Raw genomic sequence first — 565,287 nt, 5'->3', positions numbered from 1 at the left:
CCAATAATTTACGCACACTTTAGGCGATGGTTTGGGGCAACCATACAAATAACTTTCCGCCAAAGATCCGAATGGATTCGACTTGTGTGTGTGTGTGTGTGTGTGTGTGTGTGTGTGTGTGTGTGTGTGTGTGTGTGTGTGTGTGTGTGTGTGTGTGTGTGTGTGTGTGTGTGTGTGTGTGTGTGTGTTTATGTGTTTGTACTACTGATTTGTGTTGGGTGTGTTTTCTATCGCCAAATTGCCAACTTTCTCGCTAGTCCTCTTTCGTAGGAGAGAGAAAGGAAAGCTCCAATCAGTGGCCCAAAATCCAATTGCCGCACCAATAGTAAGAGGGGAATACAGAAGTAATAAATAAAAAAAATGGAATTAAATGAACGAAAAAAAAAACAGCAAAACAATACACAGTTGTTGCCCGATCAACTAAATCCGTCTAACTTACGCTAGAGTTTTTCACGCATCCACCGCACTCGCACAATTTGCGAGACTTTGTTTGTTTGCGTTTGTAAATATTTGCTCTTAGCTTGTTTTTGTCTCTCCTTCTCTGAACGCAGCTTCTTGCGGCTGTGTTCGCGCGCCCGTTCGCTTTGGTAGATAATTTTCCACAGCAAAAAACAATCGATCGACTTTCAAGTACAAGTTGTTCTGTTCGTTTCTTCTTCGTGCTTTGGCGCAATGGATTGTAGTAAACGTGTGCGCGCTGCTGTCGGTTTCGTTTGTCGACGGTTTTTTTTGCTTCATCTTCTTGTGTTTACTTAAACAAAAACAAAAACAAAGAAAAACGGTTCAATCAACAATAGAGAGGCTCATTCGTTAATGTTGTCTTGCTCTACTACGTTGCTCTTAGCGTACGCTTGGTTTCAAGCAAATCGCATAACAACACAGAGCAAGAACGTTCGAAACACAGTGGTTTCAAATTTCATCCAGCAAGCAGGTGGGCGAAAGAGAATGAGAAGCACATTGGGGGTAATTGCACATTCAAATCACATCAACTTAGTGATCTGGTGTGTGTGTGTGTGTTGTATAACAATCTACAAAAACAACCGATGAATTGCTTGATGTGTAAAATGTGATGCAGCAGAGCATATCCCAATGGTAAATGGCGTTTAGAGCATGCGCACACACACACGTGCGCTTTCCGACAGGAACAATCTGGGTGTGTGTGTGTGCGGTGCACAAGAGAGTTTGATTTTGCTTTTGAGGAACTGCATCATTGTGCTACTTCCCTGCTGCACCACACTACCAACACCGCACATGCGCTTCTTCCGCTGTGCTAGCTAAGAGCTAAGGCTCTTTCTCTTCCTGCTCCACTCCACTCTAACACACGGGTTGACACGACCACTAGGCAAAACAAACACCGGACACAACACACACAGCGACAAAAAAAGCACGGTACGCTAGCTGTACGCTGCCATGCAAACACTACTCTTCTAGTAAAGCACCATCTAAAGACAATTTTCCCTTCTTTTTTTATCCTAAACCGGGATATATGAACCAACATTCACTTGCTGCTACTGGTGGGTGCCCTACTATTGCACCTTAATTAACTGGTGTGGTGTGTTTGTGTGTGTAGCTGTAGGATGATGCCACGTTAGAAGCATCACACCATTGGGATTAACTTTTGCACGCTTTGTCCTAATAATTCGTTTTGCTCGGGGGGAGGCGATTGTTGTGGGTCTGTGTGTGTTTTCCGAAAAGGGATAAAGTAGGGGATAAAGTCTAGATATTCAACTACTATGGTCTTGGTGATAGAGTTTAATAGTTATGCGTTTCTGTGCTTCTGCATCCATTCCGGCTTCCTCTTCTTGCTTGTTTCTCCGTTACGCTTCCGACATTACATCATCACTGCGCGCACAAATTGATCCTTTCTTGGTTACAATTTTCTTTTCTCCTCTGTGTGTATGTGTTTGTGTTTTTTGTTTGTTTGCTTATCTTCTTTAAATATATATCTATATACCTTCCGCGCACCATCTTTCTTCTTCCCTCTTGCTAAAGTCTCATTTCTATCGCTTTTGCTAATTATGCTCCAGGCTCAGGATACACTATAACAACATTTATTCTTTTTTTTTGTTTGCAATATGCATGGGAGAGAAATGGTGGGGGGGGGGGGGGGAGGGCTGGGAGAGAATGATTGGGGATTACTTTCCGTCTGTCTCTGTCTCGCTTTAGTCTTACAGTCTACAGTAAACGTGTTTCTGCTGCTCTTGCTACATTATCACTATGTTGTTGTTTTTTGTTTGTTTTGTAATTTGAATGTTTGCACTCCGTGCCGCCACCCTACGCCTACGGGCTTGTCGTCCGCTTGATCACCGTACGGGCGCAAAAGCAACACACAAGCGCCGATCTGCACCGATCGGTAAACGTCACACGCCGACCCACACACACACATACACACGACCTAGCATCGCTCTCCACGAGGTTTGCGAGATGGGGGGCAAAAACCCGGTAGTGAATACAATCCGACTATGCGACGATTCAAAACGAGCTTTTCATTCCATTCATGCCAACGAACGACCAACTCCCTACTTGAGGATCTAACCACCCTGGTATAGGGGGTAGCAGTAGTAGACGATCGTACAGTACCTACGGTGTGTGCATGTGTGTGTGTGAATGCATATATGCGGGAAGGGGGGGCTTGAAGCTTGGTTTTAGAGGGTTTCTTATACCACCAGAACAATGTATGTTTTGTCCCCCGGTACATCTTCCTTGAAGAGCTGAAGTTGCTTTAAACAAAGGCCCAGCATTCGAGCGTTTTGATGACGAAATCTTCCTGCGGTGCGAGCGGCTCGTTCGAGTACGTGCTGCAGTGCTGCGATCGGCCCTGATTCAGATCGCCATCCAGCCAAAGGCCAAATTTGCCGCTAAAAGTAAAAGATAAACAGTAGCGTTAGTTTGTTAATGAAAAGGAATCATAAAAAGGGGGGACAGAAGCATGGCGGGGTCGGCGGTTGCGGTGCCAGCTCATGAGTAAAATATTTTCGCACACAGACCAGAGTTCGGACGCTGTTATCTCCATCACTAAATCACCCACACAAATCCCATACGCCATTATCAAGCAATCTCGTGATCTGGCCATACCAGTGGCTGGATCGCAGAACACTCGGTCCCCCCCCCCCCCCCCACAAGGTAATGTAAACAATAACAACCCATTTCCTGCTCTATTCTCGATGTCTGTCCACCCACTTGGGCTCGACTGGCTCGACCGGGCTGACTGACTAATGTCATGTCTGCTCGCAATGACGCCGTGTTCTATTCTAGGTGACATTCCCTTATCGCGGCACACTTACTCTCCGGCACCGATCGCCAAGCTTTCCGGGTTGCCCTTGATGAAGTACAGATTCTCGCCGCTCCAATGGAACACCTTGAAGTGTGGATTAAATTTGTACAGCAGCGATTCGCCGGTGCCGTAGAAATGGTCCGACACGTGCAGCGAGCAGGACGTGAGCGCACCAAACACCTGTGGAGGATCGTTCGAAAACAGTAGATGATAGTAAAAGATGAACAATTAATCGTTTGAAAAATGGCTGATATAAAACGCCCGCTTCCTCTTACATTGTGATCCGTATCCTCTATCACGATCAGTATGGGGCTCTCTAGCTTGTGCATCTTGCGGTAGAGCGAGTTCAGCGAAAAGCCGTGCTGTGAGGTGCTGAACACGAGAGACCACGAGTATCCCTCAGCACGTGCCGGTAGATGAGCACACAGCTTTTCCCTAAAAAAAAAAAACACAGCAAGAAGAGACGAAGGCGAAGAATGAGTTGAAACGTTCCAACTGACAAAAAGGAAAGCTCTGCACCACCGCTTACCTGTGCTCCTCGCTGAGGATCTCGGTCTGACCGACGAGGTCCGGAATCTGGAAGTCCTGATCGAACGAACCAGACGCAAACAGGGTCGCTTTTCTGTAGTCATCTGTGCTCATAGACAGAACCTGGGGAGGATGGATTGGAAGAGAAGGGAAGAAAGCGCACGGTTAGTATCTTCGCTGCGGTACGATCGTGGCTGTGGTTTGCGCGATCGGATGTGTTCAGGATTCTCGAGCACTACACAACTCCTGTCAAATGGGGAGTTACGGTTTCTACACAACAAGAGGCTTGCACACGGTGGTGATGATAGTGATGATGATGATGGCGTTAGCTCTGTGTTTGGATGACTGTCTACTGTCATTCGCAGATGAGAGGCGCGAGGGGTTATGGGTTTTGGGGTGAGGTGGTTTGAATCAATTACTACACTAACGTTCTAACACTAGTGATAGAGAGAAAGAGAAAGAGAGAGAGAGAGAGAGAATTTTGGAGAGAGGCAGACAGACAGAAATTGGCCTCCGCTCCCGTATGTGTCCAATGTCATATGCTCGGCGGCGGTGGTAGTAGGGGGAGGGATTGACCTTACATTTCACTACAAACGATAGCAGATCGCCAACGAACAGAAATGGACTAGAAACTGAAAACGTTTACTCTAACAACGAAAACGGTAGAGGTAGAGTGGAGGCAATAGGCGCGTGTTTGAAATTTACGACAACGAGAAAACAGGTACGAATATGTTTGGCTACACGTGTACAGGTTGACACAATATACATCATACTACAAACAAGATATTCAAAACCAAAACAAAACAAACTAAATTATGTGATCCACAGCAATGCACGCATGGTTATTATCTTTCCGTGCTATTTTTAGTACAGCTCTGACGGTATACGGTTGGAATGTTCCTACTTGGGATATACTAAATAAATCTTAACCAGTCCTGCAACTGAGTCTGAGTGACGAGTTCCCAACGTTACTGCCACCACGAAGATTAAAATTTGTGCCATAAACAATGAAATAATTCCAAGTTACTGCATAGCACAGCTTAGTTTTACAGGACACTGCTACCAAGATTTGGGACTGCTGGACCAAGCTGGACCAGACGTTGGCTATCATGCTTGCGATGTTGTCTCATACGCCTTCTTTACGACGCGTTTGTTTTTGGCGGCTCTGCACGACTAGCTGTGAACTCGTCTCGGCTACAGACTTCGTGCTGTAAACCCCAAAAACATACGGTCTAGTGACTCGTGTCGCGTGATATTAAAACATACAAAATGATTGAATGTACGCTACTTCCTTCCTCTATTACGTCTCCTGCGTACTTGGCACACATGAAACACGCTTGCGCTGCCGCACGCATTTCACCATTAGTATCAACGGAGTATGAGAACAATAACATCGCAACAAACAACCCTTCATCGCTTATCGCACACAGGGCGTTTTGCCTACAGGTGAGGTTTGCAATGCGTAATAGCAGAGTTAAACCCATCCACCATGCATTGCATTGTACACGATCGCGTTTGATCTCCATCTCCAGCACACATCTTTCCCCATTCAGTAGCGATAATGGTTGGAGGACGGTGAAATGCATGGAAAACAAAACGTGATGCTGGGACGTTTCGAAGATGCTTGCAACGATGCGATTTGTTTACGCAAAGTGACTTTGTACGATAGTAAGGCAGTGGTCTGATGCGGAGTGCGTTAATTTGCGTAAGATTATAATTTGTTTACTGCTTACTAATGATCTCAACACACACTATTGTGCAGCGCCGCGCCTACTCCTACAAACTTTAATAGGCACAGAATGTGTCTGCATGGGTACGTCATGACACTAGATTTCCTAGAATCGTAGATATTACAACGCATATACATATTCAAACATTCAGTTGATTATTAGTAGAGTGATCTTAAGTTATCCTATTAGTACTATCAATTTCAAAGAGTGTATTAAATTTAACTTTTAACATTACAAAAGTACTATGCGATCATCCTTGGCCTTATATCTGGAGTCGATCCGGATAAGATTCAAAATAGGTCCATCCGTACGACAACCTTCGAAGTTCACTAATTATTTAAAAAGATATTCTTCTAAAATCTATTGATTGTTGCAAGTAATATCCGATTACTCTCAGTGGATTAGCACCTTAGCAATTCAGGCCCCTTGATGCTAATGATAGTGCAATCAACGAAAAAAAAGGGACCCACAACACCACATCCAGCCTACAAAGAACAATGAACATCGTAGCAGAATTCAATTGTAATTTCAATGGAATCTATCATTACGAGGGCAAACAATGCATGCTGCTGGGGCCGTTGATCATCGTATGTTCTGGATGGGCCTGGATACACACACGACAGTTGCGATCCGCGATGCTCGTCGTTCCAGTTGGTAGCTTTCTAAACAAGCACATAAGCGCTTTAAGTGACCTCGGATGGAATCGCCCTGCATCAACAGAAATAAACGCAAATCATTGGGCCACAGCTAAATTGGCGCAAGCGCCATTCAAAGCTCATCCTGTTTCCATCGAATAATTGTTCAATTAAGTGAAGTGTGTGCTAGCTGCACACGGTTTGCGATCACAAAATACGTCGGGGGAGAGTTGAACGAGAGTAGAAGAGATAGGTAGGTAAGAAACCCACCGCACGATTATGCAATAAATGAAGATATGAGAAGATTTGGCATTAAATCTATCGGGGATGGACTAAGCGCACCTTATCGCCGTACGGCGCCAGATTGAGCAGTTCGCACATGGTTGTACCGTGTTGGTGGTAGGGCGAACTTGATCCAAGTGGGTGGGGAGTGTTTTGATGTAGCTTTCCTTCACTTGCGTTTTTCACACTCTTTCCCCAGAGGCACAACCACAATTCCGGCTTTGGTGTGATGTGTGCACACTAGAAACACGACCGATAAAAATGGCCCACGTTGCCACTGGCACACTGTTTATGATACGATCTTGCATCAACCCTGCGGGGCCACCCCACGCAGCAGCCGCCGTACGTTTAATTACTGTTTACGCACAAACGAGATCACACGGCGTGGCCACACGGCACAGGGAAGATCAAGGGGGGGGTGTTTTTTTTTAATAGCAAACTATGACGAAGGCGGTAGAGCTGATTGTTGTTGTTGCTAGCCTGGGTAGGGCGTTGTTCCACGGTTTAAGATCCTTTTCACAAGCAATTCATTCAACCCTGCTAGCCAAACACACACACACACTGAGACACCTTAACACTCAGACGGTCGATCTGCGTCGCGGATCTGTCACCAAAACTGTGCGATCTTCTTGGTCGCGAAAAACGCACGATCACGAAAGCGCTTACTTGAAAAGCACACAACGCAACGGCGTACCGCGGAAGGAGGGGTGGATATGCGTACGAATTCACACCTTTTGTGCCGCCGAGATAAAACCCCGGGAACAGAGGACAGGAAAGGAGACACGGATATGTATCACGTTTTATTTTCTGCACTTGAGATATCCCGCAATGAATGCTCGGCTTGGTCGAGAGTGTGTGTCGGAACCGCCACTTCCAGTTCGGTGGAAGTCTCGCGCTAAACTAACAGCAAGGGTTGTGCGCGCGCGCCCGCGTAAACTGTAACTGCCTGTGTGTCCCGCGGGTTGTTGTTCGCTTCACTGAGCCAAGGGGTAGATAGAGAGCGAGCAAGCGAAACATAGAGAGAGAGAGAGAACCCCCCGCATTGCCAGCCCGAGCAGCGTTTTATGGTCAGATCTAGATTCAGCGCCCTTTTCCCGCGTCTATCGCTCGTTGTGTGAGGTCGTGGATGCGCCACGGTAGCAAATTGCATGCGCGCGTACACACACACACACACACACATGACCGAAGGCAGGGCACACAAAGTGGCTTTTTAAAGAGAGTGGAATAATTGTAGCGCTTTTGATACAAACTGACCGGAAAAGTGGCGTGTGTAGCTGATGCGTCGTCTACGCTACATTAGGCACAGGGCGGTGGTGGCGGTTGTGGTGCATATAACAGGCCCAGCCCTTACAAAACGGCACATGCGAAGGACGTCCTTGGACGCTGAAAAGCCCAACAAAGGACACACATGATCGTGTTTAGGAGGGCGATTTCTTCGTGCGATCACCGATGCAAAGGTGCGCATAAACAGTGTTCCTCAATAGCTCAATTTTCTGCACCAACACACCATTTTTTCCCTGTGTACAACTGGATCGGCTAATTAGCTTAAAGTGGCCCATCTGTCCCTGTTCGGTGGGATGGCTTGTGAAATTGAGCTAAATTGATATGGGTAGGTAGACCGACCAGAGTGAGAATGGCTAGAGTTAATGATGGAAGGTGGAGGATGAGGAGAATGAAGCCATCACCGTTCAATCAAACCGATGTGAACACTAATGGCAAACACAACAGACTATGGTTGACTGCAGCTTCAACGTCTCTAACAAATGATGTGCTCTGGACAGCGCTCCGGACAGTGTAGTGGACAGACAGGCCCGCCCATCGCACACAGGTGATACGTTTGGCATTTGACAGCGTGCGGAATGTACAATGGTGCGCATCACTCCTCCCAGGCGCAGGGCCTATAAGATGCTGGAGCGTGAGGCTCTATTTGGGAAGTCACGAACTGGACAGCCGAATGATAGCCGAATGTGTTTAGTCGGCAGATCATTTGGCACATGTTACTTCTTTTCAAGCGCTTTAACGGGGATTAGGCTTAATTTGAATGTTCTGGGCTTTTCTCTTGGGTTTAACCGACTGTAAAACAATAACCTTGTTAACACCTTTATTTAGCCCAATCCTGTTTGGGATCAACTCACGACTGCCGTAGTGTTGTTTCGACCAGGTAGGTAGGAAGGATGAAAATCCCAATCAGAAACGATACAATACGCTTCTGATTGGAACAGTGAAGCCGCCGCCGCCGAATGGTAATTGATCGTGAAAGAATTTAATTAAATGCTGGCTAAAAATAGTGAACATCCCGTTCAGTATTCCCTCCCCTAGAGAACGTCGCATCGCAATATGATACACCAGATATTGTTCAGCCTCCGCAGCTTTTGCGGAACGGAAGTGAGTTAATTGACAAGACAGAGAGAGAGAGAGAGAGAGAAAGAGAGGAGGTCTGTGTCAGTCATTCGATGCGCAACTATTGCACCATCGGGAAACTAAACTATTAAAATGCGTCATGCCAGAGTGCGTCACATGTGTCTGTATGGCACGGTTTGCCCCCGATGTGTGACTAAACTGTTGCGCACTTTGTGGTATGCACAATTCAAGCACAGCTTAACCCAGAGTGTAATCTGATCTCGAGTATCGCGAGATCGCGAAGATACCTACTCCCGATGCACATGATGATGATGTTGATGATGCGCCAGTGGGATGGTTTCAAGCTTTGCGTAGTCGCTGACCACACCTGCAGTGACTGCGGCACAATGCGGATTTCAGGGGTGTGGGCATTGAAATGATCGCACGAAACGTGCGCTACTGACGCGTTTCATGTGCTGTAGGATGCAGCACCCCACCGTGAGAACACTCTCACGCGATTCCGATGAGATGAGTTTAGCTTCAGCTCGAAAGGAAATGAATAAGCCCGCGCTTATTTCTAAGTAATCCGATTGATCCTGATCCGTGGATCCGGGCATCCGTGGATGTAGATGATTGACGATTCTCAATGTGTACGTCGTCACACTACAGAGTCATATTTACAGGTGCTACTCAATAGACACTCTATTGGAGTTCGTGCAACTAGAAACGGTACTACTACACTGCATATCCTGCACGCCATAAAGCCAGTGTGTGCATGTGCGTGTGTGTTTGAGTACAGTTACCGAGTAGACCTTGGAGCACGGCACAGCCGATACCGAGATCGGAGGGATTTCCCGTGCACACTTTAAATGGTTTCCCACCTTTATCAAGGTGTCGCCGCAACCGGCCCTGTTTGCACTGCCTGTTAGCTAGTTAGGCTTTGCTAGAGCACTGTTGCTGCTACTGGGTGTCTGCTCCAATGCACCGTTTTTGTTTTGGTTCGCGCGGGTAGGACTCGCAACGCACAAGAGGTGCCAACCGACGTACCGCTGGTTACAGTTAGGTTTTGTCGTGCGCGATGATTTACGACCGGTGCGCATACACCGATTACCATAACGAAACGGGTGCGCGAGAGCTTAGACTCTAGTCTGCAGGGTTGCCTGACTTTCTGCTGCTCATTGCGTCATGGCGTAAAAATGGCTGTCGTCGCTGTGTACTTTATTACACTTATTAAGGAATGTCTTCTCCAATCTAAACAAATCTTCACACAGAGCAGAATGATGCGACGTTACATTATTAACATTATCTGTTACATTATTAATTGGATCGCAACGGTTGTGCAGTAAACGAACTAGTCACTCCATAAATCAAAAGCGGCACAAAAAGAGGGCTCCTAAAAATCGATCCACGATCGGCAGTCATTAGGAGTTAATTGAGCATCTGCCAGAGGTGTGAGCGTTGCCAGAGCGCGCGCTGCTGCTACCGTAACGCACTGCGCACTCACAGTCGCTAACTTCACAGCCAACATCATCTCACCTTGATGATGGACAAGTAGTTGACACTTGGGCACTTGGGTCTAGCCAAACGGTAAAAGAGCGCTGTAGCAGAACGGAAAGGGTGAACGGGTTGTTGAGAACCTACCTTTACCCACCACATGCTTTCTGTTCTCTGTGCAGGGATGCAGTAGCACACAGAACGACCTCCAGAAAGTGCATTCACTCTCTCGAACCCCCTCCTCACCATTACGTAATGGGAGAGAACGAGACACAAAAGCGAGGCAAACGAATGCAAATAAATAGTGTGCCAACGTTCTAGTGGAAAATTTTCCACGACATTCTGCAGGGTAATGGCCCTGCCGGGAACGGCCAGATGGCAGCATCGTTGGTGCCCGCTCCATCTGCTTGTCGTTATCAGTCTCGACGTGGTGCACCGCGTGGGGCAAGCAGCAACTGGGGTTCTACTGGAGGATGCCTGATTATCAGCGAAAACTTATTATGATAATGAGAATGCGCGCGAATGGAAAGCGATGTCAGTACATTCTTGGAGGTGGAGGTTGGGCGAGGTCATGATCTGCTGCACTTGAGGCAGGCGGGATGGCATTAATCAATCAATTCGCTACAGCAGCTGCAAGAGCTGCCTTGTTAGAATGTATGTTCTCTGGTGGAATATGCCGGACAGATGTTTGTTGCCTGTGATGTGCATTTCTAAGTGAAGCCAGTTGCCTGTTATCATCAATTGGAGCACGCATTTCCGATAGGGACATACGGTTGCTAAGCACGATCGCACGATGCGATAAAGTCCTGAGTTGAGTTGAGTCTCGGTGAACGAACGTCCAAGACATATTCCTTTCATCAAGGACATGCAAACGACAAGGATCAAGCTATCCGCCTAGTTCCAGGAGATGTCGCAGGACCTAAGTACTAACTATTTTGAATGTACTAACTCTAACTTTGTTGAAGTTTCGAAAATATTGCAGAATATAGGGTTCTCACGAGCTATTGGTTGATTTCCGTACTTTTTTAGCTTGCCTCACGATTTATTAATCCTTTCCCATTGATGTTTGGTTCGTTCCCACGAATTATGTGGTATCGTCCCATTGGACATCAATACAATTGAACCAAACAAAACATACTTTTGGAAACTCTAAAATCGATTGGAACCAAACAAACATTTTTGCGAAACAACCAAAAAAAAAAAAAAACATTGAAAAACCCTGTAAATGGTCATCACAAGAAAAGAAATCCATGTTGTATCATTTAAAACTTATAAAATATTCACATTAAATTCCAAAACACTTCCAAACCATACCGTGTGTAATCGACCGTCATCGAACTCCTCTTTGCCGCCCAGCAAAGGGTAACCTTCCTCGCCGCTGCCGGACACACCACCCGCCGGCAGGTGGGCAGGAACGGACGTATCGATCAGCGGTGGCGTCGGCGGACGCGATTTGTTCCCGATCGCTCGCCGGAACGGGATGAGGCGCCCCCATCGGTAGTACAGCTGCCGGCCCCAGCGTTTCGAGGCGAAGTACAGGGTGGCCGACAGGGCCACAAGCACCAAATACCACATTGTCACGTGTGTTCACAGCACAGCTCTTATTCGATGCTTTACCCAGCACCAGGTGTAACACTTTCACTTGTTGCCGAACGTTGCCGATAATGTTTGCGGATTGTCTACCAGGCTGCGAGCCGGCACACACGGCTACACCCTGTGGCTATGTTTTGATGTTTATGTTTATGCTACGCACATGACAGCACACCCTCCCCCCCCACCGAGAGAGCGGGGTGGATTGTTTCGTCGTATGTGTACACCGTACGTTGCACAACAGCGTGCGTTAGTAGTGGTGGTCTTAGTGTACATAAGGCACAACATATAGCTCTACACGTGCACCCACACGCAATGTTTACAGCGCTGCGTTGCTGTGTGTGTGTGTGTAAAGGAAGGAAAGTCACACGCACACACCTTCAACCACTTCTATCCAATGTCGGTGAGTGTGTATGCGTACGGCCGCTGTTAGTGGTCATGTGGTGGCTTTTCTACACACCAGCAGCTCTCGCTGTGTTTGTTGATTTTCGAAAAGGGGTGCACACACCGATTCTATATGCACACCAGGTCTGGGCGGCGGCACCGGGTAAGGGTGGCAGCACAAAAATATCGCTGACCTATGTTGTGTGTGCCGCCTGTTTGGTTTTCTTTGCACTAGAAGATTATTCCTTTCATCGCGCACCGCAGGAATTGGAAAGGGTAGCAAATACGCTGACACGATTTCGATGATTCGGCTCGGAACGAACGGAACAGGTCTCGTGACATATTCGATGCGGTGGGCTCCCTGCTCTGGGAGATATGTACGATGCAGTGCTTAAACCCCTTTTCGAACACGGGTGAATGTACACGGTGGCCTCGGTTTACGGACGGAGGAGGAAAAAGTTGTCCCAGTGAACCGGTTGTCGTGTTGCAGCAGCAGCAGCACACCCAGGTGAAGAGATGAAATGTCAAAACGCTGCTATTGCTAATGGCAGCGGCAACACGCAAACAAACACTTGCACTTTTTCACCGCAAAGGAGGACCCACACACACACACACATTTCTTCCCAGGATGTTCATTATCACACGGCACAGATGTCAAACAGACCGGTGCAACACGCTTTGATTGCATCCATTTTTTCTGTGATGAATATCGAAAAAAGGGAACTGTCGACCGCCGCTGACAAGAGACCGTTCTCGCACCTACCCAACGACACCAGGCAGACTGAAAATGGGAGGCAGCGCCAGTTTTGACAGTCACTCGTCGCTTCCAGAGCGTACGTGAGAGTGAGAGAGAAGACGCACACACATAGTAGGCGCCTGCTTGCTTTCTCTGTTTCCAGCCACATCATTGCGCATGTATTCGTGACAGGTTTCGTGCCAACACTGAGTTGTAGGGGAAACAGGGGCATACATATGCCACTGCACCAGTAGTACATGTAACACGATGTATGTACACAGTGGGGAGAGTTGTATGTACATAAGGGTGGGTGTGTAAGGCCAATAAAAGCTTACGGAGCACAACGAAAGCTCCGCTGCTTCCGGGCAAGGTCGTTGACATAAGGGCGCGCACTTGCAAAACGTCCAATGCTTTGGGAGCTTTCGAGAGAGCTTTTCAAACCACGGGAACCGTTGGGTGTGCATTTGATTTTATATTATCAAAACTGATAGGCGGGTGGGTAGCATGCGTGATGTAACAGCTAACACGTGCTGGCGATAAAGCGAACAGAAAAATCATTCTTATTTTGCCAAATAAGACGCCAATCAATTGAAGCACGATTTAATACCGAACAAGGCGAACAATCCAATCTTGCTCGAAAGGTCAAATGTGTTTTGTCTGCGTGTGTGAGTGAAAACAAATGTTCTGTTTTGCTTGCTTTGCACCGCACATTCGCGTCGATACCATTCGGTGCCGATGATCCAGTTTTGGGCAGTTTTGCATTACTGTGTTCCGCAATCAAGGTCGATATATGTGTGTGGTGATCCGTAGCCACCGATTGTGAACAATCAGTTTCGCAGTTACGCTCCAAAAGATACACTCCTGCTTACTATACAAGTAAGAATATTTAAGACTAATTCGAGAAAGATACAGAGAAATCCAAAGTAATTTAGGGTAGGATATAAACGACTCGTTAATATCGTCGATTATGCAACTGTGTGCTCATTGGTGCAACGATTGATTGTAACAAAGTGTTGCTATGCTATCCAACAGGCACCTGGTGAGCAGCGAGGACATATTTATAGGTAATCCCAATATAGCCTCACCAGTACCCGGTACAACACACTTGCCAGCAGGTATCGATCGTCAATAAAACTTTTCGATTCACCCCGTACCATATTTACGATCGCGTTAGACGAAGGAGTGGTAGCCTAACACGATCATCACACCAAGGCGGCCGAAAGCTGGCACATGGCAAACGGTGCAACTCTCGATGCCTGCCGTGTCTCGCCGAGAAATGTGACGAGCAAACCAATGAATCGAAATGCACAGGCAGGCCCCGAGTACAGTGCACACATATGAATATGCAGATGAGCACTTGGCGCGGTGATCTGGCCTGTTGAGTGCTTCTTGAATTTTATTAGCGATCGTCGGAGTACGAGGTCCGGTAGGTAGCACGGAGGTGTGCTATAGGTAAATAAGGATGTGGTGCTTTTAGAAAAGAAATTAATTTGCATTACGCATTAATTGAGCCGCGGCAGACGCAACGGGACACGTGCGGCGTAGAAAATAGATTCGCGGCAGTTAGAGGTAAGCCCAAGATCGTTTAAAAACTGCTGATCGTGTACAACCCTAAAGGGTACAGCATACTGAAGAACATACTACAACATGTATATTGAAATTGAATGCTGAGTTTGCAAGAGTTTTAGTACGGTGAGTCGTCATATTACCAAATAAGACACAAACGTAATCCTCGAAAGATGTTATTCTGAACAACATCATTCCTAATTTCGTAGCCTTTGAAGCAAGGCTCTACCATAGGATCCACACACGTGCTACACACCGGAATCGGTAACTGAGAGAACGAGTGCCGAACACCCAACGCTGAGCAGCCATACTTTGTAAGCGGACGACGACGACGACGACGGTCGATGATCGTTCATGCGGTTCCTTCCTCACCGTGGAACCGGTCAGGACAGGGCAGCCGGTCAGGGTCGCCAAAGGTTAGACGGCGGCGGTGGTGTTCCTTCATTCCACGCCTCGTCCACTTCTCCCTTCCCGCGAATCAAACGATCGATCGCGCTCTCAGAACGGATCACCCCTTATGCAGGCGTGTAATGAGACAACATCCACCGCAACATTTCGCGCGCGCGTGAGCGCGTGTTTGTGCTGGAGAGTGTGTCTTAAAGTATGCAAAAAAAAACAAGAACGCAACGGACAAAAACAAGCTGGGGTCGACTTTTTTTTTTGTAACTATCCACTGCCTTCCTATAGGTTAATAACAATTTGCTCCTGACTGGTAAGGGGTGCACGCGCACACATGAGTGCATGATGAAAAAAAGGTTTTTGCTTCTTGCAATGGGCCAGGAGGGGCGGACTCGCTGGCAGCATCTAACACTGCTGTGAACCTGCTGTGTAGAAGGTCTAGGATGATTAGCATTTCTTGCCCTCCCCATGTACCCACAACACCGGGCGTGTACGTGCGGGTCAGTTGGGAAAAGGGAGAAATCACTTTATTAAGTGAGCGCAGCGTTTGAGTTTTTGTCGTAGCTCTCCAACGTGCACAATCACAATAAAGTTAGATAGGTTGAACTGTTGATACAATATTGTCCTTTTTTCTCTATTTAAGCCGATAGATTTAGCACCTAATGATGTATAATGAGTCGGGCGATATACTGTACATGCGATAACATAAGAAAAAAGATGATTTACCTTCGTCTTGAGATACTTGGTCAGTTTGTTGATTTTCGATTTCGACATCATTTACGCGCTTACGTTTCAATATCGATCAGGATACGGAAGATAAACGAGCGTTTTCGCTAACGGCACTCTGTGCGTGTGTGATCGATGATGTTTGAGATATAAAAAACGTACGACACTCCTATTCCAAAAAAACAACCCCGAACCAGCTTACAACTGACGGAACTGGCACGAAATCTTGATTACTTGATTAAATAAACTAATACGGCGAGAACAGTTTATGCGCACAGATATCACAGCACTGAAGAGCACTTCTAAAGAGAGCGAGAGCTACACAAAGTGTTGCTGAATTGTACACCGGGATTGGCTTCTATGCCGTCGACAGTACCCGCCTGTCGGACACAGGAAGCTTGCTCAAATCGCAAATAAAGCAGCGTGCATAAAGAGAGCATTTGTGGGGAGCACAGTACGGCGGCACCGGCACTGAATCATTGCACAGATGATATATGGGCTAAATTGACACACACCGGGAAGAGAAGATTAGGATGAATTGGCATTAATTCGGCACACAAACACAGACACACACACAAAAATAAACACGCTCAGGAAGTACACAGTAGTAGTGATCCGTGTTCGGGTTCCTTCTAGGCTTGCAAGGGATTGGATGAGAAGCCACTCAGACTTTACTTATTTACCACCCGAGAGGCACAAATAAACCTGTGGGAATGGAATGTGCCGACGGTGACACACACCTGTTCACACACTGTACCCCACCTGCACACCACGTTGCACCAGAGCAGCAACAAATAAATTCTTCACCCGTGATCGTACACTACACAGCACAGCGAAAAAGTGATCGTCATTTCATCCCGAGCAAGCTGTAACTACTGATCGGGGCCCTACTTTCAAGTTCACGGAGAGGCACGACACAATAATCCGCAAGATCTCGATGATCGCGTCTCGGGTGAGAGTAGTTACGCTCCTTGTCTAGAGAGCCTTTCTTCTCCTCCCGCGACAGAGAGCGCAGAATTGAAACGGTTTTGGGTTAGGAAAGCAGCGTACATTACACCGTTTTGGACGTGCGCGATCACCGCGATGTGAAACGGGAGTTGACGATGGGAAATTACGTACCGCCGTTTGCGGCACAAAACAGATCGTCGGACAGAGAGCAGAGCACAGCAAAATAGGAGGATGTTTCCACGACCACACTTTCATCAGACAGGCCAGCTACTGCTGCTGCTGCTGCTGCTGCTACCAATCTTCATGCAGCTGTTTGGCCACACACGGTTTGGGAAAGTACGCAATGTACCATCGTACACGGTCACTGTTTGTTGTTGTGTTGTAAAGGTGTAGCTCTTCTTGTGATGTTTGTGGAAAAACGAGAGCCGTACTTTTTCAAAGCACAACAAAGGAAAGGGAAAAACACTAGCTCAAGAAAAACCACTGTCTGGCGATGTTAACGATTCGCAAAACTGCCCGAATGCAACGATTCTTCATACGACTTTCCATCACCGAGACGTGCGCAGTTGATCCTTAACAAAGACGCTTGTGTTTGATAACCATTTTTGACGATTGTGCACAATTTAATATCACGTCCACCTCTTCGGCTAGCAAAACACTCCATGAAGAGAGAGACACACACTGTTATTGGGTGGCCTATTATGACTTATTACAAGACTAAAGCGAATTTGCACTTGTAAAGCACTACTGTACCGTAGGTAAGCTTATCACTTGGAAGGCGTGTTGTATCGTACACCACACACCACGTTCCCCAAACACCAGGGTGCAACCGCCACAAAAATGCCACAATTGGTACCGCGATAGAGAAAATCCGTTCACTCCTGCACGCGATCGGCAACGGAGATGAAGGCAGAATGAAATGGCCAACTAGCCAGCCAGTGAAGAGGGTGCGCGCGCGCGCGCACACACCTCGTACGATCACCGATCGTCGGTGGCCATCGAAGTTAGGTTCACGCATTCACGCTCACCCTCTCTTTCTTTCTCGTGCGCGCTCACTCTCTTCCGGCTGCTGCATTGGGCAAATGACGCCCTCTCTCGCTCTCGCTCTCTCTTGCTCACTCCCGCTCTCTATTATGGTTGGGGCAAGGTAAACTGCCGAACTGCCAAACCGCGCACCATCTCTTCCGAAAGGCCAAAAGTACAGGGGAGTGTGCGTGTGTGTGTGTTTTCTGCTGGCCCCAAGTACGGTTTGTTTACAGGCTTAGTGTTTAGCAGGCGAAGAGAACAGTTTGAATCACATGCAAAATCGCAAAACGATAGCGTGTGTTGCAAAACAGTGGTCCTAACTCTCTCTCTCTCTCTCTTGTTTCTGTTACCACTGACCGAATGGATCCTCCGAGCAGTAACAGGTGGCCATTTTGCGTTGGATGGAATTCGTCCCACCGTACAACCAACTACCAACAGTCAGTGCCGTACCATGTATACTACCTTTTTTCAGTGAAAGACAGCGAAAACGGTACGCGCTCTCAAATTCCAACACGACCGCCCCAGTTCAAGGGTACACTCCGCGAACAACAAATTCCCTCGCGATCAGTAGTAGTAGCTTGATGAGAAGAGCGCCCGCGAAAACAAAAACAAACCGTCCTACACCCTCAACCTTACCTCCCTCCCTTTTGACGAACTTCTCCCACCGCAGTAATATTCACCCTGCGAAGAGAGCAGAATTAGATCACATTGAACAAGAGGATCATCAACCAACCGATATAAGGTATATTGTGACGTCTTCTGACGACTGTTGGCACCGCGAAGCAACAAACCGTTCTGCACGAGAGATGCTTTAAATAGATTCACCCAAGCGCACCGGTTTTGGTGAAATAGGGCGAAGCAGTACTACCAACACTACCACCGCCGCCGCGCATTAGCCCTTATGGAAGATATAGGTTTCCACCGCGCTAATATACCTGTTCCCGGTGTGATTTCGGGTGGACAAAACGGTCCAAATCCGGTGGGACGGATTTCCGATGGAAAAATACAACCACCGCAGGGCAAAAAGGGAGACAAGTCTGGCGGCAACCAAGCCGTCTTCGGTAACTAGTTGTTGTGGACCCGGTTTTTTTTGTGTTCCGTTTCCTAATGCTTTTTGGGAATTTTCCTACAACATGAGGCTTGTGTGCTGTAAGATGTATAGCCATGTCATGGACAGTCAGTCTTGCAGAACGTCTGCTCTGGTCAGCTAGCTGGCAGCTGTGGTTAGGAAGATGTGCGAGATTTTAACAGGAAACTCATGACTGCTCTATGTTATGATGATCGATAACGCGCGTTTGTGCTGACGATCGCTGATTTTTTTTTGCACCACCATTAATTGTACTTTTATTTGCAGTGTATTTACAGTTTACAGTAAAAGATGCTTGTTTTGAGCAGCTGGGTGATAAGACGAAATTCTAGGAATGTTTGTACTTGTAATAGCCTGGTAGAAAAAAAAGCATCAACAACATCCCGGTTATTGCGACTCAGACAAGTAGCCGTGTGATAGGCCGAGTCGTCACGCTGCAATTGTAAAGCAAAAATTGCAATTAACTGAGAGTTTGCGCTCCAATTCACCGAACGTCTGTTAATTTTTGCAGAGATTAGTCAGCCAGACTCCCTCAGAAAGCCTGATTCGCGCTACTTCAAAGCAGTCCCAACGGCAGTCCGATTCCATTACAGCGTCTGTGTCTGTGATGATCAGGATAGTAGCCCCGAAGGACAGAAGAAGCCTTTGGTAGGAAGCGATTGTAACATCGAGGAACTTTAGCTTCGCACACCAATCAAGGATGATAACTTTCGAACCGTGTGTGTCTGTGCACATATCTGTACGCCGCTACACACGCTATAGCTGCTTTTCGATTTATTGTACCGCAGAAACATTCACCATTCTTGTGATAGCCATATTTAGCGGTCCGGTATAGCGGAAGCTGGTAAATCGCGAAAACCCAGGAACCAAAAGAAGGGCGAAAAGTAAGAATTCTAGGAAACAAAAGCACTTGAAGCAAAACTGTTTAGTGGCGAGGGCAAATGTGACATTTCAGAACATGCGTCGTCTGGGCAGAAGGGAAATATGTACTGGCGAAGAATGCACTTTCAGAAGAATTTTGCGCTTCCTGAGCGGGTTCTGACATTCTGCACAGGAGATACCATTAAACATCAGTCCCAAGGTACGGGCGCAATGGTACAGGACTGACGATCGCAAACCGGAAATATGCTTTATTGCTCACGTGGCATCTTGCAGTGCATGTGTGTCTGTGCGTGCGAGCGAGTCACGCGATCTGCACAAATCGATGCCTGACTTCCTGGCGAACAGAGCACAGCTCCTCCACGCGTCCTTCTGAAGGTGATCTTTTCTGGTCTGATCCATGGGAAACATTTAACGCTCTGGAGAATGGCACACGATCTATCAGGCAAGTGTGTGTGCCACCACAAACGCACGATCAATTGTTGCCACATAAGCATGGCTAGTACCATAACATGAGTCAGCTTGATTTGTGTGTGCATAATGTATGTCTTGTTTTTACAGCACATTGCTTTTTGTTTCGAAAAACATATGCCATCCTCCATCTTTACAGGTATCGTATCTTCAATACATATCGAGGTCGTTTCTCCGCTCAGAAGTGACAATTATAGTGTATCTCCTGAAAGGAAACACATATCGTCAATTATAGCTCACAAAAAACATCAAGCAATGATTCCCGTCTGTACCAGACCAGCATTCGACTTTTTTCCCTCCGAAAACAGGCATCCATCCCAAAGGATGTTCGTGTCTCGTTGGTTTAAAACAACGAAGAAGAGCGACCACAATGATTGGTTCTGTGGTAAAAACCTGTTCCATCGGTGCTATTTTTAGAAACGGTAAATTGTTTGCGAATGCTTTTTTTTAAGGCACCGCAACGAGCGCACCGTTGTTTTCTGTTCGATAATATTTTGCCTTTTACAGAGCCACTGCCGCGCGAAACAGGTTTTTGGCTGACTTTTTCGGCAAAACGTAAGGTGCGTGCGTTCGTCGCGCGACAGCTGTGTTGACGTTGCGGCGGGACAACGCAGTCAGAAGACAGCACCTAATGACGGTTTTTGCAGAACATTGGCATTGCAAATATTTCAGAACTCGTTGGAGGAAAAATAAAGTTTGGGCTTAACTATTCCTCTCCTTAGCGAAATCGGACCTTTACATTGGCAATACTGTATCGAGCTATTAGTTGTAACATTTGCTTTAAAAACTTTAATTCGTTACATTACATCATGGACCGAACGTAATCCCAAAGCACCACAGGACCGATTAAAACGCAATTCATCCGAAAAATTTAATACGCCATGCATGGGTGTAAAACAGCGTCGATAACCTTTGGCACTAACTGGCCGGTGCGTGGCATCAATCATCAACAAACAAGCGCTCTTACTCACTGATTATGTCATCGGATGAATTTCATATACACCCCGATTCGAGATATGCCCCGTATGCCAAAATAAAAGTTTATGTTGTTGTTTACGAACGTTGAAATTGGTAATCGCAAACAAAAAAGAAAACCTTAAAATTATCTCAAAATGACTTGATAATTCATCTATACTGAAATGAAATATTACTGTAGTATTAAGTAACGCGGTTTTCGGGCAAGTACCAACGAACGATAATTAATCTTAATGTATACATAGAAGTGTGAGTTATTCATGTCTCTGATTACAACATTTGATAGGATATCACAGTTAGGTTGGAACCATTCTAGATAGCACACAGTCATAGACATAGAATCATAGACAGATATATATGCAGGGGAGTACATTTGCTAACATCACATCAAATTGACATCAAACAGAAACCTACACTTGCGGCCTGCCGTTTAACACCAAAATTCCGGATCAATGAATTACTAATATGTGACTGTTTTTTGAGGGGAGGATACAATTTTCATAATAATTTCTCAAAGAAAACAAGCACAACAAAACCAAGCGATAGCAACAGAAGCAAACAAAATGGATAAGCTGTCTGCTTAATGGATTAAAAGTTTCGAGAGTAAAGTTGTCTAAACATTAAACGAATACTATTCAACTAAGGATGCAATTTTGTTTCTAAATGTACACTAAAAGGATAGTCTGCAGCATACACTTAATGTGCTCGCGTTCTCTAAAAGCTGGTGTGGTTGGAAGCTAACTTAATCTAAGTATTCCGTTGGTACTGTTTCCTTATGAAGCAATGTTTTCAAAACACCTCATTTGAAATTATAAATTGTTTGAAACAAAAACAAACTATAACAAACATGGATTGTTTGAAGACGATTTTTATCATTCTATGCTCAAAAATCGTTGTATCAAGTTTACAGTTTCGTATATTTCGCCACAATTGCCATCTGATAAAAATAGTTTTACAAAAAAGTTCAACATACGAGTGTTATGTGATCGCCCAAAATACAAACGATACACGATCTTATGATCAGACCAATCTATCATTCGATATGGTAGATTAAAAATATCTGATTAACAAAAATATTGAACAAACACTATGTAACTGTTAAAAAAAAAGAACATAAACACAGATGATGGTTATACACATCAAAATGCCACTAGAATTCGAGCAAAACACAATAACAGTACTATCACACGATCATCTATAACTTTCAACTCTACGGTCTAGCAATGTAATGAAAGTTATAATATGTTGGTTTTTGAGAAAAGATAAAGAAATAAATGCTTAGATATATAGAGGACAGTAAATGGGGCAGATAATACGGTACGAAACATCAATCGCTGAAAAGGGTGTGGTACGAAAACATTACTACTACAAGTACGAAACATTTGTTGCAACGTGTTGTACATATACGAAATGATTATTGTTTAGGAGAGTATCTCTTTGTATACAGGCAGTATAGTATAGTATAGTAGCTAAAATGCAATTGTGTGACATTGTACAGCAGATCTAATAGTCTGTGGTGATGTTTCGAAATTCAAATTTGGCAATAGTAGTTGGTTTAAACAATTCTAACCTCACAACCGTCCAAATCGTTCGATCCAGTTTGACTTTTGATTATGTTGTAGGTTTTAACGAACGGTGCCTTTAGCAGCTGTTGGGTTAGCGGGTTAGTAGGAACCACATCGACGACGATGGGCATTAAAAGGATGACGATTAAGTAAGTTATGAGAAACAAGAGGAAAAGACAAACGAAGAGAGACAAAGACGAGAAATTAATCATTAGTCAGCTTTCCAAATTCCAAAGAAAATGAAATCATGGCAGCACATCCTGTAAAGTTTGAAGTCCTGGTTGCATGCCTTCTTTCGCTCGCCAAACTGAACCATTCTTTTCATTCGGTTACGTATAGTTATATCATTACTTGAGTCGTGAAACACTTACCTCCCACGATTCACGTGTATACTCGGAGATTTCGCCTTCACTGGCAGAACGACCGTCCTGAAGAACAAAAAGAAGAAGCATGATATTAGATCGGTTCAAAGAAGTATCCCAACTGTGGCGGAGGTGATGGTGATAATAGCATACCTTCGACGGACTGCCAGTTTTCGCCGTCCATTCGGTATCCATCTGGATGAGCTCAAAACCTCGTTCCTTGATGGCAGCTTCATCCAGCTCACCATACAGGTGTTGCACCCAGGCATTCAAGAAGCGATACAATTCATCAACCCTAAAGGAATAAAGCGTAACGGTTTAGCACTTTTTAACGGGTTGTCACTTAACAACACTACTTACTTATTTTTTGGAATGCTAAACCAATACTCGGGACGCAGCTTGTTTTTGCCGTAGGACATTACCGTCGTCGGCAGCGGTGTGTTCTTGCCGATCTTGCGTCCCATGCGCAACCGAAGGTACATCGGTGGGTCCGGACAAGCTCGGGCCGGTCGTGGGATAAGCTCTATTGCGAGAAAGCGACGAGAGAGCGTGAAATGATAGCGAGGAGTGAAATACGCACATATGTTGACTTGAGCATTATATTCCCTTGCACACATGAATCGATTACAAGCGGGTAGAAATTGCACTGTTAGTAAGCAGTAAAAGCCATGCAATATGCAGCCGTGTGAACACCGGTGAAGAACAGTAGTAAATCATTCAAGAACGTTTTTGTTTTTTCTTTTCTTTTTGTATTGAAATAGATGTCAAATTGATATAAAAGCATTTTGTGGTGTAAAAATAAAGCAGTTTTTTTAATATATCGTACACTTTTGGTCAAATGAGCATATTTTTTGTTGAAAAAAAAAACAACTACAAACATAATTGCAAAAATTCATGCATTGAAAGAAATAATTTTATAAAAATTCTTTAATAGTGAAATAATGCACATGCAGACACGGTTTAGAAAATCAAAAATTTTTACATAATCAGGATGTACAAATTAGAAATCGAAGGACACGATATGTTTGCCCTTAGACGTCGAAAAGTTTAGATACATACACACACACACTCCTTATGTAGTACAAAAAACACACACAACAGTACAGTGCACAATAGAGATACCAGACAGAAGATAGGACTGAATAGACGACAGATTTATTACGAGTATGACAACGGTACGGCGCTCGATTGTTGAGAACAAGTGTGACAAGAAATTGAAAGATCACGACAGCAAGGTGGTGAAGGAGGAAGATCGATGGAAAATAAAATGAAATCACATTCAGCTGATAAATAATGTACTTTTGTTATAATAATGATACAAACAATGCTCTAGCACGGGATGTGGGACAACAGTAGTGTAAATAAAAACAGGACCCGCACAGGATGAGTTGCAAATGAGCGCCGTCACTGTGTGACGTGTGTGTTTAACCTACCAAGTTTCTCAAGTTGAGGAAACAATGGGGCCTTCACTGAAAGATTGTGAGCAACGGTTGTTGTTGTTGTAGTAGTAGTAGTGATAATTGATTCATATTGTTGATGTTTTTTGTTGTTGTTGTAGTGATGATGATGATTGATTGGTAGGGTTGGATATTGTAGCAGTAGCAGTAGTAGAAGTAATAGTAGTAGTTGTAGTTGGTTTTGTAGTTTGTGTACAATGGCGTGGGGAATGAGTTTGTTGGAAAGCACGCAGAGTATCGAGGGGATAAAGTATGAGCGCAGAAGAGAGATGTAAAGAAGAGAGATAAAGAGGTGAAAAAGATTCCAAAATACATATCCACAACGCGACATCAACGATTGAAAAACAACAACGAAAAGAAGACAAATCCTAGCCAACAGGCTTTGCTCGAAAGTTTCCTGCAGCAACGACTCTTATGTGAACATTTTTTCACGAATTTTAATCAGAAAATACGACCCTGATATATGATCAGAATATACAGATAAAATTCAACAAATTGATAACGATAATAAATAAAAGATCGCAGCGGGCACATAATTTTGAAACTACGAAAGTGTGAGACGATGCGCTAAGGTGTCTGCTACGTAACTATCGACGATCTCTGGTGAAATTTTACTACATTGTAAGTGCAATTATTAGATTTGGTAGCGCATTGATTTGCAGTATCAACTGATGTATGCTGGTGTGAATAGTTCTAGATGTTAGTTAACTAAGTGTGCAATAAAGTTTTCAACATTAAACAAAACCAAACGCAACTTCAAGGATTTGCTAAAAAACCAACCTGTAGAATAAATTCATATATGATTGGTATTTTGTAACTGAACTCTAACAAGTTAGCGGCAATCAAGAACAAGACTAAACTGTTAAACAAGCGGTAAAAAATGCAGGCCGCATGTCAATGCGTAAGTAACTTTGAAACGTAACGCAAACAAACTTTTCCATCAAAGAACTAACAGTCAAGTGAAACAGTTGAACATATTTAAACAAAGGGTGAATTTAATGTTACAGTTGTAACGATGATATAAACTCGATAGGCAGAAGCGAACAATACTTACTATCAAAGCTGACGAACAGTGTTGGCATATCGTCGATGGACACCATTGAACGGTAGTCCAGTTTCGGTGGCGCCGGCTTCTGCTTGTTCGCGCTACCCTCAGAGGGATGCTGGCGAATGAATGTACCGATCGATGATCGTCTGGAATTGGCGAAGGAAACAGATTAGTAAACAGTGCGGATTACTGTACGCATTTTACTGGCTAGTTCCGCTAGTAGCATACACTCTACAGGCATAACACATTCAAAAGGTGTGTTGAAATAGTTTGGCACTATATGGACACTACGACAAATACAACTACACAATGAACAGAGAACGTCGTCCTTTGTTCGCGCTTTTTACACACGAGAACGTAAGGGAATAGTGTTTGTTGAACGCAAAAATGTTCCACGATCTGGATAGTCGCCAGCTGATTACATTAATTCCTACATAAATGGCAACAAAACACGGTTTTGAAATACGGTTCGGTTTGTCAAGGACAACTTGGGATTAAAAATCGATCGTAAGCAAACAAAAATGAGCACGATCCTATCGATCGAGGACAGTGGAAGCAAAACAGAGGATAGGACGACGCAGTAGTCTGTCGTTATCATGTCATCCTTTTCATCTTTTCGATGATCACAAGCAGGATGGTGATAAGATATGAAATTATAACAACTATATTGAGCTATTAAAATACCACAACTGAAAAAAACGACACACATTGTGAAGATGGCAAACACATCAATAAACAGTAAAATCATAATCTCAACCGAAATTGCCTAGTGGCAGTCATCCAGTCGAGGAAGTGTGAGAAGTGTTTCAACATCGAACAAAGGTGAGAAAGAAATATGTACAGAAGACAGCATAGTGTGAAAGAGAGTGAAACAAAAGGGCACAGAGAACATACGACAGCGAAAGAGAGTGACGTAATAGGGTTAGGCTATTATGCTTTCGGGGGTTTGGCGTTCGTAAGTCGTATGGATGGAAGTACAAAGTCTTACCCGGCCGTAACCGACCCCCCTGTTTGCGCCTCGTGCGGTGTCAGTGGCGGAACCGGCGAGCCCCCGGAGTCTTCCGATGGCGTCTTGGACAAAAACAAATTTCCGCCCAGCTCCGAAACCAATGTGATGGGTGAGCTTTTTCGTTTCGAAGTATAGGTTAGGTTTTTTTTTTGTGTGACGTGATTTTCCAGAAAGATAGAAAATGGTACGAACGTGAAGGGAATTTGGCATCAATTTACAAGTAGAGGAATTAGTAATAAGTTTAGCCATAATTGCTCGGAAACCAAAAACAACAATAATTGGCAAAAAAAAACAAGAAAAAACCTCAAACTGAAAAAGAACCTGCCGTACGTGCTTACGAATCGCACCGGCCTGGTAAATGTGCACTTTAAACATAACGTAAAGTTAATAAAACGTGTTCAGTTAGTGTGGTAAAAATATTGAAACCGAAATATGTGTGCTGGTTGTGGTGATCGGAATTGTAAGAAAAGTTAAGTTAAGAAAAGTTTGGACAAAGTGCTGTGATACTGCACGCATACTGCAGCACACCCTTTGCTTCAGTAGCAAGTCGGTATTATGAAGAAGTGTTCGTTGCTTGTATAAACTGTGCATCAAAACCAAATCTTAAGAAAATAAAAGTATTCGTTCGCCGTGCGCAAACATTACGCTGGACCTACCTGGAAAATACTTTTGAAAATACGCTCTGATTAGAGTCACCGGTGTTGGGTGCTGATTCAATCGAATCTGACTTGTGGCTGCTGCTGCCACCTTCGCCCGTCAATCCTTCAACCCAGGCCAGTGGGTAGGAGAGCCGCTTTAGCATCTAAAACAAGCCAAAAATACATCCGTTAGTTCTCCAACACAGAAATTGCACGGCTTGAATGATACACCTACCTTGTTCTTTTTCGTTTCGCCACCCTTATCGAGCGATCCGGATCCGGCCGGACCGGTAGCACCGTGCGCATCGTGCTCGTCCACGCTGAAGCTCACGCTGGACGTCTTCTTCCGGCCACCGGCATCGGACGTCAGCGTGGACAGGGTGCTCTGGTGTGCGGACGACACCAGCGAGCTGCTGCTGCGTGGCGAGCTGTCGTGCAGGTGGGTCGGTGCAATCGTGAGCGGTGGGACCCAGTCCGCGCTCAGCACGATGTCCGCATCGCTGTACACTTTTTTCGCTGCGATCGGCGCCACAATGGGGATGCTGGCGACCGAGCTGGCCGCACTGCTGCCACTGCCCCCGGTGGCACCCGTCGTCAGTGAGGAGCCGTGGGCCGGGTCACGGATATCGATGCCGGAATCGTGGCACGACTGCTTCACCAGCTGCCCGTCACCGGCTGCCTCGGCGATCGGCGCTATCGGGGCGTGGTGGGCACCGTGGGCGCCTCCCGTTGCACCACCGCCGATCGAGCCGGCGCCAGCCGTGGAGGAGGATGTGGCCGTAGCTCCGCTGCCGGTGCTTGCCGCCTCCTCGTCGTCCAGAGATCTTCGAGATGATGATTGATCGCAATAACACTTTAATCTATACGCTCTCCGGTAAGGAGCAAATGTAACAGCGCAGAATGGAAGCATGATGCGGGAGAGGTATGTTGTATGATGGGAATGAGGGGGCGCACGGTGAAATTGGGATGCGGGAGAAACGGAAACAAAAGCAGAAACGATGAAAATAAAATCGAGAAAAAACATGGAAAAATTGTAACAATTTCCTTAGGTAGAACAAACTTTTTAAACCAATTTAAATTACTCATCCCAGTGTTAGATTGTGCTTGTCGGTGATTGTGGTTACGCGAGAGTCACCAACAAATCCTTTACTGTGTGTTACCAATCGCTTTATCACCTTAGGAATGTTGTTAGTAAATTTTACCAATGAAATCATAACATGCAATACTGTGTTTTGTGCTGTGATGACGTGTATGATGGAGGCAATGGATCAGCAACCAAAATGAACCCGTTTGCTAACCTGTCCTTGCTGGGGATTGCCCAGTGCTGGTCGAGTAGGCTTCTCCGCCGCTCCTCCAGGGAGCGCATGGTGGGATCCTCTAAGATACTGTTGGTCTTGGTTTGGTCAGTCTTATCGCCTGCCTGCTTCTGCTGCTGCTGCTGCTGCTCGTTCGAAGCACCGGCACTGTGGTCGAGGGAGTTGGGCGTGTGAGACTGGGAGGAGTCACGATCGTATGACAGGAAGAGGGGCGGCTCGGTGGAGGACGCTTTCGGCTCCACCGAGCTGCCACCGCTCTCCGTCGAGTCGCCGTGCAGGCGCTGCAGGTTGTTGGGCGTCACCAGGTCCCGCTCGAACGCTTTCGGAAATGCGTCCCCGTCCCGCTCGTTGCTCGAGCAGATCGACTCCTGATCGTCGCACCCTTCCACCGAGCCGACGCCCAGCTCCGGGAACGTTTCGTCCTTCACCAGCAGCGAATCCTTGCCGGGCGAGTGGGTGTCGCAGCGCGAGCACGGTTTCTCCACCGGCACCGGATGGTAGATTTCGGCCTTCTCCGCCGTCTCGTTGCCACCGGTCGCACCCTGCACGCGCATATGGGCAATGTCGTTAAATATGGCCGCGTTCACGATGAACTCCATCGGCGCAATCACGCCGTAGCTTTCCGGCCCGTGCTCGATGACTAGCGGGTCCGACACGTTCGGATCGAACATGACGGCGTTCGGGGTGACGAGCAGTACGCCACCCACCACACCCTGCCCGTCGGTGATGTGCCGCACGTTAATCTTCAGGAAGCGCTGGATGGTGACGGGATCATCGTCATCGGCACCGCCGGCTGCCGTGCCGGCCGTACCACCGCCTCCGCCACCACCGCCGGCGCCACCGCTCTGTGTGTTCGGTGAGGCGACGCGCTCGATGTGGCCCGGCTTCGGCGAGCCCGGGCGAAGTCCTTCCAGCAAATCTAAAAAGAAAAACGGAGCAGATATGAGATATTAGTATCACGTTGGATAGTGTTCGCGGGTAGTGTTAAGCGTGATAAGCGTGTCGGTACTGTACAGAGTGATTCACTATTTTGTTCCACTTTTAGCGGAACCTTAAGCTTGGAGAAGCAAAGAAACCTCGTTCATCTCAGACACAGCGCTTTGTGGATGTGTCAACATAGCCCACCAACCTGGAGGCGAACAGTTAATGTCGTCAGCAGCAAAGCAAACACACCGATGCAAAGATCAACAATCGCATCTCCTGTAACAAACCTGATAGCTTGTCGCGCAAAAAGTTAACTCCAAAATCCATTGTCCATGAATCCATATTGCACCTTTCCTCCAACAATCATTCAATCGGTATTGGTTGAATTATAATGCACTACACAAACAGACACTACACAATTGTCTTCACTCGTCTGATCCGAGCGGCAGTAATCATTTGATTATGATTTGCGCACCACGCCGCACTACATTACTGGGCGGGCGAACTAGCGCATCTGTCGCATCTGTCACCGCCGGTCTCTATTGGGCAATCCGCAGCAGGGTAACAGTGTACGTACGACGATCACAGCACGGAAGCTTTACAAACACAACCGGCACCCAACCAACCAACCAACCAACAACGATGATCCGGCGGCTGCCGGCGGACTGTGCGACGTGGTATATGAGTTGCATTTGTGTGGGAAGGCACAATTAACACAATCCCGCAAAGATTCTTATTGCGCTATCGGCTTTGCATGCGTGTGTTGGTGAGCAAATGGTTCCAGTTTTTTCTTATCATTGTTGTCACACTCGGTTCGTCATGTGGGGCAGGGGCTACAATGCCGCCAAATCTTTTTTGAATGCCATTGCGGCAGTACTGGCAATACGTTTCAGCAGAATGGGAAACAACATTACGAACAATTAGCAAAGCCTTAATAATTAATGCGACTTTTGTTTTAAAGACTTATAATTCGCCCTCTCCCTGTCGCTTGCGGTTTGGATGTGAGCTGTAATGGAGTTTTAATGGCAATATCGAAATTCTCATGTGATTCAATACTGTGCTGCTTGTATCGGAGAGTGTTGTTTATCAGTTTAAATGGCAACTAATAAATATTTAGTATTCTTTTAGTAACAGGGAATGGTGCACTGCCATAATTTTCCTACATTCAATGCTAGGATAATCTTCAAACGTGTTTTGAATACATAAAACATGAAATTAAAATCATTTCCAAATGAAATACAATCTCAGAAACATCATCTGTGTACTGCACATGGGCAAATTAGCACAACGAAATTACAACGGATGCATTTCCGTTCTGCGATAAAAACACACATACACACCATTTGCTCTAAAACGAAAAAGCATTTACTAACCACCGTGCTTGTGGCATCGATAGTGTATAGCACACGTAATATCTTCCATCCCACACTTACCTCCATTCTTGCAAAACACCACCGTTTTCAACATTTGATCAAATATTTACACCGATTCCCGCACTTTGCCCATGGACAAACCGAGACCGACCCGCTGACGTCGGTCTGACTCTTCTCTAATGGCGTGAAGGCAACAGTGCCAGACCGTCATCCAGCTCGGTGGGACGCAATTTTAGGAAAGTGCAATTCCAAACACAATTCACAAACAAATTCGCACCGCATCGAATGCACCCTCGGGTTGCAAAATTATATCGACAACAGCTGCGTGGACAACAACACACCCTAGAGAGAATACAATACACACACCAATACACACACGTGGTTTTGACAGCCGCGAAGCAGCGTTTTTCGCCCGTCATTTCGCTCGTGCAACGCGAGCGAAAACAGCAAACCCACAGTATATTCCCGCACTATGGGCCAATGAGCACCACAGTGGGAGCTGGTTCGTTCAAACCGGTTGGTGAATAGAAAACTCGTAGGAATGATTTTTTCACAGCTTTGCACGATATATTGCGCTGTAGATGGCGTACCTTTTTCGTCCTGGGACAAATCTTCCTGTGAGCCCTTGCGGCGACCATCGGTGGGACTGTTGGAGGAACGTTCCGTGCTAGCATCGGACTCGCCATCCGCGCTCGCTTTGGCATTTTTGTCCGGCACGAGCAGCTGCTGCCCGGAGTAGATGAACGAACTGGCCAAACGGTTCAGCTGCGTCAGCTCTGACGGGGTCGTATCGAAGCGGGCCGCCACCGATGTCAGCGTGTCCCGGTCCTTCACTGTGTACGTAATGGTGGGTATCGTGGGCATCGAGCGCTTCTTTTCGCCATCTGCGGGAAGAGGAAAAAGCGGGAAATTAGAGCTATTTGTAGTGTAAATCGAAAACAGTTCACCGAAACATTTAACCACATATGGCAAGTAGGGAAAGTGATGTCCATTAAACCTTGCTGGCTTGGGCTGGAACGCTGCTGATTTGGCTGCTGAAAGCTCCACAAGCTGTACGATGGGTCAATGCGCAGCAACGGCGTGCAGCAGTTCAGCCGTTTCGTAAAGACAACGATAAATGCGTACTGCAGCAACGGCTTTTCCCGGCGACACAGTATAAACGTTTTTCGTTGCATCTCTGCACCCACGAATGGTTGGGAACGCCCGGGAGCTTAGCGACCCGTCTTCACTCGTCAAACAATACGGATCGTATGGACCCTTCGGGATGGCCAGCAGCAAAGCAAGAATTGTTTGTACGTTTTCACTTTCCGCTCGAAGCCCACACACTGACGCCACACACAACTGAGTGAGATTTTTGATAAATCTGCTGACAAAAGCATACTCTGTCTTTAAAGAAGCTCATATTTGTTTGAAACAATGTAAGAAGATCGAGCGCAGCGCAGAGCATAAGAGCAACGCGGCAAATGTAAATAAAGCCCGCTGGAGGAGAGTAAGGAGCACCGCTCTCGCCACTTAAGGGATGATAGTTTCGGCGCTCAGCCTTGATTCCGAAGTGGGTGCGCAGCAGTGTGAAAGCCATGTAGCAGGAGCTGGCTGGCTGGCAAGCGCAACAAAGTTGCACTAGTTGCGAGGAATCTGTTTTATGTTTATTTATTGATTGCTGGTGGTGCTTATGCCACCGCAGCATTGGGTGGCTAAACATTGTGTGCAGGACACATAGAACGGAGGCGCAATGGGCGGGTCTTTTCTTTCTTGTTTGCCATCGTGAACCATTTATGGTTTTTGGTTCAAACGGTTCTAAAGCTACAGCGGACACCACACATGATGCAAACAGAAATTACCTTTTGATAGTCGATCGATGCTTTCGAATCTACCCTCAACCTTTGAGCGCAGCGAGTCTAGATCGAACGGTGCGGCCAGTCCATGATCGACACTCCTGGATTTGCTCCTGTTTTGGTGAGTAACGAGAAAAAAGAAAAAAGAAGAAAAGATATTATTCACTGGGCACACACTGGTATGTATCTCGAATGCCAACCAAAACGGCACGAACGGCACGTTACTTGGGCCATTCGCGACAATGCTGTACTGCCGGGTCGTAAAACGGTCGTACCATAATTCACTTAAATGGACAGTAAAGATTTTGTCTGTTTTTTTTGTTCTTCTCCCACTCTATCAGGCTTGTGATTCAAATCGTTCGATAAGATCACACACACCCCCCGCAGGAGGGTAAATCACAGGACAGGTAACACAGAACAACAGGCATACATAGTCTACCACACACGTGCAGGATCTATGGGGCGAGGCGCGCGGGCTTTATTGTACGTGCTTGGAGTAATATTAGCAATTAAAAGCGAACTAAACACTTTTACTACCATCTACTACTTACTTGCGCTGTCTACTTGGCGGGAATAAATTTATGATAGATTAAGATAGTCACATACACGTATGGCTACGGTCAATAAAGTAAAAACAATTTCTTTTTCCCCATGGTAGGTTTGGCCAAAGCATAATCAAACAGACTTGTTAGTAATGCATGAAGTGCGAAAATTGCCGTTCTAGAACATCTAAATATAGCTAATTACAGTTTGAGATAATTAAATTATCGCCATTTGAATTAACAGCCGCGAAATGTGTCGTCCCCGCTTTTTACTGTTGGTGCGCTAAATTTCTATTTTTATCATGTTCACTTCGATGGATAGCAAACAAAACCGATCACATGTTAATCGACACAGGAATCGGGTTCGATTATGCGCAGAATTAAAAGCTCACGAAATGCCCGTCTCTGGTCGAACAGATGCGAAAAGCGAACCATGGCTAATAGAGTGACCGGACAGGAGCAAGTTGTCACACTTGCTAATTGGATAATTACAACGAACACTGCTGCTTTGTTTCCTATCCTGTACCTTTATGCGGTTGGAGTCTTTTTGGTCGTTATTTGTACCATGACCGGATAGCTGCAGGCTTTACAGTATGCGGTTATACATAGTAAATACGCAATGGACTGATAATAGTGGACGATGAAATGATAATAGATTTATCACGTTTATAGTGTAGATAGTATGCACAAACACAATCATTACAATTACTAACAACGGAAGGTTCTGAAAAATACTGGTATATGTATATTATTCCATTAATACTATTCAGACGACTTTTAAATCATACCTAAACTTTACATTTCATAGGAACTGAGTGTCAGTTTCGAGGGCATTTACGATTTAACTTATAATCGATCACTGTGCCCCGATGTACATCACATACTAAGGAGTAAACTTTAATGCAATAACTGCCATCATGTCACATTTGACATTAATAGTGACACCTGCTACTTAGGCTCCACTTTAAGAGAGTAAATGTTCGACAGAAGCAGCTGTTTGCCTTTTCGCGACAATCCTGCTCGCGACTACCCGAAAGGGGGAGTTATGGGTATTCAAATAGGGTAAACATTACTGTATCGTTTCTCACCGCTTCTTGCAAGTTACCTTTCAACCCTGTCAAACCTCATGCTGCTTTCATAGTTAAGCAAAAAAACCATGTCTATGAACTTGATTTATAGTGTCGCAGCAGGCACACACCAAACATCCACCCGTGCTCTGCTCCACAAGCTGTAAAATCTTCTTGACGAATCACCAGCAATATGCCGCGACACGACCTCCATTGTCGCGCGAATGGCAAGATCTCCCTTTCGCATCTCTCTCCTTGAACGGCCACATCGAGGTTCATAAATCATGGCATCCGCCTGGCAAGTGTGACTTTAGTCGGGTAAAATTCCTCCACTAATGCTTTGTCGCCGCCGAGAAGCAGCACAGCCACTATAGGTGTAGGTTTCAAATCAACTTCCAGTGAAGCTGAGCTCCAACAACTACGCATCCGATACCTATTCATCTATCGAGCAGTGCCGATAGTTCATCGTTCGTTGGCTGTGATCACGGCCCGCATCATCTCTTCCGTTTTTGCCTAGACAAACATACATCTCATGAGCCAGTGACCTGGTGGCGGTGACTGTTCGTGGTCACTATTTCAATGGATATGAGGGCTGGTGGAGGGGTAGGGCTGGAGAGAAAATACCATACGCGGCCATCAAGGAAAACTTTTGCACCACATTAAACCAGAATGAATGCTTCCGGTAGGGCACGATTAACTTGTCGTACGCATTCACTTGCTCTGCTTCCATTTACCTACCCTTCCTCTACACAGGATGGAAGGGGGGGGGGGGGGGATCTAGCTGGTTGGTGTCTCTGGGTGCATTTGTGCGCTTCCCCTCGCCGACAGAAAACCTGCGCAGAAAGCTCCATTGACTTACTGGGCTGATTTACACTAGAGGAGGCACGACGGGGGTCTTTGACAGCGAGTACTGAGTTGAGAGATGAAATCAGCACTATTATAGCTGCAGGCTTCGAACCAGTGTGCTTTTTAAAATGGAATGAATGACAGTCAGTGAACGTTGTCGCACCGCACTTGCCAATCTCTGCTGTGTGCCACTGCGCCAGTGTCCCGACGTCAGCTATCGAGAGTGTGAGAGAGAGAGAGAGAGAGAGAGAAGGGCAACAACACCTGATGGCTAGCGGGTGGCGTGAATCAAGATAATTATAACACAAATTTGACACGATCAGTAGCTTCGAACTCTACTACACAGTGGATGCCGCTGATGTATGGCGTTGTCGTAGGACATGCCTGCGACTGTACCTCCACCATGGACTTCCCTCCCCGGAGGACGAAGGTTACTCGGTGGTGGGCTCTAGAATCTCTACAATCGGTATCGGTAGTAGATTTAACGCAATCGATACCGCACATTAGTGAGGCCCAGCTACTAAGGAAAGGGAAGGCGAACATATGTACCCCTTTACGCGCGTGTGTGTGTGTGTGCTTAGTACTGTGACCTGTAAAGGAAGCGTAACATCTGGCACCGAATGGTGGAAAAATGCAGTTTACGCTGTAGTTACGACAAGCGGCGGCATCATGAGGGCGAGACAAATAGATGGACTTTGGTTGTAGATTGACATGATATATGTGCGGAGTCGCTAAGTTTGATCGAGTATGTATATATGTGTGTGTGTGTGTTTATGGCTGACAAAGTCACACACACACAGTGTCTGCGACCGAGGGAGGTCTATTGATTAAAGTGAAAGATCTTATCATCTGACGTTAAAAGCGATCAAGTCGTCAGCATTGTTCGAGGTCATGTCGCAGCGTACGGATCGATTGGATACGGTTGACCACAGCCTTATAATTAAATTATGCACGATAAATCTGTCAATCCGTGACGTTACAGACTCAACCACATCGATTAGTGTTCTCATAGCAAAGGAAGGAATTAATACCTTAAAAAGTGAAATGAACCGAAAGCAACCAAGCAACGACACTCGGAGTAGGAGACGCTTCGGTCCGCACCAAACCCTCCGGAGCCCTTTCCAACTACTTATGGTTTCGAGAGCGGTGTTACGACTGTTCCGCATGATTGCGATTTTGGCATGCTGCTCTCCGAAGGTGTACAAATGTGTAGGAAACCCGATTGGAGTACGGTTTAAGGGTGGTTGCCGGTGCAGCAGTTGGCAGCAGCGAAGCAAGCCCTTTTTCAGGTGCGAGCTGCGTAATATGCGCACATCCAACCACCAACGGGCATTGCGTATGGGTGAAGAATTTCAAGTTCAAAGCACCCGGCACCACACACCACACCGATTCGAACACCGATTCCAAGCAATTGCGTCCATCATACTGGGTTGTCCCCGGCCACCTGGAACGAAAGTGCTGCACGCTTTCGACCACCAAACACCGAGGGAGCGCTACTGCAGACGATTGGCCGGAAATTGATCCCAATTCCGGTGCCAATCGAGCGGAGCGAAAACCGCAAATTCGAGTGACATTGAACCTATCCGGAAAAAGGTTGACCCGAGTGGGTTCCACCGTTCCAGAGAGAGAAGATGGAGCAATCTATTTTCATTTCGTTGTAGTTGTGTTTTTCACAAGTTTTCGTAACAACCCGTGAGTTAAGGAAAAGATTTGAAGTAGTGTGCGCTACTTAAAAAACATCATAATACATAAAAGATTACAGTTCGGATAATATGATCTTAAGATAGAAAGGTTTATTATACTGAATTTCATCCACAGCAAAAATAATGATCTTGTATAGTCGAACATCTTTGCGTTTATGACTAGACATAACGAATGCAGATCTGTTCAACAAAATGAGATCAGCTTGAATAGGGGTTACCTTTCCTCTTACTTTCAAGGTTTGCAATAGCGAGCGGCAAGCAGACGAGCAGACGTTTCTAATGAAGCGGGCAAGTTCTGGAGCAGCTGTGTTCACTTCAAACTTAAAAGTGAACTGAATTTAAATGTTGGTGACTGTACGGGGTCGATTGTCGGCTTGAAGAGCACCAATAATACTTAAGATTGTTCTGACAATGTTCTGAGCCGGTCTCGTAGTACAGTCGTCAACTCGTACGACTTAACAACATGCCCGTCATGGGTTCGATCCCCAAATAGACCGTGCCGCCATACGTAGGATTGACTATCCTGCTATGGGGGGAAATCAATTAGTCACTGAAAGCCAAAGCCCACTAGTGGTACAGGCAGGCCTTGACCGACAACGGTTGTTGAGCCAAAGAAGAAGAAGAAGAAGTTCTGACAATGTATTCAAACAAATTGTTTATGATTTATATAATTTTCAATGTTGAATTATTGTCGCTAGGATATCAAGATCAGATGGTCTGTACTTTATCATCTTGTTGGCGTAATGACTTCCTCGCTGTCAACCTGCCCTTACACTGTATTGCTAGGCTTGGTCAGTCAGTTAAAAGATTAAAGTTCTTTTTAACCGATTTAACAACAGCTTGCTAACATACCATAACCAACACCCATTGCACATTGTCAGCCCTCAGTTTACGCTCAGCATCTCAGAAGTAGTCAGTAGTCTGAATTGTAGTGTATCTAGGACATTGTACGCTTTATTGCCCGATGGCTTCATTTGCCCGGACAGGGTTCGACACAATCCCACACTCGCCATGGTTCTGCCGCCTTACGCCATGCTGCCATATATGTAGAAGAACACACACACACAGGATATGCAAATAGGCAACGTTTCCCAAAGTGTGGAAAGGAAGTACATTCGAACGGTATACGTCCGCTCCAGGCGTCCGTGCCTTGCGGGGCCGAAGCTAATTATGCACGGAGCTGAGCGCGGTATTAGTAGACCCCCATCCGAGACATTATTACACACCCCGTTGCAAAGGGTGGTAAACAAATCCCGAAGGTTATTGACAGTGTGTGTCATTCGACAAATCGATCGACCCAACCTCACACTTTTACCCCGCGGCGGTGTGTATTGCAATTGTTTTCGATTAGACACACTGTTACGCACCCCGAGCGCATTTCGGAGGATGGTGTTTAATGTCAAGGTGAAAGATACGGCTTACTATAAAACAACAAAAAAATGTGCTGCTCTCTCTCTGTTAACCGTGTCACACGGCAAGGGAAAAAGCACATAGTCATTCGTAGTTTTGTTTAGTGTTACACTGCACGACATACAATACCGCACACGCAATGTAACGCACGTTACGAAACGTGCCCTTGGGTTGTAGTGGTGCCCCATCCGTCCTCTCCCCTCGAATGTACTCGATTTTGGACAACGAATTTGGCTAATTAGTACACACATGGGGACGTGGGACCATGAAACTCGCACGAAATTAAACGCACTGACTGAATCAATAACAAACGAAAGTAATGTTATGCAATTAAGCGATACGGTTTATCACGTCTTTCAATCTGCTGAATTTGTTAATGAGTATCTGTGCGTTGTGCTATTTCTTACTACTAATATTGATGATCTTCAAAGTCCAATGTTCCAATTCATTTACACACTTTCAATCATTCAATGTGTTCAACCAACAAAAGAAACAAATCTGGCAAACCACCACAAACACACATAAATCAAGAGATTGCGCCAACTGGTCCAACAGAGCTTTACGCTGTGGTGTTAACGGTTGACCATCAACCGGCATCCCCCACGAATGGTCATTCAATCGATTTTGATTCATCGGATTGGGCAACCAATAAATCGAATGCTAGGAAACGTTCGAAATGAACGTTTGAAAACGATTTTATACACACGAACCTCTCTATCGTGTCGCCGCTGCTCGCAGGAAGTGTCGTGTGCCGAAGCTTTGTTACGAGGTTGCAGTAAACAAAGCAAAAACATGATGATAAATCGCCGAACATCTGTAGCTACCTAGCGTGCGATCGGTTAGCGGCTTACGTTTGATCGAATCATATATTTTTCTTCACCAACGGGAAGCGGCAGTGTGCGAGAGACCCACTTCCAGGTGAAGGTTAACACAGCGATACTGTCTGTTGATCGCTGGGTGTTGTTGTTATTGTTGTTGTTGTTGTTATTGTTGTTCTGTTGTGGCACTCCGTTACAATCCATCCATCATCACACTCAAAGGGTCAACTGAAAAGGGCCCCTTCTTAACTCCAGTCCCTTCATGAATCACGCATCGTTGCGTTGCGGCAAGCGGAGTGACAGATAAAAATAGACTTAAGATAGAGCATCGCACCGCATTCGATGCTGGCCGAAAATAGTGACACCGGGGAAGCCGGCCACCATCATCACGTGAACCACGCGTTGTGGGCAACAACATCAAGAAGGCAAATTGCGTGTCAGGCGCTTGTGCGGAAGCTAAGAATGTTTCGGCCAGTAGTAAACAACAACCGTAGTTGCCGGCGTTGTGTAGTAGTTGTCGAAGAAACGTGGCGTTAAACAAATTTATGATCATACATTATTGTTAGACCTCCACCCTGCTCGTGCAGAGCTGCCCATTTTTCGGCAGTTCAATGCTTTAACAATACCCAATCAATCAATCAAATTAGTGGTTTGTGTGTTAAGGTGTTAAAACGGTAACGAAAACCGATCGTTAGCGATCGTAAGGTGCTTAAAAAAATAACTGAAATAAATGAAAAATTGAACATAAAATCGAAAAAAAAAACATAAATCAAATAAAACTAACCTTCGGTATGGCGGGCTACTGAGTGTATCGGAGCTTTTCGACAGTATCACATCCTGACTAGCTCTACGAGTCCTGTGCGCCAGTGAAACAAAAATCGACGACGAATGCAACACGAACACACACAGACGACAGGATAGATTACATTCGTGCCATTAGAGACAGTCGGGCGCCAAACGTGGAAAGGGAGCAAGGAGTGCAGGCAATGGGATGCAGGACACGTACAGTAGAGAACGGATGAAATAAACAGATAAAGAAAAACAAACAAAAAATGATAATTAATACACTGGAAAATTGCGCTAGCTGTAAATTGGAAAGGAGTGAACATAAGGAGCGAAAATAAATGTTAATTATTAAACACAACGCAATAAAACAACGAAGGTCCTAATTCTACAACTAAGAGCAAAACTCATCAAGTAAAGGGTGATCCAATCTTTTGGCAAATTATAAACAAACATTGATGATTATCTCATGAGGAAAAGAAATTTGAAAATCCTCACAATGACCTGATTTTGACAAGCTAGGCAGCAAACAAATTTCATTTTGTATGCCCTTGGTTCCAGTTCCTGACATTTTTCGGCCGTCCATCTAATCTGCAAAAGGTAACACACCCTCTATCTCAGAATAAGGTTTCTTTTCCAGCCTTTGCGCACTGCGAGTTTTGGTTGCATCGTTCCGAGAGGCTTACAAGCCAAAGCCTTTCTGGTAGGTAGTTCGGGGTTGATAACGGAGCCCCACCAAAAAAACAATATTATCATTTTTAAAGCGCAACAAAATTCAATCAAATTAGGTCGCCAGCTCCGATAGCTGATTTATAATTAGGTTTGGCTCGGATGAGCGCTGATGATGGTCTGGCGCTTGATTTTAAGCAAATTCAACAATTTATACTTGCGAACAAGTTATATAACACACATCGCGATGTTGTTGCTTTAGCCTAAGATGTAGAAAAGTAATATAATTGTTTTTTCTTCTTCCAGATGACACATCACATTAAACGACCTAAGGGCGCTAGTGGGAGTGGGCACGTATGAATCATTCTATCGAAAATCGACCATCAATAGAACAGGGATAAACACAGTCTGCGCGATTTGAGATAACACGGCGTAACGGATTTTCTTACCAGTAGTGCTCCTTAAATTTAGATAAGTGACTTTTAATCTTCTTTGGCTTTTCCATCGTTCGGTGTTGTGCCCGTTCGTTTCGCAGAAACTCCGTAAGCACACATTCAAGGTCACACACACAATTTATTTGTTGTTGTTTTACACAAACACATTAACTAAACTGCAATCAGTGCCGAAATTCTAGGCCCCAAGTTATACGGTAGGATACTAGAGACCACTTTACTGGGTTAATCTACGCTTCACCCAGAATACGAGCTTCACGAATTTGTGTACTTTTGCTTTCTTCAATCATGCACACTCCTTTGTCACTGTATCCACTCCACTCTATTCAGCGATTTCACAAGCAATTTTAGTAAGACGGGAAAAAAACAACAAGCAAACATCAACAAAACAACAAATGCCCCCTCAGTAGCGATGATATGTAGGGACTCAAAACACTGGCGCGCGCGCTCGCGCTCTCACTTGTATATAGTGACCTCCGTCGTGACCGGTATAACAAACCCGAATGTTGTGCAGAACCGAGTTCGTCCAGCAAACGAAGGGCGACAAAGTGCGTTCCCTTTGCGCGATAACAAATACTGTCCACCCCGTAGGTGGGCCCCTCCAGACACACGGTGATGATTATGATGATGGGCCGCGCCTGATAAGCATTCGCCCTCTTTCGGAAGAGACGACAGGGTTTGTTCAAGATTTCGTAGCAGAACCACAACAGAGTGCACAGGGAGCTTGTAGGACTTGACTACCTGTGTTGGGTGGATTGGGGCGGCAAGGTGATCCCAAATATTGATTCCTGCTGCAGTGTGCAGGCTCTGTGTATCACCACTTCAGTCGGGCGGAACCTACTGCCGCTTATCTGGTCCGGTCCGGACAAAACGGTCCGAGACCACACCACACGCGTGACGGTATGAGGTGAGAATGGATGAATGTGTGTGTGTTCGCTTTTTTTTATTCTGTCGCCCCTTCCATTCTTGTTGGAATGTTATCGTGCGGACTCATTTCTTTGCGGGTTCTATTGGCGGAAAAGGGCATGGGGAAGCATTACCCCCCTTCTGGGCGCACGTGACATCGTGCTTCAGATGATAGTGGAACGAACTCTGGCTGCATGTGCATTGGTAGCCATTCACACGCAAAGCAAAAGTGTTTGCCGAAACACTGCACAAACTGCACTGGAGCGATCGTTAATCTTTTGGCTGTGTTCTTGCAGGATCTCGAGTACTGTTCGCAATGTATTAAAGGGGTGCAGGATGAGCTTTGTTTGCTTCAGCGGACTTTGTGCTGCCGGTGAACCGGGTCCATCTGATCCGGTCATAAAGATACGACCATAGAAATGTTTCATATGATTACCGAATAGAACATTGCGGCATTTTTGCAGGTAGCATGATAACCTGCCATGTTTTGATCGAAGTGTCAACACATGTTATGTAAACATTTTGAAATGATTCATATTTCTTCCACGTGGTGTGGTACGCTTTGAATGGCGCACGATGTGAGCGCACTGATTGAACCATCCCGTTGTGACTGTTCAATCGAAGGGAGATAAGTTATGATTTATCACCATGCTTTTTTTTGCTTCGTGTAGGAGGTGGAGCCCGAGATAAACATGATGTGGCGATGAAGGAGTTATCTAATACCACATTCGCATTCGGTTGCATGATAAGCAAAAATGTTCGTGAGTGTTTGTGGTAAAATTAATCTCAAGGCCCTATCGATCTCTCTGTTAAACGGATCATATTTGTTGCTTGTTGCTAAGATACTACATCATCTCACCATTATTAAAACACATTTTAAGAGTTCGCACAGTACAGTGGAAGCACCCAGACGGTCGTCTTTCGGGTTACAATAACTGGGCAATCAGAAGAACATCATCCTTCAATTCGCTCTTATTTTCGCTCTGCTGAAATAAAATGTCAGCATATGAAAGCGCATCAATAGGCAGCATCGGTAACGCCAAGAGAATCGATAGAAACGATCGATTCAAAATTTATTCTCCATCATTCTTCGTGCACTTCTAACGCACGAATGGAAGAAGTGTTCGGTGACGGTATAAGTGCAACCCATAATCTGAAGTACGCGCCGTCAAGCACTTGGGTGACATTATCATCGTGTCCCGCATCTCCGCCGCAAGCCAACGACAAACGTGCCCCGTGCAGAGGCACTGTTTACTCGAAGCCCGACCGTCAGCTGCTTCCGCTTGATTCTCGTGCGCGTAATGGGTTGAAGATGAATTGTATTCTAAAAGCCAATCGATTTATCCCTGCGCTTTATGTCAAAATCAAAATGTCGTGCCTGCGAAAGCGGGATATCGACCACCAGCAGAAGGGAGGGTGGAAGGGAGTTTATGGCATTTGTTGCCTCATCGGTACACGGCCGATAAATACGACGCTTTACGATGGACAGCAATCGGGCGGTGTGAGTTGCTGGCCACTAGCCACAAGAGCATTAGTTTTCAAGTGCTCATCTTTTTCTTTGCTGGACAGCAGCAGCTCCATTCTGTTCTATTTGTTCAGAAATAGAGTGAAACGAATAAATAAACGATGGAAGCTAGAAGAAACGGTGCAAACGATTCCCGTACGATTCTGGCATTGGACATGCAAACACAAACTATTTCTGTACCAAACCAGCAGCAGCAGCAGCAGCAGTCGCGCGGTTACTGTCAGACTTCGACAATGGAGTGATGTCACGCACGGGACGAGCTGCCTGTCATCAGTCACGTAGCCATGTCCAGATGCGTTGGGAATGAGGGTTAGCCTTCAACCTGAGACTGACTGTGCGGAAAACGGAAGCAAACAAATGGAACCGTCTCGGTCTCGGTTTTCTAAAGCGAGCATCGCTCGCAGCCACAAGAACAGCAGCAGCCTTCCCACGGAGATAGGTCCCAATTGAGATCAATCAATCGGTGCTGCTTTGGTGGGGGCTTTGCCGTCTCTACCAACAATAATAACGTGGGTCTGGGGTACGTGACGATTACTGCCTACTGTTTGTATAACTGGGCAAATAAAACTGGAAAGCAGAAAGTTAAGTTAGGTACACGGGATAATCGGTAAATCAACAAAAGATCGATAAGGCGGGAAATTGAAACTGATTTCTGGTTGTTTCCTTTGCCGAATGGTCATAGTTTTCATGCTAGTTTTCAATCCAACGACTTTTCATTCAACTGGAAAGTATAGTCGTCAAAGTCACCGACCGGATAGAGCAAGACAGCAACGTACTGCAACGCATGCAGTTTATGCAATAGGGAAGTAGGTCACGGTCAGATTTACAAGTGCAAGCTAAAGCGACAACATGTGCCGCTAGCTTGCTGGTTTCAGTAAAAGTTTCGTCGCGTTGGGAGGGTGTAAAATGCCCGAAGCCATCGGTTCAAACGCACACTGACAAGATACTATCACACTGATAACACCCAGCTATGCTATCTCCAGGTCTGGATGTATTGATAAACAGCAGTGTTGTGTTTCCGAGACTAGACTAAGAGAGCGCCGTCGTCGGAGCAGAGCATCGAGTTTGAAGAGCTCTATTGTAAGGCGAAACTTTGACAAATGATTTCCAGCTAGTGTTTGTCAGGTTAAAGGTTAAACGTTAATACAGGAAGGTATCCGTCTCAATGTAAAACTCATGATGATAAATTGCAAAAAGATCGTGAATAAACCATTTACGCGGAGTTTCAACATCATCACCTAAGGTGCATTGACCATGGAGTGGGGTTTTGCCGAGTTGCACTTGCGACTACTATTGTCACGAGTGTAAAGGTACTCTCACGGCCAGCCACCGTACCCAATCCATCGGACATGGATCGTGATATTATTGATGGAGTCAGTCCACCAGCACGGTACGTTGAACCCGCGACGCGAGAACACAACCTTCCTGGTAGAGCGAACCCGCACGTAGTAGTCACCTTTGCTTGAGATTATCCGGCACGAAGATGTTCCACCAGGAGTGACGCTTTTCGCGCCCATATTTGCCACCCTGCCCGTACGGTGACGAATCGAGACCGTGCGCCGAACCGAAGCTGCTAAAGCTGGCCGAATCTTGCTGCAGCGTGTCACCACCGTCGATGGACGCCATCATGCCCTTGCGACGTCGGCGCTCCAGCTTGGTCTGCCAGGACGAGGACCGCCGGCGCTTCTTGTCGTATCCTGGCGGGCCGCTCGTCGCGCTGCCAAACGAGTCTTGCTGCTCGAGTGCTCCACCGTTCGTTCCCTCCGTTTCGCCCAACATCACGAACGTGTCCGTGTTGGGTGAGTCGTTCTCAATGTCCGATTCGCCCGTCTTGCTGTACTTCTCCGGGATCGTGCTGATCGAATGCCCGTTGTGATGATGATGGTGATGTCCGTTGCCTGCCGACGGTGAGCTGCTGGAGGACGCTTTCGAGTCCTTGCGCCCACCACCGAGAAAGACGACAGCGATCGAGCTGCGCCGTTTGTTGCTCTTCTCTGTGGCGTTACTAGAGGAGTTGCGCGAACTTCCGCCTCCGAGCAGGGCCAGCCCGAGCGAGCTGCGCCTCGGCGGCTTTGTGGCGAGTCCGTTCTTGATGTTCATATTACTACTACTGCTGCTGCTGCTGCTGCTACTTCGGCTACTGTTGCCATTGGCGGTGCTACTGACTGCCGTATTGATGCTGCTACTGCCGGCTGTACGCAGGCTCTGCAGCAGCACGGTATCGCTGCAGACCGAGGTCGTCGTCGTTGTCGAGAGACTAGATTCTTCGTCCAGTGATACTAGCGTTGGGATCGAACCGGTGCTGTAGTCCTTCCGCGAGCGGTACTTGCCCGGCGCGGTTAATATGCTGGTCATGGCTGTGGTGGTGGTGGTGGTGGTCTTATGCTGCCAGCAGTCGAGCGGAGTACGGAACCAGGAAAGGGAAGAAAAAAAGAAGAAAAAACAAACCGAACGAACCGGAACGATGAGCTGAAGTTACTTCCAAAGTCCATCAAAGAACCATCGATAAGATGCCGTTTGCAAACGATTGTACTGTTTGTGCGTTTCCTGAAAGCCTATTCTCTCTGCTATCCGAACCTTGGCCCTTGGCTGCCAAGGCAGTATCTCGTGAGCGACGGGACATTGCTGGCGTGAGCAGCGTAGTGTGAGATTATGGTTTGTAACGGCTATTAAAGCCACACGAACGGACACTCTTGAGTAGTCACGTTTCGCTTGTATTACTGATAAGTGCTGACCGGCGGCCCGGCCGAGTGCCGGACGTTGTGAATGGTAGTGAAGCTACTTCACGACCAAGGTCGCAGGAGGCTGGTGTATGAGTGGATTCGTATTTTAAAGTTGGCCCCCAAAATCAACCCTGAGGGCGCACATCACTTTATGAAAAGAGTTGCTCTAGTACCACGAGAACATGATTGTTTTTTTTCAGATTCCCTACACGTGGATGTGATAGAGGCATGGCATACTAGTTTCGCAAATATCACACAGTTTTCTCGCTCATCAATGCACAGAGCCCACAATGTGCCGTGATAGTGAATATCGAACATTACCGGTAGAGCGATACTGTGTTTGCGGTTTTCCACGTGAGTCTTCCTCCAGCAGCCTCTCGCCTGCTTGTAGTGTGGCTGCTGCTCGACAGTTTTAATCATTCCTTAATGGATATTGCGGTGTACTATAGCGCTCCGAGGAAATGAACCTTTTGGTTTCACACGTGACGGGTTTGGCTGCAGCCTTTATGTAACCGAGCATCGATAGTGAAGCTGGGGAATAAATCATTCCTTGTTAGATTTTCCCGTGCTGACTACTTTTCATTAGCCTCATTTACCCGGTAAGGTTCGTTCAACGTTACGCTGAGGCAACAATGTTGCATTTGCGTTACGGTTTCCCATTGCTGCGTCATGGAGTTACATTTTCGATCACTACTTTTTCATCGATTTGTAAACACAACCTCCAATCCACCGGTTCACTGTCATGCGGAGGGGTTATCGCCGTATTACTTGTCGCAGGTCCCGCGCAACACCAAAAACCAGTCGGTAAATATTTAGTTCAATTCCATCGAACCGGCCCGAAATGTGGACACCACCACCGTCGGTCGAAGGCAACAAGTGTCTGGCACATCGGCTGATAGAAAAAGCAAAAAAGAAGAAGAAAAAAAAACAACCAGCACACACACGCGACTCTCAGGCCAATTTTGGGGCATCTGGGTTGTGGTACTACTGGCACGTGTAATTGGAAACCACGAATTTTTCCCCTCTTTGTGCGCAGTTTGTTTGCCGCATGCCAACATCGCATACCCCCTCGCTCTCCTTCTCTCTCTCACACTCTCTCTCATGCCCAGCTCAATGCATCGCATGCGGCCAGCCACTTTGTCCGGGGGATTAACCCGGCCGCGCTTGATTCTTGTAGCAAACATTGTTATGAAGCTCTGGGCTGTGGCGCTGTTTTTTGACGCTCGAGTGCCTCTGAGGCCGGTCGTTTCGAAAAGCTAGGACCAAGGGGGGCCGGTGAAGGAAATGGACAGTAACAATAAAATGTTGGAAATCGATCGAAATCAAATCAAAACACGCCGAATGGAATACCATCATTGGTTTCATTGGCGTTGAGGAGGGCACCAAGGGCGAACAAGGAATGGAGGAGGCGTAACGTTTCAATTCTATTTGATTGTGCGTTTGTGTGTGAATCGTCCAAACTAGCGCATCCAACTCAGCTGGTGGTTTAACTAAAAAAAAAATACAACCAATCAATTTAAAACAATACATACACGAAAAGCCTAATTTAATTGTGCACAAATTAAATTAATCATCCAAAGCCGCACAACAACTCAAAATCAATAGGTTTGTTTCGTATAAAATTGATAAAATCCCAATAACAATATCGTGCGTCTGATCGTGCCTTTAGTGCACACTAAAATGAACCATTTCCGGTGGTAATTGTTAGGCATTGCATACCGCCGTAAGCTACGACGTCAGCGGAGCAAAAGTTCTACCGAACGACTATTTCCTCATCAGCAATAATTAAGCGCGACGATTGAGCAAAATTATTATTAGAACTACGCAGGACGAGCGCTTATAGACTGGGAGGCGGCGTGATGGTGCTGGTTCTGATGGAGAAACAATTGCCACTCTCTTTAGTGTTGTCGACGCTAATTGTGCCACGTGGTGGTGCACCACACTTCCTTGATCGGTCGATGAAGCGATCAGTTATGGAAATGAACGTAGTTTAGAAATAAATTGTGAAAAAAGAAGGCCGATCGACCTATACGGCTACGGTTTGGTTTGAATGGGGAAGTTAACGATTTAAATTCAATTCGCTTCGCGATGGCGCGTCACCCTCATCGATTGGGAGCCTCGTCAGTGATGTGTAATATGGAAAATGCAACACTGCATTAGTGCTGAATCGAAAGCATGAGAAACCCCCTAATCATCATCATCCCGCAACAAATAATGCGTGAAATAGCGGTTCATGTTGAGAGTATAATGATTAGTTTCCCTTTTAGTAACATATCGAGCTATGAAAGAGGTGCCCGGTTGATAAAACTGTCATTAAAGATTATTTGAACTTTCATTTGTTTTTCAGAAGAATGAGGATAATGTTGACACTGCAAACATTGATTATTCTTCATCAAACAACACAGTAATTAAGGATTTCAGAAAGATTTCATCATTTGTGCTTGATGTTTACTATGCTTCTGTCATGTTTCTCTAATCCACTCTGGTGAGGTGTTTCGGTGCAAATTTAACGATCGACAAATACAAACGATTTCATCGAATATCCACATAAATGCATATCGTATCAATAATCTTATTAGCATAATTTTATAGCTTGGCTTCGAAAGAGGTTTTTTTCGAAGGAGGTGCTTTTGAATGCAGAAATCGCGTCAAGACATAAGACAAACGATTTACGACGCCTGTAAGCGTAATCGATTTAGCCAGTTTATTACCTTGTTTATGTGCAGCAGCACCTTCCGAGCTGCTAGGTGCGAAATTTGTCACGGCCACGGTTCTTGGCAACATTAATCCTTCGTTCATTCATAAAAAAAAACCATTCATGCTTTTCCTGGGGGTAAGAGAGTACAGTGTAAACTTGGTAGCTTTGAATCATCCATCGTTTTGTGGTGCAGCTGATTTTGTTCTATTGCTTCTAATTGATTTGCCAAACGAGTAATGTTGTTGCAATATTGTTGAACCATGATAGAAATAAAAGTTAAGCAAATAGATTTCGCCTTGCTTGCAGCGCACCATCAAAGCACCGTCTCCCGCCACCGCTGTTGCTCAATGCGCTGCATTTTATGCGTTCCATATGTGCATCGAATCGTTGCACCCGTTGCTGGAATGCAATGCCGAACGAAACGGACGCGCACATCCGTTTCGATGTGTGTACGACAGTCGAGAGTTCTGTGCACCCAGTGCCCTCGTCAGTGTGTTGTGAAAAGATGGCGAAAGAAGAATGAAATCTATTAAAAGTAGACATAACGCTAGCACTGTAACATGATTATAACAAATCGATTTAGTCTGTTAAACCGACAACACACTCTGACGGACGAGCTCTGCCGGTGGAACGGGCCCACACACAAGCCCAACCGTTTTCCAACGCGTGTTTGTTTTTTCCAATCGAATCGCAAAGAGGAAGAAAACTTAACGCACGCCAAACTCCCGAAACGCAATGTGCCAGCTCGTTCGCTCGCACCATTATGCAGCGTGCAGAAAGAAAATATGAAAATTACGAAATGCAGCTGAAAATTGTGTAAGTACTGATTAATCTTAGCCCGTGTACCTGCGACCTCCACCAGCGGCGTCCCAGAGCCCGCGAAACGGTGTCGATGAGTGGGGTTACCCCACCACCGTTTCGTCGCCGCCGTTGCATCATTGCACATTGTGCCGCTCATTGTGCGCCAGCCAGTGCCGCTCGGACGGTGGTGCATCGATTGGTCAGCAAAACGGGGTGGGCTTGGGTTACCGTGTTAAGTGTTAAGGAGAGGAGCGTAACATAGCTGGGACCACTACAAAACGGAAGAAACACACAAGACCTCTGCCCGTACAACGCCTCATCACTCAGACGCACTGGGACGGACGCTCGATCGTGTTTGTGTGTCCGGCATTAGGACATAGCACACACACACACACACACGCTATTTTGTCAGTGTCGCGGTTTGCCAGTCGGCCGAAGGCTAATGGATCGATGCTTCGGGGAATGAAATATGGCCCAACATTAAGTCACCCGAACAACAAAAGGGACAAAAGCTGCGAACGCGATCCATTTGATCGATGACGCTTAACGGGTGGCATGCGGGAAAGCAATCGCGCAAAGCTATTACAGCGTAATGTTGTCCTATTCAGATAATTTTATTACAAATGGACTGGATGGGCTTTGAGCAATTGAGGCCAAACTGGTTAGTCAGGCAGGACCCCATTGAATGAGGTTTCAGACTACCGTACAAATAACAAAGTTGAAATAATGCAATGTTTGAATGCAATATACGGACTTTGGAGGGGAGATTTTCATGGCTTCCTTAAAAGCTGGAACCAGACCAGAATTTTACAGGTTCTAATTGAACAATGTGCGAGGCATTGCATCATAACTGGAATTTACAGATTTAAATAAAACAACATTGTTTCACAGTGGAAATGATTGAAACTGCTTCCAATATCCTTCTCATTCCTCCTCCTCAGTTGATGAAGGAAACATTGCCCCGTTTTAGAGTACACACAAACATATAAGGTGGGGCGTAATGGGACACGACACTTCCCGCCCGTAATACCGTTCGGTAATTGGAAAAGAAAATAAAACAAACATACTAAAATTACACTGCCCGCGAGCCATCAAAACGACAGACCCGTTGGGTGTGCGTGCGTCTCGTGACATCGAGACACATTGCAGACACACGGTAATATCAGTAGGAGCAGCAGCAGCAGCATGTGAACCAATAAACCCGATCGGTGAGATTCCGTTGGAGGTGTTTTGTGGTGTCCCGGTGAGCGCGGCACCAGCGCGGCCCTTCATTTCCGTTCCACTTTCGTTGTAACCTTCGGTCATAACCCTTCCAAGGATTTTGCAACCGGTCCGAGCCGACCGAGGACCGACGGAACGGTCGGACGAAAAGCGCTCACGGTGCTTTGGCGGGTTGCTGCTGGCGTGGCCCGGGCTGGTACAGTTTGATATCTTAATCAAAAGCACCTGAACGTGTGTGTTGCTGCTTAGGTGCAGCACCTGAGAGTCCGAAGGCACAGGCGGGAAATAAAATGACAAAAAACAAATAGTTGAGCGATTTATCCGAACCTGCCCTGAAGGATTGTGGTTGTTGTTTTTATTTTGTCGTCTCCTTTTACTGCAGCAGCCGCGCTTCGAAGCAGTAATTTTCGGAGCAGTAAAGATAGGGCTAAGTACTGGGGAAAAGAACGAGGACAAATTGGTGCGGTCCGGGGGGGGGGCAAGGGTAGTAAGCCGGTTTAATTTGACAGGTCAAGTGGATAGGGCTCTGCAGTGCCGTAATGTGCAGGGGGCAATCTGGATTTCAGATTGTTTATCAATATGACCTCATTGTTATGCGTAGCTTGAAATCGGTCAACATATATCTCCATAAAAATTGGAGGAATATTGTTAGTTACAGGGATTCTTAGGGGTTCTCGTAATAGTGATTCCACTTCCTTGATTCTTTCATAGGGGAAGTGAACTTTATATAATGGGAATTGGACTAGTTGGCACCTTTTTGGACAGGCTATTTGGAAATTCCTATTCGATTTGTCCAACAAGGAGGCTATAGAGTGAAATTCCCATTAAATGAGGTTCATTCCCCGTTCGAAAGAATCAATGAAGTGTCGCACAACTATGAGAACCCCTGCAAAACCCTCTAAAACACAAACATAAAATGATAGTGTGCAAATTAACCATTTTTTCCTTACTTAAAAATCACCGAGGATCCGTTTTGTTGAGCCTCAAATGCCCGTTGGCATTAGCAAAGCCACACATTTATCGAAGATACTTTCGCTTTCCATCGTCAATCCATCGATCACCCCTACAACCGCAGGCACCACGAGTTAAGAGGAAATTTAGAGGAAAAGTTGTCACTTTCCTTACTGCCCCCTTCGCATTTTGTTTTCGCTTTTCTGCATTTTTCATCGCGTCTCCCTCACGAAAACTCGTCTCGTCACAGTTTTGTTTTCGGGCACACGATTTCATCACACCACGTCCACTATTCCCGTGCGCAACGTGTATGTGTGTGTGTGTGTGTGTGTGTGTGTGCATATGCAATCGACAACCGGGTGCATTTAACCGGGCAGCGTGTTTGGCCACCGGCCAGAAATGGCTACAGACCTGCACCACCCCGCAAGGGGTGCCGCCGGCGGTTGCACGTTGCATCAAAAGGTGCATTCACACCATCGCATCGCAGGTGCGCATGTAGAGGGGCCAGCGTATTTTTAGGCGGGTGAAACGCGAAGGGAACGTGAAAGTAAGTGTCGTGATGTGCATCGGAGAAGAGTGCATGTTGTTTCGGGTTGTTGTTGTTGTGGTGCTTTCACGCTACCGAAACGCTCGCCTTTTTGGTGGGAGTATTTTTGCGTCGTCCCTTTGCGCAGGGACGGCGGCTCACACTGTGCTGCTTTTGTGCCGGATGATGAATGGGGAACAGGCGGCAGTGTTTTGGCCTCAAGTGTCGTACCGGCACAGCCCACACATTTTATGAGCAATAAAACTTTGTTTAACTGTTTGCCGGGGGCACATGCAAGCGCGTTCTCCTTTCTCCTAATGCTGTTTTGCAAATCGTTCCGGCCAAAGTTCTGATCTTTCACGGACTGCGCCAAACGTGCTGTGCAGTTTAAAATCGGTTGAGATATCGGTTTTAATTACAGGCAGTTTTATACCTTTTCCAATAAATCCGTCCCCACAGCACGTGGACGGGATATGGTTCGGAAAGTGTGGTTTGCCACTTCGAACGGATTGCGCTCTTTTGAGATTGTTGGGATTTAAATTTTAATGTGCTATAAAATCCTTCCACAAAACGATACTACGGGCGCATACTTCATCTTCCGATTTGATACAAATATCTTCCGCTTGATAATGGACACCGAGCGGCAAAAAGGTCAACATTTTGGGAGAGGAAAAAAAAACATAACGAAGCAACAGAAACAACACACAGCGGGTGGTAGAAGAGCGAGCAAAAATGGTTGCAAAAATATTCCCTTTCCGTCCATTTCGATTAGACAGCCGACGAAGCTGACAGCCTTCAATTTGCTTCATACAGCAGCAGCAGCAGCACAAGCAGCAACACCACCAACAACAGTGTACTGGTCCACCAAATCTGCACCATGGTAACCATAACCATTAGCCAAGAAACTGACATTTGTTCTCGATTCCTGCCACTCTTCATCTAACACACTTTGGGTAAGGGTCGCGCTGCCGTTTTTTGTTGGGTCCCATTTCATTTTGCGAGAGCAAATAAAACAAATAGCTTCCACATGTGGCCTTTTGGGGAGGAGGGGGGCAAGCTCAAGGTGAGATCACGCGCGAACTTTGGAGGTCGCTCGATTCGTAGCAGAGCAACGGCAATGTGAATAAAGCATTACCTTTAAGCATTTGACCAGCACAGATTAATAAAATAATGTCTTTAAAAACGCCACAATCAGAACAGTTTACAAACAGTCTCAGTTAGGGCGAAAAGAAACTAATGCTCTCCAATAATTAATTCTACAACGGTAGAGGTTAGGAGTCTATATTTGCCACGCGGCACGTTTAAAAACTTTAATTGCCGCCTTCTCCACAAACACACAACAGGCGGACATCGCCTTAATCGAGGACAGCGCCACGTGGGAGCGAACGCGTGCGGGGGCCACCCCATGAACGGCCTTGCACTTGCAATGTGTGTGTTTGTGTGTTTGTGTGATGAAAAATTCTTTCCCCTTAAACATCAGTGCAGTGATGAACGTGCGCCATGTGGACAAAGTTAAAAGGCGTCCAAAGGAATTATTGTTACGTTCCGAGAGTTTTCCGTTTGGGATCGTTTGCCAAATTCCTCACGATTCTGCGGAACCAGAAAAAGCCAGAATGAGCTCATCGCACGCGGAGAGGTGCTAATATGAAACGAAACGGGGCCCCGAATCGTTGAACCGAAAACGCGGAACAGGTATAAACCGTTTTCAAAATGCTGTCATCATAGTTCGCTCAAACGTTTCTGTCGAGGCGAAATATAACGCTAACGCGAAAAGGGTTTGCGCGGTTGGCAGGCAAGTGTGTGCGCGCCAGGGTGTGTGTGTCTTGAAGGTGTTGAATCAACAAAAGTTGTTTGCTATTTCCCTGCACACGTACGGTGGAGGTGTGTGCGCTTTTGCGTCTTGCCGACACTTGTTTGTGTCGAACGGGAAGTTCAAGCGAAGGAATAGTAATCATCTCTTCTGATTTATTCTGCAAAGGAGGGTCTCGTCGATGGGCTAAAAGTGTTATTTAAAGTATTTTACAAATCTAAAAGACATTACATTTTCATATACATCCCACCATAATGCATCGGCAAATATCCCACCATTCTACGCTTCGAGCAAAGTTTATGATCACACACCACACAAAGCCACACATAAACCGACCGTTGTGCCTTCCCATCGTATCCCTCTCACCCATTTGTGGTTGTTTTTGTTCAACCTGTCCTATGTCACCGCAGCATACAGTCGCGCAGTCTTACACCGGTTTTGCTGCACGTAAGTGTAACACGCCTTGCCGCGAGTAGTAACAAACGCGGTGCGCGGCGTTGTGTCTCCGGTCTGATTTTGTTCTTATATGTGCGAATGCGTGCGTGGTTGTCCGTGTTCTGACTGGTAACCACACCAAAGGTATATGGTGCTACCGAGAACCGACCAAGGTCAACCTCTTGTCAGTGTGCAAATAATGCTGCAGCGCGAGTCACGGTACTTCGGCGTTGCGCTCGGTACAGCTTGGTATTGGTAGCACCCATTAGATGGTGTTAGTTTGTGCAACCCAGTGCTATCAGCATCGGATTGCATCGGTTCCGTCGTCTGCACCACCAGCTGTGTGTGGTCAATAGCAGCAGCAGCAGCAGCAGCAGCAGCATTCCGCTCTCAACGGGGTGTGACGCCTTTGCTGCCGCGCACAGATGCACACGATTGCAGCGAGCAACACATGCAGCAACAGGAATGAACATCACAAAGTTGCATTGGATGTAGTTCAGTATTAAAAGATTTGTTCTTGATGTCAAAGTATTTTAGTACTCGCGCACCATTAATAGAAGCATCCATCTCATAATAAATCAAAATGTTTTTGCGATCGGTGCACATTTTTTCCACCATGAACCAGTTTTTTTTTCTGTGTGTTTACACATTGCAAGCAAGAATCATTTGTTCGCCTTTTAATAAATGCTGCTAATAGCCTGAGGTGTAAAGGAGATTGCATTATCAACCAGTTGTAGCTAGTTTTATCTGGTAAGGTGGATGAAAACAAATGAGTTTACGATCGTCCCGTCCATATATTGTGAAACACTAAAGTTCAACTGTTCCCCCGAAGGGTGCGACTACATCCATCGATTCTGCGAGTCTTGCTATGAAAAGCCCTCGAGCATTAACGCACAAGAAGCTAATATACATTTACAGTGCTTTATTTTGTGTGATCTTAATTCAAATTTAACCAATTTAGGAGTTGATATATTCGATCACATCTCAGCAGCAGACTCATGAACCTTGTTCATTTCCAGCCACTCCCTTGGCGCATCCTGAAGTCACCCCGTCTCCCACATTCCCTTCCGTAGAACCGCTAATCGTTGGTGGTCTTGCAGCGTGCGGATTAATGACGAGAAGTGCAAAATAATAACCGCAACCTGATGCCCCCCCCCCCCGTTCGCTTGAACGAAATTCGAACCCCTACTGCTGCGCCACTCTGAGGTCGTGGTTTATTGGTTTCCCAGTGGTGTCAGAATCTGTGGCGGTCGCTGTGATTATTTTCGCTCCTGACATTGACTGTAATGCCTCAGTGCAAGTATAGAGATAAGGGATACAAACGGAAGGGGAACGGTCATGTAAACGGCAGTTCGGCGGCGGTGTTGGAGCGCGTACGGAATGTGCTACGGGGGCCGTTTTGCTCAAGAATCTGGTTGTGTTTTATTTTTATGTTTATAATATCCATGAGAATGCGAACTTTAAGACCATGCTTTACGAGATACGTACACCTGTTGATTGTCGTGGACCAACCACCCTCCCCCGTGGTCGTCGACGGTACAACACGCACGCACCACCATTGAGGCAAAAGCGATCGTTTTGAGCGATCGCTCCCGAAAGGATTGTGAAGGTTAGAGGGTTTAAAGTGAATTTTTACTGCTTTACAGGCTAGTAAAAATCACCATCGTTTATCACACTACTTGCTTTTGCGTGGGAACTTTTGCAGTGTTCGAGAAATTGTAAGTTGCTACAAATGGAAAGGTATGAATCATTTCGAATGTTTTACCTTTTCAAACTGAGCCTCTAGTGCACTGAAAACAGCTCATCCAATGCAAGCTTTTTAGTGACTTTATGGACATTTTCCATTAAACAAGATAATCATTTACCTTCACAACACGGCAAAAGAACAAAAAAAGAACAAAATGACGGATGAAACACAACAACAAAAAAGCAGCGATTGAAAATCTTCAATCGATCTTAAATAAGCTACTTAACCTCGTATGAAGATGTTGTTGTCCTTTCGCTTTCGATTGCGCACGCAAGCGTGTGATGGGCTGGCTCATCACAGCACGTTCAGCGCACCTTCAGCTGAATGCAAACACCGACAGACCCGGCGACGTGGTGCTTTGTCCATGGTAAGCGGGTGCGCGCGCGCGCAAGTGCAAACTGAGTGTGATATTTTCATTCCAGCAAAGCGCGATGTGGCAAGCAATCTCGCGCTGGACTCTAAGGAAGCGATAATTAACGCTAACCGGTGTGCTAATTAGTGGCCGGTGGTAAAATTTCAGTTTCATCCACCGCTGAAACCGCGGCAGCACCCGCAGCAGTGTCAGTGAGTATACAAAGCTCCGGCGCTAACGCCATCTTGATGTCACTAACCGGAGCCGCATTGCCTCACGCAATACGCAAACGATTGGATATGGGGTGGTTTAATTTACTTTTTTTTTTCTGTTCGCCCTGTCCCCACCACTAGAACGCGAGGAGGAAATCCGGTCAGGGTGCAATGGAATCGCGAGCTATTTGAAGGCTGTCGCAAACGTCTAGTGGTTCAGAGAGAGAAAAAAAAGGTCAGAAAGGAGCATTTTTCACACGTGCAAATCTAGCACGCAACGCGTCAGCAGTCTGTGTGGACTGTGTGTGTGTATCGAATAGAAAAGGAGACAGCGAGACAGCTATGGACATTAGAAGAAGGGCCAATTTGTATCGGTTTAAGTGAGGCTACGTGGCTACGATCAGCCTATGTGGATGTGGGGGGTGCTAAGGTGAACCGGTGCAAGGAGAAAAAAAAAGGTGAGCAAGCTAGGCCAGGAACAGGTAAGGGGCTTGTGCTTAATTTACACTTCTCCAATGAAAGGTAGAGCATCTCCACAAACACACACACACACATTGGAGTTTCATCTCCGTAGGTGGCAGTGGGGGAGAAAAAAAGTCTGATCTAATTCAACCTCCAAAATGGAATCGTTTGAAGGTTTTGACGTTTTGGGAATCACCTATCCCGAATTGTAAGTTTTCACATAATAGTGGGATTCAGCCTCCAGAATTGAATCTTTTGAAGGTTTTGAAGTTTTGGGAATCACCTATCCAGGAATGGTAAGTTTTCACTTAATGTTAGTGGGATTTACATTGACGCAGAAATATCAATTTGCGTCAAGAGGCATCCAAGGGGAATTTTAGCAACAATAGGCTAAGGTTAGTCACGGAAGAACATGTATTCGTCGTCTGGTGATTTTCCAACCAAATACCAAAGCAATCGATGATACTTGTCAAATGAAATTCAACCACAAAAAAAGGACAATGATTCCAGACGGATCTATTGAAAGCTTGCCGGGCACTGGCCTGGGTGCGTGTTGGAAGGCCTGGAATGCTACAAACCAGTTCCTAACAACCTTTCTTGTGGGTGATGTGTGTGCACCGCACCGGAGCGATGATCTCGGCTAAACCAGTCCATACCGGTGTAGCGCACCTCAAATCCCATTCAAACCAACCCAAAACGCCTTTGGAGTTTGGAAAGTGAAACCCCAGACACATACTACATATTTCTACCACCTGTTATTACTATTACTACTGGTTGTAGCGGAGCAATGCCATTTACAACAGCTCCATGGTGTGTGTATGCAAAGTAAGAATCTAACAAGAAAACCCTAAACAACAAATCAGGCAGGCGGGGACCCCCGGCACCGTCCAATTCACTCGCAGCATTCTCTAACGATCGAGTTCTCTTGCAATTGTACTGCTGCTCGAGGATGTTGGCCTTCAGCCGAGCGCAGGCCGGTTGTTGGCAGGCCGGCAGGCCCGATTGCATCCTGGTAGCACGAAGTAGCGTGCCTACCACTACTAGTGGCTGTAGCATGTGCTTTTGGAAGGAAAGGAAAAGATCAATAATTACCAGCACCAGCATGCACAACAACATCCAACGTGCACCGGAATGCTGGTCGCACACTGCTGATGGTGATCAGTTGTGACATTTGCTGGATTTATCAACATCTGACGAGACTTGTTGCGGCAGCGCTTCAAAATAATTAAGCACCATTTCCGTGTGCGCTGCCCCGCCGGCACAATGTGAAGCTAGCTAGTTCACTTCACCTTGAGAACCGTTTTTTCAACATCCACCAAATCAACAACCGCTTCATTGCCCGCATTAGCATAAAATCTCGTCCAGCTCTTCTGTGGATTGTGGATCGTTCAAAACCGATCGTCAAACCGATCAAGAATTCCTTTGCGCTGACTGCGCTTGCCCTCGTGCGTAGCTCCACGTGCTCGGGGAGGCCATTAAGCACAAGTGTGGCCGCTCCAGGAGGCTTCATGGTTGTGCGAGAGCGAGCACTCTGCGTCTGGTTCAGCTTGCTTGATTCACAACGCACGTATGCAGGCGTGCAGCGAAGCAAACAGGAAAGATGGGGGAAACAAATCAACAAACCAAACCATCGGATACAAAACTCACCAACTGATCACAGACACACACACACGGGCGAACGAGCGCGGGCCAATCTCGCGCGATCAGTCGCGAGGAAGGCAAATATGACAAACGCTGTCGAGCGACGCGACGAGGGCTCGCGCAGGCAAGAGGCTGCAAAACCAGATTTCAACTGTGTCCAAGCGCTACACACAGCCAACGTGCGATGGTGCTTATGGAGTGTGCCGTTCGTTGGCTAACGGACGCTCCTGGGTGCGTCGTGTGCGACTGGGTGGCGAGGGGGTGTGCACTATTGGGCAAGCGAGTTGCCGGCCGCGGAGTGGTTAAACTTTTGGAGCGAACAGCGTTGCTCTGTGTTGTGTGAAGCGCCCGAACAAACACCGTTTTGGAGAGACCGTAAGACCATTAAACTGATATTATGATCGCGGAACTAGCCGCCGCTTTGCTCGTTTCTGGTTTCTGGTTGGTAGAATTGATCAGCAGCAGCACACAAAGGCGCTCTTTGCTTGTGTTTGGGCTCAAGCCGAAGAATTTCGAAGATACCGGGTTATGCACCAACATCCAACATCGTGCAGGAGGAGCATAACGTGCATCTATTTTGCCCCCAAATTGAGGCCAATATTAGCGTCAATTAGATCTCTTTTCAAAAGCCCACATCTCAACGACGGCAAAAGCAGTGTATGAGAGAGTGTGTGCTTCAAACTCGACTTTCTTTGCCGGATCATCCCGCTTTGGAGCCCAGGAATACGAAAAGAAACAAGGGAATAAAGGGGCAAGAAGCGACTCAAACCGGTCACGATTATCGGAAAACGAAGGCATCGGCCAGCACACTTCCTAACCCTTCGGAACCCTCACGGGACGTCAAAAGTCTCGTGCGCAGCTCAAAAAGAAAGGAACCACACTACACGGACCCTCCTCCTCTTCTCCTCCAGAGGTTGGTGTCCTGGGGGTGGCGGACGCTTTAAGCCATCACCAAAGCGAATGTATGTGTGTTAGTGGCAGCCGGGCTTGTCGCCGGGAGCCGTGCTTTCTATCCCTACCGTTTGCTGAGCTGATGATCATTGGCAGACGAGGGCAAATCAGATGTTTTCTGTGCATGTGTTAGTGCGGGTGCGTGTGAACAGCTGGAATGCTGCCCCACTGCGGGACTTGGCAATGATGCGACACGCCACAGCTTTGCACAAGTGTCCCGCAAAGTTGGTGTCTCTTTCCGCATTGAAGATACTCCACACAAAATGGATATTCGATTATTTGGACTAAATTATTTTGAAGAGATTCTAATACCTTTAGAGAATCTTGAAGAGTGAATTTAATGCCATACGTTGTTAGTATACGACAAAACATTAACGGACGTTGAAAGTACAGTACAATCGTTTGCAGCTTCTGTATCGATGGTTCCTAAAGAACAATCACACAATTGAGCATATCGGTATTACAAACTTACTTCCGGTACACCGCAACGGTATCTCGATCACACCTTGACTCGGTCGCTAAGCACGTGCCCGCACAGCTCTTGTTCTTGCGATGACTGCACTGCTGCTGTTATGGCACATAAACACACAGGATAGCGGGGGGATGTAACGAACGTTGGTCAAGTGCAGGTTGTTGACGAACTACTACTACTGTTACCACTCTGCTCCGCTCCTCACTTTCTACCACCGGGCTTTTGCTCGTTCGAACGGAGCAATGGAGATGATGTGTTTTGTGAGATTCAGGATACGGTGGATCTTCTTGCCCAGACCTTCGTCGCTGTGTGGGTGTGCTGCACTCTCCCGATCGTCAGTTTGCGGAGAATGGGCAAGTGTGTCCGAAATGGCGTTCTGGGAAGCTTATTTTTAACAACTTCTCGTGACACATCCACCAACCAACGGAACAGCGGCCACGGTGGTTCGATTTTGAGCTTCAGTGGCCACGATTCGGGGTTCTACAGGCCCAGTGCAGGTACTGGTGCGACCTTTTTTGATGCTCAGGATTTTTAGCAGACACTTTAAATTACACAGCAACTACACGCGTTCGCACATCAACCGGGAGATGATCACACACACATTTGCGAATCTCCACCGCACAAAATATATCGAATAAGGGACACGCATCTACACACGCACACACACACACACACTAACGGCTTAGATGCCGCACTATACGCACTCAAACGCACTTATGGACACACACGCAGACGATTTTAGGTACAAACGTTAAGAAGAAGCAAGCAATTTTGTTTCCTGCCACGATCAGATCTTTAGCTTTGACAATTGTTACAGTCACATCGCACTGGTACACACTCTTACTGATTTTACAGGGATGTTGTTGAGCTGCACTATACAGAATCAAAGAAGACGAGAACTAAAACATTTGTTTGCTTTTTATAGCCACGTCACTAGCGCAAAAGATATCCCTCTCTCGATCTTGTGCTTTTACTATTGCGGTTCTTGATCGGTGTGCGTCCTTACGGACCTGCCACAGCACACTAACTCACTAGACAGGAAAAGGTGTGTCGCACCACCCAGAAACAGTCAGAATTGCGGAGCTGTATTTATAGGAAGCTTGGCGAGAGAAAACGGTCGCGAGAGAACGGAAAAGGACATTGCACGCTCTCGCAGTGCTACTAAGCGCGCCAGTGTAAGCGAAAGATGCGCACATGGTGTGTAAGAAAATGGTCTAATGGCCTTCCGCAACACACATACACTCGGGCGCCGCACGATAGTAACAACCGGTCACAAGCGACACGTGTGTAAGTGTTGTTATCTTAGCGACAGGGCGGAGGCGAAAGAGAGTAACAAAAAACGAATCCAATGCCGCGATCAACAGCCCTACAGCGCGAGCGGCGCATTACCCTGCCCTGCTAACACACGCGAAAGCACATGTGGCCCCCATCAGGCACAGCGGCGCACAGCCGGCAGATAGCGAAAGAGGAGCAGGGCGTCTAACTTTCACTTGCAAAATGAACGTCACCCTGTGGATGTATGTGTGTGTGTGCGCGTGTTTATATGCTCTCGGATTCGCTCTCGTTGTTCCGCCGGCGATAACGAAGCCGCGCACACTCTGCAGTCTCGGCAGATCTGCAGAAATAGCAACTGTCGTCATCGTTTGTCGTTGGACGCGCGCTCGATCGCATGCACAGCGCGCAAAACACACAGGCAAACAAACCCCGTTAGCCTAGGCCAAGAAATGCGATCCACCAGTGGAATAGGGTGGAAGTAGCCGGGTTTGAGAGAGGGTGTGTGGAAAGAGAAACCACCCTCAACGGACGGGCGGTGGACGAGCGCTGGGAAAATAAAGTATGATGGAGTGTGGTGTGGCGTCAACGAAGAAGCGAAGCAACCAACAAACAACAACAACAACAAAAAAGCTGATGGTAACGACCCTCGCGCCACGATGCAACGCACACCGAACCGAAATGGAAAAGGCCAACAGTATCGAGAGAGCGGGAAAGCCTAGCTTGATAGCGATTGAAAAGTGCAGTATTTATGCAAGATTTTTGTTGTTGTCACTTTAGATCCTTGCCCTGCTTCAGTCCGCTTGGAGGATACGACAGCTCCAGATTGCGACACACTATGATACCCATTCTACAAAGCACAAATCACGCAAATTCACGCACACACTTCCGCCCGAAGAGGGTCACACGCCAGGCACGCATATGCGGTAGTTTCTGTATAGACAAGTTTTTTTTAGCATTGTAGCACATAACACCTAACAACCCGCAAAACGTTCCAAAAACTGATTTTTAAACGGGTTTGCCCTTTTCTTCGTACACTTGTGCACATCGCGATACCTGTTAGGCTCGCCGTTTAAGGGATCGTTAAAGGGATTCTTGAAAACAGGTGGGTAAGAAAACATACAACACACAGACACAAAACAGACGAAAATCGCGGAAGAAATCGCTAGCCTTTGCTGCCTTTGGCGGCGCTTGCGTTCGTTGGAGCAACTGGTTGGAGACTAAAATGCGTGTTTGCCGTTCGAAAATGTTTAATAGCTCGACCGCTCACGAGCCGCACAGCCCGGGCACGATGGCCAAAACCGGCACGATCGTACCTCGACCGTTCGGTTCGGTTACGGTCGGTCCTCGGGTGCGCTAAAAGCTCGCGCGCGAGTTCCACCACTTTGTGCTGCGTGTGCTTCGCTGGAACAGTGCGCGCGCGTGAGCTTTCGTGCGATCGTCGCGTACCTGTACCTGAGTGCCTTTTGCCGTTTGCCGTTTGCTTCTTCTTCCTGCAGCACTGAGTGACTTAAGACGATCAGGCCGAGCTTTCGTACCATGTGATTCTCGACAGTCACTCAGCGCAAGACCGAGGCGCGATCGTGATGTTTCACTGGAAGCGGTGGTAATTGCAGAACTTCTGGGCACAGAGAAGTTCTGCAATTGTTGCATCGTTATTGTTGAAGAAGGTTGGGCGGAAATAGGTAATTAAAATTGTGATTTTTGTGTACATGACAGCAAAGTCACATTCAATGACCACGACCTAATCAAGCATTCAAGCATAAGGTCATACTCCAACACTTTGGGCATGCATCACGCAGTATTAATCCAAATTAACACTAAAAGTGACGTGTGCTTGAACTTGATATTGTATTATCTGATTTCGCGACAATCCAACTATATCACGATCCTCTCCATAGCAGTCGGCAAAAGGTGCGAACAAAATCTTGGAGCTCGCCTTAAGAGTAGATTCGGTCACATTAAGGGCTACCTTACTAGGCGAAGCAAAATCACTCATGGCGCACTGTCACAAAAGTTAATCAAAAGTCAACCTACATTAAAAGTCAACGTGAGCGGATAGATTGTTAAAAACAGTGTGAAGTTAACAGCAGGCGCGACGCTCCAACGCGTTGACAGCGGTGTAGCAGGCAGCCAGTTCTAAGAGAGCCCGCGTCTTAGAAGCCTAAGTTGGCCTGGCAACTGGTTCCATGCGGCCAAACGGAAAGTGAAAGGTAATTCACGTGAGGCAGGTCACAACCGAACGGTCACTCAAAGCCGTGGTCTAGCGCCACCGTTCCCCTGCCGGAGTGTGCTGTGCAGCATAAAACGGTAGGTACACAAATCTATTCAGCAGACTCATGTACAAACCCACACACACACACACTAACATAGTTCCCTTCGTTGCACCTTTCCTCGCACAGGTAGCGAACGGTGTCAGTTATGGCCCCATCTCATCGTGCCGCCGCCTAGGTAGAGTGTTGTTCTCACGCAAATTTGTGCAATTTGTTCACCCGCGATCGTGAGCTTCGATCGCTAAGAAGCGTGTTTCAAGCGCCAGCGGTCAATTGTGGGCTATGATTTTACTGCAATAATGTATGTATGTGTTTGTGTGTGTGAGTCCCATCGCGAAAATCATCTAACAAAGCGGTCAGATTAGCACCGCACTGGGTCAGCCGCCGAACGCGTTGGAAGGTTTGAAACGCGTTGGCTCGCCCAGAAAGCCAGTGCAAGCTGCTGCTTGCTAACGGGGCAACTGTCACGTTCTGACACGTGCTTAGCTCGGACAAATCGGCTATTATGCAGTTGATATAAGAGTTGGCTTCGATAAGCAGGCACGAAGCCCACATCCAACCCTCAGCATAGCATTTTTATAAAAGGAATAGCATTTTTGAGAGCGTTTGAAGTATATCAGTAGATTTTCAAGTCAATCAATTGACATTGACAAAGTTAATTGACCAAACTTGCCGTAGACGATTGTTGCTCATTTTTGAAAGGCAATAGCATAATCAATACATGCGATCAACGACAATGCGATCGTTCCGTTGAGCGACTCTTGAAGCTTAATGCTGCAAGATATCTAAAAACCATTAAAACCTCAAGGAACCCTTGTAGTCATTGTTATAATTTTGCTGGTTGATAAGATTGGTAGATATCGAAATGTAGTTATTAAAGCTAGGTTCAGTGCCAGAGCGGTATGAGAGTAAATAAACATGGGTGAACCACTATTAAAAGGACGTCCGATACTGGTTGAGCAACAAAATAAAACCACAATAATGTAACTTACACCATATACTTTTATTGCCAATTTTGCTTCAGCATTATCATCTTGCCACTTGAGAGGAGTAGTGTGTAATACCGCCACCTAATTAATTGTTTGTTTTCTACCGGCTATAAACAACGACATTAACTGATGATACTGTAGGCTCCAGGCTTTTATGAGAGAGTATTGCTGGTGGTAAAACATGCAAAACGTGGCATCATCCGTGGTGATTAACTCGCGCGCTCTCTATATACCACACCGGCAGAGCTTACTGTTAAACCGTTTATATGCTGCTCGGACGCCCTGACGCAGGCTGACGGTAATCGCGAGCCCTTGATCCTTGAACGATAAATAACTCTCTGTTATACTGCTTTCCGCCAAGGGCTCCTCCACGAGCTCCAGCCAGCTATCGCGTTCGCTCTAAATGTTAATCATTTCAACATTGTACACCACACACACACTAACACACCATTGCACTTTTGTCTTCACCAACCACAGCCTCTTGCCAGAGTTCGCGCATCATGGCGATTATTATTTCGCACGACTCGTTTCATCGCATCGTTGTCCATACCTCTCTCTTTTTTGTTTTGTTTGCTGCAAGTTTAATGCACAAAAGGTCAATTTCGACTCCGGCTAGAACATCTCAGGAAGCGCACGACGGCGTGACTTTGGCGCGAGTGCGATTGCATCCCTTTTTTTGCGCATCGACATCATCAAATACGCGAAGGTAACGCATGATTCGTGGCACGCGCGCTTGCGCACACGCCGGCAACTTCAACGCGTCGTGTGATTAATCATTTTCAGTGCGTGCAGGTACAGGGAGGACGCTTTTGATCGGATGCAGTGCCCGCGCCCTGACCGGTTGCCGAGTGTAATTAATCAATTGATTGGGATTCTATTTAATCATAGGATAGAGCTATAGCTAACATTTCAAACCATTCTATTGACACAATGGTCCGGATCGTCGTTTGAAAAGGGTGTAATAACGCTGCAGTCATTGCTATACAGTAGATCAGGTTTACACGTATCAGGACAACTTTATAGATCCCAGAAAATCTTTCACATTAAAAATGGATGTCTTATATTGGAAATGAAACAGTCAACTATACCATCATACCTTTGCGATCAATTGATTTAAGCATTTCGGCTGATATGGAATGAAGACATCACTGTAATGAGACCCTGATTTCACCCACGTCTAAACGCTCGGAAAGCAAAATCAAATGTTCCATAATTCCTCGTTGCATACGAACGCATTACGGTGCAATTTTGTGTAAACGTTCCACAGGACTCGCACACACTCTTTGTCCTTTGCCAACTGTAACCAATAAATCTTACTCCCTGCTCACTGCCAGATACCAAACAGTGCACTGAAGTATCCTTTCCAATGGCACGCTTCACTCGCGAGGGATTCCAGCATCGGTAACCCCTTTTCGTTGTAGTTTATTTACACGGCCCTTCGGGGAGTGGTGATAAATGCCACCGAGAGGGCACAAAAAAACTGAAACAAACGATCCCCAAAACAATGGACTCCCGGGAGTAAGCTCTTTGGAAGCTGAGCAAGAAGTGCCTGACGTTATTGGTGCTCTGCTGCTTCTGCTACTGCTGCTACTATTTCTGTTGTTTCCATCATAATCACTCGTCTGCAGTGGATCTACCCTCCGGCGGATGAGAGGGAAGCGCGCAGAGAGGGAGCCTTTATTTCCACACGATCAGCTTCGGCCCATTCATACCGGGGCGAACCGCATTAAGCGTGGCTTTTATGGGAATTTTCACACCATAAACAAACGTGCCAATGGGTCGGAACGGTGCATCAGCAAGCTCCCGTCCGCACACGGTGTTTTGCCCGCCGAAATGCAACCCGTGTGGGGACGACAATGAACAGCAACCCCAGCACCACTGGTTGTTTTTTTTTGCATGTGATGTGAAGTTATTTCCGACGTGGAATATATCGTAAAATCCTTTCCCCTCACCACGATCTCTCCCCTAGAGGAGGAGGGAACCCCGTTGACCCTGGAATGCCTGGACGTGTGCTGCTGCTGCTACCCTTCGGGAGAGCACATCCTCTCGACATGCGCAAAACCCATACCCACCATGCTACCACGACGGTCAAGCGGGAAGAATTTTCGGTATGTTACGTATCGCCCATTTACGAGTTGCTGCTGCTCGCCATCGCTCGCTTCTTTTCTCTGCCCGTTTCGCATCGATTTGGGCCACTGGCCACTCTGGGCATAATGGGGCTTCTTCTGCTTTGCCTGTAGCAAGAGCTTCTGCCATTTTTCTGCTTTCGATTTTTGTTTAACCCCCACGGTGACCAACACCACCGCCCAGTCAGTCATTCCCTTGTCAGATGCAACCACATTCGACACGTGTATAGCCGCACCGCACCGAACGGGGTGTATTGTTTTACACACGGTTACATCGTTTCTTCGTTTATGATGGGTATTTTTTGTGTACTTTTTTTCTTCTTCTTCTTGATTTCGGTGTTGCTTCCATTGGGGTTGGCTTCTTTTTTCTACGCGGGACGACTTCTACCCACCTCAAATGCCGTCCCCCGTGCAGCTACTACTGTTGGGCCCGCGCCAGACAGACGATCGATCGGGGTCAGTCTAGCTGTAGGTTTTCGCAAACAGAACAACAACAAAACAACGACACGCTGGTGCATGGTTGCTTGCTGCAACTGCAGTACGGAGAATGCGGAATATCATTTCGTGTAAGGGTTGGGTGTGTGTGATGCTTGTTCGATATGCTGTTAAGCAAACCGAAATAAAGTTCAAAGGTTCAAACACGAACCACCAGTAGCTGCAACTTTGACACATCTTTGACGGTTAAATATTTGTGAGTTTTCACTGCACAACAATTGATCAATAGTTGTATTTGCTACCTGAGTTTATAGTTCAAAAAGACATCATATCCAAGAAGTTCAAATTTGGTAGGTTATTTTAAAACCTCAACCTCTGCACTAGGGAAAGCCCATCATACTTCCAGTGGTTTTAATGCACCTGACTGACCCAGGCAAGGGGCAATGTATTATTTATATCCTTCACGAAACAACAGTGCAAATAACTAATGCTTCATGCCTCCCAACCGCTCGCAAAGCTCTGCTAGAGCAAGCCTGTATAGTTTGGTGTAGTGGGCGCTGCATTACACCACCAGCGTCTGTCTGTAGGGCGGATTTAAACCCCATAGGTACGGTAGAATAGTTGTACAGCTGCCTGAGGGTGGGCGGCTGGGTTCCACTTGAGACTGTGTTACACGTACAGCGCTCAGGCTTTACATGTCTTGCTTTCATTCGAGCCCTCCAGACGGCTTTGCGTCCACTTTCTTGGTGGGTTTTCCAAATGTCGAAAGTTGAAACAGAATGAACCGCCGACACCGAGTGTGGGGCAGACTGTGGGTTTATGATGCAAAACAGCAATGGCGAAGAGAAAGAGCGCATTAAATAAAAATGCTTTTGCTTTGAAAGGATTTGCGTAGGGTTGCATTTGAATGTTGAATGCATTTTAGGGAACATTAAAACCTTGTGTGTGTGTTAAATATGTTACAAGTTCTCGTTTAAAATTCTAACATGTTAAAAAACGATCTTTCTGACTGTAGATTCTGCTCGATATCTACACTTTTTCTTTATTTTTCTCGCGCTTATTGCGACTGGAGATACGCATCGTGTACTCCGAGAAGGCGCTGTGTGTACCGAACTGGTGCAGCCAGGGGGGAGGGGGGGGGGCTGGAGGGGAGAATAATGCAGCGAATGATTATTGCATCGCTTAGCGACGACCGGAGGATATGGCCTTCACCTCCACCGTTGGTACCGCGCTCGGATGGCTGTGAGCGCGCGCGCGCGCTCTAGCACACACTCCAACAGGCAAAGGGCATGCGCAAGCTAGAGCGCGTACCCCATGTGATGTGACCAAAGCACACAGACGGAAAAGGATAGCCAACACACGACAGCAGTCTAGGAGAGACAGGTCGGTCATAAGGTCACCGGGCGGAACACATGGCGACGTGCTTCCTCCAACTGCCATCCCACCACCTGCTGCTTGCGTGGCGGTCTATTTCGTACGATACCACCACTTTGCCCAGTTGGACGACACACTTGCTAGTTGGCGAGGACTTTAGGGCGTTTATTCCCCATCCCGTTTGCAGCCTAGAGAACCCAATGGAACGGGGATGGGAGGAAAGGGTAGATAGTGTACCATCGACAGCAACCATAAGCACACAGCCAGCCGGGAGACACACCGAGTAACTGCTGGGCGAGCGCTTCGATGCGACACTGGAACGGAGACTGAAGTGCAAATGCCTCACACGAGGACAGGTAGTGGAGTGCAACGCACCAATACTGTACTACTCCCCAAAAGCGAGTGAAACACACAGCTCCAGGGGTACCGGAAACCTTGATACACTGTGACTGTGTGCGCGGCTTCTCTCAGCACCGGAAGGACCGAGCACCGGACGGGCACTAGAGCTCGGAAATGCACGCCGAACGGGGTGTAATCTATTTTTACTTCATCTTTTTTTTTACTTCCCCAGCTAGGCGGGGGTCTTACACAGGGTTAGATGAAACCGCCCCGAAACAAAGTACAAATCCAGACGGAAGTCACCGCTGCTGCCGGTGGACAAACGTGTGGTAGGTATCGGAGTGGCATGAGCATTGAAGTCACACAACGCTCCGTCCGAAAGCGAGTCATATCTGCTGGAAGATTAATGCTCGCAGGCTACAATTCCCCCTTTCCTCCTCCACGTACCAGACTCTCGATAGCTCGTAGCGGACGAGGACATTAATAACATAAATTAAGTTACCATTTACATCGCCGCCTGTACCGAAACAGCGACCGGGAGCAGGGTGCGTGCTTAGCGAAGGCGCCATCACAACGGGGGGAAGGGAAGGGGGGGATGGATTTATAGAACATACGATCAAATTATCAATTATGGTAATGTGCGAGCAATCAGTCAAACTGACGATTACAGACGGACGGTAATGACACGATTGAGCGCCGACGAAGACGGGATGCTGGAAGGCGCTCCCAACTTTTTCTCGGCAGGAGCTCCAGTTCCTTCAATGCTGTCGTACCCGTTCTTGGAGCCCTTTGCGTCCACACGCGCACGTACGCACGCACGCACAGCATGATCCACGCAGCTCCACGCGCACGCACGATGCTCACCGATGATTATGTTGTTAGCATTGGCGTGTGCTGTTGCAGTGCAGCCCCGCATGGCACGAATATTGTGCGTGGCAATTCCTTTACAAGAGGGAAGGGTGCAGAAATTCCTCCCCGTTCAATTCTTTTACACACTGCCCACACTGCCGGTGCGTCCTTGTGCGCACGTTGTGCTAGAACTTTTAATGGTGGAGGACTCGCGATGGCAGCACGAACGCGAATAGTTTGCAAAAATGTCAGCCCGTGGTTTGGATCAAGGATCGGATTGGCGTGTCAAAGTGCTGAAGGGTGAGAACGTGTGCGTCTGTTGTAATGGCGAGATATCTTTTTCTAATGGCTCGGCAAGTACGACAGATGACAGCGATTGGGAGGGCAGAGGAGAGCATCAGGAGAGCACGCGGCGCACGATGGGGTTAAATGGTCCTAAATTGCAATTTCTCGTGCTAATGCTGTCACAGTAATGAGTTCCTGTAAGCGATTAATGAGTTTTATTCCATCGTATCTGTCGTACGTACTTGCAAATTACCCACGCTGTCGTTAAGTACAAATATCGTACATCAAATATCATTAAATACAAATATCGTATGATCCAATTGAAAGTGTAAGCTCGAAGGCGGTTTGGAGAATAATAATGAATACCTCAAAGGAAGCTTGTTCCAATAAGAGATCATTAAAATCGTCGTACCAATCGGAACATGTTGAGGTACTAGTGCCATTGATGTATTTTTTGAAAATATTATTATAATTCAGTAGTCCGTAGAAAGAGTATACGTCTTTAAAATCCTCAATATCCTCTCGTTGTTGATTGAAGTTGCAGCACTTCTTTGCGCGATTCCATCTGAGCACGTGTTACATCCGCAACGCGTCCGTGTACGTCAATATTTTGCAAACAGAAGAGAAATGTAACGATCAGATCTTCCACGCGTTGTCATTTCACGTTTCCTTCGCGGCAGAAGCGTAGCCTGCTCGAAATATGTGCCCCACACATCGCCCATTCCTACCCAACACAGTCTCTCCCGTTCTGAAGTTGGCAGCAATTGCAATTTCCCGACAAGTGCGTCTTATTTGATCGAGCAAGCATGTGAGGCCACATGTGTATGTGAGTGTGTGTGTCGATGGAAAGGGAAACGGTGACAAATACGTATCTCATTCCCGATGGGGCTCTCATCAGTCAACATCGCTGTGGCCAATCAATCATTCCAATCAACCGGTTGAACGGAAGAGACTCAGCATCAGGAAGCTGGGCAACAGAAAAAAAGAAGCGCCCCGCACTGCATTACCATTCTTTTCGCCGTCTCTTCTCGTCGCTCGCCGTTGCCGAGTTGACGATATTCATAAATGAAGCAATGTTACACGAGTGCGCAAATGGAATCGATTGCACACAGAGTGGGGCAGCTGTTCAAACACGGTCTGGGATGATAATTCCTTCCTTTTCCTCGTCGCTTTTACCTCTTTTCTGTGGGAGTGGGAATTGTTGGGAACAGTGCGGGATGGCTCTCGCCATCTCACAAGTGCGACACTCTTCAATGGCGGTTACAAAGTAATGCTGACATACATTGGCAAAATATAACATTTGCACATCATCGGTATATTAGTGGTAAAGAGTGGTTTTTGTACCAAAAACAATAGCGTCGCCATGTGTGGATATTACATGGATGTTGGTGTAATCTTTTTGCTCTTCTTGTGTTCTTTAGTTGAGCTGGTATGGACAGTGGAATCGTTCAAACGATATCACATCATTGATCATGTTTATACAGATTTATACATGTCCTACATAGGACTATAGCAATGTCATTTGATTGCTCCATTGTTAAACGTTTTTTGTAAAAAAATAAGTATATAGCGTTTGTTAATAATATACCTTAACATACCATGTCTATAAGACTTATTTTCCAAAGAAAACATCAATCCCTGAAAGTAAACTAAATCAAAGCCAATGAAGGCGAAACGCCGATCAGTTTGTGCGTTGTTCACCTTGCTGCGCGAGCGTTCCAACGCAACGGACGCTGACTGTATGAGGGTGTAAAATTTGTCATAAAATAGAATGAAAATTACACCACCGACAGGCGCACGAGGTACCGCTACTAACTGGGCCAGCCATAATTATGTCAGCGGGGTTTTAATGGAGCAACGGGCACACATCGTTCACGTTCACCATAAATAATCGAACTCAAATCAATGAGCCCATGATTGCAAACGCAAACTGGGTGCCGTTTTGCAACGGTTTGCAGGACAATGTGGCTAAGGGCGGTGGGGTGGTCTGCGAGCAGCGACAACAAAATTGTTTCAAATTTGGTGCGCTGGTCAATCGATTTCTTGCCGCGTAACGGTTCGCTTTGGTGAACTGTGGACACGGACTTGACATAGCAACTGGATACCTGTACGGAGGGTTGCCGTTGTTTGTGAATGGTAGCAGTAAAACGGATTTCACGCAGCATTTAGTAGTGTCGCGGTGTTCTGCATACTACGGTTTGTTGAACTGTGTCTGAACTGTCCAGAAGTAGTGAATGTTTGGAGAAGAATCCTGTCCCACGGTAAGATTGGTTAGGGTGCATTAAGGTAGAAAAAGACGACAAAACAAAAACAAGAAATGAACTGGAACCATACTATTAAGGAACAACAGCCTGAAACAAATAGCATTGAATTGACAATCTCAACTGGACAGAGAGCAACGACACTGCACACTAATCTGACTTTAATTCAAATATGATCCGCCAAACACTTGATTAGTTGCTAAACCGGACCGGCAGTAGCACTTTTTAAGCTGTTGAAACACATCCTTGAGCAAACAAAAATATGACAGCAACGCTTACAGGCACACCACGCACCGCAACGTGACACACGGCCTAGAAATACGGTCAACATTTGAGACTGACTAGAACTGTCAGCGCTAGAAGTTGAAGAATGGAGCTGCGCGCGGTTGTGATTGTGTTGCCTGCGTGTGTTTTTTCTCTCTCTCCTTACGACTCGCCTACGCAAGGTCACCAATGTCGTTTGCTGCCCGGAAAACCTTGCTAGAGCACTTTGTGCACCGCAAACAGTCTGAGATCTGTACCGCACGAGGACTAAGTGCAGGCATGACTTCATCATTCGTACCAGCGCAGCTCCGGAACTGCCGCAACACATAATCGATCGAGCACTTGCTGCGATGAGGAATCACTCGTCGACTGATCGAGCAGATCGATAGTGGATCGTAATATCATCCGGCCAGATCGGTGGTCAAGTACCCTGCCGGAACCACGCGGTCCGGATGGAAACTCTGAGGAACCTCCTGCGCGGATAATGTGGAAGACACGGAGAGACCTGCCTGCCGCGTTCGTTGCGCTTGTTAATGATTAATTGCTGTGACATTAAGTGTCTGCTGATCCGTATCTTGGAGGTGTTCAACATTGTGAGGCCGTAGTCGTACCTTTTTGGAGGATTATTCCTGCGTAATCTGGGATATGTTTTTTTATTACTATTATTTATACACCCCACGCAATACAACGCCGCACGGCAACGGGCAAACCTGTGTGCATCCTTGAGGATCGTGGCACTCAATTGCACGGGAGTGAAAGGTCGTTTCGATCGCTTTAAATGGACAGGGGCAGCACACGGCCGACATGCGTAGCTGAAGAAAGGGACCACCTACAACCACCACCACGGTCAGGTGCCTGTGTGTGTGTCTATGTGTACCTTATCAAATTCGAACAAGCTAGTCAATTAAAACCGACATCAAAAGTACATTTGAGCGTATCGGAAGCGTCGACCATTTATTTACGATGCCGATGCCAACGATGCCAGGCAACCGGACATTTACAAGCGAGATAAAAGGAGGAAAATTCCTTTATGGAAAGGGAAAGATTTCTGCAGCGCCCAGGAAATTCCTACTCAAACAAAGTTGCTCCGGAAGAAGAAGCTTCCCAATTCTTCCGTTTAATGGTATGAATCGTGCTGGGCCAACGAGCTGGACAAGGGTTCGTGATTTCAGACCGGACTTTCTTGGGCCCTTGTTAAATACGACAAAGAATAAACTTCTTCTTCCTGCACTCCGCTAACACTCCCCACCACCTGAAGCCACATTTTGTTACCGGAATGAAACGTTGCCAGGGTCACGCGCACGCAGCAGGTTAAATTTCTCGCGGCCCACACAGCGGCAAAACTTTAACTCGTTTCGCCGTCTGGGACGACTTTTTTCATTCGTCTGCTGGTAGCAATTGCTCGCATCTCTTCGCAACAGTTTCTCACAGAGACAAGACACGCTCATACGCATCAGCACCCCACCTTCCCCCGAGCAAATGTGCCGACATCCCGCGGAACAAATCGATTTATTAACGTATGCCAAAGAGTGCGTCTGTGCGCGCGTGTGTGTTTGAGTGTGTCTGTGTCACTCGCGCCGGAACGGGGATGTATACGATTTGCATATGATTATACCAGCCACCTAGCCAAACAATAGTACTAAACCTGCGCCTCGCTGTTACCCTCGTCGTTGTCCCCCTACCGAGGGACCTCTTTTTATCACTTGCGATTCAATTCAGTGCCCTTTCCTTGCCCGGGCGCCGCAATCAGCCCAGACTCAGGCCAGATCCGGAGCAGAGCGGCTTTGTTCGGAATGTCGGAACCGGTGGAGCCGGTGGATTGCGGTTAGCATCTTTCCCTTCCTGCCTCCCGAGCTTCTCGAGCTTGCCTTTGCGTGCGCGCGCGCCACTTCGGAACTGACAGCCAGTGTGTCTGTGACCCGGAAGCGCAACACTTGCGGCTTTTGATCATTGAACGTTTGAATTGGACAACGGAGGGAATGGGGACGGTACAAGAGGAGGAGGAGAGTTATTTTATCTTACTGCTGCTTTCATTATTCAGAACGACGAAGACGTGTGAATTTTGTACCGATAAGCTTTCCGGCACGGGTTAAGCCAAAGTGTGTAAGCTTTGGACACGCCAACTAATCCCTCCGTAAAGCGCCATTTTGGCGGATCAGTCTTTCACCACCATGCTGGTTGCGCTGCTTGTGCCGTTTGTGATAGACGACAGCAGGTTCAAGGATGCCTTCAAGACGGTTTGCTCAGCAAAAGCGCCGCAAACAAGGCGCACACGTTTCTGGTGAGCGAAAACCGTAAGGTCAATGATTTTGATCATGCTTCCTCGATATGATTAATTTCCATGACTCGTTTAAAGCTTCACAACGCGGGAGTTGAAAGGGTCCCCCCTGACACTGAACACCGATATAGGTTTTCATTTTATTCCACCAATAAATCATTCTAATCAAACATCTGACTAAACATAGGAGCAATATCTTCGAGCAACAGCATCGGCCTTTAAGATCGGTTCGCAAGCCCTGGTCCATAAACATCAACTTTAAGCACCGCATCGGCAGCATCATAAACTGCAACACTGTGGCTCATAAATTCCGTATTCCAAGCGGTCGACGTGCTCTTGGGGGCAGCAAAAATGTATTCTTACGCTCACCCACTTAGTCACGCATACATCTTTGTCAAACAACACATCTGGAGTAGAGCAGACGTGCTCCCTTCTATTGGGTCTTTATCACCCTCATTCGGTCAAGTTTGCCCCACTCTGAACGCCGATGGGTATGCACGATTGTCAAAACAATTTCGCTTCAATTAATCGTATCAACCAGCGGACAGGAAAGCCGTCCCTGACCGCGGTCGTCCGATAGCCTTCCGGTTGGCCATCGCTCATACGCTTCTGACGATGAACAAGATGGACGATGCTGGGGGACCACTGGTGGTGGGGGTGGTGGCGAAGAAAAACAATCCAAGTTCAAGGCATCATCAACCTGCGGTGTGCGGACCACCACCACCGGCTGCAGAGCTGGAACCACAGTGCTTCCCTTCCGCGAGTGACACCACCGCAGACAACGAACCCCCTCCTCTTAGACAACCGACATTGAAGTACCCGACAGCTGTCTGGGACGAGTTCTAGCGCGATACTGGACGCGTGGACGCTACGCCGTGGATCCTCCACGTGACCACGAAGCGAATTTGATCCGCTGGGCGCTGAAAATGGGTGAGATAGAAAGCGATACAAAAGACGTACAAGAGAGAAGGAGAGAGATGTGACTGAAAAAATAAATCAAGTCTACAGCTTCTTCCCCAGTCTTTTACTCCGCGCGGGTTTGAAGTTCAACATTTGACATTGACTTTTGCTCTATTTTTTAATGGGTTCGTGTCCCATCCCTTCCTGCTGCCGGAGAGGGCCAATTTTCCTTCATCCCACCTCGAGCCGGATTCGTCTCGAGAATTAATTGAACGGAAATCATAAACTTGTCTTACAGACGCCACACGGCCACGACCGCTCGCAGCATAATTCTTGCAGAACAAACGATCGTTTCCAGCCATTTTTGTTGCTGTGCTCTTCCCACCATTCCATCGATTCTTCCAATTGCAAACAGCGTCCCAAAACGATGGATTTCAGCTGCACGGGGTGTACTGAACTGACCTGCACGAGAGATCTCTTCGCGGTGCAGTGGACGATTTACGATCGCGTGAACCTTGCGTACGATCATCGAGCCACAGCATGAAACGCAACAAGCCCAATGTGCGCGCGCTAACAGCACTCATGCTTGTTCGCTGTCAGCGGCACGTTTGCCAACAAACTGCTGCACATCGACGACATGGGGTGGCAAAACTGTTCCTCCCGCCACAGTGACTGGAGGAGTTCGTAGTACTCGATCCTCCTCGCTTCGTACTGGTGGCGAGTGCGCGGTGGGGTCGTACTCGTCGGTAACGATCAATTTCAATTTATTTCGATCTAGATTGGATCGGATCTGGGCAGGCGGGCTCTGTACCCGCCACTGGTTGTGGGTACGGGTGTGCGCGGGTATGATGTCTTGTAACATCGACTGTGTTGTTGCAGGGCGAAATCAAACTAAACGCGTACGAAACAATGTAATAGCCAATCGGTTATGTACTAGTGGGCGCGGAATGGAGCAAGAATTGAATAAAATAAACATAAAATGTATCACCCAAAATTCGTTCAACACGCAATTCGACAGACTCGATGGCCCCGATACGGTCGGCGTGGTTCGGGACGCCGTACACGTAATGAAAGTGAGTTCTTAATAGTAAACAGTACACCTTATTACATTCATTTATGTTGTTTGATATGATAAAAATCATTCCAACAATCCTGTGTATACAAGTGATACATTTTATCGACATAAACTTTTTGTCTGTTCCCTTTAAATATTTTAAATTGTTCGAACACATCAACAAGGTTGAAGGTGCTTAAGCTGCACCAAAGGGACCTGACATCAACACACGCGTCTTACATGTTCCAAATAATTGGGGACATTAAATTTTATCATCCTCCTTGTGACGGGGCTTGAGTTTTTGCTTGTCGCTGTTGAAGTACAGATTAATCACGTCTTGTGCTCTGGAGAGAGAGAGAGATAGCGATGTAGCAAACATACCAATCGCACATTCATGCGTTAATTTCAGGCAGTAAGCACCATAAAACACAAAACAACAAGTTGTTGTTGACAAAGCACGACACAGAGCGTTAAGGAAAGAACAAATCCCCCTCTTTCAGTCGCATACTTGCTCATTCTTGGTTTAACACACGACATTCACCTGCACCAATCGGTTCGATCACGGCACAGAAGCACCCAAAAGACCGGAAAAGGCGCAAGACACAAACAAGAGCACTGGGTCGAGAGATTCTGGTACGGTTGTATACAAGCCGGTGTGTGGACACTATTTTTCTTTTGATTTAATTTATTATTTTCCGGATGTGGCATTCCGGTAGCCGATAATGGGACCATTGGACTGTATTTCTTTTCAGCACGCACATCAACCCCATCATCGCATGGAATCGTTACCGCGATGGATAATTTACATTCAATAAAGAATTATTCGTCGTCCTTCCTTGGAAACGCACGCATCTGGGCGATGAATCGTCTTAAAAGTACTGATTTGTCATCAGTGCGCAGTGCGAAAATGAAAGCAGCAGACACACGCGAAGCAAGAAACAAACAAACCTGTCCCCGGGGACGGTTCTTCGGAGATGGATGTGCTTACGGGTCTTGGGGTGCGTATATGCGATGTGATAGTTTTCAGAGTTCATCGCCATGTAAAACGACCCTATGCTGCTGCTGCTGCTGCTGCTGCTATGTATAACAGGGTTGAACGGCCGCACGGAGGGCATACACGTTGGAAGGGTTTGTAAACTTGCTTTTGGTGTAATTGTGTCTCCCGCAACCGAGAGTGGATAAGGACGTTCGGGTGTTGTTTTCATTCCATTAGGCATTAAAAAGGCTACGGAGAAAAATCGAACTTCCCCCGCCCAAGGCCGCACAACGCCACAAAGTGTTAGGCAAGAGGGTATAGAATTTCTTCGCTGCCCTTCAGCTGCGGTACCAATCTAAGAGAAGCCCGCGTCGGTTGTACCCTTGAAGATCACAGAACCGCATTCAGCTGGATTGGGTTTGATACGGTGCAAGAAGGCGCTTTAAGATGATTGGAAGATGATAGGAGCTGAATTACTTTGTTTATTATAGTTCAAGCAAATGCAAAATTTAACAGAATGATCTGTTCAAGCTGTCCAAAAGCAGCTGCTGTTATACCAAATTAAGCTTATCTGGCGAACGATAAGTATCTCTGATAAGAAAGTAATTTTGAATGGCACGTGGACAAAAAACATTCCTACTAAAATCTTAAAAATGCATAGTCGATCTCTCACTCTCCCTTTCATTTCTAGATGTTTGTTTGCTAGATTCGATAAACATCACGTGTCCCTATTCACACACACATACACACACACTAACGAAGAGCATAATTACGTTTCGCACCGCTCGTTCGCCTACGAGCAGCATCAAACTTACGTATGCAAACTGTGCTGCGTCCGCAACGCCAAAAAAAAAAAAACCGTCCGCAACAGCACGTTGGCCGGAGATTGCGCGGAGATGCAATTAGAATTCCGCACGACCCGCCGGCACACGACGAACGCGCACATCCCACCCAAATGATCGTTCTATTCATCATTAGACGGTGGGTGTGTCCACCAACATCATTACCACCTTCCCCTGCTGTTACCCACTCTCCATCACAGTTGCTTCACTGGAGGCTCCGCGCAGCTCCAGCGTAAAAACGATGCGCTGATAGCTTTACGCGCGGTGCCGCATCACCGTGCTTGGTGGAATTACAATTCGGTTACGTGCCTGATGAGATGCAAATATATTCGCGGCACAAGCGCTCGCGTTATCACAGACCGTGGCGTCAGGACGAATGGACGAACCCGCAAGTGAAACAAAAGGGGACAGAGCATGATTTGCTTCCTGGCGCAAAAAGTACACCAACACACACACATTAAACACCAGCCGGGCAGAGCTGGTTCGTTTAGGTGGACTGGATGGCGCGGGCATTGCTTGATTTGATTTTAAAATTTTCATTATCCTGCCTACGGATCTCGGGCAGCACGTCAGAACTGATTCCCGCTCGCTCGCTCGATTAGGGTTTGTGGCTGTGTTTTGATGGCCTTGAGAATATGTGTATCTAGCGCGAGTGAAAAGTACCGAGAACGGTATAGGAAACACCATGGATAGACCGTGTGTTAAGAGTTGTTTGCAAAGATACATCCACTTCGTACGGAACATACAATCCAATAAATGCAATTGCATGCTTTTTTGTGCAAAATAATTGATATTCATTCGATTGTAATATGAATAATATGTAACATGGAAACGTTTTCGAGCCTGTAACACATTTCACACGGCTCTTCGTTACCACCCCAAAAAAAAGTATACCACTACCAAAAGGAAAGTCCATTATACAATTGAGCACAAATGGAGTGGGACATAGCTACCCCGCCCGAAACCAAGCGCACAAATTTGACATGAAAAATGGTAGACATAATTGAATCGGACACCCAACATCAGTCAGAGTGCGTGCGTGCTGGTCGGCTCTCATCGGCATTTTCCCCCGTCTTCCAGAGCCCGAGCACAGCCTACGTAAGTTGTGTTCGTGATAACGCAATTGCAACATGCCGCTTGCGGAATTGTGACGCGTTCAGTGGAATACTGTTGACGTTTCGTGCGTTTCGGTCCAGCAGTGCAGCGCATTATATTGCATGATGGCAAACGCCACGTCCTCGCTGGCACTGGAAACCAATCGCCGAGGGAACCCATCTTCCTTCGTGTCATCTAATTTGATTACGTCCATCAATCCAATCGAGCGAGCCTGCGGGAAGTACTATCCGTGCGCCGCTGCGCTGTAGGAGGATGAGGTCTTCCGGGCTCGATCCTGCTGCTTCTCCATGGTCGTCCGGTGGTGACAGTTTCGACACGGCGTTTGCATTTAATTGCCAACCTGCAACCTGCTCGTTTAATGTCTAGGAGTAGCACGGGAGGATAGCAGGAACCTTCGACCGTACCGTGGAGGCGATGGAACGAAAAGTTCCTGAATGTTAAATAATGCCATTGTACGATGCAACAGGTTGGTGCTTGCGTCACAATCAAAATAATCGCTTGTATTCGAAATTACGTTAAATACACCTACTACCTACTATTATATGAGAAGATACCTACTGTAAATAATAAATTTTGTTTTCCTTTAATTCACATTGTCTAAAAGTTCAATTTTACCCTCGTTAAACTTAACCACTACAAATAATGCAAAATCGGTGCAACGCTAAAGCCACTACCAGGCTAATGTTAATCTGATTATTCTATTCTACCTCCATCGCTGCGCAAAGACACCGCTGCGGTGGTGGTACTACCAAGTAAGGCGCACCACGCCTTTGGAGCGAAAGGACGATGCAATTTTAACGAGATTTTCATCCATCCGTTGTAACCGCCTGCAACACACCTGTTCCCGAACTCAAGCCCAGCTCTCGAGCCAGCTCGCTGCCAGCCAGAACTTTGGCGCACAGCGAAAGGTGGCTGCAGCGTGCCCAACAGCCACCACTACCAGCATCTCCTGCAGCGGCGGAGAGCACAACGGCAATCTGATGAATAATTCAACGACCATAATGGTTAAGTTAATATTGAAATTGATTAAGTTATGAACCGGTGCAGGCCCGGTTCGATGCTGACCTTCCACCTTGCTGTTTATCGCGATCTAACCCCGCACAAACACACACACACACGCACACGTAAACAGGCTCTAGAAGCAGCGGACACTTTCTGGAGTGTTCAAAACGCTTTAGCAAAAACGATCGCCTTTGCATGGGTGGCTTTTTTTGTGTGTTGCTCTACGCCGTACGAACGGGGACTCCGCCATACGAGCTGAGGGTGTTTGATTATTAAACGTTTTGATTTGACTCTCACGCCCAGAAATGATCGATCGAACGATGGATCGATTGAGACGGTCGGCGGGACATGCAAGGACGCGTGGCCGGATCTTTTGCATTACGACAAAAGATTTTCCTTGCCTGTAATACGGCGTGTTGCCACACAATGCCCCCAAGGGAAGACCCGTATCAGATCCTTGCAATGTCGGCGAACGTAAATTAAAGGGATCGTATACATCCGATAATCTTGTTAAACGAAGGTAAATAAAGGACTCTCTGAACTATGATCGGAGCAGGTGGAAGATAAGGAACAATGCATGGAATGTTCTAGAAGGATTTCTACATATTTTGGGCTTCCTTGCTTTCTCCCCTCCTGTAATGGACGACGATCAGCTGCTCGGAATGAAGCATCGCAAATTAATCTATTCTTTTTTCTTCCTCATCAAAATACAATGACGCCACCGGCATGCGCACAAGGAATGAAGTTTCCTCACCCCACTAATCGGCGGGTAAGTGTGGCTTCCCCCCCCCCCCCCTCCTCGATAAATTTGCACCCCGGGCCGTTTTATCTCAATTACCCGCACACAACAAGGTTTTGTGAACGGAAGCACGTTATTTAATGGGCTGCCCGCAAAAGAAGAAATCAAACAATCACGGTAATAATCCTTAATTGTTATCGCGTAATCTGACCGTATTTTTCTCGCGAATTCTACTACCCGCTCCGTTTCCGCTGTTTTTCTTTGCTCTTTGTCGTGCTCGCTCTTCTACTTGAAGAATTTTACTTGAAACAAAACAAAAAACTGAGTGTGCGTGCAGGCGAAATTCGTCTCCCAGGAGGCGGAAAAAAAAGAAATACGAGATCGCATTGGACACGGCAATCGGCGGCAGTGGCTTTTACATTTACCCACCGGCAAGGTCGATGAATTGCATTGAACTTTAAATCATTCTCGCGTCCCGCGTGATGGAATATGTGGGATCGGGATTACCGGTTTGCAGGTCCGCCGGACCGTGCAGGGCGAAGGAAAGAAAGCGCACAACGACTGCAAGCAGCCAAAGGTCACGCGCCCGTGTATGCTCCAGTTTCACGCACGCACTTCTGGACGCAGAGTGTGTTCCTTTTTCTGCTTTCTAGTCAGTTTGGGCGATGCAATTGTGCGAGCTTGATGCCACCGGTGTAAGGTAAAACATATCGTACAATTCCATCAGCGGAAGCGGTCAGCCGTGTAAATCGCTTGTAAGATGGAGCTTAACGTTCATGTTCGGCAGGCAGGCAGGCAGTCCGTCCCTTCGCACGCTATAAATTCGCTGGCCCGGATCAGCTTCGCGAAAGCCGATCGGCGATTTGCCACCGAAGTAATGGTTAAAATATAGGCTTAACTACACCTTTATCGCTGGAAGTATAGTATCAAAAGAACACGCATAAACTTGTTAATCCATTACAACAACAAAAATGAAACTGCGAAAATAGGAGAGAGCGAGAAGTCGTTTAGATGTAGCGTGGCCAGTCTTCGCATGCAATCAAGTTATAAATGCCCCTTGTTAACTAGGAAACAATCTTTTTACACGCGATAATTTGCTGCTCTCTGTAACTTCTTACTATATTATGCTCCCCTATATGATTATATAAAACTCGTATTTTTTACAACCAAGTCCTCAAATTCAAAAGTTTTTTGCTACGTGTCGGTTTAAGATCCAAATCAGATTCGAACTCACTATCTGCCGTGTGGCAGTCCAACCATTTTGCACGACACCACAGAACCCACACAGACAATTGGGCTTGAAGATAGCAATAAATATTAAACTGTTGCTGCTGAAGATCGCGTTTCAATTATGTCCACACGCCAAACCGATTTGTTGAATAGAGAAATCAAAGAATGATATTTTGGATTCTACTTTACTTGTGAAGTTTCTTTAAAGGTATAGAGCGTTTACTACCTTGTTTCAATTTAATAGAATCCACGTGTGCGTCCTTGTCCAAATAAACTTTAGATTGACTCGGTTGGACAGGTCCTTCACCCGCAGAAACCGTTGCGGAAAACGGAAATAACGGAAACAGAGCTGTCAAGCCAGATATACCCACCATAACAATAGCGTAACAACAAAACACTGAACCGCATCCAAGCAAAGCCCTTCGACCTTCCATCTACTTCGTGTTCGTGAGAGTGTGACATTGGAAAAGGGCATTCGGATTTGATGATCAAGAGACTCCAAGAGAAGCCAAGAACTTGACTTAGCCCTGTGCTTCACGTGGTATCAAATCGAAAAAGCGTTGTATTTTTGCCTCCCAAAAAAATCACTTCCGTCAACACCAGTGAACAATTTAGCTTTAGCCGCTTTGACCCGCAACCGAGTTATAAAAGGGCTATGTGTAACGCAAGGTCAAGCCTTTACCAGCGCGACCACGAATGGAGATGACAGACAGGTCTGATGGACCCCGGCCCTCCAAGTGACGGTCAACCTTTCGTTCACCCAGTGGCGCGAGAACATTGTTCTTCAAGCGGGCTTGCGTTTTCGATGTTGGTTTTTGATGCGTCACCCGTCAACCGACGGGTCGACTGTTTTGGACCGGACAAAACAGGCCCCAATGTTTGTGCAATCGCTAGAGTTTGCTGCACCACTGACCGCCCCCTAATCAATCGGGCTGGGGAGTTGTTGGTAAATATCGTTTCAAAAATTGAATGCTTACTCGCGTTGGCCACTCTCGGCCACACAGGGCTCGTTTGTTTGCTTACACGCTGCGTCAAAACACCCTTGCGTCACCCAACGGTAGAAGGAAATCCATTTTGCAGGTTAACATGCAGATGGCATGGGTAGTTTAAATGCAGCGTCATTCACCCATCAAAAGGCGACCCGTGTGCTGTGCGAGTCAAAATTTGGGAGCCGAAATTCGTGAGCCCCGCGGCTAATTTAATATGCATAATCTTTGGCCGGATCGTGTGTACGGACGTTTGGCACGCAACCTGGCCATACACACGCACGTTCGCGCTCATTTGCAACGGAGAACGAAACAGAGAAGAATCGAGAGCCTCCCCCCCCACGCCGGATGCGGCCGTTCGATTCCGGGTTTTTGTTTTTGTCCGCAAACGGAGCGAATACCGCGTGAAGGCACACATGTCAGACAGCACCGAAATGTGACAAGTCACGTTCACCGCACATGCCGATGCGGGATGGTAAAGGGTGTGCGTTCGCAATCGTGCTTCCGCAAGAATGCGAAAATGTTTTGCCCCGATTCGCTTGCGCTCAATTGCTGGGATTGGGATTGAGCTGGTTCGCACAGCACAGGCCATCCATCCAGCGCAACCGTTCGCTCTCGGTGTGGAGGGACAGTCTTGGTTGATTGAGTGAAATTGGTTAAAAACACATCCCCACAGCACGGTGAGGAGAGTACGCAATTTCGCCCTCTCGGTTGCAGGATAAATTGAAAATGATATTTCAATCACGCCGATCAATAAACCGTTGCGCGATCCCGAAGGAACCACTTTGTGGAAACGATCCGACGGTGGGACCCATTCGTTGCTAAAGGTCAACCATCGTTGTTTGCAGGTTTCTTCGTACCGCCCGGTTGCCTTTTGATTCCCCCTGGGGAAATGGTGCATCAATGTTACCAGGAGTGCTCCGGGAGTACGAACTACTGGTTGACATACAGGGTTTCCCACGATTTAGTGGTTTGTTCCCATCAATTTTGGTTCGTTCCCACGATTTTTTGGCCGTTTCCCAGAATTTTTTGGTCCACTCTATGGGATACGATCAAAAAATCGTGGGAACGTACCAAAAAATCACGGGAACTGACCAATAAATCGTGGGAAACCCTGGAAAATGGACGGCTGTAGTTGTTTATATATTTGGAAATATTTTTTTTTTTTTTTTTCAAGTAAACAATTAATTTCAGTTATACTTACTTTGAAGTTTCACTATTTTTTATAAATATTTGAATATTAAAAGTAAACGCATCACAACATGCATGCACATCTTACAGAATATCAAAGTAAAGCAGGGTTAGCTGAACAACATGAAACGATTGCGTAAAGCAATTCTACACAACAGCAGCAATGCGCTACAGACAGCAAATTTACGAGCAAGTTATACGCCAAAATGTCACAAAACATCTAAAAACTAGTAAACGAAACACAGCGAGCAATGACATTTTACATTCTGATAAGGTTATGTTATAAAAGCAGCAAAACGAACAACAGTACCACTCTTAATTATTTCAGTATGAAGTAGAAACAAACACTTCAATCGATCAACGACACATGTACACCAAAGCTGCAAATGCAAACTCGCTCCATAGCATCGATCGCATGACGCTGCGCCCTGCGCGCCTATACCGTGGCGTGCGTTTGCGACTCGCAGTCCAGCACAAAAACGCACGTGCTTTAGCCGACGCAGCCGACGATCGACGATCAATGCACGCGTTAATTCCGAGCGTACCGCCGCGTGTGTACCCCCTCCGTCATGCCTCTCCCCTCTCATCACGGGCACAGGTTTCCGGTTGCGGAAATGGCCTCCTTTCGGTTTTGCGGCCTGCCACCGTGCGCCGCAACAGCACGAGCGCGTGTTGACCATTAAAAGAGCGTACTTAAGCTGCGAGAACGGGGCCGCAGCAAACCGGCCGAACGGTGCTAATGAGTGTGTCAAGACTGCCGCGCAGTGATCCAGTATTTTATATCCTCACCCGCTCCGTCTATCCGTGGCGGGATGCGTATCGCAGTCTGCCTATAAATAGTGTGTGCCCTATGTAGTTTGCCCACCGTACCGGAGAATTAGCGCATAAACCGGTCGCGGGACGCGGGAAATCACGTTCCTCAAGCCACCGGCCGACGCCCGTACTGGAAGCGTAGTAGTTACGGTTTTTGCGTAAGCTGTACAGGAATTTCAAGTTCCTTTTCCGTCTTTTCACTTTCGTACCACAGCGTTCGCAAGGGTTAGCTGGAGAGGTTGGCAGGGACTTTTTCGAGTTTTTCAGGGACCTTTGGCTACGCATTTGATAAACAGTTACAAATACAATTTGGTATAGAGAAAACACGTATCACGCAACACAGGACAGAATGAGAGGATAAAACACAACTACTACGAAAACAACTACTTAACTTCTACTCTAGCTGCGAATGGCAGTGAAACGTCTTTAAAAGGTACCTCAACGTCACCGTTCAAAACAACAAAATGATGCGTTCTAACTGTTTCGATGGGCATGAGATGAACTGACCCACCACCGCCTGCTGGCATGTTTTCACTAGGAACGCGCGCAGAGCGCGGTGTGTAAACCGCAAGCAAATTGTGGCTAGTGAGTGATGTCTAACCTACGCGCTTTGTGCAAAAGGTGTGGAAGAACGTGACTACAGCTGGCAACGCGTACCATTTGCTACCGATTTGCTAACGCTACACAACACACTACCGGTGGAACCGGTGTACGGCGCCTACTCTGTCGCACACCAGTCGCGCACCGTCTCTCCGCAATAAAGTAAACACTAAACCCAAGTGAGTAAAACATAACAGTGAGTTTAAAGAGCAGAACAACGGAAACAACGACTTACTGCCAGGTGAGACTTCCGGTAATGCCCTCGCGGAGCCGATCGCGCAGGGACCGCTGCCGGCTCGGGCCCGGGCCGGTCGGTAGAGTTGGTGGGCTGCCCGTGGTCGACATTTTATTGCTACCGAAGAGCGACAGCTTCGTCGGACTGCCGCTGACTGATGGTGGATGGATGGATGGTATGGTGGTGGGGGATGGTGTGATGGACCCAGCAAGCGGCACACCGCACACGCGTTTACACGACAGAAGGAGCGACAGGAAGAGAAGCATCGCGCACGGTTTGGAACGGTGTAGCGGCGTCGGTATGGTAGGGATGTTTGGCAGTTGGTGTAAGGAGTTGGTTTCATTTGTTTGTTTGCGTATGTTTTGTATGGTGTTTCGGGTTCAGAACGGAACGAACAGGCAGCGATGAACCACAGATTTATTGGTTTTGGGTTTGAGCAAAATGGAACAACAAGAACGAAACATTATCATAAGTGGATGCTGATGCTTGACGAGGGGGGTAAAACACATTAGCGGGACGATTTTGATTGAACGAGGATGATGAAATAATTGAATTGTAATGTAATGACTCAAAATTAGTAAACTAGCGTACTGTGTAAAATGGCATAATTTAAATAATAATTCAACATGAATTTAAAACATCATCAGAAAGAAATGTGGAGCTAAACAAAAACTGTCTTCAAATATCCTTCTCCCTAAAACTGACGAAACATAAAAGGTACTAATATCAATGAATATGACAACGAAAATTTGCAAGCGTGTAAAACCGAAGGCAATAAACCAAAAACTAAGCAACTCATCAAACCCCAACAAACGCTACCCAATGAGATGAGAAGTAAGCAGCAAAACGTACCACTAGCGAACGAGAGTGACGATTCGATGGAGTTCGCATTGCCGGCCGTCGACGAGGCAAGCGACGAAGAGGACGAAGTGTGTGCGCTGAAGCCACCCGACCCGGCACCACTAAAGGTGCGCTGCTTCGGCGAGCAGTCACGAGATGGCGTTGTCATCGCGACCGAGGCGGAAGGTTCGGTGGCGAAAGTGAACGCTGCAGCAAACGGCCGTCTCGCGCGCGTGCCCTTCGCCTAGCGCAACAGTGTCCTCGACGGCGACAAACGACGACGACGACGACGACGAAAAAGCTAATCGGAGATGGCGATGATGAGCCACAGAAAGAGGATGCGCAGGAAGAGGCCGAGGATATGTTAACGAGGCGATGGGATGCGGGATGCTTAGCGGGCAACGACCAAGCATCGGCAAGCGTGAGCAAATTCCATGCAAATCAAGCACGTGGTAGCGCGGCGTCCTGTTCCAAAGTGGGAGTGGTAGAGAAACGTACATACAAAGAGAGCAGTGGTTTGAGCGATCGCTGCTTTTCTGCACTAGCGTTGCTTACCTCGTTGAATGTTTCTTATTACCGAACCACCGAATTGTTTTAGGAATTGACGAAAAGCGTTTTTTGTTGTTGTTGAATGATCACTGTCGACCAATTATTGTACTTTTATCCATAATTCATAAGCACACTGCTAGATGCGGAAAATTGGAAAGTGTGGACATTGGAGTAAGAGGAAATTGAACTTCGAATGGCAAACAAAGGCAATTTCATTACCTAAGTTTGCCACTAAAAGGAACATTTATTCTCTAGTATTTCCGCAATAAAAGAGCCAAACGGCTTACGTTGGCAGAAAAATAATGCGAACGAAATAACAATAAGGGAAAAAGTTTTACAATACTCATCACTCCATTCCACCGTTCCACTAAGTCTAGAGAGAACTAGGCCAAACCTTGAAGAAAACTTGGCGCGAAAGTCGATTAAATGATGACGATTATGGCAAAAATGATTGTTGTGAATTGTTTACGACCATCCAGCGCATTGAATAAGTAGTAACGATGCAATTTCCGAACGACCACACTACATCTATATCGAGTATGGATCGCTCCGTACGGCACATCAACGTAACGCACGTTGCATACCTTCAGGCGGTTTTATGTAATGTCGACTTCAGCGTGAACAGGGCAGCTAGAAACAGTCGCCTTGCAAAAAGACAAGTTTGTATGTAAAATGTAGCGAATTACATTTCAGTCGAAACAATATTTTATGTCTCAGCTACACGGATAGAAATTTTAAATAAAATTTTGATAGCGACGTTTTATCAAGAAACCAAATTATCGGTTCCAAGAAGTTATGAAATTTTGAAACAAACCACCATTCGACGAGTAAGTTTTAGTAGCATGGACATAAAGGAAAAAAAGAGCAAAGCTATGATACGCGCTCTACCAAACATTGAATGTCCTCTGATACCCGCAACACAAGTTGGAAGAGCAAATGAAAAAAGCAATTCACGGTACCCTGATTGGGCATCGTTTCGGAAAAACAAAAGCAACACGGTTGGCGAAAGTACAGCATCACAACACGGTACAAAAATAATGCAACCCTGCGGATTTACATGAACGTGAATCTTTAAAGAGTGAACGAGATTATGGCAGAAAGAAAGAGTTATAGACGAACGTGTTGACGAGACGTAAAGCGACTGATAGCGAAAGAAACAATAAACTTTATGCTGACATCGATAGACACACACACACACTCGCGCACACGCACACGCACAATGAAACGCATAATGACGCAATAGACAATGAAGGAAGAAGGAAAGCAGCGTATAATAGAGAAAGAAACTTAACGAAACCAACGAGAACGAAGTAACGAGCGGAAAAGGAACATAAACATGAAGAAGAAAATAGAAAATGTGTAAATGCGGAAATGGTAGAACGAGGCTTAGAATAGCAGAATGGATGAAACACGTACATTTGTGTGTGAGAGCCGCAGACGCAGAATCGCCCGGGCGCGGATGGAGGCGCCTGGTGCTGACTGGAAAATTCAGTCGCGGACTGAACGCTTTGCCTGATGCAACGGGCCACAAAACTTGTTCCCCTTATCAAAGTTTGCCACACAACTTTTGCTAGTGCACAACTGGAGGTATTGCTTTAGGTCTGTGTCTGTGTTCAGTTCACTTGAGGGTAGTGTTTGTGAATGCGGAAGGTGAATAAGAGGGGAGAAGAAAGAAAGGTGATTTTTTTTTGTTGCTCAACAAAACAAAATTACAGGTGATGTTTCGTATGATGGCATGAATATGTGACGTCGAGGTGGAATGCTCGTATCACGCCGAGTATGCCGACCGAACACTTATTGCGAATGTGTCTCGGTGAATTTCAAATAAAAATACAACACACTGAAAACAAGTTACAAAGTCAGACGAAACCGCGAGTGAGAAACAGAAAAGGCGCTTTTGCCGAAAGAGAACGTAAACGGTTCGCAATTTGCGGGGCGCGGGAGGGATTTTCGGTTTCTGTTCGAAAGCACAAACTTAATCGGTAGCCAATTGTGTGAACCTGAAAGAAAGGAGAATTCCAAAAAATAATCAGAAGAGAAGAAAAATAAACCAAAACACACACAAAAAAGGCCATTAGATCAAAATTTATCTTTACCAACGCAGCTGGTAAATGCAGATGTACAATAGTGATCTACGGAGGTTTAGTAAGAAAAATCATACAGCTTCAAATCTGCATTACAGTAAACAAATGGTAGGTATTACAATAAATTTTGCACGAGAAAATTCAAACAAACATTCGCACTCGCAAAACGGGAACAAAACCAACAGATATGTATATATATAAAGGTGAAAACGGTAACACAATCACTCGATCGAAAAATTGCTTGCTTGTGTAAGGTTCGTGCCAGTAAACAGCGAGGAAAAGAAGAAAACAAACCACACAGAGCTGTAAAACAAAAGTACAAACATACATATTTACACCGATCGCGCACCGATGGAGGGGGAAAAGAGAGTTTTGCAATCGTTACGTGCAAACGAAAATTGATTCAAAAGCACCAGTTGGTGGTAGCGTGGTTGGAATTAAATGAGCGTGAGTTTAGCCAATCCAGACCAGCGTAGGTCATAGGCTATCGGTATCCTAGCGAAGTTGATTGTGCAATATTCTATGCTAATAATGTGTCGTTTCTGTCCGCCTCATTACACGATCGCGGTGAAATGGTGCAAAACAAAGGAACAGATTACAGGATCAATCGTTTACACTTGTACGGAGGATAAGATATACAGTAGAACCCCTCATAACGAGTACCTCTTATAACGAGTTTTTCGCATAACGAGTGAGTCATTGGAGCGGACTCGTTATGAGGGGTTCCACTGTATTCAACATATAATTTGTAATGATTGAATTAGATTAAGAAAATGCTCTTTAAAGTTAAATGTAATAGAATCCTTAAAAACCATTGTGTTGGCGTTGCAAACTTTAATCTTATCAATTGAGCTATTTCACAGATGAAAATCACATGTTTTATGTTGAATTGAAACAAGTAAAACAGGCTCAAAACGTGAAATGCTAATATTATAAACGTAAATCATGCCATTTATTCTAGTTTAAGTATGATCGTATAGGTGTTTCACTTTAAACTGATTTATGGAACAAATAAGATCACGTTCAAACTACGTCGATAAAATTAAAATAGAAAGGAGAAAAATAGAAAAAAAGAATAAAAATGCAACATCGGTCCATAGCACACAACATACAGAAAAAGCACACCTACATTAAACATAACATCAAAAGTACATTACAACTTAGCTGAGACTACAATCTGGCTGATTCGTCTGAAGTACACTCACCTGAAAGTAAAGAAGAAAGAGCAATGTATGAATATTTCGATATTTTGAGCATTGGTAGGCATGATAAATGTATGTGTTGCATCACAAAGCATCAGAACAAAAATAAACTTAAATATCCTGAAACATTCTAAACGATTTTTAAAATAGACTTTTACCCCTTTTACATAGCGAGTCCGAAAAATTCACAAAACCCTTCAGCCAAACTCGTTCCGCAAGCCTGATTTGTATAGTGGGATTTAAGTAATCATGTTTCACACTTGACTGCTCCTATTTCAATACCACATTACTCTACCGCATACGACCATCTCCAGAACCTTTTCTTCTTTCCTTCCGAGAATAATGATTCTACGTGTTTGCATAGAAATGTACGAGCGTCTGTTCAAGCGGACATTTTTCGCTGGAAAATAGGTTTCATCACTCGAACCGTACGTTTTCGATGAGTCGTTTACATTCTCTATAAAAAAATCCCAACAACGATTCGTTCTTTCCTCCTCGAAAGATCATAAAGAGTTATTTTACTTTATAAAGATTCTCTGTACGACTAAATGCCCGATGGGTAAGAAATCGCCAACAACAACCAGAGAAGATACTGTTAATAAATGAATACCATTTGAAAAACTATTCCTGAACATTTCACATCATTTTATTTCACAACTGGGACACAACACCAATTTGCAAATGAAATAACTCCAAACGGATAATAGATCTAGGCACTGTTAATATTTTTTTTATCCTCCCATACGCTACGCAAGCCATCGTTGCCAAAAATAAGCTTGCTCACCATCGTGGTTGCCACGTTTGGATGCAAGAGTCTGGTGGTTACCAATCGCGCGCCAAGAATTGGACACCAAAAACAGGCTCAAACAGTACGCTGGCGATCAGCCAACTATTGTGCCCAAACTGTTGAGCGTGGCCGAAAGTGTACTTGTTAGATTTTATGGGTCAAGGGCGATCAAATTAGCAGCGAGCTATGTAAGACAGAGCAAACACACACACAAGCAATCAAACATACTGCGAATTTTTGCTCAGAGCTAACCTTGGGAGACATTGACCTTGGAGAGATTAGATGACTCCCGGAGCAAGATGGTGGCAAAGTAAGGCAGAATTTGGATTGCATCACGATATTTATGATCCAGTACAGCTCCTATCTATATATCTTTAAAACTGCTTGTTGTACAGAGCTGATTTGACAATTCCAGCTTTGGGAATCAGAAAAAAACAACATGAGGTATCTTTTTTCACACAATTTCAAGAAAATGTCACGTACAAAAACGCCCGCGCATTGAGTAAATCATTTCCTTTTTTGTTCATTGCCGCAAACGACCATCTAAATTTTCATCTTTCCTTTTTTTCTCTCTCCCGCAGTTCTGGTTGAATGGAGTGTTTCGACGAAAGTCAAATTATTTTTACAGCGGTGAGAATGAGCCCCTCCTGCCAGTGCGCTACTGTCCCTCTCCCCGGATGGCAACTGCCGGAAAAACCTTGCAACATAAATTCCATCGCAAAATCGGCCACTTTTCCCGATGCCGTCAGCCAGATGGTAGCTTATCTGCCAAACAATCAGCAAACGACCAGAAAGGCCGGTATAAGGCAGTAAGTAAAAGGGGGCTGTTATACTTCCCTAAGCACCCACGCGTATACGTGTAGTGGAGAATATGAAGCGACGCGACCAGCAACGGTTTCGAGTCCTAAACAAAGTAATTTTCGCCCCTTTTTGTTGAAAGCAGGAACAACAACAAAATCTCCAACATAATCCTTTTCTCGCTTTATGAGATTTTTACACCCACGTGCAGCAAAACCACTCGAGCTGGGGTTGGGTAGTCGCACAGAAGCACCAGTGGTTGGTGATCTTTTGTAGCGAAAGGGAGAAAAATCAAACCACCAGTAGGCACTGGCACTGCTGCAGCTGTCAGTAAGCTTGCGCTTCTTACAGCAAGGACTTGCACAGCAAAATAAAACAAAAAAAGAAAGTTAAAACTAACGCACCGGCAATGGTACCGGGCAGTAGTAGCCGGACGTGAAAGCCTTTTAGTTGACTGAGGTCACGTTTCATGCCATCAGTCTCAATTAAATTAGGATTAGCCAGATTCAAACACTCGTTCAACATTAAGCTCCGTACACGGGCTTCTCTCCTCTCCAATGGTATCGCCCTCCACCCCCCCCCCCCTCCCACCTCCTTTCCTTTGTGGGCTGGGCACACTCTTCCGCACGATGACAATATAGAGGCAATTATGTTCGGTGGTGATAAAATTCAATTACACTGGGAACAACAGCAAACGAACTGCCACAACACCATGGCCATGGCAAGCAAACGAAGTCCACACAGACACACACACGCACGCAGTGACGCAATACAAAACTTGAGTTGTTGACGGAAAGCAGCAGTGCCTGTGCCAGGAACAGGGCAACAGAACAGAGTGTATTTCGTGATAATAAGTTCGCTTTATCAGATTCAATTAGATGAGCTTGAATCGATTGCAATTCGTTTTCCCTGCCGTTGAGGACCGTTTTAAAAGATAAAATACTGATAGGACATGCTTTTTAAAACATGCTGCTGCTGCTGACGACACATCTTGTTTTGTTTTCATTTTTAAGATTTGTCCAACCGTGTAATTTGCTTGCTTGGCACGTCACTCAGTATAGCGTTGCTTGGAACAACAACAGTGCGGGAATAGATTGTGAATATCATTGCAAAAGAAGTCGTATGTTCTTCACAATGAAGAAGTTGCTTCAAATTGGTTATTAATGATTTTTAGTTTTTTAGTTCAAGTTGCTATCAAATATGTTTTTGCTCTAAATAAATGATATGCTTCATGATATGCATACGTCATACAATCTTAAAATTAAATCAATGTCAGAAACAATAAGGATTTTGGTAAAGATAACCTTACAAATTTGTCCAAATATGTCAAGGACTGCCCACAGAACCCTTCAGCAAAGTGAATTAATTGATAAGCTTGCAATGTCTTTCTTGAAGGGACTAAATCCAAAAAACTTAGTTTGTACAAAGTTTCACTACGTTTAAAGACTGATAATTGCAACACTCATAATGCACCTTTTAGCTCAGTTTAATGTTTCGGTAAAAGTAAAAAAATGAAAAATTTCTGTTGCGTATATCACAAATAATAGACTAAATTTAGCTCATTTCTGCAGCAGTTTCCAAAATACAGCCTACTCTTACTACACCACCACTGACACACTATTGGCAATCCCACAGCTAACAAATACGACCGGGAACATCTAAATCCCATCTCCCATCATATTATGGAAAAGCGAATCCTTTCACCTTTTTGAAGGCGTCAGTCCCACCGAGGCAACTTGAGCAAAACCTATCCCGCGGGGAAAACAAGTCTTCGGTCGCTGCTGACAGTTTCGCATAATGTTTGGTAAAAACCCACCACTGCGACAATCATCCACCGCGAAATCCCAACTGGGGACGTAACCCGGGTCCTTCGCAGCGTACTACAACGTAACATGCCGATTCGTTACAAGAAACACGAACAACGAGCACACACTCGTGTGGTAGCACACTGCTGCATTGTCCCGTGTTCTAACCAAACCCCCCCCCCCCCCCCCCCACACACACACACACACACACACACACACACACACACACACACACACACACATTCGCAGGCAAATTATGTAACGATGTTTTTTACTTTGATGAGCCACCGGGTGGTTCGCACAAACAGCCGCACACGTGCAAATCACTTTCCTCTTACGGGCTTGAGAGGTGCGCCGTTTAACATCCACAACTACCCCAACCCAACCACCGTCCAGCTGCGATAGTCGAAAATATGTTGAAGAAGTTAGGCACTTCCTCCTGACGTCTCCCCACACACCCGGGAAAGCGAGCGAGCCGCAGCCGAAAGAACAAGTGAAAATTAATGACACAGGAATCTTGACATGATTAATTGCACTTGCGAAAGACACCATGACAGCAATTCAAGTGGAATGGTGGAAACAAGCAATCAATAGCACACACGCAGTACAGCAGTACAAAGAACGTTCGCTGGGTGTGCCGCTATGTAGATGGGTGGGCAAGAGGATCCTTAAGAGGTTGTGTGCCGGAGCTGCTGCCCAGCTTCTGGGTTCCGGTTTGACATGACGTTCGAGCTTTGACGTGACAAACGAGACGCTCGGTTCGACACGCTTTCCATCGCACATCGCAACCGGAATCGCTCAACGCCACTTATCGTTATCGGTGGGAAGTCAAGCTCTTCGCAAGTATCTCGATTGACAGTCGAAAAGACGTAAAATGGACGGCAATAGGGATTTTAAAAATAGACAAAACAGACAAAAAGAAACAATACCACTTTTGTTATCGAGAGAACAATCTGAAACTTGTTCTTTTTTGTTGTTGGATAGCGTTCTAAATTTAAATCACTTATTCTGTTTAGCATCACGCTTCGATCAAATCAAATGTCAAAGAAGGACTCACTTGCTCGACTTGGGCCATTGAGAACAAGTGCTGCACGCGTGCGATTGCTCTTTTTCCCCTGAACGATAAAGAAAATTTGTGGTTTCATAAGCAGCCACTTACAACAAATCCTGCCAACTTGAGCGTTTCGATCATGCTGTGTCGGTGTGTGCGCGTTCGCAAAGGAGGAAGAGGAAAAAGGATACCACACCATCGTCTACCACCACCGAGAACTGAAAACTCATCGTCGCGATAATCAGTACACGGGACAGAATATCACGCACGTTCGGGAGAGGCAAAGGCCACACGAGATATCATTACGACCGGCAGTTCAGAATTCGGGAGGAGTGACGGTCTCATCCTAGCCACCCGTGATGACACAATCAACGCGTTCCGTGGCGATATATAGCAAAAGTGGAAGCAAAAATCCAATGACTCGCCTGCGTACACAATTCTGCTTTCTTTCCCTTTACCATAGACACACACTCCAAAACCTCTAGGTTGGGCCATAGCACACACGCACGTATCACTAATGCCACGCATAAATGACGGCGCAGCCCGTCATTCTGGCCTGTATTTGCTTTGGCTGTTCATTTTAGCCACAAACCGTTTAAACCTCTCGAGCAAGGCAGCTTCGATGCTCTCGAGGGCATCCTTGCGAAAGCCTGCGTCGGACGACGGACGATACCACAACCCAGGGAGAGGTGGTGTCTTTGGGTGATATGTTTTGAAAGAAATCAGAAATAAGAAAATGGAACACTCAAGGATGAGAAAATGTAGCACGCCGAAGAGTAACTATAAGAAGAAAATCCTTGCCTTTTTATCATACAGAAGAAGAAAAAACGGCTCACGTAATTCTCTTCCCATTGGGCGGTTCAAGCATCGTTGGCTTCCGCTTTACTTATGGCTACTATACACACACACACATACATAAATGGACGGATATCTATACAAATACATTGCGCTAAAGTAAGGCACAAGCGCCATTATTCCACACTGCACACAGAGACGTATCAAGGGCTGCACACACCAAAAGTCATTAAGTGACGCAATTAACGATAAACGAGAATCGACCACTCGGGGGAATGTACTTCGGCGGAAGTGTCCAATCGTTGGGCAAGGAATCGTTCCCTCCCAAGGGGATGGCCGCACGTGTCGAAAAGATTGGCGAGTTGCCGGTTGGTGGAGAGGTTTGGTGGTGTTTTGCGGAGGAAAAAAGCTTTTCCGAAACATAAAATAAAAAAAAACAGAATGGATAAAATAATTGATTTTTCGTGGTATTTGTAGCAGAGGTTTTGATAGTGTAACGATGTCCAATGTTTTCTTGGGAAAATCCACAGACACATCGGCAATGGCCATCATGTGTGCCTCCGTATTGCGCATTGTCATTGTGTGATGGATGCGACAAGTACTAAACGATACATTAAACGCCCACTAGACAGAGGACGGGTACCGACGTAGTGAGGAACAAAAACATGACCGAGCTAAAAATCCGTTCCATGCGAAATTTGTACCATTTTTGTATTGCGATTCAAAATCGATAAAACAATCACTTTCTGTAGTGACGCAACGCACTCCTCGCTCCACCGATACAAGGATAGTCAGTCGGAAGATATGTGTGTAGCAGGACGAGGGGCACACACTTGAGGAATTTTGAGACAAAAACAAAGAAACAAAGGAAACATTCATGTGACCCCATTTATTTGCCACCACTTAAGGCGCGCCACCGCCGAGCGCTTGGCAGCATTGTCCTACATAACGTGCGAGTGGTGCGAGGGCCGAGGACCAAAAACAATGTTGTCCCCCCCCCCCCCCTTGTCATGGAGATATTTTATTTGTCGCTTAAGACGTAGCTAGGCTAAACACAACACACTTACGCTTGAGATTGCCACATTTAGCAGGAAGGAAAAAGGAAACATTTGCCTTTCCATGGAACGTTTTGATTTTGTTCGTCGTTGCTCGCCGGAATGTCGTATCAGTCGTGTGCAACCCATATATATATACGATCCATATAGGGGCCAGCATACCCAGTTTCTAATTTTATTTATGACATTGCTTCTCTACAACATTCTAGAACGGTGTGTTTTGGTTTTATTTATTTATTTTCAGGAAATTTAGACTTGTTCCACCCAAACCAGCATACGAAACGAGGAAAAAAAGTAATATGCAAGGACATTCTGGATCCATCTTCTCCGGGGTTGCGTACGGCACAGGATTAAAGACACAGGTTGTGCTGTATGGCCCATCAAGAGAAGATGTCTTCCGTTATGTGAAGCAACGAAAAACTTTCTTTTATGATCACCATGAGTGGCTCACGTTCGACCCCCCCGAGCGGCTGAAAGCGGACGACAACTTTTAACAACTACAACGACAACATGCAAACAAAAAGACCATCCTTTGGTAAGCCTTTTTCTCCAGCTGCCACGACAACAACGATGACAGAACGACACATGACCGGTAGAAAATAACTTTTTCCCCCCAGTAGCGAAGATGAACTTGAGAATGCGGAAAACATCAATGAACCAGCGGTAGAAAATTATCTCACGTACCGAAGAGCGGAATAAACGGGTCCCGAATGGGGCAGGAAAGGGAGAAGAGCAGAAGATTGAAAGAAAAATAAGAACCACACCGGGGCAGCACAACCTCGCGCAGGACCTAGAACCATCAGGAAACCGGAAGATAGTGCACAAAAGGAAGCAAGAAAAACGGCCAACCAACGAGATGAACAGCACTCGGAAGACTCGACTAAACCGGGCACAGGGCAGGATTCGTTTCGTACGCGCGCGCCTCACTGGAGAGGAAAATTTGTGAAGGTATTCATTTCAGCACTTTTTTGCAGTGCCAAAAAAAAGCGAAACAACCAACACAACACGACCGAGCAGGAGAATGACAAGCACACTTTGGCCTTCCGTCCCGTATGGTGGTACCAACGGGTGGAGTAGTAGTAGCAAGATCGAAACTAGGTCGTCGCGATAGTCCGTGATACCAATTTGATACTTGGAGTGCGGAGCTTGGGCCCGGTTTCGCCCTCGAACCGTGTCTGTTCCTAATAGCCATCGCTAATCCCAACTCCATTTAGCAGCTCTTGCGGTTGTGATACGTTTAGATTTATATACGAGGAGGAAGGTTTTTGGGAAACATGGGTTGACCTTCTTCATGCGAATGTCGAACGTTGGTTTTGTTCGGCGCCTAAAAGTAGGCACTTTTGTCGACACAGGAATAGGAAATGTCGTACAACTTACAAACAAACAATTATCTATAAACTATAACAAATGACGTCTGAAAAGTTTGCTGCTTATACAGTCTGTAAGCATTTCCATCCGCAACAGTGCATAACGGGGTGGTTCCCTTTTTACGAGCACTTTTCGTCATTATCGACATTAACGCACCGCAACCGCATCAGAACTAGTGATGGGTTTAGTTTGCAAAAATCTGGAGTCGACTTCGGATGGTAGATCCCACAGCACAGCATTATCTGGATTCTTTCGGAATCGTCTGGAGTCGTCCGGAATGGCCCGGAGTTGCCCGAAGTCGGTGTCGTCTAGAGTCGTCCGAAGTCGGTTGGGGTTTTCTCGAGTCGTCCGTAGTCTTCCACAGTCGTCCGGAATTCTCCGGAGCCAGAGTCGTCCGAAGTCGTCCGGAGTCGCTCGGACGCGGCCTTCGAAAATAAGACATGTACACGAAGTGCATGCTCAAAACCAAAACTGAAATCCCTTATCACTAGCACATTGCAGCGTACAGCCCCAGTCGACTACGAACTACTCCAGACGACTTTGAAAGTCTCCAACTCCAGACGACTCTCGACGACTTTGAACGACTCCAACTCCAGACGATTCCGGACGACCCCGACTCAACTCGCAACTCGAAACCGGATGACTCCGATTCCGGGCGGAACTAGTGGTTCCCATTTTGCCGGGGTCGGAATCGGACTAACGATAGTCGAGAAGTCGGATCGAAGTCGTGGGTATGCTCCAGAGGGCACATCACTAATCTGAGCATCACAACAGAAGAAGAAGATGAAAAACAACATAAAGCTTCCCAGAATGCCATTATCGTTACCATAACCATACCCATTATGGGATCAGTTGAACCACTAAGCGCGCGCGTCCTCAGCAACTGTTATCCACCGTGATGAGATAAACCTACATCCCGCTGTGGTGCATTGCAATGCTGGCTAGTGGCAGCTCGCAGCATGTGGTCTCGGTTCGGTGCGGGGCAAAAGCACACCGAACTCGCCCCCCGTACCCGAATCAAAACACTCCCCGCCAAGGAGAGGCAGGAAAGCAATCAAAGCACTTTACATCACCGACAGTAGCTGCGGGCGACGCGTAATACGTTATGCGATAAACTCTTATCGATCGATTCTCAGATTCGATCCGAACAACCACGTTTACAACTGGCGTATCGAGCAATCGATATTATCATAAATAATTCCGATGAACTTGTGGTTGTAGGGTGAGGTTCGTGGTCCTCATATTGCAATATCGTGTAGGTTTATGGGGCTTTGAAGTAAGAATGTATTATTGCTGTAGTAACGATAACATTCACGCAGACGACTGTTATCAAACAAACTCTTACAAACTGGAGACGAAATCTTTGAAATCTTAGCCACCCACCCCCGTTGCTTCTCTTTGTTTATTTCACACCTATTGTTTGGATGAGTAAATATACACTTCAACAAACAAGAGCCGAACGTTGCTCGACCTTCTACCAATTTTGTACAGATGCTAATAGCTTGAGCAAATGTTTAATACCACGGCAACAACTGACTCGATGCCGACTGTGTTTAGCTTCCATGATGACATCTCTTTTGATGTACAGCATTGTGTACTCGCAATAAATCGTGCCTTATGCTTACTGTAATTCAATGTGACAGAGGTTCTTACACGTTTGATACCGTATTTGGAATCTCTTGTTTAGTAATACCAATTTTACCTTGTTTTGGAAACTTAGTACGTTGAAAGTAATAAAGAAGGATGCAAAAAAGTAGGTCCTTCATTTACGCATAAGCTTCCAAGCAGATTATTATTCTCGAATGGTTGAGTTGCAGCATTCTTCGCAACACAGTAACAGATTGCGACAGCACAAATCCTATTTATTTGGGCTTATGCAAACACGCCCTTGCCCTTGCAAAAGCTCATGGGATCGAAAGCTTTGTTTTATTTCCTTTTTACTATAAATTGTTTTTTTTTGCGAACCAAACCATCACGCGACACCTGTTTAACGTCTTTTTGCATTCCCGGCCAGTAACCTGTTTATAACACACCCACACACACACATACCCGCAAAGATATCCCGCACTTCACAGCAATGGGGTTTTTCTTCTAATATTCTCACCTCTGTGTGCCTTTCTGCTTCTACACCACCTATACAGCTGCTCCGCTCACAATTCGGCTTTTTATCCTCGCGCTGCAGATAAGGCAGATCCCGCATCAAGGGTTAGTTGGTTTACAGGGTTTATGGGTTTTGTGTTTCCCCGTTTTGAATTTAAAATCCCACCCCCAACAACAACAAAAAAAAGGTCAACGAAGGCGGCATCCCTGCCGCACGTCGTATCTAAGTAAAAACTCATTAAAATTTGATGAAAACCGTCCACACAGAGATAGCACCGCACTTGCGATCCGTCCTCTTCCCACTCGTTCGCTTTTTACGATCGAAAAAGGTATCCCACCAACCCAACATATACACTTACACACGCGCGCACAGGCAGGCAGGGCAGTTCTTGTGCCAGTCAAAGGGCCACGCGTCCACGTCCCACTGACTTTGTGTTTCAGTCTTATGGGCGCGATGGCTTTTGAAAGCTTGCCCGACCCGGAGTTTATTGCACAATTTTAAAACATCCAATACTCTCCCCGAGTAGCGAACCTCAAATCTGCCGAAATTGCTAAATCCAAGATGGCATTCGCATAAAATATAATATCAATAAAGCATGTATCGAAAATGTAATTAATAAAGCTTTTTTGTTGTGGCGGTGGTGGTGGTGATGGAGACGCCAGGTCGCTCGTTTGTGAAAGGGTCCTGCTGCATGCTTTGATGCTTTGGAGGTGATATAGCTCCAGCGCTTTAACTTATTTTCTGTCTCGTGTTCCTGATCTATATTAAAAGCAAATATTATTAAAAGCTTTCAGATTAGTCAAGATCAATATTGTTGTTTCATTGAGGTACTATCGTCTTGCTTTGAATTTGAATTGAAAACATTTCTGTTATTCTGTTTCATTGACTGAATTCAACTGAGGCTGTCAAGTATTGAGTAATTAATTTAGTCTTAGCATCATAGCCACGAGCATCAATTATTACATGCTTATAATGGGTACAAAAAGGATTAATTATGTTTTATGCAATGAAACGCAATATCTCAGCCCTGGCTTGCTGCTACATTCTAAAAGCTCATTGGTTCATTGATTGATTTTTCCGCGTAAAACGTAAACCCCCTTCACAAAATAAAGCCGCGCATCGTTTTACACCGTGTGTTGTCACGTTGTTGCTACAATTATCCTAGCCGATCAATTTTATATAATATACCTTTTTCTTTTGAGTTAGAAAATAATTTTCTACCAGGCAGCAGAACAAAAAAAAAACAACAACGCAAAACACCCGCAAGCCGCAGCAGGACTTCTGCTAACCATCGCCATCGGGGAGCGGTTACGTAATCTCTCCAGCGCAACAGAGCAGCACGGACGTGCTTTGGGACGATGGATGGATGGATGGATGGGCACAAGTAAGTAAGAGCGAATCGAACACCCGCTGCCGCTTCCGGGATGGTCGGTCGGCACACAACAGCAAAGGAAAAGCTCCAATACATGTCGAATACGGGTCGAACCTTCGGGCTCCGTAATCGAAACGTACACGCACACACACACACACATCGAAATGGAGCAGCAACATAGCAAAGAGAGAGATAGAGCGGGAGAGTGAGAAAAAGTAGGAAGAAAACCCCGGAAAGATTCCGTCAAACTGCCACCACCTAGGGAAGGAACAGTAAGGAAAAGCTGCGGACAGACGCACGAGTGTGCGTGCGCGTTGTTTATGCTTCCGCTTGTGTGTTGTTTTGTTGCGCGATCTGTTTGCTCAAGCTCGCTTTCGTTCGCATCTGTTTCGTAACAGATAAGCGCTTACCGGGACCAAGTCGGACGCTCCAGAAGGAGAGGAAAAACAAAACGTTCACATGGAGTTGTGCCGTGTTAGCATAACTTTGGCCTGGGGCATTAGCCAGAAGCCTTGCTGGATGATTTTGTTGCGCGAGTAGCACAAGCTGATTGAAGAGCATGTTTGCAAACCGGTAAATGCTAAGTTAGTGGGAACTTTTGTAGTAGCTGCTAACCGTCTATCCCCATCCTCATATATCGCTATTACGTAGCAGCGGGGTAGAGCACCCGATTCCAGCATTTTCCGATCGATGCTATCCTGGCATACGTCCTTATCGCGGGTGTCCTTGGAATCGGTTCGATGGCGAGCGTGGAGCAATGTTTGCAGAGCAACATCGAAACAAGAAGAGCGGTGAGAGTGTGCATGAGCAACGAACACCTTTCTACCATTTCCTCCGCTATCGTGTAGCTGTTGTGTGTGTGTGTGTGTCCTTCCATGCGAGATTTAGTGAGCAAAAAAGTGCACTGGAGATGAAAACACATGCAACAAAGCAGGCGAGAGAGAGAGAGAGCGAGCGTTACAGAACGAGAGCGCTCTTAGAAGACGTTTGTCTGCGATGCCACCAACACATCGACAGGACACACCACTAGCTGCGATACGAACCATTTTGCTTGTTTGTGTGTGTATGCCAGAGCTTTACTGCTAGATCCTTTTTGGCCACCTCGCAGAGGCTCCACGGGCGATAACGCACACCAGAAGAGCGACGAAAACGTAGCCTCCTCAGGTCCACACTGTCAGCTGTCAGCATTCCCAAAGGACACCTCACGCACACAAAGCTGTACCGAAAAGGCGAATAAATCATTGCGGACTAGCGGGCACGGTTGTTTTTGAATGTTTTATGAGCGCCCAAGAACGATAAGGACACGCAGAGTCGTAAGCGACACAGACACAGTGTGTATTAGAAAATTATGTCAAGCTTTCTAAGTGTTATGCAATGCTGACCTCACACGAGAATAAGGGACTGGTAGGTGTTGCAAAGGTTTGTTTTTTCCCATTAATACTAATGCACTAAAAAGTGACACATCATTTCAAATAATGTTATTGGTATTTTTCAAGCATTCAAAAACAAAAACATTATTAGCCACCATTAGCCATGCTTTATTGCTAGAAAATCAACATCATTAAAGTAAAAAGATCCAAATTAATTTAGCAATATACGAATTATGCAGGTAAAATAATAACACAAACCCGGTTCGTACACACACACACAACATGTGGTAGTTTTACCAACCAATTCTGATTCAACCAAATGCAACAGCTTAAAAGTAGTTCCGTAGCAGTAGACTTTGCTTATTACATCGATCGGTAAAGCATCGAACGGATGGGTTTAGTGTAGACGGATGAAAACAATTGAGTAAACAACAGCCCCAGCTGCTGCTCCCATCGCAGAAAAGCGAAAGGGCGAAGAGCTTTTTACAAAGGGGAAAGCTTCTACCTTCCATCCTGGCTCCATATGGACACAATTAGCACGTTTGTGGGGTTAAAACAGCGAGGGGACAACAAACGTGCGGGCAAATGGCACAAGCGAAGAAAGGAAGGGGTCGGTTAGTCCGGCCCTTATATCGAGCAGGAAATGCATCGGGGTATGTGTGCTGCAGAGAGTGCTGCTGCTATTGAATTAGAAAAGCGGCGAGCGGGGAACGTGTGACGCGCGCGTTTGTGTGTGGAGGGTAAATAATAGAACTTGTTTTTATCCGACTTTTGTCTGCGGGCGATAAAGAGCTTCACAGAAAGAGAGACCAAGAAAAGGGGAAAGAAAGAGATAGAAAGCGGGGCGAGAGCTAGTGCACACGGAACTATCTCTTTTTAGAGAAAGCTCTATTGCAACCGTATCTCTGTCTCGCTCGCACGCTTATGCTAATTTGTATTCTTCTTCTCTGCTTTCCACTTTGACGGACCTGTTTTTATCTAGTTGGACTTTTTTTTCTCTTTCTCCGTCTCTCACTCTCTTGCTCGCTCTTCCCGGATTTACTCTCCTGGTTAATGTTAATATAGCTGTATATAGCAATGCCCTTGTGCTGCGTGGAAGTCGCTTGCCTAGCGATAGACAACACAAGAAATGCTGTCATTTTTACGAACGCGTGTGGAACGAAAGAATGGACAAGAATTGTGCTGTGTGTTACAGCATTCCAGCACAGCTGGCTACACAATCGGAGCCAGAGCACTCATAGCCACCATACAGACGAAACGATAAACGAAAAAAAAACACAGTCGATTGCAACCAGAATAATTTGATGTTTTAACACATTTTGACTTACATTTTGTCTGCCGGGGGTTTTGTACCACTATCAGCGCGCTTTCCACTGCGAAGAAAAGGAGAAAACACAATCCAGAATTACACAAACGCACACACTAATTCGCTCCCGGGCAGTATTGTACAGAATGCGCCGTCTTTCGTTGGTTTCTTCGATCGCACGTTAGAATTCCACCACACTGCCCATCTAACTGCAGCCGCCACACACACGTGTGTATTGCCTTTACGCAGCTGCTACTGCTCTGCCTACTATGTTTGCTGCCTTTTTTTTTGCCTTTACACGTTCGAATTTCTGAGTGCTGGAGCTTAGTTCCCCAAACGTGCCCTTTGTCAGCAGAAATTTAACACTGAATTTCAACGTACCCGCACCAGCGGTGAAGAAGAAATCGTAAATGCCGGCTTAGCACATTTGCTGGCACAAGTAGTAGCAGTATGGGTGCGTTCGTGTGTGCGAGTGCGAGCACAGATGAATGATTTTTCTGCTTGCACCGGCAGGCAATCCAAGGTTGGCCTCGAGCCTTTGGATTAGAGAGAATTCAATTGTACACAACTAAACACACACACACAGACAAACACCCGCTAGCAAAACATTCCTTGAACGGTCCGCGCGCGTGTTGCTGATTTGGCCCGAAAAAGGCTGAAGCAATATGGCAGTAGAGAGCTACGTGGGCACCCTAAACGTGCATCATCTCATCTCACCAAAACGATTATTGGGCTGATTTTGCTTCCACCTCATGCTTCATAACATCGCGTTCCAGCAGGCGCACACACACACACACACTTCACAACACCATCATCAACGGGCACATCACCGCGCCCGAGAAGGTTGGGAAAAATCAATATATCTTCTCCTGCTGCTGCTGCTGCTGCTCTCTATTTCGCTCGCACACACATGCACGCACGCACGCACAGCCAGCGGAGAAATGGGGTTCTCGCACACAGAGAGCTACACACCCTTTGGCCGTCACACCAACGACAACGCACATACACACACGCGCGCGCGAAAGTCGGACACACCTTTCCCTAGCACAACGTCGACGGCGACGACGACAACAGAGGGCCACGGATGGATAACAACAATCGCTTCAGCACACACACACAAACACACACTGAGAGACAGAGAGACCCAAAACCCCCCAATAGAAACGGTGCTTGGGAAAGGATTTCTAGGGGTTAGATAATTAACACTCCCCACGAAAGCACCCGAAGGAATCGATAGGAGCTGGATAGCTAAATCGATATTGATAAAGGCCCCACAACACCACTGGAATGCTTCTTACCGGAACGAATGTTACTTTTTTTTTGGTTTCACTTTGCGTTCATCTACGGACACAACCACACGGTTACAGGCACACCAGCAAGGATCTGTGCTGTGTAGCGCCCGCTTGTTGCAGCAGCACCGCCGACACCCGACAAAAGGTTACTTGGATCAACGCGCTCTGGAACTAACCGATTTGGATAGTTGTGTGTGTTTTTTTTCTTCTGCTGCTTTCTTTCTTTTAGTTATCTTTTGTTGTCGTATCTCCTTCTCCCCTTTCAGTAGTCTTTCTCGCTCTGTCTTTCTGCAACAGCGCTGCGGAGTTTAGACGAAGCACCTGCGAATACTTTCGCGTCCGAACTGCAATTGGGAGCGGAAAAGCTTTCGCCAACTGGTCGATGCTCCCCCTAAGGAAGTGTACGCCTGTATGTGTGATGTGCCTTTGTACACAACGCTGTGTGTACGTGTTTGCGGGAGAGCACCAATTGAGTTAACCTTGATGTTTGCGACCACAACGCGCTGTGTGCACGAGACCGAGCAAGTGAGATAGAGCTTTTGAAAACCAATTGTAGGTTAGTTTTCAAGTATGTAACTTGATCCAATGAATTTTAGTCAATTTTTTAAATACTTTATACGATACAAATTTGGCTTTTCGCATTTTATTTTGCCACAACATATTTCTCACAAAAGATCTGTAAAAGTTCATCTTGCCATGTCCATACACGAAACATAACGGATAATCTAGAGAGGGAAATCGATTGCTGAGATCGAGAAAAAGAGAGAAAGAGAGCAAAAAGGGGAGAGAGAGAGTTTGTGAATCAAAACAATCTGAAAGCTTCAGCTGATAAGAAAAAAAAAACAACTAACCAACAATTTTATCCTTTTGGAAGAGCTTTCGGATTGTTGACAACAATGTTGCTTTTCGTAATCAATAAAATCGACGAATATTTGTGTCATGCAAACACATAACCACAAAACAATGGTATTTCGAACCACAATTTTATCTTTCCGCACAAACTGTAGCTATTGTTCGCTAGTTATTTACCCCTTTTTTCGAATAGTCAACCGTACAAATTCCTTTCCGTCCATCCTAGCTTCCCATGCGCCTTCCTACAGTGCCGGCCATTATCGGCAATAAATAAAAGAAGTCATGCAATGTGTGCACACCCGGTTTTGCATCCGCGGTCGCCTTTACAGCTCGGTGTGAACGTGCGCACCACTGTCCTTTTCCGTCGGATGGATAAACAAACCCTCGGCGGCGATCCATTCCGTGCCGGAGTATGGGTTCGGCAGGCCAATCACCTCCATCTGGCCGTTGATCGGCCGGCCGAAGGTGCGTCCGGACACGCCGAGATACATGTCGGTGTCGATGTGCTGCAACCGGACCGGATTCGTCCGTACCCAGCTATCGCCGGAGCATACCACCAGCCAGTGATCACCGGTATCGCCTTCCCCTAGAAGCAAATTTAGATTTAAATCGTTTGATAAAGGAGGACTGTGTCGTGTCGCTTACCGTGCTCATCGCCATAGGCTGAGATTTCCTGATTGCCGGACAGCGGGCTCTGGAAGTGATGGGAATGCAAATTTTTGTTCGTGGCCAGATGATGCAGCCGTATCGTGTCGCCACACTTTACTGGTTCCCTGTAATACAAACACACACACATGAGTAAGGACCCTTATGACTTTCCCGAACAATTTTCCTACCCTCGTTCGCAATGTTTGCCCGTCGCGGCCTTCACTGCCCAGTGGCTGTTAACGTCTTCCTGCAGCTCGGTAGCCGTCACCGACTGCTGGCCCGATCCCGTACCGTACTTGACATCGTGCGAGTGTAATCGCACCTTGTAGTCCGTGTTGACCAGCTTGAGTACTGTTCCGCAGGTAACATGCCTGTTGTTTCGGGCAGCTACGAGAAAAAAGGGAAATAAATTAGAGTTCGTTTTGTTTCTTGAAATGAACGCCGACACGCCGTGCTGTTGATAACACTGACGTGGTTTTCAGAGTTGTTGGCAAACCGGCGAGCATAGCACACACACACGCACACAACCACAAGGGGCGCTGTGGGCCAATCGTCGCTTCCCAACACATGCGTCAGCAAAACAAAGGCATTCCAAAATATACACCCACCTTCTATGAAATTGATCGTGCCGGCTATGCTGAAGAGAGCGACTAGGAAGGAAACGGTGGTCCTGTGCGAGCTGTACATCCTTAAGAATAATTTTAATAGAAACGCCTATCGGAGAACAACTTTAGCGCACAATACACACTTTGCACACTGAGCAATTTCTCGACAAATGCCAGTGGGAGGGGAATATGAGGGCAAGATTTTTGAAGATGTCAAACAGACTCTGACAGCGCACTGTGGGACAATATTTGCACCAATTGGACAAAAGAATCTAATTTGAAATTAATCGATTTTACTGTTGCAAAACCGTACATTTGTTATTGAAATTAATAATTTGCGTTATTTTCATAGCACAAAAGATTTTACAAAATATACTCTTTCTTTTCTTACGAGCTATAGTCATAATGGGACGCCATACCCGCTGTTCATGTCCATTTGGCTGTCAAGCACATGGACAGGGTTCGAACTGGTATAAAACGACTAACTGTTATACGAGTTCAAATTAAAACATATGATGTTATATTCCGTTGCAATCGTTCAATTTTGAACAAATGCCGTCTTTTACATTTAATTAGAATACTGTTCATGCATAATAGGGACATCTCACGAATTTGAATGTGCAGGACAGATGATCAAAGGCTTTTTTCATTTGATCAGGTGAATTCATTCATTTTGTTAGGTTTTGATTGCACTACTAGGTTCCCGACGGAGACTGAAGTGAAAAGCATAAAATATACTTATGAGTCAGTTGCTCATGCTAGAGTCCTTACTTTATAGTTGATCACGAATAGCTCATCAAAAGTGCACGCGAAATCGTATCACTGGCACATCACCAAACCAATGAATATTAAAAGTGTCCTTCGGGTTTTAGTTGTTCAATGACTCACGCGTCAGTTTTAAAGTTCCGTGTTGGTGATCCAATGCAACGGAATCCCAGATCAGCTGTTCAGCAACATCCTACAGACAAATCATCACCGCTTCCCGGCCGATCTTCAAGGATCATCATACGCGTGAATCATACATACCTAAGCAGTGAAGGAGGTTGACAAAAATGCATCGATTCTGCACTTTCACATACATACACAAGCAAAGGGGTTGAGTATGCTCCACCGGAGACAGTGTACAACAGTGAGTTAGATTGGTGTTTGGTTTGAGCTGCAGCAGAAACTCTGCAACCACGACGACTATGACCAGCACCACCACCACCACTAACAAACGCTTCTTGCATGCTCACCAACTTCCCTGCAAATGCCACATGCACTTGATAGGGGGAGGGGGAGGGGTGTGAGGCTACACAACTGGTTTTCTTCTGCCACACTGGGCGCCTACTGCGCTCACCAACACGCACACATACGCAGACAGACTTGGCCGTGTCTGCGCGCGCTATGTGTGTCTTGCGGGCTGCGTTTCACTCAGGTCGGAGAGAGATTTCAACGGCCAGATCACAACGAACCCTGGTCGCATGCTGTCGCGTCGTCTGGCGGTTGGTGTCTCCCGTGTGCTTGAGCTGTGCTGTGTGTAAAGACGTGGTGGGTGAACGAAACGAGAAGAAAAAAAGAACGAAGTGAGTTGGGTTTCTTCGAGTGCAACCAATTCCCGTACACGCAGTGTGGCGGTTTTCCTTTTCGCTTTTAGTATCTTGATCGCTGCACTGTGGGGGGGAATTTTCACTCGTTTCGCTTTCCATCTCGTGCTGGCTTTGCTGCAAAGTTAGTCAAACGGTTTTGGTCGTTACGTTCTGCGTTTGTGAGTTAGGTTAAAGTGGAAAAACATACATAAATCAGTGGTGATGGTGATGGGATGAAATAGGTGACAGTAAAAAAAAAAAACTAAATGACGAGAGCATCGAGATCTAAAGCTCGCAATTCCAGCCCCATCCGTTTTGCCAGTTCTGAAATGATGCCACAACGACAACGTTGCTGCTCTCTCGAAATGTCAAAGCCTTCACCTTTACGATGTTGAGAGCACAAGACGGATCTTAGCGGGTTCGCGATGCTTTCGGACGGTTGCCAGTGCGCTGTGGTGGCTGTGTTGCCATGGAACGTAAAAGCAAAAGTCGTCCACGAAAAAGGGGGCATCCGATAGGCGACTGCGTGAACGAATTTTAGTGACGCTGCTGAGCAAGAATGAGCTAAAATCGAAAACCGATCCATTCGGATGCGACCGAAATCAGTGGACATCATAGGTGAAGAAGTATGACGATCGTAAAGTTAAAACATGAAATTCTTGCCACAACATCAGTTGTTGAACGGTGAAAGTTGTGCATGAACGGTGAAATGTTGAGCAAGTTGTGCGCAAGCTGAGATCCATTGTAGCAGACGACAAATCATTCTCCTATAACACAGTGTGGTGCATTATAAGAAAGTAGAGTTGTGATGTGAAAAAAAGGAATAATCATTCTGATGCACCACACACAACACAAAAAAGCGGTGCAATACAGCAATACAAAATAACAATTCGTGGCTCTCTGTGTAAGCCAGCCAAGCGAACGGTGTTGGTGTTTCTTCATTAGTCATTCTAGCGCCCGTCAACCCCCACCAGGGGAGGCTGGGAGGGGGTGCGGGAAAAGGGGTGGCCAATCGAAAGAAGCATGGCGGTGGGCCGCCACATGCAGAGCGCGCCCGATCGCGTGTGTGGGTGCTGATCGTCGTGTGCATGTGTTGGTTTCGAAGCTACTTTGCGTACCTTGACGCGGTGCCAGGCGCGGTATGCCACCGTTACGTCTTATGTAGGGGATGATGGTGGTGATGGTGGGGGTGTTTGATCGTTCGCCCGTCTCCGTTTGTCTTGCGGATCGTTACTCGCCACCGCGTTTGTGACACTGCGATGGACCTGATTTGTGCCTTTATGTGTGTGTGTGTTTGTGTGAGACAGTATGTGTCAGCGTGTGTGTGTGTGTGTGCTTGTACATGAGTGGGCAATCGAAATAGTGGCCAATGTTGCGAAGGTCTTTGAAGGTAGCTGCTACATAATGCCCATGTGTCCCGTGCGCTGGTGGTTGGTTGACGGCGGTCTACCAGGTGGCTGATGCAGCTAAACTGCATACATATTTCTATTCGATATCGGGGCTGAAGATACGATGCCTTGATGCAGACAGTCGTAGCTCAGTTTAAAATGCGGCCAAACCCCAAATATTTCTCTCGCGAAGTACAGAGAAAATGAAGGGAAAAAACTTTCTTTTTTGCATCTTTATATTCCATTGCCCAAAATCCAAAATCAATCAATCGGACAATCGATAGACCCTTAAAAGTTTCACACACTTTTTTCAGCAATACTGATCGGTTAAGACTTTCGATTTATTTTTATTTTATGTCCATATATATAATTTTTTGTGTGTGTAAAATGTTTAACTTATTTTTTGTGTCAATATTTTCGTTGCGCTTCTGGTGAAAGGCAGTGTGCGTCGACTGAACCGTTGTCGTCGTCGTCAATGATTGGGCCGCCGTTCAGTGGTTGCGTAAGATAACGGCTGCGCCGAGCGTGTAAGGAGATCGAGACTGGAAGAAAACAGCACAAGAGAGCCACAGAGCACTGGGACGGAGGGTTGATTTTCGGCATTGAGCGGCTTTTGGATAAGGCAGGCGGCATAATCCCCCTCCCCCAGTACCGTGCAGCAGTAAAAGGGCAGGCTGAAGCAGACAGCTGGGCTGGAGTGATCAACTGTTGACTGGAGCCGTTTGTAGGTAAGTTTGAGAGGGATTTTTTGTTATTGTGTGTATCAAATTTAATTTATTATTGTCAAGTAAAAATAACCCAAACAATCGAGGTTGATTGCGTTGGATGTGGGAGAAGCCCTTTAGCACAAAAGCTTTTGGCTTGATATTCAGCAAACTGTTTTTTGAGCTCAAGGCCATAAGAAATGAATGAAAAAACGTATTTTTCTGACGATATCTGCAATAATTTAGGCCAAAGCCCCGTTTTTTTTCTTATATGCTTATTAAACACACTGACGTCATGAGCGAGAAAGAATTGGGTGCAATCATTCAAACATTGATAAAAGCTCACTCATAGAACGACAATTTTCGTTGAATGCTTTCCCCTCATAACATGTATTAGTTAATGTTATGAAATTACTGTGTTCGTCCCGGCATTTCGTAAGACCCACTCACCACTATCAAAACAAACCTTCCTTCACGCTGGCTGGTCACGCTTTGGTCGCTAGAGCTTGACAGATTTTGCACAAAAAACCGAAACAAAACTGTCTCACCCAGTCTCTGGTTTGTATGACGATGATTTAAAATACACTCCACTATGCCTTAACGAAAGATAACGAAAAAAAGCTCATGCGTAGCATATTACGCGTTCATTGCGTTACTATACGCGATTTTTCATTAACGTGTGAAGCTCAATGATGTTATGAAGTTAATTTTAATAATTAGTATTTTCATTTTAATAATTATTAATTTTGTTTTCGAAAAATAACGTCCAAAATAATTGAAATTTCTTTAATTTTACTATTTGTTTCCTTTTAATTAGAAGTTTTCGTTCAAGTAGTGCTTACTTACGCACTGCGAAGGCTTGCGCAAACGCCATGCGTTCTGCAACGCTGTTGCAGTGCGCCGATTTCCCAATATCCTTCCGGAATATGGACAGACAACCAACGTTTGGAGTTGCAACAAACCAATTTCCTCGCTGTTCGAGCTGTCAAAACAATATCATGCATTGTTCTTAGCCACCTACCCTTACCCTCAGCCACAGTGTGTTGTTCAGCCCACCCTTCAGTGAAGCAATCACAACACTCACAACGAAACGGATGTACATTTTCCGGTGGAAATCCATAATGGTTTCGTTCCGTTTTTTCTTCTTCTTTTTCTTCTAGTGCACGGTTTGCACAACGATCTTTAGGCACATAAACGCTGCTTGCAACCGGCATGCAACATGCAAAATAATGCGTATGCACTTTACACACTAGCCACACCATCTTGCCCTCGAATTGCCCATAAGCGCGTTGTTGTTTTTTAATTATTTTGCTCTGTTTCTATTTGCTTGTCGAAACGAAGGGGAAAACAACCCAAACGCTAGACGCCCAACCGCAACCCGTGGTTCAACAATCAACGCCACCACGGGCGTGCGGTGGTTGTCTCGCATGTCTTGCACCAATCAGAACGCGATCAACCACAACCCCGTGCGTTTTCGGCTTTGTTCGCTCCGGTTGCTCCGGTTCGAGCTTAAATGGTTATTGTTTCTGGTGCACATACGCACACTCACACACGCTTGCACACACGTGGCGGAGAGCAAGCAAAACACATAAGAAACAAAATCACCCAGAATGTCAAATGCATACGAGGTTTTCGCGTGTAACGGTGGTGGCTTAAGATTTCTACGCCAGCGCCTCGGGCCATTCGAAGGCCTTCGAAATTCGACACGTTTGGGTGGAGCTTTGGGTGGAGGGTGTTACCGTTGCGAGCATGCATGCATGCAAAAAAAAAAAACAAGCGTGCCTGAAACATTGGTTTTATTTCACACTAGCAAGGCCCCACTCGACGCTGCCGTTACTCCCCAGAGGCCTTAGTCGTACGGGCATTGCTTCAATCGGTCTGTTCTTTAAGGCCCAACGCGTACTCGGCTGTGCTGTTTTGGGCCCATTGAACGTCGTTTTTTTACAAGACTGGACCATTTTTTGCATGTAAATTCAACCCGATCGTTAACGATCACAAGTGGTGATCACGGTGCGAGTTGGAACAGACCCGGGTCGTAAGAATTTTATTAACTCCATAACCTTCTTGTGCGCCGATTGGCGCTCTCAAGGCTTTATGGCATGTAAGCTGTAAGCCAAAGGGTGGATCGACATGGATAACGATCACCGTCTACTTTGTTTCCTCTACTAAGGTCTGCTTGTATTTCGTCACAATCTAAAGGATGCACGGACAAAGACAGTTTGGAATTCTGTTGAGAACGGGTGCTTCTTCTTTTTTTCTCTCCTCTTCTTAGACCAACGATCATGCACACCGCTTCAATGCTTCAAACACGTCAAACTCTTTTAAAAAGGGATTTTTGGCGTGTGCAGTGCAAAGTAACCTCAAAAGCCTCCACAAAGCCTCCAATTACGGCACCGTGCAGCAGAGAAAGGACGCGACTTTCTTCTCACCGGCACGCGGCAGACGGCAATTACAAATAATGGGCCGCCGGGGCGGCGTCAGTAAACTCCACACAGCAGCACTCCCCTCATCCACCGAGAAGCAGTGGATTGAGCATTGAATCCGCCCATTAAATCGAAAAACACATGAAACAAGCGAAAATGTGCCGAAAATGAAACGCTGCTAGAAAAGTGAAATTGTTTCTAAAACTGGCCAAGAGGGGCGTTTTTTTTGGGGGGGAAAGGGAAGGCCTTTTTGCATGTACGGAGAAATATCGCACCTAGCTTTTGTGGAGCAAGCTGCCATTGAACCCGATGTATGAGGGAGTCTTTCTCTCTCTTTCTGAAAGTACTAATGGCAATGTAACGGTCCTGCAATCTGCAATAATTTAAGCCAAAGCTCCTTTTTACTTTTATACTTATGACTGTGCACTGAGGTCATGTGGGAGAAGGAATTGGGTGCAATCATTCGAACATTGATAAATGGATCATTGCAAAGTAATAATCCCTTCAACTCTAAGAAAAGACAACGAATCAACGACCTCCAAAGTTAGGACAGGTCAGGTTGGGGGCATTTTCTTGCTATTCACCGTCAGACGAGTAGCGTAATTCCAGCCACCAAGTAGGCCAAAACTTCAATGATCGTAAGAGACATGCTCGCCGCACTGGGCCGACACGGTCCGCTCGGCAGTCCGCTGCTCCTCCTGATGGAGATTTGAAAAGTGAAAATCATTTCACACAGCCTCACGCACACACACAGATACACGCAGCAAAACTGGGGAGCTAAAATATGCGAAAAGCAATAAAGAAAGAAGAGAGCTGGTGAATCGCGCAGGGAATCGTAGGAAAGTGGATAAAGATGGTTCAACGCGAACGCGCGCAACAGATCGTCGACCTAAGCGCACGATACGGGACGGAACGGTGGAAACTTCTTCCCCGTGCCGGTTTTCAAAACGGTTCCGAAAATGCGAAAGTGAAACCCGATGAAAAAGGTTACGGTAAACCGCAACGGGTGTGAATGAGAAGAGAGAAGTTTGTTAAAATACAGGTGACAGCATCACCAGTGAGAGATGTTGGATAATCGGTTGTGGTGGAAAGCGGGTTAAAACAAAGTCACACACAAATGCAAACAAACAAACGAAACTGGCGTGATCGCAAGACGATGAAAGAAAATGGTTCACGATCAGTGTTTAGTATGTTTAGTAAATTCGTGGAATTTAGGAAAATTAGTAAGAATCGTTTCAAGGTATCGCGATCGGTATACAGCAGCTTTCATTGATTGGTTCCGGGTCGTATTGGTAGCGTGATACATCCTAATCCAGGTTTCTTCAAGTGTTGTGTAAATAGAGCATTTGTTTGAGATCAATGAAGTGCTTGTTTTGGGTGAAACAAGGTAAGAAATTGGGAAGAAGCACCCATTACTACGGCATACTTGGCACAATGCCGAGCAATGTGGCTTTGATCAGTCAAAGCAAAAGTGTACACAGTGTTGGAGGCGTTTTTCCAGTGTTCTCGGTTGTTAATGCGACTGAAAATAAATCTGCATTCAAGTGATAGTTCAATTTGTGCTCAACGCTTTAGTAAAGAAACATTCCATCGAGATAGTTAGGCGAGTGAGTTAAAACAAAATAACAACAATAAGTGATAGATCTCAAACTCTCATTCAAACAATACTCTTAGATCCACAATTTTCCACAAAACTATGTCTATTGAAGCCTCACCAACCTTTATGGTAACGCAAAGGAAGCTTCATAGAAAAATAGAAAACAAATTAAACGTCTGCAACATAATACGCCAGCTGATGCGCCCGAGAGCATGTGAGTGCGCGTGCGCAGCTCGCGCTTTCACGCACCGCTTTCCCTTGGAGCACGCGTAGCCTCCCGCGATAGATTGATTGCTGGAAGCGAAACAGAGAAGCGACGAAAACCAAAAGCCCGGGGAGTGCATCAATCCCGCACAATTACGCTCTCGATTAGAAATAACAATAACAGGCGATGATTAGTGCGCTCGGTGGCCTGGATGCGTTTCGACGAAATACCCGCTCCATCCCCATTCAGACTGTATTGACTGCCGACTGAGGGATGCAATTTTCGTAGGAAAAGAAATTTTCACCTATTATAAGGTACGCTAAGAGGTACGCCCTCCTCCTTTTGTGTGCCTTTTTCATTCACGCATGTAATTATGCTGCCAGAGAGGGCGGACAATGGTCGGAAGGGTAAGGATTTAGGTGGCGATCATCGTCTGTTGGAGAGATTTCTTCTAAATATGATCATCAGAGATCATAGACACAATGAGTAAGATAATGCAGAAGTAGTGTCTTAAGTTCTCCACAGAAACAGACCCGTTGTGTTAGCCATCTTGTTACGCTAATCGGGCACATATTGGGACCCAGGGCAGTACACAAATCACTTCACAGCAGTCGCTGCCAGAGCTAGAGTTCACACTTTTGTCTTCACCAGTGATGGTGGCACTCGGAACAGTGCTTTGCGATTCTCACGAGTGATATAATGTATTGTGCCTCATGTTTTGTTACAATAAGTGTGGGCTGCTGATCAACAGCACACTGCTGAATGCTGTAATCTGAATGTTGAGTAAGATGGGTGCAATTTTCGACACATGCATACCACGCATACATAAGGAAAGTTCTACAATCTTGAGGTGAATGCTGACGATCGCTTCCAAGCAGCGTGCGTGTGTGAGTAATGAAGGTTGGTTTGGAGAATTGATTTGTGCCAAACCCGTCTTGACCCCACCCGAAACGAGATCCAGTGACCTCCGATCAGATTGAATTGCCTCTGCAAGCCCCCCCACAGAGCTCTTCAAGATCGGTTCAGCATCGACCGCAAATCTTGGAGAGCTCGTTCCCCTCTAGCCTTCTTCGTCTTCTTCACACTGCATAGATTTGACCGTAACACATCAGCGTCAATGCTGGACACTCTACCGCGCTGTACAATCATGGGGGGATATTTTTTATTAAAATGAAACGCTCATACACAGTCTCCCACAGACCCTTGCCCGCAAGTTTGCAAGAGGCTGCTAACATTCGAAAACAAAATTCCACTGTTTTGGGCCGTTTGGAAAGTTGAGCCAACAGAGAGAGAGAGTGAGACGAAAAAAACATGACAGTGTCCAAAAGTCGAGGTCTAAGTGCTGATGAATGGGCGACAGACAGACCGACACACACGCACACACGGGCTGGTCTAGCAGCCGCCTCGTAGACAATCGCTCAAAGAATCCTCGCGCTTGCGTGGCGTGGCGGATTGTGCAATTTGTGCGCTGAATCGGTACGCAAATAAAATGCTGTCCAGCATGTTAGACGGCTGCTGCCCTGCCCAACGTCTGGCCTGGCCCCGGGTGAGAGCTATGCCGGTAATGTGTAACACCATTTTGCCACGCCATTTGTTTTGCGTGTCATTTGCGTGCGTTACCACGGCGATGGCGTTTGCCAGTCTATTGATGAAAGCTGAATGCTGAGGTGCCCAAAACGGCTAATAACCATAACGGTAGCGCGGTTGAGGGTTTTCGTCGTTGGGAGTAGAAGCCTTTAAAACAATGCAGCGTTCGGCGCGACCTTGCTACTGGGGTAGGATAATGATGATGGTGGGTGTATGGTAAGCTGTATTCAAATGCTTGCTGGTCAGCTTTAATGAGACGCAGCACAGTAATGATGGTGAGAGCGCTCAAGGCGAAGGATGTATCGCTAGGGAGACAGAAGCAGAAATGATGGTCCATTTTTGGAGCAAAAAATGCTGCTTCATGACTGGTATCGCGCTTGTTGAAATTAGGAGCCATATCTTTGAATTGTTAAGATGTCAACGTTTTATTTTACATCCACAGATCAGGTTACCGCCTAGTTAGCCCCATTCACGACTTATAAATGCGTTTAGATCTTCAGAGAATAAAACTGTCTTTTCCCCTTTTGTATGATCCTTTGTCCTTTCCAATCAATCGGCATTGAACGGTGCATCATTAACCAGGAAAACAACATTAAGAGTCTCTCACGCTCAATCTGCAATCTCAAACCTCACCACCAGCTCGCTCCAGCTGTTCGCTCCATTACGGTGATTCCACCCATCACTTGCGATACATTTAATCACCCTCACGTTGTTTGCCAATGTAAATATGAAGGCGTTTGCAAAAGGTCAACAAACGGCCATTGATGCAAAGATGTGTCTGAGCCACCCTATGGAACATCCGGTTGATCGCGACGGCAAACACTCAAACACACTCCCGCAATGTGCAAAATGAACAGCTGTGAACTGTGATCCAATGGGTGGAAAATGCGAAGAAAATGCGGAGAAAAAGCCGCAAACGCCCACAAAAGGCAGTGGTGGCTTTCTCCGTTCCGTTTTCCGTTTTCACTTGAAGATCCCAATCTCGCTCATCCCGTTTTCGATCGATCTTCCGGTTTCGTCGGCTTCCTCTAGAGATGAGTTTATCACATCAGTTTTTTTAAATGTGTTATTTCGTTTTGTTTTGCTGGTCAGGTTCACTTTCGTTTTCCACGGAAGCTGCTGCTGCTGCTACGAAACGACAGCAAGATAGCCAAACACAGTGCGTTACGACATTCGATCGGACCGTCGTGCCGCCAAGGTTGCGATGATATTTGCGATGGTGGTCCAGCGTGTTTACGATCAAACACACACACACAGACAGATAAACTTTCGGCTGGGAAACAGGTTCATCACCATTCGATGGTAATGCTGCGGCCCTGAAACTGGTCATCTTCAGTGGACTTAATCGCGATAAAACAAAGTTTTGGTTTCGATCCGTTTGCTTCATGCCTGACCAAACACGCTTGGTTCGTGCCATGTTGGGACAGACGAAAAGATGGTTGATTCCAACAACAAAAAAGAAGCATCTTTTGGCGAAGAAACTTCAAGATCATCAGTGATAGTGAAATGGCAACTGTTTTGGAGCAAACATTGAACATTGAACAAATCGTTGACATGATTCACCGCCAGAGATGCTGCTGACGTGTCTTAACGATCTACTACTACCCAAGCACAGCATGCAATACTAATGATCTAACGTCCGGTACAGGTGCTAGATAACAGAACCATTAAGAATGATCGCAAATGCCGTTACGACGATCATCCTTGACCCAAATGGAGTCGCGAGGATCCGGCATCCGTTCCTTGGCCATGCAATGGGGCAGTGCGCACACAAGTCTAATGTTACTGCCCGTAACAATGTGTTACAGTAACATACAGTCACTTCTAACGGTATTGCGCGCGAACAATGCGCTCCATCATCGTGACGATCATCACAGCTCGTCATGTTAGAATTAGGCACGCGAAATCTGAATACCCAAGGAAGGTGGTTTTGTACAGTCATTAGGAGAGGATCGTTAGGAAAACTGAAATACAATGGTCAAAGCATGTTGATGAATGGCAACTAAGCGAAACTAAGCCCTTTCTAATGACAGTCTGGGCAAACATTCTGCTAGCCTTAAAGATCATTTGCCAGGAAATTTGCAATATTTATCATCTACTAGGAACTATATTGGACAGCAAATACTTGTAGTTATACAACGTGTACACTACTCCTTTCCATTTCCTGTAGGCGTTGATCATGTACCCGAAAACTACTTTCAAAACTACGGTCCAGCAAGTTCTGCCGTTGCTGCCGTTAAGCAAATGGAGCAACTCTCCGTAAACATGCGATCCAAGCGTTCCGCCAACGTTCGGTCCAATGTACGTTGAAACCTTTTTATTCGTGATATAGCAGCAACAGTGGCGAACATCCAAGACAAGACTCACTTCCCCCTCACCTAAACGGACACGTTGGCCGGTTTGGGGTTGCTTTGGTTTGCCCGTTGTGCACGGTGGTGATTGTGTACCACGGGCTCTCTCGTTCGCCTGCGAAACGAAAGAAAAAGTTGTTTCCTTTATCGCTTTCGTGAGCGATCGGTTTCGAAGCGTAGCAAAAATGGCTCAAGCCAGCAGAGGGCAGCCGGACCGAGCCAAGTCCGGACGAAACTAGAAAACTGGTTTGACCACTCCACTTGGGTTCGAGGCGTGAGTGAGGAAATTAATCCAGTACACGCCCGAGACGCTTGTCCCCTAGTAGCTTGGCTTGACGTTGGTTTTCTTTCTTTTTTTACGATCCTTTTTTTTAGTTGTTGAGTGCCTTGTCGACCAACTTGAACAGCTGGCTGGGCTCTACTTAGGCTTTAGCAGTACTAGTTTTTTGGTCAAAACTAAGATCGCAACACTAAAGGCTATAGTGACGCTATCGCGCTCAGGTTGTATGATCAGAAGCCGTTATTGCAAAGGTTACAAAAAGTAGTGAATAAGCTTTATTCAATTATGAATTATTATATTTCTAAAAGAAAGCACACTTCTTGCCCAGAGTGAAACGTGTCTGCGGCATGGTTACTCATCAAACGAAATACACTTCGTTTCCGAAATAGAGCCGCCCAACACGCAACACTCACGCAATGTGTTGCCTAGCGAGCAGAGATCCTAATCATCTTGCGTACGTGCAGCAGAAGAGGGCATTTGTTGCTGCGTGTGTTGCTAGGCCGAACCAGCGGAGGTCATCGCCGCAATTCCCATGCCTACGGAGTGCACTAGAACGACCCCTCGCCTACCTCCGAGAAGACATAAAACCTGCCAGCAAAAACACAACCAAAGAAGCCCGAAATGGAAATCGTGCTCATCAAATTGCTCTTTTATGACGTATCCACGATCCGCTGCTGCTCTTCCTAATGCATGCTGAGGCTCTAGGGCTCGCGAAGGGTAACCTTCCGGAAGACATAATTTCGTATGCAACCGGTGTGTCTGTGTGTGCTCTTACACTCACCTTAACAAACGGTGTGCTGTCGGTGCGTCTAAAACCTTAGAAGACGCAGATAAATGCTGACATTTTGGGCACTCTATTTGCACCTCATCGTCTGACACCGTCTTTGATGGTGCTGCGCCTTTCGTTGAACGAGATTATGACGACTTAATGATGATGTCGTTCTATAGTTTTGATGTGTTTGTATTTTCGATGGAGCAAATAATTCAAAACTAGCTGAACCAACCACCAGTACTACTGTTTGTGATCTCGAAATTCGTAAAGAAGTTGAGCTGAACGAACTTAAACGTTGCAAAGAGGCGAACATTTTGCCAACAAAGAAACCAGTTCGGTTGCTTCGAGGGCTTGGTCATGGCAAAGGTTGGGTTGGGTAGCGCTTTTCGACTACTTTCTGACTGCAACTTCCAACGGGCGTACGGCTACAAGCGTTAAGGTTGAGAACCTCCCTACATTGGGAGTTCACACAGTGCAGGCGAAAGCCCAGGGGGCAACAGAGCGTGCAGAATATGAAGACAAGGTCGTCCGCAACGCTTGGGCCGATCTTGATCACACACTGCACACCAGAGCATGACGTGGTGCGGGTCGGATCTTACGAATACTATTGAATAGTAAGAAAGAGGGAGTAGCAACGGACAGTAACTTAAGTAAATTCCACACTCTCCCTTTGCGATCGGACAGTACTGGAAGGAGCTGTTTGATTAATGTGTCTTCGCCCTTAGTGGAGATGCAGAATACATTAATTATACATCAACCAGTGTCCTACTATGCATCTCACTCAACGGCATCACATATATAACAAGCAGAGTGCTAATGTGCTAACCATTATTCATCTATAACAGCCTTCCCTGGTAGTTATCATGACTAGTAAAGCATTTAACACTCTTCCTATTAGTAACATGATTCCTTTTCCTGTTCCTTAAAACTAGCCCCATTTATCACGGCTCTTTAAGGATCAGACACAACCACATTCCAATTAAACTGAACACTTCCTTCACCTCCACATTCCACAACCTCGAAGCCTCCGCGAGCTACAATGCAAATGTTGTGTACAGGAGAGCTAAAGAAATCGAAAGTCAGCATCCTATCCAGAGCGTAAGAGCAAGCACACGTACCTACCACACGCTCCTTTTGCTCCGACTGCACGGAGCAGCCGAAGCGCAGGCGGGGGGAGGTGCCGTTGCGACGTGGCACCATTTTAATTGACCCAACCCCGCTTCGGTTGCATATTGATCTGGCCGGCATGACAACGGCGCGATCGCAACGCCCCGGCTCCGGTACGGATTGCGCAGCACAGCGGAGCAACCCCAAGGAAGTTGGCAAAGTGACGCAGATCGAGGGGTGCAACAAAAAAAAAATGAAACCGCGGCAAACTAAATTATATCTGCCATTCTCTTGCTGCGGTTAGCGCAAATGTGTGAGGGCAACAAAAAAAAACTGTGCGCACTTCTGGTACATTTATAAAAAAGGAGTATAAATCGATTGACAGCGATCGAGTTGGTTGCGTTTTGCCTCGGTTTTTTTTTGTTCGTTGTAGAAGTACAAGCGCAGAACGACCTCGTTTGTACATTTAAAAGTAAGAAAAGGGGGAAAGATCGGACGGCAGAATGGGCAGCAAGAAATAAGCAATGGGCAGGGAGATCTCGTCGAATGATCACCGGTAAATCTTTTAGTCCAACCAACTCCAACCAGCAGACAACTACGACTGCAGGACATAGCAGGAAAGGGTATTATACGGTTGAAAGTCAACTCTCAACGTTTTAGCCCGCGTAGAATTATGTTTCGCTGTACTATTCTTCGGTTTCGTATTTTGCCTGTCTGCAATTTATGTTGCCTATTCGCTGATCACCGATAAGCAGCAGGACCGTGTGTACTGGTCGTCGAACTTCGCATTTGCTGCCTGCTGCAACAGTGATCGCCGGTTTCCTGTACCGATCGATTGACTAATGGCTTTAGCCTACCGGAGAGGAATGCGGGGCAGCAAAAAAAAAAACTCACCTCTGAAAGGACTTGGTGTTTCTTGTTTTACAGACTTCCAGACATCGGTTGGACATGGGTTGGGCTTGAAATTAAGCACCACCCTAAACCGAACACAGTGTCGCAACTCTGCACGCACAGACCAGCAAGCCAGGCGAGTGAAGGTCAAAGCTTGGGCGTTTGGGTTGGGATGAGTTTACTGACATTTAAAGATCAGAATGTGCTGATCGTCCACTGCACACGTCCACTTCCTGAAGGTGGAACACGCAAGAATAGTGCAGAACGGTGAGTTCAACGGCTTGCAAGGCGTACGCCGCACGCGTCTACTGCTGGGGAGCAAATAAATCTCACTTCGAGAGCATGATCCTCAGGCAAAGGGAATCGACTTTTTTTGTAGCAGCCGTTCACATTTTTGTACAATGAGCGCACGAGAAAGGAGGAAGTGTTCTGTACCGGGCGTTGTTCTCGGTTCTCCTGCGTTGCCGGTGGAACCGGTTCTGGTGGCGTTGGAGTGTTGTTGGCCAGCTGGCGGCCGGCTGAACGATACAAATCACAAAAAAGGTTGAGGGCGTGAAGGAATTGACTGGGAGTTTGTCCAGCTGGAGGAGTTGCTTGCTAAATCTGAAGGAATGATATAGACATAATTTAATATCCAAGATACAGTCAACAACTAAATTACTGTTTATAGCACTCTCTCTTTGATCGGAAACTCCTACATGATACAATATAGACAAAACAGCACATCATAAAACAGTTTACCATTTTTAGCTTCTCTCCACCCCGAACTGTTCATGAGACCCACACATGCTTTAACTTTCTTTACATCACCTTTTCAAGCTTTTCCCCCCGGCAGTCAGAGGCAGCTCTACCGCATTCCACCCATAACCTCCATTCTATTCTGTGCAACTCTCATCGTTGTTTTATGCCACCCAAAATCTACTACCCACATCCCCCCCGCATTTTGCTCAATGCGGTTCAAACCCGAGGTTCAAGTTCAACCCACCACAGCATCTTCACGACGGCCAGCCACACCAAATGCTAAACGGGACGGAACACACAAAACCCCATTCTCAGTGGCGTAATTGGGCGATTCTGTTCACCTCAGTTTCGGAAGTAGGAAGTTAGCACACTTCTTGTTCCGTTCATTGTGTGACAGAGGTTTTTCCTGATCGGTTTTCGGGGAGGTACAACACGGTGACGACGACACCGCCAACGTTCACCTCCCTTCCGATGCGAATGAATTATTAGCACGGTAGGACGGATGATGACCGGTCAGGTCCGGTGCGTTTGGTTTGGTTTGGTCCGAAAAGAACATTTTTCACAAAACAACGCTCCAATGCTTAAGAAGAGCAATGAACGACCCGAAACGGTTGACCAGCTGCGTGTGATGTCGATCAATTATTCGTTGATCGTTGGCAAAAAGGGAACGGATCTGTTAGGCCCGTTCACAGCTCGTTAGGTTTAACAACGGCGCGTTGCGTGGGATTTTGGCGTCGCCATAGCCGCAGCACTATTCGTCAATCTATTCGTCCGCCCTGTCCGCCAAGAGCAATAGGTACATGAGTCACTAGCCAGCCAGCAACGCAGAAAGGGGTTAAATCCTATCCAATCCATTCTCTCGCGTACCTTTGCCAAAAGGATAGCAGGTCTTTTAGCGATAGCAAAAGATTTACTGTGCCCCAAATGGCGTTTGAGGCTTTGGGCAAACCTTACAATACTGACCGCAACCAGCCGCGCAAAAGGGATCCCGGTGGCAATGGGTTTGGTTTATGTTATTTCTAGCACGGAACTTGTTTTCTTGAAAGTCATGCAGGCTTCTACCTTTTTTTCTGTGTGTGTGATAGCAACGAACGACACTGTTATTAATAAGGAAAAGGTGTGGCTGATTGAAGTGGTGGTGCTTGAGGTGGATTAGGCTATTGAGACTATTGGAATGTAACGCTTCAGTTTTTTGTTGCTGGAACCATAGCTCTTAAAATTCGGCTACCGTAACTCTGCCCTTATTCACTGCGGCAAAAGTGATTTTCTTTCGCAACAATGTTGTGCGCTGAGCTTGATTGAAATGATCTATTGGCTCGTTTTGGAACACAATTAACTACTAGCCGTTCACAAGCCTCACAAGACGCTATAAACAGTTTAATGTCGTCATTCATTTTCAAGTTGCAGAGAATATTGGATTTGCGGTTTGGCAGCAAATGCTGACCCTTTTTTTCTCATAATAAAACACTACTGCTGGTATGATATATGATACATAAACCATCATCAGCCCATCATGACCTTGAGCAAAGCGATACCTTTACGCTAGACTGGACGTTCTCAAATATCTTTTAGTCGTTTCTTTCATTTCGTTTCTTTCTCTCTTCGGAAACCACACACCATTGAGATATTAGTTACCCTCTTCAGCAGGTTCTTTCGGGGTGTAAATGTCACTAGTTTGACCAGTTGCTTGCTGCTACAATCCTGTTTTCCGCAGACGCATGTATACTTTGAACGTCGAAAAACGTTAGCCACAACAGAATTTAAGATCGTTCAGGTTTGCCTAAGTTCACAAAGCAAACAAACAAACATCATCCTCGTTTGGAAGCGAACTAATAATCCTTTTTCTTTTCTTTCTGTTTCATTTTGCAGAGGCTTAAGCCGAGAAGATGTCTGCTATCAGACATCGACCTCTGGCAAATGGTCCCAACGAGAGCGATGACAACTTTTCCGACGACGAAAGCACGCCCTTGACGCATGACATCTATGGAGGAAGGTAAGTGATGATTTAGCACGGTTTAGCTGAACAACGATAAGAATTAAGAATTAATTTAAAAACAACCAAACCTAAACCAAAACTCTCAAGCGCGTTTGTTGTCTATCCCTACGTTGAAGTCTTTCATTCGGACTACCTTCAAACTCCCAAGTACACAATCGAAAGCAAATGAATTGGCAAGAGAAGGCGACCGTGTGGTGTCGCGGTTCCAAGAGACGATTTGGCAGCATGTCAGCTTTCTCCTCACGTAACCACCAAGTTGAGTTGCTGGCTATCACGCACCTGAAGAAAGAAGCTACCCCTCATTGAATTTACCATCGCTTAACTGTGCATAATGAATTCGACCTTGTTCGGTTTCATCGTTGCGGAGTTTGTTTTTTGTTTTTTGTTTCTGCTTCTCTCTGTCTTCGATACACCACACCACTAGCACGAAACAAACGATTGTTGACGATTTGATAGCTTCCAGTTGGTTTGTGTGCCATCCATATGCGCAGCCGGGCCGTTTTGCTGCTGCGTGGGGAGCATGGGGCCAAGCATAAACCACTACTGTCAGCGATGGTTTGGGAATGCCGCAGAAAGAAGCCACCCAGAAAGTGTGTCACAACCCGGATCTTGAGTGAGCTTTCTCAGGGCTTCTGCCACTACCATGTTGGCTAGAACAGAGCCACACAATCATCTTCATTGCAGTGCACACCGCAGCACTGATCCGCACACAGATAGTTGCTAGCGCGTGGTCTTATCTTTCTGCATTCTGCACAGCCCGCGCTATTGCAGGCGCCACACAACGACGGGCTAATCTGTTACCATCAGCAGCATCTGTGCAACAAGCGCCCGCACAAACAGCGAGCCGGTGAGATGCACTTTGGCTGTTGTTCGGCAAAGCCCTCCCTCTTTCGCATCGCTGTTTATGCCAACCAACTGCTCGGGCAGTTGCTTTGGCGCTGCATTCAACAACAATTATGCAGCAGTACTATACCACCGCGTTGTTCGTCTTTAGACCTCCGAATCCGAATCCGTGGGATAGCATAAACATCATCATTTGGAGCGACTGCGGTGGACAACGGCGGCGGCTGTGAAGAGCGATCGTTATGCAACTTGTGCGGTGCGGTGTGTGGGGTTTAGCAGTGCTGTTACTTCATTCAAACGTCACCCAACACTTTTACGATCGACCGTCGGCGGTTCGTGTTGTTGATCAACAAGCCACAGCCACCAAACCAAGACCCGTTGGCCGCTGGTCCAAGAATGTAGGCGTTACCGCGCCGAAGTGCAGAGTTCAGTACACGCTCTTTCTCTCGGTTTAGGGGTGGATTGCACTCTTACAGGCAAAGATGATGATACGGTGCATGAGAAGGTCTGAGAAGGTAGACCCGCTGCCATTTTATGAGCATAGTTATTTGGTGCTAACGCACGGAAGGCTACTACTACTACTGTACGTAACGTTCAGTAATGGCAATTGAGCTGTGATAAATAGTTGTTAACAGTAATTACCACCCGGGTACTGGATTCAAAGAGTTTAGGAGAAGTAATAACAGAAGTGATGAAAATCTAGAAAATAAAGAACATAATATATCTGGGTGTACAATTTTCATACCTCCATTTCTCTGGTGGCACGGTTTGACGTAAGAAATGATCTCCGACTCTCATGACTGCCCATTCGCTTCTGCTTGAGCTGCAGCTTGATATGGGCATGCGAATTATTATTGTCCTCTTTGGGGCAAGCGGAAGCGGTAGCACCACATCACACAAAACCACCACCCCCTTCACACGTGCAATCTTTTTTGGCTTTTAATTTTTACAATCGATTGCATTATGTCAAACGAATTGCGTTACATCGTTGCGTTACCGAGAGACCACGGAGAGACCGGCACTAACTAGTTCGGTTCGATTGCGTTACTTAAAAACTTAATCGAATGATCTCACTCTCACCCTTCAAACGTCACTCGTACGGCTTAGAAAGAAAGAGGGAAGAATAAGCAACACTGCCGGCAAACTGAAATCGTTCAAAATTTAATCGAAACTTGCTCCACCGATCACCACCGATTTTATGTAACCGCGCTCGTACGATCGAGATGGTGGAGAAAATAGCGCATAGCGGCAGCAGCGTTAATTTGAATTCAGTTAAAAATATTGCAATTTTAACGCGAAGAGGTGAAGCAGAAGTGAAGAATTTCGTGCTGATCAACACGTGTGCGGTCATTCGCAGCCGATTTCGGTCGGAAGGTACGTGTGTTGTGTGGCTTGAAAAATTCGATTGTATCCGGGAAGGGTAAGCGAGCCGGAACGAATGACGAACGGGTAGCCACTAATAAGAAGAAAAAAACATGCAAACGCCTTAAGCGATACTTCAGCAACGTCACACTTCCTAATGGGCATTTTAGAATGCTACAAAATGCTAAAACCATCATCGAAAATGTTTCAAATGTATCCCCCTTTGCCACATACCGATCAAATGTTACGCTAGCTGTTAAAACGCTCAGTGCACACTAGATGGGAAAGCATGTACAGCAACAGCATTTCACCTGGTCGAACAATGTGTGGAGAAAATGCCAGACGCATGTGCAGATCGGAGCCTACTGGTATTCACCACCGCCTAACTTCCCCCGGCCAAATGGTTGTTGTTGCGTACAAACCGCATAGATCGATCAATCAGCATAGCGCACATAACGCTGCTGCACTCTGGTTAGCGTTTAAACACACACTCTCACTGTCGAATGCAGCACGTGGTTGTGGATTTGAAAAATCGCACAAAAAGGATGGCTAAAGACGACAGTAAACTGCGAAGCAGACATACCAAAAAAAAATAGTGGGAAGGATTGTTAGCGATGGGCAGCGCGGTTTTTTGTTGCGTTTTGTTTTGTTTTCCACCGTATGGTCAAGTGCGTTTACTTTTTGGTCACCCACCGAAACGGCATGCTTCTTCGATCGGTTCCCTGTGATCGGATGGACGCGGCGGCGTGATCGGTGTTGGTGGTGGTGGTGGTGCTGCTGCTGTTGTGGCGTGCTTGACCAATCAACACTCCGGTGCCAATTGAAAGCCGACCAAGCCAAACGCCACCAGGCGAAAGACGCGCTCAGTCCGGCTCATCCATTGCGATCGGAAGCAACGAGAGACGAGTTTGTGCCCTTTGCGGTTTGTGCAAAGTCGGTGTGTGATCGATGGTGCCTGCTCGTCTTCACTAGTGCCCAGTGTGCCTTCAGAAAACTACGAAATTTGTGCTTTGGAAGCTATAAGTCTAACGAAACTGTGTTGAATTAAGCGTGATATCAGTATCTTTGAGAGAGTGTTATAGTGTTGAAGTTGTGCTATCTAAGGATACAACTGAGATTATTCGGGAGATAGGTGCTATCAATCGAAAGCCACCCTCCGCATGGCACCAGAATGTATCGGAAAGTGAACAGTGCTGCAGTGCCAGCAGCATCGGTCCCATCAACGCCCAGCAGCAATGGCAGCGGGACGGCCATGAACGGGATGGCGCTGCCGGGGCTTCCCAAGCCGCAGCGCAACGGGACAGAGGCTAACAACTACATCGGCTATCAGAGCCATCACTATTGCCGGGTGGCCAACGATATCGACGACGAGGACGAATATCTCATGTATGCTAAATCCTTACAGTTAGACAATCCACAGGCCCAAACCCTTTGGTCTTTGGAGTTGATGGGAAGTCATTGTTTTTTTGGGGGGAGAGGATAGATACACACGCATTCCTTTTGTAGAGAAACTTTCACTTCTAGCAGTGTAGTATCGTTGGCAGGTGGTAGGCGCGCATATTTGTAACGCTGTAGTAAACGAAAGTGATTTACTGTATCGTGCTCACGGGTGCGTGTTGATTCGATAGTACGATATCGAATGTTTGGTACGTCGATGGTGGTGAGGCTTTTGCCTAGTGACTTGTGAACAGCAAAATGGGTTAATTGCACGTAACTTCAGTAGTAGCAATAGCAAAACGAGAAATTAGAGAAATGATGTGATGCGATTCGGACATGCTGAAGATGAGACTTCAATATTTTGGAGCAGAGCTCCATGACGCTCTTCATGACAAACCACCCAAAGCTAACGTCGAATAACTTTGGGTCGTAACAATAACAAAACAAACCGTTTCCGCACAAAAAAAAGTCGTGACCTCGCTGTCTCGATACACGAGCGTGGAAACGAACCGTGACCACCGTCACTTTACTGCTGCAGAGACAACTTTGCAATCATAACAGTGTCCGACTAATGTGTGAACTCAGCGTAGTAATTCCGCCATTAATCTAATATCTCACCCCTCCTCAATTCCAGTCAGCGCACCGTGCAGGAAACGAAAGGATGGGACGTCTTCCGGGATCCTCCGATCAAGGAGGATACGGGCTCGATGGCGGACCAGGCCTGCCTCGATCTGACGATCAAGATCCTGAAGATCTTCGCCTACCTCATCACCTTCGTGATCGTGCTGCTCGGTGGCGTCGTGGCCAAGGGCTGCGTACTGTTCATGTCGTCGCAGTTGCGCCGCGACCGGAAGATTACCTACTGCAACCGTGATCTGGCGCGGGACAAATCGTTCATCGTGTCGCTGCCGGAGGAGGAGCGGATAGCGTGGATGTGGGCGCTGATGATAGCGTTCGCCGTGCCCGAGATCGGCACCTTCATCCGTTCGACGCGTATCTGCTTCTTCAAGTCGATGAAGAAACCGCTCAAATCGCACTTTCTGCTCGTCTTCCTGATGGAATCGTTCCACACGATCGGGCTGGTGCTGCTGTTCTTCGTTGTGCTGCCCGAGGTGGACTCCGTCAAGGGTGCAATGCTGACCAACTGTCTGTGTGTTATACCGGGTATGTAGGAACGACCAAACCATTTCCAGCAAGCCAGTTAATCATTCCATCCCTCGACAGGTATGCTGGGTCTGTTTTCGCGCACCAACAAGGAAGGCAAACGGGCGGTAAAATCGATCGTCGATTTGGCTGCGATTGCGGCCCAAATTACCGGCTTCATCGTCTGGCCGCTGCTCGAGAATCGTCCCGTGCTTTGGTTGATTCCAGTGTCAGCTCTTCTAACATCTTGCGGCTGGTGGGAAAACTACGTCTCACCACAGAGCCCCTTCTCGTTCGTACGATCGCTTGGTCGCGTGAAGGAGGACCTGAAGCAAACGCGCTACTTTACCTACATGTTCCTTTCGGTTTGGAAGATTCTGCTGCTGTTCTGCTTCGTAAGCGTAATACTGTTTGTGCGCGGTGATGAGGTGGCCAATCTTTTCTCACTCTTCGGGGCTGGGTACGGCCCACACAAGATCGTCGTGGAGGAGGTAGCTCTACCGTTCAGTTCCGCCCTGCCCGATCTGGTCGAAGCTGCGCAAGCGGTAGACACGATCGACATCGATGCTGCCTACAACACGGTCACGTACGTGCTCATCATCCAGATATTGGCCGCCTATCTGTGCTACATTTTCGGCAAATTCGCGTGCAAAATCCTTATTCAAGGTTTCAGCTACGCTTTCCCGGTGAATCTAACCGTGCCGGTTGCGATTTCGCTGCTCATTGCTGCGTGCGGCATTCGCAACGATGATCCGTGCTTCTTCCACGGCTCCATACCCGACTATCTGTTCTTCGAGAGTCCGCCCGTCTTCCGGCTGAACGATTTCGCCTCACGCCAGATGGCGTGGGCTTGGTTGCTGTGGTTGCTCTCGCAAACCTGGATCACGCTGCACATCTGGACGCCCAAGTGCGAACGTTTGGCCAACACGGAGAAGCTGTTCGTGACGCCGATGTACAGCGCGCTGCTGATCGACCAGTCGATGGCGATGAATCGCCGGCGCGACGATCAGGCCGACGTGAAGACGGAGGATCTGGCGGAGATCGAGAAGGAGAAGGGCGACGAGTACTACGAAACGATCTCGGTGCACACGGACGGTTCGGCCCTGCCGCGCCCGAGCGTGAAGTCCTCCGATCACATCACGCGCATCTACGCCTGCGCCACGCTTTGGCACGAAACGAAGGAGGAGATGATGGTGTTCCTCAAGTCGATCATGCGTATGGATGAGGATCAGTGCGCACGACGCGTGGCACAGAAGTATCTGCGTATCGTCGATCCCGATTACTACGAGTTCGAAAGTAAGTCGCAGTCAGCAAACCAGTGAAATCTTTCTAACTAACTGACTTTTCTATCGTTTCTCTTCCAACTTCAACACAGCGCACATCTTCTTCGATGACGCGTTCGAAATTTCGGACCACAGCGACGAGGACATTCAGTGTAATCGGTTCGTGAAGATTCTTGTCGACACCATCGACGAAGCTGCCTCGGAAGTGCATCAGACCAACATTCGATTGAGACCGCCCAAAAAGTACCCAACACCGTACGGTGGACGACTGGTGTGGACGCTGCCCGGCAAAACGAAGATGATTGCCCACCTGAAGGACAAGGATCGCATCCGGCACCGTAAGCGTTGGTCTCAGGTCATGTACATGTACTATCTGCTCGGCCACCGGCTGATGGAGCTGCCGATTTCCGTCGACCGTAAGGAGGTGATGGCGGAAAACACCTACCTGCTGACGCTGGACGGTGATATCGACTTTAACCCGAGCGCCGTGACGCTGCTGATCGATTTGATGAAGAAGAATAAGAACCTGGGTGCGGCTTGTGGGCGTATTCATCCGATCGGCTCGGGACCGATGGTGTGGTACCAGAAGTTCGAGTACGCTATCGGCCATTGGCTGCAGAAGGCAACGGAGCACATGATCGGTTGTGTACTTTGTAGTCCTGGTTGCTTTTCACTGTTCAGAGGTAAGTGATGAGGCACTGTGAATGTGTGTGTGTCTGTGGATTTGTACTAATTCTTCTTGGAACCACTTCTTCCCCCCCCCCCCCCCCCCCCCACACAGGAAAGGGTCTGATGGACGACAATGTAATGCGCAAGTACACGACACGCTCGGACGAGGCACGGCACTACGTGCAGTACGATCAGGGCGAGGATCGTTGGCTGTGTACGCTGCTGCTGCAGCGTGGCTATCGCGTCGAGTACTCGGCTGCCTCGGACGCCTACACCCACTGCCCGGAAGGGTTCAACGAGTTCTACAACCAGCGTCGCCGCTGGGTACCGTCCACCATCGCCAACATTATGGACCTGCTGATGGACTACAGGCGCACGATCAAGATCAACGACAACATCTCGCTGCTGTACATCTTCTACCAGATGATGCTGATGGGCGGTACGATCCTTGGCCCCGGTACGATTTTCCTCATGTTGGTGGGTGCGTTCGTGGCCGCGTTCAAGATCGACAACTGGACCTCGTTCTACTACAACATCATACCGATCATGCTGTTCATGCTGGTGTGCTTCACCTGCAAGTCCAACATACAGCTGCTGGTCGCGCAGATACTGTCCACCGTGTACGCATTGATCATGATGGCCGTCATTGTCGGTACCGCGTTACAGCTCGGCGAGGACGGCATCGGTTCACCGTCGGCCATTTTCTTGATTGCAATGACGGGGTCCTTCTTTATAGCGGCCTGTCTGCATCCGCAAGAGTTTTGGTGTATCGCGTCCGGCATCATCTATCTGCTGTCGATTCCGTCCATGTACCTGCTGCTCATCCTCTACTCCATCATCAATCTGAACGTGGTCTCGTGGGGTACGCGCGAGGTGGTAGCGAAGAAGACGAAGAAAGAAATGGAGCAGGAAAAGAAGGACGCCGAGGAGGCCGCCAAACGGGCGAAGCAAAAGTCGCTGCTTGGCTTCCTGCAGGGTGGCGTTGGGAATGGGTCGGATGAGGAGGGCTCGATCGACATCTCGATCGCGGGCCTGTTCCGCTGTTTGCTCTGCACACACGGCAAAACGACGGACGAGAAGGCGCAGCTCATTCACATTGCCGATGCGCTGGACGCCATTACGAAGAAGATTGAGAATCTGGAAAAGCACATCGACCCGCACGGACATCATACGCGCAAGCGCACTGCGTCGGCGGGGTCGAAGGATCACCATCTCGGCTCGGTGGCGGAGGATACGGAGGACGATGATGAGGATGAAGATTCGGAGACTTCGACGCTGCAGCGCGACGAGCGCGACTTCCTCACCAACCCGTACTGGATCGAGGATCCGGATCTGAAGAAGGGCGAGGTGGACTTTATTTCCAGCACCGAGATCCAGTTCTGGAAGGACCTGATCGATAAGTACCTATACCCGATCGATCAAAACAAGGAGGAACAGGTTAGGAAATTTAGTCTGGCCTTAGGTAATAACGGCAAAGAGGGACTGAAACTAATCCCAATAAATGCTTCTCCCCCTTTACGCAGGCACGTATTGCGCACGATCTCAAGGAGTTGCGCGACTCCGCCGTGTTCGGTTTCATCATGATCAATGCACTGTTTGTGCTGATCGTATTCTTGCTACAGCTCAACAAGGACAACATCCACGTCAAGTGGCCGTTGGGTGTTAAAACTAACATTACCTATGATGAAGCCACGCAAGAGGTAAACTCCTGGAGACACCGGTGCGACCACCATAGCATTGTAATGGGCTTGATAGACTGATAGACGATGCCCACGCTTCGCTATGGTTTCCACCGGATGTCTCCATTCGGGACATTTTTATTAACTTTCGATCGTTTTTTTTTGTTTTTTTTTCTCTCTCTCCTTTGGCAATTATTTACATTTTACAACATTTCTTCGGACTGCGTATTCTGGATATTTCAAAAACAAAAATACCTGACACGCGCAAACAAAAAAAACACCAACTTCTCCTCTCAAAACTCCGCTCCAACACATTGTACGAAACTGCCACCACACTACGGTTATCACCACCCCTGAACCCCTTTCGGCCAACCCCGTCAACATAAAAAAAATAAACCTCAACGACCTCAACACCTGCGAACCGTACGCCTGTGCACAACACACTGTCCACCATCACTGCAATTTATCCGGCATCCCCGGGACCGGCAACCCAAAACTGCGACCAACAACATGCTACCAACACACCACACCACAAACAAACAAAAAAAAAACAGGCGAGAATCGCCGTCGACCTGAAAGAACTGCGTAACAAGTCCGTGTTTGCGTTCTTCATGTTCAACGCACTGTTCGTGCTGATCGTGTTCTTGCTGCAGTTGAACAAAGACAAGCTGCACATCATTTGGCCGCTGGGCGTCAAAACGAACATTACCTATGACGAAGTTACAGCCGAGGTTTGCTCTCACGTTTCTTTGCATATGTTTCTTTGTTTTTGTATTTGTTCCTTCCTTCTTTGTGGTTGTTGTTTTCTTCCATTACCATGTTCTATGTGCGTTGCTCCCACATCGTAATCCCACAATGACATTGGGACATTGGTTCCCAGCTGTTTAACAGCATTAAACTGTCTGATTTTTGTGCCCCCCCAAATCCCACCCCCCGGGACTTCCTTGACCAACGGTTATGGTGAATGTTGTGTTTCGTTTTCTACTCTGCCTTTTCTAAATCCACCACCACGGGATTCTAACACGGGTGCAATTGATCCTTCCCACAGTTGGAACCCCTTCCCTCACATGAATGAATGATGTTTTTTTTCGCGGGGCGGGTGTTTGGTTTTGGATAACCTGCCGCATCTAATATGCCGATTTTGTTGTGGTCGAACCGTGTGGGACGAGATTGCAATAGTAACTCAATGGGTTTTAATCTGATGATCGGGACCAATGGATAACATGGAGTTCTTAACGTCATTCCGGGTGCATGTGTTACACATTTCCAATACTTGTTTCATTGTTTCATACAATTACTGTTAAGTGATAACGAACAAAACAAACTGTAATTAACCAACTTCTTTAATGTTCCTCATTTGCACATTACCCTCAGTCATCCCTTTTTGCAAGTATCCTCCATTTGTACTCTGTGCTCATAGAGTAAAATCCTGTTGCGATAAAATGATAAGACGATAGGTTGCTACAAGAAAGATCAAATCGTTTCAAAAGATTTTAAAAAAAAGTATCAAACAAGTACAAAGAAGTCAAAAGATCTGCCAAAAAGACCGTAAAAATATCAACTCATTGTCCATTTTTTCCCACAAAAACACGCTTAACATGGATACCTAAAATTAAGCGAAAACCAAATGTGCATGCATGTTCTATCCCTTCCCCTTCTCGGTGCCATCTAAACAGCATGGCTTGCGGAAAGTGCAAAAACTTTCATTCCCCAAAACCCAATTCCAATGCTCCAATTCCACAAATCTGACACCGGTTACCCGGACTCCCTCAGGGGCGGATCGCCGAACTGAAATGGCTTTAATGTGACAGTCTGACGCTTAATTTTCTGTACTACTACTTCTACTACTACTACTACTACTATTACCGCTACTACTGCATGGCTATGTCTTGCATGGACGCAAACGATTACCCAACCGATTGTTGTTATTCTACCAAACCAAACCAGTCCCCACCAATCCCCCAAGTCCCCTTCTTCCTTGTTTTTTGTTTCACTTTTGAAGTCAAAATTGTGCTCCTAACCCTCTATTCTTTCGGATTTCTGTGCTAACAAGATGTTCAAAATTGTTCAAACCCTTCCCAACTAACCTCCGTTGTGCGCTGGGCTCTCTGCCATATCTGCCGGCCATGTCCAACCGGTCTGCCTGCCTGCCAGGAGAAGGGCATTCCCAGGGCACAACGTGCGTGTTAACCATCTCATGTGCAACCTCAACCTAACCTATTAACAGCAACCGTAAAATGGTGCGAATGAACCGTCGTCCACTACTAATAACCATTGTGAACTCATCGCAGGTGCACATCTCCAAGGAGTATCTGCAGCTGGAACCGATCGGTCTGGTGTTTGTGTTCTTCTTCGCCCTGATTCTGATCATTCAGTTTGTGGCAATGATGTTCCATCGGTTCGGCACACTGTCGCACATTCTGGCCTCGACCGAGCTCAACTGGGCCTGCAACAAGAAGCCGGAGGAGCTGTCGCAGGATGCTCTCATAGACAAGGTAAGGCGCAAACCGTTTTGTAATCGAGTGTGCTTATGCTCACTACTAAACACACGTTTTGTCTATACAGCACGCTGTTGAGATAGTCAAGAATTTGCAACGACTGCAAGGCATCGATGGAGATTACGATAATGATTCGGGCAGCGGTCCGGACCGTATCGCACGCCGACGCACGATCCAGAACCTCGAAAAGGCACGGCAACCGCGCCGACAGATTGGTACGCTCGATGTGGCGTTCAAGAAGCGGTTCCTAAAGCTGACGGCCGACGAGAACAATACCGCCACCCCGATCCTTACCCGCCGGATGACGATGCGCCGCGAAACGATCCGTGCGCTGGAGGTGCGCAAGAACTCGGTGATGGCGGAGCGGCGCAAGTCGCAAATGCAGACGCTCGGGGCCAACAACGAGTATGGCATTACGGGTGTGCCGAATGTAAGAATTCAACCATGATCGCTTTCGTTGTGGTGCATTATAATCATTCTTGTTTGTTGTTGTTGTTGTTATCAGGGAAATAATAACGCCCCACCGAGGCCGACGCGCACTTCGAACGCTGGCGTTAGCGTGAAGGACATCTTCAACGTGAACGGTGGTCCCGGCGGTGAAATCTACGGTGTCACTGGCCAGGTGAACCAAGCGTACGAACCGGTAATTGAGGATGACGATCGCAACTCGCTGCGCCTGCAGCCCCGCAACCAGGTCACCTGGGGTAACAATGGTAACGCACGGTTGTGAGCCACGTGAGGATATTTCCCAATAAACCTCCTTTCGACTGCTGACGCGCCGTTACGATACGCAGGCACCGGATCTGATCAGGGTTTATCACAGATGCGATCGGATTGTAGAGTGGCGTAGTGTACTAACGGTCGATCAATACCTACGAACGAATGAATGAACATGCGCGAGAGCGAGGAGTGTGTGTCTGCATTAAGCGTGAAGTGTGATTGTTGTGAGCAATAATTTATAGACTCGATATTATGTTAAGAGAGATGATGCAAGCGAGGGAAGGAATATGAATGACAAATGTTCAAAAAGCAAACAAAAAAAAGCTATACAATAATAGATAGATTGTGTGTTAAGCCCTTTTTTAAAAGTCAATATTCAAACAATGCTCGTAAAACGGTTCTCACCTTTCGTGGAGCCATTCATACCAGGGTGTAGTATGCGAGTGTTAGTTCTTTTCCTATCCCGGACTGTGTTCCACCTAACAGAAGAAACTGCCTGCGTTTTATACATTCCGAGCGCAAAATGATCCAACATTTGTGTAAAAAGCACACCGTTTATAAACACTACCACTTAATACTCAGCAACGTAGAACAATTTAGTACAACCTAAATGAGCTAAATGAGGAGATCGTCCCCACATCCACTGCCGCTACAACAGAGAGCGTGGATGGCCAATCCAGCGCCGCTGCCCAACACTGCCCCGTCTAGCGTAATGGCAAGAGCCGGGTGGTGCCTGCACACCCGCAATGAAGCCTTTGCTCGCAGAGGAGGTGTAGGATATTTATTTAATTACTAGCGTTGTACAACTTACGCACCAGCCAGTGTAAACCAATACGCGGCAACGAAACAGACACGAGTATACACACTGCCACATGTTTCGCCAATAACGAATCAAAAGCAATGTGCGGTTGCGTTCAAAATTAAGCGATTTCTTTGTAAATACGTACACAAACAATACGGTGTGTTCGCTCTTTACTTCACCTCTACTCTTAATTACGGTTCGACACTTTACGGCGTTTGGGTGTGGCTCCCTGGCCCCACCCCGTGGCGGGATCTGCGCGAAACACGGAAAGCGAATGTAATGGAACTCGATTGTGATGTTTACAGCAAATTGTACTCTACAATAAAATTGATAGACTTATTTTTATATGTTTTACAACGGGGGGAGGCTTGCTTTTTTTCTCTCTATCTCGCCATTGGCAAATCGCTCAACGAATGATGACACTTTCCTAAGGTTAGTTATGGGGGGAAATTGCAACGTCTTTCGGATGCTAACAGTAATTACAGTAACAGTAACCAGAAGATGCTAACTAAAGACGCTTCGAATGTTTCAAATTAAATATGTTCTGTTATCTCCAAATATATTATTTTTGTTTAGCTCATTCATGTATGTATATGTATAGCCTATCGTTAAAAGTAATAACTATCAGTTCGCTTAAATTAAATCTGTTGTTAATATCAATATTTATCATCCACTGCTACATAATGCGCACACGCACACGTGGGGCGTTTGCACTTGCGCTTAGTAGTTTGTGTTCTGTGTTGCACTTAGTTTCCAATAGTGTTGCAAAAATGTTTGCACCGTGCCGACACCGTGCGAACAGCAGAGCACATCACCATCACTCCCGCCATACAGTTGCAAATGTAAGCCGCGATGGTACATCCACGTGCTCTTGAATGTACAGACATTTGTAGACATCTTTCCCGCTATAAAACTACTACACAGTTGTATTCACAAATTTTTTTGTCTGATTCTTCCTGTCTGAGGGGAGGGGGAGGGGGGCTGTAGAGTGTCTGCCATGGTACTGCTATGGTTGCAGAGCAGAATCTTGTCTAGCAAAGGGGAAAAGGATATATCAAGCATTTTGCACACGCACAGTGTGTTTCGCGTAAAATCATCCTAGCAGCGAATGCATTGCGTTGTAACTTGGTTGTTGGTTTTGTATCGTTTCGATTAGTATGGTATCCGTTTGGGTTTGGTTCTATGAGTAAGTTAGGTAGATATATTGCGCGTAAGTATATATGTATCAACGAAATGTGTACAGAGCATCGATCAATTGCGCAGGAGCCTTTCTTACCAGTAGCATTTTCTAGCAAATAACATTTACTCTACTCTACTTTTGTTTTGCTACCCCATCCAGCCCGCTCCCCCTCACAATGGTTTTTCTAAACAAAGGTAAGGGCGGGGGGGGGGGGGGGATAGAGTGTAATCATAGAAGTAAAAGCCGGGTTGTATTCGGTTGAACCACTACTACCGCGCGGTAGCGGCGGGCGTCGATTACAAATCAGCCGCGTAAGTTTTAGACAGTTTTAGTGTACAGCGCACACCGGCCCAAGGGGTTGCAGCGTGCCGCGGAAACTCCCATTTTCCGTAAGCGTGGTTGGTTGATGGTGGCGTACCAGCAACGTTTGACTAACGGCACCGTTGGCTAGCTGATGGCTAATGACGATTGTTTCTCGGTATTTACAATAACCTGCACAATGTAACCGGGCTGTATGTGGGCCTCATCGATGTGCATTTTATCACCTAACAATTTGCCACCGTAGAACCATCGCTGAGTAAATGCATCTATTCCTTCCTGAGCCTGTGCGCATTCGTCGTGATGATGGGGGTGGGGGAGTGGGCAAAGCGTCATCGTCCATACCAGGGCCGGTCGTTTTTTTCCCCAGTCATTACCAATTTCCACACCCGGCGGTAGGAAGTGGCGCGTGATGTAGAATAATAGTTGCAGGATACACCGGACGCCAGAAAGGGGGATGTGTTTTGTTGTGGTCGTGTTGTGGGTTCGAGGATATTAACGACGGCATTTAATGGAGGGTACGCACGCGATCGTACCGCGACCCAGGAGACACCGTTTGCGTTCGTCAGCAGTCGTCGTTAGGAGATGCATCGTGTGCAATTGATTTCGAGTGTAGGAGCCGTAAACGTACCGTGACAGGCCGGCGTGGTGATACATAAGAGGGGGAAAAATGGGAGTAGAAGTAGACAGTTGTAAAGAATTAATTATTGACCGGCTATATATGGCAAGGATAAAAGGTTATCATGAGTAAGTTTTAAGGGAAATCGATAATTCGTTATCCTAGGCAACAGCAAATGCATGAGGAAATATCAGGTGGAGAAGGATTGGAGGCAACAGTTGAGGCAACGATTGAGCATGATTATGATGAGATGGTACAACATTGTCACTCACCTGAAGTTTCTTTTTACACTGCCCAATTGTGTCTTTAGAATACACTGGTAGCTTAACGTCTGTACACGTCGACGATAGGCGAAGCTTTAGAATCACTTCCGTACCTAAATGGGAATGGCAAGCAGACAACGTTTTTAGCAACAGCACCGTAACTCCAGATTGTCGATTGATCTCCCGTCACAACTTACCACCGTCAACCGGTTCCGAGTATTCGGCTGGTGAGTCACAGCCGTAGTCTTCCTTAACTACGTTGACAGGATATGATAGGCAATAGATTGGTAATTTATACTGCGAACCAAGTTCGTCGTAACACTCCGTGAGGTATCCGTTGGGGACCGATATGTTGGCCCCGTCCAGTATTGCTTGAGCGAGCTGAAAATCGAGCGCCTCGGCAGCACTGGTCGCTGCCCGCAACGCGTCCCATATCTCCTTCCGGCCCTCGAAGGCGGGCGCCGTGTCCCAGAACTCGTCCCGTTTGCTTCTTAGCTGCCCCTCCGTTAATGGCACTTCCGATTTCCAGCGTATTGTCTCGTGACAGAGTGGATGATTTTTGCGCTGAACACCGACAAAGCTGGATGTCGTTCCTGTTCGTGGGGAGATATAGAGCGAAATATACGTTATTGTACGATTTGATTAACTCAAACTCTGACAAAGTGTCAGAATTTAACTAGATAGGTAAATATTTAAATTATATTAATACATATCAAATTAACAAGCTTCTCAGATGGGAAACATTCTTCTTAACCGAACAGAAAACAACCCCATTGGTTTTCTATCGGACAACGTTGATCAGAGGATCAATAAAAAAGGTTTCCTTTATTCCAACTGATTGCTGGCTGCTTGCGTCAAGTGTTAATTCGCAACGCTATCAAACATAGGACGATAACAGTTTATTGCGATGCATTGTCGCACCTTGATAGATGATACCCGTATAGCTGGGACGATAAATAGGCAATTGAATCGGAATTATCTGTTTTGCGGATCAGTTTAATCTCCTTTTTTCACATTTTTTAAGACTATTCAAGCTAAAATCTTGTCTTGCTACAAAAAAAAAGTTAAGAAGCCGGATGAGGATCAATATTTTAAGGTTACCTAAACTACTAATTGTAGACGGAATACGAGACGGGGTGAAAAAAAGTGCAAAAAATGCTGGAAAATCGTAATGGAGCTTCATCTTGCACCAATTACAACACTACAAAAATAACTCATTCGAAATCATTGAAAGGAAACAGCATTCACAAACTGATCAATATTTACATAAATCATTCTCGTCGTTCACCTTCCTTCCGGTGGTTGACTATTCCACTATCTATTCAAACATTGCTAGCTTATCAAGCGATTCCCATCATAACGACTCGCATTCGTGTTAAACGATGTGGAAGCGTAATCCTCCAACCAACGCTACAAAAACGCTATGGCACCGTAACAACAGGTATCCCCGCCATCGACTGAAGGACCGTCCTATTGTTAAAGGGTTACGATGACACAAAAAAACGTTTGAAAAAGCATTAGCTCGGGCTCGCAGCTGTATAAAGCGCATACATGTGCCGCCTGCACGTCGAACGTGACGACATTTACGCACTCGCTGCGCGGTGCCCACATTCACGCAACATACGCAAATTTCAATCCAAGGGAGCTCCCCCCACCCCCCCAACCCACCCGCCCCATATATCACGACCTTCTCTATCATTCCCTCTCTCTTCTCTTAGCTCTTGCTTCGATCTTTTTAAAATGTGTCACTCAAAACCATCGGTTAGTGGCCGGTTGCCGTTCGCTGCTGCTGCTGCTGAACTAATAACAAAAATAGCACAGCCGCACACCATCGCCAATATAGCCCTCCTGGCTGCCGAAACCGTTCGCGACTCAGCCCACCGCACCCACCACCCACCAGCCGTTTCTAGCGGCGATATTAATGATTGAAACAAGTGTTTGAAGGACGCCGCGTTGCGCGAACGCACCCGACTGGGTAGGTGGTGTGTGTGTGCGTGTGTTTGGTGAGGGATGGTCGGTAAAAGTCGTTTCCCCTTCCACACAGACACCGAACACTCAGGCCAGACCTCCGCATTCCATTCCGGGGACTCTATCGTGCCGCAGGTGCAGGCGGATTATTAGAGTAGCGTTTAGCATTAATCGCGCTATAGCGCACACACACACACACACACACCGAAGCCAGAAGGAGCTCTAGCAAACTGGAAAGATCTATCAAGGAAATGATTCTTCTAAGGGCAAAGCAGACAAGCAATCCCCACACATCTTTTACTAAGCTCGTCGAGCACATGGGGCAGGAAAATGAATTGCTGCACTATTCCTGACGTTTCGGGGTTTTCCGCATCTTTCCGCAACAATCAGCGTATTGATACAAAAATGGTACAATTAATGCGATTTACAATTCACGTCGCGTGGCGCTGAAGTTTTGCTTTGAGGTTGTTTTGCTGAATGAATCCGTTACGCCCTAATGCCGCTCAAAAACGGAACTCAACGAATCGGGCCGCCACCGTAGCCGTAGTTTTGTACGGTTGATTATTTCTGTACGATCTTGCGCGACTGATATGGGCTGCCCTTCCGTGCACACCTCACGCCTTCTCACCCGGCCCGGCCATCGGTTGAATATTTACGTTTTGGCCTGCCGTCAACCACAAACAAGCGGCCGTGTGTGTGTGTTTGTGTGGCTGTCGTACCATTACTACCCTAAAACGGTACCCCACCACCACCCATCGCCGCCCTTAAATGCCATCCGAAACCATGGGCGTGCGGTGTGAGAACGTGCGATGGGAATAATATGCAAATCCGGAATCCCCACAGTCAACTTCGCAGCAAGAATCGAACGATTCGTGTGACTAACCAATGCAAGGTGGAAGTGTAGGTTGGGGGTGGGGGGGAATGCAGCAGAAGGGGAGCGACACAGACGAGAACGGCTCTGCGTACCGGTCAGATAGGTTGCACGCAGCAGTACCGGGGTACGCAACAGCGCCCGTCTGTGTTATCGATTTCCGAGGAGGACCTACTACACAACATGAAGCGTTAAGTGCGAACCTACGGAAAACAAGAACGATCATCGTGTGGGATTAGCCTTACGCGCTAGAAAGAAAACAAAAAACCTACCCGTCACTGGTCGGGACACGTTGTTCGACCCAGTGTCCAGCGTTTCATCGTTCCGATTGATTCCGATGCAGTTACCCATCACGCTAGTGTCTTGAGCTTTTTTGGTACTTTCGTTGAGGATGATTCTTCTTCTGCTCCTGCTCCTTTCGCCGGGGAAGATTTATCCCCACACACTTTTGCAATTTTGTAGACACTCCGTTGTATATGATCCCTGGGTTCGTTTTTGAGTGAGTGTGTGTATTTGTTCACCTGCTTTCTACGACCGTTTCCCCTCGTTCCGTGGCGGGTCTTTTGGGGTTGTGAGATTTGTAGTTGGCAAACACGATAATTCACAGCATTTAGCTCCCTGCAGTTTGCTTTTTTGTGTTGTATGTTTGTAGGTATCTGTGAGCTGTATGAAATCCTTCAGTTGCAGTTGTTCTAGTGATGGCGGGGAGGGTGGATACGATGCAAAAGCCGCAGACCTACGACTTCCGGTTTTGCAGCGCTGCTCGTTCGCTCGCGGGGTATAATCAAAGGTGAGTTGCTAAGCTAGTTGTGAGTATTCACATTTCCTTCTTTTCGTTTCCTAGTTTCACACGCTCTCGAATAAGGTCCACACACCCTTGCACCACGATCCTAATCCTGTATGTGTGTGTGTGCCCCCTGTCTGCATGCAGTCGGTGTGTGTGCTCCACGTTTATTCGCGGCTCGATGCGCGGCCTGCTTTGTGATAACAACACCGCGAGCAAACAGACGACGAGATACACTGTTTCTGCTGATACCCTCGCACGTAGTAGTAGCAGGCACCGAATGCACTCACAAGGTGAACCATACTTGCTTCACGCATTTTATTGCACCGTTCATAACAACAAATCACTGTGCGGCGCCCGTTGAGGTATTTTGAAAACACTGCTGTGATTTCTTGCTGCACCACCAATGGCCAGTGGCCACGGCAATAGTGGTAGTAGTAGTAGCAGTGATGGTAGTGAAAATATCAGTCAAAACAGATATGATGGCGGCCGTACGTTTTGGTACGTTAACGACGGGGATGTTCGGATTTTCCTTCCTTCGTGCCGGGACCTATTTGACACTCGCGACAGCGGCCACGGGGATGTGGTCAGGCGTGATTCGTTTTTGGCCGGTGATATTTCTTGCCCGCCCGCGATGGGGGAAAGGAAACGGAATGGACCGTGGCCGACAAAGTGGCCTGACGCAAGCAGGGAAGGGAAGGGATGGGAGGATTGGCGGACCGACCAGTCACAAGGAAAGGGCACAATTGAAGATGAACCGAAACGAAACGAACGAAATAAAATATCACACACCGATCGAGCGCGATGAAAAAAATAACACCACACACTCACACTCCCACATACACACACACAACTGCACTATTACGGCAAGGGGGCGAACGAGTGCGCGTTCGTCGGGCGTATTTGTTCCTCCATCATCATCATCGTCGTCTGCGTTTCCTTATTTTGCTCCTGGCACCGCCACCGTCGGCTGACATGCTCAATCGTCAGGCGCACAGGAAATACGGTCCCGCTGCCGCCGCGACCATATTTTCCGACCGACCGGATGACCGGACGAAGCGCCACCACACACACGCACACACCGTCGTCACGAGGTGTTGCTGCTGTCGTTTCTGAGGAGGGGGTTTTTCGCAAGCAGCACTATATTACTCTTCAACACCTTGAGAAATCGAGATGATGATGGCAATGGCAATGATGATGATGATGTTGTTGTTGATGATGGTGGTGGTGATGATGACGATGGTAGGTTCAAGTAGATAGGACGTCGGTGAAGCTGCTGCTGCTGCTGCTGTCGATGAGGATGAGCAGTAGGTGGAGGAGCATGACAGCGAAGAAAAGTGCGATGACGAAGAGTGTGAAGCAGCGTACCGATACTTTGAAGACGGCGCAAATGGATGGTGCTGCTGTTGACTTGGTGGCGGGGCCCAACCACACGCTTTTAATGCATCACTTCACACACTTGGCGTTGCTGCACGCACGCGACAACTCGACCGATGGATGCACACGGGGAAAATAATCTCATCCAGAACGCACAACTAAATTTGCTGCCCTCTTCTGCTGCTGGGTGCTTCTGCTTGGCTGCGAATGTGAATGGAGGGATTGGCGGGTTGGGTCAGGCAGCGCAGTTTTGACAGCCCTAACGCCGTGACGTTTTGCTGGCCAAGGTGCTGCAAGATGCAAGGTGCGATGTATCGCTTCGACAGAATTCTACTGCTTTTTAGGATTTTGACGAAATTAAAGGAATATTTGATGTTAAAAATACGCATTTTCTAATACTAAAAACCAGCTTTTTGATTTGCGATTCAAAAATTATTACGAAATATGAAAATAACCAAAATTGCATGTTGTGTATATAGGAACCTTGTGTAACACCAAACAACAACGGTGAATAGAGCAGATTTATATTTTGGCGTAGCAGCACTGATATTTTTTGTCTCATCAAGAAATTTCGTTTTATGTTCACTATCCCACCAAAACGGTCGTGCATTCCAAATTGTGCGCGAAAGCGGTTGTTGCAAATTCGAGTGCGTTATTTGTGCGAAGCGTTACAACGCGTTGCTGTCATTCCGGTCCTGTCAACCCCGACCGACCAGAACGGACTGGTGCTTGGAAGAAAAAACAGCGAAAAATATTCGTGTCCGCGCAACAAAAAGTAAAACTGAAAACATTATCCAACGCGACGAAAAAGGGTGTACGCTTTCCATTACCCTAACCGTAGTGCGCGCTGGTGCTAAGATCTATGTTTGCAGAATATTGCACCCGCCCCCCGTACCAGTGCAATTATAAATAGTTTTCAGCGAGCGAACTGCTGCTGCTGCCGCTGCATCTGTCCAGGAGGAGGGGCCCATCGGAATCTTTGTCACACGGACGCGCTTACAAAATGGCCCGCTCGATAAGTCCCGGAGGCTACTCGAACTACGACGACGATGCGATGTTTCAGAACGCCGCCTTTACGCACGACATCAGCGAACAGATGCGAGTGCCGAAGCGCATCCGGGCGACCGGGGACTACTACGACGATCAGGACCTGCTCCCGAACGGTAATGGCGAGATAAACTCGTGGAACTACCACAACAAGATCGATATGACCGTACCGGACCGTATCGTAGTGCTTGGTCAGGATCAGCATTTGGGTAAGTACGGGTTTCCCGGTTGTGTCTATCCCGGTGTTGCCCGGCCTAATCAGCTAACACAACGAACACACCCACACACACCGGAGGTATATTCTTCGCTGTTGCATTCATGCGTAAAAAGCATTCTCCCCGCTTTTCACCGTGTCCAACTACTAACATACATCCTGCTTCACATACGTTTCTCCTTTTCTCCTCGTGTATACACGCACCACCACCACCACCAAATGGTAATCTAATCGCGCCAGTTCTTACATCAGGCACCAAATCGGCCCCACGGGAAATAATGCTGGAGAACTCCATCCTGCCGAAGGATCCGGGGTTTGTGCGCGTTTCGACGCCGCCCCGCGTCATCACACTTTCGGAGCATCACTTTCCGTCGGCTTCGGACGAACCGGAAGAGAACGCCAAAGACAACCACCAGGAGGATAACTATGGGCCGGCTTCGCTCGAGTCGATCGAAGATCCGAACAGCAGCAATGCTTACTTCTCCCGGCCATCGTTAGCGCACGGCCGGGAACCGTCTAAACGGTCCGCATTTTCCAAGTACAACAATGAGCTCACTTTGACCAGAAGGTAAGGGTGCAGTGGCAGTCTGTAGTACCAATGTAGCATGTTTAACCAAGCTCTGTCCATCCGTTTTCAGCATGCGCGAAGAAACACCAACCTTCGGTGGTAGTGTCGAAAACTTGACACCCTCAGAGGAGCTCACGCATCTAAGGCGCCAGGTGGCTAAAATAAATCGACGCCTACTGGCGGTCGAGATTGATTCCGTACAAAGACAGCAGCGCGAGAAGATTATCTACTGCGTAGGGATGGCTTACTTCCTGTTCAAAACCTTTATGTGGCTCAGCCGGAAGTAAGTCGAACGGTTCAACCCGCGACCCAATTTTCTCTGGTGGCCATGCATAGCTGTGTCCATCGGCCAAGCGTACGATAGAGCGGAGTGAGGTGGAATTTAATGTACTAACTCCAACATAATGGATGGAGCCCGACAAATGGCACACAAGTAAGCACCATACCATAACCATTCATCAAAACCCTTTGTTGGAGGTCATCAACACGGAAGGTGCAAGGACGAGTCAAAGAAGGCCATGAGCCCTTTGTTCTGCAGCAATGGTGCAAGTGCGATAGTGGAAAGCATGTTGTTTATTTGGTTTGTGTACATGAATACATGGGGACGGGCGGGGGGTGTGTTAAAATATTGGCGTTTTCAAAAGGGAATTGGTAAACTGATAGTGAGGAGCGTGATTTAACAAAAACAACAAAAAACATTGTTCTGTACCATTTAGTAGAAGAAGCTAAAGTATTTCCACAAAAATTGAGTGCTAGTTGATTAGATTTCCCGTTTCTTTTACGTTCTGTGAGAGTAGCAGACACAAAAAGGGTAGTATTTTTACACATTTTTTTATATTCCTCTTTTTTTGCACTGACCCTCGAGAACGATAAAGAATGGTTCTGTATCGATGATATTTGCGTTCATTTTAAGTTATTCCACGAAGCTTAAACACACGAACGATAGGATTAATAAAACTCATGATGTAGCATGCAAAGTTGCAGAAAATATATAAATATCGTTACGAATAAAAAAGCATGCAAATCGTTGTCCCTTATCTCGAACGAAACATCTGCTCCGAAAATAGATAGCAGGATAGAGGATCAATGATAAGGGCTCAGGAGAGTCGTGTTCGATGGCTAAAGTTGGTGCTCTGACCCAACCGAAGCGAGTGTGTCTAGTTGTGTCTAAAAAAGGAACATGCTAGTTCAATGAACCCCCCCACTGGACTACGAGTTGATGGCAATGAAACGGGGGGGCCCTGATCCGGATATGGAACTCGCTCTTCCAACTGACAGCTTCCTGTAAATTTAACGAAAAAAAACTGATCAAATATACGCTTTAATGAATATATTCATTTGCTAATTAGATAAATGAAGTGTTTTGAAGCCAATTGCTCCCCCGGGTATGGCAAAAGCAAGACATTCGAATGTAACGGCTGGATGACATTTTCGAACCTCGCGACCATTCGTAACCACGCTGCTTTAAATTTCAAACCGCCTTCGCCAAGCTGTCACTGAAATGACATCCGTCAAGCGTGAAGTTGTTTGGTCATTGTCATTCGCAGCATTTTCCTCCATTGTAAGCAATTTTGTGAAAGTCATCAACAGCGCTCTCTCGGCGTATCATTGCGTGTGTTATTTCCTAAACTAGTGGTAGCGCGCGAGCAGATAATAGTGAATCAAGTAAAAGTCCCGTCCCGAGCAGCCCGCACAGCAAACGGAAAAAACAATGGTGAACATCACCTCGGCCGCCGGCATCATCTGCCTGCTGGATGAACCGGTCACGGAGCTAAAGGTATTTGCGCTGAACAAGCTGAACATGATTGTGGGCGAGTTTTGGCCGGAAATCTCGGAGGCGGCCGAAAAGATCGAAATGCTGCACGAGGACAAAAGCTTCTCCCATCACGAGCTGGCGGCACTGGTGGCCTCCAAGGTGTACTACCATCTCGGTTCGTTCGAGGACTCGCTCACGTACGCCCTGGGCGCGGGCGACCTGTTCGACGTGAATGCACGCAACGAGTACGTGGACACGATCATTGCCAAGTGCATCGACCACTACACCCAGCTGCGGGTGGCCCTGGTGGAGGCGGAGGAGAACAACCTGGTCGCGAAACCGATCGACGCACGGCTGGAGGCGATCGTAAACCGGATGATTCAGCGCTGCCTCGAGGATGGGCAGTACAAGCAGGCGCTCGGCATTGCGCTGGAGACGCGCCGCATGGACATTGTCGAGGCGTCCATCATGAAGGCGGACGACGTGCCCGGTATGTTGGCGTACGCGTTCCAGGTGACGATGGGCTTCATCCAGAACCGCGCCTTCCGCAACACCGTCCTGCGGTGCTTGGTCGAGCTGTACCGCAATGCGGGCGTGCCGGACTACGTCAACATGTGCCAGTGTTTGATCTTCCTCGAGGATCCGCTGGCCGTCGCCGAGGTGCTCGATGGACTCACCAAGGAGAGCGAATCGTCCGTGCTGATGGCGTACCAGATCGCTTTCGATCTGTACGAATCCGCCACCCAGCAGTACCTGGGCCAGGTGCTGCAAGCGCTGAAAGCAACCGCACCGATCCCGTCGGCCCTGATTTCGAACTTCAAACCGCAAGGCACTACAACGACCGACGCCACTGCCACCACTGCCACCGAGGCCACCGAACCGAAGGCGGAACGTACGCTGGAAAGCTTGAACGAGGCGGAAAAAACTCACCAGAAAAATATCGAAAAGCTGGCCAGCATTCTGTCGGGCGAGGTGACGATCGAGCTGCAGCTCCAGTTCCTCATCCGCAGCAACCATGCCGATCTGCAGATCCTGCGCGCGACGAAAGAATCGGTCCGGCTGTCGATCTGCCACACGGCCACGGTCATCGCGAACACGTTCATGCACAGCGGCACCACGAGCGATCAGTTTTTGCGCGACAATCTCGAATGGCTGGCGAGGGCAACGAACTGGGCGAAGCTCACGGCGACCGCCTCGCTCGGTGTCATTCACCGGGGACACGAGACCGATTCGCTCGCGCTGATGCAAAGCTACCTGCCGAAGGAGAGCGGCCCAAGCTCGGGCTACTCGGAGGGCGGCGGTCTGTACGCGCTCGGTTTGATCCACGCGAACCATGGCGCCAACATCATCGACTATCTGCTGCAGCAGCTGAAGGACGCACAGAACGAGAACGTCCGTCACGGCGGCTGCCTGGGGCTTGGGCTGGCCGCGATGGGTACCCACCGGCAGGATGTGTACGAGCAGCTCAAGTTTAACCTGTACCAGGACGATGCGGTGACGGGTGAGGCGGCCGGCATTGCGATGGGCATGCTGATGCTCGGCTCGAAGCATGCGCAAGCGATCGAGGATATGGTTTCGTACGCGCAGGAGACGCAGCACGAAAAGATTCTGCGCGGTTTGGCGGTGGGCATTTCGCTCACGATGTACGCCCGGCTGGAGGAAGCGGACGCACTGGTGGCGTCCCTGTCGAACGACAAGGATCCGGTGCTGCGGCGCAGCGGCATGTACACGATCGCGATGGCGTACTGCGGAACGGGCAATAACCAGGCCATCCGTAAGCTGCTTCACGTGGCGGTCAGCGATGTGAATGACGATGTGCGCCGGGCTGCCGTCACGGCCATCGGGTTCATTCTGTTCCGCTCGCCGGAACAGTGCCCGTCGGTCGTTTCGCTGCTGGCGGAATCGTACAACCCGCACGTGCGTTATGGCGCTGCCATGGCGCTGGGTATTGCCTGCGCCGGCACGGGCTCGCGCGAAGCGATCGCACTGCTCGAACCGATGGCCAAGTTCGATCCGGTAAACTTTGTGCGCCAGGGTGCGCTGATCGCGTCCGCCATGATTCTGATCCAGCACACCGACCAGACCTGCCCGAAGGTGACGTTCTTCCGGCAGCTGTACACCCAGGTCATCACCAACAAGCACGAGGACGTGATGGCCAAGTTCGGCGCTATCTTGGCACAGGGAATCATCGACGCCGGGGGACGTAACGTGACGGTTAGCCTGCAGTCGCGCACCGGCCACACGAATCTGCAGGCCGTCGTGGGCATGCTACTGTTCACCCAGTACTGGTACTGGTTCCCGCTGTCGCACTGTCTGTCCCTAGCCTTCACGCCGACCTGCATCATTGCGCTGAACTCGGACCTGAAGATGCCGAAGATTGACTTCAAATCGGCCGCCCGTCCGTCGCTGTACGCGTACCCAGCGCCGCTGGAAGAGAAAAAACGCGAAGAGCGCGAAAAGGTCACCACGGCAGTGCTGTCGATTGCGGCCCGCGCCAAGCGCCGCGAAGGTGACAAAAAGAAGGAAGCGAAGGATGGTGGTGCGAAGGACGGCGGTGCCAAGGAGGAAACGAAGATGGAGGTGGATGAGGATGCGTCCGGCAGCAAGGACGAGACTGCGAAGGCAAAGGAGGAAGCTAAACCAACCGCTACCACCACCACCACCACCACGCCGGTTAAAGAGGAATCCAAGAAGAAGGACAAATCGGCCAGCTCTGGTGCGGCTTCTCCGGCACCAGCTAGCGGGGAGGATGCTACCGCCACCTCAGCCTCTGCTTCGACCGGAACGGACAAGGCAGCGGACAAGACGGCGAGCAAAACGCCGAAGGAGCCGGAACCGAGTTTCGAAATTCTGTCCAATCCGGCCCGCGTCATGCGCCAGCAGCTGAAGGTGATCAGCATTGCCGAGGGTACGGCCTACACCCCACTGAAGGACGTTGCGATCGGTGGAATCATCATGATGAACCACACGGCCGGTGGGGAGCAGGTGTTGGTCGAACCGGTTGCCGCCTGTGGCCCGAAGAACGACGACCTGAAGGAGCCGGAAGCACCGGAACCATTTGAGTACGTGGAGGATGATGCTTAAAAGCGTGGCGCAGCTCTTTTTTGTGTTTGATTTGTGTCCGATTTCGATTCAGATCGTTTGAAATATTAATAAAACCCGTGTACTCTAGAATGTCTCCATACTGGTGGGTAAATGTTTGTTTATTTCGGTAGCCGCTTGACAAGCTTCAGCTCGTGCGTCAACCAAATGGCCAGCGAGAGCAGCACCAACGAGCCCGACTGATGGCTGGCCGCTAGCGGGACGGGCACGTAGGTAAGTAGGGTCGTAATGCCAAGAGCGACCTGCATCCAGCCCATGACGGCCACCGCCGTGGCCGCTTTGTAAGCGCGCGGTGGCAGCAGTCGACGGCGCGAAAGCAGAAACATGCCGGTGATGAGCGTTAGTGTGGCCGTCCCTAGCACACGGTGGTCAAACTGTACCGTGGTAGGATTTTCCGTAAAGTTGCGCAGCGCGGGCGACAGCGCCAGTATGTCGCTCGGGATCCACCGATCGGCCATCTTTGGGAAGGAGTTGTAAATCAGCCCCGCATCGAGCCCGGCCACAAACGCGCCAGACAGGGCGGTCAGAAATACGGCCGCCTTAGTCGCATGGGCCAAACCTTTGAAGCGGAACGTGGCGGCCGGAATTTGACCGACCAGTTTCTGGGCCGGAAGCAGCTTATCCAGCGCCGACCAGAGAAACAGTGAGTAAAGCACGAAGGCAAATCCGAGATGCGATGCGAGTCGGTACTGGGAAACGCGTGGCACATCGCTCTCCTCGTGGAAACGATCCTCGAGTCCGGATTTGACCATGTACCAGCCCATCAGACCCTGGGCGCCGATGAGGGCACCGAATGCGAGGACACGGATTTTCATCGCCTTGTTAAAGTACCCTTTGGTCCAGAAGTAGAGCGCTGGAATGCTGTAGAATGCGCCTATCGCACGGCCCCACATGCGGTGACCGTACTCCATGTACCAGATCAGCTTAAATTCTTGCATCGTAATGTCCTGGTTTTTGCTGCAATGGGAATGAAAGCGAACCTGGTGAAATGCTGCCAGATGAAACGATTCGGAAATGGGGGGCTTACAGTTTAAATTCAGGAAATTGCTGGTACCGGTCAAACTCCTCCTGCCACTCCGCGTCCGTGCGGGGCATTTGCTCTCCCAGCAGTTTCCACGTAACCATCGATAGGCCCGACTCGGTCAGTCGCGTTACACCTCCTACACCGGCCGAGGACGGTTGGTTTGAAAGTAGAATGCAGGCATTAGCATTAGAATAAGGCAAAGCTCTTCTCAACGCGAGGGACGGATGCAGTCGGTAGGTTCCACATTTATTTCCCCGTCCGTTTTACAATCTCCTCCATCACGATGCACACGCAACGGACGACAAACTCATAGTACACAATCCCACCTAGTATGACGGCGACGAAGACCATGCCGCTGCATCCCAGCAACCAGTATCCGACGGCTTTGCTACCGCGCTCCTGCGGTACGCTCGGTTTGGTGCAGTATCGGCTGACGGGCGTCCGGAACGTTCGGCCGACGGTGAGTAGACTTTTCTACAAGGGACCGGGGAAGCACGGGAAAAGTTTACCAATGAGCATACACACACATCGCACTATTTAACCTCAAGCCTTACCTTTGTTGCATCACGAAAGGTAATTCCCCCGCCGTTTGGTTTGCTGACTAGCAGTGCATTGCTCACGAACGATCTGGCGGGGCTGATGGTTTTAAATGCGGAAAAACTGCTAAAAGTACTGGTGGTACCGGTTCGTGCAATGCAGGAAGCAAGTCGTAGGCAGTTGTACATGGTTTTCGTTCTCACAGGGCGCGTTTAATGATAGGTTTTTTGGTAGAAAATCTTACAAACTTGGGGGGCGAGTGTTGCTGCACTGGTAAAGAAATGCACTTTTTGCGTAAATGTTGCGAAATGTTATTTTTCTTTCGGCCGGCTGTTGACAGCAGGGACGATTGAAAATGTCAACATGCTGTCAATGAGCGACGATCGATGCAAGGGTTAATTTTCGACCGCGGAGCACAACAACACTGTCCAGTTTGATAAACGTTCGTTATTGTGAAAGTTAGACGAAACAAATAATAAGCTTTAAGGCGAAGGTTTGATTGCTTCTTATTATCACTAGTCACAGAAAATGGTAGCTTTTTTGTCGCAATAGAACGATTATTCTCGCCGGCAGGCTCGTCCAGTAAAACTTAAGCCCGGTTGAGACAAACCATCCACATGTGCGATTGACGTTTCATTCCAATTTTCTTTGAACGTGGAGTGGAAGTAGAAAGCACAAATTAATCACAATTTATCGGATTGGGGGTAATAGACGTTTCTAATATCTGTCCACTGATTTTCGACATAATTTATACTTCCACCAAAATGTAACATCTCCTTGTTTCACTTGCTGTTCAACATGTGCAGCGCTGTGCCTCCGAGACGCATGCGAATAATAATAAATATACCAAACTGTCAACGTCCCTTGGCCCTGGGCCTGCCTGTCAAGTGTCCGAGGAAGAAAATTTGATCAAGTGTACGAAGAGCAAAGCAAAGTGCAAAGTGAAGAAAATCCAGCGAATTTGTTTGCCGTTGCATCAATTGCGTGCACAATCCTTTGCTCCAATCCTAGCGTGTTGTGTTTATCATGTGTGTGCCGTACTGATACCATTGCCCTCGTGCGTTTGCTTGTCTGTGTCTGTGTGTGTTGTTACGTGTTGTTCGAAGAACGAAGAGCCCGACGTGGTGTACGGTACGGGTACGGTTTTGGTGAGTGCAAGAAAACTCACACGACACAGCGCGCAGCTGCCACCCTGCCTGGTGTCGTTTTTCGCTTCCGGATTAATTTACGTGACACGGTGAGATAGCAACTGTGGCAAAAGGATATTGGCTGGTTCCAAAAGTTCATTATTTATCGCATCGAAAACATTACGCACAGCCTAGGGAAGAACAGTCGGTGGAGGTGCTCGCTCGATAGGTAAGTAGAAAAATGTGTATGTGCATGACTGTGTGTGTGTGAGAGAGAGCGAGAGAGATGGAGAGTGGGAAGAGGAAAGTTCAATACACAAACGCACACATCAACACAGTGGCCCCCGGGTGCATATTGCAGTGCATTCCTGTACACGCGCGTGTAATGTCAGGGATGAGCAACCTTCTCGCTGGTACCAAATGGATAGTGACATACTGTAGCGATTAGAAGTATTTCTTTTCTTCTACTTCACTGTGTATGTGTGTGTCAGATGGGACAGAACAGAGCTAAACAATCATTCCGTTCCTCATCTAAGTTGAGCATCCCTGGTGTGTGTATCCTTGCGTAGCAGAGCTTGCGTAGTTGACAGGTTCGCCCTCTCGCTCGCTCTCATGCTGCGCGCGCGTTCTGCTCGATGCGCTGCTCTTCCCGCAAGACCAGTGTTGCCATCCACGGAACGCATCCTTGAACGCAAACACACATACATACACGTCACACGACGGTTGGTGTGATGTTTGTTTACTATATTTATCTAATTTCTCACATTCTTTACGTTCTGGGCAAGGACAAACCAGCGATTCGTACTGCCGTGGCCATTGAAAGAACTCTCTCCGAGGGGGTGTTTGTATGTTGCGTAACGCACACGCTAAACAACCGAACCTATTTGAAACGCACGTGTCGCGCACAAAACAGTGTGCTACACATTACTATGTTCTTTATTAAATCATATCAATGTCGATATAATTACCTTTGACCAAGTAAAACCTTCTTGATCGATGTGTTGTTGGTTGTGTGGGAAGATGAAGCACGTGCGTCTAAATAGCGTGTTCGCACAGATACGCAACAGCCCAGCCATTCATTAAGCGGCACAAAACCAAAGGGCACCATATGTTAACAATCTACCTCCACTGCTCCGTCCTCACTACATGCCGTGTGGAATTGGGTGTAAAATTATGCAAGAATAATAGTTTAATCTACCACCACCGCCCAGTTGCTGTTGACCGTGTGTGTGTGTGTGTGTGTGTGTGTGTGGGGGGGGGGGGGGGGGGGGGGGTGTAAAAAAACAAAAGCAAGAGCTTCCTTTCGATGACACAAGTGACAGTGGCTTTTCACAGCCTGCTTTTACGCTCAGCGTGCTGACAATCTAATGTATGTTTTCTTGTGCTGCTGGTATGTTTACGTTTTTTTCCTTTCTTTCTCCATTTCCTACGTTCCGTTCGAAAGGCGGATATCGTGCCGCGGTTGGTGCTCTCCATTGCAGGTTCGTATTTAGTGTCTTTTTTTTTGCTTCCTGCTGGCGCCCGGTGTTCGTGTCCCGTTCGGCACTTTGCCACACCGGGTTCGGGTTTCGAGTTCAAGGATATTTTGTCCGGAATATCCTTGTAGCTCCTGTGGCTGGGGCTTCTGTGGCGAAGGTTTCTTTGTTCGTGCTCTCATCCACCGGAAGCGATGGAGATGCAGGGTTGGAAATACAAGGGGGGATATAAAAAAAATATGGCAAAAGCTTCCTGCAGCGAAACACTGAAAGCGACGTTGGTACGTCGCGATTCGGGAGCTTTTGACTGGACTGTGTTTTTGTTTTGATTGTACGATGTAAAGGAATGCTCGATACACGAGCAGCTTTAAGAATTTCCTGGAGGATTTTGCCTTTTTTTTTTGCTTCCTTTCCCAAAACCGAATTTTCCACAGCGGTTCGTTCTTTAATGCGCAATAGCGCACACAAATACACACACAAACACACACAGTTGGTGGTCTTTCTTTACTTCCTCAGTTGTTGGTCGGTAAAGGAACAAGACGGTGGTTTGCTTTTCGGCTGGCGTGCCTGGCAGTTTTCATTTTGCTGCTGGTGATGTGGTACGGATATGTAATATTGTTATTTGAGCCAAGTTTTAGTTCTAACCCCCCCCCCCCTGCTCAGTGTTTAGCAGCAGCTGCCTGAAATTGTGAGTAAATTCTAGCTTAAAGTACGACTATTTACGCCGCGAATGGCACTTTGCACTTTTTTGGTGTTTAAATGTTCTAAGTTTTGCACATGTTTTAGCTTGTGGTTAAATTTCACGCACCGGCGGCTAGAATTCACAGCTCCATTCAGACGACGTCCTGTCGTGTCTTTGAAGTGTGCAAAATTGTGTTTTTTTCTGGGTCCAATTTGTGGAAAAACGCATCCAGAGGACAGAACAACATCAAGGCGCGTTTGTGTTGTTCGAGCAAATCGACCACTAATTGGACGCAGTGGACTGCTGCATATGGTGTTTGGTCTGTACAGAGTTGCATGGAGACGTTTTGATTGTGTTTTTTTTTTGTTGGCCGGCCTGTTTCGCTCGCAAAAAAACGCAGCTCTCTCTACTGGCTGTAACGCGATCGATCGGTTTTGCACGGTGTGTAGCGTTTGATGGGTGAGACGAATTTCCGGTCCCGAAATTGTGTGCGCCGATGGCAAGAAGACAGAATGGCAGGAGCACCAGCACTGTGTGTGTGTACGTGGTGCATTCAAAAGCATCGAAGCTCGACGATGCGAAACGAAAGCTTTTGATGCACGCACTAATGGTGCTTGCGGGTTGCATTAGAAGGTATATCGCTTTTTTTGGTTGGTGTTTTGAAAAAAAAAAAAACAACCCGGCTACAATTAATAATATAAATTTCCGCCCCCCCCACCCCCCCCCCCACCCCCCTTTTGGATCATGTTTACGCGCGTTTGCTTTAACGATTATGTGTGTGCACGCCGCAATCTCGCATCGCATAACATGCCCCCGAAAGAATAATTGACCGTTTGACTATAAAATAGAGTGCAGCACAATTTGTTTGCCATTTGTTTTGCCAATTCACCACCACCACAACCACCAACCGGCAGGTTAAATATCTCCGCCGGGCACACTTTAGATGTGTGCTATCGATTACGGTGCCCCGGTGCGGTGTGTATGTATAGAAATCGGCATCCAACCGTTGCCATTCCGGTTCCTTGGTCCAGCGTGCCGTTCGATTTCAACCGACGGCAAATTTGAAAGGTCGGCCACTGCGGGGGGGGGGGGGGGGCATGGTGGAAGAATTCCCTTTTACCCCCACTGTCCTCGGCGAGGGCGGACCATGGTGGTTGCGGCTTCGGCTGCTGCCGTGGCTCGCCTGAAACTAATCGTGAACGATAAATCATAATGCCACCGCTGCTGGAAGGAAAGGGGGTTGCCCTTTTTGCGACAACGATGTGTGATGGGGCAGCCCAACACACAGACACACACATGGGCACACGGGCTCGGTATTTGGGTCGGTATCATGGTGCGCCTGATGCACAGCAACACACACTTATCACGGTGCATAAAATAATGAGTCCTCGCCCTAGGATTGAAAGAAGAAGAAGAAGGGAGGGCTTAGAGACGCCGCCGCCGCCGCCGCCGACGGCCTGGGTGTTGTATATTGCGCACGTTCACGTTCACCGAACGGTCCCGGTTCGGCCTGCCGCCTGTGTCGCCTTGTATACTTGGTTGGTGTAGCATGGACGGGTGATTGTTAATGTGCGGCTGGTTTTGTCGATCTTGTTTCATTAATTTTCACACGTCAGTTCATTAAAGTGTATTTTTCCTACGCAATTTATGGATTAAGGTGGTACATGGTGTGTGTGTGCCTGCTAAATTGTTTATAAAAAGTTGGTCGATAAAATGGCTCAATTTAGTAGCCAATTTTAGATTGATTTTGTAGATTTAATTTGATCAGTAGATATGGTATTTGAACCTAGAGCTTTTATTGTGTCAGCGGAGAACTTTAGTCGTACTGCAAGAGTCCAACGGCTGAATTTTTGAACATTAAAACCAGTATGATAAAGAATTGCAAAAGAAAACGTACAAAAATGCCTGTTTGATTGCATAAATTAGTTAAAAGCCTGTACACTCGTGGGTTTGTTAATTTACTTATCGTTAGAACTAAATGTAATCTTCTCGATCAATTTGCTTTCACGGCCACTCATCCTATCCCCCGTCCAAATGATGTGCGGTTGTGGAGTCGTTAATCCGTTTGTGACGAGAGAGAACAGCATCCGCCAAGCAACCGCGTCCTTAAGAATCGATATGCATCAAGCACCATCTTGCACATCGTAAAGCTCTTCACACACAACGTTTTGACCACACATGTACACACACACACACACACCCACCGGCACCTTTTGAGCTGCAAGACTCATCAAGAGCATCATCTCTCCGGCAAAAATGGATTGACGAACCCATCGAAACATGTGGGAGCTTTAGGCGGATCGCGGTGCCGGGTCGCACTGCCCGGCACATTTCGAGTGCTTTTTTTTGTTCACTGAAGAGTTTTTGGGGAGCGATACAATAATAACAAAAGGAGGAGGAGGAAAAAGAAACCCACCACACACTACTACCCCTGCTGCTGCTGCTGCGGTTCGAGCTGCAAGTCGCACGTCAGTAATTTATATTGCATCTAAACCCTGTGTGTGCTGACCAAGAGCGGAAATGCAACAGCAACAAAAAAAGCTGCTATTCTGCGGCACGAGACAACGGATGATCGCGCACCAGGGGCATGAAGGTGGCTGGGTGCGGGGTCCTTTTTGCACACCGAGTGCAAAATTAAAGAAATATCCATCATCATCAAGTCATCGCCGTCGACGAGATTTTTTGGTCCAGTCTCCACCGCGCGCACACTTTGGATTGTTCGTTCCTTTGGATTGGTGGGGGGGGGGGGGGTTTGAGGGAAAGGATGGTAGAACAGTAATAAAACAACTTGACAGGGAACCAAACAAAATTAAGTAACAAAACGAAAAAAAATCCGGAGCCCCTTTAGTGAAGTAATGAAGAATATAACATCCCCTCCAACGCTTTGCCCCACTCATCGTTCTCCTCTTACTCCCCAACCATCCTGAAAACGCACTTACAAGGCGTACCGAATAAGCTCCAGAACATCATCAACAACAGCAATAATACAGCGACAACAACAACAAAAAAGATGAATAAATCACGAACAATCTTCGCCGCTGTGTTTCTCGCTGCAGGGAGAGTATGTAGAGAGCTTTTGCAACAAACTCCCTCCAAAAAAAAAGAAGGAGAACCTACCACCAAATAGCACAAAAAAGTTCGCGACTCCTCCACGGCTGCTTAGTTCAATCACCTGGGCGAAGGTTTTTTCGGGGTGGCTTTTTTTTGTTCTTCCTTTTTGGCTCGGAAAGGAAGTCATACGCGCATTTATTGCATTTATCGAGAAGTGCAACCACTCTCGTGCTTGAACGCGGACCGCGGATCCTATTGTTGTGAGCGAGACTGAGGTGGGGTGTGGGAAGCTTGAAGTACAACCAGCATGTTGGTACTTGATGGTTTCGGTCGGCCATGCGTTACCAAAGCCCCCCAGCCCCCCGTGCCCGTTATGGATGAAGAGAATACCATTACCAACAACAAACAACAAAAAAAGTGCCTGGAACGTAACCGATTTCTAGATGATTTGCATATATCAAATGCTCTGCGCACCTTCGACGTACGACGTGGGCCACATGCAATTCGCTCTACCAGAGCTGCGCACCCTCCGGCTGGTGTTGGCTGGTGGGTAATGGAAACGGATTTAGACAGGCGCTTGACGCGTTCTGACTGTCTGGATTAGAGATGGGTAATGGGTTGGCAAAAATCCGGTGCCGAGTTCGATTTGACTCCGAACATGTCGGAGACTTACCTCGAAATGTAGGTCCGCCCAGTATTATCTAAAGCTGTTTGGAATTGTCTGGAGTTGGCCGAAGTCCGAGTCATTCGGAGTTGTCCGAAGTCGTCCAAAGTTGGTGTCGTGCGGAGCCGTACGAAGTGGAAGTCATTCGGAGCCGTCCGGAGTCAGCCGGAGTTGTAGTCGGCCAGAGGCACGTGCTCCTTCTTAACAGACTCCGGTCGACTCCGGACGACTACGGGCGACTCTGACTACTACGACTCCGGATGACTTCGGTCGACTTCGAACGACTCTGGATGACTCCGACTATGGACAACTAAGGATGAATCCGACTCCGGAAGAAACCGACTCCGCATGAATCCGACTCCGGATGAACCCGATTCCGGCTCAATCCGACTCCGGACGACTCCGGACGACTCTGGACGACTCTGGACGACTCTGGACGACTCCGGGCGACTTCTGATGACTCCAGACGACTCCAGACGACTCGGGATGACTACAGACGACTCCGAATGACTCCGACTTCGGCCGACCTCGGACGACTCCCAAAACTCCGAGCACTCCGGAGGACTCCGAAGACTCCGGCCGACTCTGGTCGACTCTGAAGAATTCGGGTGACTCCGAACACTCTGAAGACTCCGGACGACTCCGAACACTCCGAAGGCTTTGGACGACTCCAGACGACTCCGGATGAATTCGACTCCGGATGAATCCGACTCCGGACGACACCGACTCCGGACGACACCGGACGACTGTGGACGACTCTGGGCGACTCTGGGCGACTTCAGATGACAAAAGATGACTCCGGACGACTCCGGTCGACTCCGGATGACTCCGCGAGACTTCGGGCGACTTCGGACGACTCCTGACGACCCCAGACGACTCGGGATGACTCCAGACGACTTCGGATGACTCCGACTTCGGCCGACCCCGAACGACTCCGAGCACTCTGGAGGAATTTGGAGGACTCCGGACGACTCCTGACGACTCCTGACGACCCCAGACGACTCGGGATGACACCAGACGACTTCGGATGACTCCGACTTCGGCCGACCCCGGACGACTCCGAGCACTCTGGTGGAATTTGGAGGACTCCGGACGACTCCTGACGACTCCAGACGACTATGAAGACTCCTAACGACTCCGAGCACTCCGGATGACTCCGAAGACTCCGTCCAACTCTGGTCGACTCTGAAGAATTCGGGCGACTCCGAACATTCTGAAGACTCCAGACGACTCCGAACACTCCGAAGACTTCGGACGACTCCAGACGACTCCGGATGACCCTGGACGACTCTGGACGACTTCAGACTACTCCAAATGACTTATACTCGGGACGATTACGGCCAACTCCGGACGACTTCGACTCCGGGCGGAACAAACGGTTCCACTTTTGCCAGAGTCGGAATCGGACTAACAATAGCCGGAGTCGGATCGGAGTCGTGGTTGCGCTTCAGCACACTGCACACCCCTAGTTTGGATGCTGCAGCACCAGAAGGCGCTAGAACATGCATGCGGAAACCTTCCTCCCATTGGGGGGACGTATGGGAGGCTCTTCAGACCTGTGAAGAATGGATTGTGATTTTACCATTTTATGACTCCCCAAAACGGCAATGTAAGTGGCTTTTTTTCTGGGTGGTTTTGGTTCTCTCGCCCTCTCGCTTCACGCGAGTGTCCATTGCCAAAAAGCTCCGTTGACAATTAATCGTTCTATGCTGCTCTGTCCGTCCGTCCCCCCCTTTCTCGGAATGGTCGTTAATCGTTGCATTTTAATTAAAAGTCAATTAAAAGACGCAAAGAAGCGTTAAGCGCAACAACAACAGCAAAAAAATGGGATTTGTGCACTCATCATCCTGTTGATCCGCACACGTCCACTTGTCACGTGGGGGAATACGAGGGAGACGATCGTTCGCGAAACGGGGGCGAGGCGCAAAAGAAAGAAGGCTCACACGTAGCACGGTGATCGTAAAAATGGTTATGGCTCCTTTCAAACGCAAAACGCTGGCCTGCCAAAGCGACACGCGAGCCTCAACTAACATACACCACCGTGCCTGATAGATAGGGATCGGGCACTTTTGGCAGGCCGTTTGGCCGGTGCGTTTTTAGTTTTACGAGATCATGCCTGGTGCCTGCGCAGACTGCCGCCGACTGAAGAGGGGAGAGGGCAGGGGAGGAATGTGTGATGTTTTTTGCGTGGGTGGCCAATGGCATTGCTGCGCGTAGGAGGAGGTGTTTCACTCGCCTCCGCGGGCCGTTGATTTGCATTATATTTTACGATCGATCCTTCGACCGCGGTTGCGTGGCTTGAGGCTTTGCTGCCGGGTTTGTGTTTTGCATTGGTTTTGTGTAGTGCGCGCGGTTCTTATGGCTGTCGCTTGCCTGTCAAAATGCACATTATCGGAACGACACATTCGCACGTTCTTAGTGTGTGGTGTGTGCCTTCCCTTTTGCAAAAGGTTCTTTTGTGTGGTTTTTCATTTTTACGATGCCGCCTCGCTGCTGCGTGAGGCGCAAGGGCTGTGTTTGGAAGGCGTGCAACAATTTCAACAGCCAAAACCCCTAACACGGCCACGATCGAAGATGATGGACACTTGCACAGTTTCGTACGCGCAAAAATGGAATGACACTGCCAAAAAAACAAAAAAATAAATAAAATTCGCCAACCCCCAACCAGGGTCCAACATGGTCGTAAATGGTTTGGTGAATACGTGAATGAAATACATCCCTTGCGGCTCGGTTTACGGATATGTAATTCCTACCACTACCGCGTTAATATGCTGTTTAAAACACCAATTTCGGTGATTTTTCGGAACATTAAAAGGCGTTTCTGTCGAAGCGCGCGCGGGGGGACATGCATTATTAATCGTGCGCGCGCTCGCGCGATAATAAAACGGAAAGTGTTTTTAATGTGCGAAATATGATTTATGATATGGAAAGCGCCCAGCCAGCCAGCCAGCCAGCCAACCGAGCCCGCCTGTTGTGAGCCGGTGGGTAGTAGGCATTTGAGTTGCAAATCGGTGGCAACAGACACATTGCGATGGAATTAGTTTTTATTAATTACATTATTTTATTTTTTTGTGCTATGTAGAAGACGTTAGAAGAGTTTAAAGCCCTGCAAGGGCCAACAGCTTTTTAACGAATTACGCCAAAGAGATCATCAAAATTAAGAACAACCTCTAGAACCTTGCTCTTGACAACTCAAGTGCAATCAACAGTCCAACATTTAAAGCCCAGCCCGAAAAGAGGACTCAGCAAAAACGTCTCCAGCCTTTACTTTGGGCGTTCAGAATAGATTGGGATAGTAGACCTTTGCTGTAGCTCCTTTCTTTGTAATTGAACTAAATTTTGATTAAACTCATGTTGTTTTAGAACAATAACCTGCTTGATCTACAAGCCCCCAACGTGCATTTGATAGCTGAAGTGATCAAGTCTCCATATACAAGTGTTTTCAACTCAACTGTTGCCAGTTCGATTAGAGCCTGTTGTTCTTGCCTGCCTTCAACACACGATCGCACACACAACAACCCGCCGTGCTGTGTTCTGTTCCGCCTCCGGTTTATTGCACTTCCTACGCTAAATGCACCGCAAAACAACCGTCGTGTCGCCGACCGTCGCCTGATGAGAGGCTGTCAAATTTGACGACGGTAGGTCGATCACCCCGATCACAAGCTTGCGCCCAAACAATGACGGTCAGGCAGCAACAAATGACGGATGCGGACGGTGGGGGGGGGGGGGGATGAATCATTTGGGGCACGTTGCTGAAGTGGTTGCGTCAACTGCACTTGCTGTTGCCCCGCTTGCTGCAGCTCCAATCTGCATAGTCAATTGTCTGTCTTGCCGTTGTTTAATGAGGGGGTAATACAGGGTAGAGAGAAATTTAGAGCTACTACAAAAAACTTTCGAGATATTTTATTTTCTTTCCGTTTGCCAAAATCATTGTCTTTTCGATTCTGTGTTGCCAAAAACAAAAAGGAGAGAAAAGAATGAAAGAATTCTTCCATATTTTGCATCTCTGTTTGTACTACACCCCCTCCCCCCGAAACACTGATTCTGGAACTTCAAAAACCGTCCCAAAAAGAGAGAACAACAATGGGGGAGTACATCCCCGGCTCGGGGCAAATCGTGTGTTTCTTCCGCTCGTTCGCTGTGATAATTACTTCAATTTTATCCCTCGCTGCACTCCCGGCATTTAGCAGTGTGTGCAAAATGGTTCGATTGTCGTCCCATTCGCGAATGTGTGGTGCATCCGCCGGCTGCTGCAGCTGCCTGCCTGCCTGCCTTCACACTTATCATAACGCTAATGGTCCGAACCGCCCGATGTGCGCTGTGTGTGTTTAGCGTCGTAGTGGTAAACGGACGGATCGTGTCACGGATGCACCCGTTGTGCGAATGCACATCGCGCACATACTCCCCCAAAAACTGCAGTGCCGGCTTGTGCAACACGCGATCGTATAGCATTATCAAGTATGCCTGTGTGTGTGCATACGCAAACATATAAAAATATTACTTTTCTCTTTCATGTTGGCCTTCTCTCTCTCTCTCCCTGTCCTTTCCGCAATACAGGTTTTTGTGCATCCGGTTTGAACCATCTTCGTGCGCTCTCTCTCTCTTTCTCTCTTTTTACACAACACTGTTGCAAGTGTTATTTAATCGTTTGTCGCTGTGGGGGCCGGGAACGGGAAGATCGTATATTATGAGCATGTTTCGTTACCTCATACCTTCGAAGTTTGTAGAAGTATGGTTGTATGGTAGCATTGGCAAACTTAAATTTTGCCAGCAAAACGCCATGAAGAAGCGTGTACACGTTAGCACCAAAATCGAGCTCAGCTCGAACAGCGGGAAAGAGAGAAAGGTACAACCAACCAGCAGAATCGTTGTTACAGAAAAAAAGGGCCGCATAGCCAGCCGTGTACCACCACATTACGGACCGGCTGGGCAGTAAAATGCACATACATCAGCAACTGCGCCAAGCGACGAGCCGGCAAAACGCAGCAGGCCGGCAGGGGAAGACCTGGCGTTGCTTTGGCCCTGAAAACCGATGGCGTTTGCATCGCGCGTTGCAGAGGAGGCCTCTCTGTGTGTGTGTGTGTGTGTTTGTGTGTGCCGGTCTGTACGATGGTCAATGCGGATGGGTTTTTTTTTTTTGGGCGGCCGGGGCTCGGGAACGCGCCAAACACCGAAAAGAGTGTGTGTGTGAACGAGAGAGAGAGAGATGGAGAGAGCGAGCGCACACACCAGAGCAGCAGCGGCAGCCCCCTCACCAAGCAGTCAAGTTCAGGGTCAGAGTATGGAAAGATTTATTTTAGTCAATTCTGCACAAAAGTGTGTACGATGATGATGATGATGGTTCGGCTTCGGCGCGTTCGTACTGGCGGTGGGGTTCCTCGTGTGTAGTTGTGTCTCCACTACCGCTTTTTTTCGTTTTTGTTGGCTTATGCTTTCGTGGTGTTGTTCTCTTTTTCGCTGCTTTGCTTTGCACCATCCATCCATCCGTCCATCGTTTTGGGCCATTCTAATGCGTCCATGTTTCGCTTACTTTCGGGCTGGTGTGCTAGCTTTTTTTTGGCTGAAGTGGCGGGTGCGTGTGTGCGTCTTTTTGTGCGTGGCACAGCCCGTGGCACAGAAGGTGCGTTGCCGCATTGCCTTACGCACTGCCTCACGCTTGTTGCGAGTGTGAGCGTGTGTTTATGGTTGTGGAGGAATATAAAATTGAAGCGCGATCAACATGGGGCCACACAGCTGGGGCAATGGGACGTCCATGGGCATTGCCGGTTCGAGCGATGCTGAGCTTTCCGTTGGGTCGGGTGTTTTTTGCGTATTTTTGTATTTTTTTACGATTTATCTAAAAACTTAAAATAATTGACGCAGAGAGTGGTTCAAACCAGCAGCTATTGATTTAATTTATTTCTTTTTCTTGAATTGTTTTCTATTGTATTCCTATTGCATTCTGATTGTATTCCTACTTTCAATAGTTGGTATGTAAAGGTTTATGTTAGCTGACACACATAAAAACTTTTTTTTTTTAAATATAAAAATCACTATTCAGTAATAAACAAAATGAAACGCAGACACAGACGCACATAAAAGAAGAGAAAACAAAAACGGATGCGATGCTCCATGACGGGTGGAAAAACGACGTGACATTTCCCTCTCACTCCCTCCTCCCATCACTTCGTCAATCGAGCGAGGGTAATTTGCTCAAATATGTCCAATAATGTGTGACACATGCCTGGCAGAATGGGCGGGGGGGGGGGGGGGGACCAATCGGGAGGGGTTTTGTTTTTCTTTTTTGTTGCGCTCTCTTGTCAGTTTGGTGGAAAATGGGCTTTGCGTGTCGGGCGGTCGTCAACGGGCCCGAAAATTGGCAACCCCCGAAAATGTCCACCCCCTTGCCTCAGACAAGGGGTACGTTGGTGACTGGTGGACGCATTGTTGAGATTCATTATTCACCCCAGACCCCCCAGACGATGACGACGTTCTCTCGATATGGGTGGGGAGCGAAAAGCGCATTAGTAGCAGCAACCCCCGAGGGGTTAGGTTAGTTGTTTTGGATTTGTTTCCGTTTTCTTGAGCTTTTTTCCCCATTTTTTTTTCGTCAGTACAATTAGTTTGATGATGTTGTAGACGATGATAATCGCTTTTTTTGTTGCTGCCAATAATGGTGCCCTTCAAGAAAGGAGCGCGTGTGTGTGAAGTTGGATGGAAATTGAGCATAAAACCGATTCAGTGCGTCGATTTGTGGCTTGTCATGTGAAACAAATTTTTAGCTATTTTTTGGGATTTATATTATTTTAAACGGAATGGAATGTTATGCTTAAAACATTAACGCAGCTAAAGAATGCTCCTCGCTTACAAAACACACCGAACTGTGGTTAGTGTACTGGCACAGCGAAGATGGGAAGAACCAGAACTTGGGGAATTGCCCAAGAAATGGTGTCAGTGTGTTAAGGCGATCATATCCGACTATCATAGCGGCCCTCCGCTTGATGCTAACGCGATCGTCGCTTGATAGACACCGGTACACACATACAAACACAGAAAGTCATCGGCGTTAATCGACGCAGAAATGCCACCCCCTGTACAACCGAGTTCAGCTGGAAACGTGTTGATCAAGCGGAGCATAGATATATGTATATATATAGGTACACACGTAGATGATACATCGATTTGTGCCAGCGCATCGTTTGTTGTAGTGTGCGTGATCGCGCTGGACAGAAAACAAAAATAAAAATACATAACTTTCCGATGGTTGTACGATTTTTGTTCTCTGCTTCGACCGGCTTCCACGATTCCAGATGGACTCGAAGCTGATCGTAGTTCGGTGGGGTATAATTTTGGGCATACGTTTGTGTATGGGTTACGGGGGTTGTTCTTTAGTGGAGTGGAGTTTACAGCGCTCAACACCTGAAGAAGGAGGAACGAAACATTATTTTTGCTCGTCTGATTTGCTCCCTATTTTCATGTTTCAGATAAAGCCACTTCCGGGACGTCCAGGGCCTCCGCCACTGGTTGCATACTCGACAGACGAGAAACAATGGACTGATTGGAGCAGCGAGCAATACCCAACGTCAGCTGCTGCACTACCGCTTTGAAGAGCCTTATCTGAAGAATCAAAGGTATGATAGAGTTATTGTTCAATTGATAATGTAGATGATGAGATAAATGTACAAGAACTTCTATTGGTCTGATGATATTATGAGCTGGAGTTGACCTTAATGAATATTAGATCTATTGGATTTGGTTCTTGGAACAATTTGGTAGAGTTGGTGACTTTGCAATCGTTCAGATATTGTGTCGGAGGTCATATTACTTATCACAAATCCTTAAAATATGCACCAAAGCTAATACCACACCAGAACATTCGTTCGCCATGCAGGAATCTGCTAAATATCAGACATTCAAGACGTACCGTAGTTCGTAATGAAGAAGATTCAATTTCCTCGATGTAAAAGAACCGGCTGAAAGGTAGGACGGAAAGCAAATGCAAACCAAACCCGTAGGTTCCAAAAAACAGGCCGATTATATTCGTTCGCGGCGTGCGGAAGTGGCTGGAAGAGGGGGCAAATAAAAAAACAAGCACGCAAGCAAGTAAACGAAGAAGAAAAAATGTAGGTAAATTCGCTAGACATCCGACATGTTTCGTCGGGCGCGCGCATACTTTTGCCGACAAGAATCTCCGGTCTGGCAAGAATTGGGCAATTAAAATTTCAAATCTGCGCCATCATTACTGGTAGGCGGTAGGAAGCGACACGGGTGTACGTTTGGATGGATTGGGAGGTTTTTGGTTGTTGCTGTTGTTGCTGTTGCTGCTCCTGGGAGGGTTAAGACCACGCACAAGCACACACACACATAAACACAGCCGAGCACTGGTAAAGGCAGACAGCTGGCTAGAAATAGAAGAAACCGCGAAGCGCAACCTAGCGATCACTCAATGCTCCGCGAAACCACCAAGGCACTCCCGGTGCAAATGGCGCAAGCGGCGGGAGGCCGGGTGTTCTGCCGCACGTTTGCAGTGTGGTTTGAGTTCTTTTTCTTTTCCTGGATCTATCTTACCTTGGAAACTAACCATTCCTCTAGCAGAGGGGGGAGTTGGTTGTGTAGTGGAGTTGTTGGAGGTCGTAATGTCTGGAAGGCGCAGACAAAATACGCATATCGACAATGTCTCGTGGTCTAGACAATAAAAGACAGCAAAAAGAAAGAGTTGAACGATCAAGAAGAGCGACTACGATCTGTGTTGTGAAGCCTGGATTTAGTTGCGTCCCCTTGCCGCCGCCGACGCCGCCGCCGCCCGAGACCCTATTGCGATCGTTAGGATCGCTCGTCGTTTTCTTTTTCCGCCCGACGCTCGGACGACTTTTGGCGCGACTCGGAGGATTAATGGATGGACTAAAATTAGACGCTGCACAGCGCCTAGGGTTGTTGTGTGCGGTTGTCTCGGAATGGCAGCAAATTTTCACTTTCACGACAGTGTACAGTCGCTTAGAGACGTGTGACCATGAACTTGACTTGAGCGAAACCTCCGCTGGCTTTCTGCCGCGAACGCGTAAGCAATGAGCGGAGTTCTGTTTTTGGCGTTTTGGCTACGTAACGGTTGAAATTCAAGGGATTTCGTTGAAGAATTACTGAGCCATGAAAGGAGACGTTTAATCACTCTGGAGCTAAGATTCCGATGTATAAAGCAGTTGTACTAGTAGTAGTTCGTTCCTTGCAATATGGTGACACGTTTCCGATGGCATTGACCATCCTTCTATGAGAACTTCATGGGTCCCCCTCCCTAGGCGATAAGCGTGTGGTGGGTTTGGCCCTTAAACAGCAACAAACCCAACGTGATGAGGGGGAAAGCTTCGGGATGTTGTTATTTTCGTAGTAAGTTCCTTCGCCCACTCCGCGCACAATCGATCGATCGAGGCCTGTTGACGTGTGCATCGTGCGCCTGGAGAGCGCTACTACGCCGTTTGCTTGCACCATTCACCATCCCAAAACAAAAACCACCCATCCCGGCCGGCTTGTCATAGCGCTTCCCAGATGCTGTCCGCTGCTCGATCAGGATCAGTACCGATCGCGACCCACGGACGGTGATAACCTCATGCGTCAATCGACGCTTTCGGTGCGGTGTCGTTTCGCTGGATGCGATCGTACAGAGAGAAGGAGTAAAAGGAAACGTTTGATGCGTCCACCGTGCGTCTGTGGCGCGATCTCGTGTCACGTTCGGCGAAACGTGACTCTTTCCCGGGGAAAATGGCAGCAGCAGGTTTACCGTTAGCGTTCGGGGCCATTCAGCAGATCGGCCCACCGTCGGTCAAGATCAATCCGAGCGCACTTTCACTGTTGACAGGTATAAATAGCAAGATCATCCGAGTTTTGGTTTCAAGAGATGCTGATTGCATATTCTTCAACCAACCGAGTATTCGCAGCGCTCAATTGCTCTCAAAGTCTTGGGTCCTATTCCCGGCAAAAACCAAATCCATTCGGAGTATCGCGAATGTGTAAGCGACACTTCCTTTCCACCGAAGCTGTGCGCTTCGTTACGCATGCAACCAGAAGGAATTGCTGCTTCTACACGGTTCGCGGTGCTGCCGGTCCGCTCATTCCAGAGTCGGCCGCGGCCACGGTGGGGATACTGTGTGTGGGCTTCACCGCAGGTCATCCATATTCCTTGAGATAAGTGATCGTGGTGCGATGCCTTCGCGTGAAACGTTCACTCAGACATTGGGCTTCTAGCGCTCCTGGGGGAAATGGTTCCGGAATATCAAGCAAATCAAAACCTTCGCTAACGCGTCTTAGTGCGCGAGCCATCGCAGTTCCGTCCCTTGCCGGTGAGCTCTGTCGTCCGTAGGGTCCGGCTCGAACCGGTTAAGGGCACCAACACTCGTCGTCGAAGCTACTGGCGCTATCAGGAGGGGAGGGGATCACACCTCCCTGGGCTAAGGCCACGAGGCGTCTCACATCATCATCAAACACTCGATTACAACCCCTGTTGAGTCGTTGTCTTGTGTCGGCTTCTTGCCTCCAGCGTCCAATCAATCGTGCTCTCCCATCCGTCTTTGATTAGCGCGCGCTCTGAGATACACACGGTGATAAGGAAACTACGGACTTGCAAACATTCGCACACAGCGGGAGGGAGGGGGGGGGGGTGGAGGTGGCCATAAATTGGAGACGAAGAGGGTGGATTGTTGTTGTTGTTGGGGGGGGTTTGTTTGAACTTTGCATAAACAATATCGAGTGTGGTGCTGCCGTTATCAGCCCTCCATCGCTCGGCCAGTTTGCTACGAGCTTGCGAACAAGCGCACGCAAGTTTGCCTTGCACAAGTGCAGCTTGGTGACCAGCGTTTGTGCTGCAGCGCGCCCACTCGCAGCATGGCCCAGGTTTGCCGTGGCCCTCTCATGATGATGATGACATAAAAATGGAGGTTTTTATCATGGCGGACAGCGGATTTTGCGTGCGCGCGGGTGCTGTGAGCCGTTGTTGTTATTTGTTCAACAGGCAGCGATATGAAAGTTCCATCAAAAGAACGCCTCTGATAGGTAATAGTTTGAAGGCTGCTAATCGTGAAGGAAAACGTACACACACACGCACTTACCTTACACCCTCTGTGCCTAGGCCCCGTGGTTGCAATTGGGTCCACAGAGCACGACGGTTACTGTGTGACGGGTGCCAAATTTATGCTGCACGAAGACACCACCAAAGGCAAGATACGAAAATATGTAAATCTGGTTCCCGTTTTTTTTTTCTTCTGTGGATTGTTTTAGCATTTTTTCGGCAGTTTTCTTTTTATCAGCTGGCCGGCAGCAGTAGTCGTCGCCAGCGAGCAGCGCCGGTTCGCTTTCGCCTTCCTTCTCATGGTCAAGATCGAACCCCCTCCAGCTTTCGGGCCTGTGATTCGATCGAGGAAGTGCGGGCAGTGCGAGAAGCATCAGAAGCTGGCAGAATTTAAAGATGGTTCGAATTGAATTTGTGTTTTTTCTTTGTGTGTGAACATATTCCACTTTATGAAAAGCTTGGGGAATGAGAAAATGGCGTATACATATATGCAAAGTAAAGTCCCGAGCAAGTTCTGTTGGACAGTGAGTGTCGTTCGTGCAAAGGCAAACCGCTCGATTGCAGACGGTGGTCGGTCGATGCGGGTTGATGGGGATTGTCAGCTGTGTTTGATTTGAACTTGAAAATGAATGGAAATGGAGGCCTGGTCTGGTTTGATTTCGTTCATCGTGTTGTATTCATTTCCTTTATTTTTTGCCCTTTTTTTTGAAGCATTTTGTGCTACTCATTAGTGGGCTTACACCATTATAATTACCAGCATCTTTATAATTTAATTCTGAAATGGAGGAAACTAGGAAACTGCTAACAGAATAAGGACACACACTGGGCGCCTCCATTAGTAGCTGCTAGGGAGTGAAATCCGTCACAACACGCTCCACTTCCGCTTTGCTTCCTGGAAAGCGAATTTCACTCGTATTTGGATCGTTTTACTTCAAGACTCCTCTCAAAATTGATCGAAAGTAAGAACGCAAATGTAAAAAAAATCATATTCTTCATACATAAGTTTGGTGAAAAGTAACACACAAAAACAAAAAGAAATGAAAGTGTTTCGACTTCCACCTCTAGAACCTCTGGCTGAGACACAACATTTTCCACTCTTCGTTCCGTTCAGTGCGCTGTTCTTCAACACGAAAACGAATCGATTCTACTGTTGCCTTCCCAGTGCCTGCGACGATCGCATGCTTTTTCTGTACGGCGCCAGCTGAGATTGATGATTTGGAGGAAGTGCTTGTGCTTTCCTTCTCGGGCCAACCTTCCACGCCCCTATTTCCCCTTTTCGTGGCATGCTAGATCGACAAGCACACAGCAACACCAAAAAAGCAAAAGCTTTCGTGTCTGGGTACACGGAAAAGCACACCTCACACACACACACACTCAGTCCCGTGCAGGCGCCCCTCTTAAAGCTGCATTGCGTGCGTACAGACAGCCGGCCGGGCCGGGAGAGGGAAAGAGTGTTTGCTTCCTTTCTTGTATTATCCCCCCAGCCCATCCCTCCCTTCCTTCTCCTTGTCTGGCAGTCATGCAAAAGGTAACATAAAAGCCACCCACCACCCCCAGACACCCCCGAAAATGTCGATAAAACAAGAAGCCAAAAGGAAGAACGGAAGAACGCAAAAGAAGCGAAAGAAAAGCGAACAAATAAAAACAACAGCTTCTCTTCAGTCCCCCTCCTCCTCCTATGGCTTCTTGTGTATATGTATCTGTGTGTCTGTGCGAGTGTGTGTTTCTCTTTCCAAAACAGGAGGGGAGGTGATGAAGGGGTAGAACTCTTTCTTTCCTTTTCTCACTCGCGGCACGTTTGCGCCGACCGAGCGCCATTCACTTTCCATCGGCAAACCAGCCAGCCAACCAGCCAGCCGGTTCTCCCGCTGGGGAGGAAATTTTTCCATTTGGCGTTTTCGGTGTGTCGAATTCTTCAACTTTTTTTTTGTTTTCTTTTGGAGCCGGTCGATTAGTTGCGCTTGGTTGCATATTGTCATGGTTTTTTCGGTGCGTATGTGTGTGTGTGTCGGTAAAGGGTGAGCGAGTGAAGGGATGATGTCAGTATGCCAACTCCAATTTCAACTGCGTATGCGTATTCGCAACAGCTGTGAGATTGTTATTTACATGGCGCACACGAACACACACAAACACACGGGGAGGAAGGGGGTGGAGGTATGCGAAACCGCGACGTTCTTTTGGGTACACGACCACCAAACCGCGAACTTGAATGCGTCTCCTCCAGCTGCACCTCGCCGCTCTTATGCCACACACTCGCGCCTGTGTCTCTTTGTGGGGGGACCGGGGGTGGGGGTGGTAGTTTGGCTGGCCACACACAATCATCAGCAGCAGTCATTATCTCACTGTTAACGTCGTATGTCTGTTTGGACGCCGTCATCAGCCGAGTGAAGGAGGCTCGACACGACGACGGCGACAAAAACACATCGATGTTGTGTGGGTCTGTGTGTGTTTGTACGGAGAGGCCGTCGGAAATTTGCGTGTGGTAGCTCCCCCATTCAGTGGGGTGGAAGAAACGCATATCAAAACGCGCGAGCTATTAAATTGCGAGTAGTGCGAGCGAGAGAGAGAAGCGAGGGCCGGCACGCTCGCTACTAGTAATAAGTATTGGTAGCAGAGTGAACAGAGTGTTCTTCGGTCCGAGCGCGAGTCGCGATTGAAATAAAAACAAAAACCCACCCCTTCTCAACACCCACCCCCTCTAACACACACACACACACACCTGCGAAGAGCGCCGCAACGAGAGCCACAAACGCAACGCACCGATAAGTGATCGTGTGTGAGTGTTCTCTATCCGCGCGCGCGTGTGTGTGTGTGTGAGAGGTAATGGTGGCGGCGGTGATGGTGGCGGCTGCGACGCGCAACGTGTTTATTGGCGGAGCCGCAACACAACAGCGGGCAACGGGAATTGGGTAGATGAAAAACAAAATTCGCGAATCGCACCGCGCTCAGTACGAGACTTGCCGTCGCTCGGTACGGAACGGACACGAGCCAAGCAGGCCAAACCGAACGCAAACCAAACGATCGTGTACGGGTGCTAGCGTGTGTGTGTGTGAGAGAGAGAGGCAGAGAGCCCGCACCGAGAGACACAGAAACCCGAAAAACAAGTCGCAAACGGCTTGTGCGATCGTAAAGAACGCTGTAATAAGTACGCCAAACACACAAACACTGGGTGTGTGTAAAGGCGGTAAAGGAAGGGGATGTGCAGTTGATGTGTGTGCCTGTGCTTTTTCCTCTTGTTTCACTGTTTTGGAGGCGGAAAAAGTATACCTTTGTGTGTGCCTACCAGCTCTCTGTGTGTGATTGTAAGCTCCAGTAAAGTGTGTTCCGAACCCGATCGAGCAACACCGATCGCGGTGTGATCGAATATCCGTTTTTACTTTTCAAAAAAAAACCGGTGTATGTTGGTGTCTCTCTCTGTGTGTGTTCTGCTTTAGGGAAAACTCCGGGTGGAGACCGATGAAAATCCGGTCGCTCGGGAACGGCAGAAACATTCACTCTCACTCCGGCGGATAGCGGACGTAAGTGGCCTTCTCCCACCCGCGAATCCAGTTGCGGCACTGCGGGATTGTGTGTGTGTGTAATCGACGTGTTGTGCACCAGTACACCCACAAACAATATCGTTGCACTTTTGGATGCGCACCAGGTGCAGTGTACAGTGTCATTTCCTTCAAGTTTGCCGGTTTGTGTGGTAGTTGTCTGACCAACAACAAAAATAAGGGGGGTGGAAGTCAATTGTGATCAACAACAAAAGCACCCTTTGCACTTTGGCGCTACATGGACCCGGCAAGTGTTGTGTGAACACGCCAGTGGAGGGGAAAAGAAGTTCAGCCAATCCAGTCAATCTACACTTACACGCATACACACTGGATACCGAACCCGGCAGCACGATGGACAGCTGGATGCAAGAAGTGGTGAGTTTGCTTTGAATTTGGTGCATTTCGTTGCAAATCGGATCGATCGCGGAGTTCTGTCTGCTACTGCTGCTGCACCGGAGGGATGATATAACACCGATACACACACACACGTACGCCGCTTGTACAAAGCGTTATTGCACAATTAATGTGTTGTCCCTTCACCCTCGTGCTCTCTTGTCGCTCCCCCGCGGGGCCGGCATGGATGGATAAGTAGTCGCGCACTACTATTATTATTATGTCAGTGGCCCTCGCGCTCGCTTCCTTTCCGTTCGCGCAGCCCTTTACCGCGCGCACAGACACACACGCGCGAGCGTTACCTTCTCGTGTTACATTCTCGTACGTTCTAACGTCCAATTCTGGACGGCGTCCTCCAACGAACCTCCTGCCCCCCCCATCCTTTCATTCATCCACATCGATCGATGCTTCGGTTCGGATGGTTTATGAGCTTCTTAGTGGCGATGGGGGGTGTTGTGTGCGGGAAACGCTAACGCGATTTGTGTTGTTGTTCCCGTCCGGGGAGGTTGCAAGAGAAGGCTCCTTTTTTTTTTGGTTTGCTTGATGTTCTATCGTGTCACGCCTGTTGTAAATTCGCTACACACACACACACACACACACCTCGCCACTGCCCCCCCCCCCTCCAGGGGGAACGCGTTGGTTCGATACGTTGCGCGTGAAAAACTACCGAGAGATGATGATTGATGGTGATGTGCGTGCGGGCGATGGTAAGGGTGTGTGGGTGGAGATGGGAGATGGTGGTGGAAAGAAATTTTTGGAAGTTTGATTTTTTTTACCCTTTCCCTTTTTGGTTTTTGGCAGCCGCCCTCCTGGTGAGGTTCAAGAGTGGCAATGAAACGCCGGTAATGGACGCGCTGGATTTTCATTTCGTTCGCAAATGGACGAGCTAGAGCCTTTCTGTGCATGATTTTCAGTGTGAATTCTGTCAAAAAAAAAAAAAAAGAACTCTTTTTGCGCCCATCCATTTCCAGCTTTTGTGTTTAGCGTCCGTCAGAAATCTGTTTGATGAGAGAGAAATGAAAAAAAAAGGTTGAAAATGTCAATCAATTTGTAATGTTTGTTAGATGCTTGACATAAAAAATTCCAAACCCCCTTTGGGGGCAGGTTGGTGTCGATCGGTGATTGATCGGAATGATTTGTGTTGAGCTTTCAACGCCTTTTAAAATGGTTTTCTGTGAGTTTTTGTTTGTTTGTTTTGCATCACATGTGTAATGATCGTATGATCAATAGTCTTTTATTCTTCTTTGACATGTGTGTACGTGTGTGCGTTTATGAGCGTATGTGGTTGGTTAAATTGCTCAAAAGCAATTATGCTGTTTGAATGATTGTGAGGGGTGTAACTATTTCTCATCATTGAACACCACCATCGTTGGAGTCTTTCATATAAGCTTCGGTAGGACAGGGATAAACCATATTGATCTCAGTTTTAGCTTCGACTGATGACTTGAGATAAAAATTGCTTACACGTTTGGTGGTTTGCGTTTTACTTCAATTTTTAATAAAGCCTCACATCGAGTGCCGCTACATTTTGGCTCTAAGGCAACATGTTTTGACAGTGCGCATCTATTTTTACCTCTAAGGCATCACTGTTTCACAGTCCGCATCAAATTTTGTCTCTAATGCATCAATTTTTATCTTTAAGGCATCAGTTTAAGTCAACTTTAAGTCAATCGCTTAATTCACAAAACTTAACATTGCCATATATTTTGAACCAAAGACCCGGTTTTTTCTGAAAATTTGTTCAATTTTATCAGTTTTTTTACAACAAACAAATATATTACACGGTTTTTGCATTGTCTAATTACAGTTTTCATAAATCAGCTCAACTACTATTGTAAATTTATCATGATTCCTACAAGAGTAAAAAAAAAGTTGACTTACAGACATAATGATGTGCGTTAGAGTCAAAAATTGATGCCTTAATTCCAAAATTTTGCGGTAACGACTGTAATTTTACACCACAAAAACCTTGTAATTTGATTGTTTTTTGTGTTGTTTCACTATTTGTTTCACTCTATTAAAACTTTGAAAATTTGCGTAACAATTTGTATCATTTAAACAATTGCTAATTTAGCTTAAATTGAATACAAGTGGAACAAACTGTTTCAGACATCAGTTGTAACCAAAACAACGGTCTAAAAGCCAAAAATTGATGCTTTAGGTACAAAAAATGATGCCTTAGTGACAAAAATATAGGTGACTTAGAGCCAAAATTTAGCAGCAACGACTGTAATAGGATTTGAATTTATCCTAACATTCTTTTATCAGTACGTCTTCTTCCGTAATAGGGCAGTTTCCGTTCAAATAATTTCATCATTCGAAGGAAATTCCAAAATCAAACGATGGCAAAAACTGTTTCGAGCATTGAAAATGGGAATAAAAACCATCATATAAGGGTTCGTTCGTTAATGGAAAGGGAATCCAGATTCAAAATTATCCGGTCGGCGAAACAAGAATGTTACATACACGCACACACATGAACACACGAAATAAGTAAAGTTGCGCGCACAGCACACGCACAAAACAACCGAAACTGACGAACGGATACGGTAGACCGAACGCTGGAAAAATCTAACGTCGGAATGACTAAAACGACTAAAACTAATCGCATCCTACTAAGCAAATGCCGCACGGAAACACCCCCAGCGCGCACAATGGCCAGGCAGCGGACGAAACACCGGCTCGAGGTTTGCCTCTCGCCGTACGTGAAATGATGTTGCTGTGGTGTACGTTTTTTGCTGTCGTCGTCGTTGTAGTCGCTGTCGTTTTTTCCCTGTTTCTGTACCTTTTAAGCAATTTTGTAAACGAGAATGTGTTTTTTCACGCTATGCAAAACGCGTTACGGGGCCATATGTGTGTTGCGAGCTGCGGCGAATGTGTATGTATAGCGCGCTGGATTGATAAGTGTTTGGGGCGATTGTGCGATTTTTGTTTTTGGCAACAAACAAAGCTGATGTGTTCCTTCCAGAAGGTGAAGCTGTGTTTTGGGGGTGAATTTTGTCCTGCAAACAGTTGCTAGCCAGCATTTTGGCATTTGTTGTTTCATTAAACCGGTGAGCCATTAAACGCAACTTATCGATCGTTCCATCGCGCGCTCTCTCTCTCTAATCCGTCAGTAAGTTGCGACATTCGCATTTTACGAGATCTTCTTCGTCCGTTGCTCATCGCGGAATTTCCGTATCCGTTCCGAGGTTTTCGACCAAATTCGTTTGGTTTTGCTCTGACAAAGCCAGCAGAGCCCCCCTGGTCGGTTGACGGACGCTTACCGACATTTAATTTCGTGTGACTGCCTGAGCGATACCACACCGCACGTCACCACCACCCCATCTATTAAAACAAACGCAGTTTTGTCCATCCTTCCCTCTGGGAGGCGATTTGTTCGAGGGGGGGTGATAAGTTTTTATGCATTTTTAATTTAATTATCACTACACCTTTGCCGTGATTTGTGGCTGCCCGAACGACAACCACTTGCAGTGCAGTTTCCAGCATGCGTGTGTGTGTGTGTGTGTGTACCGCTGTGTTGGCAAGATTTATGGCAACAGATAGGAAACATGAAGGGGAAACGATTAAGTTGGAGTTTTTTTTGTTTGTCTTTTATCTTCCCTTCCCCGATGACGAAAAGTTGACAGCGAATTAGAAGGAACGAACGAGCGCGCGCGCGCGCACGCAAATCGCCCGTCACTGATCCTGCGCCAGTGTGGTTGAGTGTGTGATTTGATCTGACCGTTTCCTGTCACAACTCTGCAAGTTGACTTTAACGAGGCCATTAAAGAGACGTTGAGCGAGCCGCTTGCACAGCAGACACACCTGTGTTTCTCTGTTCGCCGATGCTGATGCACTTTTCGATCGATTCCGAGGAACGATAAATCTTGCCAGCACTTCTGTCAGCCCTGTCAGCCTGCGGCTAGGGGCAGAGTGCAGAGACGTAACGCAGGATGGAGGCTGAGGACAGACCAAGCAGTTGTTTTTGGGGGGGGGGGGGGGGGACACAGGATTTAACAGAGAGTGCCTGTCAGAAGGCGGACGTAAATGAGTTTTGCTACTGGTGTGGGTTGCGAGTTTTACTTGCGTGATTCTAAATGATCAGTTTAAAACGTTTCTCAGAATAATATAATTCTATTACTTTGTTACATCAACCACAAAACATTCGTTAAAAGATGTGTCGAACACAACATTACTAAATTCCAACAAAGAAATTATACATTTAAAGTTAAACAATCATCCAATAGGAATCTTTCTATGGAGAAGTTTCCCATTAAACGCAATATTTGCACAAACAACGGAAGAATGATAGTATGATGGCGTGTTGCATAATGCATTCCGCTGGAACTGGAACTTCAGCCTGCAAGAAGCAAACCGTATTGCACCCGAGGTTGGGGAAGCACACGATGACGACAAGGGCTCTCCTCGATGCGTTCCTCGGGTGGCGACGTGGTGGTTCGCGATCGCTCGTCGCCGCATGCGGTTTGTGCGTGCGTGCAAAGTTTGGTCTGGAAGCGACTGGATTTGTTTACGATCCCGGTCGGTCCTCACTACGCTCCAAGTCCATCGAAGCCGAAACGAAGACATCAGCGTTTGAGAAACGTTCCCTACGTACGCCTCAGCTGCTCAGTGCTGCTTTTGTATTCAAGTGCTGATAGTACGATGGCGTGTGTTATCATCATCATGTGAAGCTGTAGTGACTTTGCCATCTTCCCCGACCGACTATTGGAGGTGTGCACGGTAGGATGCAATGCCCCCTGCATGTCGTACAGATCGTGAGATACTCTTGGCTGAGGCTGTGGGCTCCTGGCATGGCTAAGATTACATCAAACAGTTCGGAGCGGTGGCTGGTAAGCTTAGTAAGCGACGGGAACAATCCGGTTTCGTTGCCGACGGTCGACGGTTTGTGCGCTCTGATCTTTCACCGTGACCGTGAGGTCAAAGGGGATGCAAAACGATCACTGTGCGGGATGCAGTGAAGCATTTTTTCTTGCTTTCTTGTCATGGCAGGTCTTTTTTTATTTGTTCTTTCGCTCTCCTGCTCGATTCAGCCTGCAGGAAGATAGTGCAATCGTTTACATAATGAATTTTGACCCTCAACGCGATGCGATGTGTTCCTATCAGTATGTTGTTGTTGCCGCTTTTCGCCGCCCAATGTTGGGCATGCATTTATTACTTTTTTGCCTCCTCCCTTTATAATGCGATTCATTAATCGGCTTCTGTTGTTGGAACAGTTTAATCAAAATATGCTTTTTCCAACCATTTACTTTCTTGTGCGAGAAAGTCCGAACGCGAAACCCATTGATTTATGAACCCCCCCCCCCCCCCCCCCCCCCCGTCTTTCGCAGATGAAAGGTATTGCTACGGAGGACCGACCGAGCCGGACCGAGTACAAAACGGTGCGCCGTATCTAGCAGCTGAGCGTCCGAGATGCAATCGAGACAAACACGTCTTTGTAGTTGTAGTGGTGCCGGCCCAGCCGCCTCTCTATATTGCCTTGAACTTGACCGAGATGCGAGAGGCTTTTACTATTATGTCACGGCCACCCCATTATACGCCATCCCCTTTTCATCCACATTTGGTGTAGCCGAATGGAGGAGAATAGCTGTCGACCAAAGTGTTACCAAGCTGCCGCTATAAGAGCGACAGAGAGAACGGAGAGCTTTATTAGCGCGTCAACCAAGCGTGTCTAAGCGGCTGCCGGCGTGGCGGGATTTGCTGTTTTAATGACGGTCGAGGCAGAAGGAGTCGAAAAGCGGAACCTGGAATGGCGAAAAAGCCCCGTTGAGCTTTTTCCGCGCTGTTATGGTGGCTAAGTGTAGTCCTTTTCCCCCCCACACTTGTGCGTCCCCATACGCAAGAAGCATGCGCTAAATGTTGTGCTCCATCTCACTTGAAGTTGTAATTTTGTTACGAAACCGAAGCGAATGTGAGAATAATAGAGAGCAGAAAAACAACAGGGGGTTGGGGGGGGGGGGGGGGGGCGAACACAACAACACCTCAACCATCCTCTCCATTACCGCGGGGCTAGACGCTGGTTTGCCTACGCCACTTCGCACTGCTTGCTAATTGCTTTTCTAGCAAACGTTTTTACGATGGGCGGGAGGGAATGGAACGTTTTCTTAGCCCGAGCCCGGCGCACGCTGTTATTGTTGTTGTTTTCCCATTCCAAGACTCGCAGCAGTAGGGCTGCTGCCGCCCCGAGATCTCTGCTGCTTCTATTCCACTACCACCGCGGTTCATCTTCGCGTTCTCTGTTGCCGAAAGCAGCACACCAACACAACACAACAGAGGGCACGCGGGGGAAATTGGATGGAAGAATATGGTTTTCGTTTTCGAAGCAGGGAAGCGATAGATTACGGTGAGATTGAAAGTGATGATGATGATGATGAAGTGAGAAGACACGCTGAAAGTAAAAGTGAGCGTCTAGCAAACATCATGCTGTCTTCTACGCTTCGCTACGAGCATAGCACAAACGGTATACGGAAGAGGCATTTGCTCTGAGGCCGATTTGACGACTGGATGCTGATTTCGGACGAACTTAATACTTCAACAAACCCGGATCAAATCGATCATAAAGCTGTCCTGCCGGATTGGAAGGATTAATAGGTGCGGGAGAACCTTTAGCGTTTAATTTACGGCTCGGTTACCTTTGCTTTGATTAAGAATGGATTTTTGAAAGCTGTGCACAAAACATCAACTCTGGTGGCGTCCTCAACCCCAATCGATTTGAATTTTGGAACCGAAAGAAAGCAGGGGAATTCTTGGCATTTAATCTCGTTTGAAAAGGCAATCTAATGAAGTATCGAATGGTAAAAAATTTAGTAATTGTAATTCATCCGAGTTGCACCAAAACCTCCCCTCCCCCCACTTGCCTCTTCCGTTCAGCATTCAGCAAACGGAGACGACTTCCGCCTGCCGTACATCGTCATCATCATCATGCTGTGATAAATTAATAAAACCCCACCGAGACGAGATCGTTCGTTTTTGTTGTTGTTGTTGTTGTTGTTGTTGTTGTTGTTGTTGTTGTTGTTGTTGTTGTTGTTGTTGTTGTTGTGCAATGCGATTGCTATTTTTCCACTTCTTTTGCTGCAAATGGATTTGCTGTGAAATGTGTATCCGACACGGATCCGGTGGTAAGAATTAAACGCCAATCACCACCACCACCACCACCGAACACACAGAGGAGGCGGAAAAGGGGAAGGGTGCAGAAAGTCTCGACTCATTCGCGACGTGTTCCGACCCACCCCGGACGCGAAATCGAATCGAGCGAACCGTTTTGGGGGTGGGAGGCATGAAGCTATAAGTGAAGCTGCTGGGAGCTGTTCCCCTTTGAACGAAGTATATTTCACCATTCGAATAGTTTGGCTCATTCGATCGAACAAACATCATTCAATCCCTTCTTCTCCCCAACCAACCGCAGAAAACAGGGGTGTGGATTCTTTGGGCCAAATTGGAAGCACGGTTCTGCATCTTCTTCACGCCTCAACGCGCTTTGCAACGACTGCATCATATCGTCATCCCGCTGCAGTGAGCGCTATTGTGGGCAATGATGATGATGCATGATGATTATTTGGCAAAAAAAACGCCACTCACACCTTACTGAGGGGAAGGGAAAGGGTCATTGGTCAGTGTCAAGGTTTCGATCCACCACCACCAGCAGCAGCAGAACGACCGGAAGGATTAGCACAGCAACAACAGCGACTCACGCAAGCACAATAGCACCGCCAGCTTTTGCACAGCAAAACAAACAAAACGGACAGAAAGGAAGAAACGCCAATCTGCATCGAAACTGCAGCTCATTACACGCTTCCCGTTTTTTTTTTATTTTTTTTGCCAGTAGAAGTAGTTGGTGGATCGATTAATGGGCCTTTTTTTGGTGGTGGTTGTGCTGGTTTGCTTGCATTTTATTCTTCCTCCACCCGGCAACAAAAATAGAAAGAGTTGCAGAACTCACTGACCATGCAGTTTCCCTACTGCACACGCACAACGCAGGGGGATGGGGGTGCGAAGAAGCGGGTAGAAATGATTATTGTAATTGTGGATCGCATTTTGGGGGATTACCATGCGAATGCAACCGTATCGAAACATCTACCGTCCTTCCTTCCATGTCCAACATCACCCCATCATCATCATCGTCGTCGTCGTTCCGGCGCGATCTCGCAAGAGACAGGTAACAGGGAACGGGGAATCGCAGTAAATCCATCAATCAATTGTGCATTAAGCGTGTCCAGCACCGTCGTGGTGGCGCTGGTTTGCGGGTTTTTTGGAGGGAAATGAGTGCATCATGCGAAGGGGCCCCAAAAAATGAAGCCAATCCTCTCTGGTTCTTCCAAGCCACACCACTGCCCAAAATCGACTAGCGTGAAGAAGATGCAGGTTTTTTTTTGTTGTTATCACACATCGTAAAACGTACATCGCCGAACCGAGAGGCGAACACACAAAAGGAAGTCAGAGAGGGTGGAGAAAAAAAATAGAATTAATTACGGTCAATTTTTAACCGGTAGCTGCAAGTGGGCACTTTTGTGCCATTGGGCGCACGTTGCACGTTCGGTGTGGTGCAGTTAATTTCTCGTGCCTTTTTTGTCTCTCGGTGGAGAGGGGGAGATGGATGGGAGAAAAAAAGCAAACAGAGCTGTAGTAGGAACCACCACCCCATATAAGCTAACCAAAGCGTCATTATATACCCTGATGCTGGGTGGTGATCAGCGAACGAACGTAGGACCGAAGCGCGCAGCATGCCGAAAAAACGTAGTCCGTCTTGGCTAATTTGTGCTTTGTGCGTCCTATACGCATTGAATGCGATTAATTTTATTCTACTTAAGCGGAGTAGTTTTGCTTCTTCTTCTACTACTGCTCCAGCACCTCTTTCTTTCCCCCTCGTAATTAAGTTGATCTTAGTTCTTAGTGACGTTGCTGCAAAAAGCACCCCTGTGCACTTCAGGCAGTGTCGATCTTGGAACCGTTTTGCAGTTTGATTTAATGTTTGAATATTTATGGACAGTTCAAAAGTGGCAAATTAGTTTGCTTTTTAAGCTTCGTTTACTTTTTTGTTCTCGTTGTTGCACGACCGAACACGCGTTGCACAATAGGGCAGATAATTGTGTCGCACAAATGAGGTGCGACAGACGGAGCGTTATTTTACTTCTTTTTTTTTTAAACAATGCATTTTAAATAGCTGAACAAAATGGTTTTGTGTGTGTTTTGTAATCAACATTAAACGCTTATTTCTTGCTGTTTTTTCCTCTTTTCCCTCCTCTCTGTGTGTAGGTGTCGATGATGGCAGGTGATGGAACGCCTGCAAGGATCAAACAGGAACTGATCGAAACGTCCTGCTGCAGTCCCTCGCCGTCGTCGGTCGGCAGCCTCTCCCAAACCAACATACTGTACGGCAATTCGCCCACGGGAAAGGTAAAGTTGTGTTTGCTCATCATTCATGCCTCCATCATCGTACCGGGCACGTTTTAATCATTTTTCCCCGTTTTGTATCGCTGTTCCGCAGATGGATTTCAAATGCAGCAGCAATAACGGCGACACACATCTGACCGAGCTGCACGGCAGCGGTGGAGCCAGTGGAAGCAGCGGCAGCGCTAAACCCCAGTCACCCGGCTCGCCGGACCGCCAGTTCTGCAGCTCGACAACGTCCGCGATCGGGGACTTTGGCAGCGATGGGACGAGCCACGACACGATCAAGGAGGAGCTGCCGCGCCGCCTGTGTCTCGTGTGTGGGGACGTCGCGAGCGGATTCCACTACGGCGTTGCCAGCTGTGAGGCATGTAAAGCATTTTTCAAACGCACCATTCAAGGTAAGTGACGCAAAGCACTGCTCGCTAGGTTCAGATGGTGATTTAATTTGTCCTTTTTATGTGTGTGTGTGTGTTTTGCAGGAAACATCGAGTACACCTGTCCCGCGAGCAACGACTGCGAGATTAACAAACGGCGACGGAAAGCGTGTCAGGCGTGCCGGTTCCGCAAGTGTCTGCTGATGGGGATGCTGAAGGAGGGCGTCCGGTTGGATCGGGTGCGGGGCGGCCGGCAAAAGTACCGCCGCAATCCGTGCTCGAACCCGTACCAGATGCAGATCATTCAGTCGAACCAGCAGTACACGGCCCAAACGCTCGAGGACATCAAGATCCTGGAAGTATTATCCTCGTTCGAGCCGGATCCGCTCTCGATCGGTGGCACCGGGGGCGACGGCATGATGAGCGTCGGCGAGGAGCGCAACGGTGGCCAAGCGTCCAGCTCGTCGTACTCGTCGTCCTCGTCGTCGTCGTCGTCGGCAAGCAGCAACAGTAGCCACTCGCCCGGTGGTGGTGGTGCCACGGCGGCTGCCGCCGATTCCGGCCTCGATCGGATGGCGATCGGTGGCGATGCGCAGGAAATACTGAGCGTGCTGAGTGATATATACGATAAGGAGCTGGTCGGGGTGATCGGGTGGGCGAAGCAGATACCGGGCTTCACCGATCTGCCGCTCAACGATCAGATGCGGCTGCTGCAGGTGAGCTGGGCCGAGCTGCTGACGCTAATGCTTGCCTACCGGTCGATACCGTTCGACGGTCGGCTGTACTTTGCCACCGATTTCTGGCTGGACGAGCGATCGGCAAAGGAGTGCGGTGCGCTTGATCTCTACAACCATGTAAGTGTGTAAAACGAAGCAAGCTAAGCTTTCCTTCGTGCTGCGGGTGCATTACTCTATCTCTTACTGACTACCCCTTTTCTGCATCTCTTTTACTCAAACAGCTCGCACAAATCACCCAACGATTGGAAAAGATCTCGGCGACCAAGGAGGAGTACTATCTGCTGAAGGCCCTGTCGCTGTCAAATTGTGATATCAGACTGGATAACTACAGTGCGCTCAAGAAAATCCGTGACTCGATACTGTACGCGCTCAACGATTGTGTGCTGTTGCTAAGGTAAGCTTTGGCGTTTGGGCAAGAAACAACGCAACGGCAAATGGTGTAATGTCTCTTTCTCTCTCTCTTTTTGTTTTCCTTTTCGGCAGGCAACATCAGGCAGTATCACATCAGCAACAGTTGCTGCTGCTGCTGCCATCGTTAAGGCAGGCGGACCACATTATACGCAAATTCTGGACGAATGTGCATATCGAGGGCAATGTGACGATGAACAAGCTGTTTGTCGAAATGCTCGAGTCGGTCTCGCGATAAGATGTGTCTTTTGTTTTTTAAAGCAACCGCTTAAGCTCTTGAACAACAACTAGCCCTAACACAAAATGACTACAAACGCATAGAGAGAGAGAGTAGCGATCAAGGGCATCGGACGCGCGCGGGCGCAGTCACGGTTGGAAGATGTGACTATAATTTCGTGGAATGGTTACCCCAGCGTTATTCGAATTGTTTACGTAGTTTTAAGGTACACATACATATATCTGTTTTATTCTACTTCTGCTAGTAGCGCACTCGGTTTCTTAGAGAAACGCGCGTTGTTGCAGCTGTACAAACAGTTGTTGCTCCACCACCTGATTGATTGGGAGGGAGCACCTGATGTTCAGTGTGTGTTTTTTTTCTGTGTAACTGGGTTGCAGGTTTCAAACGGATTGATTTCAAACGTTACGTGGACGTGAATACGATGGGCGAGATTCGCTGTCGTCCTTTTCTTATGCTATACGTTTATTGTGTTTAAGTTACCGCGAGACACGCCGGCTCAGTAGTGTGGTGGAGAGAGAAAGCAATCCTCCATCGTAAGTCAATTGTAGGGCAATGTTCGGACCGGTCCGATGGCAGTTCTTATTAGAAGAGGTGAACTCCTTCCTCACCTGCTTGTTTCATTGAAGCACTGCAGTTAATATTGCCGCATATTACAATGCACTGTTTGTAGCGTGCGTGTGTTAGCGCAGCAGTCATATTCAAATTAAACTCCAGTGAGATTGATGCTTACTTTTAAAAAAATCGATTTTAAACGCTAAATTCCTCAGAACAGTAGAGTATTGTTTGTTTTAGAGAGTCAGTTTTTTTTGTTTTAAAATAAATAACGACCACACGCACACAAATAGAGTTAGACACAGACAAGAGCGGCCAGAGGGACAGTGGAACAAAATGAAGAATTCATATTGCAATATCTATACCCCCGTATAGTGGCCGTAGTAAGTGCCGTAGTAATTTATGTACAGAAAAAAGCAATGTTTTTTGTAATCGCATCAGACAGAAGATTTGTGTAATTGTGTGTGAGAGAGTGTGTGCGTAAGAGTGAGAGCGTGTGGTACGCGTCCACAAGGGGTGTGGCAGGTGTATTTTTTTTAAAATAATGTTTTATCGTTTGCACACTGCTGTGCGCGTTATAGAAGAATGAATGTTCTTCGCCGATTGCAATAGAGAGAGAGAGAGACAGAGAGGGAGAAGGCAACTAACGATGGCTGATGCTGAACTAAAATACTTACTGTAAATGTGGTTTAAACGATGTGGAAGTGTGTTGTCACGATGCAAAGCAGCTGAATCTCACACGCGCAAATGTGTTTTACGAAAGCAGCTGCTTGGATACGGAGACTCGGGGAACATTCGAAGAGAAGGTGTGAATAAAAGTTGCTCCCTCCATTTTACAACAGGTAACATTACAGTACAACTATCCACGAGCAAACGATCGTTCAACGTGGCGAAGAGGCGGCAAAGGGGAAGAACAATCAGATCAGTATGATTTTATTTCGTTCGAAAGCTGCTAAACTCTACCAAAGCTGTCGCTGTAGAGTAGAGTTTTCGTTTAATATTTTCCTACGAGCGTAGCAAAGCTCAGACAAAAAAAGCGTAGAAAGACAAGCAAAAGTAACAGTGTATTGTAGGGAGAGAGAGAGAGAACGACACTACAAAACCAGCAACCGAGCATACAAAACGAAATGGTCTTCAAGCAACTGCAACAAACGATACAAAACCATAGAGAAGAATGGAAACAAACTTTTAGCCGAGTGTAAAGCCGCTTAGAAACAGTTCCATATATATTTGCAAAACCCTTTATTATGTACATATGCAACAGCAGAAAAGAGATGTAACACGAACCGCATTGTAAGTGAAAGCGATAAACTTCGCTGCGTAGGTGGGGAGCGAAACTAAACGACAACAAAAGCCACAATTCGACTGAAACCACAGGTCCTTTCACATACAAAACGTGTGACGCATGGTAACAGAAAGGCATTATTAGGCTTCGACAGCAAAGCAAAGCAAAGGGTTAAGGTTTGGAAGGAAGTGTTTTTGTTCTTTTACCCGCTTCCCGGAAGATTATGCAATTTATCCATTGCCTGCCTGCAGTACAGCAAGTAAATGCAGGAGCGTAGCCGTATCTAGTAGCGAGTAGGAAAAATCTTCCAAGATTTTTAACCGTGTATGTCGTGTTGGCGGGGGGAAAAACAATGGGGAAAGCTGTAACGACGGCACTCTGGCTGGTCGACGAGTCTGGTGGGTACGTTTTAAGGTGATTGTCTCAGGGATTGTATAGCGCGATTGCGTTCTTGCGTTGTGTGCGTGACGATAGTTTAAAAAAAAAATGGACGTTGGACATTGTTCGAGTAGTAGCATATGTTAGTTGAAATTGAAGTGCCGTAATGGTGATGGTTTGTACGGCGAAAGAGAGGGAGAGAGAGAGTGTATACGTTCCAGCAACAACAACAACATTACACCGTCACGCGTAAAGTAGCTGAATTGGGGCGGCGGAATGGTTATCGAATGATGATGATGATGATGGATCGTTAAATAGAAATACAGCAGGCATTATTTTGCTAATGCGGAAAATACGACTTGAAGTGTTGGGGTAAGGGAGAAGCGGTAAAGGAAAGAAAAACGTAGGTCTACCGTTGTCAGCTCTATCCAAGGGGACACTTTTGTGATTATGTTTGTTCGTCCATTCAATTATGGTCAGAGTGTTGACTGACCGTCTTACTTTCTATTTAAATTCCATCTCATTCTCTGCTCATCTACTAATGCTCATGTTGTACGCATATGCCGTGTGTGCGGATGTGATCACGTGATGTGTTGTTTTAATTGAAAAAGTTTGCTAATTAAACTAATCAAATGTACATATGTGTACATTCCCGGCAAACCTAGTGTGCTATCTTTTATTAACAGGCACAATTTTTAATTAAAAAACGTTTCAAATGTGCTATTTTGTTCATAGTTCAATTAAAGGCGATTATTGTTCGTACAATTATGTTTTGTTTTAAATAATAGATATTAAATCTTCAGTCATCCGACACACGCACACACATACTCGCATTTGTTGATGACCATTTGTTTGTAGAAATAGTCCGTAAAAACCGTTCCGTCATCCTAATGCCTTTGGGGCAATTTTTGCTTGTTCATTTCCAGCCTCTCCCGTGGGTTCCCCTTGCCCATTCTGACAGCAGCAGGTAGCAGGCAAATATTGACGAAAGCTACCGAATGTTGGGTCATTTTTACCTCCGACTCGGAAGTAATGTAAAAGTTTGATACCGAAGGTCGGTGACGCCTACGTTTGCCATTGTTGACACAGTAGCAGCATCATCATCATCATCAAGCTGAAGCAATTCCACACCTACGAGCTCATAGCGTAACGTAAGTTAGTGACTTTCTCTTTGATTCGTTACAACTGCCCGCTGCTTTACCGTACCGCACGCACACAGCTACAGACAGTGTAGTCGAATTTTTGTCTCTACTTCTTCGTGGTCGTAGTATGGCGGACAGTTTCATGGCGAAAAACAGTCAAACGAGATGTGACACCTGACGGCAATGGAATTGTCTGCTATACCCGGGAAAAAAGGACGATCTAGTGCAGCGTCGGGGAAAATGACATCTGCTGGCAGTTGAGGGATATGAGCTGGGGGAGCATATGAGATACGCTGTGCTGAAATATTAAAGAGGAACGTTCGGGACATTTGGCTGTGTCACAGTTGCTGTTAAATGCCGCTGATACGATTGTGCAGCCTAAATCCCTCCGGGGTGGGCATCGGGTCATATGGAGTGACACAGGGTTGGCTACCGAAACATGGCGGTCTAAACTGGTGGGTAGGTGGGTGCGTGTTGACTCGATGCGGAATTCCTGGAACTCCACCGCAACAAAAAACCCGAACAATCATCGTGCCCGGAAAGACTATTGGACTATCCGAAAATGGAAATGCGAGATCCGTATGTCGGACACATTTTTGGCTTCCGTGTATGACAGGTGAAGCACGCCGTTTCCGGGAAGTTGACTGGCATATGCCTGCGGGTTCAGGAAGCTGTAGAACGCAAAGGTCCGAATAGAAGTCAGTTTTTATTTCGAACCGAAACTGATATTGTTCGAAGCCCCGTATCATGGACGCGGACGTAATTTTAACGTGAACAGCTCATTGTACGATATTTATAGCAAGCGATACTAACACCAGGTAATGGTTATCGATATTATCGTTCGGATGATTGCAAAAGCAGCGTGATTGCAAAGCCGGAAGTGAAACATCACCTGCCAGGCAAAGGCATTCAATCGCCTAGCAGGGAGAGTAAAAATAGTCGCAGGCAATCTGAGGATCCACTGGTCTTCTTCCTCCCGGATCCGGTGATTACTCTTTCTCTTGGGGGGTTCCGTGAAATGGTAGAGGTGTGTGATGTTTGCTGCAGGAAAAAGATAACAAAGTTTATATTTATTGTGAGATGCTTTGCCTTGCTGTGCCTTTTCCTGTCCCCCTTTTTTTTCTCGATGAGTTTTCCCAACATTGAAAAAGAAGCTATCAGCATGACAGTTATAGGCAATATCTCTTTTTTAAATGATTCTGAGAATGTCCTGGTTTCAGTTACCGGATGGAGATGCTAAGTTCAGCTACGGATACAAGGCCGTACCCCGTAGGTAAATGTTTAGATGAAGACGCACTTGTATACCTTCCGGGTTTAGGACCCGCATGCACTCGCCCCACGTGCTCTATCTTCATTTGGGCGTTGGAAGTAATAATCAGCCAGTAAACAAACTATCAAATCTGCATTTTGCTGCACACGCTTTCAACACTGCACGTTCAACCCCAGACGAGGATAGTATCTCCTGTCCGTATTTGTGTGCGCGCCTGCAGCCTGCATGCCCATGCAGCCTAAAGCCATTTGAATTTAGATTGGTTCATTTAAATTTTAACGTACCCATTTATAAGGTGTCAGCATGGGAAAGGGGAGTGGGGGTCCGGTGCAACAGCAAACTTTCAGCTTTCAACGGAAAAGTGTGCATAAAGTATTGCCAGCGAACGTGCTGGGTTGGGTTGTGGATGCCGAATACCCATCATCTTTTCCACCACCCGGTAAGATGCAGCTGGTTCAATTAAAGTGTTCATTTTGTTTTACCTTTTTTTTCTCTTGCGCTCTTACAAGCCATCACTAACTGGTGGCAATCGATGGTGGTGGTGGTGGTGGTGATGCATCTCACCAGGTGCTCTTTCAAGGTCAGAAAACGAAGTAAGCGTTGAGGTTTGCTTTTTGCTCTCTAAAAGCTATCCCGATGCTGCTCGCCTGCATGTGGAGAGGGAGACAGAGCGAGAGCGAGAGAGAGAGAAAGAGAGCATAAATTAATATTTTTGTGAAAACAGAAAGCTGATCGCATGGAAGCATAAATCAAGAGCGCAGGCAGGGGAGGTTGGGTGATGGTGACCTTTCTTTGTGTGTGTGTGTGTATGTACGAAAGGGATGCATATTTACGGTGGCGATATAAATATTCATTTGCGGGAGGCGGACAAACCAAAACGATCTGGCGGCCCATTGTTGGGTGAATGTTTGAATAGGAGCATTGGGATTTTGGTGGCCCTGTTTTTTATTGTTAAAATTGATTTGGTTAACTGCTTTGTAAAAGCACAAACATTTGCTGAGCAAATGGACGGGAGACTGTTCAAATATTTATTTATGATTCGTGTAGTGAGCACGCAGCACGAAACAATGACAATAACTTGTCCTAATGGAATTGAATGGAAAAAAATAATGGAAAGTCAAAGTGTAACCAGCAATTGTAGATTACATTTTTCTGAAATTTTGTTTCTAAGATCAGCAAATGATTTTTTTCAATTACCTCAATTTTTTCCTTGGAAAGCCTTTCCTCCTCCAAAAGCCTTCAGTTCATCGTACTATCACGCTCGGTGTTGTCTCAGTGTTTATGTTCATTGGAAATGATTGATTATTTCTCTCTGCTGCATTCTGTTTCCATTTCCCAGAACTAAAAGGCCAATTTGAGTGGAATGTTTTAGCTGATGCTTAGGAAAGTGAGAAAAACAGGGAAATAACACCTAGAGGAAAAGAAATAAAACGTTTTGTCCGGTCTCACTATCTCTCTCTCTTTCTCCCCCTCTCTTTCCTCCTGGAAAACCTGTGTGAGTTGAAGCGATCAATTTGCGTTTACAATGCCGATCCTCATGCTTATCTGATGTGAATGTTTTTCGAATGTGTGGAATTTTCTAGCTCTATCCGGGTTTTTATTTTTGTTCTTGTATTCAAGCAACAACGAGCATTCCTTCGATGTAGCAACAGTACATTACTTTGGACATTTCTTTACCACAATCAACTAAAGGTGAACCTTTATGGAATGCATTGAATACCATTCGTCAAGTTTACACAAGACTGTTGAACTGCTAGAAACAGAATTTGCTTGAATTGGCTTTCGCTCGTTTAACATTCGGTTCCGTTGCCGCTTTAGCTCTTTAAACCGTGAACAATAAATTCAGCTAGCAAATTGCTCATTTGCAGTGCCCCATTGCCCCGACGGAACGCTTTGTTTAATAGATCCTCATAATCGGGTAAGCGCTTTCCTATTCATTTCATCACCTCGTCGGTGTGCTGCAACGTGCCAGGATACGTCCCCCAGGGGGGAATCTGTCCGCTTATTGTACTAGTCCAGTGTAAATGAAGCGTTCGATTGAGACATTAACCAGGGGACGGGTTTCACCGCGATCCACTTTCGCCACTTTCTTCCAGTCCATCCAGTTATTGTTGCTTTCCGGTCTCTCTGTACGATGTCTTTGTGTGGAGTTTGGTCGAACGATGGCCGGTTTTTGGTGGTTTGGCGTCTGTTACGGAACCGCCCCGCTGAAATGTAAATCATACAGCGTGAAACGACTCGCGTAGCTCACGCTTTTTGGGTATAGTGTGCTGTAGCCCCATCAATTTTGCATGAAATATTCCGCTTTAAGCTCTACCACTTGAGGAGAGGAGTTTGAGGGTGCCAAAAGGGAGGCTTTCTAGAATTGCTTTCGGGAAAAGGCGGCTCGATGCTGGTGACAGTGAGTAATACTTTCTCTCTCTCAAGAGAGAGAGGGGGATGAAACGATCACCCCCCCCCCCCCCTCCGTCGTCGTTGTTTGAGTTCCCACGTTCAATGCTTAAGCGATTATGTTTTATTTCCACTTTTCAGATACATCATTTGTTTAGTCGAACGAGCCCCGTGCATTATTGAAGTTGCACAGCTGTATTTATTTTTGAAATTATGGTTTATGAGTTTTATGTTTCGTTAGCAAAACTTTCCATGAAGTTCGTTGGAAATGTTTATTGCTGTCCCGTTGAACAGGAAAGAACAGTGCGCTAACAATATAACGCAACGCAGCTGAGCCTTTTCCATTGAAAAGTATCAAGCGCGCGATTGTCATGTGGGTTGCATACCTTTAGGCTCGTTTGTGCTTGAAGCCGTTTTTACCCCAAAAAAAGTACACCCGTTAGCATTAACTGTACAAAATCACCTTAACATTGGATGATTATTTGCATCCGGGAATGAATGCTATTTCGGAAACATATTCAATAAGATTATTTATTGTAACTGCTCTAACTGGTCCATGTTTGGCTGGAGCTTTCGTTTCCACATATACCTAGAAATTGGCCGAACAGAATAGCTGTTGCACGTGTCTGTAAGCTTTCGACTACTTACAGTGTCGTACGAGCACGTGGCCTCGACTTGCAAAGTACATGCAGCGGAAAACTTCTGTTCCTGCTGTACCACGGTAGCGTGGTAGGGCTTAAATATGCTTCAGCAAGGGCGCAACTGTACTGCAATGGGGAATTCGGTACCATCGGTTGGCCGTGAAGCTTGTGTGCCGCACAAATTATCAAGCGACTGCCGAAGTGTCTTACCGGCAGCGTCTTTGAACACATTTTCCATCCCTTTCCCTTTCTGCTTGTTTAGTCGCTCCACTATGTCCTCTATTGTCGTGCCCTGTCTCTGCTCGACAGCAAAATCACTCGACGCGGCGCGTGTTTCAGCTCCGGTGACCCCGTTGCACAATTTGCATTTAAATTTGTTCCCCTCGCTGCGTTGCCTGCTTGGTTGTAACGATTCTTGTAAAATGAAATTTTGCCTCTCCTGCATTGCTAAGGTCTGGCGCGTTGCTCGATAATGCAGAAGCTTTTACTGTAGTGCCTGACATCGTTTCGCTGTCCCTTCCCTACTCCCGCCTGCCTGTATTCGACAAATCGTTTGTCATCGACTGTAGAGGTGCAGATTTATGTGGTATCGTTTCGGCAGAATGCATCGTAATGGTGTGGCGGGTTTGTCTGTGGCGCTGCGATGGTAAGGGGCATAAGTAGGGCAGGCGCGCCATAGAAACCTTTTCGAAAGTGTGGCTTGCTACGATCGCGAAAGAGTACGTTGCTTTGTATATTAGAGAGCGAGGGATGCTGTGGTGCTTAAATTTCGCCACAGTGCCACCAACACCATACACGTGGAGGATAGCTTTATAGGTATGTACCAGAAGGCGGTGTACAAGCAGAAAATTGGAACATTCTTTTTAATACCTATTACCTTTCCCAAACCAATAAAGTGTGTTTTTGGTACCATTATATCTAAGCTTGAATGTAAGAGCATTGCCGAAAGTTTCGTCCTGTCGCTATGACGCACATTGGGACGCATTTGCAGGCAAGTTCGGTTGCCCAAATATGTTTGTAATTGAAAATATCTTCCTGAGAGCTGCCTGGAAGACAATTTTCAGCATAACTGCACCAGATTGTCACAGTTACAAACGAGAAAGCATCCTTTCTTCTTTTTTTTTGTACAAATATTGGTTCTACATAAAAGGTTCACCTAAATGGGACAGGCTAGCAAAATGCAATCTAAATAGCACATTCTCCCTTTAGCACTGGAGGGCGTAAGCGATTCGAAGGCGTATCGGTTGCGAAAATTAACAGCAACAATGTTTTAATTAAAATCGATCGTCTGCAGTGTAAACGGCTTCCTCCGCTCGTGGTGCACGGACGCGCACCCGCCTCAAACTAAGCTGCTCAGCAGTGGAGAGGGGAGGGGGACTGCCTTCGATTTGCAGCAATCATGTTCGATAACGATTGCCAGTTCGCCCGTTGTCCTTTTTTTCTCTGCTCTCTCGGTGTGCTCTGTGTGCAAGAAGCTTAAGCACGCTTTCGCTAGCCACCGGAGACTATCGTGGTAAAAGGAGAAATTTATTAGAAACCTGACGCTCGCCACATTCGGATGGCGCTTTTGTTCGGACGCTGCTGCAAAACCCCCCGTACGGCGACAAATGCTAACACGCTCGTTTGAAGAAGTTTTTGCGATTCAAAGCGTTCGGCGATAAATTCGCACCCATTTCACGCGACATATGTGTGTGTGTGTGTGTGGGGGTTATCCTTTTAGAAGCGAAGCGAGCGAAGAATGTCGTTTAACACCGCGGTGTGCAAAGGAACGGCGCCAACTGGTCGTCCAAGGCCGTCCGAGGTGCTAATCTGACGCTTCGGCAAACCGCAAATGTGATTTCCCACTCCGATTTCGGGTCCGAGGGTCGAGAGTGTGCTTGCGGGCTGCAATCGATACTGCAAAAAGGCAATGACTTGGGATGGCTGGGGTGGGGGGATGCGCATCTGGTGCCATGTAAACGGCGTGCCAAGTAATGCTTGTGTAGGACGAAAACCCCTGCAAATGGGGGTGAGTGTTGACTTTTCCCGTCAGTAGCAGTAGGAGTCTTATTGTTTCGAAAAAGGTTAGATCGTTTTCTGAATAGCTGTAGTGTAGCCAGTTTATCTAACTTTAATTGAATCAGCTTTGAATTTGGATTTTCATGCTCGTACAAACGACCAGGCGTCTCCATTGCTTTCCGTCTCAAGCGTGGTTTTATTTAATTACAACCCACCAACAGCAAAAAAAATATAAAACCAACCTTCTACACCTCTATCAACCACAGCAATAAAAACCTTCTCTCCTTTGACCCTGTAATGAGCATAATAATCTTTATTTTTTATATATTTCCAACGTGTGCAACGAGCTGTGGCAATGTGGTTAGCCAAAAAGGACCCAAAAGTTCGGTTTTAAAAATTCACCCCGCGTTCGGAACTCGGGGTCCATCCGGTTTAATTACCGGTTTTGACCACGCAGCGCCGGAAGTTATCCGTGCTGATAATTGTTTCTCGGGAAGCGCTTTTCGGTGTTTTGTGACTTTGGTCGTTGTCGCTCTTCGCTCGCTCTCGGGACACCTGGGCTGGACTTTGCTTGGACCGAAAAGCGTCCTTTTAGTACAAAGTAAAGATAATGGTTACAGTTTGCCCTTGGAGTGAGACTGCTAGTGGTTTTGATGGTGTGTTGTTAGTTGTCGTTAGTTATTGACAGTGTTAGGACACACTCCCATAAAAAAAAACTGCCCTAAAGCCTGGCTGCTGCCCCACGAACGAGCGTTCGCTGTGGATCATAAAAAGTGACAAAATCCCACAAAGCATGTGTTACGTTACCCCCGCGAAAGCGATCATTAATTCCACTTAGCAAGCCGGCCACTGCTGTTTACCGAAGCGAAAGCCTAAGATCAATACACAAAAACGGAGCACACACACACACCATCTCACAGACAGCAGCAGCTTTAATTCATCCCAACAGCGAGGCGGCCTCGGCTGGCTAATAAAGCGACCAATCGTTTGCAGCATTATCAGGACGTAACCTTTTATCTTACCCACCGCGTGTGTACATTTGTCGACAGGGTGACATGGCGAGGCAGAGTGATTAATAGCCGCAAACCGACTGGCGGGCCGGATTGACACGACCGTTGCGATGTAATGCGCAATCATTTATCATTCCACCTACATACTGATCAGGGCGGATGAGCGGGGAAGCACCACCACATTGATTAGCCCGGTTCGGCCGGAGTTGCGACAAGTTTGTTGTTATCTTATTTACAGTTCATCTATTGCTCCATTTTGTGGGCGTGTTTTTTTGTGTGGGATAGATTTTGTTTTTGGATTAATTTTAAAAGGGCAGTGACTTTCGGTTTGAAGCTTTGATTTTTGGACAGCACGTGCAGTTTTTGAGCTTTGGATTAATTTTAAAAAAAGGTTGCACGTCATCCGTGAGATCTTTTTGGTCTTAATGTTTGTAGCGGCTGCACCTATTTTCCTGACGGAATGGAATGGCTTTTTAATGAAAATAAATGAAAAAACTTCCTTTTTTATAGCTCAAAACAAGCAACCAAAGCAAGGCTTTATTTAAAAAAAAAAATTTTTTGATATGTATTGAATGAAAATTCATCATAAAATGATAAAAAGAGACACTCATTCGTATTCGTTTGAAATGTAAACAAATTTCCTCATACAATAGACTTCATGCTGTATCGATTTAAAATCAGAGCGATCAGATGGTATTTTTATTATTATTATTATTATTATTATTATTATTATTATTATTATTATTATTATTATTATTATTATTATTATTATTATTATTATTATTATTATTGTTATTATTATTACAGTGGAGCGCCGTTTTTCCGGGTTTCTCGGGACTTTATCTCGCCCGGATATACAAATAACACGGATAATGAGTTAAATGATATAATTTATCATCAATTCCTGATTAATTTTCGGATAATTATCTTATTTTTTGATAAAAATAACCCTGTTTTTATTAACTTGATGTTTTTCGCTAAGAATATTTGAAATTTGGCATGAATTAACGTGTCTTTTATTATGACAATGTGCTCTTTTAAACCGCTTTTACAAATATTCTCCTCATAATGCAATGTCACCTTTGTATGGACTTGTCATTTCTCAACATCACGGATAAACGGACAGCCGGATAACAGGTACCCGGATAAACGGCGCTCCACTGTATTATAATAATTATTATTATAATAATAATAATAATAATAATAATAATTATTATTATTATTATTATTATAATAATAATAATTATTATTATTATTAATATTATTATTATTATTATTATTATTATTACCGCAAAAATACACTTTTTTAATGCACTAACACTCAAGGGAAATTGCATTACAAACGAGTTAACATTTTTCAGCAAATGCAATTTTTCATCCATTAAACGACCCTTACCTGTTGATGCGTTGCGTACCAAAAAGCGGGAAAAAAGAAACCAACAATTAAGTAAATAAATGTAGCGTCATTTATTGTACCCGTTTTTACCTTTAACCCTCCAAAAGCCATTAAGCTCCCCGTTTTAGCACACCGAACCTTGCTTCCCTCCGCTCCGTTAGCGTGTGCGTGAGTGCGTTACCAACGGCAACCACTGGCGCTAACGAGTAGCGTGGCGCAAACACTGAAACGCATCATCGTTGCATGCGTAAAGCTAAAAAAAGGGATAGTGAAAACCCCACCCTCCCGAAAAACAAAAGTCAAACGCATACATCACCCGCACTGTGTGTCATGGAGCCCTCGTGCCGCGATGGGAATACTGATAAGCTACGGTAATTGAATTTATTGTAGCAAATTTTGAGTACGCGCTGAATTTGTACCCCCGTTTGCGATCTGATAAAAGTAATCGCGCACCGACGCACGCTTTCCGGCGCGGAACTTTCGCGGATTGGCCATTACGGTGTGGTATATTAAAGTTCTGTGGAAAATGCAATAAGTTTTGGTAGCCACACCAGCTATGGATGTGTGTGTGTGTGTGTGTGTGTGTGTGTATGCGTGCAAATGGATCAGTACACAAGTAAGACTGGCGCGAAACAATGGTAGTAGTCAACGCTGTGTGGCTTTCCCGTTGTGGCAACATGGGAAACGAATGCTTTTAATGTTACTTTTACCATTTATTTCTTTTTCGCCTTCCCCATTTGATTGTTTTTTTCTTTTCGGAGTCTTTGGGAATGGCTTTTCCAGCTTAGTGCTCTCGCGCGCTCTCTCTTTTTCTGTCTCTCCCAGCAACATGGTACGGATGCACGGAACACCATAAATCGCCCCACTGGGGTTCTAATTTTCCCTTGCCGCGTGTGCGTGTGTGTGTGCGGTGTACCGAGGTGTACCGAGCAGCACTGTGGGATAAAGTGAATTTTAAAATATAGTTTTTTTGCGGTCTCGTACGGGCTGAAGAGAGAAAAGGTGTACTTTAACAGGTTCCGGCCACAGTTCAGAAACTTTTCAACCCCGCCAGCCATGAGGGGTCACGCTTGATTCGGTCACAAACACCAGCTTCCTTCTGTTGCTTTACGCTTTCTAGCTCTAGCTTCTTCTTCCAATAGACAGTTCGCTCTGAAAGGCCATCGCAGATGTTTGATATCCTGTTTTGCAGGTGAGCCCGTGTCTTGTGGGACCGTAACACTTCGTGCACTTTTATCAATCCTCAGGCGTTGGTGGAAAGAGGCGAGCTATTAAATTGTGCACACTTCCTGTCACTTGGCATCGGGTGAATCCTTCCGGTGGCGCGGCCGCACCAAGGAAATGCATCATTGCGTTGACATAAATTTCATTTCCTTGGCGGCTGCTTTCACAAACTGCAGCAAAAGATTGCTCTGGCGGTGGAAAAGGTTTAGTGTGTGGGGCGAAATGAAAGAAAAGGCTTTACTCAGCTGCAAGATGAAAAAGAAAAGGCAAACAGTTCATGTCGTTCGTGTTGGCGGAAAGTTTTGGTTTTGGGTGTGCTAGCAAGCAAGAAGATTTAACTGATTGTGGTTAGATTTTGGTTTTTGTTCCAAAACCGCCCTGGCCGCGTGGTCGATGAAGATTTAGAAAAAGGTCCCCCAAAATGTGCCATAAGTAGAGAGAGAGTGAGAGAGTGAGAGAGAGAGAGAGAGAGAGAGAGAGAAAGAAAAAGGATAATAGAGGAAAGTATATTAGCAAAATATGAAAGACAAACTTTGTTTGCCATGATCCGTCCAGGAGTCGTTCCAGGGGAAGCAAATGCAAGATGTATGATAACAACTTTTGAGAGGAATATTAATATTTGTTCCCCAGGGGAAAGATCCTTCAAAAGTCTTTTGGAAGTTCACATTTGGAACATCTTCCAATTAAGTGATATTTTTCCTTCAGAAAAAACATTAAAAAAGTCAATTTACATGTTTGCGTTCCTTTCCTATTACACGAAAATTCTGGCAATCTTGTTTGATCGTTGATAAAGAACTATCCGGAGCTATGTGAACGAAAATTCATTTATTAATCCTTTGTTTGCTATACTCGTATTTTTACCATTTTCCAACATTTCAAGCAATAAAATTATAGTAGCCCAGTGAAGCATAAAAATTAATATTAAAAATTCCCAACATGTCCACCTTCCTCTTTTTAAACCAGGTTCACTGAAACACTTCACACACGACCCTGTCAACATGGCGAACAGCGGACGGCGCACGTGGTGAATGTTTTAATATTAATTTTGAATTGATTCCCAGCATTCCCTGGCCCTCTTTTCCACCGGCAAAAAACAGGCAAGAGGACAGGATGGATGTACGGTGCAGCTCGCCAATGATGATGTACGGTGTGTTGAGTACGTCCGGTCGGTGACCTTGATTGATTTGATTGCTTTAGGGACCATTAGCGTATCCTCCTGGAACGGTCACTATTTGTTTCGTTTGCCGTTATACGTGGCCAACACTGGCACGACCCGGAACATTGAAGTGCAACGTGGTGGAAGAGATGAAATTACAAACACGTCCCCGTGTGTCCCTCCTCCCCCCAAGTGCGCGATGATGTGTGGACCTGGTCAGTTTTGACCTTCGTTTGCGTTGCGGTGGGTAGATTTTACGGGGAAGTCAATCGCACGCTGTGCTGTCACGACTTTAATGGACACGACAGCATTTCTTGAGGTAAGGCATCTCACGGTTTGTTTCCCATGTTTTTGGGGCTTCTTTTTCATGCTTTAACATCATTGCATGTCACAGCAACTGAAGGACACACTCACACACTTAATGTGGTTGTTTTTGGTAGGTGGGAAAAATGAGAATCTCACCCACCCAGGGACACGCGCTGTTCGGTGAACCGTTCAGCTAACATTTCCTGCACCAAGCTCTAGGACATTTTCATTTCACGCGAATGCGCCTGTGTTATTATTGCAGGCTGAAGAGTTCCGGACTCCTTCCAGTGTTGCCAGAAAAAACAATAAAAACTCCACTCAATTAGTTTTCGCAAGAAAACAGTTTCTTTTACGAAATACATAAGCAGCAACGATAAGGGTGTAAAAAATGCATTACATTTTGCGGCGAAAAAAAAAAACCGTTAGCTGTGATAAACGATGCTGAACAACCCGGTTCTTAGTACAACTTATTACTAAGCATTGTAGCCGGTTCGTTGAATCAATCCCGCTGGATTTATAAGGTATAAAGGTGTTTCGTTTCTTTTCACGAATTCACTCACATTCCTCCCATTTATTTCTATTGTCAAAACCAACGAACGAACGTCACGCGTGCTTCACTTGAATGGAGCGTTTAATTCATCATTAAAATCGTAAAGCGTTTGGGAAGGTTTACCATCGCCGGGCTTTAAGTGAAACCAGCCGGTCAAAAGAATGGTAAGGGCGCCCTCGTTATCCCTCATTAAACTTCGCTCAGACTTTGCTAATGGAATACATGGCTTTTTTGTTGTTGTCGTTCATGCTTAAACTTGTAGAACAAGTGGCTTTCCAAAACACAATGTCTCTAGCCTATGTTGCTGGCATTATTATTTGCTATTTTAGCTGGCTGAAAGCACCTGCGGCAGGGTGTTTTTGTGTATCGCTCGCTGGTCGCAGACAACAGACATTGTTGGAGAGTATTGAAAGGAACAAGAACAAGAACATACTGTAATATGTTTGATGGCTGTTACGGTCGCCATGTGGTATGTTTTGAGATAGTCACAGTATGTTGGATTTTGGGTCGATCGCAATGTAGTAACTTTGAACTCGCGTTGGTCAGGGTGGCCTTCGTCATCGTTTGCCGAATTTAGTAGAACTGAGGTGGATACTGTTCCGAAGCGGACTTTCGACACTTGATCGTCCAGGCGATCATAGAAACCTTTAGGAGGTTTCCCTTACTGGAAACGTTGGAGTTTAGCGGCCTTACCTTGGGTAGGGGGACATAACTAAACTCTTTAAATGAGAACTCGATAGATGTAGGATGGGCATAGTCCTATCCTGACAGTCCGAACGAATCTGACCTGCCATGATCGGAGTTGGTTTTATTTATACTCAAAAGAAGTTAAGGGTTTCTCACATTTGGTTCCGGGTTGTATGTTGAAAAGTTATTGTTTTCACTCAGCTAGTTACGTTTGTCTTTTGTTGACAAGAACGATGGTTCTTGTCACTAAGTTCCTGTTTTGGGTTATAATGCATAAACTGTTCCTGCTTATGTTGTACGTTTCGGTTGGTTCTGTTAAGTGTGTCACAATTGTTTATGTTGTACGTTTCGGTTGGTTCTGTTAAGTGTGTCACAATTGTTTTTATATGAACGGTGTGGCCTGAGCTCTTCCGGGTGTGTATGGTATGATCTGATTTACTGAGTGTGTTATAATGAATGTGTTACAATGGTGTGATTTGGCTTTCCAATGTGTCTATAGCTGATAGTGTGTATTATAATTAGTTCTGTATAGCAGATATGCTACACCTCCCCCCTTTAATAGAATAACGTAATGAATTACAATGATTGAAGTTATTCTCCTGTGTACTTATTTAGTCTGTTTTTGTGTACTGTAGAGGTTTTCTTTGTTGTATTGTTTTGTATTACGCAATTAGGCCCTTGGTCACTTACTACTGTGAAAGGTCCAATGTAGACTGGATCTAATTTTTTTCTGTTTTCATTTTCCAAATATACCTGATCTCCTATCTTTACAATGAGTGGTACTGTATCTTTATTTAAGATTTGCTGTCTTCTATTCTTTGCTTTTATCAAATTTTCTCTAGCTATTTCGTTTGATTTTTGGAGTTTATATTTCATTTCGAAATAATATTGTTCAATATTATAAACTGGTTCTATTTTTGTTTTGAATATATCTTGTGGTAAATTCGCTTTTCTTCCGAATACCAGTTCGTATGGTGTGTAGTTTGTGTCAGTGTGTTCTGTTGTATTGTAAACAAATTCGTAAAATTTTGTCCAATCATCCCAGTCATCATGATGTTCGTTTGTATAACTTCTTAGGTATTCGTTTAGACATCTATGATTTCTTTCTAATGATCCTATTGTCTGTGGGTGGTAAGCTGTGCTAAAAGTCTGTTTAATTTTTAAGATTTCTGAGATTTTGTGTAATATTTCATTGTTATATTCTAGCCCTTGATCTGATTTTAATTCTATAAATGTTCCAAATGTAAGAATAAAGTTTTCTACCAATGCTCTTGCTATAGTATTTGCTTCTTTGTTATGGATAGGTATTACTACGATGTATTTCGTTAAGTCACATTGTATGGTTATTGCATACCTGTTGTTTTTGTTAGTTTTTGTTAGAGGTCCTACTGTGTCGATTGAAATTATATTAAAAGGTTTTGTCGGTGTTGTAGTTACAACTGTGTCTTCTTTAGTATGTCTAGTCGTCTTATTAACTATGCATGCCTTACAATTTCGTACGTATTTCTTGATATCATCTTTCATATTTTTCCATTTGTATTTTTCCCTTATTTTCTGGTACAGTCTGTACTGGCCTATATGTCCTCCCGAAGGGGTCATATGATAATCTGAAATTATTCTCAGCCTATCTTTCTCTGTTGTTATCCATCTAGTTGGAGTAAACAGGATTATTTCAAACTTGGTAATAGCTCTGTTGGCGATTTCCTTAATAGTTTGTTGGGAATATTCTTTGAATAAGTGGTCTTCTTCTGACCATGCTAGCTTGTTTCTTCCATATTGTTTCGCGATTTTGCACATTTCTAGAAGAGCAAACTCTAATGCTTGACTTCCATTTACATCTTTTCTCAAAAGAAATTTTCCTAGTGCTTTACCATATGAATGGTTGTATATAATGAATTCAACGTTGTTCTTATTTTTCTGCGTACATATTTTCAATACCTTTCTCACTTCTGAAGGTCTTTCTGTTTTCCACATCGCGGGGTGATCAATCCCTGTTGTTGCGATTGGTTTATCTTTGTTTGTATCAGTTTTCACGTTATTTTTCTTAACCATGGCTCTCGTATTAACCATTAAAATCGTTTTGGATTTTGGTATTGATGCCTTTAGGTCATCCGAGTTAAGGATTATTCTTGATAGTGCGTCTGCCGCAACATTAGCTTTACCTGCTAAATATTCTATTTCAAAGTCAAATTCTTCTAAATCTAGTCTCATTCTAGTCAGTTTAGAAGTAGGGTTTTTCATACCAAATAAGTATGCTAATGGTCTATGATCTGTTCTAACTATAAATTTTTGACCATATACATAAGGTTTAAAATAATTAATTGCCCAATGTATAGCTGTAAGCTCTTTCTCGATTATTGGTTTATTTTTCTCTCCTGGTGTAAAACTTTTACTCGCAAACGCGACTGGTAAATCGTTTCCATCTGTTATTTGTGATAACACTGCACCACATGCCATATCCGATGCGTCTGTCGTAATTATGAATTGCTTTTTAAAATCTGGATATTGTAAAATTGTGGGTGAGAGTAAGCTTTGTTTCAATGTATCGAAAGCTGCTTGACATTCTGAAGTCCATGCAAACTTAACGTCTTTCTTAATCAAATTATTAATTGGTTTAGCTATCTTAGCAAAATTCTGTACAAATTTACGATAATAATTACAAAATGCGACAAAACGTCTTGCTTCATCAGCATTAGTAGGAATCGGGAAGTTTTTAATTGTATCAAACTTTGCGTCGTCTGGATAAATTCCTTTATCTGTTATTTTATGACCTAAGTACGTTACTTCTGTTTTAAAGAAACAACATTTCTCTGCATTTAGTTTAAGGTTATACTTTCTTAGTCTATCAAAAACTTTACCTAAATTACTGATATGATGCCGTGCACTGCATCCAGTAACTATAATATCATCTATATATACAAATGCTAGCTCTGGTGTTAAACCAGCCATAGCGATAGCCATCATTCTTTGAAAGCTGTTTGGGCTAATGTTGAGTCCAAATGGCATTCGTGTAAACTGATAGTGGCCTGTAGGTGTGGAAAAAGCTGTATATTTTCTGGAATTTTTATCAAGCTCGATTTGATGAAACCCTGACATCAAATCTAATGTGCTGAAATATTTGGCTCTTCCTAACTGATCAAGTATCGTGTCTATGCGGGGTAAAGGGAATTTGTCTGGTAAAATTTTCTTGTTTAACTGCCGAAAATCCACTACTAAACGCCATTTCTTCTTGCCTTCAACTGATTTCTTTGGTACTAATAGTATCGGTGAATTATATGACGAAACAGAATGTTCAATAATGTTACTTTTCAACATCTTTTCTACCTGCGATTGCATTTCCTCACTTTGTGAATGTATTTGTTTATAATTTGGTATATAAGAAGGAATGTTATCTTTCAATGAAATTTCTTGGGTATAAAAATTGTTAGTAGAGACCGGTTCATCTTCTAAACAAAATATATCCGAGAATTTTGTGATCAGATTTTCTAATTCTTCTCTTGCTATTTGTGGAATATTTTCTATGCGAATTTTGTTATGAATTTTCTGAATTCGTTCCCTAGCTGTGTTTGGTTTTCTCTGTAGCTGCTCATAATCTCTTAAAGGTTCGATTTCTGGTGTATAAGATTTTATTTCAAAAGAAACATCTTTATCTGTGGTATTAATGAATTTGATATACTGATTACGTTTTGAAACTATTGTGTTTCCGCAAAATACTCCTGGTTGGATTTCTTGTGATAAGATGATTGAATCTTCTGTCAAGTTTGGTATGGTTATTTTTCGTACTACTTCACTTCGTTTTGGTAAAATATAATTTCCATTTACATTGTCTTCTATTGGATGTGAAATTAATCCGTTATCAGATGAGAAAAATATCATCCAATTCACATAATCAACAATACATCTGTGCTTTATAAAGTCTTTTCCTAACAGTCCGTCAGAAAAAATGGATTCTACGTCTTCTATTATATGAAATTCGTGTATAATGGAATAATCGCCAAAGTGAATTGTTGTCATAGCAGTACCTAAAGTCTCTGATTCATGGTCACTAGAGCTTATCAATGTTAATTTTTTAGATGTATTGATCTTGCAACCTGGTTTTAATTTACTAGCTTTAAGTACGGATACGGTTGCTCCTGTATCTATGATGAGTGTGCTATAGATTTCCTTTGCAATTTCTATTTTAACTTTAACAAAATTATCTGCATCAGTGTTTATGGTTAGTATAGGGTATTTTCTGATACTTGAGAGTGGCCTAAAAAATTATTCTGTTCTTCGGCTGTTACTGTGTTATGAATAGGCGCTCGATTATTTTGCCAATTGCTATTATTTCTATTTGATTGTACGTACTGATTTCTATTGGAATAATTTTGTCGATTTGCATGCTGATTTCTGTTGTTGTTAGTGTTATTGTTGTTATATCTGAAGTTATTATTATTTCTGTTGTTGTTCTGTCCATATCTTGCGGGTGGGAACCTGGGTGGGATTTGTGTCTGATATCTATTATTATTTGAGAATTTGTTGAAATTGTTCCTTCCCTGGTACTTGTTTCCATACCCTCTATTGTTCCTGGTAGCGTTTGAATATAGGATCTTTGTCTGATCATTCTTTCCCTTTTTCGTTCTATCTTCTAGCTCCAACTTTACCGCTTGCTCTATTGCTTCATGCAAGGTTTCGAATTTACTCGATCTCATTATAATTTTGGTCTCGCCATCTTTAAGTCCATAACTCAATGCACTGATTCCTGATTTAGTTGCCTTTTTTCTAGCTACTTCTGGCGATATCTCTTCTGCAATGTATGCCTCTTCTAGTTGTTGTGTTAATTTTTCAATAACGCTTCCAAAATCTTCTATCGTTCCAGTCTGTTTAGTATTGTCCATTTTTGATACTACGATCTCTGGTGTTACCTTTATGCTGCACCTGTCTTGTAATTTGCTAACTATATCTTCAATTGAAGTTGGGGCTTCCCCTACTACAATTCGTGCTTTTCCTGTTAGACGTCCTAGTACCAGTTCTATTACTGTTTCTTTATTTTCTGGCTTTACTATTTTCTTTAATACATTTAAGTTTGACACCACACCTTTCAAATCCTTCTCATTACCATCATACTTTGATATGAGAGAAGTGGTGATTTTAATCAATTCCATAATGTCAGCCATTTTGTCAGGTTTCGTTTCTATTGTTATGTCAAATTGGTTCTCTGATAATGTCGTATTTAACGAATCTGGATGTCTCTCGAAGTGTATTTTTATGCACTTATTTATTTCGTAGTATACGTATCTACTCTTTTTAACTAGCTTTGTTAATATTTCATCTTTAATAGACGATTCGTGCTTTCGTAGGAGTTCTTGTATTTCGTCGTATATTTCCTTAGTATTATCCCTTAATGTTGTTAACGCGCAAAGCCTATAACATCTGTTCAGCTGTTTCACCTGATCGTAAATTCTATCTAATATTTCTATTTTCTCGAATAGTTTTTGCATATTTATGCAGCCTCATCAATAAAATTGCATATTTACGGTACCTTGTTTAAATACATAGCATGTATTTGTTGTTGTTGCTGCTCATGGTGTAACGCTTGTTACCGGTGCTCGGTGTTTAATTGGTGCTTGATGTGAAGTTCTACGGTGTCATCAGTCGTCGCTCGATGTCTTGTCGGGGTTGGGATACTTGTCCATTCTCGTCTGCCGATCCAGATTGGGCAGTGAGCTCGCAGTATCTTTTCGTCTTCCACGTTGGGAACGGTTGTTCCATTCAATCACACTAGTCACATCTCGTATACCGTAGTCTCGCCATTCATTCTATCACCTTTCAGATGAACATCACTTCTGCTTATGGTTTCACAGCACTGGTGACATCGTTATTTCCGCTTACGTTGGTTTGGGTTCGTTGCGTTATTAATCACTTCAAGATTGTTCTAGTTTGCAAACTGATCACTTAAGGGTTTATTTATAATGTTGTTGCATTTTTGCACGTTGAGGAAGGTTGTCACAACACTTTATTTTTTTGTATAATTGCTGTACATCACTTTTTTTTTCGCCCTTCAAACGGTTCACCACTTATATTTTCGCTGAGTTATCATTTTGTACACCACACTGTACTTGCTTTTGATCGCTCATTCGTAGCTATTGTTTTTTTTTTATATATATGGGTCACTTGTGCCAGCTGCGTTGTTCAATATAAATTTGCACATTTGACACTTTTTTCCGTCGTATACCGGTTATGGTCAAAAACGCACGTTTTTTTTTTTTACACTATTTGATGCGTTAGCACGACACTGCTGTACGTTACCGTTGTACGTATCACAAATAATTTGTTTATACTTCTGCCCGTCGATTGCAGATTAAGGTCACGGTCGCCATGTAATATGTTTGATGGCTGTTACGGTCGCCATGTGGTATGTTTTGAGATAGTCACAGTATGTTGGATTTTGGGTCGATCGCAATGTAGTAACTTTGAACTCGCGTTGGTCAGGGTGGCCTTCGTCATCGTTTGCCGAATTTAGTAGAACTGAGGTGGATACTGTTCCGAAGCGGACTTTCGACACTTGATCGTCCAGGCGATCATAGAAACCTTTAGGAGGTTTCCCTTACTGGAAACGTTGGAGTTTAGCGGCCTTACCTTGGGTAGGGGGACATAACTAAACTCTTTAAATGAGAACTCGATAGATGTAGGATGGGCATAGTCCTATCCTGACAGTCCGAACGAATCTGACCTGCCATGATCGGAGTTGGTTTTATTTATACTCAAAAGAAGTTAAGGGTTTCTCACATTTGGTTCCGGGTTGTATGTTGAAAAGTTATTGTTTTCACTCAGCTAGTTACGTTTGTCTTTTGTTGACAAGAACGATGGTTCTTGTCACTAAGTTCCTGTTTTGGGTTATAATGCATAAACTGTTCCTGCTTATGTTGTACGTTTCGGTTGGTTCTGTTAAGTGTGTCACAATTGTTTATGTTGTACGTTTCGGTTGGTTCTGTTAAGTGTGTCACAATTGTTTTTATATGAACGGTGTGGCCTGAGCTCTTCCGGGTGTGTATGGTATGATCTGATTTACTGAGTGTGTTATAATGAATGTGTTACAATGGTGTGATTTGGCTTTCCAATGTGTCTATAGCTGATAGTGTGTATTATAATTAGTTCTGTATAGCAGATATGCTACAATACATTTCAAATCCCCTTGTAGCAATGCATTCTTTTCCAATGAACAAGGATGTCATAAATAGCGCAAGATTGTGCTAATTAAATGTTTAAAGCAAAGGGAATCAGCATTACTTTGCTTAGGGATTTATCAAACGATAAACCATCATCCTGGCAGTGTTCAATCGAAACACGTAGGGGAACTGGGGGTAGTTTCGACACCTTAAGGTTTTCCTCTGATTGCAATACTTTTGCCAATGTAAACTTACTAGTAGACATCGAAAAAGCTTTTTTGGTGTATTATGTACCATCTTACGAGAAACTATGGTTCCTGGATTGATTTTGATAACATTTTGATAAAAATAAAAAAGTGAGTTTTTTGTTGCGTCACGACTGCAGTGCGGGTAAGTTCAACACCATGATACGGTATAATCGACACCTTGGGGGTGATTTCGACACATTGGTTTTAGCGTTCAAAATAGCAAACTCTGATGGCCTGTAGTTTTCATTGAAGTTCAACAAAGTATTTCGTACCAATTTTACGAAAAATTAACACAAAACAGTATTGAAATATACGAAAAAAATGAAGATACAAGCAAGAACAAAAATTTCATTTCAAATAGCATCGGACCAGACTCCATATAGTAGAAGCTGCGGCGATAGCATCTGGTTTACGGAATAATTGGTTAAGATTCCTTTTAAAAAAATAACCTGGCCATCCTCCAGTAATCTTTTTCTTTTTTTATAAAATCGAAGGGTGTTCAATTTTATTTTTCTCTGCCAACTCGAAAGCCAAAAGGCGAACATCGGTCAATGTGATTCCAAACCAGCGACTATTTTTTTCTTCAGTTAAGCCTACCCGGCCTAAAGTAAGCCTAAAATACGATCAAAGCCATAACAATATTAATTTTCATAATCCTAAACCATATACAAAGTACATGTTTTGAGTCCGAGTTTGGCAAACGTTATGTGAGAGAATAATAGCTAAATTCCATAATTATAACTTCCTAGGTTTGTTGACATCTTGAATTTTAAAGCTTCTACGGTATTTTTAATTGCGTGTTTGTTCAGCTTGATTATTACGTTTGTCGTACATCGTTAAGGGACATCTTTATAAAATACAGGCACTTTCAAATTACGATATAAACAAAGTTAACATGCTACAAATAAGCATTACACTACTACCAAGTGGGGTGTCGAATTTACCCCCATTGGCCGCACAAGTTTTAGTGACATTTTATATTATATAGATTAATGTAAAAATTACGCCTTGTGATACAGAACTAATCAATAGTATTTATAAAACAATACTATTAACATGGAAACTATAATTTTGTTGAAATAACGCCACAATTCCTTAAGTCCCAGAAGTAAAAGCTTACAACGGCTGTCAATCAGAACCACCATGTTTTTATTTTGTTGTTTTTTGACAATTGACAGGTTTCTGATAAGTGAAATGTGACTCAAATATTCGAAACAGTTGACATAAATAATATGTATAAGTTTTTTGTCTTCAAAAAGTTCTATAAATACAAAAACGGCAAGGTGTCGAACTTACCCGCAGTGTCGAACCAACCCCGACTTCCCCTATGATTATTGATATTTTTACAACCACCAAGCATTGGGCCGTTTTCTGTTTCAAGCCAACAAGCTGAAAATGGCAGCATGTCAGTGGAACAATATTCATCATACAGGCTGTATCCGTTTGACAGTTACAGCCCGCTATATTGGATTTCACCATTTGTGTTCAAAGCAAGATGCATTTTAAAACGCTTTGGTTTCTTTTTTGATCAGATCTACTCCGGAATTGGTTCCGGAATCGGCTCCATATTTGATTTGATCTGGAATCGAAATCGGCTCTCGAATCAGAATTGGCTCCTAAATTAGAATCGGTTTACAAACGTCAGTTCCGGCATCGCCGTAAAAATAGGCGTTTTGGTCCAATTGATAACCGCAAAACTACGTATTGATAACCGCAAAACATACTTGTAAAAGATCCATTCTCATGGAGATTCCCAGACTGATTTCGCTTCTAAAACTTCTTTTTTCAATTCATGAACTAGTTCACATTCCGGAGCTAATTCTAATTGTGGAGTCAATTACGATTCCGTTATCGGAGCAAATTGCGATTCCAGAGCCGATTCCGCGATCGACTTCGGAATCGACTCCGGAATCGGAATCGATTCCAGCATCGGAATCGGCTCAGGAATTGATTCCGAACACGGAATCGGGTAGGTCCGATTCCGAGCTTCCACCACTAGTGAGAACTATCAACAAGACCACAGCAAAAATACAACGTCCCCAACAATGGAGTGGTACTATATGATTCGAGTAGTCGAAACCCTTAAAAGAGTGATTAGTCTTTGAATATGGCTTAATATCCATCTTCTTCTGTTAAGCGTAACTTCCTATGCGGACATGCCGGCCCTATATACAGGCTTTCGAGACTTAATTCATTACTACGCAGTCGGATTGTCGATCCTTGCTACGGGGGGACGGTTCATTCTGGGCTTGAACCCATGACGGGCATGTTATTGAGTCGTCCGAGTTGATGACTGTACCACGGGACCGCCCCGGCTTAATAAAGCATAGGGTTTATAAAACATAGAAGACTACATCCTGCTCCACAAAAGAGGAAGAAAAAATACTGTGGCTAGTTTTTGCGTGTGGTTTTGTTTGGATTTTTGACATGATTTCTGCCGCCAACTGTCAAACTCCATGTAAAACAACTGGCTAGGATCGTAAAACTCCCCATTGACAGAGTATACTAGCTAGGTAAGATTAATTGCTTTCCAAAGCGATCGTTTTTAAAGCGCTTTATTTGTGTTTTAAATCGAACGTGCCCTTTTTGTGCATATACTCTATTTTCTACTGCTCACAGAGCTGCTGCACCTGAACCTGGATGTGTCAGAAAGCGGAAAGGAGCGAGTGAAAACTGAATTATATGTCGCTCAATTTCCTCCCTGTGTGTGTGTGTGTGTGTGTGCACGTGTGCTAGCATGTCTATAGTGAAAGCATGACCCACTCTAGCTCCTCTTTCTCCTCCACCACCCCCTTTCATGGCCATCGGAAAGGGTTGCCGCTGCCGGTGCCGGACAGGAAGCAATATTATTCAACTCGTCGACTACTCGATGTCGTCCTGTGCTGTGGTGCTCATGGTGCGCGCTTTATGCTTTATGATGGTGACCGTTTGTTGCTATCGGGACGCTTCGATCCGGGGGGAGTTTTGGGACATGCAGCGAAGCGTGCAAAATTACGGCCCATCCGGCGTCGGCGGGGTTTTGTACAACATTTTTATTGTTGTTTTCATTATTACTTTTTTTGTGTTAAAAATATATTCTCTACCAGCGGCCTCAGCAAAACAGGCAAAGGCCTGTTGTTTTTACTGTCCCTACCTCGGGGAGAAAAGGGCTGTGCTGTGATGGATTTTAGTTTGGTAGACAGCAGCGCGATTAAGGAACGGGCTCCATCGAAGCTGTACGAGCATAAATAAAGGGTTGGCGGCACAAAATAACGACACCTCGTGTGACCAGGTACGTAAAACCCCCCGGGGGAATTGGAACAGTTTCCGCGAGAAAGTGTAGCTCCCAGAACTTAATTACGCGAAACGCACTTTCGTTGTTGGAGAATGTATCGTATCATTTTGCTCCATTTACGTTCAGAAATTGGAAATAATTGTTTTTTTCTCGATATCGTAGCAATATTATGCCTAATTTGTTATTCAATTCAATTCCTACTTACCACACAACAATCAGTCTCTTTTTAGGGAATTCAGTATTCATGATTGCACTCTATACACTTTGCCCCTTTTAAGGACTAAAACATGTTTAAAAAATGTAAATTATTTAGACCCTTCTTTCAATTCATCTTTCAGCCACTCAGCAAAATAGTAGAAAGTAATCTACACACCTGCGATGCGCAACAGCAAATATGTGATCATGACGGACTTTTGATTAAACGTCCGAACCTGGATACGGCCCTAAATTGTGTTTGCCCATAAATTAGACTTTCCCGGCACCACCTGTCATTTGACGTGACGGGTTGAAGCCATCCAATGAAATCCAAAACGACAGCAAGCGGAAACACGCATGTATGTACCAAAACCCGCTCAGCTCAGCTGTGTTGAGTTATAATGCTCCCGTACCTTAATGGCATTGGATTGGCAAATTAGACTTTCCCCTGACTTTCGTACGACACACTCTGTTCTGTTCGTTATGATGCGTTCGCTTCAGGTCTAAACAGAGGACATGTCCTACCGCTCCCCCAAGGGCAACACATTATTTGTCCCGCTGACGCGCATGATGAATTGATCCGCAAGCGCGTGGAAATTAGCATGCTTCCCCGCCCATGCACACAGCACACAGCATTCCACGCGACTGGTTAGGCTGAATGCGACAGCACGCACACACACACACACCACCACCAGCGAGACAAAAGGGAGTCGGCTGACCTCCACTGTTAACCTTCCAGACAGGGAGGATCAACGTACAGGGATGGGATTTAATATTTCGCGAAACTGTGTAATCAACTATCGTTCGGGGCGCCAAGGGAGTAATCAATCTTTGACGCATTTCACCGCAGGACCACCGTACGCCGGACGTTCGTTCGTTCGTTCGGACATATCGTGTTACGGTGAGCTCGTTCGGCCAAGACTCGTTTCGGACATTGCATCGCGAATGCTTCGAGCAATGAAGGACGGAACGGAGAAAGCGAAGAGTTGAGGACATTTGAAAGAAATCAAACAAGAAATCACAACAATATCAGATTATTTCTTCTCCCAAATCTTTCTCATTTTATCGCTTTGAAAGCAAATCTTTTTTCCCCCCGCTTACGGAACGTGACCAACCAATCCTTTGTGGGCTGTATTTTGATACGATCACTCTCTCTCTACCCATCGCACCGCTGGTGGGATGAGTTTCCATGGAAATGATAAGCACTGCCCACGGGGCATCCAAGCAATCACTTGCTGAGCGCAGCTAAATGTGAGTACCACTTCAAGCGAAATGTTGTTGTGTGTCCATCGTACCTGTATACTATTGCACCTACAGTCATCAACAGCTAGTGGCTTCCAGAAGAGATTCCTGTTCCACCAGCAAACCAGTCAAAAAAAAAAACCCCACCACTCGAACCCGTTCCGCTACAACAAACTCAATCCGTCGGTAAGGCAACAATCCGACGTACCACGCCAACCCACGCCAATAAACATTGGCTTCAAGGGTTGGGTTTTCATCGCCTGCCCCGCAATGCAATAAGTTCACGGGCATCGGCTAGAAACCGATTGCTTTTCCCGGACACGTGCGAGCGGTTGGGTTAGCGTGTAGTGTAGATAGAATTATCGTAAATTGATCCGAAATGTGTTCGCCATTTCCTGGACAATAATCAACGAGCACAATTGATTCGCACCCATGTGTTGTTGCGATCGTCCTGGGGTTTGTTTCAGTGAACCAGGTAGTGGATTGACCGACGGGTGCCGGGCACAAGGGTCAGCAGCACAACAACCGCGTCGGAAATGTACGCGAACGCGCGCGTGGGTTAAGTGGAGCAGGTTCCGATTTTGGTTCCGATTTTGGGCAATTCGCGGTACCGATTCGAACGGTGAGTTGTAGCTTTGATTGAGATTGTGGTGCTTTTTTTGGGTGCTTGATTGGTTTCTGTTTGAGCTGCGATGGGAGCTATTTTGAGTTGCGATAGAAGCTATTTTGAGCTGCAATGTTGGAATAGAATATTTTGAAATTTTACTATTGGCCGGTCTGGGCAGAGGTAATTTTTCCATATTTTGTATTTTTAGCGGTTCCTTTTCAATATTTTTGTTGCTTCCCATGCGTAGATTTACATGCTTTTGAGAAATAATTTAAGAAATTGAAAACATTAAATTTAAGGCAATAGAAATTACCGTGCAATCGTGTTACACACATAAAATATACACTTTGGGTTGAATTAGACAACGCGAAGGGATAGAGTTCTTTATGAAATTTAACACGCTGGTCATTAATGGGTTGATTAAGCAATTTTGAAATGACCCTAAATCTATAACGTTATCAGGCGCATGTAAGCCAAAGAGCTTTTACCATATTGAAATGTAAGAAAAACGTATAAGAGCGCCAAACAATGTCCGTTATCATTGCCCATTTCATCCTGCCGCAACTAAGCGCCTGAAGGTATGCAATGCATTTGTTAGCTTTGCCTGAATACTAGCTTAGCTTATAGCTTTAACAATTTAATGATTTATGTTCCATACTGATTTTGTGAGCTTTTCAAACATATACAAACATACTCGAATAGACAAATAATTAATCTAGATAAAATAGTCTACTTTCAGGCGCTAGTCAATCGCAAACAAGTGGCGCGACCCATGCACCTGCCAAAATTAGGACAATATTTGACGCCTTATGTAAGCAATAATTTCTTTCAAGCTAGCTCTCACTCACACAAACACACACACACCATTCGGTCGTCCATTTAATGACATATATTTATTTCAAATTTGCAAACGAATCTCGTATTCGTATTCAAGAGTGCAACGAACAGAATGCAATTTGTATCACAACATGCCTGTTTCCCTACACGCGCGCACGCTTACAAACTACACAGTTTATGCCCAATTTAAAACACACTCGCTCAAACGATGTACATGTCCCAATGGGGACGTCCACTTTCCTGCCCACTGTTGTGCATTTATAAAACCCCTATACAACGTGTAGCTGTTCAACATGATTTAAATAACCTACGAGTTGTGACAAGAATGTAGTGGATTTTATAGGCTCTCTATATATGTTTATACAACGTTGTACGGTGCACAATGTGTCCGCAAGCCTAGCCAGTAACTGAAACCACCAATTGTTATACCTACGAGCATCACTTACAATCTATATGTGCCAGCGGCCACCATGCTAACCGATGCTAACACGCACCTAAACCATACCCAACTGGAGGCGGTTGGCAACTGGGCCGAAGGATCGCCAGTCAAAAACGGACACGGAAATCATCCACACCACTACCAGCACCAGTGCGGTGAGCTTCCAGCACGCCAACCGCACCGTCCCAGCCGAGCAAACCGCGTGCTCGATCTTATCACAGTTCAGGAAGTGTCTGTCGGTGGACAGCAGCTTCGCGACGGTACGCAGGAAAAGGGCCGAATCATTCCGGCACTTGTAGCGGGCACTGTTGTAGACACACTTTTCATACCCGTACCGGGCGCTAGAGCAGCAAAAGAAAAAAGGGAAGGGGAAAAAAGTAATTGGACAGGGATGAATCGAATTTCCTGACCGTGTGCCGCCTGAGTGGCATTACCAGCAAAAGTGCATGTACTGGAGATTCATCGATTGTTTGGTCGTTTTGGACATTTCCTCTTTGAGAATGCTGATAAACTTGCCAGAACACGCGTCCCAGTCGCGATGGACGTGCTGAAAGCATTCTCGATGCCGCAGAAACTCTGGAAAGGAAAAAAACGGGAATTTAAACAGGTGCTTAATCCGCTGTGCAATCGGTGGGAAATGATTAAGGACCGCACGATCGACAGCTCGATCGAGGTTCATTGTAGCTTGTGAAAATGAGTTTGAATGCTTGTTCAACTCCCCGTCTTCAACATCAAGTGGAACATAATTTAATCTATTTTAAACATCGCTAGGAAACGGTAAGGTGCTGCTTGGCCCATTCTTAAAAGGCTCTCCATTCGTAACCCAAGCTTATCCGGTTAACCGGTGGGTTTGGTGGGGGGTGGTTAGAAGCTCCAAGCATCGAACGGTTTGATTAATGTCTAGATTTCATGCACGTGCCATTCCTTCAGCGAGCAAGCTTTTATCAAGTGCGCCAATCCACTGACAAAGAATCCTTTGCTTTCCCACACTCTGTTAGTTCGTTTCCTTTCCTGCTTGCACACCACACTAAGTGGTTAGGTTCTTGCTTACCCTGCTGAAACGAGCGGTCCCCGCACAGGAACTCGTACAATCGTTTCGCTCCGTACACCTCATTTTCGATGATTTTGCGCTCCTGCTGGTCGACGCACACGTTCAGATAGTGCTGAACGCATTCCATGCCCCGGTTGAACAGTCTGCGCGGAGAGAGAGAGAGAGAGAGAGAGAGAGAGAGAGAGAAAGCGGAAGGAAAACATTCATTACACTTCTTCGTGCGAATCGCAAACATTCCGGGCTTGAGAGTGTACAGGCGACGGCGGACCTCACAACAAGGAGCGCCGACAAGTAATGCAGCACGACTTACAGACACCGGTCGCTAATTTCTTCTACCGTGTCCGGTATCTTGACGGAGTACAGCAGCTCGACGGCAATCGTTGGGGAGGAGTTGCGGAAGCAGCTGTCCAGCATTTGCGAGATCTGGCCACAGACCGGCTCGGGCAGTGGGGCTGACAGCGTTTGAGCAGTCGCTGGAATGGAATGGAATCGATTGTTAGGGTATAGAATTGTTAGGAACTTTATTTTTTATTGAGATCAGTAATAGGTTCGATCATTATTTTACGCAACGAGAGAGCAATGAGAACTAAGAGCTTCAGTTCGGGAAATAATAAATACTATACTACTTCGTCCATCACATCCCAAGGGCAATGAAACAGCATCGAGTGAGCTCTTTAAGTAGTAATGTGGTTCAATCTTCAGCCATCACCCAAGTTGCTAACCAGCGTAGACAGCTAATGTTGTTCGAGAGCGTTAATGAAGGTTAACACTTTGTCACGTCCATCCATACCCGCTTCGTGGAAGGTTTGGACGAAGTTAAGTTATTTCTTGGACAATTTGGAAGAAGGTAGGGCGATTCAGAACACAACGAGCAATTTAATATTGTTTCGTTTTTAGGTAATTTGGTACGATTTGTGATGGAGTCCTCCGTAGAGTTAATAATTCGAACAGAATTTTCACTCAAACTGTTACAACTTAGTTATTGTTATTCAAACATTCATCACTAGGCAGTAGATGCTTTGTCTTGTATTTACAAAGGTGATGCAACTGCAAAAAAACTTTAAAACAGACATTTTGAATAGACGCATTGAACAAGGGCATGCTTGTGTTATGCATTTGAATCCATTTTTTGTGTCATAGTTGTGTTAATTATCAACAGCATTGCAGCTTACACCGTATTGTCTTTACAGCGCACATTGTTGGTTCGATGTTTTCAGGGCTGTGTGAAAACCCCCCTTATCCCGTAAATACTCATTTAAATAGTGTAATATTGCACCCGAGTGTTTGTGTTTGTGCGTTATAACAAATTAACCCAATTAGCAGTCCAGATCATTTACCTTTTCGATTGAAACATAAAAGAGATTGTGCTGGGCTCTCCAATAGTCAATCCACTGAAGCAGAATCCGATCAAGGTGATTGATTCGATACTGTTTATTAAACATAATTTCTACCTTCCACGTGCTGTATACATAATTTCCACCTCGATCGAAATTAACTGGAAACATCACCACTCACACCCTGGAGAAAGTGCCCAAACCAGGGGCCAAATAGGCGAACCGTAGCACGTGCAGCTGAGCGTCGCTTGTGTGTGTGTGCTTTCACCGACAAACACAGCCACGCATTTTGATTTTTCACAATCCTAACGGGTTTCAGGAATCAGCGAGTGTATAAAAATATGAAACACGAGCGTATTCATCGAAGAACGCCACCGACAAGAAGTTTCAAAAAGGAATTGTTGACCTTTTTTGCTTGATTCGGGTAGGAGATAAACCATTGCCGGCTCAGTGGGGGGCCATAGAAAGGTAGGTGCGTGTGGGCAAAACCATTAAACATGTATTTGATCTGCTTAGCAGACGCAATTTTGGGGCAAAGTTTGGTTGAAGAATGGAAGCATGTTGCTATCAAAAATAAATTAAACCACGATCCCTTCTTCGCATTAATGGTAAACATGGCACACGCTGTACTTTTGACTTTCAAAGGCTCCAGATCAACGATTTTCCCTTGATGGATTTAATGGCTGATGAAACGATGATAGGTTTTATGGGCAATATGCTTTCTATAATCGTATTATGGCTTTATATTTGATGATATGTAATGAAAACGTATAGCGTGCTCTGAAGCTAACTAGTTCTCTGAAGTACATAATAATTCGCTTAACCTTAAAATAAAATGAAACTTAAGCTCAAATTCTTCACCGTTTACGTGGCTTATGGTTTACGACTTATTGTTGATACTTTTTAATTCTTTAATTACTCGTTCTGGTGTTAATTAGATGGTGGGATGATTTGTGTAACGCATACCGTGTAAAATTAAACCATTAATAATAAATTAATGCTAATTGCTCGTGCTGTTGTGGTGTCACACACGTACCGGCCAAGGTGAGTGGGACCATTTGATGAATCAAAACTTGCAGCACATAAAAGCCAATCCTCCTCCAAGGTCCTTTGAAGTAACTCATTAATGCACAACAGAGCGCTCAACGGCACGCGAATAAAAATTCGTACGAAATGGTAATTAGTAAACCGCAGCGGAGTGGCGACCTGCATAACTTTAGGCGTTTGCTACGAAGCGAAGCAGCGCACGCTTTGATGCCGGTCGACTCAAAGGAGTTAAACAAATTAAGTAGCCTGTCAATCAAAACAGCCTAAAGGCATGCAATTTGCAAGACACAAAAGTGGGTTTTATTTATAGGCAACACGGTTTGTTTCCATGTTTGCGCTAATGGATGCAAGCATCAATCTAATATTGAGAAGAAGAAAACAACGACTCTTTAAGTCTTGAAAGGGCTCAATTAAAAAGTTTGAGCTTAGCAATAAAAGGCTGCACTTAGCGGTGTTATGTTAACCTTTCGTGCAAATTTAACTTACTCTTGCCAAGACTTGACGAAATTATAGACAAAAATAACCACCACCAAGCCAAGGCCGCGTGATTCCCCGAAACCTTTCCCAAACTTCTGGAAATAGTTTTTAACAAGCCTAATCGACCGCCAAACCATGCCATCTGGACGGCCCAAACTTTGACTTGACTTACAAAATGGCTTTGTGCCGAACTTTCATTGCCCGTTTGCCGCGCTCCCCATAATCCGCTTAACAAACCTTGGGCACTTTCGCTGCCTGCTACCTTGTTTGGCTCATTAAGTAGGGATACAGAGGCAGATTAATTGCGGGAGTCCCTGAACCACCGGAGTCCAATTCCTGGAAGGTCGGTAGTCCTCCCCATCGTCACATAATTAACGAAGGAATAAATCCAACGAGGCGAGAGTAGCCCTCCCGGCGCCTAGGGAAAACACTTACCACAACGACACATCACCGTCAGCATAAATACACCGAATATCCAAATTTTAAAGCCCATCATCCTTAAACCGTACCACGTGCTCGTGTTCATGGTTGAACGAAAAAAAAACACCCTCACTCACACGCGCTACACTATTTGCACATGAATACTTTTTTGCGTGTGTGTATACACAACGAAACACTCGGTCTTTTATCTTGCACGGCCAGCCGAACAGTCCTTTTACTTTTCCGCAATTCCTTCCGCACTACACCCTCGCAGTCTCACTTTGAAGTGTCCATTTTTTAAGGATGTCTCTTTCTATTTAATGGTGTTCCAAGCGGTTTAAGTCGGCTACTTGCAACGTTTAGCATAAATCACATCACAAAGCACCGACGGACGGCCGGTGTATCTGCGTACCGGCTCAATAAACATCGCCACGCACACGAGTCAATCTGCTCCGCCCGCAGGAAGTAGGCTGTGTTTACTGGAGATGAGTAAGCAAGCACTGCTGAAGGATAACTGACGCGCTCGGTTGATAGGATGCTGTACTAAATAGTCAGTGAACGGAAGCGCTCATGAGTTCTCGCCGAGAGCCCCGCAGAGCTTTCGTGCTCGACACTCACACTCTTCGCTTCGGCGTTGCTAGGAAGCGCACAAGGAATTCCTTAAGCTAATGCAAATATGCCGGTGCGGATGGCTATTGAATTGTTTGAATGTTTTAAAGGGAATTCGATTAGAGTTACTTTCTAGACCGGAAATAAATAATTTATTTAAGATAATCCGGCAACGGTTTGAATCGCATTAAATCACTCTCAAATCGCACACGATGCTGGTTCCGTTTAGGAAGAATGCTTTAACTCCATCTCAAGAACAGGCGGAGTAATCAGAGGATGATGAAAATGCCTTGTTTACATGCTTTTAAATTACGCTTGAATCAATTCACTTGATTACGTTGAACACACAGATAAGCTTACAGAATGCTTTTAATACGTCCAGGCAATTGTACTTCTTAACAATATTTGTTTCCATTCCTGCTGAATTGTTGCTCTTCTTTGTATTTTATCATTTAATTTATTTTCAAACAATAATGCAATCATTTACAAAAATATAAATCAAGCATTGGTAAATTTCAAGGATAATAAATAATGTACAAAGACTCTTAACATTTTAAATACAGCTCAGGGTTGAACATCAAGTGGAGTAGTAATATAGTTATGTCAAAAGCCGTTTAGATTATTTGTCAATACTAAAGTACGAAAGTGCACAGCAATGATGGAATCAACTCGAAAAGCGATGAGTAAGCTACCCATCATTACATACTCGTTATGGGACGCTTACTCACTGCCTCTTTCAGAAGCTTTGTTTTTTAGGTCATCTCTTGCTACTAACTGTCTCATATTGAAGGAAAGACATCTTCAATGGTTCCTGTTGCACCTTCCACCTTCGTGTGAATGATGCAGCATAAAACAATATCGAGTGAAGGAGCTATTGAACAGGGCTCAGACAAATTGAACGTCACAATTACGAGCCAAAGATTAATTGTACAGCAGTCGTGCTAGTAACAAACAATAAATTTGCTGCTTTGTTTTGCTTTAAGGTCGTACCGATAGATGAGTCAATAGGCTGTATCGTACAGAAAGTGTTTACTTTGTTTCTTATTTTGATAAGAAAATCTCCGAAAAATGATGAGCAATTCTTCGAAACGCAAACTTCAAAAGCGATCTTACATTCTAAAAAAGGGGCCTTAAAAAAGACGAGATAGAATTTATTTATTTTGTCAAGAATTAGTAACATGCGAGGGGTAATCTTGAACCATTGCAAAAAGCATCTGACAAACAAGCGCGCAATATTGTCGGCTGGTGCAATACCTTGCTATATTCCATTCTTGCTGCTCTAATAAAATTGATAAGGGTTGTAAAGTCCATTTCCGATATCAATTAAAAAGAGCTTTTCCCCATTTTTCTTCTTACAAGTTGCAAGGAGGAAACACCAAAGAACGCACACCCTGCCGCATGGCCTACTGCAGTGTGCTGACAATGATAAAGAACACTTGTTGACACGTTTGTTCCGGCAGCTTTCTCATCACAGCAGTCGCGGATCAAAGCATGAAGTTAATTAAATTTTACCACGTTTTTCCTTATGCTTTGTGCTGTGCCCGCAAAGTCGTTTCGCCTAGCACAAACGAATTCGTAGAACTAAATTAGTGACGTTTTGACCCGATCACGATATCCGCGATTCGCCTTCGTTTCCGCCATGCCGCGATTGCTTTACTACGTTGGAAAATCGGATTAATTTCACTGTCAACACTGTCGCGTGCGTGACAGCAGACAGAAATCGCGCGCGCCGTTGACGACAGCACCAGTTGGACGGGAGCAAAACGACAGGTCAGTGAGGCCACCACGGTTCACCAGCCGGTCTGAGAGTGCGTCACTCGAAACGGTATAGCTCTTGCGGTTTGTCCTACAACAAGGAGAAAGAAGAAGAAGAAGAAGAAGAAGAAGAAGAAGAAGAAGAAGAAGAAGAATAAGGGAAGGATTGTTGAGGCATTTCCGAACCATGCCCCCTCCCCTCTCCATTAAACGATTCCACTCAAATATCATCGAGACGGGAAATGCGCTCTCAAGTTCGTTCGTGCCCGTTCGTGTGCCTGCGTCCATGGTCCATGCTGGGCAATCAATATCCGAGAATCGGAGGACGAAAAACGACACATAAATACGGGCGATATTTGGAAAGCGATTTTTCACACCCAACTCCACCCGTCGGTATCGGTTTTCCTTCGTTTGTATCGGGTCGGCATCGAACGAGGCAGCATGCTTCACACGAGAACGGGAGAGAGCGGGAGGATGTTTACTGTCTGTTATGTTCACATTTTTTTAGCTTAACGCTTATAACTGGTTGAGTTTTCCATTCTTCGTATTTTGTTTTGCTGGTGGAGCATGAAATACAAGAGTAGCTGTTAAAAAAAGGGATACCTACCAGTCCGACTCCATAGTCAGTTAGAGTCCAGCTGAGAGGACACGGGGTAGCAAAATATCCATTCCGGTAATCAAAAAAACTCAATTCTCGGAAACACATTGTTTTCAAATTAAACTTCTTTTTTCCCATGAAACGACAATGAAACATTTGGTGCTTTGTGCATGCTTTGAGTACTTTTTCTTTCGCATGATTGTTAAGACGTTTTCTGCTTAATGCCAAACGCCCTCGTGTATTGATATCGGAAAATATTGATTGCATTCCAGTATGGAAACGGGTCGGGTCGGTTTCCTACGCAAAACGTACGAAAACTTTCTTTCTTCAGCTCAGCTCAGTGCTTCGTTCATTAGATAATTGAAGTACATTTTTTTCCTTTCCTTTTCGGCGTTGAGATTTGGATGCATTTTTTATAGCCTCGATGTGAAGCGAAATCCAACGATAATTGATTGGCGATGCAGCTTTTTTGTACAGTGTTTTGGTTCAACATTGTAATCAAATTAATTTCCATCGATATCCTCCCAGCACTTTCATTGTAAAGCAAAGGCAAAAAAGCTAATAAGCACTTGAAGAATCGTGCGCAAAAAACTACTTCAAACAAGTGGCGTGTCGTTTATTGTGCTTTTTTTTAGCATTAAGTTTCATGCCCAGCAATATCCTTATATTTATTTAATTCCTTTAACCTTTCACAAATCTCCAAAGATATAATTTTACATTAACGTTCCCCATGCCGTTGGAGCTGCTTGAAGCAATGCCGATTGGTTCTTGGTACGATGCATTTACGGCATCTTGATATGCATTTCTCGATTGTACAACTTCATTTCAATAGCACTGTGCCACACTTGGCAGCGAATAGTGCCATCCATTCGCACTATTTATGGCCGACCGATAGGACGATCATCCCGGCCACACTCGGGCCTGTTGAGAAGTTATGCGAACCGTTTGTCGTCGTTCTCGAGCGAGGAGTGTAATAGACTGCTTGCACCAACCCTTGGTAGGGGGGAGGGTTCTGCTATCGTTTGGCAATGTGTATCTCAAAAGCAATGGTTCACATTCTTCTGAGCCGTTGTGCTTTTGCGAAGCTTTCTGGGTGTGAATGTGAAATATGCCTAAAATGCGATGATTCAAAGTAAGTGGTGTGCTCCTCGGATGCAAGGCGTGAGCATTTGGGGATTAAATAATAGATTTGTAGCAAAAATTCTATTTTTACATCCCCATTTATTTTGATTTCCAATTATTATTAAATTGAAGCAGCTACTTATATAAGCAATTATTAAAAACACAATCAACTTGGGACACGAAAAAGTGTAATCCTTTAAAAAAACCTCATGAATACAATATAATACAGGTTCAAAATGCACGTGGCACAGAATAAATACAATATTTCAAATGTAACGTATTTTTTTAATTTAAATGTACGATTGGGTCCACTGTGCTTCACAGCTGCTAACCACTATGCATCAACGTTCAAAATTCCCAGTTCAACTGTGGCAATCTGTACTTCAGCCCTTCTCTGTCTCTCTTTCTATTCTTTACCGTAACGTAAAGAGCAATTTTAGCTCCTCCTTCTTTTCGTAACGCATCGTGTAACGCTTGCACAATGGAAGCGAAATGTAGAAAAATGCTTTTATTTAAATTCATTGCACAACTTGTTACGATGGGCAGTTTATCTTCTGTTTTATATAATGAGTATTTTTAGTTAAGCATGAGTACACTTGTTTTAATGTAAAAGGTCTTTATTCAGATTACAGGATGACCATGGCTGACCTAACAATTGTAGATTTATCGTATGTTAGTTTACCGAATAACGTGTTGTTTTATCAAGTTAAATGATGTATCACAATGCTTCCTAAGAAGAAAAATGGCTATAAAATTCAAATTTTTAACACATTTTCCTTTCATCACAACAAAATTACAATAAAAACATCGAATAAAAAAAGTATCTTAAAAAAATCTATCAAACAAGTAAAAGTTTCTTCTTTTCGACATCCTTCTCACATCCGGATATAACGGTCCTCAGGACGGGACAATTTTATTACTTCTAAACTGTTACTCGAACGGATAGATTCCAACAAATATCACTCCAATCCTCAACCCGAGACAACCCCATTAAAAATTAATTTTATTGATCACTGAAGATCTTTTTTTTAGTCCGAGGACCACCATTTATTTCAAGCCTTCCTCAAACACACACACACACACACCCGTCCAGTCACCCTCACACACCCGCGCCGCAGCAGCAAAACCTAACCCCTCTAACACGTGTTTAAACGATCCTGTTCCAAGTTCGATCGCGCAGGGGCATGATGCCTGCGCGTGCCAGATGACTTACCAACCGATGAGTTGTGCTGAAATTAGTCGAGCCAATCGGGCCCCTCGTGCCCATGTGTTGTCTCAAGATCCTTGAATGCGCACCAATGTTCGCCCCGAAGACCGTGACGAGGCTCTTGGGGTGCATGGCAATGGCATATCCGCAGGATCCTTCTACTCCACCTCCAGGACCACAAATTCCTGGAACGCATCGTGGGTAATCGTTTTGTGCCTTCGCGCCGACGACCCAAGCCCAAGCCGTCATCTGCATCATTGTAGTTTTGCGCTTTGCAATTCTTGCATTAATTCACCAAATGCTTATTCCAAGTGCGCTTCTCGTTGCCCATTCGCACCGAGCAAAGTGGGCGCACTTGTTTCGGCACTCCTGCCCGAATGGTAACGGCTGCAGATATCGTTCCTACTATCATTATTATTATTGCTTTGCCGGGGGCGAAATTATAATAATATTCTATGCGTCTTTTCTTCCCCTTTACGGTCCAAGCCCGGTACAAGCACACCTGATTGGCCGAACGGCACGTGCTTAGGAGGCTGCGATTCGTTTGGCTTGGCGTAGGCTTGCACACTGCACTGCCTTTCGGTTGCTATAGAAACGAAAGCCCGCTTCCCGGAGTGGGGATGAAGCCGAAGTGCCCGAGCTCGAAACGAACAATGGCAGGATGTTTCGATCTTGGGACCGAGTTCGAGGGAAGGGTGGAAGAAAACACAACGCACAACGGGCCTGAAGCCTGAAGAATCAGGTGAATGAAGCAAAGGCCGTGAGCTCCGAAGCGTTCCGTAAGGGTATAAATACAAGCGGATTAAACCGAACCCGAAGTCATTGCGGAACGAACCCTCGCAAACGAACCGTCTCGAACTCATCTGCTCGAAAGATCCTGAAAAGCGTCCGGCCCGTGAATGTGTGCACAGTACTAGCTGATCGGTGTTTGTTTGTGCCTTGCGTCAGTGTGAAGCATTCAGTGTTTTGAAGAACTCCCGTGACGAAACGATTTAGCGAACAGATCGTGTTGAAAAATGACAAGTGAATTTGGCCGACACGCTCCCTTCTACTACTACGGCCACGAACCCGCATGCGGCAGTGTAAACGTCAAAATGGAACAGCTCGAAGTGCCATCATCCTTAGCCGAGTCGAGCTACCTTAACTCGAACTACTCGTACGCATCCAACACCGTCACCACCACCTCCGCCAACAACACCAACCTTGTGGCCCAATCGGCTGCACCCAATGTGGTGATACTGCCCGGCTTTATGGACAACTATCCGGACAGCTGGATGACCCCGAGCCCCTCAAGCTTTGGGTCGGAAAGCCCCGACTACTACTCGCTTGCCAACTCCCCCCAGCGTAGCTTCGTCGATGTGGAAGAGTACAAAGAAAATCTGATGGCCATGCAGCAGCAGAAACCCTCCCAGCTGCCGTCACTACTTCCCTCCGCCATACTTCCACTCTCGCCACCACCGCCAGCACCACTCGCCACCGTACAATCGGTACACCCTGCCAGCAATGGTTGCAATACATCACCTCCCACCACTAACCTGCCGGTGAAAAAGCGCCAGTACAACCGGAAACCAAAAGCGAAACCGGAACCACCGAGCGGTGCCGAAACGGATGCCACCTCCCGTGCCGACCTGTCCTGTCTCACCTTCCCGAAGAGTCTGTTCCCCAGGGCGGCTGACCCGAACAACGTGCACTCCGAAGGCACCACCGGCGCTGTCGGTGTGATCGGCAAGCGGAAGCGCAAACAGGTCCCACCCCAGATCAAGAAGAAGCGCCGGCTGGCGGCAAACGCACGCGAACGGAAGCGGATGCAGAACCTGAACGATGCGTTCGATCGGCTGCGCCAGTATCTGCCCTCGCTCGGGAACGATCGGCAGCTGTCCAAGCACGAGACGCTCCAGATGGCACAGACCTACATTACGGCGTTGTGTGATCTGTTGCAGTAGTAGTCGCGCTCGTTGCTTTTGGGGCGAAGGTTCTGGGAGGCTGCATGCCCCCTTTGTACAGTCCACGGGGTGTGTTGGAAACCTGCGGTGAAACGTATACAGCGAACAAAACCTAAAACGAGGCTACATTTTCTTCCCCTTGCCTGCCCGAATGCTCGCTTCCGTACGCTTTCGGGGAGCTTTCTTTGGGATATTCTGTGGGGTTACGCACTGGGTGGATGATGCACCCGCGCTAGCAATAAGGTTAAGTTTGAAGTGTAAAAAAAAAACAAAACAAAACTGATACATCAATGTTAAATTATTTGTCTACTGTTACTTTTATGAATATTATTGATTAGTTATTAGCGAATAAAACAAACTATGTACAAGTATGAAAATTATACCTCTATATGTGTGTGTGTTTTTTATTGTTCGATATTTTATACTTATTTCAGCTCAGGTTTCCTCCCATTACAGCGGGTAATTCCCAACCTTGAAATCGATCGCTTGCTTCCTAAGGCTTAAGAATTCTTCACCCAAAACGGTCCTCCAGTGTCCGAAGGTGACTGACTGACTTGTGTTAGCGCGTTAACTTTCTCACGGCACTCACTCTACCAAAGCTGCGGGTTGCGTTGAGATGACCGGGCCGCTGTATACCGCTAATGATAAACATTGACCAAACGCAAAGAAAGGGTGCGAATAAAGCAGAAGAAAAAAACACATACACACAAACACAAAAACACATACCGAAGAGGACCGTTTTTACGTTGCATAAGGGTTCTCGAGCGAAAGAAAAACCCCGTACGGAGATGAATTTTAAACAACGCTGGGTTCGTTCCTCTTGGCTGTACGGCCAAGTTGCTGCAGGCAGAAGAGAGGGAGCTAGCAAAAACGCCGTTAAGCGATTTGGTCGGTGCAAACGTGGGTTGACGGGTTTTACCATTTAAATTATTGCTTATTTTGCTTAGTTTTTACTACGGAGCAGATCTTTCAAGGATGCTTTCAGTTAAGTTTATTGGCTCTAGATATGCAGGAACTCTGGAGCTTCAAGAAAAAGAAACAAGATATCTATAAAAACTCACCTAATACATCTATAAACCTTGCAAATTAAAAGCAAGATGTAACGAATGCGCTTCAAATAATGATCTAGTATCCAACCTGTCAACGACCACCCCGAGCACTGGCTTCCCGTTGTCAAACAACACTGTCACAACAAACGAGCTGCAAATTTCCCCTAAGCGGTAAGTACTTAGTACCTGTTACCGCAATTGCAGGTTTCAATTCACACAAAAGTGCAGGTACGGGAAAGGCCAGGGCCTTTTCAGACCCTTTGGGTGACATTATCCGTTGTTGCCTTCTTGTCCATTTCCCCCCCTGCAGTGCGGCCCAGGACATTGTCGGCAACCGACAAAGCGACATCCCGCCAAGACCGCCCTGTGCCAGTAATCGACTTTACGGCGTCGTTAGGCGAACTTTACTGCCACGCGCTTCCATTGATCCTTTTTCGGGGTTTTTCGGGTGGATTGCGGAATACTTGTGGCATCATAAATTATGCTGCGATCGTTGGGCGGACGTCCGATTCGAAGCCGGTTCATATTTTGCGCAATTAAAACTGCTCCGTCACACCCTCCCTGAGCGGTGCCGAGTTGCAGTTCAGTTCATTGAGCGCTCATCTTGGATGGATGAGAAGTCAATATTTGCTCGCATTTGGGCGCCTGTACTACGATGGTGCTGGCTGGCGCCGCTTACACCCGCCTACTTCGGTAAGGATCGGTTACAGAAACGGCAAACGCTCATCACGCTCGCTCGCTAATGATGGTTGGTCGGTTGGTTGGGGTGAAGCCCGAGGATCGTGACTCGAGAGAAAGCAACACTTTCCCTATGGTGTCCATGGTTTTACCAACGGTCAGGGACTGTGTCCGTTTTGTTGGGTATAATGATCATCGACTTTGAAGGATCCTGCTCTTGACAGGATGTAGGAGGGGTTGGCTACGGTTGCGATCCGTTCAGAAGTTATTTTGCTACATTAGCATGCTCCAGATCTTTGAAAACTTTATCGATATAGGTCGTGGAATAGAACAATATTCGGTTGAAGTGTTTTAAAGCAAGTTTTTCCAGGAAAATCTGTAACCAAACGGAGCTCTATATTTATCTCCACTTAGAAATGGTTAGTAAATCTCATAAACCTCAACACACTCAATCATGTTCTTTTGTAACATTGAAACCATCCATTGTTCTGTTTGACAGTAGCAAACTCTTCAAAAACTCCAACATATCTCCCCTAAATCGTTTTCCGGGTAGCAGTGTTTTTTTTTTTTGCTCGATCATTATTATTTTATTGATCCCATTTGTGATCTTCAGCCTGTTCGATACGCACCAATATGTTACACCAACCGAAAGCTCGTCGTACGCCTGTCGTACGCTTCCGATTCGCTCGTCTATGTTGTGCCCTGAGCGCTAAGAAAGATTCCGATTTCCTACTGCTCCGTGAGTCTAGGTGCTCGCGAACAGATCACAGCTGGGCGCAACAGCAGCTCCGGTGTGCGTCGTGTGCCCAGAAACATCCCGAGTCTATTTCCTCTGTTTTTTTGCTGTTGTTTTGGCTGCTGTTGTTTTGTAACTTTTTCACTATATTTCTCTTCCGTTTGTCCCTAACCAATGGTGCAACATCATGCAGATACGAGCAAGAAGTCACGCACATGTTGCTTTAATATTACCAACTTCTTTGTAGTCTATTTTTGCTTCCATTTCTTTCATTACCTTTTTTTTTTTGGTTGATTCAAAAAGAATCAAATGAATTACAACAACTGCATCATAAAAAACACAAATCCTATTTCATCAAAACTAGTGATCACAATTCTTGGGGGCGATCATAAGGAAGTTGAAATAATTGCATTAATTTTTCTTTTGCTTTTTTGGCTTCCATCAAAACTGACCAATCTTTTAAGAAATTACAAAATTTTGGAAGCTATCTTTTGTTTTGCAAACAAAGCATCTGGCTGCAAAGGACCCGGAACGGGAGGCGCTAAGAATTGCACCGCCTTGTAAACAATATTTTTTTTATTATTCAAAATCGACCACCGAAAGTGACCACCACAGAAGAAAGAACAAAGAGCCTCGGTCACAGTGGCCATATTTTGGGACTCTATTATCGGTTGAATTCATGCACAAGCCCTGGAGGCAGCAAGGATCTATCGGATCTAAACCGCCAAGATGCGTGAAAAATGAGAAGAACAAAATGCGCAAAGCGGGTGGTATACCACCACTGGACAAAAGGAGCACAATAACATGCAAAACCCCGCTGATTGAGGTCCGCATAGATCTGGAGGGAAGTTGCCCTCATGCCCAGCGTGCAATTAGGATGGTCAGTGGCGGCTCTTTTCTTTTGTGCTGTGCTGCGGGTGAGTGTTGTTTGCGCTACTGGGATTTTTGATTGATTTGCCTTTGATACACGATACAACTGCTTGGAAATATCCTTGCGCCAGGGCACGGCGTGCGTGTCGGCGTGTTTTCAAAACATCACCGCCAGGATCCAAGCTAAGAAGAGGAAAGAGGAAAAATTAATATCTCCTACAGGACTTTTGTAGATCCATCATGCAATCGTGCATGTTTCGATAAGTATTGATATCATTTGAACCGATTACTAACCCTTCCCTGGCCATGTCCTTGGAGTGTCCGTCTCAGGTGTGCCTGGTGGCTGGTTGTGCTTCAGATTTGTACCACACCATATGTCCAAGGTAGGTTTCGGGTTTTCAGTCAGGACCTGAAGGGGTTGCACCGATTCAGGATGCACAAATGTTTTCGTCGAGTTTGAGTGAGTTTTTTTTTTTGGTTCTGTCCCCCGGAGTGGTTCATTTTTTTTGTCCTATTCACCTTCAGCTCTTCTACTTTGTTACCTTTGCACCCTTACGCAACACGTGCGTAGAGCGCCAAATGCCGCCACGGAAAAAAGGGTGTTTTGTTTTGCCCCGTCCTTTCGAGCGCGAGGTGTACCACATGCTATCGAAAAACGATGATTGAGGCAGGCGCTGCACTGAGTTGCTACGATGGCAGTAGTTTAATTGTTTAAGGCGTTCGGGAGATTTCCTTCCGATCGCGTCAGTAGCTAATAGTTTGAACCCTTTTCGAGGAAGGAGTATTGATTTAGATTGGATTTGGAGAGAGAGAGTGACATTTTTTCAGTGTTTTTCGTTGTAAATTTCATGCAAATTCGTCTGAGTGTAATGCATACTAACCAACTACAAATCAACTTCATAAAGAGTTATATGAAGTAATTTTACAGGTCATTAGTTGCTTCCTTACGAGCAGGAAATAAATATTCTTCTTGCGCTAATCTATTCCTAAGTTAGTTCTCCTTTTTTTTACTCTAAACCCATTCTTCACCGTGCTGTCAGTGGAAAGGCAACGGTTCTGCGCGAGCAGTAATGCACCGAAACCACTCATTTGTTTGAAATGAATAAAAAAAAAGAAAACCCAAACCCAGAAAGGAAGGAAGTAATCTTTCCCGTTTAGTCTTTCTGTTTTCCGTATCTTTGCACGGTGCATTATTCCTCGCGCGGGATAAACACTTACTCAAACCCGAAATGTAAGCCCCAACGAGCCGTGTGAGCAGCCATATCGTTCGGTATGGCACTGCCGCATTATCCCCGCCAGCCCAACCCTTACCAGTAACCTTAACCAGCGCACCGACAATTATCGTTTAACCCCAGGGCCCCGGGTTCCCGAAAAGTGCCCAAATAATCGGCAACCACTGCAGGCAGTGGTACCCTAATTTGCCTGTCAGACAAGTCACCGAAACGGTGCAGGATGCGTCTTCCGCTGCACCAGAGCCGGCCGCCGCTAATGGTTGCCCGTGGCTGCGCTTTTGGACATGTTCTCCTACGGCCCATCCGCCTTTTGTCACATACTTTTCACTGCGCGTGTGTGTGTTTTTATTCGGCAAGCGCGATTATCGATAATCGCAGTTCCCGGCGCAGTTCCCCGGCAAAGTGAAACCGCTTCCCTTTTGCTGCCGTCTCCTACTGCGGAAGCTGCCACCGGAACGGGAACGGGAAAGACCATGCCAAGCCAAGGATGAATGGCCGTGCGTTTGGACTTTCTTCCACACACTCACACCGAATCGCATCCCCCCTTCGAGTTTCCGATGTGGCACTACCGACCATCGTATCGGAATTACGAAATTACGCTCGACTGTTTCGGTTGGGTTTTGGGGTGTTTTCGCTTAAATTATCGGACGAGCCCAACGCCTGATCTTGAAGATCCCTTAATTCACCTTCCCAGGTCCTGGTAAAGTCAATGCGCGCGGGAATGATGTTGGGTTGTTGGGGTTGTTGTGTGTATACTTTTTTCTGTGTAATGAAAGGAGAAAAATAACAGTCACAGTGGGTTTGATTGGAAGTTCGGGTTGAACGTAGAATGAGCGACAGTACGCTGCGTATTCATTCAATCGGGCGAATCGGCTTTGGTTCACAATTTGGTGCGTTGCTTAATGCTGTGTGGGAATGTAGTGTTAGTTTCTGAAGGGATAATTTGTCGATCGCTGAAACAGAGGAGCGTCTGAAGAACTCTTTCCCTCTTTCCGTGAGAACTTACCCCAACAATCGTTTGTTTCAAAACTGCAATTGATGGACTTTTTTTGTACGTGCAGATCGTCCTTTCACCCCGAAAGGACACTCAACACTGATGAGAACTGACGTCCCAACGGGTAAAAACGGGCTGAGGACATGATGACGACAAAAAGAAGCTTGAAGCGATCATCATCACCTACTTGGCAGAAGAACACTCCGAACACACGCATCTCCGTATCTTGTTAAGCTAATGAGAATCCACTTTTGCGCTCAGCTTTGCATGCGCAAACGGAACGAATCTTCTAATCAATGGTGCGCTCTAATCACTGCCAACCAGCATTGGAACTTCCACTTTAACTTGTTACGACCACTTGCACGACATCTTCTAACCAAACCCCCTAGAAGCCGTTCTCCTCCAAAGGACCCCGAAGTAACGTCTCATTAGAGATTAGGCTAGGCTTCATGAATAATACTTTGTAATTTGAGCGCTTCCCATTACCCGCTGCTTGACCGACCGGCACGAGTCGCGTGTACCGAGCGTGACTTTTGGACGTGCGTGCTCAAATCGATAGAGCAAATTGGCCGCACACAAACGAGCGGGTTAGAACAGAAACAACAGCCAAAACAAGTCGAGCAAGTGGAAAAAAGGGGTAACACCATGGGTCCAGAACTGGGGTGGAGCTTGACATTGGGTGAAAAACAGAGACCGCCTGTTACGACCTGTTTAGAGCCTAATGATGGTCATTGTTAGTGAGTGCGGTTGGCACCGAATGATTAGAATGAGACACATCCAGTTCCTTCGTCGCTTTGCAAGATGCCGACATCCAGGGCTGCCCGTAGGCTGCCCGTACATCTTTCAAGAACCTCCCGGGGAGATGTGTTATATTAATCAGGCGACCGGCGGATCAGTGAAACGAATCCTTTCTAAGCGGCAACATACAGTCAATGATCTTCAAAGCTGCTTGTAGAAAACTGATCTTATAGCAGTAACTACAATATGTTTGAATATCCTTGACCGAGTCTTTAAATAGTACAAGTTCCGGTGGAAGAATACAGTTCATCAATCTTCTTTCCCAATATCCGCTAGTCCCTTTTTGGGGTGCTTTTGTTTACTCTACGAAGGTGGTCTTTTGACGCCGACACCGAAATTAATTAAGGACATCGGCACGGCACGGTAATTAAACACATTTAGCGTGCTTTGCTAATGATGATGAGTGCGGAAAGCCCGCGCTACCCCTGGGCAGGATATCTCCGGAAGAAGTAATTTTCGAAGATGCGGCCCTTGATGATTGTTACTTGGAGGACTTTCTTGCCTTGACCCCGTAGAATGATGATCCGTTCGGTGCCATTATTCGCTCGTTAGGATCGATGGCTAGAATAAGGAGATAGAGCCAAAGACAATCAACAAGACTGTGACTGCGAGTCCGGTGTTCTTGCGATATTGCAGACTACTCTCGAGCTGTTCTCACGTCTCGTCATGCGAGACGGCTTACCGTTGCAGTGAACGTTCTGATCCAGTCGAGTCTGATCGATTTTCCTCCCCACGCAGTGAACCCTCGAGCTTTGAGCCTCGGTTGAACGGTACCGGTCCCAGGACCACCAGTACGGTGCTGGTAAGACTGATAAAGAAGTTCCCAAACGCCTGGGTAACCAATCCTCGGGGTTTTGGCTTTGGGAAGATGCTTGGGAAGGATTAAATTACACGCAATTTGACTTACTGCACCTTGATCATCGTGTCTTCTGTTTCGTCGCGCTTCTGCCTACCTGCACAGACAGGATACAGGCTGAAGATCTTGCGCCGTTTAAATCCTTTGCTTGTTATGCGTAGGTCAACAACACCTGATCCGCAACAGCGCTCCCCGTACCCTTTGCACGCTGATCGTACGATCAAGCCCCGTTGCACTTGTCCCGCGAAACGAAGCCGAGTTACGATCTTCGCCGTAGGAAAGTTTGCCAAAAAGAAACCCAAAGCGTATCCAATAGCAACGGTCATGTTCTCGTGCTTTAAAGTCCTTCCCAGCGCAGCAGAAAGGATGCTGCGAAGAGGAAAGAAATCGTGCGTAAAAGTTCCACGCACCACGACCTTTCAACCACAAAACACCTCCTGCACGGTCACGGCACGGCCAGGACCAGCCAACAAAAGGAACGGCACCACCGGAATCCGCTTTTGTCTGTCCGGGCGGGTGGCACCTTTACGTCAAACAAATTTATTAAGTGAGAAAATTTCTCCCCATGCGTAAATCACAACAAAGACCGGCCCACCCGACCCGACCGGTTCGATCCTGGTGGCCGCGGTTCGGTTGTGCCGAACCAGTTTCCTTTGCTCCTTCGGGTCCTTGTCCTCGGGAATGATGCATCTTTTGTTTCGTTTGGGACACCCGACCGTGTCGCGGATGCTTTTGTGCGGATCGGAGGATCGGTGTGGCTGCGTGTAAGGACAGCGTGATGGAATATTAATTGTCCGTTGCAACCGTGGCCAATTTTATCGCTTTATTAGACTGTGCACCACGCGAGAGTGTGGCCGTTGCTGGGATCTGGAGCATCTGGAACCACCGGGGCGTGTTGGGTTCAAAGCCAACGTTACCGCCAATGCCCGCGTTCGGTCAATACAATCATATCCCGCTGACCAGTTCGATCGATGAACAAAGCGTTCCAACCCACGGTTATGTTCATCTAAATATTAGCAGGGATCCTTATGGGATCCTTATGGGACCCGTGCATAGCACAAGAAATGCATTAGGGAATGATTCTTTTTTTTTCTGTATGCTTAATCCAAATTGAAACAACGCACTGTTCTCAAAACTGCCCAACAACATCAACGTGGGATGGGGTGTGCAAAAACATCATGTAAAACGCGTTCCTTCCCTTGCGCATTGCGCTATACGCCTTCGGGCTATTTAAAGGAATGTACTCTTTTCGGGTAAACGCAGCTCACCCTTGTGCTCAAACGCACATAATTACCAGTATACACTTGTTTTTACAGGCCCCGGGGTAGGCACGGCTTACCGGGCGAGCTGGTAAATCGGTTGTAATGCGATGTACACCGATCGCTTCAATAAAGCAATTCTTTCGACATTATTCTTTGGGCTATTTGTACGTTCTTATTCAATTAGGATGGGGTTTGTTTGAACTGTTGCGTTGAAACAATTACGGCACGCTGTTTGCTACTCGTTTGGTGTTTTTTTAATGCGTTACGCACTGCCAGAAAATGTGAGGAATTGAACATGATGGTAATTGATTTGGTGAGGGCATTTTACTGAGTTTCGTTATTATTCTGCGTTTTAAATTGAACAGCCTTAAAGTATGCAATGCGCTTAACAAAAGCACATTTTTTGTACTTTTTTTTAATAAAAAATAAAATAAAATCAGTTGTTTGTAAAGGTGTCAAATGCTTCAAATAACATTAGAACACAATCTGGTTGTTCCTCCCTCTCACCGTAGATTGGAATCCACTCATACTGCTCTGCATAACCTGCAAGTAATGGAATGGAAGATGTCTGACCCTCTATTCCACTATCTGCGTGCCTTCGTGCAACCCTACGGCAACACGGATTCTTTGCACCTTCGCTTCGCTCAATCAGAAACCACCTGAGCAGCGAAAACAATGACAAGAATGGTAGGAATGTCTGGGCGGCTCAGATCACACTCAGGCCAGCCCGACCCGTGTACTTGTTTAGCATAATGGCTTCTAAATGTGCGCGTTCGCGCCCCCCTCCCGTCGCGTACCGTTACCAGCGCGACCGTACCGCATACCGAACGGCTCGATTGCTGGAGACGAGCACTTGTGGGCAGCCTCCGTTGGCCTGCCAGCGCTCAATAGCGTGCCGTGATATGACCGCTTAAAGTGATCTTAGCCCGCCCCATCATGCCGATTGCTCGATTGCCGGGAGATTCCAACCGCCCCGAAGAGGCTACCTGTTCAAAAGTGCAAAATCGTCATTAGAAAAAAGAGACGCTTACACCGACATATGTGTTTGTGGACAAACGAGACACGCGAGAGAGAGGTGTTGGATATTGGGGAGTTGGAAAACTTTTTTGGGAAGGTGTTAAATTATCTTTTAATTTGTTAAATTCGACAGTCGGCAATCGCAAGATGTTCGTAAATCGCGTAAGAGAGTGTGGCATGTAGCTCGTTTTTCTTTTTTGGGCCGTTTTTCTTGGAGCATTCTCGACCAGTTGGCATCTTAAATATAGAGCCATCAATCATACTTTGTACCGCACGCATCACCGAACGCACAATGTTGTCTAAGGGCATACAAATGGGCCTCAATCGCGGCGATGCAACCTGTTCCGGAAGCGTCGGTCAGTTTTTGTGCATCGAGCATCAGTGCAAATCACGACATGGCAACTGATTGCCGAGGACCTGGCAATTAGACCGTTTGCGGCAGTTAGTGAACAACCGTTTGCGTCGACACCGATACTTCCCAAATGCCGCCTGTCAGGGACAGTTTTCTGAGCTGGTTGCGGGCTCCTCTCTACCAGGGCCGTTAACGCATCGTCAATCTATCGAACGATCGTAATTGGTCGGACAAAATGCCGACGTACCGTGGAGATGATCCGCTTTGGCGATTTAATCTCCGGGCGCGGGCGCCTTTCATCCTCTCGGACGCTGCCCTTGTTAGGACGCTGCCCTCAACAGTAACGGAGTGATGAAAACCGTGCACTTTACTGTCGGAAACCCCTCGGCGCTAATGCGTTCGATCGGTTTCGGGGTTTCTGGGCCCGTTCTGGAGCTCTGGTGCGAGTTGCATTAGTGCGAATTGGATCATTATCGCTACATCTTTTAAACTAATGCAAGTTCCTCGAAAGCTGAATCTCGGTCTCGGACTGTCGACAGCAGCAGGTCCTTCGCTCGTAGGCTGGCGTGGATTGGCGTTCTCTCACCCTTGCACGTTGTACCTGGCTTCCAGCAGGACGAAGGGACGAACTTCAGCGCCACCAGAAGACGCCGTACACACTCACGCCGTACACCTCAAGTAGAGCCACTTCATAATGTCTCAATTTTGTTTGTTTTTCGAACTCCTCTTTCCCCCCTCCCTAACAGAAGCCCTCCTTTCTCCTTACAAACACGCCTTTGCCTTTCGATTCCCATGAAAACTCAATCCATCACCCTTTCATCAAGTTTCTCTAGATTTCCATCATCCTTGCTTCATCGTCATCATCGCACCGCAACCCGGTAAAGCAATCCAGTTTCGAAGGGCCAAACCGCGGGACCCTTCAAGCATCGCAATCGATTAAATCCTACCCCTGGCTGCATCCCGTTGCTATCGTCTGTTGTGCAGAGCGATGAGAAAATTATTGCCGCGGCAACGAAAAAAAACCCTTTTCTCAATAATCTCAACCGTGCCTGGCGTGAAACTTCGCGGCACTTTCGTCAGCTTCGGTGCCGGTGCCGGTAACACATATCGCACCCTCGTTTAATCCTTCTGGTCCTCTGGGTCCTCTGGGTCTGTTTTCGGTTAAACAAACAAAGCCCATTTCCGAATCCTTCCCACTTGCACGCTTGCCCACAATCACCATGATATCAGACCGATCTTTACGCTCTGCTTTCGCTGTGGATGATGATGATTGAAGCTTTCGCAGCAAATTGGCAGGTTGCGCAAGCGTAGAAGCGTCTACGGCAGCGCAGCAGGTTTCCTCGAGGCGTGCGCTATGGTGCCGTGTGGATGGAGGGAAACCCTCCAGAGGGATACAAGTGGTGCTGCCGGATGTAAGGATTATGATTAGCTTAATAAACTGCCCTGCAATCGGGACTGCGATTGGGATTGAATTGAGGTGATTGAGTAAAACGGCAAATTATAGACCGCGTCGTGTTTGGGTTCGCAGTTTCGGTGTTACCTTATGGGTTAGGTTGTTTTTTTGGCGATGACGATTCTAATGGAAAAGAAATAAAAAGAAACACATTTTATACACTATCAATTAGTTTCTATGGTACTTTTAAAACATACCTTCATTTGAGATAGAAACAGATATAAAAGTCATAAAACAAACAAAACAAAACAATTAAAACGAAAGTAAAGTATGAGAAATCGTTATTTAGTTGATTATAGCCCATAATGAGTAATGAAAACATAATTACAACATTTGAAGAGTAATGTCTTTATTCATCTCTACTTAAGATCAAACTCAGGGAAAGTCCTTTATGAACTAACTTTTTAAAAGCACGACTTAGTGCCTCAATAATGTTGTATTGCTAGTATTGCTGAAATTGGATGATTTATTGTGCATCAAAAAATCATAAATATATCGTTCCTCAATGTATGGAGTACAAACCCGTTTTCTTCTGGTTAATCCCAACAGAAACAAGGTTAAATCTCATAGCCTGAGGTTATTGTAGGTCAAACCGGTTATCGCAAATGACAATATTTAATCAAATGCTTACCATTTAGAGGCTATCCTAAAGAGGATATTAACATAATGAAATTTGAGCAGCTTAACTTGTCTTGAAACTAGACCACATTAATAAGCCGTTTGTAGAACATAATGAAATACCTTCCACCAATGTGTACCAATGTTCAACTCCTTTTCTGGGCGGTCACAATAAAATACTAATAACCTTTCAACCTTTAGACTTGAACCTGGAAAACGATCAATACCGATTATTGAATCGATCTTTCGTCCCGGGGAACAAACGCGTAAAATCTTGACCACCGCCTTTAAAAGAGAAATTTCTTCCCAATATCTAAAATTACGCCCCTAAACCGCCAATCTAAAACTCATTTCTACGAACCGGACCACTCATATATCCACCCTCATTCCACTGGCGCATCCTTCTTATTGCCCTTGATTTATAACTCTATTGGCTCCGTCCCGTTCCGAACGACCGCGGGCCACAGCCAACCGTCGTACCGCCTGCGTTAAACGGTGCTAACCGAATCGGGGTCATCGATAAATTTTATCGAATTTTAGCGTAACCACCAAACCCCGGGTCCCAAATCGTGCCCGGTGGTCCTGCTTTGCCTGTATGTCACTCCTGCCCCTCGGCTCTGTGTAACCAGTTTCACGGTCCGAAGCGAAATCCCAATCGAAACGAATGATACGCTTCTTTTCTTTTCTTTAAAAAAAAAAGCTAAGTGGTAAGCAACATTGTTGTTGCGGTCACTTTTCACACCTTCCGATCTGCTGAAAGCTTAACGGTAACTGCTTCTCTTTAGTGCCGAACTGACCATCTCCAAGACGGGTATGCTATATCTGCCTGTGATAGCATCGAGAACATATTTCCAGAGCATTCCAGTCTGCTTGCTCGCCCCCGGAAGCACGCCCGCTTTTCCTTCCATCGCTGTCCGCCCTCTCATTACGGTAGCAGTGGATTATTTTTGCGCAAAGGATGCAATTAGTTAAAGCAACACTCGTGCCGACCGGGATCCACCCTCAACCTAATTCTCCGGTGCTCCTGCTTGAGATACGGAAGTGGTCCGCATCCTTTTGGCTAGTTTGTTTTGCCCTCCGCAAACCGATGATTTGCGGGCATGCGATCGCTTTTTTTCTTCGTTGTTTGTTTCGGCAGCGTTTGATCTAGTTCCGACACACGACGGTTTTGCGAAGGTGGCCCTAGGCGGCCCCGGCTTTGTGGCCCTAATTGGTGACGGGCGGCGGCGGCGTTTCGATGTCATATCTAAGGCAAAGGCGGAAAGGAGATCACAGACTCGCACACCGACTGTTTGTCCAGCGCACCGAGAGTGATGTTATGCCGTAGCTTCCGGATGGTGTGAATGCGTAAAGAGAACAAACGCGATCAGGTAGTTGCCTTTTTTACGTGCATTTTCTTGCAACATGTTTAATGACGGAGAAGCTATCATGATTATCAGAGAAAAATGCAGCATCAAGATCCACAAGATCACTCTCCAATTAGGCAAATGATCAAACCGATCCCCAAAACTGTCACATTCAATGTCACCAACAAAACAACAGCGACTGAGCGAATCAATCATGTGCAATACGCTTTGAACCTGCCGCCAATTATGGCGAGGCGCCCCTGCTGACAGCAACCTGTCAGTGAGTGTCCAAATTAGCCTAATCTACGCACGTCAACCAATCTATTGGTTGGCCGGGAATGCGACATGGGTGTACCAATATTGAACCAAACCGCTGGTCTTCGCGTGCTGAGCTATTTTTTCAAGGTCAATTTCATACCAGAAGCCCTCAAGATCACTCAACCATAGCGCCAAAGGACATGGAATCGTTTCTACCCGTTTGCGATCGCGATCTGTAAGCGATACTTTAACGCTGGATTTGATATTGATCCGAGTGCTCCGACAAGGACGAAATAAAGCGCACTGCGAGCTACGGTCATCTTGCCTACAAACTCCAACAACTGTTACCAGGAGGGGGGAAACATATTCAATCGATCCTTTTTTCTCTCTTCTGGTCGATATCTAGCGAGCTAATTACGCTGCCGACTAGACTGGGCAGGCGAGATGCCTAGATGAAGATGAAGAAGAAGCAGTAACAAGAAAACAAATAAAAACCATCAAACATATGTCAGCACGTGCGCCGTCACCCTAAAAGTGAAGATAGCCGCCATACGATCACTCCGGACCGCTGGACCAAACGAAGCACCCGAAAGCAAAAGGAAAATAACGAGAGAGCAAAGTAATCTAGTTTCTCGGCCAGTCTGCGCTAAATGCATCCCGTGTGCCTGGTCCATCTATTTTTTGGATAGTAATCTAATGACCACGATGCGCGTCTACGTCTAGTCCTCAAACGAGCGGCGCACACGTGTCCACGCGCGGTCCGCAATGCATTGCTACGGGTACAATGTTGTGTTCGGCCCTTTCCTTGCTTCTGGCTGTACTGCATACTGCAAAGAATTCCACCGTCAGTTGGTGCGAGTCCCGAGTACGATCGCCAGGAAACTGATCCTTTCGCGTCAATCGTTCAGCTGCCATGGACAGGATTTTGGTTTCTTGCTTGCCTCACCCATGCACCCGAGGGTTAAGCTTTATTTTGGCAAAAGTATTTGCGAAAGTTCCCCTCTTCTTGAGATCACCTGTACATTGCAAACTTACTCAGAAAAAAAGACCCCTCAAAATCGGAAGTATCACCTGGAGGATTGAATTCTTCTTAAAATTGCTCATCCACTGGCTGCCTGTTTCCGGTTGCACCGCGGGGATGCTTCCCTCGGGTCGCGCTATCCTTGCTGCGCGGTGACCGGATTTACATAACCAATTTCCGGTGCCGGGCACTTTTCACACGCCTGCATCACTTTCTTCTGCGTCGACCTCTCTCCGGGGCGTTCGTTTGCATCTTCTGGCAGGCAGGGCACCGAAACCTCGGAAGCAATAAATAATTGGCCAGCGTGCGCAACCTAAAGGGTGCGCAGGATTCGTGTTCCGTCGGCGGCTTACTTAATCCACCGGAACATATCCTAGTCAAACCGCGGAGCTACAGTGCTACGGCGTGATCATTTTTCCTCCTTGATCGTTCCGGATCATCACGAGCGTGACGGGGCAACATTTGGAGGCGTCCCACAGATCCTTACACCTCTTGGCGGGACGATCGTATCCAGCATGGATGGGCTACACAGTTTATCGCCATCGCCGAAGTCATTTGAAGGGTTTTTTTTCTACTTTCTTTCTCTGTCACGTTATTGCTCTACTTCCACCCGTGCACATCTCCAACATCTGTTATCACACCGAGAAATCGTTTGCGTCCTCGCATTTCACCTACGGCTACAAACGAGATCGAAAAATAACAATCCGAAAGACACGAAAACAGATCCTCGGAGGATCTAGGAAATTCATTTTTCGGAACTAGAAATTAAATTATGTTTCCTATTCTTCTGATGAATCCTTTCTCGCCGGGATGATAGTACGCTCAAACTGAAAGCCCTCAGAACATAGAAAAGGAAGGAACGAATAGAAGGGTTTGGCTATTTCCAAGGAAAACAGCCTTCATTTCTGCCGATGACACAATGGCACTTTAAACGAAGGTGTGTGTATGGTTAGCAATTTAGTACTCCTTTCGGCATCCAAGGTTTGGCCGAAACCGGAAATCGATTTTGACCCAGTTCGATCAGCCCGATCGTGCTGACTTAATGACTATCATCAACTGTTCAAACAGAGATCGTTCGATCGATCGCGGGCTCTCGGTCGCGGTTTTCTAGGAGGGAACGGTTGTATGTTTGCGAAAGAATTCCGTTCCGAACGTAATAATTAACCCAAACAATTAGAATGGTTTGTTGTTTTTTCCGCTGAACCAATGAATTAAAGTCTTTAATTTTGATGAGCTTTGATGAAGATTGAAGTTGTTTTAGTGATGGCAAATATTACGTTTTTTTCTGACAAGGGTCCTCCGGATTTAAATTATTTTAAGGAGTGTCCCTTCGTTGTGCTTAAATGTTATCGTTTATCGAAAGTACAGGAATGAAAGCACATGAAAAACTTCTCAAAAATCATGTTCACAGCATCCTTTTGGCTTATATCCACAGCGCATCCTTAACCAATCCATTCGCATCAATCAATCCAATCATCACCTTCAACACTTTGAGCGCTGCTGCACTGCATTTTCATCCAGTCACGTCCGCAACACATGGTTGTACAACCAACGTACTCCTGCAACCTTTGTACCCAATTAAACTTCCTGACAAGCATGGCAAACCGTAAGGACGAGAACTCAATTCGCTCGATCCTACCCACCACGTCCCAGCACTAATGCAACTCATCGAAAGGCAATGCCTAACCAACGCCTCACGTTGCAGTCGGTCCAAAGCAGTTTCCTACTGTCTGTAGGACATCCCTAGCCCAATCCTGTCAATCCTTTCCCTTTGTGTGATGGATTAACATCTCCACCAAACATCGCCATCGGTAGATTTGTTTGTTTTGCCCGCCAGTTCGGGGGGCGTTATTATTGAAAACAAAAACATCCGACGACGCCGTTCGGAGGCACCCAATTCGTACCCATTTCTCCCCGTCAAACACCGTGGTTATGAGCACACGCTGGGATAATCATACGCACTGGACATCGGCGAGATACGCGCACATTTGAATGTATCTGTATCCTTTTTTTATTTCACCGTTGCGTTGGATTGATTTCTTACGAACCTAATATCTTCATTCGACCTGGTCCGGCATAAGGTTTAACCATTTTAGAATAATAATAAATAGCATTTGCTGAAGCCACTCGTAGCCCGCTCTCAGTTCCAGGAACAGCGAAACCCAACGCATCAAGCGGTCATTGGATTTCTAGTCCTATCCAGAGCTCTACGGTTCCACCAGCTCGGGGTATCCTCGTCGGCCTGTTTGGGATCAGTGTTTGGTGCGTGTTTCGGTGCGGCACGCACTATACGGTACGTTGGATGTGTGTGTTTTTTTGTTGTTGTTTATTCCTCCCGCTTAATGCGCTACAAAGTTGTAGCCGTTAGATAATTATAGGTTTGCCGCCTTCAAAACTCGAGCACGAGCACGTGAAGAAGTCCTGGCACCAAAAATAACTCTAAAAAGTGAACCTGGACGCAACTGGCCGATGCTCGGGCGTCTGGAGCTCAGTTGTCGAGGCAGTATGATCGATGTTTAGCTTATAGTAATGGGGCCTAAGGGAAGAGATTTGCTGCTGCAAAAAACAATGCCATTTTTTGTGCAACTAACCGTACAGTGACCCTCGCAAAACCATCTACCTGCCTTTATTATGACAGTTATTTGACACTGATAACCGTCCGTTGCCAATTCCTCTTCAGAGTGGAGGTAAAGCGAATCACAAAGGCATTAGCATTAAACGAGTTAAACGGTAATATTTTCTTCATCATTGGATGAATGCATACGAGATTGATTGTGTGGAATGCAATGGATGTAATGGCCGTTTGTTTTCCCTTGCACTCGATAGCAATCCCGCCTCTCAACGCGGGTGCAACGTTCGAGAGTGGACATAAGCCCGTACTCACCCTTCGATAGGGGTCGTTGAGTTGTTTGAGGCTTCCACACTTTACCCGTCCATGATACCGTTTGTCGGGAGGCATCCATACTCATCATGAAAATTTATATTCATAATGTTAAATTCTGAACCCGTTCCCATTTGTGTATCCTTCGCCTCTCCGTAGCCGTACATTGCGCACAATAAAAAAGTAAATTTGCAAATAAATAATGTTCATGTTTGCTCAAGAAGCGAACCCACCGGCACAGCATCGGACAGTATTATGCAATGCTCGTAGTTTACCCTCCCGTTCTTTCTTTTTTCATCTCGTTCACTCGATACGTAATCGCCCAGCGCTAATTGTTTCACCGGTTGGGCGCAACATAACCCCATTCTGGCTCTACCCTACACCAAGCCTCGAGTTCAAAAAGTCAAGTGAAACCAAATCTGTCTCACCGGACCCCGAGATCGAGAACCGAAGCAAAGGGTGCAAACTTCAATGTCTGAACCAATTAATGCGTCAATCACGGACGGTCCAGGCACTGGTGGTACTGGCACTGGCCCGGTGCTACCAACTGCGGAAAGTCAATACGCGCTGGCCGAATCGTCCCATTCAGCTCGCGTAACAATCGGACGCTCGGAAAGTCCGCGTTCCCGCAAACAACGGTCGTACGCGTAGTGTCCCTCTAGCAAATGTGTGTGTGTGCGCGAGTATGATTGTTTGCACTTGACAAATAGTGGAAAATTTCGCGGGATTTGTTTAACCAGGACGAGCGCACGGAGTGTAGGTGGTCCGAGTTTTCGCGCACAATGCCGGAATGATTTTCCATTTTCTCTCGCAAAGGAAGCCACAAACTCAGTTGGATGGGATTGGTAGTTGTAGAGAAAGGTAACATAAAGTTGATTCATTAAACAGTCGCTTTTTCAGGGTTTTCTTATGTTAAGTGCTATTATAAGCTATCATTGTTCAGGTCATTATTTCATATGGGTTATGGATAAAGCATTAACAATAATAAATGATAAGTATGTTTTATTAAACTCACTCAACCAGCCTTCATGTGAAAAAATTGAGGTTGACTTCTGATATACATTAAAACTATCCAAACATTTCATCACATTCAGAATATCATTTTATACAACCTGCAAGGACAAGGTCCTCCTTTTATGCTAAACTGTTCCACTATCCTCATGTATTTTTTCCATTGGACAAGCCACGCGACTGGCACACGCGTCGGTAACACAATACAATTAACTTCGTCCGCCTTACGGGGAACGCAGCCATGCGTAAGGCTCTGTGAACACACTAGTGGCGATCGTGCACACACACCAACACAAACCATGCTAGTGAATATGCACTTTTTCCCCTGTTTCTCCCGTTGTTTTCCATTCCATTTTTCCTGCTCCTTTTTTCTAAGCGAGCCAGTGAGAGTCAGTTGGAAAGCCACAGCCACAGCTAACCGCACAAAAAGGTACGGCAGACACGCAGGGTGCAAGGAAGCAAAGGGATCAAACCGATCGTGCCCTGTTGTGCGCAAAGGAAGGCGCACGGCTTACGTTGGCAAAGGAAGTGTGGGGAGGGGGGATTGAGACGCTTTTCTTTTCGCCGGTTTCTTTTGCCCCGAATCTGCCCCTTCTTTTACACACAGACAAAAGCAACAGTCTGCGTAACACACATACAAAGACACACAAAAAAATTGTAGGAAAATTCATCACCCAAAGGATCTGAAGGGCAACATATGTTGCCATTTCGGATGTGGCAGGCAACACTACACGGACACCCCAAAAACCGATGAACAAGTGACGCCTTATGCTGTCGGTGGTTTCTTCCAGTTTGACGGTGGAAGGATCAAAAGGGGAAGATGAGATGAAAAACAGAGGAGCAAACGGTTCCTGTTTCTTCCTTGCCTTCCTTTGACGGTCACTTCCGGACCGGAGTTCTATTGCGCTGCAAGCTTGGAGGGGAACAAAACTCCTCCAATTTCTTCAATTCAACCATCACCGCCCCACTCAAGATCCTTCCTCAAGCAAGAACCGCACGCCGTAGGCACCCACCAAACGATCGCTGCAAGCATTTCCAAGTAATCCTCACCGCCCCAAAACAACCAAACCTGCACACGCTTCAGATGATGCCCATTTTGCGTGCCGGCAAATTATGGAACTAATTTTCGGTGATTTTGTTCGTTCGTTCGCTAAACCGCCGAGCACGCCAGGGCTAAACACGATCACGCTCCAAATTAAGTGTCTGTCTCGTGCCTGCGTCCGATCACTACACGAAACCCACCGCCTGGCCAACACGTGCCCGCCAACAACCATTTGCCACAATACCGACAAAAGCAGAGTTGAGCGTTGGTGTTCGTGTTTTTCCTTCAAATTTGATTGCTCCGTACTATCACTCGGGCGATAGGAATCCGACGAGATAGGCTCCCTGCGTCAAGCATCTGCGAACGGCGCTACGTCACATTAGTTCCAGTGTTTTGCCGTCTGTGTACCAGTTGGCAAATTTGTATGGCATGCTCCGAGTCTACCTGATGCTGCTAACGCTGGCTTGCTTATCTTATCCGAGCTCCGTAGAAAGCTTTGCTAGATTCGCTTCTCAAGAAGAGACGAGCCCGCCATCCTTTGTACCTTTTTTTTCGACGGAGGCATCTGTCGGGATCGGGCAAAGGGCCATACGTTACGTGATGTTTGTTTTGTTAAAATCTGCCCACAGACGCATCACACCCACGTGCTTGAGGCCGGGGATGGGTTGCCGTTTTTCCTTTCCTTTTGTGTGCATGTGACGTACATGTACCGAAAACCCATCATTTTCGGCAGAATGAAGTATCGTTTTGGCACCTTGCGTGCTTCCGAGGACTTTAACGATCTTGAAGGATGCCGTCCACGATCGGTGTTTTGCTATGTTACGGTTGTTACGGACAATAGAGTTGGATGTTGGAATAAGGATATTCTAGGTAGAAGATGTCGGACGGTGACTGATATAAAGTAGCTGTACTGCATTTTGTAGTTTTTTGTTGTAATGTCTACATAAGTTCTTCTCATACGCCTCATGCAAAGGCCTCATGCAGGGCTAAGGTACTGGAGCGCTCAGATACTAACGAATCTCGAAGCCATGACGACAATGTGGTTACTAGACTCTGTAGAAGTTTCAGCATTAATGATGAGAAAAAAATACAATATTGCATCCTTGAGTCAACAATATTGCGCATACTGAGTCATCAGGCATTCGTTTTAAATGAGAATCGAACCCCATTCGATCTTTACAGCAACTTAGTTTTCGATGTGACTACTTGTTTGTCCTCAGATTGAACGCAATTTGTAATCTAAACAATTCCTCCAAATATAAGCGATTTTTACTATGATTTGAATAAACATATTGTTTGGTTCATCACCTTTTTAGATATTATCTATTTTAAACGGTTCTAGAAAATATTTTTAGCACTCCGTAGGATAAATACACATTGAAATGTCGAATTTGCGAATTACTGTACTAAATGCTACAGTAATTTGCTGTGGTATTTAAAAGACCGGTCTCGTGGTACAGTCGTCAACTCGTACGACTTAACAACATGCCCGTCATGGGTTCAAAACCCAAATGGATCGTGCTGCCATACAGTAGGACTGTGACTATCCTGCTATGGGGGGAAATCAATTAGTCACTGAAAGCAAAGCCCACAAGTGGTACAGGCAGACCTTGACCGACAACGATTGTTGGGCCAAAAGAACAAGAAGAATACTTAAAAGGCCAAATATAAGGTGCTTAAAGTCTACTATTATACTAAGTGATCAATTTTGAATAGTTTACATTTCTTTCGTGATAAACCCTATACAATCACAAACAAAAACATTATTCAGTTTCACATTTTCCATTAATGTATTTAACAATTAAACAGCTTCTCTCTATGTACATTCTCATCCTTAACGCGAATCATAAATAAACATAAATAAATTAACTATTGCATCCTTCAGATGGGCAAAAACACACTCTGGAGCAGCTGCGATCGTTCCAACTGCAAACGGCTCTAATCCAATAGTTCCGCCAGCGCACTGATGTAAGATTGCGCCATTTGTAGTGTTTCGTGCTTGGACAGCTGCCGATCATTTCCCAACGACGGCAGATACTGGCGCAATCGATCGAACGCCTCGTTCAGCCCCTTCATGCGTTTCCGTTCGCGTGCATTGGCCGCCAGACGACGCTTCTTCCGCACAACCGTCGGCACACCGCTGCCCCGCTTGGACTTGCTCTTTGCTGGGGCAACCGCAACCGTCACAGGGATGTCACATTCCGAACCGGCACTACTACTGCTACTGCTACAACTACTGCCGCTGCTATCATCGGACGTTAGGCTTTGCAGTAGTTGCAGACTCTGAGGGTCGGCCAGTGCTAGCGGACTTCCCTTGCCACTACTGCTGGTGTCAGTGCAGATGGAAAAGAGTTGTTGTTGCTGCAGGAAGCAGTCACTGCTTGTCACCGGCTCGAAAGACTCGGTACTGTTGCCGCTCGGTGCCGGATAGCCACTGTAGCCATTGTAGTAACTGTTCAGTCTGTTTTGCTCGAACGACGATCCGGCACTTCCCAAACCAAACTGTTGACCGTAGTACGATGGAAAGCTGTGCTGGTAGCTGAACACGTCTGCCGCACTCATGGTGTAACGCTGGTTTCACTATCGCTTTTCGCTTTGCTGCCGTGAAGAAGGACTGACGTTCAAGAACTGATCTGACTCGTCCAACCTATGGTGCCTTTTTATACCGCTCCGAGTGCGAGGCTTCTCTCGTTCGTCGGGCTCTTCTTCGGGTTCGGATCCGGGCCCCGAGGTGCAAACGAAGCGAACCGCGATTGTAAGCTTTTTTTTCTACTGTACGTGCTGCTGAAGCTGCTGGTCCTTCTCGATGTTGCTTTACCGCTGCTTCTTCCATCTTTCCATCCATCCAATCCATCCGTGGGTTTTGTGCTCGCTTCCCACAAAAACAACCCTCAAACACGAACGCGTGCCGTCCCCTTGCTGCACCAATCATCGGCTTCGACTGTTGCCTGCCACTGCGCAGAAGTCATCATCGGATGCCCCGAAGGCACCGCCGTCAGGAATGGAAGCTCGCCCGCACTGATGCGCCCGGAGGGTCAAGGGTTGATCGCATCGGGGCTAGCTTGTGTTGCGTTTGTGTACTTTTTCCAGCATCCAGCCTCTGCGTTTAATAATTCGTTCAGTTCCCACGAGGAAGCTGCTGAGATTTCATCAGCTTCCGTGCTTTATCCGAGCGAGAGCACGTTTCGGTATGAAAATGGGGATTTTTGGAGGATCAGGATCAGCCTCTTCTCGGAGTGGAAGGTAACGTTCTCACGAAACGGGCCACAAGATACTTCCACTTTGACCCTGAGACTTTTTAAAGACTGCAAAAAAGGAAACATAATTTGGATCTTGCCCCTCAAAAAAAAACGCGGGGAGCTACTTGATGAGAAGGCGTTCCAGGATGCCGTTCGGGCTGAGTTGGCGGATATGGCTTCCAATATTTGCTGATCGTAGATAGGGCGTGCTGAAGCCGTGCGGAAATTAAATACCAGTCAACCAATTTCCTGTCCCAATGCCGAACCGTGTAAGATTAATCGGAATGTCCTGCATTTCTGCCCTCTACTTTGAGAACGTGCATTCGGTTCAGTAGAAAGGATTATGATATTGGGTCCTTTTGGGACCGCCGAGTCCTAACCCGACGAGTGGCCTATTTTTGCTAGGACAAGTAATGTTTTCGTACACTCTTTCCCTTTTCCTTTTGATCTGCCCGAACCGGGTCCATTGCCACACACAACCAAACACACGTATACACGCACTCCGTAGATCTCGATCCTCACAAAGCAAAAGCGACAAAAAATGGGCAGGTGGATTAGACCGTGCGCAAAAATGCAAAACCCCGCACGTGCTGGTTGACGGCACCCGGGTTTGTGCTACCTTTTGTCGTTGTATCTGGTGCGGCAAATCAAAATTCCCTTCGCTTTAAGGCCGGCTCGTGCACAGCGAACCGGAACCTGTCCAACGAATCGGAAGGGTCGAGACAAATGGGACAGCAAAACTGGTGGACAGCGCCGTGGTAGCACCCGTTGCCCTCAAACTGGTGATACTTTGATATTGATACGCTCTGAGAGGATTATAATTTTATGATTATCGATTTCCGAGCCCCTGTCAGTGGCACAGCTCGACCGAAAGTGGAGTATGGGGGTGCATAACATTTTCCCCAGCCAATGTTTATGTCTCGAGCGTGCAGTTTTGACAGCGTGCAGGAGGTCTCTCGCGCCCTCGACGACGGCATTGTCCTGTCTGTCATGGTACGCCGTTGGCGATCGCCCAACGATCGTTCCGCAGTCGGTCAGCGAACTTGCGAAAAATTCCACAGACCGAACGGAAAACAAGGACCCTCGTGAGCGGAACAGGTGAACTGTAGCTTCGTACATACTCGTCCTCGGAAAAAGGGACCAAAAGCCTTAAGATGTGTTACGCTGGTGTCTGGTGCTTGCGGAAGGATAGAACGGCGGTGACAGCAATGGTAGCATTTATTTATGGTTGCCTCTAGCAACTGCTAGGTGAGGCAGCATTGGGCCTGGAAGAGTCAGCCGCAGGCATGTTGGGCGTGTGTTGTTTGTTGATATTGCCGTCCTACCGGGCGGAGATCTAGCGACAGAATGATAAACGGACTCGGTGGCAAAATGTGTCCCGAAAGGAGAAGAAAGGAAAAAAAAACACGCTACCAAAAATTAAAATCCAATAAAACGCCTTTCGATGGAAAATCTTTCAAAGCTCCTCCCCACACAGTTCGTTAGTCTGGCGCCACCATTGAAGTATTTTTTTCCCTTCCTCTTAGGTGTGTTGGGTCTGCAAATCTGATCTGCTCTTTCGCTGCCTATTGGGACAGGTCCTTTTAACGGGAGAATTTATTGCACAGAGCACCCAGGGACCTGCCCTAATATTGAAGCACGGCGTTCACACACACACACACACGGGCTCGGGCGTCTGAGCCCGACATGCAATGCCACCCACGAGTACGTCTGGTAGGTCGGTAAAAGGATTAGGAGGTTTTAGTATTAATGTTATTCAATACCCTTGATCGGGAGGCTGCTTAGCCTCAACTTGAAGCAAGCTCTTTGATGGAAGAAGAAGGCAGCTTATGAGGCTTTGGGCTACAGTCCTGGGCGGTATAGTTGTGCATTTGCAAAGGAACGGATAAGCTGGGATAAGCACATTGCAAACAAATTGCACACAGCACAAAGCAGGAATTATACGAGATAAGTGTTGAGTGTGCTGTATGTTTATGTTTATTTGTGTGCTTACGCGTTACAGTGAGTTTCAAAAGAACAATCAAACTGTGATCATAGCACAATGGAAGCTCATTTTACGGGTTAAGATCGCCCTTTCTCATCCATTGCCTCTTTTCTGGCGGTCACTGTACGCGCTACAATTTGTTCTAACGGTCAGTAAAAAAAATGGTGGGTTTACGTCCTTTATTTGCCTGCCAAACTAATTGATTAGCCTTTGTTTTGATACGTTCCAACACTTTCAGCAAAGCGTAAAATTCAACACCACCAAAAACTCCCTCCCTATCCTTGTCGTGTGCACCCGTACGCACCCATACGCAACCTTCCTAGCAACGCGTTTTGCGTATGGTGCGTGCGTGTTCTAACGCAAAGCGCTTTTTTTTTGTAATCATATTTGTTCTGATCGTTTTGTGTATGGGCTGACTTCTAGCGCCGACGCATGGTAATCGAATCGCTTCGACCGTTAACGGTTCTAACTTGGATCACCCGGGAGAACTACTTCTACCTTCTTGGAAAGTGACCTTCGGCCGGCGTTTGCGTTTTCGTTTGCGCACTCGCCTGCTCTACACGGCGTCTTTCGGACGGAGAAGTAAAGCTTTGCAACCCCGCAAGTCTGCAAGCTTATGTGACTTTTTAAGCCTTCGCTTTGCTGTACCCAACCGGCCACCCTGTCTACCGGAGGGAATTACGCTCTATTGAAGCTTCCGTTCTGAAGATGGGGGGAAAAAAGAGCTGCAGGAAGTGCGCTTGCTTCTAGTAGTAAAAAAAAACAACGCAGGAAATTAAAATCACATCTTCCGTTGTTGGGGAGGTCTCGCAATTCGCTCCTGTCCTGGCTACTCGTTCTGTCCGAAACGTTTTGGTCACTTTCCTACTTGTCCTTTTCACTGTCCGTTTTTGTATCTTCTTTCAACGCTTGAAGCTCCCTTTTTCGTGCAATACCCTTTTTGCTCCTTATGCTCCCCTGTTGCTTAAACTCTCTCTCTCCCCTCCTGGGACGGGTGTAAAAGGTGCATTCGGATCATCCAAAAATTGCCCCCGGTCCAATATGGGCTCATGTTTCAGCTGTATGGGACGTTTGTGTGTGTGTGTGTGTGTGCGTGTTTTATTCTTTGACATCACTGTGCATCTTGTCTTTTCTAAGACCTCACACACAAAACGTCGTGTGTACCTGGATCGGACCGTAAGCTTACATGTGGTTTTGAGACATTTTCCGCACTACTGAAAACGTGTGCGGCTTGAACAAACGACTTTAAAGGCTAGTTGATACAACAGAAGAAGAAGAAAAAAACGCTCCCCACAAAAACCGTCAAACCACACACAGGTGAGAGAACGTGCATGCGGTTTTATGGTTTTAACATTTATGGTCATAATTAAATAATGTTCAAACGACCGTGTGGGTTTTTTTGCTGCTCTGGGAGAGATTTTTTTCTCTCCACCTGCACTCTTCTGCGCAATAATCAAGCGTGAACAGCGTGTGTGTGTGTGTTTTTTTTGTGTGTTCTTAGCGCTGCAAACACGAAAAGTGCATGCATCAAACGCATCAAATTTGCTTATTTTTTTGTTATCAATTTCCTATCGTCCCAAAATGGGTGCCTTTTTTGTTGTTGTTGTTGGTCTGCCCTCTGCACCTGAACATCTTGCTTTCGGTAGACACTTTATAGCAAAAGCATACGGTAGCATACGCACCAGCATCGAGTGGCGTGGGCACTGCTCGCCAAACAATGGCCGTGGCAAATAAGAAGTACTCCAATTTTCCACTCCAGTTTTCCCGTTGCCGTTTGACATTCGTTTCCGGGTGGTTTGGAAGGCATGGCATGCTGCAAGCAAAAACTATGATTAGACGAAACAATAGCGCCAATTATGGTTCTGAAAAATCATATCAAAGTGCACTGAGACAGTTTACTGTGACTCGTGTGTGTGGGTGTTTCCGGACGACACGATCGAAAACTATAATTATAAATCAATTTCTGCTCGTCCTTCAAATGCGCCACTCGAGCGCTCTCTTCCGGGATTCTGGGTGAATTGGAAGTTTTTTTTTTTTTTGGTGTATGTGATTTTGTTCGAAAGTTTTGGCCCTTTTATCAGAGCCACACAGCCACACCAAATCTTCCACTTCCTGCACACAGTGCTCAAGTGCTCTCGTTTTCTTCCGCTCCGCAATAATTTTCACACACACCAGCGCGTTTCCATTGAAGAGTCTGGCGGCTATAATCACGCACTGTCCGTGATCCTTTTTGGAGCAGTACAATGGGTGAAACAATTATTATTTTCAAATATAAATGCTTTGGGTCTGGTCGGTGTGTGCGGATTCGGGGCCATCCAAGCATCTCCCTTGGTACGGTTAGGTGTATTTCTTCTCCGAAGACGTCGAGAGCTCGGCGATGCCACTTCAGGTTCGTCTACCTGTTCGCTGCTAGGATACGGTTTCTAGCACTTCTCTTATACACCAAACAAGCCAAAACATCAAAAAGAGAGAGAGAGAAAAAATCAACCTTCCCAACACTTGTCAGCATTCGGTGGCAAAAGGTATTCTCTTAAGGGGAGAGAGAAGACCATCCCTTAGGTTAGGACCATCGATCGGTTTTTTTGTTTTGCTCTCTGCCTGAGTTTTAATTTGTATTTTTGTTCTATTTTCCCCTCCCTCCCTTCGCGCTCCTCGCGCATTCGAGCCGTTGTGTCAATTCGGTACAACTTCAAATGAAAAATCCCAACCCCGCGGTGCAAACCCCGGGGTGATATAACTTTCGACCTCCAAATTCAATGGGAAAAAAAGGAACCCAAGCGAGCGGTGTAAGGTACAAATATTATTTCTATTTCCCACCCCCTCTCCATCGGTTTCCCCTTGATCTACCGTTCGAATGGTTCGGAGCAAATTGCGGATCCTGCCCGTTGATAGAGATTTTATTTCCCACAACAAGCCAACACGCTCGGCTCGGTGCTGCAACAATTGCGGCGGATAGGGCACAAAACAAAACCACTGTTTGCTAAAGCGCAATCCACCCTGCGCAAGGCAGCGCGTTTAAAAGTTGCGGTTTGTGCGGCGGTTCGGTACCTTTAGAAGTGCTGCACGAAGGCGTGTACGCGCCAAACAACCATCCCACAGCAGCAGCGACATTCATTGAGCGTTTTGATGGACAGAACGCACTGGAAGACTGGTACGATGCCGCAAGCGACGAACCTGTGCCGCTCCGAAGCGCTGCTCTTGAGAAATTGTAACAGGTAGCGAAAGGATAACAAAAGGATATACCATGATGATCTCGGCACGATCAGGATGAGGGCTGTGGGACAACCCCTTTCCCAGAGACCTTTAGGCCTGTCAGGTGCCGGTCGATCTTATCGATGCATGGGAAGCATTTTTGGAACGTCTCAAGATCCCTTTCGGACGAACCAAACCGTCATCCAATTTGTAGGCGTGAGGCGTCTGTGAGGAAACGGCGCTAATCTTATCCTTTAACCGGCCAAACAAGTGACAAAACCAGTGTCCTTCTCACGGTAAACATCGAGCAGACGGCTAAAGTGGTTTAACAGCGCAATAAAAGTGTAAATTTATTGACCGTTAACTTTTACTTTTACAACCAAACCACAGCCACAGGGTTTCATTTCGAAACCATTCAAACAAACCCACCGATTGGAGTGGGTCTGCTTCTGCTTCATTCAAATTTCGATTTCATTCATGATTTTCGAACCCCGGGGGCCGCCCTGTTCCTGTGCAACTTCCGTTTTTGCCGAAGCGATCGGTTTCGATCGGTGGCTTCTTTGTTTGGGGTTGGTTACGTTTCGGCGCCGGATTCGTTCGATTCGTGCGGTGCAGCCTAAGCGTGTGAGAACTCGAGCTGAATGAGATTCTCAGAAGAGCCTCAAAAGCTCTGCTTGCCCTCCGCAAACCGGGCAGAAGATCAAACAGATCGGTTATAGTTTGATTAATTCGATAACCGACAGGGGGAGGTTAGTCGGTTAGTCACCTGAACTGTGTCTTCGCCGCGAATCGACCGTTTGCAGAACCGTTTTAGGCAAAAGGTTCGCAAAAGCGTGTTTGGGATGCGCTTTTTTAGCAGAAGCAACGTGCGAAGGGTTATAAATCTTGCCGAAACTACGTTCTCATTTGTCAAACGATCACAAAAGATTATTCGGAACAAGAAAAAAGCAGTTTTTTTGGCAAAAGAACACTTAAAAACGGGTGTCATCTAACGATAAAGACAAATTTGCAGATTCGCCATTGAAAAGGGCACTTTTTTCTTAAAGTAATCCTTAGACATTGGAGGTATTTCACCTGCTTTGGAGCCTGCGTTATAATGCCCTCATCATCGGACGATTTTTCATTGCCCACGCTTCAAACTCGGACTCTTCCTGTGAAACGAGCACACCCAAACGCAGAGAGGATCGTCATTTGAGGCACTATTGTTGCAAAACTGATGCATCGTTACTATTTTATGCAAAAAAACATAATCTCATCTCTTTCCAAAAGTCTTGCACACACACCCATCAGGGGCTGGATATACAAACTTTCATTTTTAAAAAGTTCTCGCTGAATCCAATGCTGGAAAAAGAGGGTCAATCAACTTATGGTTTAATTTCTCTCTCTCGTTTGTTCGGCACGCCGGCACCACCGACCTGTGCGAACCAAATAATGAAGACATCAACGATCACTAATAGGACAGCCAAATCCGCGAACCGCGAGCCGTACGGCACGGCGTGAAACCTCAACTCACTCATAACTCACGCGGCGCTGCGTGCCCATTAATTAGCACGTCAATGGTGTTGGTCCGGCCACTCAACCCTTACAGCCGCTTCGACGCTTCCACAACCAGGCTGGAGTGGAGTTGTTTGTTTAACGCCTTCTAATTTGAGCTCCCAAGGATGGTGAGGGAACGCGTTTCGCTTCCCTGAAGGCAACTCCCAGCAAACGTGTTCGCGTTTTACGATGCAGTTTTACTTTGATGAGTTAGATTTTCCCGTTTATTAGTTTTCAGGTTTTTGCTTTCATATTACACAACGGCAAAAAATCTCACTCCTTGCCCTGGCAAACCCTCACGAAGCGTTCTGGGAAATTTCAGAACACAAGAAGCATGTTACCCTTGAAGGGCTTCGCGACAAGGACTTTTTGGGCCGTCGTTTTTTGCTTGAATTTGATCAGCAGAAGATCGTTTTTTCTGTGATCGTCTGAAAGTTTATGATTTGATGGTGAATAGGGCCGTTTTTTTGTTGTTGATTGCTTAATTAAAACTGAAGCTTACGTTGTGGTTTTGGAGGGCGCAAAACCGCAACAACGCGCGAGCTGCACCGTTCAGCATGCAAATCGAAACATCTGTCGAGCATCGAACGCGTGTGCCTCGTGCTTGCATGTTGAGCAGGAGATAGAACAAGAATCTGGAACAAAAAACCCAAATGCTTTCGAGACGGCTACACTTGCAGGGAGCAAAAAGAGTTTATCTGCAAGCTTTTTATAATATTTTAACGATAGTGGTTTACGCTAAGTTATCCTCTAGAACAATACTGATAAACTGATCTTTGATGTGCTCAGAGATGAGTAATGACGATCCTTTCCAACATGGCCACAATCCAACGGAACCAGCTCATGACTAATGGTGTAATGATGACTCCCTAGATCCTAGGGAGTTCCACTTATGATTAACTGTATCGACCTTTAGCTTCCTTTCCGCTTTCTAGTGTGCCTTTTTGAATATAACCGGTAAACTTCCGGTGCTGTTCGGTACCATACCGACGTCCTAATAAGCCCGCATAAGCCACCGTTGCAACAGAATGAATAAGATCGAGTACGATCTGTATGTTGCCAATTGATTTCACGGTATGCCGGCTTTGCTGCCACTTTTCTAACGGTATTACACACAAATTGATGCTTCCGTTTACAGAGATCTGAGTCTTTTTGTATGGTCGGTCGTTTTAACCTTGCCGCTAGACTAGACCCTTGATTTTGTTTATTAACAAATGGGAGCATCCGTTTTGGAGGGCTTCCTTCGGGTTGGATTTGTTTACAAAACAAGCGTTATGAACGTTATGAACGTTGACTAAGAATAATTAATCCGATCCAAGTCCTTCGTCGATCCAGCAAGCAAGCCTTCCGTTCAATAAGGCCAAACAACAGCGGAAATCAAATTTTCCACTAATTAATCACCATCCTGTTGTTCGGCCGTGTCTGTATTCCGTTTTTAGGTAAGACTGTGTAAAGTTTTTTTTCGGGTTGCAACTCATCTTTCTCGAGGCTTCATATCCGGTACTGCTTCTGTCGCTACTGGCATCTCGTGTGTTGGTGTGTGTGTGTGTTAAAAAAATGTAAACACTTCGTTCGAGAAGAAGCGGATACACTGTCTTTCCACGGACTTCCAAACCTACCCATCAGGGCTTCTACCTGTTGTAAGGCTTACCGACTTTACCGTGTCCGTTGCCCTGTGACAAGAAGATGAGCTCTTTTCTCACACTCTCCTTCTCACTCATCTGTGCGCAATATTTGTCAAGCACGAGTGCCAAAGTGGTCCGAAAACAAAACACCACCAGGGGCGACCTGTCACCGGGTGAAAGTGAGGACATAATTCTAACCCATCGGAAGAACATCCTTCCCGGAGCGGAGCACAAAAACAGAACCCAACAGACAAAAAATGCACTTTCTTTAAAACCCCTTCTTCTTTGACACCCTTACATGAGCGTGTGGTATGTTTTTTGGTCGCCCGACATGACCGGGTTCCTCCAGTCATACCGGCTACAGCAGTATCCCGAATTGTGAATTGTGTGCATTAAAAAACGATCAGCGTGACAAATGGTAGCTCATTTGTTCTGCCACCAACCTAGCGTCAACCTTTTTAAGGACCCCAGGGGCTCCGAGATGACACTATCACCTGGTAACGATCGGTCGATCGACCGTTGAAAATGATCAAGTGTCCGTGATCAACCTTCCCGGAAGCATCGATGATAGAACAAATCGTGTAGCAGATAAGGGACTCGATCGAATACGTTAAAAAAGAAGTAGGTCCCTGCCAAGAGAAAGTGCTGAAAGAAATGAGTTCCTCTTCATCGTCCTTTGCGTATCGATTCGTACCTCCTTTTGGTTCGGCGCCAGCACAACCCAATACAGGACCCAGTAGCAACTCACATCTGCATAAGTAGAAATGTAGAGCACGCGCTCAAGTGCCCTCGACCCGCGGCCGATCGCGTTAATCCATTGCCGTGCACTCCAGTGGCTGCCCACCCGAGTGGCAGCATGATAATAACTCGCCCTCTTGCTCTCAATTCAATTATCACGCCCCACAAAAGGGATCAGTTTATTGGAGCAATTACGAGCTGTTCAGGCTGACATGTGCTCAGCTTCCGAAAGCAAACCCCGTAATCCCATCCGAAGCGAAGGTTGGTTAGCATTTGAGATACGGTGCGTTTCCATTGTTCACGACGCCTCGTCACGGTGGGCTCCACAAAAAAGGAGAATCCAAAAGAGCCACCACACACACACACACAAAATAAACGGGAACTACCGAAAAAGTGTTATCCAAACACACCGGACTCGGCCAGTGGCATGAATTTACATATTCTGAATGGTTCCGAAGCCGCGATCGAGGGCGTCCAATCGAGAGGGACCCGCGCTTGATGAGAACGCGTGATGAGAACGAACGCTGATGATGATCAGGATGATTAATCGCTTTCCCGCCGTGCGCGTCGCGTCCGAAAGAAAGCGTCCATCACGCGCCATCAAACCATCCACAGAGTCGCCCCGCCCTCTCCACATCCACGGGGCTACGAGCGCTCGCTCGCCGCGCACTCATCACCCCGGACGTTTTGTTATGATTATTTTTATTGTTATTCTAACAAAACTAAGAATTTCGAAGCCTCATCGGACAATCGCACCAACAATCTTCCTTCTTCGATCCACTTCTGGACAGTTTCTTCTTCTGGACACAGCCCTGGACATACGGGGAACCAGTACGGTACGGTACGGTGGAGCTTGAAATCAAAAACAAAATCCTGCTCTAGTGGGTGCTCGTTTACATACTTACGCTGTGCTCGCGCAGTGCTCTTTAGGCTCCGTTCATTCGCTCAGCCGTCGATCCACACTACTTGAACTCTATGGAATCTCCCCCGTCCCGGACTGGCGGGCTGCTCCGTTCGATTCCAGTCACTTCCAGAGACGGCGCATCGGTCTCCGGGACCTCACTCGGGCGTCCACATTCTTTGATTCTTCGTATCAGTCTCAATCGCACTTGAGATGCCGGACCGGATCTCAAGCCTCGCATCGCTCGGTCTGGGAGCACTCGCTGAAAATTGTCCGAAAATAAAAGGACCATCGGCAAACGGCTTCGGCCGACTTCATGGGGGAAGCACGTCATCCAAGTTGCCAACCCCATCCAACAATGTTGGCACACTGACCAGAGCATGAGCTCGATGACGTGAAATGAAATAAATTGATTCTAATTTTGCGAGCTCTATTGCCGGCATGCTACACACGATGAGGTATTGCGCGCGTGCACACACACACAGCACGACATCAAGCGCTTCTTCCGTTCCTGGCCAGATTGTGTATATCCTGAGGCTGTTTGCTTAGCTCCTGCACGTTGCACAGCTCGAGAGTAGCAGCTTTTGTTTACTTCTCTGCAGCCAAATTACCTTTACCCCCCTGTGGTGTGCAGACACGAGGGCCGGGTTTCACACGCAATTCCCATGGATTTGGATGATTTGCATACGTAATGAAAGTGAATCAAGGGAAAAACTAGGGATCCGATTCGAGCGATACCGGTCAGTATTAAAAGCGGACCGACAACGCACCGTAAGGAGCATTTCGAACGATCAAGTGTGCAGCCCCGAAAAATACCCACAGGCTGCAAGAAGCTAGGGAAGGAGGGCATTGAAGTGCACTCGTACCCGTGGAGCTCAAGAATTCAAAAGAAGGACCGTCTCTACCCCGTTACCCCGAGCGGGCAGGCCTCTCTGGGCCACGGAAAAAAGTGTGTCTAAACACGAAAATCCTTCAGACTTGCTTTGGTTTTTTTCCCCATCATCATTTAAGATTAACCTTAGAGCACTCTTGCCTCTGTGTGTGCCGTGTCGATTCCAGAACCATCGTCTTGCGCGCTAGAATGCCCTTACCAGGTTGGGACGTGCGCACTTTGGAAATTTCAAACGTTTATTAGATCTCGTTTTTGGGGCATCGAAATCGAAATCAAATCATGCACATTCACGCGACGGCAGATGGCTACTGGTGCAACTGTCGGAGAGCCCGTTGGCGTTTCAGTCTTGCCGCCCCACACTCGCCACCTTGGTTTCACGCCTTCGGTTCGGGTGCCTTCGGTTGGACGAACCGGTAGTACATCGTACCGATCAGCATCAGTGTCAGTGTCGTCTTCGCCACCTGTAACGTGGGAAGACCGAGCAGAACCGTCGTGATGACGAACTTTTTGAAAGGCCACATTACCACCGGGCAGGGAGGCAGTAGGGGAAGAGAAGGTTGGTTAGCTGCAGGCGTGCCGGATATACTTACATTCGCTCGGCCTCGAATTGTGCGGTTGTTGAAGTATCGGGACCACCCGCGAATGGACGGATCGTCGATCGGGATCCCATCCTTATCGGTTTTAAGCTTCTGTTCCGACATGCTGCTTTTTCGATGCTTGTACACACTCACACACACACACACAGCCCAAGGGGAAAAGGAGCAAGCTAGAGCTGTCAAAATTAACTCTAACGTGGCAGAGCATGCTGCGAAATGCTACACTTTGTCTGCTTCTATTTCTAGCGCAACCTAGCAACGCAACACTCTGCAGTAGAGGTAGAGCGTGCTGCTGGTGATAGTTCAGTGTTTGTTTTTTTGCATCTCACCCTTTCCAGTGCAAGATCTGATTAACGAAAGCAGGAAATAGGAGAAAAGGGAAGATATCTAGCGTGTGGACGTTCCTGGAAATGCACCTTTTTCCAGCAGGAACCAAACCTATCACCTCAAGGCAAAAGTCATCTTCGCTGACGAAGACATTACCACGGTGACCTAAGAGCCAGCCATCCAGCAGAACCGACCAGAGCTTAAGAGCAGTGGTGCAAAAGGTGCGTCTTACTTTTTTCTGTTATGTTCTGGCGCTACTCAAGCGGAAAAGACTTCTTTTTTTTGCCCATCGTCACCATCGTCTTCCTCGGTGCTTTCCTTGCACAGCCAAACCGTACTCTCGGTGGCGTACTGGGAGTAGCTGTAATTTGATCACATTTTTCGTAACCTCACCCTGAGGGTGAATGTGCCAACCGGGGGAATACGGGCGCCTGGGAGAGTTTTTGTGTCCCTCTTGGTTCGGAGATTGGTTCGGTAAAAGCTTGAAGATGTCTCTGTACAGCATAAAACGTTGATGTTTCTGTTTTTTATTCTATGCTCTCTCTCTCCCTCTTTCTTTCTTGCTCTCTCCCTTTCTCCATCTCTCGATTTATTTCTCCAGCATCAAAAAAGCATGCATGCGCACTTTGCTCATCCCGCTTGATTCCGCAGGGAATATGCACCTTCCCTAGCGCGATGTCAAACATTAAACTCCAATTACCAGCCTTTTCTAACAAAACCACCTGTGGTGCATGGGACGACAGTCCGTTTGCTGCTCGGTTTTGATTGCAGCCTCGACGCTCCCGACGCATCAAAGCACGTGCGATTTCGGGCGTGATTAGTGTCGCTGGTGGGCAAACACATTCATTATGGGTGAGTTGCCTGGCGTGCCAATAAACACCGTGCACTACATTGTAGCTGCTTCTAAGCGACCTCATACGATACCCCCAAAAGGCACCATTTTAACTGTGTGATTAAAAGCTACTCACCTTCATTACACGGTGCGTGGGCCACTGCGATTCCTCCCCAATGATTGATGACAGTGAGATAATGCAAATGCTTCTATTGCACCGAAAGGGTGTAAATGGGACACAAGCAGTAAAAAAGGAGGCAACAAATACGCCCCCCGGGGGAAGAAGAAAATACCCGTTGCACGGTGATGTTTGGCCACCGCTGGGGCCACCGTTTTTGATCGCTGAATTAGTGACGTCTCGTTTGGCAGCTTAACGTTCTAAACCACACACAGTTTATCTGAAACATGACACACCCGAGCCGATTCGCTCGGTCGTTGTTGTCTTTGCTGCTGCAATTCGTCGGCCCCCAGCCCTTGTTTGGCGATGATCTGCAGACAGGCTACAGGGGTTTGTGCAGTAGTTTTGGGGGCTCAGTGGGCGACTGGGATGACAAATAGGACATGTGATAATGTGCATAACGGTGTCTAAAGAGATGCTGTGTTGAGAAGCAGTACTATTAAGGTCATGTTATTAGAATGTCGCACAAAAGTCTTTCATGCGGAAGATTAAGATGTTCTCAGTTGCAGTTTATTAAAACATATCCAACCTATTTTTAGTTCTCGCTGTATTATACACTCACTCGTTGCCCTTTTCCAACTGAGTTCTAATATATGAATCATAAAAATAAACATAACTTTTATTCGATCGCTGAATGATCATCCTATCCTAAGGACAAGAATTGTTTTACAAGTCAATCTAGCCCCGGGCCTACTGCGCAACCAGCCAAAGGATCAATGGCGCTATCCTAATCATAGCATGGCTTCAATCGCCCGACCACCGACGACCATTAACAATTTCACACAACCATTACCGGGCACCGGGTTCCTTGTAATTTAAACGGCGCCCGCAACGCCATCGTACGACCTTTCGAGGGGACCACCCGGTTCCTTTGATTCCTGGTGCCACGAATACCTTGTCACGACTATTAAGACCACTTTCCCCCTTTGGCGGCTTGGCATGTAAATAACGCTAAACAAAAACAATAATCCCTTAGCACGCATCCCAAAAAAACAACACCGCTGCTCCGTTTGCGGGCCCGCAACGATCAAGGATGGCATTAAAATTTTATTTCTATCGTCAGTTTCTCTAATTTGTCGAAACACACCCACCGAATCGATCGATTGGAAAGCGCTCGGCTGAGCGTATCCTTTTTTCGGGGCGCCGAAGGATGCTGAGGAGGTCCTTTTTCCACTCGGCACTGAACCCTTTTTGATCGACTTTCCCCCGTTGGCGGTGGTGATCCTTGCGCGGCGATCGTAAAAACAGAGTTATTAATCTTTGGAAGGTTAGAAGACACTCCCTTTCCAACAAATCCTACACGAAGCAAACAGGTAAAAACGGGAAGGGAAGGGCTGGAACGAGTGGCTGGAATGTTTATTTTTATTTTCCAAAAAAGAAATATTAACAAAACCTGGAGCCCCGAAACGATTACAACCCGCCGCCGATCGTACTAGCGTTTTATCGCACTCTACGAAGCGTTGCGGGCTGCGAGCCCCTGTAATTATCGGTCTGCCTGTTTGCTTTACCTGCTATCCTTGGGCATGGTATGGCCATGGTACGCTACTAATCAGGATTCCGCGCCGGGGCCGATACGCGCACTGTTTGCCGATCATTATTATATCACCGCAAGCTGTACATGCTCTTTCCAACGGTGCAATGATAAGCTGCAAAACAAACAGTTCTAATCCGTACTACTTTCCCCTCAGGGGGTGGTTGAAGTTTCGCTAATCCTGTGGTAAGGTTTTGCGCCAGCAGCTCGTTAAAACGCTTAGCACGTTCGCGAAATGCGCTCAATTATGTCTCCTTTCACGTGTATTTGTGTATTTGTAACGAGGTGTTAGTTTGACACGCAAATCGGGACAACGTTGAGTTGAGCTTCCATTCCTTATCGCCTGTTGGGCATGCAGTGCAACCCTACAATCAAAACCAATTGAGATGAGTGCGAATGGAGTTCGAGAGCCTTACCACATGGATTTAAACATTCCAAAATCCATGTCCTTTTAATTTGCGTCACTGCGAAAGAAAGTCTCACAATTTGTGTTAGTTTGTAGCAGCGTGAAGGCTACAGGGGAAAAAAACGAAACGCAAACGACCACGATCGAATAACCGTGTTGAATTGTGTTGTGTGTATTGCATACATTCTGGCGCTTTGCTTCGCCGCACGCTCGTCGACATGTAGGACGTTGTATGTCGATTTTTCTGGGCGTTGCCTGCTCCTACTGCGGAAACCGGAAGCACGCTGGCTGTAATCGGTACGAACTGCCTTCTGAGAGGGTGGCGTACGGTACTGTTGATTCAACTAGATATGAATTAAGTCGGAGAAGTAGAATCTCACTTTTCTGAAGCTAAGCGATGAGACCACTACTCCACTTATTCCATATCGTGATATACATATACATTGGATGACGCCACCGCACACCTTTTCACGCCACCGTTTTCTTCTTCTTCTTTTTGCACAAATCGCATGAGTCACGTCGCTTTCACGCCACCATTCATGGGTATGAAGTAGATCTGACAGTATGGTTGGACAGGGCACTGGACGGGAGCAGATGCGAACCACGGGTGAGGGTTTGGGTTGAGGCCGCATCTGCTCGGCCTTACAGTGCCAGTGACGAAAGTGCCGTGGTCTGTCGATGATCTAAAATACCCACGATCGTAGCGTGAACGTGTGAGGAGCCGGAGCAGCAGCAGAGGAGTTTTCGTCGCAATCGTTTTTTCGCACACAATTTGGCCACACTTCACTATTAACTTCCTATCGCATTCACTGCAACTGTAACAAGCGTTCGTTCAAGCACTTCAAGCACTCACTTCACACTGCCCCTTCTTGTGTGGGAGCATCGATGCCACATCGACAAACTCTCCTATCGTGTCACACCGGAACCGAACCGCCGGTCCTTTCCACACCAAGCGATCCACCGTAATAGGAGCAGTTTAAAGTGTACACAGCTTTTATAACCGATAAACGGATGGCCGTTTTTTCTTGTCACCTTCAGTGTGCAACAAGCGAGGCAGACTAGCTAGCCGGGCCCTCACCGATGTGGCGCACTGCGGACGATAGAAAGAGAGACAGAACGCAACCGTTATCAGCCGCACCGCATGCTCCAGGATCACCGGCCCGTGTTGGGCCGGGACGGGGAGGGCAAAATCAACCCCTTCCGATCGATACCGAAATGGCCGCCCTCGGTCACAACTACCAATGAGTGTGTGTGTGTGTCCGTGTGTACGAAAAAACAAACCGTACCGATCCGTTATCAATCGCGTTCGAAGCCTGGGGCCATATCAAATAGGTAACGCACACCACCGTGGCACGGACAAGACCGCGGATCCGCAAGATAAATGTGACTCAGTGTCGATGTGAACGTGCCATCGATATTTATACACACACGGCGCTGGTCACACACGCCCGCGGCACCCGCGGCCCCCGGTCCCTTCCTGCGACGGTGTGAAATCACCGATAAGGAAAATCGCTCAACGTCACCTTCTCATCCGCGGGACGCAACGCTTCACAACTGGCCTCTGTGCCGCGGTAAGTTGTCCCTCCGCACCGGAATCACCTACACTTACCTGTGGGGCACAAGATATGGGATTTTTCGATCTTTTGTGTATGTGTCAGGGCCCCTGGAACTGGGCCCGGGCATGGGGTGTACGGTTATGCACACATGCGGTCTCGTTTCCGAAAAAAAGAACTATCAACGATAAGCGGCTTCGCGCCCGGTTAAGCTCTCGATGCAAAGTCGGGCATGCCTATTTTATGGCTGAGGACAGTACAACACAAACTGAAGAAAAATGGTTCCGAAATTTCTCAAATTACTTTGCTAGTTCCGTAAGACGTTCGAACATTGGAATACGTCGACTTGTTTGTGTTGTTGCGAAATTCAACCATCGTGGCACACATACGCACACGCTTTATCAATACGATCGTACGATGAAGAGCCCGCGGACTCGATCATAAGTTGCGCCATGAGTTTGCAGGTTTTACCAATCGCACGCAACGCACACAATTGCAAACCCTGGTACGGTACGAAGGGTCGGTACACGCTTCCCCAAGGAGATACAGAACCCCAACCCAAAACGATCTACCCACAGGATTAGTGGAAGAAGTCTCCGTGTTTGTGTGTTCCAGACACAGTGATCCTTCCAGAAATCAAATGCATTTCCTGGTCCTTCCGAGCCACTGGCTGGGATTGGCTTGATCGGTAATATAGAGGAAGACATCCCAAAGCATCAGGTACACTCATCAGACATTGCGCAATACAACATAACGCACGCTCAGTGCACCGGTGGGTTGGCGGCAGCAGGTTGATGCGACCCGCAAGCACATGTTGGCTTGGGAGGAGTTTTTGGGAGGGAAGCTTATCGGCGTTCTACCACCAAACATGCCAGCCGGATGCTTGTGCAATGGGGTTTCTCTTTGCACCCTCCCCGGCCGATTCGCTGCCAAGACACAGGCAAGTAAAGCAGCGCAAGACACAAAGCCCCGAAGATAACGCCGTTTCGAAGTTGATCAACCTTGCGGAGCCGGGGGTATCATAAATCGAACCTGGAGGCTAGCTAGCTCGGTCCATAAATGCCATATAATCTTCATCGCAATGGTCGGGCTTCTCGGGTGGGCTCAGGTGTGCAAACGCTGAGCTCCCAGAAGTCCCCAAGTTACGAGACGCAGGCATTAATTCGGGGCTTTATTTTGCGACCAGGCGCTTATCGCGAAACGATTACTGCTACGCGGATATTCCGCGGAAACATTGGGCACATCATCGCGGAAGGGTTCGAAATTTCCAACGAAATTTCAATGCCTTTGTACTCTAATCCTATAGATTAGTAGTAAATAGGACGGATTCGCGTCCTTCGTTTTTGTGAAGAGGGTATGTTTGTTCAGGAGTTCCAGGACATTGACGAACAACTGATCAACAACTGAAACCATTACCTTGATTGAAAAAATGAAAAATTTGATGACATCATCCTCAATAAATCTCTTTATCCAGAGAGCCCACCACGCTTCACTGCAGCAGCAGGCGATTTTTGTACCGAAAAGTACCCCCAACAACAACGGGGCGAAAGGCGAAAAAAGGAATTTCTTTATCGTCGAACCAAAATGATTGATACACAACGCTACCATCTTACTTTTTTTTGTTCTGTTACACATGCTCCACATGCTTGCAGTACGAGCTCCGTCCGCTAGTATTGCACAGCCGGCCGCCCTGCCCTTACCTCCAACCTCCATCCTCCTCGCCAGTGGTTTGCCACGAGGTGCACCTTGAATAAACAACGGACCTCAGTGTACCTGAGACCGGCGGCGGCATCAACTGATAAGATAAACGGTGCTTTCTGTGTGTGTGTTTTTTTTATGTTGTATTCATCTCGATTCCATCGTCAACGTTATTTGCTTTGGTGGCGAGAATGTCTAAGGTTTAACGGCCCTACAGAACTTCCGAGCCGAATAGGCGATATGTAGTCAATATTGGAAGAACACGTCAGATGTGCTAAGATCAACCCTCTAGGAATGCGATCGCGACTTCCAAGCGACACCATCATATGACCATCGTGGCAGCAGTTCGGTAAGAACCTGTTTCATCACTTCCCTTCCAAACCCAATGCCAATTTCGTGCGGGAACACGTTGCACAACGGTGGTGACCCGGGGGTTTACGAGTGGATTAATTGTACCGCGCTCGCTCGATAAGATAGCTGATCACACAAATCAATGTAATCACTCAGTGGGTAGGGGCGTAATCAACCCAGTGACGGCACCAAGCAGCACCAACTCCATTGCGAAGGGGTAGCGCAACGATAATGGAATATGGGATTACGCTGCATATTATGTTCCTTCGGTTTATCCAGCTCCAAATCTTCAACCACTAGCCCGTAGAATGTACCCGTCAACGCACTCAGTCCACTGTCCTGCTTTCTTTCCGAATGTACTCTGTCGCGTGAAACGCTGTACTGATTCATTTCATTTATTTCGCTTTCATTCGAGGGAAAACAAACATCAATGCTCCGTTTCTTTTGGGACGGGCGAAAAACATGTACAGTAGAGACCGGTAGAACAACGTAAATGACGGAACATCAATAGAATTAAGAAGCGGGTTTCGAACATACTCCACAGCCCTTCCTTTTTCAGCAAGCGCAACTCCATAGACATACAAAAAAAGAACATCGCAATATCATTTACATCCGATTCTTCTAGCGCATCCGTTTTGTTTTTAATGCCCAACCATTTGGCTCTAAATATCTTCAACATCCTCTCCCCACGATTCCTTGCGCTCATCCCGAACCCTTCCGATCGGGCTCGAGAAATCCTAAGCTACGGCTCTTCTTCAACTCATCGCTACGTTCGCCGCTACGCCGGAAGCGATTACAGATGGCCTGTACACTGCCGGACTTTTTCAGCGGTTCAGCACCGTCTCCATCCCGGCCCTCATCCTGCTCACCATCCTCACGGCCAGCCCGGCGCGGCGAACCGAGACTCTGCGCACTGCCCATCTTTGCCGCGGCCTCACCACTAATGTCCACCATCAGGCTCTGCCGACACAGTGCGGAAATGGCGTTCATCTTGCTTAGATCCTTGCTGCTGCGCCGCAGCTTCACCTTGCGCAGCTTCGAGGCGAGATTCGAAAGACCACCGAACCGACTTCCGCCACTGCCCGCGGCAATGGAACCGGTGGCCACTCCAGCCGTACTGCCCGTGCTGATACTGTGCCGCGAGCTTGCTCCCGGTGGACCAGGCTCCCCCTCAACGTACGACGATCCGGATTCGTTGCGTCGCAACGTGACCGTACCATCATGATCGGGCACCGATCGTGCTCCGATCACCCCAGCACTTGCACTCTTCATCAACAGTGTCAACTCTCCCTCGACCACACTGGACGAGGCCGTACTGGTCGCACTGATTTGACTGATCCGATTGCTCCACGGCTGATGCTCTGCTGCCTCCTGGGAACAACCGTTCCCGAGGGCCGCCCTATCGCCACCGAGCGGAGCACGCAGGAAGTCTTCCTTCGCTTTCTTCAGCTTCAGCGCTCGCTGGCTGAGCGGTACCAGTATGCTGCGGTTCTCCTCCAGCGGAGTGGTTGGTGCGGATTTCGAGAACTCCCCCGTACGTTGCTGCTGCTGCTGCTGCTCGAGATTAAGCCTCCGCCGGGCGATCAACCGTGGGCTGGGCGGTTTCAGTGCTTTCGAAGAGATCAGCACCTCCACCGCGCACTCTTCATTCGGTACGGACCGGCAGCGTGTGTACTTTTCCGTACGACCCGCCGACTTCTTGATGCTTCCCGTGCCCGTCCCCGTGGCGATGGGTGACTCGGTGCGCTTTTTGTACAGCCGTTCCTTCCGGATCGTGCCCGTCGCACTGGTGATCGTTTGGCAGGACGGAGAGCTGGCAATGCTTGCGGATGGGTCGTTTGCAACCGTTTGCTGCTGCTGCTGTTGTTGCTGCTCTCGCGTTCGCTCCAGCCGGGATAACGTGTCACGCCTTCGCAGACTATCACAAGCGAGAAACGTCCCGAGCTCGGGTGAAGGTTCCTTTTCCGTTCCGCCACTGCCAAGCTCACGCTCAATCACATCCTTGCTTGTGCCCTCAATTTTACTTGCACTGAACGACTTCAGCACTCTGGTCCGGTCTCGATCGGCACCAAACTCACCCTGGTTCGAGTCCGTACCGCGCTCTTTTTCCTCCTCCAGCTGTTTGAGCGATTTGCGCAAACTTCCAGCACTGGCCGACTTGGAGAGCTGGATCGTTTCCTGGTACTTTTCCGTCTGTTTGCGCACACGCCGATCGAGGACGGGCGAGCGCCACGCGACGGGCGAACACGAGCCCGAGCTGTGCGGTGAGGCACCTCCCTTTTCGGTCGTCAGCCGCTGGTTGTACTTGGCGATCATGAGTCGAATGTTGGGGGATAGCTCCTTGTTGGGCGCTTTCGACGCGTCCATGCGGCGCTGCATGCTGGGGGATTGTGGTAGCGGGGGCAGGTTGGTGACGATCTTCTGTTCTTGGGGAGTGGGGGACGATAGTACCACGTTTACCACCGTTTCGGGGGCTTCGTTTCGATCCGATGCACCGGAGCCTGACTCCAGCTCTTGGCTGATGGCGACCGGTTGAGCTGCGACTCCTCCCGCCGACAGGTTGTCACCGTCGACGGTGGTGAAGATTTTGCGCTTCGTTTTCACCAACACGCTGGCGGTGCACGTGACCGACGGCTGGACGGTCGAATGTGTCCCAACCTCCATCAACTCAACGCACGTTTCTTGGGGAGAAATAAGAACCTCATCCCCGGGAACCATTCCAAGGGACGCATTCTGCGGTTGAGGTCGCTCCACCTGTTCAATCTTCTGTCCGGGCTTGATTTTCAACACATAAACCACATCTTCGCAGACCTTTTCCCCTCCAGCTGGTGCTGTCGCTAGCTTCTCCATCGAGTCTGATGATGGCTTCTTCGCCCGGCTCGTCTTGCGCTTGGCTTTGCGCGGCACATCGAGCACATAGTTCTGCGGGCTGTCGTCACTGTCGCTCTCGGTTTTGCTGCTCTGCCGCGAGCCCATCCGCTTGATGCGTGCCTTCCGCCGGCTTCCGTTGCTGAGATTGCGCTGCAGCTTCTTGCCGGCGCCCGGTTCGCGTACATCCTTCTCCGGCGAGTCCAGCTTGCACTGGGCAGCTTGCGGTTGAGCGTAAGCCGACGAATCCGGCGACTGTGACGTAAGCGGAGCCGGTTCCGATTCCGAGCTGACCGGGAACCGACGCACCACGGACGATGGGTTCGGTTGCACCAGCTCCACCGTGTTGACGCGCACCGCATTACACACGAAGGTCGGCGTCACGTTGATGGTGGCCATGCTGCGGAACGAATCGTCCGTCCGCTGGATCGAGGACGTTGCCTGCGCACCAACGGCCGGTGTAATACTGATCTGGGGTATGTCCTCGTCCTTCGCCGAGCGGCCTCCGTTTGCCGCCTGCGCGGAAGCGTACTTCATGTAGGAGTGAAGCGATTTCTTCAGCTCGGCCACCGACCCGTTGATGGACTGCACGTTGCCGAGCACCTCGCCCGCGTCCCGCAGCGTACCGTCGTCGAAACGATGCAGCTGGCGCAGCACGTCCAGGGCCAGATCCTTCATGTAGGCGAAAAATGCAATACTATCACGCGAGCCGGTCTCGACGAACTCGGGCAGTGTGGCGATCAGGGCGCGCAGCACGATCTTTAGCCGGCGCACCTCGTCCCGGTTGACCGAGTCCTGTTCGCTCAAGCGTATCAGCAGTTTGGTGGAGTCCTTCAGGATGGTACTGCTGTTGCTGGACGGTCTCGACGAATATCCAGGCCTGCGGGGGAAGAGGTAAAAGAGTGAACAATGAAGCACACGATTATGTTCCCAACGTTCTCCAAACCGACTTACTCTTTGGCTTTCTGGTTCACTCCTAGTGTGGTCGATTCTCGTCGTCGTTCGCCCTCTGGCGGCAGTACCGGCATCAGCAGTGGGTCAGCCACCTCCAGTACCTCGTCCTCTACTTCCACTAGGACGGCACCCGGTTCTTCTCGTTCAGCCGACAGCTCCAGCTCCGGGTTGGACGAGACACGCCGGTTGGAACCGCTGTCCTTATCGACGTCCTTCAGCTCGTCGGCATCGTTCAGCGAAAGGCTGGACGGTTGGTGTGATATGGAGGATGCCGAAGGGATAGGCGCTATGCTATCCATCGACAGTGATCTTGCTAAGGCTGGTGACTTTTCTCCTGCAATGATGCAATGGAAAATGTGTTAACTTTTTGTTCATTCACTTACAATTAGAGATGGGGGTAATTCAGATTCAACTTCAGAAAACCTGAGTGATTCTTCACAGCGATTCATTGGATCTGAATTTCTAATTTTGAGGCTCAATAATCTTCAAACTATTGCAAAGAATCTATTCTAGAGAAGAATCTAAAGAGGATTCTAAAGATTTATGAATCTTTAAATATTTCTATGGATCTGTAAAAATTCATATGAATCTTCATAAATTCTTGAGTCTCCAAAGATTCAATCAGTCCATCAGTCATGTTTCAGGATTTATACGAATCTTTAGAGATTTTATTCGAGTTGCCAATCATTCATCACTAACGATTCATATGAATCTTTACGAAAGATTCATGAAGAATAACACCTACCAACAATAACCTACGAATCTACTTACGTTTGTTCTCCAGCACTACACCCCTCGTTTCAACGACCACCGGCGCATAGCCCGGATGCAACAGCGCAATGGTGGACGCTTCCGGCCCAATGCCTTTGGCCTTTTCCCACTCGAACAGCTTCCGGGTGAACTTGCGCGAAATGCCCTCGAACTTGATGAAACCCTTGGTCGTCTGCACTACCAGCTCCTTCTTGGGCGCCTCCGACGTGGTAACGAGTGCCTTCAGCTTCGACAGACCTTCCGCTTTCGGTAGATACTGCTGCTGGTGCTGCTGCTGGTTGTGGTGGTGCTGCTGCTGCTGCTGCTGCTGTGCTGCCTGATGATGGTGCCGTTCCTTCTCGAGCTCGTCGGACGTTTTCGACTTCTTCACCGCACCGCCGGACGCTTTCGATTGCTGGCGCTTCATCGACGCTCCACTCTCACCCTGGGAGGACTGCGTCGTATAGGACGGGACTTTGTTCGCTGCCTTCATTTGCTTCCATTCAGCTACAAGTAAGCAAACATACAACAAACATCAGATACTCTTACAACTGTTTTACCATCACATGCATCACTTACACAACTTTTTCTGAAAATCTTCCGGCAAATCCTTAGCATCGGGCAGCTGCTTCAGTCCCTGCCCTTCCAGCTTGATCTGTCCCGTCTTCCACAGCTGCCAGTCGGTGATGGGTTTCTTCTTGGCATCCACGCCCGGCTGGTGCTGAAAGGAGAAGTGAGCGAGCGAAACCTTTCAACTTCAGTCCTTTGGCCTCTTCACACATTTGCTGCGTACCTTGGTGCGCCATTCGTTGAGTTTCTTCTTAAAATCGGGCGTCAGATTGTCCTCCACGATCGGCGGTGGTTGGGCTTTGGCACCATACATCCCTGCCGCCCCGGCAGCTTCCTCCTTCAGCAGCTGGTTCACTAGAAGCGATACTTATGGGAATATACCAACCCGCTACAATCGTAAGTACTCCCGATCTCAACGGAGTTTTGTCACGCGTTTTTGGATACTATTGTCCTCTCAATTGCTGGAGGCCATACTTACAGGGACTGTTGTTCAGCATAACTGCGGCCGGGCGCATCCGTTCCCACTCCTGCTGCTTCGCATCGAACTCATGCTGAAGTTTCTGCTGCAGCTCCTGATACCGCCGTTCGATTTCCTCCCGCTGGCGCTGCAACGTGCGATGATGGTACTTGGGTGACGGTCGTCGCTTCGGCGTATTCTGATCCGACACGTCGCCGCTCGAGTAGTCTGGCTCGATCAGCTCCGCAACCATCCGATCGGCGGGGCCGGCGAAGAAGCTAAACTGCTTGCCGGATGGGCTGCCCGGCAGCGAGCCGCACCCATCCGGATCGAGGCAAATCCCGGCGTAGCTTTTGCGCTTCGGCGAATACTTCGGACCGGGCGATGAGGCGGCACCAAGTTGCGCCAGCGCCGCGTCCGATTGGGCCGCCGGGTCCGTGCTCAACACATCGATCGAGTCCGGCTGCCGGTGCAGGCTGAGCGGTTTGGGGGGCGATTTTCTTAGCTTACTAATACTGCTGCTGCTGCTACTACTGTTGGTGGTGGTGGTGGCGGTAGTGTTGTGGCTGGTCATGTTGGTGTGCTGGGAGTTGCTGGGTGACCTCGTCTCCACCGGGACTCCTTCAGGTACGGATTCAATTTCAGGTATGTGTTTGCTTTTGCGCGATCCCCGACCCGTGCCGGGCGTTACCAGGGTGGCCGTCGGTACACCCCTGTCCCCGCTGCCGCTGCGCGTCGTTCGACCCTCGGGCGCCGGTCGCCATTCGCCATCCTCGCCGCTGGAAAACGTGCCCTGCGTCCCCGGGATGGAGCCGCACGGGGAGTTTGGACCGCTCGGGGCACTGGTGTCACCACCACCACCACCACTACCAGCCGCCACCGACCCAGGGGATGCTGCCGGTAGCAGCAGAAAGGTCGGTGTCATGGCCGACGACCGGTGGCCCGGTGACGCCTGGCTGGAGGAGAACGAATCCGACCGGTCGCGCTGCATCATCTCGCAGGCATCCATCGACTCGCACGGACTCGCCTCCCGGCTGCAGCCGACACTATTGGAGGGTTTCGCGTCCCGCCGCGACTCGTTCGACTTGAGCGAGCCGCGGTGGTTCTTCACAATACCCTTCACCTTGCTCCAGGCCGATTTGTTCTTGTTCTGCAAAGGCGAGTGGAACGTTACATCCAGGAATGAAAGAAGAGGGGAAGTACACAAAGCAAAAGAAAAAAGCCGCCACTAACCTTATCCATCTGACGAATCGGTTCGAGAATAGCTTCCCCATCGAGGGACCGCGATCGGCGCGCATCCTCCTCCTGGCTGCTCCGTTCCGTGCTCTTCACCGAGTCTCGCTTGCCGTCTGAAATGAAGAAATTAAGATGCAGAGACAGCATGACACCAGCGCGTCTACCAGATCCAACTGAAGCAAAACCAAAAAAAAAACACACACACACAGACACGCCACCCGCTGACGAATGGATACGTCTAGTAAACAATTAAGCAAATTGACGGTGACCACCGACGCAGGCGGGCAGGCGGCAATCGACATTCCCGTCGCGAGCGCGCGCGCGCACAAATATCTTGCGCGTCGTCCCGCCGCGTGGATGTCGCGCATCGGTTAGGTCGCGCGTAACGCAACCGAATGGGGACGGGACGCTATATTTAGCTGGCAAAGATCGTTCGCTACTGCCATTACACCCTTGCCGGACACTCTGGACATTATTTCACCGTCTATCACCGATCGATTCCAGCGGGTTTCCGATCGAAGTAATGAAAGCGCGCGTGTGCGTGTGCTCACCTAGAAGAAGTACTAGAAGTGTGTAGATCTCGACATTGTGAAAAACGAGCCAAACCCGGACCTCTTTCCATGTGCCCGCGCCGATTCCACCAAGCCCCCCGCATCCCTTGGCGAACGAAAATTCCAAGAACTCCACCCGGCCGGGCAAGGTTCGGCCGATCGGCGTCACTTCACCCATCCTCGAGTGCGCCATCAGGACCATATGTTTTCACTTTCGAAATCATTCGAAGCCATGCGCTGCTTCGCCCCCTATCCCGTCCCCAAACCGACGCAACCAACCCCCAATCCGCCAAAATCCACGCGCTCTGGCGGCAGAGGACGCTATTGGCGTCGTTGCGAGCGTTTTTCTTGTGCGTTTGCGATGCCCCTAACTTTACGACTTGTTTACTTTGCGCTTAAACTGTTTATCGTGCGTTCGTCTGTATGTATGTGTGTGTGTGTGTGTTTGTGTGCTTTTTTAGTGCGATTAAATGATCGTTTTCGTCGCGGTTTGGATTTTGCAACACTTTTCTCTTTCGGGGGAAGGGCGGTTTTCAATCGCTTAAAGCATTTTGGAACAGTGTTCCACAACACCTCCACTGCTCTAATGTCGCTTCCGCACGTTCTATACAATAGCATGATTGAATCAACATGTATGCTGCCTACATCTTTGTTAGTTAAAACTATTACCAATCGAATCGAGCAGCGTGTTGAAATTAAACGCAATGTGGTGTAGTACAAGCACAAACACCCATTTCTCGCAAGGAAATCGTTAAATCCACTCCATCCGCCTTCCTTTCCTAGCCTGCTCAACAGACTAGCCCGTACTTCCCGGGCTGCCCCTCACGAGTAGTCCCACGCCGGACTTAATCCGGCCACCAATGCGTAACGAAACGCTTTGAACTATTCTCGTCTGGGGGGGCTTTTTTGTTGCTTCTTTTACTTTATGACCCGCGTACTGGATACAGAGTGTGCCCCCTCTTCCCCCCCAAAACTCGTCTCGTACGTTGCGGAAAAGCGATCGTCATATTTATTTTCTCCCACCACGGAAGAGGCACGTTTACGATTTACGCGAATTCTCGCAGCACTTGCGCTGGTGCGCCGCGCTTTGAAGTCAGTCTGCTACCCGGCCACGGTCTGTATTTTTTGTAGGAAAAATGAGTTTCGAAATCGCGCTTTCCCGGCTGTAAAGAATCTGTTCCCAAACTGGGTAAAGGAAGGCTGCGAGCTGTGGGTAACGGAAGCGCGTCAGCCCAAACACGTGCCACCACTACGCAACCAACTTGCAGCATGTGCACAAGAGTCAAATTCGCGTGCGTAAGCAAACCTATTCATTCAACACGGTGCGTGTGACATTGTGCTTGCCCCCCCCCCCCCCCTCCACCCTCCACCACCGTGAGGGTGTCGGCGGTCAGGGTGATTATGCCGCGAGGTGTGCAAACTGCGGCGGAACAATCGGAACAGAGTCAACCGCATCCTTGGACTTTCTTGCCGCGGTGCATTATTTCTGTCACATTACACTCCTTCCGAACTCATATATATTGGGTAGGGTGACAAGGAGGGGGGTGGCAGAAGTAGGCAGAAGGGTTGCTGACTATTTTTACACTGACATCTAGAGCAAAGACCGAACGCCGACTCGGTGCATGACGCAGGTGAACTTTGACATCCTAGACATCCTGGGGGCAGCATCAGCAGCAGCAGCCGACGCAAAACGCTATTAGTTTAATACGCATTAAACCCCATCACTACTTCTCTACCTCCCCCCCCCCCCCCCCTTCTCCTTTCTTCCCACTGTCGATCAAAAGCGACGGGTGTCGGCCGATTTGAGGTGGCGAATTAATGCGTTTTCAATTTTGTTCACCATTAGAAATGCATTCGCGAGCAGGCTGCATCGGCCAAAACCAAATGGATCCATTCACTGCATTCAAAACAAACAAACAATCTAGGCTAGGGGCTAGGATTAGGCCAACGCTACGCCGCGCGAGATGGATGGAACAATTAAATTAATTATTTTCTCACATGGTGCCCTTCTTCCTTTTCTGGCCAGCCCAACGAAAACATTCACCAGCACGAAACTGTGAGGTCAATTAGAAAGAAAAGTCCTACCAGGCCTGTTCAAGGTGCACCAAAAATAACCATCACCACTCACGCTTTGTTGTGGTTTTCTGCACAACATGTACGGCATGTGATGATGATAAATTCCACCTCTTACTCCAACACAGGTTTGAGAAGGACGAAAGTATGTATAAGATCATTTTACTCTAATAGATGTAATGGCAAAAACGAGTAAATGGTGGCATAGTTCCATTAAGGAGACACGGGCCTTACTCCACAACTGCGACTTGCATATGGCCAGTTCCAATAGTATCAATCAATGACTGGCTCCAGGGTTTCTGGCACCAAATGGCTGGCTTCCGGGCACTAACTTCCGAAGTAGGAGAATTTATTCTTTTACATAGCTCGCCAAGAACCAACTATTGGATCCGACGCACTACTTATCAGAACACGACTGCGACATGCATATGGCCTGTTCCACTGGTGCCAATGGTTGGCTTCAGGGCACTACCTTCCCAACCAGGTGAGCCTAATGTATCTGAAATTGGCCAATTACAATAATCTATGAGTGAATACTGTTGTGACCTCCTAAACCGTGTGCAAACCTTAAATACCCCCAAAAAGATCCCGAATGTCCTCTTGTACGCGCGCGTGCCTAAAACCTAGACCTAACCATTTACTCAGATTTGAACTCAGATAAGATTCTCGTGTTCTTAATTTCTCCGGGTAATCTGACGTATCCCGTTGAATCCCTTTGATAAACAAAGAGTTTCTGGCACTTTGAGAATGCAAGTTGAGTGCCCTCCTCGGCTCACTAGCCCTACAACCCTGCCCATGCAACAGGCCCATTAACATTAAAAGAAATCAAGATCGTGGTCTAATACACATTCCTCTGCTCTACCGATATTTATTGAAGAGTATCTAGATCCATTACATGCGGTCGGTGTACGTCGACCTTACCCCAGAACTAACCTCATAATGCGGTTTTGTAACCTTTGAAACCTTTGAACATTAGTTAGGAGGAGAAGTTATGAATGTTCTCAAACAATCTCGCAAGGTTTGCACGTGTTTGCACGGTTTGGGTCGGTTTGCGCAAGTGGCTGCAACTAGCTGCCCTTACATCAACCAAACTTTTGTGGTGCTTCGTCTTATCGGGGAGCGTCACCGTACGCGTTGAATCATGCCACGCACACACACACACACACACATGAGCTCCCCGTTGCCCTCTTGAGAGTGTTATCAGTTTGCGTGAGTACATTTGGTTCGCACTTTTCCCACGTGATACAGAATACGGAAATGCGCTGAAACTATTTGACTGCCGGAACTTTAACAAACCGTCTTGGGAAGGTGAATGGCCACTGCAAAGACAGCATTTACACCCCTGTAGCTAATCTCTTACAGCATTTTCATAATGTCTGTAACTATAGGAGCGCCGTGTGGTGTCGTGGTTCCTCAAATTCATCAGTTTCGCGCAAAAAACAAACACCGTGGTGTGTCACCGTGCTTAAGTTTCACACACCGGGTTTGGTTTATGTTATACAGAACCATCAAAGAAAGAAAACACACACACACACACACACACACACACACACACACACACACACACACACACACACACACACACACACACACACACACACACACACACACACACACACAAACTGCGACTGCTAGAGAAAGCAACGATAGCACACACCCAAAAGAAAAAAAAAGAGAAATGTGCGAAACTGCGCGGTGCGAAAAATAAATAAACATAAACACTCACAGACTTCCCCCCCCCCCCCTCTTCCTCCCCCCCCCCCCCCGCCTCCTGTTAGCTGTCGCCGGCTGTCTGACTCTGGCGATTCCGTCTACGGCAGCCAATAGGAAGATCATCTTGCGACCGGTTTGGCGTAAAACGTTCGCCCACGTGAGCTGGACGCGCCGACGTGTGACGTTTTGCGTATCGTCGTGCGTGTCCGCGCAGTCACAACTCCTGCTGGTCCTTCAAGGACACTCGCACAGAGGGGTTCTTCTACTGCTAATAAAATCACTTGAAAAATCTTCGCACAAACACACTGACTGATTGTTGTTGGCCGTGTGCTACCGTTGGGCGCCCATGTTTGGGCGTGTCGTTGCCATCTTGCCAACGTGCCAACGGTACACGCACTGGCGGTTTTTCCTGCACTTTTGCAATGTTTGTGTGTGTGTGTGTGTGTGTACTTGTGCCGCTTCTCTCTCTCTACTGCAGCTCATTATTTATGGCCCCCACACTTTGGTTTTTTCGCTTTGTGGTTGGGCCGGGTTGGGAACTTGGGAAAATATTTCTTTTTCCAAAACCCACCATTCCACGTTTTGATTTACGAGCACCCGGTACGGCTCCGTGTAGGCAAAAACGGGGTTTATGCGAGGTTTGGCTGGTTTGGCCACTCTCTCGCTCTGCTGCGCCACTGCACACTACCGCCGCGATCATCCCAAAACCCTGTTTCACATTTTCACACGTCCCGTGACTCCCGTTGGCGTGGCCGCACGGATCGTGCAAAGTCCATTTGCGCACAGGACGTGGCGTTACCCTGCTGGCATTGCTTACCCGAAAAAAGGGCAAGCTGCATGGCTACATGTGGGAAGGGGGGGAGGAGAGGAAAGTGGAGGAGCTTTAAATAAGCGTAGCTGGAATGTCTGCTGAACCGAACCCCGTCTGGTGCTGCGTAACTGCGGTAAGGGCAAGAAACAAACACAGCCAAGAGTTAGAAGCAATTATTGCGCGAATACTTTTGGAATGTTTTGCACCCCAAAGAAAAAGGATTTTCTTCTCCTAAAGGAAAAAAAGAAGTCAGACCGACGGAAAAGTCCTTTCATCGGTGTTTGCCGGCAGCTCCAAGCCGGCGTCACAGAATCGAGATCGCAGAACGAACCATCCTCTTGGGGCGCCGCGGCACGATCACACGGCATACAAAGCAAAGATCATAAACAATCAGTCGTGTGTGTCTGTGTGTTTCCATTTCCGTTCTGTTGATATACAGCTGAGAGCACATCAGTTCCGGTATGCCGATGAAGGCTTTTAATCTACTAAACGCTGTTCAAGGTTGAAGAGCATACCTTTTTGCTGCGGCCCGTGACTCTTGAATTGCATACGCTTTGATCGCTTTTGTGCTGGCGTGAGCCGCCCCTCGATTGTTCGAACGGGTGGCAAAAATAGCACTTTATGCTTGCAAGCGGGGAAGTGGTTTTTCCGTTCTGTTTTTTTCTTTTTCCTTTTTTCCTTTTTTTTTTTTTGCTCCATTCGCTTCTCTGATAAACATCGGCACAAGGGGAAAGCCAAAAAAACGGAAAGGTGTGAGTTGATGTAAACCAGAACACCCGGGGCCACTTCGCTGGATCGCGATCGTTTGGTGTGATTATTTTAAGCTTGTTTATTGTTCCCCCCCCCCCTCTATTTGAGGGGTTTTGGGAAGCTTCAGCACCCGCAGCAGCAGCATCAGCAGTAACAATTTCCCATTTCCCACGGCTCGGCTGTGTGTGATCCTCGCTTCGACACGATCAGGTGCTCGATTCATGCATGTTGGAAAATTCGACCAACATTTACCTTCCCTCAATCCCTCCGTTGCTTCTTCGATTGGGGTCGATTCTTCTTGCTTGCTTGCTCTTTTCCTCCCTACGCCATTTGACCCACTTTCTTCGGCATTAATGATGCGCCGCTGTTCGGGTTGTGTCAATTGAAAGTAAAATCACCTGTTTTGCGCTTCCTCCGTGATGCGCCCGCTCTCCCTCTCCACCCTCTTTCTGCTGCAGAGTTGCACCAGAGCGCACCAGCCTAGCTGCATTAGCCACCTTTCCCTTTCCCAGCGCCCAGGAAAAATCGCTCCGGTTCTGTGTTTGTGCGCGTGCGAGAGAGCAAACGGAGACGCACCGACCGCAGCGACGGCGCAGCGAATTGGCGGGCGTTAAAAATAGCGCGATTATGTCATAGCATAGCTTGAAACCTTCCACTCTACCCTACCCCTCCCTTCCTCTCGATTCCGGGGCTCTCTCAAACGGCAGACGCGCAAAGAAACGAACGCAGCAGCAGCAGCAGCAGAAGGAACTGTGCCGCCCAACCGAACCCGACTGGTTCCAAACTTTCATTCCCATCGTAACAGGGCCGCTGGGAAGAAGTGACTGGTAGGAAAGGGAGGACATTCCTGCTGGCGCTTGCTCTGCCACCTCGTGTGAGTGTGTCCCGTGGGCCGGATCGCACATTAAACCCGGAACCCTTTTTGGCGGGTTTGGCGGGTACGCAATGCACATACCCACACACACACACACACCCTTACACACCGATATCTGTGTGCGCACGCTCGTGATCGTCAAATACAAACAACAGCGGCACTCCCTTCCTTTCTTCTTCCCGCAATGGTGATCGCGTTCCGTGTGCGTGTTCCGTGCCGCGAACGCGGTCCGGGGGTTTATTTTTAAACCCCATTCCAACAAGCGCCAACCTGCACCGATCCACCCCACACGCCCGTTCGGTCAATGCCGTGCGCCGTACTGTGCCCGTCGGAACCAATGCGTGTGTGTGTGCTGCAGCAGCCGAGTAGCACAATTGGCAGACGCTCTTTTGCATCCCGAAACGTGGGCATTACGTCAGGGCCGCGTAACGTCCGGAGACGAGCGGCGGGACACGGGCGCATAATGGCCCCGGGGACGGGTGGGCTCTGCAAGTGCAATGACTGCTGCACAGTGTGCGCAATGCATCCTTTACGGCAATGCGGGCGGGTGTGTTCGCACGATCGCAGTGTAATCGGGTTGACGCCGCCGTCACCGCCGCCACGGCAAGCTTTACACACACGGACTACTCTCACTCCACTCTACAGGTGTTGTTGGGACGGGACACCGCCGGAGCGGACCGAACCGACCCGAAAGAGTTTTAAAAATAAATCCCCCAAATTCCTGCAACGCTCCATTGGTGGCGGTTGGCGTTATTTCGGTACACGGTTGGCAGAAGGGGTAACGAGGTCGAGGGGCGAGGGAGAGAGAGAGAGGATGTGCTAAGTTTTTTTCACAAAGTGTGCTGAGGAACACCCCTCAAAACACCATCTAAACATTCCCAACAACTGTAGCCGCAGGATACAGCAGGTGATGTACTCTGTCGAGTACATCCTGCTTGGTTTTACCAGAAGAACCGGATTATCTAACCGTTTTTTGTGAAGGTGTACAGTACAAGTGGTACAAGTAGGCATGATCCTTGTCTAGTCCACTCCAAAGTTAAGTGTGTTCCAGACATTCAAACTTACACCGGATTGAATCCGGCAAATTGCAATGCGCTTTATGGTCTCATGAATTGCGTTTGACGCAAATCGCACACACTCCGCCAGGGCGAATGTTTGTTCGGGTCGAACGTTCCAGGCGCCAGGCATGCCAGGGTACCGGGAAGCGAGTGTACAGATTAGTAACGATCCCATCTTTTTCAGAAGCGATGCTACAAACAAATCGGGGTTTACTTCCACTTGGGGTGTTTACTGTTGTATTAGGGTGTGGTTGCAATCGGTACTCTGTGTCTCGTGGCTTGAGAATATTAAGAGCAACATGGAGGATGATCTAGTTTAGTACAAACTGAGCATGAAGATACTTGCAGGTTACTAAGCAACACCGAGATACTCTCACGGGACGTGTATCTTTGTCTCCTACGGCACTGTGTGACAATATGGTTGCAGCCGCCTAGGACCCGCACCACAACGAGCAGTAATCATCTGTGGTTCCCAAAGTGGTCCAAAGATATTACAGTCAGAATGCAATAGTTGAACGCGCATATTCCATACATTTTAAATTACTTCGAGATGAATGTTTCCCAAAAGCGAATATTCTTCAAGCTACATATGCGATTTGCATATGCCGAAATTCTCTAAAATTAATTTTGGGGTGCCAATTAACAAAAATATTGATCAAATGGTGCAATGTGTTTCGCGAGGTTTCTTGGATACTTCATACCAATATCTTCATTAGTTTTCCTTAACATGAATAACGCTCTAAGCTAACGGTCTGCTGAAGATTCGCCTTAGAGAGATAACACTGTACTTGATCGAATTATTTGAATTCAGTGTACTTCTAACAGCTGATGTCTTCCAAAGCAGTCGGTTGCTTAAATCCTCAAGAGATAGTAAAGTACGGAGATTTACTCCTGAATAAAAAAAAAGGTACGGAGATGTTCCGCTTATTTCAAAGTGTATAATCAACAGCAATCATGCTTTCTTCAAAACCCTGAAGTGGCTCACGTATCAAGCTCATTAGGGGTACTAAGCCGATATTTACAATGCCAAGAGTCACGCAATACACGTGGAAAATCTGGTAGAAAAAACATTCAACAAACTTTCTTCTTCTTCTTCTTTGGCACCACAACTACCGTTGTCGATCAAGACCTATCTGTACCACTATTGGGCTTGGCTTCCAGTGACTTACTGATTACACATAGCAGGATAGTTAGTATGGGGCTACGTATGGGGGCACACGGTCCTAATCGTAATGCAGATGTCTTTGGCTGTTCAAGATTGAAAAGATGTAAAAAGATCCTAATTATTATTGATCCTGAGGGAATTCCCGATGAATGGATGTCTAGCATCAAACAGTCTTGAAAAGTTGGCGCAGGTGCAGATTAAGCAGTACGCAAACTAAGCGACTCTTAGGACCCCGAAAAAAGGAACCCATCCCCCGCTCACAAGTACATTTGCTTTTCAATCTTTCTCTGGTTTAGAAAGTCTCCTACAACTTCTTGCTCGACTCTTCAGAAAGGCCTTCATTCGTGTGACTGTTTAGGGCCTCCACACGTGTTAATCCGCCAATGGGCTTGCGCTGGTCGCACCAAGTTTGAGAACCACTGAACTAGCTCATTCGACGAAATTACGACGCCGCCCATTGGAATGCTTCAGGATGGTGAGCACTGTTCTTCCCATTTTGCTTAGCAATCCGAGCACCCATTGCCCATCGCAAGATGAATGCAGTGCCTCCCCACCTAGACCAAGAATGTCTAATGATGATTTAAATGCAGATCACATTTCTTCCCCCGTGGCAGAGTTGGTTCAGAAAATAAAACCGAAATTCCCCACACAAAACAAAAACACACCATCATACCCCCTGTGTTGGGGGTGTATGTGTGTGTGTTTGTGTGTGAATTTTCTACCCGAAAATAGCACCACCAAAATGCAATCAAACCCTTTCACCAACATCAAAACAAACATCACTTGCTCCAGCCGCAGGGAAGTGTGTTCTTTCCTTCCTTCTCACTGGGCGTTGGAAATTCTCGCACACTTCACAGTTTTACCAAATTTTCACGCATCGATTTGTTATTGCCCTGCGCCAAAGTAGTTGCGTGCGCTAAAAATATGCCCACACACACACACGAAATGATCACGGTCAGTCGCACGGGGGGAGGCATTCCTGAGTTCCAAATCAAACTGCGCGTGTATTAGGGAGGAGGATGATTGTTTGCAAAGTTGGCTCCCGTCAAACTCTGGCACACCCAAAGAACCCCCCCCCCCCCTCTCCCCCCTTTTCGTACCACCCAACAAAGAAGTGCCAATGTAAGCAACCGACGATCGATTGACGTCCCGGAATAGTACCACGGGCGTGGCGGCCAGAAAGAAACGGAAAGGAATTGCTGCACTTACGTCTCTCTCGCTGGCCCGTCGCGGCGCCGGCTTCTTCGTTCAGGTCGGTAAGGTTTTCGGCCGAGCTGGCCAAACTGTTCTCACCGGGCGTGCCGGGAGCAGAGCCACCGCTGACCACGATGCCGGACGAGGAGCTGAACACGGAATCGCCCGAGCTGCCAACGCACGGAATGGACGGTACGCGCAGATATCTGGGAAATAGATGGGAAAACAGTGTGACCCCTCTTGTCCTAAGGGACCCCTCTTTGTTTGTGCGTCTCACCTGGCCACCTCGTTGTTGACCGGTATCATCATCGCTTCCGTGCTTTTGATCTCGTTCGCGGGCAGTGCGCTGGTCTTTTCCCACTTGAAGGCCGCCTTCACCTTCGTCCACTTGGACACCTTCGGCTTGAAGTCGGAAATGGCACTCTGGCGCCGGAGCGGATAGTTGCGGCCACTGCCACCACCACCACCACCACCACCGCCACCACTCTCCTTGCGATGCAGCTGAAAGTTACCGATCTCGTCGTTGATCACCGATTTGCTACGCTCTCTACGAAACGAAGGAGCAGAAAAGAGAGACATTATTGCCGACGAAGGGCCAAGAACATCAACCAGCACTGTGTACAAACCTTTTCGAGCTGCTGCGCTTGCTGCTGGCAGAGTTACCGGCGGCCAGGATCGTCTCCAGCAGGGCCAGATTCGGTCCGATCTCGCTGTCCAGCAGATCATTGTCGGACGTGTCCTCGGGCAGTCCGACCATGAACGCGTCCGGATCTTTGGCCATCTAAAAGGGACCAGAAAGACAAAAGAAATATGGCACATTCCTGGACAGGCTTACACACAACCCCCCTTCCCTCGCCACACATACCGCCAGCTGCATCAGCTTCAGCTTCCGCAGCGTCTCGACGTTCTTCAGCTGCCAGTGCATGCGCATGTTCTGCTCCTGCAGCGTCAGCATCTGCCCGATCAGCTCGTGCAGCCGATCGAGCTGGTCGATCGCATCCTTGGTCGACAGGGCGGCCGCCACCGACGGGCCGGCACGGTTCAGCAGCATCAGGAACTCGTTCGCCGACTCGAACCCGGGCTCGTTCCTGCCCAGCGTCGGTGCGTCCGGCGTATCGGGCTCCTTCGCGTTACTCCCGGGCAGCGACTGGGAATGACACGGACCGGGTGGCTTCTTACACCCAACACCACCGCCATCCTGTATCGCCGTAGCCGGATCGCCTTCACACAGCAACCGCAGGAACTGTGCCTCCCGCTCCCGGTACGTGAACAGACGCTTGAACGGGTCCGTCTCAGCGTAACTGCCGGTGCAGGCGTACGCATCGCCCTCGACGACTGGACCGGACGGTGCAGCGGCGGCGGCGGTGGCGGCGGCGACAGTTGGATCCGGCGGTGGTGTTGGCAGTGTTTCCCGCCTCGTCGAGTGCAGCGGCTGATGCTCACCGGAACGTTTGCGATGTGCTTTCACCTTTTCCTTCTCCTTCTCCTCCTTCCTCTCCATAGGCAGAGTGTCGTTTTGCAATCTTTGTCACACACACACACACACGCTGATCTTTTCAACACAATCTCACTCACTTATTTTCACTTGATCGGACAGCTCTGCAGGAAAGAGGCCGAGAAAAAGATTATTTAAACACTAGAACCTGTCAACCTGTCCCCAGAAGCTATCACACAGAACTGACCGAAGTTGCCCTATTCTAACAAAACATCTTGAACATCGTTTCCATGTTACAAATTGCTCCCCTTTTCTCACACATTCTTCAACAGCAGCCCACATTTCGGGTTCTTTCTCTGGGAGGAGTAAACCGTGAAACAGCGACACGCTGTCAGCAAATTCCATGCTCACTTCCGGTTTCGATGCTCTGGAAGAGCTGGTAAGAGGTGTTGGCCCAACATTCGCTAGACAGTCTATATTAGTGATGGGTAAAGATGGTTAAAGTCTGGAGTCGACTCCGATCCGACTCCGATAAATTTGATATCGACTCCGGAAGGTAGGTCCGCCTTGCATTATCCGGAGTCGTCTGGAGTCATCGGGAGTCGCCCAGAGTCATTCGAAGTCAGAGTCGGCCGGAAACATTCGGAGACGTCTGGAGTCGCCCGGAGTCATTCGGATTCGGAGTCGTCCGGAGTCGTCCGTAGTCGTTGGGAGTCGTTCGGAGTCGTCCAGTGTTATTGGGAGTCGGAATCATTCAAACGAATCGTTCGAGTCGACTCCGATCCGACATCGATAAATTCGGAATCAACTTGGGAAGGTAGGTCCGTCCTACGTGTCGTTCAAGTCGTCCGAGTCGTCCGGAGTCGGCCAGAGTCGGCCTACGAAACAAAAGTCTGTATACCACAACCAAAAGAAATGCCTGATCACACGCACATAAAACCACACGACTGCTGTTGACTCCGACCGATTCCGATTCCGATCGACTCTAGACAACTCCGAATGACTCCGACTCCAGACGGCTCCGGACGGCTTCAGACGGCTATGGACGACTCCGAGCAGATCTATTGGTTCCATTTTGCCTAATCGGATAGTGGTCGGAATCGGACTAACAATAGCCGGAGTCGGATCTGAGTCGTTGGTGCGCTCCAGAGAGCACATCACCAGTCTATATCGCCCTTCAGAACACGGTTGCGATTCCGGCCTGAAGATGTCAACCAACCCACCACGACATCATCATCATACTCTCTTTTGTCCTCTCTCGATCGGAAGTGACGCGCGCGCGAGGAGACGCAACGGCATGTTTACATTCCAAGGCCATTAATGTGCACACTCACACACACACACACTCTCGAGTGAGTCACGACGAACCATTATCGGAGCCGGGATGTTACGCGGGTCCATCGAATGAATTACGAGCGTCCCGCCTGTCGCCCGGATCGGAAACACGCAGCTGCTTGCGGCCACTGGCAGTTCGGTGCGCGCGCGTGCTTATCGTATGAATTTCAAGAGCAGACGAACGGTTCGACTAGTGACTGCGGCGCAAACTGCTGAGGCGTTTGTTAATGAGTGTTGTTGTTCTTACCCAACAGCGCTAGACAATTTATTGAGCGGCTCCGCTCAACAATCGCGAGTTCCCCCGTGTGGCAGAGGCCACACTGAATTGAACGTCCTCACTAATTGAACAACTGTCAATTACTCCCAGTGCATCGCTGCGTGTTGTAAATTCCTGTCCCGTGTAGTCTCCGGTAGCAGCTACCGCACTAAAACCACTAATCACTGCTATGGGCGGAAGCTGGAAGCGGGATCGAAGTAGTAAGGAAATGTATGTGCCACCCCACAAATGTAATACGGTCCACCCCAATTAAGCCAAGGCACAACATCCTCTTACGGGTTGTGTTCAACCGGGCCGAGTTGCTCGAGCGCTGGCGAACGATCAAGAAACACCAGGCTTCTCCATGACCTTTTTGCACGGGACTCGTTGCACGGGACATAAATATGGTTGATCTTTTCCCGGATCGTTTGCCAGTGCGCTGTTTTTTTGCTTCTTCTTCTTCTTCTTCTTTTCGGAGGTGATGAAAGCGCTCGCTAACACCCGGGAAAGGAGAGAGTGGCTAAAGAGGGAGGAACTGTTGGACAATTTCGTTTTCCACGTCCAACGCTCGATCGTCTAACGATCGTCACAAACACATTAAGAAATCACACACATACATCTGTAGAGGAACACGTGCCTGCTAGTAGTACTACATCGCCACATCGCCACATCGCCAAACTGTCTCCCTAAACCTCTCACCACGACTCCGCGCGTTTGTCCCTGACAGTCCCTGGTTTGCTCCGCAGGGGCAAACACGCCTGCACACGGAACCACTTGATCGCGTTCAGCTCGCGATCATTTGTTGCCATAGCCGTACGGTGTAGCGGACACGCCGACCGACTCTCTCTCTCACACACACACACACTCAAACTCGTGCACACACTGGCACGAAGTCACGACATAATAAAAAAAAACCCGTTCGGATCCGGTGCAAAACCGCACGCCCAGGGCAGGGGCAACTCTTGGGTTTTGGTAACATTTCTTGGCCTTTTCGTTTTGGCCCGCTAGTGAGATTTCTTTATTAAGACTATTTTGCTCACCGTTCAATTTTTTTTTTCTCTTTTTTGAACGCACCGATTTTCACACACACACACCCGCACACTCACTTTGACTCACATTCACTTCCCGCTTTTGTGCGCCCGGGGGGACGTGAAGGCTTTCAATTACACTTTTCTTGCTCCCCTTCTTCCGGGCGATCTCCACGACCAAACCACTCGGCGTGATGGTGGGTGGGGGGTAAGGGATAGGGCGGAATGCGGCTTACGCATCGATCGGTATTACGTAGGCCGCACTAGAACGGTGCTGGACGTAGCGGCACCACCGGTACGCAATCCGGAACACATCGTGCGTCTGATGACCGAGTGTCTGCTGCATTGGTACAAACGGCACACGATCCGGTGGTGTGTGTATTGATCGTTGAGCGAAAGGTGGGTGGAGAGGTAGGTGGAAGGCACACACACACACACAAAAACGGGCAAAAAATCCGGAGATCACAGCGATGCGTTGTGTACGGAGCGAGCGTTTGAACCGAACAGCGCGCAACCACCGAACCGAGCACACACGTACGGGACCCGCTCGGCAGCACGATCAGCAGACGGTTGGCCGGCGCAGCTTGAATTCCGTGACCGCGCACGCGCCTAACGGACGCGCCGATTGAACGCCGAGAGAGAAAAAAAATAAAACACCGAAACCGAACAGTTTTCGTTGTGGCCTAAAAACCCGAACGCAAATGAAAGTGTAACCTCCGGCTCCTCCTCTCGCTGCAGTGGGATTTCCTGCAGGGGAAAGGAATGGCAGCTGGACGAGCTACCGAGCAAGTAAGCGGCACTTGTAACACTGATTGCAAACGATCCGAGCGTTTTCGCACCCCCAAAAACTCTACTCAAGGACACAATGGTCCAGCGCCGTGGTGCCGTCTTCACATCGCAAACGTTCCCGATCGACTGGATCCTGATCGGGCTAGCTGCGATGGAAAAGCCAGGTCGGAAAATATCGGCGTCGGAAAACATACATACAAATGCATCTACTGTACGCATTTCCCTGCTAACCCTTGCCATCGGATCTCTCTGCAAAACATAATGCGCCGTGCATGTGTGTGTGTTTGTGTTTGTGTGGAACAAGTTCCATTTTTATTCTATTTTCCTAACACCGTGTATTGCAGCAACCAGTATGGCATCGCTTCACACACCGCTCAGACTCCTCCGGACGCCGCACTCCGCTGCTCTTCCTCCTGCTCCGCGTCCTCCTCCTCGCTGGCAGCCGCGTCGGTCGTTTTCGCTGACCGTTTGCTGAACACGCCCTCCTCCGGGATGTACAGGAACGGGTTAATCTTAAGGTTTTCACCCGACGGTGGACTTTTCAGCAGCACCCGCGTGACGAACCGGCCTTCGCGCTTCGGTCGCATCGAGTTCACGTCCTGCAGCAGGGCGGTAAGGTTGCTTTCCAGGTGTTTCGCTTCCATTTGTAGCTAAGTATGCCGGGAGAAAGGGAATGGGAAGATGGTAATGAATTACCCTTCAAATTGGCACCCAAATTGGGGTTCACCAACTTACCGTTCCGATGCAGGCAACGATCGAGCCAAAGTCCTTCTGCTGCTCATCCTTCGCCGCACTGTAGTTGATGCCATGGGCGTACTTTTGGATCATTTCCGCCAAATTCACACCGAGCGTGCCGGACCGTGGGTTTGGGAACTTGTTCTTCTTCAGCAGCCCCCGTATCACGACCAGCTCGGGCAGAATGTTGGGATGGGCCAGCACGAACGGATACTCCGACAGCTGCAGATCGCCGTTCTGGATTTCCTTGATCAGCTCCATCCCGCCGACCAGCGTAGCGCCCGCATCCTTCGCTTCCTTCAGCGGATCCTGGCCCTTCGCGAACACGATGATGTTGCGGTTTTCACCGTGCTCGAACCGGTGCGGTATCGCCACCATGCGCTGGAAGTTGTCCACGAAGCGGGTCACCTTTTCGGCCTGCATGTTTAGCTCGACGTGCGCGTACAGCGGCGCATTTGGGAGGTTGTACACGGTCGGATGGTGCGTTTCCCGGTGGCACTGGATCGCTTCCTCCACCGTGTACACGCGCCATTTGTAGTACTTGCTGACCCAGCAATCGTCCTTCGGCTCCTGCTTCCAGCTGTCGTCGATGTGTTTGTTCGCTACATTCAGGTTGAGTCTGCGGTGGGGGGGGGGGGGAGGAAGATGTTTTTAGTGTCTTTACAACTTGCCACTTTTCGCTACAGCCACATTACATACTTTCCCTTTTTCCGCAGATCGTGCCGGATGAAGCCAACCTTTTCCACCACCTTCTTTACCTTCGCCTTGCGGGCCTTTTCTCGCGTGCCCTTGCGTGCGGCCAGATCAAGCGTGGCCGTGTGCAGCAGGCGGGCTCCCGCTACCATCAGCGGCGTCGTTGCCCACCGCACGAAACCGACGTTGGTGAGGGAAAGCATCCTGTGTTGTCCTGTGCTGGAGATTAGTTCTTTTTTCTCGCCAACGAAAATGCAGAAATTGTTAAATAATCACACAAACAACATGCGCGACCCGGCACGTCTGTTGACAACCTGCCCAAGGCTGCGTTTGACAGCACGGGATGAAGCGTTTGTTGTTGTCAGTTCGGTGGAAACGCTTCAGCATCGCGCCTGTCAGTGGTGTGTGTTGTTTACAAATTTGCTGCTTCGCGAACTGCACGGGGCACGGTGGAAAATGTGGTAGCAAACCGACAAAAAGTGCTGGAAAAGTGGTGTGAAAAGTAAAAACCAGAAGCGTTGGGGTGCTACTGAGGCTGCGGGTTTTTGTGCGGGAATCGTTAGAAGCTGTCCCAATCGCTCAACCGTCCCGTACCTCTCCAGCCAAAGCGTACCACCTCCATCGCTCGCAGTAAGAAGGAGAGGAAGAAGCAGCAAAGTCGGTTGTGGCGCGTATACAATCCTCCAGTGCCTGCTGCTGTGGTTTGCTCCCATTTTTGCACAGTTCGAAAAGTTTGCCAAAAAATCACCGAAAACCGTTTCGCGCGGACGTGTCCAGAGCGATCAACGCCAGCCATGGGAGAAATGAACGGCGAGGGGCAAATCGAGGTGCTGGAAAACGACATACGCACGTTGCGAAAGCAGCTGCAGGAGAAGGTTCAGCAGCTGAAGACCTTGAAAAAGCATTTTCAGAAAGTGAGTATCGGTGGTGCCCGTAGAGCGGGCCAGCAATAGAGCCAGCAGAAGCCTCCGCTCTGTCGTCCGTTTGTCTATTGGCGCGCAGGGTGAGCGTGAACGAATCTCTTCGTTTCATGGACACCCCCTTCTCACACACCATCGTCATCGTGACGTTGGCGGGCGGTTGCAAAACCACGGCAGACGACGACGACGAGGACGGAGCGCGAGCGCGAGCGCGAGTCAAGAATTGCGACACCCACCCAGCCGCACACGCGGGGTAGTCGTATCTTTTGCATTGGTCAATCCCCGGTGGCCTTGATAGTGGGAAAGCGTAATCACCACTTCTCGAGACATGGGCAGCGCCCACCTCCCGCGCTCATGCAAAGCAGCAACTCATGGCAGCCGCCGCCAATCGAACATTATCACCCTTCTTGCACAACCTTTTGCTTCTCTCTCTTCGTGCTGTGGGAACGTTTGTGTGTTTGCGTGTGAATTGTGCTAATTTCTTTCGGTTCTCTTCTACTTACAGAATTGCATTACCAAGCTGAACAACGATGAAATTGCACGGTACAGCCGCCAGATTATCCTATCCGAGATCGGGGTCCAGGGGCAGCTGAAGCTGAAGAAAGCCTCCGTGCTGGTGGTGGGTGCCGGCGGGCTCGGCTGCCCTGCCGCCCTCTACCTGGCCGGTGCCGGTATCGGCCGGATCGGCGTGCTGGACTACGACGAGGTGGAGCTGACCAACCTGCACCGCCAGCTGCTACACACGGAGGCGACGGTCGGCCTGACCAAGGTCACCTCGGTGCAGTCGTACCTGGAGCAGCTCAACTCGCAGATCGAAATCGAGACGCACCACGCGCAGCTCACGAGCGAGAACGCGCTCGCCCTGCTCGAACCGTACGACGTGGTCGTGGACGCGACGGACAACGTGGCCACCCGGTACCTGCTGAACGATGCGTGCGTGCTGCTGCGTAAACCGCTCGTCTCGGGCAGCGCGCTCCAGCTCGAGGGCCAGCTGACCGTGTACAACTACCGCGGTGGGCCCTGCTATCGCTGCCTCTTCCCGACACCGCCCCCGCCCGAATCGGTCACCAACTGTGGGGACGGGGGTGTCCTCGGAGCCATCACCGGTGTGATCGGCGCTCTGCAGGCGCTGGAAACGATCAAAATCATCCTGTCGAACGAGGGCGTACTGGCCGGGCGGTTGCTGCTGTTCGATGGACAGCAGAGCGCGTTCCGCAACCTCAAGCTGCGCCCCAAAAAACCCACCTGTGCCGTCTGCTCCGAGGCGCCCACACTCACCAAGCTGATCGACTACGAGCAGTTCTGCGGGATGCGGGCCACCGACAAGGACGCCGCCCTGACGCTGCTCGAACCGTGCGAGCGAATTTCGGTGCGCGACTATCACGACGGCTGGCTAGCGGCCGGTCGGGACCATCTGCTAGTGGACGTGCGCAACGCCAATCAGTACGAAATGTGTCAGCTGCCGGGCGCACCGGTCAACGTACCGATCGAGGACATTCTTAGCAACCGGCGCACGGAGGAGCTGCTAGCACGAGCGCAACAAGCGCAGTTACCGGTGTACGTCGTGTGTCGCCGTGGCAACGATTCACAGCTGGCGGTGCGGCACCTGGCGCCACTGTTCCGGGAGCGCAATCTGCCCGCGCCACGCGACCTGATCGGCGGGCTGCACGCCTGGACGAAAACGATCGATCCAAACTTTCCCATCTACTGAACGGGACTTCCCGCCTTATCATCATTTGTTTTGTAATATTTGTCTTTTGGAGCACAATAAAATCATAAACCACTGTTGGTGGCGCATAGCGCGACAGTAACAATATTGGCGGGTGGGCGGGTTTTTATTTTGAAATTTGTGTTGTCTACCTTCAAGTGTGCGTGCGTGTGCGCGTGTGTGTGCTCCATACAAACAGCCAGCTGTCATCGGCAGTGCGACCTTGAAAAGGAATCTCCCGTTGGCCTCGAAAGTGCGTATCAGCTGATGATTTGCCGTGGTTCACGAAGTCCAGCGGTATGTGTTTCCGATTAAACAGTACGGCCAGTGCGGATCAGAGCTCTATGAGCAGCGGAACAGACGAGGACGACAAGGAAGATGAGGCTGCGGGTGGAAAGTTTACCGCCGAGCTGCCAATTGGCCGTGACCGGATACCGATCGTTTATCGGCCCGAGTATGGTGTACGGTTTCTCGGCCTCCAGAAGCTACACCCGTTCGATGCGGCCAAGGGTGGCAACATCTATCGGCTGCTGAAGACGAACGGGTTGATACAAACCGACGGGGATGTGTACGCGCCTAACGAAATCACGCTCGAGGAGCTGCTGGCCGTTCATACGCAGCGCTACATCGACAGCCTGAAGGTAAGGCACGAAGAGAGAGAGAGAGAGCCAAATGGAGGAAAACTCTAATTTTCTCACCTTCGAACCGCATTTTCAGTGGAGTTTAAATGTGGCCAAAATCGCAGAGATACCGCCGCTCCTGTTCGTGCCAAACTGTTTCGTGCAGCGAAGCTACCTGCGCCCGATGCGCTACCAAACGGGCGGCTCACTACTGGCGGCCCGTGCCGCCCTCGAGTCCGGGCTGGGCTGGGCCATCAATTTGGGCGGTGGGTTTCATCACTGCAGTGCCGACCGGGGCGGTGGATTCTGCCCGTACGCCGACATTACGCTGGCGGTGAAAATGCTCCAATCGAGCGGCAAGGGCATCGAGCGCATCCTGATAGTGGATCTCGACGCGCACCAGGGCAATGGGTACGAGCGGGATTTGATGGAGGATCGGCGCGTGTTCATCCTGGACATGTACAACTATCGCATCTACCCGCGGGATCAGCACGCCAAACTGGCGATACGGAGGGCGGTCGAGCTGAAGCCCCACACGGACGACGAGGAGTACCTGCGGAAGCTGAAGCAGTAAGTGTGTGTGCTCAGGAAGCGTGTGTGTGTGTGTGTGTGTGTGTGTGTGTGTGTGTATCGACAAAGGATGTCTCATTTTGGTTTCTTTTTCTTCCCATTTCCTTTCTAGCTGCTTAAGCCAATCGATTGCGGAATTTGAGCCGAACTTTATCATCTACAACGCCGGCACCGACATCCTGAAGGGTGATCCGCTGGGCCTGCTAGACATCACGCCCGAGGGTGTGGTGGAGCGGGATGAGTTTGTGTTTCGCAGCGCGCTGGAACGCTCCATCCCGCTGGTGATGCTGCTGAGCGGTGGATATTTGCGCAGCTCGGCACGTGTCATAGCCAACTCGATCGTGAACTTGCGCGACAAAGCTTTGCTGCCAACGGTCCAGTAGATGATGGGAATTGCTTTTAATGGAACACAAAAGTGTTAAAAAGAAAAGAAAAACGATATGTGATGCTATTTGTACTTAAAGACATACATTTTCCAACGCATTGGTGCTCTCTAGATGTGCATTTACATCTTTCTGTTCCATTAGATTGGATAAACCCCAAAGAGAATAGATATTTTTTTCCTATTACCAAGCTAATTGATAACCTTACTGTGCACTTACTTAAATTGTTCACCGTGAAAAATAAAATTAATCGTAAATTAAAGATTATTTTACATCCAGTCCGATACGAAATCCGATACTACCGTACTGCCTTGTGCACGGTGCGTCGCATGAACCATATCGATCAAGTTGCCCGCGGTTGCCATGGTAGAGCGTCGTCGTTGGTTGCGTTATGCACCTCGAAAAAAAAGTACCTTTCTCAGTTGCTGTTAAAGACGTCTAGCACGAACAAGCAGGTCGTTTCGCTTTTGGATTGTGGTGCGCTTCAGCTGTGGTCTATAAAAATGCTAAATTCTCTTTTCGTTAACCATCAAGATCAAAAGGAGGCGTTAGCTATCGAGCGTAGAAGACGCTTCGAAGAGTCGCGCAAGCAACGCTTCTTCAATGCTAGACGACGCATTATCGGGGTAAGACCTCCGCCCAATTCGAAAAACATGATCGAAACGTTGCTAAATCCATGTTCTGCCATTGATTTTTTTGCAGGTTGACACCGATGCACTCGGCCTACAGGTACAGCAGAAGCATGAGGCCGAACAGGCCCAGGCAGAGCAGCAGCGCAAGTTTGCGGAAGAGATGCGCCGCCAGGAGCAGGTCCTGCTGCTGAAGCAGCACGAGCAGCGCCAGGACCGCGTGCGGGAGGAGAACGAACTGAACCGGTTCCGCGCATCGCACCAGAAGCCGGAACAATCGCGCGACTTTGACCTGTTCGATCCGGACGGTTTGAAGAAGTCGCTCCCGGCCCGCCTCGGCGATGACGATCCACGGCTAACGATTTCCGGCGCCCAGAAGTTTGACGGCGAAGACCTGGAGGAGCGGCACCGCCGCAAGGTGCAGATCGAGCAGCAGCGGTCCTGGCTGGAGCAGCAGATCCGCGAGAAGCAGCAGGCCGAGCTGGACCGCCGGGCGGCCGAAACGTTCCTCGAGAGCTCGCTGATGTCGCGCGAAAATCGGCTCCACCAGCTTGCCTCCCAGGAGCGGTACGCGCGGGGCAAAATTCAGCAAGCGGTCAACGAGTTCAACCGCCGGCTGATGACCGAACAGGAGCAGCAGCGTTTGCGGCGCGAGCGCGAAGAGCAGGAGGACAATTTGGCCGAAATCTACAACAATCTCACGAGCGACGTGCTGACGGAGAATCCAGACGCGGCGAAAAGCAGCTTCGGCCCGAACCGGGTCATTACCGCGCAGTACAAGGGTATGTCGCCGGAGGAGATTGAGCAGGTTCGGCGCACGCAGGACCGGCAGCTCGAGGAGCTGAAGCGCAGGCGGGAGCAGGAGGCCAACACGCGCAAGGCGTGGGATCAGCTGGCGAACGAGTTCGATCGCACGGTCACGCTGAAGGAGCGCGAGCTGAACCGACGGCGTCACGCGCTGGCCGAACAGATACGGCACGAAAACCGCGAGCTCTCGATGGAGCAGCAGCGCCGGGTGGAGTATCTCGACCGGGTGGTCTATCAGAACCGACCGACGGAGGCCTACTTCGACCAGTTTAACACCTGCACGCGATAGACCGTTAGCAGAAATTTTGAAATCGGTATTTTATAGAGCATTTCCCGACATTGCTTTTGGCACGCGTTTTGTGTGAGTGTGATTGTAGGTGAATAAATTAACTAGTGCACAACTCCTCTTTTTGACGGAGAGAGAGAGAGAAAAAGGGCATCTCGTACTACGAATGTTATAAATATCAATTGTATTACGACATTATGTTACGGACAATGTTGTTTTTTTTTATCATTAGTTTGCTTTGTTTAAGTAAGCTAAAGTCTGATGGAATTGTAAGATTGCCTAGTGGGTGATGTGGACAGACGGGCAACAACGACCAACACGGGGCGTGTGGGGTGAATTTTGGGAACCACAACGAACGAACTTGCATCACCGATAACGATGTAGTGATGGTAATGTGCTGCACCGTGTTTCTGGTAGCGTCCGTTCGATCATATCACCATTGCTGCTCCGATAGAATGTCGGGCCGGACGAATCTTTTCCCTCATCCCCATTCAACATTGTGTCGGCTGTGTGGCAATGCTGAAAAAGAAAGAAGGGGAAAAAATGACGCCAAAATGTTAAACAACATACAGTTGCCATGGAAACGCATTTTGTGGCGCAACGTGCTTTAGCAAGGGGGAGCCGAATGATAGTGGTGTTAGTGGTAAATGATATGCACAACATCGACAAGTATGGTTCATGTTAATAGTTTTATTGTAAGCATGCAAAAAAAAGAAATAAAATCTTCACACTTACGGTATCGACGAGGTGGAACCCTGATTGAACAGCACGTCCGACCGGCTGTTGATGAGAAACACCAGCACGAACGATATCACCATCACCACGATGCCAATGGACAGCGTGAGCGTTTCGTGGGCGGGCGATGGCCGCAGGAAAATGCGCGCCGACATCTCCGACCACGTCGACTCGGTCCAGGTCGAGTAGCGGTAGGAGGTAAAGTCGTACGTTTCGTTCATGAAGGCGGGCGACAGGGCCAGGCTCATGTTTTGCGTTGTCCGGCGGCACTCGCCCGCCCCGCCGTACCCGGCCATCCACTGGTACGGCAGGTGCAGCGCGGAACAGTTCGCCTTGGTCGCGTTCGCCACCTTCTGCCCGAGCAGCAAACCAAGCACCCGGTACGTCCAGCCCGTCGCATCGGACGTCAGCGTCGTGTGCACGCTAATGTACCGGGAGGGCGGTGCTGGGTAGACGTGCGGCGTGTCCGGTTTCACCGTCGCCCGGAATAGCGGACAGTCGGCCGACTCGAGGAAGCAGTGCAGGAACTCGTCGATCAGCACACTGTTGGTGCCGTTGCGCTGTCCGTACGCGCGCCCCGTCAGCAGCTCGTAGATGCTCATGCCGATCAGCGTGGACGCGTTGCGTATGCGCATCTGAATCGAATCCTTCCCGTACAGGTCGCTCCGATCGCCCAGATCCAGGTCCTCCAGCTGCGTAAAATCGTACTTGCGCGAATGGTTGCCGTAGCGATAGTGCAGGTTCTCCTGGTCGTCGTAGATGGAGTGGTAAAACCGATTGGCCGGCCGCGACGCAACGATCACCGCCGGGAAGGTGATGTTTTCCCGTAGGAACGATTGGGCCGACACCGGGGGCAGATTGGTCGTCATCACCGGTTGCCCTGCCTGGATGCCGAACCCGAACTGCTGGTTGATTTTGCGCAGCAGCTCCGCCACCTTGGTCGCCATCGGTTGCGGTGCCGGGTGGTACACGTGCAGGTCGGTCAGATTGTCCAGCGCGCCCAGATCGATCATCAGCTCGATGTTGTCCATCGATATCGGTTTGGTTTGGGTGCCGCGCGAAGGAAACGCACCCGTCTGCAGATCGTACACGAAGCGCTGCGAGCCGATGTAATCGTACGACTCGCCGTTGAAGAACAGAAACAGCACATTTCGATCGTTGCTGGGCAGCGCTTGGGAGAGGAAGTGGGCGACGGCCACAAGCACGGCGAACGGGACCACGGAATCCATCGCCCCGAGCCCCACGCCGTCGAACATGGTGGTGGTGTCGGTGCGCGTCGACACGAGCACTATCCGCTCCGGTCCCTCGACCCGCTGCTCCTCGGGCACGATCGGGCGCGGGAAGAGCGTCGCGTACACGTTCTTCCCCTGCAGCGGATCGCAGAACTTGGTGGCGGGGATGAGCGAATTGTACGAGTTGGAGCGCCGCATGCAGATGTCCGTGCTGACGGCGGCCGACATGAACGCTTTCACCTCGATCGCGCACAGGCTGCGCTGGTGCTGGTTCTCCAGATCGTGCGCGTTAAACTTTTCGTAGCAATCGAGCAGCTTCTCCATCTCGGACACGCCCGCCACGTAGAAGATGGGGAAGGGAAAGTCTTCCAGCAGCAAACCGCTACCCCACGGGTTCCAGCTGTCCTCGGCCCGGTCCACGCTGCACCGCTGCTGTTGTTGGTCCGCCGCCAGCCCGCTGTACTGGTTGGGGCAGCGCGACTCCTGGCTGAACTGTTCCAGCCCGCTGGCATTATTCATCAGCACCAGCGCGGACACGTACGGGCCGGCCTCATCGCGCAGCCGGAGGATGTTCTCGCGCGTGTACAGCGCGGGCGGTACGATGGGCGCGTACGGCGGCGAAGGATGCTTCTGTACGATGAAATCAATGTCCACCTTGCTGTTGATTAAATGCAACACTCCCACCGATCCACCATTGCTTGCTGCGAGCAAACAAAGAGCAAACGAAGAAGGAGAAAGACATTAGTTACAGCTTTGCGAACGACGGCACTCCGCACACTTACAGCTGCAGCCGGTTACGTGCGTTCCGTTGAGGCGGCGAAAGCAATGCGCCCCATTCACCGGCGTGTACATATTATCTTTCATGCGCTGTCCATGGGCTGAAAATTACAAAAACAGATAAAGCGTCAATGATGCCTCCGGAAACGGCGGGTCCACTTTGTTGTTGCTGCTCTGACTCACCACCCAGGTCAATCTGTTGTAGTGCGACCCAAACGGCAACATACCACCAGCTAACCCGTTTCACGCCAATCAGTCCGCGCGAAAGAACCATGCTGTGGCACGGTCGAGCTTGGAACTATGCCCCGAATGCGCGAAAACGGGGGAAAATCACTTAAAATAAGCTACTAAAACTAATGCGAACGGACGGGCTGTTTCTTTTTGGGCCCCTGGCTGTGTTTACATTTCTGCCAAATGTCAAATCACAACTGACACATCGGGTGGAGAAACGTCATGCAGGATTTGAATTTTTGTTTTCGACCGTTTGCGAGCCTGTTGTGTGCGTCCGTGAGTTGAGGCGTTTTGCATATTAGTTCATTCGGCTTTTTATTAAATAAAGCGTATTTGGTAAGTGTGTTTAAATATCAGCTTTAGAATAATACGTTCCTATAACTTTGATCTGCTCGGGGTCATCCTACGTTCTACAGAAGCGGCGTTTGTTTCTTCGGTCCTTCCGGACCATCCGTCGATATGGATTTCTTTTTCGTTCGACAAGATATCCATATGAACGCGTCCAATCAGGGATCCACCACCTGCAGGCACATGATCTGCAGGCGGATGTTGTTTTTGATCGTCTTAACCGTTTCGAGCGTTCTGAAATGAAAGCAACAGAGCGTTAGAAGACAGCGTAACCAATAGATCGTCCAATAGTGTAACGAACCTCTGCTCGCTTTCCGGAACGGATGGAATTGCATCGAGCGCCTCCACAAAGAAACTCCTGAAACGATAAACACTTTAGCCAACCAGTCCGTGGAGCTCAGTGTGCCCAAGAAATGCTTACTTTGCCGTTTCGTTGCTGTACACGCGCACCGCATCGCGAATCACGTTAATATCCACCGTCGCCTGTAACGCCCCGTTGACGTTAAACTTCTGCACGCAGGTCATCAAGCGGGCCAGCTCCTCCGCCACGGTCTGCACGATCGGTTCCAGGATGGGCCGCAACAGCGACGGCGAGATGGCAAAGATCTCCGAGTACACCGACACCAGATTGTCGAGACATTCGTGCGCGTACGGGCTAAGCTTCTCGGACGGGCCGACCTGATCCCACTGGAACCGTCCCAGATACATCGACGGCTCGATCGTGCCCACCAGCGGATCGCTCTTGTGCTCGACGTACATCTCCAGCAGGCTGGCAAACAGCCCGTTAATAGTGGAGCGTGAATTTTCAATCGCCAGCGTCGGTACCGGGAAGCTGTGGCGCGTGAAAAGGCTGCCCAGCTTCGGGAAGAAGATGCGATTGCAGTAGATGCAGTTCGACAGGCAGCACAGCAGCCGCTGCTCCCAGGTGATGGCCGGATTGGCCCACTCTCGCTTATCGCCCGTGCTCATCTGTTGCTGCAGCAACGCGGCCGGAAAGCCAATGAGCTGCGACAGCATCGGCGCCTGCTGCGGATCCTCGTCCGACCGTTGCAAGGCAAGCGTTTCGATCACGGTACAGAACGAGGTGAGTATCTCCTGGAACCGTTTCGATAGCTCCCGCTGCCCATCGGACTGCGGCTCGAGCAATGGTCCTTCGCGCACTTCGGGCGTTAGGCAGGCGACCTGCGCGTCATCGATCGCTTCCACGAGAATCTCCTGCAGCTTGGCAGGCAAACTGGTCGCCCCGGCAAACTCCGTCACCGACAGCTCCCACTGCTCCTTCTCGTGCAGCTTCTTTACCCGCTCGTTTGCCTTCTTCAGGATGGTGGACATGCAGTAAAGGCGCAGCTCGTCGATAAACTTTAGCACAATGTCGAGCGCTTCGTTCGGGAGATCGAGCCGGATCAGCGTGGCGTACGAGACGCGCACATACCGCAGACAGTGTGGCAGCCAGGTGATGAGAAAGTTTAGCGAAGGGCTGGACGAGGGCCAAGCGGGCAATCCCTTTACCGCGCTCACAGCCGCAACGAGTGATCGGTGTGCGCTGGAGGTGGCCAGCAGAGCCGACCGGAGATAGGAACAGAACTGTTCAATCGCTGTCAGAATAATGCGCTTAAAGTTGCCCGGCTTTGGTGGACTGGCCCCGCGCAGTTCGCCATTGAAGTGGGCCTGTCCCAGCCGCCACAAGTCCGGGAATTGGCTGGCCGCTATTTCGGTCATTTCCTCGCAGAACTGTACGCGCACAGGCGTTACGGCCGGGTCGGTGCGCGATTTCGACTCACTGCCGTGCGATTCCTTCCCCGAGTACTGTTCGTACGCCTTGAGGAACGTTTCCTCCAGGTGTTTGGCGCGTGCCTCGATCGCGTCCCAGGCCGGGTCATCGATCTTCAACTTCCCCGCAACGCTCGTGCCCGCTTGCTGCGCTTCCAGACTGATCAGTGCCTTTATCATCTTCTTCTGCTGCTCCACGCCTTGCGGCATCTCCCTTATTTTGCCGTGCAGCTGCTGCCGGATGGCAAGTATTTTAATGTCCACCTCCTCCAGCACCTTGCGAAAGATCTGGAAAAAAACGGAAGCGAATCAGAGATAAACTGCGCTGCTTTTCCTTCGCATCCCTCCAGCGTCCCTTACCGGCACCTCCGTTTTGCCAAACAGGTTCTTCACCCGCGCGTAATCATTCACCACGATGTCGAACTCGTTCTTGACGGCCGCCTTTTCCACCGTGTTGGGCAGACAGAACAGAAACTTGTGCCGCGACATGGCCGACAGGGCGGCCCGGGTCGCGTCAGCCTTCTCCTTCCGCACCAGCACGTCCTTGAACAGCTCGTGCGAAGCGTCGATCGAGCCGCGGATCGTCACGTCCAGCTGCCGCACCGGCTCCTTCCCGTGCACCTTGTTGTCCTGCGTGATGCGATCGCGCAACGTCATCAGCGTGTCGAGCTGGTCGATCACCGAGCCGGCATTTGACTTCAGGAACGACAGCTGGCCCTCCTTCTGGCTTTCCACCCGCCGGCGCAGGTAGGACAGACCCGCCTTCAGGTCCTCGAACGAGGTGGCATGGTGGTTCTCGAGCAGAAACCAGCCGGGCGTAAAGTTTTCCTGCGACAGATCGCCCGACCCGTCCGGGAACAGGTCGCGCAGATCTTCCGGGAACTTTTTCTCATTGCCCTCGTTCGACAGGCCGAGCGGATCTTCCTGCGTGTAGCCGGTGGGTGCGAGGGACCGTCGGCCCCAGGCGAGCGATTGCATCGGCGATTCCTCGATCCACACGGCCGACTCCTTCATCGGGCCGATCGTTTCGTAGTACGCGCGGAACTGCACCGTGCACGTGCCCGTGCCGCCGCCGCGTGTCGTCACGATGATGTCGCCCTTGCCCTTGGCCGCTCCCGTGCGGGCAATGATCTTTTTGTCCGATTTCCATTCCGCCGACAGCAGACAATCGCAACCGCAGATGGTCAGACCTGTGTGGAGGTGTGGAAAGACATCCGGGCGTTTACCCAAAACCGACTCCATCCCTTCACCCTCACCAAAGCCCGCTTACCGATCAGATCCGTTGCCTTGTTGCCGAGAAATTCGCCACGTATCGTTACCCGCGTGCCGGGTGGACCTTCCTTGGGCGAAATGCCCGTAACAACCGGGCTTTTCACCATCGTGCCTTATCCAGTCGCTCTTTATCGCTTGATCAGATGATTCACAACGCCTCTTTCACTAGTGTTTTCTTTACCAAAACAATGGTGCACAGGGAATGTTTCCTCACCACGTTGGTCGAGCAAATGAAAAGTAAGCGAACTGGAAATTGAAAACTAACAATTATCACCTGCTTTTAGCGTACTTTACTGAAGCATTTTGCAAAAAATCGCATTATCGGAATGCACTGTTTACGTGTTTTGGTCGTCTTGTTGTTGGTGTTGTTGTTGTATGCAGCAGAACCTGTCAGCATGGTCGGCTCTCGCGGACATGCGAATGACAGTTGGTTAAATAAAATGGTATTAATTTTTTGAAAATTATTCTGCAAAAAGGCCAAAAAAATAAGATTTTAAAGGTTCAGACTTAAATTGGTGTGTTAATTTTGCAGTACAGCTTCATTACAGCTCGTATTGTTGCATTGTATTTCATTGCAAAGGTTGTTATCCTTGGTCCATGCACTTTTCAATCCAAAGTAACGGCTTCACGGGGCGGCTCGTTTGTTTGGTAACTCTTCGGCGTTACACAGCCCCTCGCATTACATCTGGGAGTCGTTACGTGCCTCGTAGCATTCCGTAGCAACTTCAACGGATTATTACGCACATTTAATGGAAAATACACTTCTTAGCTGATTCAATTGAACACAAATAATTGAATACAGTCAGAAATGATCCCTATCTAACGAGTGGTTTGGTCTAATTCGTTCTGCTCACTCTAAGAAATGAACAAAAAATCGTCCAATCATACACTCATCAGTCTACTGGCAGACATGATTCAGCATAAAAGCCAAAAACACCCGGAACTCTACAGAAAATCAGTTTGTTGTTTTGTCTACATCAAGAGTACACAAGCATATCGCTTGGTCTGATGCAATAAGCCTTACAATCGTTCCCTACTGATCGCACCCAATAATGAATGAACCTCATGAAGTAATCCCCCAAAATGCGGTACCTCTTATCTTATTCGATAAGCCCATACATATCCAGGGAAATGGAACTCATCAGATAATCAATGACATTCCAGCGCGTGTGTAATCGATCGTGTTAGTTTCGTCATAGTTATATCGGTACTACATGTATGTGATTTTAAAATCTCATATTTAACATCACTACAACAGCTGACTCAAAGCCCGTAGCGCAGAATGTAATGCTTATGCTCACCCCATCCAGCAAAGTACACACACACACACACATACACATTGATTCACTTTTTTTTTTCATTATTCTGGAAAGCACAATAGCCCATAAAGAGACATCAAGAATAAAAAAAACCGGTCTTCATAAGTCTTCAATCTTTGCTTACCACCTCGGCCAGAACCACCCCTTTCCAAACAATGATGCGTCTTCCTCCTAAGAAAAGGCATGAGGGGGGAGGGAAACAAAGAGAATATACGCAACAAAAGGGAACGCAAGGAAGAAACACGCACGCACACACACACCTGCTGCTTCTTCGGTTCGGTTACCCCGTGGCTAACTTATGCGTGCAATGCAGCGCAAAGCCAACCCGTTCTGGGTGCTAGGGGTGTCGAACACAAAACGTCCTCTCGTCTGTCGACGAACACCCCATCGTCTTGGGAAATCTTGAAGCTACGTGTACAGGATCGATCGTCGCCTTCTTCGATCCACTTCGACACCACTTTCCTTCGTGGTCTGGTAACCAAGAACCTGGCTTAACCTCCACCCCAATACACATTACAGCAACACACGCACGCACCAACACTACCACCACTACCACCACGGGAGTTTCTTGGTTTGCGTTAATCGACCACCCAAAAAAGCTTCTACCCTCTTCCGTTGAACCATTACAGCGCGATCCACCGTCGACGGTGTCGATTCGGTGTCAGTCAGTCTGTACAGTTCAATCGTGGAGGCGATTTGGATTTGATTATTTATCCCACACACAGCCACAACACAGCGCACAGCGGGATGATGTAATTCGTTCGAAATAAACATCTCTTGCGCGTACCGTTCGCGCGACCGACCATTTGGCGTAAGCATTGTGCACTTATACGCAAACGCACCGCCGAACGTAACGGACGCGAACGCTCGCGGACTGGAAATTATTACTTTTTCTAAAATAATACAAAGTGTGACCAGTATTTCGGTTGGTGGTGTACAAAGTGTGTGGACAAAGCATAGTGTCAGTTGAAGAAACTCGCTTAGGCAAATTTTCACCCTCTTTCTGGAAAAGATGGGACTGAAGAGTAAGCTGTTCAAGACGGGCGTGGTGCTGTTGCTGATTGCCGTTCTGCCTGGCCTGCCGCCGAAAACGGTGTTCCCGTTCAGGCCGATCAGCATCGTGCCGGCCCGACCGCTGGCCGGCGTGCTGGCCCCGAACCAGCTGCTTAACGGAGCGGAACGGCTGCACGAGGGCGGCCTCCAGCAGCCGGAAGGGATTGCGGTGCGCGGTAACGCTACCTACGTTACGGTTTACGGTGGCAAGATACTGGAGCTGGGCGACCAGGGCTCGGTGCGCACGGTGGCCAAGCTCGGGCCGGACTGTGGTAAGTGTTGTGATGATGAGCGAATGAGCGTGCGGAAAAGGTGTTAATGCTGTTGCCCCTTTTCCCAAGTCGGCACCTACTCGGAACGGGTCTGCGGACGGCCGCTGGGGCTCGATTTCGATACGAAAGGGAACAATCTCATCGTGGCCGACCCGTACCTCGGCATCTGGCAGGTGCACATTAAAACGGGCGACAAGAAGCTGCTCGTCCCGAAGGACAAAGCCATCATCGTGGAGGATCGAGAGCAATCGTCTTCGTCGTCGTCGGAGGCGGCCCGAAAGCTGCGCACCCGCCAACCGAACATCCCGAACGGGGTGGCGGTCGCGCGCAACGGTGACTTCTACTGGTCGGACACGGCGTCCGACTTTATCTTCGAGGACGCGATCCAGGCGCTGCTGTGCAATCCGTCCGGCCGGCTGCTCCACTACTCCCGTGCCGAGGGCAGGAGCCGCGTCCTGATCGACGAGGTGTACGGCGCGAACGGTGTCGTGCTCAGCCCGGACGAAAGCTTCGTGCTGGTCGGCGAGCTCGGTGGCCAGCTGATCCGGCGGTACTACCTGAAGGGACCGAAGGCGGGCACGCACGACGTGTTCGTCGACGGGTTGCCCGGTGCGGTGGACAATCTGAACGGTGATGCGACCGGGTTCTGGGTCGGGCTGGTCATTGGGGCCGACGAGAGCAATCCATCGTTCGTCGGTATGCTGGCACCGTTCCCGAACTTGCGCCGGCTGCTGGTGCGTTTGTTCGTGCTGGCGGAGGCTCCGTTCCGGCTGTGGTACGACGCGACCGGCAGTGACTTTGCGCTCTGGGTGACGCATCATATTGGCCACCTCGGGGGGCTGGTGCCACTGTTCCCGGACCGTGGTACCGTGCTGCGGATGGACTGGGAGGGTAATATCGTGCTGGCACTGCACAACGACGACACGTCCAGCCATGTCATCTCGCAGGCCGTGCCCGTCCCCGGGACGGACCAGCTGCTGCTCGGCTCGCCCGTCAACCAGTGGCTGGGACGGGTGAAGCTAACGCCCGACACGCTGGCCGTGCTGAGGGGCGGGAAAGTGGACCGAAAGCAACCCGCAACCGAAGCGCCCTCTAGGGAGGAACTGTAGAACTGCGGGACTTTTTCTTTCCGGAACTCGAGCTCGTTTGCAATAAAAAACTCGAACCAAGTACAATTTACATTTATTTAAGTTTTCGCTTTCCTTTAGTTTATAAATATCAGTTTTGTTGTTGTGTTGTGTTGTTTGGTTGTTGGTTTTATTTCTGCTTTGCTTATACCTCATTCAACTCTCCTTTTTCTTCGTTCCTTTTATCCTCGCTTTATCCTACGCTACTGATAGGAGCTGGTCTGGTTCTTCATCTGTTCGGCATTTTTCTCTCTTTTTTTAAGACGTACGATTTAATTAATGCTGTTTCATTTACCCATTGGCTTTTTTTCGTTTTCTATTACAGCTTTCTCTTGCTTTTATCTTTGTTACTAGTTTGCAACTTGATTCTCTTCTTCTTCTTCTTCTTCTTCTTCTTCTTCTTCTTCTTCTTCTTCTCCTGTTTCTTCGTCTTATTTTTCTTCTTCTTCTATTTTTATCTTTCTTCTCCTTTTTCTCCTGTTTCTTCGTCTTCTTCTTCTTTTTCTTCTTCTTCTTCTCCTTTTTCTTCTTCTTTTTCTCTTTCTTCTTCTTCTGCATCTTCTTCTTCTCTTTCCTCTTCGCTTATTGATTTTACTTTTGTTCTTTAAATATTCATCAGACACACAAATAAACACAATTTAATCAATCACACCTTCCCATTGGTTTTTTTATAATAATGATCAATTAGAGCGATTTTTCCTCACCTACCGTCTCAGATGCCTGGCTTTAGCGTTTTCCCTTCTTTCCTTATCAGTTTTCTTTCGTTTTTTATTTAATTCTACTATATCAAGTCTTCCTGTTGAGTCTGGCGTTCTGTCTCTCTCTCTCCTCCTCTCTCGCCCTTTCTCTCTTTCTCTTAAATTGTTGGCTGCTTTGGAGAGGCTCTGTCGCCGATGCGAGATCTATCTGTCGCCACACCCACCGCAAATGGTAATATTTTGTTTCCTTTTTATATTGTTATATGCTTAACTACTTTCCATTCTTGTTTGTAAGATATTTCTTTGCACCACATGCGCATCCGTTCGTTACGAATTTCCGTTACTACCACCGTGTTCGGTGTTGCGCACCACGTGCTTTCCTCCTTCACTTTCGTTATGATTAGTAGTTGGTTAGTTTCGGTAGTTTAGTTTAGTGTACTTATTTGCTGCCCCATCAATTGTTCATTTTTGCGCTCAAAACATCGTTTTTTGCAGGGTTTTTCTCCCCATATGAATGCGGTACCGAAGCGAATTGTTGTTTCTTCCCTAAATTGCAAACTTCCAAAGTGTGAGCATTTTTTTTCGAATTTCCCATGCAAGTTATTGTGTTTTGTATGAATTTGGAAGGGGCATTAGGGGGTGAGCTATTGGGGGAGTTTATTAGAGTTTAAAAAACGCCAAACTTTACTTGATATTCTTTACGTGTTACACACCAAAACGAGTTGCAAATAGGGTTCCACGCGCTTATATTCCGTCTTCCAGTCCTGTGTCCTTCGACTCTAAACGGGGGGTTTTTTTATCGCAATTCCTACACTGTTTAACCTGTTGCAATATTATAGTACGAACTGGTCGGAATGGCAATTGTGCTGCTTAATGTGATGTATTAATCTGCTACGATGCTTCTTACGCTCACACTAATTCCGCACCAACTAATCTTTGTAAGAACTTTTTTGGGATAAGGATACTCGCTTCCTTACAAACAAAGACGAACAAAAAATACACATTCCCTTCACATTTACAATTACAGGGAGAAGGGAGGAAGGAAGTTTAGAAAATCTGCGAAAGATAGTGTGTTAGAGAGGGAGAGTAATAGAGACAGAGATTTTGGACATTGCATTGTAGTTCTGTTTTTTACTTCATTTTTGTGTGTGTGTGTGGATTTATAATACTTCCGGGGTCCGGTTCACAATTCGCTTTCCAACACCCGTTCAATTAAAATGTGGTGATATTGCGCACATTGTGATAGATTTAATTCACTATCTCTAACGAAGAGTTGTATTTGCACAGTCGTGGAAAGCGTTTGTTAGCTCTGCAGCATTCTCCTCTCTCAGCATTGGTGCATTAGTGTAACTGACATGGATTTTTTGTTTTGTTTTGTTTACTATATTTCTAACATTAGTACGAGAGACCCGCGTTGCATAAATTAGTACCGAATTGTAGATGTGTGTGTGTGTATGTGTGTGTTAATTAATTTTGTTCAGTCAAGCAACGCAACGAACCAAAAGGTTGAGAATGATTTTGTTGCACCCGTCTTCCAATATGCTGATAGTATGTACTTGATTTTAATGCTTTTCGTATATCCGTCAAGTTCAGAGCTGGAACATTCAATGTCATTTGTTTCGCTCATCGAGTACGAAAAGAAATGATCGCGTTTCCTAATTGTACGATCATCATTCCATCCGTCATCGATCGATTGCGCGCTGCTTCTTTTCTGGTGTACTATTCTTCCCCATTCGTTATCATGTATTAACTTCGTTAAATCAAAATAGTTTCCATTAGCATCGTTTCCTGTGTGCGATGTGACATATATATATTTTTTAATGTATTTTTATATGTAAATATGTATGTTGCCCCTACATGTCTAAATGTTTTAAATCGATCGATCGTGTCCGACGATAATGAATTGCTTATTGCTTGTCTTAACGCTAATCGCTGATCGAACTTCCCCGTTTCGCGCTGCCTTGTGTGTTTTTTGGGTTCGTTCGAGAATAGAGGGAGCATTGGCGATTGGTTCTTCTCCCCAGACCGGTCTGGTATTGGTTACACATGGCGAGAAGAGATTACTGGTGATAATACTGTGTGTTGTGCACCTGCCCTCTTTGCTCATTCCAGGGTGTTTTGTTCGATTTGTTTGTTTTCAAACATTTTCTTTCAATCTGTTTCTTGCTTTCCCGAACCTGGATGGAGAAAATAAAAACGAAAATAAAACATAAAACAATTCCCCACCGCCCCACCATTTCCCACTCAATAGAAAAGAAAAACAAAACAAAACTCAAAATTCTCATACAGCTGTACTTTATATAGGCATTAAAAATGAATCGATAATAAAGTTATCCCTTTTGTTGTTGTTGTTGTTATAGCGTACTTTCCAAAAACACATACTGCGAGCGATCCTACTCCTAGTAGGCCGTTTAGTAGCACGCGCACCTCCAGAGCGTACACACTAGTGGCTTGTTGCTGGCCGCACCCATCCATCATTGCGACTACGACACGTGTGTGTTTTGTTATTGTTGCGAGCGACTTACACTACCAAGTAATAAAATATTAATACACACACACACACACACACACGCAGCTGTGTTTGTAGCATTTTGTTTTTAGAGAGACAATCCGTGTACACGTGTGCCGCGGGAAGGATGATGGCATGGGGCAAGGCTCAGCAGTGTACGCACGCCCGGGAGGGAGTAGGCGCTATCGCCCTACGGTAGAATTTGATCGCGCCATATGTCCAATAGTGTGTCTGTGTGGGTGTGTATAATATACGTACATTTGTTACGCGGCTTTGTTATTAAAACTATAATTCGATCCTATAAATATGTGTTTTTTTTTTCTCCTAACGTAATAAAATGAGAGCGCCGAGTGGTGGTAAACTATAGATCTAATAATAATAAAAAAAGTGTTTTATAACCTAAACGACGATACACGCGTGATAATAATTTATACAATTACAACGATACACACACACGCACACACACGCACGCACACATATTCCCTTACCCTTCATCCCTCCCGCCCTGCTTCATCTCTCAATTCCCTCATCATTCGACCCCCACCCCTTTTACTAAATTAAGACGCTAAACACATGGAATTTGTTTAAAAGAGTACACGCTCTTAAGACACACTCTCACACACGTACACGTACACACACACACACACACACACACACACACATACACACGCACAATCACGCTCGATTCCAATTACAAGTACGATTATGTAGACGATGTACCAAAAGCAGTTTGTGTGTTGGGCGGGGGTCTGGGCGTTAGAAGAAGGTTCAATCTGCACCCGGGGATGACTGATGACTACAGATAGACACAGAGACACTTAAACTAAACTCATTATTGTAACACAGTATTTAAAAAAGAAAAGAAACAAAAGCATCTGCAAACATTCATTCGATTTTACGTGTTTTTTGTTTTGTTTTGTTTTATCAAGCGCCTGCCTTAATGTTTTTTTGCTCTTCTTTCGCATTACTCTAATTGTATCATGCTGCTGAGTTTGTTTGTTTTTTTTTCTTTTGTTTTTCGGGTTTTTCCTCGCAGTTATCTGTATCATTTTGCTCTATCAATTGTCTGTTGTGCTTTAAAAAAAAAACCCACATTTGGGTCACACGAGCGAGCACTACAGCGAGCACACAATAATATCATACAGGAGCAGACGAGAGGAAGTGAAGAAGTGGGAAACGAGGGGAGAGGACGCGTGACTATAATTTAGAGATTAGCTTTAACATATATACCGTAGGTGAAATACAATAATAGAAATACGATCACGAATCATACGATAAGATCCTGTACTAACACAGATAAATGCACTGGGACGCGGGATTGTATGCTCTTCGGCTCCATCATCTCGGATTCTCTTTGAACTTGCATGTGTGTGTGTGGGTGTGTTAGTTTTGAATTTGTGGTTTGTGGAGCCCGGGGGAGTCCTTTTGTTGCGGTACTTTCGGTATAACTGTAATTCTGAAAACACCATCTTGCAGCAGTGGGGTGTGTGTTTGTACTTGTAAATTAGTAGTTTAACTTAGAAAGGGATTCCTTTTGCTTCCTTTTTGTGCACTAAAACCTGCCCCACGAGACACAATGAACGGGAAGTGTCTTTAAGAGCTGCCGGGAGAGGAAAATATGCATCCTTTTTTTAATTTGTGCAGGAAGAAAAACCCTTTTTGCCAGAAGAAGTTCCACTTCAAGGTGTAAATATGATTGCCATCGTTTTGATTTTCCGGGAAGATGCAAACGAACGTACGAATTGCCGGGTTTAAAAACAGTCTTTTTACGAGCAATGAAAGGCTAGCTATTTCTTTTTTTTTTTGTGCCGGTAAGTTAAGTGAGACAGCAAAGAAAGAAATAAAAAGCAAATGAAAAGTTAAATGTATGCCAGTCTACAGCAGCAAGCAGCCGCTTGCTCTGTGGTTCGTACTAACTATAACAAGACAACCTAAACTAATTCAATCTTCACACACCGAACGATTTATGGCGGAGGAGTCATGCTTTCGCTGCACGAAAGCGCCCCTCGAAACAAAACACGCAAAATAAAAGGAACAGGCGAAGAGGAAGCGATTCCTTCCGAGAGCTGCCGTATCGAGGCAGAGAATGGCTTAAGCTTACAGTATGAGTAGTGTAATGATGATATGACTGTGAGCAGGATGATCCACCCGAATCCCCGGGTCTGGGGGGACACTCACGCCGGAACTGCTGCCCCAAAACCCCACCCCCAAGCCAGCTGAGGTGGCAATTAATATCAATTTTCTTCGATTGCATTGGACAAGATTGATTTCGTCTGCGGGTGTGTAGCGTGTAGTAGTAGAAAGCACTGAAAAGGTACCGGCCAAATCAGTTGCACAATCCAAGCCACCAGAACGAGGACACGATATCAATCTATATTCGTCGCACAGAACCTAAACTAACGCACAATAATACTTGTATTCCCTCGGTGCAATCCCTCTGCTGGACCACCCCTCTGCAGTGGACCCTTTCTCCTAGGCGGCATTTGCATTGTCTGGGGGTGTGTTTTCATTTTTCATGGTTTACTGTGTGTGACGAGCACTACCTCAAAATATGGGGAAAATTTCGTGTTTTTTTTCGAACACGTACAGCACACATACACACACACACACAAAGTCGCTCGACGCACACACACACTACTACTGACGCACACACACACGCACAAACTGAAATGGCCGCAAGCACAGACACGAGATATAGGAGCTTACACACGACGCACACATACACGCAAACACACATACTGACACACACACACACATACACAAGCGCACAATCATCCCCTTAAATCCGTATGAATTGTCCCCCCCTTCCTCAAAAAAAAACCTTACACAGTAAAATACTATCGCTTATTACGCTGCGCAATTGCTTCGAACCATGTGCGCGCCAACCCCGCGTATGTATTGGTGGCCACCGCCAGGGTGCGTACCATCCAGTGTACCGGGTCGGCGGGAACCTTGGCTCCCTTACTTAAAGTGATTGCCGTGATTTTGTTAAAGTGATCGATATCAGCAGAACAGTTCCATTTCCAACAGTGCACGACGGACAAGGCGACGGAGCAAAGGCGGAGGCAAGCCGCTATTCACCGTTATCCTTTTAGAAAAAAGCCCACTAGACTCGTTTCTCGGTTTTCCCCATTCTGTACACACACTGTTGTGTTTGTTTTGTTCGGCCCGAGAAATGTGTTTCTGCACACCGCACCCTGGGCGTTTCTAATTCACCATCAGCGTGTGGGATTCCATCGGCGCCGCCGAATCGTACAGCGTGTCGGTGTCCTGCGTCGGTTCGCCCTGTAGCTGGCACTGGTTGGTCAGCGTACCGGCACCGCAGTCGCAGAAAAATCTGAAACAAACGATAAGATTCGTACATTTAGCTTCTTCCAAAACAAACCAAACCTACACACACACACACACACTTACCTATCATGGCGTATAAACTCAACGTCATGACCGGAGTGGCACGTTTTGATGCAATTCACACAGATTGCGTTGCGATCGGTGGTATTGCACGTATGGCAGCGGTAGAAATCATGCATCGGGAACGAGGTGTAGGACGAAATCTTGTACAAACACTGCCCGCCCGACACCGCCTTCTCCACCTCGTCCTGGTTGTTGAAGATCTTGTTCCCGCCCACGATCGGCTGCACGCCGCTCGCCAGGCACAGGCCGCCGAACTTGTTGTTGAAGATCTGGTTGTACTCGAGCGTCGCGGTCGCGTTGTTGGTGATCTCGACGCCCGCCGCCAGCCCGTCGAAGATCCGGTTGCGCTTCAGCACCGGGTGGCTCTGGGTCGAGATCAGCACGCCCGCCTGCGTGTTGCGGAAGATGTCGTTCTCCTCCAGGATGCCCTTGCCCCCGTTGAAGATGCAGATGCCACCGTCCCGCCCGTCGTAGATCTTGTTCCGCCGCAGCGTCGGGTTCGAGTCGGTCTTGATCCACACGCCCGCCATCGCGTTGTCGAAGATTTCGTTCTGCTCGAGCAGCCCGAGCCCCCCGTTGTACACCAGCACGCCCCCGTTCTGGCCGCCCCAGATCTTGTTGCCCCGTATCACCGGATTGCTGCCGGTGCGGATCTGCACGCCCGAGTACAGATGGTTGAAGATGTCGTTGTCCTCCAGCTTGCCGTGCCCGTTGTCGTAGAAGTACACGCCGACCTGCTTGCCCGAGTGGATGCGGTTCCGCCGCAGCACCGGCGTGCTGCCGGTCGTGATCCACACGCCCGCCAGCGTGTTCGCGTACACCTCGTTCTCCTCGATCAGCCCCTGCCCCTTCTCGTGCACGTAGATGCCGCCGTGCTGGCCGTGGTGGATCTTGTTGTGCCGCACGATCGGATCGCTCGTCGTGCGTATCTGTATGCCGGCCAGCGCATTGCCGTAGATGTTGTTGTGCTCGATCAGTCCGCGCCCCTCGCCGAAGATGTACACGCCGCCCTGGTGCCCGTTGTAGATCTCATTCTTTCTGATCGTGGGATTGCTGTTCGACGTAATCCACACACCTGTGCACGGGGGAGAGGATAGACACAAATTACGAGTCAAATAATCGAATTGCTTGTCACAGCAAACTAGTGGTGGGAGCTCGGAATCGGGCCTACCCATTTACGATTCCGTGTTCGGAATCAATTCTGGAGCCGATGCCGATGTTGGAATCCATTCCGATTCCGAGCCATTTCCGGAGTCGATTCCGGGCCATTTCCGGAGTCGATTCCGGAGCCGATTCCGGAGCCGATTTCAGAATCGATTTCAGAATCGATTCCGCGATTGAAATCGGCTTCGGAATCGGCTTTGGACTCAGCTCCGGAATCGGAATCGACCTGGCAATCAGCTCCCCCGGTAACATAATTTGCCCCGATAACGGAATCAGAATTGACTCTAGAAATGGAATTAGCTCCAGAATGGCAATCAGTTCTTGAATTCAAATAAGAAATTTCAGAAGCGAAATCATTCCGGGAATCTCCATGAGAATGAATCATTTACAAGCAAATTTTGATTATTTGTGGCTATTTACACGGACCATCAAGGACCATACGGATCATCATTGGATTCAAATGCCTATGCTTATGGAGATGCCGAAACCGCACTCCGAAGTCGAAGTCAATTCCAATTCCGGAGCCGATTTCGATTCCGGAACTTATATCGATTCCGGAACCGATTCCAGAACCGATTCCGGAACCGATTCCGATTCCGGAACCGATTTCGATTCCGGAACCGATTCTGATTCCGGAGTCGATTCAAGACCTACTATCCGGAATCGACTCCAGAACACTTCGTAGCTAGCCGGAATCGATTGCGACAAAACCTTCATTTTTCCCATCACTAAAGCAAACCCCAGATCATCTTCCTGTGGCCGCTTGAACTTACCCGCAAAATTGTTGGAATGGATTTTGTTCTCAATAAACTGGCCCAGCCCGTTCTCGTGCACGTAGATGCCACCGGTTTGGCCGTGGTGTATCTCGCACTTCACCACAGTTGGGTTGGCGCCCGCCTTCACCTCAAAGCCCGCTATTCGGTTGTTGTGGATGTCATTCTTCTCAAAGTAACCCTGGAAACAAAAAAACAGAAACGTGTGTTACAGCAAGCGGCAGAGAAAGGTGCACAAGCGACGGCCAGCGTACCATGCCATTGTCGAATGTAAAGATGCCCACGTCGCGCCCGTGGTGGATGTGATTTTCGCGCATGATTGGACTAGCGTAGTTCTTCACCCAGATGCCGGCCAGCGCATTCCGACTGATCTCATTGTGCTCGTACGTGCCCTGCGCGTAGTCCGTCACGTACAGGCCCACGTTCTCGCAATCGCTGATGTCGCAGTACTTGATCAGCGGATTGGCACCGACGCCGATCACACAAACAGCGGCTCCAACTGTACGTAGAAAAGGGAAGGAGACAAATCGGTCAACAGTGCTCACGGTCTAATAGCGATCGATGCGAGAGACAGTATATAACACTTACCAACCGATGTACTCCGGATGATGCAGTGATCGATCGTGGGGCTGCAGTTGTCGCTCACCTCCAGACAGTAGTGCTTGTGGTGCGGCACCGTTGACGTAACGTCCGGCGAAAACTTTAACGTCATATGCCCGATGTACGCATGCTTGGCGCCCTCCACAAACATTACCGTCGATTCGGACTCCCGCTCGAGAATGATCGACTCGGCCACGTTGCCCGGGGCCGCCCCGATCAGCGCCACGTCCGAATCGATCACCAGAAGCTCGCCCCGGTACGTGCCGCTGTGCAGGAATATTAAGCTACCGGTCGCCAGCGTCTCACCAACACCTCCGGCACCGGCGGTCGCCGCTCCTCCAGCAGCTGCTCCGATATCATCACCGTTGTTGTTGTTGTTGTTGTTATTGCTATTGTTGTTGTTACCGCCCATACCATTGTTTCCGTTCCCGCTAGCGCCACCGTTACTGCCGCCGCTGTTGCCGCCCGCCGTGTTCTTCTCGTCCACATAGTCCAGCGCGCCCTGCACCGTGTTGAAGTACGCGATCGTGCGCCCCTGGTACCGCCGGTCCTGGTAGCCGGGCCGCACGTGTATGCCCCGGTACAGCTGCCGGAAGCTCTCCTTCCACGGGTTCGCGTAGTCCGCCTCGTCCGGCTTCACGAACACAAACTTACACAGCTCCGGGTTGAACAGCGGCAGATCGTACTCGTACACGTTCTGGTACAGGCGCTTCCACAGCTCCTTGTCGTTCGCGATCGTCTGGAAGCGCTTGCAGACGAGCGCCACCCTGCAGAGATCCTGCTCGTACAGGTAGGAGAAGATCGTGAGCAGCACCTCGTCCGGCATCTCGTACTGCAGGTAGTGGGCCGCCGACTGCATACACATCGTGCCCGCCATCGCCACCGACGCGGTCGCCATCGGCGGTGACGGGGTGGCCGGGGAGGTGAGCGCCACCACGGCCGCGGTCGCCGCCGGCCGGCAGGCAACGGAGGAGGAGGCGGACGAGCCGCCGCCCGTCGCGGCAAGCAGTGCGGCGGCGGCCGCCGTCGGCTGCTGGGGCATGGTGGCCGCTGCCATCGACGTGCCGACCTCGTTGCTGTTCGAGTACGTGCGCCGGGGACGCTTGCGGGCCGGCAGCATGTAGGCGGCCGCGTTCGGATCGTACCCGCCCGAGGACTGATACTGCTGTTGCTGCTGTTGTTGCTGCTGTTGCTGATGGTGATGGTGATGGTGAAGGAGCAGATTGCCACCATTGCCGCCGCTGCCAGCTGGCGAGCAGTTGTTGCCACTAATACTAGATGAGGAGGAAGATGCCACGCCACACCCTAGGCCGAACGGTGCAGACGGGCCGGCACTGGACGAAGAACATCCGGCCGACGACGAGTTGCCTGCCAACGCACCGGAGGACGATGCCGTGGACGAGGTAGACGTTGCTGGACCGTTACCACCACCCACGCCTCCTCCTCCTGCTAACCATCCGCCTCCTCCTCCTCCTCCTCCACCACCTCCTCCTCCGCCAGTTCCACCACCGCTAGCAGAGTCTTGCGCCGTCAGTGGGGACTTTTTGCGCAGATCGTATGGCGAGTTGGAGCTCTGCTTCACCTCCGACAGTGTCACAGAGGAGACGGGGCCGGCCAGTCCGCACGTCGACGTGCCCGCCGCTCCGGCCGTCCCTGATATGGAAGTGGAGGAGGAAGTGCTGGAACCGCCGAACGCGGACGACGACGTGGCGACGCCTGAGGAGGAAGCAGCCCCAGTAGTGCCCGATCCGACGATCGCGTACAGTGAAGCCGATATCGCCGACAGACACTGCGACGAGGTGGTCGTGGAGGACGAGGTTCCAGCGGCACCGGAACCGCAGCCCATCCCCAGTGGACCGACCAGCTCCGCGTTGGTTGTGGAGCTGGCGCTGAAGCTGCCGCCACCGAAGCCGGCCATCCCTGCCGCCGATGTGCAGACACCGGGGGGCGGCGCCATCATGGACGAGGATGAGGTGGCCGAGGAGGAGGACGAGGATGCAACGGACATGATGCCGTTGATGGAAGTCGCACTGTTGCCGGCTGTCGCTAGTGCCGTTGAGGCGGAGCTTGTCGATGCGGACGATGAGCACGTGGCCGAAGACGACGCGGACGAGGACGTGGAAGGAGCGTTGGATGTGGACGAGCTGACGGAGGTACTGCTAGTGGTGGTGCTGTTGATTGTGGTGCTGACGGCTGTCGTGGGCCCGGTGCCGGCTGTCGGTGGGGCTGCTGCCGTCACGGCCGGACCGCTGCCCGCTCCGCCACTGCTGCCACCGCCATTGGACGACAAGGCTGCACCGACGTTCGGTGCTGGAATGTTCTGTTCGCAGATTGCTGGAAAGGGAGAGAAGAGAGTAGTATTAGTTTTCAGGTGGTTCACCTATTATTAGTAGACAGAATTTAACCGTTTTGAAGTCATACAAACAAAGGCACAACAAAAAATGACTCTTCAAAAGTTAGGCTGACGATTCTGAACTGAATCTGTGTAAACATTAATAGAACATTGGTGAAATGATAGACCAATTTCCCCTAACAGCAATTATTTCTTTTTTGGATTAAAATAACATCATCCCACGGGACACCTCGACCAGCGGTGACATTCCTCTCCGGTTTCTACTCGTTCATCGTCCTCATTACTTCCTCCTGGACTGGACTGAAGCGGTTTGGAGGGTGTACGGGGAAGGCGCGATCGAGCAAAACACCGTCGCGTTCGGGAGAAAGTGATCTACACCGCCGCCGCGGCGACCGATTTATCCGACGATCCTCCTCCGATGGAAAAATGTCGTGTCGGGAGGGATATTTTCAGCCTGTTCGACTTGCCTTTCCCACCCCTTACCGCCGTATGCGCGTTTTTTTGGAAAGGGAAAACGTATGAATACCGTCAAACGATGGAGACGACGACGGAGAGAGAGAGAGAGAGTGCGCCCTTCTTCAGTAGTTAGAATTTATTTCTGTACACACACAAAAACCGACCAGCGGGGCCCGAAGATGGTGTTCTCCGTGCGCCCACACAGTTTCTTTCCGGTCGACCACCTTCCACCTTGGCTCGAGTTTGTGTGGTACGCTCCCCCCCTGACGACCGCACGGCGCACAGCATCACATTCGTGTTGCTGTCTGCGTGTGTGTATGTGCTGTATGCGCTTGCATTGCACCGTGTTTGTCTGAATCCCATGTTTCGAGGGGTGTGAACGTGCGTGAGTGCGTTTATAGTACGACGGTGGCCCTTTGCCCCCTTTGCTCACTCTCCGGAAGCTATTAATAATGATACACAGGCCCACGTTTCGTGAGCCTAGCAAACGTTAAAGCTGTGGTGAGAACAAACCCTAAAAGGTAGCACAGGGCTTACATTGTGCACACAAGCTACTTCATTCGAGCTAAATCCCATGTTAATAATTACCAATATGCGAAATAGGCGAATGGTTTGTTACAATTCAATCCACTACCGCACTTTACAACAGTCTTCAACAGTCTTCCGCTAGCGAAAAGCATTTCCTTTTGGAGCCGGCAAAGATGATGGCAAAAAACACGACAAAAAGGATGCACCACAACCAACGAGGTTCGGTTCGTTTCTACTGCCGTTGCAGCTCTAAATTTAAAATCCGTGCAGATTTAGATCCGTCGCGTCGTGTTGGGTGTTTCGCTGACCGCAAGTGTGCTTAAGCCATTTTTATGACAAACAGTTATTAATCCCCGTACCCCGTCTCCCGTCACCCCATGCCTTGCGTATGTGTGTCACACAGATTTCATCTCTTGCTGACGTATTAGGACAACTTGCAGGTGAAGCTAAAAATAAACGAATATATTAAGCTGATTGTTATTACAATAACAAAACAAAATCATACTCATCTCACGTGCAGTAAAGTAGTACACAACGGCGCAGCCTATATATTACATGCGCATGTAGAATGCCGGATTAGCGGAACCAATCACCAAACATTCATAGCTCCACTTATGATTTTGCAATCACGGGCTGAAACAGGGCACACCCGGGTAGCGGTAAAGGCAAGAATTACCTCCTCCCCCATTGGCAGGCCGCCGCAGCAGCAGCAACATCGCAAGCACCCCCCCCCCCCCCCCCCCCCGCCCAAAATACCGGAACCTCCCCTCCGCAATATCGCTTTAACGGCATCCAACCACCGGCGGCTAACTGTACACACGACGCACACGGGGAATTGCTCGTGAAAGTGAAAGTGGGCGGGGGGGGGGGGGGAGGAAAAACGGTTCAATAATTTGAATAAATTTTCTAGTTCTTTTTTCCGTTTTGTTACCCGTTACCCTCCACCGCTAGGTTTTTCCGTGTTCGCTTCGCTTGCACCGGGGTTTACACATTTACACGCAAACACAAACGCACTGGGGCGCGCACACACAGACACAGACACACAGGCACACTTGGTGTTGATTATTTTGGGCTCGGAAAAGCCGTTTTCGGTTGCTGGTGTTTTGTACACACACAGCAACGCCAGCACATTTCCATGGGATGTAGCGTAAACTGAAGCGTTTTGGGGGTGAAGAACGGCACAGTTTCAAGTAGGGGGAAGACACAAGGGATGTTTTCCTTCAGTGCAATGGAGGGCTAATGGAGGACTAGCAAATGTTAATGCGCTTGTTGGCTAGGTAAGTCGCTAGTATTAAAAGAGTTGAATTTTCCATACGAATACCATCGCCTGATTAACCAATTTTAATTGCTAAAAAATCAATAACTTTAATTATTGTTAAGCATAGATTTTTTATGCAATAAACGAAACGAAAAGAGGAATGGAAACAACATTAAAATGATCACATGATACATGCTTTTGGTCGCAGCATCAAATGTGATGCAGCACACGGCGAGAAGAGGCCAATTCTAGACTTGGCACAGAGCAAACGCAATACTAGCAAAACCAGCAAAAAATAAAATCTGCTGGAGCAGTACACTAAAAACATGTGGCGGAAAAATATGAGTGTGCATAATACAATTTTACACAGGGTGGACGATTTTCCCTTATCGGGGGGCCACCATTTTACAGCATCCCTTTTCTTTGTACATGTTTGTGTGTGCGTTTTGTTTTTTCCTTTCGTTCCATTTTCCACATCAACAGCAGGCCATGGAGCAGGGCAACAACAGGAGAATCCCACAGCAACCTCGTCTATCCTCCGTGCCATATGGAAAAACCGTGCAACATGAATGTGGCGAGCACGGCGTGAGAGGAAAGAGGAGAAAGTGTTTTTTCACATCCTAAAAAGAAAATTCTGCAACTTTTTTGTTTTATTGTGGCTTATATTCCCACCTGCTACTTACCGGAAGTTCTCGATGGCAGCGGTATTCGGTTGCCCTTTCGCCGGGATCGGCGAACGTACGATCGGGACGACGAGAAGGAAGCGCTCGGCATTTTGCTCGATTGACGCGCGTTAAGGAAGCAGCGCAATCACACACACAAAAAAGCACACACACACACACGCGGGGTGATACCCAAAAACGCAGCAGCAGCGCGTGTTTTACGCGAAACTTTTCCTTCGGCCGAGGTTGAAATTGCTTCCTTTTTTGTTGTTGTTGTTTGCCTCGTCGCAGTAGAAGCGGGCACAACAATTCGCCACTATTACACACAGCTGGGACTGCACAAAGGGATTTTGGTGGGTGAGGGGAGGGGAAGAGACGGCCACACACCACTTCCTTTAAATTTGTTGCACGACTATTGATGCATTTTTGTGTTTGTTTGCTGTAGCTGAAAACTGTGCGCACGGGACGATGACTTTAAGGGTGTACCGTAGCGCTTTTTCCCCTTTACTTGTAACTTCGAATTCTTGGCTATGTGATTGGATATAACACTGCGTATTTCGGTAGTCCACTTCACTGCCAGCAATACCTCCAGCCACCGATCTTACACACCTGCCGGGATAGTATACGTATTTGGGCGCCCTATGTCCTGTGGCCTGGTGCAAGAGGGAAGAGAAAATACACGGTTGAGAAAAATAGAAACACTCACACAAATACACAAACACACACACACACACAATTATACATATAGATGACACACTGCTGTAATCAATAATGCCAGCGGAGTACAGCAGTGTTCACACTCATCTGCCTTTTAACCACAAACCACCACAGCACAGAAAGGATACGTTTTGCTCCGGCAGTTGGGAAATGTTCCCAGAAAGACAGAGTATCCGCAGAAAACTTTGTTTTGTAGATGGTTCTAGCAGCTCGATGCAAAGGGGCAGGACACAGAAGACGGAGACAGATTCGGAACGGTTTCTTTGTTGCGTGCCTAATTATAATTGCGCGTCCCGACCTGCTGCGATGCCATTGACTCTACCGTGCGACGTGTATCCTTTTTGCTTGTACAACGGGAAAACCGCAACCAATTCCACCGCACTCACGCACGCACGTACACACGAACATGTGTGAAAGTGTGTGGATGATCGGCAGCAGCAAAGGTTGCTGGGACCCCGTTTTCAGGCTCTAAATCGCAACGAAGCAGCAAACGATGGCACGGGACCAAAAAGGGAATCCTCCCGGGAGTGGTGGGGGACGACGACACCCGCCTACACCCAGACGTCATCAAGCGTGTGTGTGCGTATTGTGCACGGAAGAGCGTTTGCAACATAGGGAACACATAAAGAAGAAAATAAACAATCCATTCACAATAGGAAAAAGGATAGTGTGCTTCACGCACACGCACACTTCCTCTTTGTTGGCAGCGTACCTGTGCCCAGCGCGCGCACACACACGCGACACACAATGATGCTGATGACGGAGTTTTTGCATATGTGTTTCCTGTTTCTTGGCGTTTCTTTTGTGATTTTTTTTGTTGCGTGTGCTCATTTATAATTTGCCTTGTGTATTTTTTTCGCACACCGTCGCCGTCTGCCCTGAGGTTTTGGGCCTATTTTTTCCTTTCCTTTTTAATCCATTGGCACGCACGGGTTGGTGTACAACGTTGAATGCGTCGTACGTTGTTTTTTTTATCTTTTTTTTTTTGTTTCTCTAAAACACACAACCAATGCCGCTACTGCTGCTACGTTTCCGTTTTGTTTTATTTGGCAGCACCGCACGGCCACACAGCCACAAACAAAGAGAATTTGTGCCTGCGCTTCTCGGTGGTGGTGGGCTGTGAGATGGATTTTCGCTCAAAGCAGGCAATGACGTTTACAGTGACAATGTTGTTGTGGTTCCTGCGATGCGGCCATTTTTAATGTTTAAATCAGCTCTCCTTTTTTTCAGCTGCGCTCTTCTCCAATTCCCTCCTTTGCTTCGTTCAGCTCGTTCGGCTCTGTTTTCTTCCGCCGGCTGCTGGCTGCTGGCTTGCTGCTGCTGCTGCTGCTGCTGCTGCTTCCACTGCTACCCTCTACCGTAATCAACCCTACCGTTCATCCAGCCAAATACCTTTGCTTCGTCAAGGCAGCGGGGAGATTTTAATGTGGATCCTTTCTCCCTTCATGCAGACAGGGCACTTCCCACCCCTTGACGCTTACTTCTGATGCTGTTGAACAATCCTGACTTTACCAATCCATCCTAGCAGCAGCACCAGAGCACTGTTTCCACACAATTTTCACATCCACGACCACGACCGACGGACGGTGAACGAACAACGGCAAGAGAGAACACATTGAAAAACGAGATGAATTGTACCATTTGCTGCGCACGATGCGCTCGCACACACACACACACATACACACACAAACACACACACACCAGCGCAGCCACGCTCTCATGCAAGCTTTCCTTCCTCCCCCTTCACTCTGACGCACACGCATACACACTCAAGCGTACATACACCATACCAACAAAAAAAAAGAAAGAACGTAACTACCACACACTACTTTTTCGACCAATTTTTCGGCCACTAATTTACCGTTTCGAGCCCACACTTCACGACAGTCACACGCACGACATCTTCCGACGCCCGTTGTCGCACTTTACGACCGCGTACGGTGCGAAAATCGTGATGCAAATTGCATAATTTTCCACAGATTTTTCGCACACGGACAACTCCTTTCTCAGCGAGCAAAGGCAAAGTGTGTCTGGGCAGGTCGTACCACTGCACCACACGCCATCATGGTCTGTCGGGCTGACAAGCGTTCAATCGCATTCCTAATGGTTGACAGTTGAAGCCTTCGAATTATCGTTTTTTCAAAGATGATTGCAAAACTATCACTTAATTTTGCAATCGCTAAAAATGATAAAAATGTGCTGTTCATCACTGATTACATGGAATTGTTTCATTACCGAGGGATGTGTTGCATTGGGCAAATCTCTCTGTGGTGAATTAGATACCGTTGGTACATTTCTAAGCTGAGGTGAGTTTCCAGCGTGTTGAAATGAGACGTAATGGTGGGTGTCTTGGATAATCTAATAGATGGCGCCACTAGCTCACAACCCGCTGCGCAAATTCGAGCAGTTTTCTGCGTAGTTTTTTGCGTAGTTTTGCGTCAAAAAATACGCAAAAAAATACGCTAGACTTCAGCCAAAACTACGATAGCCAGCGCATTTATTGCAGTTTTTAGGTGCGGAACGAGCGCCATCTGTTGAAGGAATGGATGAACTATTTCAGACGGCGGAGCAAAAAAAAACGGCCAAAAAATTCAAAAAATATTGGCGCCCATTCCTTCCTCGTCTTCCTCTCACTCCCTTTCCCCTCCCTGCCTTTCCTTACTTGCGCTTCAGCCCGTGCCTTTCGCCGTCAGCTGATTGTGTGTATGCGTTGGTATATATGTGCATTGCGATTGTGTATTGTTATTGGTGGGTGTTAGCATTTATTTATTGTGTGTGACCTTGACGATGCGGGAGAAGCTGGTTCATTTTGGGATTTAAAGTGTTATCGGTGTATTGATGGTTTATTTTATTTCATGCCGCTGCTGATGAGACCATTCGATGCCCCTGCCAATTGAGGGTGAAGAAGCCTATTTAAAACAAGCGTAGGAGAACGTCTAACACTAATCTAATACTTTTTAATTTGAACATGTTTGATGCTTCAACGACCTTCGAAGCATCATGTAGCACGATCTATAGTAGCAATAAAATATCGAGTTTTCGGGTCGCGACACACACACAACGCGGGGAAAGTGACCGTCCACTCTATCATGCCGCGATCCCCCTCCCCTCACGGTGCTTTGGATGAGGATGCGCTACAAGTTAAGCCAGCAATTCTACCGATAAGGTAGAGGAAATCGATCGTGCGTGTACGCGCGTTCGGGGGTGCGTTCTCGCGTACGCGCGTGCATGCGTGCGCGCGCGTGTGTGTGTGCGTGCGAGAACCCCAAAACTGTTTGATTCTGATGCGTGCATTGTCACCGGCTGCGTCTAAACACTCCATGCATTCTTAGAAAACGCACTGCACGCCGCCCGATCGATTACCGCTACCTACGAGACAATACAACCATTTAATTGGCACCACCATCTTTGCGACCGGTTCTGCTGTTGGGGGTATTAAAAAGACAAACGAGCGAGGCAAACGTGCATGTGATATGTTGCACATTTCTTTCCAATTCCGCTAGCGGACGCAAGTGGAAACAAAACTTGAATTGAATTCATACAAAAGAGAATTCTGGTTTGGTTTATAACGGTGCGCGTATGATACTGCACCTGTCCGTCCAGAATCTGGTGGCTTGTTGGTTTTGAGTCGGTATCATGACGCCGTGCGACCGGCACTGCCTTGGAATGGGTTCGGATCGGTAGGTTCATGTTTTGGTCGAGTGCATTCCGTGCATTTGTCGCGTCACAGCCGTAGACCCGGCAGCACCAAAGTCAAAACAAAAACCTTCCCCGAGGGTGGACTGCTATGCTAAGTTCTTCCTCTTATTATTATTATTATTATTATTATTATTATTGGCATAATGGTCTACGCGATCATGCCGGCCTTTTCACGACTTGAGTACCACGTAGCCGGATAGTCACCCCTTGCTACGGCCGACGGTTCATACGCGGTTAGAACCCACGACGGGCATGCTTTTAAGATGTGCGGAATGATGGCGGTGCCGCGGGCCCGCTCCTATCCAGCGGGCAACTTGCATACTGCCACACTGTATCCTGCCCGATGCATACGCTGCAGGCAGGGGGAAGGATGCAGCTCCACAATAAAAAAAAACACCGTCATGAACACCTTCCTTTCGATGGATCATAACATTCCGGAAGAAAACACATTCGGCGACAGTTGTGCACACACACGCACCCTCACACCCTTGCGCAGACGGCTCAGCCTATCTATGTAATCTACGACATACGAAAGGAAAAGCATAGTGTCACATAAAGTTATGCTTTATGCAATTAGGTTTAAGCTTTCCTATGCACGGCCATGGCCACCTGTGTTGCGTGCGCTACTTCGAAATAGGGTTCTGCGCGTTGCACAGCCAACCCTCCAGCGTGAGCTAGCGATTCGTTAGTTATTTTTACATTGCAGCGATTGAACTTATTGCGATTTTTTGGTTTGATTTGTGAAAATGCAACTTCATCGCCGCAATGTTTGTTAACGGCATTTTTAGGCGCCACAACAGCTCGCGACCATTGACCACACGCGTGAAAGAGATAGCGCTATGGAGGGAAAAAGCACGGACGACGACTGACAGCGATTGGCCGTCTGACGCACTAACCCATCCAAACCTTCAGCAGCGTGCTCAGGCGAGGGGTATGAGGCAGTGCTAGGGACGGGTAGCTCGAAACGCTGCTCGACAAATTTGCCGTAGGAGGGAAAAAGAAGGCCTGAGAAAATGCGCGAAAGGGAATGATTTCTTCCGTCGCTTTGCACAGGGGGAATTCATGCGAATTTAGACACCGTCCAATCGATGAAGTTGCTTTAAGTTCAAATTAGAATAATTTCGGTTTCCCAGTTATTTAGACCGTACAATTCAGATTTTTACATGCATCAGACTATTTATAACAGCACAGATATAGCAAACCAACTAATTTAATATAATGCTGTTAATTAATGTTAATTTATATAAATATGTGTAAATTATGATAAGAATAAATGTTCAAAAACAAGGTTTTTGCTACCAATAGAAATACAGTAAGAATTCAATAGTTGATCGCTTTTTAGTTGGTATGCATTTTAGTTGAACGCTCGATAGTTGGCTGACATTTCAATTAAAAAGCATGCGTTTGTATGGGAATACCGGTTTTTGGAAAAATCACAAAATTCTCATGACCTGTTGTGAAAAATTTCAGATTTTTTTTTTGTATGAAAAAATGTGCCAGCTAAAAAGCACATGCAGGCCGAAAACGTCCGCAAAATACCACATATCACATATTCCGCGTATGTCGAATCTCGTGATTTCCTGCTAATGTCACTAATTTTCGTGTAATTTTTCAAGTATGGGGGTGGTTTTAGACATTAAATAAATTATTTGATATGATTCTGACTGAATATAAAAGTTTCAAACCTTTTTTATAGTTTTCAACATTCGAATAAAGGGAAATTATTTGGCATTTTATAATTTTTGACAGATAAGTACAATTTGCTCAAAGAACCGTCAAATTTAGAAAACCGCGTATAGTCTTTCCCCGAGTTACGCGACACTCGAGTTACGCGAATTCGAGTTACGCGAATTTTTATTTTTGACAGTTCAGATTAGGCATGGGCAAAACGATTCTTTTCACCGAACGCGAACGAACTAGTTCGCTCACCAAAAAGAACCGAACGCGAACGACGATTCTTTCGTTCTTTGTTTCATGAGGTTTTTATTCACAAAGAACGCTCGTTATCTTTTTCATTTACCCACCATAGACGCATACTGTAGCCAAAGAAGTACTCATTCTGCGGTTAAAACCAATCATTTAAAAACATTAAACACTCGGCTGTCTGGTCAACACAATCCATCGCAAAACCGACCAAAAACTAGCATGTAAAAAACTAATACGAGCAAAAATGTCTCCTGCATATATTGTACCCCATGCCTTATACACACTTAAGGATTCTATTTAAAAAAACTACTTAAATATGGATCAACATGATGAGCGCAATCAATTCAGTTCAGTTCATTCGCGAACAATGACTAATCCGTTTGAACGGGCTCGATCTTTTGAATTGTATAGGTATAATTTCCATGCCAACAGAACACAGATCGAACACCAGTTCGAACGCGTTCGATGAATTCAGTTGTGTAGGTACGATTTACACACCAACAGAACACAGATCGAACACCAGTTCGAACGCGTTCGATGAATTCAGTTGTGTAGGTACGATTTATACACCAACAGAACACAGATCGAACACCAGTTCGAACGCGTTCGATGAATTCAGTTGTGTAGGTACGATTTACACACCAACAGAACACAGATCGAACACCAATTCGAACGCGTTCGATGAATTCAGTTGTGTAGGTACGATTTATACACCAACAGAACACAGATCGAACACCAGTTCGAACGCGTTCGATGAATTCAGTCGTATAGATACGATTTCCACACCAACAGCACACGTATCGAACACTGCTGGACAAATTCGACGGCGTTCGAGGAATTGAGTTGTATGGGTACGATTTCAACACCAACAGGGTACATTTTGATCTCTGACGACCCGTTCGCACGGTGCGAGAAAGAGCGAGAAAGCAATATGATTTTGCACGTTTTATTACCACATTTATGTGTGCCGTCGAACACTGAACGGAACGTTCGAACGCGTTCGGTGTAGTCAGTTTCTTCCAAAAGTCCTGGTCGTTCTTTTTGTTAAGAACCTCGTTCGTTCGTGCACTTTACCGAACTGTTCGAACGGTGCGATTCTCGTTCATTTTACACATGCCTAGTTCAGATGTCAAATCAGTACAATTTTCTCCATCAATTGTCAAATGAAAAATAATTACCGATAAATAACCAAATTTTCTACACCAATTGCATCAAATAAGTATTAAATTACATAAATGAACTAAATTCAATCAAAAATTATGATAAATAAAGTATATTTTTGCTGTAACATGTGATATTCGACTTACGCGAAAATCCGAGTTACGCGAATGTCTCCGGAACGCATTATTCGCGTAACTCGGGGAAAGACTGTATCTCCAAATCCGCGTTTAAAAGGTACCATGTATCTCGGGAACCGCCTGAATTCAATAGTTGATAGGGAATCGAAGTTCAACCAGTGAATTCAGACTGTTTGTGTTTGACCGATATAACCATTAAAATGTGTTTAACAACATGCCCTATTTAGATGTCTTTCCCGTATAGACTTAATACTGGTCGTGAATAGAATCAGTCCTTTATTTGATTCAGAATACAAAAGATTCTCGATGATCTTATTCTTCTCATCGGCGTAACGAGCTACGTGATGATACAGGGTTATACAGGCTTTCAGGATTTATTCAGTCTGTATGATACTGGATAGTCAGTCCTTGCTATGGGGGGACGGTCCATATAAGACTAGAACCCACGAAGGGACATGTTATTCAGTCGTGCAACATAATTACTGTACCATGTAACCGCTCCTATGACCCGGAGCAGTGCTCTACAACCTTTTTAGGATCACGGTCCACTTGGTTTTGAAAATAAACATGCCGCAGCTCACATATATTGTTTGTAGACTTAATTCAAAGCATTTTAATCAGAAATATGTTTATTTTAGTTATGCCTGATGAACATTGATTCTTGATTGTGGGGGAAAAATGCCGTAGACACTTTCTTCTTTCGTATTGAGTACGATTTTCAATTATAAATAACATTGCTGTTGATGCTCTCGCTGTCTTCAGAAATTCCTCCACCAACGCCGCTATCCGAGCTCACGCAACTGCTCGAATGGATAAGCGAGCACCAGTTCGATTCGCGATGTAAGTTTGTCACCTGGGAACTGCTAACCACAAATTCCAACATCACACCAACACACACGCCGACCCTCTTGATTGTTTACACACAAGCGAAGGCAGCGCATTCTTTGTTTGACTTTCATCATAGTCGTTTGGTTCGCGAAGACGCACGGAGGCGTTCTCGTCCTTGCAGTAGAAAAAAAAACTCATACACTGTGGTACCTTTACGGGAAGAAAAATTGTAACACCAACTTAAGTAAAGTGTGATATAGTTGCTATAGCCCTTGAAACTATCTTAACCCGATCCAAGTCGAACCAAACACAACCAACCAATAATGCAGTGAATAAAGTGTGATGGGACGCGAATAGGACGCGCGGCTCCATGGCGAATCATCGTTCTGCAGGACACTACTGGTAAAAACGGACCCCCCAAGCATCGTCCCTCGGAAAATTCGCTCGGAAAAACGGAACACACGCACGCACGCACGCAAGGCTGGAATGGAATTAGCACGGTAAATTGGTGTACAAAATATTTCATCATCAGTCATATTTCTCCCATGGCTGTGTGGGGTGTGTTGCTAGGGGGCTTTGAAAAAAAAAAGAAGGAAGCAAAAACTCAGCGTCTCCCACCCCAACCCTAGTCTATTGGGTTTCGGGGCTAAAGCTGTGATAGAATGAAAAGCAAGCGCTGCGTTGGAGTGGGGCAACCAAGCGACGCTCACTCGCCATTTTCAAAAGTGCATCTTTTCGAGTGTGTACAGCGCATTGAAATTTGACGCACCATGACAAAAGGGTAGTCAGTCCCTAGGCTGAGGGGTTTTTTTTACACTCTAGACAAAACAAGGGAAAATTGAGCTCCTCTTCGCATCGTACAGTGGGATGATGAAATAATGGACGGTGCCCCAGCATTTGGTTGATTAGCTGGTGGTGGTAGTGGTGCTGCTGGCGATGGTGGTAACGGGATACAAGCTCTCTTTCTATTTGTGTGGGAGTGTGTATTATCGCTGGTGCTGCGTACGAAAACACAACCACAGCATCGAACGGTCTCGCTGTGTGTGTGTGTGTCTGTGCAGTCAAAGGGAGTTAGCATAACGGATTTCAAATCATACGACGTTATGGAAGCGTAGAGAGTTTAGCTCATCTTGCGTTAGGGCAAGCAAGCCGTCAGTAGTGGGGGAAAGGATGCAGAAATTAGAAAAAAGAAACGGATTGAATGCGTCGTCACACTCGCGTCACGATTGTTCCAAAAGCCAAATTGCTGAAAAACTAGAAGCTATTAGCATACGAGACGCGCACACACAGCAACGCACAGCTGGTTGACGACATAGTAGCAGCAGCAGCAGCAGCAACACCACACAAAGCAAACAACAAACCTCATCCCAAGCAGGTCGAGCCCAGCCAGCCACACCAATACAGCCCTACGAACGAGGGGCGAGTTGCGTCGTCCAGCGCGAGAGCGCGACAGAGCAAACTGCGTTTGCGCGCGAGAGAAAGAGATGAAGAGCATTAGAGTGAAAGAGAAAGAGAGACGGACAGAGAGAGAGAAAGAGTTCAAGGGATCGGGGACCGTATTAAACACAGCCTACTCTGCTGGCTGTGTTGGGTTCTGTTTTGAGCCCGCGGTTCGACCATCCAAACAAAGCGCACGACAAACGACCGAACGCGTACGACACGAACGGACACAGTGTGCGCGCGTCCGCATACAGTTGCAAGGGAAGCAAGCAAGCAAGCAAGCAAAACACTCAGCTCTTAGTTTAGGCAAGCCTTGCTCTCGAAAAGTCAACAGTAGTGACAACAAACCTGCTCGAAACGGAAGAAGATGGTCCTGCCTGTTGTTGTCGCTTAGAGAGGTGAAAGCAGTGGTGCTGTGCGTTTCATAAGGCGATCCGTGGCGCACCGTGACGACGACCAAACAACAAACATCATCTGTGATATACAAGAGCGCGCGCGCGCGATCGTCCCGTCCATCATCAACACCGTCAGGCGCTCCTTTCTCGTCCTGGTGTGTAGTGCATTCCCGCATCATCCAATTATTCCGTGTGAAATGCGAGGAAAGCAATAGAAGCAAGCAACATTGTGACTGATAGCGGAAAGAGTGGAAGAGTTATAGTTTAAATGCCAGTCTAGTGTGGATAGCTTGAATGTGATTTTTTAAATTATTTTGAACAACGGTGTACAGTAGCAAATGCTGAGCGAGTTAGTCATAATTTCGACGCTGCACATAATTATACATTTTAAGCAAAAATCTCTTAAGCAAAATCACGACCAAAGGTGAGTCCGGGAGCGCAAAGGATGGGGTAACTGGTACCACTGAAAGAGGGTGAAGGTTGTTGCGTTTAACTCTGCTAGTGACTAAACTATCCTTAGCAACAGCTCTCCAGGGGGCAATGAACACGCGACACGGGAAGCAAGGGCATATCGGTTAAAAGGTTGTGGCGAATGTGTGCAAACCGTAAGCGCGGAATGATGCAATTGGAAAGGAAGAACACAGGCAAGACGAGCTGCGTTTTTAAGGTCTTTTCCTTCCGACGACACCAGCTGACATTGAACCGCCGCGGGGGTACACAATGAGAAGGCGTTGGGGAGAATGTTACAATCTTCCGTTTCTCGACGCGTTCAGGGCCGCAAGGCACAAGCGGGTCACGATGGAGATGCATATGATCAATCAATGTTTGCGCTTGTATGTGCAACTGAATTAATAGCTTTTTTGCTTGCTTCTTTCGTTTTTGTCTCCCATCCCAGATAACAAACAAACCCTAGCCAAGCCATCATCACTCACGTTCATCACTCACTTCATCATCGAGCGCGCCTGTCGGGGCTGTTTGTGCTGCAAAGGACAACCAAATTGCAACCCCCTTCTCACCAACTGACGCAACATTTTCAACGACAATTTCTAAATACGAAAATTGAAATCCACCAGCGCAGAAGGGAGGAAAAAACACAGCTGCTCGCACGCACACAACCACCGCGTTAGCGTATGCGTGGAGACCTGCTCGACGTACCGCTGTGTGCGTGAACCGAAGGCTCGCTTCAAGTGTGTGGAGACCCCGTTGTGTGCTGTGGAGAGCGCAAGCCAGCACACTCGCACACACACACCGACACCCCGAACTCTACACATCGCAGCAGCCCTGTTCGAATGTGCTAGATTTCGCAGCTCGGCCCCGTCCAACTCTCCACACGGGCCGTCATTGTAGAATCTAATACCGAATTGAATAGTTCTTTATTGCTGGACACTGGGGTGACGCAAAAGTGAGAGCCACAATCACGGAAGCATCCGGGTAAGTTTTGTCCCATCTGTTTCATCATCTCCTCGCGGCGGATCTTGCTCTCGAAAATGTAAAACGGTGTGCTAGCGAAAAAGGGTTCGAAAATGGTGAAAAGTTGCCGTGCGCTGCGCCGTGCAGGCAGCATGGTCACGCGGCAGCCATCTTGATTTTTTTTGCTTGTGTGTGATGTGTGTGCGCGCGCGGTGGTGTGTGCGATCGGAATGTGATGTCAGCCCTGCGAGGCCTTTAGCATATTGAGCACAGTGTGGTGGATGTGTGATCCTGTGCGTGTGTGTACCCCCGTGAAGAGTAGTTTTGGAGCAAAATGTAAGGAAAGGAAGGCAGGGTTCATATTTACATTTCACGTTCGCTGCCAAGAAGAAAGATGTGCCCGAAGAAAGTCTACAAAACGTTTGTGCGTGAAAGTTGAGGAGGAAGTTAGGAACAGGGTAGGCTGTTAGAAAGTTGAGGGAATTGGGAAATTTATTTTCATTGTTCCCAACGTGCCCGTGATGACGATTGGACCCAATCCACGCACTCGCCGTTTGGTTACGAGATGCAGTGAGAAGGTTCGCGAAATCATCACGCGTCTTCTCACTCGGGTGCCTGCTCACTGTCACGGATTCGGATCCGTAACATGTTTGTGCAAGATTGAACATGTTTCTTGCCGTGCGCGCGTACACATTTCAAGCCGTGGCACGCGTGTTTGGTACGACAAATTTAGCAGGGATGACGCATTTAATTCGTTGCTTCGTCTTTTGCTTCTTCCCTGCCCTACTGTTGCCAAGTGAAAACGGGAAATTTTTAGAAAAAAGAAACTAATTCAAGCAGCCCAACATCATCACCAACACTACTGCACTGTCTATGTGTGGTGTGTGTAGACATTTCAGTAGCGCAATCGCTTAACGAATTTTCTCTACACAAGCTCCATCAATGTGTGTGTGGTGTGTGGAACGGTGGAGCTGATGATGGTGGAGCAATGTGTGTGCGTGCATTGGTAGAGGTTGTTTTGTTGTGTGTGTGTAGTATGTTTTGAAGATAGCAATGACGAGGAGAAGAAGATGGAGCACACCGAAGCAAAATCATCTGTTTCGATGCGCGAAACAACATCGCGCGAAAGAGGAAAAAATAGGAGAGGATTATGATGAGATGGGGTGAAAGAAGAAAAACTGTCGATTTGTGGGGAGCTTCACTAAGTGGAGAGTTTTCACAAAATGCACAGCTAGCTCGAGACCAACTTTAAGTAGATAAATAGCAAATGATTGCTGTCACTGTTTCTGTGCAACATAATTCAAAAGTGTAGTTTGTTGCAATTGGTCATAGAAATAGAAATAGCAGTAGCAGCTATCTTACAATGAAGTTACTAGTATCGGAATTATCGCTTTTATGTAAATTTAACCTGTACAATTGTTGAGCTGTGTTTTCTGTATCAAGCACTCTCCCCACTGTTGCAAATGTTTTAAATAGTTTGAGGGTTGTCCCTTTCACGCCCGTTTTTGTCACAACCCCCGGGGAAGGAAAGGAGGCCACAAAAAACGGGAATTAATTTACATACAATTCACCCCGTGTGTTGTTCTCCTTCCTTCCTCGCATTTATTTCTTTTAGCCCTGCGCACTCCTCCGTCCTCTCCCTCTCTCTCTTTTGCTCCCTTGGTGCACAATTTGCACAACAAATCATCACATCAACACATACAACAACCAGTTGTTGGGGGGAGCGAGCAGCACGGAAAAGTTGCTTGATGCTGTTGGGGGGAAGTGGTAAGCTTTTTCACCAGATGCTCTCTGAGTTGCTGTTGATTCTTTTGCTCATTATTTCTACCGTTCCTCAAATGGAGCAGTAGCAGCATCAGCAGCAGTAGCAAAAACCCAGAAGCTCTGCTGCAAGCACACTTTTGTGCGAGAGACGACCATTGCTTGGCGGTCGAGATTCCTTCCAGAGCGTTCCGTCGAATGCAATGAAAGCGCATACCAAGCGCGACAACACAGCGTCACAGCTCTTTGTCATACGCACGCACACACACACAACGCAAATAAACAACACTCGCGCTTGGGAGGTCAAAGAGGAGGTAGCTGTGTTTTTTTTTTTTTTGCATACTTGCCTGACCGATTTTGATTACCCTTTGCGTTGCACAACGCCAAAAACACTGCTGTTGTGCGCATACTCATGCCTTTTTTTTGGTAAAGAAAAGTATTTTTATTCTTCGTAGCCAGCCGAGCCAACCCCGTCGGAGTGGGTCACCATGGAAACGAAGAAATGTATCGTGTATTCTTGGCCGTGGAATAGAACGATGGAAATATGCTTGTGTTGATGGTTTAACGGCTCGCTGGACGTTGTTGCGATTAGTGGACGCTCGCGCCCCCCATCGCCATAGCTGCTTGCTTGCTGTGGATTAACAGCGCAGTAAGGTGCGAAGAAGATGGCGCGCGGTGTTGTGTCCTACTTTCTTTCCATGCGACAACACCATATCACTCCGCAATGGCGTTATTCCAACAACGACAACAGGACACGGGCAGTGCCAGTGACGACCTGACCTTGTTTGGATTCGGTGTAAAGTGCAACCCGCCGTGTTTTGTTTGCAGGTGGGGTGTAGGGGTGGGTGTTCCATCTAATTAGTTCATTGCCGATTGACTCACGCGTGCGCATTATTACCTTTTGGGCTGGTAAAATCCCGGATGCACGCTTTTTTTTGTGCATGTGTGCGTCACTCATATTTCCTGCAATTGCGTCAAAAGGTAGCTTTCGAACGATGGATACCCGACCATCGTCATCGTAGGGTCGAACCATCACCACCCGATACACGAGTATCACTTTTCAACCTCTTCCTTTTGTCATTGTCGCGGAGGGAAGGGTAACGGCGCGACCACGCGCTGAAAAGCTGTGTCATGCCCTTTCGAATGATGGCTCTGTCCGGGTGTTTTGTTTGATAAGGACAGAGTGAGAGTGGGGGGGCCGCTAGTTGTGTGTGCTGATGGTACGACCGTGTGCTGCGCGTGATACGCACCCGGTTGGGTGTAAAACCCGAGAGCCCGTGGAGTTGAGTGTTCGACTGAGCCAACTCTAACCCACCAGAGGTCCAACACTTATCGCTAAGCAGCAGCAGCAGCATGGCACGACAGCGAATAGTCAGCTTATGTTACACTCCCGGCACACTTGCTTCTATTGTGCTTCGAAATGGTGCGCTACTTCCGTCTGCTTAGAGTTGCCCTGGATGTGTATGTGTGGGACGACGACGATGACGACGGACCGACTTGTTGTACGTACACACGTTTCGCTCCTCCAATGGCAGGGCAAGTCATATACGACTGCAGTTGAAACTTTTGCACTGTAAGCATTGCTGAAAACGTGATCGTTTTCACGTAGCGCTTCTAACTGTATACTCTGTGTTTAGTAGGTACATGGGGTAGAGGTGTGGTTCAGCCGAGTAACCTTGTGCTATCAGCCCATGCAACAAACACACATCTGCGGCAAAGTTACGCAGTTTGTTTGCATCTACATTACGTGAAAAGATTTTAATACTCCCCATGGGATGTGGAATTGGTTGCAAACCAAAACTGACGCACACCTCCTGAAGCGCTGATCGCTGATAAGCCGAAGCGGTGCGATAGTAAGATGTTGTTGGAAACGGTTACGTTTCGAGGAGTAATCGTCATCCCGAGGCAAAGTATGATTTCAAGGAAGCTGATAATTCTTGTAAAGGATTCTGAAATTCTAGGTAAAACCTCTACTCCCTGCATTGAAGAGTTCAGGAACGGCTTGAAAAAGAATTAGGAGCTAGATTTGAAATTATTTGAGGAAAACAAACATACGTCATCGTACATAGCTGCATTTTGATAGGTTGCTTATCGATACAGATAAGATCTTAGCAGTAATTTTGGGACTTTGGACGAGCGCTCTCTCCACGCACACGCCACACACTTCTGAGTAATTTTTAAAACTCTAAAAAGGAGCAGATGACTCGTTTCTGGGATATATGGGATATTCTGAATCTCATTGGCTGAGTCATTGGCCTGTTATGATACAATGGTTAGCCAGTCGTATCTAGAATTCCAATCTATTTCCCTGTCGCGACTACAGACCGAGGCTGATTTTCGGGTTGAAATATACAAACTATCCAGACTAGACGAACGGGGGCGCCCTCGCTGCTAATGAACGGCGAACTACGCTACCCGTCGAGACACACGCATTAGCAGGTCACATTCTTTCGCCCGCCTACGTCCCTGCACCTTTATTATCTATCACCATTCCCTCCTGCCTTCATTCCTCCTCTTCCATTTCCTACCCGAAATTTGTCCCACACCTTGCTGCCTTGCTCCCAACCCAATGTTTTGCCCCGTAACCATTTCCTGTGTTTTGATTTTTCAGTTTCGGAAAAGAAGACATGCGCTTTAACCTTTTATATCCAAATTTTCCAGATTTCAATGTAAGTGTCGCGCATAGAAGCATAAAGGGGCACGGACGGAAAAGATTCCAAAGCAAGATCGCTAAAACTGCTGCTTGGCATAAAGAAGCATAGCGAGAAGCTGCATAAACAAAGAGAAAATACAACAGGGTAGACAGACAAGACAGTTCTAGCCACGTATTCTGGTTGCTCCAAGCTCATCCTAGCTCTGGTTCTCTTGTGCACTAGTGTGTTGTGCGTTGGTCTGGTTCTTCCTAGGCCATTGTTCGGTGTTTCTGTTGCGTGCGTACGGGCACTGGTAGCGCGACGCGAACCAATTATTAGAGCAAATCGTTCACCCTGCTGGTTCTCTCAAGGATAGATCCCGTATCTGTCTCTTCCCGTTCGCGAAGAAGCAGCAGTGTGCGCGTGCCTTTTCGTTGCTACTCGTGACCAGATCCGCAGCGTAACCAGACCTTCTCCTTGAGGGATACACGCTCTCTCAGATCAAGGACAATTGGTCGAGAATTGTCAGCCATCGTGCAAAAGCTCCACCGGGTGCATACGGAAACACAGGCTTGGACGGAGTAAACCGAGGAAGAAGTAAATCGTCGGCTAACCATAAAAATCGTACGAAGGTCTTTTAGATCGATCGAGCTCCTACTCTCAAACCCGTCTCCTGAAGCGAGCGAGATCTAATTGACCGGTGTGTGCGAAGGACTAAGAGATTGTAGTTGAAAATACTGTCGCGAGCCGCCGCTTGGTTTGCTCGTTTGTAAGATCGCAAGAAAAAAAAAAGAGGGGCTTGTGATCTCTGTGGTTCTGCGTGAGTCCATTCTCTCCTGCTGTCGCTAGCTTGTGCCGTTAACATTACTCTGCTCCATCACACGATTCTGGCCCGGTGCAAGGCGGGTGTGTGTGTGTCTACACAATTCTCCCACAGAGTGCGTCCGAGCGACAGACCGTAAAAAGAGTATTAAAGTTAGTTCGACGCAATCGCGGCCGAACCCAACTAGTTTATGCTCACGTAGAAGTCTCCGCACTCGGTTTGGGATAGAAACACCGCGCAACTGCAACCCTCTTGTTGGCTTTCTGAAGAATCGAACTGTCCTGTGAGCTGTGAAGCGGAAGAAAACACGAACACACAGCCAGCAGCAGCAGCAGTAGTGTAGTTAAGGCCAAGCGGAAAGGAGAGAGAAAACGTTGAGGGTTTTTTTCTGAGTGTCACATTTCAGAAGAAAAAAAGATTACGTGCAGGACGAGACTGTGTACTATACACAGTCGGTGACTCACACAAGTCGCGTAATCGCCATACTAGTACCGATCGTTTTGCAAATTCCACAATCAATCGAATAATCCGCAGACGCGCTACGCAAGTTTCGCCGGCGCGTACCCTATTGGATTGATTGTGTGCAGCATTTCATCCCCGTGTTTGACAAGAGCAAGATAAATCAACTTAGTAGAAGTCCGTTGGAGTTAGAATTGCCTTAAAAAAAAAATTAAATCAATTTTTTTCTACGACAAATCGAATCTCTTGTTCTTGTTCTCCTTTACCCAATTCTCTCCCGAAATCCTCCAATCCTACCCAATCCATTAAAAAAAAAAACACCCGTTCAATCTCGCGGGGCGTCACTAACCGTACGATCAATCCGGACTTCCAAAATCCGTTTTGCTCTGTCGCGGACGCGCTGTGTTTGCAAACGATACGAACGGCATACGTTAAAAAATCCCCTCTCGGTGTTACCGAATACACACACCACCACCTACAACACGCCGTATATAGGTACTAGGCCAGCCCTCAGTATGTCTGTCCCTGTGAGCTGCTACTCTGTCGATAGCATGAACAACATCGACCAGCAGCCCATCGGCATCGGCGGCCATGGTCTACCCACGTCCTCCTCCACTGCCCGCATGATGACGATGCGGATGGAGGAAGACGATGACCACCGGCCAATGATGAGGATGAGCCCCGCGACCAACGTTCATGCGCACGACCAGACGATGCATCACGATCAGCGGATGTTGTCAGAGGAGGGCCGGCTTGGGACACCGGATGCTGCTGATGGAGTTCTGTTGGCGTCGCACGACTGTCGCCACGGTGGCCACAACACCAGCGCCACCGGCAGCGGCTCCATGCACTCATCGGGCGCGTCGTCGGGCAGCGAAAGTGCCAGCTATCACTACCCGCCGCATCACCATCATCAACACCACCGACACCGCCCGATGATGATGGATACCGTGGACGACGACGGTACGGCATGCGCCAATCATGACGATGGCCAGGACTTAGCGGATGCTGCCGGGGCAGCGGCAGCGGCTAAGTGCACCTCACCACAAAAGCACACCACCACCACCACCACCAACAATGGATCATCATCATCATCATCATCACCATCATCGGCACCATCATCACCGATGGCAGCGGCTGGCGGAGCAGCAGCAGCAGCAGCAGCAGCCGCCGCAGCCGCCGCCGGAACAGCAGCGATGTCGTTCGAGGAGATGATGGCCAAGCTGAGCGAACTGCTCGCCTTGGAGCCGAAGTACCAACCGAACCTTTACCTGCCGCAACAATCAGTCGTAAGTAGCAAAACTGCCTTTTTGTATCTTCTTTTTTTGTATACTTTCTTTTCCTTTACCACCCTTACTGTCTCACCGAAGAAGAGAAGAAGAAAATTCGATCTTTCCAGAGGGGCATAGTCGTCGTCTCCATCAGTTTGGTTTGGTAGATCGTGGTTTGCATTTTTCAAGTTCAAATGTGCTTTGCTGCTCGCAGCGAAACACGACCACGAACGTGTGCGGTACGAGGTGTACCGATAACATTCCAAAATATTTCATCTGCAGGAGGAGAAAATCAGTAGTGGAGAGTGGATTGGAGCAGAGAGGTGTCATGCGCTCGAAGCACACGAAAAAATCGAAAGTTTTAATGAGTGACGTTGCGTTCCCCACATACTACTACCGCGCCACCGTGATTGAAGTAAAAAGAGCGCTGAAGCGAGCTGAAGTAAACGTCGTACATCCATCCCCCCTAACAACGTACAAAAAAGTAGAAGCAGCATATTTTCTTCACACTCTCTCGAGCACCACACCCGACACACAGGTGTTGGAGCAGAGCGCGCGGTGGTGTGTGCTTCTCCATGCCTGTGGCGCGCGGGGACGGACCGTACGGCACGTGTGTGCCGCCGCCACAACGACTCGCAGTCATGCTTTGCCAGCTGTTTTTCGCCTAAGACGATTAGGCAGACGGTGGTGCAGCATGGACAATTGCACGTGAATTATGGGCATGCTTTTTAACAGCAGTTGCCGTTTTCTTCGATAATCGTTTTAGCTGCAGAGAGCTGCACGAGAGACGCATATTTGCCAGCTCTGTGTGTGTGTGTGGCGCGTGCCTTTTGAAGCCCGTTTGTGGAGTGATGATGATTTTGGTAATGGTTTGATAACGGATGATTAAACGAGACACCCAGCACCGCCGAGTTAACTAGGTTTTTGTGGTAAAGGCAAAGCAAGTGGTGGTGTATCGTTAGACGATCCTTCTTTGTCACGAAATATGGTAAACAACATTGTGGTTGATTGTATTGACACAACTGTTTGCGCAAGAGAGGAAAAGGGATATGTATTTGTTCCTGTGGTTGATTTGTTTTGCATATCTGGTTTTGTTATCAGCCAACCAGACAGATATGTCGTGGTTTTGGGTTTCTATCTCTTCCACCGTATGTGTGGTATAGGGTGTTGATATCTTTGAGTGTCTATGAAATGAAATGTGTGAATCCTCTCAATCGTTTCAAGTTCACATAGCGGTCGTGCATGCAATGTCGATCGATCAAAGTACCAAAAAATGTAATGCAAATGTTTCTGGAATCAATTTGAACGCTTCAGTTAATGCGCGTGAATATGGGCGAGGAGTGTTGCAACAAACGGGCCATAGATCCACATAGGAATGATTACAATATGTTGCGAAATTTATCAATAACATCGAAATTGTTCCATCTAGCGAATGCCCGCTCAATTTTTTTAATTTCCGCTTGGAATAATGGTACATTTTAATGTACGACACTTGAAGGATTTCTCCTCGAAAATGAAACATCCGTTGCAATCCTCTGCGTATCGTTCACCTTCTTCCTTCATTTTCGTCTACTGCAAGCAAGTTCACCCCCCAAAAAAACCTGTTTTGCAGACATCATGACGAGTCGTGGGCTCTTCTTCCTCTTTAGATATGGACACATACACACAGCGATGTAGGAAACCGACGCTAAAAGGAACTGAAGTTTTGTGCGTTCCGCTGAGCGTGTGATGGTGTGTGCTGTTGTCGGGTTAGAATGTATGCGTGCTATGCTCAACCGTTTCGCTCGTAATAGGGCGACAGCTTAGGGGGTGGCTGTTTTTTTTTGCACAGTTGCTCCCCACAAAGAAGCAAGCTAAGCGTGTTCGTGCGATCACGTAGTCACTTATTTTTAGAACCGGCTGTGTGTGGCTTGCACGAAGGAGGTGGTGGAGGAGCTCGTCCGCTATGTTGAGCGGTTCGAATTAAAGCCGTGCCTACCAACACACTACCGTGCTTAGCTAGCATGTGTGTTAGGGACATGTTGAGCATGTGTGTCGTCAATTAATCTATAGGACGTAAAATCGAATTTTCTGGAACAAAACATCTGCGTGCATATTACACCATGTTGTTTTTCGTTCAGACTAATAAGTGTTTGTTTTTCCTTTAATGACGTTCTTTATTTGTAACCTCAGCAAAAGAGAGGTTTACCTGGTTGAAAATTTTGCATCGATTGCTGCTATGATTGGTCCACAGGGACTGCAAAACAACGGCTGACTCTGCGGCCCTGGGCGCACGGTCTAGTTGCTGTTGTTGTTGAAATGTGGAAATACATGCCCATAGGAAGAGATAGCCAAACAAAAAATCACACACAAATACATCGGCCCATTTGTCCGTTACGCTGATAGCATATTTTATTATCGCTCCCCTAGAGCCTGCCTGTCTGATGGCATGACCCACTGATAACGGGCATGACACGGTTAAGGGTTGCCTTTTTCAAGACGGAATGGGGCAGGATAGGAGAGGAGGGTGTATCAGAATCCGAGCCCACCGACAGAGTGTTGTTTGCTTTCAAGAGCGTCTCTTAGCACCTCGATGCTTAGTTTGTGTCGTCACGTCTCGGCTTCACAGTGTCAAATCAATAACATGAACTTTATGGTCGGTGTTTACCCTTGGAGGAGGGATGAGAGGTTTTTTTCCAGATGTGTTGCTGGTGGTACACTAATTAGAGCAAATCCTCCCCTATACATCCGACACGACCTTCTCAATGATAGTTTTGGATTAAGAACGAACCAGCACACTTGAGGAAAGTATGATGGTACACGTTCCGTTTAGTTTTGCCCGTCTTATCTATTCCAGACGGCATTTAGTTCGAATTGCTCGGATGCACGTAGTACAGAGTTCGCAAAAACATCAACCCATAGCGACTCTCACGAAACTCACAACACAAAGAAGAGATGGTGCATTTCCTGAGTAGAGTGTCCTGACCAATCGCACAACACATTTAATCATAACGACGGTTTGCGATTTGTTTGCAGCATGAGTTTGCCGTTTCCATTTTTGTTTCACGTTATCAGTCATTCAATTTGGGGCGGATGGCCATTGGATGGGGTGAAATTAAACCGAAAAAGTATACTGCCAGTGGAACAAAAAGGTGAATGACCGGCAGCAAAATGGCGAGGGCACACTAACTGATCTGTGTACTGTACCCAACGCTTCATCCTTGCCTCCAAACGCCCTTTTTTGGAAACACGGGGGAGGTGTATTGCTATCAACGTCACCCCATCGAGTGAAGTGTGTGTGTGTGTGTGTTCCGTAAAGGCTGCGTGATAATGTGAGATAAAATAGAAATAATAACAGCTTTACACACGGCGTACTGTGCTGCGCGCACTGGCTGTGTATCATGTACGTCAGTCCGAGACCTGTTGTCTCGGCCGTTTTTTGCCAAGATAACCGATTAGGATGGCGGTTTGAGGGACAGAGAGATAATTGTTCCTACCACTCGACGGAAGATGATAGTGAGGTTGTCTTGACGAAATGATACAGGGCGGATGGGCAAGTATTAGGGCGATGGCTTTTCTTCTGTTGTTCAATAACGCTTTGATACCAAAAGCGCTCAAACAAGGGGAGAAAGATTACCCTTTGTTTTGAGAATGGACAATTAACTTCGGTGCTGATTTCCATGTTAATGCATACGCTAATAGACATCATTACCGCTTGTTCTAGTGTAACTAGGGCTTACCGAGCATGAATGGGACTTTCTGGACTAGTTAAGCTTGTTGGCGCAGCCGTCCCATGGCCTTCAGTTTCATGTGTGCCGCTTTTCTAAGCAAATAATTGCTCAGCCTAAGCCGGCTGCGTCGTGTTTCTATTTTCTACGCATCTGTTGCGTATCGTATCGTGCGCAATAAAACAACGTCAAAAAAAGGCATGTGGCGCAGGAGGAAAGGCTTTGTTCTTTTTCGTCGCCTTACATCTCGAAGTACAACTTAGTGTGATGTACGGTACAATGCCTCTATGGAGAGTCGCCCAAGCTAAAACATGAACTTACAATGTTAATCATGCTACTGGTGCTATTACTCTTCAAATGTGAGCATAAATAGAACACTTGTTCGTTCTGCGCGACGTTTCGTTGCTTTTCGGTCGATCGGTGGAGCGAAACAGAGGAAGAATGGATTATGAAGCAGCACTATTCTTTGGTTTGCTGTAGTGCGCTTTCATGGCATCCGCGAGAGAATGATGTACAGCTCGCAAGCACACTGGTACTTGTCCGTTAAACATAGCATCATAATTTCTCCCACCTACTGTTGCGCTCTCGGTCTTTGTGAGAATTTTCCTCCGTTCAGTTAGCATTGGATGTACCGTTTTTATTATCAACCCACATGAAAGCAAAGAGAATCGGATAGAAAGAAGCAAGAGAAGTGAGTGAACGAAGACAATCGGAGGCAGTGTACTATATTTAAAAGATGAATTTACATATGAATGAAGCAGAAATAACGTATTTCAACGATACACAAGCACAGAGAGATGTAAGTGGAGGGACACAAAGCAAACATTGTTCTGGCCTGTGAAGAGACAGAGAGAGAGAGAACTACACAGCGGAAGCGTCATTTTATGTATGCTCTTGTGATCATCGTCCGTTGATCGGTCAGCCATTATGCACACAGGGAGAGAGAGAGAGAACGAGGGAAATGTAGTATGCTTTTGTTATGCGCGTCCACCTCTTTTGTCCGTTTGCTGATTTGGCCCCAAATCTCTACGGTTCAACGCGCCCGGACGTAAGAAGTGGGTGGATGGCCATCGAAAGCACAACCAATCCAATAGAAGCCTGGGGTGGAGTACAGTGCTTAGAATGGTTGTTGGTAGGCTTGGTTAGTTGGTGTAGGATATATTATTGTCGTTCATCGTTTTTTTCCGCCCACCTGCCGCGCGCCCGCTCCCTTTTATACATTTATTGCGAGCGTGACCGTCACGGTAGGGCGATCTTCTTCGGCATGGCACCGTGTGTAGCATGTGAACATAAAGAGAAGGGTGATTTGGGACACAGTGTTTGCAGGACACACAATATGTGATTGTGTCGTGCATAGAGATTACGAGGAAAATGATTAAAACAATAATTCTCCATACAAAAGCGATCCGTCTCTATTACAGCCCGAAAGTGAATGGAATTGGATTGATGAATTATACTAAAAAAAGATCAGTTTTCTAAATGCATCTAGCAAAGGGACACGGCAAACGATATGATGCTGCATCTATAATTATTTCCGCCTGATCGACTCATCGATTCTGACGCATTTTTGGTTTTAGGATGACGCCTGAAACCTCCACCCCAGACTGGATGCGAATTTTGGAACCGGTCGAACGAGTTTAAAACTGGTGCCAGTAGTGACTTGTTTGGGTCTCTTATGCGCGCACGTATATATGCCGTTCAATAGAAGGTTCGAAAAAGAAGAGACAGAGAAAACCAGCTCGGCGAAGGAAAGACGAGACGGCGACGCGAAACCATCATTACGTACGAGGGACAGACACACACACACAGAGACATTATAAATGCCCCATTAGTGTGTGCATGAATGTTCGTGTGGATTCTAGTTTTGCGTTTCGCTGTACGGTTTGACGTCCGTCCGCACCCGTCTTGTTATCGTCGCTTGTGTCCCAGTGAAGGGGTGGAATTGTTTGAGCAGGATCAGACAGGCAGGCAGGCAGGTAGTAATATGTGGCGGGAAGTGAAAGAGAGGAAGAGGCAGAAACGAGCTATTCGAGATTTATTTTCGGTTTCAATGTCAACCGCTTCAATCCCGTCGTCGTAGGCTCACTTGTTCGCGAGGTTGTTGTGGGGAGTCGTACACTCCCTTCTCCCTTCTGTGTTTACGCGAGTGTTGTCGTTGATTTTGGACAGGCAACAGGCGCTCCAAGGGGATGACTCCGAGGTAATCGGTGCTTGATCCGATTCACTTTTTGATGTGTCTAGTCACACAGCGCTAATGGCTTCTGATGTTGGAAGCACGAAGCGGCGTCGCCCCACACACATCATCATCATCGCATATGTTGTTCTGGTCACAAGGTAGAGGTTGCTCTCAGAGTCGTTGTTCGCAGATGCATATCGTTCCCATCCAACGGTTGGGGATGGTTATTCATGCATGAAGTGTACAACACTTCCTCAGTCACTCTCTCCCCCACATATACGCTCCCCGACGGCCTTTCAAGCAGGTCGGATTTAGTGTCGATTATTCAAATGTGCAATCGTGCGTTTTTTTTCTGTCTTCCTATTTACGGTTCATTGAGCAATTGACACTCGCAGCAGTTGTTAGTTGAACCCATGGCCTTTTGTTTTAAGACAAGAGCGAATTTTTTGCTCGAATAACACCGTCACACAACAGCTGGTTTTGGTCTTTTTAAAGCTGCCGTTGTCTACCTACGCTACGGGGTTTCATGTTGGCTTGGTTCGTTGTATTAAATGTTCATGCCCCAAGGATGTCCTTCTCAGCAGAGTGTTGCTCTGTTGTTGCCTTCAGCTGACGAACATACGATGATGTGACTACATCGCACACACACGTAGCGCGATACCCAGCTGACCGTATTTAGTTGGGTGAAGGATAACAGAAGCAAATAGCGCAATACGTGCGGAGGGAGATTGATTAACAATGTTGTCAGCTGAGTCCTTCAAGCTTATCCTACAGCGAGGAAGGAGGAAGTATGGCAGTAGAGAGGACTCTTGCTCTGCTGCTGCCACCCCGTCAGGGTTGGTATTAATTTTCCAAATCTATGTATTATAAATAGGACTTTCAAATATGATTTGAATGCATCCTTGAATGAAGTGTGCGCTGGGTGTGTTGTTTCTTCAACGTGTTTAACATTCGGAACCAATAAAAGTGAAACTTTGTTGAACCGGTCGGTACGGCCAAAATAGAAAGAGACCTTATGTTGCGATGAACAGTGTTGTACCCTCTCTCTCTCTCTCTGCTTCCACTCTCACTCACTCTCTCACCCATCATTTGCCCTCCTTAAGATGGTGTGGTATGTGGTCAATTCGAAATACCTCACCAAGCGGGGAGAGGTGAAATTTGAAGGTTGGTGGGTACGATGAGGTAAACAGCGATGTTGTGGTGACCACAGTGTGTTGGTGCGAACTCCTCTTCTGCGGTTTACGGTCAGGTGTGTGCATGCGTGTGTTGCTTTATATGCGCAAGACAACATCCACGAACCACCATACCCCACCAGTCAACAACTTTGGGGAAGAGCAGCGGCGGCACCAGCTCAGCATCGTTGTTGACAATCTCTCTTCCATAAGATGGTCGGGAGACGTTTCGTTTCAGGTTATTTTTGACCTCATTTTTACATAATCACTACCACTACCACCACGGTTTTGGTTTGTGGTGGTGGTATGCGAGCCGTTCCGTACCGTTTTCTCGCAGCAGCAACAGCATCAGCAGCGGATTGCTCTAGAGCAGGAGATTGTTGTTGTTTATATTTATGAAAAAAGAAATCTCTATTTCTCTTGCACTCCACCACCAACCAACAAAAACACTGATGGGCATTTTGTTTTGGGGTTCGAGGTGTATACATTTGGGTCCTGATTTTGCTTTGCTATGCGTCCAAGGTTGTTTAATATTTATGAACGCTTTTGGACAAACCATCCCCGTTGTTTTTTTGTTTGTTTATTGTTTACTGATGGTTTCCTCCTTCCTCTTCTACGGCGATTACCCTCCTACGACCCTACGTTACGCTTATCCTTGACGGAGGCCAATGACACTGTGTGTGTATACTAATATATGTTTTCTTCCCCTTCTTCTCGCTTCACAGAATGGCGAAATCACGATCGGCACCCGCGACGGAGCGGCCCATGTGCTGCGCTGCCTGAAGGTTTGGTACGAGCTGCCGAACGATGTCCTGTTCGCTGCCATTAACTTGGTTGATCGCTTCCTGACCAAGATGAAGGTCCGCCCGAAGCACATGGCGTGCATTTCGGTCAGCTCCTTCCATCTGGCGGTGCAGCAGCTCAGCCTGCCGATCATCGACACGGAGGATCTGATTGCTATCTCGCAGGTAAGTGATCGTTTTTACTCTACTACAGCCCAGTAATAAGAAATATATATAGATCAGATACATCAGAGGACCATTCCTCTCTAGGATAGAATTGTGGTTGAGTAATTTAAACCCTGAACTCTGGGAATAAGAAACCATCATCACACAATCACTACTACGATAGAAGCAAAGATCTCGGGCAATTTTGTTGTGAGGCGCGGGATCTGTGAAGTTATGTATAAAACCTACTGCGTGTGCGTGTACCACATCATTCGCTCCTAGTCCCTCCCTCTGCTCTGTGCGATGTGGTGGCCCTTTTGCGTTGACTTGACACGCTTCGGATTCCAAGGGGCATGAAAATAGAAATCGATCGTTTTCGACTGAGTAAACACACCGACGGCCGGTGGCGGTGTGGTGAGATGGTGGTGTTATTGGATTAAGGTTTTGTGTGAATCTTCAACTAAAATAGGGTGAAGAGGTAGAACGGGGGGAAGGGATGAATGGTATTAAATGAATTGACATTTCCGCCCTTCCGCGCGAGGTAAAATGTTTATACAGTGTAGAGAGGAGGGAGCGTTCACGCACGGCCATATAATGATGATGTTGCACTTTCCTATTGCCATTTTGTCGAACACAGCGGGGCGGTAGTGTGTTGATGAACGAAAATTAGCTGTGCACACACACCTCTACATGCGCGCTGTGGTGTGTTGAAGCAAACGTACAAAGCAAACAAATAGGAGCTCTCTTGCCTCATATCTAGATTCAAGCTAGGCAACGCGCGCACTCCACCACTACCCTCACACGAGCGAGGGCGAGGGTGGTGTTGATTAGTGTAACAATAATCAACACCACCATTAAACCGCCCTACAGTGAGTAACATACTTGTATCACGCACTGTATGCATGCATTTGGGGGGGAGTTGGCCGTTACCGAACTAATCTCCTTTTCCCCGTCTCCCCTCGACCACACGTTCAGGCAGACAAAGCGTAAACAAACAGAACCACCCATCCGCGTTGGAGGGGAGTGTGTGTTGTGTACGCAAGCGGTAGAGGGATCGCGTATGATCGATAAAACTGTGAAGTACGCAAAACGTACGCGTGCTTCTTGTGTACGGCGGCCATCGCCCAACTGCAGATGTGCTTCGGGCACATGAGGGCAAGCCCAACGCGCCAGCAACGCGCATACCGTTGTTTGGTTATCAAACTCCCTAGGTTTAAAGACGACGACCATGGTCAGCCAGCGACTGTTTACCATCGTCTATCCAACGCGTCGTGGGCTTGGTCTCTTTTGCCATGTTCAAATCACTTAACACTTGCAACATTGAGTGTTGTTTCGGTTGCACTCTTGGTGTTGGTGCCTCTGCCTTCTCTTGTCCCTTTTTTCTATGTGTAAACATAGACATCATCATGTGTGTAGTATGTTTGTGTGATGCATAAATCACCATCGTCTTGATGGTCGGCCAACGACTGTTGCGGACACACAGTAGCAGTAAATGTAGCATTGGCAGAGGAGGGCACATACGTCTATCGAATGATTTCATCAACATGAGCACATACAGTAGTGTGTGTGTGCGTACGCAATTGATGTTTCAAGTAGAAGCGAGGAACGGTTTAGGAGTTGTGCTGAGTGGTGCAATGAAATGAATGCCATATGAGTTTTCGTTCAAATGGTGGGAAATGTCGTCTGAAGGTTTTTAAGAACGACAAATAGTTGCTCATTATTGGTCGATAATGGTATAATAATAATTTAGGAAAGGTGTTAATTAATGTGTGTCTAATCTAATTTGCTTTTTTATGCCCTTTCTTCTATTCTAGTGCCGTTGTACGTCACGCGATCTGGTGCGAATGGCGGACATTGTCGCCAACAAGCTGGGCGTTCAGATGAACCTGGCCCCGGTAACGGCGCTCTCGTTCATCCGGCTGTTCTACTACATCTTCGAGAAAGCCGCGAATGCACTCGGGCTGTCGGAAATTTTCAAATCCGCCATCTCGCTGGCCGATCTCGAGATGCGGCTGGAGATACTGGCGTGCGATGCGAGCTGCGCGAGCATTCGCCCGTCCGAGCTGGCGCTCGTGATGATCTTCACCCAGATGGATGTGTACGTCAGCGCAAACAAGGACAACGGGTTGGTGCACCAGCAGATTCACGATCTCGTTGACTACGCCATCCAGCTGCAGAAATTCTGTCGAGTAAGTTTCTTCGTCGATTTATTCGTACCCGCTTGCTGTAATAGTCTTTTCTATAATTTTAATAACATTTTACTTTCTTTCTTTCTGCCCACTCTCTATCGGCACGTTTGCTACAGATCCCGGACAGCAGCTTCCTTTACAGTCACAGCATTGTGACGAAGATTCTTTCGCTGTACAACGGTCAGCACAAGATCCCGTACAAGCAGCGGCTGGTATGGAAGCTTTCGTCCCGTACCATGCGCGTGCTGCGCCCTACTGACAAGTTGACCTCCTATTTGCCAACGATTGCCGAACACCACCATACCCATGGTCACATGAGCAACAGCAATCTTCGCTTCAGGTATGTGTAGTTCTTGGTTGAATTCTGCAAACTCAACGTCAAATGGGAGAGGCCCAAGTCTTTTTGTCCCGAAGAATGTTCTCTCTAAAACAACCCCCTCTCTTCTTTCTCTTCTATTTCATCATCAGAACTGGCAGCGTAAGCTCCGAAGACGATGGGGAAGATTGGCCAACATCGCCGATCGTAGCAGTGTGTGAACAGTTTGTTGACGAGTAAAATGGCGCGCGGCGATCAGTCGATCGAACGATCGCTCGATCACGTACACACAAACACACCCTCTTATCTCTTTAAATAATTGTTTAGTATCGAATCGAGTCGGATGTATGGTTTGAATGCAAGTTTCGGAAAAATGACCGCATTCAGCTTCGCTCACTATCGATTACGACGACGGATATGTAAAAGAATGGAGAAAGAGAGCGGTTTTGTTGCAACAAACTCCCTTCACATTGCTGTTATGACGAAAACAAAAAAAACAGAATGAACGTTTTGTGACTGTCCAGACAGTGTTTTATGCTGCAACAATGCACGGGTGCGCTGTGCACAAACATAACTTCAAAGTACGTACATCCCCCCGCCTTCCTCCCCGCCCCAAATATTTGACCAGCTTTCTGAAACCCTTGACCTACCATCGAGCAAGGTGGACTATGAAGTGGCTCCACGAAGCATCAAGGACGGGGTATTGGGGCTATCGGGCTTTGAAAGGATCCGCTATCATTGCATAGCAGCATCCCATATTGTGATAACATCATCGTATAGTGGACGGTGGCACCAGCAGCAGCAGCAGCGAAAAGAGTGATAAATTTGCTTTACTAAAGTTGACCAAGGCAATGTGGCAATAGAACGACGACGACGTGAGCACAGCGCGCACCCAAAGAAACGATTGCACAGCATGTGGTGTTGTGCGCCAAGGAACAAATCGTTGCTTTGGTTCGATGTCGCTGGCGAGATTAACTGATGTTGACGCGGTTCGGAAGAGAATCAAACATAATCAACTGCATCCGTGCAAACGAAACGAATGGAGATGCAAATAAGAAAAGGACTAACAACGGGACGGCACACTAACATCAACAAGGCAAGGAAAGAGCGGCAGCAACAACAGCAGCAGCACGCGCGGAGGGAGAGCACTACTCTTCGGTTGGTAAATGTTAATTTTATTTTGTTTTCCTCCCTTTTTTTGAGTAAGAAATTGCATACTTCTAGAACACACTTATTTGCTATAATAGTGTAGAACAAAAAAAGCGCAGTCAGAAAACAAAAGAAAAAAGAAACAATTTAATTCGTTGGATAAGATCTATGAATCGTTTAAGCGGGAGGAGAGAGTGAGAGTGGAGAGAAGGTTTAAGAAAGTCGCGGAATAGTACGATAAAAGTAGGATTACATCGGGAATTGAGAATAACATGAGAAAAAGGAGAAACTTACGCGATAATGGAAATTGGTTACAAATGACATAACGCCAGCTCGCAGGCGGTTATCGTATGTTTGGGGAGACAGGAAAAAAACAGAAGAGAAGAAACAAACTATACTTGAAATGATCAACAATATCAACAAAAAAAGTCCAAAATTTGCGAAGCAGAAAAAGAAACAGCAAACAAACACAAAAAAAAATACAAAAAATCTCTGAAAAGTTACGCAAAAGTATATGCAAGTATAAAAAGAAAGATAAAAGGAAAATCAAAAAAAGTACAAAATATACAAAACGGTTTAAAAAAATCCTAGCTAATAAGTTGTGTAGGATTTAAATGGCAGATGGTAAAGCAAGTGACATTTAACAACCACACCAACTATATTTGAGGAGGGGGGCGAATGCTCTTTTCAACAAACTATCCTTACCGCTGGGTGTGTTTAGGCTGTCTAAAAGAGCATTCGCCTGCTTATTAGGATAACAGCAGCAGCAGCATACGAGAATGAATGTACGACTATTAAGCAAGTCATGTTGGAACACACACACATACACGGAACGACGAGAATTACGCGACGCCAAAACACGAGAAATGAGAAAGGAGAAAAACCGAAGAATAACAATCGGCACATAAGAGCTGTGCAAAACGAAATATGCGAACATCTTGCATTGCAAACAGCGCAGCGCAGTAGAGAAGAAGCGTGTATGCTTTTGCCTACGGACGGTAGAAAGCGGAGATAAACAGAGAAAAGGAGACACAACTAATAGGGAAAGAACGATAGATGAGGAGGGAGAGAAAGAGCATTTTTGTTAATGTTTACAAATGTTACTTTTTTCGTTTTGTGTACCACGTCAAAAACTGTTTTTTGGAATAATATTGATTTTCTCGTTACCTTTTTTACGAACAGAATTTCAATACACAACGATTTGCACATTTTTATTATTGGAGCAAGCGAAAGAAAAGGAAAAGGAAAGAGCGCTGCGAACAGTTTAAAAGGCAGCAGCAAGCAGCAGCAGCATCAGAACGACAGAGGACCAGATGCAGGAAGATTATTAATCAAAGCCACGAGCAGACATTGAAACCATCAGCCAGAAGCAGCGAGTTTTAGAACCTTGGAAAACTCGTATTGATCGTAAAGCCAGTACTGAATGTGTTATTAGTTTGTAGGGAAAAAGAATCAACCACAACGGTGTTAGAAGCGAGTAAGCACAGAACAGAATTTAAAGATCCGGCCGATACACTACACCAGTAGGAGACGTTTTAATTTGCAAAAAAACAAAACAAAGCGAAACTCATATACTAAACTTGTCCTTTTCCACGAAGCTGAGAGAGGTTCCTTTTAAAACTCCCGCAACCCCTTCGCTCTATATTCCACAAGGATCATCCGACTCGATCGTGCTTTGTTCGTTAGTTGCTCTACTTACGCTTTTCATTTTTAAAGTATAAGTAACCAGTAGCGTGTATTGTCACGGAGTCAGTCGACGAAACAAAAAAAAAAAAAAAAACGCAAGACAAAACGTACAAGATCTGCAAACTTCAATCATACTACGATTTATTGGACTCTAGTAAAATTTGCGAAATAGTCTAATGCTGATAGAGCGTGAGAGAGACCGGTCCGGTGTCTACCGGAAAATAGTCAAATATCCAAACGAATCGAAGCTCCCCCTTCCCTTTAATCCTTAGAAACAGAACGATTGAACCAGCAAATCAGCGACAGCATTAAGCTCTACTAAGTGCATGTTGCGTTTAGGCAAAGTTTTGAACACTACCAAGCTCAATCAATTGAAACAACAGGTAACACACAAACGCTAAACTGTAACGATAGAGATAAACTTGTCCCGTTTATTTCCCTCCCTCTCGGTCAGCTTATATTAATGTAATCCCCGACGATGTCGTAGTAGCACGTGTTGTTGTTTGTAGAGAATGTGTCTATGTGTTTTCGATAAATGTGGAATAATCGAGCCTAGGAACTAACTAAGGAAGGGGAACAACCAACCGTTCGTGGAAGTAAAGACAAGGCATGTAGCAAAGAAACCAGGACGACAAGAAAGGAATGTACACACAGGGATAAAAGCAGCGTGTTAGAAAAGCATTACAGGTTCACAGGGAATTTGCAAACAATTGCATGTATCGCCTCTCCCCATGCCTGCCCACATTCCATTTTGGTGGCACCACAATACGAAATGGATGTGTGCACGTGTGTATGTGCGTGCGCGTGTGTTTTTAGTGTCACGGTTGGTTTGGTTTCGTTTTTGCAGATGCGATAAGCAAAAGATCGGCGTGCAACAAAACATACGCGATGGCGGTGAACCGTGTATCAGTTTTTACTGTCGGTTTACCTACCCTTCCCCCGTGTCGCGCTGTTGCTGCTCCACTTTCACCTCAAAAATCTTAGAGCCGCGCGCAGTTGCACAATTTTAAACTTTTGTGAAGCAGCATGAAAATACCGCAATTGATCTCGAATATTTATGTATATTATGTGTACTACGCAACCGCCGCGATCCCTCCCCCCCTTCCTTTTCACGTTTCGTTATTTGGTGTGGGATTGTGTGTACAGGCGCTTGGATGAAGGACGGAATCATTCCCCCCCACCCTTGTATGCTTATTTCCTGTTTTAACACACATACACACGTAAGCAAAAGAAAAAACGCTTTTTGGAATAAGACAGGAAAATTGGCACACTTCTAGAACCGTGCTTATTTGATACTATAAAGAAAACAAAAACAAAAACACAGGGACACAATGTGAACGGTTTGATGAAGAAACATCCTTATTCACTAAAAGGCATGGAAAACGAACGAACGTATTTCCCAACAAGTGAGACAAAGCCTTGCCAACATAAAACACCATCGCCGTCGTACTATTACTACTACTAACTACGTAATGATAATAGGGGGAGTGCAAAGAAAAAAACAAAGGAAACAAGAATCAAGGAAGCGTCAGGAGGAAAAAAAGGGAGCACAGAAATGAAGAAACACAGTTTACAACAAAAGCGGGCACGCGTGCACGAAGAGAAGAAGGAGGAGGGGAGGAAGCGGAGGTTAAAACGAACGTACGCAAACAGAAACGCAATCGTGTTTAGGAGCAGCAAAAAAAAAGAAGTATTTTTTATCTGATAAATATTATTAATTTATGAGAAACAAAAACAAACGAAAACCCGACTTACGGTAGAAGAGCGGAGCAAACGGCGAGGAGAAAAAGAAAAAGAAAAAAATGTGATTAAAATTTATTTAAAATGAAGAAAAGAAGGGTGACAACAAACAGTGAAGAGAGAGGAAACAAGAGATCGAAACCAATCGAAGCAAAAGAGGAGAAAACATGAAAGCTAGAGAAACAGAGAGACAAGAATGGAAGAAAAGCAAAAGGAGAGTATCAGGAGAATGAACAGAACAATGATGAAAATGAAAGAGCGAAAGAGAGAGAATGAGATAGAGCTAGATAGATGAGCGTAAAACGTAGCAAACCATGAAATAGTGGTGTAGTGCGGGTCAGTTTCGATTGCATTGTGTGTGTGGTGTATTGGAAAAAGAGTGCGTGGGGGAATGTTAAAATTTGTGTTAGGTACAATTTATTCCATTCCTTGCTGCCTGCACCACGGGGAGGCGATAATACAGGCCGATCGGCCGATACATTCACCTTTTTTTTGGCGTTTGATAGTATCCTCATCATTGCCTGGTTTTTCAGTTGATAATGGCATATATATTTTTTTATTTATTCTAATTTTGCCCCAACTGAACGAACAATGAATGTATGTAAGCAAAGTCGTTTTTTTACTCTAAAGGTGCTCTATCACCTTAAACTTGTTTTTATATGTCACGGAAAAGCCTGTACAACTCCCCGCCAAAAACACACACACACACATACAGAGAGAAAGAGACAGCAAACATCCTGCCTCTGAGAGTCGTCATCCACGCGCACGCATGCAAATGGCACAAAAGAAGATTTGCCGAGCAGAAGAAAATCATGCTCGGTTCCACGTTTCCACGCACACTCATCGTGTAATGTAATCATTCTCACCATCCTGCAAAGAGAGCAGGATCTGCAGCGCAGTGCGTGCAGCGCAAACGGAGCGGAAGGAAGGAAGGAAGGACATCCTTCACCATCACCATTCCCTTTGCTGTTGTGTGCGCAGCTTCAGCTTGTTTAGTTTTTGCTTCATTGTTTTCGACATTGCTAAACAGAGAGAAGCGCATGATAATGCACTCTTTATTATGAATTATGTTGAATAATATTATAAAACCCACCTGCTTTTTAGCACGATACTGTTTTTGTATCTGCAAAGCCTCTTTTATTGTAAATTATTTCTCTACACACCCGCCCCTCATTACGGTGATCTTCTCGGCGTATGAGGAGGATTTTAAACGAATTAAATTATTTATTACAACAAAACAAAACCAACATCCCATGATCATCATATCCCACCTACTCCATCTCCCGTTATTCCTTCAAAGGTATCCTTATTCCCTTATTGTACACAATCCCCAATCCCTGGAAGTTGCGAGCTCATAAAGCATCGGAGCTCAACCGATGTTGTGGTGTGCGTGCCGAAACGACGTGTTTGGCATGCATCATGTGCGTGTGTGGATGAATGAAAAAATCGAACAAGAAATGCGCAGCCTTAAGTGAGTGAAGAATACAAAACAACAAAGCCTGAAGGTGTGTGTGTGAATAATAGTCAGCTCAAACAGAAAAGAAGCATTAGAGTATACAAGAAAAAGAAGAAGAGAAGATAAGAGAACAGGAACAAGGAAAAGAAGAAAAGATAAGAGAAGAGAAAAGGAACAAGAAGAAGAAAAGAAGACAAGAGAAGAGGAACAGGAAGAAGAAAAGAAGATAAGAGAGAAGAGGAACAAGAAGAAGAAGAGAACACGCTTGTGCAAAGGGAGACAAGAAAGGAGAAAAGCATATACAACAACACACAAGACGACACACGCTTTCCTGGGGGTGTGTATGTGTGTGTGCGCGCGCGCGCACTATCTGTCGTAATTCTCGTTCGTTTCATAGTAATTTTGTATAGTTTTTATGTTTCTTCTTAATATATAGTAGTATCTCTATAATCTTTCACGTCTAAGGATGGTAGTAAATTAAGTTATATCCTCATCGCTTTCCCCATTATTATTATTTCCTTATCCTCTTACTCCCCCCCCCCCACAATTGAGATGCAATTAGAGCAAAACTACTTGTGTGCAATCATTTCCCTCCTTTGGATCCCTCTCTGCCGGAGTCACCCCCACCCTCCTTCCCTGGAGGAAGTTCATAGAACAAGATACAACAAGAGGAGGGGGTTTTAGGTAGAAGAAGCTATGATATGATGGTGTGTGGGCCCCAAACATTTTCCTCTATTTTTTTTTCTCATAGTTTAGTTTGGTAAGACGAATACTACGCAGATTAGGAAGAGCGTTTGTGTGCGTATGCGTGTGTGTGTGTATAGAAAGTCTAGTATGATGTGGATGCAAATGTGCATGTGTGTGTGAGTGTGTTTGTATGTGTGTATGCGTCAGTATGGCTGTACATGACCACTTCACTGGAGGAAGTGCATAGAGATAGAGAGAGAAAGAGAGCAAGAGAGCGCGTGTGTTAGGAAGAAGAGCAGTTACAGGACGAGTTATCACAACTTTATACATTATCCCCATTTATACAGTATCAAATTCTCCTTTTTCTCTCTAATCGAAAAACAACAACAACAACAAAAAAGTGCAAGAAACAGTGCGCTAGAAAACTTGAAAACAAAACTAAGTTTACAAATGTGCAGACATAAAAAACATAATTAAACACACACGCCTTAACAATTTCCATTTTATGAATTAAAACCACTTAGCGCGTTAAGGGAATAGTGATTGTGAATCGTTAAAAGAAAAACACACAAAAAAACCCATCGTTTTTAAGAATCTGTTTATGTGTCCTGTCTGTTCTATTTTTCTGTAATTTATTGTAACACACCTTTCTACACGATATCATCGCAACAAACAACACGAACACAGTTTCGCTCCTTTCACGTCTATTTTTAAAAAAAACCAACACAACCCTTGAGGGAGAGAACGAAAAAAAGCAAAAGTGGGAAGGAAAGGGAAGCTAGAACCACAAAAGAGAAGTGCAACATTAAGAAGTATAAAAAATCGTGTAAAGTGTAGCTAAAAAGGAAAGAGGAAAAAGGATTAAGATGTAGTAGGCAGTGGATAAGCGAAAGAGATCGAAAAGTAGTGACCACGCCACGCGAATATGCCACCAAAAAAGGAAGAAGAAAGTAAATGCGAAAACCGAGGTGTTAATATATGATGCAATAGAGCGAGTGGTAACAATAGAGAAAGAGAGCAAGAAGGCAAGAGCGCAAAAAGCGAGGTGGCATGAGTGGTGTAGAGGAAAAGAGAAAAGAAAACGGAGATAGATCAGAGCCAAGAAGAAGAAGTATGGGAAAAAGAAGGGTTTGGATTTAGAAAAGAAGGTGTGAGAGAGAAAGAGAAAGCGATGTGAAATGTGGTGTGTGTTGTATTGTGAAATATACTATTAGTTGTACGGAGGGAGGAAAACATGCAATTAATAATATATATATTGATGATGAGCAAAACATTTCTCAAGATATGGCAAATTTACTACTACTCTTACCTGTAAAACACACAGGTGTGAAAAAAGAGAGAAAAAATGTGACGATGAGACAACACGAAACACGAAACAAAGAAAAGAAATGATACGTGAAATCATCATCAATAACAACAAAAAAGCCATTCTTAGGAAGGGAAGCGAAGAAGAAAAAAAATAAAATCATTGATTTATTTATAAAAAAACAACTTCGTTTGGTGTATTTCTTTTTTATTTTCATAATTAAGAATTTTATGTTGTTTTAGGAAAAAATGAGTTGAGAGAAAACTGTGTGCGCCCCTATATTGAGCAAATTGAGAAAGAAAAGTGGTGGCCAATTTTGTTTGTGTTCTTGCCCCACTATTATTTGGTCTTGCGGTGAGGGCACAACTACTGGAAGAGGAAGGGGGCGATACACCTCCAGCAGTAGGCCGCGCCGAGTTAGTGGCTCATCTCTATAACAACGCTTTTCGAGATTGATTGCTTGTGGATTCATTGGATTTGCTGTAAGTTATTGCCGTCTATTTGCACTCACGGGCGGGTGTGGTGGACTAAAGCACGATTGGTACATTTTGCAGTTTATTAAAAAAGAAAAGAAAAGAGCAATCACAAAACCGAACCTACCGAAGAGGAGGTGTCCCCTAAAATGTCTTTCAAGTATCTCAATCAGCAAACAGCCGAAGGCCGCATGCATGCATTGCTCAATATTCCGACGCTCGGCTGCTCGTGTAGTTGCTGCTGCTGTCCTCGGACGACATGTGCGACGAGGACGTTTGCCGGTCGGACTCGTTCTCCGAACAAGCGTCCATCGGGTCGGCCGATTTGCCATTGCAGTGCTTCTCCTCGCTGGCCGATCCGGGTTGATCGAGCTCGAGAAAGTACCGGTAAGCGTCCAGCGCTGCCTTGGGTGGAATATTGTGGACCGGGTGCGTCGGCAGCACCTCGTTCCGCTCGTCGCCCAGCACGAGCGGTGGGCTGTGCGTTTCGCAGTGCTGGGCGACGGCCAGTCCGCTGAGCGTGTAGCAGGTGTGGTACAGATCGGCTGGTCTACAGTACAAAAAAAGCGCAGAAGAAGCGTTTCATTATAACGGTTGTGGAAAAGGATTGTGATTTAAGTTAAACACTTACTTGCCCGGCTTATCGATCAACCCGCCGTTGGGTCTTTGGCAGCATATCAGCACGTACTCCTGCAGCGCGTAGCGATTGAACAGGCTCACGTTCATGATGCTCTGGTTGCCCTCCGCCCGTGCGATAAGCCCCTGCACGATCGGTACGAGGGCGCCCTGCCAGAACGAGTAGCACCCGTCGACCAGCTTGTTCGTGCGGCCCTGGAACCCGCCCTCGTACGCCATTTGCCGGTTCACCGTCCACCGGAGCAGCGCCTTCAGGTCGCAGCGGTTCTCGCCCCCGAGCAGCATGAGGGCGGCCGCAGCACAGAACGAGTATCCGCCGTGCGCTTCCAGGTCGGGCGCGCCGCCAAACCCACCCTCGTACGTTTGGCATTCCGCGATCCAGCCGGACGTGCCCTCGAACAGCCGCTGCTCGTCCTCCGGCGTGAAGGAGCACAGCTTGGCGGCCGAGATGGCACAGTAGGCGCCGCGCACATCCACCTCCCCGCCGACGTGCATCCGGAAGGCGCCGTTGCTCTCCCGCACCGACCACATGAACCGCTTCAGCGAGGGCCGATCGATCGCGCTCAGTGCTCGGTCGGTGCCGATGATGCACAGCGAGTTGACGGCCGCGTACGTTGTGGCCAGGTGCGGATCCTGGCCCGGTCCGCCCCCGAAGCCGCCGTCCTTGCCGCGGCACTTGACCAGAAAGTCCACCACCCGGTCGAGCAGCTCGTGCGGAAAGCGCAGGTTCAGGATGCTGGCCGCATTCAGTATCCAGTACACCATCCAGGGCCGGCTACTGTCCAGGCTTTCGTACGCGGTCGAGAGGCGCTCGAGCGACAGCTGCAGGTAGCGGGCATGGTCTCCCCGGAGCAGCTTCGGCAGGGTCGCGTCGAGGGCCGCCAGCTGCTCGTACCGGTCGTAGATCCGCTCGATCGATGCTTCAGTTTTTATCTACAAGGAAAGGCGGACGAGCGCGTGAAGAAAAAGCGGGTTTTCTATTTATAATCACACACACGCGCGTATCACGCACTCGCAACGGCACCGAAAAACCCCGCTGCGAGGCACGCACCTGATCAATGGAGGAAAACGTTTTCCGGCCCTCGTCGTTCGTTTGAAAGCGTTTGTACTGCGACAGCGTGCGGGGCCTCTCGTTCGATTCCATCCCGATTTTGTTCTCCCTTCGGGGGATCTCACCGTCCTCGTGCTCGTGTTGTCGGATGCCGGCACGTGCTGCGCGTTAGTAGTTATCAGATAGTGACTAACTTTTCGCGGAACCTAAAACGGGGTCAAAACAGCTTGCGGTACAATTTCGTCGTGTTTTTTTTTCTACTTCCCCTCGCGTTTGGTGGTGTTGGTGAATAAAAACAAAAACAGTCCAACTTTTTCTGGCTGTCACTTTCTGACAGCTGCTGGCGTCGCGTTTGACGTTTCATGACCGTCGCCAGCGCCTCCAAATCGGTGCGAATTTGCATCGCCGGCGACTTCGGTTTTAAGTACTTGCGACGTCTTTTTTGACGTTTTGCGACAGTTTTGCGAAGGAAAAAGCTCCCCTGGTGTGTGTGTGTGTTGGTGGCCAAAAGCATAAGCAAAATCCGCCCACCCTCCCCTCCCGGAATGTGTGCATCGCTCCACCGTCACTGAAGGGATTTTGGGTATGGCCAACGCACACGCAAAAAAAGGCTTCATCCTAAGGTAATTCCTCCTAATTGTAAAGTGAAAATTTTCTTCGATTTTCCTACGGTGTTTGGGGTAAATAAAATTTTGTAGGGAAAATGATTTAAAATCGGTGCGTTTAGGGTAGCAGGTTGAAAGGTGGTGAATTTGAATTTCAGCGGAAATTGATGCGAACTGGATGTGGTATTTAACTGTTTTGAAAAAGTAAGATACGTTTTTGCATCTTTGTGGAGAACGGAAATTTTAAATTTTGAAAACCTTTTCCTAGTTTGAATCGTTAAAAGCGTCAGTGTTTTGCCGTTGTAACGGTTTGCAACCGTCGAAAGTGAAAGCTTTCAACCGATTTCGAAATCTTTCTCCCAAAGTTCACTACAAACCGTGAACTCGCGGCACTCATTTTCCCACTGGATCGGGCACTCATTTTCCATCGCAAAAAAAAAAACTACGTAAAGAATAAAATTCATTCGGAACATTTCGGAGCATTCGGGCTAGCACGACCGTGAAATGCATCGGGTGGGCCACCGGTCCCTATCACCGAGCAGAAGGGTGCGTTCGCATCCTTCGCGTCAGTATCGTCGTGGATTCTGAACCGGCGTGAGCCTTCCTTTCGTACGACCGGACCGAATCCGGCGTGTTTCAGCCAACGGGGACAGGACCGCGCTTCACATTCAGTCCAGTGGGTACGTCACCCCGTAGTGGGGGTCACCGTCTTGCTCGCAAAGGCAAAGGAAACCGCGAATATAAAGGTTGGAGTGAGGTACAAAGCAGCCAACGCCACAAAACCAAACCATTAGCGGGTTTAATTGTGAGACCGATCGGAATCGGTTTGAGTGTACAAAGGGGGGAGGGAAGTCCTATTCCTTCTTTAGCCTTTCATCCATCCATCCATTCCTTCTGTGGTGTCGTCTTCCGTAGGGAAACGAAGAATTCCCCCAACATTCCGGATTGAGAGGAATACTTTTTGTGCTCGCTTTTCCTATTTCCTATACTCGTTCACATTTTTTGTTATGGAAATCTACGAGGAAATCTACTGCTTCGTATGAATTAAAATCCTCCACTCAACCGAGCACATTCCATTGCTCGTATTTCAAGCTGGAAATGATTTTCTTCTGCTCTCCTTTGCGTACAAGTGCGTACGGAATCAATTAGCCATCGCAAACCCTCCCCTTCCTGTTCCATCGTTTTATAGGATCTCCCTTTCTCCGATTGAAGGCTGGAACGAGTGGTTGAATCTCCACTACACAACGTCTCATGTTCACACGGACGACGACCCCGGAGACGCATTTAATTGGAAAGTGCAATGGTACGCCATGTGATAACCCCCCCTGATCAGGGAAGTGATTAATTAAAAAGTATGTTTGTGTGTGTATGCGTGTGTGAGTAATATAAACCGAAAGCTCAATCATATGTGGGATGTGCAGGCGTGTGTTTGTGTGCTGTTTTGTCCGTTAAAGATGCCTGCCCTGAAGTGCAACTTGGGTGAATACGAAACGGTCCGGGGAGGGGAAGGCACAGGAAGCTTGGTAGGGTGTATTTGGCTTCACGCGGTATCCAGTTACGGTGTGTGATTGTGCTACTGACCCAAGCGGCCTGCGAGCAGTAGGTTGTGTTTGATAGCGATGAGTGTACCGAGCGATCCGAGTGAAGTGAAACGAAGGCATCTGCTAGTGACAGTTCTGGATAAATCAAACATTTACCTGGTTTCGCTTGGTTCTGGTCCACGAACCTGACCTTTTGCTGTTGCAGCGCTACAGGTATTAAAAATAGATTTTTTTCAACATAAAACACATATCGCAGAGATATGTTGCAGGACAATGCTTTCGAACAATTTATTCGCGTCCAAAGTGCTCTAATTGCTACCGTTCGGTGCGTTCACATGTTAATGACAAACACTTTGCGCACTATACGCGTATAAGCTTCCGTCGCTAAGGTAACCGACTCAAGCGTGTTTGTATGCTACGCATAAATCCTCTTTTAACCAGACCTTTGGCGGGCAGTGTTTGCTTTGTAAAGCATATAAAACAAAAGCTTCATACAAAACTTTTATCGCAAACTACAATACACGAAGCAGCACAACAGCAACAACAAAAAACTCCGTTCTTTTAATTTTAATTTAAAATACAAAAAAAAAACACGCTCCCTCCCATTCGCATACGGTCGCGCAAAACCCCCCAAAAAAGCCCCCCAATTCCCCTCGTAAGTAATGGAATATTTATTTAGCCATTCGCTATCCCTTCGACGAGAAAGTTTCCATCTCCCTAATGCTCGGCACACACACACTCACACACATACACATTCTAGGGGGCTTCCTCCTGCTGCGACATGTGACGGTATGCGGGGTAGGGTGCAATTTTGATTAGTATTCCGGATGGGTGGTGAAAACTTTTTCTCCTTTGCGGGGGGGTTTTAAAAAAAAATGGCAAAAGCATAGCTCCAGCGTTTTTCCAACGCACCGTTGCTACTAGCCGTTTGTTTGTGGTGCTTTCCACACACTCGCACACACTCTTGCACACATATTCCGCATGGACTCCTTGCAGTAGTGATATAATCGATCTGTTTTCGGTTTCTGGGATTTGGGTTTCGGGCTCGGCAGCCACACGGAAATCCCCCCAAAAGCAGAAGGATCAATCGCTGCCCGCAACGCGAACGAGCGCGCTCTTGGTATAAGCTTTTTCATTTGCAAAACCCGCATCGCAGTAGGCGTACTTGCCATCCCATAGACAAACAGTCCTACTAATCGTCAAGGGAAACGGTGTCACTCTCTCCTCTCACTGGTGTTTGTGGTCTTTTGCGCCGAGTTGTAATTGATAAGACCGTAACCGAGTGATGGTGCGCGGAACCTTCAACTCGTTAATTCGCGTGTGCGGAAGTTCATTTTAATTCTCCACCTCCCTCCACATAGTGCCATGGCATTTGTTGCTTTAATTGAATTCCAGCCCAACAAATTTGCACACAATCGCCGTTTTTTGCCGTTCCGTACCGGGTGAAGTACCGAGCAAGATTCGGGAAAGATCCAGGCCGCAATCTATTCCATTCCGCCATAAGTCGTAGCTAAAGCGCCAGCAGGGGAAACAATGTTCTGTGTGGCAATGGGACAGATGGGTGGTATTACAATTTGCATTACAATAAATATAAGCCGTTTAGCATGACAATAGTGACAGTAGTAGTAGCTGAAGTCTGGTGCCGAAATGATGATTAAAATGCTTTAAATTGTATCGCACCCACGGGGCGCTTTACGTTGTGCAGGAGGGTTTAATTTTCCTCCAGGACCAGGAGTTCTCGGGAGGGGTGGATGAACAAAATCGTTAACAAAACACAACTTGGCTGGTGCCGAAGAATGCAGATTCCACACAAACACACACACACACAGTTTTGTGTGTGCTTTTTTTTCTTTTCCCCCCAAAATTCCACGACGCACTCGTGCGCAATGATTGATGGAGATTCCATCGTGCCTTTTCCGTATCCCATTCCATTCCCCAAAGGTGCGCACCGTACACTGTCTTCCGCAAGATCAAATAACTTGACCGCAGACGCACGAAAAGCGCGCGCAAGCAAAAGAATCAGCGAAGCGTATCGCGCACAAAGTTTTAGCAAAGCTTCCAGTTGAGATGATTTCGACGCACTTTCTTCGCAAACAAACAAAAAACACACTGCAAACCGGCTAATGAACTGGCCGTGTTTGACCAGGAGCCGAACTATGGCCGAAGCTCTACCACAACAACAAAAAAAGGAAAAAAGAAAATGTGCCAACCAATGTGGTGGAAAAATGGAAGTTTTCTTTAGTTCGATTTTGGACGGGTCTGTTAAAGTTTTATCTTTTGCTGGATGGAAAAAGGGAAACGGTGGGAAAGGCACGCAAAGCATTGAAGAAGAAGACGGGCAAATTGTGAGCTGCACGTGTCGGCACCGGGAAGTGTGTGTGTGTGTGTGTGTGTGTGTGTGTGTGTGTGTGTGTGTTTCGTATCAATTTGTTCGCATTTGTTGTGTGCGCCTACCAGTTGCTACGAGGGCACGAGCGGTGGTTTGAAAATGGTAATAAATTCAAAAATCAACTCACAACCCTTCAAATCAAACAAGCTTAGACACACACTCACACATACTCACACAGGCATTTGTATTTTCAATTGAAAGCGACAACACTTGCGTAAGCGCGCGCCCGCGCCCGTGTGTGTTGCGTACGTGCTTAGCGTCGCTCGGAGTGGGTTAGCAAAGGAAACTGTAGTAAAAAAAAGTATTTCTCTAACTGATTTTCCGTACACATTTTCCGGCGTCCGTTTTCAAATATGTATGAGATGTATGTTTGGCTTCACGTACGCAACCCGGTGGGAACTTTCGAGTGTTCGGTGGTTGGTCGGTGTGAAGCTTACGAAACAATCGCGCATTAGTATGCCTGTCAAGAATTCACGCGCCGCTGGAAGCGCTGGAAGGAGTTCACGTTTCGGGGAAGGATTTTACACCAGCAGGCAAATGAATTTATTGTTTGAGCTAGACAAACGCGTGTGCGTGTGGGATGTGTTGGCCGTTAGATGTGTTTGTTTTGATGACGTTTTAAATTGAGGAGTGTTTATAGAGTGGCTACAATGAGCGAACGCGCAAACGGGAATATATTATTGACGCACATTGGCGGAGATCGAGCTCGTTGTTGCAGTGAGAACGATTGTGTGGAAGGAATGTGAAAATAAAAATACAAAAAACGGTACCACTTTGGAAGCTTCTTTTCAGATGCAACTGTTTCACTAATCAATCGTTTGAAATGCATGGAAGAAATTGTAATTGCAAGTATTTGGAAACTGTTCCAAACATACTTATTCGAAATTGCAATCAAAAGTGTCTATATTGCCAGGTATGATTCACTATGAACTATGAACTATGCCAGGTATGATTCACTGGCAAGAACCCCGAAACGGACAAAGATACAACCCGGTTCGTTTGCTGATCCTATTTAGTTTGCTTTATCCTATTTCTTTTCCTACCAAGTTGAATGGCTTGTTTCCTCTTTCCATTCTTAAATCGAAACTTCCTTCAATCTCAATGTACAATCCTCACAATAGCGCATCAATCGTCATTCTTTTCCTTCTATTTGGCGTGAATGTGCCTATGTGACTGTAAATGTGGATATGACGACAATTGTGAATATGCTAGCCTATATAGGCTTTTGAGACTTGTTTAGTGGTTAACCGGATAGTCTATCCTTGCTACGGCCACATTAAGACACTAATGCCATAATTCACAATTTCTTTATGTTCTTTATCTATGGGGCGGTCCCATGGTACAGTTCTCAACTCGTACGACTCCAATAACCTGCCCGTCATGGGTTCAAATCTAGAATTGATCGTCTCTCCGTAGCAAGGATTAACTATCTATCCAGCTGCGTGGTAATGAAGTTAGTCACGAAAGCCTGCAACACTGCTTCTAGACGACCCAAAATATCTTCCGCGACAATTTCTGGCGACACTTTCTATCTGTCAAACCGTCCTTGTTTTAGCACGAATGTATTGCTTACTGCGATCGTAATGTCGCGAAACGCGAGCGTTGTCTTTCTGTGAAAAATTCACAAACCCGCGACAATCGCGGTTGCCTTTGATTTTGTTCTAAAACTGAGATGTTGTTTTAGAACAAAGAGCTCGCAGAAAATGTGTCGCGGTACAAAAGTTGGTCGTCTAGAAGCAGTGTAAAGGCCGGCATATCCTCGTAGGACGTTACGCTGAACAGAAGAACAACAAGATGTTCTTTATCAGCTTGATAATCACTGCTTTCCTTCACACATTTGCTGACGATTCTTGTTTGGCAAAAACATGGTTGTCGATTTTCGTTCAACACTTAAACACTTAAACACTTAACATAAATAACACTTAAATAGATGAATCGCTATGTCGTGGGGTGAGAGTGCATAAATATCTGCAGGGTCAAGGCTACAAAAATTATCCAAGTAAACCGTATCTGGCAACAACACACTAATCAACATTCTCTCACTATAGAGTAACACTGATAAGTAGCTCTCTGTTGTGAGACGATTGAAAATGAGATTTTTTTTGTATTTATTTTTAATAGACTGTAACAAGGATGGATTGATTTAACAATTTGAATGAAAAGAGGGATTATAAACTTTTATTTGAGTACTTTTGTGATGCAGATTCCGTACATTTAGGCGTTTTATTTAAAACGAAAAACGACCAAACACAAGCTGAGTCGTACATTTATAATTTTTTTTGTAAGATTAAAACACCAAAAACTGTATAAAAATACAATGAGTTCCCCGCCATCTTATCATCTTGATGCACCTCTATTAATGACACATTTTGTTGATGAAAAAAGAATGAATTTGGAATTGGAGGAAAAATGAATCATTTTCATAGAAGTAGTATCCGTTAGTACCGAATGCTTTCTCTCTCTCTCTCTCTCTCTCTGCCTCTCTCTCTCTCTTTTTCTTTGTATCAATTTATTTTAACCTTCCAAAAAGCTCGATTTTTTCTAATTGGCCATTTCAACCATGTAAAAGCAAGCAAAAACCCATCACCATCAGCACAAGCAAAACAAAAAAAGACCTCAAAATCTGCAACCATTGCTCTAATCATGTAGCAACACAGTGTACCTTTCCAGCAAAAAAAAAACAAGCCCCCCCCCCCGCAAAAAAGGGGAAGGATAAAACATAATTACACCCATCTGTGTCTGGATCCAGCCTGTGATGAATAGAATTTTCTATCCAGAAACGTCCAACCCGCCAACGCCACATGCCCCGAATCGAATCGGTCTGTGGTTCACAATAAATGTGGATTGAAAGGACTGAAGAGAAAAAAGACAAAAAAGACAGCGAATGTAAAATACTTTCATAGTAATTACGCTGCTAGTACACCGCTGTCACAATCACGGGTTCGTTAGCGCACCAAACGGCACGGTGCATGGGGTGCCTGGAATTATGTGGGTTATAATTTAATTTTACATTGCACAAAACCAGTAAAGAGAGAGAGAGAGAGAAAGAGAGAGAGAGAGAGAGAAAGGGAAAGTGCTCATCGTCGTACCGGCCCGGGGGTTGTTACTAGGAAGGATGATAAACTCATCATCATCAGCATCATCGACTCGTAATTTCAGTCCCAAAATCAGTGGCCGTGCAAATGTGGTCGGTTTGGGTTTGAATAACATATTCCGTTCGCCTCACACTGTTGCCACTGTGGCAGCTGTTGTATCCGATTTATCCGACGGTACGGTACACCAGGCTAACAAAAAGGGATTTCAGTGTAGCGTGTAATTTTTGAGGTGAAAGGAAAAGGTTTGAGAGAGCGCACACGAGAGAGAGAGAGAGAGCACGAGGAGAGAAAGAGACATAAATAAAAAAGAGATAATGAGTGTAAGGTGCTTCGGTTCGCACGGAACCACCAACCACGGTGACCTTGAAAAAAAGGGGTGGGGGGGTGTTTTGGGGTCTTAAACAACCCCGGGTGCTGTCGTCAGCTTTTGCATTTGACGCAGGCAAAGAATGTAAGGGATCCCCAACTTCAGCACACTCCCATGAAGGAAGGAAACGGGGTCGATGTCCGTGCTTTTCACACCGAGACACTTCAAAACCCCCATAAATAGCCCAAAGACCCAAAATAATCCAGCCGATTGGTTTAGAAAGCAAGTTATTAATAGCATAACGGCACGCTACGGCTACGGCTTCACAGAGGCGCACAGTGTTATCCTTCCTCGCCTTTTGTTGCATCACAAAAAACGTCTTTTTTCTGTTTGTCATACACGGGGTGTAATTATCGGGTAGCACAGGACAACCGTGGGCAAGATTGCAGTACTCCGTGTCAACGCATTTTTATCACAAACACACACACACACCCACCAAAAGCCTCTCCGCAAGCAATCGTACCGTTTCTATCAAACCGGGAAGTAATTTCCGACACCCATTAGCCGGGACTCCGAGCGTTCGAGGGTTTTTGGGGTGTCCGCCGATTGTGCTAATCGCGTGCAATTAAAGCCATACGCGATCATTTCCACGTTGCTGTGTTCTTCCCTTTAGGGCGCCCTTTGCGCTTTGCCCGAACACAGTGGTTTGGGTGAGCAGCGAGCAGGTGAAGGTGACCTCCTCCGATAAGCAGGTCAGGTTTTTTTTTGTTGTTTTTGTTCGAATAGTTTGCCCCATGGTATTATGCGTAGTCACGGTGGGGCGCAAGGAACGTTTCCACCGGGGATTCAACCATCGTTAAGAGTGTTAAATGCCATCTTGCTGTTGTTGTTTCTGTTGAGCGCCGCAATCAAGGGTGTAAAAGCAAGAGTGGCAGTGCTTTTATTGATTTTGGGGGGCGGGAGTAGTGCACGATAACGGGATGTGATTATTCGTGAAGGGATAAAATATGAAGTTACAATTGAGTGGAATATTGTTAGCCTCGTTTGTGTTAATATCTGGAAGGAGGCACTAACTCGCAGGGGCCACAATTAAATGTAACCTTGTGGGAAGCTTTTCGGTTCATAATTTAGACGAGCTATTCTGACATTTTCTCTACGATAAGGGTCCACGATTAGACATTTTTGGTATTTTTCTTATCTGAATTTCCTTCCAAAGGCTTCTTACTGCACACAACCGAGTATGAGTGTACTTCATCATTATGCGTGTGTGAGAGGGGGAAGAGAAAATGGTTGATGGATTTTGGGCTAATGTCTTTTCTCAGACCTTGAAACATGAAATTACAACCTTCCTGTAATTACGCTTGATCCTTTCACCAGGCAAAATTAGCTACAATACACAGAAACAACAAAAAACGAGGCAAACTAACCCTAGCACCGCTTCAAATGAGGCTAAACACACGCCTTTTGCCTCTCTTCGCTCAGCCTGTACACACACACGCACACACACACACACACACACACACACACAAACACACACAGCTGGAGGAAAGGATTGTTTCGCGCAAACATCAGTTGTTCACTTGTAGCCGGTTGAAATGCTTCCCGTTTTGTCGTCGGGGTCTCAAGGACACAAGGCCGGGCCTTTGCAGCGGCAGCACATAAAAGTCCGTGCTGATGGTTGAATGGATGATGGAGTGAGCTTGAGATGTGTTCTGGTCCGGTTTCCGTTTTCCGTTTTTCGCTCAAGTGGTGTCGATGTGAGGAGGAGCACTGGCGCGTTTACGCTTGAAGAGTGGATGCATTGCAAAACAAAAAAATTGTGTGGCAAAATGTGTATTGGGTTAAAAAATTGGCCAATTTGTGCTATAGGTTGTATTTCACAACCAGTGAATTGATTGCAGCACAACGCAAGGAAGCTTTCCCTGTAATGGAGACGCATGGTAGTTTACGCAAAGTGCATGGAGGCGCATGGTGGTTCACAAAAATGGCATCAAAAATCGGCTTTCAAAAATAAATTAATCAACAAAAGTTCACTTCTCCTTCTACTCACTAACAAAAAACTATAAAATACGCATAAAGCTGTATCCCTTTTTCTGGGGGCAAAACTTATCACTTTCCCTCTTGATTCCAACGGCAGCGAGGAAACACTTTGGCACATTTTTTTCTTAAGTGTTTTCACATGATACACGTGTAAGCAACGAACCGACATGGCCACCACCCCGTGCCAAATAAATCATGGTACATTCAACCGCCACCCTCTCACACTCAGAGCCGCGCTTCGAAACCAGAGCAACCGGAGGCTTTTTGGCAAATGAACGAACATCGGCTCGGCTTGGCGCTTGCCGGAAACGGGCTGCGTGTTCGTTCCGTTGCGGCGCAGTATTAACATCGTACGTGCTACGGTCTACGTTACGCTGTTTCACCTTTTCGTCACAATTTTGGAGGAAGTGGGAGCGTGTGTTTTTTTGTTTCTTTTTTTCACGTTCAAGCCTGTGTCGAAGGTCATACGGTTGGGTGGGTAGCGGGAAGTGTGAATTTGGAATATGGTTTCAGCTGTTTATCATTCAAACCGACGAACCGTGTGTGGATGCACGGGGTCGAAAAGTTCATCCAATGTAAGCAACGAACGGAAACAAACGGAACAAACAGTAGCTAACCAGCTAATCAAAACTGCTGTCTGTAAGATCTGTTCAAATATGGAAGCGTTTGCATTGTAGCGCAGTGTAGTTGAAGGGCGGATTCTGCTATTCACCACACACACTGGCTGCCCCTGCTCCTCGGAAAGCTACCCTTATATGTAGTGCTCCCTTTCAATGCAACCATATCGTAGTCGTAGGTGGTAGACGAACCTTACTCGGCCTTGGTGAGTAAGAGGACGTAGCTGTTAGACTCGCAACTGCAAGTGCAACTGTTCGCAGCACAGTGTTTCCGCTGTCTCGAGCATATTTAACAACCTTCTGCCACGGGTTTGGTCACGGTGCGGATGAGCATGTTGCTTTTTACGATCACGCGGGCTACGGCTGGTGTAAGTGTACGAGTGTGTGTGTGTGTGTGTGCTACTACTACTAACCAGCACCTCGCATAAGGGTGATGATGAGCGGAATGCGTAATAACAGCCACTTTGTTAGTACTTTATCGTTCTCTGTTGAGTGGAAATCCGAAGTGCAACAACAACAAGAGGAAGCTTTTTTGTGAGCTTTTGCTTGCTCGGCACACATTGCAATATAATGGGCTGTTCGTACAATGTTCATACACACGCACACACCTACTTTCGCAAAGCACACTTGGATGCTGCAGCGCTGTAGCAATGAGTGATTTACACTTTTGATTTACTTTTGCCGGGTCGTTACCGCAAATCCGGATGTACAGAGCTCATTTTCCTGTTCCTTTGAGCATGATACAGTGTATTCTTAAGCGCTTTTACAGCACCCTTTCCACTTAATAGACTGTGAATACGCTCAAAGTTGGAAGAGATTTAAACAAAGGCCAATATTTCTGTCAAATCACTCGATTAAATGATATGCCACGCACTTCCTATCAGCGACCACCATCTTCAATGGCTTCCCGTGTAAAGTGGTTCCGATTTACACGCCAAACAGGAGAGAGAGAGAGAGAGAGAGAGAGAGAGAGAAAAAAACACACACCAAACAACAATGCCTAATGCCTAATCGAGGCAAATGAAACTCTTCCTTCTCGTCCCTCCCTTTATTATCATCATCGTCATCAACACTGTCGGCGTGATTGTCAACGTGATGTGTCGGCTTCATCATCCCTTAATCCTTCGAACGGGGGAAGGAAACATTTGCCCCGCGACGTAAACAACAATAGCCGACCCAAATTCGTCTTCCCGTTGCCACACACACGCACACACACAAACACACAGTCGGTGGCATGTTTTCGTCGCATGCTTCGATTATGGCACGGATGCTCGTCAATTCAATCGCCCTTCAGTATCGAAAGGCTTCGGGGAAGCCAAAAATAGACACACCGACACAGTGGAGGAGCAGTGGAGAAGTCACAATAGCACACAGCAATCGACTGGCTGGCAGGGAGGGAGGGAACGAACCGGTAGTGCACCCTTGGAAATTCCGGCTGACGGCATGAATTATCGTAAATTATCATCGGCTCCGGGGAAGTTTTGTCTTGGGTACAACTTTGTTTTGTTTGTTTGTTTCGCTTTTCGGGGGTGATTCCCGTTCACACATTAGCCTACTAGGGATGTTTTCTTGTTTACAAGCTGAGCTGCGCCAGATACAAACAGCTGGTAAGGGTGACAAATGAAGATACATCGCTTTTGGAAGGCCAATTTTTGAAGTTTATTTTTTGTATATTTTGGGAGGAAAACACCTCCAAATCGAAGCGTAAAAGTGGTAGAGACAGTGTAGATGAAGGTACGTGTGCTCCCTTTTTACGTTCGTTTGAAGTCTTAAACTGCAAATCCTAACTGCCGCCGTGCTCGTGGATAGTGTTAACGATCTTCGAACAACAGCGCTGGATCAAGCGCTGGATCAAGCACGTTGAACTTGACAGGAAACTGACAGGCTTTCCCATGTCTTGCGATGAAAATGGCTACTGGCGTTCAACAAAAACACATGACAGCTCCAAACGTGCACTGTGTATGCGCGTCTTTAGGTGCAACGTGCTAGAGGGTCGAATGTTCTCAGTCTGCTGTGAATATGACTTACATCATCCGTTTTTTTGTGCTTTCAGATCGTTTTATGATTGAAATTCGAAGTGATGACATTGATGCTGTGCTGTGGCGTGTTTTTTTTAGCAGCATTCCAACGCACGTGACAACAATCTCTGCCCTTCCCGGTGGTGACAAAGTTGCCAACATCAAACGAGACAGATTTCATTCGCGTCACTACAAACAACAAGCTTTAAGGTCGTTTTTTTCCTTCGGGTATCCATCATTTCGGTCGAAAACATCTAACAGCACATTTGCAAGGTTCGAATGACGAGAAGCGAGAACGAGACGCCTTTCTACCGGTAGTCCGGCATTGTGGAAAGTGTGCTTTTCTGCGCGAGCTCGTACAACACGAAGCAGAACACGTTTAGTGCAGACAAATTCGTAGAAGTATAGAGAGCAACATGTCGGTCGGACATCGGTGGACAGTAGAATGTAGAAACGTGTAGTTCGAATTCGATTCGAATAAATGACAAATTGATCCTCCATTGCTTGATCTGCTGGTTTGTTGGAGGGGGCTTGCAAAAACAAGACAAAAGCAACAAACACAGTCCACATTGCTGCCAATCAACAGATGTTACCGGTTGATGTTAGCATGTTTGCTTTAAAGGCATGTTATTTTGCAATAGCTGTTCTGTGTGACAGCTTAAAAACAAGGGGACCAAAACCGAAAGCTGCAGGAGAGTGAAAATGCTTTGCAAGTTCTATGGCAAAACAACAACAGTGATGACACAAATGAAAAAAGCCATCATATACAACATATACACAAACACGAATGGAAGGGTAAAAGGTGATGTACTTCACGTGCCTTCCGGATGAGCTGAATTAGACACGACACACTGAACACAATCCTTTCCCCATTGGTTTCGGTACGATGAGATGGTTACGAAAGAGGCCCAGCGAGAGAATAACCCTCCATCCGTCCCCGTACCAAAGGCTTACCGCCTACAACGGTGCGCAACGCTGCTTTAAGCGCGATGCAATGTTCAACATGGATGAAAAAGAATGATTTATGATGCGTCATACACACATGCGCTACTCGCTATTAGTGGGTTCATGAAGGGGACAGGTAACACACGCCACGCTTGGTGACACTTTGCACCACGTTGCATCACGGTGCAGAGGTGTATGGATTTTTTGTTTGTTGTTGTATCACTCCTGTCTGTGTGTCTGTGAGGTATTATTTCGTCCTTCGGTGGTTTTCTACCAACTGGCAACTGTGGGGCAAAGCTCAGCACAAAGGTGATGCGCTCCAGTGCAACATGTTTCGTTGCAGCAGGCATTTTATTCATTCCGAAGAATAATAGAAGCTGCTTTTCCTGCTCATTGAACGCGTGCAGTGGGTGTATGTTGCTTCATTTTAAGCCAAGTAGTGATAACAATAGTATATAATAGAAGACAAAACTGAAGCTGGACTAAATGATACGAAGCGGAACATTAATGCATTGTCTAATTTGCATTGGCTTTGGGTCATACAACCGTAGGATGAACTGAACTGGAAAATTAGTTTTTAAATGGGTTTAACACGTAATGATACTAGTACAAGGATCAAATATTAGTAATAACCCAACACAATACAAACTAATTAGTATTGGGCATTGGTAGCAAAAGCCTTAAGCTCTAAGCCCTAACTCATGTGCAGTTTTAAGCCGTTCGTTTGTTTTTACTTCTTATTAAATAAAGCCAAGCCATTTTTCGCATTTAAATTGTTCTTCCAATAATCCAATTTTTCTAATGACAAAACACAGCCCCTCGGGTCGGTCTCCGTTCGATCGCTCGGAACCGAAGCCCAGACGAGCTTCCCGTCGGGCCGAGCACAACCGATCAAGCCGTCCAATTAATTATTCGCACCTTGGCAAACAACACCACGTGCCAAAAAACAAACAAACATGGCACACAAACACACACACACACGCAACACGGACAGGTACGTCCCCATCCACCGCGTGTTTGCACCGCTATGCGAACAAATCAAATTTCCAAAACCCCGAAATGTCCTTTCGGTCATGTTTGGAGATGCGGCTCGTTTACGACACCGAAAGTGACTTGATTGACGAAAATCCATTTAGCAAAGGCAGTGTGAGCAGTAGATGCGGGGAAGTGGGGGGATGAGGTGAAGAGGGTTCCCCAGCACCAACGGTAGAAAGGTGTGTGCATGTGTGTGTGTGTGTGTGCTTTGTGTCTTTATCACTACACTTCACTTTAAAAAGCCGCCCTCTTATCCGCACGGCACAAAGCTCAGGCAGGATCGGAAATGAGAGCACGAGCACAAGCTTTTCGACACAAAATTATAACGCACTTGCGAAGGCACTGACACGCGATGAGCACACACACACACTGAGTTACAAATTAGGGGGGTTTTGGGGTTGGAGGTGGTGTTACAAGAGGAGGGAAGAGGATCTTACTTTGCATAATGGAATTATTAACAACGTTGATGATAGCCTCCGAATGTACGGTCTTATGTCGTCGTCGTCGTCGTCGTCTCCCCCCAATATCCGGTGGATTTGCGAAAGAGAGAGAGAGAGAGGGAGGTTTTATAAAGAGATGGAAGATAGAGCGCCACACACACACACACACACAGTATGCAAGCGACTGGAAAAAAGGATCTGCTCTTCACTGCCATCATCGGAGTGATGGCTGAGTGGGTTGATGGTCGACACCCTGCCCATATGAATTGTTGTGTACGGGAGAGTGTGCAGGTACAAACAGACACATACACACACACACACATACACTAAAATATGGTTGGTTGGAAAGTTTCGAAATTGAATTTTATGCTTCATCTCCCTGTCCCCACGGTGGTGGAATGTGGATCGGTTTGCCAATCTGACGACAGAAAGGTGACCGCCGGCCGGACCTAATAGATCCATCCGGACGTACCATAGCCGGGGTTCGTTTCCGAGGATGGCCTGGGTTTCCTTTCCCCCCCCCCCCTCCCCCGCCGAGATATGCACAGGTTGTCAAACATGCTTAGCATTGGAAATGATAATCCACCGCAACTCGACACCTCGTTTGAAAGTTTTCTTACCTTACCTTACCATCCATGCATCACAGCTCGAGCTTGAGTGAGCGTGAGCAGGGCTGTGTTATTGAAATCTTCGAAAATAGACAGCTATTGGATTTGTCTGCCTATGTCACTGGCAGAAGTTTGGAATAATCAAGCAGGAAACAAATCTCGGAAACAACAAACCATAGAGAGAGAGAAGAGTGTGAGAGAGAAAGCGTGGGAACAGCTCTTGATGTTGATTGAAAATGAATAGTATTAATAAGATTATAGGGCACACGACCTTTCTGGGGTTCTGCCGGGTCCAGTTACAGCTACGGGACTTGGTTGTGTTGAGATGAGTTGTAAACGTGTGTGTGTGTGTTGAAAACAACTTTCAGCAAACTATACTCACGACACAAGCTTGTTAGAAAGTTTTGATAGAGATATGCGTTGAGTTTACAACTAAATTCAAGAGATAAAAAGCAATTGATTTTACAGATAACATACAGTGCAGGCGTTGTTAGCTCATTTGCCTAAAGGTATGCAATTGACATGACATTGAGGACAGTTAAGGTGAACCTTCTGAATACGACGACTGTACCACGGGACCGCCCGATGCATATGTTTGTTTAAGGTGAATATGGATGTTTAGAAGAGCCCAAGGAAAGGAAGAGGAACTTAAAGAAGAACAGGAATAAACTTTATAATAATTTTGGATTTTTTTTTAAAAGGACAATCACAAGATGTCCTCCTGAAAGCCTTAAAAGCAAGAAAAAAGTAAATGGATTTTTTATTCTACGTAAATGACCTCACTTTCTTAGCATAAAAAGAACTTTGAAAAACTTTCGAAATGAAGCCATCTAGCCAAAACGCGCTATAATTTCTCCCATTAACTCTCATTCTATGGGTTCTTATGTTACGCTATACCTGCTTGCCAACGCGCTTGCCAACGCTTGATTTCCTTGTCTCTTGTGTGTGCCAATGGTGCCGCAGGCTAAATTTAGCCAGGTGCTTCCAGACTCAGCAGCAGCATTAATTTTCATCAATTTATTCAAATCGCACCCGCCCCCCCCCCCCCCCTTCGAGAAGTGTACAAATGATGGGGCTGCACGAGCGAGAACGAGCAGGGCAGGGAAAATTTGTATTCCATGTATTCCAGCAGGGCGATGATGTTTCACCAGACCAAACTCTGGCAAAATTAATGACATTCGCATAATCGTTTCACCGTTTTTCATGCGCTCCATACTTGCAATACATATATGTGTGTGTGGTTGGTATATTTATCTTACCTATTTTTTCCATTTCTATTTGCAGAATAGTTCGCCCCGTATTCGCAAGCTGGCACATACCGGCGCCTGAAAGTTATACTACACGCCGCACACGAAATTCGATCGAACCGGCGATGGAAAGCCGATCCGTGGCAAGCGTTGGAAAATGACTCAACAACGTTGCGAGCGGGCGTTGCGATGGCGAAGAACATCGATACCATGTGTATGTGTGTGTGTGAGAGAGTGTGAGTGTGTGAACATATAGCGAAACTCACTGGTGTACCGCGAAACGGTGAACCTTCTCCCGGCAAGTCAGTCAGCAGAGATACCGAAGCGCTTACCCGTAATTAAAGTCGCATCGGAGGGTGTTGAAAATGTCAGAATAATCGGGTTGGCCGCAATCGGATCAGCCATTCTGCGCGTCATCGCTACCCGTTTATCCTTGTTTTTGGTTTGTTTCTTTATCTCTCTCTGTTTCTCTCTTTCTAGCAGGAAGCTTATCCCCTCCCTAAGGTAGTGGATTTACAATTAAAGAACGATTAGTGTACGGGATCATTCGGCTGGAAGAGAAGAAATGTGCCGCAAAACGATGGGCAAAAGTGTGTGATTAAGTCGTTGCGGAAGGCCCCGTCACCTGGTGGCCCACTCGGTCGGTGAGGTGGCGTGTGTGTGTGCGCGCGTGAGGGTAACCGGGTGTGTGAAAAATGATTCCGCGCCACATTATTTGATCGACCAGCGCCAGCACAGGACCACGATGGCAACATCAGGCAGTGGTGGATGGCAGTGAATTGACCGTCAAACGTGTGTGTGTGCGTGTGTGGGTGTGTTTGTATATGTGCGTGTTAGTGTGGCCCGGAGGCGCAGTAGGGGCAAACGAGCGGGCCTGGACGGAATTTCTACACGGCAACGGTAAACGGACGAGGCAGAAATCGTGAATTCGCTGGGTGCCTGCGTGCGTGGGGATCCACCCGGTGGCCCGCCAGACGCCACCATGGACGAGGTGCCGCCGCGGAAGAGTTCGCTGAGCATTGACCGGGCCGCCTTTCTGCTGCTGCGCGTCAAGAAGGCGTTCAAGAAGAAGCGCCAGCAGCGGAAGGACAAACTGTAAGTAGTCGTCCAGGAGGATTCGATGTAAATGGGTGTTTGGATTGTTTGGATGCTCAAATTGGGGGAATTAGTAAATCCAAGCCTACTACTCTCGTATCACTCTCCAGCTATATCTGTTGAGCTCTGTTGGGAGTGCAATCTTCTAGGAAGGTTTCCGTTATTTGAGCGTTGCACCTTTTTCCAGTATCCAGCTCCAATTAAGCTCGTTAGCTGCAGCGGGTCAAGGCAGACGGTTGCTGCGATTCACCCTAAATGAACTTCATTTGCATCTGCATGAGCCCGGTTGTTGGGGCTCAGCTCCAAGGACACTGATGGGTAGATTGAATCTGAAACCCCCAAAAACGGAACACATGAATCGCAAAAAAGCCCCCCTGCCGGAAGGCCAGCTCATTTCATTGCTACTCTGGGTTTACTATGTTCGCAAACGGGTTCGATACCACCTGGCAGTGAATAATAAGGTTATGATTATCCGCCCCAGCATTCGCGCAGTCGAATCCTTCCGGGAAGCATGTCGTTCGGAAGCGCACGGTTCCCAAAAACCTTGATAACGTTGGTTGGTCGTTTGCAGAAGACAGAATAGAGGGGGAAGGGACTTGCAAGCAAGAGAAAATATAATCCCCCCCCCCTCTCCGCGAGAACAACATTCCACGCTGCTTAACCGCGTTTGGCGGGTCGATCGATCGATGGCGATTGAAAAGGGCAGCTTACACACATACACATCGCCCAGCAGTCAATCACTTTAGGGTTTTTGGTAAGACATTTTGGGAAGTTTTCTGACAGCAACCCAAGCAACAACCCTCCCGCTCGATGACCTTGGCAGGTGAAGAAAGGGTAAACACGAACATTTAAACCGATGGATCATTTTAAAAAAAAACCCGTCTTTTCCGGTTGTTGGAGTTCACTAAACTTCCTCCAGCTCGAAAGGAAGTTACAAGGTGCAGTGTAATGTGTACAAGGTATTTTTGGAGGAGGTCAAAATTTAAGGTTTTGATAGCGCTGAAAAGGCCAAAAGTCAACCTCTTGCTACTCCCAACCACAACAACCAACACGATACATCATCGACTTAACTACATGCAACTACACAAGTCCCTCATAGTTCCTGCCTCCCGGCGCCTGTCAAGCCATTATTTAGCGACCGCATTAGCATAGCGCATATGGTGAACACGCTTCGATTACAATTCAACACAAACACACACACACACACACACACACACACACACACACACACACACACACACACACACACCCACACACACATACCTTTCCCCTTTGGTAGGATCCACTTCCAGCAAGAGTTTGCCTCCCAGCCAGGTGCAAGCACGAGACTGGCTGCCTGGCTGGTAACCTGCCATATGTAAGCTCGCATAATTTATTGCAGCTTCTTATCGCGAGTGCAAAGGAGCCCCCCTGTTAGGTGTTAGGTGTCGTTCGGGGCCTTAATGCCTGTGGTAGTAACATTGTAATGCACACAGAAACAACGGGCCGCACTCGTGCGAACGGTTTGTGTGTTCCCTGTGAGTTTGTCACCCACTAACGGCAGCATACAGCAATATCGCCGCGTCGCGTCGCGGATTATTTCAATCATATTTCCAGGCACGTCAGCAGCCACCTCCCCCCCCAAGGCAGCCATGATCCCGGGTAGCGTCGGAATAGAATTAACCTTTGCGCACGGTGGCATTAAGGGGGGATGTTCGAGGAGTGTTTCGGAGAGGTTTTCTTCGAGATATCCGTGCACAGGAAAGACAAGCCCCAACGGCCGTCCATCGGGATACACATGGCGTCCTTTCCCCAAATGGCCGCCGATGGTGGTGGTGAAGGAAATTGATGTGCTGAACGGGGTAAGCGTTTCGGAAGCCCGACGAGAATACTTACGAGCTACCGGGTAATACACGCGTTTTGTTTGGGCGGCATTTTTGGTTTGGTCTTTTTCCGTTCGGTCCTGAACAAGAACCATTTTTCCGGGCTTTCGGGTGTTGATAGTATAATTTCCGGATTGTTCCCCCACGTTTTAACATTTGCAGATTTTGCTCACGTACCCATAAGGAGGCCATTTATCATGGCTGCCTCGTTGCGGTGGCGTGCGGCTGAGCAACGGGGAACGGGAAATATTAGCTCGAAGCGAAAAAAATGACCGTTATGACTAACTGGACTGGAGTCGTTTTCTTGTGCCGCGTGGTGTAGTAAAAGCCTTTCGATGAGCAAAAGGGGCTAAATAATTAGCTAACTTTTCGTACTTTACGAGTGCAGACAGAATATAGAGCAGATTAATGAATTACTATTATTATGTTACGTTACGAATGCGACAGAACGAAAGTGGTTGCGAAAGCGCCTGAAAGGTAGGCTCTCCTCCTCACAGCAACCAGCTGCGTATTCAGCTGTTTTGTGTTTTTATGTTTGCCACATCGATAATACGCTATAATGTTATCCTAGCAAACCCCCGCGAGAACATCTGGCACAAAGGCCTGATGAATTTTACCCTCGGGATGTTTTAAACACTAATGAGGCTTTGATTAATTTACATCTTTTGCGCGCCTTCCGCATCCGGCCCTAATGTGTCGCGCCTGTTCAACTTTCAAGGCCAGCCGAATTTGGGCGACTGCCGAAGGTGTCCACGATAGTGCGCTCGGGGAAGTAACCGGAGCCAACGGGCCGCGGGGAAAGGCGGCATGGAGAGGAAAGTAAAAGCAAAAACAACATTATACAAATTACCATTCGTTTTTCTCTCCCCTTTCTCTCAATCGTCCAATTCCCAGATCTATATACACGCATCTGCTTGGCCAGAGGCGAGACATGTGAGACATGTTGAATGATGGCTTGCGCAGTGAGCAGATTCCCGGAGCAAGATTTTTCACTCAATGTGCAATAAATTTTCTTCACACGGTGCGATGCATGTGTCTGGTTGCTGGAGTAAATTGGCCCGGGGGGAGGAATGGTTTCTTTCTTCTAAGCCAATGATTAGTTTACATTAAAGTTACCGATTCGAGCGAATGTGGGGGAAAGTGAGCGATTGAGATAAAGCGCGAGAGAGAGAGAGAGAGAGAGAGAGAGAGAGAGAGAGAGAGAGAGAGAGAGAGAGAGGGGGGGGGGAGAGGGAGATGGAGATCAAATCAATTCATTTAGATTTAAAGACAGACATTTGAGGAGAGTTAATGGTGGCATTGTTTCTGCGAATCCTCCAAATGCCAGAGCACTCGACTCGGCAGTGGGTAGGGCAGTGATTTAGTTACTCGGAAGCAATGGCATTTTAGGAAAATTGGTATACTTTTCCTTTACCATTGGCAGTATTCAATTCAAGCGTTAGACAAGCGCTGTGTACTAATTGATGTACTAATTGCTTATTAATTTTCCCATAAAGATTACATAGAGTTTCCCTAAGAGTATAATACATTTTACAAAGTAGTCGATTGAATAAATAGATGAATGAAATAACGCCTTAAAGTATGCAATTCTCACCACAAAAGAAGGGTTTTAAACCCATACAAATCGATAATTGAGATGGAAATGCTTTGTAAACAATATTTTATTGCGCAAACTGGCGTTATCATATTTCTCCACTCATCCCGTCTTGAAATTGTCCTTTGACACTTTTCCTTCCGATCGAAATGCCTCTTCAACACCGTCGTACATTGAACTAGGGTAAATAATTGAACAACGTAAGTGTCACCGTAATCTATCGTCATCGTTTGCTGACAATTCGTTTCATTATAGTTTCCACCAATAAAATGTTGAAGCAAAATCAATTCCAGTACCTTCACCACCATCACCACCACCTAACAACTTTCCAATCCCCATTCTTCTTCCCTCGCTCTGTCTACTCTGCTGCGGTTATGTTTACCTTCTTGCCCAACGACACCATACACCATCGGCAAAGTTGGCTGGAGTTCCTATTTGTGGGTTACATTTACAATAAATCAAACGGAATTGATACGGGCAACTCGGTCCTTTCCACGCGTACCCGATCCCGGCCCGAGCCCTCTCCCCCCCCCCCTCCCACACTCTGTGATCACTTATTCAGCTCGATAAAGCTTGATGACGCTTGGAATATAGGAAACTCGACCAAAGACATCGAAGTTGCACACTAAGTGGACGGCAAAACATCGAAAGAAACTTTATACGGTCGGTGCAATAAATCTCGGCGCCACCGTCGTCGTCGTCGTCGTCCGTAATCTGTCGTGCCGGGCGATGCCACTAGATGCAGAAAGGAAGTTGCACTGCACACTGCACACAGTTTATCGCTGCAGTGTGGATGGTACAAAACAAGGGCGCATAGTACACCACGCCGTGCTGGGCTGCTGTTGTTCGAGTGGCAGCAACACCACCTAACCCAACCAAAACGTGTATCCGATACGTGCACTGCTCGACACGATTTCACACTCTCTCTTTCGCTCTCGCTCTCTCTCGCTCTCTCGCTCTCTCGCTCTCTCACGTCGACATTGCTGACGGTGCGTGTGCGTGTCACCAAGGTGAAATGTCACGCTGGGCATCAACCATGGCCAACGCTGTTCTCTGCGCAAATGTGCTCGTGCTCGTTGTTAAACATACATTTGCAATTTTCCCTTTCCGCCTCCTGCAGATGCAGACCAGGATGGCTCGAAGGCGGATTACACCCGTTTACCCAATCAAAAGCCGAACAACATGGGCGCTGCGTTTTGAAAGGCTGCCCAGCGTTAATGGCATTGCCGCATACTGACCATCCACAGGGCAGGAAACAAAAAAAACACTTCCGAAGGCCGGCTGGAAAGGTCGGAAGATAATCGGAAATAATTACAACGATACATGGGACGACACAACGATGCGTGGCACGATCGCCATGTAGACCGGGAATGTAAACCTTGGAACCGGTGCCATTGCCATCGTGTCTCGGGGACAACGGTGCTGTGCTCGTTGATAATTGAATGGTTGCTGTACTCAAAATTAACACAATGCACAGATGGTTTTGGAATGGTGGTTGAGGAGAGGAGGGGGGGGGGATAAGGAAAGCCACAAGCGATGGAAATGAATTAATGAACGAGCTTAAAGGGGGAAAGAGAGAAGAGGGGCACCATTTGATTATGTTTTCACAAACCCTTCCGTTACAGCAACCCGAAAAACCCCCAGGATGGAAAGGATGGCAACGGAGGCTTACGGAGATTTTCCATCCATACCGGAAAACTTGAAACACTCCTACGAACGCAAGATGAAAAGCGCTTTTGATTTGACTTCAAATTGACCTGTCCCTTTTTGAGGGGGAGTGAGGGGGAAGGAGGGGGAGCAACTTTCTTCCGTTCGGTTTCGGGCTGCCTTCCGGACATTAATTCAATCGAACATTGAGCTCCATGGGACGTGATGGCGAGCTGCGGTTTGGAGGGGTTTCGAAACGTTTCATACCCAACCCAAAAATGGGAACTGCCCGATGCCTGATGTACCCGATAAATGGTCTGTTCCCTCCTTCGGCCCATTTTACCCCTAAGCAACTTAACTTATGGTCAATGAAAATGTCTTTTCGTTCGCCTTTTACTTTACTTTTTTATCACGTTCCACCAGAGAGAGAGCTTCCATTTCCTCGTTAATGGAGATTTCTTTCCCACGGTGCAATCAAATCGAAGGGGCTAGGGGCTAGACTTTTCCGAATCGTGGCCGATTCACGGAAACGCATGATCGATGGAACGGTAAGCTTAAAGATGAAATTGAAGTTGCTCTCTGCGAAAGGGAAAATCGATTGTTCAATTGAATGAAAAGGATCTTGGTTTTGAGGGGGCTGGTGGCTGGGGCCCCAAAAGCGGTGCCCCCGTTAGGAAAGGATTCGTTAAAAATATAAACCCTTCACGGGCTAGTGGTTAAAAAAGATGGTTCGGGCAGATTACTCTTCCCGATATTGAAAATAAACTCTCAGCATCGCTCGTTAGATTTGCGCTTTTATTGCACCGTTTGCCAGTAAGTAAGTGTTTGGATATTATTTGTGGGTTTGGGAGATGTGCTGGAAAATGTTTGAATTTTAACGATTTTCGGACGGTAAATGTAATGAGAAAGATGCGCCCGTTTCGGTGCTCAAAGCTTTCCACGATGTCAATCATTTTGCCGCTGTAGCAGGCGCTGACATTTTGTATGATGTGACTTGCCAGCTAATTGGGTTGGCAGGGATCGCCTACTTGGAGACAAAAATTAGTAAATTGGATCGTCTTTTTAAACGTTGGATGATGATGTTTGTTATGTACGTTTAAAAATGCTTCTCCAATACAATAGCCTTTCTGTTTGCTTCTTCCTTAAAACATCACCTTTTAGGACACATTGACGCACGATACCAATTAAGACAACAATACACCATTTTGCCATGGTTTTAAAGTCTTTAAATTATGAACATTATTCATACACATCAACGTGGATACCGTACTGAAATAATACGCTGTAAGGCATCCTCCAAACACAAGTGAAGAGCTTTCCGTTGCGTATTTATAATTGATTAGACCCGTGTGTGTGTGTGTGCGGAAATTCCATCCCACACCCACCCACCCACAATTCATTATGTTTTAAATTTTGCAATAAGTGCAGAATATTCAAATTTCACCGTTCAGCATCATTTCAGCATCAATCCAGCCCGGAAGGTGGGAAACTAATTAGCTCTGCCCACCGGTTGTACTGGGCCTCGAGAAGGATTTACTCGAGCTCATTTCTTTTCTGTTCACTTGCCCCGTCGCCCACTTCTCCGCTGGTTCTCATCGTTCAGCACATGAGTAATTATCGTTCGATTCGCGGCGCGGCGGTGTTGGAGCGGAGTGGGTTTACAATGTAAATTATTGCAACAGCTCGATTAATTAGCATACACGTGCGCAACGATAGGGCATTTGTCAATTGGATAGGTGAATTTAATTTTTGAACAGTTAATTAGGATTAGGTGTTTATTTAGCTAAGGGAGTTGAGTTGCCGGCGCTAAACATACCCATATACGATTTAAGTGCACATTAAATACTAGAAACTTTAGTTTGAGCAACGAATCGCACAAATTATGATGTTTTTCAACGTCAAAACATCGTCACAATAAGCGCCAATGAGCTGTGCATTGGACAGGGACCATGAACAAATAAAGCCATCAAAAATATATGGTCCAGCCCCAGCAATGCTGCCGAAAGGAGAATGAATATAAAACAAACACACAGCACCAACAAACAACTTTCGTATCGCATGCGGAATGTGCCAGAACCCAATGGACGCGCCTGGTAGTTGGCGCGATAGTTTTTCTTTCGCGCACGCTGCTGCGTACGGCACAGTCCGTCTGCAAGTATCTGCGTATAAACACGCTCCCAAAACAAACACACAAAAAACCCGATGGGTGTAAAAGTGGTTCGCATTTTCCATCACGCAATGTTCGATCGAATAGATGGTGGATGGTAGCGCAGTCTCTTGCGCGCATGAGACGCAAGTTTTGTTTGTTGCACTTCGCGCAGAGAGTCGAGGCAGGCACACACAAAAATGAAGCGAATAACAAACTAGCCCTTTTTTATTCGCTTCATTTTTGCTTTGCAATGGCAATGGAACTTACTGCACTACTGTTTGCTGAAGAAAAAGTTTTTTCGCAAGGCGCAGGAGGGTATTGGGCGAAGGAAGTGTGGCGCCATGATTGGCGAGAAATATTTACCAGTTGCTGAGTCATGGACAAATGCTATACGATTGTGCATGCTACTGCTGCTGCTGCTGCTGCTGCTGCCGTTCTTAATCCCGATGCCGTTCCGGTACCCTTCTGCAGTCGAATTGAGTGGTGAACGAAGGGCGAATCATTGCCATTGCCGGTGCAGCACCGAGTTAACCGGCCGGATTGAAGTTTTGATTGGTTTTTACAGAACGATTATGGAAATGGATGGTTCATGATTGGTTGGCCCAGTTTATGGACGTGTTTCTGCTGTTGACACTTCTATGGCATAACGCTCTCCTCTCGCTTGTGGGTTTGGTTTTCTGCCTTACCTCGCACCAAGTTTCTTCGCACGATTTACTGCTGAACCGAGGCAGTTATGATGGTAAATTTAAAGTGTAACTAGCTTGAAGATGACAAGTTGTTCGATGCAAAAGCTTACCCTGTGAAGTGTGCAAATTGGGTTTGTTTGGGTAGTAAATTGAATCGTGATAAATAGTTTTAACCCACTTGACAGGCGAGTAGTTGGCGAATAAATTGCTTCCAACTTGTGGCTAGTATTATCGAAATCTTTTACATTCTTTTCGGATTGGATGATGTATTTCAAATCTATTACAGTAGAAGTTGCTCATCATCCAGCTATGAGGCAAACAACAACACTTTGATCCTTTTTTTTTCATTTGTACAGCCCAACTTCCGCGAAACAAAAGTACGCTCTACCTTCACGCGTGTATCCTTTTAAGCTACGGCATGGGACAATCCATCAAAGAGTTGCCGCTGGAGGTGGGTTTTCCCATCGAGCAAACAGAACCACGAGGCGAAAGGGCTTTTTTGCCATTGATACAAAAATAAACACATTACGAAAGGTCAGAAATGGTTTAGCAATGAATCGTCTAAACACAGCCGCCCTTTTCGTTACTGTTTCCCGAAATCGGTGAACCGTGCATGCCATGTATTTGGGGTTAGAGAGAGAGAGAGAGAGAGGGGGAAATGTGAACGGTGCAAAGGCAAAGCAACAGCCTCAAAACAGTCTTAAGGAAGCCGATTTCACGGGGCACCACCACCACCATCACCACAAGCGCCATGGAAAGCAAACGGTGCTCGAAATGGTTTACATAGGATTATGTGAGCTTCTTAAACTTCAATTCAATGTTTGCCGGCACTCGGGGTGGCCACTATCAAACACACTCGTGTATCGCTTTCTCTTCTGGCACAACAAACAACCCAATGGAGCAGGGCATAACGAACGCGGGGGAACGGGGATACGGGGCTCGATAGGCGCTCCCGGTTTTGCGCGAAGGCCAAGAAGGATTTGCGCGCAAGATGACACAGAGTGGATTTGCGCTCTCCATATTCCATGAGTGGTTGAGCGATAGAAAGAGAGTGTGTAGTGGAGCGCCATGTAGCAGTTTGAGCAGGCCCGTGCGCGGACGTGTCATGTGCTTTCCGTTCTGACGCTTGGCAAATACACACATAACTTCCAGCGCGTTGACGACACCCTCTCGAACGACGCGCGAGAAGAAGTCCTGTGTGTTGTTTGCCTTCAGACAACACTGCGACCGATCCCATTTTTCCTCCATCGTTTGGGGGCCTGTGTGCGCTTGCACACATTGGCAAGGGAAAAGAAAAGCGCTACTGTGTACGTATGGGCAGAATCGGAGGAAAAGAAAACAACATACCGGATTTGGCCGCCCGCTTTGGGGACGTCCAAAGTGTTGATTGGTAGGGCGAAGAGCACGGTAGAATAGCTTTTCGAGAGCCGAACAACAACAATATTTGCATTTTTTCAGACAAACATTACTGTTAGTTTGCTTCGCCATTTGATGGAAAGGAATTATTTATTTCGCCCATTTCGTCTAGGAACTGGTTAAAGCTCTTACTCATGTAAAAGACGGTATTTTCAGTCTGCATTAACCGTCGATTGTGCTCCAAAGCTTCGGGGGTTCCATTTTCAATATTCCTACGAAGATGTCTTACGACCTAGAATAGAATAAAATGGGCGATGAGTGTCATTTTCATGGAAGTGTAAACCCCAAACTATGCAGTGGAATTTCTATGCTTACCGATAAGAACTCGACAAAGAGCAAAAACCTAGATTTGGAGACGATTCGGTTCAATCAGCAGCAATCGATTCAACCAGTAAAGTATGCAAATCGCCCCATACGCTACTCCCAGCACGGCGATCAGTGGCAGCACGAGCAGCAGCACAACGGTCGCCATTGCATCGTTCCTTGCCGGCGAACCGTCCGCAACGAACGGTTGAACGAAGCGGCCCCAAAGGTACAGCAGGGCCGTTTTCGTGTGGCTCTTCAGGAACGTCAGCATCTGGAGCGTTATCGGCAGCAGCAGCTCGGCAAGGTGCAGCAACATCGACAACAGCTTGCCGACCCATCCGTATCCAGCATCGTTCGTGCTTGTCTTGCTGGGGGTTTGCGGCGCAGTGACTTCCTGCATCTCCGGTGGCTCCGATTCCTGGGGTTTGGTTTCCACTGGCTCTTTGTTCAATGTTTCACCTTCCTGCTGCAAGTCGTTGGGTTTCCCGGCGTCTAAAAAATCCCTTGGCGCCCGCAGGTTTTCATCCTCCTCGCTGGAACCGTACCCGGCAAGGCGCAGGTCGGTCATGCTGCGACCTTTGCCCCGCTCCTGCTGGTAAGCGTCGAGCCATTCGTTCAGCTTCTTCATCGTGGAGGCACGCATCGAGGAGGGCCGGGAGGAGCGGCGAAGGCGCGGCGTATACCAGCCGCCCGCAAACTCCGACAGCGTATCGTCAATGTCACCGTCCGTCTCGATACCGTCGCCGCCGGGATGCGAGAGCGTGTAGATAGGATGGTCCTGGCGGGGTCGGCCACGACCTTGCGTGCGTCTCACCAGCTCCGGGTAGCGGGCCATCGTCGTGCGCTGCTGCATGATGGCGGGCGGTACGCCATCTTCATTCGCGCTATCCCGCTCCTCGGGCGTTCCTCTGGGGCGGTTGTAATGGTGCAGATGCTGCTGCTGCTGCTGCTGTTGCAATCGCTCACACAAAAGCTGATTCCGATAGTGGCGCTCATCGTTCGAATAGGGCAACTTACTCATTGTAGGGAATTTATAAACGTAATTAGCTGACCCAAAAGATAGCTGCTCACCACCAAACTGGGAAACATTGAAGCCGAGCGCTCGTCTGGTGTCTGTGGAAACTAGATTGAGGGAAGTGACAAGTGTCAGCAGTGCCATCCAACCGAGAGTTATGAGCTCCAGTGCTTACTAGATGATGCCATTAAGAAAGTGTATTGAAAAGTGAGGAATGAAATAAGCCATGTGATCTGTGCTTAAATTATCTATCTGCAAAAACAGAGAAAGTTGTTGTGCGAAGGCAATAAAAAAATATGTTGCCCGCAGTTGTTTCCATCGAACCGCTCATTATTTGTCATCAACCGGAATCAAGACATCGTACGGATTCCTCTCCAAACTCCTCCCCGACGGGAGAAGAAGCGTCCCGCAGTGTTTCGTCGAAATCAAATCACCATGTGGGGGATCTTCCCGTCTATTTGCAATTTCATCCAAATCGGTGAAAAGATATGGCAAGTCTCTCTTTCTCGCTTTTCCTTCTCTTTTGCACACACACATACACACTCTCTTTCTCAATGTCTACCGTTTCTGCGAAACCCCATGTGGATAGAACACTTGATCGATGTAAGCGTGTGTGAGAGTGTGTGGATAAAATTTCCGGTTACTTCATCCTTCGGGGTAGACCGGGCTAGTCTGGAAAATTACAGACCCGGGAAAGAAAAACGACATCCCTCCCGGCGATAGCACAAGTGCCTCATCATTCGTACTTTGATGGCAACGGATGGGCACGAGTGCGGCCAGCAAAAGCGACCAGCAGAGAGTGGCATACACACACACACACACACATACAAACGGAAAGAAATGCTATGAACGTCCTTAGGCGCTCGTGCCTGCCAGGCCACGATTCTTCGTACAGATCGTACATATGGCACTAGAAAGGGGGGTGGCAAGGGACTAAGTAAACATTGCCCGTTGCTACATGGAGCTACGCGTTGTTACGGGAGCTTGACGAATGTCGAAGGATGCTGACTATCAGAGAGAATGAGATAGATAATGCCAAAGAGTGAGAGAGAGAGTGAATAGCGAGGTAAGGAACGCTGTCAAAATGATAGCGGCTGTCGCGACTATCGACCGCACGTGGCTTTGGGGGCCGTGAAACGCAGCCCGACGGGGTTGCCCGGGAGACTGATGTGATGTGTTCGCGTACACTACGCCAGCCAGCCCCGTGGCTGATGTTTGTGCAGATCGCGCCTGTTCATGTTCGTTACCATAATGTGGTCGCATGCTAGATTGCACCATCCAGCGGATGATGATGGTCCTGGGCAACCGACAGCACTACGTGGGCACAGCGTCCTGGTGGTTCTGGTGGCGTCAAACTGTCGTCCTCATTATTCCCCCTGGTACGTACTGGCAATAGCAAACGGTAGACATTCGGAGCAAAGTGTGTAGGTCGCACACTGTGAGTTGTGGTACCGAGCACTGGCCAAGGTGGATGGGTGGTGATTGGCGGTTGAGTGTGTGTAAACAGCTAACTGCATCAACAACAATCGTATTGATTGTTTCAACTCCGCAACATCAATTAGATTTGTTCGATACGCACATGTACTGAATATTCAAAGCTATCGCGTAATGCCACTCAAACACTATTGGATTGAGAATCTAGCAAAGTTTTGTCGTTAGCAACTATTTTAAAGCATCTCTTGAGAGTAAAAGTACGGGTTAGCACATGTTTTTGTTAATTAAAAGTAAACTATAAACCTTTCTGTGCTAACACTCATTTCATTTCCTCACACCATTTGGTGAGAATCTTTCAATAAACGGAAATAGATCCCATGGAATGAGTTTACCGAGAACATCGTTTGCTGGAATCGTTCCACCAGGAGTTGCTCTACTACTGCTTGCCTCACGGTTGAACCTTTCATTTATTTAACCGGAGCAATATGAAAAAGCAATCAATTAGTCACGAGGTAGAAGATTAAAACCCGCCCCGGGATCGAAATGTGCCTGGCACTGTCGCTGCTTTCGGAAACCGGTAACTCGTAGCGAAAGGATCAAACGAAATACGGTACGAGAAATCTGTTAAATTCACACTTCAAAGGCTGAGGCTCCATCTGCTATTTTAGCAGAGCGCTGTATTAATTTGACGCCGCTGAACCTTTCCGGCCACCGTTGAAAGGTGTGTGCACCACCGGTTGGTGTAGAGCGACATCTTTACGGTTCACCGGCGATCAGGCGATACTACACCCACTACAACCACTCACGGCTGCACACGGCGAATGTGTATTAATGGAAAATGAAACGAGCTGTCAAACATCTCGTTTCCGGTGGCCGATTACTTAAGCATGCCGGTCGAGCAAATATCTGCACAAACATAACAAAAAGGGTTTGTGATGGCACGATTCGCATCGCTGTTTGAGTATGCGTTTGAAATAATGCGATTGCAATGTTGATCGAAAAGGATGCGCCAAAGCGGATTAAAGAAAAAACAAACTTTGGAGCTGTCAAGAGGTAAAAGCATGTTTTCAGATGGTCTTTATTCACGTTGAAACGTTATTTGGGTTGTTTCACCACAGCAAAAAAGAATTAATAGCATAATTTTACCCTGCGCATTGCATACCTTCAGGCGTTCATTTGGCCAAATTGCATACATTTAGGCAAATTTATGTACAGAGCTTAGTTAGTCGGTCTCGTAGTACAGTCGTCAACTCGTACGACTTAACAACATACCCGTCATGGGTTCAATCCCCAAATAGACCGCGCCGCCATACGTAGGACAGACTATCCTGCTATGGGGGGGGAATCAATTAGTCACTGAAAGCCAAGCCCACAAGTGGGTACAGGCAGGCAGGCCTTGACCGACATTGGTTGTTGAGCCAAAGAAGAAGAAGAAGATGTACAGAGCAGGCATCTTTTGCATTTTTGTCGTCTCGTACTTTATTTCGTGCCTATATTAGTCTCTTCATTGCGCTGCCGCCGTCAAGCACCACCATTTGCATCGGCTTTTCTTCACTAACAACGTGCTATTTCTGTAGCATTTTTTTTTTTTGGGGACAACACAACACAAAAACACCAACGCTAAGAGAATAACAGAGCCAAAGTAGATTTCGTCAATTTTCTTCAATAACCTCAATGTCAAGGGGGCACAAACGAATCCAAAATTCAAACCATTAGCAGATGAGTGCGGCGACGACCGTCTGCTGGCGTCCGCTGTCAAATGTCCACCGTTGCGACAAGCCGTAAACTTGACGATGATGGTGGAAAAAGAATACAGACACCGTTCCAAGCTAATAGACCCCTAATGTACACTCTGTCAACCTCGGAAGGTACGGCAGAGCTGGTTTGGTAGGGTGCTTTTTGGCCAAAAAAAGAAAGTGTATCCTTCCCCTTGCGCCTATACTGTTCTGGCGTCGTTTCACAGCCACACACACAAGCACAACATATCCATTTTACGCGAATGTTGTCACTTTGCTACATTGGAACTGACGTGGGCTCGTTCCATGCCCGAAGTAGACGCCGGGGTCCAAATGTTTTAAGCTCCATTTCCTACCCAAATTGTCGTCCCGTAATTGACGAAGTTCACTTTTTACCAGCATTCTTCAGTGACGGGGGCGACATTTTCCTCCCTAGCTGGTTGTTTTGTGCTTCAGGTGTGTGTGTGTGTTTTTTTTTGCCTTGAATGCATTGTAATGGGTGAAATCGCGACGAATGGGAATGGGAAGCACCTTCCGCGCGTGGTCTGATTGATGAACGTATCTCTTCCGGCTAGCAAAGGCAGACGATCGATCTTCATGAAGGTTCGAGCATTAGGTTCTTTGTCTCGTTGTTGGAGCACTAAAGGCAGGGCATGCACAACAAAGCTGTTACAAACATACAGAGGTCGATCTGGAGCCTAAAGGCTCGTGCTCTTCGTAGCATAAAATGATTATGTTCCGTTATGTAGACAGGTATTAAGCAAGGGGAATTTGGCTCACTATATCCGACAGAGATTTGTGCTGCCAAGCTGCTGCTAAGTACATGGATAATGTGCACACGTACATTGGCTTAAGAATGGATTAGACTTAACTAGCAGGAAATTGTTAATCCTCACTGTGCTTTGTTCTTATCCATACGACAAATGAAGAAGAAATAAATAAGCCATCACAGCTTTGTAGTCAAAGTATTGCAGATTGCATACATTTAGGCGAATTATCTTCAAAACCCCCGAAAAGTATGCAAAACCCACACCATTACTCGATTATTAACCATATTTGTTAGAATTAATTATATTTAACATCCACAGAAGCTTTTCCTGCTCATGTTCGCCCATGTTCTAATGCCAGCACGCTCTAAAGTTTCAACTTATTCATGAAGTATTCAACAGCTTACCGAGCCCCAAATGTAAACGAGCAAAAGATAACTAGCATTAGCGCTTGGAGCAGCAAACGACCAAAAAGAAAAGACCATCCTATACCCCACCGGTTGTAAGCGTAGAAACGAAAAAAAAAAAACCCTTAATAATGCAAACCTCATTTCACAAAGCCACGAAAGTAATGCACATTCGCCTTTAATGGAAACTTGGAATGCTCTTTGCTCGCATCCTGCCCGCTTAACAACAACGAACAGAAAAAAAGCAAGATTCTCCTTCTCGATCTCGGCTAAAAAGCCAACAGTCAGTCGGCAAGCAACCACGAACGCCGCTACGTGCGGGGGAAATCTTTCCCTCGTTACCGTTTTACAAAGTTGGGTAAAATTTAATTGAAATTGAAAGCAAACCCACTTCCTCGATCACTTTCGGGGTGCTTCGGCAACGGTTGCGTGCTGGCTGGGATGGGCTGGGATGGGTTAGGTGCATCTTTATTCATGGTGCGCTTCTTGGATGCGCTCGGTTTCTAAAGTTTGAAACTTCCAAGTCTTCCGCCCAAGTCCCAACCGATTCAGAGCGGAACGTCCAGGGTTAGCCGCACAAGGGTGTGACGTTCGATTTAGCTACCTCCGCTTCACCGTACGCCACATTCTGGTACAGGATCGGTTGAGGGATTACACGCACACAAACACACACACATGGACACACATATTTATAGGAAAATTGCTCCACGATCGATAGAACGCTGCAAACAAAGCAGAAATGAAACGAACCCGTTTTGCTGTCGGGTTTTATTTTAGAGCTTCCCAGTTTGGATTTCCAAGAAATAAGGGGGTTGTAGTGAATTGCCATCTACTTTTTAGCTTGTGGGCTATTTTTCATCCTATCCAAATAGGAACCCAACCCGTTCGGGATTGGTAACATGCGCTCACAGGCAGGCAGGCAGGCAGGCAGACAGGGGGTTTTGTGGGGATTTTCGTCATAACGAATAAATTACCCATCCGTTCGCTTCATTTCTTCTTTTTGAGGCGTTTCGTTCCACTTTTTTTGTGTGTGGCCCTGCAAACGATGTGCATGCGATGTGTGGTATTGGTCAGAAAGATTTATTACCATTTGGTCGTCGGTCAATCAAAAGTGGAATCGTTGCCAGCTTGATACACAATATGATGTAAGCTTGTTTGGGATAGCTTTTTTTAGGATCTGCTTTTTCGAATGACCTTTACTTGCTTTTTTTGGATAAAAATTGCTGCTGATGAAGATTTGTTCACTAAACGATCATGTATAGTACGATCTTACTTAATAGACATTGGCAAAAAGGCAATAAATTGTTATGCTTAGTTCGCTTTTCGTTTTAGTCTCTCCGTTAGATTCCTTAGCGCGTGTCGTCACTCTTCGTCCAAGCGGGACATGCTGCCCTTGACAGAGAAAGTCGTTCCCTTAGATCAAATATTTAAACGAGGGATTGAGAAATTTCTCATCCGTCTCGTCCGGACTGGACACCTCCCTCCCCTCTCCCGACAGAAAGATCCAAAATATCTCGAAAACAATTTAACCAACGCTGAGCGGGCTGAGCGGGACTGCGGGTAGAAGAGCAGGAGCGGGCGAGCTGGCGCTTTTGTAAATTACCCCAGCTTTGACCTTTATCGCCTGTAGGTCACACGCATGGTCGTTTCGATTCCCCAAAGCCATTGACCGACCATGCAGCATGTATGGCTGGGCGGACGTAACTATCCTTCTCATCTACACCATGCCACCACGGCAGCACCGGGATGACACGTGCGGTAGAGGCGGTTGGGGATGGGGAAAACTTTATTTTCACACACAGTCACCTTCTGCACTCTTGCCTTCAGGTACAGGGTAGGCACGCAGACAGGTGTGGGAGGAATATTTCTCTTGTTTATACCTCAATTAACCGACTAATGAAGGTTCCGCTTCCGGTTCGCCGGTCCTTGTCCCGGGCGTCCCACTTGCCACCAGTAAGCTTTTCCAATGAACCACAATTTAGTGTAAGCACGCATAGCACGAGGAAGCGATGACAGTTGGGTTGATAGGGAACAGGGAATTAAGATAGCTCCAACCAACCAAACGGGCCGGACCGCCCACGGATAAACCGCCCTGGAACCTATGCACACAAAAACTCGTATAGTGGCCACCATTGCCTGAGGTGTGTGCTGACGAGAGGAAGAGAGAGAGTGTGTGTGTGTGTGTGTTTGCAGGATAAGCCGGGAAGGATGATAGTAAAGTCAGCTCGTGGAGCAGAAAGGGACGAGTTATTTGAAGCTCGCCGAGATGGAGATGGAGAGTTCCTGGAAATATACGAACGATACGAATACATCTAACACACACGGTACCACACGGTGGGAGTACTGTTGGGCGTGTTGGTAAAAAATTTGCATTCCACTACACGGATCACAAACAGATTTACAAGCTTCCTAGAAATGGGTAAAATATGGAGAAGGTGAAGCAAAAGCACAAGTGCTGAATTATCTCTGGGTCATTTATTCCCTTCAGTTCAGAAATTCCCGGAAAATTTCGTCTGAATCATTGAAACTAAAGCTAGATCTAATATCAGATTTTTTCCTTTCTTTTTTTGGGAATTTACAAACATCCCAAAGCATAAATCGACACATCAAAGCGTGAACGGGAGGATTATGTCATGTGGATTGCATACTTTTGGTCGTGCCTACCCTGAAGATGACAGCTTAAAGCGTTGATTTACGTGTGTGCTACTTCAATACGGTTCCAATCACTATTCGATGCTCGTAATTGAATTCGGTTTCGGTAGCAGGAATTCCTCCCCAAAAAAAGGAACTTCAATCAAACCGGTAAACCTTAAGTGGGCAGGGTAGAAATCGAAATAATCCAAATAGGTTCGTCGGTGAACCGAACGGGGCCGGGCACACACGCTTTCCGATTTCCATCATTTTCCAGGATGTCGCGTCGAAAATGGTGCATAGGTGCGTGACCAATTCTGGGTTCAATGGTCGGGAAAATCTATTTATCGTCCATCATCATCATCATCATTCCACCCGCACTATCAGTGAGGAGGATAATGATTATTATGATGTAATATCCATTTTTGCGGAGTTTTCTTGCTTGGCGTACCACCACCACCACACGTACAGTACCTTTGAATAGCGCTACTAGGAGATGATAACATGAAAAAATACATCACGCCCAACACGCCATGTTCGCGCCATGCTGTTGATGGTTTGTTTCGGCGACGCTTCAACCACCCGCTACGGTGGGCCCCTTCCTTCGAGTGTGGAGTAGAAAGTTGTAATCGATAAAGTTTCAATTTATCGCTCGTGGTCTCTAATCTGTAACGATTAATTGGCCCATGTTTCGTTACCAGTGCTCCAGTGGATGCCATCGAGCCTGCGGCCCCAAAAACGGGGTGGGCCGATGCGGTCGACTACACGCTGACTAGTAGTCTTAGACGGTGGCAGTTTGCTGGATGAAATTAATTAGCACTTTAGCTAATCACTGACAGAGGCTGTGCCGGCAGGGTAAGATTGCTCCAGCTTGTGGTAGGACCATACCGAGGAAGTGTGTGAGGTATCCCGTTGAAGTTATGGCTAATTGGAGGCTAAAACAATGATCCGTGTCGGGCGTACGCTTGCAGCTTATGGCCCGATGTCCCGCCCGAACATAAGGAGAGCTGGACGATGGATGGCAGAATGATGATGTTGAAGGTGCCGGGCAATCGACATGCCCGCACTGGTCACGATTTGTACGTTGAACGGGCCGCTGTCACCGCAAGGCAATGCAGTCCCTGACATGTACGTGATCGATAATTAAAGCATGCTTTGATGTGCTCGTAAAAGAACGAAAGCCTAGCAACGGAAGGATTGGCAACGTTTGTGTCCGGTTGTTGGGCAATGCTGCTATGGCTGCTTCGATTAATGGAGAGCGTTAAAGTTAATAGCGATAATTAATAAAGACGATTAGCTCTAGTTGTATATCTCGCTTAAAGCATCCCAAACACACACCTATACAAGCATGTCAGCGTGTGCATTGTAAGAACCAACTAACTAGTGCCTGTCATCCAACTTCACTTGCAGGACCCTTCAAAATGTCGGTGAACCCCTCGGAGGAGCACGTCCAATTTCCGGCGGTCGGACGGCCGAAAAGAAGGCGCGGCTATCCCGTTCCCTCACCTTACCCCTGTTCAACTTCCCCGGTGCAGGTGCATTCAGCAAGGTGCAGCCACCGGACAACCCGATCTGCTTCAAGGCATCGTCCAGTAAGTACATCCCTGGGTGCACCTGGGTCGGAACACTAGCAATCTTGCCCATCGCGACAGTGTTTGATAGTTTGTTTGTTTTTCGCTTTTTTTCTCTCCCCTTTCTAGACAATTTCCTGTACGAGTCGAAGCTTGCGACCAGCACAACCCCGATAAGCAGTAGCCCGAAGATCCTGTTGACGGCCGACGACAATACGTTCGACTATCGGCGCAAGTCGTCCGGCGGTAGCAGTATCTTCGCGGCTGGAAGCTCCGTAGTCGGACCGGCCGAACCGCACATCTACGAGTTCGACGAGAAGCGCTCGAGCGGAGATGGTTCGGTTGTTATCAGGTACGCCTTCCCCGATGTTGCCGATAAAGGTGACCCCCGTCAAAAGCAGGACAACCGAAGACAACCGGAAATGAGCTACAAAATAGATGTAGATACAATCACCCAAACTCTTGCGCTCCTAACAAGATGTGTTCATAATGCACATATGCTTCACCTCACTTGAGCTTTGCTGCTTATGTCGAGTGGATTGCATAGTGCCAGGCGTAATGAGTGGATAAGCAGAGTACCTTTTTTGTGTTGCATTCATTATCTTCCCCTCGCTCATTGTTGCCATTTAAATTCTGTTCCGTTACAGTATCACCTCCCCCGGGATGTACCCAGCCATACCGACGTCAAAATCGTTCGGCATATCGTCGTTCAACTTTGTCAATTTTAACAATGCCGCCAACAGTGGCGGTAGCACCACGCCCCTGTTTGGCAACAGCCTGGCCAGTACGCTGGCCGCCGGTGGCTGCGGTCCGGGGCAGGGCGGCAAGCGGGGCAGCGATGTTTCCGTTACCGGCAGCGGGGGCAGCGGAAGCGGTGGGTCGGCCCAGATGATTAGCAATAGCACGAACAGTGCCATCTATCGGCTCGCCCGGATCATCAACCAGACAACGAAAACCAGCACTAACTGCCTGCAGCACACGGTCAACGATGATAGCGCGCGTCGTCTGTCGTGGGAACGGTAAGCCAGCACAAACGGGGAGAGTTCGGACAGCCTTAACGTCGTTTACTTGCCTTGCCTATTCTGTTTTGCACAGGCGGGACAAAACCAACAAGCCAATACCGCGGTCGTCCAGTATCGATTCGATGGTGGACGCCGTCTGGAGCGAATTCCCACCGAGCGTACCGGGCAGTGCGCGGAACTCCGTCTCCACCCAGATACCCTCCAACCTGAACATCTTCCTCGGGTCGAACCGGCGGGAAAGCATGCTCAGCCCATCGTCCAACCGGCGGTCGAAGCAGCAGCGTGGCATTTCCGGTACGTACCCAGCGTTCCAGAGTCCAATGTATATGGGGGAAGGAATATATTCATTCAGCGGGCCGATAGTCCGCTCGTTCCGAGGCCGAGGCATGCAATCGATCCAGTTGCTGAGCGGTTGACGGGAACGTACATAAAACCCCACAAAAACCGTGCCCGCTTCCCGGGACCCAGCTCCGGATCAGCTTGTTGAAAACATCGAATTTCGCTTTGCGACTGATGCGGGTGATGCCGCCCTGCCTGCACAGGTCCGTTCGTGACCGGGGAAGAAATATTTTAAACGTGCCGATTGAACGGCTCATCCGTTATTAGATTTTGTGTTTCTAGGGGTGTTGCGTCCACAACAACACGGCCGCATGGGGTGACACGTTTTGTGTGGTCCGGCGATGCGGCGATGTGTCCCGCCGTGAACGAAATGCAATCAATCGTAACCGAGGCTTAAATTCGACCACCCAACATTGATTGGCGGTTTGTACGTGACCGTGAGCGACAAATGGAACCCTATCGCCCTTTTTGGTGACCACCAGTGATAGGTTTCCCCACCAATAAAGTGGTCGGTTTGCATCGTGCCCGCTTACCGCATGCACCCGCCTGCAACCCCCGCCACTCATTAAGAGTGTTGTGTCTAATTTATCCGATGGATGTGTTTGCAAAGCGATTTTAATTGGTCATCACATGGCTAGGCCCCATTTGCGATTAGCAGGAGCACCATCAGCCATGGTTCGGAGAGTACAAAGCGTTTTGCACTAACGATGGACACATTTGAACAGCAAATGAAATTGTACACTACTCCAGGAGAGCACTACCGTCCTGCCCTGGATGACAGTGGAGGATTGGATTTGCATATTGCACTATTGAGGAATGCTGAAGAAGCTATTCCCCCAGTCGGGTACGTGCTTCATGCTGAAAAGGTCGACCGAAGCCGAGGTAGGAGAACCAACTTGAGCGTCCAGGGATGTTCGTGATGGTTTAGAAACAGCACTCATTAATCGCATCATTACGCCCGAGTGCCATGAGACTTCTCGTACTGTGAAATGGATTGTTTGGCTCGGTGGGAGTCCTGTTTGATCTAAACGAAAGTGCTGTAACAATCGAGGTGCTGCTACAGCAAGACAGGGATGAGGTTTAATTACTTTGATGGAGCTATTAGCTAAGCCCGCGGGGTGGGTTGGGGTGAAGCTGACGATGGTAAAATGGAATGGATAGGTTTCTTTAGTGTGTTACGGGGGTGTACCGGTGGTTGTTAGAATTTGTGTCAGTTTACTGTTGAAGATGTATAATCAATTGCTGTGGTCTGGAATTTGGTCTCAGTGCTAGCAAAGGTATTTCTTCCCATATTTTGATTCTCAAACATATAGAATGAGCTCATTGATTGACATAGAAAAATCTAGACTTTGTTGAGACGTGAGTTTTCAATGTATTCTTAAATAATAGCAACCATAATTAAGAAATAATTAATTGAATTTCAAATTCAAACCTTTCAAACGGTTATTTGAACGATCGTAAGCTCTTGAGACACCCTGTACGAATTTGACAGTTCGCCTTTTCGTTTATACCGTTCGCTCGTACTTTAGCTTTAGTTTGCTTGCGGTGCTGGTACAAATTTTCACAGATCTGACCGTTTACATTAGCAGGTTGAGTAGCGGCAAAGCACGAAAGCGATTGTACAGGTGTCTATACACGATCATGGCTAAAATGAATGCCTTAAAAACTAAGCAATTTATTATGAGTTGAGGGTGAAAAAACACCCTCATGAGATTTATTCAATGAACCAAAAGACACCCAAATTATAAAATAAAAAGAAAATATTATAAAAGCACAATAGAAACGCATGCGCCGTCGTGTACGCTCACCTTAAGCTCAACTGGTTTTTTTTTTGGCTTGGAAGGTGATCGTTTGTTTTCATGCCTGAAGAGGTAGCTGCAGACGCGCAATGCTCAAACCCGACCGTACCGCAGCGAGGTAAGCGCCAGTCGCCAGTCTCACCTCTTGTAACTTCTGTGTAATCACGACGGCGACGGTATTTGTGTGCTTCTCGCCAGCAGTGTGATCGTGAACGTGTAATTGTGTGCTATTCTGCTGTTTGGGCAACGTTTTGCGCGCGGATCGGTTACGAGCAAAAGCTTCCAGCTTCTGCAAAGCTCTGCTAACCATCCCCCAGAGGAAAAAGGGCAAAACAACTCAGCAACTCCGATGCTGCCCCTAGCAACCACAGAGGTAGCAACGAAATCATGCAACCTGTGCGAGGGTGACAACCTGTGAAACCATTCTTTCGGGGGTTGTTTTTTGCGATCGAGAACAGCTTTACAGCCAGTGTGTGCGTGTGTTTTTGATGTGTGTTTCTCCTTTTTCGTGTTCACCGCCGTATAAATCTTCAAAGTGAAAGTTGCCCGTGAATCCAGCGTCCCCGTGTGTGGTGGGGTTTCTCGCTTGTGTGGGCTCTTTGTGTGTGCTTGGGGCGCCCCAGTACGCGTGTTGCTTACACGTGAGTGTGTGTGTGTGTTTGTGTGTACCGAAAGGGTGATCTTGCTCCCCTCCAAATGCCCTTTCGGTCGGATCTTCTCGCAAGGATCGATCGGGCAAGAGCGTGTGTTCGCGTGTGTCTTTGAGGATCGCAAAAGTGGGCCAAATCACGACCGATCTCCATCTTTTTGCCAGCACAATGCGCCGTTTAAATTCCTGTGAAGAAAACAACAATTGTGCAAATTATTACAAATTGCATTAAAAGCGAGCCCCCTCGCGGCCTGCAAGTGTAGAGGAAAGGTGCAGCGATTTATTTGCAAGTGTCGTCACGTTTGGCTGGCTTTTTGGCCCTGGTGCATCGTTGCAAGGTGTTTCCGCACATTAATCGTGCTTCCCCGTGCATAACTAACCTGCAAAACCCGCGAGGAGGGCAATATTGCACGGGTTTGTGCACTCGAAAATGCGCTTGCGGTTTTTCGTGCTTAGGTGAATGCAAATTTTTCCCGTTTTCGTTCCAACGGAACAGGTGTTTGACGTGCCAAGGTGACGTGATCAAATTGAGAGAACCGTTGGAATTGGGGGGGTTGATCGATTTTTGCGTGCATCGTGAAATATGGTTCAATGAACGGCGTTAGATCCGCCGCTAAAGCAAAGTGTGTGCGTGAAAATAAAGGCGAATAACCGCACCTGGAACCTGGTTGAACAAGCCACACATCGAGTGCCGAGCTGAACGGAAGCTGATTGAAGCGGATTTTTTTACAAAGAAACTGGCAAAACATATTTAAAACCAGCTGCCGGTCCGAACAAAAAACACGCTGAAACTGCAATAAACTGCTTTTGTTGGAAGGTAATTATTATTTTATTTTCTTTTTTTATTATTTTTTTTTCACTCCAATACCCTTCCCGTTATGGGTTTACAGAAACTCATTTGGCTGTACAATGTATGCTAATTATTGCTGGCTAAGTTAGGTTCATTTAATGCTGTTGAGGGATTTTATTTATATTTTATCGTTCTTTGTTTGTCAGACTTTAAAAAAAAAGTGTTGTAGGGTAAATTTATCCTAGCACCTATGCAACTGTTCCCGCTCTGCTCACTGCTTTCCAAATTAGCATTACTAAGCCCGTTTCGATTGATTACCCGAATTAGTCTAGTCACTTGCAAATTGGATAATCATTCACCGTTGAGTGACTCTCTCACGGCCATTTCACGACCGATCGGGCCGATAATAATCCAGGCAGTCAACGACAATCATAACAAATGTCCGTGTCCAGCCTGTCAGTCAACGCGCGCTGCATGCAGCTACATCAAATTGGCAACAAAAGCCAGAGGAGCCTGGTCGGACAGGAAGTGTGTGTGTGGTGTATTGGCAGAGCGTATTGAACAAACACAATATGCGAGCTAATGCAGAGGCAGAGGGCTGCAACCGATAATAACTATTATCACCAGCTTTTGCCCCGCTCCAATAACATGCGATTTGATGTCCCTTTGGTAGTAGTAGTGGACGATGCGGAACAGGCTTTGTTATCGGTTTCATTCTTGGATGAAAATTAATCGTTTAATTGAAGGACTTGGCGCGCGAAAGCAGAGATGGTTGACAGTTTTCCACGAATGCATTAACAAACCATTCTGCCGGGGAATGGAGCTATATCTAGCCCAAGGTTCCATCTTCGTGTACATCTTCCGTCCAAATCACCCACCCAAAAACGCGTCCCGTCAGAATGGACAGGAAGGGGTTCGAGAAAATTGTGCTAATCATTTCCTCCCTTTCGCGTCTAGACCAGCCAGGCAAAGGGGTACCCGGGCGGGGTACAAGGCGCACATCCCTTCCGGTTGCTCAGTTCGAGCTTCGAGCCTTATATACGCAAAAGGTTTCCTATTTCCAACTTGGCCTTCAGCTTTCGGTACACCAAGTGGCCGTACGTACCGCTTTTGATCACTTTGTGCTATGACCTTTTTATGCCCGTTTGTGCAACCCTTTTTAAGGTGTGTATGTGTGTTTTTTTCTTTTCTCTTTTTTTTTTGGGGTTTGTTCTCAACTTCCGGTGTTCTCAACGCACACACGGATCGTAAAACCTTCCGCAACACCTTCCAAATCACGGCCAGAGCGGAAGAGCGCAAGGAACGGTGTATTCTTTTTTGTTACGCAAATCGTCACTTCCTTCTTGTTAGCACCATCAAAGGAAAAATAAAGAGAAACAAGAGAGAGAAAAAAGGGAAAGAAAAGGAAGTGTGTGTAATACCGCACGGAGATGGTCCGACGCTGCTGCTGCTGCGTATATTACGACATTGGCGGGGCGCACACGTTGTGACAGCAGCCCTCACGCGATCGGACGCTGCCGTAGCGCCAGCGCGTACACGTGGAGTACGCATTTATCGGCGCGACGCGCAAGAACAACGCGCCCCGGTCGTTTCGTCATGATTTTCGCCGAACCCGGGACCGGGTTAAGGTAGAAGGGACACCAGGCAGAAAAGGTTGTGAATAATCAACGGTAAGGTAATTCGCATTTGAATAAGCGCACCCATGGTTGCGCAGTACAGGAAGTGCGTTGGAACACTACAAAAGCAAAGGTTTGCGCGTGGTATTTGGGCACTTAACTGACACTGCACACTGACGAAAATAGTGAGATAATTGAATTAATATAATTTCATTTCACACTTAAAAGGTTCATTGTTTTGTGTTACATAAATCATTTTTCCAGCAATTGCCGCTTGTTTTACCGCCACCCACCGGTTTCCACAGTGCCCGGACGTTTGCTTCTCTATCCACCATCATCATGATTCGATGGTCAGTTTCGCCAGCTGCTGGCATTGTGTTTGAGTCTGTGCAGCACTGCTGCGAGCATATTAGCGTCGACGAATGGTCGGTCGAAAGGCGCATGCAAACGCACAGCACGTGCTGTACGCCTCGCCCCCCCTTAGTAATGCCCTCACAGCGCTCACACGAGCATCGGTGTCGGTATCGGTATCGGACTCAGTTTCCGTCTCTCCATCATGCGGAAGTCGATGCTTTGGCTAACGTGTAGTCGTAGACGTGCGATAAGCGCATAAAATTACCTACAGCTTCCGCCCCCTTTCGCGCCAACACAGGGCCATGGTCTGGCGCGGTCTGGCCTGGCCGGTGGTGACGCGACGCGCAAGTCGCAAGCGTCGAGCATTATGGGATTTGATCTGCTGTTCCCTTTTAGCTCACACCTCCCAGTCCCAGTGATGGTGTCATATTTCGTGATAGAGGAAGGAGGTTCCCCTTTCCTTTCGGTGTGCCTCTATCTCTACCCCGAAAACTCATAACACTCACGCCGCGTAAGCTAATGGAAACGCTAATGTTGGTTAGGTGAGGAAGGCAAAATTTACGAATTATCCAGATATGCTGGTGCTGCTGCTGCTGCTGCCGCCGTATGATGAAACCTACAGAGAGCGTATGTACGTGGAATAGAATAACACTATAGGAAAATAGCTCCAAGTAATGAAGCCACTCATTAACTTCACATTAGAGTGGGTTGAATTTAAATCGTTTTTATCCAAAATGCATGAGAAAACATATCCTCGGGTGTTGATTTAAAGCTCACTGATACGATTTGCCGGAGGAACGTGCGTGGTTGTGTTGGTTTATTGTCGTTCTTTTTATTTGAGTTTTAACCTATCCAAAGTAGAACTACGAAATAGAGCCTGTGGCTAAGAGGCTCGATACATGGCGATACGATGGTTAATGATAGGTTCAAATCTCGTCTGGACCGATGCCCGTTCGCAATCATAATGCGTGGTACATGAGCAGGTATTACGAAAAGAAATTGATATTATGTGATTGGATTAGGCGCTCCATTAGGTTATCCATAACCTCTCAACAAAAATGTTATCCACTTTTTTTGTAGCAACGCCATTGCAAGCTTTCCGTAAATATCCACTCTGCGTAATAATAATGATACCGAACATTATTTCCCGCTAATTATTGTTGTTATCTAAGCTGTTTCGAAAATAATGCCCACCCACAGCCATCCATCCATCCAGCTCTGATGTTTTTGTGTTGCGCTGCTGTAACGACACATCGAAAAAGGCAAAAAGGCTACTCCAACATGCAAAATACACGCACACAAGCAGCAACGCAATACCATAACTTGCGATCATAATTAACATCGTGTTTCTTCCTACCATTTCGGACAGGCAAACGGCTCTCCCCGTGGCCGTGCCAAGATGCTGCGAAGAATAATTGGATTCAAGTGTGCAGGAGCAGCTCGTCCGTCCCACTCACGCAACACACGCCGGTCGAGGTTCTTACTCGCGCGACTGCTTGCTGGCCAATTGCCAATTGAAACAATTTAGCTACACTCTAGCCCGCTTTCTTCCCTTTAATGGCATGCGGAAGGTGGAAGAAGATGGTGGTGGTGATGGTGGTAGCTGTCTTTTGGTACCAGCCACCAGCGTGTTGCTGAAGATCATCGGGTTCACGCTGTGGATTCCATAACGCAATTATAAAATTTACTGCTTCCGGCACTGGTTCCGGCAAAACTCTGGTCCCCGGTCGTGGCGTCCAGTGCGAGCGAAGGATCTAGTAGCCGGAGATGCGGGCCCCTGGGTGAGAGAGGAGTTGCTTCCATGTCCGCTTTCCTTTTCTTTGGTTTCTAAATTAGATTGAATTAAGAATGATGAGCGAGGACGCCTGAACCGGACACACGACGGGCGAGAACCACCATACAGACAATAAACGAGTGTGTGTGTGCGCTTGTGTTCGCGCGCCCGTTCGGAGACGTTAGCGAGACCTTCGGCCTGCACTTTCGAGACCAGTTCCACTTGCCAGAGGTATCCTTTTATTTGCCTCCGAGGATGAGACGCTTCAATAGAAGGGAGTTGTAGGGAAGGTTCTCGATTTGCTTTACTACGTTGTCTGTGTTTGGTCCTAGCCTCCAGTGCGTCATCAGTACAGAGATCGATTGTAATCAGAGTTTGTGGCGGGGTAGTGAGAGTAAAAAGAAATTACTAAAGAGAGAGAGAGAGAGAGAGAGAGAGGTTAGAAAAAATGAAAAAATTGATGGAACCAGATAACGAGAATATTTGTTACTTTTCACAGAAATTCACAGACTCTGGGAAGTCTGGTCCATGAGAGGTCAACTGCCAGATACGATGGGAAGGGGAAGGGGAAGAACCCGTGAGGCTTTTTAGCAAGGTTGATTTTCCATTACACTTTTTTACAGCCTCGGCTAGGTTTCCAGCCCTAAGCTGGGAAGGGCATCCCTTTGGGAGAAACTAATAAGCGCAGGAGAGTGGTGGGAGCGGCGTTGTGGAAGGTTTGGATTGGCCGAAAGTTGATTACGTACCGAAAACAAAACCTTGGACAGAGGCGAGAAGGATCGTATCGTCTCCGTGATTGATACAGTTTCATATTTCGATTTCGATTATTTTGGACCCCGAGCCCTGAGAGAAGCCCCAGCATAGAAAAGTCGCACAAAGCGCGCCCGCGCTCGGTCGGTCTCTGGGCACGAGATTGCACAAAGACCGGTAAATGTTGATTTATGACCCCGGGGTGTATGCATAGCTTTGCTATTGCTACTGGTAGAGCGCTGTGGTCTTGCGTTTCAGCCGGCTGAAGCGTCTGGAAGCTGCAGACGACCATCACCACCACGGACCATCATAGAGTACGGTGCGTTGGTTGGTGCTTTTTTCGTTTGCCAGCGATGAAAATTCTCCTACCCGGTGATTGATGGGGATTTTATGAATCTGGACTTTTATTGGACTCAATTGAACGAATCTGGCTGGGCGCGCTAGTATGGTTTTGGTCTTTGGTTTGACTTTGAAATTCGTTTGTACGGTGGGCGGTGTTGCACGAACGGCCGGAAAGCCCTGTTGCTTCCGTGCAGCAGCGATAGTACGATGAAATGCGCTTTCTCAGTAGTGGTGGAGTCTCTGTGGAGTCTGGTGCATTGCTTAACAGATCATTAGACAGCCCCGTTTTACCCTCTCCTTTCCTTCAGTGCGTTATGGTTCTCTTAATTAATGGTGCAACGATTGTGTGCTCTAGTCTGGCCTGGCGTTCTCGGTGAATGATGGCATTTTAATGAAATGATTGATCTGAATTTTGTTTTGAATGCTGCGTACGATGCGCATTCACTGAGCGAGATGTGCATCAGATTATTAGTATTCATCATCGTATTTAAATTAATCGATGTGATTTGTGTCCACATTTCGATCAATCATTTAGTCCATTGTAGCATGGTGTGAAGCGTAGCAATTATGTGATGCAGCTTCAATAAAGATGCCTTCAACGGAGCGAAACCTTCATAAATTCAGCTTGTTAAAATCGGTTTGTCTCACGAGCCGATAAGTTGCCGACTTTACTGCACACTATCATCAGTGCCAATTTATGCCATAGCCATTGGGACGACGACGGTCAGCAGTGGCGACATGAAAACACCGAACCCACCAACAGAGCACGCGCGCATATCCTTTTCGCTTGACGCAAACACGCAGCGCCACGTTCGGGTAGCCCCGATCCTTTGCCGCAGCATTAGTGGTCAATAAAGTGCGCTTCTTAACGATAAACACTTACCCTCAGTTTGCCGTGCGGTGTCCATTGGCTATCGCTATCCTAACTCTCCATTCCCAATCTGCTGCTGTGTGACCTGGGATGTAACTTTTGTCATGCGAGGGAATTTCCCCGGTACAAAACCAGTCAAAAACTCCTTCCGCAGGCTTGCGGTTTGGCTCTGTAGTTTGCTTGACATAAACAATCGAACATGGCAAAGTTTGACTTGAGCCCACACACACACACACACACAGAACTCTGGCGAACTCCAGGCACAAACTGTGTGTGTGTCCCTCGTTCGTCGGAAGGAACGGATCGATTGTGCCTTAATTAGAGAGCAAAATTTATTTCCGACCATTCCGAGGGTTGAGTCTGGGTCCGGAGCTGGAGAACGCCAACGCCAGATGCAACTTTTGCGATGCGCTCGTGCTGCATGAACAATCACTCGAGTTCCCTGTGGCGGTGCAGCTTTCTCGGTACGAGGTGCACGAAAGGGAGCGGAAAAGCAGGGGGGAACGAGAAAAGCGTGAAACAAATAATTAGACTCGAAAGCTCATGCTCATGAAAAGTGGGTTCACAATTAGTGTGATTAAATTAGTTGGACGGAAAAGGGAAGCAACACAAGGCAAAATATTGAATAATTGCAAAAGGATTTTACACAACATAAAAAAAATGAAAAATAAATAAAATATCTTTCAACGACCAGGTCATAACAAAATTAATTGAATTTTAGAGAAAAAAAAGTAATTTTGCTCTTAAAAGCGAAAACAAATTTCCCTGGCTTGATTTGCATACTTTCAGGAGTAATGGTACTCCGTAAAGTATGCAATGTGCAGAGCAATTGTGAGTAACGAAGCCGTTTTGAATGCTTCGAGAGGCTTCTTTCGCGAATTACGAGCGAAATAAATACGCCCGATGCTCTCTACTTAACAAAATCTGTGCTACAATAATCGTAATGTAATGAAAAAATCCAGAAACTTGCACATATCAATTTAGTGTTAACACATTACAACCTCAAAAAACGCATTAACCCAACTTATTGCCGAAATTCGATGAAAAAAAAAACGACTAATGCTGGAAAACTGTCCGAGGATTCCTCGTGCTCCAGTGAAATTGCGATATTTCGCTTTCGATGCCATCGATCTCTTTTGCCCGTGCTTACCCGAAGCTTTCGCAATAGAAATGTGCTATCGTTGCGACTTTCCATTTTTCACGCCGATCACATCCCGCCTAACAAAGTCAATATGGTATGGTATGGCCGTCTGTGCGGCGGGTATTGGCGGTTGTAAATTTTCCCAAAAGGCTAGAGAAAGGCCGATAAATTTTCCCAAATAATACTCCCGCACCGCGTGTGGTACAAATGCCATAAACCGATAACGCACATCCTAGCTCTCTCTCTCTCTCTCTCTCTCTCCCCCCTGTAGTCCGTTGGACGTGCCTCACAAATCGACTCTCCTATTTACTGTTTGTGTCTGTTCGTGGTATTTTTTATTTGGCTCTCCATCAGCTTGCATTGAGCTGTCGATAATGTTAATGCCGCCTAGTGGTAACGAAAGCAAAACTGAACGCGCTTCCCCCGTTTCCCCACCGAAAAATGGTGTTTGAGATGAAAATGAATCAACAATTTTCACGAGGCCGCAAATTGCTCGTCGTGGTGCAATTTTCAAGCATCCTGCACCACGTGCTGACGCGCTACAGCGCAAGCAACAGCACTGCCTCGGGGCGCGCGCGAGCGATAGAGAGTGTGTTTGGCCACCCAGTTCTAATGGGTTGCACGACCGACCACTTCCCACCTCCCATCGTACCTGGCGGCTATCACGAAAAGTTGGGCAGTTGTGTGGGCAGAAATTGTATGCACATTCTCCCACCTCCAGCCCACATCCAGTCCAGCTCTCTGCCCCAGTGCACCACGTGTGTACAATGCAATCAATCAAAGTGTGTCTATTGAGGGTTGGGATGGTTGGTGGGAAAAGAAGCCCCCCCTTCAGAACGGAGCGGAGGAACGCGAGCGTGCGTCTAATGAAGCGAACCGCACTAATCGGTCCCCTTCCTCCGGCACTCCAGATAGTTGGCTGTGGTTGGACCTCTCGAAACGTCCTCACTAGTGATGCTCCCACGTTGATTAGATGGAGGCAAGTAAGGGAGGTGTTGAGGGTGTGCGTCATTATCGGAAGTAAGAAGGCACGATGGGGCACTAGAACATCCCCCGCCAAACAATGGCGGTAAGTGGCTCTGGCGGGTTGTAAAGTTATGCCGATCGCACAGTTATCGTTCGCGGCTCATTCTCGACTGCAACACAGCGCGGGTTCGCATCCCTAAACCGCATCCGAAATGGGAATAGGGAACACCCAGCACACATCCAAGTTCACATCGCCGCAAGCTTACTACAGCAGAGTATGAGCCCTCTCCACACTGTTGGCACAACAGTGACGTGTGTGGCCTGTGCTGTGATGAGGGCATCCTTCAGCAAAGTAGTTTCCACAGCATTACACCGTTCAAGTGTGTTCCTGGCCTGCGCCAAAGTGCCTATTATAATAATATTGCGAATCGATTGCTCTTTGTGTGGTGCGTGTGTGTGTTTAAACCCTTTGCCTTAATTAGTTAATTAGGAGCTTTTTTTTGCACTCCGCTACGAGTGGCGAAAGACCAGCGTCACGATGTGATGGTGTAATGTGTTGAAAACGTTCCCTTCCCCGGTCCGCGTGTGGGTGATGAAATGTGTATTTCCGGTGAAGCTCTGAAATGGCGCTACTTGGACGCGCGTGACCCTTAACACACTTTCCAGCTCAAAATGGAGGAAAGCAATACGACACCACCCACGAGCGGGCCGGTGTGTGATGCTTTTGGTGGCTGGTCCGTTTAACACTTTTTGCTAATTGCTGCATGCTTTTCCCTCCCACTGCCCCCCAGCCATACATTTCATCCGGTGCTGTGCCGCTCGAAAAGTGCAAAAATGAGCTTCCAATTTGATCGGGAGCTTCCGGCCTGGTGTGCTGTGGTGCCTGCCGGTGCAAAGTTGTAAGCGATACCAAACGAGCAAGTTTATTTTACATTTCCACACTGCTTGATATGGTGAACTTTGTACGGTAGGTGGGGTGAGAAGAAGAATTATGATAAATGACCCTTACGTCTAGTAAGTTTTTAGCACACTGCTGCTCAGTTCTCTTGGTTTTGTTAGTGTGTGTGTGTTGTTGTGTGTGTATCTACAACGATCGATGATCGATGAACAGGCATGGGCATGGTGACTATATTCTTACCAACTTGTTGAGACGAAAGAGCAGGTTGCCCGTCTAAAATATCATATTTATGCAGTCGTTCGTGTCTTGGGCGATGTTTGACGACATTATATGATTAAGTCGTACAACAAAAACATCGATCGAAGCGAGCAAGCATTTTTGTTTGGAGCTTTAAGTGTGCCCTTTGCTGGCTGCTGACTGGGGTTACACTTTATCGCGTTTGAAGGTTATTTATCATCCTTAAATTGCACACTCATATCTGGGTGTATGCAAAAACGAGATAAGAGGTTGAATTTTCCATTCCAATTTAAAACAATTTATACTCCAAACTCTCCGCACGTGCGAGGAACGTCTTTGGCCTTACAGTCAAAATGTTGCATAAAATATGACCCAAAGTGGCCGCAATGAAAAGCACACACTTGCCGCAAATGTACGCTGCGGTTGAGCGGAGCACGCTTTTGTATGGCATGCCGGTAATAAGATTTCGTTAGATTAAAGCCAACCGAAGGAGCCAAACGTGTGGTGAATGATGTAGCTCGCATTAATTGATTCGCTGCTCGTCTCTTGACAACGTGGTTGACTTAATTCCGATGTAAATGGGCACTACACTCGTGTGCATAATGCTGCGAATGCGCTAATTACCGAAAGTGTTTGTCTTTCGGCACTAATCAAGTGCAATCCGTTCACTAATCCAGCGTAGCGTATTGCTTGTGCTGCTAACTGCTCGAAGCGTGTCGAATAGTTTTGTTTGAATTTCTCACTCACCCCGCAACTACCCATTAAACATGCAGTATTCGAATTGTGTGTGTGTGTGAACCTGTGCAAACATTGGTTCGCGTACTGATTGCGCGTGTGTGTGTAATTGACAAAAAGAGATAATAGCAAGTTGGTAAGCTGCGGGAAGCTTTCAGATGAAACTATATGCCATCTGCCGGATAGAATCCAATTTCTTGTCCCCTCTCTCTCTCTTTGTGGTGTGCGGAATTGCCATTGGCATGTTGAAGCATCGCAGCTATTCAGCTTCGCCCGATACACACACCGCTGGACAATGGGAGACCCATCCGGGCATTACTTATTAATGTCAATAATTATTCAATTTATATGCCATCAATTGGTAACCACTACGAACCGGGAGCAGGAAGCAACGAGAGCTGTTCGTGTGGGCGCGGTCCGGTTATTTCTGCCCTTTTGTCATCCTTGGTGTTTGAGCGTTCGGGCCGGGCTGTATGGTACGGCGACAGTGACAGTGAAACCCATCCACAGTTCCACGTTGGTGGACACACGTACCAAGCACCAAGCTCTCTTCCCTTTTCCTACACAGTAGATCCGGTTACCGTGGTGAGAGAGCCTTGTCGATGGTTGCGCGAAGCTATCGCTTTGACAATACATTCCCCTCCACTCCGACGGTTCACTGGGGGGACCGCATCTCAATTAGAAACGAGGAATCGATTACATGCTATCGATCCTCCGGAGCACCCGTGTCCGGTGGTGTAGTAGTGTCTTGTCGAGCAGTTGAAGTGTTGTTTTCCCCCCGGTCGAACTTTGGCACGTGGAAAACCGTGCCAGCGACACACAGTTGGACGGTCCGATGGGCACGAACGAAACAGTGTCATTTTACATGAGCTTTATGAGCTTTAAGGTGATTCAATTCTATCAAAGTTTTGCAGGTGTGTTAAAAATTCCCCTTTCGATACTGTTTGCAAAAAATAAAGCACCCAATTGGTGCTCGGAATTAATTATTGCACATTCCAACGTTGGAATGGAACAGACAAAAACTCCATTGAAGGTTACTAATGTGTTCCTGGGTCCGTGTTTTTTTTCGACTGCAACTCTACCGGCCAAAAGGCTATTACACTTCTGCACTTTGTTTTCCTTCGTTTCCGGCAACCAAATGTACTGAGAGCCAAAAATCATCGCTGGATGGCAGTTGGAAGGAAAACGTAAAACCAAAATGCGGTTTATTATGTTTGTTGCTCCCATTCGAGCAATTTTATGTAAATCTTCCACATAAAAAAAAGCCTCATCCGTTTTGCGCTTTCCGTAAGCATTCGCCTTCCGAAAAGGGTGATATTCGCTATGAAAAAGCCAACGGGTAATGTTTATCGAGTGGAATGATTACATTTTCTACGATCGCTTATCGCTTTGAATGGGATGCTTCTGTAGAGATACTTTGTTTTATTATTTATCATCAGCGGATACTTAATACCGCTTGTTCATGCATTTTCAATACATCGATTAAAGATTGTTTTTCGGGATGAAAAAGGAAGAATTGTTCATGCTGCATCCTAATTGCAGAATGTGTATCATATTTACTGTGCTTCATTTAAAGCACCGGTAGCTGTTTACCCGGAATGCAATCTGTATAAAATAATCTGCATTTGTAAATTAATTAATATCTCCCGGATGTTGGTTGGGATGGTATGCTTCACGGAAGAAACGAAGCGACAGTCACAGAAACTGCTTCCAAGCGAGCTGGATGGAACGCACACGAGAGTCCCCTTTGCAGAATGGCGTTGCTTCCAGGCTAGTGATGAGCTCTCTGGAGCGTACCCACGACTCCGATCCAATTATTGACGGTCCGATTCCGATTCCGGCAAAATGGGAACCACTAGTTCCGGTCGGAGTCGTCTGGAGTCGTCCAGTGTCGCCAGGAGACGTCCGGAGTCATCCGGAGTCATCCGGAGTCGTGCGGATCGTAGTCTTTCGGAGTCGTAGTCGTTCGGATAGGAGTCTTTCGGAGTCGATCGGAGTCAGAGTCATCCCGAGTCGGTAGTAGTCGTCCGCAGTTGTTCGGAGTCGCGTTCGGAATCGTCCGGAGTCGCTGAGAGTCGTCCAGAGTCATCCGAAGTCATAGTCGTCCGGATCGCAGTCTACCGGAGTCGTAGTCATCCGGAGTCGTCCGAAGTTGTCCGGAGTCGTTCAGAGTTGTCCAGTGCAATGTGCTTGTGATGTTTTTTGTCTTTCACTTTGCGCACTTCGTTTACAGGCTTTTGTTTCGAGGCTCACTCCAGGCGATTCCTGACTACTTCGAACGACTCTGGATAATGCTGGGTGGACCTACCTTCCGGGAGTTGGTTCCGACATTTTAGAAGTTGGATCGAAGATGTCTCCGAATTTTTGCCAACTTTACCCATCACTGCTCCAGACTGTTTGATTGGGAAAGCTTCAGAAGGCAACGAAATTTCCACTTCACACACATGCCTTTGCTAATAAATCCTTCCCTAGCACACAGACGCGCGCACAGTTTTCCCTCCGCGGAATCTGTAATTGAATTCGGAAGATGGAAGTGAAAGCTCACCAAACAAGCGCAGCGATCCAAAAGGGGAGACTAGTGGTGGTGGTGGGACATGGTTTGCACTAAAACCCTGCTGGAAGTGTAAACAACATGTAGATGCATCCCCGTGGACCACCAGCAAGAAGGATGCTTCTCTTGGAAGATGGAAAATCGATAACCAACTGAGCTGAGATTGCATATGTCTTACTCCGTTTTTGGTTGGAAGGCGCGGATTAGTGTGAGTGGGTGTGTAAGACACGGAATGTTTTGAAGTCGACGAGATAGATGGCACAACAACAACATCACGTCTTCCCCCCACGTCACCACCCTGCTGCACTTCAAAACACTCAGTGCGGCGGGGAGGTGAGTACGTTAAGTGTAACACGTGTGTGCATATGTGCAACTCCCCCCCAAAAACAAAACGATGGTTTGCTCGTGTTTCTAGCGCATCTCAAACTCACATGGACAAACTACCACACGCAAACAAACAGCCCAACAGAGGATACACGGTGCGTTTGCTACAGGGGAGGCACATATGTTTTTAAATGTATTGGATTGTTTTTTTTAAATGATTTTTAGAAATAGCTCATCTTTACTCTCTATCCCAAACGAATGCAAGTGTGTATGATTGGATTGCAAATGAGCAAAAAAGGTTCCGAAGGCTGTTCCGAAAATATTTCCAATTGGATTTGTACGGGTGCGTAAGCTCACTTCAACACGCTCACAACCCAGTGAGCTGCAAACATAAAGCTTTAACTTTGTAGATTAGGCTTAAACAGCTTCAGCACAGTACTTCTGTCGTTTGTTAAAAATACATTACACAAGCAGTAGACATGTGCGCTTTGTGGGATGGCTGGCTGGAGGGTTCAGTTCAGTAGAACGCGAAAAACAGGTCGCAAGTAGCTATAAATAGTACACAGTTTGTTAGAGCTTCACCGGTTAGCAAGAAGGGACCCAAACCACTCTCGCTGTGCCTTGATTGTGCTTGTTACGGCAGTTTTTAAAGACGTATGGCATTTAAGCTAGCTACAGCTACTTACTAACGAAATATGGCAGCTGCTGGTACGGGCCAGCAGTAGAACACGTGCGCGACCCCAGGTACGGTAAAGGACTCCCGAAGTGCTCAAAATCCGACCGTGTGCAAGCAACCCGAAAGGCCCGAGAAAATGTGTAAAATACGGCGATCGTTTTTCTTCTTCGGTAAGATTTTACACACCAACCACACACCCACACACACACACGCTCCGGATGATGTTGGAGGAAAGCTTCACCAAAACGCACTTGCCCGTTTGTTTCTTCCCCCCTTTGCAGGCGAAAGGAAGCAAAGCAGAGGGAAGAGTTATTGTTAACGTTGTATCTCATCACCACCTACCATCCACCAGCACGCCCACACGCACACACGCACAAAAGCACCAAAAGGAAAATAGGCTTACCGGGTGAGAGACACAGCAGGGTACACAATGTGAAAATTTGCACATTCATTTCCGAGGAACTGCACCTGTTTCACCTGGGGTTTTTTTCTTCTCTTCGTTTATTGTTGGCACGCTGCTGTCGATTATTAGACTGCCTCAAGAAAATGGCAATGATGGGGAAGCGAGAAAGAAGGCAGTGCGTGGGGCGGGATGTGGTTGGAAAATCGAATCAAAAATCCCCTTGCTCGAAAGCTTTGAAAGTTTGCTACTGCTGCTGCTGCATGCCACCATCAACCTTCCTACCTCTACCCCATCCATAAATATCGGATGCTTTTGGCAACCTCCTCGGGGCTAACGACGTCTTTGCGCTTTTGAAGGGGAGAGAGAGAGAGCAGGGAATCCTGTTGGGAGTTGGCACCTGAAAATGGGCAAATAAAAAGTACGCTCCGAAATTATGATACAACCCCCCTGATGGTAGGAAGAAAGGTTACAGCGTCCAGATTGGTCCAATACACAAGGGGGAGGGGGGAGGGGGGGGGAGTCGGAGTATTGGAAAATGTCGAGGGAAAAAAGGACGATTTGTTAACGAGATTTCTGCTGAACGACGCAGGTGGTGTAACTTTGGGCGAGAGTTGTTTTATAAATTGTTGTTTGTTTTTAACTGCACCCGTGCTTCTTGCGCTGATTGTTGGTGTGTTATGTGTGTGTGTGTGTGTGTGTCTGTGTGTGCAAGGGCAGACAATATGATTCATTTTTCTTTTTAAAGGTCAACAATAATGATGTCTTTAGCGGAACGAGTAAGTGCATGCTATTAGATGTTTGCAGAAATATTAGGAAACTTTAAGGATCATGTTCGAAGAGATCTATTACTGGCTTTGAAAGTAACTAGCGAAACTTTAAAGGCGATTAATAAGGTGTGTCAGAGTTCTATGAATCATTAACGTCGGTACGTTTTGTTTGAGCTCCAAATATCACACAATTCAATTACAAGTAATACATTTTCTTATTACCAATATGAACAATTTCGATATTATACTTTATTGTATAAAATTGACAAATGTCAGTTTATAATATTTTGCTCTCTTTAAGGACTCCAATGTAATGGACCTATATTTAAAATCTCTATTAGAAATTCCCTTACTATTCTTATTCGTTGAGAACCACTGAAAATCCTGTTGGAATAAAAAGGGCAAGAAAATATTCGCCTCCCTCCAGCCGCTCAAGCAAATCCACCATGTGGCTGGATAAAATCAACACAGAACACACACACACACGCTCGCACACCCCTTGTGAAGGGTGCAAAAGGGAGTGGAAAAAGGGAACAGGGTCGCTGAACAGCTGCAGCTGTTTCTGACCGTTATGGTGCGGCTTGTTTTCAAACACAACACTCGTTCGTCTCGCGCCGTACCCGTACACGCATACTTCACAGCTCACTGCGTTGTACGTGTATTATTGGTGCGTGTGCGTAAGCTTGATGCGCGGCCGTCGTTTGGTAGTGGTAGACGATGCTAGCCGCGCGTTCTCCATTGACAACGCTTGTGGTTGTGGTGGTGCAACATAACTTTTTTTTTCATTTAAGAACATCCCTACGCTAGGCTATGTATCTGTGTGTGTGTGTGTGGGTAGAGTAGAAAAGATGCGTGAACATACAGCATAAAGCGGACACGCGAGAAGAGGGCATTTGTTTTTGTCAGTTAGAACGAAGAACGCGCGCGCGCACACACTCACCAAAGTGCTGATCGAAGCGAATTTGAAGGCTGACATTCAAATTGCTTACTGTGTTTTTTCAAGATCAAGTGAAAAGTTCCCCGTTTTTGTGTTTTTGGTGCCATTCTGCAATGCCGTCTACCGGTAGGAGTCGAAAATGCGAGCTGCTGTCGGCGCTATAAGCTAAACTAGGGTTAGGGGGTGCTTCAAGACGCGCGTGCGATCCGCCGACGCAGAAGTTGGTTACGCGAAAGAAAGAAGGGGTCGGCAAATGTGAACATGAGAAAGTGCAACCACCGATCGTTTGTGGTTCGCCGGGGCGCGTGTGTGTTTGTTTTCAGTTTGTGTGTGAAGTTTGAGCAATGCTTTCCAACGATGAAGCTAATAAATGAATCTAGAAAACAAGCGTCTCGAAAGTGAAACAAACAGGGAAATAAAATCCCAACCACCTCCACACACACACAGATACGCGTGTCTCGCGCCGCTCCTCTTGCTTCTTGTTATGATGATCGTGTGCGGTGCTCAGTATGATGGTGCCGAGTTTCCACAAGTTCAATTAAAACTCACAAAAAGGAAGAAAAGCGAAAAAACAAACCTTCCCGTTATGGCTTTAACCAGGCAGTGCCAAGTGTTTTACGCTTGTAGTGGGTGTGTGGTGTGTCTGTGAAGCCGAAGGAAATGTTGAAAGTATTAAAAAACGCGTTAGAAAAGTGTACATTTTTATCGTCTTGTGTTTGCACATAACACTCACGCACACATGTACACATACCGAAAGAAGCTCCCGCGTTGCTGTGGTGACGGGCTTTGGAAAATGTGAAACGTGTGCAGTGAAGAGGAAGCAAGAACGACGTCGTCGACAGTGCAGTGAAAAACCTTCTTCCCGCGCGCGCACACACGGTTCGAAAGATAACACAGGAAGGAGAGAAGAAACGCAGCGTGTGTGTGAGGGCGTGCGGGGGCCCCGTGTGTTGTGGCTGAATGTATGTTGGAAACGTTCTCCACCTTTTTCCCAATGTGTGCCCCGCATAACAAAAGGAAGAAAGAAACGGTTGGCAATTGAGCGTGGAAAGCAAATCGACAAACGACGTGGAAGACAAGAAGCTGGATGGATGGGCGGCAACGTAGCAAACAAAAAAAAGTGAAATTAATCGCGGAAAAATTGCTTCACTGTCTCATTTTCCGAATGAAATGAAGAGTGAATTGTCGTGCCGCGAGCAGTCGGGAAAAAAACAGTGGGAAGAAAATCCTCCGTAACGATGGAAAGATGGAAAACCGAGGAGAAAGAGAAAGAGAGAGAGAGAGAGAGAAGCACAGAAGAATGAAGATGGAAAACAAGTGAAAATCCACTCCCTTTTGGGGGCTGGTGGCCATGATGATGTCGAGCTGAGTTCGAGACAAACGTGCGCGCGTGTTATGGGAAGGGAATATTCATCTGGAAAATGAAAAAAAAAAACACAAAAGAGGGAACCAACCGTCTTCTCCACTTCAGCTTTACATTAGCTGGATCGGCGTCAACATTGCCTTTCTCCCATATTGGCCAAATAGATATGCAAAAAGAAAAAAACAAAAAAACAATTGTGTGCTACTTGGACCATGCAGCCTAGATCCGACCGTGTACCGAACGTCGCTCTGTCACCTTGGAGCTGTTGGTGTCGGCGGCGGTTATTTGAATTCAAACTGTCAAATTCCGTTCAGTTTCAGATTCACTTTCGTGCTGTGTTTGTCGCGCGTTCTATTTACGCTTCTCCCAGCCCGCTTCGAGGGATGGCTCTTTACGCTTGTCTGGCTTTAACTTGGCTGTTGGCGGCTATGCATAGCCTGGGGCCGTAAGCAGAATGTCAAATGATGTGTTTGCTCGGCGCACACAGAACGGGTTAAGAGCGCACGAGAGCTTTTTACCATACCGTACGCGTAGCGGTTTGTTTTGATAGTTGCTTTCATAGCTAACCTTTCCTCTTTTTTCTCTCTCTCTCTCTCTCTCTCTCTCTCTCTCTCTCTCTCTCTCTCTTACGACACTCCGTTGAGATAAGGGTCTAGAAATGGAAGACATTGTTGTGCTGTCAGTTGTGGAGCAAAAAATGAACAATTTAATGGTGAGGCGAGAGTCATGGGAAGAAGCAAAGCACCGTCACCGGAACCAAAAAAAGCTTGTCAAGCTTTGACAACCTCGACAGGGTTAAATCATCCGGATGTTGTCATGTTGCGGTTCGTCGCGTCAAAAATATTAGGTGTCCGTTCGCCCGGTCCCGTAAGCACCCCGTTAGGTTGGCGTATTGCTTTCTTTCTTCTTCGTTGCCACAATTTTCCCGCCTCCACCTGCGTATTGTTTGTATCGCTGGGGCCGAAGCAAAGAGGCTTTGTTTGAAAAGGAAAGCTGCGGAAATTGTATTACTACCGCGCACGGTGCGAGACGCTGTTTTCTCCCACGCACGGCAATCGGCGGGGGACGTACGAGCACGGCTTTCGCCTCAGTGGGGAAAGAGAAAGTAAGTTTCTCTACCGCGCACGCGGGCGACGGTTTTTCCATCTCGCGATCGCAATGAAACGAGCTTTCCTCTTCGATCGTGTTAGATGCTGCATCGCATTACTACTACTACTACTACTCCATTGTATCGGGGAGGGTGCAGATGACGACGAACACCACGGTAGTTTGCTGCCGCGTATCGCATTCATCTTTGCTTTTATGTAACGGATTAATTACATCTTTCGTGGTTCATGGGGTTCCCGGGAACTGCCACGGTGCCACCGGCTCATTAAACTGTGCAACTTCGACAGACGGTGGGACGGTTCTTGCTGTACCCTTTGGTGTAGTCATCCTTATGTCACAACGCGCGCGCGCTATTGACAAGGCTATAATCGGCCACAGTTTTGAGCATTATTTGTGCACCGGTTACGACGTTTGGGAAGCAAGTGGAATGTAAATGTTGGAAGGTTTCGTACCCCCGCCAAACGATAGAAATCCCTTGCTGGCTTCCGTGAACAGATTGCTATCATTTCTCGAAAGTCAGAAAACAAGTCATTGTGTTAAGCGTCGGATGATTTACTTGGGCTGCTACCGACGGGGGGGGCTGATCTAATCATTCCGTTTCGGAATGACAGCATAAATGTGTCCTTCCTCGAACGTGCCGAACATGTTCAAACAACTTATCAATCAAGCGGTAGAAAACCCCGAAAATCCCTTCCAAAATGCGTTGCGCCGGCAGCCAACAACACCATCAAACAAATTCACGCTGTAAGCGAAACAAACACATAATAATCATTTCTGGCAACCTCGCAATTCTTCCTGGCCCGGGGCCGATTTGTGGGCCGTGTTCCAAGCGCCAAAAGCGAAGAAACCAATTTGTATCCCTCTTCTCCATACCGGCGTTCCCCAGAAGGAGCCGGCTTTTCCCATCCGAGCATCCCAACCCTAAACACGATGGACGACGACGGCTCGCAGATGCCTCCTCCCGGATCGCTGGCGGGGCAACACCAACAAATCGACCTCAATTTGGCACCCGATGGCAGCTGCTCGCTTGAAGATCGCTTCGCCAACTCACCCGCCGAACCGTCGTCAATCCTGTGACCTTGTTTCGCTTTTTGACAAACCAAAAACGGAAGAGGATGAAAAAATCGTCCCACCGGAATGGTGCGCTTTGCCACGGGCCACTACACGGTACGGATCCATTAACAGCTGGTTCGGAAGGATGGAGGGAGGATGCGAAATGGGGAATATTTGGCTCTCTCGCATTTTCTGACCTACCCATAGACCCGAAGAAGCGTGCGTTGAGAGAGGAAAGAAGGAAAAACACCATTCACGGATGAGTTTCCAGTTTCCCCACGAGGCTTGACCACGCGGTGTCACGGTGAAACGGCAGAACACACACACACCCCGTACTGTGAAGGGACGGGGAGGGGGCATAAAAACTCTCGATGGGCAACCGTCAGGAATATGGGGCAGAGGATTTGCAAGGGTCTTGCGTACTTTGATGGAATGACGTTTTGATACTTTTTGGCACGCCGCGCGTCTAATGCTTTAACGAAATTTCGAAGCAAACGATGCTGGATCGATGCTGCACAAAGGAAATGGGACACACCTGGAGGAGGAAATCGGCTATTTAATCGGTGTGACATTTTGAAGGTTCGCCACGGATGTACCACGGCCTCTCGGTTGACTCCCTTTTTGGGCATTTCTTTTGACTCGAAAAAGGACTCTTTCCAGCAGAAGGGGAAATAGCATAATTTACAGTAAAGATGGAAACGAAGCAAAGAAGTCAAGCATAAATCAAGGTTTGTGGGATCGGGTTTTTTGAGGGAGGGTGTCCCTTTTTCACTTTTCATACTTTTGAGCCATTGGTGATGAATGTGCTGACTAGCGAAAATACGAATAAATAGCGAATTTTACACATATATAGAGAGCACAGAAGGAAAATCCAATTTAAAATATAATAATTTACGAAGTGGTTTTGAGACTCGAACTTACATTTTCCCTGTCGCAAACCGAACACGCTTGCATTGAACCAGAAAGCTCCATGGGAGCCAGCACGCAAGCGTTCAATAAGAGCTGTAAATGTGTTTTGCTCCACTAAATGTAATGTATCGTAGCAGATACAAACCATTGTACCTTAACGGACAAATGTCCTGACATCAATATTTAAAGCTAATGTATATTGCCCGCGCCCTAACTAAGCCGTCACGCTTTGATTGAAATATTGAAGCATTGGACTGCCATCAGCGCGACCTGAGCGCGACTGTATTTGTAGCTTCGGTTCACATCAATCGTTCTACTCAATCAGCAGACCGAAATTGTAGTAATTCGATTACGTACATCTCGCTTCCTACCCCCCTCCCATTTTCATCCCCTTTTCCGAGCGCCTGGCCAGGTTCCAGGGCATCCACTAATAAACCTTGTGTGTGTGTGCCTCGGCACGACGACCCCGTGGGGAAATCGAGGTGTGCCTGCTGTCCTTTTCCCACCGTGTAACCCCCGTAGCTAATTCTGAAAGCAATTCGTTATCGGGAACTGTGGGGGCACGCGAGGCTCATCATTCATGGACCCTTTTCCCCCTCTCCCCCTCCAAGACGACGACGTCAGGCGCCTCCCTTGCGCCTCCACCGGCGGAGTGTCGTCTGCTTGGTGGAGTAATGATGTGACGTGACGAGATAAAAGTACGATCACAACACAACTAACAAACGCGGACCCCTTCGACACCCCTTCCCGGGTAACACCCCGCCGCACCCTGGTGGTCCTGTGCGCATCGAACCCGTGCGGGTGCTGGTCGTCGTCCCATTGATTGTGAGTAATGGTTAAGCGAGCAGCAGAAGCGGCAAAATGACAACGAATAAAAACTTCACTACGAAAACTCTGGTGCTCCGCCGGGAAAGAGCTCGCGCTCCCTGCCCAAACTTCAAACGGGAAAACATTTCGTACCGAAAATTGTGCTCCCATCCCACCCCTCCCCCAGAGGGCAAAAGGAAATGAAGGCAGCATAAATGGAAATACTTTGGTGCGCGGTGGTACCATCGTACTGCGAATGTCACAAATTCCGACGCCAAATTCGGGCGCGCCGCTCTCTGCAATTGTAAACATTCCCGGGCAGAGCATTTCCGCCGCTGGGTGGATGGGGTGCCCCGTGCGCGCTCGCAAATGCCATCAACAAATCGAGTTTGGCACTTTCTCGTTGCAAAAGAGGGAATGTTGTGCGCCATTTTGGGGTTTATTTTATTTTATTTCAGTCTCGTTGAGTGGCATTGATGGGAAAAAGATTTCAATCAAGCCAGAAGATTGGTTGGGGGACCTCCCCTTTTTGGAGGATGGCTGGAGTGCGGAAAGGAGAAGCAAAATGGGGAGAAATTGTGTGCACGCATCCCATAAGCAAATGAAAGGCCCCGGGAAGGTCGTTGGTGCAGGCGACAGCAGCATCCGGAACATGTTTTTGAACATGGCGGAAGAGGTGCGGAAGTTCGGTTGCAAAATACATCAACAGGCGGCTGACGACGGCGACGGCTGGTTGGTGAAGGCGAGACAGTTGCGAGAAAAGTTGCAAAAATAAATGGATAGGTTTGATGTGGCCACAGCCTGTTTCCTGGTACAGCAAAGGGTGGAGTGCGTACAGCCTGGAAACATTTGGCAGTAGCACACTTGCGCGCGGGCAAGACAAAAGACGCAAGTGAGCCTAAGGTTAACGAGCAAGACGTGCAAAAGAGAGGAACACAGGCAAGGGTTAAAAGTTGGCTGGTGGTGGAAAAGTCACAGGAAAACTTTGCCCGACCGAAGGAGGAAAGCCCAGTCGAACATCATCAAACATTTTCATTAACCGTTTCCTCGGAGGAAAACTTGAAGCTGCAAAATTATCCTCCCATTCTGATGGTACTACTGCGCTCCTCCGATCTCTTCCCATGCACCACTCCCCTCGGGTTTCTAAGATGGTCGTGTCGTTCGTAAACTCTGCTCTTGCTACTAGTTTCTAGTGCCGTCAAGTTGGTGCGCGGTGAAACTTCCCGGTCGGGTTTGTGCAAGTTTCTTCAGTACCGCAGCACGCAGTTCCCTTCGCTACTACCCCCTTGCCTGCCACAGTCAGGTGTACTCGAGGCGGGGCGGCGGGTTCGTTAGCATGATGCTGCTGCTGCACCGTCTCCGGGGCCAAAGAGTTTCTAAATTTTATTATCCAACCAGTGTCATCAAAATCCGATCCCCGGGTGAGTGAGATCATCCGCGCCAGTGTGTCCCCAAAAGATCATAGCAAAGAGCCGGTAATCAAATATTGTGCAAACTGTCGGAAGTAGACGTGTAGACGTGTACAGAGCGCGATAAGCTTTCGCCATGGTGGCGGCCGCTATACAGATCCAATGCTAAGCTCGCGACACACCGCAAAACTAGTACCACCAGCACCGTAGATGTGGTTTTTATTGGAAAAGTGCTCGCTGAAAAAGTACGCCTGCTGGTGGAGGTTTTTGGTTGCTTTTGCGACAAAGTGAATTGGTTTACATTTTTACAGGACATTCTTCGTGTCTGATGCTTTGTGATTCACAATTGAATACACTTTGTGTCACAAAAAAGTGCTATTTTCCCTATTCCCATTTTGTAAGGGACGCTGTAACCTTTTTAGGAGCGCAAATTGTAATTTATTTTTTATTTCCCCCAGAAAATGGACACCATTTCTGTGTAATTTTTCATTTACTCGATAGCAGTGCAAAGCAAAGCAAAATGAAATATATTTTCCAGTCACACAGCAAAACAGCAATTAGTTGACCGAACGAACCGACCGACTGGTGGCCGCCCCATCCTCTGAGGCGATATGAAACATTGCGCGCTACGTGTGCGCGCCATATTTGCTGCCATCTTCCCATTTGTCGTCAGCCGTCTCTTGATTTGTGGAAAATCTTTGTTCTACTTTTATCATTACAACAACCTTCTCCTCGCTTCCTCAGCAGCAGCAACCCGCTGGGTATTGCGTGGTGCATAATTTCACCCACTGCAGCAGCGCTTCCCTGTCCAGCATGCTGCCTGCGCTCTTTGTTGTGTGGAAGCGTGTAAAGCTTTTGCCCTCCGTTTTTTTGCGGACGACACGGTAGAATCATGACCCGAACGCCCCTTGAAGAGTATGCTCTCTAGTAACCGAAGCGGAAAAGCGAGCCACTTTGCTCGACGCGGATTAGCTAAGATAATGGATTTTTATCGCCCGAAAGGAATGTTTGTGTGTGTGTCCCCGGTGTGAGGTGGAGATGATGGGTGGGTTGGCAGCACCGGTTCGGTTTTAGACCATTCTCTTATCCCCTGGGTGGTACTGTCGTAGAATATTTGATCAGTACTTTGGTGTGCCCGTCGCTCGCTCGCTACTCACTCGATGGCGGTAGCGAAGCGCTGAGCGTCTAATGGAATTAGGCAGCATTTTAAGGCTAATGAAAGAGTCCAGGAGGTCCAGGGGAGAAGTGAAGAGTCGTGCTAAAAGTTTGCTACCAGAGAGTTGGGTTATTTTTAAAAGTTGTTATATTTGTTTCGGCCCAGAGATAATGATCCGTACTCAAACAAACGCCGCTTTGGTGGAGGGGACTATCGGGAAAAAGGAGAGCCGCCTAGGCCGACGGGAAGGTTCAGACAGTTGACCTTGAGATGTTACTTTGCAAACAAGCAAGTACTTTCCATAGTATCTTTTACACCGCACAAACATCACATGCATCACAAAACAGTAATGGAAACCTTTATTTGTGTTCGCTGTCGTTAGTTTTTGAACAAACTTTGCGTATTGTTTGTTGTTACTGAGCGCACACGTCTCTTCACCGGCGGCCGTCGTCCGAAGCGAAGCGTGTGTCATAAAACTGTGCTCTAACGCGTTGTTTTTTGCTGGGAATTTAGTGTCGTGCTCGGCAAGGTCGTGGTGGTGGTGGTCGATGTTTGTGTGAAATGTCTACGCGTTCTACGCAAACCATTGGAATTGGGTGGTTTGGCACTAAAGTGATGTAAGATGGCATGTTTCCCAATGGGCGAGAACCGTACAATTTTTCAGCTAGTATCGCAAGGCTCGCATCCTAACCTTATCCAGCACGAGGAAGCCTAGAGGAACATAAACCATAAAAGTACATTTAAATGACTTTGGCAGGTGTGAACAGAAGTTGTGCCGGGTTGTAAAAAAAAAATAATCGGAATTAATTAATAGATACCCGCAGCGTTCTACACTCCATTGGGGCTGCGTTGTTGGAAAAGCTCCGGCCTTACTAAGCGCAGGTGTGCAGGCAGGTTATGCCCACCGAGACAAGCGCTGCTTTTGCTGTTTTTCCCGACGCCTTCTCTGGGCCGGTAGTATCGCTGGGTAGTAGGTAGGCAATAAAATTAAACTTTTCGCAATTAATTGCTTCATGGCGCATGGCGAGGCAAGCAAAGAACGCTTCGTCCTTCCAGCAGTGTGCTTTATTCTGTTTTCCCATCCATAGTATCCATCACCTTGGCATATAACCAAACTGCTGGTGGACGGGGTGCTGTGTTAGGGCAGACCGTTGAGCGTAGCCTACTTCTTCTGCTCGCTCATTTTGATGTGTGCTTCACGTGGCTAAAAAGCGCGCCGTTGTGTGATTTAGAGGCTTTCCGGGAAGGAGTTTTGTGTGATGAAAAAAGATTGTGCCTCACATCTTGCACATGCATCCCCATCCCTATCAGCAGCATGGACGGGAAGACTCAGCGCATATTAAGCAGGTTCCGGTTCTGCAGCATGTGTGGTGCTGAAGTTCAATTCCCGCTAAATTTAGGCTCGTACACACCTGGTTTGGTGTATTTGTGTTTGGCACGCAGAAAACTTTAACAATCAACTCAAATTCAGCTCGGAGGCGGGATCGGAAAATTCAATCCCATCATTCTTCCCATCGTCCCAAATGAGCGAAAGAAAAGAATGGGACGCGTTGGGAAAGCACACAGAACTTTTTGAACCCTTCGCGGTCGGTAATAGCGCACGTCGGCGTTAATACGATCGTGTGCTGTAAGCGTATAGCTTAAGTATATACAGAAGTCTTACGAGAAGTCCCAGATCTGGCAGGCACGTGCCACACGTCTCATTTCAAGTTCTGGAACAAGCATAGGCTGCGTGCGCCTGAAAGGTAGGCTAGCCGGGAAACACCAACGTAAAAAATGATTGTTTTTTTCTGTTGTCGATGTTTGGGTTAATAATCTCTCTAAGGTACAAAGGCGCAGAGGAAAGAGTGTTTGCAGCTTCATTCCGTGAGTGAATCTATTGCTTACTTTCACAAGGTCATTTTACACGTTATTCTGCAAAATCGTAAAATTCTGCAAAATGTCTTTTTTCTACTGTGCACCATTCATCACCGTTAACGGGCGTTTTTAATCGTTCCGAAAAAAGGTGTACTAAATATCAATATTCGGATGCTTCGGATGAAAGTTGTGAACGCGCGCACTCGCTGCAGAACAAACGGCAAAGCTAAAACTCTCGTTAAAGCTCGATAACAGATGGTGTACGGTTCATTCGCGCTTAGCGAAACCCATTAAAACACTGCTTGCGCTGCCCTCTTATTGCCGAACTGACGACAGTAATGGGAAAACTTGTTCTACAAGCGCTAAGCGCCGCGCCCAGACGGTGATTTATCAATAAATTTGATTTCATGCAGATTTTTAAAATGAAATCCACACTTTATATTCCAAGCCTGCCTGGGGAAAGGAGGGTCGTTGAGAAATAGCGGTGGACGACAATTCGGGTATTACATTTTACCGATTGCCCAATCGTCTGGGACGGCCACGTTTCTGTGTAAGCCCATCATCGTGGGGCTTACCGAGAATGAACCCCGGGAAAAGCTCAGTAACGATTGAAATTGCTTCATTTCGGCAGAACACGGCACGAGAGAAAGCTTGAAAAGCAGCAGCAAGGAAAAATACAACCGAAAATCACGGTCGAAAATCGATGGGGATGATCTTTTCTCAATTACGCTCACTTGAGCGCAAAATGCTCTAAGCGACAGACCGGAGCACGCCGGAGCACAGCGCAACGAAAATCGGTAAATCACTTTTCATTCCAAGTTTCATCTCGACTCACACACTCGACTAACGCAGCGGGAGGAAAGTGATTTCGCGTCTACTGCTTTACTGCCATTGAACTTACAGCAAGTACGGCCCACACAGCAGCGAACCAGCTGCTTAGAAATTGTATTATCATCCGCTCTTTTCTATGGCCATTCACTGCCACCCTGTCAGTGGTTGCCAAAATTAGACAGTAAGGTACGGTGGATGGAAGTTGCTAGAGAAAAAAAGTAACCAAGAAACGTAAGAAGTAAACGTGAAGCAAACAAGGAACGTGCAGCAAGGATTTTCGACACTATTACACTAAACGTAATGAAATGTACAGCACACATACACACAAACAGAAAAGTAGGCAACGAATAATTAACGAAAGTCCGAAGTACTTCCGGTTCGTTTGGTTTGGTTTGTATTGCTGGCCACCCCGTCATCCGCATCATCATCATCATCAACGGTGCCTGCCGGAAACGAAGCAAAGGCTACGTCCGTCGGTGGTTTTCTCGGTAACGCCTGCAAGGTAGGCTAACCGCACAACACCGTGGTTACAGTACAGCGCTCGCGCGCCACCTAATCAATTTCCTCGGTGCTAGCGCACGTCTTGACAGCTTCTTAATGCTTGCATAAGCTTGTTTAAGCCTCGTTTCAACGGTGTGTGTGTGTGTGGGGGGGGGGGGGGGGCACAAACAAAGAAAGATACGGACAAAATAGATCGAGAAAGGAAACGTGGGCACAATGAACGGGACGAAAGGGTGACAGCAGCATGAACTGTGGATCGTAATTAAATTTTCTACCGGTCATGAACCGCGCACCCCGTGTGCACTAAGCATTGATCAAACGGCTCTACTGCTTCACCAGCGTCCTTCATCCAGTGTTTGGGCATTTATTTCCCTTCCAAATGCCTTCCTTCTGGACCTTAAGGCTTGATTAGGGTGTCGAGTTTCTTTTCCGTCCGGCCCCAGAGCCGAGCGCTGATTTGCAGCAGTAAATTTTCCGCCAGCCCTATAATTTACCGGCCCGGCTCTCGATAATTTATTTGGCAGACCTACTAGCAGTAACCTACCATGAAGCAGATTAGTGCAAGCTTGAATTGAAGCCTGTCGTCCGAGGCTCCCCTTCCTTTGCGGGAGTAATTTTCCGCGATGCGAAATCATTATTATCACCGGCCGTGTATTTGGAACAAAAGTTTCTCCAAATCTGCCTAGCCGCCAGAGTGTTACTTCCGTTGCCGACTGCTTTTCGGCAGGTCCTCCGGATTAAGTACAGTGAACCCTCTCTTATTTGAGAGGCGATGGGACTGTCGAATAAGAGGGGTTTTCAAATTACAGAGGTTGAAAGTGAATGAAAGGTCCATACAAATTAGAAAAAACAGAACATTTAGTATGCAGCCCTAACTGTTGCCATAGGAAAATGCGAACAAAATCGCCAATTTGAGCATACATCTTTCAATAACCATGGCAACACCATACACAAATAAGAGGGATACAGATTTCAGAGGTTTTCCAAATTAGAGGTACAAAAATGTACTGGAAATCAAGGGACTGTGCAAAATGTTCAAATAAGAGAGGTTTTTCAAATTGGAGAGGTGTCAAATAAGAGAGGGTTCACTGTATTTCAATTTGAAGCAATTTTCAGGCATTTTCATTCCTCCGAAAAGTTAGTCTTGGTAGCGCCGGCTCTATTTCTGGTGGCACTCGCCTTGGCCAGTCCACGGCACAAACAATAGCGAGTGCGAGAAGGTGCGCTTCCCCAACCCGATAAGAGAACGATCATGATAAGGGAGAGCCGGCTTTGTTTGCTTCTTAGTGTACTCATCCAGAGCTCATCCTGTGCCTGTGCTCGTAGATTGTTCGAGTTGTCGCCTTACCTTTCCTTATCTCACAGTGTGTGGAGCTCATATTGGTCTCCATTTCGTGTCCGTTCCACGGCGCTCCTGCTGCTGCTGTTCTCTTGCTCTACCTACCAGCCGACCACCTTCTAAAACCACCGGAATACCTTCCGGTGTGCGGTGTAATCTGTCAGCCCTCTTCAACCGAGGCGACAACCGAGGCAGGACGAAAAAGTGTGTCGCTGATTAAAAAATACCGTTCCACACCAGCACAAGGATTAAGTTTTGCGCCAAGGCGTCGTTCGTGTTTGTATTAAAGCACGGCGGTGTTCTGTACGGTTTTAACGCTTTAAAAAAACACAGAGCCAGGACTTTGGGATCTCGGGGGTAAGAGTAGAGTGATGGTGGCTGTGTGCTTGGAATAAATTGATTCCAGCAGCGAGCCGAATTAAAGCATTTACTTTTGTGACGCCCGTGAAGGCGGCAGGAAGGGGAAACTTTACTTACGGCTCCCTGTGCCAAAGACGCTTGCCCTTCTTATTTGCCTCCTTCATTGCAGCTAATCCTACTCGGAAAAGTCGAAAGATTAAGCATGTTTAATTGTTGGAAAACAAAATTACATCCAAACGTAAATATTTTACTTCATCCTGTCAGTGCTGTGGGCATGCCTCTGGTGTGAGGAGAGGTGGGAGTTCACAAAACTTTTCCAATTCGATGTGACCTCCTTATGTATGTTTGTCTGTCTTTTTCTATTGGTACAGGGTACAAGTCCTTCTCGTGTACTTGTACTGACCGTTTACTCTTTCGCACGGAGTCGTCGGAACGGAAAAAGCGTCCTTCATTCGTTTTGCACAAATTAAATCCTTTCGTTCCATTTTCCCGGTCCCGGCACAAGCCCCACGCAAGTTTGTGCCGTGCCGTGTACTTTGCTATTAGTTTGACACAAATCGTTTGGCACATCGGTACGTTAAATGGTGGGAATAATAATTCATAATTTAACCTTCTTTGCTCAGGTGCAGCCATGGAAGAGGATGTGGCGCATAGAAAGGAAGCACACTAATAACGCCACAAATGACATCCGAAGCAACGAGAGTGGTGCTCTCTCGAACACAAGCCCACCACCATCTCGTTCAAATCAAGACGAGTTCGTGCTTTCTGTGATGCAAACGGACGACGAATCGCGTTTTCTACAAGGGGGACGACGGTGAAAGGCAGCCATAACTATTCTTAGTAGTAGCATCCTTCAGCGAAAACTCTTGACAGAATTGTTCCGTGCAGTTTTATTAGAACCCAGTGCCGTTCCTGCAAGGGACCATATTCATACCGCTTGTGCCCGCAAGCGCGCTTTTCTAATTGAGTGTTAGCGGATAACGGTTGTGCTCCTCGGTTTGAATGTGACATCAAGCAGCGAAACGCCGGCTATCTTGCATCGGTAGCGCAAGCTACTAGCAATCAGTCAATCCTTTCGAGCACTTGTCGAGGCTGTCTATTTTGCGCATTCTGAGCAGGCACGAGTGTGTTAAGAACGATTTGTCAAACCGCCTTTTCCCTCGGCATGGAACACTCCAAGAAAAAGGGATCAGTCGAGCATTAAAAATTCCGTCTTTTCCCTTTTTTCAAACGAAACAAAAGGCAAAAGCTCTCTGGCACGTGTGTGTGCATTGGCGGGGTGCATTGGCACGTTGCGTGTCACGGTATGTCACGGACAAAAATAGCGCCCGTAAAGTATATATCGCTAAGTGCGCTTGATTTCCTCGGTACCAATTAATCGCTAATTGTGATACGTCATCTCGACACGCTCCGGTAAAGCACCACCTCTCATTAGGTGCTAATTCGAAAGGAAGGCCTGAAACTTTCCACACCTTACACACACACACTAACGACGAAGGTGGTTTCTTTACTTCGCCACATCGTTCACGTTATTTTTGCCCACTCGCTGGTGTAGATTTTCCTCAAAGTGTGGCAGGTGAGAGCAGGGGTGGAGGTTCCGTTTTATTGCTTCAGATCAGTGATAAACCATCGAGCTGCGTTGCCCACAGGCTCTCGCTGGATCGCCACCGGGAAGCGGTGTTGGTGTGTGAAGGGAAAACTGTGCCCACAAGAACACAGACTACACTCGTTAGTCCGACGTGATGGAGAGGAGGCCATCGAACAAAGGGTTAACGAGGGGGGGGGGAAGAGCAGAATGACAAAATTAATTACCGATCGCGCGTACGTACGCGGTACCCCCTTCCCTGTTTGATGGGTCACTTTTGGCGCTCGAACAAAACCTGGGTGGGTGGGTCTGGGTGGCGAAAAAAAGGGAAAGGGTCCACACGATAGTGGTGCTTTATTTATGGTGGCAAATTAAATTAATAACTCAATTGTCGTGCGCAAAATTGCGGATGAGTGGTGGAACCATTGTGACGGGCACTTCATTCCTGTCACGCTCGTTTAGTGACGGATCCGGCTGATGGGTTGGTTTAAAAATAGCAATTGGTGTAGCTGAAAATAGAAACCATTTTGAAAAAACGGAAAGTGTATTTCTGATAATGGTAAGGTTGTTCGAACGGAATTCTTTGCCATATTTTGATCAATTTAACGCTGAAACTATTTTTCACCAACTTAATTCAATTATGGTAATATAGTCTTTTTCTGTTATATTTTAACTGCTCTTTCCTCTACGAAAGAAGTAGTAAAAGTAACAGAGAAAATAATAATGGGCTACGCTCTGGCTTAACTTTACCGCATACGCTTGTGCTTTCGCAAGCTGTTGCCAATTTAGCACACGAGCACAACAGGACAAGATTTTTCCAAACGATCAATCCCGCTGTACATGTGTGTGTGTGTGTGTGTGTGTGTGTGTGTGTGTGTGTGTGTGTGTGTGTGTGTGTGTGTGTGTGTGTGTGTGTGTGTGTGTGTGTGTGTGTGTGTGTGTGTGTGTGTGCATATCTGTGTGCAAATTTTACACTCGATTAGTTACGGAGGATAAAATATGGATGCTCGCATGAAGGCGCACCACGCTGTGCTGTAGGGCCATCCACTCTGCGAACGCTTCTCTTCGTTGGCGTAATTAAATAAATCAGACAACCGCCTGTCTCTGTGTGTTGGTGTATGTGTATGTGTGTGTGTGTGGCGAAAACAAGGGACACACAATGACAAGCACCGGATGCGCCACATCACCAAATGTGCCAATGTGCGTTGCCGGGTTCAGCCCCGCTCGCAACCGCGCCGCCCCAGACTGACTGCGCTCTGTTACCAGGCCCAGGCCGTGTGTCGAACATGCTTTCAATGTGCCAAAGTTTCCCGATAATTGATTGCGAAAGGATTACCCCACGCGCTACGAGAGAGAGAGAGAGATAGAGAAAGTAGCAAGCAAAGGGCTGCGGGTTGTTGTGGGAAAAGTTTGCAAACTTTAATCCCGTGCGCCAGTGCGGTTTCCGGGCAGAAGCTTTCTACCCCCGGTTTGTAGCGCAGCACGTATACGCACACATACCGGGCAAAGATAATCAACCGATCCAAGCCACCCATGTGTGTGAGAGTTTGTGGTTGCTTAGCGCTGAGATTTATCGCTCCGGCAAGCTTAAAGCTTTATCGATTAAATTAAGCAAATCGTATGGGAAGGTGGCTACCAATTTGTGGTGAAGATCAAACGCGGAAGAGACTTCTTGTTTCTTTTTTTTTGGGGAGGAGATGGAAACTTACTCAAGAAAGTAGCTTAAAAATTGAACCGACACCGACCGGTACGAACGAAACAATAAATTACTAACCCGGTTTGTTTTACCCGAAACGCCCACAAATGAACGATTTACGAGCACCAATTAGTAACCCCTTTTTATTCGGGTTGCGGCCGAAAACCGACGGCAGCTACACTCTCTTCCGTAAGCGAAATGGAAAATGGTTTTGGGAAAAATCCTGATAGCGGAATGTGCTTCATGCGAAGCAGCAGCAGCAGCAGCGGCGCTTGCAGAAAGCGGGGGAACCAATGTACTGCGGCATTGCATAACATTCAGGCGTAAATCAACTTTCCGCGCCAACGGTGGTCAGGTTGTGTGTACTGAAATTTTAAATTATGTCCCACTGCCAAGTTCACCGCAACGGTTATTTGGAAAGGAAAATAATGATCCTGCGAGGATGAAATAGAGAGAGAGAGAGAGAGAGAGAGAGAGAGAAAGAGAGAGAGAAAGAGAGAACAATTTACTTTCCTTGCGCCTTTTTTATCATCGTGACAGGATCGAGATTTTCGACCAAAGCCGCCGTCCAAACCTCATCCAAACAAACGCGCCATTTTTGGTGGTAATGTTTTTTTTTGCTACTCGCTTTCTCCTGCTGCTGCTGCTTTGTCAATGTCGCACCGAGAGTATCGCGTGTTACTGGAGGTGCTGGTTGGAAGCGATACAGCGTGCTTCGAGATATTAGCAGAAGAAGCTACTCGATCTTTTAATAAGACACCCAACGAACACACACACACACACACCGACAAGGGACTGCGTACACACCGTGTGCTGACGTCAACGCCATAAATAAATAAGCCAAGTGGTTGTAGCACCAGCAGCACCAAGTTTTGCCCGTACTTAGGGGATGCTTTTCGCGCGCACGTTAAGGGATCACATTTTTATCAGTGCTAAAATGTTGTCGCATCGTGTGCGGTTTTCGTTTTGTCGAGTGTTTCGTTCCACTACGTGCGTTTTTGACCTTTGCCTCCTTCCCGTTTGTGGGTGGGGGGGTGGGTTTGGGCACGGGTGGTAATCGCGCTAGAACGCTTCCCATTAAAGTCCCACGGCGCGGTGTGTTGGCTATAATTTATAGATTAATTAAATCGCATCATCTCTCCGATGGGTTCGTCGCTCATTTGGGGCAGCTCAACGGAGCACATGATTTCTGTCCCACCGCTGGTGGGATTGTGGGATTAGAATATACTTTTTTAAAGCATCTTATGATGTTCAAATGAACCCCAAAGACCCTCAGGAAGGTTGGTGGTGTCGTCTTCGCGCGTCATCGCGCCCCGTGACGACAACAGTGAGCCCCCCTCAAACCAAAGGTGACGGTGACAGAAGGTACTGCAGTGCGGATGAAGATATTTTCGCTTCACCAACACCACAGAGGAGTAAGAGAGAGGAGGGACCGTTTCCTTACTGTGCAATCGAGTATTGTGAGTGGACTAGTGGAATCATCTTCCGGTTGCGCTTAGTTTATGGATTCCGGGGGACACATTCCGTGTTTACGATCCAAAAATCGTGCGGCGTGTGTTTCGCGGCTAGAGCGATTATCTTCCTGCCGGGACGGAGTGTGGATCCTTGCCCACTGCCCGCCCCCCCTGCTAAAACACGTGGCCCGTATAGATTGGACTAAGCACAATCGCTCCTTCCAGGCAGCCTTTAAAATGTCGCGGTTTGTGACGAGGTGAAGAAGAAGTGTTTGTCTTATGTGCTGTGTTTGTGTATGACGGCCTCCAAATCCCAGTTCCATTTAACGCTGGCTCCGTTGCGTGTCGCGTGCGTTTGATTAGAATGGATGGTTGTCCCGGGGGAGCCTTTTACGTCGACGTCGATTGGGCGGGTGGGAAAGGTGTGGGACAAGGCTTTTGGGAACTTTTTTGTGCCACCGGCAACGCTGGTAAACACTTCCTAGAAGCAAAGGGAGTGACGGAGTAGTCTGCGAACCGGAGGGGGAATCCTTGCGTTAGCGATGGTTCTGGAAACTGCAGAGCAGACACGGTACAGCACTAAGTGATTGATCGCACGCGAAGGTTGTTTACTGCTGCTAAAGATAAAAGTGTTGCAAAAGCATCTGCCAACATACGAACCGCTTGCATTTTTACTAGCGAAGACAGCTGCACCCTTTTCTAGAGTGTGTGTGGTGTGCCCCCCGGCTATAAATATCCTCTCAGCAGCTAAACCGATCGCTTGTGCAAAACACGCAACACTTCCAGTGTCACTAGTGCTTGCGCTGCTAACAATCGGTCACGAGCTACGGAAAGCGGAAGAGCACTTGCAAGGAAGTTTTTACATCCAGTGAGGCTGAGAAATTATTCATTTTCTAGCAAACTTTCCGTTTTCTATTTACTCGCACAAAGCCGCCGTACGTTAAGAGGATTACAACGACTCCCGCGCACACCGATCCTGGGTTTACCGTGGGCCACCTCCTTTCCACGATCGGGGCTCCTTTTTTCTCCTCCTTTTCCTCGTCGCCATTATCGTGCACAGATCCATCACAGGGAAGAAACCTCGTTAGCTCCTCGCCATCACGCGGGAAAACAACGGCTGTAGGAGGGTCTATTTTTTCCGTTTTCTGTTCCTACTTTATGTGTGTGTGTGTGTGTGTCTGTCCATAGCTCCATTCGCACAACTGGCACGCTCAGGACTGGTCGAACAATTTCGAAACAGTTTCAATAGAAATTACTTACGCGAAGCTGACGCGAGAAGTGTGAAAAGCACCTCGACGACCATCGACGGGAAAGTTGTTGCGAAGGAGGGACCATTATCCGCTTTGTGCCAACGTCCGGGTTGCGATTTGTTTTGCTCGGTGTGGAAGGAAGAGGATGCTTTTTATGCGCCGGTTTCATGTGCAATCCATTTCCACGTCGTATCGGAATCGATTTCGATTAAAAACTGTACAGCGACAGAGGACAGAGGATGGGAGAAAATGGGATTGAAGGGCCAATTTTTACTTCGCGTAATTAAACGCGAATCGGATGGGAAGCTAGAAGAGCTGCTGCAGTTTTCCAAGCGACACAAAGCGTTGAATCTAACTGCAAGCTTTTTTTTCCAACATTTAATTCAAAAACTTGATGACTATTGAACGCTGCATCACTTCACAAGTGTTCTTAATGCTCTCTGAAATGTAAAAACACAATTAAAAATCAACAAAGATATATTCTACTGACAACGGGCCTTTACCAATGTGTCAGGCAACGAACCTTCATCGCTTCTCGTTCTTCCATGTGTTTTTCCGTAGACTTCAAATGTTGATTTGCTTTCCCGCGCTCAGTTGCCCCGTTTGTGTGTCGTTTCGATGCACATGATTTTGATTTGTAATCCTTCATCATATTACAGCCAGTCTAGCGTCCGTCAAGAGACAGTAACCCCTGAAACAAAAAACATAAACGAAACAAATGGAACGCATCCACAGTGCAAGCGGCAGTGATACAGCAACCGTTCGGCACGTTGTGCGTTGCGAGAGTTTTGACAGCCGTGAAGCCAAAGACAACAGCAGCAGCAGCAGCACATCATCGTCCTTCTACCAGGATCGAACGTCCTCGCGCACTGGACTCGCGGCCGACGGATGCTATTTCAATGCTGTGTTCAACGACAGCAGCGAAACGTACGCGGACGTTGAGGAGGAGCCTTACGACGGGCACGCCCTAAAACCGGATTCCATCAGCACAGTGGCAATGGTTCGCGTGACAGTTCCGTCAACACCGGTCGCCGCGGACGGATCGCATCCCTTCCGCCGGGGACACTCGATGCGATCGTCCTTCAACTCTCTGCGTGGGTTGCGCACGAAACTAAAGCAAGGAGGAGGCAGCACCGGCGTTGGATCTACCACAGTGAACGGACACAACAGCGCCCGACTGGCTTACTGCCATCTGCCAGCCGTCGGTGACCTGGCACGGTCTCCCTCGGCAGCGAGCACCATCATCGGCAAGCGCAGCAGCAGTCGCAGCAGCTCCAGTTCCTCCGGCACACACTTTGCCCGCTCGGCCAGCGACGATGTGCGGCGCAGTTTGCGGAACAAGCTGCACAAGCTCAAAATCACCTACCACGAGCTGCGCCGGCTCCAGACCAAGGTGCTGCAGGACAAATCCTCCACCCTGGACGAATCGTCCGAGGTGGGCGAGTGCGAGAGCCTGCCGGAAAACATTCCCCCGAAAGCTGCCGCCCTGCTGATGGAAGGATTTTGCCGTGCGTCCGGTGTGCAGAGTTCGCTGAAAGTTCATCGCCGAGCGCCAGAAGAGAAGACGACCTCGGTGGCACGACGATCCAACTCATTGCGAGCGGCCAAGGAGAGCAACGTTAGTGTACCGTTTGTTTTCGTCAATCCAGTACCGGCGCGGGAAGACGCACCGAGCACGACGGGGATGACGACCGAGGGCACGACTTTAACAGTGGTCAGAAAGCGACACCAACAAGAACCAGAACAACGGCATCAACGCTCGCCAAACACTCCAATGTTCGGTGCAAAGGCGTCGCAGCAGGCGGCAAAGGTGACGGTTGAAGGTGAACTGTCAAACCAGCAATCCGCTGCTGACCAGCAACAGCAGCAGCAGCAGCAGCAGCAGCAATCGTCATCACCCGAACATCAGCAGCAACCGTCACTAACCGTCACGAGGACCGCCACCATACGGAAAGGATCCGTGTGGGCAAACAATACTACCAGTAAGAGTCTCAATTGCAGTGGTGGGGAAGGTGGTATTGGTTGTGAAAGTTTTTCGTGGCTGGGAGGTGGGAAATGAGGTGCAAAAGCTGTTCAAACTTCGACAAGTAGGGGGAGACAAAGGTTGCACACTCAGCGCCAAATTGCATCCGTAACCGGTGGGTCCATTCTTGGACGCTGTATTGGAGAAGTTTGTGGCATCGGAAGTTCTTTCATGCGTTGTTCTCGAGATGTGTTTAAGGTCGCTTCTTTCGCAGCATAAGGGAGCGTAGTTTCAACGTGACATTTTGCACTCTCCAGCTTCAGTGTGACAGCTTCAAAGTCCTGGGGTAGATGTCGGTGCCTTTGTCCACTACTACTACTGCTGGGGATGTCTCATATTTCTTCCCACCAATAATCGACCCCATTGGTATTGGTCGTTGGTACTCCAACAATCGACCGAATCGGAAACAAAGTGATATTAAATCCTCAGTGTCCACTAACAAACAATTTAACATCCAGCCGATTTATCAATACAAACTAACAACAAACACCATAACGCGCACTGTGGGGCCCCGACCCAACTTATCACCAACGACCCAAGGACGCTGGGATGAGTTTGTGTGTGTCATCGGGTTATTATGTCGGCGCCGTCTAGTGTTTCAACTCCAGACAGAGGGAAAATTGCGCTTTTACTGTGAAAACAACGGGAAGAAACGCAACTGCTGCTCAAACTACCCCGAATGACGATGCACATGGGACAATGGGAGCGAGTGTGAGTGGCTGCACTTTTGCCCTGGTGGTGGGAAGTGTGTTGCCCTGGTGCTCCTCCTGCCCTGTGGCTTGATGCAGGGGTGGGATGTACTGCACTGACCAAATACAGCAGTGGGTGAACGGGAAGGGTAGGAAAGGGTTCTATTTTTAGATTGGAAAATGTTTCCACTTCCGGAACTGGAACTGCTGGAAACAACTACAGTGACGAAGAAGGGCGACGCCATTAGGTCATCGCTGTCTTTCTTTCCTTCTTATTTTTTTAGTGTCCGCCCTCAGAAAAGCTCACTTTAATACTGGATCCTTTTTGCGTCGTGTTGGACAGAATTCGATTTGAGCAAAAGAAGGAAAAAGTACATGACAAGTGTAATGATAACTACCGTTAGTTACCTACTTATTAACACAGCAGATGGCTCGTTTTCTGCTTTTCTGGAAGTCGGAACTGTATGGAGCTTCCCTTCTTTTTTTGGGCTTTTTTTTTGCTCTACACTCTTTTGCACTCAGAGCGATTGATTTGATTACATGCACACCCACCTACACTGGAAAACTGAGAAAAAAGCTCATTGAAGGAAGCAATGTTGACAGTTTTTTGTGCGTTTTGTGCGTCGCATAATTGAAGCACGACGACAGCTGCCAAATGAAACATTCGCCTCCTGCAAGTTGATGGGGAAGTGTTTCAATTTTAATAATTGGTTCAATTTGCTTGCAAACTTCTCTCGACAGTGGAAAACGGAGGAAAAAAATGGATTTCCTTTCACTGTTTGATTGAAACGACACCACTTCTGGTGCGCGCTCCTGTTCGAACCTGTTTTTTTTGTAATAGCGCTTTTGAATAAGAAATGGAAAATCAATATCTCGCCTGTAAATTGTCCGCGCTTGAGGAAAAAAAAGAGTGCACATTTTAATCCAAACCCCGAGTGTTGTAAGGTGCTTGGCGTGCTTGCAGTTTTTCACCGTGCTAAGCCACCGCCGTGTCCATGTTCCAGCGGGCAGCGGGTACCCGGAGATCAACAGCTGTCAACGAGCTTCTCTGAACCGATCTCATCCATCCAGCTCAGCTCAGCTGTCGATTTGTCTCTTCTTTCCGTTGCCCTTTTTTGCCTTTGGATCAGTTTGTCGTACGCCTTTAAACCATTACCAACTTTTCTTTCCTTATCACTAACAGTGATAGGGTAAGGTCCCCCCTTCCCCGGGGGGACGAACGAACTAACCGCAAAAAAAACGTTGCTAAAAGGATGCAATTTATGGTCCAGTCCGTTCGGTTCCAACGGTTCACACGCGGTAGTGAAAAGGGGGGAAGGGTTAAATGCAATGAAGAAGTGAGAGGCCACCGTAGGGAAAAAGACTGCCGCTGCCACTTCGATTCATCAAGATGAATTTTCCACACCGTATATACCGTGTGTGTGGGTGTAAAAACTAAAAATCCCTTCAAAAAAACTCGCTTTGCGCTTTCTCAGACACAAACTGCCGGCAGAGAGGGGCGTAGAGGGGGAATGCAAGGACTACCCCGTGAGACGGTGCGATAAAAATAGTAACATTCAAACTGTGCACTTCTTCTTAGCTTGCGTGCTTTTCCATAGCCTGCTACGGTTGCTTCACTCACGAGAAGGCAAAAACGCGCGGCACCAGCAGCTGCTGGCGCAAGAGAAGAAGAAATGCTCTTGGCCACTTTCAGGCCACGCGAAATGAGCTGAGCGAAAGGTGGTGCGCAGAGTGGGTGGGGGTTTTTCTTTTTATTTCAAGGTGTTTTGTTTCAATCTCTTCGCTGCGCGCGCTCTGTTCACCGTTTTCACGTGGCATGAAGCACCCTTTTCTTTCTTCTGTACTCGCCGTCCGTACTCGAGACGGGAAAAGGACTGGGGCGGTTTGCACAGCGCCAGTTACGATGGTACAGAAGATGCTGGCGCCGGGGAAAAAGGATGGTGAACGATAGCTCATAAACTACTGTGATATTTTTTAGTGGTTTCCAAAGGTATGTTGCCGAGTCGACTGTCTGATTGCTACTAATCCTTTTATATTTTCGTCATAACCCTGACAGTCCTGCTAACACTAATACTAACGTAATCCTATGTACCCTTTTCCTATAATGTTACAATCTATAAATTTGCAGCCATTTAGGCGCCAACATTCCCGGTCACCAAAAACGAATGTTTTTAATATTCAGTAATGATTGAATTCATTTTCATATTCCTATTTGATTTCTTAAAATTCCTCATCTTAATTCCACATAATTCCAATTATTGATTTCAATTTACGATTCTATAGGTAAAGGAGCTATTCTATGAATTGGCCTACGAATTTCCTTGCCATTTGCGCATTTCAACGTTACTACTCGTGTAACACCATCTTTTCCTGGATGTAAATCCACTACTCTTGCCATCGGCCATTTAGATACTGCAACATTGTCTTCTTGTAGAATTACTAATCTTCCTGGCTCAATCGATATCGCATTTTTGTTCCACTTTGCTCGCTTCTGCAATGTACTTAAATATTCGCGATGCCAACGATTCCAAATGTGTTGCATGTGTTTTTGTATCAGTCTCCAATGGTTTAATCTGTTTGTTGGCACATCTGCGATGTCTACGTCCGCTACCGTTTGTAAGTGATTCCCTACCAAAAAATGCCCTGGGGTAAGTGCTTCCATATCATTTGGATCTTCTGATATTGCCGTAATTGGTCGAGAATTTAGACATGCTTCTATTTCGGCTAATAAGGTTGATAAATCTTCAAACGTTAAATGCCCTGTACCTAACACGCGCTTTAAATGAAATTTCATAGATTTCACCGCGGCCTCCCACAGACCTCCAAAATGTGGTGCAGCTGGGGGTGTAAACTTCCACTTCATGTCTCGTTCGGCGCACCATCCTACAACCTCGTCTTGGTGTGTATCAGAATTTAGTAATTTATACAGTTCGCGCAACTTATTGTTCGCACCTCGGAAGTTTGTGCCGTTATCCGAATGCAATTCCGTAACATGCCCTCTCCTCGCAACGAATCGACGCAGTGCAGCTAAAAATGCAGAAGAGGTTAGATTTGATACAAGTTCGATATGAACTGCTTTTGTTACGAAACAAACAAATATTGAAATATAGCCTTTTGTGGGCACCGCCCGTCGGTGTGTGCCCTTTACCATTATCGGTCCTGCGTAGTCCACACCGCTAATTGAGAACGGTCTAGCTTGTCTCACCCTCTGCTCTGGAAGATCAGCCATTGGCTGCTGAATCAGTTTTGGTCTACAACGAGTACATTTCACACAGTTGAAAACTGTACGTTTCGCTACATTGCGCGCTCCCACTATCCAAAACCTTAACTGCATAGTGTTTATCATCAGTTGAGCCCCAGCATGACGAAGTATCTTATGGTACTTGTCGGCAATCAACTCTGCAATCCTGTGCTTTCCTGGAATAATAACAGGATGTTTTTGTTCGTCTTTTATGTCGGCGTTTGACAACCGACCTCCTACTCTCATGACATTATCTTTGTCCAGTATTGGTCTAATCACTCTCAATGGTGATTTTCGCACTACTTGTTGCCCTTGTTTGATACACTCGTATTCAGTTGCATAGACTTCATTTTGAACCAATCGAATGATTGTCTTTTCAGCTCGTTTTAGTTCCCTCAACTCAAAATAAGATTTGCGATGGATTCGCTTACGATCGAAGAAACGATGACAATATGCGACAATCCTTTTTAGTTTTGTGAATGAACCTACTCTCTCGCATAGTTTGTTTATAAAACTTTCCTCTTTCACCATACATGTTAATGTAGTTTTCGTTTGTTTTTCTTCTTTCGCTGTCTCACAAGTGTTTCCTGACTCTATATTTTTAGGCCAATGTTTTGGGTCTTTGACTAGCCAATCTGGTCCATGCCACCAAAGCTTATCCTCAACAACCTCTGCGGGATTTCTACCTCTCGAAACCGCATCTGCTGGATTATGAATCCCAGGCACATGCCTCCATTCAAATTCTTTTGTTGCATTTTGTATTTGTGATACTCTATTCGCCACGAATGTTTTCCAACGACTTGGAGACGATTTCAACCAATAAATTACTGTGCTAGAGTCTGTCCAACAAAATGTTTCGTATGGATCTTCTGTGGCCCTTTTGAGTTTCACCAATAGCTTTCCTAATAAATGAGCTGCGCATAGTTCTAATCTAGCTATTGTGTGTTTTGTAGCTAATGGGGTGACCTTTGATTTCGATACAAATAATCGCGAAACTATTTCCTCTCCATTCGTGCTTCTCACATATACGCAAGCTCCATAACCCTCTTCAGAAGCATCACAAAATCCGTGTATTTGAATATTACGTGCTCCTACTATCGTTACGCATCTCGGTACTTGTACTTCTTGTAAATGTGTTAACTGCCTCTCAAACACTTCCCACTCTTGTCTCATTTGCTGTGGAATTTCTTCATCCCACCCGTATGAGTCACCATTTTCTTTTTTTAATGACCATACTCTTTGCATGAATTGTTTTGCTTTTGCTTTAACTGTATCCACAATCCCCAATGGATCATAGATTTTTGCGATTGTTCTTATAATCGATCTTTTTGTATATATCTCACAAGTTTCTGGTTCACTAATTTTTACACCTAGAGTGTCTAAGATCGGATTCCACACAAGTCCTAATGTTGATACTGCACCCTCTCTTGACTTCAATTCAATTACCCTTTGTATATTATCAATTTCGGTTTCAGATGGTAATATATGGGGACAATTAGAAGCCCATTTGCGTAAAGGAAACCCACCCATTGCTAACGCTGCCTTGGTTTCTTCGCACAATTGTTTTGCTTCATTCTCTGAATCCGCACCAGAAATAAAATCATCCACGTAAAAGTCATTTATACGCGATGCTGCTAGTGGGTATTTTTCCTTATTGTCTTCTAGCACCTGATTTAGGGTTCGTATAGCAAGAAATGGCGCTGATGCCGTTCCGTACGTTATTGTATTAAGCTCATATGTTTTTATTTTTTCGCTTGAATGTGATCTCCAAAGTATTCGTTGGAACTTTCGATCCTCCTCATGAACCCACACTTGTCGGTACATTTTTTCAACATCACCGACCACTGCTATGGCTCTACGTCGCCATCTTAATAAAATATCCGTAGTGTCTTGCTGTATTGTTGGACCTACTTTTAATATATCATTGAGAGATCGACCATTTGACGTTTTGCACGATCCATCAAAAACTACACGACACTTTGTCGTGGTGCTATCTTGCTTGAAAACAGCGTGGTGCGGCATATAGTAACCGTCACTACTATTTTCATTTTCTCTGACACTCATGTGCCCCAAAGTGATATATTCCTGCATAAATGCTTCATATGCTTCCTTCACCTTCGGTTCCCTCTCAAATCTTCTCTCAAGTCCAATCAGCCGCCGTAAGGCTACTTCCTTGGACTCTCCCAATTCCCTCTCCGCCTTGAGTGGTAATCGCACCACGTATCTTCCATTCTCATCACGCCTTGTTGTTGCTTGAAAATGATCTTCGCATTCTCGTTCCTCAACGTTCCACAAATTCTGATCTTGAACTTCTTCGATATTAAAAAATGTGTTCATCAAAGAAGCTATGTCGTTTTCTCCCCCTTGACTAACAATTGTGCATGCCATTGATTGATTTAAATTATTATGCTTATATGCACCACTCACAATCCAACCTAATTCCGTTTCAAGTAGTGTTGGTAACTCATGATCAAGCTTTATCTTTTTTGCCTTTATCATTTCAACAAAGGTGTCTGCCCCTATCAACATATCTATTGAGCCCCTTTCATGGAATGTAGGGTCCGCTAATCGAACATCTTTTGGTAACTTCCAACCTCGTACGTCCATTGTTTCGGATGGTAAATCGGTAGCAATTTTTGGCAAAATTAAAAATTCTAAGCATGTTGTGTACTCAGTGGTGAGTGATCGAATGGTACCCACAACTGATCCTGCAACTCTCATAATAGCTCCACCCACACCAGCTATCTGTTCACTCACGCGGGCTCTCTTCAATCTGAGTTCTTGTGCCACTCTCTCCGTGATGAAATTTAATTGAGAGCCGTTATCGAGTAATGCTCTCACTTTGTATGGCTGATCGTTAACATCTAGAATTATAATTTGCGCGGTAGACAATATAACTGTTTTCTTCGAACAATTTGCTTGAGCCGTAGCAGTTAATCTTGACGTTGACGGAACCACTTCCACTTCAGATAATCTTCCTATCTTACACAGTTTCGAATGGTGCTTTCTTTTACACTGCTGGCACACATACGTCGATCTACACTCACGTGCTGAGTGTCCCTTTCGCAAGCAATTAAAACATAAGCCATGTTTTCTTACTATCTCCTCTCGATTTATCACTGACGCTCTTTCGAATCTCTCACACACATGCAACGGATGCTGTTCGTTGCACAGTGGACACTTGAGATACCCTTTAAATGTATTGTTCGTTTGCTGTACTGGTAATGCCACATTCCTACCATCTCTTCTCGCCTGCCTGCCGGTCACCATGATCGAATTAGCCGAATATTGATTGCAAATATTTTGCGCAGAGCTCTTTAAAATGTTCACTCGCTGTTCCAAAAATTCCACTAAATTTGTGAATTCATCTGTTTTGAAATCCACCGAGTACTGCTCCCACGCCACTAAAGTTTTACTGTCCAATTTGTAAAACAATAAACTTGTTAACGGAGTGTCCCACTTGTCGACAGGCTCGTTCAAACGTTCTAACCCTCTGACTAATCTATTTGCTTCGTTCACGATACGTGCCAATTCTTCCGTCGAGTCGGTTTTCATTTTTTCTAGAGAATAAAATGCCTTGAAATATTCCCTTTTTAACACCTTAGAATTATCATAACGTTTTAACAAAGCTTCCCATGTCACATAATAATTATCGGCCGTTATTTGCATGTGTTCAAATTGATGCGCAGCATCACCCTTAAGCGCCGATAATAAATATTGCAATTTTAACACTTCAGGCATTTCTGTCGAGTCATGCACCATAGACGAAAATCTGTCTTTGAACGTAAGCCATTTTGTTATTTCACCATCAAAGCTTGGAAGGTCAACCTTAGGAAGGCGCAGATGATTTTGAGTTCCTGCACTAATAGTTGTGTTAACCTGTGTAGTGTTCAACCCACTCGACGCCCCAGAATGGGAACTATTTTTTAATAAAAATGCCCTTACTTCGTGAGACCGTTTGTTAAATTCACGCCGATCTTTTTGCATGATATCGAACGCTTCCGAATCATCTACCGTTTCGTTGAATGCTTTACGTAATTCCGTGAACTCACTAACCAACTCTTCTAACTGTTCCAACCGACTAGGTATCTGATATGCATCGATGGTTGCATCAAAGGATTTCGTAAACTCTTCGAAATCTTGCAAAGTGTTCATAATTTCTACCCTCTTTAAATTGAACATTTTCACTCGTTTATCTGCTGCTGGCATTTTGCTCCCAATAATTGTTCTTTAGGCACTTCTTAACACAATTTTTAATAAAACGCACAGCAATGAGTTCCGTACCCCTGGAAGTTGTCGACACCTGAACTAATACGCGCGCAGCTTTGGGTGCCAAGTATGGCGCTACCACGCAAACAATGAGACCCCAAATTTTGAGTGATTCAGGCCGAGCCCGTCCGGCAAAATGAGTGTATTTTTTGAGTGATTTGAGTACCGTCCCCCGTTAGCAGTTACTCTTGGAGGAATGAGTTACACACTCGCGCGAGCCCTCCCCCTCCCCACCCGTAACGCACGGTGGTCTCTGCAGTTCTCAATGTGTTGTGTTCTTTCCAATCATGCTACCAACACATCCAAAGATATTTGTTTCTTTCGTTTCTCGTTTTCTTTCATGCATTGCCACGATCGCAAATACGCACTTATTCTAACAAGAAACACAAACACGGTCATTTTTTATTTCATTAAAAACTTTATTGAAACATAAATTACACTTTCACAACACATTTAGAATCCTTCATACTCACGTATGGCGTCATACTGTAAAGTACCGGGTCGAGCCAGACTGCGGGAAACTTGTCGACAATCTGCGTTGCCTCTGTTCAGCTAATTCTTACCTGTCGATGCACGCACTGCATGTGCGTCTGTACACACTGTTCACTTCACACTTTATCAAAACACACCGGCGCACGAGACTTATAACGAAATGTGCATCAACGCACAAACACTGCGCGCGGGACTTGGAACGAAACGCGCACAATCATCTCCGACAAAGCGTCGCGCTGTACTGGTGGTTTTGTACGCATAGGAGGGGGGACATACGGAGCGATGGTTCGATGCTGTAGTATAAGCGAGACAACACGATGTGACGAGCAGCTCCAAGTTGAGCTCGCTGAAAGAAGACACACACACATTCACAGACGGCTCGTCAAAGCACGGTATTTGTATTGGTGTTAGTGAAGCGCGCGTGTAAAACAGAATGCGAACTCTCATCGCAGCGCGTTTCTCCGTGCTTCCTCAAGCTCCCTCATACCCCTCGGCCTGAATCACTCAAAATTTGGGGTCTCATTGTTTGCGTGGAGGGGTATGAGGGAGCTTGAGGAAGCACGGAGAAACGCGCTGCGATGAGAGTTCGCATTCTGTTTTACACGCGCGCTTCACTAACACCAATACAAATACCGTGCTTTGACGAGCCGTCTGTGAATGTGTGTGTGTCTTCTTTCAGCGAGCTCAACTTGGAGCTGCTCGTCACATCGTGTTGTCTCGCTTATACTACAGCATCGAACCATCGCTCCGTATGTCCCCCCTCCTATGCGTACAAAACCACCAGTACAGCGCGACGCTTTGTCGGAGATGATTGTGCGCGTTTCGTTCCAAGTCCCGCGCGCAGTGTTTGTGCGTTGATGCACATTTCGTTATAAGTCTCGTGCGCCGGTGTGTTTTGATAAAGTGTGAAGTGAACAGTGTGTACAGACGCACATGCAGTGCGTGCATCGACAGGTAAGAATTAGCTGAACAGAGGCAACGCAGATTGTCGACAAGTTTCCCGCAGTCTGGCTCGACCCGGTACTTTACAGTATGACGCCATACGTGAGTATGAAGGATTCTAAATGTGTTGTGAAAGTGTAATTTATGTTTCAATAAAGTTTTTAATGAAATAAAAAATGACCGTGTTTGTGTTTCTTGTTAGAATAAGTGCGTATTTGCGATCGTGGCAATGCATGAAAGAAAACGAGAAACGAAAGAAACAAATATCTTTGGATGTGTTGGTAGCATGATTGGAAAGAACACAACACATTGAGAACTGCAGAGACCACCGTGCGTTACGGGTGGGGAGGGGGAGGGCTCGCGCGAGTGTGTAACTCATTCCTCCAAGAGTAACTGCTAACGGGGGACGGTACTCAAATCACTCAAAAAATACACTCATTTTGCCGGACGGGTCCCGTCCGGCAAAATGAGTGTATTTTTTGAGTGATTTGAGTACCGTCCCCCGCCCGTCCGGCAAAATGAGTGTATTTTTTGAGTTATTTGAGTGACGCTGTCGAAATACAGTGTCTCTTCGACCAATGAGTTACACCCTCGCGCGAGCCCTCCCCCTCCCCACCCGTAACGCACGGTGCGCTCTGCAGTTCTCAATGTGTTTGTGTTCTTTCGAGCCATGCTACCAACACATGTAAAGATAGTTGTTTCTTTCGTTTTTCGTTTTCTTTCATGCACTTATTCTAAAACTAAACACAAACACTGTCATTTTTTATTACATTAAACACTTTATTGAAACATAAAGTATACACTAAAGTACACATTTAGAATCCAATGACGTCATACCGGGTCGAGCCAGGCTGCGGGAAACTTGTCGACAATCTGCGTTGACTCTGTTCAGCAAATTCTTACCTGTGGATCCACGCACTGCATGTGCGTCTGTGCACACTGTTTATTCACTGCACACTTCACCAAAACACACCGGCGCACGAGACTTATAACGAAATGCGCATCAATGCACAAACACTGCGCGCGGGACTTTGAACAAAACACGCACAACCATCTCCGGCAAAGCGTCGCGCTGTACTGGTGGTTTTGCACGCGTAGGAGGGGGGGGCATACGGAGCGATGGTTCGATGCTGTAGTGTAAGCGAGACAACACGATGTGACGAGCAGCTCCAAGTTGAGCTCGCTGAAAGAAGACACACACACATTCACAGACGGCTCGTCAAAGCACGGTATTTGTATTGGTGTTAGTGAAGCGCGCGTGTAAAACAGAATGCGAACTCTCATCGCAGCGCGCTTCTCCGTGCTTCCTCAAGCTTCCTCATACCCCTCGGCCTGAATCACTCAAAATTTGGGGTCTCATTGTTTGCGTGGCGTTAGCAGTTACTCTTGGAGGAATGAGTTACACCCTCGCGCGAGCCCTCCCCCTCCCCACCCGTAACGCACGGTGCGCTCTGCAGCACGGTGTGTTTGTGTTCTTTCGAGCCATGCTACCAACACATCAAAAGCTTGTTGTTTTTCGCTTTCTTTCATGCACTTATTCTAAAAATAAACACAAACACGGTCATTTTTTATTACATTAAACACTTTATTAAAACATAAAGTACACACTAAAGTACACATTTAGAATTCTCCATACTCACGAATGGCGTCCCGTTCGGCAAAATGAGTGTATTTTTTGAGTGATTTGAGTACCGTCCCCCCCCGTCCGGCAAAATGAGTGTATTTTTTGAGTGATTTGAGTACCGTCCCCCGTTAGCAGTTACTCTTGGAGGAATGAGTTACACACTCGCGCGAGCCCTCCCCCTCCCCACCCGTAACGCACGGTGGTCTCTGCAGTTCTCAATGTGTTGTGTTCTTTCCAATCATGCTACCAACACATCCAAAGATATTTGTTTCTTTCGTTTCTCGTTTTCTTTCATGCATTGCCACGATCGCAAATACGCACTTATTCTAACAAGAAACACAAACACGGTCATTTTTTATTTCATTAAAAACTTTATTGAAACATAAATTACACTTTCACAACACATTTAGAATCCTTCATACTCACGTATGGCGTCATACTGTAAAGTACCGGGTCGAGCCAGACTGCGGGAAACTTGTCGACAATCTGCGTTGCCTCTGTTCAGCTAATTCTTACCTGTCGATGCACGCACTGCATGTGCGTCTGTACACACTGTTCACTTCACACTTTATCAAAACACACCGGCGCACGAGACTTATAACGAAATGTGCATCAACGCACAAACACTGCGCGCGGGACTTGGAACGAAACGCGCACAATCATCTCCGACAAAGCGTCGCGCTGTACTGGTGGTTTTGTACGCATAGGAGGGGGGACATACGGAGCGATGGTTCGATGCTGTAGTATAAGCGAGACAACACGATGTGACGAGCAGCTCCAAGTTGAGCTCGCTGAAAGAAGACACACACACATTCACAGACGGCTCGTCAAAGCACGGTATTTGTATTGGTGTTAGTGAAGCGCGCGTGTAAAACAGAATGCGAACTCTCATCGCAGCGCGTTTCTCCGTGCTTCCTCAAGCTCCCTCATACCCCTCGGCCTGAATCACTCAAAATTTGGGGTCTCATTGTTTGCGTGGCCGTTAGCAGTTACTCTTAGAGGAATGAGTTACACCCTCGCGCGAGCCCTCCCCCTTCCCACCCGGAACGCACGGTGCGCTCTACAGTTCTCAATGTGTTGTGTTCTTTCCAATCATGCTACCAACACATCCAAAGATATTTGTTTCTTTCGTTTCTCGTTTTCTTTCATGCATAGACACGATCGCAAACGCGCACTTATTCTAACAACAAACACAAACACGGTCATTTTTGGTTACATAAACACTTTATTGAAACATAAATTACACTTTCACAACACATTTAGAATCGTTCATACTCACGAATGGCGTCATACTGTAAAGTACCGGGTCGAGCCAGGCTGCGGGAAACTTGTCGACAATCTGCGTTGCCTCTGTTCAGTAAATTCTTACCTGTCGATGCACGCACTGCATGTGCGTCTGTACACACTGTTCACTTCACACTTTATCAAAACACACCGGCCCACGAGACTTATAACGAAATGCGCATCAACGCACAAACACTGCGCGCGGGACTTAGAACGAAACGCGCACAACCATCTCCGACAAAGCGTCGCGCTGTACTGGTGGTTTTGTACGCGTAGGAGGGGGGACATACGGATCGATGGTTCGATGCTGTAGTATAAACGAGACAACACGATGTGACGAGCAGCTCCAAGTTGAGCTCGTTGAAAGAAGACACACACACATTCACAGACGGCTCGTCAAATCACGGTATTTGTATTGGTGTTAGTGAAGCGCGCGTGTAAAACAGAATGCGAAATCTCATCGCAGCGCATTTCTCCGTGCTTCCTCAAGCTTCCTCATACCCCTCGGCCTGAATCACTCAAAATTTGGGGTCTCATTGTTTGCGTGGGTAGGATAGTCACTCACGCACACCCACTCCACTACTACGGTTGAACGACACTCACGCGTTCGAAAATGTTCTGCGCTGACACTAATTATCCACAAATATGTTATTAATGGAAAGTTCACGCACGCACTAAATTCAGCTATTCACCGTATTACAACTTCGCACCTTTCGTCGTCGCACAGTTCGTCTTTTGCTGTTTACCGACAGCCCACAGATACGCAGCTCCTTTCGTGGCTTCACGTCCTCTCTCTCTCACACACACAAACCAACGATGAGTGTCCGGCTCCTGCAGCAGTAGCAACAACACGAATGGAGTGGAGAACACACCGTTCTGCTAAGAAATCCAATATTTCTTTGCACTCCCACTTGGTGCTCGGTAACCAAATAGCATAAACCACAAAAAACTAGCAAAGAATATCCGTAATTCGGATCCGGCTCGAAGGACCAAATGAACGATAGCTCATAAACTACTGTGATATTTTTTAGTGGTTTCCAAAGGTATGTTGCCGAGTCGACTGTCTGATTGCTACTAATCCTTTTATATTTTCGTCATAACCCTGACAGTCCTGCTAACACTAATACTAACGTAATCCTATGTACCCTTTTCCTATAATCTTACAATCTATAAATTTGCAGCCATTTAGGCGCCAACAGATGGTTATTCCATTAGCGCAGCCTGCAGCAGCAGCAGGAGCACCAGCAGCCGCCCCAGGTCGGGGTCGGTCCAACCAAACCGGTCGAAAGGATTGTTTCTTCCTTCAACGAGAAGCCACAGTGAGACGCGCTTTAAAAATATTAAATTTCCTCCCCTACGCGGACGCCTCTTGCCCAGCGTCCTGCAGACTTCGTCTATGGAATTCTCCTCCGGGAGTTCGGGAGAAAGAGAGGAAGAAGTCTTGCTAAAGAAACCAACGGCATGCGACCGGAATGGTATGAATGCACCCCCGACACACACTGAATGAATGACGCTACATTAAGCCTGCAACGTGTTTTTGTCCGATGAAAGCCGTTCGCTGGTAAGTGTGCTTCTTTCAGTGATGTGATGCAGTGCGAAAGGATATCTGGAGATGCATCTTTTTGCGCCTTTGCGTATGTGGCGTTACGGCATGGTCCGAACAATAAATGCTTCAGATTAACACCATTCACCCAATGGCCTGGCTTTGTTCTGTCTACGCTGTCTGTCTTTCAACAGACACGTGGGTGGACGGTTTCCCAGCAGTACCTTGAACGCTTGGGGCAAAGATCACGTACCGCCAGCGACCAGGGCTGCCAACTGCTCCGATTCATTAGTGTGTGCCAAGGTGTTGAGGCACTGCTCGAAAATGAACTGCCCTTTTCCTTCTTCTGCCGCCTGTGCGGCGCATTACTCGATCCGCCTATTTCGCCTCCCAGCCGTTACGGGGCCGTTGTTTCTTAAGCGACCCGTTTACGCGGAATCCTTGGAGAAAGGTACCGCAAGCAGGAGTAGAAGAGGGAGGAAGTGGTGAAACGGATGCGTCCGTGTTAAAATAAATTGAGAGCAATTTACAACTATTTCAAACCGTCTTGTTTGATAGCGATACGTGTCTTACGGGGCAGAAGGGGACGCTTTCGGAAGGAAAAGCTCTGCCCTACCCAAACTCTCTCTCTCTCCTCTATTAAATAAAGGGTGTTTTTAGTGTAATTCAAATTACGCTGTGTGAGTCACGCAGCCAGTGGTGCTCCCATTTTCCCATCTGAATGTCGTCCCTCCAACGGCTTTATTGGGGTAGAATTAATTTCGGTGTTTTTATGAAGTGAGCCGGAAATGTACCATCCATTATGCTTGTTACACAGTTTTGTCCTTTTTGTTTGTTATTTAACCTTTATTTTTTATTTGTCGTACGGGGTACAGGAAAGCCGTTTCTGCCTACGTCTTTTTTGATTTATTGCTTTGTTTCACCTTCCTGCTTGGAATGTTCTTCCGTTCCCTTGTTTATCAATTTCATTTTTATGTTTTTATTACATTTTGTGTTGTTTTCTTTTTCTTTTCCTTTCTTTTCATTTGCCCCCTGCACGCTCGCCTCCGCTACAGAGATCAGCCTCCCGGAGCTGGTCACCCGGTCACTCTCCAACCTCGAGCTGCCCAGCTGCCGCCTGCCCTGTCCCAACCTTATACCACGCCCGGCCGAGGTACCGACCACACCGGAGCACAAATCGGCCGCCAGCTCCAGCTGCTCGCTGTCCACGCTCGAAACGCAAACGGCGACCGCCGGGGCATCGGTCCAGTCGTTGCCCATCGCGATCGCCACCGGCGCAACCAGCAGCACCGTCTCGCTGACGTACGAAGATGAGCTGTCCCCCGGTGGCTCGGCACGCAGAAAAACCAAACCAAACTCTCCGCTCGGGTCCCTGCTGGCTGCGGTCACCTCGCCCGTGCTGAGCCGCATCTCGAGCGCCAGCTCGCCGAACCTGTCCAGCAACGGTTCCACCTTATCGTCCCCGTCCGGCAGCCGGATGGAGTATCTACTGCCCCACCAGCAGCATCCGCCCGGTGCAGGGGTGCAGGGTGCGGGACCCATTCCCTCCCAGCAGAAGCACCAGCAGCACCAGCAGCAGCAGCAATCGGTACTGCTGCCCAAGCACGGTACCGCACGGCAACATTCGCCCAAGATTGTGAAGAAAACGCGCCACCTATCCACCAGCTCGGCCGACGAGCCGGACGCGTGCGACAGGAAGGCGCCTGGTGGCGGCGGCGGCGGCGGCGGCAAACTGTCCTCGAGCCGTCACGTGGAGGCGGAAAGAAATGCGCGCAACGCACAGCATTTGCTGCTGCGCGCGAACCGGCTCACCGTGAGCGATAATCATAATTTAAGCAACAGCGGAAGTGGCAACACGGCCGGTACCATCATCACACCCGCCACGACCAACTCGGTCGATGTGCTGGCGGTTCACAATGCGAAAAGCGTTTCCCCGCTACCATCGTACACGCAGCAGCAGCAGCAGCAGCAGCAGTCAGCAGCAGCACCACCGTCCTACTGGAAGCAGAAGAAGCTCCCGACCAAGAAGCAGCACAAGCAGCTGCAGGCGCAACTAGACAAGCTGACCCAAATTAACATCCATCTGCATGGTAGGGACGGTCTCCATTACGATTGCGCTTATGTAGGCTTTGGTAGGCGGGTGGGTAGGCCTTGCGAGAAGGAAGAAAATTCATAGTTTGCGTGCGACCGATTTGCTTTCATAATTAAGCTCAATTTGTACAGGATGCTTATCACACACAACACACCACACCACACCACCCACTGTAGTGTCGTGTTTGTTCGCTAACGCCGTCCACTGTTTGTTGTCATAATTACGACGCCACCCCGTGGGCCACACGTGCTAACGGAGCATTAGCTGCTGTCTATTTGACATTGTTTATTATCGTGGAGTGGTTTTTTGTGGGAATATTATTACTGTTTGTTTGTATAAACCCTTCGAATGTAGTTGCTCGAAACCCCCATCCAAAGGACTTTCAAGGGGAAAAACGATCTAATTGATTAAACAAACAAATCTACTGTAAGGAAAACACTTTCTAATCGATCGATTGCACCGATCGCTCAACTGCGACATTGTCAGTTCGTCATAAATCGCGACTCAATTAAGCAAGAGCGGCGCACTTTGCTCGCCTCGCGGACGCCCCATTGCGGACGTGATAAATGCGCATTTCAATCGCGGTGTATATTCATTCATTAAATCGCGCACACGTACTAGGGGATGATGTGTGGGGGGGGGGGGGGGACCGGAACCCTGATTGCACGCGCCATCGACCGTATCAATATGCTGTTAGAGGTTCATCATTTATGCATGCGCAATTATCGCGATTGCCTCGGTGTGGCTGGGATTGCATCAGGACGACGACATCCGTCACCGTAGCGAGAAGCGCGGAATTTCGGGACCTCCGGCTGCATAAATCATTAGGCACCGTTGTGGAGTGGCCGTCCAATTGCACCCACCCCGAAAACACATTCACACACACATACAAATACCGTTTGGTGTTGCTGAGGATCCGCTTTGCAGTTCGCAACACACGTAACGAAACAGGACAGCTGTCATTTTCGATCCAGCCAGGAATGTGTCCGCGAATGATCCGAGCGGCCTTCCCGCACACATATAAATAGTGGGTTTCAAAATACGCCAAAGCAACCATGGCACCGATTGCAATAGGACATCGTTTGGGTAGAAAAACAACACACTTGAAGTGTGGTACGCTCTGATTTGTGGGATGCTTGCCGCATGCCCAATCAATTATTCCCGCGGTGTTGCGGTAAACCGCGCGAGGTATGCTGAGTAGTGATTGTAAAGTGTGTAGTGAATGGAATTGCGACTACAAAGGTTAGCGAGGAGAGTGTGTGTCCTTTCTGTGTGCGTTAAAATTACATAAACAATTAAATCAAATGGTTTGGGTGTAAAATCTACATTCGATACGTATTGTAACGCTAGGAAAGGAGCTTTGTTATGCGGGTTCATTATCCGGAACGATAATTATGCATGAGCAAATGTGGGCGCCCGAATATATGCATTGTAAATCGGTTCGCGTGTTTATGTCGGTTGAAACGATCGAAACGACCATGGCCACACCATTAGCAGAGCAGGGAATTCTAACCCAAAAAAAAGCATTTTCTAATGTAAAACACTCTTTTCTATCCCGCAGCACTCTTCTCCGCCGTCGAACATGGCCACCTGGAAAAGGCACGCACCATCCTGGAAAGCACGGACGTGGACGTGAACAGTCTCAACAGCGACGGACTCACGCCGCTGGACGTGGCCGTGCTCAGCAACAATCGTTCGATGACGAAAATGTTGCTGCAGCAGGGTGCCATCGAAAATGCACACTCGGGTAGGTTTGCGCACTGCAATTTAGCTTTTTCTATTTGCTGTTACGCTAGTTTAACCTTCCCACAACAACCTCGCTGCTCATAAATTCCCCCCTGAGATGGCTTGACTTTTAATTATTTCTTTTATAATTAAAAACTACTGTACACACTGTACTTCCACCGACATTGGCCGTGCATCCAGGTTGAGCCTGTCACACCTTGCCATCATGACCGTAACTACTTACGGTTAAAGACGCAATACCACCACCCACACACACACACTGACTAAAAATAGCTAATCCATCTCTCGGGGCGGCGTGCCAAAGACACATGTTGCTGCTGCTGCTGCTCCGGATGGAGACCTAAAACGAGCGCACAAAAAGACAAATGATCTTGCTCTTTCTTTTTTCGTCGACTGTTTTGACCTGATGTCACCACCCCCCCGGGTTAAACGATAACTACCCCTCCCCATCTTCATGGTCTAACTAACGAAATCACCTTGTCTCTTCCAATTAGTGCACGCGGCCAACAGCAACATGGGACTGCATCTGAACAATCTGCTCTGCGATGCCGAAGCGACCGTGCACGAGCTCGGGAACTTTGACGGCAGCCAGGCGGGCGGACTGGCCGGCAGCGAGCGGACCGGCACCGGGACCAATGCAGGCAAAACCACCTTCTCCAACATCATCGGTAAGTGATGCGGAGGGAGGAGAATGAAGATAATCTCTGGTTGCTTACTCGGTGGAAGAAGAAACGAGAAAGATTTGTCCGGGGGTGAAAGTGTTTGATGTTCATTACGAGGTTCATTGTGCTCAGATTGACCTGCCTTCCCTCCCGAAATGGTGGCTGCTCTTTCATGTTGATAAGATTATGGCAGTATAATGCGGCACGATTGTCCTTTTCGGTAGTGGTAACCTGATAACAATTAAGGCGCGTAAAGTGAACAACTGTTGGGAGGCGCCACCGCAAAACCGCGGAGGTTAAGGCTGGGTAAGGTTAAAGTTTGTTTTGCAGCAAGCGTTTTAAGCGCCTTTTAAGCGGCCCATTTTGCGTGAGTCTTTCGCCTAGCCGAACGTGTCTTTGAAGATGAGGCTGAAAGGCTGTGTTGGTTTTGGGCATCGGCAACAACAACCACTCTTCGGCTCTTTGATATTAAATACCGTGTTACCGTGCCACGTGTTTATTGCAAGCCTACGCCTTTTGTACCGTACCTCAGTGTAAGGACACATCCTTCATACACACACACGTTCGCTACAATCTGTCGCACGGTAAGCTTCCCCGGCAAGCTTATTCGTCCGATTCTGACTCGCTTCGATTTTTCCGCTCTTCCTCAATGCAGCGCCTTAAACGATCCACCTCGAGCCGCAGACTCGCCTCGTCTGGATCGAGCCGGCTGGCGGCTATCATCTCCTCGTACCCTTGCTGTAGAAAGCCCAGCTTTACAAGGGCAGCCGCTCGCCGTGCCAGACACGCTACCCGGGCCCTCCGGTTCGCCTCGACCGGTGGTTGCAAAAGTTCCAGCGCCGTCGAACAATCTTCAGCCTATAAGAAAGGGAAGAAGAAGAAAGAAAAATCCGTCTTTTTATCCGAAAAGTTTATCCTCATTCCCTCGACCTCGGAGAGCGAGCTCTCGCCTGTATTGGGAGGTCCTCCGACAGGGACACGTACACAGCGTTGGTAGTTCTCGAGCGCCAAGTGTGCAGCGGACCGGTTCAGGAACAGTGCATAGTAATCCTTCGTAAGCCGTATGCCGGCACTGTACGCCGAGATGGCAGCCAGAAAGTTTCGCTGCTGGAAAAAGGTATCGCCGCGCTGCTTCAGCCACTCGGGATTTCGCTCGTCCGGGCGTAGATCGTCGTCGGCGAAGCCCACCGCACGGCGGGCGGCAGCCTGCTTGAGTGTCCACTCCTGTTCCGCCTGCTCCATCGATTCGCGCTTCGGCGTAACGAACGTTCGCTCGCTGAACGTTACCTCGAGCGTACCGGAGCGCCGAATTGCCGGTGGCGAAGAAGGACGGGGGAGTTCCTGCTGCTGGTCGCTGTGCTGTGTCCCGGTTGCCCCAGCCCCCTTAGGTGGAGTGGGTTGAATGTTGGACAAACTTTTGCCCGCGTTCGGTGCAGAAGCTTTAGCCGGATCGGGACGGTACTGCTTTACCATCGCGAGCTCCATCCGCTTCAGCTCCCGCTGCTTCGACTCTTCCAGCAGATTATCGATGGCCGAACGGTCGGCTCGTTCCCGCTCGATCTGCCGATGGATTTCGTCTTTTTTCTTGCGATCCTTCTCGATGGCCCGCTGCTTCGACTGCTGCTCCAAACGCTTCCGGTGCTGCTCCTCGTACTGCTGCTTCAGCGTGGCTCTTTCCGCCCGCGGTACATCCAGCTCGACCGTATCCCAGCACACGGTCGGGTCCTGCTTGACCAGCTCGAACACCACCTCGTTCTCGAGGATGCTGCAATGGCTCGCGTCCGCGTCGATCGGGTGGGCCAGAAACAATTCCCAGTAGTGGGGTGGGTGGGAAATTTTCAGAAACTGCTCCATCGTGAAGATGTCATCCGGCTGAAATCGATTCGCCGGAAATGGCACGCGCAGAACAATGCTCACTACTGATTGGCTGGATGTGCCGGTGCTGGGGAAACTTCGCTGCTGCCAGGTGTAATTTTTAGGTATCAGTGGCATTATTGGGATGGGAATTTGTGTTTGCTTGGCGGAGAAGCAGAAATGTACCCGCGACTGTTGCCTAACAAGGACTACACGTTGACGGCACAATCAACAATGCGCTGGGCATGGCGTTGCTAAGGTAACATGACGAAGAGTATCGCCGTCGTTGTAGCGACTAGTGGCGACATCTCTGTTTTTGAAAATGGAACTAAAAATTTGAATTTGTGTTGGGTAGATTAACATCTGCTGTGTGTAGTTCCATAGAATTCTTCTGTGAAAAAGTCTTAACCAGGTACTGGTATAGAACAAAATGTGGCCTTCTAACCTAACAAATAAACTTAACAACACATTTCACTTCAAGTTCGTGTATTTACCGCCCCAAATCAACCAAACTACAGTATCCAGCGCAGGGCCTGGGGAGTTTCAACTTGTACCACCTCAAATTAACACAGAGCTGCTGCCCTTTATGCGCCACACACCCGTCCGTATTGAAGCCGGAAGAAAGGGATTTTAGTTGCTTTGGTGCTAAAGACTTTTTCCTCCGCACACAACAAACACTGGACAGAGCGGTAGCCACCACCACCACCAACCTTTGGTTTGGTGTTCGTTTTTTAAGGGTAGGCTTCTCTTTTTGTTATAGCATTTACAAACTTTGCTAACTTTGACTACTGCTCAAAAGAACTGAGTGTAACGAGTGAACAACGACCTCCACGCCATCCCTTTGCCGTAGACACTCAGTGCCAAATGTAATGAACGAAATAAGTTGTACCATTTCCCCTCCTACAGAACAGGGACACCACCAAGGGCCCAACGTTCCTTTCGCAGCGGGATGAACCAGTGGCCAGTGGTGTAGTTTTTGGGAGTAGAGTAGTGAAACTTTGCAATTGCAATTCAACGTTGCTGGAGGGTTTACATTTAAAGTTAAACCGAGTCCCCGAGACCCTTCTTCTGTTTGGAAGTTTTATGGCGAAAGCCAACCTGGTTTGGTGTCCTTCCTTTGCCGGTACGGCAACCACGAAGCGTTGGGCTGACTTTTTGGAGTGCTGTTTTAATTTGGTAGGTTATAATGCTCTTTTGTTGTTTGGAAGATTGAGTTGAAAGTTTCATAAATTGTTGTATCCTCACCTTGCTGCTTCCCTATGGCAAGGGGGTTTGTTGTACTCGGAACACGGCATGTACTCGTGGTAGTACTTGTGTGGTCTTGTGTTGTACTACAACAGTTTACTTTTTTTCCGTAACTTCCAACCTACATCACTTCCCTGTGGACATTGTCACGTTGAATGATGATTCCTTTCTTTGAGGTGGAAGGACAACCAAAGATGATAAGCAATGATGCGTAATTGGTCATGTGCGAGAGCACTTGACATTCGATCGGAGGACTATGATGTGATGAATTTATGCGATAGTGTCACACATAAAAACGGAAAGGGAGAACATGAGCGTAGTACTAATTTAATGAACTGCTTGCTTGTCACTCTCGCCGTGATCGTGCGTACACGTGTGGGGCTGTGTGTGGAGCTTAAGGTCCTAGCGCAACCAGACTGTTTCCAGGAATGCGTTCTAGGAATGTTCACATAAAAAAAGGCTGGAACCGATACAAAACAACGAACCAATTAGTTTTATGCATTTGCGTTAAGTATAAACTATTAAACCTTCTTAAAATGAGGAAAGGAAGTGGTACACACACAGATCTTATACAACATCACTCGTTCAACTGTGCAATAAAGGCACCGCCTCAAAAGCAATCCAGACGATTCGAACTAGCCATAAAAAATCAATAAAAACCCACCTCTGTGTAGCGCTGTCCCATTAAGATAGGTCGTGATTTTATTCCCCCTTCTCCCACTCCTTCCCTGTACAACCCCCTCTCTCAGCGCGGCATTTCCAATCGGAATGGTTTACACAACGAAAGCTGCTGCTCGCGCGGGGGGATTTTATTGCATAAAATATGCATCAAGCATATCAATCCTCGCCCTCTCGGGTGTGCTGGCTCTCGTGTTCGAAGTGTCTATGCCGAAGCCTTGGCCCATCCTACCTAACCACACAGAAACCTCCCGCACGGATTTCTCTTGTTCCGTTTTAAAGCGTGGCAATAATCACATTACACCAGTGAAGTGAGTGGGAAATCTATTTCCCTAGCGAGCGCGCACACACACAACATACACACACTCACACAATCTTCGTTTTTCTAGATGCAGATGGTGTAATTCAATGCTGTTTTTCCTCTGGGTCGGCAGCGGGGTGTAGCAGTAGGGTCAGATTTCGAAATCGGGCTGCATAAAAAAAACACCGGCTGCTGCGATTAGAAAATTCGCTCTGCGTCGGTGGAAATTGTGGAATCTTCTTGGCAAATCGTCAAGGGATAAGCAGGAGGGGCGGGGTGGACTTCATACCGTGCGAAGCAGTTCACAAAAGCGGCATTGTCGGCAGCTGTACACCATCCATCCGATACGACGTGGCAATCTTTTATCCACATCTCAAACAGTAGCTCTACTTTGCGCAAAACGTTTTCCTCCTTCGCACTCGATAATGCACTTTTGTTAGTCATATTTCGAATTCATTCCTTTGATGGGAACATCTAGGCGGTGTTTTGTTACAAATTCTCTTTATTGCAATGTTGAAAAGGTCACGGTGAAATGCTTTGCAAAAAAAAGGTTATCTCAAAAAGTCAATATGCTAACCATCATCATGCTCCTCTCTCCCCTCTACAGGTAGCAGCGGCCCCTCGGTGACGAGCTGCACCGGAAGCGAAATCGACAAGCAGGTGGGACTGTGGGAGCGCCGCGTCAAGGGTCTGCGGCGGATGATACTCGGCTGGGAGCAAACGAAACCGCCCGATGTGCCGAACCGGATCGACATCGACGTGACCGGGTGCAGTGCGGTCAGCTTGCGGTTGTACGAACCGCTCGAAGGTGCCATAACTACCAAATTCAAAGGTGCGCATTGTATACACCGATAAGCGCAGGACCACATAAAACACTTACACCTGTTCCCTTACACTCTCGTTCCCACAGTGCAATGGTCATCCCGGTCGGACTTTAGCAACGTGGTGGGCGAGCGCGAAATCAGCGAATGGTGCAGCTTCCACGGGTGCATGGGTGCGGTCTGCAATCTGAACGAGCTGATCCAGGGCCGGCGCTACTTCTTCCGCGCCTGTGCCGGCAACGTCAAGGGCTGGGGACCGTACAAACTATCCGTCCCGAACTGTGTCGTACCGTCGAGTAAGTAGGCAACGCGAAACCCGCAAACTGGGAAAACTGAGCGTTTAGAGCGAATGATTTAAACGCGAAAGCTTTTTGTAGGCGCTCTCGTACTGTTGGGCAAAACAAAACTGACAAAACGTTTTACCAACCAAAAAAAAGACGTTAAATAGCCAAGAGTGGGTAAGATACACGAGCAGTGCCAATTGCGAAGCACTCTAGGCTCTGTTAGAGCGAACTCCGTCGTATAACTTGTGCTTAGTTGCCACCGGACAAAAAAACACACACACACACGCACACACACAGGGGCACGTTAATGCGTTCACATCCTTTTTCGTTAGCACATATCGCTCCTGTGGGTGCACTGGCCGCCGGACGCATGACCGGCAGCGCATGGTCACCATTTTCCCGCGGGGCAAATGAATGGTGTACGAGCGTTTCTGTGGTTCCTTGGACCACTGTTTCCCGATCTTCTGCCATTGCCTGGCAACGCTTGGAAGTGTATGGGGGACGACCTCGTGGTCATCATTATTGGGACGATGTTTGTCGTGCCTGGCTGTGTTGTACGCAAGTGTTTTCGAACGCATGTGCTAAAAGTGTTCGGTGGCTGCCCCACACGTGGCATTCCCATGAGGCATATGTGAAAGCATATCGAAAGAGACAGAGAGAGAGAGAGAGAGACAGCGTTGTTGCCGGTGCTGCGGTAAAGGAAGAACCCTGTGGGGGGGGGGGGGAGGAATGTTGGGCTGATACACTGCAAATTGCCCTTTTGCAGACCGTACCCTTGTGACCATAATTCTTACACCTTCGGGCGTTCCTCTCTTCGCTCCATTTTGCCAGGCTGGCGTGACGTCGAGAGCCGAGACAATCGATTCGCGGGCAAGCAGCGCAATCTGGACGAGCTGTTCAACGCGGTCCGGTTGGCCCGGCCCGAGGATGCGTCCGAGATTGCGCTGGACGGTGGGCAGCAGCAGAAGCGCGCGACCAAGAAGAAAACCACCATCAAGCAGCTGTTTTCGGCAGCGTCCAAGTTTCAGAAGAATCTCAAACGGTAAGTTTCCGGTCCCTTCCTTCGCTTAGCTATATACTTACACCTCTCTTTCACCGTTTCCAGGGGCATCTATTTGGCTTGCGTCCTGTACCACGAGGATAAGCTATTGCTCACCAACGAAGACTTCGTGCCGGTAATTGAGATTGATGAAACCTTCACCAGCAATCTGCACACCGATTTCTACTGGCTGATGAAGGTGAGAACCCGTCCGGGGAGGGGACGCACTGGCTTGACGCCACAGCCGGATGGCACGGGAAGCTAAATCAGTAAAAATTACGAACCCCATCCAAGCGACGGGCCTGACGGACTGTTTTCAAACACAGTCCCCGAGCGGCTGACATTTGCAGATGGGCCTTCCTTTCTCTTTTTCCGCCCAAAATGTTCCCTATGCGTAAAGTGTTGAGTGTGATTTTATTTATTCATCCCTTGCCAGTGGCACTGCTAGTGGCCGGTCTGCTTGGCGTGCCAAACACTGGGAAGGATTTTTATTTTCGTTTTGTTTTTTTTTTTGTGTGCTATGCTTCTGGGACCTTTCATTTCCCCAGTCGCGCCCTCGGGGTGGTGTGGAATGGATTTTTTCACATAACATGTTTAGCCCATCCAATAATTCTGTTTGTTTACGACGATTGGGCGGGCAGTATTGTGGTGGAAAGCCTCATGACAGAGAAAAATTGTTATTGACAACTATATACAAAAGCACACAACACAGCAACGGTCACGCGATGCAGTTTGCGGTGCAAATGAATCAATCAGGATGAGCAATTCGGTCTAAATCCGGCTTTTTGTTGTGCGAATTAAGACTTTGCGTGAGTCCATGATGTACAAAAATCCTTTTGCTTACCGTTTTGTTTAGGTTGCCTGCACGTGGGACGACGTGAAGCTGCTGCGAATGGACATGGAACGGAACGCGTCGTCGGCGATCCACTTCCGCACGAAGCTGCTGTCGGCCGCCTGTCAGATGCAATCGGCACTCTCCATTACCGATCTGGGGCAACTCTTCTATCGCCCGCTACGAGACGTCCACGGCACGGTGGTACTGTCCTGTGTAAACTGTATTAAGGTGAGCGGCGATCATCCACTAGGAAATGGATCTTTCACTCAACGCAAACCGTTAATGTTACGTCTTTTTCTCGCCTCTCCACTTTCCACAGAGCCCTAAAGCGGTATCGGTGCTCAACTCCCGATGGATACCGCTGAACAAAATCCACAAAAAGCTCGCCCTCTCGACGGAGGAGAGCAGCATCAACGAAATTCTAATGAACTCCATCCAGGAACAGATCAACTACCACCAGGTGTCGAACATCAGGCTGTCGAGGGGCCTGTACGTCGGCTACCTCAAGATGCAAAGCTCGGTGGACGTCATCCAGGTGGTGGTCCCGGTGAAGGCACCGAACGTTCTTCCGCACTGTAAAATACGCGACAATCCGCACGTGTCGGCGTAAGTGTTCCCTTTTCTATCGGACGCGCTGGTCCACTGTGTAACCTCCCGGAATAACCCGTGCTCTCCCCCTCTTGTTTGCCCAATTTCTAGCGAGGAATGGGAACTGATCAAGCAGCACAAACCCTCCACCATACTGGAGTTCCGGCCGAAGCATCAGGGCCCAAGCGAGGTGCAGCTCCACTTTCTCGAGATGCTCACGAAAGCCGTCCACAATCTGTTCCAGTACATGGACATCCCGGTCGATGTGGCGGTCGCCCATCGGCTGTACGACGTCGAGGTGATCGAGCTGAACGCGGACGTTAGCTTCCTGATCATTTGCCCGCCGGCGGAAAGTAGCTGCGCCGTGCCGGGGCAGAAGGAAAGCTTGCTGCAGCGCGGCGACCTCTTCTCGATGCCGATCCAGGCGTTCGAGATGATCCATCTGAAGACGTACCAGGGCAGCATCATACAGAAGTACTCGCGGCTGTCCTGCATCCTCGAGCTGGACACGATGCTGGCGAACCATCTGCACCGGGAGGCGTTCAGCAGCTCGGAGCTGCAGAAGGCAAAGGACCGGCTGGCGAAGCTGCAGGAGCTGTCCGGCGGGCTGAACACCATCTGGAAGGGTGTGCGCTGGCTGATGGATGTGATCGGGTATGCGCGCGACCGGGCCAACATGCCCGAGCTGAACATGAAGCAAATACTGGACTACAAGGCGGCGTACTTTGGCAAGCTGCCGAAGCACCAGCACCAGCAGCAGGCCAGCGACGATCAGAAGAAGAAGGGTGGCAGCGAAACGCAACTGCTCCATCCGCCCGGCACCGCGCCGAACAGCTTCCACAAAAGCAGCCCGGGCAGGGGGTCGTGGCCGGGCCCGGCCGTCGAGAACACGCTCGGCCACAACGGACTGCTGGACGCGGAGCACTCCAAGTCCGAGCAACTGCTGAAGTACAACAGCGCCCGGTTTCTGAACGTTAGCCAGGCGGGCTCGCGCAAAAACAGTGCCGACTCGAACTCGGTCGCTACGCACAGCAGCTACTACTCGGTGACGGGCGTCGAGCCGGAGAAGGAGTTTGTCGTGATGCCCCGGTTACCCCCGTCACGGTCGGAAGATACGCTCAACAGCTCCCATCTGCACCATCATCTGCACCACGGCCACCACCATCATCATGGTGGCGAGGGAGGTAAAGCGATCGGTCCGGGTGGTGCGATGGGAGGAGCCGGTGCCGGAGGAGGAGGAGGAGCAGGTGGAGGAGCTGGTAAGAAACGGCCTCCTACCATCTACTCCAGCTACTCGGCCACCTCCAGCCCACTGTTGAACGTTCGCTCGCCGTTTCTAGTGCCGATGGGACCCGCCAACGCCGCCCCCAGCAGTCCGGCCGGCGTTCTCGTCGCGAAAGTTCCACCGGTCGCGGTAGAAGATATTGAAAACTCCAAACAGCAGCCACCCGTGCAGCAGACGGCGGCGACCAGTGCAGCAGCCGGGACGGGACAGCAGCCTTCGCTAACGACGGGCGGGGCCGTGCCGTTCAAACTGCTCACGAAGAAATCGCGCGATCAAGCACTGAAAGCGATCAACTTCATCGAACGGGAGCAGCAGCAGGAGATGGAAATATTCGAAGAGACGAAACCCATCCTCACGACCACGTACCTTAAGCCCACGCTAGCAGCGCTGCAGAACGAAGCCAAATCCTCCTACCAGCAGCAACCGGACAGCGGTACCGAACAAGCTCCCCGCGAGGCGACAGCCCAGCTTCCCCCGGTGCAACCACCGGAAACACTCACTCCCGCCGGATCCGTTGCAATCACCGTCGAACCATCGGTACCACCCGCTACCACCACCGATCTCGAGCCCGAATCAGGCGTATCGGAAGCACCACCCGGGACGGACGGAGCAGCGGCAGCGCCAACCGGTGGAGCTGCCGTCACAAACGCTACCAGCATCCTGCAGGTGTATGCGGCGTACGAAACCGGCCTACCGAGCGGGACGTCGCTAAAGCTGCGCGTAACGCCCAAAACGAGCGCCCGCGAAGTGATCGATCTCGTGGTGAAGCAGCTCAACATGGCGGTGGTGCTGAAGGGCCGCGAAGGACCGATCTACAGCTCGGAGCGGTTGGACAACTTCTGTCTGGTAGCCGTGATTGGTGCCCGGGAGCGTTGCCTGCGGGACGATTTTCGCCCGCTGCAGCTACAAAACCCGTGGCGCAAGGGCCGGCTGTACGTGCGGCAGAAGCACGATCTGCTGGCCGCTATCGAGCATTCCAACCGGGATACGGCGGACATTTAAAGGGTGGAAGGGCAAACGGCGCCATTGCTCTGAAGTGTGTGATAGTGCGATTGACTAAGTTTTCCGAATTTACAATTCGTATAGTTGTTGTTTTGAAATTTTGTTACACAATTACCTTCCCCTCCCCTTCCCCCTCGCGGTCAGTAGCTTTAGGAAGCGACCGCGTATGTGTGTCGGACTTGTTTGTAAAATTGTTTGCACAGTTATGTACATTTTGTAAAACCCTAATTAATGTAGCGATAGGAAACGGGAGGGAGGGGATAGAGGTGGAAGGCAGGCAATGGAAATGTATTGCAAGAAGGGCACGACGCCCCTTTGGGACTATTTTTACCAACTTGACTAGCAGAAAAGGGGGAAGAGAACACGTGTTTTAGAAATTGGGGAAAAAATCAAAATATTAAAAACGTAGTGTAGTACCGTTTCATCAGCTAATACAAACAGAATCAGAGGCAAAGGTGTTAATTAGCAAACCACATACCAAAAAAAAAAAAACAAACAAACAAACCGATAACGGCAGTTCCCCTTCCCTCGGGCGGTGCGGAAACGCGAGCTACGCGCAAACGCAAACGTGTTTTAAATGCGCCTCCAACGCTCTAGGACGCGCCTGACGCCGCAATGTTGGAATGGTTTTCCCGATGAAATAGATGGAAAACTAAAACCTAAAAAATCAATTACTCTCAATGGAAAAGATGATAGATGTTTTTATTTTATCCTTTTTATACGGGAGAGTAGTAGTAGTAGTAGTGGTGGTTGCGTGAAGGAAGGGTTAGGGAAAAGCCGTGCGCAGCTAGTGCGCCAGAGGTATGAGGGGGTGTATTGGTGTATGAGGGGGGCGAATAGTAATTAGGAGTAAAATATTAGAAAGGAGAGTAATTAGCGGGTAATACAAGTGAGTGTGTGAGAATGTTTGTACACATTGCGTAAACTAATGCCAGTGAATTGTGGGAGTAATGTAGAGCTATATATATATAGATGAAAATAGGGAGAACAAGGCAAAACATCCTATTTCCATTCAAAACTGTTGGAGTGTGGAATTGCGGTACGAACAGGAGGAGCAAGGATTGTGGAGTTTTTTTTTTAATATTTAAATAATTATTATTAGTATACCGATCTCACAATTCTGAATCAACATTTCACGCAATAGACCATTACAATTAAGGGATTTTTATCATCTACCAACAAGTAAAGTAAGAGACATAACATTCATTTACTACTATCTCATAGCCCCTTCACTCACACACACCCACAAATACCAATAGGATCGAGCTTAGTGTACTTTTTACCACCACCACCACCACCACCACCACCTCCAGCAGCGAAAGCTACAGGAACAAAGTAATATCATACCGATGGGCAACGGAAAGCAAAACCCCGGCCCGCCTATATGTACCTATTTTTGTGGCCGGACGCCGGTGTTCCACACTCTACTAGATAGACCAATTGAGACAACGATCTTTGCCAGAATCGCAACAGCATCGACCAGCAATAGTAAGACAGCTTTGGAGACCCGTTTTTTGGCAATCGCCTCCAGGCCCTCCTCCCGGCGGTCCGCTTGCGTAGGTAAACCAATAGAATTGATCGATTTTTTTAGTGATATTTAGAAGAATTTTCATTCATGAAGTGCACCCAGGATTGTTAAACAGGGATGCGTATGTGAGAAGGATGGGGAAGCATGGGGACAATACGCTCAAGAGTATCCGATTTCAAAAGAAAACATACACCAATTACGCACTAGTGCAACACACGTACGGACATCATATATACGACAAATTTGATATTAATGTTGGTTGTTGAAAGTTTCGGGCACACGAGTGTGTGTGTGTGTTATTTTGTTTGTTTTTTTTTGCGTTGGCCACTTCTTCTCCAATAAGATAAAAAACGAAACCAAACCAACCGAGCTGATGTTAGGAATTCTATCCGCTTGTTCGATCGGGCATACTAGAGTGATGATGGTGATATCCTGGGCGCACGTGGTGCTTTGGATACAATTTCTCCATATATATGTTTGCATGCGTGTGAGAGTGTTACAGGGTTTTCCAGGAGTTATATAGTTCTCATAGCTGTGGGACACTTTATTGACTCTTTCTTACGCGAAATGAACAAAATGTAATGGGAATTGGGCTCTACAGCACCCTTGTGGGTCAAATCCAATAAGAATGCCAAAGGAACCTATATGAAGTTCACTTCCCATAGGAAAAAGTCAAGAAAGTGCCCCACAACTAAGAGAACCCTTGGAAAATCCTGTAAGACTGGAAAAACAATGCAACAATCGATTAATGAGACTAGCAGCAGCAGGGTAGTAGGATTTTAGAAAGCAAGTACATCAATCCATTTTGCTGATAGCGGGGGAGCAAACACACCAAAAACACACGCTTAATTAGGAGCCCGAAAAAGAAAACCCAAAATATCCAAAACCGAATGAGACACGCGTGTGTGTGTGTGTGTTTGTATATTAGGGAGACGTAATCAGCATCTGAAAAACAGAAGGAAGGATTAACGAAAAATCATTAACTAATCATATGTGGTGTTATTTAGTGTTGGCAGGGAGCGAAGACACAGAGCAACAAGCAGACACATACTAGGCAATTGAAAATTGCGTTGATAAAAAAAGAGGCATGAAAATGGTGACACCGAATGGTAACCATGGTGAGCAAAAGCGTGGTGTATGCCCGTGAACATAGCTTCCCTTCCCGTCCCCCAAAAACCATCCATCGTGGTAAGAGGGGTAGGCTCTGGAGTGCATCACAGTAGTATCAGCTTTAACGGGGGTGACGTTGCATGTTGGCCAGGCAGATCTGGGTTGGTTCGTTAGGGTCCGTGTCTAGATTTGTAACGAAAATTCAGAGCTATTTGAAGGTAAAACCGTGTCGTATGTGTCCCACCGAGGGAAGAAAACTAGGAGAGTAAAATGCACCAGAAGATTCTATCCATGTTGATCATAGTGAGGCGTTGTTGGACCGGTTTTTTGTGTGTGTGCGACAAAAACATGATGACAAACAACCCAGCAAGAAGCTTACGGTAAGTCTTTGGACAGTTTTTCGGTTTTAGAAGTTAAGTTTATTCGTCAATTCATGAAAATCGGAACACCGCTGTTGCCATGTCCCCGCTGACTTTACACACACACACACACATACCCTTAGGGGGGTAATTAATACTACAGCGTTCGATTACAGAATCTTCACGAAGCTCACGCCCGGCTTCGGGTGTATTGCTCGCATGTGCAGCTGATAGTCCTGCCGCTGGGAGAACAGCTTGTGGCAAATCGTACACTTGATGCCAAAGTTTTCATTGCTTATTCTGTGCACCTCGTACTCGTGCTTCTGGTACTGGAGCTTCGTGCGGTAGGACATGTCGCACAGGTTGCACTGAAACCGCTGGCCCTCGCTCGTGATGGTGACGGCCGAGCCCCCCGTCCGGGCCGGTTGGCTTTGGTTGTTGCTGCTGGCAACGGCGACACCATCCTGCGCGGGTGCCTTCGTGCAGCTGTGGTTGTAAAAGTTGGTTAGCTCGACAAACAGATTGCCGCAGGCGGGACAACGGTACAGATGATGGTTCGTCGGAGCAGCGGCCGTGTCGAGCTGCTGCACTTTCGGTCGTTGCATCTGGGACGACGATGGGCGCTGGCTGGCCGGTTCTCCGTTCAGCATCCGGGTTGGCGTGCCCGTCGGAACCGGTTGATAGGAGACTGTCGTGGATTTTTTAGAATAATGAGCCGCCCCAGCAGTTGCATTCGCTGCGTTGGTTCGCTTTCTACTCTGCATCTGCGAACCGTGGTTCGGGATGGAAGTGTTCAGTACATTATTAGTACGTAGTGATCGTGGTACTGGTGTTACGATTGGTACAGGTGCTGGTTTCGGTGGCCGGTAAGGCTGTAAATCGATGTACGTGCCACCCTCCATGACGATGTGCTGCAGCTGACCATCGACATGGTACACATCGATCTGTGCCTCCTCCTGTTCGTTAGATTCGCCCTCCACACTGCCATCCTCCAGCACGATCTGATCGTCCGTGTTCACCTCCACCACGTTGTTCCCGGTGTCGATCAGCACCACCGGCGGCGGTTCGTACACCTCCACCAGGTTCGGTTCGATCGTGCTCACCGGAATCGACGACTCTACGTCCTCGCTTTTCTGCGTCTCCAGAAGCAACCGCAGCGCGTACCGGTGGTCGTGCACGTTCTGGTACAGCGTGTCGAAATCGTGCAGCAGCGCGATACACATCTCGCACACCGCGCTCGGGAAGTCCTTGGCGGGAACCAGCTCCAGCTTCAGATAGGTTTTCACTAGCCGGAACAACTCCGCGTGAGATTCTTGTTCGGCCGCGCTGGGACCGATCACGTTTAGCAGATTAATCTCTGACAGACAGAAGCGGCAAAACTTCGTACAGTCCGCGCTGGGGCTGGTGGGTGAAGGAATAGGATTACTCTTTATGTTGGTATGCTAATGTAGGGTGATGGAAAAAGCGTTTTGCACTTACAGCGTTATGGTAGCCATTTCACCATTCGTTTGTTTTACCAATTCCGTGATTCGTTTTTTGATGCCGAATCGAAACGCCGCTGAAAGTAGCCGTGGCTTGTTATTGTTTGTTGTTTACAAGCTCGCTGTCAAAATGCTACAGTGCTGGCTAAACGTCAACGTCAGAAAGAAGGAGTTTCGGTCACACTTTGAGCGAGATAAATGTATTATACTAAAAAAATTAACTTCATGTTTTGTTTAACTCACCAAATCATTTTAATTTAAACTCATTATATTTTTTAAAATCTAAAATGCAAATTGTAGTCACAAATGTGCTAATGATATGGCACGCACTGTGCATGTTTACGTTTTTAAAGTGACGTTTCCTGTACGTGTGCTGTCTCAGCGCAGTATTCCTCCGATTTTCCTCCGAGAACGGCGAAGGGAAAGCTGTTGCACATCCATTATTGACGAAATTTTAGCTTTTTTTGTTGTGAAATTAGTTAAATAATGAGATTATTATTCAATTAAACAGTTTCGATTAACGCGTGTAAGTAAAAGTTCACCCATTTCAGAACCCCAATCACAAAAGCAATCATTTGCTGACAGTAGGCCGCACCTTTCCTTTGTTTTGCAGCAAGAATTTAAACACTCCTCACGACACTGTACTCGCTGGAGACTTTGCCCCAGGTCCAGGCAGACGAGAGGCTTCGGCTTAGTTCTTACGCCCGTTCCACGAGCAGAGCGAACGCGTTAATCTTTCCATTATCATCGCCTCATGCATCGCTCTTATCAGTAGTGGCGGTGTCATTATCGGAGATTGCACTGGTTCCCGCCTCACACAGCGGGACAAGTTCGCGCACTGCCAGCGCCAGTCGTAATCAGCATCAGCTTGCCGTTCGCTGCTAAGATATGGAACCTCACCTGCGACTAGTGACCGGGTCGATCGATCGGGTGTTCACCGGTCGCCAGCCGTGGCAGATTGTGGCCATCACGACGACCACGGTGCTGGGCAGCATCTGGCTGTGTCAGGTGCTGTTCCAGGAGGAGAGCCTGTACCGACGGGCGAAGAAGAAGGTGTTCAAGCTGGCCCGCCTCATACCGGCCGTCCGGAGGCGGGTCGATGCGGAGATTGAGAAAATTAACGCCGGCTTCATCAAGGACATCAGCCAGACGGGCAACTACTACACCGAGCTGCCGCACGACAGCATGGGCCAGGCGGAAATACTGAAGAAGGTGGACGAGTATCTCGATCTCGGCCACTATCGCTGGAAGGAGGGTTTTATCTCCGGCGCCGTGTACTACTACAATCCCGAGCTGATCAAGCTCGTGACGGAGGTGTACGGTAAGGCGTCCTACACCAATCCGCTCCATCCGGATGTGTTCCCGGGCGTGTGCAAAATGGAGGCGGAGGTGGTCCGCATGACGGCGACACTGTTTCACGGTGGGCCAGCGGCCTGCGGTACGATGACGACCGGCGGCACCGAATCGATCATGATGGCGTGCAAAGCGTACCGGGACTATGCGAACGATCAGCGCGGCATCACGAAGCCGAACATGGTACTGCCCGTGACGGCCCACACCGGCTTCGACAAGGCGGCCAAGTATCTGGGCATCTACACGAAGGTGGTGCCGGTAAACGGCGACACGACCGAGGTGGACATTGCCGCCATGGAGCGTGCGATCAATCGCAATACGGTGATGCTGGTCGGATCGGCCCCCAACTTCCCGTACGGTACGATGGACGACATTGAGGCGATTGCAGCGCTCGGCCGCAAGTACAACATCCCGGTGCATGTAGATGCGTGCCTTGGTGGGTTTTTGATCGTGTTCATGAAGCGGGCCGGCTATCCGGTGCGACCGTTCGACTTCAGCATTCCCGGCGTGACGAGCATTTCGGCCGACACGCACAAGTACGGCTTCACGCCGAAGGGCTCGTCCGTGATACTGTACTCGGAGAAGGTGTACCGGCACTACCAGTACACGGTCACGACCGAGTGGCCCGGCGGTGTGTACGGTTCGCCGACGGTGAATGGGTCGCGGGCGGGCGGCATCATCGCCGCCACCTGGGCCACGATGATGAACTTCGGACTCGATGGTTACGTGGAGGCGACGAAGCATATCATCGATACCACGCGTTACATCGAGCAAGAGTAAGTGAGGGCGGGCGATAAATCAATGAGTCACAGCGAAAGTAAACGAGTGCAAAAAAACGGATAAAGCTAATCCATATAATTAACCCCCTGCTTTCAGACTACGTGCCATAAAAAACATCTTCATTTTTGGCACGCCGGCCACAAGCGTCATCGGGATTGGATCGCGCGACTTTGATATATTCCTGCTCGGTGGCGAGCTGAGCAATCTGGGGTGGAATTTGAACTCGCTCCAGTTTCCCTCAGGGTAAGTGTGTTTATGTGCTTGTGTTCGCAGCATTGCACCGTAACATTCTAATTCTCTCTCTCACACACACACACACACACACACACCAATCAGCATTCATATCTGTGTGACGTACATGCACACCGAGGCCGGCGTGGCGGACAAGTTCATCCAGGACGTCCGCTCGAAGGTGGCCCTGATTATGAAGAATCCCACCAAACCGGTCGAGGGCAAGATGGCCATCTACGGTGTCGCGCAGTCGGTGCCGGATCGCGAACTGATTGGAGATTTCACCAAGTGCTTTATCGATTCCATGTACTATACGCCCGTCGACCAGAAGGCTGCCAAGTAGATGACATTCCGATGAGGAAAGTACGTTTAACGTAAGGCAGAGGAGCCAAATACAAACATCACAGGGCTGCTGAGAGAGATTGTGAGAGATTTCAAAGCCGACTCGAAGTCGTGCCCCGTTACGCAAAGTATAAAGAACATTGTACGAAACGATCGAAATGCTCGCTAATTAGTTTATTCACCCGAATGCGCCTGTAAGTCCACACCTCCACAATCAATTACATCATATTTCAAAGGGTGCATTTGCGTAGGTTTGCTGCAGATTGTACCACAGGTTCATACGAGTTGGGTTGGGCGTTTGCTGGACCGGTAGCAAATCGTGCCCAATCGACAGGTACCCAGTGCCCGTCGCTCCGACCGTTGGCCACTGCACGTTCTGTAGCAAGGCGTCCTGCCCAGGGGTAGGATTGCTGTGGACGAACAAAAACGAGATGGTTAATAATGATCGAACAAGTCTGCGGCTTCGAAGCCCTGCTGCTGTGTGTACCCCGTTTTGGCAAAGTTGGTCCACATCCGAACGACACGGCTGCTCACGGTATTCGCGTGGCTGTCGGGCGACACCGGCACCAGCATTGCCGCCGGTATGTGGAACAGGTACGGCAGCTCGTCCGTATGTATCGCACCCGGGTGCTGCACGCCGAACAGCTTCTTGTACAGATTCAAATCCCCGTCGTACGCGAACTGGTAGTAGTACAGCGGAGCGGGCGTCGTTTGCGCGTGCAGCCTGACCGTCTGATCGATGGCAAACGCAAACATGTGGTCGGACTGGTACACCGTCCACTCGTAGTCCAGGCTGGCGTCCAACGGTCGGCTCTGCCAGTAGTGCTCGCGAAACGCGCCGCTGATCTGACTCGAGGCGGCAGTACCAGCGCCAACATTCCAGAAGAACGGCACGAACAGATGAGGATTCGCATTGAACTGTCCTTTCACCGTGGGATCGATTGCATTGTCCAGCGCAGTGAAGAAGGCACCCTCCAGATCGGTGTACCCCACGAGGAACGGAACGCGATGGGCCCGGGTTCGGATCAGCTCGATCGGGCGCTGTCGTACGATGACCTCGTCCGGTGCGTCACCCGGCTCAACGACGGGTCCAAAGTCAAGCGGACGAAGAAAACGTGGCACCGGGATGGTAACTGTAGCCTCCTGGAAGGGAACGAACTGTTCCGCGGGAACGGTTCGCAGCCGCTCGACGTACGTGCTGCTGTCCGTGCCGAACCCGAGCGCCGACGCAATACGATCGGCATAGAAGCGTGGCCTTGTCTGGAAGGCGTACGGTACGAGCGCGGTACTGCTCTGTGCAATCGCCCGGTGGAACAACCCGGCACCAGCGTCGGTCAGTACGAGCAGATGCACCAGGGCAGCGCCGGCCGAATTTCCAAAGATCGTTACGCTGTTCGGGTCACCACCAAAGGCGGCAATGTTGGACCGTACCCAGCGGAGGGCCTGCAGACAATCCTTCAGTCCCCAGTTGCCGGCCGCGTACCGATCGCCCGTACTCAGGAAGCCCAACGCACCGAGCCGATAGTTGAGCGTCACCAGCAGCACATTGTCTTGGACCAGCTTTTCCGGCCCAAAGTCAACACTGTTGCCCGAGTTGATGCTGTAACCACCGCCGTGAATCCACACCATCACCGGACGCAGGCCCACGAGCTGCTGGGTGTAGATGTTGAGGTAGAGACAGTCCTCACCGCCCCGCACCTGCCCGGGAACGACGGACACCTGCAGACACTCGGACCCATGGTTGCTACCGTCCCGGACGCCGGTCCACCTTGCTCGTGGGACCGGATTGCGGAAGCGCAGCGAGCCGACCGGTGGCTCTGCGTACGGAATGCCCTTGAAGGAATAGTAGGTGCAGAACAGACCGCAGGACTCCGTTGTACCCTGCACCTGCCCGGTCGGACTGTCGATGATGGGCCGCGTGGGGTCACTCTGGGAACTGACGGGTGGAAGAAGGGTGAGCGTCAGAACGCTGAGGAACGCTAGGACAATGCCAAGGGCACGAGGTTCGTTCTGTGTAGACATTTCGGGAAAATATCTACTACTAAGGTCGCTATGTTTTTGGGGGACTTTTGGAATTGGAGCTTGTGTGTTGCCACTGTGATAAGATTGGCTTGTCGATTTATCCCACATTAGTGTTGTGCTCTTTGGATCGCACCCGCGACTCCGATTCCAACTACGGCTATTGTTAGTCCGATTCCGACTCGGAGTCGGAATCATCCGGAGTCGTTCGGAGTTGGAATCGTTCGGATTCCACCAGAGTTGGAGTCATTCGGAGTCGTCCAGAGTCGATCAGAGTCGTCCGGAGTCGTTTTGAGTCAGAGTCGTCTGGATTCCATAGGTGTCGGAGTCATTCGGAGTCGTCCAGAGTCGATCGGTGTCGACCGGAATCGGAGTCGTTCGGAGTCAACAGGAGCCATCCGGTTCAATGTGCTTGCGATCAGTCATTTCATTTCGTTGTGTTTGTGTACTCCGTGTACTCCGGACAACTTCAGGCGACTCCGAACGACTCCCGATGACTCCGACTCCGGACGACTTCGAATGTCTCCGGATGACTCCGACTCAGAACGAATCCTGATGACTCCGGGCGATTCCGGACGATACCGAACGACTCCGTATAATGCTGGGCGGACCTACCTTCCGGAGTCGGTTCCTACATTATTGGAGTCCGATCGGATTCGATTCCGGATTTTTGCCAACTTTACCCATCACTAGCCCAAATCTCCATGACGGCGATGATTTTATTAACTCTTGATAAGACACCGCTAGAGAGCTCAGTATGTTTGCTGAATTGCTGCTGTAAGTTAACAAACAAAAACAAATGATTTTGCTGCCAAGCTACAATGTCATTCTACGTCATCCGCCTCGGGATTTTACATTAAAAATGACGAAGATTATCCCCATTCGCCCAAAACGGCCCCCCATAGTCTCCTTAATTGCTCCTTTTATCGATGTGGTGACTTCTAACGGCGGGGTCTTATCGAATGCGCAAAAACGTGCGTACCAAACAATTACATTCTGGATTCGCCGGTACACCCATCTGGCCATTAATCCCGAGTCCCCCAAGTCGATGTTGATAATCCTCGAAAAAAAAAAACGCGATTTACGGTCGTCCGATGGGACCAAAACAAGATAAAACATTGTATGAACCAACCCCTGTCGATGTTTCCAGGTGGAAGGTCTTTTGTCGATAATCTTCGAGATGCGTCTACACGACTTCTGACCACAAATGACGCTCATAAAACAAAAGATAGAACAGGCTGTCGTAAATTGAAAACAAATATCTTTTTTAATAACAGTACACACCCTCTCTAACGCTTATTACATTATTCAGATTATGAGGAGGAAGATGCGCGGACCCTCCCCAAGGGCTTAGTTTCTCGGGAAGCGGAACGGATCGTTGGCGTAGCGGGCCTCCAGATCGCGCCACACGGCCGTCCGCTGGCCGTTCGGGTTCACGCCCGTCACCAGATCGTGCCCAATGTCCATGTAGTGTACGGTGGCGGCCGTGACCGGCTGCCACTGGCGGCTCTGCAGCAGCGTGTCGACCGCGTTCGGCGTCGGATTGCCAAACCGGGCAAAGTTGGTGAACAGTCGCACGAACCGGTTGCTCACCGTGCGCGCATGGTTCGTCGGCAGGATCGGCGAGATGGTCAGATCCGTCACCGACCACAGGTACGGGATGTCGTCGGCATGCATTGCGCCCGGCCAGCTGCCCAGCATCAGCACGCGCTTCACCAGATTCAGATCGCCGTCGAAGCTGAACTGATAGTAGTAGGTCGGGGCGCTGGAGCGCTGTGCGTGCAGCCGCACCGTCTTGTCGATCGCGTAGATGAACTGCTGGTCGGTGTGGAAGGTCAGCCACTCCACCATGATGTCGTTGCCGAGCGGCCGGTCCTGCCAGTACGCGTTGCGGATGCCCTGGCTGACGGCGGCCGACGCAGCCGTACCGTGCGGGATGTTCCAGAAGTGCGGCACGAAGTAGTCCGGGTTGCGCGTGAACGCGTTCCACACCGTGCTGTCGATCGTGTGCTCGTACACCATGAACAGGCTCTCCATGCTCATGTACCCGGCAATGAACGGCACGTGGTTGAACGTGCCGGCGTTGATGATGTCGATCGGCAGTTGGGTGAGGAACGTTTCCTCCGGCGAGTTGACCGGTTCCGCGTTCGGCACAAAGTCGAACGGCTTGAAGCCGCGCGGTATCTCGATGTCCAGCCAGCCCTCCTGCGTCTCGATCAGCGTCTCGATCGGGGTGTTGCGCAGGCTCTGCACCAGCGTCGCGCTGTCGTGCGAGTACCCGAACCGGTCGGCCAGCCGGTAGGCGAGCTCACGCGGCCGGTACTGGAAGCCCCACGGCACCAGCGCCGTGCCGGACTGGGCGATCGCCTTGTGGAACAGGCCGCTCGCCTTGTTCGACAGCACCAGATAGTGGACGGCCACGCCGCCCGCGCTCTCGCCGAAGATGGTCACGTTGTTCGGGTCGCCGCCGAACGCGGCAATGTTCTGGCGCACCCACTGCAGCGCCATCACGCAATCCTTCATGCCCCAGTTGCCGGCCGCGTGCACATCGTCCGTGCTGAAGAAGCCGAGTATGCCCAGCCGGTAGTTGATCGTGACGACCACCACGTCCTCCGGCATCAGGTTGTCCGGGCCGTAGATCCACGAGTTGCCCGACCCGCCGGTGAACGAGCCGCCGTGGATCCACACCATGACCGGCCGCGACCCGATCAGGTTCTGCGTGTACACGTTCAGGTAGAGACAGTCCTCGCTGCCGGACACGCCGCCCAGGAAGCCGCCGGACGGGCAGGTGCTGCGGTGCTCGCTGCCATCCTTCACGCCCTGCCAGCCGCCGTGCGGCCGGGGGTTGCGGAAACGCAGCTCACCAACCGGCGGCTGCGCGTACGGGATGCCGTTGAAGGCAAAGTAGCTACAGAACAGCCCGCAGCTGGCCGTTATGCCCTGGATCTGGCCGCCGCTCGTGTTAATAATGGGCCGCGACTGTGAAAGTTTTAAAGAAAGAGATCATGTCACTAAGAAGAGGACTACTACAAAACCGGCGAACTAAAGGCGAACCTACCGCATCCTGCGCGTGCACCGCAAGGGCCACCAGCGATAAAACAACCACAAACTTCAACATCCTTTCTGCTGTCGCTTGGCGCTCTCGCAGTGACCCAGTATATATATAGGCGCTGCACAGGATTGATCGCACGCTTATCCTATCCACTCCCGGGGTCAGATAAGCTTTATCTTACTGTTAAGCTTCCACAGAGGCGCACGGTAACACGTCGATTAGGCACGACAAGGGGCCCGTACGATGGGCTTGTAACCATCCCCATTGGTTGATAAAGTTGTTCTCAATCCCCTCTCCCATGTCGGTGAGTTTGAATTCCTCTTGCTTATCCTTTATCATGCTTGTGCGTATGTCCCCGATTACGGTGACTCGGGTGGAGTGGGATTTTCCTTCAAAAACAAATCGTTAAACTATCTCACTGCTGGCGGCTGAAGCAAACACCATCAGCGTCACTGATGTCCCCGGGTGGTCTGTCCTCCATCCATCCATCGAGCCAGTAATCGGGGTAATGATTCTGTTGGAAAGATTAAAAGCTGATACACATAATCGAGGGAAAGTGAGCTATACGGAATTGATGGAAACATGGCGACGAAAATCCTGTTATCTCACAGGAGAGTGGGACCGTTAAGCGTTCAATTAATCGAGTAAAATGCCCTAAAGAAAGAACATCAACAATCGGATGTGAATTACTAAAATAACCGAGTGTTTCTTAGAAATGTTACGACAAACAGGGAAAGCAAGCATAAAGCAACTGGAATTTCAAAACGCAACCACCACCACGTGGCTTTTTAAACGGCAAAATTCGTTGCTGTCATTCTTGCACGCAAGCTCCAGCTGCTTCTGTCACCCGCCACCTGGTGGCGCTTCGGTCACGGTCGTACAACGTGCAAGCATCGATGCTGTTGCTGTGAGAGAGAATACCATTAGATAAACAATTAGAGTTTTGATTTTGAAAGTCGTTAACCCTTGTTTGACTCTCATTGAAAATGCATTTAGATGCTTTACAATGTTTGTCTGAAGAAGAAAAAGAACATTATTAAGTTGATTTCTTTCTGCAATACGCATGAACCGAAGCAGTGCCATTATTTTGTTTGTTATCTTCTCTTTTATTTCTCTGTGTTCACATGCTTTCTTCTCATTAAATTAGTAGTAAAAACAGTTTAACTACGGACAAAAAATGACAGAAAAAAAATCCTTTCCTATCGACTCCATTGAGTAAAGATATACCCAGTTGCCTCATTGCAGCGGCGCTGAGGTGATGATGAGGTGCGCGCCGTAGTCACGACTACCGACCGACGAACGTAATAATCATGAAGAAACGTAATTATAATTTCAACCGAACGAGCCCTTCTCTGAATGGGAAAACCAAATCTCCGCGAAGCTTAACTCAACTTGTTTTGTGCCTGCTTGCTTAGCTGTGATCGTAACGGAGAAGAGGAATAAGCCCGTCTACTAAACGTCCTACTGTTGTTGCTGCTGGAAGCGCCTAAACACGTCTGATTGCTGCCTGATGCACCGTGACACCTTCTTTATGACGGGATGCGGAGGGAAGGAGTATTGCTGCACTTTTTGGACTTTTCTCCCTCTCCCTCACTCTCTCTCTCTCTATCCTCTAACCATTCTCATTCGGTTGCAGTCTCACGAGTGTACACAGCGGGAAAGGGGACAATTACATTCTAAGTTGCCTGATGCGCTGAAGGATGCATCATCAAGGGGAGAGATGATGAAAATGTAGCAACACGGCTGCGGTTCTGATACATGGGAAAATGATACGATGTTTGTACGACACTGTGACAGAGCGGAGTGGGATGGGGGGTGGGAGGAAAGCAGGGAGGAAAGGGGATGAGTTGTGGTGATAAAGTGCACACCAGCACACGGAGGGGTGGGTGGGCGCGAGCGAGTCTTTCACTGTCTCACGGACGCCTGGCGGGGGAGAGTTTAGTGCGCTTTCGCCTTTCGCTGCCGGGGGCTCTGCTTCGGGGACGACTTGGGAGCACCCTTGGGGGAGTTTTCTGTTTGGAGGAGAAAAAAGGGGGAACATACACAATAAGTGTACCGTTTTGCTTTCTGCTATGTCTCGCCAGAACTTACGGAGCTGCTTCAACGTTTCCGACGGGATCCATTCGTAGTCGACGTCCTTCGTGCTGGCGGTGCCGGTTTCCACGACCTTGCGGGCCGCCGTCGGGCGTTTCCGCTTGCCGTACGAGCCGAGGAACTGTTGGCCGAGCACCAGCAGCAGAATCACGATCGCGGCCAGGAACACGTACAGGAAGAACGTCTCACCGTCCAGCCCCTCGTCCACCTCGGTGATTTGGACGGTTTCGTTGAACACGGCCTCGCTGAACTGGTTGCCGCGGCCGTCACGGTAGTTGAGCGCAATGTTCAGCCCGAACGGGCGCCCGGCGAAGGATTCGGTCGGCAGGAACGAGTACGCGACGGTCGCCTCGTGGCCCGGCTTCACCTCCCGGTTGTACGGTACGGCGGAGAAGTTCTGGATGAAGTAGCTGAAGTCCATCGCGTACCGGAACGAGGCTTCCACCGACTCGACGACGAAATCCTCAAACTGGCCCTTGTTCGTGAAGCCGACCAGGAACTCTACCGGATAGCCAGCGGGCAGCTCGAGCTGCGAACCGGACGCGTGCAGGGGCCGGGTGAAGAGCAGGTACGTGTCCGCATCCGGCGACTTGGTCGTTTCGAGATCATCCTCCGGCTCGGTTTCGTCTGCCACGACGGCGGCATCCTCCGTCTCCACATCGACCAGCTCCTCGTCCAGCTCGTCTTCCGCGGCAAAGGCGAACGGACTCGAACCTGCACAGAACGAGAGAGTGACGGAGTGACCGAGGTAAGTAAACCCGAAACCAAATCCCTCCCCGCACACGAGACAACAACGGGGCTGCCACGTTGAGCTCGTGCACTTGGGGGATGAGTTTTACCAATCCCCAGCCAAACTTACCGGTGTTCACCGTCAGCAGAACGGCCGGCAGGGCCAGCAGCAGCAGCACGAAAAACTTTTGCATTGTTACGGTTCAGCTTCTATACTCGCGGTAGGCGACGATGTATTTCGCTTCAGACAACACCACAGTGGCAAAAAACAGTATTTACAACTGGACGCGGCAGCAGAATAAGCGTACGGGCAGACGTGCGCTGCACGAAGTTACATTTAATGAAGTTGTATTTTGAAGTTATGTTGACGCGTGGAATCGCATCGGTATCGACTCGGCCACGTCCTAACGAACGTATTCGAGCAGATGTTGTGACGGCCATGGAATCGAGCACTTTTGGCAGGACGGTGCGCAAGGTGCATACATGCGCTAACGGTATGCTGCTCGAGAAAAATTGTTTTATGTTGTGGATAAGAAAAACAGTGCATTTTGTGCATCTTGTTGTGAGAAAAATCACATGAAAAATTAAAACAGAAAAGGTAACCTGTTTCATGGCAAAATGTTCAACAAAAACCATTGCTGGAATGCACGAACCTTGGTTTGCAAGTATTCGACCATTTGCTGTAACCTAACGGCGAATGAAACTGTCAAAATCAATATGACAGTTGAATCATAACAACTGCCGCCGTTCATTGCGAAACGTTGTAAACAATAATACCACAAAACTCGTGGTTCGTAACGTTTTCAGCCGGTAAAGGCCATTTATTAACGCTTTATTGTTCTAAAAGTATGTAAAAATAAGAACAAAAGTGAATAGCCTTCCCTTATTAACCGAAATTCACATTGCACCGGGGACTACGCATTACGTGATCATCAGGTCCAGCATGACGAGCAACCGCTTACACATGCTACAACGTATATTTCCCCGCTGGCGAAGCGCACAAACATCGCTCTGCCGAACGATAGTGAACGATGCAGTGGCAACTAAACCCAAAACACCACGTGTTCGAAAGCCAAAGGCAACTGCAGCAGCATCAGCAGCAGCAAAAAACAGCACCACCACCACCGCCGATACTGCCATACCGAAACATGTGCTTGAATACTTCCAAACCACACCCGGCATGGATGCATCCGTGCTGAAACAATTCCCCCCCTCGATCCTACGCAAAAGCTCCCTCAGTACCGAACGCTTTTACCTAGCAAATCGCACGACGGCAGCCCGCATCGCCGATGTGCTGACACAAGACCTACCGGCCGATCGGTTGCTGGTGGAGGTAAATCCCGGCCCAGGTCTGCTGACCGAACAGCTCCTACAGCGTAACGTGCGCAACCTGCGCCTGTACGAAACGGATGCATCGTTCGAAGCGCGACTAAACGCCACATTCAACCTACCAAAGGATGCACTCCGGATAGGAGATTTCAACGGGCTGTGGCGATTGTCGTACCTGGACGGGTTCGACAATGGGCAGCGGGTGTGCGGCATGCTGAGCGGCATACCGCACAGGAAGTGGCAGGAAGAGGTCAGCTTTCGGCTGTTTTCGGTCATCGGCACGGTCAAGTATCTGCGCTATCTGATGAACTCGATCACGCAGCAGTCGGAACTCTTTTCGCTCGGCCGGTATGAAATGTTTCTCGTAATGTCACCGCTGCTTTTCTCGGTAAGTTGAAGTGTTGTTTGTTGTGTGGTGGTCCCGGTTTAATAACACATTCTCCCTCCGCAGCACATTGCCTCCACCAAAGACGCCGGCTACAAGCTGTACCGCGGCGGTACGATCGTGTTTCAGCTGTACTTCGAGCACGAGTTCCTGGGCAAGGTGCCGAGCAAACACTTCCTTCCCTGGTGTACGACCGGCGGCACCAAGAAGCTTCGCACGCTGCACAAGAAGCTCATCGAGGACGGTGCGGAAGAGTGGTATCTGGTGAGGATCGTACCACGCCGCAACCTGTTCGACCATCTGCTGCCCGACAATCTGAGCCTGTTTGCGTCGTTTGTAACGCAGCATTACGTAAGCAGACGAAACCGCATCATCCCGTCGCTAGAGTGAGTGTTGGACCGGACCGTCTACACCGAACGTTGTGAACGAATGTTTGCAGTAAACCTTTCGCTCCTCTTCCACAGACACTGGATACCGCACTGTGGAGCACGCCTAATACTAAACTCGAACTACACGCGCAAATCGTCGTCGAAAAAAGATCCCACCAGCGGTGTGCTACCCAGCCAGCTGTTAAAATCGGTCCCCCTGTCCTCGAACGACTATGTGGACAATTTTAACATTTTCACCGAATTTGGTGAGCTCACACCGGCGCAGGTGCTGACACTGTTCAACGAGTTCATCAACTGGTCCGAGTTTCACCAGTCCCCGTTCATGCAGGCGGTCGAAAGCCAGAAGCACAAGCAGCAGCGCTTCGCACGATCGCTCGACGACGACGAGTCGGCCGACGAACCGGGCGAACTGCAGCGAGCGAAAAGCAAGAAAAGTACAGACACACTTTAGAAACACACTAGTAGCTGGAAGCCCTTTTTATTTGCAGATAATACACAGAGGAATGGACCCCTCACCCCCCTTTCCGAACGGGTAGTAGAGGTCGTAATCCAAGGCCCTTGGGAGATTACGGGCATCGTCCATTGTACATGGATTTGGTGCCATTCTGGCACAGCTTGGCATCCTTGAAGTAGACGGGCTGCACGATTTTCATCGCAACCGGCGCGTCCGTTTCGTCCCCATCCTCCATGTTGCGGTTGTTGACCGTGATCTCGAGCAGGTCGGTCGTGCCCGCGATACAGTCCAGCTCGAGCGTGGTAATGTTAACGCCAATCACCCAGCTGACGCGTCGCTCGATCTTGCACAGCCGATTGTTCTGGTGCAGCTTTACGCACTGCTCCCGGTACGGTACCTCGTTCCTGCCCGTGCACACGTTGCGCGTACACTTGACGATCATCGACGGGCGGGCCAGATCCACGTACTCGCCCGGCTGACAGAAGCCCTGCTGGAACAGTGGATAGCAGCTGTCCTGCGGTGGGGAGTACACGTATCCTGCAATCAGGTAACCACCGGGGAAGTGTGAGTGAGTGAAACTGAGAGGATTTTTCCGGGAGGAAAGCGTGACCTCTGCGCGACTTACCTGGACGGCAGTCACACACCCAATCATTGTCGTGATCGCCAGGGTAGAGAATTTCGTTCGTGCTACACTTACCCGGTATATAGACGGGTGTGCGATTCTGTTTGAAAGGAATTGGAAAAAGGGGGAAAAGAAATGAGGGAAATGTAATGATTTTTGGTGCTTTTTAATTAATTAATTTGGTACTTTTTTTGTTGTTCTCTCTCTCTTCCACTGTATTTTGCATTGTTCCCACTTTCGCCTTTTATGGGCTGGACTCATCTGCAGTTCAACTTTCACTTCCGTGTCTGCCATTGTAGGTCAAAAGGGGAACTCAAAAAAAAATGGTTTTTGTTGTGCCTTTTTTGTTTAAACAGCCAAATTGGCAAAACCGATTATTCTGCGCTTCAAAACCCTGTGCCCCACACGGCGTGCGATTGATCAATTCGGTAAATCCACTAATTATTGGCTCACTGTTCTCAAGGTTAACCTGTTTGATTGTTCATTCGGACTCGTCCGATGCTTCCTAACGCACACCCCGGGCCCAACCAACCATCCCACCGGTTCTGAGGGAGAGCAAGATACCGGTTTAGAATCTACGTAAATTCCACCAGGCCTGATGCTTGATGCTAAATTCCTGCACGCTTTAGAAACTGCAAAGAAGAACACACCAATCGTGTTAAACACACCAATAAGGCCATTTCTATGCTTCACGCACACTTATTGATCGTTTCGAGGGTTTGTTTGTTTGCCCGTTCTGTGCCACCACCGCCACCGATGGATGATAACCTTTTGAGCCTTCCTTCCTTGTGGCGCGTCTACTTACACGGGCATTTTCCAAGTTCGGGCTAACCACTACATCCGCCGGAAAGGCAAATAGCTCCTGCGCCCCGACGGACGGGTGCAGCAGCACCGTCAGCAGCAGCAGCTGTACGATCGCAACGGTTCCGGCGATTGTTGCCACCAGCGGGGACGAGAAGCTTGCCATCATCGTGATCGATCCGTCAAACGCACCGGTCAATACACTACTGCGCAAGTTTCGCCGATCATCGAGCCAGCGCGCCCGCACACGCCCGGCTTTACCGATCGACCGCGAACAGACCGCGATCTTCCTCACCCTTGCGGCTCGCGAGGCTGCGTGATAAGATCGCGCAAAAGGCAAATCCCCCACACACTAAACAGCAACACAGCGAAAAAACGTGTTTTTTTGTTTGAATTGCGAACATCGCGTCCCATTTTTACTCGGAGCCGGAGATTGTGCGTTTCCGTGTGTATGAGTGAGTGTTGCGGGCCTGGTGGGGGGATTTACGTTTGAAACAGCGTTTGTAACTGTAAATTGTTTTCCATAGATTCCTGGTGCCATCTTCAAGTGCGCGAGAGTATTACAGTATCCGCAATTGTTGTTATAATAAAAGTGGCGCAAAACCTGTTTTCCCTGCCCCGACGTTGGCGTACGTTGACTTAGAATCGGACAAAAACCGACGACTCCACTCCATCGGTGACGTAAGTGGTCGAACGAGTCCACTGTCTAAGCTACTACGACCTCCCTCTCTCTCGCTCTCTCTCTCTCTCTCTCTCTCTCTCTCTGGCTCTCTTTCGTGCTCTTTCGATCTTTCTGCCGAAGCCGGCGGGACCATTGGCGAAGGTCGCCAGGCAGGTCGTCGTTTCGCGCCCTTGTAAACTGTGCGCCCGGTTTCGTTGCGTCGCCCTCTCCCCACCGCCACCGAGTGTGTGCGTGTGTGTGCGCGCACACGATCGTGAGCCAAGACAGGTTGCAGTAGGGGTTTCCCACCCAGCTCACAAAAACAGGAACTCCCTAGTGGTGTGTTGGGGCCTGTTTTGTTGGGGAGGCCACTATCATCATCATTCACTCGCTCTTTCTCTCGTTCTCTCTCGTTCTCTTCGCTGCTTCGGTGCAAGCTGCTGCGGGTGTGCGATCTGCTCGGGCCGGACCCGTCGGGAGTTAGTGCGACTCAGTTACCGTCGTGAAGCCGGTCAAGCAAGGATTACTTTGACCTTACCGTGCGGAGCCGCGTGATGCTGTTTGGCGTTCGTTCGTAGCCCAAATATACGGACTGTGATTTTTTGTTCTACACACACACACACACACGCACACACGCACACCTCGTCGGCAGGAATAATGCTGGACACAGGTCGCATCTTCTGCCTGGTGCTGCTTATCGCCGGGTGTTGCGCGCTGCCCGCCAACACTAACGCTCAAACGAAACAGGACAGCAGCAACAACAACAACCGGACAACCGAACTGTTCGCCTACCCCGCCGAACAGTCGGCCATCGAGTCGAAGCAAAACGCACGGGTAAGCCACGCATCGTCTACTTCGCACTACTGTGTCGTTGTGTCGAAGGCTTTTTAGTAGGCTCATCTCGCCGCTGCTTTTCCTCTTTTGCAGAACCGTACCCCGATCTTTATCCCCAAGCAGTGTGCCGAAAACGAGATCCTCTATCCGGGCGACCACGAGAACGATTGGGTGTGTGACTGTAAGCCAAGTAAGTGTCGTCTGGCTCTGCTACCCACTGTGTTTGTGTCGCTCTGCTGTTATCAGCAGCCTTTGGAGCTGCATATGTGTACCACGGCAAGGCACAAGGGTTCGGGGCATTTTTGTTTATAGATGATAGGATGGGGGGGGGGATGTAGTTTGGCGACTGATTCACTTACAAAAATCCCCATTTTCCCCTCTGCTCTGCTTCACACAGCGTACGTGTACCATCCGGAAACGCAACAGTGCTACCAAATGTACACCCGCGGCTACTGTCCCTCGGGGAAGATCATCTACATCGAGCCGAAGGGCAAGCACCCGGAATGTGTGCCGAACCAGTGTGCCGACGGGAAGGTGCGCTTCATGAACGTGTGCGCGGTGCTGAACCAGGAGCATCAGCTGTGCCATCTGGCCAACATAAAGCTGGTGGTCGGCATCGACGAGGATACGCACGAGCTGGAGTGTGTTAACATTTCCGACGTACCGTTCAACCGGACGCTGCTCAGCAGCCAGCGGGAATCGGCGGGCGTATGAAGAAGCACACAGGAGTGAAGCACACAGTTCCTCCAGTGCCGTATGCAAAATACCGCGTCGCAGTTTCCTTTTTAGCACCTTCGACAAATCGTTCAGTTCCCGAACCGTTTGTCCCACAACCGCGAAACATTCAAATTATAGGTAACCGCCGGCTTGATGTAAACGGAAGTAAATGCATGTTCCCCACGCTCGTTTCATCTGACAACGGGCATTGAGCTAGAAAAGAGAAAAAAAGAAGAATATATTACAATAAAGTGACTATTTTAGATGGAATTAGTTAGGTGTTTTAAGATTAAAAAAGAAAAACAAACCACTGAACCAAAACATCGGTTGGCCGTTGTTGAAATGAAAAGATGAGAACCGCGACTGCTCTCATGCGGTGAGAATGAGTGATCCGCTCACAGTGAGAAAGATACGAAGGGCAGTGTGGCCAGATTATTTTGCCGGATACCGGTAGGAGCACCAACATTTTATCGGTAGTTTACGATAGGAGCTAGGTAGGAGCTTAAAACTCGGTAGTTTTAGAAATTACAATATCTGTTAAAAATATTTGTCGAATGGGAGAAAGGAGGGTGGCATCAATCACACGAATGTAGGTCTTTCTGAAGTATCGAGCAGGAAGTTGTACGAAGGATTCTCCTCCAAGGAAAGATTGATAAACATAAATCTTTGATTTTTGATAGGAGAAATTAAAAATCAGTTGTTTTAGGATGCTCACCTTTGAATAGGTAGGACTACAGATAGATTACTATTTCTGGTCACTCTGACAAAGGGCGGCTAGAAGACTCCGTTTGAATTGACCGTTTGGGTTTGAATGCTGGAGAGAACAATAACTATTTCAATTTACTCCGTTTCCTTTGCATGCATATAATTCTTTCGGTTAATTCCAACAGCAACGAAGAAATGCTTTGACTATTTTAAAGCAAATATTCAAATTTTGTTTTAGAGCAACTGAAACAGTCAGAGTTTGGCTGACATGAGCCGAGCTGGAATCAAACTTGTTCGAAGCAGACACTTATTGACACTTGATCTATCGTCCAGGTGATCATAGAAACGCTGAAGAGATTTCCCGTACAAAAAACGATGGAGTTTAAATGAATTAGCATTGTGTTAGATGAAAGAATACAGCCAGCCGACGTGCTCACGTGCTCTCTCCCTCTCTGCAGGGCCATCTCTGCAGGGCCCGGCTCTCTGCAGGGCTGATCCGATGCGATTTTATGGGTTTTGATAACGTCGGACGTGCGATGAAAACGACGTTAGCTGTCAAATCCGATACAAATCTCGTCCGTACGCTGATCCGATGCAATTTTATCGGATGAAATTTATATGAGTGCTTATACTGTGCTTTTATCGTATTGCGAGAGAACGCTTCAACTGTTGTTGCTAAAGAACGGATGTTCGGTTTGGCCTGAACTCTTCCGGATGTGTGTCAGCATTTAGTCGTCATAGAAAAGTGCTAAAAAAGACAAAATATGAATACCCATAAATAGCTTGTGTACGCGGAGCTTTTTAAAATAAGTAATAATTTCTCTTCCTCAAACAGCAAGCGATCACAAGATGACCATAAAACCAGCCACACCATTCCGGGCAGAGCCACTTTTGCTTTCCTCCCCCCGCTGTTAATGAGCTTCCTCCGATTGGAAACATGCTTGATTTGCGCACCCGGTAGTAGTGACACTTTCAAATCAAATTAACATGCACAACAAGCACACGCCGCGAACGAACAGAAAACAGGTGGCATCTCTTTGTGGTGTGTGTCGGACGGGTAAGCAAACGATGAGCAAGGGCGGCTCCACCGCCATCATCGCGGACACGTGCGTTGAGCTGATAATGAAACACCGTGCCGAGCGGCGGCGCGCAGGCAGCAGGGGCCCACTTTTCCACTACCACCAGAGCCTGCCTGTGTGGTAACCAGTTTTCCCGGTTTCCGGGAGCGTAGCAGCACTGAGCAACAATGTACCGCGCGGGCTGAGAACGACACGAGAAATGAGAAAGAGAGCGCGCGCTTTTGTTTAGCGCTCCCCCACGTGCGCAACTTGTTTTCCCAGAGCCGCACCCAGGGCTTCGCGCTTCCACCTTCAATTTCACCCCTGCTCCTGCTCCTCCCCCTCGGGGGCCTAACACACAACCACATTCACATGCTCATTCCGTCACATGAAAAACCATTTCCCGAAACAACACCACTTCTTACACTGAATCACTCTCACGCACACACACGCAAATACACATTGTACGGATTGTATTGGTCGGAAAATCAATATCGCGCGCCCTAACACACACAAATACACCGAAAAGCGGTTTACCGTATCTACTAAAATGAATGTGTGAAGGGATGTTCGCGCATGTGTGTGTGTGTGTGTGTGTGGGGGTTGCATTCTCTCATCGCAGTTTTCCCGCACTCTCATTTCGCTCACCGGACTTTCGCTCGCTCGGCTTCGGGCAAGCTTGTGGAAAATCTTGCACAGCTCGCACAGTTGCAGATTTAACGTTGCCAAGCTAGGAGGGAGCAGCAATACAGTAACTGGCACGGCTGGCGCACTGGGTTTATTGTTTTTTTGTTGCTGTTGTTGTTGTTTGTTTGCCTCCCCCGTCCCTCCCTCCCGGGAGTGACGCACAAGTGCGGTGGAAAAGAACGCCCCAAAAGTGGTCGTTCAGTGGTAGATTTTTCAGCGTAAAGCGGCGAAGCGTTTTTCCGTTCCGGTTCTCGTGGTGTCCTTCTCCTCTTAACTCGCGTTTGGTGGTGTTTTGCTGGTAGGTGCAACTGTTCCCCTCCCCCCAAATTGCCCGAAATGCTCAGCTTTCCCCGGGGAAAGCAACCGCGAAGTGTTTTTATGTGTTTCGTGCTTGCCATTACTGTGACACCCATTCGGTGAAAGTGGCAGTGGCAAAACGCGGAATTTGTGCAAGTAACAGCGAAATACCGAAAGGCAAAGGCTACTTTGGCTCGGGTGGTGTGTCGCGAAGGATGTTTCCAGTGAAGCTGACACACAAACCTTTCTCCCTGCCTGTGTACGAGGCGTGCGTGTGTGTGTGAGTGTGAGTGGGGAGCTTTTTTCCGTTCGCTCGCAGATGAATGAATCGTCCAAATGAGCGAAGAAGCTGCCGCTACCGTCAAGCAAGCAAAGCGGAAAAACCCCTCCTGGCAATCTCACGCTCCCCGCGTACAACTCTAACTGTCAGTGTCAGTGATGTGGCTACAGCAAAGTGTGTGTGTGTGTGTACGTACGGGTGTGTATAGATTTGTTGCGATGATTCTATCTCCCTTCTTGCGACCGTGTGCCGATTTTCCGTTTCTTCCCTTTCATTAAAAACCACGCCACCTACTGCCATGTGTAATGTGTCTGCTTCTCTGTATGTGTGTGTGTGTGTGTGTGTGTGTGTGTGTGTGTGTGGTTTGTGCGAAATGCCCCCAGGATTGCGTGCGGTATGTTACGGGTAGTATTGAGGGGCTGGATGGGGACGGAGACGGTTGAGCGAAGGGCGAACCGAAACGCCCCAAAGGAAATCGGCGCCGACCTCCTTATTCGTGACGACGGTCCTTTTTTTTCTTTCTTTCAAACGGCAACGGCACGATATATGGAAGGATCGGAGCACAGACAGCACACACACATACACACACACAAACAAACACATCCATACACCAGCGGTTGAAACGCGGCCGGGATAAGGCGACCGAAAATATATGCAAGTGAAGTTTATGCATAATTTATTTTTAGCTACAGAATTGTTATTAAATCGATAAATACCTTACTGGGAGGGGGGGGAGTGGTACCCTTGGGACCTGGTGGCGAATGGGGCAGAAAACGGGCGCTGCCCGTTTCGCTGTTGCGTGATGATGGGCCGATGTACTTGCACGGACGATGTACGTACGGTCGATCAGACCAGATTGAATTGTTCTTGCCCGTTCGCGAGCCGGCTTATCGTGAACGGACGGACCCGTTTCTTACTGACTGTCACAATCATGTCCCGAACCTGTGTTACTCTGCCGACGAGATGGTACTTTTTACTGCTTCGTAATCTGCAAACAAAACAACACACCACACAAAAAAGTGCATTAAAATCCTAATGAAGTACGGAGAGGATCATTCTCGGGCCCACAGTTCCCGTCCTAAAGGGTCGTTTTACTCTCGACGGAACGATGTCATCGCATCAACGGCGATTGATTCACAAATCATCGACAGCTGCAATTGAGTGCAATCGTAGCAAATGAATAATGTGAGTGGTCTTCCGGAACCGTGCCAAAAAGCAGCCGTCGGCGTGCCGGATTTTCAGCCCCCCGTCAGCCCATACAGGGGTTTCCAGGAGTTCTCATAGCTGTGGGACACTTTATCTATCTGACTGGGAGTCATTCTTACGTGAAATAAACTTAATGCAATGGGAAATGTACTCTATAGCATCCTTATTGGACAAATCCGATAGGAATTTCCAAGGAGCCTGTCCAAAAAGGGTGCCACAGAGTCCAATTTCTAACATATAAAGTTCACTTCCCATAAGAAAAAGTCAAGGAAGAGTCCCACAACTATGAGAACCCCTGGAAAACCCTGTAAGAGACCGTTCGAATCCCACGAAACTCATAGTGGGGCCTGGACTATCGACTTTGCTCGTACCATTCGCTTCTACCTGCGAGGTGGTGTGCTGTGTCCGCGAAATTGATAGCAAAATGGCCATTGCATAACACCACTGGCATGCTGGAGCGATATTAGACACTTGTCGTTTGATGTCTTTTGAAAGCGACAAAATCGCTGCAAGTTCATTCCAACTTATCTGCGCTGCCCTTGTTCTACACGTTGTACCATCACTGAGCGAGCTCGTTTACTGTTGATAGAAAAAGGAGTTGATTATGTGCATGTTGATTGATTCGCGAATTATTATTGCGGCCGGACCGGAGCAAACAAACCGCCGCGCTGTTGTGTTTTCGCCCCCAGGCCAATCGATCGCGGGGAGGAAGACAGTAAGTTCATTACCATAAATTCGGTGCCAAAAATAGCTGATCTAGTCCTCCCTCCTGCCCCGGCGTCGTTCAACGGGCCACAACAGCACCACCCCATCAAACGATGTGTCCGCGTCTCTTCGGGTGACGTCCGATCTCGTTTTTCAAAGGCAAGGTAGGCCATGGGAGCGCAATAGTGTGTGGTTGAAGGTTACACGCTCTCTCTCTCTCTGCCGCACACTCAAACCGGCCCCACAAAGAATTTGTCCGTTTTTTTATATCCACTTGCTTCCATCGAAATATTTTTCTTCTTTGGTCAGCTAAACAAAAAGAAAGAAGATAAAGAGAGAGAGATAGAGAGAGAGAGAGAAAAAAAGAGAAAGAGCGAATGGAAGGGATTTAAAAAAACTCACTTTCGATGGTAGGATGTTTGAACGAGGCGAATGATACGGTGTCATCCGTCGCTGCTGCGCCCCGGATTCTCGGCAGCTATCACACTGACCCGCGCTGCGAGCGTTTTGATGTCACACAACAACACAACCAAGCAACGGCCACTACGATGTGGAGGGCCTTTCTGTTATTTGGTGTGTAAAGCATGGTGTGTAGCTCGCGGTGTCTAGCAACCGCACAGCACAGCACAGCACCCAGGCAACGGGGCAACTTGTTCGCCACGTTCTTGGACATCATCGGGGAAAATGCTAAGAGATGGGCGACGGGTTTGTAAATGAGATGGAACGAGGATGGATGGATGGGGGTTTACACCAATCAAACGATGAAAAAAGGAAGATTCCTTACATTCTTCTTCTTTCTCCTCCTTGGCATCAACGACCTACGCACGATGGGGGAGTCCCAAGGTCAGGGATTTGTTAAGGCTTACTAGAATTCTTACTAGACTACTGAACAACACAGACTTACTATAAGCCTACTCGACAGGTTTACCCGCCAGGTTTTGGTTCTTTTGGTTCTTTTGGAACGGCTTAAACCAGACGATTCATTTCCGTTTCATAATTAACTTTTTTCAACATGCCCGTCATGGGTTCAAGCCCCGAATAGACCGTGTCCCCATACGTAGGATTGACTATCCTGCTGTGGTAACAATTAAGTCATTGAAAGCCAAGCCCACTTCACTAGTGGGTACTGGCAAGCCTTGACCGCCAGCGGTTGTTGTGCCAAAAAGAAGAAGAAGAAGAAGAAGAAGAAAAAGAAGAAGAATTAACTGACTTTCAGTCGTATCCTTCTTTTGTTTGGCGTAACGTCCTACGCGGACATGCCACGGCCTATACATACAGGCTTTCGAGACTTTATTCATTACCAAGCAAGCCGGATAGGATAGTCAATCCTTGCTACAGGAGGGACGGTCCAGTCCATTCTAGACTTGAACCCATGACGGGCATGTTATTGAGTCGTTCGAGTTGATGACTGTACCATTGGAACAGCCCCCTGCCTGTCGCATCCTACCACTATCGAATATCGCTGATGTTTATCTATAATTATATTAAGCGATCAATCAAACCGGCTGCAACTGTTGACCTCCTTTTTTGTGAGCCTGGACATAAAATACGGTGGTCGAATTCATCGGAGCATTTCGTTGGTGGTGTCTGGCGGTGTCAAAACCAGTGAACCGAAATTTTCCACGACCACCATGCCCCGTGGTACCGTTTCGTGTCGAACTATGTCAGACGCCGGTGACCTTTCCTAGTTCCATCAACCAGAGATCAATCATGGCGATTAAACTGGATCAATAATGCACCAAAATTAAAATATAGTCGATGGCATATTTTCGTCACGAACCAAAGGAAACTACAATTAATGCTACACATTTATAGACAGTGAGAGTTGATAGTGTGAGGGAAAATGGAGTGTAGAGACAGCTCTCAACACGAACAATAGACCAATCAATTGCTCAACGTCGTAACGTCGATGTTACCGTATCTCGATTGACATTTCATGCAGCATCGTTGTGTAAATGACATCCATTGTTAATGGATCGCGTACAATGCTGTTCTTGCTCCTTTTGCAAACGACACAACACTTCAATGAGCTTATTGAGAAAAAGCCCGTGAACGAACGCGTATCGTCGTGGAGCCTTTTTTGTGCCCCACTCTTACCAAGTTATGTGCCCCGGCGAAGAAGCAATATTAACGTGAACGATACAATGCTCGATACACGTAACCTTTCGCAAAGCTTTTCTGTTGAAACGCTCTCCACCAACAACCCAACAAAAGAAAAATGAACAGCTAAAGTGGGGTATAAAGCAAGATGTGATATATAATTTTCCGATAACGACAGTCGGTCGCAGCTTTTACCCTCTGCGGCACGCAGACGCGCCCGGTCTCGAGTGTACACCTACCCAAACCTCGGGACAGAGAGGGAGAGTGCCACAAAAAGGATCAACTTTCCAAATCGACTTTTTCTATGATTGATCGGTCGGTGGGAAGGATATGGCGAAGAAAAAAAACGATAATCGAACTGACAGCGTAATATTTAACACACTTAATGCAAGGGCATTAGACAGGGTAGGTGTGGGAAAAGGGTTGCAAAAACTGTGATTATTATAAGTTTGCAATCCGTTCAGGTTCACGCTTAAAGTATCTCGTTACTTAGTTAGTCGAAATGCTTCGATAGCAAGTGTAAAAGAATCTTTCCAAAGAAATCCTTCTGTTACGCCTTTGACGAGTGTTCTTATCTACACCCCTGCAGACGGTGCACGTGGGCGGCGGTAAAATGATACCGAGATACCGAGTACGCTATTCATTCGATGACACCATCGTCGTCGTCGTCGTCTGTGCCGGATGGTCGTTTCTCTCTCCACCACCGTTGGGCGCTTCCATATGGTCCCGTGGCTCATAATATCGTGTTGGCTGCTCCAACGGCTGATGAACCCTGGGCGATACGGTACTCGTTGCCAGGCAGAGCCCGTACTCCTCCAGCCACCCTCTGGTGGGTTAGAAATGTTGGGCCGAGGAAGGGAAAAATCAACTCTACATTGTGCTAAGAAGCATGCAGCAGCTAACAAAATTGTGCTTTTCCGCTCGATCCGTAGATCCGTGGCGAGATTTCTTTGGCTGCAGTTTTTTTTTTAACCATTTTTTACCTTATTTTAGCATTTCTCTCTACAAATAACATTGCTCAATGGTGAGACTGATTTTGTAGAAAATCGCACAAAACATAAATTTAATTCAAGAATTTTAATGTTTCTTCTCAGTCAACCTGACAAACCCGACGATGGAGCCGCATGGTACTTCCACCAGTCGAGGTGAAAACACACTTGTTTGTCAATGGGACAGCATAATAAATAGAATGTCAGTCGCAGTCGCTCCCTTCCCGGAATTTGCATAACGATTTAATTAAGAGACCAGTCGGCTCAACTGGACACACTCGAGCGAACACTTCCTCGAACCCGGTCATGAATGGATGGCGATCGGGCGGCTGAACAAGCTTTCATAACAATTTCAAACAAGTTTTTTTTTGCTGGGTGTGTGCTATATAAGTGTACACACTGTTTTGCACAAAATAATCGCACCGGATAGGGAAGCAATATTTATGCTCAATTCTATAGCATCGAACAACTTCATGATGGGCCAGCTGACGGCGCAAGTCTTGCAGGTAGCGAAGAGGAAAAGCATTTTCAACTTTTTGTGAATAACAATGAATGGAAACGACAAAACATCTTGCTTTGTGCTGCAAAGTACACAACATGGTTATGCGGCAGAGTTTTTATTCCTTTAAATTGCCGTAAGAGGGCGCTCTTTAACGTCACTAAGTATCATAAGTCATAGTGTCATTCTTTTTCAAAACTCTACAAATTGCGAATAAAGAAGAGGCACATTTGATGGATTTTATGGAACAAATCTGTTCATATCTCTTCCAAACAAAAAACCGAACATTTATTGCTTGCGTTTTATTACAACATTACTCGAGTATTACTGAACGCCTGTGACAGCAACGCCTGCACGTATGCAATGTACTAATATATGACACTACTTCCCAACCAGCGGAATGCCATTTGCGGTGGTGCTGTGTTTAATCAAGCTCGTGTAACCAACCGCAACACCTACACCGACCACGCGTGGAGCTAATTTGCACACCACAATTTATGGCACCATGACGATTAATTATTAATTACCCAACCATCTGTAAAGATTGCGAGAATCGCCACACACACACACATGCAAGAAGAAAAAAACATCACCAAACACACCAACGCCTGGTTTTCAGGGGACGTCGGGCAAATCGAGATGTAAACGATCAGGCATCAGTAAAGCTTCCATCCCACGGGCTTGTGCAGTGATCGGGAGGTGAAAATAGCATCTGCCGCGTCGCCAGAGAGAGAAAGAGAGAGTGTGTGTGAAGTAGCATAACCGATACCTTGACATTGACGCTTTAATGACGCTTAGCCAAAAATAGCAAGCTGCACGGGTGGATTGAAGGTTTCTCGGTGCCGTGCCGACTATGTTCGTGTCCGAAACGGTGGCGTTGTGACGTAGGCCCGCGCAGAGGAGGACACATGTTTCACTAGCACAACGGTTTTCACTAGCCTGCACTTGCACCGCGGTTTTTGGTGGAAAACTGTTCCTGTTCCAGTCTTATCATTTGCATTTTTAACATGATGCTTCAGTTCGAAGTAAATATGTGTGTGTGTGCGTGTGATTAGTGATCACCGACCGGGTGTAAATGTACGCATCAATCAACAGCTGAGTAACAAGGCCCTTCTGTCTGTCTGTCGAAGTCTGTTGGCACTCGGGCATCATCTCCGTATCGTCGCAGTAACCATTGCTGACAGTTGACAGATGGTGCAAGACCAACTCATTCAAACAACACAACGAGACATACCAGAACAATCTGGTTCCGTTCTTTTGTGGAGTCCACCTTTAGTGACGAAAGAGTGTGTTTGTTTTCTTTTCTTCCCTAGTAGACGTAGTAGATTGGTCCTCCAAAAAAACCGAACCTGGTTTCTCTGGCGCCAACGTGCGCCATAGTTCGGTAGTGTGTGGAAAGATAGTGAATAGTGTTTGCGTGATTGTGCGGTACGGCGAACAGATCCTTGAGCTTGCTTCAGTGTGCGTTTGTCGTGAATGTCGTGAATTCGATTGCGTTTGTGTGTGTGTGTGTCTGTGAGCGACACCACCCCTGCAGTGACAAGTGTTTGTTGGGTGTTTGCGAGTGCATGTGGGTGGAAGCAGTAGCGCTTGCTTGACCCCCTGCCCACTGCCGAGGCCGACATCATGCATTTGCATTTTGAGAAAAACTCCAACACAAGATGCGACTGCCCGATACTGTCACTGTCCTGGATGGGCAAGGTGCCGGATGACATACCGGAGGTAAGTGTTGTTCGTCTGCAGGTTTGATAGCATCCGTTAGTGGGCTACAATTTATAGCGTTATTTTATAGTGTCTGAATTGCACCCGAAATGTTATGATGATGGTTGATGGCTGAGGTGTCTGTAACAATTTTCGTGTAGATTCCTTTTTCCCGGCGGTACTCCTGAAGAGTGGTTGCATGCTTTGAGTGCTCCAAACGGTGCTGACACCAGCCTGTCTTGAACCATTCTGTGTGTGTTGTAAAGATGTTAAACGTGCTCAAGAGCAAAAAGCGAAAAGCTTTCTACCCGCTATGGCTTCACGAGCGAACGGACGAAAGCTTGGCGCTAATTGGACAAGTCATTACACAAGAGGATCTATGATCTAAGCATCTGGTCTGGCACAAGTCACCACGCCGGTACAGTTTTTGGAGCATAGAAAAGTACAATTCTCCCAAATTAATACCCCCCTTTAGAACAGAACACCCATCACAAAACGGAATGTTGCTGTGACCTAGGCCGGGGAGAGGGTAGGTTGATAAGAAGCACGTCGATTGCTTATCACGAGTGAAAGCAATGCTCGGTTCAGTCAGTAGTAACCCATCACCATGAACAGATCAGTGGTGTTTCTTTACTTTGCATTGTTTGCCATTGTCCCGTTTGCTGCGGGATTATGCAATGTCGGCTTGGGGAAGCGCGTTTTCGGTAAGTTGTGGAGTGTGAAGAGTGTTGTAAAACATGGTTACGAAATGGTTCTACTTTTGTGCCGACCGTTTTCAGGGGACGTGCTGCTCGAAACATTGAGCTTCAAAAACTCATCAACCACCGAACCGAAACAGTTATCACTGGTGATCAGCTACCAGCCTAATGCGCATCTTGGCGAACAGATAACCTACAGCAAGACGCAGGGATCTGTTGAGTGTACTCTTGTAATTCCACAGGCAAAAAACAAGAAAGGACTGTTTCTGACCATGACAAGCCAAAACAATGTTACGGAACTGTCGGCAACGTTGGAAATCTACGGATTCCGCCAAGGGAAGGCTGTGAGAGTTAATTGAGCGTCGCGAACTACCTCCAGCACTTAAGATTTCCATCCACTGTCAAGTAATGTGTGAACGTTGTGAAAGTAAAAGAGCCTTTAACATGCTTAAGAAATTAAAAATGGTGATTCTTTTACTTCGCTCTTTTGTTGCTTTATATCATGTGTTTTGTCAGAGACTTACAGAAACTTCACAATCTTGCAATAATTTTGAGGCAATCAAATTTAGCAATGCGTAGCAGATGTTCCCTTCTTGTTGATAACGTATTGTATTGACACGTACGACCTACTGGAGCAACTTAAAACATGCCCGCACAATCTATGCTCGACGAAAGTGTCTTCTAACCTCTCTTTTATTGTTAATTCTTCATCTTAGAAGTCGTGACTGTAGAACAATCAATCTCTTTCTAGAGGACGTCGTTGTCAATGTTTCAATATGCCGCAAAGCATGTGCTTCAAAAGTGAGATGTGTGCTTTTTTACTAATTCAGACTGCGACAGTATTGAAGTTGAAGTTTTCGTATCCTTACCAAGTTTAGCCAAAAGATCTTTGGTTGTATCTTAACCGTGTCCGAGATACTGAGAGTTTTGATCGTCTTTACTTCTTCTTCTTCTTCTTCTTTGGCTCAACAACCGATGTCGGTCAAGGCCTGCCTGTACCCACTTGTGGGCTTGGCTTTCAGTGACTAATAGATTTCCCCCCATAGCAGGATAGTCAGTCCTACGTATGGCGGCGCGGTCTATTTGGGGATTGAACCCATGACGGGCATGTTGTTAAGTCGTACGAGTTGACGACCGTACTACGAGACCGGCTCATTTAGGATCGTCTTTACTAAATATCTGAAATTCCCTAAACTTTAACGCGTTGTTCGATAATGTACGACTACAGAGCACAAGTAAACCTACATTTTGTTGTTACAGTTTGTGTTCGTTTTCGTAATGTCTGTAACATCCAAGATAATTAAAGGAACCCCCTCTAGGGATGTCCTCTAGGGAAGTACAGTCGATGTGTAACCACACAGGTCTTACAGATCGAGACAACTACAATTCGACAGAAACGGTTCAAAAGCTTTTGTCGTAAGGCCTGACTGCCCCCGTCTCGGGCTACTAATCGGATTAAGCGATGATGTGGTAAAATGAGAAACTAATCGGAAGGGAGGCGACAGCAGACACATGTTTTTTCCTTCTGTTTTCGTAGGGATTATTACACGTTGTTTACCCACACCTTCGATTCAGACACTCGTCTGTACAGGGCATTGAAAAATGCCTGTCTGCGTCAATGCTGAGTGGAAACAATATTTCCCTTCCTGTCTTCAACCTGCGTAGAGTTGCACTTGATTCGCTCTTTGACAGGAAATATACGTGCCTCTTGTATCCATCGCAAGATCTGATGGTAATGAGCAGCAAGTATCGCCCTGTTTCCTGTGTGATGAGAAGAGTAAACAAATGCTCCCATAAATGGAAAACAGAAGTATTTCAGGCATATCCCTTTGCGCTTTGGTTTGCAGCTTAAAAGGGATGCAATAATGTGTAGGAATATTCTCAGGTACGCCGTCCCATCGCGCTACACCTTCTCCCCATTCGTGCACGATATGCACATTCGGTAGAGATTAATGATTACTTTGAAAACAGACTCACCCGAGACACTCGTTATGAGTCCGTTTTTTCACCCCGTTTTCCCTCGTTATAACGAAGTAATCCTTAACGCTCAAGAGCGTCGGCACTGATACGCGCGACTGCACTCCAAAGACCCCGGAGTACACGCTCAGCAACCACCACGACAGTTGGGGCACTTTTGTTTACCCTCAGACTCAGACTTTTGCACGAAACCGCCCTAACGTACGGTACACGTTCCTCCTACGTCAACTCAACCACGGGGGAGACCATGCGGAGTGCGGTCAGGTGGAACGAAAATCTCAACCATTTGGCCCCGCTCGGTGGGCGTGCAAATTAGGAAAATTATTCGGCAACTTTCCGCAGCGACCGTGCAAAAACCGTCCGGAAATGCTTGCCCGAGAAAGGTTGTTCCGGAATGTGCCAGCAGCAGCAGGATGGCAGAGGCAGCACGCTAAGCAAACAGAATACCAGTGCCGTTTGACATACGTCCTCGAATACGTGTCGGCTCCAAAAAGGAGGCGGGAAATGATGACGTTGATTAAATTGGGTGTGTGTGTGTTGTGAAGATTGTGTATGTTGGGGTTGAAATGATAGCGATAGCGAATAGCGGAGCATGGAGCATTTGCATTTCATCGAGCTGCGTAGAGTGCATCTCACCACCAGCATCATCATCATCATCGCCGCCCAGTCTGTTGGTGGTAAACAATGACACCGGCTAGACATGTAATGAATGCGACCCACTCGTGTCGAAGCGACGAACGCCGGTGTGCATGGGGTTATGAAACGTTTTAACGATTGTCAGCGTTTGGGAGGGGACTTTTGTACTTCTTTCGTATTTTGGAACGTGAGCTTGCATAATGTATTATGCGCGTACAAATATAGTATGAAGGATACGGAAGTGTATTGCTGGCGTAAGAAGGAGGAAAGCTTTTCAATTGCGCAAGAGGGAATGGCAATAGTCCTGCAGGCCTTTTAAGCCACTGCCGTACTTGTCCGTTTGGTGAAAATAGTACCAAATCTGGCAGATACATACCTGTTTAGCTTTTTTGTGGTTAGCTCATGTTCTCAGGAGTTGTTTTGGCTTGTTTCTGAAAGAATTTTGTGGTGTTTTAAGGGTATTAATTTACTACAAGTGACAAGGGGAATCCCTCTATAACCCTTACTTTATCTAGTCCATCACTTTGTGACTTTTTGAATGATTCGTATCGAGCTGTCAATTTCAATAAATGAGAACGTTTTTCCAGCATAAAGCACGGATGTCATTTATCGCCACCTAAGTTGAACACTCATGCATTATAAAGCAGACACTAACATTAGCAAGTACCCGTCGTCCTGCCTACCTCTTGCGCACGTGCGCCAGCCAGTGCTCTCCGTTTCGATACTTTTACGAGGGACGATGTTTTCCCCCGATACGATCCTTACGAATGCACCCAGCGTTGTTACTAAGTTATCCATCACACCCTTGACTGATCATCAATTTGAAGCCATCGTCCTGCCCTGTGCAACACAACCAACAGCCCTGTGCTCGGTGGAACTTTCACGTACACTGCGCGCTGTAAATTATTTGCCATAAATTATTAAAATGGTATATCCACCCCTCGTCGTACACACATCCACACCTACACAATTTAGTCCGCACATGCACTTTCACGTGGCCACAGCAGTGGCGCTTAGCCCGGTCTCGTAACGATTTCAATTCAATTTACCAAACTGAGCTCACGACGTTTGTGGCATTTGCTTCTGGCAAGACGGTTTCGTACTGTTTCTCTACTCTCACGTTTTCCTGCTCGACTTCTTACCGATTGGGCAACAAACGTCTGAACGCAGGGGGGGACGAGGTGTATCACATTTTCCATCCGATTTGCCTGCCGAATTACCAACCTACGGAAAGCGTTCACCAGCGGGCACAATCGGCACAGGACAGCAAACCGTACACGGAGTCATTACCGATTCCTGCATTGACAGCTCCCGGCGACCGGCGCCCGGTCTAGTCTGGCGTGTCCGGACGTGTGACAGAGGATTTACCTAGACGTCTCGTAACAAGTGCACCACGAACGGCGAAAGGACACACATTCATTCGTGTCCATTCCCCGACTAGGCCGATTTGGGTCTGCCGTACCAAGCATGAGCATTGAGGCTGGATTGGCATGAGCCAGTGTGGCATTCGCCAAAAACAAAAATCGTTACAATCCTGCTCCGGCAAAGTGCCTCGACTGTTGATTGTCCACTCTCCCCGCTACCTAATCCCGGGACTTTATGGACGCTTTACACACGTACCGTGATGGAGTCCCCACGCTTCCCGGGTTCGAATGGAATAACTTATTCAGCAGAGCCAGCTCCTTTGCCATCATGCCACGTGGCTACGTCGGCGGTGTGGTGAAGTTATGCACCGTTCACCAGCAGCCATCGGGCGTCGTCGGACTAGTAAGTCTTTGGCGATGTGGTGCGAGAAGCCTGTTCCGCCGTTTGCAATCCTTTTTGATCGGAGCGGGCCGCTCGCTGAAGCTAGCGACGTTCAGTACAGCAGGAAAGAATCCATTACATCATCGCCACTCCTTGGGCTTCGGGTGTGCAGCGGCGTCAGTCCTTGAACAAGCAGGGCCCAAGTGCCAAAGCCCCACCGTCGTAGTGGTGGTTTGCTGAGCAGGGTGTGTGTGTGTGTGTGTTGTTGTGCTGACTGCAAATGACTTGAAGTCGTGCATTTACGCTCGTGTTCGCTGCTTTCACTCTGCCCGGAATCGGATGTAATGCTTTCATCGATTGCTTTCCACCGTGGTCGTGCGAAAGTTGGCGACTGTTGGCTAGAATGTCTGTTCCATTTTTATTCTTCGCCACCGGCCGGAAGAAAAGGAATGAAACCGCATTTGGATGCGGACGGTACTCGTTGAAGAGGACAATGCTGGCCAGAATACGGATAGGAAGGTGAGATCATCGTCTTTCTCCATCGAAGAAGCGTGTGTTTGAAGATGTCCTTGTCTATAAATGTCCCATCGTGTGACAAGGCGACAACTGTGACAACGTTCGCAATGAAACCTGAGGCAGAAGGGGGGGGGGGGGGGGGGGGGGGTGGAATGCCCCATAAAGCCCACTCTTTCATGTTCACGTGTGGGTGGGACGTGGACATTATATGGCTTTACGAGCAAAAACTGTTCCGCAAACAGGATTAACTCATGATTCATTCAATTATCTTCAACGCGGACCATTAAGATGATGGCGCGCTCGCGCGCTCTTGGGCTTATGGGCGGTGCTGCAGCAGAAAAATGCCCATAACAAGCTTTATTACGTCATTATTTAAAACTTTCGACAAAATTCAAATTTCACAATTTGAGGAAATTCTATTCATCTTCACCCAGTCACACTAATTGTCGCCTTCGCTTCCGCGAGAGAGTGTATCACCATACTTCCGAGGCCGCTAATTGGCATCTATCCTGTTGATAAATTATTCAAAAAATAGATCAAAGCACCAAGGAGACGCATTCGTCGGGGTTTGGCACTGACAAAACAGCATGTTTGCTGTCGCAGCTCACCCCCGCCATAAGCCATCCTTTCCTTGTCCTTTTGGTTTGGGGCTTTTTTCCGGTTGGTTAATGAAAAATGAATTAACTCGCTGCCATTTTACCTTCCTCCGGAAACTCCCAACAACGGTGAAGCAACAATTTCAGCTCCCTTCGTTTCCACCCCCCCCCCCCTCCCCCAATTATCTACCATCAAACGGTGTGTGTGTTCGGGGGCTTGTTTGGCTCCTTTCCAATGGGGGATGTTCCAAATTAAATTTCTGTTTTTTTTTTGTTGGCCCCTTAAACACCAACACGGACGATGAAACGATGAAAAATCAAGTTGACAACAACAGTCGAGGAAAACCTCCGAAACAACAGCGCACCATTCCCTCCACTTTTCCTTCCCTACATGCCGATATGCCATCTCGATATTGGCCACTGACTGAAAATCGGTAGGAGGCAGAAATTGGATACTCAATTCCAGATAAATGGGGGGGGGGGAAGACGAAGTTTCTGCAACTTAAAAGAGCACAACAACACATCATACACACACACACACCTACATACTCTTCTCCATTTTGCGATGAACAGGTGGAAACCACACGGGCGGACACCCTTCGCTGCCGAGTAGGGCAATTTTCCGGCATCGGCATCTGGAGGCAAACGTGGGACGTGACTCGGATGATCGCGGGTGTGTGTCTAAAACAATCTTTCCGAAACTCGGGCACGCCGCTTTTACGCCTCGGGACATCGCTTCTCGTTTCCAGCAGCATGATGGGATGGGCCGGGTTGGGTGTTTGTGTTAGCATTTGCCGAACCCCGTCAGCCCGTGCAGGCCGTGTCGCGAAGGGTTGTTTCAGCACTTGCCCGTAGGGAAGTCGTGCAAATTGTTGCGGAAAAAAGGGGGTTGGAGATTAATGGCGACGCAAGAAAAGATGCGAGAAGAAACGTACAGACTGGCTGTGTTATGTTTCTTATATGTTGCTTTTAGAGAATTGGAGAAGGATGCAGGGAACTTTAGAACTGGGAACCGACCGCTTAATGATTGACTGTAGGGGTAAATGTACATGAAACGCTCATTTGTTTCCTATTGTCAGTGTGAAGAATGTTACCGGGACATGTGCCTTTAAGCCAAGAGAATAATCAAAGCCAAAGCTCTCATTAGCAAGGGCGACGAATTACTGCTACATACCTTGTGAACGATTAGAGTGTTCATGCGCAACGCTTAATCCAACACAATGTAAGTCCAATTTCATCGTTCAAACGACACCTCTACATTTCTTTTCAATTGTTGTTGTTCAATTCAATTGTAACTCCTACATAACAAAGGTAAAGCTTTACCCACCAATGTCGGTTAAATATGTGCCAAACGTTGTGTTAATTGAGGTGCTGCTCTCTCCACTTCAACCACACTTCGCGCTTTCGCACCGGTCCTCGCTCCCTCTCAAACCCTGCCAGCAAAAATGTAATTAAATTTCCATTCCATCTCGACAGCACTCGGGTAACGAGGTGATAATAAATTCAGCATATTGAGCGAAATGTGTTCAATTAAACAGAGGAACCCGCACCCTCGCTGATTCATGCACCGATCGTTTCCACCGGTCCACAGAAATGGTAGGAAAGGATTGAACAGTAACCTCGCAGCTGCGCGTTTAGTATAAAACACAAAGAATGCACCTCTACTAATGCTTATAGAGCTCCTACTCAGTGCAGGAAACTTCCTTTGCTCGCTCAAGACATTTTTAACTTCTTATCGAATAGGAAATAAAAACGATCAAAAGAAAATATTTGAAGTTGAGTACTCAGGTAGCGACCAAGACGACTTCCGCAAGACTTTTACAGAACAAAAAGGATTAATGGATTGCCGTAAAAAGTGTTTCCTTTATTTGTTTGTTTTTTTTTTGTTCGTACTCTGTTTGAAGTAACTCTCGAACAAACGTTATTGAATAAATGTCAAAAGCTGTTAGAACAGCTGATGGATTTGCCCGTACCGGTTTTCTTCTGGCGTGTGTGTGTGCGCTATGTGCCGAGGCCACAAAGTGGATGAAGCCATGGCAACCCTCGTTAATATTGCAACTTCCCTTCTCAAAATAGGTCAATTCATGTTGACAATGCCACGAAGCCGTTTTCACTACGCTGCTAGCTTCGGCACATCGGCACTGTTCGAAATTCCTTCCCAATATCCTTTGAGCCACCGAGAGAGAGAGAGAGAGCCAAGTTCGTCATCAATCTTGCAGTGTGTTTTTCTTTCCCGCCCCCAACCCTATTGCTCCAAAAACCCATTGAGTGAAAACTAGTTCCTTCCCTTCTGCTGCGCACAACCGTGGACGAACGAGATGAATCATCGAGCGCCATGCTTGTGTGCAGCAGCGTTTTTTGTTCCTTCCAAAAGACTCTTTGCGCGAAGCTAAGACGTTTCTGTCAGAAGGTTGGTCCTTCATTTTTTTTTCTTCACTTTTATGTGTGCTCCTCTCTAGTCCGTTGATTTTCTCCGCATACGCCCTCGCCGGTCCCTGTTCGACGAATAAACGACATCGTTCTTGCGAGACGTTTGCTCGCGCGTCGCCTTACTGTCCGACTCCTTGGGTGCGCGCGCGGGGCCCAACTTCCGACAGTCGGCAGGGCAGGGCTGCCAGTGAGTGGTTTTGAGTTATGAAAACATAAACATCGTTTCGCCCTGATGAACTTTTCACTATTTTCACTCGTGCCCGCGTTACGGGCACGATTATTCGAGGACAGATTTGCTGTTCGCTGAATTTCCATTATGCGGTAAGAATGGGAGAATGGGGTTGTTGGGAGGGCCAGAAGAACTGACGGACTTTCACTTTTTTCTTCACCCTGTGAACACATTTCCTTCGACATTCGACACACTTTCGGAGGGGTTCTTCATCTTCTTTAAATGCTCCCATTGTTACTTCCCATCCGCATCTCATTTGCTGTGCTTATTGTTCCGTTTGCTCTGGTGGAAGATGGAATTGCAATACTATGTAGGGGAAATTTGCGATTAAATTGTTGTAGGAAGTGGTTCATTACATTGCGCTACACGAGATAGCCTTTAATGAAACTGAAAAAGTCGCCTTTTTCGCCCCCGGTTTGCGAAAAGAAGCTATGAAAATTATGTTCTCCAGCATTTAACATTTTAAATCCCTTGCCGATAGATAGATAAAGTAAGTTGTCTCCATATTTTATCGCACCAGAGATCTCGTACATTGTTGTCCTCGTATAAAATATTCAACCAACGCCCGCCCCCGCCGACGTAGTTGTAATGCTGCAACACTGTGACCATTTTCTAACTTTGCCGAGTCCCAAATGTAGTTATACGATCGGACACAACTGCTGCTGCTGCCTGGAATTTGCGGGAACTTCCCCGAACCACGGACGTACTACAATGTGCAGAGCAATACGAGCAATAACAGCCTGTGGCCGTCGATGGGACCGAGCATCATCGGCACAATGGCACTATTGTAGTAGCCACATTGTCTATTGCAACGCTTTCCAACGGGAGCAACGCTGGTGCATCCGTGCAGCAATCCCTTAACGATTGCTGCGGTAGAGCTTCATTTTATCGCACTTTTGTTCGTTCGTTGTCCATTGCGCTAGGCAACAAAAAACTGCTTGACAGATTAAATGTCCCGCGGTCAGCGGAAAAGCGTTGCAACAATGCAATTGTATGGTCGAATTGCTTGAACAGAAGTTTGACTTGTTTTTTGCGACAAAAGAATATGTTTTTATAACATCTGAATTTTTCATTGCAATGCAGAGGAGTGCGAGAGGAAAAAAACACATCTCTCGAGCTTGTTCGTTTCTCCAGATAAACGGTTAAGCAGGATTACAGTGCGATTTTTATTATTCCGAGGTTTTATTTTTAATTCCAAACAAATAATGAAAGCCTTATAAATCATGCAATTGATTTATAATCAAGAAAATTACAACCGGCATGGAAATACCCGAAGGCTATTTGCATGAATTGTGTTTCGAAATACTATGGAAATGTTTCATTCCGGCCCTTCCATTCCATCATGCAGTGAATAAATTTGTTGCTCACCAAACGACCGCCGGCCCGTTTTCATTTCCATCAATCGTCCATCATCATCATCATCATTCTCGGCAGCCTAAATTAAGATCCCAAGAGAGATCCCTCCCACCCGGGCACTGGAAACACCGAAAAAGGATTAACATCAGCAGAGCTTTATTCACCGATCACAGAATGTATGTATGTGGTTGTGGGATGGATTTTGGTAACGAGATTTCCCCTAGCTACATAATATGCTAAGCTGATTTTGTGTAAGTAGCAGGAATTCAGTCAAGTGTGCCGCTTACTGCTGAGCCTCTGCGGAGTGTGGTGCATTCGGGACGAATAGAAACAGGAATGGGATTGAAATGATTTCCCCAAATTGAAGCACCCGATATGAATCCGATTACTCACTCATCCACGTTGCACAACATACAAAACAATCCAGCACTGATCCAGATAGCTGGATACATGGGGGCCAGTGCCCGTTTCGTTTGTTTGGCGTGACTAATTTCCTCCCAGGAGGATGTGGAGAAATTCCTGCGGTAAAGGTTATCTCACCGTTTACCGTATCTATCAGCGCATATAACGATAGCCCTGATACGTGAACGATAAGATAAGTTCCTATCGTTTATGTCGTACATGCGACGGTACAATACGATGGATGGTAACATTAAATTCACCACCAGTCTGTATTGATCTGTAGCTTAGTAGTGTAGTGCACAATGAAACTTTTACAAACGTCGCTCGCGTTGGCAGCCATTTTGCTGCTCGCGTACTCTACACCAGCAGTTTCCGCCTGCAACTACGGGATAGGTGTCCGCGTCAGAGGTGAGTGCCAGAAAGCATAATCCCAACAAAAATGGAGCGGCTTATCCATTTGCCCTTGTGTGTGATTGCAGGTGACTATGTGCTGCACACGATAACGCTTACAAAACGGGCCGCTCAAGAGCCGGAGATGCTGAAGCTAGAGGTGGACTATAAAGCTAGTCCCCTGCTAAACCAACAGATCACCCTCACCAGTGTGCAGACTGCATCTACGACTTCGTGCACGTTCACGTTCCCAGTCACCAATAACTCTAAACAAGTGTCAGGAACCGTACAAAGCAATATACCGATTCCAGAGTTTGTTATAACGGTGACAGTGTACGGGTTTAATTATGCCTAAAAGTGATTCAGAATAAAATTAATACATATCTGCTTGTGATATAAAGTGGCTATGATCTTTTACGGATTAAATGTATTTGAACGTTTAAAGTGTGTCTTGTTGTCTTATCAAAACCGTCCCGTGTTATGATAAGATTACTTTGGTAGCAATTTCCAATTCAAGAATTGTTTATCAGCTGGATTACCTATACATTGGTTTCCTATATATTTTTGGAGTACAACATCCAAAAGCCCTTAGACAGTGATCCATTTATAAATCAATTCCATCAACTGCTTAATCTTATCACGTAAATTGAAATCTTGCAATGCATTCTACACATCGTGCGTAATAAAGCCCACGCGATATGCTTCCTACTTCCTTGCTGAATTAAATATTGCTGCACTAGAACTTCTGAAAGCTTTTCAAAAGTTCAGCAATTACTAAAAGTTTCACCGTAATTGTTCGACACGATTTGCAATGCTGGCAAGCGAACTACACAATTTTCTTTCCTTTCAAACGCGGCTCCCTCTTGGTCGCCTCCTTCCCAACACTGCCGTCCGTCCCTTCACGATCGGTTCACCCGATTCACAAAGAGCAAGTTTTGCTGATTAAACATTAAATTTGAATCGTCTTGACTAACTCATCATGAATCGGAATGCCGCGATTGCTTTTTTGCATTGGTAGGTAGTTAGGTAGGTTCGAAAAGCGTTATATGATTTGCTACGATTTGATCTTCATGAACTTGAACACGAGTTGCATTTCAAAAGCAATTTTAAAAGTGCTCCAGCACCACCGCCAAGAGTTCTGAGAGTGATGTAACGATTCTTCATTCGAGACAAAAACCACGACCTTGGCGCGCATTGGACGAGGTTTGTTCTTTTGCGGTGTACCGCGCGGTTCAAACAATGCACGTTCGTCGTCGTCGTCATCTTTGGTGTTTGCCTTTGCGGCAGTGCCTTCCCTTACGGCAGCCTCGTTTGACAATAGTTTATGATAGTTTCACACTGTCGTTCCCCTTTCCGCAAGGACCAATCATAGAAGGCAAGACCTTTCGATACTCTATTTCACATATACTACTGCTTATCCTGCCAATGGGTCCAATCTTTCTCGGAGACATATGGGCAAATGTGGGCAAAGTCCTTGGGACGAATGGCCTTTTATTCATACGTGAAGTTATGCGATCCGTTGTATTGCTCGCGTGCTATACATAGGACTGTTTCTAACCCTTCCGTAAACTAGGCAGACGGCAACTGGGCAACCGAGTGTGTGTGTGCGCGCGCTCGTGCACAAGGATACAGCTTTCGAGCGATTGTCCCCGTTTTTTTTTGCTCATCATCACCTTTACCCGATCCTCACTACGGACAAATGCGCCTTACGTTTACTTTATCTAAGTGGTTTCTGCAATAAGCATTTAAACACAGAGCTCCAAACGTGTGTGTATGTGGTACAAAATGCGGGAAAGGGAGATCTGCTGTGGGTAGAAGAGGCTCATGGAGTAAATCACGAAATTTTCACACGCTTCGCTGACCTCGACATTCTCGTCCTCTCACACGAGCACACCGCGCTCGGTGTGTGTACGGGGTTTCCGTTGACACGCTGCCAGTAAAATGAAAGAAATAGAACCAACCAACCAACCACGATGTACTACTGCTACTACTACCACCTACTCCAGGGTACTCGGGTTTCTGCTGTTGGCATTCGTTTTCAAGGATGCGGCAAGAAATGTCGACCGCAGAATGCAAGAAGACGGACAAGGGTGTTTTCTCCCCCTATGCAACCGTTCCAACCATTCCCGGCTGAATGCGCTTTCTCGTGGAAATGTTTTTCTCTCTCTCTCTCTCTCTCACTCTCTCTCTCTCTCTCGCTATTCCATTTTTGCAAAGCGTGTTGATGTGGTTACGATTCTGACGACTGCCGTTTCAATGAACGGCAAACGGATATTCCTTGCAATTTCTGTCAGCGGTTGTAAATGGAACACGGAGCATCAACTCGAACATTTCAGTCCAAAAACATCGTGATTCATTTGATAAGCACGCCACTGATAACTTGCATACACTGCTAATAACAATTCGAATCAGTGAGTACTCGTGAGTACTTCAAATTTCTAGTAATGATGTCGTACGCTGGTAGTGCTGCTTAACAAAGAATGTAGATATTCTTTTGATGTTATTGAAATTACAAATAATGTTATGAATGGTATTCCTCTATATCGCACAAAGTCCTTCCACAACAAAAAACCACCCTCCGCGATAACGAAATATACAATTTTGAAACGTTGCAAATTCAGCCACCGCTCATTCCACCTCTCAGAGTTGCTTCCTTGCAATACACAAAAAAAAACGAGCGAAAAAATCGATAGTGATAAAAAATTTAACCTCCCTCAAAAAGGTAAACGTAGCCGCGGCTCCCCCAAGATGGTAACTTCCCTTCGGTACGGGGAAACAGGAAAAACAAAACAGTAAAACCAGAGTGTACCATTTCGCTTTCACCGCTTGTTTTCTACGAAACGCCAAAGACACCAAACACTCTTGCAGTCAAATAACCAAAAAGTATGCTCGATGCTTCCAAAATGCTTGGAACGAGTTTTTTTGGGACCTTTTTTTACCTTTTCATTTCATGCATTCAATATGAGCTTTTCTCGCGCCCTACCACGGAATAGGTTTGCCACTCAACTCGACTTTTCCATCATCATCATCATCATCATCATCATCATCATTGCTGTGACCCTTCGGGGCGGCCGTGTAATACTTCCGGGGTGCGGGATGCGTGCAAAACACGGTCTGCCGTTATGGCAACGACAGCACACATTCCGGGGAAGGCGGCAAATAAACCATCCCGTGCGACGGGGCATTTCGTCCCACTCTTTCGATTAATCGAAATACCCCCGAAGGCAAACACTCGCCCGCTCGATGGATGGTGTAGCGCAGTGCCAGCCTGGTGTAGGGCTGGTCATCCGATTTAACCGGTCACTGGCTTTCCAAGGCCCTCGGGGGGAGTGGTTGAGACTCGCTACTCGGACGGTCGAGAGAGAGAAAAGAAGTGAAAACTCATCGACATGAAAATCCAATTATGCGCAGCGAGTGTTTCTAGCAAGCAAATTTGAACCACCGCCGACGTGCAACCGTACAGAGCGTGTTTTCAAATGTGAAATTCTATACCCGGCTGGGCCGGGAAACACTTCAGCCTATCGGCGTCAGCTTCGAAACCCCGTACGCGTAGCGTAGCGCATGGCCGGGAGATGTTCCGGGGATCTGCCGTTGGAAAAACAAGCTTCAAACCAAAGGCCTAGAATTTGAGGGACTACCACTGCACACAAGGATAAGTGCATAGCCATGCCAAATGGTCGTTCTGTGATGGTACTGCAGCGCTGGTCAACCACTCGGTAGCACGGCCCATCAGCCAATTCAGAACGGAACGACCGTTGCGCTTAGATTGAGCTGTTGCTGCCGATGCTTGATGAAGCGTTGGGAACACCATGCTGCTGTACTAAATCAAACTGAAGCGCTTCAATTTATGTACTGTACGTACAGAGTGCGTTCGATCTATCAGAAGAACCAAGCATGATGCACTAATTCCATAAGGTTGAATTACGACGTGAAAGAAGGGCCCTAAATCCATGAGAACACGATTCACGGGCGCATAGTGTAACACCTTTAACCTTTAGCCTTTAGTACTTTAAATTAGCAACCGTTTTGACCTTTTAAAGACCAAAGTGTGGGGCGAAATACGAGTAGCTATACTCCTTGTACCACCACCTACTGCTGCGTCATTGTAAAGTTTGTTTGATGATGGTCGTGGTCATATTGCTTCTCTTTGGTGGTTACCATGATTAGCATGAAAAATGATTCATTCACCCACACACTTGCTCAATCAATCCACCCATGCACCACGTGCTGCGGAGAATTGTGTCGGTGTACGCCAATCGAAGACTACACACAATGGCATGAAAAATTCATTCACATGCAAAGCGACTGAAGCGATCGGCGATAGGAATGAATGGAAAAAAGGGGGGACTGGGTGAATAATTCGAGCAAATTAAAATGAGATCTCCGTAACGCTTTCCTAGAACAAGCGCTTCTCGTTATTCGATGTGCTGGAATTCTCTCCAGTCGTTTGCGTCGTTTGCGGCGTCGATGCACAAACTGAACAGATTGATGTGCAAGTTATGATTAATTTAATCAATTTCATACCACGATGGAGTTGCAAAAAAAGGGAAAATAAATAATCCTTCATAATATTTGATTGCAGCACTGGAAATTGCACCACAGTGTGGAACAATGCAAGTGTTTCTTCTCAATCCTTCACCCAAACCGACCCAAATGCGCTGTGCAAATGCGTTTTCCTTATTTATTTTCTCTACTCTACATCCCTCCCACCCCAACACGGCCGCGGAAGTGGGTCAGTCGGAAAATTTTCTAATGGGAAATAATCCAGCAGCACCCGTTCGGTACACTAACTAACAAAACCCCGCTAACCCATTTGGGACCGGCGTGTTGGTAAGTTGCACCGTTTGCGCGCGCTAGTGCTGCGTTGTTCCGGTTTGCTCGTTGGACGCCGGTTGCGCATTGGTCAACGAGAAAAAGGCGTGTTATCACTTGATAACACTCGTGTACGAACGCTCTCCTCTGCTAGTTTTTGTGGTCGTTCTGTGGAAGGGGGGAGGGGAGTGATTTTCCTCCGGACATGAGCAAACACAGGGCGGCGAACGTGCACCCTGGCACGACGAGCCCGTCACCATCATCATCCGTTCGGTTGGAAAGCGGCGCCACGTGATCCTTGTTGTCCGGGTTGGTCCCTATGCGAACAGAGCAAACGGGAACTGGCCTGGACTGGGGGAGTAGGCAACGGCAGATAATAAATTTCCTCCTCCGGCAAACAAACAACGGCCAATAAATTTCAATTTAATCAGCGTCAAGCAATCGGGATATGAAGCTAATGCAACCGATGGGGTAAAATGGACGGTGGACAGCAGGAGGTTACACGCACGCCCAGGAACAGTGACATCTACGTCCCTATCGAGCTGGTGACTCATGGTATACATGATGTACCTGATGCAGGGATAATGGTTCTATGAATGTACCACCTCGTGGCTAAGGGTAAAAATAAACCTTCCACGGTGGTATGGGTTGGGTACGGAGCTGTGTTCTTCGAAATGGCGAATGTCCCTCGAGCAATTAGATAGATTGTCTAAACGATGTTTTACTCTGTCTCGTTTAACATGTCCGATATTATCAAACGTAGAACGAGCGAGCCTAGAACTTCGTTGCCAGTATCATCAAATTTATTTAGTTCAACATAAGCGAAGCACTATTTCTTAGCAACATAAGTAGAATAGTATTGTTGCAGAATGCTTCATCCACTTGCGAACTTGCCTTTTAGTGACTTAAGGTAATTTTTAACAGCACTTGGCTTAGCTGCCGGGTTCCTGGTAATTTTCAACCAACATCTTTACCCATGCCCGTTGGTTCCGTCCTGCGAATGACACCGTTCGACCCTATTTCCCGTTATTCTTCCCTCTTTCACTGCTGCGATGCGCCTGTATGACCAACCATCCCGCCCCTTCATAGTGCTGTAAAGTGTAGTTTTTATCACCGCACTACAACAGTGTCTCATTAAACTCGTTCGTTTAATGTTTCCTCATTCGCCTTGTTTTGTCTAACGGCTGACAACGCTTTTGCTCACTAACAATCAAAGCCCATCCCACCGACAGCCCGAAACCGGGCAGGAAAAGCTTCATCAACAATGTTTCAATTAAGGTGTACGACACCACCACCACCACCAGTGCCGGACGCTGGCCGACCGACAGCATTAACCGTCGCTCAATTCCCGAGCCTGAAACCAGCGCCCTAAATGGCTTCGCTTTGTTAAACGCACGCGCCTGCTGGTGGTGTAGCTTCACGATTTACTCCACGATTTCCGGCTGTCGATTATCGTTTGCCACTGCCGCGAGCCTCGGGCCGCCGCTGAAAGGACCAGGTAAATAATGGCCACCCGGTATCCCGGTGGTGGCGGAGCATCATAATGGAACATCGTCCTATTTATAGTTGCTAAATCGAATTTCTTTTTCCACCATATCCCTTCGGCGCGAGAAAAATACTTTCACCTCCCAGTGATGGTGTAGAGTCCCCCGCCGTGCCGATCGGGGCTCGGAAAAGTGTCCTTTGGAATGACTTCGCAGTAGAAAGAGAGAGAGAGAAAGAGAGGATCTTTTAATCGATTTTCCCGCACTCCCGGTTCCCCACTCTAAATGCCAGTTCATTCTTGGCTGGGAATATCGGAGAGGGTGGCTATTGGCATTCCAGTGCGCATCGTCATTAGTTGTAACGGAAGACCCATCGGTTTTTGTAGGTCACCAGACCAGTCGTCGCCGCTGGACGCGTAAGATAAGGGCTTCCGAGAAGGGTGGACAACACTTCGCTTGACGGAAGCGTGGGACGCGGGAACTAGGCCAGGCTTGAGGAACACGGCGACAAACAATGTAAACTACAACCCAAAAGCAAATACACGCGCTCACTTGAGCGGACGAATGTTTGCTAGTCGTAGCATTAGAATTACAACATAGGGTGCAATGTATAATAGCGGCACAATGGAGGGATGTTTTTAGAATAGCGGGAGAAAGAGAGCCAGAGAGAAGCATGGGTGAGGGGAAGAGAAACCCGATACACGCCCGGTTTGGGGTGTTGTATTATTGACCCAACATTTACAGAATCAATTGAAGAGTGTGAGTAGCGTCGCATGGAGAATGATATTAGTCTGCGATTACACCTCTCCTTCCTGTGGCAGGAACCCGGGTCCAGCTCCACAATCTCGGACTCGAACCCGAAAAGCTAAACAAACAACAATGGTCGCGCCGTTTTGTCGTACCACAGACGACATTGGACGTGTAGCGTGACTGGCAGTCGTTGGATGATTAATGTTATGTTTGTAAATTAATCGTCCTTACTGTGGATCGTCGAGCGGGCATGAAAGAATCCTCTCTGTTTTGGAGAAAAAAAAACAGAAAACTCATACACCGTGTAATTTCCAAAGGATTTCCTAAGGACGCTGCAGAATTCTTATACTTAATGGAAGATCTATTCCAGAGTTAATGCTTCAACTCTGTCGAACGGGAACTTTCGTGTGTCCAAACAGTAAAAAATCGATCATGAAAGAATAGTCCAGTTATGGAGATTGCTTGGTAGAGTTGCCGTTGCTGCGCTTAGTTGCTGTGCCAGCCGGATATGCGAAATCCGGAACACCTATCGTTCATCAATCTGCAGAACGAAGGTTTCTGTGCTTGACAAGGCCTGCATAAAACAAAAAACGGTAGAAGTACGTGTCAAAGTTGCAAAATATGGTTATGGCACGCAATTCGCCCTTTTCCACCCAATGCCGCGTGTCGCGTGCGTACGGCGAGGTGCAACGTGCTGATGTAGTTTTGACATTTTTCCAATGCCTGCATCGTACAGGGTCTGAAATTGCTACTAGACAGGGTGGGGAGCCATGATTGTTTCGTTTCTGCCGTCGTCTTCCAGTGCAGTGATGCGTTGTAGTAATCGGTGTACTGTGGCAGGAAAGGACATAGGTTCCTATGCGTGACGCTAAAAGCGTCTCACATTCTGTTTACCTTCGCCTTTTAAGATTTCACAACAGAGACCTTGTTCTGGTCTGACCAACTATACGGTTTCGATTTTTTGTTCTAAAGCGCATTCTTTGTTTGCCATTTCCATGAACTACAGGAAGAAGGATGGAAACTGAACCGTACCAACTACTACCAGGAAGGATGGCTAGCTACGGGGAACGTACGGGGCATTGTCGGTGTCACCTTTACGACATCGCACTGCAAGAAGAACGTCGACTACCCGCTGCGAACAAATTACAACCTTCGCGGGCATCGATCTGATGTAAGTGTGCTTTGTTTTTCTTGTAAAAAATGGATTACCCCATTTACTCCAAATCCTCCTCTCACTCTCCTTCCCACAGGTGATCCTGGTAAAGTGGAACGAACCGTACCAGAAGCTGGCAAGCTGTGATAGTTCCGGCATTATCTTCGTGTGGATAAAGTACGAAGGCCGCTGGAGCGTGGAGCTGATCAACGATCGCAACACACCGGTGACGCACTTCTCCTGGTCGCACGATGGCCGCATGGCACTGATCTGCTACCAGGACGGGTTTGTGCTGGTCGGGTCGGTCGCCGGCCAGCGGTACTGGTCGTCGATGCTGAACCTGGACGCAACGATCACATGCGGCATCTGGACGCCCGACGACCAGCAGGTGTACTTCGGCACTACCCAGGGTCAGATCATCGTGATGGACGTGCACGGTGCGATGGTGTCGCAGGTACCGCTCGGCTCGGACGTGGGCATTACGGCGATGGCCTGGTCGTGCGAGAAGTTCAAGATGGAGGAGGGCGAAGACACGGAACCGGGCGTGACCAACGCGTCGAAGCGTAGCTTCGTGCTGGCGGTCAGCTTCCAGAACGGGTACATCTATCTGCTGAAGTCGTACGACGACATCACGCCAAACCAGATCCACACCGGCATGAACGGCGAGCTGGGCATCGTGATGGAGTGGAGCAACTCGCGGGAGCTGCTGGCCGTGGCCGGGACGGAGCTGGGCAGCCCGCACATGACTGATATCCATGGTGCTACGGTGTACAACAATCTACTCAAGTTCTACACCGAATCTGGCAATCTTCTCTACACCGCCAAAATTCCCAATAGTACGGTAAGTGGTCGAGCGTGATCTTGCGGATCAGCTATACCGGAACTCTGCATTTTTACACCCTTTTTCGTACACAGTATCCAGTGTCTGCCCTCACGTGGGGTCATAATGATAAGCGAATCTTCATAGCGACCGGTACGCAGGTACATATAGCGTGGGTTTCCCGACGGGTCGCGTCGTTGCAGCTGTTCTGTCGGCTGAAAGTTCAAACTTCGCTCGCTTCCGAAGCGCTGCTGCCAAGACTGCCCCTGCCCGGTCGGATAAAGGCTCTGATCGGCAACCTGTTTGCTCAAACCATACGGGTAAGTATGCGAAGTAGTAGATGGAGACGGGGTAGTATATTCCACATCAATAAACAACAAATAAAATATTTTTTCGCCATCTCTACGTCCAGTGCTGTGTTCCCGATTTGAAGTCACTGCGTGAGTTTGTCTCGCGTCCGCCCGCCTGCTCGACGCGGCTCCACTGTACGATGATACGGCATGATGACGATTCCAACCAGAGCTCAGGGACTTGCTACACGCTCTATCTGGAGTTTCTCGGCGGGCTTGTGCCGCTGCTCAAAGGCAAGCGCACCTCCAAAATACGGCCAGAATTTGTGATATTCGATCCTCAGGTTGATGGTGAGTAGTATCGACGGTAGTCATCGCCGCAATCCCCTTTCTAACCGATCCCCACTCGCTTTGCTCTTCAATCTCGCACAGAAGTTTCTACATACTGTACATATTCATCTGATTCGACAACCACTACGACTACGACGAAAAGCGCTTCTACGTCGAGTCACTCGACCACTGGCACGAACGGTCGATCCGACAGCTCCGAGAGTGACATTGACGACGATTGCCGTAAGTAGTTACGGGTAGGCGGAATCTAAGAAACCCAATGTTTACCGTTGCACTTCTTCTAGGATCACCACGATTGGATCGAAAACGAAAGACCGGGACGAAAAAACGCAACCCCAGCAGTAACGACCGATCACCGAATCAAAATTCCGACTCTACGGAAAACAATGAAGATCTGGCTTATCTCGACACACTACCAGAGGTACGGAAGTAGTACGTGGCGCTGTACGTTCAGATAGTATCAATAAATTTCCATCTTTTTTACATTTCTAGCACGTAAAGTTAGTCGAGGTGACATCCAACATCTGGGGCACAAAGTTCAAGATACATGGGCTGGCGAAAACGCTACCGGCCAATCTCGGACAGGTGACGTACAAAACGTCGCTGCTGCATCTACAGCCCCGCCAGATGAAGCTCGTAATAACGGAGCTGCGGGACGACTTTCCCACCGGGCCGGATCCTAACTTTAATCCCAACATTTTCTCCGAGGACGAGGAGGACCAGCAGCATCTGCTGCAACAGCAGCAACAGCAGCAGCAGCACCAACACCATCAGGCGCACCAGCATCAAGGGCAGCACCATGCACAGCACCATTCCAATGGAACGCACCACGGCCCCTCGTTGATGTCGTCCGCGCGCGAAAGCTGCGGTGCGAGCGCACTCAGCCGAAAGTTGCTGACCGAAAGTGCCCCTCCGATTGCGCCGATGTCACCCCGACCGAATCGATTCCCGTCCCGGCCAAGACGCCAGCAGCAGCATCAACCGTCCGCACTGGCCGGCTGCTCTGGCTCGTCCTCCGGTGGGCTGGCGCGCAATGGCGTCCCAGGACTGGGACCATTGGCCCGTGCGGAATCGTACGAGGATGATACGGACGGCGGAGAGTCCACGACCGTCGTGGTGGTGAGCGATCTGCACAGTGCTGCCGCACGTACACCGCCCCGGCAAAGCATAGGGTACAGTCTCGTCAGCCGTCCATCTTCCGCCTCCAGCAATCAATCGCGCGTCGCCATCAGCCCGCTGTACTGCGAAGGTTCCGTGCCGACGCTGCAGTCGCCCAAGAATGCCGTCGCACCGAGCGACATCATCTTTGACCGGCCGCCAGCCGGACAGACGACACTGATGAGCTACTCGAGCAATAACGACTACATCGGCAGCTTGGTGCAGGTGAAGAATGCGCTCGTTTCGTCCGACCATCACCATGGGCGCAGTACGATGAGTGCCGGCATGCCGCTAAACTTGAACCTTAATCTGGATCGTTCGGAGGCGGGTGGCCGTTCGCTGTGCACCAACGGGAGCAGTAGTGGGCGGGACTCCCAACCGAGCAGCGCACGGAGTACACCGAAAAAGCAAAACCTCAAGTTCATCGACGAAGCGTCGACGCCCAGCACATCGGCAATGGCTGCAACCATCGTTCCTAACCCGGTACAGGCTTCACCTAGTCCTGCCACGGCACCCGCACCCGCCAAGACGACCAGCACCGACTCGACGAACGGTCTTGAAACGCCCACGTCCGAAACGGTAGGCGGCGGAATGCATCGGACGCCCACTGTTGCCTCCATGATGACGTTTATGCCTGCGGCCGGTTCTTCCAGCGGCACAGCAACGACTCGCATTCCAGACTCGATCACACGTAGCTGCAGCGTAGGCTACCTGGACAACATGACGATCGTGCCGGGCGAAGAGGCACTGTCCATGATGCGACGCGACGCACCCTACAAGCGGCTCGTACTGGTGGACAAGAAGCGCCAGAAGAAATACAAACGCAACCTGGACGAGCTGCGCCAAGCGACGCGGTTACGGGTGGATGCGAAATCGAAAAGCCTTGACTCCTGCTCGGACATTCTGCAGGAGGTGCCCAACCTGAACCGCGATCTTATCAACCTGTTCCGCCAGATGCCGAAGGTGAGCGAACTGTCGGAGAACGAAACCGAATACTCCTCGTCCGATCAGCTGATGGGCGGCGGAAAGCCTGGCCCGCTGAAGGAAGTGAACGGTGTGGTCACGCGCAAGGGTGCACCGATGAAGTTTGGCCCGGGAGTGTCCGGCCCCGGGGGTTCCAAGACGCCGATACTCAATCGGAAAGAGAAGCCCAAAAGCTGCTCCGTCTGCAGACAGATCTCGCCGACCGTTAACTCCACCGAACCGGTCTGTGTGAAGTGTCGCAAGAGCGGCAACAGCCATCAGGAGGTGCCGGCTGATGAGCTGATGAAGAAAGACGCCACTCTGGGTGGTAACGCGACGACATCCACTTCCAACGAGGCGCATGTGATAGCGAACGGACATGATGGGCCGGTAAGTGCTGGAAAGCCACCGCAGGCACCACCCAAAGCGAAGCGTACCACTCTGGGCCAATACATTCGCTCCGCGTGCAGCAACCACTACGGAGACCACTCGAGCGGGAAAGATCCGACCGGTGCAGGCTCATCCTCGGGGAAAGGGGGAGGCTTTTTCGATCGAAAGTCCAACCACCAGCAGCAGCAGCAACAGCAGCAGGTGCCGGGCAGTGGTACCGAATGTTCGGCAAGCACTTCCGAGCCGGCACCGGCTGCTCCGTCCAACAGTACACCATCCCGCTCGGTCGCCAGGATCGTGACGAGCTTCACCGACAGTCCGCTGTTTTCTCGCCGCAACCGGCAGCCGAAAGCGCCGGATGCCGACTCGAGTAAACCGCAGAGCGAATCCAACACGCCGATTCTGCTGCGCTGGAATGCAAACCGACACAACCGGCAGAGCAAGGCAGACTCGCTCGATTCGCCGAAAAAGCATCGCCGCAACGGTAGCTGCCCGGGACCGAGCAACGAGTCGACCGATGGAGGGGAGTCGATGGGCACGGCCTCCACGTCGTCGCAGACGGACGAACCACGGCCGGGTGGATCGGGTGGCGGCCATACCGGCCCGGCCGGGCTCATTAGCAGATGGCGGGATATGGAGGAGGGTGGCCGCCAGTCTACGCCACCGGCATCGCCCGCACGGTTGGCGCGCAGTTCGCCCGCTTCGCCGACACCCAGCAAGAAGAGCAAACGGCACCAGAGCGCCTCACCGATCAGGCACATTCTGAACTCGCCGCTGCTAAACCGTCGCCAGCGGAAAAAGCAACACACCGAAAGCTCCGACGACGAGAATGGTGGAAGTGGCGGTGGCAGTGGTAGTGGTGCTGGTGGTGCTGGCAGTGCTGGCCCAAATCATAGCAGCCCCAGCAACCATACGGACGACAGTAGCGGCAGTACGAGCGCGAAACAGTACCGCGATCTTGAGACGTTCCAGAAGGCTCAGCTGCGCCAGAAGGTACGTAGCAGGCGGTGACTTCACTTTCGTGGTGTAAAATGTAATCTTACTTCCAGCTGAAGCGTGGGAAAATTGAACCGAACGGTGTGGCCAGCTCGTCCCAGTCGCCCGCACCGGTACGGCGCGAGTTTGTGATGCACAACAAGGCCCCGATGTGGAACGAGAACAGCCAGGTGTATCAGCTAGACTTTGGCGGACGCGTTACGCAGGAGTCGGCGAAAAACTTTCAGATTGAGTTCCGCGGCAAACAGGTACGTGTCGGTTGCACTGCTTCTGGGCAACTTACTGACCCAATGTGCTTTTTTGTTTCTCTCTACTACCGTAGGTCATGCAGTTTGGGCGGATTGATGGCAATGCGTACACGCTCGACTTTCAGTACCCATTTTCGGCACTGCAAGCGTTCGCGGTCGCGTTGGCCAACGTTACCCAGCGGCTGAAGTAGGGTGCTTGGCTTCCATTTTCGCAGCAAATGTTGTAGCACACGCTCACAAACTTTGAAATCGCCTTAAAACCATTCAAAATCCCCGCCCCCAATACTCCGGTGATCACGTGGAAGGACAAGCTAGACAAGCATACGCAGGCAACCGAAAGGAGAGCTCTACATATCACAAGCTGCGTAGACGAGAACAGGCAGTGAAAGTTGTAGCATTCGTGTGTGGTGTTACTGCATGCGCTTCATCAGACACAACCGGGTATAGCTTGATATATGTATGATGTATCTGTAAAGCTTCATTCCACTTCCCCGGTGTGAGCTTTAACCATCGTTTGTCGTTCGCTGTTGTGGAAAACGTGCATTCATCCCCCTACCCGGCGCCCCATCGCTGCATCGTACTTTACCTTTGTCTGTATTATATTTCGCCGTCTCGTCACATCCATCAACTCCATCTAACCGCCAACACGTTACTACTCCCCATGTCGATCGTTCTCATCGTATCACATATCATTAACATTAGTATAATAATGCATAAGCAAATACAAAACTCATCATCGTAATACGGTCGCTATAGGGAGAGAAAGAGAGAGAGATAGAAGAACGCAAAGGACGTCAGATTCGAAATGTACTTACAAGAAAACGGAAGTATAGTTGCCAGAAGCCTTGCATTCGGTAAGTGGCATCTGGATGGGGAATGGGGAGGGATTTTTTAAACACGCATGAGCAAGTTAGAAGCTTTCCTGAACACTAGTTGAGGCGATGCTGCCGTGCAGCGGAGCTAGGGCGGAAATATACACTAACGGTTTTTTGATAGGAACGATTCAAACCTGCGGACCCGAACTCGGACACAATTAAAATGCCACGCTACCAAGTGGCGCCAACGTTGTTAGATAAACATCCAAAAACTTAGCTAAAAATCAAGTTTGTTTTTTATAAACGAAATGTGCTGTGCCGGCAAACGACAAACGCAAAAACCCAACCCGCGAAAGCGCGCCGTGCGTTACAACGCGTTACTTTTCGCGATGCGCTAACACGTTGCGGAATAAGTTCCGCCGATCGGCGTGCAAGCATAACGTCCACTACCTAATGCTTGGTTTTAGTATATTCTCGCTTTAGCTATTGTGGTGTGGTGCAACGTTTACGCTATTTCTATCACACTTTATAATCTTTGTTGTTACCATGTCTTTAAACGCTTTGAAACGCTTTTCTTTTAAAAAGCTAATATAATCTCCACCGTGTCTTCTAGTCTCTAGACCAGCCAGAGTCGCGTAAGACCACACTCTTGTGTGTCGCGAGAGTGTGTGTATGTTTTTTTTAAATATTATTTGTTATTGTACTTAGAACAAAAGCAATGGGGATTGAAACAAATCAGGGTGGTTTTTTGTAGCAAATGTAAATAATATGCTATGAAAGCATTGCAATTTTGTATCGATACATGATATCATGAGCATCCAGCTCCACTCGGTCTCGTTGTATATATCATCGATGCGTGTACATGTGTATGTTGTGCGTAGTTCAATTGCCATTGATAGTCATCCATTACCATTTGTGTGCACTCGACGTTACGCAAGGCCCAATACACGCTTATCCGTAAACTGTTTTTAAACTCGTAAGAGTGTTTTTATTTTAAAATTTGCTCATAGTTGTAAGATACTTGTTGGTATGTTTACATTAGTTTGAGTTGATCTCTGCAAGGGCTCGGCCATCTTATAACTATTCCAAGTGCTTTGTAAAACCGCTTCCGTTATATTTCCTTTCCCCGTTTGTTTGTTTATGTTGCTGTTTTGTGCAACAATAATGTTATGATTTGGATTTATAATCATTGTTTTTTTTATAAAACTGTATTCTCTTTTGTCCTTGTATACACTATCTTGCTACTACTGGCTGTACCATTTTCTAGTCCATCGCTTTTCGCTGCTTGTTGAAATGTCAAATCTAGTCAAAACCATACATTTATAAACGATAAAAAACAGGTGCATCGTGATTAGTTTAAATTGCTCCTAACGCTTTTCCTCACACACCTAAACATTTGCAACACTACTACTGTCTTTATGGTGGATTTTTTGAATGGAAATCGTTGTCAATGTGTAAACCTAAAAAAACAGTTTCATTTCCATTTAGCACGCCCTACATATCCACCCAACGTCATATTATTACTAAGCAAAACAAAAAGAAAAATAACAAGACAAGACAAAATACAAAAGCCAAATATGAAAATCCATCCAACGGTGTATCGTTTGCATATCGCTCGCGTACGCATACAGGTTTACAGTTTTGTTTGCTATGCTTTTTTTATACCGTGAGAAAAAAAACTGTAATAACACACACACACAAATAGTTAAACAGCAAACGAGCAAGCATGTAATCAATGTTGACATAAGAAATGTTTTACACTGCATACGTCCGCCATGTGGCTGCCAGTTGTTCCCGAAAAAAAAAGAAGTAGAGCGCGAAGAATAGTAGAAGAGCAGATAAGTAGTGGGGTAAACGAACTAAGAAAATATTTTTAACACCATAAAGCATAGGGAAACAAAATACAAAAATACTCAAAAATTATGTTGTAACCAACAACAGCAGTGCTACCAACCTTTGTACATATTTTGATTCGTCGTTGTACAGTGGCCGGTAAACTTTTCGTGCAATAATACCTTATTATTTGAGGCTAACAAACTCTACAAAAGCTAGATGTTTTTTTTTTGTTATCTATGTTAATACATAAAACATATGCGTGATGCAACTTTCTACCCAAAACGCGGCGCACTTTACGCTTGGCATGGGGTTTTGTTACATTTTTTACAACCAATAAAAGAGCCTACTGTATAATTCCTTCGTAACACATCCATCCAGCTTGACGAGACTTTCTTTTAGTGTGCAGGATGGCAGGCTTTCGAGATCTGCGTACGGCGACACCGCTCCATTAGACGAAACACATACTACACGTGGGCTGCGGAGTACGCTATGAGCAAAATCATGTTTTTACTTTAGCTTCGGAAACGAGCATTTGTACGCAATTACAACAACACTCAAGCGAAGGGGAAGGTCGTGTGCGATGAACTTAGATAAGGTAAAAAACTGTACACCAACTGTGCGTGTAATGTAGCGCATCGCATTTTGGCCAGATGAATAGCTTTCGATAGGTGGAATGTATTTGCTTATGGGGAAGTTGGTTTATATACGGCGGTGCAATTTGGAATTGGCTAGGATACAATAGGATTCTAGTAAAATGAAATGTAAACTGAACATAAAAATCACGACCGAAGATATAGAGCAGAGCGACGACGACGAACGGAAAAGAAAGTGGCATTAACCGTAACACATTTACCAATTGCCACCTGGAGCTTGCACGAAACGATTATATGGATGCGATAATAAAGACATACCGTTCAATGTTCGAAAAAGTAAGCAGTGTGTTTTGATTAATCCTTTTCATTCAATGATTATGTATTGATAATTTCGCAAATGATTCTATTCGTTTTCCGAATTGTGTAACGGTCAATTCAAAACTCCGACATGCCTACTACAATTCACGATGTAACGCATAGTAACGCCTCCAGCCATCAATGTCCGACAGAGGCGTTACAGAACTTTTTGTCTGTCGTTGCACACCAATTTTTCTCAAATTTATTTAAAAAAGAAACAGTGTCTGTTTAATGATGTTTTCCCTTCGTTTAACAAATAAATTGAAACTAAAATTAACACACTTTCATTATTACCATGACCGACAAAGCTCCCAGTGTTCCCCTTGTGTTGTTGTGATGAAAAATGTCAACAAAACGAACAACACCGGCTCTTGCATCGTTTCATTTTTCTTTTTGCATCAATTTACTGCCGCTTTGCCATATCTGTGAATTATTATCAGGCCCGCAGTAGGAAGATTAACCATTCGTTATGTTGGGCCTGAAAAGCTATCGGTTTGGACGCAATTTAGCTAAAAGTATACCATCATTTCTTTCCCGCAGTTGTACAACCACACCAGAGAGCACTGGAACAGATCGTAAGTTGATGTTGCACACAATTTCAAAAGCGATAGTTTGTAAAATCTTATCACTATCAACACTCTTTGTAGAACAAATGGCAAACCCCCACCCGGAAGAACCAATCATCGTCGAGAAAGAAAACAACATCACACTGATCGGTATCAACCGGCCGAAGGTGAGAAATGCCATCGATTCGATAACGGGCCGAAAGCTATCGGCCGCAATAGCAGAGTTCGAGAACGACCCAAAGGCGGACGTCAGTGTGCTGCACGGTATCGGTGGCAGCTTCTGCTCCGGGTACGATCTAAGCGAGCTGGCCGGGCAGCAAGAGCCACAGCAAGCACTGTCGATCGTGCACCATCCGGAAGGTGTGATGGGTCCGACGAGACGCATGATCCGGAAACCGCTGGTCTGTGCCATTACCGGGTACTGTGTGGCCGGTGGGCTGGAGCTGGCGTTGATGTGCGATCTGCGCGTAATGGAGGAGAATGCCGTGCTGGGGTTCTTTAATCGCCGATTCGGCGTTCCGTTAATTGACGGCGGCACGGTCCGCCTGCCGGCACTGATCGGGCTTTCCCGGGCGCTGGATCTGATCCTTACCGGTAGGACCGTTACCGCTAAGGAAGCGCTCGACATTGGCCTCGTGAATCGTGTCGTGGCGGTCGGGGCAGGCCTTGGCCAGGCGTACAATCTGGCGATGAGCATCGCTAAGTATCCGCAGCTCTGCATCCGGCACGATCGGGATGCCGCGTACTATGGTACGTTTTCGGCGGAATCCTTCGAGCAGGCACTAGAACGGGAGGCAGCGAACGTTACGGTGGAGCTGCTGCAGGAAGCGAAAGAAGGGGCGGACAAATTTCGGCAAGGAATCGGTCGCGGCGGTAGCTTTAGCGGAATCAAGGAACGCAAGCTGCCGGATTGGGAACGGGCGGAGATGAAGCACGAATCGAAGCTTTAGGCCTATGGGTGGGTGGGCTGGTTGGTAGGTGTAGTAGGCTGTGGAAGAAATGGATTTTTTTAAACAGTTTACAGTGCAGCGAGGGTGCATAGAGAAAGTTAGAATGTAGTGCTACTGTAATTACGAAATTGTTAAGTTTGCCACATGTTAACAGTTTAGAGATGAGGAAAACGCACGCATAAAGGTATGTATAATTAAAGGAAGAAAGAAGTATCCTTATGGAAAAAGAGATATTAGAAAGAAAAAAAGAATTTGCCTCTCCCCGACGGGGAATCGAACCCCGGTCTCCCGCGTGACAGGCGGGGATACTGACCACTATACTATCGAGGACATGTGTTGAGTGGAGTGCTATTTTCGGATTGGTTGTCGCTGTCTGCCATGTTGGGCTAAAAGGGGTGATGGAAAAAACCCGAACCACACATTGTCCTCCAAAAGTGATTTGTCATCAGAAGGAAAAGAAAGGAAATGAAAACACCACAATTTATCTAACAATTGGTTTACTAAAAGATCCTTTTCTTGAACCAATCTGAGCCTCAACGGTCAGTTGTCACATTCTTGTTCACGTGTACCATCCACATGCATACACATACACATAGGGTTTACTGAAAGGGTGTTGTTATTGGAAGAGACATACATTTCCACATTCACATAATTTCCTTTTTCTCAAACCCCTGCCGAGTGTAAGTGATTTTAGCCGATAAGCTGCTTGATCTACACAAACAACGAGAATAGGGGGACACAGTGTGTGTGTGTTTTTCTTGTTTTAATAATAATGCATATAATCTACATCTAGGACAGTGGATTTCTACTAACAGACACAGTGTGTGAGAGTTAATCGCTTCTGCTCCTAAAAAGGCATGCCACTCTGTCTATCTTTCTCTCTCTCTTTCTACGTAGCGAGCACGTGTTTGAGGTCACGATTTAGTGTGGAAACATGGAAAAGTTAGAAAAACAGTTTGCTGAGATGATTCGAGATACAGGTGTGTACAGAAAAAAGGGACGAGAGTAGTAGTTTTGAAACCTTCCGAATGTGTGCTGCTGCAGGATTAGGAATCGTGCATACGAATCGGTTGTAGTGGTAGTAGTGGTAGATAGTAACTAGGTCCTAGAACCCCATTTCCTTTTCTTCTTTCACATCTATATTCCGTGCAGGTTTTAGCATAGAGAGAAGGATAAGTATCTTTTTATATCGTGTTGTTGTTACACTTGTTCATCGTTTTCCAATTAGAAGTATGAAATTAAAACAGCAGAAACACACAATTACATACATGCACACACACAATCGCGTGCTCGATTCTTTCCGGCAATTCTTGTTGTTTGTTTTGTTTTTTGTTTTAATATTGTTTAAGTATATTTATAGAACACTCCCCAAATCTCTCCAACAGGCCCCACTCAGCCGTGGGCCCTTGTACGTCTTGTACGGAGGCGTCGCCCCGGGAGCACGTAAGGGCACGTGTACTTTTCTAACGTTTGTTGTTGTACGATTAGTGATTGATTGTGGCGTCTTTTGAGAGCGAAAGGAACCCCCCTTTTTCGGCTTGCTGGGATTGAATTTGTTTGGTGCCGCTGGAAATCGGTACTGTGGATTTTATCTTCCAACGGGCATTTTCCGTCTAGTTTCGCCATGCAGCATATCATATCGGTATCTCTGATCGTAATAAAATTCGAATCCTCAGAATTACCGTTTCAAAATTATCGTTCTTTTGATCATCTTTTTCCGCTTACTTTGCAATGAAGGGTCAACAAAAATATATATATATATATTACCGTGTACGTATGCTTCTGTGCTGTTACGTTATTAAAGAATGTTTTGATTTGTAAGTGTGTGTGTGTGTGTGTGTACATCATATTATACGAAGATAGCTGTTTTTGATTCTGTAATTAAGTTTAAAAAGAGATTAATGTTTCTGAATTATCTTATTTTCCATCTGTTGGTTCGATTACTAATCGCCAATTTGTGTTTAAACATTCATACTTTTGTTTGTTTGTTGTTTTTTACATTTTCTTTTCATTCGTGTTTTTGTAAAATATTTTCTCTTCCCCCAGCCCTCTCCCCCGTTTGTCCTTCTCCTCCTTTCTTTCGATCGGCATTCTCGCATTAATCGTTGGCAACACGTGTTTTAAATTACTTCGTTTGCTTTGATGCCGCACACAGGTTGGTTCTTCACAATACAATACATATGCTGGGTTGGTTAGTTTGTGCTGGTATGAGATTTAGAATGAGCTGTTCCTCTTCCCTTTATTGATTTCGCTTCAACTCCCATCGCCAACCACAAGTAGGCTGTGGTGCAGTTAGTATGATGAAAAAAAATAAACAAATTAATAATACCAATAGTTTGATCTCGGCTTGAAAAAAAACGCACATCTCAATGTGGCCAATAGCGTTCAAAACGTTTGTTTCTTCGAGATATTGTTCGTCCGATTGGTCTTACCACGCTATCTATATGCCCCCCTAGAACCCCACCTTCCCTCTCTCTCTTGTCAGTCCGTACGTTAAGATGCTTTTTATCTGAATCAGTTCACCATATCTCGTTGCTCGTATCACTTTACAAAAGCGAAGAACAACATTTAACCACATCCCCACGTCCGCGTCCTCTAGTGTAAGCTCTTCCCTGTCATCTCTCACAAACCACTTGTGATCTAATCAAACCAACCACAAACATTATTTCATGCGCTCTTCATATTCGGAAAATTGCTCACCACACACACACATTCGCGGGATTGGAAGGACAACAAAATGTAAACACACAGAAAGAAAAACAAAAAGTAAAATCATATTTTCTTCTATATAGTAATCACTTACTGTTGCCACACACTCAACTCAACACACAAACACACACACACGCTTGCTGAGTATCCTCCTTGCCTGGGTGTGTCCCCTCTCACGAGGACGGTCTCTGGATGCAGTAGTAATCAATGTTCATGTGCTGCTTTGTTTGTATTTTCTTCAATTTTGTTTTAATTTTATTTCATGTACCTCTACTACACACCTAACACCGCTGCACGGACAGGTTGATGGGTCGTTCGAAACACGACCGAACACGGCACAGAGGAGTGCGTGTCTCAACATCATTCCTTCTCTCTCTTTCTCTCTCTCTGCATATCGTTATGGACACGTCGCGCTTGCTGCGATTGACACACCAAAAGAGCGAATGGATCCTTGCACGGATGCTGGGTGTCTAGGTGAGGAGGAGACACACCCCTCGCAGAGGGAGAGGAAAGTAAAAACAATAAATTACTAACTTAAAGCTAAGCAAAAAGCCCGCACACCCCAATACACATGCCCCAGACGGATAGGATATATCGGTGTGGTGTGTGTCCTGTGTGGCTTCGAATTTTGCGCCCATCATCCCCCTCCCACAGCTACAAACTATTTAACCAAAAAAAAAAAAAAAACTCTTGACCCAAATCCCACGCTCGCCAACCTATACTGGAAAATTCACTAGTTTCCGTTTTGAACTGTGTGTCTGTACTACATACGCGTCTATAATATGTATGTACGTGCGTGTATATGTGTGTTTACATGTTAAACGCACACACACACACACACACACGCACACATTACTAATTCGAAGGGTATATTATTATTAAGCATGTGTGGCGGGAACATACATATCGAAGCTAGCCAGCGCAGCCGTCTCCAAACATTGAAGACGAACCAACCAAAACAGCAGAAAAGCCCTTCTGTTCCTTCTTGCTCCTATCACAAAGTCATGTCGCATCGGCCTGCGAGAGACGGGGGGGAGGGGGGGGGGAAGAGGTGACGATGGCGCTGACGGTGGTGTGGGGTATGTAATTCATTTTGATTCTCCTGTCCGCCGAAAACTAAACCAAAAAACCAAAACCTATGATACACCGGACGCTTTTTGTGGGGGAGAGCAGCAGGGGGGGGGGGGGGGCTTGAACAGTGTTTGTTTTAACAATTTCTTCCTTCCTCGCACAAGCTGAGCTTGTTAGACAAAACAAAGACTTTTTTTGCTTTTCAGTTGATGCCGTAGCACTGCCGGCAAACGATGGAGTTGCGCTCCAGCAATGAACTTGTCCAGCTGTGAGTTTGATGAATTCAAACACCACTCTGCGCGCCTTTCCTCAAGCATTACTCCTCTTTTCAGTAACAATGACCCTGTGTGTGCTTTGTTTGTTTTCTGGCCGATTCGCTCCGCTTAATAGTACACACGCAGTTTGTGTAGTGTAGCAGCCGTACGTAATGGTCTAATTTGTTCGTCCTTAAACCAATTTGTAATTCCCATTTTTTTAATTGTTCAGGTAATGCAATGCGCCCTTTCCTAATCTCGCTTCTGGTGCGGTGCGGACTTGTGTTAGTATGGAGATGTTTGTGTATGTGTGTATGTGTCTGTGTGTTTTAAACGTATTTAAACTTATGAACCAGCCTTTTGATGTTACCCTCATTTTTGCTTAGAGCATTATTTCATGTACCTTTTATAATCGCGCACACCCACCCGCGCACTTCAGTTCCTACCGATTTTTTCTCTTTTCATTCGATTTCGCTCCTTATCACACACACACACACAGCATGTGCTCTCTCGATCGATCTTCCAAAACATAGCCTTCCCCTTCCCTTTTCCTCCTCCTCCTCCTTTTAATCGAGAATGCACTCTTGTGGCGCTACACACTATGAATTCCTTCCGAAGATACGTGTCCGATTCGTCACACCACCCCCTCTCCCACTACTGTCGGACGGTCACAACAACAACAACACTGTCGGTGGCACCACCACCCCGAGGACGGGGACGGGTGTGGTTGATGTTTAGTCCTCTTTCTGGTTGAGAATGGTGGCGTGCTTCACCTCGTACTGGTCCTGATCCTTGTCGCCCCAGCCCCAGGTCGGGTGGCTACCGTCGCCGGTGCGCTTGACGCGCTTTTCCACGATCTCCTTCGACACCGTCTTCAGATCGTACGCCCAGCCAATCTTGGCGAAGAAGTCGATGAACGCCGTCGTCAGGTTCATTCGGTAGTTGCCCAGCTCGGCCGTCTTGTAGTCCCACGGGAACACGTGATGGTAGTTGTGCCAACCTTCGCCAAACGCGAACGAAGCCACCGTCCGATTCTCCGAGGGCGAGATGCTCCTAGAAGCGATTGCGGGAGAGAAACATAAAACGAAGCCACGTTTAATAATTGCCGCTGATAAGAAGGGTAAAGACAAACAAATCACCAGACAGGAAAGGTGATAGAGGGGAAGGGGAAGAAAAACAGCAAGACAGCACGAGGGGGAGGGAGGGGGTTGACCTTTGTATATGTTTTGGCGATACATTTGACAGCCATGGGAAAGTGTGTGTCTGCCTTTCATGCAAGGCGTGGGTTGAGGGGTAGGTAGCGAATTACTCACTTATCGTACGGCTTATCTCCCCACTTGTGGGCAGCGCTGTTCACCAGCCAGGTCACGTTCAGGATGAATGTCCAGCGGAATAGCGTGGCAACGAACCAGGCGTTGGTCCAGGTTTCGTTCCAGAAGTACACCGGCGTAATCGTGGGCAGCACGAAGCAGGCCAGAGGCATCAGGATCATGTAGTGCCTGACAGGGTGAAGGAAAGGAGAAAAAGTAGGTAAGTGTGAGTTGCGTCATAACCAATGGACACGCTCGATCGCCATCGGAGAGCACGTGGCGTTCCAACAATTCCTTGTGCATCATTTCACAACATTCAACCATGTTGCGAAACACAAAAAAAGATGAAATGAGAGCGAGAGAGAGAGGTGAAGAGACACTTACTTGCGTTGGAAGCGCAGCACCGGGTCAGCTTCCAGGTCGGCAATGTCCAGCTGCTTGCCCTTGGCAATGACTTCCGGATGCTTGCGGCACAGCAGCCAGCCGATGTGCGAGAAGAAGAAGCCACGGGTCGCATTATGCGGATCCGCATCCGTTTCCGAGTATTTGTGGTGCACCCGGTGGTCGCGGGCCCAGTGCAGCGCGCAGTCCTGGAACGCGATCGTGTTAAACACGGCCAGGATGATGCGCAGGGGCAGCTTCGCCTTGTACGACCGATGGGCCCACAGACGATGCGCGCCAGCCGTAATGCCCAGTCCGGACACGACGTACAACACGAATGCTGCAGGAAGCGAAGATAAAACCAAAAACAAAGGAAAGGTGTGAGTGTATGGACGCCACAGCAATAGCGCACGAAACGCACGTTTGTATAACACGTGCGATTATACGGACAATTAATTGACAACCACAACTTACCGAACGCGATGGTGTAGAGCCGGGCCGATGTCAGCATTAGAAAGGCGCCGTACACGGCGGCCAGATGAAGGTAACCGAAGGCAATCACATTTCTCCAGACCAGCTTGATCTTGCGCTTCTCGGCACGCTTCAGCGGCGTCACATCCTTCGCCAGTCCGCCGTCGATCGTTTCGGCGTCCAGCTCGTTCAGCACACCGGTTGCCTCCACCGTTGCGTTAGGGGCCATCTTTCTTCGGTTTTAGTATATTTTACGCCCTTGGTGGTGGTGGTACACGTCGTTTTCTATCAACCTTCCAGGCAAGCTGCAATGGAAAATGATGTTCAATACATTATTAGCTACACCACTCACTAACCATCCCCCTTTGGATGAAGCTAATGCCCTTTCCCCCGCACGTGCTGCGGATACAGTTTTGCATGACACCATCAAAAATGGACTTGTGTGTGCATCGTGTGTGTATCTGTGTGTATGTGTACTTTTATAAACTGTTTTCTTTGGTTTTGTTTTTTGCATGCAACGCAAAAAAAGGTCAGGGCCATCAGTATGTAGCGGAGAGCGCTAAAGCCAACAGAACACTCACTTGCTCTCTTTCTCTCCTTCTGTTTCTCCACAATTAATCGATAATATTCACAGCAGTATGACGGACAAAAATACCATCACATGAAAATCGCTATCCATCCAACCTATCCTCTGCATGGATAGGATCAATTTTTGTTCAATTGGAAAACTACAGCGCTGGGAAGTGGGTTCTCATTAATGTTTATAATCATCAATCATTCAAAAATTCAACCACGTGCCTTCTTTACCACGATGGATGCTATGGGGACTTGGACACCAATAACCCAACAGCACTACTATAAACAGTTCCCCACAGTCAATTGGAAACGAAAGTCCATTCCACTAATTTGCCCCCAAGGGGTGAGGGAGTAGGAGAGGGACACCGTTTATTATTCAGGAGCAACAGATGGTTGGGAAAACGGGAAACTTACACGCCGTCAATGTCACACACCACGGTGTGGTTTCGTTTCCCGTGGGAGCCAAATAGCACACGACACGCTTGCCTCTGTGCCTGTCTGTATTTTCCCACCGGAACCTAAACTATGCAAAAAGGCAGCAATTTTCACTTAAACACCCACCCCTTATCAAAACTCTTATCAAAAAACACACACACAATCACACACGATGCAGCAGGAACAAACACGACGAATTAGTCGATAATCGGGAAGCTACTGCGATCGTTGCGCTGTCGGTGATTTGTTTTAAAACGCAGAACAAAAACAAACCAATTTCACACGGATCATATCAACGACAGACAAAGAGAACCTATATCAAAGCAACCAAACTACGCACGCAACATACTCGTTGTCGTGTGTCGCGCAAATGGAACGCAAAGGGAGGAACGACGACGCATGCATGGCGCGTACATTATGGACGTCCCTCCCATCGACAAATAGGAAAATTGGAGACGCAATTTCCAGCGCCACAATAACACCACCCCACCACCACACCATCAACCATATTATTTGCAGAAGAGTGTTGCTGTTCAAATCACTGCAAAAAGAACTTACACTAGAAGCAAAGAGATGTACTATGCTATCGCTATTAAAAGGAATTGAATACTACAATTTAAAGGCTAACTACTGCTGAATGCGTAGTGGTCGATTTCGTTGTCCCCGTTTCTGCAGCAGTTATAATAAAATGGGAATTCTGCAGATTTGATGATGGTTCGTTCGTTAGGTGCACTGCTACTACTATACTACTCGGTCTGTTTAGGTGTGCTGCAGAGCACATCGAAGCAAAACTGAAAACGTTCGCCAAATTCGCAACAAGAAGACCCACCGCCCGCTCTGTTCTTTCTCTCCTCTCTCTCTCTCGCTCTTTCATGCCATACACCAAATAGCAATCGCTCTTTAGAGATATAGATGAGCTCGTTTCTACACAATTATCCGGATGTTTCAACACAGAGAAAAGGGAGAGAGAGAGAGAGCGGAGAGGCTAGAAAGACAGCAATGGACAAGACAACAAACAAACAGAAAAACAGGGAATATTTTATGAGAAAAAAAATATGTAAACAAACTTTATCCGATCGAACCCCAGCGGAACCAACAAATATTAGGGTGAATTACACCCAATCGAAGGTTTTGCGCGAGGTGCGAATGAGAGGCACACAAATGTACGGTCGGCGATAGGGTGTTGTGTGGATGATTTTGCCAAAACTCTCCAAAACTCCACACACACAGTGGAGCAACTCTCTTGCTCTCTCCACCTTGGTTGGTTCTCTCGGAACACATCATATGGAAAAGTGGAAAACTCAAGGCTGACAGCATTCAGCAGCAGAACACAGGTCTTTATTGCGGGGGGTGGGGTGGCGTGGAAAACCAGCAGAGAAAATCTCTCAACCATCCCCCGCGCCGCGTTTGGATCGATAAAATGGAAAGGGAGAGACGACGACCCCCGACGACATGATGTCGTCGCGCCTAGCTCTCCCTCCACAGTGCTGTGTTTCGGCTGCGCCAACAAATAAAGACAGCCAACACCCACACCACCCTTGGACGTCTGGGTAAGGGAGATGTTGCGGCGCGACGAATGAAAAAATCGATATCGCTCCTTCCACCACGCACGCCGAGGAGAGAGAGGCAGGATTCCATACCAAAAGGATAGTAAACACAGCTGATTCCATTAGCAGCACGCGCAGGAAGGAAAATGGATGCCGCAAATTGATCCTGATGATGATGTGAAAGGCAACGAGGAATTAATTTACTCCACATACTGAGTGTTTCTTTTTTTGTTTTGTGTTTCCCAGTTTTTTAGAGTAATGTAGTTAATTATTTTAATACGGTGAAAAAAAAAAAACAAAGACATATTCTTCATTAGTCCTTGCGTTAATTGCCATTGAAAGACCACCTGTGCTCCTCTTTTTCTGTGCTGCGCCACACCACCACCACACCACACGCTTGATGCCATTAAAATCCGCTTAAGAACCAGCTGTGCGGAGAAGTGGTACGCATTCCTTAGGGTTATGACGCACTTCGCGTTTAAAATCACTACGCACATGCGCGACCGTCTGTTTTTTCTCCCTTTTAGAAAGTATGAAAACATTAATTAAACGGCGGCGCAAAAACAAACTCTTGGACCTGCCCCGAACACCGAAGTTGGCCAAAAAGTCATATTTGGAGTAGTAAAGCTGCTCTACGTGTACGTCAGGTGCCCCAGAGTGCTCCTATTGCGCAGGAACCGGCCGGCTTATTAACATTCTGCGCAAGTAACTTTGCAGCAGCGCAGCGAGCCGCCACGTGTGGTGTGCTGGAAGCAACAAACAACGGCAAACCTTTGGCGGCGTACCATTTTAATAATTACACTGACGACAGCAGCTCCCCTGAATGGCCTCCGATTAGGTCCATTAAAGTTCCGAAAGCCGTTTTGCATATGATAATGCACTTGTCCATTTCCTTGGATGGATGAAGAAGCTAAAAGGCACACACACACACACAACTGCTTCTAAGCCCATTACGCACGCGAGGTCTCTTCCGTAAAAACTTGAAGGGCATCCAAAGCGTTAATGGGATGCTTCCTATACCATTCATATGCTTTTCAATAATTAAATCAGGAAAAGAACACCCCTGACTTTGGTTCCTACTGTAAGGTGTGTAGGTTCACATTCGTATCCCCCATCATCACCAAAAAAGCCAGAGCTGCACACACCAACGAACTTACTGCTTGGGGGCGTTTTTATTTTTAAAAAGCTACACCGTTGCCAATTTTATGCTGCCAACGGATTAGCACAAGTGAGCAAACTATCGATCTTCGCGACTTTTGTTGGCAATGGCACCCTCGCCGATAATGTAAATGTGTCGTTTCGCTAACCTCGGTGCAAATAACTTCACATCAGCAGTGCCGCACACAACGTCACTCACTTAATTCCTGTTGCGCTACCCCTTCCTTAAGGCTCGATGTTCCAAACGGTTGCACGGCCAACAAGGTACTGAAATACCGATCAGCTAGCTCGGACGAATCAGCCCTAATTCACACACTATCCTTCCCCCCTCGGTAAGATGCGAAGAAAGGCATCCTTCCTGCTCCCGCCCCTGCCTGACTGCCATGCATGCAATACTGCTGATAAGCAAAGCGGCTCTCCCATCGCTCCAACCTACACCTTGACGACCTCGCCTCATCCCAATCCAGCAAGGGGTCAGGTCAGGACACACACACGGCAAGTGCGAGTGCAAGAATAACGTTTGTCCTCCCGGGCGCGTCAGTTGCAGCACGTTGCGAGGCACTGGTATGGCACGCGGCGGCCCGGTTGCTCGTCATCCGTTGCCCGATCACGTCAAATCACGACCCGGCGTCATCGATCAGGGGCCGTGCGATCTGATCTGGCGCGATGTTGCTGCACCGTTTCAACGTGACGCGCGCCCCGAAGGTGCCTGCTGCTGCTGCCTCTGTTACTGTGTGGTTAAGGCTCCTCTCGCTCTCCTATTCCGCACAGCGCACGGAGGGAATCACAGCGCAATTACCTCTATACAAACAGGGAGAGGTCAATTGGAAAGCCAACCCGTCAGCTGATTTCGCCCCTTTCGTAAGCAAATTTTGCCGCCTTATCTGTCGCGGATTGGACGCGCACAGGAGATTCGAAATACGGTCCGCACTTCCAGAGGTCGCTGGATTGTTAAGCAATTGGCGAATTTCGCATCCATGGCGGCAGCGTCAATTGGTCCAGTGGTGTCAGTGTGCAAGCTAACTAAAACGAGATACGGGAAATGAGGCACAATATCTGTCCAAAACGATCGTCAGCATCGCATCAGCACACGGTCACGTGTTTCTTTCGCCGGTCCATTCTAGGCTGTTGGGCTTCCATGCTGCTGCAATACTGCAGTTAAGCAGTTACCTTTTGAATAGTGTGTTCGTTGCGAGATTCATGTCACCACAAAGGTTGGAAGAAAAGCACACAAATCACACGACGGACAGGGCGACAGGGACATAAACTGCGATCAGTGCTAAATTAAATTAGTCTGACCTTTCCTTTCCTTTGAACCTCTCAACCCTCCTCTCCTTGATAGCTTGTTAAGTTCATAGAATTCACGGGTACATTCAGCCGGACGATCCGCTTCTTTGCGTGCTTGAAAGGATATTGTGATCCAGGGGTCTTGATCTTCACAATACTTGCTAAAATTTCATCACATTGCAATGACCTTGTAACTGACGAAAACAAACATTAAGTGAAGTAAGACAAGCACATACTGATAAGAAATCTTTCAAATTCAGGATGTTTAACTGTTGAGAGAAAACGTTAATCGGCTGCCAAATTAACTAAATCCAGAGCAACAAAGCAAAAAAAAATCAAGATCCGCAATTAAAGACCCGCAGCTGCTGTTGCTCTCGTACGATCCACCACCACCGGCCAGCCGGATTTGGCTTATCGCTGGACTAAATGGTGAAATGAATAGAGTGTGCGCCCGCTTGTACGGAGAGAAATAAACATGTTTTTTTTTTTTTACAATGGTAGGCTCATTGAATAAGAGAAGAAAAATCACAACCATAGACATGTTTTTCTACACACCATCAAATGTGCAACGCGACAGGCGATCTTTACTGTCGCGTTTTGTTTTGGACGGTTTTGGCTGGATGTTGCGATTACGACAGAACGCGCCAAGACACAAGCTAAAAACAACGCTAATTCAGAGAGCTTTGTCTGGGCAAAAACGTGCTTTATGACAGCCAACCACCATGGTTAAGAGCGAGCAGCAGCAGGCTCGTTTTATAGCTTTAAGTTTAAACCAGACAGAAATAAAACGTTTACCACACAGCAACTTCTTACCGCTGCCGCTCGATTGGGCAACAACTTCTTTACTCTCCACAAATGCACGCAAAAGCATTCGTGGAACGGTGTGGCCAACCCCCAAGAAGGTGATGCTTCTTCCAGGCTAAATTCTTTGCTACACCACCAACACGTAAGCTTCTTGCACAAAGCAGGCGCTGGATGGATGATGGTTACAACTAGTACAGCAGCACCACATTTTTATAGCCCACATTTACAACCATCAGAGGTACCACACACCATCACGCACCTTTTCAAAGAGAAATGGAACAGTTGCGCGCGCCAATTCATTGCCAATTCTTCTTCGCACTTGCAATTGCACACCTTGTGTGTCGATCGAGCGAGCCCTTCAAACTTCCAGAAATTTTGACACAACCAAGGCGAGCATTTTATTCTTCCCCTTCTCCCACCCCGTGTCTAGAGCGGTGTATGTGTGTGCTTGATTTCTCTGCTCTTTGGACACGGTTCAATCGATTTGCACTTTTATGCAACGGTGCGCAAATGGAGCGTTTTTTGTTCACGTTGCACTGCCCTTTTGCCCAAAAACGATGAACAAAGAAACTACATGCACACGCACGCACACACATGTGCGATGCGAATGGAAATGTAGACTAATAATTATTTCGCCCATTAAATGAACTTTTGGCAAGCGATTTCCTTTCCCCGCGTTGAATACCGTGTGTCACGGAAAGCGGACAATCGCCAGGCAAATCGTCAAATGACGATCATCTCCCCTGTGATCAGCCAACATGAAAGGGGACAGCAAGGCAAAACTCGTCAGGCATAGATCTAAAGTTCACCATAGCAACCGGCGCGTTGGATCAGCATGGCCACCAATGCTTTTGCGTACATTCCGCCGGTGAAGAGGTGAGAGGCCCACGGAAACGTACGCGCGCTCGACGGACATAAGGGAAGTGGGCAGCGGGAGAAACACACATTTTATGCTACATTTCTAAAACCCTCTTCTCTGCAAATAAGGGTCCACTTTTCCCCGTGTGGCACAGCAGCATTTCCTACATTCGGCGCGTACACACATGTTGTGGTGGTGAGTGCACAAAACGCATTTCCAGGGGAGAGAGCCAACGAAACGGAAAGCGCGTGCTCATTCGCCATCGTGCGGGCTTTAAGGGGATGGTTGTTGGTTGAGGTGAGAAACATGGCGAGACGCATACAGCATGTTACCTTCTTTCTCACAACGATTAGGTAAACGAAGAAATGCGCCGCTATCAAAACTAACATTTCTATGGATTGCCCACGCGCAAGAGGGGCTAAGGAGGCGAATGGGCCGTTGCAATATGCTCCCAACTAACCTCATACCCCCACCGTATGCTCTTGTAAGCATGCAAGAGCGCAAAAACGAGTGCTGCTGCGCTCACCTGTTGCTTATGCAACGCGCCTGCCGCGCTGCAAACTGCATTTTACCTATTAGTTTTATGCAGTTTGTGTTTTTTTTGCGCTTTTGGTCTAGAGCGCCCACCCCCGGTACATATGCTACTTTTCCTGGCTGGTCGTTGTTTTCACTTTTCAACCATTTATTCGCAGGGAAGGTGAGGAACGATTTTATAACTTAGGTTACCTCCCGTTCATGCTGTACATCGCTCTCTCACTCGCTCCTGCCAAAAGAAAGTGGTATTATTCTCCAAACATAATCAATTTCAATCAATCGTCATATCCCGCCCTCCTTTCCTGGGGTTTTCTTTTAAAACCCCACACCTACACGCATGTACTGAAGTACTTTTGCGCCACGGATCAGGGCTGTATTAGCATACAGAGGAGCTGCTGCTGTGGGAGGGCGCTTTGGCACGTTACGAGAGTGAACGACACAAGCACAGCCAGCCAACACACAACCAGCGCGCGTAAAAATAAACCCAATTTAGCAGATTCGCCCCGTCGCCTGACCAGCGGGCAGGCAGGCAGCAATACACCAGGGCGCGCTCCCGTGTGCTTTGAGAGCAGTCAAGCAATCTGCATTCGTTTCCGTCCGGTAATGATGGGGGGTGGGGGGCAGCAGACAGGGCATGCTCTATTTTTGCTTGCGCGCCAGTACACACACTGCGCGCGGGTGGGATCGATCATCGTCATTGGCGGGCTGTATATATGTCTGTGTATGCATTGCGGACAGCCTAGAGCACATGGGACACCTTCATGATACTAAACAAATTCGAAAAAGAAGGTGCTCTCTTCTTGCTAGTCCCGCGTGCTGCATTGGTAGTAGCGACTGAGAAGGAAGCGTGCTCGACACACATGAGCTTCCGCAGCCGGGCGCAGAAAATGAAGAGGAAATCATATACAGGGTTTCCAGGGATTCTCATAGTTAGGGGAAAACTTTATTGACTCTTTCCACCGGGAAAAAGAACTTTATGCCATGGCATTGCACTCTATAGCACCCATTATGGACAAATCCAATAGGAATTCCCAAGGAGTCTGTCTAATAAGGATGCCATATAGTCCAATTCGCGTCATATAAAGTTCACTTCCAATCAGATAGAGTCAAGGAAGTGTCCGACAACTATGAGACCCCCTGGAAAACCCTGTAAACAACCGGCGGTGTTCCGCGATGTTGGCCCGTGGTACTTCAGGCGTGCAAAATTTCACTTTCTACAAAAATATGACAAATTAAGTGTTAGTTAGTTTACTTTCGTTTGCTACCTTCTCCTATTCAATTTCACTACAAAACCCTTCATTGTCGAACAAGACTGTCCAGATTTGCGGTGGAAAAACTTGTTAGCAACTACCCTTAGCAACTACCGTTGCATCCCCATCCTAAGTAGGCTCGCCAATAAAGCAAGTTGGTGACTGTCCACTTTCAAAAGGGAGCAAAATATGGAAAGAAAGGAGCAGCAGTTGTTGGGGGGCGGCGATCTATGCAGAACGTACTTATCACCTCTGTCTGACACACACGTTGTTATCGATTCAGCGTGTTGCACACGAGATAAAGAAAGATGAGGTTTTGCACCCCCCCCCCCCCCCCCCCCTCCATATTATTGTGAGGGAGATGTGCATTTCAGACATGCGTGTGTCTGTTTGCATTCGCGGATCTCGCTGTGTGTTCTTCGAGGGACAAAACACAACCGTTTTCCATGGCCAACTCGCACACACACACGAAAGCTGCCTCTTTACGTAATATCGCATCATTTTTCACACCCTTCACACAGCCGCCCCTTCCATATGAAATGTGACCTACAACTCACCTCCTTCCGCTCCCTCTCGCACATGCTCAAGGAGGTGGAGGTGGCGTGTGTGTGTGTTGCGCTTGGAAAAAGACGATTTTGTTTCATTATTATTTTTTTTGTTTCGTTTCGTGCAAAATTCGCAAAACGTCATGAAAAAAACATCTCCACCATGACACAATCAACACAACGGAACTAGAAGAGGGCGGTGGGGTGTAACGGGGCCTAGCAACATCCGATGATGGGGGGGGGGGGGGGGGGGGGGAATTGGAAAATTCGCTTACAAACCGATGGTTGCGATTTTTGGACAATGGGAAATTTTAATCTCTTTCCTCCCCCCATTTGAGGTTGCTTGATTTCCCCGAAACATACACACACGCACACACACGAACACACAGCAACAGACGTTCACAGAAGGGGGAAGGGGGCGGCGTGCATGGAGAATGCCAATTCGGCCAACCGGAACATGGGGATTGTGCTGTTTTTTTCTTCCTCGTCTTTTTTTTCTTGTTCGTCGACCCGTGCGCCGGTATTGTGTGTGTGTCGCCAACCAAGCAAAAGTGGGATGATGGAAAAGCCAGCTCGCCACCAGGCAGGCACCACCACCATCACGACAAAGCACACCTTTCTGCCTTTCTTCGCCGAATATGGCGAACAGCACACACTTTCAATTGTCTCTTTTTTCGAAGGGCGCACACAAAAACGCATTCACACACAGACACACGCTGGATTGAAAAGAGTTTTTAGCACACCAAAATTCGTTTTCCCTCCCGTACCCGCACACACGCTGCACACAGTCGCGCACACAAACACTTTACACTATTGCACACCTTAGGCAAAAATACAAGGGTTATTACCGTTTGGGACACCGGAAGGAAAGGCGAATTTCCTTCACAGCCTACTGCTCTGCTCTGCTCAGCTCGAGAGGATCAGCGCCGTTTGTGCTGTATCCTGGGAACGGATACCAGACCAGCCACGAGCTTGCAAAAACTGCCACCTACTTGCACACACACACACGCGAAATGCGCAACACAACACAACAGATGTTGCGGATAAAGGTGCGCGCTTGCTTCTCTGCCGCTGCTGCTGCTGCTGCTGCTCCAATCGGCGGTTGACAATTCGTCGAACTGAACTGCTTAGAATGGAGCTCCGAACGTTATATATGATGAAAGCACGCGCGTTCGACTGGCATCATCGTTGTGTTGGGCCGCATCGAACGCCCCAGCACACTGAGAATGGGTGTGAGTAGCGTGTGTGTGTGTGTCTGTGTCTGAGAGCGATCCCATTCCCCCATCACGTCATCCGCGCACAGCGCAACGCTTGCACATAGATCAAACGAAGAGAAAGAGAGAGAGAGAGAGGGAGGTTGGATGGAAGAGCGGTGCGCCGGGAAACAAAAGCAAATGATCCCTTACCGCTTATCAGCAGACCGAAAGTCCTGAGTCTCCTTCAGGAGTCAGGAAAGCACGCCCTGTACAGACAGACCCACATACACACACACATGGTCCGGTCAGGTAACGCGAGCGTTTGTGGGAGCGGGACAGTAAACGTTAGCAACAAACGTGGAGCAAGAAAGTGAGACCCGCTGCCAACGCCGGTATTCTCTCTCGTTCCTGCTTGTTGTCCTTCCGCAGTCCCCAACCGACATTGCCACCTGCTTCCTTTCCCTAAAAATGGCAAGAGATCTCTCTCTCTCTCTCCTTCTCTCGCTTGACCCACAGCAAAGGGTCTTTATCAGTTGAATGCTTCAGCCACACAACAATTACGCTTTCACCAGCAACACCGGGACCGGCCAACCCAATTGGTTGGCGCGACCGGTCGCGCACGTACACGTTTGCTTCAGAATTTGCACAGCCCCTTTGCTCTACCCACCACCACCACTGGGCGTGTACTCACCTTGATTCTTGCGGCTTATCACAATTTTGGCAAAACCACAGCAGCAGCAGCCCAACACGACGACGACGACGACGGTGGCGCGACACAAGGCCTACTACAGAATGATGCTGCGGCTTCTTGACAATCGCAACTCCCGCGGTTGCACTGCACAGTTTTCACCGATACCAAAACGAAACCACACACGCACTCTCTTCGATCTCTGGAAAGAGCCAACAGCAGATTCCTTTCCCGAAACGACGGGAGCGCCTTTGGAAAAGCGGTGCAACACCGTATTCAGCGGACCACGCGCCGTGCCAAGCTGCAGCCAGAGCGCACACAAACGCTTTTCGCGACCAGCCACCGAAAAGGGTTAAACGGAAATGTGTACCGGGCCAGTCCGGGCGAACCGCGCGAGGGGAAAATGTGCGAAATCGTACGATATTCTGCTGTGCTGTGTGTGGTTGCCTTGATCTCGCACACACACGCACACAGTGCGCGCCGCTCTCGTACACAACTGGTGGGAGAGTGTATTGGTATCGTTTTGTGGTGCGCTCAACGATAAAAAAAACAACGAAAACTAAATTGCCGACGAGCAGGGGCTTTTGGCCGTTGCATGCACTAGAGAAAGAACTTGAAATGATTTGGGTGCAGTATGTTGAGTGGGTGGGTGCTATCTTTTTATTTTTGTAACTTGAAATTGTTTTATTTTCCAGATCAATGGACTTTGACACGGTCGTTGGTCCGATTGGTTGTTGTATTATGCGGGATTATCGGCCACTCTTCCGCCGTAAGTAGGCATTTCTAAAGTGGCTTTTGGCATTGTCTTGCTGTCCTTAATTCAAGTTTTCCGCACGTTGCAGCCGCGAAAAACAACATGGATTCAGAATGAGCTATCACCCCTACACTCCCTCCTATCGTCTTGGCGGTGAAGTTACCGACCAGATTAAAAACCTGAACCCGCTCCCGATAGCGACGAATGAGCCTATAATCTGGTAAATCTATTTGTGCAAATTTCTTTCTTCGCATTCTTTTTACAAAACCGGCTTGACACATCATCGGCTTTGTGTCAACGCGGTTCCTAGAGCGCGTCGATAGTTGGTGATAAGGAAATGGACGCAAATTGCGTCGAGGCCGAGGTCGAAGCTTTTTTTGGACTGCGATAGCCCAAGCTTTAGCCTGCTTAATCTGTAGCTTAACCGAAAACTGGTTCTCACGCTCATTAAAAAAAAAACGCCAAAAATTGCCCAAAATTGGGGAAGGAGAAGAATTGCGTTGCATGCGCGTGAGGGAAGCCTAATGAAAGGTTGGGCTGATAAAGGTTTGGTTTGTTTTCGACGGTTTCATGCTATCTGCAATCAGAGTGGCTTATTACGCGATTGCCCATCACAGGTGTGCTTTATCTTTGGCGCACCTCATCGTCTCCCCAGCCCCGGTGGCTATGATTTATTGGCCGTATGTGTATGGCACAGCAGATGGGAATCACGCGTCCGGCAGGTGAAAGAATTTCATGATAGGCGGTAATATGCATTTGAGACCCCGGAATCCGGGGCATGGGATGGAACTGGAACTATTGCCGAGCTGAAAGTCAAACCGGGTGGACGTCATCGGTTAGCACGTTTTCCTCCCCATCCAGCGTATAAGGACGTGGATCACGTGTAAAACGGAATTGTTTCACGGTCAGAGATCATTATTCTATTTTTTTAGCATTGTTTACGTTGCTGCCTTTCCATTTCTAAACACAATCCCCAGCGCCTAATCGGCGTCATCGGAATTGTGCCCCGAACCGTTTATGCGCAATAGGAGCCGCTGCGATCGCGACGACATTATTGAACGATTCTGTGAGGCATTTCATGTGTGTATTTTGCATATCAGTAGTTAGATTTTGCAAACACCAAGCGCGTCAACCACAGCGCCATTTGAATCGCCAAGTCATACCAAAAAGCCGCAGCATTCGGCTATGTTGATGGTTTGTTATAGCGTTTTTGCACACACACTGCCGGGCTAGAAAGAATGAGAAAATATGCCGGTTACCAACGGCGCACCGTGCGCAAGCGGGACAGCCACTGGTAGACGTCGAAATCGGCTGTTGTTTGTTGTTCGCGAATGAGAAACGCGCGCGCGAGCGAAGGAAGCTGCTGCCGGCGACGCATTGCCAAGAGAACGCGCACGCAGCCGACGGACAACGGAGAGCGCAACACATCACGCCATTCATCCCCATTAAATTCCGTTCTGTGCAAACCCGGCAAGGGGCCCATGCTCGCACCCAAACTGAGTCATGCGTCCCCTCCCTTGCCACATCTTGACACACTCACACACACCAACAAATGTGTGTAATTGTTAGGTCGTGTCCTAACGGGTGATGCGTCCCGCTGCCCAGCGCACCGCGGCAGCGCTGCATAAGTAATGCGTACACGTGCACGTGTGACGTGGTGCGATGCGTTGCTATTGACCTTCACAGCATCGGTACGCCTCGCGCCATTTCGCGATGCGCTTTGGACCCGATTGCATGCATCATCATGCTGCTAGGGGGCAGCAGCGCGTCATCCCTAGAACGGTTCCGGCATCGGCTGTTTGGGGTCGTAAGGTGGTACAGCCCCATGCAATGCAGCTGTTCCGTTGGGTAAGAAAACGAAGTATTGCAAATTGCGTGCGGATTGCATAATACCGCTGACGGGGTAGCATAACGTGTCGCTTGTGGGCTTAGAACGGGCAGAACTGTTTTGTAAACTACAGTAAATAGCCATCGAGCTGCTTACTTCGACAATGAATGCCTCGGGAGGGTGGGGTTTGATACCTTAAGCTGCTTCAAACATATTTTTACCTTACATTGATCGGCCTTTTAATTGATACTAGATGAAATAACTTTTCGCTTTTGATGCGAGAATTATGTTTTCACAACAAACAAATATCGACTGTAATTTTTCTACTGAATTATTATTGCTTGCCTTTGTACAGTCTGCTGGCAACACGGCCAGTCGTTGTGTGCAACTGTCAACTGGCAAAACGTCAAAAACCTGCATTTGCCCGGACCTGGATCATTGCAGGGGAGGAGGAGATGTGGCGGATTGTCAAAACAATTGAAGAAAAACGAAACCAACTTCCCAAAAGAGCTGCACTGTGCGCAGTTTTTAGTCAATAATAATTAAGTAAAGCTATCCTACGGTCAATAAACTCTACTACTACAATGCCGGTAAGTTGGAGAACCTTTTGAGCAGTATTAAACTCCGGACATGGTTATCCTGGACCTGTTAGCACTTTTGTCCCGAGGGCATTAGTCATCACAATCGCCCCAAACCCTAGTCGGGGTGTGTCGTTGATAGGGCAAAACATCCTGAAGATAACAGTAGTGTTGGGCGAAGAGATTCATGATTTGACCCTCCCCCCCCCCCGTTTGCAGGCCTACCATTCACAGATAAAGGATTACTCGCAGTCCGTGGGCAATATGGCCATTCTGCCGATCCGGACGCAGGCCCGCGGGCCCGCTCCGGTAAATGCCAGCCTCGAGCAGGACATCATCGACGAAACGCTGTACTACTTCAAGGCGAACGTGTTCTTCCGCACGTACGAGATCAAGTCGGAGGTGGACCGGGTGCTGATCTACATCACGCTTTACGTGACAGAGTGTCTGAAGAAGCTGCAGCGCTGCGCGAACAAAAACCAGGGCCTGCAGGAAATGTACACGCTGGCCATTTCGCGCTTCGACATTCCGGGCGAGGCGGGCTTTCCGCTGAACGCCGTGTACGCCCGGCCAAACTCACCGGCCGAGGCGGAACTGATGCGACAGTATTTGCAGCAGCTGCGCCAAGAGGTTGGCATTCGCGTGTGCGAGCGCGTCTTTTCCGGCGAGGACGGAAAGCCGAACAAATGGTGGCTCTGCTTCGCCAAGAAGAAGTTCATGGACAAGTCGCTCTCGGGACCGGGCCAGTGAGCCCGGGGAGAGGTCCCTTTTAATTATGTTTATGCATTCGTGTCCCAACTGCTTTTCCGTTTTTACATAGAATAAATTTCGCGTAAGTTCTCTACACGCACGCGTCTTCCGAATGAGGCTTTCTGCGCACTACGCTTATTACGGGCTGGGAGGCTTTATTCTTCAGTGTTAATTATCTGTTATTATACATAGTTGCTATCCACACGGGACGTGCTGGGCTGCCCTAACATCACGCCGCTGCTTCGCTCTTAACGGTACAGGTAGTCGGCGTTGATGTTGGTCGCGATTTCTGACTCCCACTTGTCGCCATTGCTCAGCAGCTTCTCCTTGTTGTACAGCAGCTCCTCGTGGGTTTCGGTCGAGAACTCAAAGTTCGGCCCCTCGACGATGGCATCGACCGGGCAAGCCTCCTGGCAGAAGCCACAGTATATGCACTTGGTCATATCGATGTCGTAGCGCGTCGTGCGCCGGCTCCCGTCCGCACGCTCCTCCGCCTCGATCGTGATGGCCTGCGCCGGACAGATGGCCTCGCACAGCTTGCACGCAATGCAGCGCTCCTCGCCGCTCGGGTAGCGGCGCAGCGCATGCTCGCCACGGAACCGCGGGCTGAGCGGTCCCTTCTCGAACGGGTAATTGATGGTGGCCGGCTCCTTGAAGATGTGCGCCAGGGTGACGGCGGCACCGCGGAACAGCTCCGTCCAGAAGATCGTTTGGGCCGCACGGTCGGTAATGTCGTTCATGTCCATGCTTTGCTCCTTGTTGTTAACGTAGTAGTACTCTTCCGGTTTAATTGCAGCGGGCTTGGCCTGCGAGCTGTAGCACCGTGTGGCGGCGGTCGAAAACGAAGCCGGACGGATCAGTCGGCTGCCTAAAAGCACAACCACAGGATGAAGTCAAGGCACGAAGCCAAGGCAAACAATATCATCCGAGCTCGGTGATGGGAGGACACCCGCCCGCACTTACCCTGTTTGGCCAGCGAGAAGATTTTTACGGCCGACATGGTTGCTTCCGTCGTATTCCGCGATTCTTGTCCGGGAGTTGCACTATTTGCAAACGATTGCAAAACTTTTTTCGGCTCGTTTCTGCTTTCGAGAGAATTTTGACAGCACCGTGTGAAGTTACGTAAATTTACAAATGGATTTCCATCACGTTTGTTTACAATCGTGCACAAGGTGCATACAATAATATTACGAAATTTATTACTGTTTCATTTTCAACTTAGAGAAAGGCAATTAACCTCACATTAAATATTTGAGACCGTGTCAAAATTGATAATCAGTACCAATAGGCAGTGAAATAGAATAAAAAATAATTATTTTACGCTCATGTCACAGCTTCACTATCTTTCTCTTGCCGAATTAGTGCGGAATGTCAAAATCTGCGCTGTCAAATGTCACAAAATTTTCAAAGCCAAAAAGAAAAAGAACAAGCGCGTCGCAGAGTGATGAGTTTCGGTGTTTGCTCCATTGTAAATCTGTACCGGAAAAGTTCCCTTGCTCCCAACCCGATCACAATAGAAACCACAAACCATCGTCCCTGCACAACGATGGATAGAAATTAGGCTGCATTTGCCGTTCGCGGGTGTGTTTTGCCGTGTTGTTTTGCTTGCCCTGTGTGATGGTTCGGATGTGGAAGGATTGAGGGGGTAGGTGGGATGTATTTGCCTCCCTCTTTACCAACACTGTAGCTGCCACACAACATACACAAACAAAACTTGGCGGTGTAGCGTGTCGTGGTCGGAGGAAAGTCGGAATGAAAATTCGCCAAATCGGTTGGTGTTAGCGCGCCTTGCATGAAAACAACTGACCGCAGCATTCTCCTGCTAGATGCTTTAGTCCCAGTGCAGCTTTGTGGATAGCAATAGGTCGGCAACCGTTTTGTGGGGAAAAAATGAATTCCGACCCAGCGACTGCCGGGGTCAATTTGGAGAGCCTCCAGATTAAGGATGATCTGTTTAAAAGTGTAAAGTGCTATATCACAGGGACACTTGACCCGAAGGTGAGTATTAAGATGCGTGAATGCGTATGACTTTCCTCCTGAGGTTAATGCTGCTATCCTTCTTTTCAGATAACGAAACTGCTCGAAGATGGCGGTGTGACAATGAGCAAGTTCATGGACTTCAGCACACTGCTCGTGTGCGGAGACAACTATGACGAGAACGAGATTACGGAGGCGGGCGAACTGTACGACATACCGACGGTAACCGAGGCATGGGTGGTGGCCTCGGTACGGCTCGGCCGTTTAGCCTCGACCAAGGCGTACTTTCCGCTCAAGTCGGGCATATTTTGTGGCCTTCGGTTTGCCGTGACGCAGGTGGATCTGCGCGATCTGCGCAAGCTGTACGCGGTGCTCACGTTCCATGGCGGCACGTTCAATAGCCGGCTGGACCGTACCACCACGCATCTGGTGTGTGGTAGTGCGCGAGGTCCGGCCTACACGAAAGCCCTTGCGTGCGGTACGAGCGTGCAGATAGTGACGCCCGACTGGGTGTCGGACTGTTTGAAAACCAGCAGCCTCAAACCGCCGGCCGTGTACCATCCGAGGCTGTTGCGCGAGCAGGTGTACTTCAAGCAGGCTGGACCGATGGCGGGTCCGAAAGCGACATCGGAAAAACAACCGCTGAATAACATTTTAGGGTTCGATTTTGAGGAAGGGCTGGCGAAAACAGAAGTGCCGACGAACGGTAAAAAGGATGATCCCAAGCCTGGTCCGAAACAAGGGTCGCCTGTGACAAAACAAACGACCAGCGGTGCAAACGTGAGCCATCTGCAGTCAGGAAATCCGCGCTTTGTCAGGGCACAAGGCCCACAGCAGCAGCAGCAGCAGCAAATCCAGCAGCAACAATCACAAAGACTTCGTGGACCTGTACCCCAAAGTCCGAATGTGCAGCAGCAGCAACAGTTGCAGAAAGCTCTACAACAGCAACAGCAGCAACAGCAGCAGCAGCAACAACAGCAACAACAGCAACAGCAGCAACAGCAGCAACAGCAGCAGCAGCAACAACAGCAGCAGCAGCAGCAACAACAGCACCAGCAGCAGCAACAACAGCAGCAACAGCTACAACAACAGCAACAGCAGTTACAACAGCAGCAGCAACAACAACAGCAGCAGCAACAACAACAGCAGCAACAAGTTACTATGAGCACAACAAATAGTAACATTTTGCAGCAATCGTTACAGCAACCGCAACAAAACGCCTCAACTCCGCAGACGCTGCATCAAGCGAACATGAACTTCCAAACCACATCGGCCCCGAGTGGAACGATAATTCAGCAAATAATACAAACCCCTATGCAAAATAACTCCCAACAAGCCCCCCAGCAGCAATCCCAGGCGGCAGGCAAGCAAAATATACAAGTCCTATACAAAAGTGGGCCCAATCAGCAGCAACAGCAGCAACAACAGCAACAACAGCAGTTGCAGCAGCAGCAGGCAGGTGGAGCGGCACAGATGCAGCAACCTCAGTACAGCCAGGCTACCGTCACCACTACGCAGACCGGGCCGGATGGTCAACAGAAGCAGATCGTTCGACAAATTACGATCAATCAAACTCAGCTGCAACCGCCAGGCCAGCAGCAGCAGCAGCAGCAGCAACTGCAACAAGGACAGCAAACGATTCAGGTTTCGCAGTCGCAGCCACTGCAGCAGCAAATAATACAGGTGCAGCGCACGGGCATGAATCAGCAGGGACAGCAGCAGCAGCAGCAGCAGCAACAAATTCAGTACCAGCAGGGCAATCTAGGCGCTCCCTCTGCCCCGTCCGCCGCGCAGGGACAGATGGCAATGATGGGTAATAATGGTCCGCAAACTCCAACCGGACAACAGGGCGGACAACCGAAGTTCATACAGCAAACCATCATTCATCAGCCCATGGGAGCGAACTATCAGACCGTAACGAAGCAGGTGGTTCTCGAGCAGCAACCACAAGATCAGCAACAAGCGCAACCTATACAACAGCAAGTGCAAATGCAGTCGATGCAACAGCAGCAGCAGCAGCAACAACAGCAACAGCAGCAACAACAGTTGCAACAGATGCAACCACAGCAAATGAAACCGGGACAACCACAGGTGGTGCAAAGAATCGTCCAGCAGCAGGTGTTTCAAGGGCCGCCTGGGTCTGGGCAAGCTGGAGGCCAGAATATAGTCATCATTAACCAATCCACCAACCAGCAGCAAATCATATCCGGTCCTGGGGTGCAGCAAATGAATCCCCAGCAACGGCTCCAGTACATGCAACAGATTCAGCAACAGCAGCAGCAAAAACAGCAGCAACAAATCATTGTAAGCAGTGCGGGTCCGATGACTTCCAACCCTCAGCAGCAGCAGCAGCAGCAGCAGCAACAGCAACAAATGGTTCAGCAACGCACCATTGTCACGTCTCAGGATGGGGGAACCGGTGGTCAAACGGTAATGCTGCAGCAAAGGCCACAAATGATGCAAGGTCAGCAACCCCAGCAACAACAGCAGCAGCAGGTGTCGCTTCAAGGACAGCAACAACCTATGCAGCAGCACATCATTCAGACTTCTGCGGGTGGCCAACCGCAAACAATAGTGGTGCAGCAACAGCAACAGCCATCCAGCTCGATCGTTCAACAAGGTGCCATGGCACAGCAGCCCCAGCAGCAACAATTGATCATAAATCAGCAGCAAATTATTCAACAAACGGTTGTCCCTAACCAGCTGCAGCAACAGCAGTCACAGCAACAGCAGCAGCAGCAGCATCCTCAGCAGCAGCAAATAATACAGCAAACGATTGGACCCAACGGTACACAACAGATGATACAGCAACAGCAACCACAGCAGCAGCAGCTTCAGACCGGCGGCATGCAGCAACCGATTATGCAGCAACAAATCATAGCGTCGAACGGAGGAGGTCCACCAACGCAACAGCAAATGATGGTAGTCGGCAGTACGGGCGAGCAGCAAATGCTTCCCACAGGTCTTGGTGGCAACGAAATGATGCAGCAGCAGCAGCAACCGCAGACACCGACTCAACCACCGGGCACACCGCAGCCGCAATGGACTCCCCAAAGCCCGCTGCAACAACAAGCACAAACCGGTGTATCGTTCCAGACACAATCTCCCCAAACACAAATGCAGCAATCTCCGGTCCAGCAGCAACAACAGCAACAGCAGCAGCAACAAGGAGGTGCTATGATTCCCTCCGGTGCGACCATTGTACAGCAAACGATCGTGCAATCCCCGCAAGGGTTAGCGCCCGGCCAGCAGCAGTTTATTCGTACCACACTAAGGCCGCCAATGCAGCGGCAGCTGATTCAGCTCGATGCACAGTCCCGGGAGGAGTTGATGAAGCTGGATCCCGCCGGACAGCAGGAGTACATTAACCGGCTCCAGGCTAAGCACACGCTGATGCAGCGTCAGCAGGCCGCCTTTCAGGGCCGGCCGGGCCATCCGGGTGCACATCCGGGCGCCAGGCAGCAGATCGTTATTCGCAGTCCCATGCCGCCCGGTCTGAACCAACAGCAGCAGGTCCGCTGGCTGCACCACCAGCAGCAACAGCAGATACAGCAGCAGCAGCAGCAGCAACAGCAGCTCCAAAACGCTCGCCAAGTCGTGGTCCGACAGCCCGGTGCACCGGGGCTCAGTCCAATTACGCAGCAAACCGTCGGTCCCGGCCCGGGCATGGGAACGTCCTATCCAATCGACCCGAATGCTACCCCAGCACAGCAGCAGCAGCAGCGCCTGCAGCAGCACCGCCTGCTCCAGATGCAGCTGCAGCGTGAACAGGTGCAGAAAAATCAACAGCAGGCAGCAGCTGCTGCGGCGGCGGCAGCTGCCCAGCAAGCCGGATCGTCGCCGCTGCAGGGTCAAATGATGTCACCACGGGCGGCTGGTGGCTTCGCACCGGAAGTGGTAGTCGGAGCGGATGGCAGCACGATGGTAGTGCAGCAGCAAACGCTCGTAGGACCGCAGCAAGCGGCGGGAGCACAGCATCCTCCCTCCTCGCAAGCGTCGATCGATGCGACCGGAGCGGCGGTAGGTTCGCTGCAGGCCGCACAACAGCAGCAGCAGATGCAAAGCAAAACGAAAACCGCCCTGGCCAACATGCTGTCCAGCCGGTTGGGCAATGGAGGTACGGTACCGGCCGGTGGGGCCAACACGCTAGTCGACGGCAGCAGCGGACAGAGCGGTGGCAGTGCGGAACCTTCGGCAGCCGGTACGCTGCGGTTGATGACGGCGCAGCATAATGCGGCACTGCAGCAGCAGACGATGGGACGCTCGCCGCAGGAGCTGTTGGCGCTTCAGCAGCAACAGCAGCAGCAACATCAAGTCCAGCAGCAGCAACAGCAACAGCAACAGCAGCAGCAACAAGCACTCCAGCAGCAACAGTTGCAGCAGCATCAGCAGCAGGTTGTGCGCCGCACGCTCGGCAACATTACCAACAGCGGGATGCCAGTTGGGGCCGGTCCCATGGTAGTAGGACCACCCGGTGGTGGTCCAGTGGTGGTGCAGACGGCGGGTGGCGGTCCCGGCATCATCCCGATACCGCCCGGCGCCCCCGGCGGTCCCGGTGTGATGATGCAGTCGGCTGCGGCAATGAAGGGCGGCCCGGCACAGTTCAGCCCCGGACGGCCGACCCCTTTGCCGCGGCCGCAGTACTACGGCCACAATCCCAATCTCAAGCTGCACCCGGAGCTGTTCCTGCTCGGCTGCACCTTCCACATCATCGAGTACGATGAGCTGCACAGTGCGGCGGAGATAGAGGAGTGGAAGACGATCATCAAGAAGCACGGCGGGGAGATCGAATCGCACTACGGGCCGAAGGTAACGCACGTGCTCTGCCGCACGCAGCGGCACGGCGTGGTGATGCAGGCCATCCGCGATGCGAAACGCTGCATCACCACCTACTGGCTGAACGATATCGTGCTGAAGCGCCAGCTGCTGCCCCCGTGGCAGGCGCTGCACCTGCCCACGCCGGCCATCTTCGGCAACCAGAAGCCCGCCACCAAGCACAACATGTCGATCACCGGCTTCGAGGGGGAGGAGCGGCTGCGCATCAAGCAGATGATCGAGGAGTCGGGGGCGCGCATGACGCCCTACTTCTCCAAATCGAACACCGTGCTGATCTGCCGGCAGAACGAAAACCAGAAGTACAAGTTCGCGAAGGAGTGGAACATACCGGCGGTCAACACGGTCTGGCTGAGCGACATACTGCTGGGGAATCTGAACGCGATGCAGCAGTGCGACGCGCCGAAGTATCAGCAGTTTACGCTCAGCTGCCACTTCCGCGTCGACTACAACCTGGTGATGCATTTGATGAGTAAGTAAACGTGGTTACGGGTAGAAAAAGAGGGCAGGATAACGGGATTGACCTCTTGTTGTGCAAACATCTCATCCGCAACAGCCGCCTGGAAATCGCCGATAAATCTAACGCAGGAATCGCACGAACGTGTGAAGCGCACGCTGAGCGAGCTGCCGCCGCCGGTTAGCGGAGCGAAGAAACCCCGCACCCTGCCCCCGATGGAGCCGATTCCGGCGGAGATCGTGTGCCAGCGGCAGCCGGCGCCCGATGCCATACCGCACGTGCTGTTTTCGCAGGTCGACAACAGCGAGGGACTAGCGCACGCCGTAACGTAAGTACATCTTACCCCGCCCGGGGCAAATTCCTGCCACCAGGATTGATCTTAATGTTGATTGTTGACTGCCATTTCTGCATAAAGCAGAACGCTCGGCGGCAAGGTGACGAACAACGCGACCGAAGCGACCCACCTAGTGATGACGCGGGTCGCCCGCACGGTGAAGCTGATCCTGGCGCTCGCGACCGTGCGCCATCTGGTAAGTAGCAAGTGGGTGTCGGACAGTGCGGTGGCGGGCCAGTTTCTGCCGCTCGACAACTACCGGCTGGACGTGGGCGAGCTGAACGAGCAGTTCAAGTGCGACCTGCACCAGGTGCTGGAAGCGCCCGGCCGCGCCAAGCTGTTCGAGGGCAAGGTGTTCTTCGTGACGCCGCAGGTGAAGCCGGCCTGCAAGGATGTGCGGCAGATGATCGAGCTGGGCGGCGGTGTGGTGGAGAAGAACCCGCGCACGATCAAGCGGATACGGGAGGCGAATGCGGAGAAGCCGGGCAGCTACGTGATCGTCAGCTGCCCGGAGGATCGCATCATCATACAGCCCTTCATACAGAAGGCCAAACACGCGGTCTGCCAAATCTGCACCACCGAGTACGTGATGCAATCGATCATGCAGCAGCGGCTGTGCATCGAGCCGCACATAATCAAATGGGAGCTGGGGTCGTAGGGGGGGCTGTGGCGCGCTCAACGATTGTAGTGAGCGTAGGAACACACACACACACACGCATACGCATAGACGGTAGCACAGTAGATCATGCTGTGTTCGTGAGGAAAGGTGGAGCATAACTAATTGCAGGAAAGCAATAATTCAGGGACACTAAACCACCAAATGGCGGTGTATGTGTAGGTGTGATGTGGGAAAGATTTTAGTAGTGTAATTATCTATTTTTAGCTTGGCATTAGATAAAGCCTAGATTGTGCAGCGAGAGAGCCGTGCGATGAGAAAGGGAGATAGGCAGAAAGAGAGAGCAATATGACTATCAAGCAGAAGCGTCCGTCACAGGAAGCCCAGCTCGTTTGTGAGGAACGCTAGGTGATAAAGCGGAAAAGCTGAGCGGAGAAGCAGCTTCACTCACAAACCCCAACCCCAGCCGAATAGAAATGGTCAATAGGATGGTGTAAATGTACCTAGATTTTAAGGTTTTCTTCAAGTTTTCTTTTCAGATTTTAGCGTTCCACAGAAGATGAATAAAAGATTATAGATTTGAATACAATGCAAGTGAGAATAATAGCAATGTCTGCATACCGTTATTGGGTTTTGCTGTGAAAAATGGGTAAACATTCGACTGTCTTGTGCGCAAATTAAGTAGTATTTTTTAATTTTCCTTGTTTTTTTGGTAGACCACAGTATGGGGTAATTTCTGGAGCAAACCCCTCCAAAAAAAGAGCCATTTGTTTGGTGTATAAATTGACAAACCTTAATCAGGCGTATCGAACCAATGGTAATTCGTTTCGACGGAAATCGAATCTCCTTAGTCCACCATCACCCCCCCTCGGGTGATGGGGAGGGAAATGTATCATGCAGAGCAGTAAACTGGTGGCGCCTGCGTGATACCTAATAAGATGGGACAATATTCGCAACAAGACGGAAATGGATACCTCTCAGTGGGATAAGCCCCTTGAACAAAAATGCGCAAAGGGGAAAACAGCGTGAGAGAGAGAGAGAGAGAGAGTTAGAGCGAGAGAGTAAGAGGATCGTTAGAAATTTTATATGTTATTAGCAAATCGATAAAGGCACAAAATTATTCAAACGATCGAACGTGTGTGATCAACGTTCCCCGTCGTCTTCCAGCATTTGCATGCTCCGGGACCCGGTGCCGGTGGTGGTGCGGTGTCATATGTCGGTGTGGCGATTCACTAGCAGCAGCAGCCGGTAGCCAGGATTGGCACTGCTTTTGACAAATTAATGGTGCCGTCAACGTGCTAACGAAGGCAACGTTAGCTGGCCAGAATTGGCGCCGGTATCGATTTGTGCGCAGCTCTCTGAATGCGGATGTGGCGCGCTTGTTGCGGATGCGGGATGCGCCAGATTTGACGGGGATTATGGAGTATGTGGCATGCGGTAACACACACAGACACACACTCTAATGGTTGCAGCGTAAGCGGCTTCCAGCTTCCAGTGTTATATTTGGCTGGTGTTGGGGTGTAGGCCTTTATACTTTTATTTCGTTATTTCTGGCTCCGCTTTCTTCGTTCCGCAGCGCAAAAGCTGCCGCCTAAAGATGCGCCGCCATCGCGTATAAGGACTGGCAAGCAGATTCCGCCCCAAACAGAAGCTACCGGTAGACGCTAAGCTGGCAGATAGTATGATATATGGAGACCCGGTGGAATAACACGCCGGACACACGCTTCACACCTCTTGCCCGGGGCGTGTGGATATCCACGCCATGGGTGGCAGCATGCTCCGGGGAATGGTAGCTGGAGGTAACGGCGATGGGGGGAGCTTCGAGAATCTTTTGGAAGTGGGTGAAGATGTCACCTCGGCAGACAATGTTGTGTGTTGCTTTTTTCTTTCGCACCATCGCTCTCTCTCCTCTCCCCTTGCTCGCATGGTTGGGAACATTAATAAGCCGTAAAAACTACAATTCCATCCACAGTTTTATGATGCAGTCAATTTGATCTCCGACGCCATTTAAATCTATAATGCCTAACGCTTTTGCATAAACGTTGGCGCCAGCGATCGAATTTCTTTTGCGTGCCGAGTGTACCTGCCCCCTAGAGGAATGTCTGAAGTCGTTCGTGTCCGCAAATTCGTTTAACCCGGACGCGCCGTTCTCTCTCTCTCTCTCTCTGGCTCCCATTGATCCCACATGGTAAACATAAGTCATAGAAAGCATGGACAATGGAAAAGGAGGAATTAGACCCGGTCTCTTTGCAAGTTACGGCTGTTGTGCCTGTGTAGAGGAAGAAGCAACTCTTACTTCAACTTCACTTCAGATTCTTCCAACAAGTCCCTTAAATGATTTTGATTTTCCTCCTGTTCTAAAATCCAACACACACACCCTATAAGAATGGTAGCAGAGACCGATTGGACCGCTATAAAACGGCGATCTTTCGCGAGGGGTCTCTGATCTTCTTAGGTTTCATAACGCTCCAGGGCGTCCCAGAACACGTGCTTTGCTCGCACGACGTGCCTGTGACACACCTTCACCACTTCGGTGTTGTCACGAGCAGCGTGGTGTGTGGGAAACGGTTCTGAATGGGGGGGGGGGGGGGGGGGGAAGCGAACGAAACGATACACTATAATATTATCCTTCCCGTGTAGTAGGCAGATAGGCGCAGACGAAGAAGCTGCGAAAAGCAAAACCCCCAACGGATCATTATCAATGCAAATTGAACGGCAAAAGAGAGATGTATAACAGAACAACACACCCGTCGCCCATTGCTTGGTGGTGGTGGTGGAGGTGGACGCGAATAACCTCCGTTAAGCTGCGGCATCTCCTTCTTGCAGACGAATGCTACAACACAGCTCCCCCTTCACCCCGCGCGGTGTTCGACGATCGATGCACGATCGCGCGACGGCCCCGAACGGGCTGCGATGCGCGAACAGGCGAACGACGCGAGAACACCCGCGTCCACATTTAAGCATGCGCTAGTGTGGCCGGGATTTTTATTCGCGCTTCAGCTCGCCGCAGTGCACGTAGTGCGTACACGGGTTTCGCAACGGTTTAACCCCGCGGAAAGTTCCTGCTCGTGAGCAAAGGGTTTCTGCCTGTTTATTACACTATTAGTGGTGGTGCCTTCGCTTGGATATTGTAGCAACCATTCAGTGGATATATTCAGCAGTACATAAGGGTGTACGACCGTTTGATCGTTTTAAATTTGCGACCAAGAAACGATGGCTCGATTTGCGCCACACCTAGTGCTATCGGTCGTGCTGCTGGAGCTGTGCCGTGGTTCTTTCGCTGCGTCGCTCAGTGGTGGCTTACCGAACACGGCAGTGTCTCCGTGCCCTGCCATCTTCCAGTACGCTAGCGACAGCATTAAGCAGCAGATTTACGGTATCGTAGACACGCGTGAGCAACCGGTGGATAAGGTGGGCACGTTGGAACTGCATCTTTCCATTGCGGGCGAACTTCACTCGGTAAGTGCACGCGAGTAACACGAAGCTGGCGGTAGATCCTACCAGCACGATGCTCTCTATTGCAATAAAACCGTTTTCTTCCTTCTACCGCTTGGAATTTGCAGAAATACGTCGGTTCGATTGAAGCAATCGAAGACAGTGCGCAAATTTTGCAACAGTTCGGCAAAGGCCGCGGCGTGACGTACCGCGTTAATTTCCCCATCCAAGAGCCACTGCCCAAGGTCACGAAGGTGATCTTCAACGATCGTGAGCTCTGCACGGGACCGGCCGATCGTGGCTCGTTCGTTAGTGCGGTGACCCTACGGCACTTCCTGCGGTCGGACTCGTGCAAGGATAAGTGCGACCGTACCAAGCTGGTGGTCCCGACGTCCCTGAACCTGAAGCTGACACCACCGGCTCCGGCACCGGCGACCGGGACAGCGATCGCGCCCCTTCCAGTGACTGGACTGCCGAAAGTGGTGGTGCCAAAGGGTGAAGGTAGTTCCGTTTCTTCCTCCTCCACCCCGCAGCTGACCGGAGATGCGCCGGCCGTCCAGCACGAGTACCAGCGCACGATTGAGCGCAAGGAGGAAACGAACAACCCGCAGGACAACAGCACCTCGGTGAAGTACATCCGGGAGGAGATCACGTACCGCAAGCAGGTCATCTCGCCCGGCGGTGCAACGGCGGCACTGCAGGCCGACGAACTGCGGCTACCAGCGTTTGTGAGCGATAAACTGACGTAATTTCCGTTCCACCTGCGTGCGGAACAGATGGAGCAAGCATCGGCGATCGGTTGCCCTATTCCGACCAGATCCATTTCTGGTTCACGGCTTAATATCGTTTCAAATGTAAAGCTTGTTTTTCTTTTTTGTTTAGTTGGCCACAGAATAAAGACACCGCGCGACGACACGCGGTACACAACACAAAACTTGCGAGATATCTGTGATAATGTACTTATATGGTGCTTCCTGCTGTAATCTGAATGACAGTATGTGTGTGTGTGTGTTGTGTTCGTGTCTTCGTATGCATACATTAGGCGGTTCTCCCCGTCCGTCCGATCAACCTGTTTCCAATCGAAAGCGATCGCGGAACGAGTTTTGGTCGTAACTAATCTCCGTCCGTGAGTCACAGCGCTTTATGGGAAGAACCACGGTGCGGTGTGATATACGGGCGCGCGCATGCGGCTTTGTCTCTGCCGGCGGGCTGGCTGGACTTCCTTTATTTTCCACGATCTGATCCGATCGTGGGTTTCGGTAAGGTGGTAGAACTTTTCGCTTTCGTTCAAGGTTTTCTGTTTTTTTCAAAGAGTGGTAGAAGTTTCGATGGACTGCGATGGAATGGATTGGTCCAAATGGAAACGCATTTGAAATACCACTTTTGCAAAACATACTTCCCCGCCGTCTGGACGATCGGATCCGCTTCCGACCCGATTCCGATCGGATGAATTCCACTATTTTTACGAAATAAGCGAAACATTGTGTGAAATTAAATTTTTGAGATTTGAACCCTTGTTGTCGGGCATGTTGTTAGCAAAACATAGAGAAAATCGAGAGAATGTCAATGTCTCAATGCGCATGCACTAGAGATGATGGATAACTCTATCCCAAATTCATGCGCCTGGGCGAATCTTCAAGATGGATGAATCAATCTGAATCTTACATTTTGGTATTCATGAATCACTGCAGAATCATGAATCGTAAAACATTCATGAATTTCTATAGATTCGTGTAGCTCGCTTCAAAGAGTTTGAATCGTGTCACAGTTGTTTTTTGTGCCAAAGTCGAACTTGTTCAATTTCTTCGTTTACTACTAGCATTTAGTTCTCTACTCGTTTCGCCGTGATTTTATGCACAGAGTCTTAATTCGGCCTCCTTTCCGAGTTTCGTGGAAAGGATTCCTGTCTTATACGTTGTAATTGACCTAAGCGAGCCCCTTCACTCGAAACTCACATCCGCCCGTGCGATGAACACTGCAAACGTTGACTTTTAAGAGTTTCTTGAATCTCCAGAGATTAATAAATCTTTAGCGAATATGAATCTTTGGAGGTTGATGAATGTTTAGAGACTCGAGAACCTTCAGACTTTCATCAATATTTTAAGATTTGATTAGTGTTTTGAAATACTTATTACTAAAAATTTTAAAAGCACGTGAATG

The 565,287-nt window shown here is 47.6% G+C and overlaps 41 protein-coding genes, 4 long non-coding RNA genes and 1 other non-coding gene across 127 annotated transcripts in view; 22 read left to right on the top strand and 24 right to left on the bottom strand.

Annotated features, from left to right (window-relative positions):
- LOC1281423 (TLD domain-containing protein 2) overlaps positions 1 to 106,889 on the bottom strand; it is a 107,647-nt gene extending 758 nt beyond the window's left edge. The window contains exons 1-21 of one of the 49 annotated variants that reach the window (XM_061646539.1): positions 106,531 to 106,888; positions 88,145 to 88,271; positions 87,602 to 88,054; positions 86,750 to 86,903; positions 39,768 to 39,839; positions 32,604 to 32,710; positions 31,353 to 31,646; positions 28,448 to 29,384; positions 27,385 to 28,009; positions 27,168 to 27,313; positions 26,491 to 26,625; positions 25,509 to 25,648; positions 24,431 to 24,466; positions 23,358 to 23,520; positions 23,151 to 23,292; positions 23,007 to 23,063; positions 22,641 to 22,718; positions 3,804 to 3,925; positions 3,550 to 3,709; positions 3,285 to 3,454; positions 1 to 2,858 (exon numbers count right to left, since the gene is read on the bottom strand). The exon at positions 1 to 2,858 is cut by the window's left edge and continues 758 nt beyond it. In XM_061646539.1, the coding sequence (XP_061502523.1) occupies positions 2,723 to 2,858; positions 3,285 to 3,454; positions 3,550 to 3,709; positions 3,804 to 3,925; positions 22,641 to 22,718; positions 23,007 to 23,063; positions 23,151 to 23,292; positions 23,358 to 23,520; positions 24,431 to 24,466; positions 25,509 to 25,648; positions 26,491 to 26,625; positions 27,168 to 27,313; positions 27,385 to 28,009; positions 28,448 to 29,384; positions 31,353 to 31,646; positions 32,604 to 32,710; positions 39,768 to 39,839; positions 86,750 to 86,903; positions 87,602 to 87,758 (3,831 nt within the window). In that variant the 5' untranslated portion in view covers positions 87,759 to 88,054; positions 88,145 to 88,271; positions 106,531 to 106,888 and the 3' untranslated portion in view covers positions 1 to 2,722. Of the gene's footprint in view, positions 2,859 to 3,284; positions 3,455 to 3,549; positions 3,710 to 3,803; positions 3,926 to 6,509; positions 8,792 to 11,597; positions 13,042 to 15,684; positions 16,184 to 16,424; positions 18,880 to 22,640; positions 22,719 to 23,006; positions 23,064 to 23,150; positions 23,293 to 23,357; positions 23,521 to 24,430; positions 24,467 to 25,508; positions 25,649 to 26,490; positions 26,626 to 27,167; positions 27,314 to 27,384; positions 28,010 to 28,447; positions 29,385 to 29,676; positions 30,102 to 30,822; positions 31,130 to 31,352; positions 31,647 to 31,759; positions 31,941 to 32,603; positions 32,711 to 39,767; positions 39,840 to 40,884; positions 41,403 to 44,774; positions 45,700 to 86,749; positions 86,904 to 87,601; positions 88,055 to 88,144; positions 88,275 to 105,254 lie in introns of those variants that run through there. The other 48 variants (XM_061646540.1, XM_061646544.1, XM_061646545.1 and 45 more) reach the window with 48 other exon arrangements.
- On the top strand, positions 46,048 to 46,605 carry LOC133391564 (uncharacterized). The gene is made up of 2 exons (XR_009765058.1): positions 46,048 to 46,395; positions 46,491 to 46,605. It is a non-coding gene; the product is annotated as an uncharacterized LOC133391564 (long non-coding RNA).
- Positions 106,890 to 107,453: 564 nt separating the features above from the next.
- On the bottom strand, positions 107,454 to 108,861 carry LOC1281425 (stromal cell-derived factor 2). Its single transcript, XM_321335.6, has 4 exons — positions 108,633 to 108,861; positions 108,213 to 108,411; positions 108,022 to 108,149; positions 107,454 to 107,962 (listed from the first exon to the last, which is right to left on the bottom strand). Exons 1-4 carry the CDS (start codon positions 108,709 to 108,711, stop codon positions 107,700 to 107,702), a joined length of 669 nt encoding a protein of 222 aa, XP_321335.3. The 5' UTR covers positions 108,712 to 108,861; the 3' UTR covers positions 107,454 to 107,699.
- Positions 108,862 to 110,056: 1,195 nt separating this feature from the next.
- LOC1281426 (chitin synthase chs-2) lies at positions 110,057 to 139,032 on the top strand. Of its 5 annotated transcripts, none has more exons than XM_061663451.1 (11): positions 110,057 to 110,159; positions 112,024 to 112,313; positions 126,113 to 126,236; positions 130,516 to 131,045; positions 131,106 to 132,320; positions 132,400 to 132,990; positions 133,089 to 134,413; positions 135,210 to 135,386; positions 136,947 to 137,150; positions 137,221 to 137,583; positions 137,659 to 139,032. In XM_061663451.1, exons 3-11 carry the CDS (start codon positions 126,130 to 126,132, stop codon positions 137,881 to 137,883), a joined length of 4,737 nt encoding a protein of 1,578 aa, XP_061519435.1. In that variant the 5' UTR covers positions 110,057 to 110,159; positions 112,024 to 112,313; positions 126,113 to 126,129; the 3' UTR covers positions 137,884 to 139,032. The 5 variants fall into 5 exon arrangements, with proteins under 5 accessions (XP_061519435.1, XP_061519434.1, XP_061519433.1 ...); XM_061663450.1 differs by lacking the exon at positions 135,210 to 135,386 and adding an exon at positions 134,500 to 134,676 and having other exon boundaries at positions 110,058 to 110,194; XM_061663449.1 differs by having other exon boundaries at positions 110,059 to 110,194.
- A 169-nt stretch (positions 139,033 to 139,201) lies between these two features.
- On the bottom strand, positions 139,202 to 146,295 carry LOC1281427 (ubiquitin domain-containing protein 1). 2 transcript variants are annotated; one of them, XM_061663453.1, is made up of 5 exons: positions 146,047 to 146,277; positions 144,167 to 145,790; positions 141,253 to 141,648; positions 141,065 to 141,168; positions 139,202 to 140,458 (listed from the first exon to the last, which is right to left on the bottom strand). In XM_061663453.1, exons 2-5 carry the CDS (start codon positions 144,243 to 144,245, stop codon positions 140,303 to 140,305), a joined length of 735 nt encoding a protein of 244 aa, XP_061519437.1. In that variant the 5' UTR covers positions 144,246 to 145,790; positions 146,047 to 146,277; the 3' UTR covers positions 139,202 to 140,302. The 2 variants fall into 2 exon arrangements, with proteins under 2 accessions (XP_061519437.1, XP_321338.3); XM_321338.4 differs by having other exon boundaries at positions 144,167 to 146,295.
- Positions 146,296 to 146,571: 276 nt separating this feature from the next.
- Positions 146,572 to 148,778, top strand: LOC1281428 (transport and Golgi organization protein 11). Of its 2 annotated transcripts, none has more exons than XM_321339.6 (3): positions 146,572 to 147,311; positions 147,569 to 147,884; positions 147,955 to 148,778. In XM_321339.6, the coding sequence occupies exons 1-3, from the start codon at positions 147,059 to 147,061 to the stop codon at positions 148,169 to 148,171; spliced, it is 786 nt and encodes a 261-aa protein (XP_321339.5). In that variant the 5' UTR covers positions 146,572 to 147,058; the 3' UTR covers positions 148,172 to 148,778. The 2 variants fall into 2 exon arrangements, with proteins under 2 accessions (XP_321339.5, XP_061519436.1); XM_061663452.1 differs by having other exon boundaries at positions 147,557 to 147,884.
- A 621-nt stretch (positions 148,779 to 149,399) lies between these two features.
- Positions 149,400 to 152,824, top strand: LOC1281429 (26S proteasome non-ATPase regulatory subunit 1). Its single transcript, XM_321340.6, has one exon. It carries the CDS (start codon positions 149,596 to 149,598, stop codon positions 152,722 to 152,724), a length of 3,129 nt encoding a protein of 1,042 aa, XP_321340.6. The 5' UTR covers positions 149,400 to 149,595; the 3' UTR covers positions 152,725 to 152,824.
- LOC1281430 (cytochrome c oxidase assembly protein COX15 homolog) lies at positions 152,810 to 154,900 on the bottom strand. Its single transcript, XM_321341.5, has 4 exons — positions 154,321 to 154,900; positions 154,093 to 154,240; positions 153,770 to 153,902; positions 152,810 to 153,699 (listed from the first exon to the last, which is right to left on the bottom strand). The coding sequence occupies exons 1-4, from the start codon at positions 154,489 to 154,491 to the stop codon at positions 152,844 to 152,846; spliced, it is 1,308 nt and encodes a 435-aa protein (XP_321341.4). The 5' UTR covers positions 154,492 to 154,900; the 3' UTR covers positions 152,810 to 152,843.
- A 262-nt stretch (positions 154,901 to 155,162) lies between these two features.
- LOC1281432 (estrogen-related receptor gamma) lies at positions 155,163 to 189,981 on the top strand. Of its 3 annotated transcripts, none has more exons than XM_321343.6 (7): positions 155,163 to 155,659; positions 168,766 to 168,912; positions 185,519 to 185,659; positions 185,751 to 186,054; positions 186,136 to 186,884; positions 186,989 to 187,161; positions 187,251 to 189,981. In XM_321343.6, exons 3-7 carry the CDS (start codon positions 185,525 to 185,527, stop codon positions 187,411 to 187,413), a joined length of 1,524 nt encoding a protein of 507 aa, XP_321343.5. In that variant the 5' UTR covers positions 155,163 to 155,659; positions 168,766 to 168,912; positions 185,519 to 185,524; the 3' UTR covers positions 187,414 to 189,981. The 3 variants fall into 3 exon arrangements, with proteins under 3 accessions (XP_321343.5, XP_061507852.1, XP_061507851.1); XM_061651868.1 differs by lacking the exon at positions 155,163 to 155,659 and adding an exon at positions 157,428 to 157,593; XM_061651867.1 differs by lacking the exons at positions 155,163 to 155,659; positions 168,766 to 168,912 and adding an exon at positions 173,680 to 176,248.
- Positions 189,982 to 216,979: 26,998 nt separating this feature from the next.
- On the bottom strand, positions 216,980 to 222,251 carry LOC1281433 (uncharacterized). The gene is made up of 5 exons (XM_321344.6): positions 221,734 to 222,251; positions 218,751 to 218,913; positions 218,441 to 218,583; positions 217,824 to 217,965; positions 216,980 to 217,730 (listed from the first exon to the last, which is right to left on the bottom strand). The coding sequence occupies exons 1-5, from the start codon at positions 221,822 to 221,824 to the stop codon at positions 217,445 to 217,447; spliced, it is 825 nt and encodes a 274-aa protein (XP_321344.6). The 5' UTR covers positions 221,825 to 222,251; the 3' UTR covers positions 216,980 to 217,444.
- A 5,361-nt stretch (positions 222,252 to 227,612) lies between these two features.
- Positions 227,613 to 229,338, top strand: LOC1281434 (protein atonal). Its single transcript, XM_321345.4, has one exon. It carries the CDS (start codon positions 228,026 to 228,028, stop codon positions 228,950 to 228,952), a length of 927 nt encoding a protein of 308 aa, XP_321345.4. The 5' UTR covers positions 227,613 to 228,025; the 3' UTR covers positions 228,953 to 229,338.
- Positions 229,339 to 250,200: 20,862 nt separating this feature from the next.
- Positions 250,201 to 251,073, bottom strand: LOC1281435 (protein atonal). The gene has a single exon (XM_321346.5). The coding sequence runs from the start codon at positions 250,986 to 250,988 to the stop codon at positions 250,365 to 250,367; it is 624 nt and encodes a 207-aa protein (XP_321346.5). The 5' UTR covers positions 250,989 to 251,073; the 3' UTR covers positions 250,201 to 250,364.
- A 13,987-nt stretch (positions 251,074 to 265,060) lies between these two features.
- Positions 265,061 to 268,445, bottom strand: LOC133391699 (uncharacterized). Its single transcript, XR_009765163.1, has 2 exons — positions 265,975 to 268,445; positions 265,061 to 265,813 (listed from the first exon to the last, which is right to left on the bottom strand). It is a non-coding gene; the product is annotated as an uncharacterized LOC133391699 (long non-coding RNA).
- Positions 268,446 to 270,384: 1,939 nt separating this feature from the next.
- LOC5667596 (uncharacterized) lies at positions 270,385 to 291,995 on the bottom strand. 2 transcript variants are annotated; one of them, XM_061643123.1, is made up of 12 exons: positions 291,096 to 291,995; positions 287,895 to 288,628; positions 287,656 to 287,810; positions 287,307 to 287,576; positions 287,045 to 287,235; positions 276,838 to 276,953; positions 275,626 to 276,754; positions 275,371 to 275,513; positions 275,157 to 275,298; positions 274,599 to 275,084; positions 273,828 to 274,161; positions 270,385 to 273,753 (listed from the first exon to the last, which is right to left on the bottom strand). In XM_061643123.1, the coding sequence occupies exons 2-12, from the start codon at positions 288,528 to 288,530 to the stop codon at positions 270,708 to 270,710; spliced, it is 6,648 nt and encodes a 2,215-aa protein (XP_061499107.1). In that variant the 5' UTR covers positions 288,531 to 288,628; positions 291,096 to 291,995; the 3' UTR covers positions 270,385 to 270,707. The 2 variants fall into 2 exon arrangements, with proteins under 2 accessions (XP_061499107.1, XP_061499108.1); XM_061643124.1 differs by having other exon boundaries at positions 275,371 to 275,501.
- Positions 291,996 to 292,151: 156 nt separating this feature from the next.
- On the bottom strand, positions 292,152 to 293,521 carry LOC1281437 (large ribosomal subunit protein uL1m). Its single transcript, XM_321348.5, has 3 exons — positions 293,307 to 293,521; positions 292,608 to 293,226; positions 292,152 to 292,522 (listed from the first exon to the last, which is right to left on the bottom strand). Exons 1-3 carry the CDS (start codon positions 293,501 to 293,503, stop codon positions 292,247 to 292,249), a joined length of 1,092 nt encoding a protein of 363 aa, XP_321348.4. The 5' UTR covers positions 293,504 to 293,521; the 3' UTR covers positions 292,152 to 292,246.
- A 557-nt stretch (positions 293,522 to 294,078) lies between these two features.
- LOC1281438 (adenylyltransferase and sulfurtransferase MOCS3) lies at positions 294,079 to 296,036 on the top strand. Its single transcript, XM_321349.6, has 2 exons — positions 294,079 to 294,214; positions 294,726 to 296,036. The coding sequence occupies exons 1-2, from the start codon at positions 294,095 to 294,097 to the stop codon at positions 295,929 to 295,931; spliced, it is 1,326 nt and encodes a 441-aa protein (XP_321349.4). The 5' UTR covers positions 294,079 to 294,094; the 3' UTR covers positions 295,932 to 296,036.
- A 69-nt stretch (positions 296,037 to 296,105) lies between these two features.
- Positions 296,106 to 297,763, top strand: LOC1281439 (histone deacetylase 11). Its single transcript, XM_321350.6, has 3 exons — positions 296,106 to 296,569; positions 296,646 to 297,118; positions 297,231 to 297,763. Exons 1-3 carry the CDS (start codon positions 296,228 to 296,230, stop codon positions 297,499 to 297,501), a joined length of 1,086 nt encoding a protein of 361 aa, XP_321350.6. The 5' UTR covers positions 296,106 to 296,227; the 3' UTR covers positions 297,502 to 297,763.
- Positions 297,564 to 299,399, top strand: LOC1281440 (RIB43A-like with coiled-coils protein 2). The gene is made up of 2 exons (XM_321351.4): positions 297,564 to 298,127; positions 298,204 to 299,399. Exons 1-2 carry the CDS (start codon positions 297,564 to 297,566, stop codon positions 299,224 to 299,226), a joined length of 1,587 nt encoding a protein of 528 aa, XP_321351.4. The 3' UTR covers positions 299,227 to 299,399.
- On the bottom strand, positions 299,382 to 302,416 carry LOC1281441 (nicastrin). The gene is made up of 4 exons (XM_061643130.1): positions 302,151 to 302,416; positions 301,973 to 302,068; positions 299,959 to 301,891; positions 299,382 to 299,742 (listed from the first exon to the last, which is right to left on the bottom strand). The coding sequence occupies exons 1-4, from the start codon at positions 302,239 to 302,241 to the stop codon at positions 299,715 to 299,717; spliced, it is 2,148 nt and encodes a 715-aa protein (XP_061499114.1). The 5' UTR covers positions 302,242 to 302,416; the 3' UTR covers positions 299,382 to 299,714.
- A 78-nt stretch (positions 302,417 to 302,494) lies between these two features.
- On the bottom strand, positions 302,495 to 306,014 carry LOC1281442 (exocyst complex component 2). Its single transcript, XM_061643129.1, has 6 exons — positions 305,928 to 306,014; positions 305,587 to 305,834; positions 304,677 to 305,506; positions 302,968 to 304,604; positions 302,848 to 302,904; positions 302,495 to 302,780 (listed from the first exon to the last, which is right to left on the bottom strand). The coding sequence occupies exons 2-6, from the start codon at positions 305,693 to 305,695 to the stop codon at positions 302,705 to 302,707; spliced, it is 2,709 nt and encodes a 902-aa protein (XP_061499113.1). The 5' UTR covers positions 305,696 to 305,834; positions 305,928 to 306,014; the 3' UTR covers positions 302,495 to 302,704.
- Positions 306,015 to 307,482: 1,468 nt separating this feature from the next.
- On the top strand, positions 307,483 to 309,411 carry LOC1281443 (adipocyte plasma membrane-associated protein Hemomucin). The gene is made up of 2 exons (XM_321354.6): positions 307,483 to 308,232; positions 308,302 to 309,411. The coding sequence occupies exons 1-2, from the start codon at positions 307,920 to 307,922 to the stop codon at positions 309,339 to 309,341; spliced, it is 1,353 nt and encodes a 450-aa protein (XP_321354.6). The 5' UTR covers positions 307,483 to 307,919; the 3' UTR covers positions 309,342 to 309,411.
- Positions 309,412 to 312,335: 2,924 nt separating this feature from the next.
- Positions 312,336 to 326,527, bottom strand: LOC1281444 (F-box only protein 11). Of its 4 annotated transcripts, XM_061643127.1 has the most exons (8): positions 326,353 to 326,527; positions 325,973 to 326,032; positions 323,796 to 324,427; positions 318,506 to 320,851; positions 318,172 to 318,416; positions 317,918 to 318,098; positions 315,981 to 317,055; positions 312,336 to 315,903 (listed from the first exon to the last, which is right to left on the bottom strand). In XM_061643127.1, exons 3-8 carry the CDS (start codon positions 323,884 to 323,886, stop codon positions 315,774 to 315,776), a joined length of 4,068 nt encoding a protein of 1,355 aa, XP_061499111.1. In that variant the 5' UTR covers positions 323,887 to 324,427; positions 325,973 to 326,032; positions 326,353 to 326,527; the 3' UTR covers positions 312,336 to 315,773. The 4 variants fall into 4 exon arrangements, with proteins under 4 accessions (XP_061499111.1, XP_061499110.1, XP_061499109.1 ...); XM_061643126.1 differs by lacking the exon at positions 325,973 to 326,032 and having other exon boundaries at positions 326,321 to 326,527; XM_061643125.1 differs by lacking the exon at positions 325,973 to 326,032.
- A 5,823-nt stretch (positions 326,528 to 332,350) lies between these two features.
- On the top strand, positions 332,351 to 361,151 carry LOC1281445 (cyclin G). 3 transcript variants are annotated; one of them, XM_321356.6, is made up of 7 exons: positions 332,351 to 332,742; positions 334,973 to 335,508; positions 341,659 to 342,452; positions 350,215 to 350,457; positions 352,251 to 352,625; positions 352,742 to 352,965; positions 353,094 to 361,151. In XM_321356.6, the coding sequence occupies exons 3-7, from the start codon at positions 341,679 to 341,681 to the stop codon at positions 353,179 to 353,181; spliced, it is 1,704 nt and encodes a 567-aa protein (XP_321356.6). In that variant the 5' UTR covers positions 332,351 to 332,742; positions 334,973 to 335,508; positions 341,659 to 341,678; the 3' UTR covers positions 353,182 to 361,151. The 3 variants fall into 3 exon arrangements, with proteins under 3 accessions (XP_321356.6, XP_061499106.1, XP_061499105.1); XM_061643122.1 differs by having other exon boundaries at positions 339,910 to 342,452; XM_061643121.1 differs by having other exon boundaries at positions 332,351 to 334,501.
- Positions 361,152 to 361,155: 4 nt separating this feature from the next.
- LOC1281446 (protein farnesyltransferase subunit beta) lies at positions 361,156 to 363,474 on the bottom strand. Its single transcript, XM_321357.5, has 3 exons — positions 363,126 to 363,474; positions 362,070 to 363,007; positions 361,156 to 361,988 (listed from the first exon to the last, which is right to left on the bottom strand). Exons 1-3 carry the CDS (start codon positions 363,216 to 363,218, stop codon positions 361,643 to 361,645), a joined length of 1,377 nt encoding a protein of 458 aa, XP_321357.4. The 5' UTR covers positions 363,219 to 363,474; the 3' UTR covers positions 361,156 to 361,642.
- An 814-nt stretch (positions 363,475 to 364,288) lies between these two features.
- LOC1281447 (ankyrin-repeat and fibronectin type III domain-containing 1) lies at positions 364,289 to 472,426 on the top strand. 9 transcript variants are annotated; one of them, XM_061647909.1, is made up of 16 exons: positions 364,289 to 364,410; positions 380,493 to 381,107; positions 400,168 to 400,349; positions 400,458 to 400,680; positions 400,976 to 401,347; positions 401,424 to 401,644; positions 456,109 to 457,143; positions 458,707 to 458,892; positions 459,386 to 459,559; positions 464,239 to 464,463; positions 464,542 to 464,748; positions 465,568 to 465,778; positions 465,842 to 465,974; positions 466,632 to 466,838; positions 466,930 to 467,216; positions 467,310 to 472,426. In XM_061647909.1, exons 2-16 carry the CDS (start codon positions 380,995 to 380,997, stop codon positions 469,483 to 469,485), a joined length of 5,952 nt encoding a protein of 1,983 aa, XP_061503893.1. In that variant the 5' UTR covers positions 364,289 to 364,410; positions 380,493 to 380,994; the 3' UTR covers positions 469,486 to 472,426. The 9 variants fall into 9 exon arrangements, with proteins under 9 accessions (XP_061503893.1, XP_061503897.1, XP_061503894.1 ...); XM_061647910.1 differs by having other exon boundaries at positions 364,306 to 364,476; XM_061647911.1 differs by having other exon boundaries at positions 364,306 to 364,487.
- On the bottom strand, positions 390,517 to 391,935 carry LOC4577320 (uncharacterized). Its single transcript, XM_061647101.1, has 2 exons — positions 390,777 to 391,935; positions 390,517 to 390,693 (listed from the first exon to the last, which is right to left on the bottom strand). The coding sequence occupies exon 1, from the start codon at positions 391,924 to 391,926 to the stop codon at positions 390,805 to 390,807; it is 1,122 nt and encodes a 373-aa protein (XP_061503085.1). The 5' UTR covers positions 391,927 to 391,935; the 3' UTR covers positions 390,517 to 390,693; positions 390,777 to 390,804.
- LOC4577322 (dynein axonemal assembly factor 4) lies at positions 459,586 to 461,772 on the bottom strand. Its single transcript, XM_001238467.2, has 2 exons — positions 460,538 to 461,772; positions 459,586 to 460,411 (listed from the first exon to the last, which is right to left on the bottom strand). Exons 1-2 carry the CDS (start codon positions 461,543 to 461,545, stop codon positions 460,157 to 460,159), a joined length of 1,263 nt encoding a protein of 420 aa, XP_001238468.2. The 5' UTR covers positions 461,546 to 461,772; the 3' UTR covers positions 459,586 to 460,156.
- Positions 472,427 to 472,519: 93 nt separating the features above from the next.
- On the bottom strand, positions 472,520 to 474,100 carry LOC4577329 (uncharacterized). Its single transcript, XM_001238468.3, has 2 exons — positions 473,962 to 474,100; positions 472,520 to 473,883 (listed from the first exon to the last, which is right to left on the bottom strand). Exons 1-2 carry the CDS (start codon positions 473,976 to 473,978, stop codon positions 472,653 to 472,655), a joined length of 1,248 nt encoding a protein of 415 aa, XP_001238469.2. The 5' UTR covers positions 473,979 to 474,100; the 3' UTR covers positions 472,520 to 472,652.
- Positions 474,101 to 474,714: 614 nt separating this feature from the next.
- Positions 474,715 to 476,828, top strand: LOC1281450 (sphingosine-1-phosphate lyase). Its single transcript, XM_061647921.1, has 3 exons — positions 474,715 to 476,092; positions 476,193 to 476,339; positions 476,433 to 476,828. Exons 1-3 carry the CDS (start codon positions 474,852 to 474,854, stop codon positions 476,668 to 476,670), a joined length of 1,626 nt encoding a protein of 541 aa, XP_061503905.1. The 5' UTR covers positions 474,715 to 474,851; the 3' UTR covers positions 476,671 to 476,828.
- On the bottom strand, positions 476,829 to 478,779 carry LOC1281451 (carboxylic ester hydrolase). Its single transcript, XM_321362.3, has 2 exons — positions 477,157 to 478,779; positions 476,829 to 477,079 (listed from the first exon to the last, which is right to left on the bottom strand). The coding sequence occupies exons 1-2, from the start codon at positions 478,689 to 478,691 to the stop codon at positions 476,893 to 476,895; spliced, it is 1,722 nt and encodes a 573-aa protein (XP_321362.3). The 5' UTR covers positions 478,692 to 478,779; the 3' UTR covers positions 476,829 to 476,892.
- Positions 478,780 to 479,932: 1,153 nt separating this feature from the next.
- On the bottom strand, positions 479,933 to 481,853 carry LOC1281452 (juvenile hormone esterase). Its single transcript, XM_321363.5, has 2 exons — positions 481,747 to 481,853; positions 479,933 to 481,667 (listed from the first exon to the last, which is right to left on the bottom strand). The coding sequence occupies exons 1-2, from the start codon at positions 481,804 to 481,806 to the stop codon at positions 480,039 to 480,041; spliced, it is 1,689 nt and encodes a 562-aa protein (XP_321363.5). The 5' UTR covers positions 481,807 to 481,853; the 3' UTR covers positions 479,933 to 480,038.
- A 972-nt stretch (positions 481,854 to 482,825) lies between these two features.
- Positions 482,826 to 484,998, bottom strand: LOC1281453 (translocon-associated protein subunit alpha). Of its 2 annotated transcripts, XM_321364.5 has the most exons (3): positions 484,694 to 484,998; positions 483,832 to 484,548; positions 482,826 to 483,752 (listed from the first exon to the last, which is right to left on the bottom strand). In XM_321364.5, the coding sequence occupies exons 1-3, from the start codon at positions 484,755 to 484,757 to the stop codon at positions 483,679 to 483,681; spliced, it is 855 nt and encodes a 284-aa protein (XP_321364.3). In that variant the 5' UTR covers positions 484,758 to 484,998; the 3' UTR covers positions 482,826 to 483,678. The 2 variants fall into 2 exon arrangements, with proteins under 2 accessions (XP_321364.3, XP_061503910.1); XM_061647926.1 differs by having other exon boundaries at positions 482,826 to 484,548; positions 484,694 to 484,995.
- Positions 484,999 to 485,245: 247 nt separating this feature from the next.
- LOC1281454 (dimethyladenosine transferase 2, mitochondrial) lies at positions 485,246 to 487,124 on the top strand. 2 transcript variants are annotated; one of them, XM_321365.5, is made up of 4 exons: positions 485,246 to 485,409; positions 485,500 to 486,280; positions 486,344 to 486,663; positions 486,742 to 487,124. In XM_321365.5, exons 2-4 carry the CDS (start codon positions 485,507 to 485,509, stop codon positions 487,115 to 487,117), a joined length of 1,470 nt encoding a protein of 489 aa, XP_321365.5. In that variant the 5' UTR covers positions 485,246 to 485,409; positions 485,500 to 485,506; the 3' UTR covers positions 487,118 to 487,124. The 2 variants fall into 2 exon arrangements, with proteins under 2 accessions (XP_321365.5, XP_061503907.1); XM_061647923.1 differs by having other exon boundaries at positions 485,246 to 486,280.
- On the bottom strand, positions 487,113 to 488,712 carry LOC1281455 (uncharacterized). Its single transcript, XM_321366.4, has 3 exons — positions 488,548 to 488,712; positions 487,746 to 487,842; positions 487,113 to 487,657 (listed from the first exon to the last, which is right to left on the bottom strand). The coding sequence occupies exons 1-3, from the start codon at positions 488,710 to 488,712 to the stop codon at positions 487,233 to 487,235; spliced, it is 687 nt and encodes a 228-aa protein (XP_321366.5). The 3' UTR covers positions 487,113 to 487,232.
- A 1,149-nt stretch (positions 488,713 to 489,861) lies between these two features.
- LOC1281456 (uncharacterized) lies at positions 489,862 to 491,025 on the top strand. Its single transcript, XM_321367.6, has 3 exons — positions 489,862 to 490,038; positions 490,132 to 490,228; positions 490,436 to 491,025. The coding sequence occupies exons 1-3, from the start codon at positions 489,862 to 489,864 to the stop codon at positions 490,750 to 490,752; spliced, it is 591 nt and encodes a 196-aa protein (XP_321367.4). The 3' UTR covers positions 490,753 to 491,025.
- Positions 491,026 to 491,459: 434 nt separating this feature from the next.
- Positions 491,460 to 496,380, bottom strand: LOC133391773 (uncharacterized). Its single transcript, XR_009765240.1, has 5 exons — positions 496,096 to 496,380; positions 495,717 to 496,002; positions 495,360 to 495,567; positions 494,499 to 494,770; positions 491,460 to 492,208 (listed from the first exon to the last, which is right to left on the bottom strand). It is a non-coding gene; the product is annotated as an uncharacterized LOC133391773 (long non-coding RNA).
- LOC1281458 (uncharacterized) lies at positions 493,205 to 528,957 on the top strand. 4 transcript variants are annotated; one of them, XM_061647918.1, is made up of 11 exons: positions 493,205 to 493,503; positions 500,598 to 501,003; positions 520,011 to 520,175; positions 520,255 to 520,998; positions 521,073 to 521,297; positions 521,390 to 521,618; positions 521,703 to 521,840; positions 521,903 to 522,039; positions 522,111 to 525,122; positions 525,179 to 525,373; positions 525,448 to 528,957. In XM_061647918.1, the coding sequence occupies exons 2-11, from the start codon at positions 500,908 to 500,910 to the stop codon at positions 525,562 to 525,564; spliced, it is 5,058 nt and encodes a 1,685-aa protein (XP_061503902.1). In that variant the 5' UTR covers positions 493,205 to 493,503; positions 500,598 to 500,907; the 3' UTR covers positions 525,565 to 528,957. The 4 variants fall into 4 exon arrangements, with proteins under 4 accessions (XP_061503902.1, XP_061503901.1, XP_061503900.1 ...); XM_061647917.1 differs by having other exon boundaries at positions 521,700 to 521,840; XM_061647916.1 differs by having other exon boundaries at positions 500,595 to 501,003.
- On the top strand, positions 501,031 to 502,157 carry LOC4577308 (uncharacterized). The gene is made up of 2 exons (XR_009765239.1): positions 501,031 to 501,686; positions 501,762 to 502,157. It is a non-coding gene; the product is annotated as an uncharacterized LOC4577308 (long non-coding RNA).
- LOC11175590 (uncharacterized) lies at positions 511,822 to 512,388 on the top strand. Its single transcript, XM_003435866.2, has 2 exons — positions 511,822 to 511,976; positions 512,048 to 512,388. The coding sequence occupies exons 1-2, from the start codon at positions 511,871 to 511,873 to the stop codon at positions 512,311 to 512,313; spliced, it is 372 nt and encodes a 123-aa protein (XP_003435914.2). The 5' UTR covers positions 511,822 to 511,870; the 3' UTR covers positions 512,314 to 512,388.
- A 192-nt stretch (positions 528,958 to 529,149) lies between the features above and the next one.
- LOC1281459 (putative enoyl-CoA hydratase/isomerase YngF) lies at positions 529,150 to 534,051 on the top strand. The gene is made up of 2 exons (XM_321371.5): positions 529,150 to 529,549; positions 529,622 to 534,051. Exons 1-2 carry the CDS (start codon positions 529,444 to 529,446, stop codon positions 530,488 to 530,490), a joined length of 975 nt encoding a protein of 324 aa, XP_321371.4. The 5' UTR covers positions 529,150 to 529,443; the 3' UTR covers positions 530,491 to 534,051.
- On the bottom strand, positions 530,749 to 530,820 carry Trnad-guc (transfer RNA aspartic acid (anticodon GUC)). The gene has a single exon. It is a non-coding gene; the product is annotated as a tRNA-Asp (tRNA).
- Positions 533,422 to 548,035, bottom strand: LOC1281461 (acyl-CoA Delta-9 desaturase). Of its 6 annotated transcripts, none has more exons than XM_003435865.2 (5): positions 547,569 to 548,035; positions 536,690 to 536,991; positions 536,219 to 536,555; positions 535,838 to 536,023; positions 533,422 to 535,577 (listed from the first exon to the last, which is right to left on the bottom strand). In XM_003435865.2, exons 2-5 carry the CDS (start codon positions 536,913 to 536,915, stop codon positions 535,259 to 535,261), a joined length of 1,068 nt encoding a protein of 355 aa, XP_003435913.1. In that variant the 5' UTR covers positions 536,916 to 536,991; positions 547,569 to 548,035; the 3' UTR covers positions 533,422 to 535,258. The 6 variants fall into 6 exon arrangements, with proteins under 6 accessions (XP_003435913.1, XP_003435911.1, XP_003435912.1 ...); XM_003435863.2 differs by lacking the exon at positions 547,569 to 548,035 and adding an exon at positions 546,530 to 547,274; XM_003435864.2 differs by lacking the exon at positions 547,569 to 548,035 and adding an exon at positions 540,552 to 541,420.
- Positions 548,036 to 550,232: 2,197 nt separating this feature from the next.
- Positions 550,233 to 551,588, top strand: LOC1281462 (actin-related protein 2/3 complex subunit 3). Its single transcript, XM_321377.5, has 2 exons — positions 550,233 to 550,737; positions 550,945 to 551,588. The coding sequence occupies exons 1-2, from the start codon at positions 550,732 to 550,734 to the stop codon at positions 551,473 to 551,475; spliced, it is 537 nt and encodes a 178-aa protein (XP_321377.4). The 5' UTR covers positions 550,233 to 550,731; the 3' UTR covers positions 551,476 to 551,588.
- Positions 551,563 to 552,850, bottom strand: LOC1281463 (NADH-ubiquinone oxidoreductase subunit 8). Its single transcript, XM_321378.6, has 2 exons — positions 552,439 to 552,850; positions 551,563 to 552,343 (listed from the first exon to the last, which is right to left on the bottom strand). The coding sequence occupies exons 1-2, from the start codon at positions 552,473 to 552,475 to the stop codon at positions 551,724 to 551,726; spliced, it is 657 nt and encodes a 218-aa protein (XP_321378.6). The 5' UTR covers positions 552,476 to 552,850; the 3' UTR covers positions 551,563 to 551,723.
- Positions 552,851 to 552,864: 14 nt separating this feature from the next.
- On the top strand, positions 552,865 to 560,286 carry LOC5667791 (PAX-interacting protein 1). Of its 2 annotated transcripts, none has more exons than XM_001689276.3 (4): positions 552,865 to 553,473; positions 553,543 to 558,757; positions 558,842 to 559,070; positions 559,161 to 560,286. In XM_001689276.3, exons 1-4 carry the CDS (start codon positions 553,366 to 553,368, stop codon positions 559,732 to 559,734), a joined length of 6,126 nt encoding a protein of 2,041 aa, XP_001689328.3. In that variant the 5' UTR covers positions 552,865 to 553,365; the 3' UTR covers positions 559,735 to 560,286. The 2 variants fall into 2 exon arrangements, with proteins under 2 accessions (XP_001689328.3, XP_061503890.1); XM_061647906.1 differs by having other exon boundaries at positions 559,158 to 560,286.
- A 477-nt stretch (positions 560,287 to 560,763) lies between these two features.
- Positions 560,764 to 564,061, top strand: LOC4577314 (uncharacterized). Its single transcript, XM_001238470.4, has 2 exons — positions 560,764 to 563,151; positions 563,256 to 564,061. Exons 1-2 carry the CDS (start codon positions 562,906 to 562,908, stop codon positions 563,874 to 563,876), a joined length of 867 nt encoding a protein of 288 aa, XP_001238471.4. The 5' UTR covers positions 560,764 to 562,905; the 3' UTR covers positions 563,877 to 564,061.
- The last annotated feature ends 1,226 nt before the right edge of the window (positions 564,062 to 565,287 follow it).

The sequence above is a fragment of the Anopheles gambiae genome, chromosome 2 (genome assembly GCF_943734735.2).
Source record: "Anopheles gambiae chromosome 2, idAnoGambNW_F1_1, whole genome shotgun sequence".
Classification (NCBI taxonomy): domain Eukaryota; kingdom Metazoa; phylum Arthropoda; class Insecta; order Diptera; family Culicidae; genus Anopheles; species Anopheles gambiae.
This window is presented reverse-complemented; position numbering and strand designations above follow the sequence as displayed.

Bases quoted from the DNA above. Each gene is read 5' to 3' on its own strand.
- LOC1281452 (XM_321363.5), bottom strand. From the start codon at position 481,806: ATGTTGAAGTTTGTGGTTGTTTTATCGCTGGTGGCCCTTGCGGTGCAC. The intron at 481,668-481,746 runs GTAGGTTCGCCT...AAACTTTCACAG, and splicing joins CGGTGCACGCGCAGGATGCG to TCGCGGCCCATTATTAACAC.
- LOC5667791 (XM_061647906.1), top strand. From the start codon at position 553,366: ATGAATTCCGACCCAGCGACTGCCGGGGTCAATTTGGAGAGCCTCCAG. The intron at 553,474-553,542 runs GTGAGTATTAAG...CCTTCTTTTCAG, and splicing joins CAGGGACACTTGACCCGAAG to ATAACGAAACTGCTCGAAGA. The intron at 559,071-559,157 runs GTAAGTACATCT...TTCTGCATAAAG, and splicing joins GGACTAGCGCACGCCGTAAC to CAGAACGCTCGGCGGCAAGG.
- LOC1281445 (XM_321356.6), top strand. From the start codon at position 341,679: ATGTCTGTCCCTGTGAGCTGCTACTCTGTCGATAGCATGAACAACATC. The intron at 342,453-350,214 runs GTAAGTAGCAAA...CTCGCTTCACAG, and splicing joins ACCTGCCGCAACAATCAGTC to AATGGCGAAATCACGATCGG. The intron at 352,626-352,741 runs GTAAGTTTCTTC...CGTTTGCTACAG, and splicing joins AGCTGCAGAAATTCTGTCGA to ATCCCGGACAGCAGCTTCCT.
- LOC1281461 (XM_003435865.2), bottom strand. From the start codon at position 536,915: ATGGCCCCTAACGCAACGGTGGAGGCAACCGGTGTGCTGAACGAGCTG. The intron at 536,556-536,689 runs GTAAGTTGTGGT...CGCTTCCTGCAG, and splicing joins GCTCTACACCATCGCGTTCG to CATTCGTGTTGTACGTCGTG. The intron at 535,578-535,837 runs GTGAGTAATTCG...AATCGCTTCTAG, and splicing joins GGAGATAAGCCGTACGATAA to GAGCATCTCGCCCTCGGAGA.
- LOC1281447 (XM_061647907.1), top strand. From the start codon at position 439,665: ATGGAACGCATCCACAGTGCAAGCGGCAGTGATACAGCAACCGTTCGG. The intron at 457,144-458,706 runs GTAGGGACGGTC...TCTATCCCGCAG, and splicing joins AATTAACATCCATCTGCATG to CACTCTTCTCCGCCGTCGAA. The intron at 464,749-465,567 runs GTAAGTAGGCAA...CCATTTTGCCAG, and splicing joins GAACTGTGTCGTACCGTCGA to GCTGGCGTGACGTCGAGAGC.
- LOC4577320 (XM_061647101.1), bottom strand. From the start codon at position 391,926: ATGGCACTGCTGACACTTGTCACTTCCCTCAATCTAGTTTCCACAGAC.
- LOC1281432 (XM_061651867.1), top strand. From the start codon at position 176,225: ATGGACAGCTGGATGCAAGAAGTG. The intron at 176,249-185,518 runs GTGAGTTTGCTT...CTCTGTGTGTAG, and splicing joins ACAGCTGGATGCAAGAAGTG to GTGTCGATGATGGCAGGTGA. The intron at 187,162-187,250 runs GTAAGCTTTGGC...CCTTTTCGGCAG, and splicing joins GATTGTGTGCTGTTGCTAAG to GCAACATCAGGCAGTATCAC.
- LOC1281434 (XM_321345.4), top strand. From the start codon at position 228,026: ATGACAAGTGAATTTGGCCGACACGCTCCCTTCTACTACTACGGCCAC.
- LOC1281433 (XM_321344.6), bottom strand. From the start codon at position 221,824: ATGAACACGAGCACGTGGTACGGTTTAAGGATGATGGGCTTTAAAATT. The intron at 218,914-221,733 runs GTAAGTGTTTTC...ATTCCATTCCAG, and splicing joins GACGGTGATGTGTCGTTGTG to CGACTGCTCAAACGCTGTCA. The intron at 217,966-218,440 runs GTAAGCAAGAAC...TTTCCTTTCCAG, and splicing joins GGACCGCTCGTTTCAGCAGG to AGTTTCTGCGGCATCGAGAA.
- LOC4577322 (XM_001238467.2), bottom strand. From the start codon at position 461,545: ATGCCACTGATACCTAAAAATTACACCTGGCAGCAGCGAAGTTTCCCC. The intron at 460,412-460,537 runs GTACGTGTCCCT...CCTTTCTTATAG, and splicing joins TCGAGAACTACCAACGCTGT to GCTGAAGATTGTTCGACGGC.
- LOC1281435 (XM_321346.5), bottom strand. From the start codon at position 250,988: ATGAGTGCGGCAGACGTGTTCAGCTACCAGCACAGCTTTCCATCGTAC.
- LOC5667596 (XM_061643123.1), bottom strand. From the start codon at position 288,530: ATGGAGAGGAAGGAGGAGAAGGAGAAGGAAAAGGTGAAAGCACATCGC. The intron at 287,811-287,894 runs GTATGTGTGGCG...GGTCCCTTTTAG, and splicing joins TGAAGCTGATGCAGCTGGCG to ATGGCCAAAGATCCGGACGC. The intron at 276,954-287,044 runs GTAAGTGCAGCA...TCTTCATTTCAG, and splicing joins GACGGGCCAGCGAGAGAGAC to ACGGCAAGCGAGACTCGGTG.
- LOC1281446 (XM_321357.5), bottom strand. From the start codon at position 363,218: ATGGAATCGAACGAGAGGCCCCGCACGCTGTCGCAGTACAAACGCTTT. The intron at 363,008-363,125 runs GTGCGTGCCTCG...CTTTCCTTGTAG, and splicing joins CGTTTTCCTCCATTGATCAG to ATAAAAACTGAAGCATCGAT. The intron at 361,989-362,069 runs GTAAGTGTTTAA...TTTGTACTGTAG, and splicing joins TTGATCGATAAGCCGGGCAA to ACCAGCCGATCTGTACCACA.
- LOC1281439 (XM_321350.6), top strand. From the start codon at position 296,228: ATGTGTTTCCGATTAAACAGTACGGCCAGTGCGGATCAGAGCTCTATG. The intron at 296,570-296,645 runs GTAAGGCACGAA...CCGCATTTTCAG, and splicing joins GCTACATCGACAGCCTGAAG to TGGAGTTTAAATGTGGCCAA. The intron at 297,119-297,230 runs GTAAGTGTGTGT...TTTCCTTTCTAG, and splicing joins TACCTGCGGAAGCTGAAGCA to CTGCTTAAGCCAATCGATTG.
- LOC1281443 (XM_321354.6), top strand. From the start codon at position 307,920: ATGGGACTGAAGAGTAAGCTGTTCAAGACGGGCGTGGTGCTGTTGCTG. The intron at 308,233-308,301 runs GTAAGTGTTGTG...CCTTTTCCCAAG, and splicing joins CAAGCTCGGGCCGGACTGTG to TCGGCACCTACTCGGAACGG.
- LOC1281455 (XM_321366.4), bottom strand. From the start codon at position 488,712: ATGATGGCAAGCTTCTCGTCCCCGCTGGTGGCAACAATCGCCGGAACC. The intron at 487,843-488,547 runs GTAAGTAGACGC...CCTTTCAAACAG, and splicing joins CGAACTTGGAAAATGCCCGT to AATCGCACACCCGTCTATAT. The intron at 487,658-487,745 runs GTAAGTCGCGCA...ACCTGATTGCAG, and splicing joins GGTGTGTGACTGCCGTCCAG to GATACGTGTACTCCCCACCG.
- LOC1281427 (XM_321338.4), bottom strand. From the start codon at position 144,245: ATGGGTAACTGCATCGGAATCAATCGGAACGATGAAACGCTGGACACT. The intron at 141,169-141,252 runs GTAAGTTGTGAC...ATTCCCATTTAG, and splicing joins CTCGGAACCGGTTGACGGTG to GTACGGAAGTGATTCTAAAG. The intron at 140,459-141,064 runs GTGAGTGACAAT...GAATGCGCACAG, and splicing joins AGTGTAAAAAGAAACTTCAG to GCTCAGGAAGGAATAGATGC.
- LOC1281429 (XM_321340.6), top strand. From the start codon at position 149,596: ATGGTGAACATCACCTCGGCCGCCGGCATCATCTGCCTGCTGGATGAA.
- LOC11175590 (XM_003435866.2), top strand. From the start codon at position 511,871: ATGAAACTTTTACAAACGTCGCTCGCGTTGGCAGCCATTTTGCTGCTC. The intron at 511,977-512,047 runs GTGAGTGCCAGA...GTGTGATTGCAG, and splicing joins GATAGGTGTCCGCGTCAGAG to GTGACTATGTGCTGCACACG.
- LOC1281456 (XM_321367.6), top strand. From the start codon at position 489,862: ATGCTGGACACAGGTCGCATCTTCTGCCTGGTGCTGCTTATCGCCGGG. The intron at 490,039-490,131 runs GTAAGCCACGCA...CCTCTTTTGCAG, and splicing joins AGTCGAAGCAAAACGCACGG to AACCGTACCCCGATCTTTAT. The intron at 490,229-490,435 runs GTAAGTGTCGTC...TGCTTCACACAG, and splicing joins GGTGTGTGACTGTAAGCCAA to CGTACGTGTACCATCCGGAA.
- LOC1281463 (XM_321378.6), bottom strand. From the start codon at position 552,475: ATGTCGGCCGTAAAAATCTTCTCGCTGGCCAAACAGG. The intron at 552,344-552,438 runs GTAAGTGCGGGC...TTGTGCTTTTAG, and splicing joins CTTCTCGCTGGCCAAACAGG to GCAGCCGACTGATCCGTCCG.
- LOC1281428 (XM_061663452.1), top strand. From the start codon at position 147,059: ATGGCCCGCTCGATAAGTCCCGGAGGCTACTCGAACTACGACGACGAT. The intron at 147,312-147,556 runs GTAAGTACGGGT...TAATCGCGCCAG, and splicing joins TGGTCAGGATCAGCATTTGG to TTCTTACATCAGGCACCAAA. The intron at 147,885-147,954 runs GTAAGGGTGCAG...ATCCGTTTTCAG, and splicing joins GAGCTCACTTTGACCAGAAG to CATGCGCGAAGAAACACCAA.
- LOC1281454 (XM_321365.5), top strand. From the start codon at position 485,507: ATGACGAGCAACCGCTTACACATGCTACAACGTATATTTCCCCGCTGG. The intron at 486,281-486,343 runs GTAAGTTGAAGT...CTCCCTCCGCAG, and splicing joins TGTCACCGCTGCTTTTCTCG to CACATTGCCTCCACCAAAGA. The intron at 486,664-486,741 runs GTGAGTGTTGGA...CCTCTTCCACAG, and splicing joins CGCATCATCCCGTCGCTAGA to ACACTGGATACCGCACTGTG.
- LOC1281438 (XM_321349.6), top strand. From the start codon at position 294,095: ATGGGAGAAATGAACGGCGAGGGGCAAATCGAGGTGCTGGAAAACGAC. The intron at 294,215-294,725 runs GTGAGTATCGGT...TTCTACTTACAG, and splicing joins TGAAAAAGCATTTTCAGAAA to AATTGCATTACCAAGCTGAA.
- LOC1281441 (XM_061643130.1), bottom strand. From the start codon at position 302,241: ATGGTTCTTTCGCGCGGACTGATTGGCGTGAAACGGGTTAGCTGGTGG. The intron at 302,069-302,150 runs GTGAGTCAGAGC...TGTAATTTTCAG, and splicing joins ACAACAGATTGACCTGGGTG to CCCATGGACAGCGCATGAAA. The intron at 301,892-301,972 runs GTAAGTGTGCGG...GTTTGCTCGCAG, and splicing joins GCACGTAACCGGCTGCAGCT to CAAGCAATGGTGGATCGGTG.
- LOC1281440 (XM_321351.4), top strand. From the start codon at position 297,564: ATGCTATTTGTACTTAAAGACATACATTTTCCAACGCATTGGTGCTCT. The intron at 298,128-298,203 runs GTAAGACCTCCG...ATTTTTTTGCAG, and splicing joins CTAGACGACGCATTATCGGG to GTTGACACCGATGCACTCGG.
- LOC1281459 (XM_321371.5), top strand. From the start codon at position 529,444: ATGTTGGGCCTGAAAAGCTATCGGTTTGGACGCAATTTAGCTAAAAGT. The intron at 529,550-529,621 runs GTAAGTTGATGT...CACTCTTTGTAG, and splicing joins AGAGAGCACTGGAACAGATC to AACAAATGGCAAACCCCCAC.
- LOC1281437 (XM_321348.5), bottom strand. From the start codon at position 293,503: ATGCTTTCCCTCACCAACGTCGGTTTCGTGCGGTGGGCAACGACGCCG. The intron at 293,227-293,306 runs GTATGTAATGTG...CCCCCACCGCAG, and splicing joins GATCTGCGGAAAAAGGGAAA to ACTCAACCTGAATGTAGCGA. The intron at 292,523-292,607 runs GTAAGTTGGTGA...CGGCATACTTAG, and splicing joins TCGTTGCCTGCATCGGAACG to CTACAAATGGAAGCGAAACA.
- LOC1281425 (XM_321335.6), bottom strand. From the start codon at position 108,711: ATGTACAGCTCGCACAGGACCACCGTTTCCTTCCTAGTCGCTCTCTTC. The intron at 108,412-108,632 runs GTGGGTGTATAT...TTTTTCTCGTAG, and splicing joins CACGATCAATTTCATAGAAG to CTGCCCGAAACAACAGGCAT. The intron at 107,963-108,021 runs GTAAGCGACACG...ATTTGCTTCTAG, and splicing joins AGCCTATGGCGATGAGCACG to GGGAAGGCGATACCGGTGAT.
- LOC1281442 (XM_061643129.1), bottom strand. From the start codon at position 305,695: ATGGTGAAAAGCCCGGTTGTTACGGGCATTTCGCCCAAGGAAGGTCCA. The intron at 305,507-305,586 runs GTAAGCGGGCTT...ACCTCCACACAG, and splicing joins CAAGGCAACGGATCTGATCG to GTCTGACCATCTGCGGTTGC. The intron at 302,781-302,847 runs GTTCGTTACACT...CTTTCATTTCAG, and splicing joins GTTCCGGAAAGCGAGCAGAG to AACGCTCGAAACGGTTAAGA.
- LOC1281426 (XM_061663448.1), top strand. From the start codon at position 129,616: ATGTATCGGAAAGTGAACAGTGCTGCAGTGCCAGCAGCATCGGTCCCA. The intron at 132,321-132,399 runs GTAAGTCGCAGT...ACTTCAACACAG, and splicing joins CGATTACTACGAGTTCGAAA to CGCACATCTTCTTCGATGAC. The intron at 134,414-134,499 runs GTTAGGAAATTT...CCCTTTACGCAG, and splicing joins ATCAAAACAAGGAGGAACAG to GCACGTATTGCGCACGATCT.
- LOC1281458 (XM_061647917.1), top strand. From the start codon at position 500,908: ATGCATTTGCATTTTGAGAAAAACTCCAACACAAGATGCGACTGCCCG. The intron at 521,841-521,902 runs GTAAGTAGTTAC...CACTTCTTCTAG, and splicing joins TGACATTGACGACGATTGCC to GATCACCACGATTGGATCGA. The intron at 525,374-525,447 runs GTACGTGTCGGT...CTACTACCGTAG, and splicing joins TTGAGTTCCGCGGCAAACAG to GTCATGCAGTTTGGGCGGAT.
- LOC1281453 (XM_061647926.1), bottom strand. From the start codon at position 484,757: ATGCAAAAGTTTTTCGTGCTGCTGCTGCTGGCCCTGCCGGCCGTTCTG. The intron at 484,549-484,693 runs GTAAGTTTGGCT...CGTTCTGTGCAG, and splicing joins TCTGCTGACGGTGAACACCG to GTTCGAGTCCGTTCGCCTTT.
- LOC1281451 (XM_321362.3), bottom strand. From the start codon at position 478,691: ATGTCTACACAGAACGAACCTCGTGCCCTTGGCATTGTCCTAGCGTTC. The intron at 477,080-477,156 runs GTACACACAGCA...GTTCGTCCACAG, and splicing joins ACCAACTTTGCCAAAACGGG to CAATCCTACCCCTGGGCAGG.
- LOC4577314 (XM_001238470.4), top strand. From the start codon at position 562,906: ATGGCTCGATTTGCGCCACACCTAGTGCTATCGGTCGTGCTGCTGGAG. The intron at 563,152-563,255 runs GTAAGTGCACGC...TGGAATTTGCAG, and splicing joins TTGCGGGCGAACTTCACTCG to AAATACGTCGGTTCGATTGA.
- LOC1281444 (XM_061643126.1), bottom strand. From the start codon at position 323,886: ATGCCGAGCGCTTCCTTCTCGTCGTCCCGATCGTACGTTCGCCGATCC. The intron at 320,852-323,795 runs GTAAGTAGCAGG...CTCCCTTTCCAG, and splicing joins GCTGCCATCGAGAACTTCCG to CAATCTGCGAACAGAACATT. The intron at 317,056-317,917 runs GTAAGTTCAAGC...CCCCGTGCACAG, and splicing joins CCATTCCAACAATTTTGCGG to GTGTGTGGATTACGTCGAAC.
- LOC1281450 (XM_061647921.1), top strand. From the start codon at position 474,852: ATGGAACCTCACCTGCGACTAGTGACCGGGTCGATCGATCGGGTGTTC. The intron at 476,093-476,192 runs GTAAGTGAGGGC...CCCTGCTTTCAG, and splicing joins ACGCGTTACATCGAGCAAGA to ACTACGTGCCATAAAAAACA. The intron at 476,340-476,432 runs GTAAGTGTGTTT...CACACCAATCAG, and splicing joins TCGCTCCAGTTTCCCTCAGG to CATTCATATCTGTGTGACGT.
- LOC1281430 (XM_321341.5), bottom strand. From the start codon at position 154,491: ATGTACAACTGCCTACGACTTGCTTCCTGCATTGCACGAACCGGTACC. The intron at 154,241-154,320 runs GTAAGGCTTGAG...GGTCCCTTGTAG, and splicing joins CCTTTCGTGATGCAACAAAG to AAAAGTCTACTCACCGTCGG. The intron at 153,700-153,769 runs GTAAGCCCCCCA...TTCCCATTGCAG, and splicing joins CAATTTCCTGAATTTAAACT to CAAAAACCAGGACATTACGA.